Below are 576,716 nucleotides of genomic sequence, written 5' to 3' on the forward strand. Positions count from 1 at the left end.
CATGAATTAGTTTTGCTTTTTATTTGCATCCCTCAGTGTTGAGCAGACTACCTGGCACATTGTAAGCTCTTTTTTCAAAGTGTGTTAGTAAACTGATTTATTTACTGACTTTCCTTGGGTCAAGAAATTTGCAATAACCACTGGCTGCCGTGAGACAGAAGAATAAATTCTTATCACAATCTAGCATGACAACATTTGACACACAGTCAACCAGGCTGGTAAAAGTAGCCCTGATCTTCCTCTTGGATTAAGTTTTCAGGTCTTATGATTCCAGTTTTCCTCTCCCCACCCCCATTATATATGGGGCTTCAGAGATGACTCTGACCAAAAGTACACAAAACCTGATCCTGTTGCCATAGTAAGGAGGCATCACATTAATAAATGACATCAACTTCCGGAACAAAGTCTAAGCAACTTTGCTTCCCTAGATCGCTTCAATTTTCTCCTTTAGCCTTGACAAAAACTAAGTTTCCCAATAACAATAACCCATATTTCTCTAGCATCTTAAAGTTTACAAGGCACTTTGCAGCAATCCCATGAAACAGGCAGTGTAAATGCAACAGCTAAGTCCCAATTAGTGAGAATATTGAATACTCTGAAGTGGCCACACTATTCCAACTAACTTTTCATATTTCCATTGGGCTAGAACCAATGACCATGTTTTATATAATTACAACCTTTAATAGTGTGAATTTAAATGCATGTGGTTCAGGAGAAATTAATTATTTGTGCTAATAGGGGCTTCATTGTTTCCCCATTTACTGAGGCTTTAAGAGGTAAAATGAGTAACCCCCTCACTGCAATGATGGTGGCAATATGGTAAAAAAGCGGCAGAGAGCACTAAGAATGACATGTGTTTTAGACCATCTATGTATGCTAACTTAGCTATTGGTATCTACAGGTGAGAGCCTTAATGACAATGGTGAAAACACTCCTGGAAGAAATTAATTCTATCATTCTTGAAAATTTTACTATGAATGAAACAAGAAGACAAATGGAAGTTCAAGCCAAATGGAAGGATGGTTCATGCATTTTCCTTGGAGGGGCAAATGAAGATGTTGCTAAATTTAGTCTTCTTATGTGTTCAGAAGCAGAAAAAAACATTTAATGGAACATTTGGTTATCTCATATTATATTACTCATGATAAGAATGTACATAAAGACCATCATGAAAATAATTATAGATTACACCCTAACATCAATTACTAAGGATAAAGAGGCAGCAAAGTCCTATGAAAAACTTCACAAGACCCTTCAAACTCAATGATTTCAAGGTAAAGGCAGATACAGCAAAAGTACGTTGGAAAATATGATTCAAGAAATAAGGAGTGAGAGAGGCTAAACACTTGTAGACTACTGAGAAACATCGCACACCGGCAGCACGACCACTTTATTTGAGAAAAGAATTAGATGGTATTAGAGATGGTGAGCACAAAAGAACACCACAAAAATGAAACTGAATAGAGTTTTCATGGCTAGGAAACAACTCATTATCAATTTATGACTTCTTGCATACAGTTAGATCACAAATTTGTTAGAAAAAAGATGAAAATTAACACAAAGCTAGAAAAAAGAATAAAAAGATTTGGTATATGATTAATGCAACTTCATTCTGACCAATTTCAACAAATCATTGACATCAAAAACGGGAAGTAGATTCAGGAAAGGATCTTGATAGTGATTATAACATTTTTATATGGATAGATAACTGATGTAAATCAATTGCCACAAAAAGTAGTCAAAAAGAGCCTAAAATTATCTTAATCAGCAAGCAATCGATCTACTTGCCAAGCATAGAAATATGGCAGCCAAAGAACCTCACAGAAACTTATTTTTAAACTCTTACAGAGAAGAACAGTAGAAGATTAATTATGAACAGTATTTCTTCATAAAATAGCAATAGCACTTTAAAGAAAGCTTGGTAAGAGACTCAAGTAAGTAAAATCATCCCAAGAATATTAATGGATGAAATGGGAAAGAGGACAAACAAGTAGATGAAAGATGGGAAAAGACATCCAGAGATTTTTATAATAAATTCTTTTCATCATCAAGGACAGTGAAACCACCACATGTTGATTTTAACACTGTTAGCCCAGGTGTGCTTTTAGAGGAAATGAAAAAGGCACTGAAGTAAACAAAAAACACGCAAAACATTTGGACTAGACCAAATATGCAGAAGTTCATGTTAGAGTCTCTGTATTGAGAGATAGATTCTCAAAGTGTAATACTAAAAATAGCTATCATTTAAAGTACCTACTATGTGCCAGTCACTGTGCTAAGTGCTATATAAATATTATCTCATTTGATCTAAAGGATGAAAAGATACCAAAGCTGGGGGAATGGGAATAAAACCCCAGACTCTAATCATATCAAAAGATGCAACCAAGAGAATAGCTATAACTAGGACCACATCTATATGGAATGTTTTGAAAAATAATCTATTCATACATTATAGACAGTCTTGATGAAAGTCTTGAAAAGGAACAGGTAAACTATAGAAAATCACATTCCATAGTAGACCACAACTCTACCATCACATAATTGTATGAAAGACTGTTTATGCCTTTCTTTGTATCTCCAGGGATTAGCACAGTGCTTGGCCATAGTAAGAGCTCAATAAATGCTTGTTGACTGTTGATTGTTTGGTGACCATAATAAAACATTTAATTTGGTAGAACAAAACATTATCTTAAAAACTTTCCTTCAGAAAGGCGTTTCTGATGAATACACCAAAATTATACACTATTTCTTTAAAAATATATGTATAACATATATAACGTTGTTTGATGACACTCTGGTCATTAAAAAAACAAATGAGGTCTAAAGCAAGGAGATGTATTTTTCCAAAATTGTTTATCACCATCATGGAAAAGATCCCACACAGAATCCAAGTCAAAGAATGACCATGCCATATACATGGTGAGATACTCCAGATTCTCCTATTTGTGAATGACTTTGTGCTCTTCTGGAACATTGTAGAGCATCTTTAATGAGAGCTATAATCACTCAAAAAGGGTTGACCTAACTATCCATGTCAGAAAAACCAAGTGGATGAAAAATGTTTGTTATGTAGACCATGTCATATAGTAGGACAGATAACCTATTGAGCTTGTTCATAAATTTATGTAGCTCGGAAAGACACTTCAAGAAGAGGAGAGGAGCTTGGATTGTCTTTTGGAAATTTCAAAGTTCTTTTAGTGACTTTAAGCTTCGCCCTGAAACAAAGATCCATCTTTTTATTACCAATATTTTTCCATTGATCTTGTCTGATTGGGAACCATGTTACTTTAGAGTTTCTGAAGAATTTAAATCATTTCTGAGAGAGCAACAAAGGTGTATGGTGGACATGAGCAGCCTGTTTTACACTATAAACAAATAATTTTCAAAGGAAAATGGTGTAAAAATACTATCGAGGAAAGCGTAGTGGAAAAAAGGTGAGCTTATCATGTGACAAGAAGTAACTGATGGACTATCCACATGATTGATTATTATCTTCACAATGTCAAAAGAATATGAGAGATGACACCAGCACAATGGGTAGTCTGTGAATCAAACTGGGGGAAGGATACAGGCGAGTTATTCAGGATGGGCAGGCATAGATAGCTTGAATTTGAATTGTTGAAAGGAATTTCCTGTGGATAAGATCATAGATCCATTGTATTACTGAGGTATAGTCAAGAATGTATCCACAAGCAACCCTATAGAAAAGGAGTTCCAGAAATTGACTTCACTGTTCATCAGGTCACAGTTTCTCCTACTGTGTGTTATAAGATCAATATTAACAAAGCCATTTGTGTTAATTAAAGATTTTATACATGATATCACAATACAGGGGCAGCTCAGTGGCACAGTGGATAAAGCATTGGGCTTGGAATCAGGGAGATTTATCTTCATGAGTTCAAATCTGTCCTCAGACACTTTCTAGCTGTGTGAAACTGTGGAAGTCACTTAACCCTGTTTGCCTCAGCTCCTCATCTGTAAAATGATCTGGAGAAGGAAATGGCAAATGACTGTAGTATCTTTGCCAAGCAAATGTGAAATGCAGTCATGAAGAGTTGGAATTACTGAAAAATGACTGAAAATCTCAACATAAATCATAAAGCATGCTGGAACTGGAGTCAGGAGACCTAGATTCAAGTCCCAGATCCATTCTCAGCTGTCTGACCATTGGAAAGTCATTTACCCTCCAAGTGACCCAATATTTTATGTGACAGATGAGTTACCAATCTGCATTGATGGAGGGCCTTTTTACACTGGGAGCTCCGATGCAATTATAAAACCGGACATGCTCCTCCTTCTCCCCTTCCTCAACTCCTACAATAAAAATATTAGTTCTATGTATCTCATGAAGATGTGGGCAAAGAACTGCACAATCTGGATAATGTTATAAACATAAAATTATTATTTAAAAACACTTGTCAGTACTTCAAATATCCAAGATGTCAGGGGTACAGGTACTCCCTCAACCATCACAAATCTTAACCCTTCCACACATTAATAGACGTGTCCCGACCTACTGTGCTTCCCCCCAAATATCTGTTGGCTCTGGTGATGAGCCTATCTGAATTTAGCCAGACTCTTCCTCAGATAGTAGTCATGAAGTCAGAGGCAATAATACAAAGTCCTCCGCTCAGCTCTTCTTGGAAGGTCATCCAGTTTAAGACCTGACAAACAACCATTCTGGAGAGCAGTTTGGAACTACGCCCAAAGGGCTATCAAACTCTGCATAACCTTTGACCCAGCTATACCACTACTAGGTCTATAGTCCAAAGAGATGAAAGGAAAAGTGCCTACATGTACAAAGGTATTTATAGCAGCTCTTTTTGTGGTGGCAAAGAATTGGAAATTGACAGAATGCTCATCAATTGAGGAATGACTGAATAAGTTGTGGTTTGTGGATGTAATGGAATACTATTGTGCTATTAAAAATGATGAGCAGTTGGATTTCAGAAAAACCTAAAAAGACTTACATGAATTGATGCTGAGTGAAGTGAGCAGAACCAGGAGAACATTGTATGCGGTAACAGTAACACTGTGTGATGGTCAACTATGATTGACTTAGCTCTTCTCAGTAATACAATGGTCCAAGACAATTCCAAAAGACTCATAATGGAAAATGCTATCCACAACCAGAGAAAGAACTATGGAGTCTAAATGCAGATTGAAGCATATTATTTTCACTTTTTGGGGGGGGGGGGCTTGTGGTTTTTCCATTTTGTTCTGTTTCTTCTTTTACAACATGACTAATGTGGAAATGTTTCCACAATTGCACATTATAACCTATATCAGATTGCTTGTCATCTTGGGGGTGGGGGATAAGAGAAAGGTAGGGAGAAAAATTTGGAACTCAGAATCTTATAAAAATGAATGTTGAAAAGTATCTTTACATGTATTTGGAAAAATAAAATCTTATTTACAAAAAAAAAAAGACCTGACAAAACATGTGCTCTTCTGGAAGAACCTTTGAAAATCTGGAATCAAGTCCTCACCACAATGAAGCATCATGGGAAGATTTTAGTGGAGTCAAAACACAAGTCTACTTTAAAAAATTATTTATGAAGCATAACAATTATTAGGAAGAACAGTGACTGAAGTTTTCTTAGACTCTGTACAGATTCCTTCATTATCCAAAGCTCTAAGTGATAATTTGCATGAAATACTATAATTGGTTCAATAAAAAGAGAATTAAACATACACACACACACACACACACACACACACACACACACACACACATCTGTCCCTGCCTTTGGAGAGTTTACAATCAAAAGTTGTCAATAATAATAATTCACATTTACATAGTATTTTACTATAGAGACATAACTGGGATATCGAGCTTGGTGCTTTGCCTCAGGGTGGTGAATTTGGGAAGTATTGAATGAATTTGAAATAAGACTTCAAGAAACAGAAGAATAAATTAAAATAAGAAGTTACTAAATAGTCTGTTTCCTCCTACTCCACACAAGATCCTCCCTCTTTGCTCATGTCCTCTTTTCCACAAGGTGGCATCTCCACTAGCAGCCTTGACCTGACCTGGTGTCTCAGCCCTTAGAGGGTAGCATTCAGTTTAAAAAATTGATAAGAGGACATATTTTGTGACACTCACCCCAGCTACTGTTTGTGCTGCTCCAGATTATATCTCTGCTTCATATAAACTCTTACAGCCTTTTCAGGTGTAACCGGAATGGACTTTGTTTTCTTTGAATGACTCAGCTTACCTCATTGAGCTTCCCTGGACACTGGGGCTTGCTCTTCTGGGGCAGGAAGCCCAGCGACCATGCCAGAGAACTTCCTGTGTGATGAGTCATGGGGCTGGCTGAGGGGAGGTGTGTTAACCTGGTCTACGCTGGGGGAGGGGCCAAGTCAAGAACCAATCGGCTCTGGTCGTTCAGGCGGCACTTGATGATGTCAAAAACTCTATAAGAGGGGAGAGGACAGCTTGAAGATCCTCTCTTCCTTTTCTGGTTAGAGCCAGAGATGCCTACAGCCGAAGCTGAGCTGCCAGTAGCAGAGCTGACTAGAGTGCTGGGCAAGGACTGGAGGCCAGTGGGTAATCTTCTTACCGTAGAAGGGAAGCATGTATACGATTTTGCCTTATACTATCTCACTTCTCTGTGGCCTCCTGGTTACCCTTGTGAGCCGGACTTATTGGGCCTGGAAGCTTTTGATGAAAATATCAAAATGGGGATGCTGGTTTGTGGACTTGTTACTGTGGAGTGTAAATACATGCTTTAGTTCTCCTGCCTTCTGCCTAGAGAATTCCTTATATCCTGTGGTTCTGGACCTTTTAGGCATATATGAGATTCTCTTTGAAATCATAAATTCTGCCTTCCTAATATATCAGGTGAGCAGTACGAGTACACATATGAGGAAACCAAAATTCATAAAGGTCCTCAAGTTGACTTACTATTTATAATATTAATAATAATAGTATTTATAAACTAATATTTATAAAGTATGTGCCAGGCACTGTGCTAAACAGCAGGGATTCAAATAAGGAGAAAAAGACAGCCCCTGGTCTCAAAGAGCTGAGTCTAATGGGGGGACAACAAGGAAAAGATTATGTACAAAGAGGATATATAGAGGCTAAATTGGGCATAATGCCAAAGGAAAGGTACTAAGATTAAGAAGGACTGAGAAAAGCTTCTTGCAGAAGGTAGGATTTTATCTGAGATTGAGTCTAATGACTTATTCAAGTTCATGCAACTGTTAATGGAGATGACTTGAACCAAGGCTAGTGCTTTTTCCACTAAGAAAACAAATGTCTCAATGAAATCAAACCAGAAAAAGAAAGGAACTCAGTAACTAATAACTCAGGGAAAGACATGTATGAATTGGTAAAAAGCTCAAATTTTTGAGGAGATATACTTTGAAGATAAATACTGTGATCCCTCTTCTAGGAAAACAAGCTATTGATTTTGCAACCTGCTCTAATAGTTATGATCACACTGCAATGTAAGATGGGCCACCTGTGGCCTTCTTTATATCACTCATTACCTGAACAATCCACTTTTACCTTTAGTTAAGCAAAGAGAAACCTGGGTCGAGTCTTCATCTTATTATTTATTATCATAAATTGCAAGAGTTCTAAACAATCTTTTGTTGCTTTTAAATGCAACCAAAAGGCTATTGCATTAATTATGGAATGCTGAGAGAGAGAGAGAGCATCAATTAGTTTTTACCCTTTCAAAGAACTCTGTGTTTCCAACCAGCAGATATGAGGGAAGACCATCAAAGAATATTTGGGCTAGAAAAGGGTTCAAGGGAGGTGAGTAGTCTAGATGCTGCTATCTGTACAAGGGTAGGAGAAGGGAACAAATGAATTACCTTAACCTACTGAGGAAATCAGGCATGGTTTCTAGAAGGAAGAGAGTTTTTAGAGTGTAAGACCTGGAAGAGCTGCCCCACTCCCGGGCTGTAGTAAAATGGAAAGAATACTGGTTTTGGCATTAGAAGACCCAGGTTTAAATCCCATTTCATGTTTATTACCAGAGTGGTCTTGGGCAAGGCACTTAACTTCTCTGGATCTTAGTTTCCTCATCTGCAAAATGAGAGGGTTGGACTACATGGCTTCAGTTCCCTTCCAGTTCTCTTCTATGGCCCCTATGATGCCTAAATGTCAGAAAGCAACCAGGAGTGCAGAAGAATTTGGGATCTCTGTGACATGATGACAGGCTGAAGAGAAGATGTAGGACTGATTTTTATCATTGTTTTCCAAAGATCTGAGGGGCTACCATGTTGAAAAAGGAACATGGATTTTTCATAGCTTTAGGAAGGAGCCTTTACCCAGGAGCAATGGTTAAAAGTTCCAAGAGGTAAGACTCCATCTCCCCTTTTCACATTTTCACTCTGGCTATCCCTCCATATCCAGAACACACACCTTCCTCACCTCTACATCTCTGAATATCTAGTTTCCTTCAAAACTCAACTAAAGAACGACCTTCTTCATGCAGTCTTTTGCGATCCCCCAGATGCCAGTGTCTCCCCCTTGCCAAATTACCTTGTTTATTTTGCATATATCTTGCATACACACACACACACACACACACACACACACACACACACACACCCCTTTTTCCCCTCCTGGATCTCTGCCTTGTCATGGCAGAGGGGCTTGTGTAGCTCAGTGAAACTATGAGCTATGCCATGCAGGGCTACCCAAGACAGACAGGTCATAGCGGAGAGTTCTGAAAAAACAGAGATCCTCTGGAGAAGGAAATGGCAAACCACTCTAGTATCTTTGCCAAGAAAACTCCATGGACAGTATTAAAATGATTTTTAAAAAATGACACTGGAAGATTAACCCTGCAGGTGAGAAGGTATCCAACATGCCACTGGGGAACAGCTGAGGACAAGTACAAGCATCTCCAGTAATAAGGAAGTGGTTGGGCCAAAGCTGAAAGAAAGGTCAGCTGTGGATGCATCTGGTGATGAAAGGAAAGTCCAATGCTGTAAAGATCAATTTTGCATAGGAACCTGGAACGTGAGATATATGAACTAAGGTAAACTGGAAGTGGTCAAACAGGAGATGGAAAGATTGAACATTGGCATCTGGGTGTCAGCGAACTTAAAGAAACAGGAACAGGTGAATTTAATTAGGCGATCATTGCATATGTTACTGTGGGCAATAATTCCTTAGAAGAAATGGAGTGGCCCTCATAGTCAATAAAAGGGTGAGAAAAGTAGTACTGGAGTATAATTTCAAAAATGATGGAATGATATCTGTTCAGATCCAAGGGAAACCATTCAGCATCATAGCAATACAAGTCTATGCTCCAAACATTGATGCTGAAGAGGTCAAAGTTGATCAGTTCTATGAAGACCTACAACATCTAGAAATAACACCAAAAAAGATGTCACATTCACCATAGGGTATTGGAATACTAAAGTAAGAAATCAAAAGATAATTGGAATAACAGGCAAGTTTGGCCATGGAGTACAAAATGAAGTATGGCAGAGACTAGGGTTTTGTCAAAATAACTCACTGGTCATAACAAACACTCTTTTTCAACAACCCAAAAGGCAGCTCTGCACATGGACATCAGTAGATGAGCAGTGTGGAAATCAGACCAATTATAATTTGAAGCCAAAGGTGGAGAAGCTCTATACAATCAGTTTAAAACAAGACCTAGAGCTGACTATGGCTCAGATCATGAATTTTGTTAGGCTTAAATTGAAGAAAGTAAGAAAAACCATCAGATCACAAAGTATGGCCTAAGTAACATCCATTATAAATACAAAATGGAAGTGAGGAATAGTTTCAAGGGATCAGATCTGGTAGATACAGTGCCTGAAGACCTATGCACAGAGGTTCTTATCATTGTACGGGTGGCTGTTGCTATGGAGGCTGAGGTTGGTGGATCGCTTGAGTTTGGGATACAGATAGCTGCCATAGGGTTAAAGCTGATGGAGTGTTTTTCACTTAAGTCCAGAACCAATATGGTGAGCCCCTATCAGTGGAGGGCCACCAGGCTGCTTCATGACAGAGGTCAAAGCTATGTCTGTCAGTACTGGCATCAGGTTGGTGTGCAGCTGCTGTACCTCTAGCTTGGGTGAGATAGGGAGGACCAGTCTCAAAACATAATAATAAATAATAATAGTTGATGTTTATATGACAATATACGACCCATTTTTAAAAAAAGAAGCGCAAGAAAACAAAATGGCTGTCTGATGAGGCTTTACAAGTAACTGAGGAAAGAAAGAAAGGGAAAGTAGAAAGGGAAAGATATGCCCAATTGAATATATAATTTCAGAGAATACAAAGGAGAGACAAGAGGCAATGCAAGAAATAGAAGAAAGCAAGAGAATGGGAAAAACAAGAGATCTCTTCAAGAAAATTAGAGATATCAAGAGAATGTTTCATGTGAAAATGGGCATGATAGAAGACAAAAATGGAAGAGACTTAACAGAAGTAGAAAAGATTAAGAGGTGGCAAGAATATATAGAAGAACTATACAAGTAAGATCTTAACATCACAGATAACCATGATGGTATGGTTACTGAATGAAAGCCAGACATCTTGGAGAATGAAGTTAAGTGGGGCCTTAGGAAGCATAGCTCACAATAAGGCTAGTAGAGATGACAGAATTCCAGATGAGCTATTTAAAATCCTAAAAGATGGTGCTACTAAAGTGCTTCACTCAAAATGCCAGTAAATTTTGAAAACTCAGCAGTGGCCACTGGATTGGAAAAGATCAGTTTATGTCCCAATCGAAAGGAAGGGCAATGCCAAAGAGTGTTCACATGATCAAATAATTGCATTCATTTCATTCACTATCAAGGTTATACTTAAGACTCTGCAAGCCTGGCTTCAGCAACATGTGAACCAAGAATTACCAGAACACGCAAGTTTTCAAAGAGGCAGAGGAACTAGGGACCAAATTGCAACATTCGCTGGATTGTGGAGAAAGCAAGGGGATTGCAGAAAAAAAAGATGTCTACTTCTGCTTTATTGACTACACTAAAGCCTTTGTGTGGATCACAACAAAATGTGGCAAGTCCTCAAAGAGATGAGAGTACTAGCTCATCTTACTTGTCTCCTGAGGAACCTGTACATGGGCCAAGAAGCAACAGTTAGAAACAAACATGAAACAACTTATTGGCTAAAGATTGGAAAAGGAATACCACAAGACTATATATTGTCAACCTATTTATTTAACTTACATGCAGAAACATGTGAAATGCCAGGATAGATGAATCAAAAGCCAGAATTAAGGTTGCCAAAAGAAATAGCAACAATCTCAGAGATGAAGACGATATCACTCTGAGGACAGAAAGTGAAGAAGAATTGAGAAGCCTCTTGATGAGAGTGAAAGAGGAGAGTATAAAAGCTGGCTTGAAGCTTAACATCAAAAAAAAAAACTAAAATCTTGGTGTCTGTTCCCATCACTTTCTGGCAAATAGAAGGAGAAGAAATGGAAGCAGTGTCAGATTTTCTTTTCTTGGACTCAAAAATCACTGCAGATGGTGACTGCAGCCATGAAATTCAAAGACATTTGCTCTTTGGAAAGAAAGCTATGAAAAATCTGGACAGCACACTCAAAAGCAGAGACATTACCTTGCTGACAAAGGTTTGTAAAGTCAAAGCTAGGCTTTTCCAGTAGTGATACATGGCCGTGAGCGTTGGACTATAAGGGCCACAGAATTGACACTTCCAAATTGTGATGATGGAGAAGGCTCTTGAGAGTCCCTTGGACAGTGAGGAGACCAAATCAGTCAATATCTAAAGATGGAAGTTCAAATACTAAAGCTGAAGCTTAAATACTTTGGCCGTATAATGAGAAGATAAGACTCATTGGAAAAGACCCTGATGTTGGGAAATATTGAAGGCAAATGGAAAAAGGGAAGGTAGAGGATGAGATGGATAGTGTCATGGAAGCAACAAACATGGCAGATTTCAAGAGATAGCGGAGGATAGACAGGCCTGGTGTGCTATGATCTATGGGGTCATGAAGGGTTGGACACGACTGAACAGCTAAACAACAAAATACTTATCTTTAAAATAAATTTTCTTACTATCTTATTTTTACATCATTTATATTTTCTGATATATTTCTCTCTGTCCTCCTATTTGAGAACAATACTTATATTAAAAAATAAAAAAGGTGAGAGAAAGTTCAGCAAAACTAACCACCCAGTTAAAAACATCTGACCACACACATAGTGTTCCACATCTATAGTCTCCCAGGATATATATTTTCATATAAGCATGTGTTGTCTCTCCCAATAAAACATAAGCTCCTTGAGGGGAGGCATCATTTCATCTTGGCCTCTATATCTCCAGTGCCTAGCACAGTTTCTGGCTCATAGTAGGCACTAAAGAAATGCTAATTGGTTGAGCAATTAACCAACCATGGGATTTGACTTTGTGATAAATTGAACTGCTCAACGATAGAATGGAGGTCTTGTAAGGTTGTGGATGTTCCATCATTGAAAGTATTTAAGCTAGAGCTAAGATGAGCAGAAGACCTGGCTGGGATGTTGTTGAGGGAATTCCTGCCCTGGGAAGTGGCTTGGACTAGAGGACGTGTAAGACTCTGGGGGATGCTCCTGCTGGTTCCTCTGGCCCAGCTACCTGGTGTTCTTTTTTGACACACATTGACCAACACTCCATTTGTGGAGGGAGCGAAAGTTGGTGGTGGTACATACTCGTTCTGGCAAACTCTTTCCTACTCAGAGATATATACACATACACATACATATATACAATGACCACCTCTCAATATAATCTACTTTCACTAGTTTAAAAAGTATAAGCTGGAGTTAATGTCTTGTCTCTTCCCCACTTTTGAAAGCTACTCTATTCTCTCCCTTGAAATCTTTTCCCATGCCCCCAAACACGACTAGACTTGCAAACACTTAACATCAAAGATACTAGCTGCTGGGGGAAAGATGGCCACTGTCCTCATGAAACTGACATTTTTTATGGTCTCATATAATCTATCTTTATATTTTTATTTGAAGCCTATGTTTTAAGTTAATCTATTTTCCGGAATAATCACTGAGTTGGGAATGGTGGCCTGTATCTGTAATCCCTGTTGCTATGGAGGCTGAGGTTGGTGGATCGCTTGAGTTTGGGAGTCTGAGCTGCCATAGGGTTAAAGCTGATGGAGTGTTTTTCACTTAAGTCCAGAACCAATATGGTGAGCCCCTATCAGTGGAGGGCCACCAGGCTGCTTCATGACAGAGGTCAAAGCTATGTCTGTCAGTACTGGCATCAGGTTGGTGTGCAGCTGCTGTACCTCTAGCTTGGGTGAGATAGGGAGGACCAGTCTCAAAACGTAATAATAAATAATAATAGTTGATGTTTATATGACAATTTAGGGTTTGAAAAGTGTTTTCTATACATTATTTTATTTGATCTTCATAACAGAGTAGGTATTTTTTTTTTTTTTTTGCAGATGAGAAAACTGAGGCTTCCCCATGGTAACACAGCTGGTACAGATTTGAATCCAGGCCTCTCCTTCCAGGTCCAATGGACTCTCTACTACATCCCATCTTTTCTGAGGGGCAGAGGAATGTATCCAAAAGAGAACTGATCTTGCCATCAGGAGATCTAGGCTGACATCCTAGGTCTAATACTTATTAACCATGAGTCCTTGGGCAAGTCATTTAATGCCCCTATGTTACATTTTCTCCTCTGCGAAATGGGGATAATACCAATAGTATCTGAAGGGCCAACCTCCCAGGAATCTGAGGACCTGTGTAAAGCATTTGTAAATCATCCCCTGCTACATAAATGAGCTTTTACAGTTTCCTGGTAATTTCCAAAGCATGCTTTCTTTACTTTGGCTGTCCTCCTCCTCCTCTCATTCCCTTGCCATTGGAACCCAGATTCTGCCCCTGGGACAAAAAGGTGAGCTTTCACCTTGTCGTTTCTGGAATCATGCTTCCACATCACTTCTCAGCCATTCCAGTCCATCCACCATGCACATGTCACCACCCCTCCTCGCTCCTCTTTATATGTTGTCTTCCCCCGCTGGAGTGTAAGCTCCTTGAGGGCTATCCTCAGTGTATGGCAAAGTGTATGGCACACACAGAGTGCTTACTAAATGCTACATCTCTCATCCATTATCACTCTTCAGCCATTTCAGTGAAAGTCACGGGAGAAAGAACCAAATTCTAGTTTCCTGCCATGATCAATCAGCAGTCGACTGCACTCACAAAATAATCGATGTTGCTGATTAGAAGGGACCTCAGAGACTCAGTCTTTCAAATAATAAGGAATCATAGGATCAGAGACTTCAGGCTGAAAGGTAATCAAGAAATATTCTAGTACAACGATCTCATTTTACAGATGAAGGATCTAATGCCCAGGCAGGTTAATTGAAATGCCCAAAGTCACACTGGCATCGATTGGCAAATCAATGATTTAAGTCCAATTCCTCTGACTCCCAATTCAGTAGCTACCACACTACCCTCTTGGGATCTCTGCTATAGCAGCATATTCAATTCAATCATTTATTAAGCACCCATGTTACACCCAGCTTGGAACTAGGGACATGAAGAAATAAGACACAATCTCTGTCTTCAAGGGGTTCATAATAGCTCACATTTATGTGGCAAAGTTCCTTACTTATTATTTTATTGGGGAGGACAAAGAAAAATATATAAATAATAAAAATAGTAGCTAATAGATGAAAAGCACACAGAAGACACCCAGACAAAGGGCTGCGAGTGATTTGGGGGGTGAGGTAGCCTTAACAAGGTGTTTATCTTGTGTCTGTTTGAATCCCTCAGTGACAGGTGCTCACAACCCCTCCGGCAGCTCCTGTTACAAAATCTTTACTTATCTTCAGCTGAAACCTGCCTCTTTGTACACTGTCACCCACTGGTTCTTGTGTCACTTTTGAGATAATGATGATGTTGAGAATAAGAAACAGTAAAAGTAATAGCTGACATTTCTATAGCCCTTTAAGATTTGAAAAGTGCTTTATAATTATTGCTTCATTTTATACTCACCGTCAGTCTGGGGAGTAGGTGCTATCATTATGCCCATTTTACAGAAGAGGAAATGGATGCAGAGAGAGCGTAAGTGACTTATCCAGGGTTAGATAAATGTCTGATTTGAACTCACACCTTCCTTATGTTAAGCACTCTATTTACTAAACCACCTAACTGCCTATAAGATCAAAATGTACACTTCTTAAGGACGAAGATCATTCTTTGTTTTTGTCTTTGCATCCCTACCACAGTGCCTTGTTAGCGGCAGCTAGGTGGCATGGAGGAGAGAGCGCTGGACTTGGAGTCAGGAAATGAATTCAAATCCTGCCTGAGATACTGGTTATGTGACACTGGGCAAGTCACTTAACCTCTGTGATCTTCAGTTTTCTCATCTGTAAAATGGGGATAACAACAGAAGAGACTGTATAATGTAAAGTACCTTACAAATCTTAAACCACATATAAATGCTAATATCATTATTAGGATGCATAATAAACACTTGATAGAAGTTGATTGGATTGGATTGGTCTATGCCATCTTCTGCATGGAATTTAAGTATTTGAAATCAGTAATCACGCCTCTCCTCAGTCTTCTCTACAGATGCTTGTTCATAGGGTTTTAGAGCCAGAAGGGACCTTGAAGGTCATCTAGCCCAACCATTATATTTATTAGATGAGAGAAACTGGGCATCAGGTAAGTATTGTGGCTTGTTCAAGGTCTCACAGTGAACCACTGAGCCAAGACTCGAACCCAGGTCTTCTCACTTCGAATCTAGGTTTCCATTTATGACTCTTCTAGGATAAATATATTCAATGATTAGCACGTGATTGGCATTAATATTCTGTTTTCTATTAAAGACAAACACTCAACATTTTACTAAAACTCTTCTAGGTTTAACACCCAATGATACTAATTATCAGCAGATAAGAAGAAACCAAACACCCAAGACCTTGGGCTTCCAGTTAAGACCCTATAAACAGGAAGCCACAGTTATTTTCTCTGGAAAGAAGGGGATTTGGCCCTGAAGCCCAGCAGGGGCAGTGGGGCTCCTCTGAGCTCCATACGTCCAGCTGAGCTGGCTCCCCGATTTTCAAAACATGCCGAGGTGAGACATTCCTAGGGAAAAAAGGGGGAAGGAAGTTCTCGGTCACACTTACTCCCAAAATTCCATGACGGGTGAGGTGGCATTCTGGAGGGACACCTGGCTGCAGTTACTCATGTTCAGCTTCTGGAACTCCACGCAGCGATCTGCAATGGAAACCAAACAGTGACCCCATAAAGCATATTGGCTTCAGTGAGAAGAATGTGCCAGGGTAGGGAATGAGGGTCGGGGAGAAAGTGGGGCCATTTCACCAGCCTCCTCACTCTAAGCGACCTGACCACAAAGGAGGCTATGCTGTTCTATTTAGCTGAATTCAATTCGATTCAATTCTCTGTTTAAGTTCCTACTAATTCTTGGCACTATGCTAGGACTGGGGATATAAGAGGAATAGAATAGTCCTTGCCCCCAAGGAGCTTATATTACTTCATGTACACAAGTAAGTAAATATGTCCAAGGAATATATTTAATCATGTAAGTTAAAGAAGGGGATCGAATGAACAGCTTGTAGAGGAGGCAGCGCGTGAGACCAACAACATTAGCAATAGCGAGCATTTATAGGGGGCAGTAGGTGGTGCGGTGGATCAGACGCTGGGCATGGAATCAGGAAGGCTCATCTTCATAAATTCATACCTGGCCTCAGACATTTGCTAGCTGCGTGACCCTGGGCAAGTCTTTTAACCCTGTTTGCCTCTGTTTTCTCATCTGTAAAATGAACTGGAGGAGGAAAGGACAAACCACTCTACTATTGCCAAGAAAATCTCGAAGAGGGTCACAAAGAGTTATATATGACTGAAACAGCTGAGCAACAAAATATTAACCAGGACAATGCACTCCAGGAAAGCATGTGGACCCCAAGCAGTGATTGTACCAGTCAGCAATGGGGCTGCTTAGAATTAGGATTAAGGAGGGAGAAGAGGTATCTATGTCCCTGAACTTCATAGTATAGTGGGAAGAACACTGAACTTAAACCCCCTGATGTCTTTTATAAATGAGGAAACTGAAGCTCATTGAGGCTAAGTGACTTTCCCAAGGACATACAGCCAGTCAGTAGCAGAACCAGGACACAAACTCAGATCTTCTCCAAGTTCAGAGAATCAAGTATCCATCAGCCGGCATTACAGAACTGAAGACATTTCTGGAAGAATCTGAGAGATAATCTCATTATAGAATTGTGGGGTCATAGATTTAGAGCAGGAGAGATAATCTAGACCTCTCCTCCCACCTTATACAGAGGAGGAAACTGATGCCCAGACAAGTTAGTGGGTTCTTCAATGGCACACTGGAAGTGTCAGGTCAGAATTTGAATTCAGCTCCTCTGACTTCAAAGCCATTGTTCTTTTAATTAAACCATGGTACCTCCAAAGACAGCAAAGATTTTGGGTTCATTAAAAATGCTATACAATTTTCCAAGTGTCATCTAGCCCTCTCTCTTCTGTTAAATTCTGGACTTGGCTCCATTGTCCATTTGTAGTTTCTGCAGAAGACATACAAATCAATGGACTAATTCAATTGGGCAGTTACTATCTTCATCCACTTTTTTTAAAGAGGAAATCAGGTTTAAGTTACTTATCTAGGGTCATGCAGCTAGTAGGTGCCTGAGGCAGGATTTGAACTCAGGTCCTCCTGACTCCAGGGCTGGTGCTCTATCTACTGTGCTACCTAGCTGCCCTTTCATCCACTTTTCTTGTGTGGATTGTTAGCATGAACTCATTAGAGTAAGGGTTCTTAGCCTAGAAGTCTTTGAACTTGATTTTTATTTTTTAATATTTGGTAACTATTTCAATATAATTGATTTGTTTTGCAGTCCTATGAATTTAAATATATTCCTCTGAGAAGGTATCTATTGGATTCTTCACTAGACTGCCCAGGGCACCCATGACATACGAAAGGCTGAGTCTCCATTTAGAGTGTTGGGGGGGTCTTATCTAGGAGGTTCTCTAGTGGTCCGGAGCTTGATGGAATCAATACAACGTCATCTCTGATCAGGAGCCACTGTAGGACATCATCATCTGTAGGGGCATTTCTTCACTGGACGTTTTCTACTGCAGTAGCAAACACCTTTGGGGAGCTGTTCCACTTGCCCTGTCCTATTTAGTGCCACTTAACACTTCTTTACACAGCAGATAGGGGACTGAGATGTTTAGACTCCAAACACAGAGCATTTTCATCAGGACAGCCTGACTTAATTAGATTTGGCACCAAGCTGTCTGCATATTTGCTTTTGGCCTCTCCTTTGTGGTAATTGCTTTGCCTCAGGTAAACTTCCAGAGGAAATTGGGAGGGTACATGCTGATCCATTTTTCTTTGGGAGTTTCCCATTGTTTGTTTTTAATAGCTTGTTTAAATAAGGCAGATGAAACTTGTACCTGCCGCCCATCTTTCTCATCTTAATCTTTTCTTCTAATTTAGTGCCAGCTTTGCTTTGTTGTAGTACTTAGCACAGTACCTGGAACTAGATGGTACTTAATAAATGCTTGTCTCTTTCCTTTTTTTCTAGTAACCTAATAGTACAATTGCACAATTATCGATAGCTGATTTGAGAGTGACTTCGACATCTGTAACATGTCTGTAACAAGGTTTTCTCCCCTTTAGCCATCTTATCTAATATGGTTGATTTCTCTTTTTTTGGGTAATGCTCAGTGTTTCCCATGTCCAGCACTTTTCAACCAAATGACGCCTCAAAAGCTCTCAAATGGACCTATGATCTAAATGATGCGGTTATTTCTTCCAATGCAATAGGTCACACTCAATTCACTCCTGCCCATCCTGTGGGATTCATGCCTATGTTCTCCCAAAACTTCTCCAGAGGTCCTCTAGAAATATAACTGTCAAAATAGAAGATCTTAGAGCTGGAGGAAACACACCTCCAGGGGCTATTTATTCCCTGTCCCCATCCTCAGCTGTATTGCATATAAGGTATAGGGTGGAAGGGCGGGGATGTACCATGTTACAGTCCTTAAGGGAAGCATATTTTCTCCAAGAACATATTCATAATATGTAGATGTTTCATTTTTAAATAGCTTTTGTCTTTTTAGTATTTTTTAAACAAGTTTTTTGCCTGGTACCTAGATGGATGTAGTGTTGGACCTGGAGTCAGGAAGTTGATGTTATAACACATTCAGTCGTTCTCAGTCCTGACCAACTCTTTGTGACCCCATTTAAGGTTTTCTTGGCAAAGATAACTGAAGTGGTTTGCCATTTCTTTCTCCAGCTCATTTTACAGATGAGGAAACTGAGGCAAATAGGGTTAAGTGACTTTCCCAGAGTCACAGTAAGTATCTGAGGCCAGATTTGAACTCACAAAGCTGAGACTTCCTAACTCAAGGCCTGGCTTTCTATCCACTGTACCACTTAGATGTCCTGAAATAAAAAGACCTGAGTTCAAATCTGTCCTTGGACATTCTGGGGAAAGTCATTTAACTTCTGTTTGCCTCAGTTTCCTCCACTGTGAAACAGGGATGGTAATAATAGCATGTACCTCCCAGAGTTTTTGCGAGAATCAAATGAGGTAATATTTATAAAGAACTGAGCACAGTGCCTGGAACAGAGTAAGTACTTAATAAATGCTTGTTTCCTTCCTTCCTTCCTTTCTTATTTCTTATCCCTGAAACATTTTTTCCCAACATATTTTTCATCTTCCTTTGTGCTCATCATTTCATTGAAGTCAGAGAGTAATCAAAGATATATGTCAGTTTAATCTGGAGGATCTCATTGAGTTCTTCAGAAGGATTTCCAACTTCCTCATCATCAGCAGCAGATGGTGGGGAGCAAGCTGTTCTTCATAAACTTTCTGGTGGTCTTTTGGACATTTCTTTAATGAGAAATGTCTGGCTGGATAAAATGGCACCTCCTCCACTTCCCCTCCTCTCATGCCCTTCTAAACCCTCTGCATTTCTAACTTCCAGACTTAGTATTCAGCTGAAACTGTTCTGTGCAAAGTCATCAGTGATCTCTTCCTGGTTACTCTCTTCTCTCTGCCTTTTTGTGATTCTGCTCCTCCCCTCTCCTCTCCTCTCCTCTCCTCTCCTCTCCTCTCCTCTCCTCTCCTCTCCTCTCCTCTCCTCTCCTCTCCTCTCCTCTCCTCTCCTCTCCTCTCCTCTCCTCTCCTCTCCTCTCCTCTCCTCTCCTCTCCTCTCCTCTCCTCTCCTCTCCTCTCCTCTCCTCTCCTCTCTCTTGTTCTCCCACTGGCTCTCTCACTTCCTCCCTCCTCTCTTTTCTTCTCTCTCTCTCGGTCTCTCTCTTTGTCTCTCTTCCTCTTTTCTTCTCTCTCTGTCTCTCTGTCTCTCTTTCTCACTTCTCTGACTTTTCCTTTTCAGTCTATATTCCTGGATCATTATCCACTCAAGCCCACTCTCTATTCCCTTCTCTCTAGATTCGTCTCAATGGTTCCCATAGATTCAGTTGTCTTATCTATGCAAATGATATCCAGATCTATAGCCAACCATGGTCTCCCTCCTGAAAGACTGTATTTCCAACTATCTCCTGGACATTTTGTACTGGAGGTCACATGGATACCCCAAACTCAACATGTTCAAAACAGAACTCAAAACCTTCCCCTCTTCCAAGATTTCCTGTTACAATCAATGGCATCACCTTGCTTCCAGTTCCTAAGTTTGCAGTTTTGGTGCCATCCCCAGCTCTCCCCCCTCACCCATCCCACATATCCAATTAATTGTAGATATTCTGTACAACATCTCTTACAAACATCTCCTTCTCTTCATTCCCAAAGCAATCACCCCAGTTCAAGCTTTCTCCATGTCTTGCCTGGGCTATTACAATTGATGTCCAATTGTACTCCCTGCCTAAAGTCATTCCCCTCTCCAGTCCAACTTCCACACTACTGCCAAAGGGATTTTGCTAAAGCTCAGATCTGATCACATCACTTCCCTTTTCAATAAGTTTCAGTGGTTCTCTGTTACCTTAAGGATCAAACACAAAGTCCTCTATTTTGCATTTAAAGCTTTTTACAACCTGGACCCTTCAAATAATTTAACACATTACTCTCCTCAACTGATGCACCATTTCTCCTCCCTATGCTTTTTCATGGGTTGTCCCCAATTCCTGGCATGTTCTCTTTCATAAACTCTGACTCTTAGATTCCCCTGATTTCTTCAAGATTCCACCTAAGCACTACCTCCTTCAGGAAGTCTAAGAATGTATTTCCTCTTCAAGTATTAGGAAATTGCAGAGTTGGAAGAAACTTCAATCATCATCTATTCCAACCCATACCAAAAAAATAATCCCCTCTATGATACTCTAGACAAGTGTTCACCCAGTCATTGCTGAGAGATTTCAAGTGAGGGGGAACCCACAATCTCTTAAGAATTTCCATTTTCAAATCATTAATCATCAGAAAGTTTTTCCTTCTGTGAAACCTAAATTTGCCCCAATGCAACTGCCAAACATTGCTCCAATTTCTGTCCCTTGAGACAAATCATAACAAATCTAATCCCTCTTCCGTGTTACAGTCCTTTAGATACTTGAAAAAAGAAATCATGCCTTCCCTCCACGCCACCCCCCCGCCCTGAATCTTATCTTCTTCAAGCTAAATATACCTCATTTCATATGACATGAACTCAAGGACTTCCGCCATCTTGTTTATGCCCTTCTGAATTCTTTCCAGTTTATACCGCACTCCAGCATAGCTACAAATAGGGAATTATCCTGGGCTCATTAAGAGAGGATTTCTGGTTCCTACCTGTATTCCACTCATGCCCACAGGTGGCCCAGGGTAGCTCTGTGGTGAAACAATTGAACAGGTAGAAAACAGCCCATGCTAGAATGATGATGTAGTACACATTTAAGTGGGCCTCAATCACTTGAGTTGCATAGCCAATGCCTAAGGAGGGAAAACAAGAAACAGATCTCAATCATTCAATCCTTTCACCCTTCTCAAGGCTCCCAGCCACGGTTCTCAATTTCACACTTTTCATTTGATTTAATTTATTTAATTTCAATTTTATTCAGTTCAATTCAATTCAACAAAAATGTATTAAGTGCCTACTATAGTCAAGATACTACACACAATTCCCACCCTTGAAAAGCTTAAGTTCTCCCGGGGAGGGGAGGAGTAGCTTTAACATTACTCGTACATCATATAGAACAACCATATGCACACAAATATGAACATTATACACATATATACATACTCACATATAATATTAATTCATTCAAGAAATTATTAAGCACCCACTATGTGCCTGGCATCCCTACAGAGCAGGAAGGAACAGGCACACACAGTAAAAGCTATGGTTAAAGGTACTAAGAAATGGATCCATTGACAGAACAGAGCTTTGGCTATGAAGATGATCATTAGGTATGGGGGTAAGGGGTAGGGGCCAGGAAACAAAAATGTAAAAGATAACACCATCTACTATTATGATGGCATTAAGTTTAGTATTCTTTTCTCCCAGAAAATAAGATTGTTAATATCTTTAGAGTCAGGAAACATTCAATCCTGTGTCCCACTGCATCTGTTTCTCCTGCCCAATCATTAGGGTATATAATAGCAGTAAAGGGAACTAGGGACCTATATATGCTAAAGTGCTAACAGTAGCCTTATTCATTATAGCAAAAATGACTAGAAACATTCAGTTATTCTCTGACTGTATAGTAAATGGAAGGGATGAAAAATTCTTGCATCATAAGAAATGATATGTGAACCTTCAATGAAGCAAGCATACACATGCTTACAGATACATATCCAATACATAGTATACATACGTAGCCACATGTCTATATATGTGCATATGAGCATAGATAAACATATACTACATGCATATACACAGAGAGAAATGTATACATGTACCCAGGTCCAAAGTGGGCCCTCTAGCTAATATACAAGGAAGTTGCCTCTGATACATTCTAGCTGTAGGTCCATAGGGAAGTTATTTAACCTCTCAGTCCCCAGCAATTCCCTAAGATTATAATTACTGACTACACTTATAGGCCCCATGTAGGAATTAAAGACCACTAATGTGGCCTTTCCATGCTAAAAGTTCCCAACCCTAATGAAATCATAGTACCAGATTAAAAAAATACACATATAAATATAAACAATAGACATATGTATGGTCACATATACATGTACAAATTTATAATCATGCGTATATGCATGTATATGTGCATATATCTGTGTGTATATAAATACTATATATTTATAAACATATGTATATTATTGATCCTGAAACTTACCTTCAAACAAAGGGCAAATCTTCCTCCAGCATGTAATGCCACCTTCACTAGTAAACTGTCCCAGGGCTGTCTCCAGGAAAAACACAGGTATTCCACAGCATATAAAAAACACCACATATGGAATCAGGAAAGCACCTGTAACAAAATACAGCCAAAGGAAATCAGTTCACTAAAACTGCTTCAAAACTTAGCATTCTCTGAGCTTCAAAATCTACTTGCACATATTTCGAAGATTTGAGCAGTGAATTCAGCTACCAGTATGTCTTTATTCACTCTTAAAAAACTGTATTTCTTCTTTCCCTCCCCAGATATGCTCTTGCTTTTAAAAAGATCACCTTTACCCATGAAGTGAACCAACTATAAATGATCTTTTCCATAAGAAAAGGCTTTCAGAAGGCTGTGTGTTATGGCATTGATCAGACATAAAATAGTTAAATATCTTTCTAGTGGGGAGCCCATAAAGAGAAAAGTATTAAAGAGGGTGCAATAAAGCTGACTTTTAATTCATTTGGAAAAAGTGATTATGTGGAAGATGGAGGATTAGAGGCAATCCAGTCGAACTCTTTCAACGCTTTCCTCCAAACAACTTTAAAATAACACCTCGAATCAAGTTTTGAAGTGGCAGAGCCAACAAAAGGTCAGGGTGAGACATTTTTCCTGGCTAAGAAAATTTAGGAGGTCAGCAGGTGAAGTTTATGATACCAGGATGGAAACCTGTCTGGCGTTCACAAACATGGAAGCAACAAGTGACCTCAGCAACAGCAGTAGCAGCTTCAGGAGCTCTCAGCCTAGAGACAGTAAGGGAGTTGGACAACTGTTCAGAAAGAGATTACAGAGGACCCTATGTTGGCACTGGGTACAGCTGCCACTGATGAGCAACTCTATTGCCCACAGTTCCAGAGTGAAGAAGAGGAATGGGAATTTGACAAAAGGGAGCAGGGGCCCTGGTCACATTCCAAGGCAAAGAGAGTGCTAGCACTTGTGGCTGCAGAGGACCAGGATTGCTTACTGGGTAAAGTTCAGTGTCAACCAGGACAGCAATGACTATACCTCTCCCAGGCAAGCACCAAAAACTTGCAGCACCCCGCCCCCACCCCCACCAGAACTAGCTCTGAAAACAGCAGCAAAAAAGCCTGAAGCTTGGGACAATGGCTTGCCATATCCAGGTGAGAAGAACCCAACTTTAACATAAAGTTTAAAGTTAAGAAATAGGCTGAAAAGATAAGCAAACAATGACAAAAATAATTTCACCATAAAAGCTACTACAATGGCAGGGAAGACTGAGACACAAACTCAAAAGAAGACAACAATGTGAAAACAGCTACAAACAAAGCCTCAAATAAAAAAATGCTAATTGGATTCAAACCCAACATGAAATTCCTGAAAGAGTTAAAGAAGGATGAGAGTGGTAGAGCAAACAACCAGGAAAAGAAATGAGAATGACGAAAGAAAATTATGAAAATGGAATTAACACTTTGGTTTTGAAAAAAAAGAGGCATGAAAAATATTTAAAAGAACATATTAAAAACAGAATTGGCCTAATGGTAAAAGAGGCACAAAAATCACTGAAGAAAAGAACTCCTTAAAAACAGAATTGGCAAAATGGAAAAAGAAGTACAAAATCTTACTAAAAGATAATTCCTCAAAAATTAGAATAAGGGTAAGTAGAAGCTAATGACTCCCTGAGAAATCAAGAAACAATAAAAACAAAGTCAACAGAATTAAACAAAATGGAAGAAAATGTGAACTATCTCATCAGAAAAACAGATAACTTGGAGAACAGATCAAGAGGGTCAGAGAACCTGCAGCCTCAAGTCCACATGTGGCCCTCTAGGTTCTCAAGTGTGTCCCTTTGACTGAATCCAAACTTCACAGAATAAATCCCCTTAATAAAAGGATTTGTTCTGTAAAATTTGGACTCAGTCAAAAGGCCACACTTGAGGACCTAGAAGGCTGCATGTGGCCTTGAGGCCACAGGTTCACTACCCCTGGATCAAGGAGAGATAATTTAAGAATTATTGGACTACCTGAAAGCCATGATCAAAGAAAGAACATGGCATATTTTGAGAAATTATAAAGGAAAATTTCCCCTATATCTTAGATTTGGAGAGAAATGGCATTGAAAATATCCATTGATCACCTCCTAAAAGAGCTCCCAATATGAAAACTCCCAGGAATATTATAACCAAAATCCCAAAGAGAAAATACTCCAAGCATCCAGAAAGAAACAATTAAAACATTGTGGAGCCACAGTCAGGATCACACAAGATTTAGCAGCTTCCACATTAAAGGATAGAAGGGATTAGAATATGATACTCTGAAGGCAAAGAACCTAGGATTACTATCAAGAATAACCTACCCAGGAGAACTGAGTATAATCCTTTGGGGGGGCATGGATATTTAATGAAATAGAGGACTTTCAAGCATTCCTGATGAAAAGAGCAGAACTGAATAGAAAACTGAACATTCAACCACAATATTCAAGAGAAGCATATAAAAGTAAACATAAAAGAGTAATCATAAGATTTTCAATAAAGTTAAACTGTTTACTTTCCTATGTGGGAAAATGATACATGTACCTCCTAAGAATTTTATCATTATTAGAGCAGCTAAAAGAAGTTCACATAGACAGAAAGCATGGATATTAATTGATTAAGTTGGAATAATTTCCAAAAAAAGTGAGGGGTGAGAAAGAGGGATGCACTGGGTAAAGAGGGAAAAGAGAGGTAGAATGGGGAAATTTTCTCACACAAAAGAAGTGTTCATGGAAGAGCTTTTATATGGGAAAGGAAAATAGAGAGGAGTGGAAGGCAATACTAGAACCTCACTCTCATCAGAATTGATTCAAAGAGGGGAAAATACAAACACACACACACTCACACTCATATATACACTCAGTTGTGTATAGAAACGTAACTTACCTGATAGGGAACTAGGAAGGGAAGAGGATAAAAGAAAGGAGGATGATAACAGGGAGGACAGATTAAGGGAGGCAGTGGTTAGAAGCAAAACAGACTTTTGAGAAGGGACAGGATAAAAGACATACGCAGAGAGGAAGAAATGGAAGAAAATGGAATGGAGAAATACACAGTTGGTAATTGTAACTGTGAATGTGAATGGGATGAACTCACCCACAAAATGGAAGTGGATAGTAGATTATAAATCAGATTATAATCTCAATATGTTGTTTGCAAGAGACACACTTGAAACAGAAAGACACATACCGAGTTAAAACAAAGGGCTGGAGTAGAATCTATTTCAGCAGAAATTTTAAAAAGGGGATATCAATAATGATCTGACAAAGCAAAAGCAAAAATAGGTCTAATTAAAAGGGATAATCATGGGAACTACATTTTGCTAAGAGGTACCAGACAATGAAGTAATATAAAATTTTTTTTATAAGTTTCTCTGATAAAAGTATCCTTTCTCAAATATGTACCAACTATAGAACTGAGTCAAATTTATAAAAATAAAAGCCATTCCCTAATTGGTAAATGATCAAAACTTATGAACAGGCAGTTTTCAAAAGAAATCAAAGCTATCTATAGTCATATGAAAAAAATGCTCTAAATTACTGTTGATTAGAAAAAGGCAAATTAAAACAGCTCTAAGGTGCTACCATAAATCATAAATTCTGGAGGGAATGAGGGAAAAATAGGTACAGTAATGAACTATTGTTTCAGTAGTGAACTGGTCCAAACATTCTGGAGAAGAATTTGGAACTATGCCCAAAGGGTTATAAAACTGTACATACTCTTTGATCCAGTAATACCACTACTATGTCTGTATCCCAAAGAGATCAAAGAAAAAGGTGAAAGACCTATATGTATAAAAATATTTATAGCAGCTCTTTTTGTGGTGGCAGAGTTGGAAATCAAGGGAATGTTCAACAATTGGGGAATGGCTGAACAAGTTGTGGCATATGATTGTGATGGAGTACTATTGTGCTGTGAGAAATGACAAGGGGGATGGTTTCAGGAAAACATTGCAAGACATATATGATCTGATGCAAAGTGAAGTGAGAAGAGCTGGGAGATCTTTTTGTACAGTATTAGTAATGTGATGATGACCAACTGTGAAATACTTGACTACCATGATCAATACAATGATCCAAGGCAAACCCAAAAGATTCATTATGGAAAAAATGCTATCCACCTTCAGAGAGAGAACCGATGAACTCTGAGTGCAAACTAAAATATAATTTTCTCACCTTCATTTTTCTTGCTTTTTGGAAATATAGCTAATGTGGAAATGTTTTACATGATTTTACATGTACAATTGATATCACATTGCTTGCCTTTTCAGTGAGTGTAGGAGAGGATGAGGGGAAAGGGAAATAATTTGGAACTCAAAATTTTAAAAGAAAAGAATGCTTAAAATAAATAATAAAAACTAAAATATTTGTTTAAAAAGAGATTATGTGGATTTGGAATAGGGCAATGAAACTGTTTATATCCTTTGACTCACCTACTTGGGCATATAATCTGGAGAGGTCAATGAGAGAAAGAAAGGTCTCATATATACTGAAATATCCATAGAAGCATTTCACGTGCGTACGTGTGTGTGTGTGTGTGTGTGTGTGTGTGTGTGTGTGTGTGTGTGTGGCAGTGCAATATGCATCTCTTCACAAAACAAAACTATAAACAAAAGGTTGTCTATAAGTGGAGGACTAGATGCAGAAATTTGGAGCATGAATGTAATGGACTACTATACCACTATAACCACAAATTTAAAGAATTCAGGGAATTGTAGAAAAACTTGTATGAGCTAATATAGCATGAATTAATAGAGTTAGAATTAATAGAGTGAATTAAATAGAACTAGATACATAATATACCCAATGACTAAAGTAATGTGAATGAAAACAATAAAAGATGATAGAATTCAGATAAATTACAATGACCAATGTTAGTCCTCGAGAACAAATACTGAAACACATTCCGTTGAGAGGACTATGGGAGTGGAATGTTACATATTCTGCCAGATATGTTTGTTTTGTTAACAGGTTTTCCTTAATTATTTTGCCTTGTTACAAAGAAGAGTTAAGGTGGAGGGAAGTATGGTTAATTGAGAAATGAGTATGTTGCTAAAGAAAAAAGGTACCAATAAATCTTTAAAGAAAAGAAATAGTGGTTCTTGTTCTCTCTCTTTCTCTCTCTCTCTCTCTCTCTCTCTCTCTGCAGGATTCTTTGAATCATTCCACCTATATAATAAATTAAAACAATCTGTCAAATGAAGGTCATTGCACCGAAGTAAGTCACCTTAAAAAAACAGGGCTTAATCTCTGGTTATAGAAGCAGCATATTGGTGGAATAGATAAAATGCTGGGCTTAGAGACAGAAAGAACTAAGTTCAAATCTCACCTGTCACTATTAGCAATAGGACCCTGGAGAGTTCATTTAATCTCTGTATCTCATGGAACTACTGAGGAAATCATATATCTTTGTGCCTCTGCTCATTCTTTTAATCTGTTTGGTGAGTACGGATGTTACCTAATAGCTAGATAGAATGTAAGCTTCTTGGGGGTTAGGGACTACTTCCTTTTAATCTTTGTATCATCTTCATCTGGTGTAAATAGGTGCTTAATAAATGCCTGTCAATTAAATGATTGATCTAGCCATCTGCTGGCTGCCTAGGCAGACAGTAGTTCCTTCAAGACAAAAGAGTCCTCTTCATTCAGTTGATGCTACAATGAGTAAACCTAATCTCTGAATTTTTCAGTGGTCAAACCCATTTCAATATTTCACATTAGCCAAGAGTTACACTGACTTGCTAAAGTGATTCAACAAGTAAATTTGTTTAAACATAGAAAAAAATCGATAAGTGCCATCTCTCTGCTAAGCAAAAAAAAAAAAAGTTGCGTTTCATTTTGGGGGAAGTGGTTCAACATTGTACATCATTATGTAATTTTTTAAAAGCAAAATGCCACCTGATATTTAGTATGTGATCTAACCATGCATCTTGAGCTTTTAATAAGACCCAAAGCCCTTTGTCCAGTTCAATGACAAGAGAACACATATTTAAAAGGTCCTTCTGACAACCCATCCGAGATGAAAATATAGGCATACGTGCATACATAAACATATGTCTATACATGTATGTGCATGTGTGTGCACATACACCCAAGGGAATGTTTGGGGACATCAGCTTAAAAGCAAAATACCTAGAATCATGCAAATGTTACAGAGGGAGAAGAGACTTTACAGATCCTCTTATCCAACCCCTTTTATAGATGAAGAAAATAAGACAGGAGTAGTGAAATGTCTTACTGGAGTGAGCAAGTCGGTGGCTGAGCTGAAGTCTCCTGGATCTCTATGAGAGCTTTTCCCACTATAGAATGCCATTGGACTTTCTCAGTGAAACTTTTCCTTCTGTATTTTTATGCTAGAATTTGGAAACCTGCTGTGGCAGTGAGCACCAAAGTATTAAAGCAAAATTTTTCTAATTGGTTAATTACCAGCTCCCTTTTCTTTCACATAGCAAAGTATTATAGAACTTATTTTAGAATACAGGAAATGTGTATGCAGTCATTTTGGCAGAGGATGAGTTAACTGTTTTGCTATTATTTTCTCCAAAACAATGTTTTTAAAATTTATCTTTTGGTCCAGATATTCGATCTTTGTTGTTGGAAGCTTCCCCCTTATTCAAATTGACAAGGCATCTGTAACTTAGAGACCTGTGTGGGATACTGAGAGGTGAAGGCATTCTCCATGGTCTCATAGCGTGTGTGTGAGTGTGTGTGTGTGTGTGTGTGTGTGTGTGTGTGTATGTGAAAGAGAGAGAGAGAGAGAGAGAGAGAGAGAGAGAGATGAGAGAGATGGGGGGAGCAGGAGATGAACTCAGGACTTTCTATGTTCCTTCACCCATTATACCCAGTACTAGGACATAATAAGGAGAGGTTTTTGACATGACACCAAATTGGATAACTCAGAGATTAGAATCAGAGCATTGGCAATGGCTTTCTCACAGCAGAAGGCAGGACGGCAGTTTTGCTTCCCAGACCTAGCTCTCATACAAACACTGTTAAAGCCCCCTCATTACCAGTGCTGAGCAGACTCAGATCAACTTGCTCTATTTATGCAAGTCTCAAAAGAAAACAGCTCAAACCAAGAAGTGGCCCTTCTCTTCTGTTCTCACCATTCCACTGGCACAGAAAGAGCCTTGAGAAATAGGCTTTGGACAGATGGAAAACATCCTATATGCAAAATGAACTATTTGAGTGTGTTGTGTTTGGTTTTTTTTAAGGCAGTGTCACTATAACAAAATTGGGAAAAAACATCCGGTGGGTTTGTAGAAATCTTGTAGAAATCATGCAAACAAGGTTTGTGGGATTTTTTTTTGGTGGTGGTGGAGGCAACTTCCAATGAGTACTCTATCAGATGGGTGTCCTGACAAGTGGCGGTTCATTAAGATCCGAAGAGTGTTCAAATAGTTAATAAACATTGATTGTCTCAGCAAGGGGGACAGCAGGGGACAGAGGGAGGGATAGCATTTGAAACTCAAAACTTTCCAAAAATTTAAAAATTGTTTTAACACGTAATTAGGGGAAACATAACATGTATTACAATAATAGTAAAATAGTAACAATAGTAAAAATCAATATTAATAGTAACTAGGATTTGTATAGTGCTTTAAGGTTTGCAAAACACTTCTCCATTTTACAAATGAGGAAACTGAAGCAGATAGAAGGTAAATGATTCTCTCAAATTTGCAGCTAGTGTCTGAGGCAAATTTTGAACTCAGCTCTAACTGTGAATCATCTTCTTTTTCCGGGACTGAATTTATTGATCCCTGATGACTCTATTTCTTCACCATGAAATCTATTTTTTTAAAAAGCCTTACAAATAATTGCTAAATAAAAAATTGGACCCAGTAGTCCCAAGTAGTACACTGATACTAAATAATAACAAATTAAGTGCCTTCTTTTGCTTTTGCTGTGGGTGGCTGTTTTTGCAAGACTAGCTAAGACTCACTGTACCATCTCCACAGCGCTATACATCCAAGGTGGAATAGTAAAGGGCCTGGAAATGCAGTATCTAATCAAATCCCATCATTTTATGGATAAGAAATCTGATACTGGCAGAAGGAAGAGACTTGAACAATCACCTCAAAGTGGTACCCACCTAACCACCTCTTTGAGCTATCCAGTCAATGTAACTTTTGGGTACTATGAGGCTCTTTGTAAAGAGCACAGATAGTCAACTGGTCCCTCTTATCCCTATTGAAGAGAAATCTGTCTTCTGTATGGGCTTCATGTTCTGGCTATTCTTTCTGTCCTCTAGGGAAGAAATAAGTAGTAGGACCTTTTGGTAGTTTTTTTAGAAGTTGGACCTCTGTATGATAATAGTTTTTTTATTTAGTATCTGTGGATTGAGAAATTCATAAATTTACATTTATTCATCAAAACAATATCTATAAACATTTGAAAAATAGTAATACATATGTTAGTAGAAAGGCATATTATTTAGTCTACAGAAGGAATATTCACTTAGTTATGGATTCCCTGAGTCAACTGTGCAAGCCTCCTAGGGGTGAAGGGAAAACACTAGGGGTGGCAGAAGTTCCATTTTTTCCCCCTGTGATATTTCCTTCACAGCTGCTGAGACCTTGAAGCACTTTTTGGGGGGTGGGGTGGGGGTGGAATGGGACAAGGACAGATTGAGCCACTTGTTGCTACCCTCCCCTAATTAAAGTTCCTTCTCTTTCATCGCCTGTCATGAGGCGAGCAGGTCTGAGGAAATGAAGGCTCAGCAGCATGCCTAGAAAAGTCATTTTCTTCCCTCCATACATAGTCAAAACATGTTAGAAGACAGCATAGAAATAAACCAGCCAGCCAAGGCCAGAGGAGTCAAAGAAGTTGCTTAAGATGACACAGCTACCAGTGGTCATGAATGTACCTCAGGTCTCCTGATATTCAGTCTAAGACACTCCATCTCTAGGCTCCAACCATTTTCACTGGCTGTTCTCCATGGGAATGCTCTTCCTCCTCTTCTCTGGTTTCTGACTTTCTTCAAGTCCCAGCTAAAATTTCCTCTTCTATATGAAGACTTTTCCCAGTTCTTCTTAATTCTAGCACCTTCCCTTTGTTGGCTATTTCTTATTTATCTTGTATATAGCTTGTTTGTACATAATGTACATAATTGTTTACGCATTGTCTTTCCCATTACCTTGTGAGCTCCTCTAGGGTAGGGACTACCTTTTGACTTTCTTTGTGGTCCTCAATCCTTAACAAAGTGCCTGGCACACAGTAGGTACTTAATAAATGCTTATTGACTGACTGACTGGTTATACTAGGACACCAGATTGCCTTTATTACTCTTCCTACCACTACTAGCAGACACACATATGAGCCCAGGGATTGCAACGTCTTTGTACAAATGTTACCTTTTATCTTCACAACAACCTGGTCAGTTGGGTTCTATAGGGCTAGCAGCTTCAGCCCCTTCATTTTACAGATGAAAAAAACTGAGGCCCACAGAGATTAATTGACTTACCACACAGATTGTAACCATCAGAGGCAGGAATTAGAACCAGATTCTCTGACTCCAGAGTCGGGATTCTTTCTATGGACCTTTAACCTCTTATGGACCTTTCCTAACCCTCTTCCCTCTCCAGCATGCTTTCAAATACAGTGAACCACTTTATTGCTCAGGCATACATAGACAGGGATTTTATTTGAGGTGGTGATGGGAAGGGGATTGGGAATTGACCATACCTCATATGAAATTAACACGGTTGAGAGAGTGAATTAACAACTTTTTTTAAGGGGTGGGTCAGGGAAGTACACTTCTTTCTTTCTAAAGATTAAATAGTATTTTAATGGCCAAACAATATCTGGGATCTGGGTAGATGTGTACCTGAAATCTCGACAGATATTTACAGGTAGACCAAGGTGGTAATTTTGCCTAAATGTAAGTGTGTGTCTCTGTACGATCAGTTAAAAAATAAAAATCTTGGCTTCAAGTGTGTGTATTCTCGTACTCAAAAGTAAGGTTTCTGTGGTGCAAATCATAGTCCAATCCAAAAGAGCAAGCTTGTATTAAATGCCCAAGATGTACCAGGCATTGTAAAGACCCAAATTAAATAGTTCCTGCCCTCAAGGAACTTAACTTTGCGCTGGGCTAGCATTAGAAGGCTATATAAGTGATGGGGAGTGGGGTGGGGGTGGGTGTGTTAATTGTAGACAATGCCATTCAAGTCTCTCTCGCAGATATGTCTCGCAGCAACACACTCACGTAAACTACTCTCAGGTAGGAAAGTGGCCAGTCAGCAGATATTTCCCTAGAGTGAGTGTCCCGTCCCGGCAGGGCTAAGTGGAGGACACCTCCCCTCTCCCAGTTCCCCTCTTCCCCCTTCCGACGCTTTCCCTTTCCGCAGCCCCCCTTCCTCCAGCTCCTGGCTCTGCTAGAGTAGAATCCTGACCAAGGGCCTCAGACCCCTCCTTTCCTGCCCCGCGCGCCCCTCCCTCACCTCCTCCGTTCTTGTAGCACAGGTAAGGGAAGCGCCACACGTTGCCCAGCCCGATGATCTCGCCCGCCACGCTCAGCACAAACTCCACCTTGTTGTTCCAGTGGCCCCGCTCATGGACCTTCTTGTCGCGGCTGGGCACCAGGCTGGCACTGGAGGCCTCGGGGTCCCGCGCCTCTTCCGCTGCTTTGCCATTGCCTATGGGCAGCGCCTTCTCAGCGGTCATGGCTCCGGGCGCACGGACCGATGGTGGGACTGTCGGACCGACGTTGGGACGGTCGGGCGGATTGGCAGCCCTGGTGCTGGGCGAGAGCGGATCGGAAGAGCGCACTGGCGGTGGTGGCTCCCCGGGTCCCTGGCACTGCGGGGCCGCCCCGGGAGGGCTGGGTTTTCTGGAGGCACTGGGGAGGGGGGAGAGAGGAGGAAGAGGGGGAGGGGGCCTGGAGGGCGGGAGGCGTGGAAAGGGCAGATGGGCGGCGGGGGAAGACAAGTTGGCAGGATGGGAGACCGTGCCAGGGACGGGGGAAGGCACAGAATCTGGCGAGCTCAGGGAGCGCACGGCCCGAGCCCTTCGCTGGGGATCCAGGGTGGGCAGCCTTCCTCAGGCTTAGCTTGTCTCCCGTCTCCTCCCCTCTGCTCCTCTCGCCTCGTCTCTACTACGGACTTGGTTGGGTTCGGCTCGGCTTAACGGGGTAGCCCCGTAGTGGCGGTGGGGGCGGGGGCGGGTGCACTAGCTCTCCCGCCTCCCTCTTATTCTCCCTCTCTCCCTCCTCCCCTCGCGCCCTCCCCGGCTTTGGCTCGGGCAGCTCAGTTTCTCACCCACGAATGTGGCTGCTCCCAGCGCACTCTGCAGGCAATGCATCACCCGCGGAGAGTGGCGGAGCAGCCAGACCTGTCCCCTGCCCCTAGTCTCCACAGGCACGCATCTCTCCCAGCCTTCTAGGTGGCTTCACCGGGACGCTACCAGATTCGTCCCAGACCTAGCCTGGGCCCTGCTCGCGATCAGCCCCTTTCTTGCCTTGGGAGAGAGGGAGGGGACGCAACGCGGGATGCAGCGCGGACAGCTCCCCGCCCCCGAACCCCACAGTCTGCAAACCCAGGGGAGAACATGGCAGAGTCGGTGGCCTGACCAGTTTTCCCTCTCCCCATGTACAACAGCCCTTCCTTCTCCACTCCCTTCCCTGCAACCCACCTCTCGTGGGGGGCAGGGTTGAGTGGGCTGGCAATGCGTTGTAAAAGAAGCAGGGTGAGATCCTCTCCAAGATGCTTAGTGGGCCCAGGTGCAGTGGATGGAGACCAGAGTTCCGCCATCACCTCTGCGTCAATTGCCCTTAGACCCCTACCACTTGGCTTTCACCTGCAGGATCTGGGAACGATCCCTAATACATTGTCTACTGCCTTCATCTTGTCCCAGCTCTCTTGTCTCTCACAACTTAGTGTCACAGACGTAGAGACTATCATTTGGGCATACTCCCTAGAACGAGAGACACTGGACTAATAATTTTAGCCCTTAAACTACACAACCTCTTCCTCACAACTCTGGAAGGTAGGTGGCACAAGTGTTATCTCCATTTTATAAATGAGAAAACAGTTTCTGAGAAGTTAAGTAACGTTCTTATGAGAAAGGAACAAATGTTAATTAAACACCTATTGTTTGCCAGTCACTGTGCTAAGTGCTAATAAAAATATGATCTTATTTGATCCTCATCGCAGCCCTGTGAGGTATGTTTTACTATTAATCTTATTTTATAGTTGGGGAAATGGAGGCTGGAAGAAGTTAAGTGATTTGCCCAGGATCATACTGACAGTGCCTGAAGTCAGCACTCTCTGTCTATTGGGTCACCTAGCTGGTCACACAACCAGTAGGTATCTGATTTGATTTCCCAACTAAAATCTACTGATTCCCCAAAAAAAGATGTTAATGTGCTAGGATATTTTATACCATTGAAAAGGAAGTTGTTTTTTTTTTTTTCAGATAACCGAACATTTCACCTTTGAGGGTCATTTAAAAAGTCATTGGGGGTGGTTCTCAAAGCTGCATTATTAACATATCTTTTTCAGAAGAACACACAGCCAGTCTTTGACTTAAACTGATTCACATTTGAAGCTCTTTTATCACTTATTTGAAGATTATTATTTGCAATGGACTGTGTAAAAACTTCTAGTTAGCTTTCTAATGTGCTTGGAAACATCCATCAAACCCTGTTCCTCTGGCATTCTCAAGACAATTTCCCCACCCATCCAGTCCCTTATCTCTTCCTAGAGGTTTCTTCCTTTTCCCACAACTTGTGTCCCCAGCCTGGAATGTGTCTTTCCCAGAGCTTTTTAAATAAATGAAATGGATATAATTAGTTACAAGACTCTTGTTTTAATTTATTTATATATGCTCTAGAAAGCTTTATACATATTTACTGTACAGACATTTCATTTGGAGGCAAGACTGTAAAGAGCCAGAAGGACTATAAATTTTTACCTCTGACTTTTTCTGCTGGGGTGACCTTAGGCTAGGCACTTAATCTTTCTGGGTCTCACTTCAAATTTATGTTAGCTGATCTCAACTAGGCCCTCAGTGCAACAAGGCCATCATCCTGCTCCTCCCTAATCAGTTCACTATCAGAGACTCTACAGCAGCAGCTGCAAACCTTCTCATTTCTCTTCAATCCTCCCATTGCCCCCAACCGCAGCCCACATACCCCTCTTAGCTGAGGACCTCTTCATACTTCACTGAAATAATGGAGGCCATTCTTTGAGAGCAACCCCATCTTACCTCCTCTTCATCTAACCCCCTGCTAGCTACTATCCTTTCTCTCTCCTCCCCACCATGGCCAACTCCATCAAAAAGCCATCTAACACTTTCTTTTCTCATTCTTTTCTCAACCCTCTGTTTCCAATCTAATCAGTCAACTGAAAATTCAACTCTCCAAAATTACCAATGATCTCTTCATGCCAGGTCTATTGCCTTTTCTCATTCTTCGTCCTTCTAAAGCTCCCTGACTCAGTTGATTACTTCCTCCTTCTGGATTCACTCTCCTTTCACCATTTTCATTTTACTGTACTATCTTGGTTCTCAGCCTACCTGTCAGACTATTCTTTCTCTACCTACTTCTCTGACAGTCCTCTTTGCTGGTTTTGCATTCTGTAGGTGTCTCTTAAGGCTTTGTCTTAGACACTCTTTTTCTTTTTGGCCTATCCTGTCTCATTGGTGATCTTATCACCTCCCATATCTTTAATTATGATCTCTATGCACATGACTCCCAGATCTATTTATCCAACCTTAGCATATTTCCTGGAAGCTGGGTGGCATAGTGCAAGATTTGGAGTCAGGAAGACTCGTCTTCATGAGTTCAAATCTGCCCTCAGGCACTTACTGGCTGTATGACTGTGGGCAAATCACTTAACTCTGTTTGCCTTAGTTTCCTCATCGGTAGAAATGAGTTGGAGAAGGAAATGGCAAACTGCTCTAGTAGCTTTACCAAGAAAACCCCAAATGAGGTCACAAAGAGTTGGATATGACTGAAACAAATGAACAACAAAAGCGTATTTCCTGAGCTACAGTCACTTGTCTCCCACACATATCTCAAACTCAATATGTCCAAAACAGAAATTCATCATCTTTCCCCCCAACCCCTCCTCAATTCTTCAACTATTGTCAAGGGAATAACTGTATTTTGAGTCACCCAGGCTCAAAATTTCAGACTTATCTTTGATTCCTCACCCTCACTCACCCTACATATCCAACTCTTTGCTAAATCTTGTCATTTCTGCTCTCCCAATATTATAAGTGTGTTGTGTTTATATATATGTATATATAAAACACAATGCAAAAATAACACAACACACACGTATATGGACACACAACATACGTATACAAATATGTGTGTGCATATACACACGTATACATGTGCACATACACATGTAGTGTTTTATATTTGTGTGTGCATACATGCACATATACATGTATACATATTTTATATATATATATATATATATACACACACACACACACACACACACACATACACATAACCTATCCTTCATACTCTCTTGGCTAGACTATAACAATATTCTTCTAATTGTTGTCCTTGACACAAGTCTCTCTGCACTCTAAACCAGCCTCTACTGTAGCCACCAAAATCATTTTTCTAAACCTTACATATGACCTCTATTCAATAAATTCCATTCTCTCTTTTTGATCACCAGGGTCAAATATAAACTCTTCTATCTGTCATCTAAAGTTCTTCATAACTTGACTCCTTCCTGCATTTTTTCAGTCCTCTTACGCTTTACTCCCATTCACACAGTCCACAATCCAGATACATTGGCCAATTTGCAGTTTTTCAAATACATGTTAAATCATATGACATCCTTACGTATGCACACACATTTAAAAGCCCACCTATCCATAACAGAACTTCACAATTTCTTTCATAGTCTTTCTGAGTCTTCTTACCATGCTAAAATGTTTGTGTTTATTGATGATACGTGCTGCCCCCATCATTCAACTGAAACTGCTCTCTCCAAAGTTACCAATGTACTCTTAATTGACAAATCTAATGGTCTTTTCTCAATCCTCCTCTTTCTTGATCTCTCTGTAACCTTTAACACTATCAGTCATTTTCTTCTCGATAGCTCTCCTCTCTCTAGGTTTCCCCCCACTTGACTAATGGCTCCTTCTTTGTCTTCTCTATTAGTTCTTCCTCCATGTTGTGCCCCCTAACCATGAGTGTCCCCCATTGCTCTGTTCTTGACCCTCTTCTCTTCTTCCTCTATACTATATCACTTGATGATCTCCTCAGCTCCCATGGACTCAATTTTCATCTCTATGAAGATGATTCTCAGATCTCTAGGCCTCTTGACTTCATCTTATATTACCAGCTACCTACCAAACTCTCCACTCTTCCAAATTTCTGTAATACTATTGAGGTAGCCACCATTGTTGCAATCACACAGACTTGCAACTTCAGTGTCATCCTTGCTTACTCGTTCTAACTCACCCCATATCTAATCTATTGCCAAGTCTTGTTTCTGCATTTATAACATCGTTATTATGTGTCACCTTCTCTCCAACAGCACAGCTGCCACCATGATCTAGGTCTAAAGAGAGTGATATGGATGCACATGGAACTCATCAACCAATTGAGCTTTAAAAAAGGTATATACAGAACATAGAAACAAGAGATGGTAACAAAGTTTGAGTGCAAAGAATAGTCTTATTCTGTAAAAATAGTCCTGAATGCACAATCTCAGAATAGGTTGAGGCTATGAATATTACAGATAACCAAAATAATTTTAAGTTATGTTGGGATAAGATATTTGGATAGATAGAACAACACAGTATTGATGGGACAAAAGTAGGAGACCACAGAGAGACTGTAAGACTACCCAATCCTATTGTACTTCTCTTTTCTCTAAAAAGGCAAATGGTATTTCATGGAGGAAGGAGAAAGTAAAAATAGTAAACATGGTTAAAATAAGATACAGTGGATAAAACCACAGGAGAAAACAAAAAATAGATAAAATGACAATAGTTAATATTTAAAACTCGAGATAAGTGAGGACATAGTAAATGAGTGTTCATTTGGCTGCTATCAATGAGTTCAAGGCAACAGACTCAAACAAGCTACACCTCAGGGTAATGAGAGAACTCTAACACAATGCTTGAGTATCCTGGAAATAATCCTGGAAAAATCATGAAGAATTCAAGAGTTATTAAATGATTTCTACTGTTGTTCAGTTGTTTCAGTCATGTCCAACTCTTCATTTATTAATATATAAGTATTTATTATTATGTGTTACCTTCTCTCCAACAGCACAGCTGCCACCATGATGCTGGATCTAAAGAGTCTGATGTGGATGCACATGGAACTCAACAACCCATTGAATTATAGGATTAGAGGCAGGCAAATGTTGCAATTTAAGAAAGAGATTAAAGAAAGAAGGATTCATCAAATTATAAATCAGTAAGCTTACCATCAATTGCTGACAAAATTCTAAAATACGTTATTAAAAGGATGGTTTGTTAATATTTACAAAAGGAATTGATGATTGTCATAAGACTGCATGGGTTTATAAAGAAGAAATCAGGTCACATCACCATCATTTCTATTTTTTTGACAAGGTTACTACTCTGGTAGATCAAGGGAATATTATAAACATCATACACCTGGAATTCAGCAAAGCATTTGACAACTTTTCTCTTGATAAATTTCTCATGAGTACAAAATGGAAATATGTGGGTTAGAGGAGAGTATTAGGGAGAAGGATTGAAAAACAATGGAGCAAGCAATGAGTCTGAACATGGGTTCAATTCCCATTCCTGATGTTTCCTACTTGTGTTGGGCAAATCCTTGACCTCCTTGGGCCTCAGTTTCATCATTTGCAAAATGAAGAGTTTTGACTAAACTGCCACTGAGGTCTACTACTGCTCTACATCTATGAATCTGTGAGTTGTTGGTGATGCCAGATTGATAGGAGGTCTTTAGAGCAAATGCTCCATGCATCTATCCTTAGTGTTTCACTGTTTGGTATTTTTATTTTGAATGTGATGGTATGTTTCTCTGATCTGTGGATGGCATCAGGCTGGCAAGGATAGCTAACATGTTACATGACAAAATCAGAATCCAGAAACATATTGACAGGCTAGAACAATGGGCAGAATCTAATACGATGAAATTTAACAGGGATAAATGTAGAGTCCTACACTTTGGTTTGAAAAAATCAAATGAATAAGTAGAAAATGAGAAGTTATAGTTTTGAAACAGGTCATGCTTTAAAAAAAGACATGGTTTGACTGCAATGGAAACTCTGTGTGAGTTTCCAGGGTAACACGACATCCATAAAATATAATTCAACATTAGCATGATTTAATGGAAGAAAAATGTTAAGATAGAGCATGGATTCTCAACCTTTTTGCGGTCATGGATCCCTTTTGAAGTCTGGAAAAGCTCATGAACCCTTTCTCAGAGTAATGTTTTTAAATGCACCAAATATAAAGAAAGCCAATTATATGGCAGATTGCTGGTATAAAATATTTTTAATCAAATTCATAGATCCTACACTAAGAACCCCAGGGTAGAGGGAGGTGATAGTCTTATTGTACTCTGTTATGGTCAAATCACTTCTAGGGCATTGTGTTCAGTTCTGTAAGGGATTTTATGAAAGACATTGACAATTTGGCACATGTGTAGAAGAGAGTAACCTCCTGTGATGGTGAGAAGATTGGAAACCATGCCATTTGAAGATCAGTTGACCAAACAGAATGCTTAACCTGGAGAAAATAAGGGGAGCTGGGAGGGGAGGAGATCATAATGGCTATTCACAAGTATTTTGGTTTCAACCTGTAGGTAAAAGATTCAATCTGTTCTGCTTGACCCCAGGTAGCAGAATTATGAGAAATAGGTGGTGGTTACACAGAGGGAAATTTAAATAAGGTATAAGGAAAAACTTTCTAACAAATATGGTTTGATGGAATCGTGACAATGACATCTGAAAACAGAAGTATCTGGAAGATTGTTTATGAGAAAACTCTAATCCATTTCATCTCTGTGTTTTTGTCTCATAGTGTTGGATGCTTGCTTCACCAAGAGAAGCCAGTAGGTTTCCATCTGGCCAAGCTAATGAGTGATCCCTAGAAGACTCTAGGGAAAAGATCAAGCTTCCTGCCAGCCTTCATGTGGTGAACAAATAACAGCAGCAGAGAGCAAATGAAAATTGGGATTAAGCCCAGAATGTTAACACCTGGTTTGGGCTGTGTGGTTGGCTGATGCTTCTCCTTTCCTGGACCAGCAAGAGCAGGGAGGTTTGAATATTGCATCTGAACAGTGTTTCTTGGAATAGTGGAGCAGAAGCCAGTGAGAATACAACTAAAATATCTATCACTTGCTGTTTACATTTTGTTGCAATTTATCAAATTCCTTTAAACATCTGTTCAGCCTATGCATGGAGGCTTGAATAGTTGGGTAGCACATTGTAGGTATAGCTTGAAAGGAAGGAGTTTCCTCAGTAGGATGTACCCATCATTTTATTGGAGGGTATTCATCTGTACTTCTACATCAGTGAGAGAAAGTGTACCATCCCCAAGGATTCAGAGCTAAGGGAAGAGAGCCAAAGAGAGCTCAGGCTTGCCTTAAATTGCCCTCTGGTGTTGGCTGGTCTATATGACAAGTGGAGCACGTGTCTCTCAGGAAAATCCTCAAATCCAAAGAGCAATGGGAAGATTCACAGTGCATTTAAGTTACCAACAATTACATGCCTGCAAAAAGGCATCATCAAAGACACGGATGATTGATAGAGGAGACGTCCAGTCATGTACCAAGAGAGACAGCAGATTTACTTGGTGCTGAATACACAAAGGGCTTTATGCTCTAAAATCTGAATGGTTCAGATATCAATCTGACATAGTAGTTGTATGACCTTGGGAAAGTCTTTTAACCTCTCTGGGCCTCAGTTTCCTATCTGTGAAGAGAGGAGGATAGATTAGAGAGCTATTTTTGTGTGCCCATTTTACAGATGAGGAAACTAAGGTCCAGAGATAACAAGTGGCTGGCCCACAGTCACAAAGCTGGTGAATATCAGGGCCAGGACTCTTTCCACTACAACACACTTCTCGTGTCTGCCATATGCTAAGCGCTATGCTGGATCCTAAAAAAAACCTACTTGGATAAAACACTACTTGGATAAATAAAAGATAAGTCACTTGAGGGAAAAACTAAACAAAACAATCCTATATGGCTATTTAGAAAATTAAATAATGCTGTTGAAACTGATCGCCATGTCCAAAACAGCATCTTTCAAAAATGGTACAATGACGGATAGGAACAACGAGGAAGAACAGGATGTGAACTAAAAATCAGGCAAAGTAAAATTAATTGTAGTTGATACTTTGGCTTTGGAAGGGACTATAAAGCTAGTAATAAGAGATCCTTCAAACATACCCATGGATGGAAACCAAGCAGGGAGGATCAGCTTTTTAACTTGATTGCATGTAAAAGGCATGTTCATTAATGACAATGTGATAATAGAGTTTCAATAGATTCTTTGCCTCCGTCTGGACTAAAGAATAATGTTGGTGAGTTTCCCTTTCCCCCATTTAAGACTGAGAGCAGTGACAACTGCACAGAGTGCCCAGTGGTCCCCACTCAGTTGCAGCCTCAGGACTAGCTAGCATACACCTGGGAGCTTTGAAGGAACTCAAGGGTGAAATTGTAACAGTTGGCCAGCATGTGCAACCTGCCATTACAGATGGGCACTGTGCTGAGAGGTGGGCTGACTGCCAACAGGAGAAGGATTCCAGAGGTGACTCTGAACAATACTGAATGGTGAGTCGACTTTCCATGGTAGTAAGCCAATGGTAAAGGAAGGATCAAGGAAACAAATGTAGTACTTGGTTTCTTTCTTCCTTCCTTCCCTCTTTTATTCTGTTCTGTTCTTTCCTTCTGTCTTTCTTTCTTTCTTTCTTTCTCTCTTTCTTTCTTTCTTTCTTTCTTTCTTTCTTTCTTTCTTTCTTTCTTTCTTTCTTTCTTTCTTTCTTTCTTTCTTTCTTTCTTTCCTTCTGAGTGAGGATTGTTTCATTCTTTGTATCTGAATCTCCAGTACCTAGCACAGGGCTTGGTACATAGTAGGTGCCTAATAGATACATTTTGGTTGATTGGTTAGTTTCTGTAAGTGGAAATCAGACCTGACCAATCTATTAGAGTTTATTGGAAGTCAGAGAGGATATATGTGCATGGATAAAAAACAATGGATTTTATTTACTTAGATGTTTAAATAGCCTTTTATAAAAGTCCATATTAAAATTATTTTTAATTTTACTTTACTGGGGGGGATGTTTTGCCACTAATAGGGAATAAACTTAGAGATCTGAAATGGAGATTGTGTGCACCTTTTCTCCATTTCCCCCCCCCCCAAAGAATGCAAGCCCCTGGAGGGCAGGAACTGTTGGTTTTTCTTTCTTTTCTTTTCTCTTTTCCTTTTATTAGTCTTTTTATCTCTAGTACATAGCACAGCACCTGGCAAAAAGTAAGTGTTTAACAAATATTTGTTGAATTAAATTCAATTAAAAAGAACTGTGGCCATAAGAGTGTTCCAAGAATCAATATTAGGAGCCCCTCATTTTATGAAGGAGGAAATCGAGGCCCAGAGAAATAGCTACCAAGATCACATAAACTGTGATGATGAACTCAATGATTTTAGAAAAAACATGGAAAGACTTGCACAAAATAATAATGATAGAAATGAGCAGAACCAAGAGAACATTATATACAGTAAGAGCAATATTGTTTTAGGAATCACCTTGAAATAATAAGTCATTTTGACTATTATAAATTCCCAAATTAACTATAAAGGACATATAAAGAAAGACACTATCTGCATCCAGAGAAAGAACGGATAAATGGAAGTATGTCTAGAATAATTTTACATATATATCTATTTGTGTCTACTGGTAGCCATTTCTAGGACTGGGGTGGGGGGGGGAGGAGAAAAAAGGAAATTCAAATAATAATTTTGTTGCATATTTGAATGGAATAGCAAGTTGTGCATAGCAGATTTGCAGCTTCATATACAATCATTTTCCCTCGTATTATGTTATGGAAATGCTTGTTTTATTACGTAAATAAAAAATAAAATTTTTAAAAATTGTAAATTGCAGAGGATCAATAGTTGAAATCAGGCCCTCTGAATCTAAACCCTAATCTTGAGTGAGGGACCATTTGTGTACTCTAAACCTCCATTTCTTCTCTTGTGAAATGAAGAGATTGGATTAGAGAGTCTCCAAGGTCCATTCAGGCTTGAAAAACTTCTACCAGTCTACTCTGTATCAGGCATGACCCAGAAAAGGGTCCTTGACTCATTATGGATTTTTCCCTCAGGACATTGGCCTACTATGTAGCCATGGCCATACAGGGCAATGACCTGCTGGGCACAAACTGGAAGGTATTGTTTGTTACAGAGAACAGAAATCATGATCCTTATTTGTATAAAAACATAGCAAGTTACCCCTGGAAAGCTGGGTGCTATACCTCAAGGTGTGTACCACAGAGCCAGAGATGGGTTTAGGAGCCTTTGGACAAGCCTAGTAAAAAGAAGACTACAGTGGCATACACAGATTCTAGTCTGGGTTCTTCCACTGTCTCATTGGGTGACCTTGGGTAATCACAATGTGTCTTCTATAAAATGAGCAGGTTGAACTAGATGATTTTAAAATGACATTGTGAAAGCTTTGGTGCTCTTTCTATATGAAGCAGATAATAAAAACTAATCCTTATCCATCTGGAGAAATGAAGAATGAAAAGCGTTAAGTAAGACTCCTGTCAGAAGCTTTTATACTGCAGAGAATCTGGGTATACACTGGGGAATTTCTTTCTTTTTTATTTTATTTTATTTTTTATTTTTATTTTTAGTTTACAACACATGGTTCTACATAATTTTGGGTTCCAGATTTTCTCCCCTCCCTCCCCAAGACGGCATGGAATCTCATATAACTACCACGTATAACTTTGCATTGAATTAATTTATACACTAGTCAAGTTGTGGAGAAGAATTATGACCAATGGAATGAATCATGACAGAGAAGAAACAGAACCAAAAAAAACCCCAAAAATGGAAACAAAAGAGAAGAAAAAAAGGGGGAAAAAGGCAAGCATGAAGTGTACCTCAATCTACATTCAAACTTCATAGTTCTTTCTCTGGATGTAGATCGCATTCTCCATCGTGAGTCCTTTGGAGTTGTCTTTGTACCTTGTGTTGCTGAGAAGAGCGAGGTCTGTCAGGGTTGGTCCTCACGGAATCCATTTATCTGTGGTTGTATCTGTGGTATAATGTTCTCGGGGCTCTGCTCCGCTCACTCAGCATTATGTTGTGTAGATTTTTCCAGGTAGTTATGAAGTCCGTATCATCCCCATTTCTTATGGCACAATAGTATTCTATTACCTTCATATACCACAGCTTGTTCAGCCATTCCCCAATTGATGGGCATCCCTTTGATTTCCAATTCTTGGCTACCACAAAAAGAGCCGCTATAAATATCCTTGTACATATGGGTCCTTTTCCCGCTTGTGTGATTTCTTTGTGATACAACCCTAGAAGTGATATTGCTGGGTGAAAGGGTACGAACATTTTTATGGCCCTTTGGGCGTAGTTCCAAATTACTCTTCAAAATGTCTGGATCATCTCACAACTCCACCAGCAATGCAACAATGTTCCAATTTTCCCACATCCTCTCCAGCATTTATCATTTTCCTGTTTTGTTATTTTAGCCAATCTGACAGGAGAGATGTGGTACCTAAGAGTTGTTTTGATTTGCATTTCTCTAATCAATAGTGATTTAGAGCATTTTTTCATATGCCTATAGATAGCTTTAATTTCTTCCTCTGAAAACTGCCTGTTCATATCCTTTGACCATTTCTCAATTGGGGAATGGCTTGTATTCCTATATATTTGGCTCAGTTCCCTGTATATTTTAAAATGAGGCCTTTATCAGAGATACTAGTTGTAAAGATTTTCTCCCAATTTTCTGCTTCCCTCCTAATTTTTGTTGCATTGGCCTTTTTTGTACAAAAACATTTCAATTTAACATAATCAAAATTATCCATTTTGCATTTTGTAATACTCTCTATCTCTTGTTGGGTCATAAATTCTTTTCTTTTCCATAAATCTGATAAGTAAACTATTCCTTGCTCTTCCAAATTACTTATAGTATCAGCCTTTACTCCTAAATCATGAACCCATTTTGACTTTATTTTGGTATATGGTGTAAGACATCAGTCTATGCCCAGTTTCTGCCCTACCATTTTCCAATTTTCCTAACAGTTTTTGTGAAATAGTGAATTATTATCCCAGAAGCTGGCCTCTTTGGGTTTATCAAAGAGTAGATTGCTATAGTTGTTGACTTCTCCATCTTGTATTCCTATCCTATTCCACTGATCCACACCTCTGTTTCTTAGCCAGTACCAGGTAGTTTTGATAACTGCTGCTCTGTGGTGCAGTTTAATATCTGGTATGGCTAGGCCACCTTCTTTTAGCATTTGTTTTCATTAATACCCTAGATATTCTAGACCTCTCTTTTTCCAGATGAATTTTTTTATTATTTTGTCCAGCTCAGTAAAATAATTTTTGGTAGTTCAACTGGCATGGCACTGAATAGATAGATTAATTTAGGTAAAATTGTCATTTTTATTATATTATCTTGGCCTAACCATGAGCAACTGATATTTTTTCCATTTATTTAGATCTGACTTCATTTGTGTGAAAAGTGTTTCATAGTTATGTTCATATATGCCCTGGGTTTGTCTTGGCAAATAGATTCCCAAATATTTTATAGTGTCTACAGTAACTTTGAATGGAATTTCTCTTTCTATCTCTTGCTGTTGGGCTTTCTCAGTAATGTATAGGAATGCTGAGGATTTATGTGGGTTTATTTTATATCCTGCAACTTTGCTAAAGTTGTTTATTATTTCAAGTAGTTTTTTACTTGATTCTCTAGGATTCTCTAAATAAATCATCATATCATCTGCAAAAAAGTGACATTTAGTTTCTTCTTTTCCTATTCTAATTCTTTCAATTTCTTTTTCTTCTCTTATTGCTACAGCTAACGTTTCTAGTACCAAATTGAATAGTAGGGGTGATAATGGACATCCTTGTTTCACCCTTGATCTTATTGGGAATGCATCTAGCTTATCCCCATTACCAATAATGCTTGTTGATGGTTTTAGGTAGATGCTATTTATAATTTTAAGGAAGGTTCCATTTATTCCTATGCTTTCTAGTGTTTTTAATGGGAATGGGTGTTGTATTTTGTCAAAGGCTTTTTCTGCTTCTATTGAGATGATCATATGGTTTCTGCTAGTTTTGTTGCTGATATGGTCAATTATGCTAATAGTTTTCCTAATATTGAACCAGCCTTGCATTCCTGGAATAAATCCTACCTGGTCATAGTGTATTATTCTTGTGATAAGTTGCTGCAATCTTTTTGCTAATATTTTATTTAAAATTTTTGCATCAATATTCACTAGAGAAATTGGTCTATAATTTTCTTTCTCTGTTTTGACTCCACCTGGTTTGGGTATTAGTACCATATTTGTGTCATAAAAAGAATTTGGTAGGACTCCTTCTTCACCTATTTTCCCAAATAGTCTACAAAGTATTGGAATTAGTTGTTCTTTAAATGTTTGATAGAATTCACATGTAAAACCATCTGGCCCTGGATATTTTTTCCTAGGGAGTTCATTTATGGCATGCCCAATTTCTTTTTCTGAGATGGGGTTATTTAGAATTTTTACTTCCTTTTCTGTTAACCTGGGCAGTTTATGTTTTTGTAGATATTCATCCATATTTCTAAGGTTGTCAAATTTTTGGGCATACAATTGGGCAAAGTAATTCTTAATTATTGTTTTGATTTCCTCTTCATTAGAGGTGAACTCACCCTTTTCATTTTTGATACTGGCAATTTGATTTTCTTCTTTCTTTTTTTTAATCAAATTGACCAAAGGTTTATCAATTTTATTCATTTTCTCATAAAACCAGCTCTTTGTTTTATTTATTAATTCAATAGTTTTCTTGGTTTCAATTTTATTAATCTTTCCTTTGATTTTCAGTATTTCTAATTTGGTATTTAATTGGGGATTTTCAATTTGCTCTTTTTCTAGCTTTTTCAGCTGTATGCCCAGATCTTTTATCTCCTTTTTCCCTATTTTATTCATGTAAGCATGAAGACACTTCCCCTAAGAACTGCTTTTGTTGCATCCCCTAAGTTTTGATATGTTGTTTCATTATTGTCATTCTCTTGAATGAAGTTATTAATTGTTTCTCTGATTTGTTCTTTGGCCCACTCATTCTTTAGAATTAGATTATTTAGTTTCCAATTAATTTTTAACTTATTTTTCCATGGTTCTTTGTTACAAATAATTCTTATTGCATCATGATCTGAAAAGTGTGCTTTGACTACTTCTGCTTTTCTGCACTGGATTGTGAGGTTTTTATGCCCTAGTACATGGTCAATTTTTGAGTATGTGCCATGTACCGCTGAGAAGAAAGTATATTCCTTTTTATCCCCATTCAGTTTTCTCCAGAGGTCTATCATATCTGCCTTTTCTAAAATTGTTTACCTCCTTAACTTCTTTCTTATTTATTTTGAGGTTAGATTTATCAAGTTCAGAAAGGGGGAGGTTGAGGTCTCCCAATAATATAGTTTTGCTGTCTATTTCTTCCTGTAACTCCCTTAACCTCTCCTGTAAGAAGTTGTATGCCTTACCACATGGTGCATATATGTAAAACAATGATATTGCTTCATTGTTTATGGTGCCTTTTAGCAGGATATAATGTCCTTCCTTATCTCTTTTAATTAAATCTATCTTTACTTTTGCTTTGTCTGAGATCAGGATTGCTGCACCTGCTTCTTTTACTTTAGCTGAGGTGCAATATATTTTACTCCAGCCTTTTACCTTTACTCTGTGTGTATCCCCCTGTTTCAAATGTGTTTGTTGTAAACAGCATATTGTAGGATTGTGCTTTTTAATCCATTCTGCTATCCGCTTCTGTTTTATGGGAGAGTTCATCCCATTCACGTTCACAGCTATGATTTCTATCTGTGTCTTTTTCTCCATCCTATTTCCCCCTGTTTATGCTTTTATTTCTCCCTTTCCCCTTCTCCTCCTCAACAAAGTTTTGCTTTTGACCACTGCCTTCCTCAGTTTACCCTCCCTCTTTATTCCCCTCCCTTATCTTACCATTTCCCACTTGCTACTTCTCCCCTCCCTTCTGACCACCCCCCTCCCTTTTTCCCTCTTTCCCTCCTACTTCCCATAGGACAAGTTAGATTTCTAAACTTATCAGAGTATGTTATTCCCTTCTTGAACCAGATCAGATGACAGTAAAGCTCAAATACTGCTCTTCTCCTTCCCTTATTTCCCTCTACTACAATATGTTTTTGTGCCTCTTCATTTGGTGTAATTTACCCTTTTCTACTACCTCCTTACCTCTTCTCTCATAGCCCTCCCTTTACATCTCTTACTTATGTTTTTTATCCGTACACCAGTTAATTTATACAGGCATTCACAATCTATGTGTATCCTTTTCAATTGTCATAATAGCTGTACCATTCTCAAGACTGACAAATATATGTATATATATATAAAACATACATAAGATGATATAATCCCACATAAAGATGCAAACAACCTGCCCTTATTGGTTAATAAGGTTTGTGGGGGTTTTCCCCCGGTTATCTTTTTATGTCTCTCTTGAGTTTTGTATTTGGAGATCAAATTTTCCATTGAGTTCTGGCCTTTTCATCAGGAAAGTCTGGAATTCCCTTATTTCATTGAATGTCCATCTCCTTGCCTGAAAAATTATGCTTAGTTTTGCTGGGTAGTTGATCCTTGGTTGTAGTCCTAGCTCCTTTGCCCTTCAGAATATCATATTCCAATTTCTCCTGTCTTTTAATGTGGAAGCTGAGAGATCCTGTGTGATCCTGACTGTAGTTCCACGATATTTGAATTGCTTCTTTTTGGCTGCTTGCGGTATTTTCTCCTTGAGTTTGTAGTTCTGAAATTTGGCTATAGTATTTCTTGGTGTTTTCAGTTCGGGATCTCTTTCAGGGGGTGATTGGTGAATTCTTTCAATGACTATTTTGCCCTCTGGTTCTAGGACCTCTGGGCAGTTGTCTTTGATAATTTCTCCGAAGATACTGTCAAGGCTCTTTTGTTCATCGTGGATTTCTGGTAGACTAATAACTCTTAAATTGTCTCTCCTGGATCTATTTTCCAGGTCAGTTGTTTTCCCAATCAGATATTTCACATTTTTTTTCTATTTTTTCATTCTTTACATTTTATTTTACTACTTCTTGGTGCCTCATAGATTCATTAGCTTCCACTTGCTCAATTCTAATTTTTAATGAGTTAGTGTTTTCATTTTGCTTTTGAGTATCCTTTTCCAGTTGGTTGATTTTACCTCTCAGGGTGTCATTTTCTCTATTTAGATTCTGAATCTCCATGGCCATTTCGCCAATCTTATTCTTTAGGGACTTTTCCATTTTTTCCATGTTTTATTTTACCTCCCTAATTTGGTTTTTAAAATCCTCCTTTAGCTCTTCCAGCAATGCTTTTTGGGCTGGAGACCAGTTCACATTATCTTTTGAGGTATCAGATATATCTATAGTGTCATTGCTGTCCTCTTCCAAATTGGTATTTTTGATCATGCCTGTCTCCATAAAAAGAATCTATTGTCCTCAGTTTTTTTGTGTTCTTCTTCATGTTGGTTTGCCTTTTCCTGGGTTTACAACAAATTTCTGCCTTTGGGGCTCAGGGATCTCTGTCCCAGCTTTATTATTCTGGGGATTGTGACTCTAGAATTATAGCCTTCAATTTCCTGAGGTGTGGAGTTGGGGTCTGGCTCCCTGACATCTCACTCCCTATGGGTGCTCTCCAGCACTGTTGCTTTCCAGCAATGGTCTCAACTGTTTGTTGTTTGAGCTGATGTCTGGCACTTCCACTGGGGGAGCAAGTATACGTCTGGGCTCCTGGTGTTGACCCCTGCCAGCTCTGCCCCTCTGGGACTAATGAACTTCTACTATTTGACCACTGAAGCCCCACTACTTTTTGCTCAGTTCCAGCGTTCTTTTTTTTTTCCCGAGGAATTCTCTGGGTGGGGAGGGGAGGGATTAGAGCTATTTACCTGGACATTACGCCTCCCGGAAGTTCAAGAAGCCGAGGTTCTGGGCTGTAAGCGTCAGGAATTGGTGTTTCCCCACCGATGGCGTTGCGCTGCCTCTCGTCGCTTCCACAGACTGCCATCCTGTGTTGGGAGGCCTGGGGATCTCCACCGGTTTCGGGTGCCCAACTTTCTCCCAGCCCGTCTCTCACATGGATTTCCCGGCCAGCCGCTTCCACCTTGGTCTGGAGCAGCTCCGCACCAAGCACTCTCCGAGCCTACAGGTTCATGCCTCCAGCCTTTCAGACTCTCCCGGCTGGGAGATTTGCCCCATGCAGACTGCTCACGGTTTCTAACTCTCTCAAATCTGCTCAAATTAACTTTTTTATAGGAATCTGACAGACCTTGTGAGAGTGCTCCGGTAAGATGCTGTTTTCATGCTGCCATCTTGGCTCCACCCCTGGGAATGGCTCTCACACTGGGGAATTTCTCACAACATTGCCTTGTCCCCACTCTGAACATCTACATATGATACCACCTAGTGTTTTGTCACTAACTCCCCTTGAATAATATGGTTTTCAAAATTGGAAAAATAGAAGTTTATTGAGAGGGAAAGAGTGAAAGAGCAAAAGAGAGAAATAGAAAAAGAGAAATGAGATGCAAAGAGGCAGAGAGAGAGAGTTGAGACAGAGAGAGAGCAAAATGACACAGAGACAGAAATGAGACAGAGAGAGAAAGAGAGAGAGAGAGAGAGAGAGAGAGAGAGAGAGAGAGAGAGAGAGAGAGAGAAGGGAAAGAGGGAGGTGAAAAGAGATATGAGAGAGAAGAAGAATGGAATGAAGTCTCCCATGAGTTGTTACCCTTTGCCAGAGACTGGTACAGATTTTCACTTACAGTCGTGTGCTAGTTAGGATTCCAGTATCATCTCTCAGATTTCCTCAAATCCTTCCATTTTCCACTCAGCTTCACTTCTGCAGTTTTCTGTTGTCCCAATCCAGTAGCATTGTTAAGATCCTTTTCCAGAATGTCAGTAGTGGTAGCAGACAACTACAGCTCATATATGGTGGGGGAGTTAAGTAATCATTTAGAGAAAAACAGAAAAAGGGAATTTGGGAAAAGGGATAGGGTTTTTGGGTAGGGTTTAGGAGAAGGGAGGAGGTGGTGAATTAAGTTCTAGACCTGAGAAGTTTGAGACATGGGGAGGACACCCAGATGGAAATGTCTAGTAGATATTTGAAAACACAGAACTAGAAACTATTTTGGTGATGTCAAGAAAGGGCTAAATTATTTTCAGTGCATTCTCTTTAATAAGGCAGGGAAATATGTGTAGTGGCTGCTGTGAAATGCCTTCTCTTCTCATTTCCCAAGTTAATGGTGTTCCCAAAGGCAACATGTGCTGGAGTTCTGCCAGAAATATTGTCATACCTCCATAGGCTACAACATTTGGTGCTTTGCAAGGTGCCATAGTTGACGATGGGGCAGTGCAGAGAGAATTTGACCACTGGAGACACTCTAGCAGCAGAGGGCAGTAGCAGATAGGAAGAAGCAACCCCCAGAGGTACTCATGGGGAAAAGGAATAGGGGAGAAGTTATAGAAAGGACCTGTGTGTATATGGAGGACTATTTGTGACTTAGATTCATAGAGATCTTTGATAGGGTTGTTCTTTGTTGGGTTCCCATTGGTTTTCCAAGGGTCTTTGTTTGTCTTATCCTTATCATTTCAATACAATTTGTCTTTTTCAATGCCATCATCTGTTCTTCTATGGGGGAGGAAGTGACTTTGGAGGGTTCAGGTCATGATTTTCCTGGGTTTCTTGAGTGGGGACTATAAGCCTGAGATCCTCAATCATTTTGGAGCCCTTTATTTCCTAAGAGTCTCTCACATGAGAGTTACTGGCATAATGCATTTAGACAGACTTTCATAAAAAAGAAAAAAAATCATTAAAATTTCTTGTTATCTGGAATTATCCAGAACCAGATTATCCTCATCGTTTGACTGCTGAGAAAGTGAATTGCCTCTGGTCACCTTGTGTACAAAGGTGAGACGAAAACCCAAGTCTTCTGCCTCTTGGCCTTTGTAAACCTGACCAGCAGCCAATTAGGCTGGAAAATTCTGCTGAGTGAATGGATGGAAAGATAGGTTGGGGGTAGACTTTTCCCTCTTTCCTCCCATCCCAACTCTAACAAACTCATCTATCCTCATATTTCAATCTGTCCATTAAAGTTAGTTTAAAGGCCTGGCATGGTGGTCTATGGCTGAAACCCCAGCTCTTGGGAAAGCTGAGGCTGGTGAATCTCTTGAGCTTGGGTGTTCTAAGCTGCAGTAGACTAAGCGAATTCTGTGTCCATAGTAGGTTCAGTATTAATAGAGCATCCAAAAGCAATGCCATGATAAGGCTGTGAAATAGGTACTACTGGCATTGTTATCATTCCAATTTTGTGGCTGGGGAACTGAGTCTCAGAGTGGTTAAACGATTTATCCAGGGTGAAGATTGTATTATCGAGACACATTCATTTGACAAATAATTTCTGGATGTCTAATGTGTGCTAGGCACTGGGAGGTCTACAAAACTGTCTAAAACATAATCTTTACTATCCAGTGTCTAACTTCATTCACATATCCATCTGTTGGCATTTTTTATCTATCTCTAAAGGCTTATGTGTGAACTCTTCCATGAAGATCCTTCTAATTCCATTCTTTCACCCTAGCTAGACATGATTCCATCATCCCTGAATCTCTGAGTCTTCTCTTTGTTTCACTCCTTTGCACTTTTTATTCGATCAATTATCCGGTGCTTATTGGGCCCTTATTATGTGCTAATTCTAAATTATATTATTATTTTTTCTGTATATATCATAACTCCTGATTTGAATATAGCCTCCGTGAACCCCTAGCACCAAATGCAGGGTTGGAAACATAATAGACTCTTTTTTTGTAGGCAGCTGGGGTTAAGTGACTTACTGAAGGTCACATGGCTATTAAGTTTCTGAGATCGGATTTGAACTCAGGTCCTCATGACTTCAGGGCTTGTGCTCTGTTCACTTTACCACCTGGCTTCTTCCATAATAGACTCTTAGTAAATGTTTGTTGAATGAATAATCTAGTAAGAAATATAAGACACACATAAAAATAATGCAAGAAAAGGTGTTATAAAAACACATGAGTGGTATGAATTCAATGTAGAGTAGGGGTTCTTAACCGAGGGTCCACAAATTTGTTTTTTCAATATAATTTGTATTTAAACATAATTGGTTTCTTTTATAAACCAATGTATTTTTATTTTATACACTTAAAAACGACATTCTGAGAAGTAGTTCATAGATTGCCAAAGGGTTCCATGGCACAAAAAGGCCCAAATCTCCTGATGTAGAAGGAGACGATGAGGGGAGACATTGTAGCTTTTAATTTGAGCCTTTAACGATGGATAGAATTTCAGCAGAACTTTTTGGATCCAATATAGAGTGCTCCAATATTTAAAGCTCCACAGCCTGATCACTTCCTGCCTTCGCTTCCTCACTACACACTGCTCTCCTCCAGGCACTCTATGGTCTAGCCAAACTGGTCTTCTTGCTGTTCCCAATTCTAAAGCTTTTCACTGGCATTTACCTTGCCTGGAATGTGGTCCCTTGTCACTTCTGCTTCTTGGCATTGGTGGTTTTCTTCAGGACTCTGTTCAAGCAATGTCTTCTGCATGAAGCCTTTGCTGGTCCTCAGAGCTGCTGGTGTCTTCCCTGTTGCCCAGATGATTTTGTATCTGACCTCTGAAAGCTTGGTATATTCTAGCATGTGTCAATCTTGTCTCCCTCTTTGGAATGTAAGTTTTTGAAGATGGAGACTGCTTCACTATGTCTGGTACGTAGTAGGTGTGTAGCAAAATGGCTGTTGATTTATTGAGTGAATGAAAGAGATTATAATATCACAAAATGTCCACTTCCAAAAGGACCCTGGACACCTAATCCATAATCCCTTCACCAACATACTCGATAAATGGCCCTTTGGCTTTTCCTTACCTATCTCTAATGAGAGCAATCCTACTACCACAGAAAGCCCACTCCACCTTTGGATAGCTCCCACTCATTGGAAGGTTTTCCTCATCCTCAAGGGTGTGATGGAACCAGCTCCAACAGGTTTAAGAGAGCTGACTGTTAAATTTTCCATGTGGGCATTCATTTATACCTTAGCAAATGGTGCAAATCAGGGCTTGGTTTGTCATCTTGTTCATTGTCTTGACTTAAAGTATTAATAATGCAGATGAAATTTAAAAGTGTGTTGATGCATATGGTTGTTAAACATTTACCAGGACACCTCTGCTTCTATCAAACTAAAATGTGCCTCTCATCAACTTCCATTTCCCTGTTCTGCCCTCTGGGACCAAGCAGAACAAATCTAATCCCCGTTTCATATAACAACCCTATAAATACTTGAAGACAGGCCTCTGATCTTCCCTCAGTTATCTTATTTTGGGCTAAGCATCTCTACTCTCTCTAACCAATTCTCCTATGCCATGATCTCAGAGCCTTTCACCATTCTGGTTGCTTTCCTCTGGACAATGTTTGGCTTTTCAATGTCCTTCCTAAACTGTGGTACCATGAAATGAACACAGTTCTCCATATATGGCCTTATCCACTAGTCCTGAATAGTTTGCCTCTCTTAACATCATCTAAAAGTGCATTAGCTTTTTTTTGTCTTCTATATTGAATCATTTGAGCTTATGTTCTACTGAAAATAAAAGTTGTTTTTAAGCTAATCTACTGATTATAGTTCTTCCTAATCTTGTACTTATCATATTGATTTTTTGAACCCAAGTATAATATCAGAGAATCATAGATTTAGACCTGGAAGGAAATCATTTAATAAAATTCCCTCATTTACATATGAGTGAAATGAAGTCCAGAGAACATAAGTGATTTGCCCTAGGTCACAGGTAATAAGTGGTTGAGTATGGACTGGAACCTGATCTTCTCACTCCAATTCCACTACTTACTCACTATACTATGCTGTCCAAACTACACTGGCACCTATTCCCTTTCATCTAATTAGATTTAGTGTGGCATTCTAATGTTGAGATTTTTGGATCCTGCCTCTCACATCTGACATGTTAGCTAATCTTCAAGTTTTATGTCATCTGTGAATTTGATAAGCATGAGATCTATCCTTTTATCCAAGTCATTTATAAGAATATCAAATAGGTGCAGCTAGATGGTGCAATGGATAGAGCACTGGTCCTGGAGTCAGGAAGATCTGAGTTTAAATCTAACCTCAGACACTTGACACTTAGTAGCAGTGTGACTCTGGGCAAGTCACTTAACCCCAATTGCCTCATGAAAAAAAATCAAGAATATCAAATAGTATAGAGCCAATATAGATGACTGGGGAATTCCTATAGAGACTTTGTACCAAGTTGACAAGAACTTACTTTTGGTTTTGGGCATTTGACCAATTCTGCATCTACCTAAGTGCACCTACATTTCTCTAATAACATAGATTACATGAAATGTTTTGCTGAAATTCTGGTAAACTAGATCTACAGCAACCTTTCAGTCCAGCACACCGTGCTCTGAGGGGATGGGTGGTAGGTTTGTAACAAAGGTCAGTTTCTACATGGCATTTGTCCCATCTAGTACAAGTCTTGATGAAGCATGACTGCGGGATGAGTCCTTGTCTCTCCTTCTTCTTGTCCATATCCACAAGGTTACTCCAAGTGTGAGAAAGATGTTAGTGATAAATCATGCATGCTTATTTCAGTCTCCAGAAATTGTTGGCATATTTAGATCAAAGGCAGTGATCTTCCACTGTGGAGGAGAGAATGGAGGGGAGAAGGGGGTTGCAGCTCTTGGAAGTTTGACCTCTACTGAAGTTTGAAGCCTGGATCTCTTGGTTTTGAAGCCTATCTCTTTTGAGTACCACCTTTCTCCCTGTCTTTGCTTTGGATATTTCTCTTGTTATAGTTGGGTTTAATGAGATCTTTCCTGAAGTTCTTAGGAAAGTACATGCACTAATGACATGGTGTCAAGCCTCTTTTGTAATTCCACAAGTGTGTTTGAGCTCCTTCCAAACCCCTAAACATTAGTCATGCCACTAGCTACCTATCCAATTGCCAAGGCACTACTGCCTTTTAAACATCTTCCTATTTGCATGGAAACAAGATTCCATTTGCTTTTTAAAAGCAGGCTGAAAACCTAATAATAGGATTTAGAGCTGGAAGGGAACTCAGCAATCTTCTTGGCCAGTCCTCTCATTTCTCAAGGAAATTCATCCCAGACAGGGGGAAAAAAACCCCAAGACCACTCAGGTAATAAGTAGTAATGAGGAATTGGAACTAAAGTCTCCTGATGTCCAGGACAGTATTCTTTTCACTACTCAGAATTACTTCCATGGCATAAGGCTGTCATCAGCAAGAAAACCAAAAGCCATGCCAACAGGCAGGGGCCACTGGATTTCTCTTGCCTCAAGAAATTCCCAAAGATCTCTTCAGACACGTAGAAGGTGGAAGAAGAAAGAAGCAGAGAAGGGATCCTCTTCCTTCCAGATGCTGGGAGAAAAAAACTCTTCCTCCCCCCAGGGCAATCCTTATGCAGAAGAGAAAGCTCAGTAGTACAGGATGACCCTGTGCCCCAAATATATTCCTGATGGTGCTTAACATTGTATCAGGGAATAATTTGTATTAACAAGTGTACCCACGAAGCAGGAGCAGGTATCTATTGGGAGGTGTGGCTAGCAGTCACACACCTTTAGGAAACAAGCCAATGGAGTAATTCCTACACAAAACTCTAAGTGAGCTGAGTGAGGAGGAGATTCAGAGCTGTGATTGTGTTTTACAGGGATGAGGGAATGAAATAGTGAAATGACAGTGGACATCATGGACCTGGGATGAAATAGATGAGTCAAGAGTAGAGAGCCTGAGATGGAGCCATCTTGTTCCCTGGGACCTGAAGTATATGTTGGGTTGGGGGAGCAGGGTGGAGAAGGAAAGGGGATGAAGGCTCTATATTCCTGAGCAACTCCTGATCAAGGAGGAGAGGAATTCAGAAAGGAAGGTGAGAGTATACTATAGAAACAGAGGTATTAGGGGCAGCTAGGTGGCACAGTGTGTAGAGCATTGGCCCTGGAGTCATGAGGACCTGAGTTCAAATCCAGCCTCAGACACTTGACACACTTATTAGCTGTGTGACCTTGGGCAAGTCACTTAACCCCAATTGCCCTGCCTTCCCCCCCAAAAAAAAAAAGAAACAGAGGTCTTCAAACATATGAACCCAGGACTATGTATTCCTTAAACAAAGGATCAGAAAAGGGTGTTATGATATGTTTATGCATGTGTGAACATGCATACTGTCTACTTCTGAGGAACCAAAGTATAGAACAATCTCACCAGTGATAAGGCAGCATTTCCTTGGAGACACCAGAACTTATGTTTTATTGACATTCTTTTTGTGTGAGGTAAATAAAATGTGAAGACTTCACAGGGAATATATGTATAAATATATATCTATATCTATTCATATCTATACTTAGAAATGTTTAAAAATTAAGAAATAGGGAAATAGGGAAGTGGAAAATTCTGCTGAGGCTGTGAGATTCTGATGGCTCAGCCTCTGGGAAAGTTTACCCTGAAACTTTTGTTCTTTCTTCTGGTTCTGGTTTAAAGATTTGCTCAGTAAGAATAGGGTCACTGTGACCTGCTTTCCTTTACTGTAAAAGTGCTGTAGAAGAATGGAGAGGGTCTCTCCCTCCCCTTATCCTATTCTCCTTCTTCAGATTTGTAGATGTCACTTCAGTTGTAATCATTAGCTAAGGGAATGGGAATTGGAGTTTCTGTGCCTCGATTTCCCGGTTCTTCATCTAGCTTTTGTGCTCAGATTGTAAGCCTGCCTCCCAGGCAATGGTGAGAAGGGTCAGAGGTGGGCAGGAATTCTCTTGCCTTAGGTATAATTATTGGTGCTTTACTTCTTGTACTCTGCCTCGCCTTGCTAAATCAGTTCTGGCAGAGGACGCCCTATTCTCGTGAGAATTGAATAAAATTCAATTTCTGTTCCCACCTTGAGATGCCTCCTTATTAGTATTATTTGGCAAGGGTCAAATATCCCACATGGTTTGAAGGAGGTTAGAGGCATTTAGCCAGTCTAGGTTGGTTGTTTTCTTTGTTTAAATCCATCCACAGATATCTCATCCAAAGCCAATGTCAAATGGCTGGTCCAGCAAAATATAGCTGTAAAGAGTGCTGGAGATAGAATCAGAAGAGACATGAGTTCAAATCCCACCTCTGATATTTAATAGCTTGGCAACTACATGTAAGTAACTTCACTGATCTGAGCTTCAGTTTTCTCATCTGTAAAATGTTAGGATGTAAAATTGCAAAGAAAAAAGTGTTAAGATCTGTAAAGTTGCTAAGACGAAGTAATATTTGTAAAGTACCTTGCAAACCTTAAAACTCAATGAAAATGCCAGCTATTGGTGTTACATGAACATAATTTTAGAGGCAGAACCTGAGGCCATCTAGAACAACATTTACTTTTAAAAGGAGGATACTGAGGGCCAGTGTCATTAATGATTCATCTAACATCACATAGACTATAAGAGGCATAGCTAGGATTTGAATGCAGATTCCTTGATTTCAAATCCTACACTCTTTTGACTCTTTTATTTGTCTCCAGACAGAGATTTTTCTGAAGGAAAAAACAGAATATCCCTAGTTGAGAAAATCTTCAAGGAAGAAGGCAGATTTGAGTAGAGCATAAAAGGATAGATAGATTTTGGTTAGGAAACCATTCAAGAGGACCGTCATGAACAAAGGTTCAGAGGTAGGAATAAACAAGTCACTTTCCCTCTCTAAGCTTCCATAGCTTCATGTGTAAAATGAGAATGTTAATGAGATGGCATTGAAGCTCTCTTCCAGCTCAAACAGTCTATCATCTTCTGAAGTCATATAGTATATTCAGGAGCCCATAGAGATTGGCATCATTTCCTCTCCTATTTGAGCGGAGGAATTTACTGTCCCCAAACAAACAGAATTATCTGTGTCTGCAATAGCAATATGGTGATTCCTGATCTGCACTAGGATTTCTACTCTGATAAAAAGAAAACAAAAAGGAAAAGGACCAATGTGTACAAAAATATTTATAGCAGCTCCTTTAGTGGTGGCAAGGAATTGGAAATTGAGGGGATGTCCATCAATTGAGGAATGGCTGAACAAGTTGTGGTATATGATTGTGATGGAATATTATTGTGCTTTAAGAAATGATGAGCAGGATGCTCTCTGAAAAACATGGAAAGACTTACATGAACTGATGCAGCGAAATGAGCAGAACCAGGAGAACACTGTACACAATAACATTATATGATGATCTACTCTGAATAACTTAGCTATTCTCAGCAATGAAATAATCCAAGATGATTCTGTAGGACTTATGATGAAAGGTGCTGTCCATCTCCAGGGAAAGAATTGGTAGAGCCTGAATGCAGAACAAATATACTTTTTCTTTACTTTTCAAATTTTTCTTGGGATGTTTTTGTGTGCATTTTCTTTCACCTAATGACTTATATGGAAATGTGTTTTACATGACTACACATGTATAACCTATGTCAAATTGTTTGCCTTCTCAATAGGGGGAGGAGTGAAGGGAGGGAGAGAATTTGGAACTCCAAATTTGAAAAAAATGTGAAAATTGTTTTTACATGTAGTTGGGAAAAATTAAAATATCAATAAGAAAAAAGACATCTAAGTAACTGGGAGAAAAAAGAATTTCTACTCTGAGAAAGAGAAATTACTAATTGTTTTGACTCTCTAGACCTATTGTGAGAGGCAACATGACACAATAGGGAAGAAGCCCAGTCTTGGAGTCAGGAAGACTTGTGTTTTAGTCTTGTTTCTTACACATATTAACTAGGTAAACCTACGCAAGCTCTTAACTTCACATTTGTTGGAGTAACAATTTAATATTATATATTATAGAGGAGTTTCTATGCCCATGAAGGAAATTTCCACACCTGAAATCCCTTACACTAATGAAATAAAAATTCCAGAAGTTCCAGAGGCCTTCACTAACAACCCCCACAATGACAAATATAGAACTAGAATCCAAGGTGGTCCTATAAGGTAAAAACTCTTCTAGGTAAGATCTCTTATGTAGGGCCTAGAATAGAATACAGTACTCTAAATGTTGTCTGACCAAGGCACAATACAAAGGACTTCTTGTCTTCTTACTCATAGATTTTGAATGCGGCCTAAAATCACCTTAGATTTTGTGGCTCCCACACTATATTGCTGACACATGCTGAGCTTATAAGCCACTAAGACCTCTAAGTCTTTTTCATATGAATGATGCAGAGTCAGACCTCCCTCCATCTTGTAAGCTCATAAAGTTGAGGTTTGCACCTTACCTATAATAGGGTGAGGCAGGCCTTATTTCAGATTCGCCTTGGTGAGGGACTATTTTGTCAGAAGGATGCTTTCCTTAGGATGCTGGAATCCCCTTGTAAAAAGGCCCCAGATTTCTGCCAGAAACATTTCCTTCATCCTCCATTCAACCCTGACTAGCATTTTCCAAATGACCTTTCCTTACTGCTAGGTCTTCATGTTTTGGGACTATCCAGTTTATAAGTCAAAAGTATAGCTCAGAATCAGCTTCCAAAAAAAAGGTTCTCCTTATTTTGTTAAACCAAATGCCAGCTGTCCAAATCCTCTAATTGGCTCCATGTTTGGTAGTGTTCTATTATTACTCAAATGGAACAGGCCATCTAGTCTACTGGGGAATGGCATGAACTCAAGGCCTTTCACCAACCTATGGATAATCTACAACTTATCAGTACCCTTTTAAAATGTGGTGCGTAGAACAGAAACATAGTGCTTTAAATATTATCTCACCAAGGCAGAGTATAGAGAACTTAGCACCTCCTTATTTATAGACTTTGAATGCAGCCTACAATCACCTTAGATTTTGTGTCTCCCAGAGTGCACTATTGACACACACCAAGCTTGTAACCCACTAACACCTCTAGGTCTTTTTCAAATAAACTATACAGCACCAGACCTCCTTCTATCTTATGCTTGTAAAGTTGATGTTTAGAACCCAACTGTAAAACTTTACATACATTGGTGATAACTCGAGGGCAGAGCCAAGATGGCAGCTGGAAAGCAGGAACTTCCATGAGCTCCCTGCCCAGGTCCCTCCAAATACCTATAAAAATGGCTCTGAACAAATTCAAGAACTGCAGAACCCAGAAAATAGCAGAGGGAAGCAGGGCTCCAGCCCAGGACAGCCTGGATGGTCATCGGGTAAGTTCTATTGCACATGGAGATATGAGCGGAGTGGAGCAGACCCCAGAGTGGGCGGTGGCAGGACCAACCAGACCGGGATCGAGGTGGAATAGGCCCTAGTGCCCTGAATCAGTGAGCTCTGGCAGTTGCCAGACTTCTCAACCCACAAACACCAAAGACAACAGAGAAGGTTAGTGGGAAAAGCTTCTGGGATAGAATGAAAGGAGTTCTCGGTGGTGCAGCTACAGAACTACTGCTGCAGTTGCTTCCACCCCAGGGCCACATGGTGGGAGGAATTAAGTGGTGGATCAGAGCAGGAGTGCACAGCCTGCTTAAGATCTGAGTCCAGTCTGGGTTGGCGGTTCTTGGGGGAGGAGGATCACTGGTGTGGCAGAGCTGGCTGTATAGAAATAGCTCTGAAAGCAACAGTACATCCCCTTAAGCTTGGAACAAAGTACTATCTACTGTACAAGCAGTCATACCCCGCTGAAAAACTCAAGGGTCAAGTAGTTGGCTGGGAACATGGCCGGGCAGCGAAAACGAACTCTGATTCAGGCTCAGACTTTGGAATCTTTTTTGGGTGACAAAGAAGACCAAAACATACAGCCAGAAGAAGTCAACAAAGTCAAAGAGCCTACATCAAAAGTCTCCAAGAAAAACATGAACTGGTCTCAGGCCATGGAAGAGCTCAAAGAGGATTTGGAAAAGCAAATTAGAGAAGTAGAGGAAAAATTGGGAAGAGAAATGAGAATGATGCAAGAAAACCATGAAAAACAAGTCAATGACTTGCTAAAGGAGACCCAAAAAATACTGAAGAAAACAACACCTTAAAAATAGACTAACTCAAATGGCAAAAGAGCTCCAAAAAGTCAATGAGGAGAAGAATGCCTTGAAAGGCAGAATTAGCCAAATGGAAAAGGAGGTCCAAAAGACCACTGAAGAAAATACTACCTTAAAAATTATATTGGAGCAAATGGAAGCTAGTGACTTTATGAGAAATCAAGATATTATAAAACAGAATCAAAGGAATGAAAAAGTGGAAGACAATGTGAAATATCTCATTAGAAAAACCACTGACCTGGAGAATAGATGCAGGAGAGATAATTTAAAAATTATTAGACTACCTGAAAGCCATGATCAAAAGAAGAGCCTAGATATCATCTTTCAAGAAATTATCAAGGAGAACTGCCCTGATACTCTAGAGCCAGAGGATAAAATAGACATTGAAAGAATCTACTGATTGCCTCTTGAAAAAGATCCCAAAAAGAAAACTCCTGGGAATACTGTCACCAAATTCCACAGCTCCCAGATCAAGGAGAAAATACTGCAAGCAGCCAGAAAGAAACAATTTGAGTATTGTGGAAACCCAATCAGGATAACACAAGATCTAGCAGCTTCTACGTTAAGGGATTGAAGGGCTTGGAATATGATATTCTGAAGGTCAATGGAGCTAGGATTAAAACCAAAAATCACCTACCCAGCAAAACTGAGTATCATGCTCCAAGGCAAAATATGGATTTTCAATGAAATAGAGAACTTTCAAGCTTTCTCAGTGAAAAGACCAGAGGTGAATAGAAAATTTGACTTTCAAACACAAGAATCAAGGGAAGCATGAAAAGGTAAACAAGAAAGAGAAATCATAAGGGACTTACTAAAGTTAAACTCTTTGGTTTACATTCCTACATGGAAAGATGATGTGTATGATTAATGAGACTTCAATATTAGGGTAGCTGAAGGGAATATATATATATATGTATATATGTATATATGTGTATATATATGTGTATATATGTATATATATATATATATATATATATATATATATATATATATACACACACATAGACAGAGGGCACAGGATGCGTTGAATATGAAGGGATGATATCTAAAAAAAATCAAATTAAGGGATGAGAGAGGAAAATATTGAGAGAGGGAGAAAGGGAGAGATAGAATGGGGTAAATTATCTCCCATAAAAGTGGCAAGAAAAAGCAGTTCTGTAGGAAGGGAAGAGGGGGCAGGTGAGGGGGAATGAGTGAATCTTGCTCTCTTCGGATTTGACCTGAGGAGGGGATAATATACACAATGAATTGGGTATCTTACCCCACAGGAAAGAAGGAGGAAGAAGACAAAAAAGGGGGGACAATAGAAGGGAGGGCAGATGGGGGAGGAGGTAATCAAAAATAAACACTTTCAAAAAGGGACAGGGTCAAGGGAGAAAACTGAATAAAGGGGGATAGGTTAGGAAGGAACATAATATAGTCTTTCGCAACATGAGTATTATGGAAGGGTTTTACATAATGATACGCATGTGGCCTATGTTGAATTGCTTGCCTTCCTAGGGAAGGTGGGTGGGGAGGGAAGAGGGGAAAGAATTTGGAACTCGAAGTTTTAAAAACAGATGTTCAAAAAAAGTTTTTGCATGCAACTAGGAAATAAGATACACAGGCAATCAGGCATAGAAATTTATCTTGCCCTACAAGAAAGTAAGGGAGAAGGGGATGGTAGGCAAGTGGGGTGACAGAAGAGAGGGCTGACTAGGGAACAGGGCAACCAGAATATGTGCCATCTTGGAGTGAGCGGGAGGGTAGAAATGGGGAGAAAATTTGTAATTCAAACTCTTGTGAAAATCAATGCTGAAAATTAAACATATTAAATAAATAAAAAAGAAAAAAAAGACTTTACATACATTTCTATTAAATTTCATCTAAATAGATTTGGCCTAACAAACAGATGTTTTAGGCTACTGGCTCTGACATCTAATTTGGTAGCTATCCTGCCTAGTTTTGTGACATATGCACAATTTGTCTCATATCAGCCTGCTTTTATCCAAGTATCTAGTAAAAAGCCCAGGGTAGAAGAAACAGTTCTATAATGCTCCAATAGAGCCTTCTTTCTAAGATGGCATCAAATCAATCATTATTACTCTTTAGATTCAGCTATTCAATCCATTTGAGATACCATGACAGGTGAAAGATGAAATGGCTGAGAAAACAAAGATTCTAGCTTCCAAGCATATTGATTTATTAAGCAATGCATGCCAGTTGCCTAACAAATCAGGACCAGATCCCTTCCTCAGCTTAGGAATGGACTTTGAATACAGAGGAAGACAGACTTTTATACATTAAATTAATAAATCAAATAAGACCACTTGATTAAAAGAAAACAACCAATATATAACATTAGGTAATCTGATTTCTATTTGGAGGAAAGATTAGGGACTTTCCAAAGGAGGGGGACAGCGAACAGGTACAATTCCTAGAAGTCAGAAAAAGCGGTGTCCCACTCCTCCCCCAAGTGTCTGCATACAGTCAAAGGAACATTGAAAGAATAGCTGATTGGTCAGCACAAGGCCAGTTTTCAGATAAGACGTATGGGTTGCTTGAGATGCATAATTGTGAGAAAACTCGTTGCATCAATCTTTGTATTTGATAGTGTTTCTGGTCAGCATAACCTAGGTCCTTAGTTAAGGGTCTCTTAGCAACAGGGAGAGGTAGTCCAGCTTCCCACACACACAGGCCTAGGTTCAAACAATGCAATAAAGTTTTCTACCAATTCCCACAATTGAAAAAACTTTTCTTACAAGGCAGAAATTGGACTAGACCTAAAATTGAATAGAAGGGTAACTGAGATAGCTCCAGAATTGTGTCACAAGATGGAGTCAGTTGGGTTCACTCAATTCCCACCATCACTTGCTGCTCCAGTCCCCTCAATTCCCTCAATGTATACAATTGTATTGTTGTTTGTCCCCATCTCTTTGTCTTGTTCACAAGGGGAGTATGAGACTTTGTCAAACACATTGCTGACATCTAAGTAAATTAGATCTCCAAGTCATGCTATCCTATAAGTTTAATGGAAAAGAATTGAAGGAAGGAAGGAACAAAGAAAGAGAGAGAGAAAGAAAGAAAGGAAGGAAGGTAGGCAGGAAGGAAGGAAGGAGGAAAAGAATTAAATAAAAGAAAGAAAGAAAGAAAGAAGGAAGGAAGGAAAGAAGGGAGGGAGAGAGGGAAGGAAGGAGGGAGAAAGGAAGAAAGGAAGCAAGGAAGGAATGAAAGGAAAATAAGGAAGGAAGAGAAAGAAATAAAGGAAGGAAGAGAGAAAGAAAGAAAGAAAGAAAGAAAAAGAAAGAAAGAAAGAAAGAAAAAAGGAAGGCAGGCAGGAAGGAAAGAAGAAAGAAAAGAAAGAAAAAGAAAGAAAGAAAGGAAGGCAGAAAGGCAGGCAGGCAGGAAGGAAGAAAGAAAGAAAGAAAGAAATATTGAAAGAGAAAGAAAGAAGAATGGAAGAAAGGAAGGAAGGAAGGAAAGAAAGAAAGATAGAAAGGAAACAAATGAGATCCATCTGACATTGGCTTGTCTTATTGAAGTCATGTGGTCTCATTGTGATCACCATTTCCTTTACTAACCGTGCCGTTAGTATTTATTTAGGACTTTAAGGTTTGTAAAATACTTTGCAAATATTACTAGATTTGATCCTCAAACAACCCTATATGCTATTCCCATTTTACATTTGAGGAAACTGAGGCAGGTAGTGTTTCAATGACTTGCTTAAAATCACTGTGCTAGTTAGTGCCGATTTCTTCCTGATTCCAGGTCCAGAACTCCAACAATTGTGCCACTTACTTTTCTCTAATAATACATTTTTAAAACTTCAATTCAAGTTGACAAAGCCTGAAGGCTAACTCCAACCATTTAGCTAATTACAGACCTGCTGTTGTTTAGTTGTTGTTCAGTCATGTCTGACTCTTTGTGACCCCCTTTTGGGGGGGGGCACTTCTTGGCAAAGATACTGGAGAGGTTTGCCATTTCCTTCTCCAACTAATTTTACAGGTGAATAAACTGAGGCAAATAGGGCCAAGTGACCTGGCCAGCATCACATAGCTGGTAAGTGTCTGAAGATGGATTTGAACTCATGACTATGTCTTCCTGACTCTAGGCCAGGCCTTCTATGCACAATGGCACCACCTAGCTGCCCATATACAAATCTACCCAGTGTCATTGCTGTCTTGAGCTCCTGGATAAAAGACAGAGCCCCTCAGTTAGCCTCAGTTTGCACAGTTCCTAAGAAATCACCCTTGAGAGTCACTTTTGGTGATGATCTATCTGGTCTTCTCAAACATCTTGTGAGGAAGTAGGGTAAGATATTAGTACCCTCTGCTTTATGGATAAAGAAACCGAGGCACAGGGACATGAAATAACAATATCATACATTAAGTTCCTAGCAGATGTTGTATAGAGTGATAACAATATTGTTTTGAGAACAATTTTGAGTGAATAAGTCATTTTGACTATTATAAATACCCAAATTAACTAAAGGACATGTGAAGGAAGATGCTATCTGCATCCAGAAAACTAATAAATAGAAGTATATATAGAATGATTTTACATGTATAAACATGTACACATACATATATACGTGTACATATTTGTGTTTAATGGTAGCCATCTCTAGGGCAGGGGGAGGGAAGGGAAAAAAAGAAATTTACATGATAACTTTATTATATATTTCAAAGGAATAGTAAGTTATACGTAACAGATTTGCAGCAATCACCTTTTTAAAAATTATACTAGGTTATGGAAATGTTTGTTTCATTCCATAAATTAAAAAGTAAATTTTTTAAAAGTTCATATTAGAACTACATCTAGAAGCTCCTGAGACCCAGTTCAGTGAGCTTATAGCCACAAAAGAAAGCAGCTTCTTAGATAAGGAAAAGAAAAGGACAAAAATCCAGCAAGCAGGAGACAAAAAATAATCTTTCAATACAATGAACAAATACTACAGATGAAAAGATCCCAAAGAGAAGGTACTAGAAGGAAAAAGAAATAGCAGCCCCTCAGAGCAGTTGAATCTAGCATGACAGTTCAAATTAGATATTAAAAATTTATTTTTTTCCTTTTTTTAATATGTTTAGTTTTCAGCATTGATTTTCACAAGAGTTTGAATTACAAATTTTCTCCTCATTTCTACCCTCCCCTCCACTCCAAGATGGCGTATATTCTGGTTGCCCTGTTCCCCAGTCAGCCCTCCCTTCTGTCACCCCACTCCCCTCCCATCCCTTTTCCCTTCCTTTCTTGTAGGGCAAGATAAATTTCTATGCCTGTGTATCTTATTTTCTAGTTGCATGAAAAACGTTTTTTTTGTTCCTGAACATCTGTTTTTAAAACTTTGAGGTCCAAATTCTCTCCCCTCTTCCTTTCCCACCTACCCTCCCTAAGAAGTCAAGCAATTCAACATAGGTCACATGTGTATCATTATGTATAACCCTTCCACAATACTCATGTTGTGAAAGACTAACTATATTTTGCTCCTTCCTAACCTATCCCCCTTTATTGAATTTTCTCCCTTGACCCTGTCCCCTTTCAAAAGTGCTTGTTTTTGATTACCTCCACCAGCATCTGCCCTCCCTTCTATCATACCCCCTTTTTTATCTTCTTCCTCCTTTTTTCCTGTGGGGTAAGATACCCAATTGAGTATGTAAGGTATTCCCTCCTCAGGTCAAATCTGATGAGAGCAAGATTCACTCATTCCCCCTCACCTGCCTTCTCTTCTCTTCCTACAGAACTGCTTTTTCTTGCCACTTTTATGCCAGATAATTTACCCCATTCTCCCTCTCTCAATATATTCCTCTCTCATCCCTTAATTTGATTTTATTTCTTTTAGATATCTTCCCTTCATCTTCAACTCACCCTGTGCCCGCTCTCCCTCTCTCTCTCTCTCTTTCTCTCACTCTCTCTCTCTCTCTCTCTCTCTCTCTCTCTCTCTATATATATATATATATATATATATATATATGTATATACATACATACACACTCACATATACATATATATATAAATAAACCTATATACATATATATATATATATATATATATATGCATATTCCCTTCACCTACCCTAATACTGAGGTCTCATCAATCATACACATCATATTTCCATGTAGGAATGTAAACAAAACAGTTCAACTTTAGTAAGTCCCTTGCAATTTCTTTTTGTTGTTCTTTTTCTTGATTACCTTTTCATGCTTCTCTTGATTCTTGTGTTTGAAAGGCAAATTTTCTATTCACCTCTGGTCTTTTCACTGAGAAAGCTTGAAAGTCCTCTATTTTATTGAAAGTCCATATTTTGCCTTGGAGCAAGATACTAAGTTTTGCTGGGTAGGTGACTCTTGGTTTTAATCCTAGTCCCATTGACCTCTGGAATATCATATTCCAAGCCCTTCGATCTCTTAATGTAGAAGCTGCCAGATCTTGGATTATTCTGATTGTGTTTCCACAATACTCAAATTGTTTCTTTCTGGCTTCTTGCAATATTTTCTCCTTGGTCTGGGAGCTCTGGAATTTGGTGACAATATTCCTAGGAGATTTCTTTTTGGGATCTATTTGAGGAGGCTATCTGTGGATTCTTTCAATTTCTATTTTGCCCTGTGGCTTTAGAATATCAGGGCAGTTCTCCTTGATAATTTCTTGAAAGATGATATCTAGGCTCTTCTTTTGATCATGGCTTTCAGGTAGTCTAATAATTTTTAAATTATCTCTCCTGGATCTATTTTCCAGGTCAGTGGTTTTTCCAAGGAGATATTTCACATTGTCTTCCATTTTTTCATTCCTTTGGTTCTGTTTTATATCTTGATGTCTCATCGAGTCACTAGCTTCCACTTGCTCCAATCTAATTTTTAAGGTAGTATTTTCTTCAGTGGTCTTTTGGATCTCCTTTTCCATTTGGCTAATTCTGCCTTTCAAGGCATTCTTCTCCTCATTGGCTTTTTGGAGCTCTTTTGCCATTTGAGTTAGTCTATTTTTTAAGGTGTTGTTTTTTTCAGTATATTTTTCAGTATTTTTTTGGGTCTCCTTTAGCAAGTCATTGACTTGTTTTTCATGGTTTTCTCACATCCTTCTCATTTCTCTTCCCAATTTTTCCCCTACTTCTCTAACTTCCTTTTCCAAATCCTTTTTGAGCTCTTCCATGGCCTGAGACCAGTTCATGTTTTTCTTGGAGGCTTTTGTTGTAGGCTCTTTGACTTTGTTGACTTCTTCTGGCTGCATGTTTTGGTCTTCTTTGTCACCAAAGAAAGAATCCAAAGTCTGAGACTGAATCTGGGTGCGTTTTCACTGCCTGGCCATATTCCCAGCCAACTAACTTAATCCTTGAGTTTTTCAGCAGGGTATGACTGCTTGTAGAGTTAAGAGAACTATGTTCCAAGCCTGAGGGGATGCGCCAGTTCTGCCAGCAGCACTCCTCCTTCCCCAAGAACCCCCAACCTGGACTGGACTTAGATCTTCAGCAGACTCTTCGCTCCTGCTCTGATCAGCCACTTAATTCCTCCCACCAGCTGGGCCTGGAGCCGGAAGCAACTGCAGCTGTAGTTCTGTAGTTGCCCCACCTCCGCTGCCCCTGGGGCAGTGGCCGAACTGTGAGCTCCTTGTACTCCTGCAGCTTTTCCCACTAACCTTCTCTGTTGTCTTTGGTGCTTGTGGGTTGAGAAGTCTGGTAACTGCTGCAGCTCACTGATTCAGTGCGCTAGGGCACTCTCTGCCCAGCTCCTGGTCTGGTTGGTCTGCTCTACTCTGCTCCCAGCTCCATGGGGGATAGACCTTACCCAGACACCATCCTGTCTGTCCTGGGCTGGAACCCTGCTTCCCTCTGCTATTTTGTGGCTTCTGCAGTTCTAGAATTGGCTCAGAGCCATTTTTTATAAGCTTTTGGAGGGATTCAGTGGGGAGTTCACACTAGTCCCTGCTTTCCAGCTGCCATCTTCGATATTAAACATTTAAAAGAATATAAAAGGGAAAGTGCTGTTCATAAAGAATGGCCTGATGTGTAATGCGAGCTCTTGTCATTAGGAAAAAATAGAACACAACAAAAGACAACAAAAAACAATGACAAGGAGAAACAGGAGGAAATTTTCAAGAAAAACATGGCCTTGGTAAATAAGTAATAAAATCGTTATGCTGGAAGATAGACTGGCAGCAATGGCAGGACAATCAGCAAAATAAGATCCAAGAGTAAGCCAGTCAGAAAGGGCTTTTAAAGTTTTCTAAGCCCAGATGGTGGAACTAGAGAACAGAGGTCACAGTCCAAGAATATCCAAAGTGAGCAAACTCAATGACCATTTTCCAGAAATTGTATAAGAAAAACTTCCCTGCAGTATATTACAAAGAGAAGGACCCCCTGGAATACTGGATAGAATGATGACTGTGGAGTCGGGACAACCTGGGTTCCGATCTTATCTCTGATACTTACTTGCCACAAGATCACGTACAAGAAGACCCTGTTCATCTCAGCCTCTAAGATTTTAAGTTATAGATGGGTTGCAAGTTACACTGGTGGAGGGAATTCCGGAACTGGGAGTTCTTATGCCCAACAAAATCAGAAGTCCTTCGGGTATTGACATTTTAAAATAAAACTTCATATGTTTGAGATCTTTGCTTTCTAAACTGGACATCAGGAGCTCTAGTTCCTGGTTTTTCTCTTGTTGTTTGGTCATGTCTGACTCTTCATGACCCCATTTGGGGTTTTCTTGGCAGAAATAGTGGAGTGGTTTGTCATTTCCTTCTCCAGCTCATTTTACAGATGAGGAAACTGAGGCAAACAGGGTGAAGTGACTTGTCCAGGGTCAAACAGCTAGTAAGTGTCTGAGGTCACATTTGAACTCAGGTCTTCCTAACTCAAGCCTGGTGCTCTAACCATTATGACACCTAGCTACCCACTTCTGATAGGAACGCAGTATGTAACATTGCTCTTTCAGCTCTCTGTGCCTCAGTTTCTTTATCTGTCAAACAGAAGGCACTAATATATAGTTCAATAGAATCCATCTGGTGGCCACAGGGAGAACTGTCAGTTTTAATTCATTTAGACATTGTCATCCTATGCTAGAGCTTCATGAGTAAAGACAGGATTTTGGAAGCCTCTAGGAAGAAAAGCGTTCTTTATTAAGGAACTGACATTCATATTGCCTTGGATTACTCACCCAAAATAAGAAAAGAGAGTTGCAGCTCCTAGGATATCTCTCTCTTACATTTAGCTACCCTAGGTTCAATGGACTTTGTGGGTCCATATTCACCCAAAACTACATGATTGGCCACATCACTGATGTATAAATATGTTTTTTTCTAGTCAGCTCCTCTCTAAATGCGGTACCTTGGGTCATTGGTCTCTGCTGGGCTTGTCTTGGAGTAAATGCAAAATAAAATTGTCTCTTCTGGGCATTCATTGTTCCTGAGCTTCAGGTTTTCAGGCAGGTTTGTGGGCCATCTTAATTCTACATGCTTTCATTAATTAGTCTTAATTAATCAATTATAATTAATTCACATGAATTCTAACATGTCAGGGTATTTTGTTGTTTATTTTTCAGTCTGAACCTGGGATGTCATGGGTTTAGGGAGCTCCCTGGGAGAAAATTCCCTCTACCAATGCTGATCAGCACCTATTCTGCAACTTTGAATCTTAAAGGAAGTTGCCCAGGGCATTGAGTGGTTAAGTGCCCTGCTTAGGGTCATAACAGTAATCGGTGTCATGGTCAGGATTTATCCTTAGGTCTTCCCAATTCGATGGCTAGCTCTTTATACATATCATCTATTAGATCATAGTGACTATAAAACCTCTCCCTGATAAAGGAAGGCTGCCAGCTCTTTAGTTAAAGCCACCAGCTCAGATTTTTAAAAAAGGGTAAGCAAAGTGTTTCCAGACTAAGATTCATTTTTTTTTCTTCCTGACTCTTCTATCTGAAGATCACAGTTTCTCAGAGAAAACTGATTTGGGGCCAGAAATTCCCAAGACCCTTATCTAGCTTATCCCAAAAATTAATTTGAACCTGAAGGAAAGAGAGGCTAAAGAGGTGGGTTTATCCAATTATCCAGCTTTATTTTGTGTACCTGTCAGCAGCAAAAATCCATTGCTTGGGGGCTAAAAAAAATGAAGATGATTTATTAAAAGTCAAATTAAAACTTGGCTGTATTCCAGAATACCCTAAGAGCTAAATTAGAGATTGTATTTGAGGTAAGATAACATATTTTTTAACTTTCCACATTTCCAAGCATTTTGATAGAAAAAGGAGAAAGTGGTTGTGGTTTTTGATATATAAAATCGGGAACAAAAATCTAGATAATTGCTAGAAAGGTCAGAACCTTTGATGTGAAAATCAAAGGTTCAGCAAGCTGTAAAACTTTGAAGGTTTAGGAAAACCATAGTGAAGATTTTATGACTTAAAACTGTCTTAAGGGATTAGGCAGCAAGGTTGCGCAGTGGATAGAGTGCCAAGCACAGAGTCAGGAAGATTCGTCTTCTTGAGTTCAAATCTGGCCTCAGACACTTACTAGGTATGACCCTGGGCAAATCACTTAACCCTGTTTGCCTCAATTTCTTCAACTGTCAGATGAGCTGGAGAAGGAAATGGCAAACCACTCCAGTATCTCTGCCAAGAAAACCCCCATGGGGTCACGAAGAGTCAGACGTGACTGAACAGGGATCGGGGAGAGAACCAGGAGAGGGATTCGGTATTTAATTCAACTGAGCTGACATTTTTTTAAAATTTATTTATTTAACATATTTGGTTTTCAGCATTGATTTTCACAACAGTTTGAATTACAAATTTTCTCCCCATTTCTACCCTCCCCCCCACTCCAAGATGGCTTATATTCTGGTTGCCCTGTTCCCCAGTCAGCCCTCCCCTCTATCACCCCCCTCCCCTCTCCTCCCCTTTTCCCTTCCTTTCTTGTAGGGCAAGATAAATTTCTACGCCCCATTGCCTGTGTATCTTATTTTTTAGTTGCATGCAAAAACTTTTTTTTTGAACATCTGATTTTAAAACTCTGAGTTCCAAATTCTCTCCCCTCTTCCCTTCCCACCCACCCTCCCTAAGAAGTCGAGCAATTCAACCTAGGCCACACATGTATCATTATGTATAACCCTTCCACAATACTCATGTTGTGAAAGGCTAACTACATTTTGCTCCTTTCCAACCCATCCCGCTTTATTGAATTTTCTCCCTTGACCCTGTCCCCTTTCCAAAGTGTTTGTTTTGATTACCTCCACCCTCATCTGCCCTCCCCTCCATCATCCCACCCCTTTAATTTTTTTTATCTTCCTCCCTCTTCTTTCCTGTGGGGTAAGATACCCAACTGAGTATGTATGGTATTCCCCCTCAGGCCAAATCTGATGAGAGCAACATTCACTCATTCCCCCCTCACCTGCCCTCTCCCCTCCTCCCACAGAACTACTTCCTCTTGCCACCTTTATGGGAGATAATCCACCCCATTCTATCTCTCCCTATCTCCCTCTCTCAGTATGTTGCTATCTCATCCCTTAATTTCATTTTATTTCTTTTAGATATCTTCCCTTCATCTTCAACTCACCCTGTGCCTGCTCTCTCTCTTTTACATATATTTTTTACATATATATATATATATATATATAAACACACACATATATATATACACATACATACACATACATACATATACACATAGATGTATACATACATACACATTCACTTATATATATACATAAACATATATATATATATATGCATATTCCCTTCAACTACCCTAATACTGAGATCTCATGAATCATACACATCATCTTTCCATGTAGGAATGTAAACAAAACAGTTCAACTTTAGTAAGTCCCTTGCAATTTCCGTTTCTTGATTACCTTTTCATGCTTCTCTTGATTCTTGTGTTTGAAAGTGAAATTTTCTATTCAGTACTGGTCTTTTCACTGAGAAAGCTTGAAAGTCCTCTATTTTATTGAAAGTCCATATTTTGCCTTGGAACATGATACTCAGTTTTGCTGGGTGGGTGATTCTAGGTTTTAATTCTAGCTCCATTGACCTCCGGAATATCGCATTCCAAGCCCTTTGATCTCTTAATGTAGAAGCTGCCAGATCTTGGGTTATTCTGATTGGGTTTCCACAATACTCAAATTGTTTCTTTCTGGCTTCTTGCAGTATTTTCTCCTTGATCTGGGAGCTCTGGAATTTGGCAACAATATTCCTGGGAGATTTCTTTTTGGGATCTATTTGAGGAGGCGATCGATGGATTCTTTCAATTTCTATTTTGCCCTGTGGCTCTAGAATATCAGGGCAGTTCTCCTTGATAATTTCTTGAAAGATGGTATCTAGGCTCTTTTTTTGATCATGGCTTTCAGGTAGTCCAATAATTTTTAAATTATCTCTCCTGGATCTATTTTCCAGGTCAGTGGTTTTTCCAAGGAGATATTTCACATTGTCTTCCATTTTTTCATTCCTTTGGTTCTGTTTTCTAATATCCTGATTTCTCATAAAGTCACTAGCTTCCACTTGCTCCAATCTAATTTTTAAGGTAGTATTTTCTTCAGTGGTCTTTTGGACCTCCTTTTCCATTTGGCTAATTCTGCCTTTCAAGGCATTCTTCTCCTCATTGGCTTTTTGGAGCTCTTTTGCCATTTGAGTTAGTCTATTTTTTAAGGTGTTGTTTTCTTCAGTGTATTTTTCAGTATTTTTGGGGGTCTCCTTTAGCAAGTCATTGACTTGTTTTTCATGATTTTCTCGCATCCTTCTCATTTCTCTTCCCAAGTTTTCCTCTACTTCTCTAACTTGCTTTTCCAACTCCTTTTTGAGTTCTTCTATGGCCTGGGGCCAGTTCATGTTTTTCTTGGAGGCTTTTGTTGTAGGCTCTATGACTTTGTTGTCTTCTTTAGGCTGTATGTTTTGGTCCTCTTTGTCACCAAAGAAAGAATCCAAAGTCTGAGACTGAATCTGGGCGCGTTTTCGCTGCCTGGCCATATTCCCAACCAACTAACTTGACCCTTGAGTTTTTCAGTGGGGTATGACTGCTTGTAGACTAACGAGTTCTATGTTCCACGTTTGGGGGGGGGGGTGCCAGCTCTGTCAGACCCGCACTACTCCTTCCCCAAGAACCCCCAGTCCAGACTGGGCTTAGATCTTCAGCAGGCTGTTGCACTCCTGCTCTGATCCGCCACTTAATTCCTCCCACCAGGTTGTCCTGGAGCCGGAAGCAGCAGCAGCCGTAGTTGCCCCACCTCCGCTGCCCCTGGGGCTGGAAGCCAAACCGCGAACTCCTTCCACTCCCGCAGCTTTTCCCACTAACCTTCTCCGCAGTCTTTGGTGTTTGTGGGTCGAGGGGTCTGGTAACTGCCGCAGCTCACATATTCAGGGCGCTAGGGGCCCCATCCGCCCAACTCCAAGTTTGGTTGTTCCACGCCGCTCAGGCTGGGCTCTGCTCCACTCCGTTCTCAGCTCCCGGCTCCCAGCTCCCAGCTCCCAGCTCCGTGTGGAATAGACCTCACCCAGAGACCGTCCAGGCTGTCCTGGGCTGGAGCCCTGCTTCCCTCTGCTGTTCTGTGAGTTCTGCCGTTCTAAAATTGGTTCAGAGCCATTTTTTATAGGTTTTTGGAGGGACTCGGCACAGAGTTCCCTCTAGTCCCTGCTTACCAGCTGCCATCTTGGCTCTGCCCCCCTGAGCTGACATTTTTAAAGAACCTTTTACATCCAACGCCCTGTGATAAATCTGGGAGTGCTATGAGAAAACTTTTGATGGCTCCTGCCCTAAATGAGTTTATATTTTGTTAGAGCAATCTACAGATAAATATTACATAAAGACATTAAGAGGAGAGAGAGAACAGTTGGGGACTCAAGGAAGGCTGTATTTTCAAAGGAGGTTATACCAGAGTTGAGCCTGGAAGGAAGCTCAAGATTATGAGTGGTGGAGATAAGAATGGAAGGCATTCAAGGTAAAAGATCTGGCTTTTCTAAATCCATAGAAGCAGTGGATGGAATATTGAACTCCAGGTACTCTATGGAATGGTCCAGTTTGGTTGGAATATGGAGTTCATGAAAGGCAATAGCATACTGAAACAAGGCTGGAAAGACAAATGGGGCAAGATGATAGGGTACCTTAAATATCAGTCTGAGGAATTTCCATTTTACCCTAGCAAGTCAGTCAACAAGCATTTATTAAACACCTACTATGTGTCAAGCACTGCTGAGGATACAAAGAAATGAGAAATAATAGTCCTTCTCTCCAGGTGCTCACATTCTAATAGAGGAGACAACCTATAAACAATTAAGTACATACAAGATTTATACAAGGTAAATTGGAAGTAATCTCCAAGGGAAGGCACCAGCATTGAGGGTGATCTGGAAAGCTTTCTTACAGAAGGTGAGACTTTCATTGAGACATGAAGGAAGCCAGGGAAGCCAGAAGGTGGAGATAAGGAAGGAGATACCAGGCATTGGGGGCAGCCAGTCAAAATGCTCAAAGTTGGGAGATAGTATCAAGAGTGAGGAGGCCAGTGTAATTGGATCCTGGAGTATTAAAGAGGGGAGTAAAAGTAAGAAGACTGGAAAGATAGGAATCAGACACATTTCAAAGGGCTTTCTCTTTTTTGTGGGGGAGTTGCAAGACAATTGGGGTTAAATGACTTGCCCAGGGTCACACAGCTAGTAAGGGTTAAGTGTATGAGGTCAGATTTGAACTCAGGTCCTCCTGACTCCAGCGCTGGCTCTCTATTCACTGCACCACCTAGGTGCCCCCAAAGGGCTTTCAAAGCCAAACAAGGGATTTAACATTTGATCCTGGAGGTCACAGGGAACCAGTAGAGTTTGTTGTGTGAGGGGGAGGGGACAATAAGGCTATAAATGAAGATCTTGGAGTCTGTACAGTCAGATCAAATGCTGATAACAATGTGGAGATGTATCGGGGGTGGGTGAGGCTGAAGGGAGGAAACATAATTAAGAAGCTACGAGAGCCAGGAAAGAGGTAATGGGGCCTGATCTAGGGTAGTGGCCTTATGAGTAGAAATAAGGGACAGATAAATGAGGCAACATGTAGGAGAATTAGCATGACTTGGTGACTGATGTGATGTGGGAGTGGAGAAGTTGAAGGAGAAGGAAGGGTCAAAGATGGATTCAAGATTATGAACTTGGTCAAATGGGAAGTGGTGGAGGGGCAGCTAGATGGCACAGTGAGTAGAGTACTGACCCTGGAGTCAGGAGGACCTCAGTTCAAATCCGGCCTCAGATGCTTGACACACTTACTAGCTGTGTGACCTTGGGCAAGTCACTTAACCCAAATTGCCCTGCCTTCTCCCTTCGAAAAATAAAAAAAAATGGGAAGTGGTAGAGCTGTAAGGAAGCATAGTAAAGTTCAGGATAGGGGAGGGTTTTCAGAGAAAGATAATGAGTTACAATTAAGGCCGGCTGATTTTGAAATGACTTTGAGTCATCTGGGGGGCCATGCCCAGAAGACGATTCATGACGTGGAACTGGGCTTAAGGTGAGAATTTAAGACTAAACTATAAAAATTGTAAGCCATCTTCATAGAGATGATCCTTAAACCAATTAGAGCAGATAAAAGGGAGAAGAGAGGAGGACCCAGGATGATGATACAATAAAGCTATTAATAAGAAATAGTCACACAGATAGGAGAACCAAGGAAGAAAAGAGGACGAAAGGGAGGAGAGAGTATCCAGGAGATGGACAAGTGTCAAAGGGGCAGAGAGGACAAGGAGAATGAGCATTGAAAAAAGCCTTTAGTTTGAGGGCCAGTTGGGAAATCATTGGTAAACTTAGAGAGGGCAGTTTCATTTGTGAGATAATATTGAGAGCCAGACCATAATGGACCGAGATGGGAGTGGGGAGGGGGTAAAGAAGTAGAGGCAGTAGGTATGGTATAGATACATTTTTTCCCAGGAGACTGGCAATGAAAAGGATGATGATGATGATGATGCCAATAGGGAGGTTAAGTGACTTGCCCAATGTCACACAAGTAGTAAGCAGCAAAAGAAGAATTTGAAATCGGTTCCTCTGACCTCAGAGCAATCCTCTTCTAATTTGATTGCTTGAAGAGATGTTGTGGTCAAATGAGTCTAAGTGTTACAGAGGTAGAGTGAATAACAAGGCTTTTCTTTAAAGTTCAACTGGAGGAAGCTCCCAAACCCAGCACCAAGGTGGCAAGGGCCCAGGCAAGTCTAATACAGAGTGACCATGGACCCCTGTGAAAAGAGGAAGGACATAGGTACATCCCAGCTCAGGACTGGTTACTGAACCCAGGAGCAGAGAAGGGACCCACACAGAGCCCAACACAGAAGGCAGCCCCAGTTCTCTGTGATGAGAGAGTTGGGGTATAAGCAGAGTTATGGAGCAGCCCTGGAGTCCTTTGAAGGGGGGCAGGGCACATCTTGGTACAGTAGTATAGTATTTGGTAAACCAGGAAAATCAGATGACTAGAATAAGAACTCACTATTTGACAAAAAACTGCTGAGAAAACTAGACTGCATTATGGAAGAAATAAGATATAAACCAGCATCTCACACTGTATACAAAGATAACCTCAAAATGGATGTGTGACTTACTTATAAAATAAGCAAATTAGAGGAGTGAAGTCGAATTATCTTTTAGATCTATGAATAGGAGAAGAGTTAATTACTAAATAAGTGGTAGAGATGTTGCACAAGATAAAATACATAATTTTGATTATATAAAATTTTAAAAGTTTTACACAAATAAATATAATGCAGTTAAAATGAGAAGAGAAACAGGTAATTGGGGAAAAAATCTGCTGCAAGTTTCATGTTTTAAAAGTTTTATTGACAGGTTTTGTTTTTACATTACAAACTTTTAAAGATTAACCATGCTCCTTTAGAAGCTACTCATCACAAAGTAAACAATTAAGTAAAACTAATAGCCCAATGACCTTATCTGAAAGAGCTTGCAACATTCTGCCTCTGGAGCTTCCTCCCTCTCTCACTTCTTTATTCTTTAAATTGTTTTTAAAAAATTAACAGAAATGTATTTTCTTCCCTTTCTACCTGTGGTGGATGAAATGACTGAGGAAACAAAGGTTTGAGCTTCCAAGTTTATCAACGTAATAAGCAATGCATGTCAAATACCTAAAAAAAACCAGGACTAGACCCTTTCCTCAGCTTAGGGCTAGACCCCAAATACAAGGCAGGGGGAGACTTTTATGCATTAAAACAATTGATCAAATAAGACCATTTAATTAAAAGAAAACATTAATCTGGATACATATTAGGTAATCTTATTTCTAATTGGGGGAAAGATTGGGGACTTTCCAAATTTTGAGGGAGAGAGTGATTAGGTGCCATTCCCTGAAATCAAAAAAAGGGGTCCCACTCCTCCCAAATGTCTTTATACAATCAAAGGAACATAGAAATAATAACTGGTTGACCTATATAGGGCCAGTTTTCAGATAGAATGTACAGGGTGCTTGAGATGTGCAACCGTGAGAAACTTGCATCAATCTTTGGCTCTGACTTGGGTTTCTGGTCAGCATAACCTAGGTCCTTAGTTTGCCACAATGAAAAGTGCAGCTATAAATATTTCTGTACATATAGGATCTTTTCCTCTTTCTTTGATCGCTTTCTGAATATAGATTTAGCAATAGCTTAGCTGGGTCAAAAGGCATGCACTGTTTGATACCCATTCACAGGTCCACCTACAGCACATCCATGTTCCCACCCCTCTTACATTTGTTCTTTTCTTTTTTGTCATCTCTGCAAATCTCTTGGGTATGAGGTAGAACCTCACAATTGCTTTAATTTGAATTTCTCTAATATTAGCTATTGGAAGCATTTTGAAAATATGGCTATAGATAGAGCTTGGGCTTTTTCTTTTGAGGACTATCTATTTATATCTAGACCACTTATCATGAATAATGGCTCTTATTCTTAAAAATTTTAAGCAGTTCTATATATAAGTATATATTTTCTTGTTGTTCAGTCATTTCAGACTCTTCATGACCCCATTTGGGATTTTCTTGGCAAACATACTGGAGTGGTTTGCCATTTTCTTCTTCAGCTCACTTGACAGATGAGGAAACTGAGGCAAACATGGTGAAGTGACTCGCCCGGAGTCACATAGCTAGTAAGTGTCTGAGACCAGTGTCTTCCTGACTTCAGTCCCCATGCTCTATCCACTGTGCCACCTAGCTGTCCCTAAAATAAAACCTTTATCAGAGAAACTTCTGGTGAATTTTTCCCCCTGGTTAATGGTTTCCTTTTTAATCTTGCTGTATTTGGATATGTTTGTCCAAATTTTTGTAATGATGTTTATGTTATCAAAGTTATCCATAGTATCTTCTGGTTTCCTCTCTATCCTTTGTTTGACCATGAACTTTTTTCCTATGCAGAAATCTAATAGTAATTTCCCCCCCATATTTGTCTCGTGTATCCATTTAGAGCTTATTCTAGTGAAAGGTGGGAGATGTGGATGTAAGTCTAATTTCTTTCATACAGCTATCCTTTTTTCCCAGCAGTTTTTGTCAAATAGGGAGTCCTTATCTTTGTGGCTGAGGTCTTTTATGTCTGTCAAAAACTAGGGTACTAGATATATTTGCATCTGTATATTGAAGAGCTAATCTATTATATTGATCAATCTATTTTTTTTAACCAGTCTCAGTTGTTCTGAAAATGACTGCTTTATAGAATGAGATCTGGCACCCTTCATTCTTATCTATTTTCATCATTTCCTTGGGATTCTTTACGATTTGGCCTTTTTATTAATTTTTTCTAGTTCTGTAAAAATAAATCTTTTGGTAGTTTGAGCTATATGACCTTACATGCTCCAATAAGTTTAGCTATTATTGTCATTTTAATTATATTTACTCATCCTACCCATAAGCACTTACTATTAGTCCAATTATTTCTGTAAACAGTTGTTTTAGTCTTAATCATATAGTTCTTTTATGTATCTTGGTAGGCAGACTCCAAAGTATTTTAAACATCCTGTAATAAATGAAATTTCTTATTTCTTTGTTCTGGGCTTTATTGATATTATATAGAAATGCTGATGATTTGTGTACATTTATTTAATATCTGACAAGTTGATTGGTTATAAGTTATTTCACTTAATTTTCATTGACTCTTTAGTGTCCTTTAATTACAGTCATATCTGCAAAAAGTGATAATTTTGTTTTGTTTTGTTTTTTCTTTATCTTTTCTTTATCTGTACGAATTCCCTAGGCAGCTAGGTGTTCCAGTGGTAGAACACTGGGCCTGTCAAACACTTATTAGCTCTTTGACACCAAGGAATTCACTTAATTCTGTCTGCATCAGATTCCCCAAATGTAAAAAGTGGATAAGAATAGCACCTACCTCTCTGGGTTGTTTAAAGGATCAAACGAGATTATATCCGTAAAACACTTAGCACACTGCCTGGTTCATAGTGGACAAATAATAAATACTTGTTTCCTTCCTTCCCTCACTTTGTTTTTCTTGTTTTATTGCTACAGCCAGCATTTCTAGTACTGCACCAGATTGAAAGAGTGACAATGGATGCATTTGTTTCACTCTTGATTTTATTGGAGAAGATTCTAGTTTATCTCCATTACATATAATGGTAACTCTTGGTTTCAACAATGTACTATTTATCATTTTAAGGAAAGCTCCATCTATCTCTGTTTTCTAGGTTTTGTTTTTTAACAGAGATGGTGTTACATTTTGTCAAAAGCTTTTTTTTTTCCTGCTCCTGTGGTTATAATCAAATGATTCCTCTTGATTTTGTTGTTAATATGATTAATGAAGTTTTTTATATTTTTACATTATATATTATATATATGTTATGTGTAAATAAAAATATAAATGTATTAAATATAAAATATGTATCTTATATTAAACTGCATTTCTGGTATAAATCCAACCTAGTCATCTGCATAACCTTTGCAGCTAGGTGCCTGGAGTTAGGAAAATCTTAATTCAAATCTGGCCTTAGGCACTTATTAGGTGTGTGACTCTGGGCAAGTCACTTAACCTCTGTTTGCCTTAATCCATTGGAGAAGGAAATGGCAAACCACTCCAGTCGCTTTGCCAAGAAAACCCCATGGACAGCATTGGCATACGATATTCCACAGCATCATGAAGAGTCAGACACAGCTGAACTACTCAACAATGTTTTATTTAATATTTTTGCATCTATGTTCATTAGGGATATTGGTCAATTTTTTTTTCTGTTTCTACTTTCCATGGTTTATGTTTCATGACCATATATGTGTCATAGAAGGAATTTGGTAGGATCCCTTCTTTTTTTCTTTCTATTTTTGCGAACAGTTTATGTGATATTAAAATTAATTGTTTTTAAAATGTGTGAGAGAGCTAACCTGTGACTCCATCTGGTCTTGGAGTTTTTTCCTTTGGAAGTTCATTTATGGTATATTCAATTTTTTTCCACTGAAATTGGGTTGTTTAAATTCCCTGTAACTTGTTCTGTTAATGTAGATTATTTTAAATTTTTGTATATATTATTTCATTTAAGTTGTTAGTTTTATTGGCATATAGTTTGACAAAATAACTTATAATAATATCCTTTATTTCTTCTTCATTTGTTTTGAATTCTCCTTTTTCACTTTTGCTGCTGGTAATTTGGTTTTTCTCTTTCTTCTTTTTAATCATATTAGCTAATGGCTTATTTGTTTAAAAGAAACAGAAAAACAGCTCCTAGTTTTATTTATTAATTCAATTTTTTATTTTCAATTTTTTCAGCCTCTCTTTTGATTGTTACAATTTCTATTTTGATGTATAATTGGGGTTTTTTAACTTGCTGTTTTTCTAGTATTTTAGTTGCATTTCTAATTCATTAATGTGTTCTTTCTTTTTCAAGTTAATAAACTATTTAGAGATATATAATTTCCCTTAAGGGCTGTTTTTGTTGTACCTCTAACACTTTGGTATTTTGAGTTGTCATTATCTTCAGTAAAATTATTTATTGTTTCTATGATTTCTTCTTTGATCTGCCAGCTATTTAGGATTAAGTTATTTAGCCTCCCATTCATTTTAATTCATTTTAAATGAATGTATTGTATTATGTATTATGATCAACTATGAGTGCATATAGTATTTCTGCTTTTCTGCCCTTGTTTGTGAGGTTTTTATGTCATAGGAAATGATCAATTTTTATAAAGGTACAATGCACAGCTGAAAAACATGAATACTCATTATTCTTTCTATTCAGTGAGCACTAGAAGTCTGTCATCTAATTTTTCTAAAATTTTATTCAGGTTCTTAACTTCTTTCTTGTTTATTTTTTGGTTAGATTTATCTAGGGTTGATAAGAGTAAATTGAGGTCTCCCATCATTATAATCATACTGTCTATTTCTTTACGTAATTAATTTAGTTCATCCTTCATCCCCACCTGAATTTTCTGCTCCTTTTTGTGTATTGTTTTCCTCCATCAAAATGTAAGTTTCTTATCTTTCTTGTTTCCTGTATTGGTACCCCCAGTTAAGTGCTAAGTGCACAGTGTCAAATACATATTAAGTACTTAATAAATGCTTCTTTCTTTCTTTTCTTCCTTCCTTCCTTCCTTCCTTCCTTCCTTCCTTCCTTCCTTCCTTCCTTCCTTCCCTGTACACTGAAAAGCAATGTGATTTCCCTAAGGTGTGTCAAAGGTAGAACTTTTATCCAGGTTTTCTGGACTCCAAGGTCAACTCTCTACCTAGTAAACCATGCTGCTTTCCCCTGGCAACTATATCATGGTTGTAGGAATTATTAACAATGAAATTATATTAATATTAAGTACATAAGCACCCAATGGCATAGCACCTAAATGTTAAAGAATATTTAATAGAATTGCAAAAGGATCTAGAAAGAAGTCAATAGTGTCAGGTGACTTGAACACCTCACTTTCAGAATCAAAGTCAAACAAAAAGATCAACAAGAAAGTAGTTGAAGAATTGGACAAGATGGGGAAAAAATTTAGATTTGATTACTGTGTAGAAAAATTGAAGGCAGCTAGGTGGCACAATGGATAGAGTGCTGGGCTTAGAATCAGAAATAATCATCTTCTTGAGTTCAAATCCAGGCTCAGACACTTACTAGCTGTGTGACCTCAGGCAAGTCACTTAACCCTGTTTGCCTCAGTTCCTCGTCTGTAAAATGAGCTGGAGAAGTAAATGAAAAATCACACCAATATCTTTGCTAAGAACCCCACCTACCCATCCAAAATGAGGTCACAAAGGGTTGGACATGAATGGAACAACTCAACAACAACCAAAAGACTGAATAGCTTCACTGGGGGATTTATTGGTTATTCAAATATGCCTGAGACCTTTGTAATTACTATCAAACTCTAAGGCATTAAAGTTTTAAAATTAAGGCCAAAAACCCTCATAAATTTTAAACTACTTTTCTGGACTATAAAACATTAAAATAGTGTTTAATAAGGGAAATTTGACAAAGATGCAGATCTAAATGAAGACCAACATTATTTGCATAAGAATGATTGGTTCCAAGACCAAATTACACAATTTTTATTGACCAGAGATCAATAAAATTATGCTAAACATAATGAAAATTATAATACAATATGTCAAATTTGTAGGTTGCAACAAAAGGCAACATTATTTCCCTGAATGCTTATTTTCACATCAAAAATAAAAAGATTAATAAGTTGTTTACAGTTCTAAATACTGAAAATCAAACAATTTAATGTACCTCAAATAAGCACAAATAAAGTGCTAAAGAAAAAGAAGCAATTACCAGGGGTTAAAAGCATAAAAACCTAATTAAATTAATAAAACAAAGAAGTGTTTGCAAAAGACCAATGAAACTAATAAGCTGTTAGCTAATGTAAACAAAAAAGAAGAGAAATCCCAATGACCCAAATTAGAAATGAGAAGGGTGAAATCACAATGAATAGTGAAGAAACAGAAGAGGTTATTAGGGAATATTACATACTGTTAAACACCAACAAAAGTAAGGATATTAAAGAGATAGATTAATTCCTTTTAAAGCTATAAAATGTTCAACTTTGCAAAAGAAGACATAGATAACCTAAATGAACCAATTATTAGGAAAAAGAAAAGGCCTTTATTGAACTGCTGCATTTAAAACATTCTAGGAATAGAAGATTCATGAGTGAAACGCCTCATTTAGGGCACTTATTATCTCTATGCTATGTAACTAAGGCACTGTTGGGGGAAGTAGGAATTGCCCCAGCCAAACTGGAAACCAATATCGATTTATGCCCACTAAGTCACTAAATCCTATAACTCAGCAACACTATTACAAGGACATGTGTGGACAAAAGCATTTCTAGCACTTCTTTTTGTTATAGCAAAGAGCTAGAAGTGAAAGAGTTGCTTATCAAACAATTGGGGAAGGCTGAGCAAATGAATGTGATAAAATATTATTGTGCTGGAAGAAATAATGAAAGGGACTATTTCAGAATAACTTGAGAAGTCTTGAATGAACTGAGTTGGAAGGAAGTGAGCAGAATCCAGAGAACAGTGTATACAATAATAACATCATTAAAAAAAAAAGAACTTCGAAAGACTTAAGGATTCTAATCAATGTAATTACCAACCACATTTTCAAAGGATCGATGAGGAAGCAGAGGTGGTAGATTCATGGTGAAGAGTTTTTTGACATGCTCAATGTGTGAATTATGCATACTAGTTACAAGGTTTTTATTTTCATTTTTAAACGCAGGGTGGGGAGGCTATCAATAAGGTTTTGTCCTCCTCGCCCACCCCCCCCCCCAAAAAAAAAAAACAAATAGAATACAGGATCTTTGAAGCATTTTTCAATAAGAATAGAAAGAATGCCAGAGGAAGACACAGACAAGCGGGATAGCTTTGAAATTTTGAAATTACATGTTGAATTTATTATATAGCTAGGCAACGTGGCAGGCAGGCGGGTGATGTAATCCACTAACATGGGGAACTTGGAATATGAGTCCTGCTCAATGATTTGGAGTATGCATAGACACTATGTAGCTGGTTCTAATTTGCTAATTTTCTGATGAGGCTATAGATTGTTAATTAGTTGCATAACTAGAACTGAGGTATATTCAAAATGCACTAGTCAATCAAAATATAGCCTTTGGTTGGTCATTTTTCCTGCCTGGCAGTATTCTGCTGAGAAACAGTGTTTTAAGGACCAAGGCCTCAGGCCTTTTCCATGGGAAGTTGACATGTGGCCTATGAATATGGGTCTCTGTTCTATGCCTCTTTGCATTTAGGTAAAACTATCAGAAATAGTTGTGGCTGTCTGAGCTTCAAAAGGTCGGGAGAACAAACCACCAGAGTCTGGGAGTCGAAGCCTATGCATGGATTTGCCAGGAAATTATAAGGAATGAAATCCTGAGCAGCTTAACCACCCTGTCCAGCAATAGTAGAGATACAGACTTATCTAGCCATACAACAGGTCACATTTGGAAATGAATTTGTTGAGGGTGAACACTATGTAAAAAGTGCCTCATGCTTGAGCCCATTCCCCCAATGGAACAAAGTGGTACGTAAGAGAGTGAACCCCTGTTATACGTTTGGTAAATAGCTCTTTGGAAAAGCTCATTGAAGTTAATTGGTTAAGTGGAACTGAGATACCATTACTGGTGGTTAACAATGAGAGGAGCACACTGGAATAAGGGTTTGATTGGATAGAGGTACAGCTGGAATTCTGAAGGTTCTCTCATAGTTTTTCTTACTCTAAAAGATTGAGAGCAGTCTTCACTACACTTAAAAGGAAAAGAAAGCTGTATATAAGAAATATGTAGTTTTACTTACAATCCTTTTTTCTGTTCTAGTTTGTATATAGAAATTCTCATTTTATTTGTTGTTTGTTAAGTTCAAGGTATAAAGGAATTTAAACTATTCCATTCTATCTTAAAAATATAGTAATAATATCTATAGTCTTTGTGGGAGTGATTATTAATGAAGGGGTTACACACATAAAATTTATTTTACTATTTCTTCTCTTGTTCCTTTTTCTTATTTTCTGTTTGTTTTTGTTCATATACTTGTATATCTATAGCCATCAGTAAAAGTGATACTGTTGTTGTGTCTGACTCTTTGTGACCCAACTTAAGGTTTCCTTTACAAAGACACTGGAGTGGTTTTCCATTTCCTTCTCCAGCTCATTTTACATATGAGGAAAATGAGGCAAACAGGGTGAAGTGGCTTGCCTAGGGTCACACAGCTACCAAGTGTTGGAGGCCAGATTTGAACTCAGCAAGGTGGCTCTTCCCAACTCTAGACCCAGCACTCTATGCACTATGGCGTCACCTAGCTGCCCAAAATTGTGGAAGAAAAAAAGAAATTCTCCAGGTTGGCTTTGACTGACTACTTTGGCCATAGAAATCAATTGAAGAGCACTTCTAATAAAACACCTAGAGAAAAATGGGGAGAGGAAAAAATTGATTGTCACCTGGAGCTTAGTAATTTGAACTTGAAAATATTATAAATTGTCCACTTTCTTGCCCCCAGCTGATTTCATGTCAATTTCATTCCTGGTTATTTTTCTTTTGAAATAACTTCAGATGCCGTCCATCACAATTTTCCATAGCCATCTAAGCCCAAAGGTAACATTTTACTCTCTAACCCATTACAGCTGCATATCTGATCAATAGGTGTTTAGAGATGGGATTAGGAGACTCTATGGCATGGTGGCTAATGCCTAAGGAGAATGAAATATTTTTATCTGGTTCTCCCATGTTGAAAAGGTAAGATATTTGCTTTCCTTTGAACAAAACTAAAGCTGCCCTTTGAAGCTCACCAGCTTTGGAAGGGGGAAGAGGGAAAGCTTGAATTTTAAAGAAGAGAAAATGATCTTACATAATTGGCAGAAAAGGTAAGAATTTTCTTCCCATCAGCTCTGAGGGCTAAATATATATTAGGAGTGGGAATATGGATTCCAAAGAATCACAGAATCTCAGAGTTGGAAAAGCTTTCAGAAATCATTTTTTTCCAAATCAATACTTGAAGAAGAATTCTGTCTACAGCACTCCCAATAAATAGTAACTCAACTTCTACTTGAATGTTATCAGTGACAGGGAACTCACTACTTCTTAAGGTAGTCCATGACACTTTGAGATAGCATTAATTGTTATGAAGGTTTTCCATATGAATATCGTCACATAGGCAAGTGGTAGGCAGTAAATTCTATTACAACTGGACTATCATGTAAATAAGTTTAATGTGAAGATAAATGTAGAATCTACATTGGATTACATGTCATCTGGGAGGGGAAGGGGGAGGAGAGGAAAGGAGAGAAAATTTGGAAACCCAAAACCTGTGGAACTGAATGTCGTAAACTAAAAATAAAAAAAATTTAAAAAACAATATATCTGATCAAATGACCAAATCAAAGTACAAATTTAAGTCTTTATTAAAGGATGTTGTCCCTGAACACCTAAAAAGCATAATCTAAGGGAGGCCAGAGTGATTTCTGTAAAGGGAAATCATGATTGACTAATGTGAACATAACATGTTGTCCAGAATGCCAGCTCTGGGTTTACATGGACTAAATCTAACCTTAGGGGCATGTCACACATCATTCCACTTGACTTCTGCCCAGAGTTTCCCTGAAAACATCAGAAATTAGTTCATTTTGCCTCCACCATCAAGGGTTGACCCCAGGAACATCAAAGCAAAGATCACATCTAGGTCTCTACAGAAAATGTAAAAGCAGCTCCAATGACTAACAATAAACTGAATATAGGATTGGCTTTCTTTCAAGCAACAGAAAATATAACCCACAAAACATTCAAATTAACAGTCAAAGGCACTCTCCTATATCTTGTGAGCCCCACTTCTCACATGCACCAATAGAGCCCTCTAGAATTATAACACTACCTTGTGAGTCAGATGCCCTTCCATAAGGTGAAAGCACATGTAGTTAAAAGAGACTTTATCCTACCCTCTCTGTTGTTCTTCAGTTACTGGCTCTTAATGACCCCATTTGGGGTTTTCTTGGTAAAGATACTGGAGTGGTTTTGCCATTTCCTTCTCCAGCTCATTTTAGAGACGAGGAAACTAAGGCAAACAGGGTTAAGTGACTTACCCAGGGTCACACAGATAGTAAATGTTGAGGCCAGATTTGAACTCAAGAAGGTGAGTCTTCCTGACTCCAGGCCTGGTGCTCTATCCATTATGCTACCTTACTTCCCCCTACTCCCTCTCTCATGAGTACTAAATCCTCTATAGATGTATGTAGCAATACCCTGAATTCAAAGCCCTCAGACTGGGGAAAGCCCTTGGGGTAAGAGCTGGCAAATCCCTCCCCCATTGTCACCCTGAATTAGTCTGCACAACTCAAAGTACCGATGGAAGACAGTTTGAGTTCCCTCTTCCATATCATGGCTCTGTCTGTTGCTGCTTTCCAGCTAAAACTGTTCAGTTTCGGAACTGGACACAAAGTAGGGTGTGCTCCTCATCTCTTCAGAAGACTTGACCCCAGAATTCCTGTGCTTGTACACAAATTCTGCCTTCATTCCACTGAAGCACTACCATCTCTGTAGCCACATGACTCCTCTTAGGGACACATGCTTTTCTAAGGGAACCCCACAATTTACAAACATTCACCTCCAGGCAACTGAAAAAGTCTCTTTGGCCCCTTCTCTGATTTTTAAAAAATCCGTTTTAAGAAACCTGGGTTTTTTTAAAGGGAAAGGTAGATAGGTAAATAGCAATTTAGCAGGAGGTGGACGGTAAAATTGGCCTCAGCAGCCAGAAGGTAAATTACATGGTTTGGAACCATGAGTTTCTCAGTCCTTCCAATTCCCTTAATTTATGAATAAATCATTCTCATAAAAATTTTACAGAAACGAGAAAGTAAGTATATAGGTTAGTCATTTCTAATGCCTTCTTATTTGCCCTCCTCTTTTAATAATAGTACTGTCCATTGTGTTTTTTCCTACTCTTGGAATCTTACATTGAGATATTTTGAAAATTTGTAAATGAGTGTCTTTAAAAGTGTGTAAACTCCCGCAGAGATTTTGCTTTCTATCTGTATCACTTAAGATCCGACCATTCCTCCCAACTTGATTTTGTCTCATTTCCATTTACAAGAAACACATTGGGTACTGAGGGAAATAGCTCCTATTTTCTGGCTCCATCATCATTACTGAGGAGCATAGATCTATATAGAAATGCTGGCACATCTGTTCTATTTCAAATCTATTTGTTATTCTTATTTTAGATTCATCTACAAATTCTTTGGGGGTAACTTAGTTTAGCTGGGTCTCAAGCCAAGTTCTCTCTAGGCTCATTTCCTCCCTCCCCCAACTGTTTTACATTGTTTTATGAGGCAATATTGTTCATAATCTCCCATCTGCTTCCTCCAAAAATTACCCTTGGCAGCCATATCTCTTTGCTTGTCCAGGAGGTCAAACATTGGTTGGCTGGCTGAGACAGGTCCTAGGCTCTTTTAGCTTCTTCACCATCATGACAATTATTTTGTGTCAGTTCTGACTTTTATAAGAAATCATGATAGTCATGGTCAATATTTCTAAAGTTTTCACTTAAGTCCTCCTCTGATGTCCACAAAGGTGGCCTTGAGTTCTTGATGTTTGTACTGGTGGAGGGTAAAATCTGGGAGATCTTGCTATGCTGGGCATATGTCTCCTCTAGACTCAGAAATGGATTAGAAACCAAATGAGTTGGAAGAGACCTCAATTTACATCTAGTCTAACTTACACCAGAAATAATCCCTGCTACAGCATTTCCAACAACTGATCATCCAGCCATTGCTTGAAGATTTCCAATGAGAGTTCTAATTATTTGGAAGGTTTTCCTGACATCCCACTTAAATTTGCACCTTCGCCACTTTCATACGTTGCTCTAAGTCCTGATGTCTCTGTCCAAAGAGAAGTCTAATCATCATTCCACTTGACAGCCTTTCAAGTACTTGAAAATGGTTAGCAGCGAGTCTTCTCCAGTCAACCAAAGGGTTTCTTTATTGCTTATTATATTCTCGGTACTGTGCTAGGTGCTTGAACATCTCCACTTCCAACTGATACTAATACAGCCTGAATTAAGGTCATCTACTTCTACTATGCTCCCACTTACTGAGGTAGAAGGTATAGGGGGACAGGTACTAGGAGGACTATGAATTCTCTTTAGTCTCCAAATTGAATTTCATCATACATCATTCCCTGAGCCAGGCATGAGTAGGAGGGAGAAGAAACAATATTATGAGTTAGTTATAGGATCCAGGGAGAGGTGATGAGGCTTAGTCTAATGTAACAATGAACCGGCAGAAACCTAAGTGTAAATATCAGGGTTGGATCAGTCTTGCATAACACTGCATAGACCCTAGGTCAAGCTGATTGGAGGTGAGACAGAGGATAGAGTAACGGTCCTTCCACTCTGTACTATAACCTTTACCAGGGGTCAGGTGACTGCTCTAATGCCATTCCCAACCTGATATAACTCTCAGGAGAGGCAGGTATCAAGTCATGCAGGCATTGATTCAGAGTTGGGTTATGCCTTTAAGATCGCTTAGTTCAGCAGTTCTCAAAGTGTGGTCCAGGGACCCCTGGGAGTCCCTGAGGCCCCTTCAGGGGCTTAGTAAGGCCAAAACTATTTTTATAATACTAATATCTTTAATATCCAATAAGATAAACACCAAAAGATATGACCCACATAAACAAAAACTCTTTGGAGATACTCAATAATTTTTAAGAGTATAAAAGTTCTTGAGACTAAAAAGTTTGAGAACCACTGATCTGGTCCAACCTGATCATTTTATAGCTGAATAAATGAAGGGAAAAAGAGATTAAGTTGAACTGATGGATGGTTAAAAATGGCAGCTTCAGGATTTGAACTCATGTCTATTGATTCCAAATCGAACACTCATACTACTGAATGGTGTCCCTCTAGGTCCTCAAGTACTGTCCTTTGACTGAATCTGGATGTGGCCTCGAGACCACAAGTTCTCCACCCCTGCTCTAGGGTCTACATCTAAATTTCTTAAGCCAGTTTAAGGAAAACTTTAAACTGAAATCCATTCCAAAATAAAATTTTTTAAAATACCAAGAAAAGAAATAGGAAAAAAAAAAACTTGAGTGAGACTGAAAAGCCACTGATGATATTTCCCCGGGCAGAAGATTCAGGACAATCAAGCAGACATTATGGATAGGCAAGAGATGGGTGGAGAGAAGCAACCATCAATCAGACCAAGCCCCTGCCTTTCTGGAGCTTATACTTGTGGGGGTGGAGAATACCATGGATATGGTGCAAACATACTTACATAACACACAAAATAGAATAAGGTGAGTGCCGAAAGAAAGGTCAGAGCGGCCATTTCTAACTGAATCATGGGGCAAATGGCATTCACACTGATCAGTAGAGGATGGGTGGGAATTCAACAGAGCAAGATGGAGGCATGGGAGAAGGAAATGGAAAGTATACAGAAGGCATGAACAAAGACATCTGATACAGCCATTTCCACTAGATTGTTTATTTCCAAGTCTTCTCTGCCCCCTACCATCTCTCCCTCCATTTCTCTCTGCCTATGTCTATATACTACTCAACTCTCAGTCAGTTTAGTGGCTAATATTAGAAGAAGAAATCAAAACAGAGGTTTTAGAAAATTTACTTGTCAACAGGATTAGAAACAATGAGCAGCAGCTTCAGTCTGTGCCTGTGTCTCTTTAAATGGCTCATTTCATGTCACCCCTCATCAATCAGGCCATATATATAAAGCAATTGAAAGCCTGCCTCTATGAGGTCTCTCTTCTCTCCGTTAAAAAAAAAAACAAAACCAAAACAACCCCTGTGGAATGAATGCCCAATTATATATAGTTAAAGGTAATCAAGTATAATTTCCATGATGAAAAGCTAAAGAATGGGGTTGTAGGAAAAGGTAGTAAGAAACAGTGTTTCCCAATCAACTCTTCAAATTCTTGCATCCCTGAATTTAGGACAGAAAGGGCTGGGGGAGGACTTACTCCATCTGTTTCCCACAGGCTCATAATGGATCTTGTAGAACTTTCTTGAGGCCCAAAGCAAGCCTCACTTTGGGCCAACTTCCTCACTGAGGAGATTTCAGCCATCTGGTCAGAATTGATAGTGAATTCCTCATGACTAGGTGACTCTAATCCGGGTAGCTACTTGTTGGAGATGTTATAAAGGTGATTTTTGTTCAGGTGTGTTTACCTCTGAGGTCCCTTATGACCCTAAGATTCAGTGACTCTCTAAATCACAGTTATCTAATTTAAGAGTTGGAATGGACTTAAGACATTATCTAGATCAACTTCCTCACTTCACAGATAAGGAGAGATAACTTGCTGCAGGTAAGTCAGTGGCAGAAAGAGCATGGGAGCCAAGATCCGCTGCTAGACTTTCCCCTTGCCTTCCCTTCAAGCCTTTTACTACTTATAACTGAGTCATCCCACTTGGCCATTTACATAACTTGGGATGAGACGTAAGAAATCAGTTCTATTCTGGTGGGATCAATGACCAGCAGGTCTTGCCATCTGCCCTGCTGCTGCTTCCTAAGCTCTTTCAGGCCTGACCATCTGCCCTGTTTTTAAGCATTCCAGATGAGCACCAAGTCATCTGACCTATTCATGCAAACTAAGGACTCCTGGGTCTTTCTAACTGCCCTGAAACTGAACTTTTATGTTGTCTCCCACAATCAGAATGTGAGCTCCTTGAGACTGAGAATTGTCTGGGATTTTCTCCTATTCTCCTTGGCACTTTGCACAGTCTTTAAAACATTAATAAATGCTTAATAAATGCTTTTTAATTCATTCATTCATCCATTTGAAGATATCTAGTTATAACTCTTCATTTTGTGGAAGAGGAAACAGAGGCCCAGAGAGGTCGGGTGACCTCCCAGCCCCCACCCCCCAATCACACAAGACATCAGCAGAGCCAAAATGTGCTTTTGGGTCCAAACCAGGCCCAGAACCCAGGTCTCATGATTCCCTGTCCAGTGTTTTATCTGCCATATGATGCTGGAGAAATATTGTCATCATGTTATGATAAGCCATAAAGTTTGGTGAATTTCTCTTGTCCATCCCTTCTTCTTTAACTTTATTATCTTAACTCTGGTCCTTAGTGCCACATGCTTGGATCACTGCAATGGCTGTCTAACTGGTATCCCTGCTTCCAGGGCTAACCTTGATAAAATATAAAATTCATATCATTATTCTGCTTTAAAAAACAGCTATCCACTTATAGAAAATCGTTCTAAAAGCCCAAGCTTGACATTTAAGATCTTCTGCAATCTTGCCTCTGACCACCTAGAGGCAGATAGGTGGCTCATTAGGGAGAGCCTTGGGTCTGAGGTCAAGAAAACGTCAATTCAAAGCCAGACTCAGACATTTACCAGCTATGTGATGCTAGGCAAATCATTTAAACACTGTCGGCCTCAGTTTTCTCAACTGTTAAGTGGGAATCATAATAGTCCCAGACTCACGGGTTGTGAGGATCAAATGAAATATTATTTGTAAAGTACTTGGCACACATTAAGTAGGCACTTGATAAATATTTCTTTACCCCCTTCCAACATTATCTTCCATCACTTGTCAACTTGTACAATTTTTAGATGATCTGAGCACCAAAATGCTGCTTTTGTTACAGAGACTATCTTAGTCTGCCTCCTTCTCTCTCCATCCTCCATGCTGGGGTTCTTTCCTGCCAGACATCAATCTTAGCTAGATATGATCTATTTTTCAGGGCTGAGCCTAAGTTCCACCTACTCTCTGAAGTCTCATATTACTGGCCCAGTCCTTCCACATCCCTCCATTTTCTGAAGCTCTTGAAAGTGGACTATTATTTAGCAAGCAGCATTCCCTGCCTGGCCTATTATTACTATTTTAGTGCTTCTGGGTGGACTCTCCCTCCTCTAGATAGACAAGCTCTCCAAATGAGGCATCATGTCTTGGGCTTCTCCATGTCTTCCACAGCATCTAGCCTTGGCATATGATCTATGAGGAATGAATAGTTTGCTTGCTTGTTGGAGTATGGAGAGCAACTGACCTTAATATTTTATCTACTGTGAGTGGTGGTAACTGGATCAGCCCAAGACAGGCAGCCTGCCCTCAGTATGAAATCTATTCCAGATGGTAGAAGGATGCTACTTAATGAAGTTTCTGTAAGCACCATATTAAATACGAGCATTTCCCTATCAATTAATAAAGGCTTAAGGTGTTCTTTTCTGTGGTATTTGCATTTTATAGGGGACTTGAAAACCAAAAAGGGTTCAAACTGTGTCCTCTGACATTTTTTTTTGGAAGGAGGGAAGGTAGCTCAAGTGGGTTTAAGTGACTTGCTAAGGTCATGCCCTCTGATTTCTTTTTTTTTTTTGGAAGGAAGCAAGGAAGTTTTTATTTAGTGCTTATTGTTTTTTTCCTTTTTTATTTTATTATTTTGTTATTTAATATTTTAGTTTTCAACATTGATTTCCACAAGATTTTGAGTTACAAATTTTCTCCCCATTTCTACCCTCCCCCCACCCACTCCAAGATGGCATATATTCTGATTGCCCTGTTCCCCAGGCAGCCCTCCCTGCTGTCATCCCACTCCCCCTTCCCATTTCCCCTTACTTTCTTGTAGGGCAAGATAGATTTCTATGCCCCATTCCCTATATATCTTATTTCCCAGTTGCATGCAAAAACAACTTTTTTGGAGCATCTGCTTTTAAAACTTGGAGTTCCAAATTCTCTCTTACCCTTCCCTTCCCACCTGCCCTCCCTAAGAAGGCAAGCAATTCAACATAGGCCACACATGCATCATTATGCAAAACACTTCCACAATAATCATGTTGTGAAAGACTAACTATATTTCCCTCCATCCTATTCTGTCCCCCTTTATTGAATTTTCTCCCTTGACCCTGTCCCTTTTCAAAAGTCTTTGCTTTTGATTACCTCCTCCCCCTACTTGCCCTCCCTTCTATCACCTCCCCCCCCTTTTTTATCCTCTTTCCCCTACTTTCCTGTGGGGTATGATACCCAACTGAGTGTGTATGTTATTCCCTCCTCAAGTCAAATCTGATGAGAGCAAGATTCACTCATTCCCCCTCACCTGCCCCCTCTTCCCTTCCAACAGAATTGCTTTTTCTTGTCACTTTTATGTGAGATAATGTTCCACATTCTATGTCTCCTTTTCGAATCCTTCCAGTACATTTTGCCACCCCTTAATTTTATTTTTTTAGATATCATCCCTTCATATTCAACTCACCCTGTGCCTTCTGTCTATATATATGTATATTTCCTTCAACTACCCTAATACTGAGAAAGGTCTCATGAATTACGCACATCATCTTTCTATGTAGGAATGTAAACAAAACAGTTCAACTTTAGTAAGTCCCTTATGATTTCTCTTTCTTGTTTACCTTTTCTTGCTTCTCTTGATTCTTGTAAATTTTCTGTTCAGCTCTGGTCTTTTCACTGAGGAAGCTTGAAAGTCCTCTATTTTATTGAAAATCCATATTTTGCCTTGGAGCATTATACTCAGTTTTGCTGGGTAGTTGATTCTTGGTTTTAATCCTACATCCTTTGACCTCCAAAATATCATATTCCAAGCCTTTCAACCCCTTAATGTAGAAGCTGCTAGATCTTGTATTATCCTGATTATGTTTCCACAATACTCAAATTGTTTCTTTCTGACTGCTTCCAGTATTTTCTCCTTGACCTGGGAACTCTGGAGTTTGGCGAGAATATTCCTAGGCATTTTCTTTTGGTATCTTTTTCAAGAGGTGTTTGGTGGATTCTTTCAATTTATATTTTACCCTCTGGTTCTAAAATATCAGGACAGTTTTCCTTGATAATTTCTTGAAAGATGATGTCTAGGCTCTTTTTTTGATCATAGCTTTCAGGTAGTCCAATAATTTTTAAATTATCTCTCTTGGATCTATTCTCCAGGTCAGTGATTTTTCCGATGAGATATTTCATGTTGTCTTCCATTTTTTCCTTTACTTATTTTATTTTATTACTTAAGATTTTTTATTTTTACTTTACAACACTCAGTTTCACATGATTTTGAGTACCAGATTTTCTTCCGCTCCCTCCCCACCTCCCTCCCCAGGATGCCATGGAATCCAATATATCTTCAACATATAACTTTGCACTGAAATTATTTACACAGTAGTTAAGTTGTAAAGAAGAATTATGACCAATGGAATGAATCATGAGAAAGAAGAAACAAAACAAAAAAACCCAAAAACAAAAGGAAAAAAGGAGATCAAACAGTTTGCCTCAATCTGCATTCAGTCTCCATAGTTCTTTCTCTGCATGTAGATAGCTTTCTCCATCATGAATCCTTTGGAGTTGTCTTTGAACCTTGTATTGCTGAGAAGAGCAAGGTCTGTCAAGGTTAGTCATCACAGAATCCATATATCTGTGCTTGTGTATAATATTCTCCTGGTTCTTCTCTGCTTACTCAGCATTATGTCGTGTAGGTTTTTCCAGGTTATTATGAAGTCCATATCTCCCCCATTTCTTATAGCACGATAGTATTCCATTACATTCACATACCACGACTTGTTCAGCCATTCCCCAATTGTTGGGCATCCCCTTGATTTCCATTTCTTTGCTACTACAAAAAGAGCCACTACGAAAATTTTTGTACATATGGGTCCTTTACCATCTTGTATGATCTCTTTGGGATACAGCCCTAGAAGTGGTATTGCTGGGTCAAAGAGCATGGACATTTTTATAGCCCTTTGGGCATAGTTCCAAATTGCTCTCCAGAATGGCTGGATCAGTTCACAACTCCACCAGCAATGTAACAGTATTCCGGTTTTCCCACATCATCTCCAGCATTTATCATTTTCCTGTTTTGTCATGTTAGCCAATCTTACAGGAGAGATGTGGTACCTAAGAGTTGTTTTGGTTTGCATTTCTCTAATCAGCAGTGATTTAGAGCATTTTTTCATATGCCTGTAGATACCTTTAATTTCTTCCTCTGAAAACTGCCTGTTCATATCCTTTGACCATTTCTCAATTGGGGAATGACTTGTATTCCTATAAATTTGGCTCAGTTCCCTGTATATTTTAGAGATGAGGGCTTTATCAGAGACACTGGTTATAAAGATTTTCTCCCAATTTTCTGTTTCCCTTCTAATCTTTGTTGCATTGGCTTTTTTATATAAAAACTTTTCAATTTAACATAATCAAAATTATCCATTTTGCATTTTGTAATGCTCTCTATCTCTTGTTGTGTCATGAATTCCTTTCTTTCCCATAAATCTGATAGTAAACTATTCCTTGTTCTCCCAAACTGCTTATAGTATCAGCCTTTGTTCCTAAATCATGAACCCATTTTGACTTTATTTTGGTATATGGTATAAGATGTTGGTCTTTGCCCAGTTTCTGCCCTACTGTTTTCCAATTTTCCCAGTGGTTTTTGTGAAATAGTGAATTCTTAGCCCAGAAACTGGATTCTTTGGGTTTATCAAAGAGTAGATTGCTATAATCATTGACTACTGCATCTTGTGTACCTAACCTATTCCACTGATCCACAACTCTATTTCGTAGCCAGTACCAGGTAGTTTTAATGACTACTGCTTTATAGTACAGTTTAATATCTTGTATGGCTAGGCCACCTTCCCTAGCATTTCTTTTCATTAATTCCCTAGATATTCTAGATCTCTTGGTCTTTCAGTTGAATTTTGTTATTATTTTTTCCAGCTCTGTAAACTAATTTTTTGATAGTTTTATTGGTATGGTGCTGAATAAATAAATTAATTTAGGTAAAATTGTCATTTTTATTATATTAGCTCAATCTAACCATAAGCAACTGATATTTTTCCATTTATTTGCATCTGACTTTATTTGTGTGAAAAGTGTTTTGTAATTATGTTCATGTAGGCCCTGGGATTATCTTGGCAGATAGACTCCCAAATATTTTATAGTGTCTACAGTAACTTTAAATGGAATTTCTCTTTCTATCTCTTGCTCTTGGGCTTTGTTAGTAATGTATAAGAATGCCAAGGATTTGTGTGGGTTTATTTTATATCCTGCAAGTTTGCTAAAGTTGTTTATTATTTCAAGTAGTTTTTTATTTGATTCTCTAGGATTCTCTAAGTAAATCATCATATCATCTGCAAAAAAGTGATAATTTATTTTCCTTTTTGCCTATTCTAATACCTTCAATTTCTTTTTCTTCTGTTATTGCTACAGCTAACATTTCTAGTACCAGATTGAATAATAGGGGTGATAATGGACATCCTTGTTTTCCCCATTACAAATAATGCTAGTTGATGGTTTTAGGTAGATGCTATTTATAATTTTAAGGAAGGCTTCATTTATTCCTATGCTTTCTAGTGTTTTTGATAGGAATGGGTGTTGTATTTTGTCAAAGGCCTTTTTCTGCATCTGTTGGGATGATCATATGGTTTCTGCTAGTTGTGTTGTTGATATGATCAATTATGCTGAGAGTTTTCCTAATATTGAACCAGTCTTGCATTACTGGAATAAATCCTACCTTGTTGAAGTGTACTATTATCGTGATAAGTTGCTGCGATCTTTTTGATATTATTTTATTTAAAATTTTTGCATCAATATTCATTAGGGAAATTGGTCTATAATTTTCTTTCTGTGTTTTGACTTTTCCTGGTTTGGGTATTAGTACCTTATTTGTGTCATAAAAAGAATTTGGTAGGGCTCCTTCACATATTTCCCCAAATAGTCTATAAAGTATAGGAATTGATTGTTCTTTAAATGTTTGATAAAATTCACATGTAAAACAATCGGGCCCTGGAGACATTTTCCTAGGGAGTTCATTGATGGCTTGCTCAATTTCTTTTTCTGAGATGGGCTTATTTAGGAATTTTATTTCCTCTTCTGTTAACCTGGGAAGTTTATATTTTTGTAGATATTCATCCATATCCCTAAGGCTGTCAAATTTATGGGCATACAACTGGGCAAAATACCCCCTGGCACCATACACACAAATATGGATAAATACATAGAGAAAGATAGAGACATGTAGAAGAAACACAGAGAAAGAGACAGAGAAGCAGACTCAAAGTGAGACAGACAATAAGAGACCACACTCAGAAGGCCATGGAACCTACTCCAGAGACCTTTGCATCCTTGGGCCTTCTCAAAATCTTCCCCAGAGCCACTTAGCATCCACTAAATCAAATTCATGTCAGGAGATAAAGAAAGTTGAAGGATCTAGACTTAGAGATGACTCTTTGCAAAATTTAGAACCAGAATGGATTTACTCAAACCAACCCTTCATTTAAAAAATAGAGAAACTGAGGCCCAGAGAGGTTGAATGAAGACACACAAGTAGTTAGGAGCAAAATCAGAATTTGAACCCCAGTGATCCAGTACTTTTTCTCCCTCAATGCACTGATTTTCCTTGGTGTCACTTTTCTGGTCTTCCTGTTGGTATGCCCTTAATCTCAAAAATGTACCCATGTCTTGGTCAGCACTACTTTGGCTACCAGAGTAATCAATTTTTGTCCCAGGAGTCTAAAGTCTGTCTCCTCTTTGTGCACTTCCTTGTGAATGGTATTCCCATAAGTGTAGAGCCAAATGCTTTCTGAAAAAGTCATATTTTGGTATCTCTGAAATGGCCAGGAGCTGGGACTTGGAAGGCTCTGAAGTTGAACTGGCAGGTTGCCCTATTTATATTTGCTGAGAGGCAGTCTTTTCTCTACTTTTATTTCACACAATTCAGTTGTGGGCTTTCAATGGACATAATAAATGCCTCTAAAACATATACATATACATACATATACATATACATATACATATACACATACACATACATATATACATATACATATGTACATAAATACATATATACACACACATATAAGCAGGAGGAAACCTGCCATGCATTTCTCTGGCCTAAAATTTATTTCATAAAGCTATTTCTGATGGGCTATATGACCCATCTTGGCTTTCTTGTTCCCCTCTCTTTTCCTTGGTTGAGCTCATCCTTTGGACTCTGCCAATCCCATGTAATACAAAGATGTGGAAGCTGTACTCTGTGCTGGACAGCTCCAGGCATCTCCAGCATTTTTCTGCTCTGACCCAACCACCACTGCTATGACCAGAGAAAGTTTGTTAGAAAGCATCCAATTCTCTGTCTTTCACAGATGAAGAAATTGGGGGACAGTTGGAGACCATGATCAGAGAGGATGGCAGAAGATCTGGTCTTATATATCAGAGGAGTTGACTGCCTACACTAATTCGACTGTCTGCTGCCATAGGTCTCTCCCCACTCCAGCCCATCCTCCACTCAGTTATTAAAGTGATCTTCCTAAAGTGCAGGTCTCACTATGGGATGCTCCTGTTGACACAATGGACTCTGGAAGACCAATACATCTTCAAAACCCCTCAAAAGGACTTTCTAATGGTGAGTTTTCAGGGACTGTGGTGTGGAAGGGGAGTATTACTGACATGGGTTTGTGCCTAGAATTCTTGAAATTAAATCAAATAGGGAGTCATGTATTCTGCCTAGGCTTCTCTCACCATGGGTAAATCACTTTTCCAGTCTAGGTCTCAGTTACTCTGCCCAGTTATTCCTTTCCCCATATTCGGCTCATCTTCCCAGTTATTACCTCTTTTAGCCTCAACAGGTTGTAGTGGAGACCATTAGAGATGACCCTTTGCTTCAGTGCATTTGTCAGGGAATTAGTGAATCGCATCCTTGGCTTGATTAACAAGCAACCTTTCCATGACTGACTTCACATCCCCTAACTTGAGTATAATTACACATAGAGGAGGAAACAGAAAAGTCTTACTTGGCTTGATGGAAGCTATGGACTTGCCACATCAACTAAGTCATTTCCTCCTTTAGTTGAGTGACCCAGGGACTGTGTTAAAATAGAAATGGTTTTCAATATTTTTTCCAAGTACTATAGCCTACTTTTTCAGGGATTTTTTGTTTTTTTGTTTCAGATTAGAGTTTTCCTTCAGATTGGACATTTAATGGTCTTATTCATATGAAGATTGTGTTTGATGAGATGATCTGTGAATGACAGGTAGGTCCCAATCAGATTTGAAGCTTAGAAATGAATTTTCTTTGCTTTCTGACAAAGCAATAATTTACCCCCAGAGAGGTCAAGGGATTTGTCCAAGGTGACAGAGCTGCTAAGTACCAGAGCCAAAATTGGAACACGGGTCTTTGGACCCTAACTATATTGCATTTTCTACTCCACCATGATCTTGACCCAGGATTAGTTTGAAGGTACTTGGTCTCTGGGCATGTAAGTAGATCATTGGGAAAAGATACCAAAAAGAAGATAAGGAACAGGGGAATGTAAACTTTGATTACTTCCTATTATTGCTGTTTGGAGGTTTAAATGATCTGGAGAAGAAAGGGAGAGGAAGAGGGAGATGGGAGGGGAGAGGAAATAGAGAATAGAGGGATGGAAGGAGGGAGGAGAGACAGAGATATAAAGAAAGACATAGAGGAGAGAGAGAGAGAGAGAGAATGAGAGAGAGAGAGAGAGAGAGAGAGATCAGGAGGAAGAGAGAGATCATTGCAAGAGTGAGAGCACAAAAATAGATTCAATATGGAGTGTCTGGTAAAGTGTTTGCCACAGGCTAGCTTGGAAATGGTAGAAGGTAACTTTTTTTAATACTGGTGAGGGAATCTGAGTAAATTAATCCTAATTCAAAAAATCTAATAAAAGATTGGGCCTAGGTCCAAGTGTCACAACAGGAATGTCTAAGCCTAGGGCCCAATACAGTCTCTAAATACAAAGACATTTGTCTGTAGCAAGATGAATAATTTGGAAAGGAGAGAAAGAGGGACGCAGAGAAAGAGAAACTACTGTCAGAGTAAGAGCACAAAAGAGATTAAGTATCTTCCTTGATTATAGATCTCAAAAATTCCCAAGGGACCCATCTTCCCCTGCCCTTAGAGAAGGTACCTTAAAGTAGAATTCATTTATTGAGTCATCAAATATTTATTCAACTCCTACTATGTGTGGGAGAATTGTACTAGGCAACAGGGAAGGAAGGAGAAAAGCTTTGCAAAACTTCATAACCCATTTATTAAGCAAGTGCCTACTATGTGCCAGGCACTGTTTGTTACAAAATATAAAATGCTTTATAACAAACCTGGGAAGTAAGGGGGTGTTAGTAGCCTCATTTTACAATTGAGGGAATTGAGGAAAATTGAGATTAAGTCACTCACTTAGCATCACACAACTAGTAAATGTCTGAGAAAAATTTGAACTCTGGTTTCCTGATTCCAAGGTCAGCTCTCTATTCACAGTACCACCTCTAGCCACCACTGTGTACCTCTGGGAGACATAAAATTTAGCCAAGATATGGTGCATGCTTTCATGGACCTTACAATCTAGTAGTATAATAAAACATCCACGCAAATGATTTTCCTATGGAACATCACATGTTCAAAAGCGTTAGGGGAGTACAGAACAATGTGGTATGTGAATCTGGAGAGAGAAGGTTAAGGGCTGGGGAGTGAGTGGTGCCTCAGAAATGACTGGATGACATTCTCCCATTGGCCATGTTGAATATTTGAATGTTATGAGCCTGGCAGCAGTTGAGTACAGATGGTAATTGGTGCATGCAAATTCCATCCAACTTAACAAGGGTAAAGGATAATAGGTGAAAAGCCTGAGTGTCACCCTGCTATCCACAGAATAATAAATGGGCCAGAGAAAAGCCTTCATCATGTTGGGTATGGAAGATTTAAGGAAAATGTGGACAAGAATGAGAAGGCATGGGCAGGGTATCATATGCACCATTGAAAAGAGTTCCCTTATTGATCAGTTAGATCAAAGACTCATTCGAATGTCACATACTGCCTTGCACAGTAGTTATGTGTGCAATTATCTTACCTCTCCCTTCCCTTCCCTCCCAACTTGATTATAGGCTCTCTGGGGGCAAAGATCCTCATTCTTAATCAGGTCTACATTTTTCACACCCCCTAGAGGGGTTTGAATACAGCATGTGTTCAATAAATTCAATTCAACAAATACATATTAAGCACCTACTGTGTACATGGATAGAATATAAAGACACCAATGAAACAATTTCTTCCCTAAGAAAGTTTACATTCTACTAGGGGGATAAAATGTATAAAAATAAATATTGTACAAGTGTGATAGTGGCAGAGGGCAGGAAGTATTTGGTTTAGCAGGAAAACTAGCTATCTTTTCTTGAGTGTTGCCCACCCTTATGTGAACAGAACCATTCTTTCTAAGCTCCTTCCTTCAGGTACCCTTAGGTGTGATCTTTTCTCAGTTAAAGACTCTGCTCAAGGGTGTTCTTCAACCAATTCTCTGAAATAATATGTACACGTGACACACTTTAAGTTTGATCTGGATTATTAATGTTTTCTCCATCACTTTCTTAAGTCTAGACAATCAACAGAACAATCAAGCCCTGATTGCTAGTGCTTGGGTTTGCTGATTTCTAAGGTGGAAATACTCACACTGAAAATTTAACAATTGGCTGTCATGAGCCTGTACTAGCTGGCCTTACTCTGCTCCACAGGCAGAAGACTCAGAAACAGAACCTTCTTGTTTTTCCTCTTCTTTGGAAGGAACTAGCCTAGGTCAACTGCCTAAGGGGGTTTAGAGAGAAATCTCCCTGCCAGACCTCCTTCCTCCTGTGCTGCCACTGCCTAATACATTCTTGGACCAGGAGAATTCAATTTGTTTGGAACTCACAGGACAATATTATCCCTGCTTTGGGGGAGTTTGAAAATATATTTTCCCTAAAAATCTCTTTATTTCATTTTGAGCTTCTAGCTAGGAAACACTGCCTCCCTCTAACTTTAAATCTTTCCAATTTTAAATCTCTCTCTCTCTCTCTCTCTCTCTCTCTCTCTCTCTCTCTCTCTTTCTCTCTCTCTCTTTCTCCATTCTGTCTCTTTCTGTCTCTCTGTGTGTCTCTGTCTGTCTGTCCCCCATTCATGCACATTGCTCTAGTACACAAAGGAGTGGTACCTGAACTGAGCCTTGAAAGAAATTGAGACTTCTCAGAAGTGGAAATGGTGAAGTTGGGGAGACAATTGAGAGAATATGTGGAAGCAAAAGATGAAATGGTGAGTTTGGGGAACAACTAATATCTCTAATTTAGCTGGCACATGGAATCCATGAAGGGTATTTATATGACAAAAATTTGGAAAGGTAGGTTGGATCCAAATTGTGGGGGGCCTTAAATACTGGGCTGAAAAATTTGAATTTTACGCTAGAGATGCTATTAAAATGCCTCTTTTCAACTGGGAGCCATTGAAGGTCTTTGAGCCTGGCAGTGACCTGCGAATGCTGTAAATTTCATGTGTTTATATTGAATCAAAGTGAAAACCTTTAAATTCATTGTTTCCGATTTTGAATATTTTCCTTATGGAGTTCAACTGATAAGACTTCACAGGTCCAGTCACCTCATGTTTCCTAGTACCTGATTCTCTGCTGCCTCTTCTTAGCAGCTACTATTGGCTTGTTGAAAGTGAGACCAGCAGAAGTTAAAGGCAGTGCAACATAGTGGAAGAACACTGGACTAGGAGCCAGCTGACTTGAGTTCGAGTCCCTGTTCTAACACTTATTAGCTGTGTAACCCTGGACAAGTTCTTTACCTCCCTGAGCCTCAGTTTCCAGATCCACAAAATGGGAATATCAATGTTTCTTTACCTATCTCAGAATTCTGCTTGTCATAAAAAGGGGAGCTGGAAGGGGTTTGGAAATCTTAAACCCTGTTTCATCAAGTTTAAGCCAAAGGATGTGGGGGTGAGTCTAGGAAATGAGAGTAAATCTTCATTCTCCATGCCATTGGGAGGTACCTGGTAAGTTTAATGATTTAACAGCTTACTGGGACTGCAGAGAAAAATCTAAAATACATGCCAGAAGGTCTCAGTTATGCAATGGTGCTTCTTTGTACTGGGGATAAGGATTTCCATCATCTTAAAAAACAAACTAAATCCCTAAAGAGAAGCTGAAAATAATTTCAGAACCCTTCCATTTAGGGAGTCTGTTAAATCCCCAGCCTAGAAACACTGGCTAAAAGACTTGTATTTGCTGTCAAGAAACTCTGAGCTCAACTAACAGTCTTATTTAAAAGAAGCTGCTATTGAGATGAAAGAGTGAGGTATGGCTTTGGCGTCAGAGAACCTGGGGGTTGAGTCCAGATCTGCAGCTGATGAGTTATGTATGGGACCTTAGGAAAGCCAACGTCCCTCTCTGGGTCTTTGTCTCCTCATAAGGAAGTGAGGAGTAGTGGGTAGAGGTTGCAAAGAAACATTTTGTTTCGATGTCAGAAAAGAAAAAAAAACCACACTTCCAGAAATCAGAGCTATCTGCAAGTAGAATGGACTGCCTTGGCAAGTGGTGAGCTCCCCTTTATCAAAGGTCTTCCAACAGAAGATGGTTGACCGCAACACAAGTTGGGTATATTGTAGAAATTCTTTGTATGTGTGTGTGTGGTGGGGTGGGGGAGGTCTTTGCACTAGATGGATCCCAAGGTCCCTTGCGACTCTAAAACTATGCAATTCTGTGATCATATCTGGTGGTGGACATAGTGCCTGCCCTCAAAGTCCTTACAGTTGATGATGATGGCAACTCACATTTCTGTAGTTCTTGAAGATTTTAAAGTGCTTTCCTCAAAATCCTGTGAGATAGGCAGTGTCAACAGTACTACCTCTGTTTTACAAATAGGGAAACTGAGGTCAAATAATTCACCCAAGATCACACAGGTAATAAGGATCAGAGTTAGGATTTGAACTCAGGTTTTCTGATTTCAATATGCCAAATAGAAGTAGGAAGAATATATTAAGTGTCAGGAATGAGGTACAAAGGACTCTGGGGGCTCTAAGGCTAACAAGTTCACATCTGGTTGTAGGGATCAGGAAGGCTTCATGGAAGAGGTGGCATTTGAATTTGGCCTTAAAAGATGAGTAAGATTTTGACTTCTAGGGATATGGAGGTGGGGGTGGTTTGTAATATAAGTATAATATATTTATATATGTAAATATATATTTTAATATAAATATAATATAAGTAAAGGTATAGGGGCTGTTGAGGTAAAATGAGGTAGTCCAATTTGGCTGGGAAGTATAGAATTTGCATGAGAAAACAGACTAGAGCTAGATTGTGTGAAGCTCTGGCTGTCTGGATGAAGAATTTGGACTTTGTCCTCTAGGCAACATGGGAGACGTTGAAGATTTTTGAATAGGAGAGTAATCTGGTTAGAATTATACTTTAAGTTGTTTTAAGGATTAGAATTCAGTTTTACAGGGTCTTTTAAAAAATTTAGTCTTACTCAATTTTTTAAAGTAACATTACCCTTTATTTGATTATGCTCAAGGACTGTCTTGGGTATTAGTGAAGAAGTGACTTCAGTGGTATGTGATGGCCAAAAGACATCCTTCCTTAAAATATGTCTCTTCCTCTCTTACAGAACTAGTGGCCACTAGAATCACTCCTTATGGGAATCTCTTTTGAAATACAAATGCATTGGGATAGATAACATATAACTCCATTATCTGCTGATAATACTATAGCAGAATAATACAGTTTCAGAGCTGGAAGGTACCACCGTGGCCATTTAGACCAACCCATAACTGGAAAAAAATCCACACCACAACATACCCATTCTGTGGTTCTCCAGCCTTTATTTCATGACTCCTAGTGAGGATAAGCCTGCTGCCTTCTCAGGCAGCCCATTCTTGGGCTCAGTGATGTTTAATGTCTTAGAGTTCTAGATCCTGAAATCTTTCAAAAGAAAAGGAAACAGTACACAATTGGGAAGGTGCCATTATATGCCTATCAATGACCTCTGCCTTGGCTTGGCAATGAATATTTAGCCTGATTCTAGGCCAATCCAATAGAGTCCTCATTCTTCCGGGGTCATCAGCTCAAGGTTCATGGCCTAGAATACAGCTAGCACCTCAACTCCAGTGGACTGTGGGAGCCAAGGTTGGGCTTATTGCTTAGGCTGGGCACGTGGCCACCCACTAATGCCAGCCAGCTGGACAATAGCCCACACAGCCCCTCAGGCCCTCTCTGAATGACTTGCATTCCAAATAGCTCCAGGCTGGTGGCCATGGGACTACTCCATAATAGATGCTAACAGGGCTCAGACCCTTGCCAGACAGCAGTAAGGCAGGAGCTGAGGAAGGAAAGAGGGAAGTAGACATAAGCAGTTTTTCATGAAAACATCCCTGTCTTGAGTCACCTGGGTGAGAGAGGGCAAGAAGACATAGAACAAGGCATCCCTCTTGACAAGGAGGAAAGCTGGTCTTTGTGACCAGTGGGTCCTGTGATTTGTAGGAGACCTTCCTTCCAAACAGAAGTGATTCCCTGTATAGGGGGCTGGAGGAAAGTCCTTTTCCTGAGAGGCTGGACTTTCCCACAGAAACAAAGTCCGGATTGTTTGCCCGGCATTAATCTCAGTGTTAGCAGTCACAGTACCCAGCACACAGCTCTGCCAGGCGGCTGGGCCCAAATCTCGATAGCATGCAAATAGAACAGTCTCCACAGCTGTGCCTGACAACAGGAAGTCTGAAGAGAGCTCACCAAACAAAGGGAGAAAAATGGGCCACGTTTATTCATTCACTGGGCATGCTCCCCAGCCTGGGCATCCCATGATTCTTTGTCACTATGGCAACAGCTGTGATGCTAAGTACAACCCCCCTCCTCTCTCACTGACCAGCACCTCATTGGTTTGTCACTGATGAATCCCCACACACACAACCTCACAAACAGAAATTGTCTTTAGGATATTGTGCAATGAGAGAGCATTGTGGACCTAATGCCCACCCAGACAGTTAGCCAAGCTATCCCAAAGAGGTCATCAAGTCGAGTTATCATGAATGTGGTTGGCAAGATACGGATAATGATAATGAGCTTTAACTTGCAAAAAGCTCTATAGTTATAAATCAAGGCAGCATGAGGTAATGGATTTGGAGTCAGATTAGAATCCTGATTCTTTGGCTTCTGGCCTGGGCAACCTTAGTAGTTCTTTAACTAGTTGGAACTTCAGTTTCTCTTTCTGTAAGGGGATTGGGCCAAATGACATCTAAGTCTTCTTCCAGCTCGAGATCTACAGTCCTATTGTCCACTTCTTTTTATAGCATATTGCTCAATCAATCGAAAAGCATTTTTTTTGAGCAACCACTATGCTCCTAGTATCTGGTGCTAAGCACTGAGGATAGAGAGAAAAATGAAAACAGATGCTAACAGATGAAAACAGATCTCCACAGATGTGGAGATGAGGACTTAAAAAAGTGAAGGCCTAGCCCAAGGTCACACCTCGAGGACCCAATAGGACCAGGATTCCAACCAGAGTTCAGGTCTCTTACCAGAACATAATGGCAAGCAAATTTCTGCCTGTGTGGTATATCCTCAGTGCTAACAGGAAGACTCATCTCAGTCATCTCCTCCACATCCCTAAGTACCTTCCCAACATGCTCCCTGAGGCTGGAGATCACTTTAACAGCAGCCCATGTCCTTCATTCCAAAATGAGAGGGAAAGCATAAAGCACCAGGGCCCCTGAAAGGGGTAATTCAGGGGCTTTGGTGTGTGCTCAGGTATCAGTGACTGATAGATAGATGGTCCTTTCCCGAGAGCAGGCTCTGACAGGCAGGATTGGGGAAAGAGCACCTGAAAGTAGGAAAGCTGAAGAGATGACCAAGGAGGAAGGTGGAAGAAAATGGGAATGGGAAGAGGAAATTGGAGATAGCCAAAAATCATCTTATTCTCCCTCCTCCCCACCCTGCCAGTATTTTCTGCAGATGCCTCTGGGTGAGGCTGATGGAATTAGAGGTTTCTGGAGATGAATATATATAAACCACAGAGTGACTTGGAGACAGGCCATCCAGATAATGGGAAAAAAACTATCTCCTGCCCCCCCATATTTTAAAATCTCCTCCCTAAAGTCAGAGGTGGGTTATTTATTTTTTGTTGTTTGTTTATTCTATTTTGGTTTGGTCAATTTAGCCAGGTATATGTCTTTTACTTCATAGATTAGGAAAACAAGTCCCAGAGAAGAAAAGAAATTTTGAAAGGGTCACACTATAGATATGGGAGCCATTATTACACTCTCTGTCCTCAGAACTCCTCCATGCCATTTATTTGTTACTTAGGACCATAAGTTCATGATTTAGAATGGAAGGATGCCTTAGAGATCCTCTAGTCCAGGGGTTCCTAACCTTTGGATGTGCCACAGACCCCTTCTCAGAATTGTGAGTTTACATGCATAAAAGAAAATACAGAACACTAAAAAGGAAACCAATTATGTGGAAATGCAGTTTTCAATGTTTATATTTTTTAAAAACACATTCATGAAGCCCTGGTTAAGACCCCCTGATTCTAGTCCAAGCCCTTCATTTTACTGATTGGGAAAATGAGGCTTTAAATAAAGTAAACAAAGTCTTCCTAAAACTTAGAGGTGTATCCCTCCCCAAAAAAGGTAATGGACTACTTTGGAAGGCAGGAGGTTCCCTCTGGAAGCCTTTAAGCAGAAACTAGATAGCCATGACCAAGTATGCTGCAGAAGGTAATCTTGTTCAGGTGTGAGTTGGACTAGATGACCTTTAAGGTTCTTGACAACTCTGAGATTCTCTGTCTTTTGCACCTTTGCAGGTACAGATTGGAACCAGGAAGAAAGTCCAGATCTCGTGATTTCTAAGTTGAGAGCTCTCCTCATTCTTTTACATGGCCTTTCAAATGATGTAGTATGATACTACAGCCTGTCTTGTTCATGAGTGGAAGTGTATGGCTTAGTGCTACCTTTTAAGCTAGATAGTAAGAATCCCCAAAGGTCAAAACCCATATCACATCTGTTATGGTGCTGGGTTTTAATGGAAGGGCACCAAATGTAGAAACAGGAGATGTGTTTGAATTCTAGCTCTGTGGGAGGTCACATATTCCAAAGGACCCCCACTAGAACATACTTGACAAGTGTTCATCTGTCTTTTGTTCAAAGACCTCCAAGGAAGGGGAACCTCTTGAGGCTCCACCTGGGAATACTTCTTACTTGTTAGTTAAGTTTTTCCTGGAATCTAACCTAAATTGCCCTCTTTACAATTTCTGCTCATTGTTTCTGGTTGTACCCTCTGCGTATATATAGAACCAATCCAATTTCTCTTCTGTGTGATAGCTTTTCAGTTACCCAAAGATAGGTATTATGCCTCTCCTCTTTTCTAGGCCAAACATTCCCATTTTCTTCAACTGATTTTCTTATAACAAACTTATTAATTCACTGTGGGATTTTAATTACATTAGTTTAATTTCCTCATCTGTAGAACAGGGATAAGTCACTAAATACTCATTTTAAGGTATTAATGTAAGTTTCCACTTCACAGGATTGTTCTGAAGGCAGTACATTGTAAATTTTAAGGCCCTACATAAATGTGTTTTTTCTTTGCCATTCCCCCATCCTTCTGCACACATAGTACCTATCAGTGTGCAAGGCACATAGTAGGCCTTGTTATTTTTTAAGATGAAAACTTTTCAGATTGAAAGGTAGGGTAGGGTGGCTCATAATTCCTATCAATAAAAACACAAAAGGGCTGGGGACAGTGAGAATAGCCTTTAGGACAACACCCTGGAGAGCTAGAAGGAGAGGAAGCTCCTTTTAAATTTAAGAGGGAAGAGTTTAGGACAAAGCAGAAACAACCTGCAAACTTGTCATCCCTCATGGAACTATGATCACAATAATGAGAATTTTCTCTCTTAAAAGTATAGATTCCAACCCAGGCATGCCTGCCCATCCTGGAAGTCTCTTTCCATGTCTTCCTACATGCCCATCATAGTGGTGGGGCAGTATGACTCAAAGCACTGAGGGGCCTTCCTCAAAATCTCCTGGTATCTTGAGGATACTGATAGAGCAAGAAGGTTGTCCATTGGCTATCCCTAACTCTTATCATGTGCCTTTTTTCAATTGTACATTTCTTGTATGGCATCCTTTACACCATTTTTCTGGAATTCACCACAGCCTATTTATGCCCACCATGCACCTGTCCACTGCCCTTGGGGTGATCCTTACCTTTAACTCTCCAGAGACTACAATGATCCATGAATTACAACCATGCAATTAATGTTTAGCCTGTATGACTATGTCTCTGCCATCTAAGGAGCCATTGTATAGAACACTATCTCCTTGAGTACAGGGACCACTTTCTCCTCCTTTCTTTCTCCAGCACACAGCACATTGCCTGGCACATACTACACAATTAATCAATATTTTTGATTGATTGATTGACAAACTCAGCTAAATTCAGAAAGGCTAATCACCAAAAGGTTGTCCACCAAGTGGCAAACTTTTTGTTCACAGCAGCTCACAAAGACATTTTACTAAAATGAGGCTGGAGAGGAGTTGCCATCTGTCTCATTCGAGAGAAGAGCCAGGCTGTATTATTGAAATTTCATATCATTAAAGTACCAAAGTCTACCTCCACATAATAATAATAACACATTTATACCATGCCTACAAATTTATGGAAAACCTTCCTTCAATAAGCCCATGACATTTGTGGGGCAACTATTATTACCGACATTTTGAAGACAAGAAAACTTGACATTGAGAAATAAAGTGATTGCTCATGATGTAATTCTCATGACCTAAGTATTCTGAAGCCAGGTTCAGACCCAAGTCTTCTGACTCCAAATCCAACACTATTTCCACTACCTTGAACTCCCATGAAGAATTATATATTTATATCATCATCATCATCACCACCATCATCATCATAATCAGTCTGTCTCTGTCTGATTCTGTCTCTCTTCTTCCATTCTTTCCTCCTTCTCTCCTCAAAGGAAAGAACTCCATTTTTGCTTTTGTGTAATTAACTAGCGCAGTTCCTGGCACATACCAGACACTTAATAAGTACTTGCTGATCTATTGGTGGATTTCTATTTCTTGGTTTTTAGCTTCATCTCAAGCTGATCTGTAGCTATATATTTATAAAAAAATCTATAAAATATGGTCTTTAATTGATGTCTTCTGGGAGTCAAAGGATTTCCATTGCAAGAATTATTGGTTTCCTCATCTCTATCTTAGACTTCATTCAAGTCTTGCCTGATAATGGTGGCTATCCCCTAAAACTCTGTCCTGGGCCATCTTGTCTTCTCCCTCTAAACTATCTAACTTGGTGATCCCATCAGCACCCATAGATTCAATGACCATCTCTGCACAGATGATTCTCAGGTCTATTTGCCCAATCCTAACCTCTCTCCTGACTTCTAGTCTTGCCTCTGTCTAATAGACATCTCAAACTAGATGTCTCATTGTTACCTTGAGCTACACCTCACAGCATATGCAAAACTGAACTGATTATCTCTTCTCCCAAACCCTTCCCTCTTTGACATTTCCCTGTTGCTATCCAGGGTACCATCATTTTCTCAGTGACCCAGGCTCATAACCTAGGTGTCATCCATTACTTTTCACTTACTTATTTCCCATATCCAATTAGTTGCTTAGTCCTATAACATCTCTTAGATATTTTCCCTTCTTTCCTCTACTACTGCCACCATCCTGGTGCAGGCTCTTATTACCTCCCACAGTTGCCACCTGGTTGGCCTCCCTGACTCAAGTCTCTCCCTACTTCAGTTCATTCTCTCCTCAGCTATCAAAGTGATTGTCCTAAAGCCCAAGTCTAGCCATTCAATAAACTCTGGTAGCTCCCTATCATCTCCAGGATCAAATATGAATTGCTTTGTTTGGTGTTCAAAGCCACTCACAATCTGGTCCTTTCTTACCTTTCCAACCTTTATATTTGGTTTGTTTTTTTTTTAGCTAGATATAGTCCTTTCACTTCATAGATAGCAATCCAGTGATACTGGATGACTTGCTGTTCCTTGAACAAGACATGTCCTCTCTGGACTCTGAGCATGATCACTGGCAATCCCCTATGCCTAGAATTATCTCATTCTTGTCCCTTGGCTTTCCTGGCTTCTTCCAAGTCTCAGATAATGCCTCACCTTTGGAAAGAGGCTTTTCCTAGCCCTCCTTTTTCTTTGTGCCTTTCCTCTGAGGTTATGTCCAAATTATCCTCAACATATCTGTGCGTGTGTGTATGTGTAATTTGCCTGTTCTCTCCCTCATTAAACTTTGGGCAACTTGAGAATAGGGACTTTTTTGTCCTTCTCTATATACCTAACCTGGCATATAGCAAATATTTAATAAATGCTTGTTGACTCATCTTATCTGTAATTAGTTAACATCTTACACAGGAAATTAGCTTCTATATACTTCATATATATTTTTACATGTACTTATTGTTTCTTCTCAATGGAATGTGAGCTTCTTGAGGGCATGAACTATTTTGTTTTTGTTTCCTCAGTGTCTAGCACGGTGCCTATCACATAGTAGGTGTTTCCCAAATGCTTGTTGAACTGACTGGAACAGTTGACCACCAGTTAGGGTCTAAAGGAAGAGGACACAGGGGGCCCTGGAGTCTGATAGGGTTATTTTATAATTCATATGAGTGAGTTCCCTTTTTCCTCATCTACTACTCTCTCTCCACTTTCAGAAGTAAAGAAATAGATAGGATGGTGCAGTGGGAAAAGTCAATTGTTATGGAGTTACAGATGATGGGTTCAAATCCTTGGCTCTGGCACATTTTCTATGTGTGGACATTCCAGATAAAGCATCACCAAAGAATATTGGTGCTTCAAAAATTTGGTTATTTATATCACCTCTGTGGGCCTTGGTTTCTTCATCTGTAAGATATAGAAGTTAAATTACGTGGTCTCTAAGGTCTCCTCAAGTTTTAGAGCCTGAAACCAGAGCCCACTGGGCTACTCTGCCCGGCAGTGTCTGATGTTCCTACCTTTGTAAAGGTTCCAATTTGTGTTGGTGTGGGCTGCCACCTTGTGCTCATTAGGAGTATGGCACTGTTTCCTTCCTGCCTTTTCTCAGCTCTGATGGGTTGCCCTGTCCATTATCTGTAAGAGGGAAGGAAATTAAAGTCATTTGAGGTCATGAGAGAAGAGAGTACAGGAACCTCCAACATGTGTGTATGTTGTATGAAGATGAAGAGGAACCTGGGGCTCAGTGAGTTAGTGCATTTCATTGTTCACTAAGAGGCTCATTAGTAGGGTCAGTTTGCTCAGTGATAGGGTTGTTTTCTTCCCATTCAATACGTAGTAAAAAGTGTCCCAACAGCCTCAGTACAGTTTTAAGTTCTTCTAAGCTTAAAATTGCACAAAGACTTTTGGGACACCATTAAGTCATGAGGAAAGGAAAAATTGCCTACGCATCTGAGTTTTGGTGGTCTCCTCTCCTTCTCCCTTCTCCCACAGAGGATCAAGAGGTTCAGGGGGACAAAAGGAGTAGAGAAGGAAGGAAAATCCACTTTTAGCTGATGTCTTAAAAGGACCTGTTCTTAGGATCCTTCCAGGAGCTATGAGGAAACTGAGGCCTTGTGATTTTTCGATCATATGATCGTTGAGAGTTTAAGTCATTTGGCCCAAGGTCACACAGGTAACACATATTAGAGACAGGATTCCAATACAGACCTTCTAGCACTTTTTAAAAAATCCAAGTTTATTCCTACTATATTAATCAAAACTAGCATTTATAGAACATGTTAAGGTAAACATTATCTTATTTGATCCTCACAAAAATCCTGTGAGGTACGTGCTAATATCATCCCCAATTTAGAGATGAGATAACAGGCCGAGAGAACTTAAGTGACTTTCCTGGGGTCCCTTTACTAGTAATGTATGAGATCAGATTCGAGCTTACTATATTCCCTCTAAGACCATCTAAGTCTTGAAGATGCCATGGCTGAATTGGGATCAGTCTTGGTGTACTCTGCACTTTAACCTATTTAAAGTGGTTATCATGGATATCATTTTTGATATGATCAAAAATCATATCATATGATCCTCAGTCTCTTGGTGATGAATCTTTCCAAGCTTAAGGTGATCCTCAGGCAGCAGATCCATTACTGGCATGAGATCTTTACTCAAAGCCTTCCTAATAAGGAAAAGCCGCCTGAGTTTACACTCTGATAGCATTGACTTCAAGAACCCAGCCCCCATGGAGGAGGACCTCGGTAGCAAATGGTGGAGATTATAAAGGAACAAACATATTCAAGGAACTGACAATTTCACTAATTGTGAAAACAAGACGCAAACCCATGAAATGTTAAATAGTCACATAATGCTGCAGCATTCACATAAATTGCACCAAAATAATAGGATCATATATTTAGAGCTAAAAGGGATTTTCAAGCTTACCTAGTCTAGTCCCCCCATTTTATAAATGGGGAAACTGTGGTCTGTGGAGGGTAAGAGATTTGCCCAAGGACACACAGGCCATAGATGGAATTTGAATTAAGCTTCTTTGGCTCCAAATCCAGCACTCTTTTCACTCCACTAGAATCTTTTTTTGTTCTTCTTTGAGCTCTAGAGGTGACACTCAGTTCTTGAAGGCTATGCCAGTAAAGAGAACCAGTGCTAGGATGCCAGTGAAGAAGACTAGTGCTAGGATGAGTGTTGATCATCTGAGGGGCAGTCTCTCGTTAAATTGGAGAGACTAACGGATTCGGGATCATGGTACCTCTCTCAGAGATGATCTGCTAAGGAGTGGAATAGAGGTTCTTAACCTGAGATGGACTTCCCAAGAGCTCCATAGACAGATTTCAGGGGCCCTATTGATTTAGATGGGGGAAAATTTATTTCCACCAACTTATAATGGAAATTTATGAAGTTTTGGAAAAACAACAATATTGTTCTGACATACAAAAATATGGTCTATTTCTTGGAATAGAACATTTATGATATGCACCCCTGACACAAGTTCCAATCCAATCATGGATTTTTAAAGTACTGAAATATGAAACAGCAGAAGGTGCCAGTGCCTATAAGAGTCTTCTTGGAGGAGGTATGTCTTGAATAAGACCCTGAAGGAAGAAAAGAATTGAGGTTGGGGGGAGGGGACATTCCAGATAGAGCATCACCAGAAGAATATTGGTGCTTTAAAAAGTAAGAGTTGTCCCAGGTGTCATCTGAGGTCCCTTCCATTTCTGGATTTATGATGCTATGAAATATCTTTTTTCCCTTTTTTTAGAGGGAGGAAAGCAGGGTAATTGGGATTAAGTGACTTGCCCAAGGTTACACAGCTAGTAAGGGTGTCAAGTGTGTGAGGCCTGATTTGAACTCAGGTCCTCCTGACTCCAGGGCCAGTGCTCCGCTCACTGTGCCACCTAGCTGCCCCTATGAAATATCTTTGTGAGGTCTTTTATTTCTACTTCTGCTCCCTCAGGAAGGTTCCATTGAGCACAGGACTAGATTCAAAACCCATTATCACTGATAAATAATTTGCTCTAGAAATCTCGACAGATCTCCATTTTTATCTTCTTCTTGTCTTCTTCCCAGTTCTTAAATACTTTTAGGATGATGTGCCTTAATTGAGTCTTAGAATAATATGCCTGTAAGCTCATTTTTCCTTTGCTGCTTCTATTCCATGAATCAATACTCTTTGTGATCTTAATAATAATAGCTAGCATTTATGTAGGGCTTTAAGGTTTGCATAGCGCATTACAAATATCTCATTTGATCCTTACATAAACCTGAGAGGTTGGTGCTATTATTATCCCTTTTTCACAGATGAGGAAACTGAGTCAGAGGAAGGTTAAGTCACTTAGGGTCACAGTTAGATTTGAACTCAAGTCATCCTTACTCCTGGTCCAACACTCTGTCCACCACGCTACCTGATTTTTTCTCATCATCTTATGTAAAATTTTGCAAATGGATTTTTATTCTAAACTGTTGCTCTTTTGGTTGCCACATCTCTCCATTTGGCAGAGAACATTTTTGCTAACTGAGATAGTTTCTAGGTACTTTTGGCCTTCCTTGTTATCTGTTAAACTTCTAGAGGGAAGGGTGGTAGTCAATGTAAGGACATGTTTGTTCTTTGATCCACTTCCCATTTTTAAGGTCAATAGTTCATTTAAATAGGTCAGGGTGATGCTGTTTTAATTGTATGCAATCTTGACTCATTTCTATTATTTCTTCTAATTCAGTGTTGGTGTTAATTTTTGTTCTAAATAGTCAATGATCTGACTGTTTATAGACAAGTGATTTGGAAGTGATTGCTACATTGGAAACCAGTAATTTTCTGTGGTTTGGATACCACCAATTTTATTTTCTGTTTTGTTACATAGGTTGTGCCATATCTAGCATCTCCTAACTCTCAACTTGAAGGAAGTATTGGGCTTTCGATGTAGTCTATAAGCTTCTTAATGAATGGTGTGGTAGAAAGAGCACTTGAATTCTTTAATGAAATGGTACACTGAGTACATTTCATTACCAGTGGTACAGTTGGTACATTTCATTAAAGCATGGATTTTATCATTTCATTAAACCACTCAATGATGTGATAGAAACAGAACTTGACTTGGGAATTAGGAGACCTCATTTAATTTTCCCTTGTGTGACTTTAGGTAATTGACTCACCCTTTCTGAATTTCAGTTTCCCCATCTATAAATAAGGATGATGATGATGATGATGATGATAGCTATTCTGTTATATCCCATCTTTTGTTGCCCTTTCCCTCTATCTTCACACCCTCCTCCCACTGCCAGTGCCTTCCTTCTGAGATTACTTTCCATTTACCCTATATATTATTTTGAATGCACATAATTGTTTGCATGTTGTCTCCCTTTGTGGTTGTGACTCTCTTTGCCTTTCTTTGTGTCCCTACTGTCTGAGGCATCATAATCCCTTAAAAATGCTTGTTGATTTGACTTGATCTCCTTCCTGCTGGAAGGGTCAAAGACTCTTGGCTATAGAGTCATAGAATTTGATTCAAATCCTAGTTCTTCTATCTACAACTTGTGTAAAATTGGGCAAGGCATTGAAACACTCTGGGCTTCACTTTCCTCATAAAAGGAATTGGACTGGATGACCTCTGTTGCTTTCAATTCTAAATCCAGGGTAGTGCAAAGTCAATAGTCCTATGCTTTGGAGGCTTTAAAGTGATCATGACTACAGTTTCATTTAGGGAGCTCAGGAGAAGGCATCTACCACCAGTTAGTGTGTTTAAAAAAAAGTCATAGAGATCAACGGAATGTAAGCTTCTTGAAGTCAGTGGCCCAATGTTGCCTTTCTTCATTTCCAAGACTCATCAGGGTGCTTTGCACATTGTGGGCACTTGATTGTACCAAAACCGCCATCACATTCTCACTATCATCAAGGCAAGTTAGGTGGAATTAGGAATTGCCTACCTGACAATAATACCTCCTGTCCTCACCCCTCCACCCCCTACCTTTTAAGAAGGACAGCAGGTTCAACTTTTTTCTCTTTCAAGATCTTCTTGGATGATTGCTTCACCTAAATAAATGTGCTGTATGTATAGTACAACTATTCCCTAGTTCCCAGCATGCTCTCTAAATGACAATCCTAGACCCTATCTCATGAGGAACAGTTCTGCTTGGCAGAGCCAAGCAAATAGAGCTAAGAGGGTAATTGGAGGTTTCTGATGACTCGATGGACTGGGCCTCATGCCATAGTTGAGTAATTTTTCTCAGATCTCCTTGGCTAGTCAAGAAAGCACTCCATAGGGCGTGTCCCCAAGCCAGCCCTTTTGTTGTTATGGAGCCCCCGCACAAAATGGTGTTCTATCTGTCTCAAGTCTACACAGTCTGACCTACAAGCAGATCTCTACTCTGGATAAGTGGTCTTGGCCATCTCTTTTGGTGATTTTCCCTCCCATTTCTACCTTCTCCTCCCACATTTCCCCTCTGTTGCTGGTCAAAGGAAGAAAAAAAAGGGGACACCCACCAGCCTGGGCCATTGTCCACCTGGGATTGCCAAAGGGTTCCTCTTCCTTGGCTGAGATGGGGGAGAGAAGAGGTTGGGGAGTGGGATAGACCTAACATGTGCACTCTAACATCCTGTACCTTGCTGTCAAATAGGCAAGCTTGGGAATCTAATTAAAATAACTGGACAACTTCAGTTATAGTCTGTATAACTGGTGAAATCTATTTCTGATATTTGCCCATCTCCCCTCATCATCCTTCTTCCTATCTCTTGTCTTCTTCCTTTGCCAGGCTCAGATCCTAGACTCCATTCCCACAAGTCCTAGTTGTGTGGGCACATCTAGCTAATTCCCACAGAGACATTGAAACAGTGTCTAAGACTTGACCTTTCCAGGGGTAGTTTATTTTTCCAGGGAATTCTTTAAAGACTAAAAAATCCTCTATAATTTGAAGGGAAGAGGAATGGAGTGAAATCAAGCACTATTATAAGGATAGGGGGCTCTTTGGGGACATGAGAGAGATCTTCTTGTTAGCTTCCTCTCACAGTCTATAGGTGACTCCCCCCCATTAGGGACCCTGACACTGCCACTGAAGGGGCGGGCCGCCAAAGTGGAATGTGCTCAAGACAGGACCAAGGGGAAAGGAAGAGACATTCCCATAGTCTGGAGTGGGGTGGGGACAGAGGGGCACAAACACAGGGCCCCATCTTCTGTGCTACCAAAGGGGGTCTGAAGAGGAGGATTAGGCCACATGTGTCTCTGTCTGCATTTCCACTTGTGCATTTATTATTATTGCTTCGGATAGTGTTGAAAAGGCGGACGAACACACTATTACAAAGAGCAAGGCAGGAGGATACAGAAAAATAAAAGATATTACAGTGTAAGCACATTTTTTTCCAAAACCAAATGTTTTCCAAAGTTTCCCACGAAGCATCAACAGCTCTTTGAAACTGGTCTGTGATCATTGGAATTTGTATAGAGAACTTTACACTATTGATTATAAAAAATATACATACAATATTTATGAAAGTGTGGCGACCAGCAAAAGGTCAAAGAGAGAGAGCCACTTAATTACAAAACTACAGAAACTGTAGCGAAGACGATATTTCCATGGCATTGGGGTAGACAACAGACATTAAATTCTAAGGCGCTCACATCTGCCTGGCCCCAGCTTAGGGATTGGTCACCGTCCCTTGAGGAGCCAGGAAGGGGCCCATAGTGCCCCCTACGCTGAGAGGCCTGGACCCAGGAAGAGTTGGAAGCTGGGCTTAGTGACTGTGACTCTTGGCTTGGTGAGTTCGTGTTTGAAAATAAAAAGGGGAGCAGCTTGGTTTCTGGACAGTGGTAGGGGCCCATGGCCTATTGCTGTCCTCTTGTCCTTAACGAAGCCAAGTCAGTTCCTTAGACAGGGCCTTGGCAGGGATATGATGGGAGAAGGAAGAATATGGTAGGCCTGAACACATGCCAGACTGCAGACCCTGTGGCCTTTGGGGAGGCTGGTGGGGCTTGGCCAGGAAGTTAGCAGTCTTTCAGCCTCTTAAAATAATCTGGGAATATCTGAAAAGGCTGTGCAAACATGCACAAAGGGTAAGCACACACACACAGAGAAGTCCTAAATCCTTATTATGTTTATTGTTACTGAGGCGGGGGTTGATAGGAGTTGCCAGGATGAAACATTTCATCAAGCAGAAATGTCCTGCCTGAATTAAGGTTGCTTCCCATTAACTTCAGGAAGAAGTAGATGGCAAGGTCCTTGGCTATAGGATTCAATGGATTTTTCCACTCTCACTCCACCATCTCTGGGTCTCATTTCTCAATCACCTATTACAGGAAAGTAGACCCAGGGGCACAGGGTATTAGCCATACCATAGACATTCCTAGGGAAGAGTTCCCAGCCCTCACTGGGATGTGCACTTTTGAAATGCAGGTGACTGTAGAGTGAGGATGGGGAGTCATCCATCCTATGGCACTGGTGTCTCCCAGGTGAGAGGGGAAGGAAGTAGCTTCTCTGATGTCTCTCCTGGGTGGGAGGGGGGAGGAGGTGAAAAAAGGGATTGGAAGGGGTTGCTCCAAGGGGACATCAGAGCTTCCATTCAAGAGACAGGAGAGCCCTTCCTCATCCTCAGTGGAGCAGTCTCCCATCTACCAACTGTATTATCCTAACTTTCCTAGACCATAGGGTAAGGTTGAGGCCAGTGAGAATTCTGTTGGGAGTGTAGCAAGGGTGCTGCTACCCATAGCCAAACAAAATCACCCCTCTCTATTTCTGAGCCTTCATGCACTTTTCAGCTTCCTGACACCCCATCACTCTGGATCCATGGTCATTCCCCAGCAGAGCTCAGTGCTGTGCTGGAGAAGGCTATATGCATATACATGGGGAGGCCATGTCACTAGGGTCTCTGTCATTTCCAGGGAGTGACTACTTGCTGCATGGTATGGCTGAAATATGGCCTCCTCAGGTTAGCTATTTTGGGGATGAGGCTTGGAGCCATGATGCCCTAACTCCATGGGCTTCCCCCAGTGGCACCAGTCATATCCCTTAGGTATTCATTTGACCCTGGTACAGAAAATAGCTTGGTGTCTGTGATCTACGTTCTCAGACCCATGATGGGGAGTAAAGTATAATGTAGATGGGGATGGGGGGAGGGTGGGGAATGGTGCAGTACAGAAAAGAAGATGCCAAGCTTAGACCATGGCTGTTCATGCTATCGTGGGAGCTGATTTATCATCAGTTTATCAACTGCTATTTTTACCTGGGGCACCTGTGTAGAAAATTCAGTGGTGGGGGGAGGGGAAGGGAAAGGAAGGAAGCCAGGGTCCAGTTGGATCATTCTGTTCCAAACCAGTAAAGAATTTACATCACAGTTTACTTTTTCGTTCTTGTTTTTGCTTTTTGAAACCACAAACACTCCAGGACCACATCATAGGAGCTTGATGAACCAGAGTAAGAGAAAGCATAGCCATTGCATAGTAGTAAATGAACAGAGACGGTGAGTTCTTTATTTACAATTGTTGTCTAGATAAAAAAAATCCATAAAAACAGATGAATGGACATAAATTATTAGCCCCTAATGGGATGGATGGCCAAATGTACCAGGGGATTGTTTATTGTTGAGCACAAACTCCATGCGGCCAGGGACAGAGGGCAGGATGCAGGCGGTGTATGGGTTGTAGTGAGCTTCAACCAACTAATCATGATCTCCATGCACCATTTGTTTGGAGCTATTGTTCCCAACAAGAGAAGGCCAGGTGGGAAAGGAGACCCGGATGCAAGATGGAACTTTAGGTATTTGCGAAATTAGATATTACTTGGACAAACTTTCTCGTGGACTCCTGCCCTTCTCCTTCCCAGAGCCCGCCACACTACCAGTCCCCCACCCCCACCCAGATTTCTGGTTCCTCATGGAGAGAAGCCCAGTGTGGTATGGGCCTCTCAATTTACAGGAGGCCACTGGGTGGAGGAAACAGTGCCACATGCGAGAGGCTAATCCAAGTCCGCAAAATGGTTCCCTAATGGTTCGGTGCTCTTCCCGCATGAATATGAACATTACTGAAGGAAAGAGGAAGTTGGGAGAGCTTTGGAAAAGGAAAATAACTCATTGCAGTTAAGACAGAGAAACTAAATCATGTTCCAGAACAGACCCATTTCACAGATGTGCAAGTCCAAACAACATCCTTTCCCTTCCTCATAAATAGAGCAGAGATCAGGATCCACCCACTCCCCCCAATCCAATATGTGAAAGCTAAGGTTAGATTCCACATTTGCAATGTGGAAATGAAACCCTGACTAAGCTGCCATTCTGAAACATCAGCGATGTTTTCATTGCCAGTCTGTTTACAGTTGACATGGGGGAGGGCGGCCCTGTTCTGGATTCAAAAGAAAGAGGTTTGTAAGCCCTGCCGTCCTAGGCACCAGCCCCGTTTACAGGAAGGCTTAGACCAGACAGGGAAGCTGACTGTGGACCGGATACATTGCTGTTCCGCCAGCAGCGTTTGAAGACTGGCCACCCCCGCTGGGAAAGGCTCTACCTAATCTTGGCCATCTGCACAAGAGAATGCTCCTTCTTGGCCAGGATGCAGAGAAGATTTCATCTGGTTTGCCAAGTTCTAGGCTCAGAGGAGGGGCCTGACAGATGGCAGGGTGGGTGGGGTCAGCAGGACAAATTAATTTCGAAGGTGAGTCGGAAAGTGCTTTGCTTTTCCTCGACACATCTGACATCACCGACCATGTTATGTATTCAAAATGTCTTTTGCACTGTACAAGTTTATGGAAAAAAGACTGTGTGCTGAAAAGTCTCAAAGCAAACTTTGTATTAAATACAAAAGTTCTTTATGAAAAAAGCCGTGGCCCACAAAGTGCTTAGCATCGAGTGGCTGACGTAGCATTTCAAGAAGCTCATAGTAAGTTGAGTATTAATGCTGACACCATCCTGGGAGGGAAAAAGAAAAGAACTACAAAAACCTTTTCTCACCTGCGATACTGTAGGCCTTCATAACGGCTTCCCTTGCAGGGAGGGAGGACACATTGTTATGTGGCTACAGTATATATTGTGGTTACAGGAAGACAAGCTTTGTTTAAAAATCACACAGAGCACGTTTTCAATATACATATCGTAAAGTTCATTCAGATTTGGATAGTGCAGGGGGTGGAGTAGGGTGGGGGGGCATGGATAGTTTTCTTCCAAAATTAAAAAAGAAAGAAAAAGAAAAAAGAAAAGCAGCAAGCTGTAGTGATTCTCAATCAAAATGCCAACAGCTGGTAAGCTGCGAGTGATAAGAAAATCAATTTCTAAGTGACTAACTGAAAAAAAAAATCAACACAATAGAGTTCACAATATTTCAACACTACCTTGATCTCCATGTAAAGCCAAATATAACTTATTTTTAAATGCTCTCAATAAACTCAAAGGAGTTTCATAAAGAGGAGAGTCTTCCAAAAAAAATCCATGGAAGCCATCCTAATATAATGGCTACCAAGGTGGCCTCTGGCTGGTGAGGGGCATACTGAAACTGGGCTGAGCAATTTAGTTATTTATTTATTATTTATTTTTTTACAAAAAATAAACCTGATTGTTGCACATGGTGTGTTTTTTTTTTCCGACAGAGTCAAGCTTCCAGTCCCATGACCCCATGTCTGTGGAGCACATTCCTACATCCAATATGTTATATTTTGGCTTCTTTTGTCATTCACCAGCAGGAGCTACATTACTGAACAAAAAAAAGGAGCAGGCAAAAAATCAGAGCCAAGCTGTCGTAAAACATCGAGGATGCAATCTGAGAGGAGTATCTGATGAGCTGAGCAGTCCTTTAGCTCTCCCAGCAGGAAGTGTTCTTAACCCTACAAATAGTGAAGGACGTTTATCTACAGGTTTGTAAACAAATTACATTCTTCTTTTAAGACATAAATAAGTTAAAATAGAGCAATTTAAGCAAAAACAAGGCAACATGCCAGCAAAAAAACTTTATATATCCATGTATATAGATATACATATATATCTACCTATCTATATGGACGTATACATTCTCGATGAGGTATACGTTGATATAGATACAAAGAAATGGATATAATCTCATTAGTGTCTATGAAGTTCTTCTGTCCCATTGGTATAATCCTACTGTGCAAGGTAAGCTTCCGCAACTTCAAAAAGTTATTTAAATTAATCTCTACAACTGAGACCATGCCACACAAGCAGTTCAAAAAACTCACAGACCAGTGAATTGGATAAATAAGCCTCAGAAAGGAGTCTTTTTTCTTTTTTTTCTTTTTTCTTTTTTTTTTGTTTTTGCAGTTCCTGCCTAAGGAAAAAAAAATAATAAACAAGAGAAGGACCGGAAGAGTACAGTACGTCCATGCAGGAAGGTAGTGGGTGGGTTTGGTCTGTGTTTGGGCGGGCAGGAGCAAGAAAGGGCACATCAGGCAATTGCTCACTCCCAAGAACCCACATCAGGGATCCCGTCACTTGCCTCAAAGGGACAAAGAGCTCAAACAGCTTCTCAGCCAGAGAGAGGTTCTATTGGGTGGAGATATATTTCTCTCCCATTTTGTCTATTTTTATTTTCTTGGTTCTGTTTCATGGTTGAGTTTTCTGGGTTGATTCGTTCTGAGTTGGTGGTGGCGATGGGTTTTTTTGTTTGTGTTTTGTGTTTTGTGGTTTTTTTGTTTTGTTTTGTATATATTTTTTTGAGATGCGAATGTTTCTCGCTAAAGCGATGTCTCCAGGCTGTGTATAGGACTCCCTGGGCTCGAAGAGGTAGCTGATTTGCTCGTGTCAGTGGTCAGATTGATCCCGCTATCGATTGCACTGTTGTTCTTGTTCAATGATGACGGCGGGCTCGAATTTTGCTTGAGAGCGGCATCTTCTTCCAGGTCAGTGTCATCAATGAGGGGGATGTGGGGCTGCGAGTCTTCTATCCTAAATTCAGGATGAGTCATGAAGTTATGGATGGAGGTTCTAGATTCAGGTTTTTCTAAACCTTCATAGAGAGAGCTACGGAATGCCTTCACGACGCGGATCTGGAAGGGAAACATTGGGAAATGGGTCAGAAGCACCAAACTCCAAAGAGGAGTTAGGGAAGGGGGATGGTTTAACAGGCTGAGGGGGGCCTTTGGAGGAGCACAGCAGAAGGGGTTAGGGCACAGCAGATGGCTGGAATCCAGTCGCTGGATGTTAGGAGCATCGATGGGATGGGGTGAAAGGGATGGGCTCAACTTTTGTGCATTCACTTGGGGGGTGTGTGTGTGCACATGTGTGCAAACATATGTAACTGCAACATCAGAATAGTTGGAGTCGCAAACCATCAAAGAGCTGATGGGAAGCAGGAGTTAAAGAAAGCATAAGTCCACTCAGGTGGGTGCCCATACCTAGTAGTAAAAGACCAAGCTGTGTTAATTTCAATGCACAGGTCGAAACCATGCATGGGGCTGGGAGGGGGCAGGTTCAGATGTGAGTAAAATAGGGTCGGCTTAAAAAAATAAACCAAACCTTCTTTTTTTTTTTAAAAAAAAATAAACCAAACATTGTTTTAAAAGAAACTATACGACATATAACATATCACACTCCACACACAGAAAAGAACAAAATATTGAGACAGTCAGATGGGCCAAGATGAGAGACAACACACAAGAGCCAAACTGAGAACAAAACCCACCCCCCAAACCCAAACCAGACGTAAAGAGTTTTCAGAGAAGAAAACCAGAGGCAGCCAGAAGCATGGGGGAGCCAAGCAGACAACATTCAGGGGAAGAATCATGCCACAGCAGAAGGTAGTTTGGTTATCACACAGACACACAGAACTGCCACACCAATGCTACGCTTGGAAGCCTAGACAATGTGAACAGAGATTGGTCTGTTTCCAACTTGGTCTTTGCCTTCATGCATTTGGGAGGTAAACACTCGAGTATAGACTCAACGTTCTGGCCTTTCATTTCAGCTTGCTTTGTCATCATTTATTCACTTCCTTTTGTTTTGTTTTGTTTTGTTTTATTTTGTTTTTGGCCAAATCCTTTACCCAGCCCCAAGAAGTCATTCTGGGGATTGCATAGGACTGAGTCACGTTCTTTCAATTTTTGTGTCTCAGCTCTGATCTCTGCTCATCAAGTTAATTTTTTTTTTAAATTTAAAACAATTTAATCTATTGTTTACACCACCACTGTATTTTTTAATCTCCTTAAGATAAGTTGTCAGCAATAGCTTTTGCTCTCAAGTTATCTGTGCGTCAGACTCTTCCAAAGGGTCAGCTTCTCTCTGGTTAATAAAAATCAGGCCTTTGGGGAAGTGGCCGTGGAATGGACAGTTCAGGGCCAAGTTAAGTCACAGGTATGAGTGGATGGGGTGGGAAGTGTCTAGAATGAACTCTCCTTCACTTTTAACATGGCTAGAAGGGCCAATCTTGATTTCTTGATTCAGGACTTGAGTGAACTGAATGCAAGGTAGAATAACAGACAACAGAAATCATTTTGCCCAAGCCCTTTCTCTAGTGGAGATAGAAACGGAAGCCCAGAGTTGCCAGGGAAATGAGTTGTCTGAAGTCACAGTGAATGGCAGAGCTGGGATTGAAACCCAAGTACGTGCCTGAGTCTATCTTTCCGCCATATTATCATTGCATTTAGGGAGAATAACCCAGTGAATGGAATCTTAAAGAATGAATATTGTTACTATGTATCTTGTATCAAGGAGAACAGCAGGCACTGAGCCACATCTAAGGTATCATCCAATATTACATACACACGTCATGGCAACTAATGTTTACTGATTTGTTCTCCAGGGCTCTTTTTAGGAAGACCCCAAAGACAGATCCACTGGTAGCAAATCTAGTCTCTAAGTATGGAAATCAGCCTCAAATACCTACCAGTTGTATGACCCTGGGCAAGTCACTTAACCTCTATTTACCTCAGTGTCCTCAACTGTAAAATGGGGATAATAACAGTAACCACTTCCCAGGGTTGTAGTACAGATCAAAATGAGATAATATTAGTGAATCACTTAGCACAGTGCCTGGAACATCACTGGTGCTATATAAATACTAGCTTTTATTATTATTATTGAGCTATCAATCCCAAATGACTCCCATGTTGGCTTACATTTATATAAGCACATTATAGTTTAGGAAGCACTTTCCTTACAATAATTCTGTGAGATGGTGCAAATGTTATCTGCATTTAATGACAATAATAATAAATCATATAAATAGCATTTATATAGTTCTTTAAGATTTGCGAAGTGTTTTACATACATTGTCTCATTTGATCCTCATAACTCTTATAAGCTCTTATCTTATAAGCTCTGAGAGATGGTTATTTCCTCATTTTACCAATGGGGAAACTGAGGCTGAGAAGTTAAGGGACATACCCAGGGTCCCACAGCTAACAAAGTGTCTGAGGTAGGATTCTAACTCAGTTTCCCTAAGTCCATCGCTCTACTTGCTTTGTTACCTAGTCAGAAGAAGGAAACTCAGTCTCAGAAAAGTAAAGAGATCTCCTCATGATCAAGAGGTTTATCAGCAGTGGAAGTGGGACTTGAACCCAGAATTTCTGACTCTAACATTAGTGTACTTTCTACAACACTGTGAAAATCAACTCAATAAGTCAGTCAACAAGTACTCATTAGGCATTTATTATTGGTCAAGTACTTTGATAAAACTCTGGGCAAGTCCTGTTCTCTTTGGGTCTCAGTTTCTTCACCTGTACAACTAGAAGGCTAGACTGGGTGCTTCCTGATAACGAATATCCTAGGAGTGATTGTTTTCTAATCTAGTCTATCTTGTTAGAGTGGGGAAGAAAGCTAGGACTCCCTTTGGGGGAAGTGCTATCACCTTCCCAGTTCACCAAGACTTCTTTGTGTCTTACGACGACTGAGGCTTTAAAAAGGGGAGAATTCCAAGCCTTCTTCACCACCACCAAGTTAATTCAAGACCAGCCCAGCCAATATCACAGAGTGATTGAAGAGTTCATACAGGAGGATGGGAGGGATGGAATAAGACTGGTTCCAAGACTTTTGGATCGCTGACTCATAATGGGCCATATAGACTTGATGGCAGTGTAGAGATATGAAGACCCACCCCCCATAAAAGGGGCGGGGCAATAGTATTGGACTGTTTCAATGGGAGGCCTGTGTGGAGGCGGGGGAAGGGATGAGATGATACTTTCAGCCCTAGACTAAGAGGTTCTAATTAAAATATAACAAAGACTTATTTATTGGGCATCATTGGAACCTGAGCTCTCCAATATGAATAAATTTTCTAGCTAACTAGAATGTAAAATTTTTAACTGCTATAACTTTGTTTCAACTACTTTTGATAAACTTTTTTTCTTTGGTATACTACATGCTTATTTATTCTTTCCTGGATGCCTCGGGGTTATTATTAGGCATATAGTTTATCCTACCCCATAACAATATATAGCCTACTTCTGCATCTGATTTTTAAATCTGTAACCTCTTTTACAATTAGCTGTCAGGTTTCACTGTTGACCCCCCTTTATTTTTGCTAATCTAATGTAGGAAGGGAAACCATATAATGAAATGTGTTAGAATTAAGTAATTTTTCAGTCATGTCCAACTCTCCATGACCCCATTTGGTGTCTTCTTGGCTAGAATTAAGTGCCGAGTAAGAACAAACAGTTTCTGAGAGGAGGACTTAGTTTTAGTGTCAGGACTTTGTTAGGGCTGAGATGAGTACCAGGAGCCCTTTTGGCTTTAGGATTGGTAGCTATGTTTCAGAGCTTGTAGGTTACCCCAAAATCGGACTTCAGGATAACTAGAATTCTATACAACTAATTTAAAGAAAAAAATTCATTGTTAGCTGCCTGGTCTACTCGAGGACTGAGTAGACACGGAATTTTCTGACTCTCTGACCCTGTGTTAGGTAATTGTGAAGTTAAGGACCAGAGCTCCCATCCCTGTGGGCTCCCTGTGAACTACGTGGAGTTTGGCCTGGTCTGCAACTGACAAAGCTGGCTGGCAGGTGGGAAGGGGATGGGGAACACACACAATGAGATGCAGGCCCCTCCTTCCACAGGGATGGAGACAACATAAAGAATGAACTGCTCTGGACAAGACTATGGGGACAAGACTTTTAGGAGCATCCTGCCACGCTGGCTCAAGTCTCCACTTCGATCTTCTCCAAGGCTGAAATGAAAAAAAATATGGGAGGAAAAAAAGGGGAAAAAAAGCCTTTCCATCTCCCTCCCACATGCTGAAAGTCAGATTTAAATTTAAAATATATATATATATATATATCGCATGGGTCAGGGAGATAGGAGCCAGGTGAAGACGGAAGAGAAATTTCAGGGCTTTCTAATTTTCCTTTGCTCATCTGGAGAAATTAAAGTGAGACTCAACCCTTTCATCTGCAGTGAAATACATCAGGCCTCTTCCAGGCTCAACAGGGAGCATTTGAGATTATACTCGAATGTTTACCCGGCTTCAAGGAAGCCAAGTGTCTTGGGATTGGTTCACATTCATGTCAGGCTCAAGTTAAAGACTCACAACCTCTTTTAATTTCACTCTCTCTTGCTGAACTCTCAGTCCAGGGTTCTCTAGCCCTCTAGGGAAACAAACACATTGAATATTCAGACAGTAGAGAGGAGGAGGGCACTGCAAAAGCAAGTCATTTTTCACGCTAGCGAAAGATCCATAAGTGATTAGTACCAAAACGCAAACAAGAGGTCCAATTTTTATTGTATTTTCTTTTTTTCCCAAGAGATGCCAACTCTTTGACCTAACTATGCTCTGAATCAGGAATCTTAGCGGGGAAAAGGGGGCAGGAGGGATTCTTGTCCATTTGGGAGGTTGGGGCTTTGACGAAGGCAATTGAGTGCCCTGTAGCAAAGAATTTCCTTGTGCTGGTTTCTAACTTAGGGTATTTCAAGGTAATCAGAATCTGACTAGGCACCTATAAAATGGAAGGATTTTTTTAAAAGCATGCTACAAACGTAGTTGCTCATATAGAAGAGGCTTATCTTAAGATATAGGAAAGGCTAATCTTAGCATTGGAAACTCAAATAAACAAAAATAAAGGGTTTTGTTGTTTATTTGTTTTTCAAAAGAGGGGGAATTAATCATCTTGAATAAAAGGAGGGAGTGTAAAATATTATTCTTGCTTTCCATCAGGAATCTGGCCATAATCATCTGAATCAAAGAAGAAAGTATAAAATTATGTTTCAGCTTCCCATCAGGAACCTGGCCATGATTACCTTGAAGGAAAGAAGGGAGTGTAAAATTATATTCTCACTTTCCATTAGGAACATTTTTCCAACAAGGAGATTGGTGGGGGGGGGGGGAGGTCTGGAAAAGAATGAACCATCCTAATGTATATTCAGCATCTTCTACCTGGGAGAGCAGGGCCATCCTGCAATAAGTGTGGACTTCCAGAAATGGCCCTCTATCCCAAATGGGGAGTGGGGTTGGGAGGAAAAAGCAACGAAGCATACACTCTGGCCCAGGTGTAGCTCATCACACTGCCTTGGGGCATCAGAATCTACAAGGAAGGTGACTGAGATAGGGATGACTCACCCTTCAAGGTTTACAATAAAGGCTCCTGCATGGCCTAATGGTCCTGCAGATGACAATTATGGATCTTGCTTCATCACTGAGGTCATCGATGGAGAGGATAGGAGATTTTGAGCTAGACGGGACCAGCTTAGAACCCAACTTCCTCATTTTACAGATGAGGACATGGAGGCCCAAAGGGTTTCAGTGACTTGTCCTAGGTCACACAGCTGGTAATGTCTGAATCTGGGGCTTCCTGACTCGAAGTTTGGGTCCCTATCCACGACATTGCTCTACCAGGTACCCCCTCCCTCACTGATAGCTTCTGGGGAAGACAGTAAACTGTGACATTGGGAAGCTAGAGCACCAAGACCTTCCAAGACTTTTGGGGACAAATATCAAATGAACATGAACACAAAGAACAAGCTTTGATGGATATAGTCAACTTTCAATTATCCAAGATAACAGGAGACAACAAGGGTAGAGATAAGTCTCAACTATTTGGCTCTGTAATGCAAATATATTTGAATATAAACCTTGTTTAATGTGAAAGTTTAGAGTAATGAGGCCACGTTTGGAAAAACTCAGTTCAGATGTCAGAAGGTGCTCTAGCTTTTCAAAGCCACCCTCCCTCCTGCTCTTTTTCCTGGCCCCTACTCTTGGATCTGGGTCATCTTTCAGGAATGGATAGTGTCACCTCTCAGAAAAGCTCCAGCCAAAACACAGCTGCCCTTTTGCTTCCTAAGCTTTCTGTGCATTTGCCTCATCCCTTCCCTAGGAATGAGAGGACATACTCAAAGGTTCTGGTTTAAAAGGCCTATCTGCCCTTGAGGAGCTCACAGGTTGTGATCAGAGTAAAGAAAGCAAAAATGCTCACCTAAGTGAAGTAGGAGATATTACTGAATTCAAGAGGAAAAGTAGAGAAATATTGGCCTAAGGGTGTGACTTGTTGGAATGAATAGTGTAAAGAAGACTGGATTTTTAGTCAGAACTGCATTGAAACCAGGCTTTAGCACTTACTACTTGGATGACCTTAGGCAACTTACTTCTTCTGGGTCTCAGTGTCCTCAGCTACAAAATGAAATGGTTGGACTAGATGATCTCTAAGGTTCAATCTAAGATACTATGGTCCTATGAAATAGTACCTGGGCTGAGCGACTTTCAGATTGTCAATCCAATCCACATTCACAAGAAGGGTTTAAGAAAGATCCCTGGAGAACTATAGACCAGTAAGCCTCGTTTCCATACCAGTCAGGATGGTGGGATTCTCTAGTGAAGGGTAAGACCCCTGAACATTCAAGCAAACAAAACCCATTTGGGAGAAAAACAAAAGGTGGTATCTTCTAAAAGGCAATCATATCTTCCTAATTGATTAGAGTTGTTTGATGGGGATAATGCAGATGTGGTGAAAGAGAAATCACTGGGTATATCTTTGGGAAGTTTTTGCAATCCTTTTTTTTTTTGCTTTTTGGCAGGGAATTTGGGGTTAAGTGATTTGTCCAAGGTCACACAGCTAGTACGTGTCAAGTATCTGAGGCTGGATTTGAACTCAGGTCCTCCTGACTCCAGGGCCGGTGCTCTACACACTGAGCCACCTAGCAGCCCCCAATTTTTACAATCCTTGAATGAAGTTGCACACCAAAACCATGAGTCACTCTGGATGCATAGAGATTAGTCTGTCAAGGAAAGTAAGGCTGGGGCATTTCTTGAACTGGGGAATCATAAAGAGTAGAGTTTTCAAGGGGCTGGTCATATTTAACGCATATAAAGGGTTTGAAGAAAAAAAAACTTGCACAATGAAGTACTCAGGTTAACGTCAGACAATGGTATCTCCATTAGGTGGAAGATGGCAGGATGATGGGAACAAACTGAAGGAAGATCTTCCTAGATTATTAAGAGCCATAGGATCATAGAATTAGAGCTGGAAGGGACCTTCAAGTCCTATGTTCTATGCGTAGCTCGCTTCAGGGTGTCAGAGACTACCAGGAAAGAGATTAGGATAGTGCATCCTCTAACCCTACAGGGCGTACAAGAAAAACTCCAAACTTGCTGGAATATCCTGCAGGTGATGAGGATGGGTCTTGCCTCGCCATTGGTATAGATGGACATTTGGAGCCAGAAGGGACCTTAGTGGCCATCAAACTCAGCCTCCTTATTTTACAGATGTGGAACCTGAGGCCTGGGGAAGTTAAGAGATTTACCCAGGATCATGACCACTAAGTACCTGAGGCAGATTTGAACTCTGGTCTTCTCATTCTACACTCAGTCCTCTATTCACTATGTCACCTAGAGGACTGTTTAAGGTTTACAGTTAGCAAGGAATGGCAGGCAGATTGAAAACAGGGGAAAAATATTTCAAGCTTCAATTACAAGACAATGCATCAAGGGCTAGTGGTCACAGCCTAGCTAAGAGCTGGAAATTATTGTAGAGCATTTTCAGAATATATCAGGCCATTTACACTCTTATGGCCCAAAAGCCCAGCAAAGGAAAGGGATTGGGAAGAATGAGGAGGATGGCATCCATTTCCTTGCTGTATATCGCAGTACAGACCACCTGGAGTTGTAGGTGTGTCTGTAGCTACCATATCTCTAGAGAGCTTGAACAGATCTGGACACCATTCAAGAGAAGACAACAAAATTGACTGAGATGATCAAGAAGTTGCCATAGAAGGGCATGCTAAAAAAAAGACAAACTGATGGAGATGGGGATGAGATCAAAGTCAATATCAGCACTGGATATGCAAATAAAGACCTGTTTCACTTAATGCAGAAGATGTCTAGATCTAGTAGAAGGAAAAGGACTGAAGACAGAATATATACAAAGTTTAAAGAAGTATTGAATAAATTTGTGGATAACTGATCCCTAACGGGTTATAATGGGAAGCTGGAATGTGTGTGGATATCTCTGGCCATGAAAGGCTCACAAACTCTGATAGAGATGGTGAAAGTGCTCACTCAAGGGGAGTATTATTATCAGCAATATCAATAATAATTATGATATTAGTTTTATGGGAGACATTATTGAAATCAAGAAGTCGTGTCCCTGGGTACTCCTGTCAGAAATCAAATCCTGGGCTGGAAGAGGCCAAAGGACAGACTTAGGTATAGGGAAGATTAGGATTTTTTATGTTCTTAAGACTATCTCACTTGTTTTATACTTCTAATGTGCGTTGGGAATGGACGTATTTCTGATCCTTGATAAATATTTTTAAATACCCTGACATCTCTAGCAGATCTTTCTCTGGGGCCTCCTCTAATGGTAAAGTTGGCCAGAATGATGTATCTTTCTGGATTCCTTCCAACTTTGATGAGTTTCTCTCTTAAGCAGTGCTATCTTCATTGAACAAAAGGGCCTCAAAGCATGAGACCAGTGCTGTCTGGGAGGATAGTGTAGCCAGGTTCTTATTCTGACAATGAGGGTGGAGGATTGGCATTAGTTTACAGAGCGCTCTATTGACCTTCTAATTTTTTATGGGCAGTGGAGATGAGGACCAAAGGACCAAAGGTACCAGAGTAAACCAAGTCAATCCCCCTACCAAAGCTAGACCACTAGTCACTAAGTCTGACTCTCTGACATTGTGTGAATCTCAAACAACACGGGAATCTATTTCCCTGTCCTCGTCTATATGACAACAAGAACATTGTACCCACAGAAGGAAAAGAAGCACAACGGAGGTATTTCTTTTCATTCTCTTTGTCCTCTTTCTCTTCCTTGTTAGTGAGGCTTAATGGGGATTTTGAGAATCACCACTGACTAACCAGATCTTTGGCCTCATCTTCAAATTGGAGATGAGGAATTCAGTTGGGCCATAGGAACCTTCTAGTTAGAGACCAACAAGCTTTTGGGACCTGGTCCAAACCATAGTTCAAAGATCTGAGGGAAACCAATCTCTGCCCAAAGCTAATTCAAGGAAGGGATTGGGAATTGGAATTTTGGAAATATGTCCCATTTCTCTTACTGGCAGAGTGGATTCCACTTCATCCCCAGGGACAGGACAGCAAGAAATGGTGCTTGAGTCCAGGACTGGAAGGCCCCTATGACCAACTATACCCCTTGTAGCTGGTTATGATCCCCTGGCTATATATTATGTCCATCCACTGCAGCTCATTGACTGACTGTGATCCTTCTCACAAGCTATGACCACCTGACTGACTGAGCTTCCCAACCATCTAGGAACCCCCGCCCACACACCCACCCACCCGCTTGCCCGCTTGAGAGAGTTGGCATCTCTGGCAATTGGAGGCATTAAGAATTCACACTCACGCCCAGCTGCAGCAGGAGGTGTGCTGGTAGGAGAGGAAAGAACATTGGATAACGATACGTGGCTAGGGCTAGAAAGATTGGTTACATCCTGGCTCTGGCTTGTGACGGAGGACTGTCTCCTGAGAGCCCCCTGAAAGGAAGCGCCACTCTTGAAAGTATTGACTACTTCAATCTGTAACGGAGGAGAGAACGAGACAAGTTGCGAAAAGGATGGACACAACAGCTACACAACTGACAGGCATGACAACCAAAATAAGAGCAATAATTAATAATAATAATAATTAATAATAATAGCAACATTAACACCAGCAACAGCAACAATAATATCACTTAAATTTAAAAAAAAGAAAAAACAAATAAACACAAACTAAAATGTCTTAAAGAACTTCTGCCTAGCCCCACCCCCTTCTGGGGGCCCTCGACCTGGGTGTCCCCCAGCCTCCAAGGCTGCTTTGGTTGGTTTCTCCTGTGAACTGCAGTTCTCTCTCCTAATGAGGCAAAGGTGGGAAATGTCTTTCCCATCCCTAGCTCCCAAGGAGGACCAAGATAAAGCCTTTTCCAAGCTGTGGGGCAAAGGAGGAGGTCCCAGATGAGACGATCTTGGAGAAGGCTGGGCACTCCAAGAACACTTATACCTTGGCTCATACCATTGGTGTGAGTCATAGATTTGTGGCTTGGGTGAACGGAACTTTAGCTGTTGGAGTGGACTCGGGTTTAATCTTCTATAGTAGGCTTATCTACTGGAATCACCCTCAAATGCTCGTGATGGAAGTGGAGGAGATACAGGAGAAGGCCTATCAGACACATTGCCCCCTTTCCTCCATACAAGGCGGGCCATTCACAGCTCAGCTGAATGGATGCTACTAGGGTTCTGAGGAATTGCAGTAATAACTGACTTAGATAGCACTTGCAAATAGGCAAAATACTTTACCTACACCATCTCAGTCAAACCTCATAACAACCCTGGGCAATAGAGATAGTTGGTTGTGCTACCCTCATTTTACATATGACAAACACAAGATTCAGAGAGGTCAACCAACTTGCCCAGGTTCATGTGGGTAGAAAGAGACAGAGTTGGGCTTCAAACCGAAGTCCTTTAACTCTCAATACCAGGGTACTTTCCACTATTCATTCCACCCACTGTCCCTGCAGCCTTAAAAATGACTGAGGGAGGTCTCTGAGAATGCTAGAAGCCTAGGCCTCCCGGAAGAAGCCAGGATATCAGGCAAAGAATCAAACTCAGAACCACAAGTTCTCTTCACCAATCTCCATTTTTCCAGTTCCTGGGCAGTGGCAATCAGACTGCTCACTCTCCGCAGAGAGAACAGGCCAGATTCGTTAAAGAGTGTTCTGCCCTAAGACATATATGCAGAATCAAGCCTGGGGCATAGAACTGGGGAGGCAGAGTTCCATAGGCTAGGCCTCGGCCCCTACCTCACTGCTTTTGCCATGTCCCTCTCTTTTGTAGTCTGTGGGGTTGGGAACCCTCACTGTTCCCCAGGCTCTTCAGACCCCCACACCTGATTCTTTCACTCCCGTGTAGGGAGTGAGAGTGGAATTGGTTGGAAACAACCCTGACTCCTGGGGCAGACAAAAGATTATCAAGTCTGAAGGTGAGGACCAGAAAGCTTGGCCATGCCTTGCTTCTAACTTGAGATCAATTATCAAAAAAGAAACACATGTAATGATGCCGTGCACCCAGGACTATACACATCCTCTATGTATGGCAGATGGTAGCATTTCTCCACATGTACACAGACTACCAGAACGATCATTCACATTTTTAGAGCTTTTTAAAGCTTACAAAGCATTTTCCTTATGCCCCCCCACCCAAGGTAGGCAGCGTATATATTATCATGTCTATTTTATAGATGAGGATACTGAAGCCCAGTGACGCCACTTAGTTCTGGTCACTGAGCTAGTAAGTGTCAGAGCAAGGATTGCCACCTGGGTCTTTCTGCCTCCAAATGCAGGGCTGTTTCCAGTATACCACATTGCCTATGTGCATTGGTATGTTGTGCATTATTCCCATTTGAGGTCCCCAAAGTTGTTGCATGGATAAACAACCAGAATCTCAACTATAACCAAATTAAATTATTCATAGGAGTGTTTTTCTACATTTTTGGGTACTACACATAGATTTCTGCATACGCATGTAACTTACATGAGTTTTTAGTGATATATACACAGATGCATTTCTATATATGAGTTTGTGGGTATGTTTTGGTGGAAGTATGCATGGCTCTGTATATAAGCGTGTTTGGGAATGGGTGCATTTTATATTATAGGCATGGGTATATTTCTACATGTAAGATTATAGGTGTATTTCTGCATGTGCATATATATCCCAAACATGTTTTTTCACACACATATATACTATATGTAAGTTTCTGCAAGGGCAACTTGGTGGCACAGTGGATGGGGAGAAGGGCCTAGAGGTGGGAAGACTTATCTTCTCGAGTTCAAATCTGGCCTCAGATACTTACTAGCTGTATGACCCAGGGCAAGTCACTTAACACTGTTTGCCTCAGTTTCCTCATCTGTAAAATGAGCTGGAGAAGGAAATGGCAAACCACTCCTGAATCTTTGCAAGAAAATCCCAAGTGGGGTCATGAAGAGTTGGACCCAACTGAAGGGATCCAACAAAAACAAGAGAAGTTTGTGCACATACAGGCATCTGTGTGTTCCAGCAGTGTGTGCACAGGTACATCTTTACATGTGAGTTTATTTATGGATGGCTTATCAGCATATGGATACATACTTATTGATGTTTTCATGTATGCATAGATGGTACACTGTGTCACATTACTACAAGTGAATGCACACATGCATTTCTCCAAGTCCATGTTGCTGTGTTTCTGCATGTGATTTAGAAGTACATTTTTACACGGAAGGTAGAAGATCTGGACTTTAGCTTTAGATCTGGATGGAACCTCGCAGCCTCATCTATTTTACAGATGAAGACAGTGAGATTCAGAGATGGAGTAGGTTGGCTAGGGTCACAGAGGTTATTCGGTCCTTTCCAGTCATGTCTGACTCTTTGTGACCCCATTTGAGGTTTTTTTTTTTGACAAAGATACTAGGGTAGTTTGTCATTTCCTTCTCTAGGTCATTTTACAAATGAGGAAACTGAGGCAAACAGGCTCAAGTGACTTGCCCAGGGTCATATAGTTAGTAAGTGTCTGGGGCCAGATTTAAACTAGGTCTTCTTGATAGTTAATAAGTGAGAAAGGATTTGAATTCAGATTTTCCAATCTCTAAGAACATCACTCTATCCCCTGAGCCACCTCCTTGCCTACTGCATGTGTGTTTGTGCATGTGTGTGAGAAGGGAGTTTGCATTTGGGTGCTTCCTGGATGTGTGTGCACGTCCATTACTGTGGGAAGTTATGTCGTGTGTAGGCCTTGAACCACTGTTGTGAAGGTCAAATGAAAAGGAAACACTTTGGGAAAGATGAAGCAGCCTACAAAGGGCTAGGTTAGAGGACTGGGTTAATTGTCCTTTGCTCTTCCTCATCAAGGTAAAAGCCTCTGTGGGGACGAGGGGAGAGGGGGATGTGCCCAACTACCCACACCAAGCAAGCACCACCAAGTCCACCCACTAGAGACCCCAGCCTGGCCTTGCAGTCTGGGATCTGACACTCACCTCTGAGAACCAGTGGTCAGCTGAAGTAATCATGGGTGGAAGCAGTTATCCCCACTCCTCCCCACCCCACCCGAAGCCTAGCCTCAATCCTGCCCAGACTCACTGAGGAACTCCAGCCCCTTCCCATGAGCTCATTATCTGCTTTGGGTTTTTGCTACTCTCCCCCCCAGTTGCTTATAAAGTGCAGATAATTAATTAACCAAGGTGACAAAATGTCTTTAGAGGAGGCCACTCAATGGAATATATATATATATATATATATATGTATATATATATATACATATATATATGTATATATATATATGTATATATATATATATATATATATTCCATTTTGTTTGGGAGTATATCGTGATCTCAAAGCTGGTGGCAGATTCACAGAGATGGGGACATCTCACTGTATATAGGATCTTGGGGCTAAGTGACTTGTGAAAATGAGTCACAATTGGTGTTGGGGAGGAAGGAAGGGCAGGAATATGGCTGCTTCTCTAATAGACCCAGCAGGATGGCATGGCCCTGGGGCTGCCATCGGTGGTAGGAAGATTTTGACTACACTATTGAAGGGTCTGCTGATTAGGACTCCAGACAACATGGCCATTCCTCTTGCTCACCTCTCCCATCCCCACTCTACCCAGACCCTTGCATTTGCCAGAGGCCTTCACGTGCAGTGCACTGGTGGGAGGATGGAGTGCCCATCACTGCCCAGGATGACTCTTGGTTGGCCACATTGTACGTACCTGAGTTTGGATTCTATTCAGGCCACGGAACCACAGGATCTGTCCACGTCGAAGTTCTCTCTCAGCATGATCAATCTCCTCCACGTCCTCATTGAGCTCTTCCTCAGGGATCTCCTCTTTCTGAGTGAGCCGCCCTGCCTCCTTCAGGAACTTGAGCCTGCTGGTTGGGATTGTGGCAATGACCTGAAAAGAGACAAGTGGAAATCAACAAAGGCAAATTTATTCATTTGTGAATTAACTCATTCACTAATCAATTCATTCGTTTACTTATTCAGTCAAAAAACATTCATTGAGCACCTATGTGCCAAGCACTGTGTTAATTCACTTATTCAATCTGTGACTATTGCCTAAATACCTATTATATGCCCACATTTACTTTAGGATCACAAGCCCAGGAAGATCTGAATGAGCAGAGGAGAAGGATGGCATCTTAGGCAGGGATAGCAGAACAGGCAAAGGCATGAAGGTGGAAATGTGAATCAGAGGGTGATGGTCCCTTATATGTATATATGTGTGCATACACACACAGATATACACATATCTCCAGGGTATCTATGTGAGTTTTGCTCAGTTCTTTGCTCCCATTTAGAGATGGAATTTGGGGAACACCATACCAGCAAGAAAGTCCTATGAGCCAAAAAATCTTTAGAATTAATTTCCCTGTGGCAAGGAGCAAGTCTAGTGTTCCCCAAGCAAAATGTCTTCTTCAGAAGAACAAGAGAGATGAAGCTCAGGTGATGCAAGTTTTCCATTTGACTTGTCTAGGGTTCAGAAGGACCAGGTTGATGTCCTCCAATAGCCCATCCCCACAGCCCAGCTGGGGCAGGAGCCCCTAAGCTAACAGTGGCCTCCCTTTAGAGACAGAACTACCACAGTGCTACCAGAAAAAGCTACCAATGTCTACATCTTGTGGAGTACCCAGTAAACGTGAATCATAAGCTAAACACTGGGGTATTCACTCAAAGGATATGCTGTGTTGGATAAGTAGTGGTATGGAGCTGCTAACAAGAAGGCCTGACCTATTGTCAGACATAGCATGTCTCTGATTGCCCTTTGTACAGAGGGCTACGTTTTACAGTGAAGGGTGAGCAGCCTTCATTGAAACCCTTCAATAATACAACTCTCATTTTGGGATACTGAGGGGTCACAGTTGTCTGTGTTAATTGGGCTGGGACCCCCTCAGGTACCTTTTTTATATAACAGGGGAAAATGAGAACTTTGAGGATGATCCCTGTAAGCAACCAGCTCCAGCATAGATAGGATAGATACATAGGCTTCAGAGTCTCACCTCTGACAATTGCTGCTGCATGTGATCCTGGGCAAATCACTTAACCTCTGGGGCCCCCTAGCCACCTCTCTAAAACTATAAGTTGCAAAACAGGTACTGATCTGCTTTAGCAGCTGGAGTTTCTTCACCAGGAATTCTCCATAACAGTGAATCAAACATCCTATTTGTTCCTCTCTGACTTAACCCCCCCCCCAAAAAAACCCCAATAACAAGAAAAACATCTTTTAGGACCCAAATTCAGGTGTCTAGAATTTCTCACCTGTGCCAGGTTTCTTGTATCAGGAAGAATCCTTAGTTTAAAAAAAAGGTTTGCAAACCAAGCTAAGACATGGCAGGTCCCTGGACTTAGGGACAAGAGAAGCCAAGGAATTGACAGAAAAGTCTTGGTCTGAGAAGGTTGTAGTAACTGAGAATTAGAGGATGTCAGAATTGGAAGAGACCTGGTGATTATCCATCTTATCTCATTTAAAGGAAGAAGCTGAGGACCCAAGTGGTGAAGGGATGTATCTAAGGGTGTAATAAGGTGCTAGATGCTGGATCTGGCATCAGACAATTTGGGTTTTAATCCTGCTTCTGCCCTTAGGACATGTTTTGATTCAGTCATGAATGTGCAATGTGCAATGAGGTGGTGGGACTAGACTGTTTCCAACGTTCCTTCAAGTTCTAGATCTATGAACCCATGAGTAACTTTGGCAGAGTCGAGACTACAATTTGGTTTTCCTAACTCTATTTGATTTCACCCAAGGAGCATTCTTAAGTGTCCACTGTATGCTAGGCACCATACTAGGTTTTGGTGGTATGAAATCAAACACCAAACAGTCTTCATTCTCAACAATTCAAAAAACCTCCATTCTCACAAACATTCATAACATATTCACATATTCACAAATAAGTAAGTGCAAAATAAATACTAAATTATTTTGGATGCTACATTATCATCTGGGAAGGGGGATCAGGAAGGGACTCTTCTAGGATGTGGTGCTTGAGGGGAGCCTTCTTGGAGCTAAGGGCTAGTTACAGGAGCAGAAACTGTTTGCTTGTGTTCCATGCTGAGAACAAGAACCTGCCAAGAGGAGCTTACCTGACCCCAGACAAGCTCTCCCAGTCCAATGAATATACACCACATCCACTGGTCAAGCTGAAGAGGAGAACAGCTGAATGGCTTTCCCCCGAACTGCACAATGACTATCTGGAGACAAAATTGGAGACACAAACCCATCACCAGGAGAAGCACAAGTTTCATGTCTCAGAGCAGGGACTGGGACTTCCTGCTGGCAGGGGGTCAGGTGACGTTCTTCCAATGAGGACACCCCAGGGTCCTGGTTACCTGAATGGCGAAGGTGCCCAGTACAATTGTGCAGAAGATGGGGTTCCTGAAGATGCCGTCAAACACATTCCGCTCCCCATGGATTTTCCGAGCATTGATTTCATTGAACAGCTGCATCATGACGAAGGTATTGAAGATGATGGTATAGTGCTCAGAGGGAGGAGAGTGGAGGGGGGCATTGCGTCCACTGTCAATCATGAACATTTTCTCTCCTGTAGAATGGAAAGTGTAAATAAAATCAAAAGGGTCCCAGGGACACGAGCCATGTGACCTTGGTCCAGTTCCTTGTTTTCTCTTTGCTTTAGTTTCCCCATCTATAAAAGACTGGCTGAACTCTAAGGTCCCTTATAACACTAATATTCTCTAGTTCTACCTGCCTATTCTACTACAGCCACACAGGTGTTGAAGTAATGACAGGAAGTGGAAGCGGGGAGAGGAGAATGGTATAAGAAAATAAGTTCTTTAACAAAAGTGGTCCATAAACTTTTTTCCACCTCATAGCACTTTATTCTTTGCCATCAGTAGAGAACTGTAAAAAATGCTCACATGCTTGCAAGTGAAACTTCTATCCATTTCATAAAGACAGACTTCCTGCAATATTGACTCAGTTGATTCAATTGATCTCATCAGTGTGGATGTTCCTACTGAAATTGTGGGTCAAAGTATTTCTGCCTATCTTGGGTAACTCTTATCTATAACCTTCCATAGGTTCCCTGAAGGACGTCTACCCTGTGTACTAAGGGACTTCCTTGACATCTCAACATTTCGAGGACACGGAATATGAAGGCTATTCATGGTCTATTCCTCATTCTAGTCATGTGATTAGCCCATCTTTTTTGATAATACATTTCCCTGTTGAAGTCCTTTATTCTTATTCTTCTTCAAGATTAATCATTTGTTATATGCTATAGCCTACTCATGCCTCCCAGGTGCCCATCCATTGCTTCATTTTTATTTCTACAGAAAGTATGTTCTTCCAAGACTCGCAAGCATACAACCTTGGTAGAATATTGACATTAAAAATTTAGTCCTTTGTTTCAGGGAGAATTCTATTTGGGATCACTAAAGGAGCTTTGCAATTTCCCAAAGGGAATCTTGCATGCTCTCTTCTTGTTCAATTGAGTCCAACTAGTTGTTCATAGTACTCCCTGTCAATGTTATACACATACACATTTATGTATTATACATAATACATATGTGCACACATGTATATATACAAATACATATATGTATATACACACACACACATATATATATATAGGTATATATATATATATATATATATATAGGGAAAGAGAGAGGGAAAGGGAGAATTGATGAATGGGTTCTATCTAGGTTGTCCACTTAACTGTATGTCATAATTTAGTTGATAGAAATTCTGTGTCTTCCTGGTTTTCTCTATTTGGATGGTAAAGTTAAACTCTTTTAAGTGGTTGTGGTGCCATCTATCTATAAACAGGAATATCTGAAGAACCTAGGGAATCCTTCTTTAGCTTGGACTCTGCACTGGTTCAACTCCATCATAGCAGCAAACACCTTTGATAAACACATGTCCCCCTATTTTGTGCCTCACTTGCCATTTAGGATCAAGATGATCTCTTTTGCTTTATCTATTAAGTAGTCTAGAAACATTTTGATGTACTGGTGGTAGACACCTTGTTGGAAGAGAACTCAAAGTGGTGATTTGTTCTAGTGAAGAAATTTTTTTAGTCAATGAACAATTAAGTACAATGGGATCTTATCTTCTTTACAACTTTCAGCAATTGCATGGTGGGAAAGATACAGCATACTCTGAAGCATTCCTTGCTAAAGCTTGACTGTTCCCTACCAGTAGATTTAATGTGCAGATTTTGATAAATCTGTGAATGTTTTATATAACTTTTTTAAAGTTGTGAGAACAGTCATGGAAGTCAACAGCTTTTGGATTTTCTCAATAACCTTTTAAAAATATTAATAAGGGCTGAAATTTCCTCCATACCTTTGATATCTTCTTTTCCTACAGATACCTTGAGAAAGGACGTCTTTTTATTCTCAAAACTGTGTTGCCTCCAGCACAGACCTCCTCTATGTCACTTGGCCTAATTCAGCTGCTTTTATTATATTATTCTCCTTAGCGTCATTTTTAATTCCTATGTAAACATATCCAGGACTGTGATGTCAAAGTATGAAGGTTCTACTGTTTTGATGGTGGAAAAGTTTGTTATAAAAATGCAGATCTTTTCCATTTTTCTTTCATTTGTTTTCTTCCTTCCATTGCTATCCTTAAATACCCTTATGATGACTTTTCTTAGTTGGTTTTCTTACCAAACTTTCTAAATTGGTTTTACTCCCACTGCTTCTTTCTATTTTACGAGACAATACTGCTCAAAGTACTCCATCCTCCTCCTTGAGGTTTTAAAAATGAGTCTATAATCTAAGTTAGTGTTGCACTTGCCTGCCATAGCTCTCCTCTTGGCAAGTAAATCCGTTTGATGATTAGAGTATTTTTAAGCTCCCTGGTCTTCTTGTTGCAGCAGTTAATTTATATCATGTAAACTTTTATATGAAATTACTTCAGTCTGTGTCTATGTGTCCTCTTATATACCCTTTTTTGTTATTAATAACTTGTTTTAATTGAATGTCAAATCTTATTTCCATGTTTACTTACTTCTACCTTTGCACTAATTTTTATATTTGCTCTAACAAATTGGTTGCCTGACTATACACACACAGTTAACAAAGCAAAATGGTTTTCAACAATGTTGTTCAATTCCCTGTCCAGTACCTTCTAATTCTCTTCTTGACAACTGTGTGTTTGCTATATAGTTAGGAAGTTTCCCTGTAGTCTTCAAGCCTTTGGCCTCTCATATTCCCTCTTCCTGATCTAATGTATTCTCATCCTCCTGACCTACTTTTCCTTTTCCTCTAAAGTCACGAAGTACTAGACTCTGTGTTCATTTAATTTATAGGGTCTTAATAAGTCCTTTATAGAAATTTTCCTCTTCATATTTTTATAAGCTTTAATTTCATGATAGTCTTTTTACACATCAGAAGTACTTCACTAAGATGATCAACTGCCTTCTCAAGTGACATTTCTTGTTGCTTTTGTACACATAAAATTAAACCAACTCTACCAACTTTTTTATTTGCCTCTAAAAGATGAACCTGTCAGACAGATTTCCTTCAGCTGTAACTTCCTTTTTTCTTTTGGTTTCATTTATATCAAGACTGTCAAAATTGACATGACTCATTTCCTCCAGTAGGATGTGCACTCAGTAATTGGATAAGGATATCCCACTGAACCTACCAAGAGTTAAGTGAAAAGTAATAGATGGCTTGAAAATTATGTGATTCTTAGCATCCTCTGCCCTTTATTTGCCATGATTCTTCCACCTTCATTGCAGAATCAGAGGGGGAGCTCACAGGACCAAGGACTATATTAGATTTTCCTTTGTTTCATGGAATGACTTGGCCAAAGTGTTCACCACCAAGTGGCTAGCCTACTGGTGAGGAGCCTCCTTGCAACTAGCTAGGTTAGTTCTTAAATAGAAGATCCAATCTTTTTCTGAGCCTCTACTCAAAGGTCTCTCTATCATGTTAGAAACTTCCAGTGCTTTTGCTCTGCTGATATCACTGTTGAGAAACCAATCACTGCCACTTTATGAGAAAGTGTCTGAATTAGATTTTTTGTGTTCTGAAGTGACATCAAACCATTAATTATTACTTTTTTGGTATTTTCTCAGTGAACATGCTTCAACACTAATGGACCTATAGGAAAACAATGGTAAAATGGGGAGACTTTGGAATTTTTCACTAAGTTCATAAAAGGGTTTCTTTCCTTCCTTCTCTTCTTTTCTTTCTTTTCTGTCATTCTTAAACCCAAGACATGGGAGGCATTCTGGATGGAAGGTGGTGTGTAGGAATGGCTACTGAATCAGGAGGTCTTTACACTGCTGTGATGTTTGAGTGGGTCACTGAACTTCTCTAGATTTCTGTTTTTCTTTTCTGAGTAAAATGGGGGGATTGGGCTAAATGATCTCTAAGACCCTTTTCTACTCGGGGAATTCTGTTCTAGGTTCTAATGTTCTGAGTCAATGACTTGAGGATTTTATGGCTGATGCAGACAAGAACTTAAGCATCTCAGACAGCCACCCAGTGACTTACCAACAAAGAGAAGGGTGAAGATGAGTGTGAGCTGGTAGACTGCATGGCCTAGGATATTCTTCATCATGGTGCGGGAGATGAGCGGCTTATTGCGGCCGTATGGCTTACGCAGCAGAAGAGACTCTGTTGGTGGCTCTGTGGCCAGGGCCAGGGAGGCAAAGGTATCCATGATGAGATTTACCCACAACATCTGTACGGCTTTTAGGGGAGAGTCCTGGGGACAGAAGGAAGAATGAACAGTCACAGCATGGAGGGAATCAAGCAGGGACAGCTCTGGGTAGGAGAATATCCCATTACCAGCCATTCTTAGGATGAGGTAGAGCAGTTTCCATCACCGGCTCTGTGTGTGTGTGTGTGTGTGTGTGTGTGTGTGTGTATGTGTGTGTGTGTGTGAGAGAGAGAGAGAGAGAGAGAGAGACAGAGAGAGAGAGAGAGAGAGGGAGGGGGGCGGGAGGTGGGATGTTGACCATTTTCTGCAAATTCCAGGATCTTAAGTTGGAAGGGAACTCAGAGGACATCAAGTCCTCATCCCTGAATTATTTTTAACAGAGGAGGAAATAGAGGTCAGGATAGAAAGCTGATTCAAGGTAATGAGGGATTAAATAGCAACTTGGTGCAGAATCCAAGTCGTCTGACTGAAATTTGGTAACTTTGGCACCATACCATAGACTTAATAGGAGTAGATTTGTTCCATTTTCAAAGGAAACTTGGGAAATCCAAAAGGCCTACAAGGCTCAAAGAAGTGGATCTAGTGGTGGAACTCTCATTCCCGTGACAACTAATCTGGGAGATAATTTTGGGAAGGAGGCTCCTTTCACTCCATACCACACAGGGGCTTCTTAATATATCTAGACAGATGCCAATCTTGTTCCCTTTTCTGGTTTCAGAGAGGATTTTCTAATCACCTTAGTGTAAATATTAGAGTTTAGAGGGAATTTGCCTAACTGGTTTCCATCCAAGCATCCCTTTTTCTTTCCTCAGTATCAATCAATCAACAAGTATTTGTTAAGTAGCTACTATGTGCCAAGCAGGGGCAGCTAGGTGGTGCAGTGGATAGAGCACTAGACTTGGAATCAGGAAGATTCATCTTCATGAGTTTAAATCTGGCCTCAACTGCTTACTAGCTGTATGACCCTGGGCAAGTCACTTAACCTTGGTTGCCTCAGTTTTCTCATCTGTAAAATGAGCTCCACTCCAGTATCTTTGCCAAGAAAACCCTAAATGGGGTCACACAAGGTTGGACTCAACTGAAATGAATGAACGACAACCCTAACAACAACGTGCCAAGCATTGTGTTAGGTGCTAAGGAGACAAGTACAAGAATGAAACAACCTCTACTCTCAAAGAACTGATACTCTAGTAGTAGAGATGACAAGTACATGATATGATATATATATATACATATACATATATACACACATATATACAGTATAAATATAAATTTAAAACTATAGATATATACAAATTAATTAAATACAAGATAATTTAGAAGGGAAGGCACTTAGGAAAGGGTTCAGGGAAAAGATGATGCTCAAAGTGATTCTTAAATGAAGAGACAGGAACTCTGTGAGGCAGAGGTAATGAGGTAGTATATTCCAGAGATGGAGGACAGCCAACGATAAATGGTAAGGAGATGGAAGATAGTGCTGTGTGTCAGGAACAGAGGGAAGACAAGTTTGGCTTGATCTATATGCAGGAGAGAGAGAATAATGTCCAATGAGTGTGGAAAGGTTGGTCAGGACCAGATTATTAGGGCTTTAAAAACTAAACTGAAGTTAATATTTTATCTTGGAGATCATAGGAAGCCACAGGGTTGGTGAGCAGGAGGTTTACATGGTCAGATCTGCACTCAAGGAAATAAAGGAGGGCTAAGTGAAGCCCAGGGGTGTTTAGAATGAAGCTCCCCAGCTAAGTGGTTTACTGCCTATAGATTTGTCATCTTGTGTGGTATAGTGGCAAGGTGTGGTGAGATGGGTATAGTGGGAAAACTTTGGGTTTGGCACCAAGAGACCCATTTAAATTCTGGCTCTCATACCAGCTGTGTCATTGTGGGTAAGTCATTTCATCTTTCTAAGGCTCAGCTCTGTTTGCCATAAAATGGAAGGAAGGGAGGAGTCTAGTTCTTCTATTAGATACCATCCATCTCTAAATCCTGCAATCCCATTGAATCTTATGTCTTTCGATGTTGGTCAACAAAGCATTACACCCGTGCAAACTTTAAATTAGCTGGAATGAAGGAATATCCCTGCTCAGCCACAGCTCTGCATGCTGTAGGCCAGCCCTTAGTCTCCTCCTTGGCCCAGCCAATGAATTGGGGAAGGCTGTTAGATTTCCAAGGATAGCATGGAATTGTGGAAAGAGCATGATATATACACACATATATATGTATATATATGTATATATATATATATATGTATTTATAGTTTATAAAACTTTATAGTTTCCCAAATAGCTTCCTCACAACAACCCTCCAAGACAGTCAATAAAAGTAGCACCACGCACATTTTACAGCTCAAGAAACTAAGAACCATAGAAGGTAAGTGACTTGCCCTAGACAACATAGGTAGCAAGTGGAATAGATGAACTTGGAGACCATACCCTCTTACTCCCGATCCCATGTCAATCTCATCTCCTACAACTACAAGCCCAGACCTCTGCCCACCCTACCATGCCTGACATTCTAAGTGATTGTTGTTCGCAATGACTATAAATGGCCACAAACAGGAAAAGCCTTGAGTCTAATTGAGCCACACAGAAGGGAGATAAAGGCTTGTCCATGACTATGGCTAGATGCAAATCCTTGGGAGAAGGAAAAAAAAACAACAACAACAACAACAAAAAACTTGGCTTCTTAACACATAAATATTGGGGAAGCAGACACTAGAGGGAGCTGCTTGTCCACTGACCTAGGAGACAGGGCGTTACTAATGATAGAAAAAACCTGACCTTTAACAGCTCAGGCAGGGCTGCTGTGTCCCTAAAGAGGGGCCCCAGGTGGTGACACTTCTGAGGCTCAGAAAGGAGTCAACTAGATGCTAACTTTGCTTGGATGAGAGTCTGGTCCTAGGACGAGCTATGGCCCTGGGCTGTAGATTGCTGTAGGGACAGCCCAGGGCACTGAGTCAGGCAAAGGCATCAGAGCCCTCCAAGAGCCTCAAAGAGACCATAACGTGCCTTTTCAAAGTGGGCTGGAGACCTCCTGTGCTCATTCCCTAGGATTGTGCTGGCCTGACCCCAACTATCTGTTTACCAGAAACATAGTTGACATTGTTTGGGCTAGAAAGGTCCTTAGAACATAGCAGTTAGATTGGACCATACAACACAGAACACTGGAGCTGAAAGGGAATGTAGAATATGGTGGGAGGGGTTGAATGGACCTTAGCACGTCGAATTCTGGAGCAAAAAGAGACCTTAAAACATAAAATGTTAGAGCTGGAAGGAATCTTAAAACAGAATGTGGAAGCTGGAAGGAATCTTAGAACATAGATTGTTAGGGTGGGAAATGACTTTCAGATAAATGTTGGAGCTGGAAAAGACTTTAAAGACACGCAAGTTCAATGCTAAACCCATGAAGAGAAGAGCTGAGAATTCTGGTCATCATCCTGGAACAATTATTGAAAGAGTTTGGGGTGAAATATGCAAGGCAGGATTAGCTCTTTGGAGTGGCTTGGGTGATCAGTCAGTCCTGCTCTGTGTTTGACATGTTGCATGAAGCAAACCAGGGGAGCAAATTTCTTCTAGCCTCCAGTCCAGCAGATCTTTGATTCCCTTGGTGTTTTCAGGGGATATGTGAGGTCAGAGCTACTTTCATTATAATAATAATATTTTTAAACTTATAATATGGTACATAATTTCTTATTAGCTGTGTAACCCTCGGCAAGGCACTTAATCCTGTTTGCCTCAGTCTCCTTACCTGTAAAATGAACTGGACAAGGAAACAGCAAACTACTCTACTATCTTTGCCAAGAAAATACCAAATGGGATCACAAAGAGATGGACATGACTGAAACAACTGAACAACAACACATAATTTCTCATATGGTACATAATATGGTAGATATAACCCTCATAAGCTCTTTAGGGGTCTCTAGAAAAAATTTTAAGAGTATAAAGTAAAAAGTATATATTTAATGTTCTTGGTCAGTGGTCACCAAGGTATGATGCATACAACCAATTATGTACAAAATATTGATTCATTGGGATACAAGAAGAAAATATTAAATCTAGTTTTATTTTGTATCTTTAAAACGTTAAGCTTTACTAACATTTACTATGTAAATTGACCTTGATGGGCTAATTTAATTTGTATGCCAGTCATGTGGTACATGTGGTATCCTGAGGAAAGAGTGGGAGTTCCCCAACACAGTGGGGTTGATAGTGGCACCCCGCCCTTGTTCATTTACTTTCAGCATGCTATAAGACGATACAGCATAAGTGTGCACTGAAGTGGGTTTGGGGATGCTATTATCTAGTTTGTAATAAACTAGCCCTTATAAAATGAGCAAGTGGCTTGAAATAATTCCTGGGGAAAAAAGCATGGATTGATGATAATACTAAGTATTGCTTGTTAGCACAAGCAAACAACAAGGAATTGCTGAGCTGACATGCCTACTCCTAGGATGAGCTCTCTGGAAGCCTCATTTTGAGATAAAACAATGATGAGCCAATCAGATCTGACAAGAAGTCAGCTCAAAAGATTCAAAATTGCCAAAAAGATTATTTAAAACATGGATTTACATTCACTGTAGTTACTGAGGAAATTTGTCCTAAGAATAGACTATGCCTTGAGATATTAGGTATGCCAGTACGAAGCCTGTCCTTGGGTATACTTTCCCTTCTAGGCTGTGATTTGTTCTCTCTGGATTTTGACACCATTCCTCCCCCCACATGGGAATTTTCTTTTTCTCCTTCTCTTCTTCCTACTCTTTTCAGCTTCCTTTTACGTGCCCATCTTCCTCTGTTAGAAGGTAACCTCCTTGAGGGCAGAGACTGTCTTTCTTTTGGCTTTTAATTGCATCCGCAATGCTTAGCTACTGCCTGGCACACATCAAGTGCTTAATTAATGCTTGTTGCTTTACCTTATCACAGAATTTTCTGATCTGCTTAGAAATCTTCGAAATAAAGAACTGAAGTGGATTTGAAACCATTTGATTAAAGGGGAAAACATAACATTTTGAGATGAGCTTGTAAGAATAACTAATGAACACCAGGGAAGGTGGAAATTTACTGGGCAAATTTCAACAACAAACTGCATGGTGGATGGGATTGAAGAATGACAGCCATGGTTTAGCAAATACAGTCATTGACGTCCTACTTCTCTTTGGAGCTTTTCAAATTATCTTATTCAGGGATGACCACCATTAAAGTCAAGGATATGAACTTACTGTAGATCTAGAAAGATTTTGAAATGACCCTATATTATAATATGTTAAATCAGGATAGTAAATAACGATGAATTATATTCAATTACATTGCTTCACTCAAAATATTAATAATAATGATTTTAGTGAGAAAAAATATTTATGCCACTAATATCTAAAAGTATTCTAACAATACTATTTATTTCATCTTCATCTTCATCTCCATCTCATCCTTTAAACATTTCTATTGTTGTATATTTTTATGTTTGTTTTATATTAGCATAGAATTACATATACTGTAGATCCTTGCCTAATTTTCCTTTTTTTACTGACGGGGGGTGAAAATGAAAAGTTTGGAAATCACTTGTGTAGAAGATGGTGGGGTGTGGATATGGCTGCCCTACATTGGCTGCTCATGAGTCCGTACTATTTAAAAGCCCACATTCCAATTAACGGCCATTTACTTACTCCAGGCTTGTCCTTAAATTCCCAAAATGGATAGTAGCTACATATTTAATCACTTCACAAATCAAGATTTCTGTTTCAGCTCGACCGAAGGATATTTCACATTTATCTATGAATCAATTTGGCTTCAGGCAGTCATTTCCAATAACTTTTGAAAATGATTTTTTCCCTCAAATTTCAGACAATGACTGAAAGGAATGGAGACACAGCTTACATTAGATCTATAGGTCACTGCACCATCTTGAAATAAAATGGCAGCCAGTAAGCTTTTGCACACAAGGTTAGTTGTATTTTTTTATGGATTTCAGTGACAAATTTATTTAACATAATATTTTTTCAATGTATTTTCACGACTCTTCCTTATATTCTTGAGGGAGATGTTATCATTCCCATTTATGGGATGATGAAACTTCCCTGCTGATATCATCACTCTTGCCATGGTGCCTCAACTTCCCCAAATCCTATCCTCTTGCATTTAGGTCAACCCTAGTAAAATAAAAAGAACTCAGAAGGGATAGTAGTCAAGAAATACTATAATACACATTGTATGTACTATTTCCATCTCCCTTCCCAGCTCTCTCATAAACATGAGGATGTGCCTGGTAATATGACCAGAGCTTACCTGTGTGATGCAAGCACCCGTGAAAGCCACAATGACAGCTACCACATTGACCGTTAACTGGAATTGCAAGAACTTGGAGATGCTGTCATAAACATTGCGGCCCCACATCACTGCCTTGACAATGCTGCTGAAGTTGTCATCTGTCAGAATGATGTCCGAAGCTTCCTTGGCAACATCAGTACCAGCGATTCCCTGAGAGAGAGAACAAGGGAAGGGTGGTCAAGGACATTCAAGGAAGCAGGAAAGGACCTCTGTGCTATGGGAAACTGGGAGCTGCTGCTGGATCCAGACTTCCCCCCCCACACACACATGCAAGGACACACATCCACAGAGGCATGAGCGTCCCCTTCATGCTTGTGCCCACAGAATCTCAGTTATATAAGGACCCAACTCATGCCTGAACAAGAATCGTCTCCACAGCATACTCAACAAGTGACCGTGAAGCCTTTTCTCTACCTCTAATAAGAGGGAAGCCACAGTCTCCTAAGGCAGCTCATTTTCCTTCTAGATAGCACTCATTGTTCAGATTTTGTTTCCCTGACCATCAATGCTAAATTTGATACTTTACAACTTCTATCCATTTCTCCTTTTACAGTCTTTTGGGGCCAAGAAGAAAAGTATATTTCTTCATTCTCCTTCAAATAATTGAAAACAGGCATCATGGCTCCCATAAGTCTTCTCTTTTCCAGCCTATATGTCCCCAGTTGCTCCAAACAATCCTAATGCTTCATGAACTTGACGCCCTTCACCATCCAGCTCACTTTCCTCTGGACTCTTTCCAGCTTATCAACATCCATCCAAAATGTGACACCCAGGACTGAACATGATCCCCGAGAAATGGTTGGACCAGAACAGAGTAGAACAGGACTATGGCCTGCCTAGTCCTGGATGGTGTGCCTCTCTCAATGTGGGCCTAAGGGTTCAGCAGCTCTCTTGGCTATAAGATCACAATGCTGCAGTCCAGGAAATGATGGTTTGTAAAAGGTGAATACATCTACTGCTTACGGGCACACTCAGCACCCTATGCATGCATGTGTGCATGTACATACACACCTGACTGCATCACCCAACTCCTACATACATACATAAATGAACCCCATGCGCACACACACACACACACACACAGATATGTCCAGCTACCTACACACAACCCCATCATCCTGCCATACATATATCCTCTCACCTATAGAATATGTATAGAATATCTCTATTAGAGAAGATACACACAAACACTAACAAGATGGACTCATTTATTCCTCATTGCACACATATGTACAGTCCCCTATAAAAATACTCTCAGTCATTTCTTACGTACATACACACACATACATACACACACACCCACAGCTACACCTACATTCACAATTTTTGCCTCCACACAAAAGCACACAACTGTCTCTATGACATATACCCCTACCCACAGAGAAGCACTCAACTCAACATATCCATACCATTTTTTCAACCACATGTACTTATCTCTCCAATACACATGGAAAGTCCCTACCTATGCACTGACTCTCAAAGCACACACCTATATCATATGTTTTCCTATAAGGAAACTAGAGAAACCCACCAAAATACAATATCTTGGGTCTAACAGGGCAAACTGGCCTTCTAGGTCCTTAAGGGCCGCCTTAAGGCCCACAGATTCCCCACCCTTGGTTGGTCTCAAGCTCAACTATCCAAAGCATTTCATAATTTAGAGCTTCTCTTCTCTCCTTCTTGGATGACCTTTGGCATAAAACTGATTCAATGTCCAGCTAACAAATATAGGAGTTGATCAAGTGAACAGTGGAGAGCCTCCTGAAGAAGGTATGTCTCTATATTGGGAAATTGTGGGGACCATGGGCAGCCTTCAGCCCTAGGCACAGAAAATTTGAGCCCTGAGAGAGTCTAGAAGCCCATTTCTGTTGTGGGAAGGAGGCTCTACTCAGCTACTATGGAGCCTGGGCATATCTGAGTGCAAACAGGAGACAGACATACCTAAACTCCACTTCCTCTGAAAAGGCTTCCACAATTCAATGGAGCAAATATTATAACTAGCCTATGCTCTCCCTTTGACAATCTACTCCTCCAAAGGTGCCATGCCCAGAGGCTAAGAATAATCTAAATATCGAAATATATTTGTCAGTTGTATTGATTCTCCACATCTCCCTGCCTTTATCCTATCTGTATGTTGTCTTCCAAAGGGGGAAGGCCCCCTCTGCCTAGTTCATTGAGTAGCATACTACATTTAACAACTGAGTACATGGATACATCACCGGTGCAGTCTCATGATGAAGAGTAACTTGATTCCATTTAAGTCTCTTTCACCATTATGAGAAAACACTGAGCAAGTGCCTAATTGCATATGGCCCTAGACTGGCTGTGGGAGGAGTAGACACTCCTCATTTTGGACTCCAAACTCTCCAAATAGAGGGACTATGCCTTATCTAAATTCATTCTCTCTCTCTCTCTCTCTCTCTCTCTCTCTCTCTCTCTCTCTCTTTCTCTTTCACACCCTGCCCACCCCAGTGCCTAGCACTTGGTAGACTCTCAATAAATGTTTGTTGATTCAATTAATTATAGGAAAATAATATTGAAAACAATAACTAGACAGCAGGTTCCTCCACAACCAGGCTCCACCCAACCTATGGAAACCTTTCTCTCATTTTTCCCTCACATTCAATCTTTATTTCATTCAGGCTAACTCCAACACTCCTCGCCCTATGTCAGCATACAAATCAAACTCATTGTCATCTCCTCACCCAGAATGCCTTTCCTTCTCCTTTCTACCTATCCAAGTGCTAACCTATCCTTCAAGACACCCATTCTGTGAAATTTTTTTAAGGACTCCAAGCTCCCTGACTGATTGCTGGTCTAAAGTCCTTTTCTTTCTTTCTTTTTCTTTCCTTCTTTCCTTCCTTCCTTCCTTCTTTCTTTCTTTCTTTCTTTCTTTCTTTCTTTCTTTCTTTCTTTCTTTCTTTCTTTCTTTCTTTCTTTCTTTCTTTCTTTCTCTTTCTTTCTTCCTTTTTTCTTCCTTCCTTCCTTTTTTTCTTTCTTTTCTTCTTTCTTTATCTTTCTGTCTCTATCATCTATCTATTGGCATCTAGCTAGCTAGCTATCTCTAGATCTATATTTTTTGACTGGAAAATATCACTAGGTAGCTGACTGTATTTTTTCTTGCAGAGTTTTCTCATTGCTCTAAATGCATTAGTCTTGTCTCCCCAGCTAGAGTGTAAGCTCTTTGAAGTCAAGGATAATATTTGACAATTCTATATCCACTTATGCCCAGCTTTGGTCTGAAGACACAAGAAGTGATTCATAAAGTTCTATTGGTTGAAGAAAACTCTGGGCCCCAAAGGCTGACTAAATTGTAATCTGGAGCTCTCAGCAAATAAAAGGGGTGGGTGCACTGTGGAGGACAACTCATGCCCATACCATGGCAAAGCCAACGTCTGCCTTCTTCAGGGCTGGCCCATCATTAGTCCCATCCCCAGTCACAGCCACGACCTGTCTCTGCTCCGTGTGGGTACTGTCGATGATGCCTGTGGGGAGGGAAAAGGCCTGGAGTGAGCAAGGAACATGAGGCACCCCTGTCTGCCACACCCCTCAAGGCTCTTATGTAAAATAGTCAAGAAAAGTGGCCCCATTTTGCCCAAGGTCACACTGAGAGATAGCAGCAAAGATAAGGGTAGGAGCTAGGTCTCTCATTCCTTGGCCTAATGATCTTTGTAACAGCGTATCATCCTTGTTTGGAAGGGTGGTCTAATAGACAATGGACTAGGAATCTGGACACCCACCTTCTACACCAGACTCAGCCATCAATTATCTAGGTGTCCTTGGGCAAGTCATTCCCCTCAACCCTCCACACTCAATTCCTTCATCACTAAAATTTCAGAAGATATACAAAAATGAGAGTACTGGATTAGATGAACTCAAAAGTCCCTTCCAGCTCCGACATCCTATTGGTCTCTTTAAAGAATGATGAGTTCAGATTGAATGAGTCTGAAAATGATTTTGAAAAGAGATCTATATATAGTTTGGTTCTTTGGAAATGGGAACAAAACAGTGTCTAAATTTGCTAATGCTCTTGTGCTTTATTTAATTACACCTCTTTTTATGTGGGTATTTTAAGGAACGCCAACCATGGTGTACAGTCACAATATGACAAAGAGAGGGGGATAGCAAAGGCCCAGGGATCTTAACCATAGGAAAAACAAGAAAGGCACCATTGCCTAATGGAAAGAGCATCAGATTTGGAATCCCAGAAAACCTGGGTTCAAATCCTGAGTCCTGACTCTGACACTACCACTGGACTTGGAGTTTTATGAAGACCTAAACTTAAAATCCTTCCTCGGGTATTTATTAGCTATGTAACCCTCAGCAAGTCACTTATCCTCAGTTTCCTCATCTGCAAAATGAGGTGGTGTATCATTAAGGCAGAGTTCATGACTTTAAAGATAACCATGAATATACCTGAATGGTCCAGAATTGCACGATATAAGGAATTCTCTAAGTAGAAGGCAGAGGAGTTAAAGCATTTATTGAAACTCGAAAGTAGCAGACCCATGGACCAGTGTCCCCAATTCAACACCCTAGCAAGAACCTTCCAAAACCAGTATGCCCATCTCACAATAGTGACCAGGAGGCCACAGAAAAAACTTATGGCAGCAAGCCAAGCCATACTGGTGCTTCCCCCCACCAATGCCGGGGCCCTCCAGCAAGAAGACCACCCACTGGCCTCAAGCCCCTGCTCAGCACTCTCCAGTCTCCACGAGGGTCAGTCTTGCTTTTTTGTAGCACCTTCTGCCTTTGCCACTGCTTCCGCCACTTCCACTGCAATCTCCAAGCTGTGCTCCAGCTAGCTGACTGCTTCCTCTCTCCTTCAGCTCTCAACTGCTCTCACCAAATGCTTCTCCAACTGCCTCTTAGCATTGCTCCAACCGTTCAGCAACCTCCTCCCACCACAGGCTTCCATTGGCTCCAGTCCTAGCCACTCCCCCCAGGACCCTGAGAGCCCTGCCCCCAAAGCCCACTCAAATGGGTGGGAAAGATCTTCCCATTCACTGGTTGCCTTTACAGGTGGTTGGACCAAGTGATCTTTAAGGTCCCTTTTGGCTCTTATGCTATGATCCTGTGACATGCATCGGAACCTCTCTATGCTTCAGCAAACAGTCCAACCCTACAAACCTATGGTCTGAGGATCCTTTTCAGCTCTGGACACATGATCGCTGGCTATACATGCATATGTTTTCACCCTGATGGAATGCAACCTTCTCGAGGGCAAGGACTGTTTCATTTTTATCTTTGTTTCTCTAGTACACAGACAAATGCTTGGTGCATAGTAGATGCTTAATAAATGTTTGTTGATGGACTAACTAATCAAATTGAATGTACTGCTGATGGAGTTTGGGGGAAGATATGGGATCCTGCTCTATAGGGCTCTTTACTGACCATGGTTCTAACACAACTGAAGTCAATGACAGGAAAGAGAGGTCTTGTCTATTAACACTTGTTTCAGAGATCAAGGTTTGACTCAGAGATTGACCCATAAATGATCATGTACCTATAGCAGACCCCTGCCCTGTGACTCATTAAGCAAGTTAGTTCTCATTTCAATTTGGACTCTCAAGCCAACCACTTAATACCCATTTAAAAATATTAAACTCTTTTTAAAGGGGCATTGCTAAGTTTCCCAGTTATAATCCATTTTTTTCAGGCCTGATTACTTCTGGAAGAGAGAGCCATTATGGTTTCAGAGCTATGGAGCTTGAAGGTCAGACCCTGTGGTACAGATGGATCAAAGCCATTGCAAGGCCTCTTCTAAGCACTACAATCAGGCAGACCCTTCTTAAGATGAATACCAACTTTTATTTGTAAAGTGCCTTCTTTTACCAGTAACCTCTGACCTCTCAAAGGCTACACTAATGGAAGGAACCCAAAGTCTGCACCAAGCTGGAATTGTTTGTTGTCCAAAGACTATCTTGGCTAAGTTTAAAGAGGTTAATCACCAGGACAGTGGCCACTAGGGGTCGTTTTCTGATTTTTGTTTTCCTATAAAAACTCATACTGATCATTGACCATCTGCAACAGGAAATATGGGCTCTTATACCTGGAAGAAGTCACAGATTGTTAAAGTTCTAGGGTAGGTACAGAATGATCTACATTTTACAAAGTACTTTTATGCATATTATTATCTGCCTGCCATTGTGCCTTCCAGATTCCAGGCCTTGCCAGAACAATTGAACTTTACCACATGCCTGCATCTGACCTTCTTATAATCATTGTCTTTCCCTATTAGAATGTGAGCTCCTTGAGAGCAGGGAAAGTATCACTTTTCTACCTGTATCCCAACTGCTTAGCCCAGCGATTGACACATAGTACATTTTTTTATTCATAATGACATAACTGGGGTAGGCTGAGTTCATAATTGTAAGTTACAGATGAAGAAACTGAAGCTTAGATTTGGAAGGGGCTTCAGAGTTCATTCAGACTTGGTCGAGGTCACATAAATAGCTAACAGCAAGGCCTGGAATTGAACCCAGGTACTCTAATTCCAAATTCAGTCCTCTTTCTACTATATTTCTATGCCTTTCAAAAAATAATAGTTCACACCACATGCAATAAAATATGCAGGGGCTCCCATCAGCTTGATGAGAATAGAAATTCAGGTTCCCAACAAGATAACATAGAGTAGATGAGTCAGAAGGTGTGTCTCCCATTTCCTTATCCAAGGGAAGCCCTTTCTACTTTGTCCTAAGATCAAAGTCTACTAGTCAGATCTTGAATTTCACCCTTTGGAGCATAAACAATATAGCTTTCATGCAGCAGCACCACTGGGGTTTGTAGACCCTTTCTGCTGATAAGTTATGCTTCAGATGCATGCATGACTAATGGACTGGAAAAAGATCAAAAGTAAACCTGCTGAGTGATCAAATGTGAAGATCTAGTGATATTTACACCGAGGCATCTCAGGAGTCTCCTGACCACATTCCAAGCATGGAACCCAATCCTTTCAAACACGGCCTCTGTTCACAGAATCGCAAAACTGGGACATCTATTCCATCTTCTACTCTTTTACATGGGAAGATATTGAGGCTCAGAAAGGTGACTTACCTAGTAGCAGAAATGAGACTAGAGGCAGCCTGATGCAAAGGAGAGAATGGCACACTAAAAGTCAAGTCTGCCTCCAACAATTGTGTGACCAAGGGATATAGGTCTGGAGCTGGAAGGGCTCTCCAGGGTCATCTAAACAAGAGGTGTCAAACAGGCCTAAGGCCTGGACCAGACTAAAATGTAATTGGGAAATATTTAACAAAATAAGTAAAACTACAACACAATATTGTGGTTGTATAGTCATTTTTCTGTCATGTCTGACTCTTTGTGACTCCATCTGGAGTTTTCTTGGCAGAGATACTGGAGTGGTTCACCATTTCCTTCTCCAGCTCATTTTACAGATGAGGAAACTGAGGCAAACAGGGTGAAGTGACTTGCTCAGGGTGACACAGCTAGGAAGTGTCTGAGACCAGATTTGAACTCAGGAAGATGAGTCTTCCTGACTCCAGGCCCAGTGCTCTATCTACCACACCACCTAGCTACCCCAAGATCCCCTAAATCCAATGCTCTTAATATAACTTGATATTGCTTACAGAAGCTTATATGGCTTCTCAGCCCTTCTATAGATAAATGCAATGAAAAAAAGTTTTTAATTCCCTTCATTCTTTTTAGTGGATTTGAAACACACACAGGATTGAGGTGATTAAGCATAAAATTCCCTTTTATTGCGGGACAGTCATAGAATTATAGATTCAGAATTGGAAGGGACGATAGTCAAATCCCTTTATTTTACAGGTGGGAACCCGGAGGCCGAGGAAGGCACTGAATGGAAAAACAGAAATTTGAACCCAGGTTCTTTGACAGCAGCATTGTACACCCAATGCCTTCTGTTATGGTGTTACTCTACTCTTTGTACTTTTCAAACAACTTTCACAACCAATATCTCATTCAATCTTCATAATACCCAAGCAAGGAAGATAATATTTCCACCCATTTTATGGATGAGGGGACTGAGACCCTGAGTGGTGAAATGACTCACCTAAGGTCACATAGAGAGTAAAAAGCTAAGCTAGGATTCCTAAGGAATTCCAAGATTAAATTAGGCTGACTCCGACAGTATCCCACTTCAGCCACAATATACAATGGGAGCATTCCAGAAGACCCTCATTCCTTCAGCCACACAGCTGTGGAGAAAGTGTTCATGGAGAGGGAAAAGAGAGGAAAATAATGGCCCTAACCTCTGTCCCTGGCTATATCTAAAGTTCCTAGAAGGGCAGAGCTGGAAGGAACTGTAGAAACCACCCAGTCCCAACTTCCTCATTTCGTAGTTGAGGAAAATGTTGCCAAAGGAGGGAAGGACTGTAGCTCAGTCATAGTCATCCCGGTCATTAACATGACAGCTTGAACCAGACTCCAGGAATCGTGGCTCCCCTGTCTAGAGAATGGTGGCCACTACACCATGGACATCTCGCCATCTCTGCCTCATTTGCATTATTGTTTACTCTTCTGTCTCAACCCATACCCAATAGAAAGTTTTGGGTGAGTCAAAAATAAAATTCCTTCATTTTACTGTAATTTTTCCCAGTAGATACAAGCTCCCTGAAGTCAAGGACTTCTTCAGTTTTGTCTTGGTATTATTCACTGTGCGTAGCACGGTGTCTGACAAATAATAACGAAACAATGTTTGTTGAATGACTGATTGATTATCCTTAGAGGGCTTCTTAGGACTATGAAAGTTTATGATCTGATTATCACTCCAATATACGGTGAATCTGTCATAAAATCTCCTCATTCCCCTGCCCCCCATTCCTTGAAACTTGCAGGCCCATAATGTCCCACTGCTTTAGTCCCTAAGTAGAAATAGAACCCCTACTTTTTTTGTCTGATCCAAGATGGGGCCATGAACCTCAGACCCTCCCTGGGGCTGAGTATCCACATCCAATGCCTTACCTTTGACCAAAGTGTGCTTGTCCGTGGGGGAAGAGCGAGCGAGGACCCGTAGTTTGGGCCAGATCTTGTCTATTCGTTCCTGCTCAATCTGGAAAAGGGAAGACAGGCTGGTCAGGAGAGTGAAGACCCTTAAGCCAAAGTCCTATAAAAAGTGGTAGAAGGAACTGAGTATGTTTAGTGTGGAGAAAAGAAGACTCAGGAGGAACGGGATTTCTATGTTCACGCATTGGAAGGACTGTTGAGGGGAGATGGGATGAGATTTGTTCTTTTTGATCCCAATTGGTAGAACTAAGAGTGATGGGTAGAAATTTTGAAGAGGTTGATTTAGGCTTCATGTCAGGAAACAACTGCTAACCATTGATGCTCTCCAGAAGTGGAATGGGGCTTCCTGGAGAGGTGGTGCATTCCCTCCTCCTGGGGGTCTTTAAGCAGAGACTAGACAACCACTTGGCAGGTATATTATAGTGGGGATCCACTTAAGTTATAGGTTATGCTAGCTGGCTGAGGAGATCCCTTACAACTCTCAGGTTCTGTGATTCAGACTTGGGGTCCTTGGGGCCCATGGATGTGGGTAATAGCTAATCTCAGTCCTGGTACTAGGGGATGTGGTATGGGAGAATGAAATAGGCAAAGGTGGAGGCTGACAGACAGATGAAAGAGAAGGAATTGGGAATACTCTCAACCCTTTGTGGCTCCCATGTGGTTAGCAATGCCCACAGCCAATAAGTATTGGTTATGCCCAGCCTGCCGAGGCAGAGATGCACAATAATTCTGGGCATGTGGTTATGGCTTGATAAACTTCTGCATCACAGAACTTTAGACCTAGAAGGAGCCCTAGAGCTCAGAGGACCCAGAGACCTCAGAACTATCTAATCCAACCCTATCACTGTACAGATGGAAAAGCTAAGATTCAGGGAGGACGGATAACTTGCTCACAGTCACACAGGTATTAAGCATCAAAGGTGAGATCTGAACCCAGGTCCTTTGGCTCCAGAGATAGTGATCTTTCCATTATGTCCTAATCATCCATTTCAAAGATATGGAAACTAAGGCAGAGAAAAGGCTGTCCAGAGTTGGGTTACAACCCACTCCAAGGTCAGTTGAATACAATTTGGCTAATAGCAATGTCCATCTTCTCAGAGGCCTATGCTGAGAGTTACCTCTCCCTTCTCATTCCTGATTCGTCGGTTGAACTCCTTCCCCTCGATGCAGAGGAAGTCTTCCCCAGGGTGGATGATGCCACACTTGATGGCAATAGCCCGGGCAGTGTTGATATTGTCCCCAGTGACCATGCGGACTGTGATTCCTGCTCGTTGGCACTTCCTTATGGCTTCTGGGACCTGCAGAATGTTGAAGCCAAGACAGGAATGTCATGAGATATACACGACCCTTGAACCATAAATGGTTGTTGAACTGAACACCAAGGAGGGAGCTCTAGACAGGCTATGCCTTCATGTTCTGGGTGATCCATAGGATTGGGGTGGAGGTAAGAGAGTGGTAGGGATGGCAATTCCTTTCTCGAGTGCAGAGTAACCTTGGAACCCCACAATAACCTTTTTCTGATCTAAAGTAGAGGTCATATCTCTGATAAAGGCCTCATCTCTAAAATACACAGGGAACTGAACCAAATTTATAGGAATACAAGTCATTCCCCAATTGAGAAATGGTCAAAGGATATGAACAGGCAGTTTTCAGAGGAAGAAATTAAAGATATCTATAGGCATATGAAAAAATGCTCTAAATCACTACTGATTAGAGAAATGCAAATCAAAACAACTCTTAGGTACCATATCTTTCCTGTCAGATTGGCTAAAATGACAAAACAGGAAAATGATAAATGCCAGAGAGGATGTGGGAAAATTGGAACACTGTTACACTGCTGGTGGAGTTGTGAACTGATCCAGCCATTCTGGAGAGCAATTTGGAACTATGCCCAAAGGGCTACAAAAATGTTGATACCCTTTCACCCAGCAATACCACTATTAGGGCTATATCTCAAAGAGATCACACAAGTGGGAAAGGGACCCATATGTACAAAAATATTTATACAGGCTCTTTTTATGGTAGCAAAGAATTGGAAATCAAGGGGATGCCCATCAATTGGGGAATGGCTGAACAGGTTGTGATATATGAATGTGATGGAATACTATTGTGCTATAAGAAATGGGGAAGATAGAGACTTCATAATAACCTGGAAAAAATCTACATGATATAATGCTGAGTGAGCAGAGCAGAACTAGGAAAACATTATACACAACCACAGATATATGGATTATGTGAGGACCAATCGTGATAGACTTTGCTCTTCTCAGCAATACAAGGTTCAAAGACAACTCCAAAGGACTCATGATGGAGAGAGCTATCTACATCCAGAGAAAGAACTATGGAGTGTGAATGCAGATTGAGGCACACTGTATGCTCTCCTTTCTTCCCCCTTTGTTTTTTTCTCTTTTGTTTTTGTTTTGTTTTGTTTCGTTTCTTCTTTCTCATGATTCATTCCACTGGTCATAATTCTTCTTTACAACTTGACTATTTTGTAAATAAGCTCAATGCAAAGTTACATGTAGAAGATATATCAGATTCCATGCTGTCTTGTGGAGGGAGGAGGAGGGGAGGGAAGAAAAGTGTTGTAAACTAAAAATAAAAAATCTGAATTAAAAAAAATAAAATAGTGGTCAAGGAATCCCTAAAGTATTAAAGTCTGTGACCCATTTTTCAAAGATGAGAGAATCATAAATTTTAGACCTGGAAAGGAGTCCATTGAGTCCAATGCTTCTCATTTTACAGATGAGGAAAATGAGGTACAGAGAAATTAGGTAATTTGCCAATGGTCACAGAACCATAGTGTCTGAGGTACAATTTAAATCCATGTCCTCCTGACTCTATTGCACCTACATATTAGAGTTTGAGTTTAGAACTGAAAGAGACTTTGAGATCATCTTATCTGGGCTCCTCATTTTAAAAAAGAAGAAACTGAGGCCCATAGAAGGGGACCGCTACATCTGGTCAGTGATGGGGCTAGGACTCTGATTTTCAGTAGTCTATGGGCCGGTGGCTGCCACCACTCTCCTCCATCCATCTCCTGACTACTAATGGGATTTGTTCATCATCAACAGACCATGAAGCTAATATCCTGCTGCTTTGTCCTTGTGAAAGTTGGTGGCTAATGGACACTCACACAAAACACACACACTTGCATCTGACAACCTGTGTGGTCTTTCTCCTGTTGTCACCATGCCATAGGATGAGTTGTCTAGAACCCTGGTGCACCACAATGAAAAGGTGGCCAACCTCAGGGTCAAGTAGCAGGATACCCTTTAAGATACAAGAGCTATGGGGAGACAACACATCCTATGAAGGTTTTCTTTTCCTAAAAAAACCAGATATGTTACATGGAGATGGAGGGGAAGAAATGTAACAAAATCTCCAAAATAGGATCTAGAATGCAATGAAAAAAACTGGCCAGCAACACAGGAATTTTGAAAACAAGATGATTTTCTGCTCACATGCAGCAATTTCCTCTCCACTGGAGTCATCTTCAATTCACTCTCCACAACCAATCAGATATTTAGTCCAGTTGTTTCTCCCTACACATCCATGCCCCATCCTCTCAACTCCCACTGCCACCACTTTTTTGTCATCTAAACTACTATAATAGCCTTCTTACTCACCTTCCTAATACTAGTATCTCCTCTCTCTAATCCACACCACTGCTGATTATATCACCCCTCTGCTCAAAGGCTTATGGTGACTGTTCCTTGTATTTAATTCTTTACACATTCTAAATGCTTAAATGGCTCATTCATTCATTATTTTTGTGTGGTCTACCAAATAAAGGATATACTTTGATCCTGGCATTCAAGGCTTGGAACTATCTACCTCTGTTCTATATTTTCAGCCTTATCTCACATACATCCCTTTCACGTTTATGACAGTCCAACCAAACTGAACTACCCTCCATCTTCCAATCTTATTCTACTTTCTACTATCTCCATGCCTTTGCTTATCTATAACTTCTTTCCTCCCCAACCTGGAACATAGACATGCCCATCTCCATATGTTGAAGTCTCTAAGCCCCTCCAAGCTCAATCAAGGCCCATTCTTAATGAAATCAATGTTGGGGATGGAGCCAAGATGTTGGCTGGAGAGCACGGACATGCCTAAAGCTCTCCCCCAGGACCCTCCAAACACCTATAAAAATGGCTCTGAACAAATTCTAGAACTGCAGAACCCACAAAATAGAAGAGGGAAGCAGGGCTCCAGCCCAGGACAGCCTGGATGGTTGCCAGAGAAGGTCTATCACACGGAGCTGGAAGTGGAGAGGAGCAGAGCCCAGCATGGGCAGCAGCAGGAGCAACCAGACCGGGAGCCAGGTGGAATAGGCATAGCGCCCTGAATCAGTAAGCTGTGGCAGTTACCAGACTTCTCAACCCACAAACACCAAAGACAATAAAGAAGTTTAGTGGGAAAAGCTTCTGGGACAGAGTGAAAGGAGTTTGTGTTTGGCCACCACCCCGGGGGTACTTGAGGTGGTGCAAATACAGAACTACTGCTGCAGTTGCTTCTGGCCCCAGGCCCACCTGGTGGGAGGAATTAAGTGGTGAATCTGAGCTGGAGTGCAGAGCCTGCTTAAGATCTGAGTCAGGTACGGGTTGGCAGTTCTTTGGGGAGGAGGAATGCTGCTGTGGCAGAGTTTGCTGTATAGAAATAGCTCTGAAAACAATAGTGCATCCCCTCAAGCTTGGAACAAAGTACTCTCTATTCTAAAGGCAGTCATACTCCGATGAAAAACTCAAAGGTCAAATAGTTGGCTGGGAACATGGCCAGGCAGCGAAAATGGATTCAGATTCAGACTCAGACTTTGGAATCTTTCTTGGGTGACAAAGAAGACCAAAACATACAGCCAGAAGTCAACAAAGTCAAAGAGCTTACATCAAAAGCCTCCAAGAAAAATATGAACTGGTCTCAGGCCATGGAAGAGCTCAAAAAGGATTTGGAAAAGCAAGTAAGAGAAGTAGAGGAAAAATTGGGAAGAGAAATGAGAATGATGAGAGAAAACCATGAAAAATGAGTCAAAGACTGGCTAAAGAAGACCCAAAAAATACTGAAGAAAACAACACCTTAAAAAATAGACTAACTCAAATGGAAAAAGAGCTCCAAAAAGCCAATGAGGAGAAGAATGCCTTGAAAGGCAGAATTAGCCAAATGGAAAAGGAAGTCCAAAAGACCACTGAGGAAAATACTACCTTAAAAATTAGATTGTAGCAAGTGGAAGCTAGTGACTTGACGAGAAATCAAGATATTACAAAACAGAACCAAAGGAATGAAAAAATGGAAGGCAATGTGAAATATCTCATTGGAAAAACCACTGACCTGGAAAATAGATCCAGGAGAGATAATTTAAAAATTATTGGACTACCTGAAAGCCATGATCAAAAAAAGAGCCTAGATATCATCTTTCAAGAAATTATCAAGGAGAACTGCCCTGATATTCTAGAGCCACAGGGCAAAATAGAAATTGAAAGAATCCACCGATCACCTCCTGAAAAAGATCCCCAAAAAAAAACTCCTAAGAATATTGTCACCAAATTCCAAAGCTCCCAGATCAAGGTGAAAATACTGCAAGCAGCCAGAAAGAAACAATTTGAGTATTGTGGAAACAATCAGAATAACACAAGATCTAGCAGCTTCTACGTTAAGGGAGTGAAGGGCTTGGAGTATGATATTGCGGAGGTCAACGGAGCTAGGATTAAAACCAAGAATCACCAACCCAGAAAAACTGAGCATCATCCTCCAAGGCAAAATATGGATTTTCAATAAAATAGAGGACTTTCAAGCTTTCTCAGTGAAAAGACCAGAGCTGAATAGAAAATTTGACTTTCAAACACAAAAATCAAGAGAAGCATGAAAAGGTAAACAAGAAAGAGAAATCATAAGGGATTTACTAAAGTTGAACTGTTTTGTTTACATTCCTACATGGAAAGATGATGTGTACAATTCATGAGATCTCAGTATTAGGGTAGCTGAAGGGAATATACATATAGAGAGAGCCAGAGGGCACAGGATGTGTTGAATATGAAGGGATGATATCTAAAAAAAATCAAATTAAGGGATGAGAGAGGAAAATATTGAGAGAGGGAGAAAGGGAGAGATAGAATGGGGTAAATTATCTCACATAAAAGTGGCAAGAAAAAGCAGTTCTGTAGGAAGGGGAGAGAGTGCAGGTGAAGGGGAATGAGTGAATCTTGCTCTCATCGGATTTGACCTGAGGAGGGAATAACATACACACTCAGTTGGGTATCTTACCCTACAGGAAAGAAGGAGGAAGGAGATAGAAAAGGGGGGATGATAGAAGGGAGGACAGATGGGGGAGGAGGTAATCAAAAACAAACACTTTCAAAAAGGGACAGGGTCAAGGGAGAACATTGAATAAAGTGGGATAGGATAGGAAGGAGGAAAATATAGTTAGTCTTTCACAACATGAGTATTGTGGAAGGGTTTTACATAATGATATGCATGTGGCCTATGTCGAATTGCTTGCCTTCTTAAGGAGGGTGGGTAGGGAGGGAAGAGGGAAGAGAATTTGGAACTCAAAGTTTTAAAAACAAATGTTCAAAAAAAAGTTTTTGCATGCAACTAGGAAATAAGATATACAGGCAATGGGGCATAGAAATCTATCTTACCCTACAAGAAAGTAAGGGAAAAGGGGATGTGAGGGGAGTGGGGTGACAGAAGGGAGGGCTGACTGGAGAACAGGGCAACCAGAATATATGCCATCTTGGAGTGGGGGGGTAGGGTAGAAATGGGGAGAAAATTTGTAATTCAAAGTCTTGTGAAAATCAATGCTGAAAACTAAAAATAGTAAATGGTAAATACATAAAAACATAAGTACTGTGGAGCCAATCAAATCAATGCACTAGCCATGTGTGAGGATGTATGTATGGCTCATTCCATACCTATGGCTGGTATGCTGAGAGGCAGGAGTCATGTGTCTTCATCAGTCAGTCCTCTGAGGTTAGGATTGCCTGTTGTATTGATCAATTATTACATCTGGCATTGTTGTTTTCCTTGTGGTTATTGTGTAAATTACTATCAAGTTCTGATTATTTTACTCAGTCTTTAATTTGTTTTCTTCTCTTTCAAATTAATTTGCTTCTTTGGGCCTCTGGTAGTTAGGACTGTCATGATGTTGGGGGAATAGGAATATGAGATTAGTCCCCTTATGTTCAATAAAATGCAACACGTGCTATCATTTTCCATCATAAAAAGGTTTAATGCATCTCCCTTAACTGCCCTTTAATGGTAGAGTTTATTAATAAGAGGTAAGTTGTTGTAGAAGAAAGAATACAGAGTGAGGAGGGAATGAAAGTCAAAAGACCCGATTTCCAGCCTCCATTACAAGCTATCAGGGCCGGCCTCTTCACATCTCCACACTTGGCAGATGCGACCCCCAGTCAGGAAGAGAGAGGTTCAAATCTTACCTCTGACAATTACTAGTCAGGGCATGTTGGGAAAGTCATTAAATTTCTCCTGGTTGCCTTGGGTGGAAAATTGGGAAAATGATAACTGCAGCATCTACCTCAAAGAAGTATTTGGAGAATAAGGTAAGATGATCATGAAAAGTGTTTGGGAAATCTTAAAGCACCTATATCAATGCCAGCTACTATCATTAAAGAGAAGGAAACTGAGGCTTATCAGGGAGAAATGAGTTGCCTGAGTTCACACAGCTGGTAAATGGTATAGTCAGAGTATGAACCCACATGTTCAATTCTGAGTCTTGTGTTCTTTCTGATGCGTTCTCTCTGCTGGTGGTGATGAGTGAATGTCAGGGCCATTCTAGGGGAATCATAGACTTGAATCTGGAAAGGATTTTAGAGGTCACACAGCTTACCCCTAGAGTGCTGGGTTAGCATCAGGAAGACCTGAGTTCAAATCTGGCCTCAGATTCTTACTAGCTATGTGACTCTGGGCAAGTGACTTAATCTCCATATGACTCAGTTTTCTCAAATATCAGATTGGGATAATAATAGTGCCTACCTCCTAGGGTTATCATGAAGACCAAATGAGATGCTGATTGTAAAGCACTTATCGCCATCCCTGGCGCATAGTAGGCACTTTACAAATACTTCTTCCCATCTCCTTTTCTCTTGATTTTACAAATGAGTAAACTAAGGCCCAAGGACATTGAGTAACTTGCACTCAGGGGGTGCTGGTGAAAAGCAAATCATACTGTTCATATGCTTTGTTCCTCCCCCAACAATTCTTATTCATAAAATCATAAGAAGAGGCTAAAAAAACCTTGGAAAAGAACTCTGAAAATCATCTCCAGTATGAGGTAGTCCTGCCCCTTGGCCATAGCATGAGGCAGGGAAGCACAGGAGTAAAAGAAAAGAATTTGCAGTCAGAAAACCTGGGTCCTGACTTTGGCACTTAATACTTGAATGACCTTTGAAAGCAAGTCAGTCTTTTTTTTTGGCAGGGCATTTGGGGATTAAGTTACTTGCCCAAGGTCACACAGCTAGTACATGTGTCAAGTGTCTGAAGCTGGATTTGAACTCAGTTCCTCCTGACTCCAGGGTTCTACTCACTGAGCCACCCAGCTGCCCCCAAGTCACTTAGTCTTTACAGGACTCAGTTGTCTTATCTGTAAATAAGAGGGTTAGACCAACTTGCCTCGGGCCTTTTCTAGGTCTAGTTGTAAGATCCTACAATGGGGTGAATGTCTGTGGGAAGATGATGAGTTGTTGGCTTGTATATAGGCCTCAGATCTCAAAGCATCAGGAATGGATAGGGACTTTGGAGATCACTGAATCCAGAGATGGTTACCCAATGGGGTGGGCTACCAACTTGATTTTTCAAAACATTTTGATAACTGTATTTCAGGATTACTAGTTTCCTTTGTAAGATTATGGATTTGATTTTCTACATTTAAAAATATTATTCCGAGAAGAGATCCATAGGCTTCACCAGATGACAAAGGAAGTCCATGATGCAAAAAAAACAGGTTAAGATCCCCTGAATCCAACTCCAACTTCCTCATTTGAGAGGGTAAGAAGGAGAAATGGAGGCTATGGGAAACTATTTGAATACCATCTAGATGGCGATTGTGCCTTGAAACAAGGAAGACCACCTTGGACACATTATGGCTGCATGACCATTCACCCACTGCTGGGAGCTTTAGGAAACACCCTAAGACAAGCTGCAGAGACCTGCATTGGTGAAGAGAATGTCCTCACCTGGGGGTTCCTAATGAAGCCAAAGGTTCAGGTCCTATCCCTAGCTCTAATTATTAGCTTATTTTATTACAAAGGAGGAAACTGAAACCTAGTAATGGAAAGGGCCTCGCCCAAGGTAATAAGAGGCAAAGCTGGGATTCAAACTCAGATCTTCTGAATCCTGATCTCTACCAAGCTGCCTAATCAGTCATGGTCGTAGGGGGCCCCTCTTTTTCTCCCTGTGTCTCTGCCAAGCACCAGCAACAGCACATCTCCTTCTACCCCTCTACCTAAGCAGCTAGAAAAGAGTGCTGGGCCTAGAGTCTGCTAGACCTGAGTTCAAATCTGACCTCAGATACTTATCAGTCGTGTGACCCTGGACAAGTCATTTAACTTCTACCTCAGTTTCCTCAACTGTAAAATGGGGATAATAATAGCATCTTCCTCCCAAGGTGGTTGTATGAATCAATGAGATCGTTTTTGTAAACTGCTTAGCACACAGTAGGCATTTCATAAATGCTTGTTCCCTTCCCTTCCCCCATCCCCAGCAGCAGGAAGCTAGGAGAAGTACTCTCCATTTGATTTTCCTGAAGAAGGCCCTGAGGACAGCATCGGTAGCAAATAAGACCATTTTTCAATTTACCTTTGAGAATTCATTCACTCAACACAAATTTACTGGTAACAATTTTTAATCCAAGAGACCATAAATGGTTTTGAATGTGGAAATGAATAAAAAACAAAGGCAGCAAGCAATTATTGCTGCCAAAATGAGGCAGGAGCCACTGGGAGCCACCGTTATGCTTCCCCCTAAAAAAACCCTACAACCTAATTTTGCAGAGTAAATATGTAAATGGTGTTGTCTTTGCAGAAATCCTCCCTCTGGTTTTCAGGAGATCCCCTGAAGGCTTGAACTAAGCAGCTGAAGAGTAGGAAAGATCTTATTATGTTGAAAGTAAAGGAAGGAGGGCTTAACCACTGATCACTCTTGTCAATTAGTCTTGGCAGGGATTGGAGAGGTGGAGGAGGATGAAATTCTATCTGAGTCTGCCTGGAGCTGCAGAAGTCAGGTTTTCAAGTCAACTGGTCCAACAGTAGAGGAAGCTAATTCCTCTAGACTCCTCATAGCTCTCATTCTAGAACCAAGGCATTGTTGAGAGAGGAACATGGGAAGGAGTGATAAGGGAAGGTGGTTCTGTGAAGTCTCAAATGTCTTCCAAAATCCCACTTTTTAGAAAATATATGCAAAAGCTAAATTCACAGCCCAAAGGCATTTGAATGCCTGGCTAAGTCTTCCAACTTTATAGGTTCAAGGACAGGAAGGATTCCCCACAAATGAAAAAAAAAATGTGCCAGATGCTTCTGTTTTCAGGTAATCTACTGTTGATTTCATTGATGTTGGGCACATTTTAGGGCTTTCTCAGCTACATTTGTGCTTATGTAAAAGAAAAAAGCCTAACAATCCACAAAGGAAAAACAAAGTGGATAAAAAAAGCTTATCAACTACATAATGACATGAAAGTGGTTGATTTAGTTCATCTCGGGCAAGCACAGCAAATAGATGATGAGCAGGAGTGATCCATAAATAGGAAAAAAAGTTGTGTTTTCAATATAACGCTGAAACAAAAGCCCGTCTATTTAAAACTATTACTTTCCCACAGCTAGGGCTCACAAAACAACATGATCTCAGGAGAATCTAAATTCCAGGCAAACCAAAATCAGTGGAAAATAGCATGATGGATATAAGTGGATTGCAGCATATTGCCAACAATGCTGTGCTCATGACAATCATCATCACATATGCCTAAAACAGGAGAAAGAAAGGGGGGAAAGGAACAAGCACTGTGTTAAGCACCTACTACATGCCTGGTACCATGCTAAGTGCTGTTATGGAGAGTGATAGATAACAGCCCAAATGCTACATCCATGAAATATTAAGAGATACCCGCATCTTTCCATAAACAAATTCCCTATGGAAGGTTTCTAGAATGACATAAGCAAGATTCACACGGGTAAGAGAGTGTTGATGGATTTCAATCTATTAGCAGGGGAGGAAGTACCCACATCAATGAAATCATGGATTCATGAAAGCATTAAAGCACAGTGATCAGGATGGCTCTTGCTTCCTCTGGTACATTCCAAACTCCAACAAACCGAAGGTGCTAATCATCTAGTTTCTTCTGTAAATCCTCTTGAAAGGATCTAAGATCCCCACAATGTGTCAGAGGTCTTCCTTTAGGTCTTAGCTTGAGGGTACAAATAGAGCACTAGGGTTGATCATCTATTGCCTCTTGTTCTCCCTACTTGGCTCCCTTTTCTAATCATGAATTTCTCTGATGATGTTTGATACCAATGCACATGCATAAGTTATCAATGGTAATCTACCTCTGTCAGCTTAAACTCACCAACTTTTTTTCTATTGCTTTTAGAGGCTTTGGCAGTTTTGCTTCTTTTAAGATCATGGCATTTCTTGATTTGCTAAATGAATCTAAGCCAAATTCCTTCTACTTAATTCTAGTTCTCTCTGAAGAACTTTAGAATTGATTGTGTGGCATGGGAGACGCTGGCAAAGAACACCTCTGTATGGCGTACCCACAGCAAAGAAGGTGCTGTATACTATGAGCAAAGCGTAACTGAAGTAGCTCAAAAGAAATGTGAGATAGATGCACAAATTTAAAGAGTCCATGCTAAATGTTCACTTGGACTATTCGTGGTAGGGCATTCCAAGCTCATATGGGTCTGATCACCCACAGTTGGACACATTGTAACTTGACTCTATATGATGTCATTTTGGTCCTCTTCAAGAATGAAAGACAACAACCAACCAATCAGCCAGCTTAACTCTGGCCCTAGGTTATGTCCAGTTGTAGCATTTGAAATGTATGTGCTGATGGACTAAATTAAGGAGTTATACAATCAGTAACATGGTATAATCTGGACAAGAGACATTTTCATCTCCTTTGTTTTTCCATTGTGGATGACTAGCCTGATCTCTTTTGAATAATTATATATTTTCCTGGGGATGCATTGTAAAATTTTATGGCTGAGTACAACATCCTCAGCGTAACAGGACCATTCTGAGATCCTCACCAATGATATGAATAGAGAGCCTGTGCTTCAATGGCATAGGGCACTGCCAGTGAGGAACTCCCTCCACTTATGTAGGTTGGCACCTTCTCTGCAACATACAATCTTGCCTAGAATAGACATATCAAACACATGGTCCATTCCACCCACAAATTGTGACCCGAACCAGAATAAAACGCAATTGGGAATATCTAGCAGAATAAATTAAAATGCAATGAAACATTGATGGTGTAAGTATGTGGTTTTCTAAGTCAATATGCTGTCCACAGGAATTCTCAAGTACAGTTTAGAGGCCCCTGATTCCATATGAGTCTGATGCCTCTGGCTTAGAGTTTAAATGATTTACCCAAGAACACACAGTCAGTATGTGTCAGAGGCAAGACTCAAAACCAGGCCTTTCTGGCTCCAAGGTGCCATCTCTGCCCATCATACTACACTGCCATAACACCAAAAGAGATTTTTTTGTTTCCTTTCTATAGAGAAGATCCTCCATGACCCTGGTGAAAACTTTGGTAAACATATATCTTACTTTATATCTCACTTGATGTGAATGGAGAGCAGGTTAATGAAAAAGTTATCTCTGTGGTCCTGCCTGGTACTAATTTTATAAATTTTTAGCTTATGGAAAATAGAAACTTTGTGTCAAAGGAGAGCCCTTGTTTCTGTTCTACCAGACCAAATATTTCTTTAAAATCAATAAAGAACAGGAAATTACTAAAATTGTGCATTTTCACTGAGTATTCCCACTAAAGGTATCTAATCAGTGTGGGGAAGAAAGCTACTGGAGGGATGATTGGAAATGGCAATGGAAAATGAATTAGGTTTGATGCCATAAGACTTGGGTTCAAATCTTGACTCTATTACTTACTATCTTGCTACTGTGCAAGTCACCTGTCTGGGGCCTTCGTTTCCACCTCTAGAAAGTGAGGGGTTGTACTAGATGGTCTCCCTTTCATCACTAAATTGATGGTCTTATGGAAATGGCACAGATGAAGGGTTATTCAAACTACGCATCCTCAAAAGAATCTTTATACACCAAAGATAATGCTTTTCCTTTCCTGCCATAAACTATTATCCAGCATGATTTTAATTTTACTATACAACCTGATACAGAATGACCGCTAACGTGGTGTTAATGTGCTGGCACCTAGATGGTGCAACCATGGATAGACTGCTGGACCTGGAGTCAGGAAGACCTGCATTCAAATCTGGCTGCACTGGCTGTATGACCCTGGGCAAGGCACTTCACCATTGCCACCCTCAGTTTCCTTATCTGTAAAATGGTGATAATAATAGCAACTATCTCCTCGGCTTGATGGGAGGATAAAATGAAATTATTTTTGTAATGCACTTTGCAAACTTAAAAACACCATAAATGTGTGGTAGTAGTGGTAGTAGTATTAGTAGTAGCAGCAGCAGCAACCGCAGCAGTGGGGGTGGTGGTGGTAGTAGTACTACTACTATATGGTATTTATATAAATTATATTTATATAATCATGTATTTAAAAGAAACCTACATTATTCGTAGTAGTAATAGTAGTATTACCACCACCACCACCACTACTACTGCTTCTACTACTACTACTTGTGCTGCTGCTGCTGCTGTCAATTTTCTTTTAAATACATGATCATTGGGGCAGCTAGGTGACACAGTGAATAGATCACCAGCCCTAGAGTCAGGAGGACCTGAGTTCAAATCCAGCCTCAGACACCTGACATACTTACTAGCTGTGTGACCTTTGGCAAGTCACTTAACCCCAATTGCCCTGCCTCCCCCCACCCACCCCAGCCAAAAATAAATAAATAAATAAATAAATAAATACATGACCGTTTACAGGTGGGCTCTACTTCATAAACCTGGATATAGCATGAGCTTCATTATACAAATTTATGAGAGTAAAGAGTCATTTCCCTATTTGAATCTATGAAGATGTGACTGAAAAAGGCTGCTACAGCATAGAATTTATTTTTCTTCCTTGCTCTTGCTCTTTACTTTTGAAATTGTTCCCTTTTTTTAAGGAGTGGGAGAGGGAGGTCAACAGGTACACATATCTGAAATTATAATGAAAGTCAATGGGAAATATGATTTAATTTGCAAAAATCAAACTTGCACACACCTTCCAGATCACCCATATTGTACCAATTGACTTTCTAGAGTTACCTATCTCAGTACACTAATGTCTTAAATTCTGAATACCTGAAAAGAAATAAGGCATCTAGAGTCCTTATTTCTATGCTTCAAGATTCTAGTTAGCTGAGAAAACACTATCTCATGGGTAACAAAAACAGCAATAGAAAAGAATGGTTATCTATAAAGGTGTCAGACACAAATTATTGTATTAAAAGCAATGTCACTAGTCCTACATAAGTAGAGAATGAGCACACAGACAAAAGAACAGAAAATCTTCACAGGTGACTGAAAATGAAATTCATGATTTTCCAAGAAGTCTCACATATCTTCACCTCCCCACCTTCTTACCTCCCTCTCTCTGAATAAGGCTTACTGGATAATTGTGATCTCCCCAAGTTTAAACCAAGTAAAAATTGAACATCTTAGATGCACAGGACTTTGATCAGTTCTATTTGAGAAACAATCAGGTAAAAGCACACTAGCCTGGGAGTCATGAGACCTGGGTTCTAGTCCAGGAACTGCCACCAACTTGCTGTGTGACCTCACCTGTAAAATGAAGGGGCTGGACAAGATTGATCTCAAAGGTCCCTTTCAACTCTAGCATCCTATTTTTTTAATGATCCTGTGAATCAAACATTCAGTGATTCTAACTTTTTTGGCCAACAAACACTTCCTGTAATTTTTTTAATCAGGCAGTTAGGTAGCTACCAGATCATTGTTTTCTAAATAAGAAAATTGAGTTCTCTGAGATAATAGTTTGATTCACTCTTTAGATTGATAGATCCAATGCTGCTTGGCCAAAGGACTGAGACCATGGATTAGAAGGAAACTGATTCCCAGAGAGGACTTACAGTGACTTAGAATCAAGGTAGTGAATGTAGTGGAAAGGGCACCAAATTTGAAGTCTGAAAATGTGCACGTTAGCATTTCTGTGAGCAGAGGCAAATCACTTCACCTATTTGGGACTCAGTTTCCTTATCTGTAAAATAAGACTTAGGCTAGATTACCCCTAAGTCCCTTTCCTGAACTACAACTCTGACACCTACAAAATATTAGTGAAGGAAAGGACCTCAGAGGTCATATAAGTGAACCCATCCTTGTGTAGAAAATATTTCCACAACAAAAGTAGACACTCAGCTGTTGCTTGAACACCTCCAGTGGCAGAAACTCACCTCTCAAGGCAGCCCATTCTGTTTATAGGAAGCTCTAAATATTAGGAGATTCCTCCCTATAGTTAGCCTAAATCTGCCTCTTTGAAACTTACCCTCATTGATCTTAGCTCTTCTCTCAGAGGACAAAGTAAACCTAATCTTTCCACATGACAACCACTGGAGAATTTAAAGATAGAGATCATGATTCCCACCCCCAAGTCTTCTTCTCTCCATGCTAAACAACTCCAGTTCCCTAAACCAATACTAATAGGACATGGTCCCCACCAAAATCCCTCCCAAAATGTGATCAGAACTCAAAAACAACCACAAAGGTGGAGTCTGATCAAGATAGAGCAGCTAGACAACCATCTACCTTGCCTAGAATGGAGAGAAACTCCTGGGGGGCAGAGCCAAGATGGTGGCTGGAAAGCAAGAACTTGCATAAGCTCCCCATCAGGTCCCTCCAAAAATCTATAAAAATGGCTCTGAACAAATTCTAGAACTTCAGGACCCACAAAATAGAAGAGAGAAGCAGGGATCCAGCCCAGGACAGCCTGGATGGTTGCTGGATAAGGTCTATCACACACGGAGCTGGGAGAGGAGAGGAGCAGAGCCGAGTGTGGGCAGTGGCAGGACCAACCAGGCTGGGAGCCAGGCAGAACAGGCCCTAGCACCCTGAATCAGTGAGCTGTGGCAGTTACCAGACTTCTCAACTCACAAACACCAAAGACAACAGAGAAGGTTAGTGGGAAAAGCTTCTGGGACAGAGTGAAAGGAGTTTGCGGTTCAGCCACTGCCCTGGGGGCAGCAGAGGTGGTGCAGCTACAGAACTACTGCTGCAGTTGCTTCTGACCCCAGGCCTACCTGGTGGGAGGAATTAAGTGGCAGATCTGAGTGGGAGTGAAGAGCCTGCTTAAGATCTAAGTCTGGTCCAGGTTGGTGGTTCTTGGGGGAGGAGTAGCGCTGGCGTGGCAGAGCTGGCTGTATAGAAATAGCTCTGAAAACAACAACACATCCCCTCAAGCTTGAAACAAAGTACTCTCTACTCTACAAGCAGTTGTACCCCGACGAAAAACTCAAGGGTCAAGTATGTTGGCTGGGAACATGGCCAGGCAGTGAAAACAGACTCAGATTCAGACTCAGACTTTGGAATCTTTCTTGGGTGACTAAGAAGACCAAAACATACAGTCAGAAGAAGTCAGCAAAGTCAAAGAGCCTACATCAAAAGTCTCCAAGAAAAACATGAATTGGTCTCAGGCCATGGAAGAGCTCAAAAAGGATTTGGAAAAGCCAGTAAGAGAAGTAGAGGAAAAATTGGGAAGAGAAATGAGAGTGATGCAAGAAAACCATGAAAAACAAGTCAATGACTTGCTAAAGGAGACTCAAAAAAATACTGAAGAAAACAACACCTTAAAAAATAGACTAACTCAAATGACAAAAGAGCTCCAAAAAGCCAATGAGGAGAAGCATGCCTTGAAAGGCAGAATTAGCCAAATGGAAAAGGAGGTCCAAAAGACCACTGAAGAAAATACAACCTTAAAAATTAGATTGGAACAAGTGGAAGCTAGTGATTTTATGAGAAATCAAAATATTATAAAACAGAACCAAAGGAATGAAAAAAAAATGGAAGACAATGTGAAATATCTCATTGGAAACCACTGGCCTGGAAAATAGATCCAGGAGAGGTTATTTAAAAATTATTGGATTACCTGAAAGCCATATCAAAAAAAGAGCCTAGATACCATCTTTCAAGAAATTATCAAGGAGAACTGCCGTGATATTCTAGAGCCAGAGGGTAAAATAGAAATTGAAAGAATCCACCCATCGTCTCCTGAAAAAGATCCCAAAAAGAAAACTCCTAGGAATATTGTCACCAAATTCCACAGCTCCCAGATCAAGGAGAAAATAATGCAAGCAGCCAGAAAGAAACAATTTGAGTATTGTGGAAACACAATCAGAATAACACAAGATCTAACAGCTTCTATATTAAGGGATCGAAGGGCTTGGAATATGATATTCCGGAGGTCAATGGAGCTAGAATTAAAACCAATAATAACCTACCCATTAAAACTGAGTATCATGCTCCAAGGCAAAATATGGACTTTCAATAAAATAGAGGACTCTCAAGCTTTCTCAGTGAAAAGACCAGAGCTGAATAGAAAATTTGACTTTCAAACACAAGAATCAAGAGAAGCATGAGAAGGTAAAGAAGAAAGAGAAATCACAAGGGACTTACTAAATTTGAACTGTTTTGTTTACATTCCTACATGGAAAGATGATGTGTATGATTCATGAGACCTCAGTATTGGGGGAGCCAAAGGGAATATACATACACACATACATATGTGTGTGTATGTGTATATATATATATATATGTGTGTGTGTGTGTGTGTGTGTGTGTGTGTGTATACATATATATGTATATATGTTACATATATACATATATATGTAGACAGATGACACAGGATGAGTTGAATATGAAGGGATGATATCTAAAAAAATAAAATCAAATTAAGGGATGAGAGAGGAAAATATTGAGAGAGGGAGAAAGGGAGAGATAGAATGGGGTAAATTATCTCACATAAAAGTGGCAAGAAAAAGCAGTTCTGTAGGAAGGGAAGAGGGGCAGGTGAGGGGGAATGAGTGAATCTTGCTCTCATTGGATTTGATGTGAGGAGGGAATAACATACATACTCAATTGGGTATCTTACCCCACAGGAAAGAAGGAGGAAGAAGATAAAAAGGGGGGATAATAAAAGGGAGGGCAGATGGGGGAGGAGGTAATCAAAAACAAACACTTTCAAAAAGGGACAGGGTCAAGGGAGAAAATTGAATAAAGGCGGATAGGTTCGGAAGGAGGAAAATACAGTCTTTCACAACATGAGTATTATGGAAGGGTTTTATATAATGATATGCATGTGGCCTATGTTGAATTGCTTGCTTTCTTAGGGAGGGTGGGTGGGGAGGGAAGAGGGGAGAAAATTTGGAACTCAAAGTTTTAAAAACAGACGTTCAAAAAAAAAAGTTTTTGCATGCAACTAGGAAATATGATACACAGGAAATGGGACATAGAAATTTATCTTGCCCTACAAGAAAGTAAGGGAAAAAGGGATAGGAGGGGAGTGGGGTGACAGAAGGGAGGGCTGACTGGGGAATGTGGCAAACAGAATATATGCCATCTTGGAGTGGGTGGGAGGGTAGAAATGGGGAGAAAATTTTTAATTCAAACTCTTGTGAAAATCAATGCTGAAAACTAAATATATTAAATAAATTAAATTTTAAAAAAAAAATTTTAAATTTAAAAAAAGAGAAACTCCTAAGTTTCTATCACCTTTGTTTATCACGACTTCCTATTTCCATATATGGAATGTGTCCAAGTTCAACAACTATTACAGGTTGTTTCTCTACTGATTGCCTCCTGTTAGATCTCTTGTGTCTTCCATTTTGCATTTTTTCCATTAGATTCGCCCCATCATTCTAGCTTGCCAAGATGTTTGTTTTTTTTAATCATAGCTTTGTCATCTACTTTTAGGCTTGCCCTGACAGTTCTGTGCCATCTATGGATTTGATAAGTAGTCTGTGCCTTAATCAAAGTCATTGATAAAAATGGTGAACAACAGAACAAGGACAAGAATGGCGCACTGGGGAACTCCACTGGAGAATTCTTTTCAGGTTTATATCAAGCTGTTAGTCAATACTCTGAGTTGCAACCAACTGTGTTATCATAAAATCCATAATTCTCTATATTTTCTATGAGATATGAGACTAACTCAAATGATCTGTGGAAATGTACAAGTTTACCAGTCTCCTAAATTACACATCCACATGTTACAAATGTTCATAAAACCATTTTATTGACTCTAATTTTGGTTTTTGACGAATATGTTCTTCATAAGAAAAACAACAAAATTCCTTCACTCATGAGTGACTCTTTCTTTATAGACTTTTACAATTTCCTGATTCAGTTCATGGATGAATACATTAAGTATAAATGCATTATGGGTCATTCTACAATATCCTCTAACTCAGTGAATGTTGTGTTCTGTGTACAGAGCATTCAAGTAATACATGAATAATCCTTGAACAAAGAGTACCACTACCATACCTATGCTTCAGAGGTCAGATGCTTTGGAGTTGTCATAATTACAATATTTTTTATTTCTTTGGTAAAATGGAATGTTTTTATTAAAATATATTTTATTATAAAGCATTTTATTAGATTTATGACACCTTTTCAATTAATGAGAATTAATGGCCTATTACCATTTCATATTAGTTGGAAGAAATTACATAAAAAGTAATTGTATTTTAGAATTCTGCTCACAGATTTTATCTGTTTCTGTTATACTGAATGCTTTAACAAATTGAAGAATATATAGTATTTCTCTAATCTGTCACCCTAATAATCCTGCTAAAATGGATATGAGGTTAATCTGAGATGATTTGATTGTCATAAACCAACATTGGATGATAGTGATCATCTCTCTCTTCCCTTTCTAAGCACTTACAATCTGTTTAATAAACAAGGAAACAGGTCATCAGTGTCAAGGTTGTGAGCGTACACTTGGCAGAATCTATATTGTGACCTTCTCTTTCAAAAGTGGGACCATATTTGCCCATCTTCTGGCAGCAGTACCACTTCCTTTTTCCCACTCCTTTCATTATCACCAATAATAATTCAATGATCCCACAGGCAGGGCCAGTACTAGAATTATTAAGTTGTAACCATGTGATCCATGCACTTCCCTGCATCATTAATTACCAAAGAATAACATAAAACACAATTCAGGAAAGAGAAATTGTAATTACTCTATTTTAGAATCAGGAGCTCATCAGGAAAAAGAACTTTGTTTGCAAATTTTTAAAAAACCTCTTTATTAAAAACACACACACAACTATGCATATTATGTAAGTAGATCTTCTTGAAAGTATCCTTATTAGCAGGAACTCTGTTTTTAATTGTTATAGTCAGAATTTAGTATTATCATAATTGTCTAAAAGTTCTTTTGCTTTTTGTGGCTATCATGGCTTTTTTGAATGAAGTTTATGCTACCATCCTCTTCAAAGTACCGTAATCATTTTTAAGGGAAGTGATATTAGGAATTTTGAGAGTAGGATTAGAACTACTAACACAAGAGGTCAGTTGTCTAAGGTTCTGCAGAACCCACCTGGGCAAAGGAATCAACACATCAGGGTCCTCCAGTGAAGTAACCCTAAAGCCTATAGCTGCCATCCAGAGAATTGGAAGAAGCAGCTATTATGGTGTTAGGCCTATATCTAATAGGGCCCAAGTACTTGGGTTTTACAGTCTAGTTTCAAAATTCCACTAGAAGAAAAGAAGCTCTATGCTCAAAGCCCTGGCATTCAGCCTCAGAGGAAGCTCTGGAAAAGTCCCATGTGAGACAAGATATCCATGAGAGACACAGAACCAATGGAGAAATCCAATTCAATGCAATGCAAACCAGTGCAACTGAACAAGTATTCAAGTGACTTCTACTTGTGCAAAGTATTGGGGATACAATGATAAAACAAAATCAGATCCTGTCCTCAAAGAGCTTACATTCTGCTAAGGGATAGAAGAGATCAACAAATACAAGAGTATTTGAGGAACAAGAAAGCACTATTGGGGGATAGTAAGGCACACATCTGGGATAAGAGACTGCCGTCTCCAAACTAGACACAGGCGGGAAATAACGCCTTCTAGCTCCCTAGTTACCTGCAGCCCTGGGAGCAAATGCAAATTTGGGAGAAGCAAGTCTGGCAGCAGAGAGAAAGACAGCTCCCTTGAGAGGCCAGCAGTCCCCTTGATGCACATTCTAGCTTTTTGGCCTAAATACAAGCAACACTTCTAACTATTGACCTTTAACCAGTCCCTTGCTTCAGCCAGGAGCTAGATGAAGTACTTTTCACTAGAAACAGTTGGACACTGTTCAGCTTAACTGTTGGCGTTGTACAACCTCTCAAACTCACTTTTCTCTGAGTGGTCTCAGAGATCACATTATGGCCCATCTGTGGAAACCAGCCCATTTGTATATAGGCACAAGGTTCTTGCTCAGGAATGGAGAACCATGAGTAACTTTAACTGCTTTGAGCAAAGCAGGATGAACAGACTTTTTTCCAAGTGGAAATGAGTTGTTGACAGCTTCCTATCTTTGAAAGTTACCCTTGTAAAGTTCTTAGCATCTGAATATCTCCGAAGTATCTTCTAATTCTACTTAGTTCGAGTCAAGGGTCACTTGACAACATTCGTATTACAATGTTCTTTCAGAGGACGCCAACACAAACTCTTTTGTGAATAGCACTAAATAATTCTAAATACCTGGGCAGGTCACACCTAGACATTTTACAGACAGGTATATCTATCTGCAAATGGGCAGGGCTACATATGAAATGTGATAAAAAGTAATGAAATTTTAAACAGAGAAGACCAGACAAACCTGCATCCACATGGGTTTTGCCTTTCAATGCAGTCATTACAGAAGACTCTATATTCATTCCAGTAAGATTGCCAGACTCAAAGCCTTATAGGAAATCTTCAGTAAAACTGAATTTTCCAATCATAAATGTAAATCAGTTTCATTATGTGACAATCACACCTTAGTATGAGCCATTGACACGATTTCCCAACACGATGATTCTGCACCTGAATGACTTTTAGACATTTCCCAAAATCAAATCCACCTTTGAAGGGTGAAAATTTGTCATTTTATTGTGTTCTCAAAAGGCAATTCCCATGGGGAAATTCTAAATATATTCTGAGGACTGGAAACATCACTGAAGAAAGTGTAAAGTTACTCAAAGTTGAAGGGGACAGCCCTCAAAATGGATGGCAACATTATCTGTTTCCAGGCTTCTTACAGTATAGTCACACTTCTTATGTTGCTCAGCCCAATTACAGAGAGGTCTGCCTGTCTGCCAGTGGTTGGATGAGACCTTTCCAACGGTACAAAATGAAGTACTTAATGCCATCCAAAAATGACTGAAGGGTCAAGGTGCTATAAAAGAAGGTTGATAGGGAAGTAAATGACAAGTTACCGGTGACATTTCAATGAATCACTCTGTGGGTGGCATTTATGAGGCAGGAATAGAGAAATTATAAAACAGCTTAATCCACTGGCTCAGAAGAGAAGAAGAGGGGTTAATGCCCCTTCCTGAAGTACAGGGTCTCAGATTAGATGGCCAAAGCCCTTGGCAGACCTACTCAATCCGCAATCCCTCTCTCTGCCATCCCTCAGGACTACAGCCCAGCAAAACCAAAAAAGATGTGGGTTGAACACAGGACCTACCTCTGGCCTCACAGGGTCTTCAATGCCCACCACACAGATGCAGGTCAAATCATTGAGGATATCATTCTCGTTTTCCCAGTCAGGCTCTGGGCTACTTGGGAAGTCCCGATAAGCTACGCAGATGGTTCGGAGGCCATCGCAGGCCATGGGCTCAATCACCTTCTTTACCATCTCATCTCGGTCTCGGGGTCGGAAGACTCGGGCCTCACCAGCTGGGCTGAGGATTTTGCAGCATCTGAAAGAAGGCAAGCAATAACTCAGCCAGCTGATCAATTTAGAAGTGCCAAGATAATGGGATTAATGAGAGTTTGAATGTAAGTTACTGGAAGCCAAACATTGCCTTGCTCTTTCCAACCCTAATGCTTAGCACAGTACCCAGTACTTAATGAATGCTCACTCATTCTTTTGAGGAATTTTAGAGACCTCTGTTTTCCTCTGCACTAGGGCCAAGCCCAGCCACATGCCTTAGTTTTTCCCATCCTTAGAGGGATGCAATAATATCAGGTCTTTGCCACCACAATTATGAACATAGTTCAGGCTCAAGCATTTTCTTTCCTCTTGGAGATGTGCTACTCCATGAACCTGGCTGGTGTAAGGGTTAAGGGAAGGGAAGGAATGTGGTACGATGGATAGCAAGTGGGCCTTAGAATGAGGATGGCCTGAGTTCAAGTCTCTCTTCTGACACCAAATGGCTGAGTGATTCTAAACAAGTCACTGAATTGTGCTCAAGTCAACTTGTAAACTCTAAGATGCAAAAAAGATGCCAATTTGCTTTGGTAGAAGGAGATTCTTTTCTCTGCCAATGAAATCATGAGTCTAGTCCTTATGGGTTATCAGTGCCCCCTTACATCATGCTTCCTTATAACAACCTGTGTGACTTTGGATAAGTTACTGAGCATCCCCAGGCCTCAGTTCATCTCCCTGTAAATGCAGATGTATTAGGTGACTTCTGATAGCCCTTCTAGGTCTAAATCTACAGTCTTGTGCCAGCCACTCATTTTTAAAAAGGAAGCTTCGACCTAGGGAAACTGCAATTGGCTAAAGCTGAACAAGTAGAAAGCAGCTAAGGCACCCAGTTCCCTAACTCCCAATCAAGTGCTCTATCCACTACTCCATACTGCCTTCAGGGGGTGTGCTCCCCAAATTCAACATGCAGAAGATGCAGTGGATGGCCACTCTCTGGGATATAACACCTACCAAAAATAGGCTACCTGCAGGACCGCTGGACACAGGTCTTTGGGATCTTAAATTATTCCCTGGAAATGAGCCAGGCACTTTGAGAGGGAGAAAGAGGCCTAGGACAACCGTCAAGAGACCTGCAGTCTAGTCCTAGCTTGGCAACTCACTTGTTTGATGGTCTTGGGCATTTGAGAGATGAGGACACAGAGAGCTAAAGAAGCTGAGCAGCTTGCCTCCGCCCAAGCATCAAGTGAGGTACAAAGTTAGGATTTGAACCTACCTCTTCTGACCCCCAGTGCCATATTCTTTCCACCATTTTATTCTTATCCATAATCATAAGTAAGGTACCACTAACAAATACGAACAACAAACCTAACCACATCCTCCCAAAACGCCAATGCCAAAACAAACAGAGAACTATGACTCTAAAATACAAAAATCTAAAGATTTTCAAGATGATCTGACCTGCAAGTTGAAGACTTGGGTTTTGATATAGACTCAATCAGCAATTTACTGTAGAACTCTGTACAAGTCACTTCCTGGCCTCAGTTTCGCCAAGGGGGGTAGGTCTAGATTACTTCTAAGGTCCCTTTCTGTGACTACATATCTCCAAATCCATCAAAAGACAATTACCTTGCATGGTTTAGACTTTTTTTGCCTACCTAAAGGCAATGAGGTTAGGCTGGATCACCTCTTGGAGGCTTCTTCCAGTTCTAGGACTGGCTATGAACAGAAGTTGGCCATAGGTCTTGGGTACTTACTTTTTCAGGACAATCTCTGATGCCCCTTTGCTATACATGCGAAAGCTTTCATCAGGCATCTTAATCACCGTGCTCATGGACTTCCTGACGGAATTAAAGGTATACACTTTGTACAGCTTCTCCTCAGGCATTTGGCTCCTCACAGGCTCATAATCTTGCTTCAGGTCCAGGACAAACCCCAACAAGCCACACTCAGTCTTGTTGCCCACCTGGCGGGGCAGGGCACCTTCCTTCTCTGGTGGCTAAGAGAGAAGATGGCACAGTTTAGTTTCCAGCTCATCTTGTGATGGGTCTAATACTCTCCCATTAGGCCAGGGTTAGCAGAAAAATCCAGCCCACTGAGAAAGATACTGCCCAATTTTTTTCAGGAGAAAGAGAGAGGGGTCCACATAGTCAACAGGGATAGAGTGCAGAAAGTAGGGGCATAAGGCCTGAGACATAGTATTGAATCTGCCACTGATACTCTTTAGTGACCTTGATAAAACCAAGATCTCTGTTTCCCCACCTATAATAACAGAAGATTGGGCTCCATGATCCTGAAGCTTCTTTCCCAAACTCTGGCATCCTAAAAAGCATGGGTGGGTTTTGCTGTTAGGCCAAGGGGAGTCACTGAGTAGGTTTGATCAGAGGAGTGACATGGTCAGATTTATATTAGAGAAATATTAGTCTGGTAGTGATGTGAAGAATGGATTGACAGAAATGTGGCGGACTGTTGGCGTGGAATGAGATATACATTGTCAGGTATGGCCAATGGGTTGATTTGTTTTTAACTGGACTTCTTTGTTTCAAGGGAGGGTTTCCCCAGGCCTGGAGTGCCCTCCTTCTTCACCTCCACCTCTTAGAACTCTAAACTCCTTTAAGGCTCAACTCAAGTGACATCTTCTTCAAGATCCTCCAGTTCTTAGAACCTCCTGAACCCAAAATACTTTGTACCTGATATACCTTGTATTGACTTATTTTTGAACATATTGCATCCTCTCAACAGAATGCAGGCACTTTATTTCTATATTTGGATGCCCAGTGCTTGGCGGAATGCCTGGCACATAGTAGGGACTTAATAAATACTTGGCAATTGATTGATTCTATTGTGTGTGATGAGAAGGGGAATTGGGAAATTGGGAAATGTCAATGATACAGCTTTGTTTCCCCTTTCCTCTGAAAAAAGAATTAGTCTGAGAGAGGAAGGGCCTGGAAGGGGGAAGACAAACTAGGGGCTGTTACAATAGCCTAGGTAGTAGGGAAATTGAGAAATACGAGAGACTCTGTAGTACTATAATGAGGGGATTGGCTAGAATCAAGAGAACTTGAGAACCAATTAGATATGACAATCAGGGGAGAGGTCAGAGCGAGAGATAATCCCAGGAGGTTCCTCTGTCAGAAAGAGAAAGGGAGGGGAAGGAAGAAAGTATGTGTGGGGAGGATGGGGGATTAACAAATTCCATCTGGAACAAAGTGAGGAAGGGAAAAAGGAAGGGAAAGAGAGAAAAGGAAGAAAAAAAACCCTTCAGTTTCCAGACACCATACGTCTGAGAGCACTTTAAGAGAGTGGAATTTACAGTTCCATGCCAAATTCAGAGCTATGCCACCTTACTGCTGTCTTGAGTAGTGGTTGTGTGTTTTAAATGCCCTGAATTAGGCAACTGAGAAAACTATTCTGCCATTATAAACAGGTTCCTCCCTTCGTTACACTTCCCTCCTTCCCAAATCAATGGCTAAACAGAAAGTAGAACTAGCAGCAGGCCAGGCCAGGTGAGATAAAGCCAGACTCCAGATGTTTCTTTGTTTTTTTATTGATGTAACTCCCAGGGCACTTGCGTTTCCTTCCATTTAGCTAGCCTTTAGCCCCCAGAGAGCTCCAGAGTGAACTGGTATACTAGAACCCACCAGGGGTTTTGGTGTGTGACTCATTTTAGGAGTCATTCAAAAGGGAGGAAGGAAGAGAATGAAACTGTCCAGACAGAACCTAGTCTGACCATACACAGAGGTGACCATATACTCACAAGGCAGAAAAGTGACCCTAGACTGAGGACTTCCTTGCCCCTTCTCCCCAAATCCTGGCTGGTGCCTAAAATCACTTTCCCACAGGTAGAAGGGCTTCAGTCCTCAGTAAGAGGCTAGAAAGTCAGAGAGCACTACAAAGAGTGAGCTGGGGTTCAGTGGCTTAAGTGCTGGGGTCTAGAGTCAGAAGACTTGGGTTCAAATCCTGACTCATTTCATCTCACAGGCTTCCATGTCTCCAATTAGCCATATTAGGTGATACTTAAGACCTCTTTTAGCTCAAAATGCTATGAACTGGGACTAACTTACACTCAATTGTAAATGACTGATAGCAAAGCCTTCTCTCAGAGTAGGATCACAAATTTAGAGGTGGAAGGGACTATAGACGGCATCTAACCATCTCATTTCACAGACAAGAGATTAAGTTACTTGCCTGAGGTCATTCAGTTAGTTAGCCATGCTGTCTAGGTTCTAACTTGGGTCCTCCAGCTTGAGATCCTGTTCTCTTTTTACTAAACCATGCTGCCTTACTGAAGCAGGTGTGCTTCTTAGTTTCACATCTGGCATTCTGTGCCTTGTGCCTCAAAAGACCAACATTCCCTGCAAGAAAAACCAGTCTAGAAACAGATATCATTTCTAATATTCTGAAATTCACAAGAAAAGAATCTTTCTTGGACATGTATGTTTGCATGTAAATGTATGCTCTTGTATGTGTATTTATGCATATAATTGAAATACGTATGTGTGTATAGAGAGAGAGCAGTGAACCTTCTATTCTTTTCCTCCATAGTTTATACACAAATGACTTCTTTCCTTCAAATTTTCCTAATAAAAGAGAAAGACAAAAAGCTCACATACTGGAAAATACTCAATTGCTTATTTGCCCATCAAAAAACCACCCTCTTTATTCTATCATCCTTCATAAAGTACTTTCCTTTTCTTTTGAAAAGGATTAAGACAAGGAAAAACAAATAGATTCTCCAACTTAAGATCTTCAGAGAGTCTGCTCTGTCCTTCACACTCACATCTGGGAAATGGTCACTTCCCTTCACTGAAGACAATGAACATTTCTAGATCTTCCAATTTAAGTGCCCACATCAGGCATGTTTTCATTCCCTCTCCAGGCTCTGCACCTGACTTTCCCCCAACTCTGTAGACTTTCTCCATCATGCTCACCAGTACCTTGTCCCTACCTCTTCCCCCGAAAGCTTCCTATTATGTGTTGTCTTCCTCCATTAGAATATAAGCTTTTTGAGGGCGGGGGCTGTCTTTCTTTATGCTTCATCTGTGAAATGAGGGGGTCGGGCTAGGTGACCTCTAAGGTTCTTTCCACCTCTAAATTTGTGACCCTACTCTGAGAGAAGGCTTTCTGCTTGAATTTGTATTCCCTGGACATCGCACCACGCCTGGCACACAGTGAGCACTTAATAAATGCTTGTTGACTTTACTAGGCAGCATTTCAGAATTTCCTAGACAGTAAAATGCCCAACATCGAAGAGAGAGGAGACTAGTCATATACTTTAGAATATTTGTCAAATTGCAATCAAATATCATTAACAAACATGGTGGAAATAGCAATGGACTTGGAAGTCCAAAGACTTGAGTTTTAATCCTTGACTCTGCCATCGACTTACTGTGTGATCTAACTTGCCTGGTCTACAGTGGACACACTTCAGCTAATCAGTATGGACAGCAAAGGAGTGTACTTGGAAACAGAATTTTCCAGCTAACTGAAGACTGAGCCATTATGCTCCCCAATCACCCATAATGACCATGTAATGATGTGATGTTCATTAATTTAATCTTCAACTTTCATATCACAAGGTTTTGCTGAATTTGCTGTTAGTCCCATTGAGAGCTAGGACTACAGATTCCCCATCCATGCTTTGTGACCCTTGACTTATGCATTGAACTGCACTGAGCACATTGTCTGGCACATAATAGTCACTTAACAAAAGTTTAATGATTGATTGTATAATAGAGGTAAATTATTTAACTATCTAAGGTTTTGTTAAAAAATTAATGTGGATTTTCTGGGGGCTCCCAGTGCCAGAGCCATAACTAGCAACTTTAATAAACTGAGGTAAATAGGATAACAGTCTAACATGTGTCCTGGGAGCCCAAGAGGCCACTGGTGTGTGTGTGTGTGTAGGGAGGCAGAATCAAGAAGCTTGAGCCAGCCTAGGGAAGACCCATCTAGGGTATGTGGGAGGTCCTTATTCGCTAAGGTCAGTTATTTCTATGTTTCTACAACGCTGCAGGTGATCATCCCCACCCCTTACATGGCAAAACTCCAGGACAAAGTGCTGATTGCCCCACTCCAGACATGCCTCTTCCCATTGTCAAACAGGCCATTCCTAAAATCAGACATCATGACACCAAGTCTGGACAAGACACAAATGTGGATTTTCAATTTAAATGGAAAATCATAAATTTGATGTAAATGGAAATTTAAATTCTGATTTAATTTCCAATTTAAATGGAAATAAAAAAAAGCCATTGTTGAATGGGTAGCGTAAATGAAACTGTAAGGGACAAGTGAACATCTTTGAGAAGATTTTCAAACCATCCTAAAAACAACTAACATCTACATGGTACTTTAAAGTTCACAAAAACCGCACATGTATTATTTCACTCATTCTTCACAAGAGCCCTGTGAAGCTGATGCTTTTATCATCCTCATTTTGAAAAATAAGAACCTTGGGCTGAGAATTCAGTGACTTTCCCAGGGTCACTCATTTAGTATATATCAGACTCAGGTCTCTCCTGACTCCCAGTCCAGTGATTTTCCCACTAGGCCACACTGCCTCTCAAGAAACAGCCTGAGCATGTCTCACAGCATCCATCCCACTTCCTGCAACCAAAGTAGATGGAAATTCACAAGTGCTGAGTGTTTGGTATCATGTAATGAGCTCAGGGAAGATAATCAGGAGACCTTAACTTTTACTCCCAAGCCAGCTCTTCCCAAACCTCTTCCCTTCTCTGGCCTCTATTTCTTCGTCTGTATAATGGGAGTTTGAACTAGAGGCTCTATGACATCTCTTCCAGCTTTAACATTCTGGGACTTCAGGAAGACCTCTCATTCATAGAGCTAACATCATCTAGCTTGATTTTATTCTTTCATGGAGAAAAGAAAACAGAAAAAAAGGTGACATCTCTCTCCATCACTTCGCTAATCAGAAAGCCATCTAATCATTGCAGGCTGAATGGCTGGGTGTAATTATGTAACAGAGCAGCATGACAATTCCCATCAAGCCGGGGAAGTTAAGACAGCAGCAATGATGTGGCTGAGTGAACACAGACTCATGCTGCTTGCAGCTCACATGGTAAGAAACAAGAAAGCAAACTCTATGGAAATCAGAAGCTTCCTCTATGTCCCAGCAGACTTATTACGCCAACAGCCCCAGTCATGCACGAAGAATCATCTCCAACGTGAGTTCTGGGAGCCCCTGCTCCCACACTCTTTCCTTTTCTTTGACAATAACTACATCTGATTTTGGGCTGCATCGAAACCTCAGCTGCCTACACTCAGCTCCATCACTGCTTCTTCCTTCCACAGCTTGTGTCTTTTATCAAGTCAGTGATAGGGAGGAATTTCTCCCTGGACCTTTCTGACCTCTACTATTACAAATACTTTTGGGGACTTTTGCTCCCACTGCTAAAGGGAGAGCCAAATGAGGAATCTCTCTCTACCATGGTATCTGTAGTAGTGGCAGTGGTAGTGGTAGAGGTAGAGGTAGAAGAAGTAGTGGTGGAGGTAGTAGTAGTAGTAGTAGCAGTAGTAGTGGTGGTGGTGGTGGTTGTGGTGGTGGTGATGGTAGTGGTGGTGGTGGTAGTGGTAATGGTAGTGGTAGTGGTAGAGGTACAGGTAGAAGTAGTAGTGGTGGTGGTAGTAGTAGTAGTAGTGGTAGTGGTGGTGGTGGTGGTGGTAGAGGTAGAAGTAGTAGTAGTAGTAGTGGTGGTGGTGGTGATGGTGTTGGTAGTAGTAGTAGTAGTGGTGGTGGTGGTGGTAGTGGTAATGGTAGTGGCAGTGGTAGAGGTACAGGTAGTAGTAGTAGTGGTGGTGGTGGTGGTGGTGGTGGTGGTGGTAGTGGTAGAGGTAGAGGTAGAAGTGGTAGTGGTGTTGGTAGTAGTAGTAGTGGTGGTGGTGGTAGTAGTTTTTATTGTCATAACAGATTCATTTATATTCTAAGGTTTCCGTATATTTTATATTCTAAGGCTCCCAATGGGCTTTACATTTAGGGTCACCTCCGACCCTCATAACCACCCTGGGAGGTAGCCACTATAGGTGTTATTTTACAGACTAGAAACAATGGAAGCTCATCAAGGTTCAGAGGCTTTCTTCCCATCGCACAGCAAGGATTTAAAGCAGTCTCCCCTGATGCCTCAGCCAGTGCTCGATTCTAATCTCCTTGTTGTCTTCTGCTGCTAGCTACCTCAGCACACAAAACCTTTCAGGAGCACTAGCTGTGATGTTGGATATGACCGACTGGTAATTGTCAGTTCCATACTTGGAAAGCTTATGGAGTCATCAATAATAAGGTTTGGATCGTTGCATCCACAAGGAATCACAACTTATTCAGAGAAAGCTGACATGGTTTTAGTAAAGGGACATTGTGACTCGGTCATTTCTTTGTATACTCTGGCAGGCTGGGAGGGAGGTAAGGACATATCTGACACAGGTAAAACAGTAGACATAATTTATTTAAGGCTTCAGAACAGCTTTTAGCTGTCCCGGCTTCCAGCTGTGCAGCAGCTGCTGAGCAAGGCGGGTGACTGGTGGGGTGGGGTTGGCGGGGACAGTGTGTGTCTAGCTTCCAGGGGACGACAGGCTTGGCTAGATTATGCAGGTGAGACAAAATGTCAAACTCAGACACTTTGTAATTCGCCTCCCTCTCCCTCTGCTATGACATTTTCCCTGACATTCTCCATACAGACCTAGTTCTCTTGTTCTGCTTGGGAACTCAGTAAGCCATGACTTCTGTGTAACGCTCTAACATTCTGTTGTGACCTCTATTTCACAGAGAAATTCTGGGAAAGGAGCTCACATTAGATTGTAAACTCCCTGAAGGCAGAAACTATCTTTTGGTATCCCCAGAGCTTAGCGCAGTGCCTGGCACATAGTAGGGACTTAATAAATGTTTACTGACTATTTCCCTGCTGGGATCTCAGTCGCTCCTTCCCCTTCTCCAGTCCTAGTCACACTCTCTTCCTTTGGGCCAGTCAGTTTTTGGACATTTGTGGCTTGTGTTGAAGCTCACTCACTCCTTCGATCCCCATGTATGATGGGAGGGGCCAGGGATTTACAAAGCTCCACATTGGAAGCTTTGAAAATGAAGGCTCCCAACTGGTCTCTGGGTTTTCAGAGTTTTCATGCTGCTAAAATAATCTTCCCACTGAATCAATCTATGTCACTCCCTCATTTAAAAACTGCACTAGCTCTCCAGTTACTTTAGGAGAGAATATGAATTTCTCAAGCCTGGCATCTAAAAGGCCTCTAAATTAGTCTCAACCTCACTGCTCACCCAGCCTAATTCCGTGGTATCTTCATAAATTGTACGGTCCAGCCAAAATGTGCTAAAAGTACTCCCCAAATCCCGCATTTCAACACATGCCTCTGCATTGGTTTCACCTTTCCTGGGGACCTGGAATCTTTTATCCTGAAAGTGGAGTATATGATCCCTTTGAACAGGGAAAGGGGGGGTGGACACCTGGGACCCCAGAAAAGACCTGTCTAAACACCTCCCCTATCTAGTTGCTGATATGGAGAATTTTGCTGTCATTCTTTTATTAGGTTGAGACTGCTGGGGGAAGTTTACATACCGAGAGTTCCCATAGGGATAAAAATCAAGCTCCTTCACATACTGATACAGCAATCAAACAGCACACATCATACCTGCTGGCTGGCCTGCCTGTGCATGGAAAACCAAAGATTGTAAGCTCAGGGTGACCCCACCCATTCTGACCACACTGCTTTCAAGAGCCCAAATTCCTGTTAGAAGAAGTTATTTCTCTCCACCAGGCACACCCAGCAGGGAATTTCAAATGGCCCTTTTGCATTGAAATCCCCTGGTTCTACCTCACCAGAGTCAGGGGAACAGAGAGGAGGGGGGAATGGAGGTACTCATAGAAAAGCAGGGGTGTGCTGGTAAATATTTAACGACCAGCTCTCCTAAAAAGTTGTAGGAAGGAAGAACATGCTTTTATTAACATTTTCTCCACCGTTTTCTAGACAATCAACAGAACAAAAAAATCAAGCCTTGATTTGCAGCACTTGGGTGATTTCTGAGGTGTCATTGTTCACACTGAAAGTTTGACAACACTCTCTAAAGCCAGTTCAAGCTGGCTCCAGCATGCCCCTGCTTAAACATCTCTTAAAAATGGCCTCCTGGGCACTAGATATCTTGTGGTTTCTGCAAACCATGCTCAAAAGCACTGCTTCCCATGCTCTCCATCACACACAGCCAGAAACCAGCCTCCCCATCCCTCTCTCTATTTATTTCCAATATCAATAACACTTGGACACTTTCTTTTGGTAGTTTGGCGGATAATGAATAATTACAGCTAATGATGTGACCTTTTACCTTCCATACATAGCTGTTTGCCTTTCAAGTCGGCATCCCGAAAGACTCCAATAATAGGGACAGACTCTCAAAAGCCCAGAGCTGACTTACAGGGCAATTGTGAAGCAGGCGAAGATTTTCTTTGGGTTTGGTAGCAGAGTCGTGGGAAGGGTTGTAAAATCGCCCCTCTGAGTCAGGTTAGGGGGCGAGTCTTCAACCCCTCCCAAGATCCCACACCAGTAGCTGGAACCTGGAGTCAAGGTAACGTGGTAGGAGGGGTTGACCAACGTCCTCTTCACCATGAGGATGGCAGTGCAGGGGATCTTGGATACCAGAGTGAGGAGAAGCTCCCGGCAGATAAAACTTTTAAGTTGAAGCCTCCACCTGGGTTTGAGAGGCCTCAAGAAGAGAAGAAGGTGCAGGAGTCAGCAGTATACCCCTCCCGGCAGAACCCTAAAGATACAAAGGAATGTATTGGAGTGGCTGTTAATACAGATGAGCCCTTTGGTATAGGGACAAGAAGGACAGCTGGTCATAAAGAAAATCAGAGAGGCCTAGACAGGGGTGCAGCAAGGGGTGCAGATCATTAAGTCCTTTACATATGCAGGGACGTTGGCTCAGGAGAAGTCAGTGGACCAGCACTGACTCAGTAGGAAAAGGTATACATGGTGAGGCAGGATCACCCTCCTCCTCTGGTCTCTGGAAAGAGTGGAATGATGAGCCTTAAAGGCAGACATAATCACATGCCCCAATCAGGAAGGAAGGACAGATAATATGTGGAGCAGAGAGACAGTAGCTACTGTCAATAACCTAAAGGAGGGCACCAAACTCTTGACTGTCTAAGGCTGCCTACACAAAAGTAGAGAGAATCTAGACCTTTGGGCTATTGTTTGGGCTGCCCCAATTGTACTGTGGGAGTTGAGCTGTGGTTTTATTTGAGAGAGAGAGAGAGAGAGAGAACTTCTTTGTGGCAGCTCTGGGAAGTTCTAGGGAGTCTAGATACTTGGATGGCTTTGCATGTGTGTCTGTATGTGTGTGACCCTGACCTAGTACCTTGTGCACCACGATGAACTATAAATTGCTGACCTTTTGGGCACAGAGCATACAAAAGGTCAAGGCACTAAGGAGCAGAGAATTGATCACAAGGTTGCCAATTCCTTCCTAATATTTTCTGAATCTTTCCCTATTTTCTTAAGCATGTCCATATCATAGGTCAAGGAACCTTGGCAGACAATGGTTTAAGGGGTCTGATAAAAACCCCCTTTAAACCTTAGCACCTCCAGGGAACGTTTCCTGAACATCCCTCTGAACTCTCACTGTTCATCATCTGTCCTTCACAAGATCACAGAACCATAGGACTCTGAGCTGGCAGGATCTTAGAGCTCATCTACTTCAACCCTCCTGTTCTACATATTAGAAAACAGAGGTCCAGGGAGGTTAAGTGATTTGCCCAAGGTCCCAAAAGTATGATGCCCTAGTTCCTTCTGGGATCTGGGCATCAAATCCACATTCTCCCTCTCCATCCATTGATTCACCAAAGTTTATCATTGGAATGGACTACAGAGATCATCTAATTCAAACCTTCCATTTTATTGATTGATGTGGAAGCTGAGGCCTAGAGTAAGCCACAGTTTATTGCCGTCTGAGCTGAGACTTGAGGGTAGGTGTTCTGTCTGCCTCATTATTGTTTTATAGGCTTTGCAAAGCCAGAAGCTGAGAGGGGGGCACTATCAGACTGAAGCGGCGTCACCTTTGTTGACTGGCCTGCCATGTTCATCACTCACTTGTCTTTCACTGGACCTTCTCCAACAGGGCTGGGTCTCCTAAGGGGGATGGGAGGAGGTGGATCTGCCTTTGGCATCCTAGGAGAAACTACCCTAAGTTTAAGAGATCAAGGTTTCTGCTTGGCTTCCAAGGCCCTTGCCGCCTAACATTTTGTCCATGGGTAGAATACATGTTATCTTATTGTTTCAGCAATTCCATTGCTCCTTGATGACTTGTGTCTTGAACGTCTTCCATATCCCCACATGTAAATAGCACAAGGCTCCATTAAATTCAAATTAATTAGTTTCAAGCATTTATTAATTGTCCAGCCTGTGCCAAGCACTATGCCAGGCAGTGGGAATTCGGAGACAAAAAACACAATAGGGCCTGCCCTCAATGAGCTTACATTCTGTTAGCGATGATAACAACAGCACAACATTTCTGTGACACTTTCAGAGTTTACAAATGACTCTCCCCACCCCAGTAAACATCCTGAGAGATACAGGCAGTAGAAGCCCCATTTCATAGATGAGAAAACTGAGCTATAAAAAAAGATTACAGGATTTTAGAGTCGGAAGGGACCTTAGAGCTCATCTAATCCAACTCCCTGTTTTTGTAGACAATGCTTGGGAGAAGGACATGCCTTGACTGAGATCATGCACATTTTATGGAGCAGGGACAGAAATCAGACTCAGGTTTGAAATCCTATGCCTCTTCGAAAGTCACCTGGTGAGTAAGTGGCAGAGTTAAGACTTGAACTCTGATCTTTTGATTACATGTCTAGGAGATGCTCCATCATCATCACCCACACCATCATCATCTTCATTAATATATTCTTGTTAATACTCTATTTACTTATTACTGGATCTGTGATCTCATCGATGTAGGGAGCTCCTGGTGAAGAACTTCATCCACCACTGCAGATGGATAACTAACTACTCAGCCATTTATAGTCCTAAAGAGTTGCCCGGGGAACCAGGAGGTTAAGTGACTTGCCTAGGGTCACACCATCAGTACATATCAGAGGTAGTATTTGAACCAAGAGCATCTTGGTTCCAAGGCTGGCTCTCTACCCACTATGACTCATTGCCTTGAAATCTTAGGCCATTATCCTCAATAACAAAAGCAAAGAATTATAATAATTAGCATCTATATAATACTTCCACGTTTGAAGAGCGCTTTACATACATTATCTCTGTAAGGTAGGTATTACAGGTATTATTCCTACTTTACAGATGAAGAACTGAGCAAGTTTGAGTGACTTGTCCATCCACAGATGCACAAACAGTATCACAAACAGATTTAAACTCAATTTTTCCTGCCTCCAAATCCAGCGTTTAATTTCCAACATCGGGCCAGCTCTTACTACTAAACGTTTACCATGCTAAGATTTCATAATTCCAAAGTCGGTCTTTCAACCTGCTTGTCCTTCTCTGGTTATGCTGTGACATGACCCGGGCCATAAGAGACTCTTGTCAGCAACTGCTGAATGCAATCTTCAGCCAGACAATACTTCCTCAGGGAGCTGCCTCTGCTTGCTAACAGCACTAGAGGTCATGTCCCATGCCTTCTCAGAGATGCATGATAGGGACTTTAGCTTAACTGTGCCTTTTGGGTCCTGGATCCTTTAGTTAATTGGATGATTCAGGTCCCAAGAAAGAGTTCCCCCTGTCATGGATAGAAACAATTTCTCTTTTCATTAATTTTTAGTTTCTCAGCTCTCTTCCTGTCCTTACACCAGGTATCAGCCAGTTTTGCACCTAATTTTCTCTGGCTGTTTTAGGAGTGAGTCATAACTCGTTACTTAGACTATAAATTCCTCGTGGGCAGGGACAATGCTTTATATTCTCCTATATCCTCTTTAGTAGCTAGCACAAGACTGAGCCCATGGAATAAGATGCAGTGTGGTACAGTGGTGAGAACACTTGATCTGAAATTAGATCTGTCACCTCTGATGCTTTACTAACTGAGAGATCTTAGTCTAGTCACAACCTCCTGGTCTAAGATTCTTCCATCTTCAAAATGATAAGGCTGGACTAGATGGCACCTGAATTCCTATTTATCCCTAGATCTATGAGCCTTGGTCAAGAATAACGTTTGGGCATTTGATAAGACTACAAACTCAACATAATTCAACATGTGAGATATCACAACCAAGATAATTACTCCCATCTCACGGATACAGTAAGAGATATGGTTTTTAGCACTAAAGAGGTGGTAGCCCCATTGTTTTCTGCCTTGGTCAGATCTGGAATATTGTTTCAATTCTAGATAGCATACTTTAACAAGGACATTGATTCATTGAAATACATCCAGAGGAGGGGACTAGGGTGGCCTCAGATGACTTTGAGCTCATGTCATATGACGATCTAGTGAAAGAACCAGGAATGTTTAGCTCGGAGAAGTGAAGATTTAGAAAGAACATCAAATGGCTATTACATGGGAAAGCAGTTAAGACTCGGGGTTTGAGGATCCTAGAAGAATGAGGGGTAATTGGTGAAAATTTCAGAGACACAGATTTAGTTTCAGTGTAAGGCAAAATCAGAGCAAGCTAAAATTGGAATGAGCTGCTTTGAAAGGCAGTGGTCTCCCATTCACTGAAGGGTCTACAAGTAAAGGCTAAATGACCACTTGCCAAGATGCTTAGTCATTAAAGGATTGAAACAAGTGGCCTCTGAAGTCCCTTCCAACTCAGACACCAGATGATTCTGAGTCATTCAACAAACATTCATTAAGTATCTACTACACAGAGAGCATTTAACAGGGGGAGATACAAAGATATATGACATGTACCCTGCCATCAAGAAGTTCACAATCTAATAGGGAGGTAAACAAGTAAACACATAACTAGAGTAAATTAGAATATGTTTAATGCTCCCCCTAAAATTTAGCATAGGCAAAGATGACAAAAGATAGGAATAGTCACTGTTGGAGGGGTTGTGGAAAGTTAGGCACATTAATACACCATTGGGAGAGTTGAGACTTAGTCCAACCATGCAGGAAAACATTTTGGAATCACATAAAGTGATTAAAATGCTCATACCCTATGACTCAAAGATCTCACTGACATATACCACAAGGAGGTCAAAAAAGAGAAAGACATATACATACAGCAAAATCCTCACAGCTGTACTTTTTGTAATAGCAAAGAACTAGAAATGAAGTGAATGCTCATTGATTGGAGACTAGCTAAGCAAGGTGGGGTGTGAATGAACATAACAGAAGAGTAGAGTGCTATAAGAAAGTATGAATATGAAGAATACAGAGAAGCATAGGAAGAGAGATGAACTGATGCAAAGTGAAGTAAGCAAAACAAGGCAAAGGGTAGACACTATTACTACAGCACTAGCAATGGACAGAACAACAACCGAAAAAAGAAACAGAAAGCTGTGTAATCATAATGGTCAAGCTCAGACTCAAATAAGAGATACAAGCACGTGCCTCCCTCCCTTCTTTGCAGAGGTGGGAGACTGTGGGCATGGGACACTGCATACATATACTGTCAGACTCCATTGATGTGCTGCTTGGTTTTGTTGTTAGCTTTGTGGTTACAAGGGATGGCTGCCTGGAGAAGGGCTAGAGGAATATATTTCAAAATGAAGGTGATATAAATCAATTACACTCAAAAAAAAAGAATGTGAAAAGTGTGCAAGACTAAGTGTTATGACACCAGATGAGGAAGAAATCACTTTTCAGCTGATGGAAGAAGGGAGTGTGAGAGTCAAAGATGATTTCAAAAACTCCATTTTGCCTTCGGCTACACCAAGTGTTACATAAAGAAGCCAGCCTCCAATTACCACATCCAAAGGAAGAACTGATGATAACAATAAAATAACCCACATTAACAGGGTGCTGCCATTTATTTATGACATGCTTTCCCCACAACAACCCTGTGAGGTAGGCGGTAAGAGCATTATTCCTATTTTACAAATATGACAGACAGCTCACATTTGTAAGACAATTTTGAAAATTCATTGTTTCCGTCACAACAGCCTTTAGAAGTAAAGGACAGCTACTATCTACATTTTACTGCTGAGGAAATTAAGGAGCATCAAGGCAAAGTGACTTGCTTGAGGCAGTGCCACAACATAGACCCAAATCTTTTGGTTCCAGCTCATGATTTTCCCACCATATTATGCCCTCCCCTCAGTTTTGCAGCAATTATTACAACATTCATACTGTGCTTTAAGGAGAGACACTCATTACGTTCCATACTTTATTTTTAGAATCATCCAGTTTCAGGGACTTGTCAACAGACATGTGATTGAAGCAAACAGGCAGTAGCCCCTACTATGTGTCAGGCACTATGCTAGGTGTTGTCACCCCTGCGTCCATCTGCTCCCCTCCCTCCCCTTGCCCAGCCCTAACTTGTGACTCTATAATGTCACCAACCCAGACAATGAAATGGGGGAAGGGAGATGGAAGAATCCAACCTTTCAGGAAATTATTATTATCTTAGGTTTATCCTGGAAAAGGAGTCTGGTGTGGATGGAAGGTAGTGATCTAGTGTTTCTGGAAGTGGCCACCTGCAGATCTGGCTTTTTACCAGTTCCCTCTATGTCCAATCCAAGCACTTTTGGTAACCACTGGACTTTGAGTCAAATGACCTGGATATGGGTCCTATCTTTAAACCCTTGGAGACAACACTTAGAAATGGAATAGACCTCAGAGGCAATGTAGTCCAACTCTCTTATTTTACAGTTTGGGAAACTGAGACCCAGAGAGATGAAGAGACTTGTGCAACATCACAAAGGTAGTAAGTAAAAGAAGCAGGATTCTACTGACTGTGACTCTGCACAGGTCTCTTCCCTTCCTCGAGCCTCAGTGCCCTCATCTATCAAACAGGAATAATAACGCTCTTCCTACCCATCTCACACGGTTACCATAAAGCACTATATAAATATGCTCTACTGTAATATTATCACCTTTAGAATAAAACATGAGTCTCTGCAGTCACTCTGGTTCTGACAGACCTTAAAAGGGGAGGAACCTGGCAGTCTTCCCATCGACTAATAAGTCACTCATTGTAATTCTCCATTAGCCCAGGAATGAATGGTTGTTACAATGGGGATGCTCCAGGTTGGGGGGGTCACAAGAGAGATGCAGTCAAACTGCCTTGAAACATTCTATTTGACTCCAAGAAACATGGCTATCACTTGCCACCCTGACTGTGCCCATCTCTGCCTGTATGAGTCCTTCCAACGCATGCCCAGGTGTCACGTCCCCTGATGCCTTTCTTGGCTACCCACAAGAATCTCTCTCACTGCAGAATTCCTGGGGCAGTGACCATCTGGAGCCCCCATATTACAGTCTGCGGTACCTGGCTGGCATCTCTTGGATTCTGGCGCAGTGGACAGAGCACTGAGCCTGGGGTCAGGAAGACCCCAGTTCAAATCTGGCCTCAGACGCTTACTGTCTGTGAGACCCTGGGCAAATCACTTCACCTCAGTCTCAGTTTGCACAGCCTTAAAATGAGGGTAATAAGAGCACCCATCTCCCAGGGTTGTTGTGAGGCTCAAATGAGACAATAATTGCAAAGCACTTAGCAGACTGTAAACACTATATAAATGTTAGCTGTTGCTGCTACTACTACTACAATGCTTAACACAGTTCCTGGCACATACTAAGCACAACATAAATGTTAGCTCCTCCTCCTTCCCCTCCCTCTCCTCTTCCTTCTCCTTCTCCTATTAGAATGCTCAGCACAGTTCCTCAAACATGGTAGGCACTATATAAATGCTCATTTCTTTCTCTTCCCTATTCCCTTATTTTTATTTTTACTTCTTCCTACTGACCTGAGGTCAGGGACCAGAGCTGACATTCTGTCTATATCCACTCTGCCAGAGAATAGATAGATAGATAGATAGATAGATAGATATGCATATATATGTATAATATAATATTAGATACTCAATCCAGAGCTAGAGGAGACCTTTGAGGACCAACCCTCTTATTTTCCAGGTGAAGAAAATCAGAACCAGAGAGGATTCATGATTTGTCCGAGGTCACACAGGTGGCAAAGCTGGGCTTCGAACACTGGCCCTGAGACACCAAGTTCACCACTCTTTGCACTGTATATCCCAGAGCCTCTAACCAACCCCTAATCTAACACCTTCATTTTGCAGAAGAGTAAACTGAGTCACAGAGAGGAGAATGATTACCTATGGTAGCTACCTGTGGTAGACCAGGGCTCCCAATTCTCAGTCCACCAATGCCAGGCTTCTCTTCCTATTTTAGTAGCAAAGAATACCCTCATATAATAGTTTAAAGAATACAAAGTACTTCACTCACAGGCCCTAGGCTGCAGAGGTTCTTAATCTTGGGTCCATGGTGCCCTTTTCTAGATAGACTTCTGGGGAGCCATGAACTTAGATGAAAAAAAAAACACTTTAAAAATACCATTCTAACTGAAATTTAGCATTATCTTCAATTATTTAAAAATATTATTCTGAGGAGTCTATAGGCTTCACTAGACTGCCACAGGGGTCCATCACACACACACACACACACACACACACACACACACACATACACAAAGGGTTAAGAGAGACATTGCTCTGGTCAGACTGTGGCACCATCACACCCATTTTAACAAATGCATAAACTGAGGCCAAGAGAGGTAGGGTGATTTGCCCACAGTTGCACTGCTAACTTTAGAGCCAAGGCCTTCTGTTTCCCAAGGCTATGGTTCTTTCCATTACTCTACACAAACTTTCAAAAGGTTCCAAAACTTTTGAGACTGCAATTTTTTAAAAAATCTGTTGACAAAAGCACCACTGAGTCTGAAGGATGTCTAATCTTGTACCAAAACACAGTAGATTTCTGGTCCAGCACATTAAGCATTTAGTTGTGATTACTGCCAGTAATGGTAACTCCCATTTTTATAGTACCTTATGGTGGAGCAAGCACTTTCCTCACAAACAGCTTCATGAAGTAGGTGGTAGAATTACTATTGTCCCCATTTTACAGATAAAGAAATATTTAGAGACATGAAGTGACAGGCACATCTACTGGTAAATGCTGGAACCAAGATTTGAGCCCAGATCTCCTGGCACCAAGTCCAGTGCTCTCTCCATTTTACCACATTTCTTAGCACATTTCCCCATGTGTGGTGTCTGATTAACAAATATTCATTGATTGATAGGCTAACAGATTGACATATATGCACCTCCTTTGGTGAGTGTGCACTTATCAAGGAAATACCTGGATCAAATTTGGTTCCCTCTACAAAACTAAAACAAAAACAAAAAAGCCACTTGTCTGCTGCTGGTTTTTTGTTGTGGTAAAAGATTTCGATCTTCAATGGAATGTTATATTTAATAGAAAAGTCAACTAAATTTAGGATGTTTCTTCTATATACTTCTATAAAATGAAGCTACAATGATATTTCTACCTCTATCACTACACTAAGGACTGTTTCCCAAAACATCACATGACATGATACAGTCCCATATGGGTTCTGCTTTTGCTATTCTGAATATCACCTCATTGTCTGCTGGCAGAGATTGGAAATGCCAGACACAGGATATGGATAGGAAGTGTCACAGGTCTCTGAGCCATAGGCATATAGCTCTTCTCCTCTTTTAGATACTACCAGAAAATGTGAGAATAAAGCCCCTTGTTGTGGGCTTGGCGAGGCTCAAGTCAGTCCTCATTGAATAGGTTCCATATTGGAATAAAATAAATCACTTACAGGTCATTCAACTGTCAATGAAAGGAAATTTAAAAAATCAGATGGTAGCAACACATATAGTCACATCACTGCAATAAGAATTAGAATTCCAGAATTTTCAGAGGGAGGCCATTAAGTCCAACTGCTCCCTTGAAAAGGAATTTCCTAAGCCAAAGAGCCAAGAAATAGTCATTCAGCCTTAACCTGAAGACTTTCAACAATCAATCAATGATAATAATAATAATAATAATAATAATAGCTAGTATTGATATATAGCATATTAGGGTTTGCAGAGTGCTTTACAAGTGTTACCAATTCTATCCAATGAAAAGGAGGCTATAGTGTTTATACAAAATCTCAATTTCATGTAACAAAATTACCCATTTTATCTTTTGTATTCTCCTTTATCCTTTGTTTTGTTAAGAATTTACTGCTTAGGCATTGCTCTGAAAGGCACTTGATTTGGTTCCTCTCTATTTTTTTTTATGGCATGGCCTTTAATGTTCCGGTCCTAAAACCATTTTAAGATCAGGATGGGAAAGTCAACTGGGGAAATTTTCTTTATATCTCTGGTAAGAGTTTAATAGCCAAGATGTGTACTAAGCTAACAGAAATATGTAAGACCAAAATCCACTTCCTAATAGATAGAGTCAAAGGACACAAAAAACAGTTCTCAAAAGAAGAATTATAAACTATTAATAACCATATGAATGTTCCAAATCATTAACAAAAGATGAATGAAAATCAAAACAACTCTGAGGTTTTACTTCACTCCTGACAAATGGGGAAAGATGACAAATGATGGAAATGGTCAATGCTGGAGGAGTTGTGGAAAGATAGGCACACTGATGCACTATTGGTGGAGTTCTGAATTGGTACTAGAAAACAATCAGTAACTTTCCAAAGAAAGCAACTAAAATGTTCATGCCTTTTACCCAGAGATTTAACAACTGGGCATATACTCTAAGAAGGTTAATGATAAAAAGAAAGGCACCATATACGCTGAAATATTGATAGCATCACTTTTGGTAATAGTAAAGAACTAGAAACAAAGTTTATGCCCATTGACTGGGGAATGACCAAACAAGTTGCATAAATGCAATAGAACATTAATATATTTTAAGAAACAGTGAATGATAAATCCAGAGAAGTATGTAATGAATTTTGTGAGCTGATGCATATCAATGTGAACAGAACCAGGAAAAGAATATACACAATGATTATAGCCAAGTAAACGAAATAACAATGACAACAAAAAGATTGTAATTGGATATTGTAGAAATTACAATGACGAAGTTTGGCACCAAAGAAGATATGTGAAAAGGTATTTCCTTCCTGTCTTTGCAGAAGCAGGAGTTTATATATTTGGAACACTACAGAAAATGTCAGACTTTTTAAAAGTGTTGGTTAACTTTGTTGAATTTTTTAAAAATTCGTTGTTGAAAGTGTGAGCATCAGAAAGAGTGAGGGAGGACACATTAGGGGATTTAGTTGGTGAAAAAGCAAACTATATCCATGGATTTATTTTTGTAAAAGAGAAGGAAACTATCAGCTCCATTAAGGTAGTCTATTCTACTTTTTAGATAGCAATAACTGTTAGGAAATTAGTCAAAATTGTCAGAACACTTGGGTTTGATTCCAGGCTCTACCAGTTTCTAATTGTGAGACTTTGGGTAAATCATTTAACCTCTTTGGGCCTCAGTTTCTTCATATGTAAAATAGGAAAGTAAGACTAAATGACACCCCTGAGGTTTTCCAGTTCTAGATCTATGATCCTATGATCCTATAACTCTTTCAGAACCTTAGTTGTCTAATAATAAGGTTATTGTCTAAATTGTCTATTGTCTAGTTGTCTAAGAAATAAGGTTAATAATTAATGGCTTATTACTTTGCGGTTATTGTTATTGTTCAGTCACATCCAACTATTTGGGTTTTTTAAAGCAAAGATACTGCAGTGGTTTGCCATTTCCTTCTCCAGCTCATTTTATAGATAAGGAAATTGAGGTAAACAGAGTTCAGTGACTTGTCCAGGGTCACACAACTAATAAGAGTCTGAGGCCAGATTTGAACTCATGAAGAGGAGTCTTCCCGACTCAAGACCTCGCACTTTATCTGTTGTACCACCTAGCTGCCCCTGTACTACTTACCTCACAGGTTTCTTATGAGAAACTTTAAAAAACGTAGTGTTTTAGAATGAATTATTGTTATAATCATCATTATCCTCATGGTTATTATTGTTGTTGCTGTGGATGATGGTGGTGAGAATCCCAACAATGTGGGACTGAGTTTCCAAGGATTCCAAAAAGACTGGAGCCCATTTAGAAAACAGAAAAAAGTCAGGCTTCTAAGGGTAGAGGAGATCAGGGTAAAGGTTGATTTATTTTAGATGAAATATACAACTGTTTTGTTTTTATTTATGTTTTCTATTCAGGTAAAGACATGATCTTAATTAAAATCTAGACCATCTGCAAGAATTAACAGCTTGAAAACTATGAGGGACTGGTTAGTGACCACCAGAGTGCTTTCTCTCTCCCTGGTGCTTCACTGATGTTTCCTATGGTACCAGAGACATTCATCTTTTCTGCCTCCACTCAACCAGACTAAAGACATGGGAGTATGGGTGGGGAACAAAAAAGATCCTCCTAAATCTGTAGAGCATTTAATTAGCCCTTCCTCTCATTCACTCACCTAGAATTTCACTTCATTTATCCTGTTACCACCAGTAAAAAATCAGTCAGCTTACTACCTTGACAAGCAAAGGCAAGTCATGTAACAACCTTTGGCCTCAGTTTCCCTATCCATAAAATGAGGTTGGACTCATTGGTCTCTAAGCTCTCTTCCATTTCTAAATCTTTGATCCCAAGGTCTTGTGACTAGATAATCTCAACAGTCCCTTCCAGTTATCAGTCTTCTGATTTTAGCCTTGGCTCTGTCATTTACTATATGACTATAAGAAAGGTGCTTAATTTCTCTGGGTCTTCAGTTTCTTCACCTGTGAAACAGGAATAACAATTAACTGTTCTGTAGAGGCCACTTGGCTGTAGTGAGTCTCAATGGTGATGACTGTTGGGGGATAAATAGGAAAGCAGATGAAGTCTCACGAGAGGCAGAGTGGCAACGAGGATCTGAAGGCCACAGACATAAAGGAAGAATGGACTCTGGATGTTATCTAGTCCAATACCTTTTTTTCTCAGGTGCAGAAACTGAGACACATAAAGATTAAATGATGTTCCCCAGCTTAGATAGGCAGCAAACATCAAGGATGGCATCTGATCCCATGTCCTCCAGAAATAGTGCTCTTTGCACCATACAACAGCATCAGGAAAACCTGGTTTCCAGCTGTGTCTGGTATGTACTTAAGCTGTGGGACCATGGTCAAGTCACTTATTCTCTCAGTGTTCCATGGAAATTCTTCCAAGACTCTAAGTTACAGAGGGGTTGCCGATCAGTATCAGTGGAAAGAATTTTAATACCAGGAATTCATTACATTGAAGAAATCACAATTCTATATGTCCTGAATGGAATTGTTATATCAATGACTATGATAACATCCACTTGTGGTCATCACTCTCCACCTTCTTTCACACATCTCACCAATAAAGCCTGGGACTAAAACTCTGGGGCAGCTCTGAAAGATCATAAAGTTCAACTGATACCCTCCACCCATCCTGCACTTTGTATTTTTCAGAGGTTTTTCACAGTGTCTCCTACCTGATTCTCACTACACCTCTGTGAGGTAGGCAGAGTAGAGGTTATTAACCCCATTTTGGAGATGAGAAAACTGAGGTACAGAGAGGCAGAAGGAGAACATCATTCTAGCAGCAAGAATGGATATGAAATCACACAAAAACCATAAATCCTCATAAAAAAATCCATGGCTTAAAAGAAGTTAGGTCTGTTATCATCCTTATGGGGAAATCTCACTGAGGAAATTCCTTCCATACCTCAGATCAGCAAGCAATCTACCACTTACAGTCTCAGAGGATTGCCTCAGGCATTGAGGGGTTAAGTGACTTACCCAGGGTCTCAAAGCTAGAATGTATAAGCAACTGGACTTGAATGCAGGTCTTTCTGGCTCCAAGGCCAGTTCTTTATTCATTCCACTATGTGTGCCTGAGATTTTGTTATTGCTACATTATTGTCAGTTTAACATCACTATGTTTTTTCATATTACCTTTTTTTTCCTATTTGTTGTCAATATGATTATTGCTCCAGGCCTGCCTGTGTTCTTTCTCTCCCTTTTCTTCTCCTTCTCTCTCCCTCCTCCCCCCCTACATCTACAAGGCAAATTAGGAGCTGTGCTTGCATGTCTATATCTTAAGAAATATTGTTAAGTCATTCAACAGCCAATTAGTCAACAAGTGTTCATTAAGGGCTCTGTTGCAGGCACTGTGCCAAACACAAAGGATATAAAGAAAGGCAAAAACATGGCCCTGTGGGGGTGGGGTGGGTGGAAGAGAACAAGATGGGCTGGACTAGAAAAGGCCTCTTGCAGAAAGTAAGATTTGAGCTGAGTCTTGAAGGAAACCAAGAAATCCAGGAGGCAGAGATGAGGAGGGAGAGAATTCAAGGCATGAGGAAAGCCAGAGTTAAGGCACAGAACTGAGAGATGGAGTATTACAGGAGAAGAACAACAGAAAACCATTGTTGGTGGATCTTAGAGCATGTGGAAGGGAATTCTGAGTAATAAGTCTGGAAAAGTAGGAAGGGGCCAAATCATGAAGGGCTTCAAAAGACAAGGAGGATTTTATATTTGAGCCTGGGGGATTAGGGAGCTACAGGAGTTTACATGGGGTTGTGGTCATGACACGGCAGGACCTGCATTTTAGAAAGACCACTTTGGCAGCTGAGTGGAGGATAGATCTGAGCAGAGAGACCAATCAGAAGGCTATTTTTGTAGTTTAAACATGTGATGATATGGGCCTCCACTATGGTGGTAGCTGTGTGAGTGGAGAGAAAAGGACATAATCAAGACATGTTATGAAGGTAGAAATGACAAGACTTGACAACAGATTGGATATTTAGATTGTGTATGAGTGAGAGGTTTAGGATGACACCAAGACTGAGAACCTGGGTGATTGAGTGATGCCCTCAATAATAATAATACTGAATTTCAAGTATCTCCAGTTCAAGATGACCAAGATTCAACTGGTGACATAAGACTAGAATTCAGAAGATTGGAAATGGCTATTTAGATCTACGAATTATCTGCATAAAGATGGTCATTGAACTTATCCATAAAAGCTGATGAATTCACCAAGTGATATAGCATAGAGGGAGATGGAAGAAGGACCAAGAACAGATTCTTTGAGAATACTCACAGTTAATGAGCACGATCTTCTAGATAGATTGGGAAGGATCAGTCAGATGGGAGGAGAACCAGGAGAAAGAGATGTCATGAAAATCTAGAGAGGACAGACTATCCAGAAGAAGAGTTTGATTGACAGTGTCAAATACTGAAGAGTGGTCAAGAAGGATGAGGAATAAGAAAAGGCAATTATATCTGGCAATTAAGAGATCCTTGGTAATTTTGGTAGAGCAGCTTTAGTTGAATGGTAAGATCCAAAGCCATATTACTCAAGGTTTAGAATTAAATGAGAGGAAAGGAAGAAATTAGGGTAGATGGCTTTCTCAAGGAGTTTAGCCATGAAGGAGAGGAGAAATACAGGATGATAGCTACCAGATAGAGATGGATGGGGAAGATATGGGAATATCTGTAGGCAGCAAGGAAGCAGTCAAGAGTCTGAAGATTAGTGGAAGAGTAGGGAATGAAAGAAGGGGGAAATCTGGTAGAAAAGATTGTATGGAAGGCGATAACCTGTGCATGTCAAGGTGCTCACCTCAGCAAGGAGAAGGAACATCTCTTCATATGAGACATGGGAGAAAGTGATAGTTGATGAAGTCATCTGAATGGTATGAAATGAGCAGGTGAGAAGGGGAATCTCTCAGCAAGTGGCCATTTTTAATAAGTATGAAGAAGGTCCTCAGTTGAGGTGGGGTAGAGGTGCCATAGAGGGCTTGAGGAGAGATGAAAGGGGTTATAATGGCCTCTTCGGTGACTTAAACAGTAAATTGATTAGTAAATTGTAAAAATGTTGCCTTGAGGAAATAAGGACCCAGTTGCCCTGACGTAAGCAAAGTTTGGTCAGACGGTCAGCCTAGCTTCCTGGTTTTCTCCACCTCAATTGGGCAGCATGTGAATTGGAATAAAATAAGCAGATGGAGAAAGTAATCCATGGTCAAGGTTTGGCAAGGCATGACCAGCAATAGTATAAGGGGGCAAGGGACTCTAGTGTAGGGAAGAATATGAAATTGAACTGATTGAACAAGGGATCAAGATACTGAAGGAAGGAAAGTATCGCCAGTGCAGGGGTCATAGTCTGGGAAAAACTGAGGGATAGAGGGATTAGAAGTGGCAATGAAGATGAAGAACAAAGTTAGGGTTCATAAGGCAAGGGGGAAGTGGTTAAGAATTACAGCCTCAATGTATAGAACTTGTTTTATATACTTGCAGGCTAGTGTTGAAGTAAAAATGTCCTGATGGTTCAGGTGTTGTGTTGCTGTTCAGATATTTCAGTTGTGTCTGACTCTTCATGACCATATTTGGGGTTTTCTTGGCAAACATCCTGGAGTGGTTTGCCATTTCCTTCTCCAACTCATTTTATGGATGAGGATACTGAGGTAAACAGGGTTAAGTGACTTGCCCAGGGTCACACAACTAGCAAGTATCTGAGGCTAGATTTGAACTCAGGTTTGGTACTCTATCCACTACACCACCTATCTGCCCCTCAGATGTTGTAGCTTTCATTAAATACCACTAGCTCTCTCTTTTGAGTAAGTCATTTATTCAATGGTGGGCTTCATCCTGAATGGTGGAAGAAGCAAAGAATTCACAACTATAAGACTCATTACCATTCCCAGATGTGACTCTTTAGCTCTTTGCCTCAGTTACCTCCTCTGCAAAACAGATGATCCCTAAGGTCTTTTGCAAGTCTAAAATCCAGTAAACCACTTTTAAAGGACCCCAAGACTTGTCCTCTGGGAAGGAGGGTCTATCACATCCCTTAACCCCTTTGCCAAATAGGGCTTATGACAAAGTTGTCCACAGTCCCAGTGTGCCAAGTACTTGGATGAACACTGGTACCAATGGTACCAATGGGCACAATCTCTGATGTCTGAGGACCATAGAAACATTCATCTCTAGTGGGGCTGCCCAGAGGATGATGAATGTTCTTTCTTTCTTTTTCTCCTACTCTTCTTCTTTCCTTTCTTCCTTTCTTCTTTCCTTCCTCATCCTCTCATTCTTGCTCTCACCCTCCATCTGTCTCTCTTACAGCAATTTTAACCACTAAGAAATCAGAGACTCTTAGAGATAGAAGGGACATAGATGTTCTATAAGGTCCTGTCCTGCTCCACCGTTCTCTGAGTTCTAAGTAACCTTAGTAACCACGGAATTCATCCCTCTCATTTTACAGATGAGAGAACAGAGCCAGTTCCCTTGTTGTGGTGACTGAACCCAAAATATGGAGCTAATGAATGTTTTCCAATTCCTAATACATATGCTGGCTAACCACAGCAATGACTGACAACCTGCCAAAACAAGGCTTTCACCAAAACATGGAGTAATTAGGTCTGTTGAAGGTATGAGTTCTATATTTTCATGATGGAAATGGCAGTCATCGGCTCCCTGCTATTTGGCAGCTAAAACCTCTGTTGACACCTGGGTTGAGAGATTGTGTAATGAAGCAGGATCATAGATGAACAACTGAAAGGAACCACAAAACTCATCTAGTTTAAATCCATTATCTCATGGTTGTGGAAACTGAGACTCGGAGAGGATGTGACTTACCCCAGGTAGTGAGGATCAGATAGGATTTGAACATAAGGTAACAGCTCTAGAGTTGGAAGGGAGTTGAGGCTATCTAAGGTCCACGCTCTCATTTTTACAGATAAGGAAACTGAGGCTCACATAGGTTAGGTGACTTGTCAGGATTTGAACCCAAGCTCTCTGACTCTGGAGCCAAAGGATTTCCTAAAGGGCATCAGAACAACTCCCACTTGGAAGAGACACTGACTGTCCTCTGGTAATGATCAAAGTAGGCCATGCCCATCCTTGGGAAAGAGTGCTTAGAACTGTTTAGAATGGCATAGTAATTCAATAAGATACTTGGTGTCTCTAAAGTCTCATATATACTCACTCCTTTTTTCCTTTTAAAAAGACTGGGATTTCCTATCATGTTCAACCTGGAAGGAGCTACACACAGACATGGTCTCACTGACGAGCAAGGGAGCTTTGACATGTTCCATTTTGAACATGGGCTGGTTTGCCCTGCCTTAGGCAACTTGGTGGCCCCCATGCCCAGAGGCTGACTCTAGTGGTTCTGGGCACAGTGCAGATACTTGGTCAGCTTAGCCCATTATAGCTCAAAACTCCTGAGCTCAAGAAATCCACCAGCCTCCACCTCTCCAGCAGCAGGGATTAGTGATGTACACCTTCATATCTGGTTCAAATACCAGCTTAAAAAACAGTCCTGATAATTCTATGTCCAAATCATAGATCACATAGGTAATAAGTATCAGATCTAGGATTTGAAACCCAATTCTTCTGCCTTTTTCACCATACCATACTTACTCAAGATTCTGTCATAGAGTCTAATGCATTTGTGTGCTTATTTCATGCCCTGTTCCATGGTTAGGGCTCTTTGAAGGGATTTCATAAACTATCTTTCTGAATAATGATAACAATAATTATTATTAACTGCAAGAGCAATTAATGTATTGTCCTTTAAGGTTTCCAACATGATCTACATACTTTATCTCATTAAATTCTCATAACAGCCAGGAGAGGTAGGTGCCATTAATAGCTTCATTCTAAAAATGAAGAAACTGAGGGGCCAAAAAAGATTAAAACCAACTTGCCCAGAGTCATGTAGCCAGTAAGTGTCTGAAGCAGGATTTAAACTCAGGTCTTTTTGACTCCAGGGCAGTCCCATCCTGGATCCTCTTCTCTTCTCTCTCAGCTCCCATCAGTTCAACTATAGCTTTATGTAGATGGCTCAAATCTACCTATCCAGCTCTCATCTGTCTTTTGAAATCCACTTCAGTACTCCTACAAATCTTCTGGACATCTCCATCTAAATGCCCTGTTAGTATCTCCAAATGTATATCCAAAATTAAACTCATTATCTTTCCTTTTCTTCCAGGTATATGTGACCAAGGAGTTAAGGAAAAAGGGAAATGTCCCACACATACCAAAATATTTATAGCATCACTGCTCAGGGTAGCACGAAATTGGAAACAACATGGGAGCCCTCTTATTGGGGAATGGCTGAAGACACTGCAGTATATGAATAGAATGTAATAAAGTATCATATAAGGAATTCAGGGAAACTTGAAAAAACTTAGATTAACTGATACAGGGTGAAAAAAACAAACTAAGAGAACAAGATTCAAAATGATCATAACAAAATACAGAAGGCAATAATAGACATCAGAACTCAGTTCAGGGGAAAACCAGTCTTGATTCCAGGGCACTGATAAAGAAACCTATTTACTTTTTCTAGGCAGAGAGGCAGCGGAACGACTATACACAAATTCAGAATGCCAAGTATGGTGTTAGGCATGGCTAAGAGGTTCATCTATTCTGCTTAACCATTTTCTTTGTTCAAAGGGACAGTTCTATTGATGACCAAGTAGATTATTAGGATATGATAGCAATGTAAAAAAATTAAAGCATCAAAAATCATTGAAGGAGACAGCATAGTATAGTGGAAAAATTACTGACTCTGGAGTCAGAAAACATGAGTTAGAATTCATTTGTTGACACATTGCCTATGTTACCTTGGGTAATTCACTTACCCTTTTATTAGGTCCTATTCTCCTCATCCATAAAATGAGGGATTTGGCCTAGATTGTCTCTAAAGTTCCCTTCTAGCCCCATATTTATAATCCTATTATTTTAAAAAGAAAAACAAACAAATGAGGGCATTATACTCTAGTCCTGATCCTGAATCCTGATCCTTTTGGGAGTAATCATCTAGGCATTTTTTTTGCCCACTTCAACATTACTGTCAAGAAAATTCAGTTTGGATCAACCATTTTAGTAACCAAATGCGAACAAAACACTGGCCAGATGGTTCTAACCTTTCCTTTAAACAGCCTTGTTCCTCTTAGCAACAAGCTATGTTGCTGGCTGCACTGACAACCTCAGAAGAAGAGAAGTGAGGCAAATGCCTGCATTATGTAGTACAGAGGGAAAAAAATCTCTCTATCCCTGAAATGGTCAGATAACCAAATCATACCACAATAATGACAAAAGTTCCAGCACCACATCAGTGCAGGGACTCCCTCCCTCCAGTGACATAGATCTTATGGTCTGTAGGTTAGCCTCATTATTCCACAGTGAGGAGGGACCTCGCATTCTCAAAGTCCATCAAAGTATCTTGCATAGTCTACCAAGCTGAAAAGGAACTGGGTATGGGCCTGCCAACGGGCACTATCTTTGATGTCTGAGAACCATAGAAACATTCATCTCCAGTTGGGCTGCCCAGAGGATGATGAATGTTCTTTCTTTCTTTTTCTCCTACTCTTCTTTCTTTCCTTTCTTCCTTTCTTCTTTCCTTCCTCATCCTCTCATTCTTGCTCTCACCCTCCATCTGTCTCTCTTACAGCAATTTTAACCACTAAGAAATCAGAGACTCTTAGAGATAGAAGGGACATAGATGTTCTATAAGGTCCTGACCTGCTCCGCCATTCTTTGAGTTCTAAGTAACCTTAGTAACCACGGAATTCATCCCTCTCATTTTACAGATGAGAGAACAGAGATCTCAAGAAGAAAATGCACTTTCCCAAGATCACACAATCTATTAGTCACTGGCAAAAGTAAGACCCAAATTCAGATCTCTTGATTTCTAGATCAGTATTCTTTTAATTACATTGAAAAACTAGGTAGCATGATGCATAGAAAGCTAGATTTGAATTCCAGTTCTAGCTCAGAAACTTCTTAGTTGTGTGACCCTGGGCCTCAGTTTCCTCATGTGTAAAATAGGAATAATACTAGCACCTATCTCACAGGGTTGATGGGCAGATCAAAATGTGATAACATGTAAAGTGTTTTTCAAACCTCCAAGAATGATATAAATGCTATTGCTGGTATTACTATTATTACTATTTTCAGGCATTAAGAGCCTTTAAAAAATCATTCTAATTCTCCACACCAATTTGTGTAATGAATGCAATATTTATCATTCAAGATCTTGCAAAGAGATTCTGGGTTTGCTATTAATGTTTCCAAAATAGCCACAGTTTTAAAGTTGGAAGAGGCCCTACAGATCGTCTAGGTCACAGGTGTCAAATTTGCAGGCCCATAGGTGACAAGCCAGCCAGCAAAACTCCCTAGGAGAGTCCAGGACCAAATTAAAATGTATTCGGGAAATTCTAAACAAAATAAATTAAAATACAACGTAGATAATGTTAATCTGTGGTTTTCTAAATCAATATGCCATCTGGCATCCATTTCTCTTTGAGTGTGGCACCAGTGATGTAGGGAAATCTGAGAAGTTCAATGATATGCCTAAAGCTAGTAAGTGGTAAAGTTAGGATTTTAAACCCAGTCATACAGCACTACATCCAGTGTCAGTGGCTCCACCCTGCAGAGACTGATTTGGACTTAGCTACACAAAGATATGTAGGCACCTACTGTGATTGTTTTTAATAACCTTGACCTGGACATTAGAGCTAGGAGACACATGGCAGACTATCTGGTTCAACACATTTATTGAACAGATAAAGAAACTGAGGACCTGACAGATAAAATTAAGTCACACTGCATCACTCAGCAAGTTAGCTACAGATCTGGGGCTTGACCTCAGGTCCTCTGACTCCTAGACCATTCTATTCTATCAAAGTCAATCACTCTCCCTAATTCTGACTCATCCCAAATGACCCCAAAGCCTCCTCAGGAAGTTCCTAGCCCACTGTATCTTTAGGACAAAATCACAGAAGGTAATGACCTGCTTCAGCAGTTAGTAGAAATCTTTTTTTTCACTTATGAAAATTACTTTTTTCCCAATTCTGATTTTACAAAGGGAACCATCTTGTGGTCCCCTGCATTGCACCTTGGGTCCTTCCCTCATTAGCATTCTGTGCATACCATGCTGACCTACTTTCTGATTTTCTTCTGATCCCTTAGCCCCAGGGGTGTGGGGAGGCTCTCCTCACAGTGCAGTTGCCACTCCTTCCCACATCAGTGTCTAAAGAACAGACGGGGCCATCTCATTTTCGATGGCCCATTCCAATCTCATTGCCTCTTTGTGCTGGCTTGATTTATGTTGTAATTTTCTGAGAAGTGACAATACCCAGAGTGGTGATGGAATATTGAGGGGAAGGGAGATGGGATATTTGCCCCAGATTAGAAATCCTTCTTTGTGGCATAGTATAAGAAAAACAGCTGGAAGAAATGTGAAACAGTCTACTCTTCACCATATATTTTGTCTGTTTAATGACAGACATCTGGATGTAAACATTTGAATGGCTGGCCCTTCCCCCCCACATACACACACACCTTTTGAGCCTAAGTGTCAGCCATCACAGGCAAAGCTAATGTTTCCCATTCTTGTACGAAAGTATAATAAAAAGATGAATTTATTATGAAAAGAATGGTTTAATTAGATACTGAAAAATCTTTTTAGTATCTCTTGGCCAGTGGTAAGATGTTTTAAGATGAATCATGTTTCAAAATGTTCCCAGTGATTCTCATACACTGGGCATCATTGACTGCTACGATGAGCAGTCATCAGCCACTTACCAGAATCTTTGTGGTATAAGCGCTGTTGATGGCAATGGCATTCACCAGCAGCTCCATGGTTTGGGAGTTGATGGCACTGGGTTCTGGAATCTCCTTGTAGTGGACATCCCCAATGTATGCCTGCACAACAGTCATCCGGTTCGTGGTCAGTGTCCCTGTCTTGTCAGAGCAGATAGCTGTGGCATTGCCCATTGTCTCGCAGGCGTCCAAGTGGCGTACAAGGTTGTTGTCCTTCATCATTTTCTGAGAGAGAAAAAGAGAAGGAAAAACATAGCCTGCTCACAACTGGCTTTGGCCAAGTGGCAGGAGCCTCAGTGTAGAAATAAATTCCATCATAGCAATATGAAGGGAAAGGGCCCAGATTCTAAGGAGTTTAACTAATCAATCAAGTGGTCTTAAGATGAGTTGGTCTGTTTTCTTTCAATGCGTAAAATCTTGTGGAAAGGGACAACATTGTTATCAGCCTCAAACATAATTGGTTGGTTTGTTTACCAGTTCTGCCACTTTTTAAATTCCTCATTTCTTTCTAATCACTGTTCCTCCATTTCCATCTTCCCATAAACTTTGGGGCCTTCAAGCTAGCAACACACAGGAAGTATATAAAAATTAAAATCTCCATTATTTATTGTGAGACTGCTAGAATTGTGTAAAGGATCTGGACAAGTGGGCACATAATAGCTTATAAATCTATCATGAGTAAGGTAGCAGTCTGTACCTTGGAGCTGATAGCACTTTTAATCTTGTTCTAAATGGCATCTTTTCTTAATAATTATTAAACAAGGATAGAAATTAGATACATTAGTATTAGTTATATTATATTATACATTTTTTGTAAGTGTAGGAAAACAATATTTGCAGGATCATGTCCTTTTTTACGTCCCCTTGATGACAGCCAGTCTTTTGGATTCAGGTAGTTACTTACCAACAGCCCTACCAACTTGGTGGCAGATACTAGGGTTCCAGAGATTGTGCATATGAGGAAATAATTAGCCTCTAGAGGGCTGCATATTCAAACCTATTAAGTGAAAGCAAATACTATACTGTCTGACAGTGAAGAATCTACCTTGGTCAGTATTGGCTACCTCCCAGGGGACTGGGCCAAGAGGGACCAATGCATGAGAACTCTCCATGGTATGAGTTGTAGTAGCAGCAGGCATAGTCTGCGTGGGAAGTAAACTCACAGTTTGTAAGACTAATCATGGATAAAATGAGTTTATTTTTCAAAAGAGGGCAGTCCTAACAGTAGCTTACATGAGATACCAAGCCAACAGGGGTCAGAGGTAGGAGGCATTTCTGGGGCCAAGAAGAACACATTGGCAATATTAAAGAGATAGGATCTGAAGGGGACTGGTAGGAAAATGTGATCCAAGGACAGGCAAACATTTGAGAAACAGGTTGTCCAGACACATCAGCTTAAATTCAAAGAGTCCATAACCAACATCAATCAATCAACACATTGAGTTTAAGTACAAGCATGTTCTTGAGCTCTGGTACAGCATGCCAATCCTGCTGTCCTATTTCTCTGAAGGGGCTGGGACAGCTCCCAAGATCCCATTAGTGTTTCCCAAAATTAAAAGGGTTATGACTAAATGGTAGCAAACAGGTAGGAGTTTTGAACTGTGTAAGGTACCCACCAGTTATAGGCCTGGAAACATTTTAACTTGAGGACTGGATTACTGAAAATCAACCCCAGGAGGCAAGCCAACTTTTTCATGTTTGAAAAGTAAGTTGAGAAATGAAGTTGTAACTCACTGCTTTGGAGGGCAGCTAAGAATTCAAAAAGAATTCTTCCCAGAATTCTGATGACTAGAGCACTATGTACTAGGCTCTACTATTGGAGTTTGGGATTTTATGGGGTGGAGCTTCTCTTTATTTGGTGTACCCTAAAAATGGTAGTGATAAGGTATGTATAACTTACAGTGAGGCAGCCCTTTTTGGCAACTTTCAAGATATCTGTTTTCTATATGAAATTACAGCTGGGCACCCAAACCCAAGTCCTAGCTTGGAAACTGACTCTTGCCATGTACTTGGAAGGCTCTTGAACATTCCTCTCTATAAAATGGGGACACGACTCCTTGCCTTTCCGAGAATATTTCTACACCCACACAGGTGAAATCAGGGACAATAAGAAGGTAAAAGTGTGGAATACAGGAGTAGAGAAGAGATAATATCCTGGAGTTAAAATTGAGCCAGAGAACTGAAATTGAAACTCATATGTCAACGGCCAAGAAAATTTCCCCGCCAAATCAGACAAATGCTGGTCCACTGAGTCTATTATTTGTCTACCTAGAGTCACTAGATAGATGTGAAATGGGAGGATATTATTGTATTCTTTGGTAGGAGATGAAAAAGCAAAAGCTGTACCCCAGACATCTTCCTTTTCTTTAGAAACACACTTATGCATCTCTCACTCTTGAATCTGAATTTGGGGGGGAGGCTCCTTCAATATTGAGACCATTGCCACCTCTTGCGGCACTTGGTCCTCTAACTTGAATCCTTGCTACATGAAGAACAATTTAATTTTGTCTTCAACTTACCTCTTCCAAGCTTCAAGGGGACCCTTGGGTTCCAGTATTATACTAGGATGAGCTGAATAATTCTGTGGAGCAAGAGTTGAGGCAGGGGCTATAGATATGATGCTCAGAGCTCCTTTCTAAGGCAGGTGGAGAGGCTCTATGGAAAGGGGTTGGAAGCTTCACATGCCCTCTCCCTGAATGACAGCAGTCACCAGCACACTCTTCTCAGCTGCTGCTGTGACCCCAGGCTCTTGCCAAGCCCCAAGACAATTGTCCCCATTGCCCACCATCTGAGAATGAGAAACACAGTGTGCTACAGGGGGCTGCATCACCTGATTGGCTGATCTTTGGGTCCTTTTCCCTGCCTCTTACCTTCACAGAGTAAGCCAAAGAGATGGTGACAGCAAGGGGGAGCCCTTCGGGCACAGCAACCACCAGCACAGTCACCCCGATAATGAAGAACTTGACAAAGTATTGCACATAGACTGGAGTACACTCAGGCAGCCAAGGCTTCTTGTTCACCACGAAAGTGTCCACGGTGAAGTAGAGCACCAGGATAATCACCGTAATGGCAGACATTACAAGGCCTGGAACACAGGAGAAGACCAACTCAAGGAGATACCAGAGTCCAACCCAGGGATGAATCACAGACTCTCAGCATTCAAAATGAAGTCAGATGCTATGGAGTCTAGTTCATACCTAAGTGGAATCTCCTCTATAATAGCCCTGTCAAGTGGTCACAGAACCTCCAAATGGAGACCTTGAGAGATGAGGAACCCATGACATCCAGAGACAGTTCGTTTGCCTTTTAGCTAGTTCCAGATGTTAAGAAGCTAATCTATACTTCAAGCAGAAATGTACCTCTCTGCAACTTCTGTCTACTACTCCAAGGTCTACCCCTGGGAACGAGCACAAACAATCAAATCTCTCTTCTACGTTAAGGCCCTTCGACCACTTGAAGACAGCTAAAATGCTTCCCCTAATATCTTTTCCAGGCTAAATAGCTCTAATTCTTTAAGCTGAAAAGACGTTGGGAGACTGGAAACCAGAGCTTGGCTTGAGGATCCTTTGCAGGCGAGCTAGGCCCTGAGTATGCAGAGCTTCTAGATCAGGTATGAGGCAATGAGAATTACCTGGTGGGAGGTTAAGGCTTTATTCCCTGTACCTTTCTCTACCTAGAGTAGAGAAAAGAATTATTTGATTCTAATCTAGAGGATCTAAGTTTAAATTCTTAACTTGTATGACCTTAGCCAACTCACCTCTTAACCTCGGTTTCCTCACTTAGAAAATTAAAAGGTTGGACTAGAAGGCCTCTGAGGTCCTTTCAAGTCCAGATTTAAATCTGATTGAGATTCTATGTGTTGGTCCCTGAACTGTGAAGCTGGCATTCCCTGCCTCGATGTACTCCCAAAGGACCTGGAGATGTGTACTAGGCAGTGAATAGTTATCCTACTGCCCCGCCTTAACTGGAGTGTTCTTCCTTCCCAAACCCCACCAAACCAGCAAGGCCCAACTCCAGGGCCACTCATTCTCATTTTTTTTCATTTTGAAACTCCTGTGGTATTTATGATCTGGGCCATGTAATCTCTTTTGCAGTTCTTCACAGCCTCATGTCCCTTGCTATCCCTTCATGTGTGTATATCAGATTTACATTGTATCTCTAACTAGAGTATAAGATCCTTGAAGCCAGGAGCCATGACCCCTTCTCTCTTTTCCCCTGTGTCCAGCATTGAGTTTTGTGCTTGTTTTTCAATGAATTGTTTGAAATAAGCAAGTCTTTTCCCTGGAAGATGCCCACCTGGGTAGTCTTATATAAACATAGTGGGCTCATGCCACTCACTTTGATGACATGGTTGTGTCACTGCCCACCTGGAATGAAGGCCATTCTCTCAGTGTTTTACCTAAGCCTTCTCCCTTGAAATTCATAGAATTATAGCCTTTTAAGGTCAACAGAGTCCTTCCAGATTGTCTAGTCTACCCTTCTATAGAGACCCATAAACTGAAAACAATTGATCCAAGGTCACACAACTAGCTGGTGGCTAAACTGGGATTAGAGTTCAGTCTTCCATTTCACTCCCAGCTCTGTCACCAACTGATTCCTATTCAGCATGGTATCTCTGTTCTCCTAGCTCCTTTGGAGGCCAAAACAAGGTCAGTTTTCCTGTGTGATTTATGAACTGGCTGCACGGTAGCTCTCGGAGAGGAGTTCCAGAAAGTTTTTATGAGACTGATGTTACTGGGATGGAAGTCAATACCCACCTTATCAGATATGTCACTCACTCCTAAGATGACATTCATTTGCAGCCAGCCTCTCTGATGTGGTTTTTAAATCATCAGCCTCATTACTTCCTATTCATTCATAATTTCTGCTCAATGTGTCCCTCAGTGACTTCCAAGTTGTCTCTCCTGTCTCCCTCTTTGAATTAGTCAGCTTCTTCTGCAACCTGCTCACAGGTTTTCAGATAAGGTTACGTCCACACTTGGTTTCCTAAACAAGGTGCTTTGTCCTCATTGCATGCCAATTCAATGGACATTTTTGAGTACTAACTTTGTGCTGAGTTCAATTCCATAGAGAGATGATAATACTCAAAAGCATGGGCCAAATCTCTCAAATAAATGGGATAAAGTTTGTTCTGTGTTGCTGCCTAAGAAATAATGAGGATCAATGAGTGGAGGTTACATGTGCCCATAAGAGAGAATTTTCTGACATTCAGAGATATCCAGCCATGGGATACACAGCATCATGAAGGAATGTATTCATTAATTAATAATGAAGCTTTTAGTAAGCTTTCACTATGATCACGGAAGTGTAGTATAGTCAATAGACATTTGGCCTCAGAGTCAGAAAGACCTGGGTTCAAGTCCTGCCTCTTAAAAAATGAACTGAGTGACCTTGACCAAGTCCCACAACCTCTTACTGCCCCCAGGCAACTCTCTAAAATGACAAATCACTGAATACATGCTGATTTGCATTGGTAGAGAAAGGCTTCCTCACTGGGAGTTTTCTATTCCAATGAAATTACATTACTACTAAAAAACGAGCAAGGCACCATATGTGCTTCTCACTGGTATTGTTTCAGAAGAGTCTGAGTAACATCACCTCATCGAATATCAGAGGTCAGAGGGATCTTAATACACAAAATGTCAAAGATGGGAGTGGCCAACACTCTCATTTTCCTGAAGAGGAGAAAATGGAGGGAGAAGGGAAACAGTTTGTTCCAGGTTACATACGGAATGAACATTAGAGCTAGGAATCAGAGCCAAGTTTTCTGACTTCAAGTTCAGTGTTCTCTGACTTCTGGATTTCTGAATAGGCAGGTAGATTGGATGAGATATCTTGTGAGCTTTCTTCTCACCCTAAGTTTATGTCTCTCTAGTCTGTGATACTTGGCAAGAGTAAGAATAGTAACAATACACACTTATCTATGGCTTCAGAGTTTGCAAAGATAGATAGATAGATAGACAGGCAGGCAGGCAAACAGACAGACAGATAGATAGATAGATAGATAGATAGATAGATAGATAGATAGATAGATAGATGGCAAGGGATTTCAGGAGAGCTGCAAGTCACTCCTCCCAGGGATGGGAAGATGACATATGAAATGATGAACTGACAATGTTACCAGTGGTCAGTCCTTTAGATGGTTAGAGGAAGAAGAGGTCTCCATAGGCTCTTGTGATCAGGGAATTATTCTTGGAGGAGGGGAAGCGTGAAGCATAAGTTAGATTTAGATAAAGAGAGAAGAAAGCATCCTAAGTGGGGAGAAAGGCAGAAATTCCCAAGGGCACATATGGAAAAAAATTAGGCAGGTCTGGCTAGTACTGAGGACCAACAGAGAAGGAAAGAGTATTGGCCTTAAACTTAAGAGAAATAGGTTGAAATGCTAGCTGGAACACTTCCTAGTTATGTGACTCTGGGAAGGTCATGTAATCTCTCATGTGTGAAATGGGAATACATAATTCTAGCAAGCCCTTCCTGGAAGGGTTGGGAGGTAAATGCTCAGTAAAGTTCAAAAGGCTAAGGAAATTGGGCTGGAATGGTAGGCTGGAGTAAGGCTATGGGAGGGCCTTGAAGGCCAAGTGCTTGTCAGCACCATGTTCGGCATCACAGAGGTGAAGCCTCTGCTTCCTTTGCACTCCTTTGTGACTGGCAAGCAGTCAGCACTTGACAAGTGAGTCCTGGTCCACCAAGCAATAGCAAGGCATCCCAGGTGCCAGGAAGGCCCTATGCCCGGGTTCTTCATGCAGCTGCAGGGCCCCCTGCTGCTCTGTCTTAAAGGCCACGTGTTCCAGACCCTTTCTTACATGTTCAGAGCCTGGAAACTGAGCTCAGGATTGTTACAATGCTCCTCATTTAAATATAGTCAGCAAAGCCTGTAATTTGCTACTGTTCTCCAAACCATGGCTGCTATAATTAGAGCTGGGGGAACAGCACCTGCCTAAGAGGGGAGAAGCAAGGAGTTTGTGCTTAGCTTTCACTACAACTAATGGAGCCAGGCAGAGTAGGGAAAGCCCTGGAAGCTAACGTGATAAACTGACCTGAGTTGATACAGCATTCTGTTCCTGGGAGACAAAGCTGTGTTTTCACAAAAGACCTTCAGGGGACATGGCCCCCTTACCCTGCCATTCTTATTTCCTTATCCATTAGAAGATCTCTAATTTTCCTCATCCTCATTCCTGTTATCTGTGGATAATACTACTTTGGGGAGGCATTATGGTACAATGGAAAATATGCTGAAGACTTGGAATCAAATCCCAGTTCTGCCTCTTACTACTTATGTGACCTTGGGGTAAACTACTTCACCTCTCTGGAACACAATTCTTCATCTTTAAGGTAAGAAAGTAGAACTACATGATTTCTAAGGGCCTTTCCAAGTCTAGAGCTATAATTAACGACCTCCCTCAAAGAGTTCTTGTGAGGATAGCACTTAGCTAAGATTAGTACCCTTATTTGCCACTTAAAATATTTGGCTTGCTATTGCTGACTAAGTGGACATCATTGGCTATGTGCTCAGAGCCTCACACAGTTTTCTATACAAAAATGGGTCAATAAATGTTTGTTGAATGAATGTTGAATAAAACCTAATTGGGTGATGTCTGGCATCTAAATGGACAGCCAGGAAGATGAAGAATGAGACAGAACTTTAAAACATAATATACCCACAATACAGTCTAGACTTCAGTACATCCTCATAGTTAGAGCTCTCCAGGGTGCTGATACTAATGTCTAGTTCTGCCAGTTCACTCCAAATAGGCAAACTCTTTTCATCTCCCTTGTATTCCACTTCCTTGAGAGTTCCAGTCCTTACAACCAACACATTCATTATTATACAGGGTGCTCCAAAACCTTTAATAGCTTAAAACCATATACCTATATACCCTATATATATAAGAGCTATCACTCCTTTCTTCATAATGGTAAAATCATATCCAATGTCCAATAAACTGGTCTATATTACAAAGTAAGCTCCATAATCTGATAGATGGTGCAAAGTAACATTGTTCTGATGATCTAGCAGTGGAGTAGGGTGGAAATAACCCTAGATTATGACTCAAAAAAATCTGAGTTTTAATTCCATCTCTGTTGCTTTCTACTGCAGTGTGACTACAAGAAGTCTTTTTTCTTCTTTTGAATAGAAATGCACTGTCCTGAATTGAAAAGTAAAGGGGTTGGACTATATGATCCAAGGTCTTTTTTCACTCAAATTGCCATGGTTATACACATTCACTTCATTTGTGAATGCCAAAAAATGGATATGTTTTCCAATCCTTGAGCATATCACATGCCATCTCTAGAAGGAAGCTAACTGAGGATCATTTACATGGCACATAGAAATAGGATCATTAAAGTTTTTTGGTTCTCATAAAAAAAACTGTGAAACTTGCCAAAACAACAGGAAAAGTATCTAAGTCTTGAAAAAGAACAAAAGTGGAAGTCAGCAGATATGTCTTTTAGTCATTCATTTACATAAAACAAATACTCCCTTAGAGGCCACTATGGAAGAGACACTGTATTAAGGGATACAAAGGGGGCTAAGCCAAGTGTCCACCCTCAAGATGCTTACTGCCTAGTAGGGGAGATTGCGATAAATGCACATATGCACAAATAATTATATTTTCTTCCTGCTGAGCTGAGAACACCTTTATTTGTTGTGTCTTATAATCCACCATGGAAAGTTGAGCTACCAGATCAATTTGATATTTAGTTCCTGGAAACCAGAAATGTGATCTCTGGCAAGGTAATATTTGCATAATTATACAAAAATTATACTATAATAAAGTAATTAGGATGAGAATAAATTAAATAATTATTTATTAAGCTCCTATTGTGGGCAAGGCACTGGGTATACAAATATAAAGATGGGATTCTTTGTCCTCAAGGTGTATCCATTCTCCTGGATATGCAATAAGAGTTACTTACAGTAAAATATGATCAAGAGAGGACATTTTGGTACCCATTTGTTCATGTTTTCTGCCCTCTATAGGTTTCTCTCCAGGTTTGATTGTTTTTGCCTTCCTTTGTATCCCCAGAGCCTAGCTCAATGCCTTATATATAGAAGGTGTTTAATAAATGATTCCTGACTGATTATTCATTCCACTCTCCTTTGTATCATAGTTATGTATATATGTGTTCCTCCTTCCCCATTACATTTCAAAATTCATAAGAATGAGCCTGTGTTATAGCTTCCACTATACTTCATCCTGCCCAGTGCTGTGCAGTTAGGAAGCATTTAATCTGAACTGAATTGAACTAAAGCCAACATTTGTTTGGTCAGATTGAAGCATGCTGCTCTCTTCTCATCTTGTCTTTTCCCTCTCCCTCAGCTGGAACACTCACCTGCCTTGCCTATCTGCACAGCCAGCTTGGTGAGCTTCCCCTGCAGGACTGATTTCTCCTTCTTGTGCATGTTGGCCTTCTTCTTATCATCTCCGTCTCCCCCTTCGGCACTCTTCAGAGGCTGCATCTCCATGGCTGCTGCCCCATCCTGCTGTTTGGCTACCAAAGCAGAACACACACCATCACTTTGAAGTCCAGAACCCCAGTCTGCTACATAGCTGTGATGTCAAGGAACTGTCCCCTCCGTAATAGGAATGAGCCTGAAGCTACCCAGAGGGACCAGTGTGCCAGTAGGCAGAATAGGTAGTCCCCCTAGGGGAAGCACTATAGATCTAATAATTGGGCTAGAAGACTGTGGTCTTCAGGCAAAGGAGGGTGAGGCCTTCTCAAGGAATCTGTGGTTGGTGCCCCAGACAGTGCAAGGGATGCCACCATGCTTGGCCAGTAATGTTCTAAAGTACCTTGAAGTACAAATTTGGTTTTCTAGTGGTGAGAGTTCATGTTCCTTGTCCCTCCCCATCCCTATCCTGCTCAGAAACTCCATCACATAGGTTATGGTCATTGGGCCCATCCTACATGATTGGAACTTTATCTGAGCCATGTAACTCATGAGATCATTGTGCATAAAACATTCAAGGCCATGATCTCCTAAAGCTCCAGGGACTGTAGCATAGATCCTTAAGGAGATGTTTGGTATTCAGAGGGCCCAAAGGAGATATCAGTTCTAGAGCCTAGGTCTACTAGGAACTTGGGATGCAGCAAAGGCATAAGTATCCACCCCACTTAATTCCTAAAAATCATCTTCCCCACTGAAATGGATGCATCATTGGCCTAGGGACATAACACATTGGCTTCTATTCAAAATGCCTTGTTTCATGAATCAGATATCAAAAATCATTTCTCTACATCCCAACCTGAGCAAATTCCCATGCTTGTCTCATTCAGAAATGAGAATAGAGACTCGAGCTATGCCCCAAAGCAGTGCTATAGCCTAGGTTGAGCTTTCATGTGTACTCTTAGGACATCAGATGATGGCCACCAGGGATGAGAGAAATCAAGGAAGGTTATTCCCTATCTTTTAATCCCATTCTCAGGCTTCCTGCCATCCTGTTTTTTCAGCCCCCAAAGTCAATCTCAATCACATTCTCAACCAGGAAGACCTGATTGATGCTCAGACATTATGTCTGTCCCTGGACCACACTGGACCATGAACAGTTTCCATCCATATAAGTTTGCAGAACACCAACCAGAGCCCCTAGTCAAAGTAAATAAAGAATAGAGGCACGGGGAAACTTGATGCCTGGATTTCTATGTGGCTCAGATTTGGATTGTCAGTATTTGTTCAAGTCAAGTCTGAGTAACAACTACACCCACTCAAATGTTACACATCCTTGGATAGGTATGTATGTGTCTGGCAGACTGGCCTTCACTATGAAGCCACTCTCCACTCTGTTTTTAAGTTCACATTCTCAGGAAGGGGGCTCAGGCCATACATCACATACCACAACCTGGTTAAAATGGAAGGGTTACCTTTGCTCTGGCTGGTGTCCATATTGCCATCCTGCATTTTACCTACATAATAAAGAATTTTAACAAACAACAAAGAACAGACAATATACGGTCATCACACAGACAGAACACTGTGATGGACATTTAAATCAAAGACTGGATAATGAACTGGTTTCAAGGGCATCTCTTGGTTTGTGACTTATGAGAATACATGTCTAGCTAAGTCCCACACAGGAAAAAAGGAGACCGTTGTATATCCCCTTGGAACTGTGCAACATGTGCTCATTCAGATGGGGTCTATGTATGTCTTTCTTTGGGAGGTGATGACTATAGTCCAGGGAATAAGATCCTCAAATGAAGTACTTCCTGATCGCTAATATGACATATAGATACCTTCATATATTCCCATGGCAACTAGAAAGTTTTACCAAGTTTATTTACTTAAGTTCAGTATGCCATCTACTTCCAAAAGGACTTGAGGTAGCTTGAAGATGAAAACAGAGCAAGATAAGACAAAGAGAAAAGAGATCATGGTTCATATGAAGAAAGAAGAAGGAGTATATACTTTCAGCCATCTGGATTAAGTATAATATAACACTTGGACAATAAAAATACCTCTAATTTTCCTGAAAAATGAGGAAAAAACTGAAATAGATTATGGAGTTTTCATCTTGTTGATAAAATAAAAGCAGGCACATTTCATTTTCAAAGTTTTTGTCATTGTGGTTACTGATTTATTTTGAGGTTTTGCTCCTAAATGGGGACAAGTTATGGTTTGGAGAAACATAATTCCTAGCAGGTTCAGAGTATGGTGCTTTGTGCAGCTTCTTATTGAACAGCTATTATGATTGGTTTGAGATTTTCCCCTTCCTTCCTGGTCCCTTCAGTCCCAATTGTACAGAAACTCATGAGCAGTGAAACAACCAGAGAATGAGAAACTGAATGGAGAATTAAAATATAGACATAGACATATATACATACAGATGGATATAAATGTGTGTATAGACATACATACATGCATATGTATATATGCAAGGTACCAGGATACTCCATACACTGGCCAATGAGCCAAAGGATAATTGAGAGTTGCCTGTACACACAGCCTTCTCTGTCTGCCACTGCATCAAGGCATGACTTTGCTGATAAATAGCTATGATGATGATGTTTTGTGGGTTTACTTGTCACCAAGTAGACAGCTGTCCAGAAAATGTCAGCACTAAAGGGACCATGAGCAATTGCTGCCTGGATTGCTTCTACTCTTTAATCCATCAAGTTTGGTGGGCCAGAGCAGGGGGAGGCCTATTGCCATGGCTGGCTCATTTGTCACAACAGCTTCCCACTATTGTCTGTGACTCGAAACTGTAAAGTGCTTGTCACATTCTGAATCTTGCAAGGGAGATGATAGCACTATCTGATGTATCCCCAAGCAGGCATGAACTTTGCAGTTCTTACTGGATGCAGCCTGACCACAAAAGAGGATGCCACATTAGGTAATCAAGATGGGATCAATTTGCCAGGAGGACCAGGGCAAGAGGGAAGCATTGGGCAAAGGAATATGGGTAATAGGACTGAAATATGCAGGTTACTCACTTAACTAGACAGTGATACATTGGGTGGGGAAGCCTGGACTCATACAGACAACACATTCAAAGTCAAGGTATATACAGACAAATAAATCAAGGCCCTATATCAACCTAGCTAAAAGGAACATATCCTCCCCAGTTGGCTGATCCACCAATATCATGAGGCAGACTCTCCTAGTTGTCAGTGACATGAGAAGCATGATGGTGGGCAGAAGAGGATGCAAGACTGGGTAATCAGGCTGGGATAGTCATTCCATTAGGACATAGTTACAGAAGTGAAAACTGGCATAGCCCAGAAAGGACCGTTTATGGCTCTAGAGAGGAGGATCAACCTCAGTTAACTAGGTAATGAGCTACAAGACAAATAGATTTCTTTTTAACTTCAACTAAGTCACTTATACTTCTAGTCAATTATGTTAAGTCTCTAACACCTTGCATTTGTATATATCTTTTAAAGAAATTCCCTGAGCATTATTTTCTAGAGCAAGAAGAGACTTTAGAGCCAATCTTGTCCAAATCTCTCATTTGACAGAGGATTCTGGGACCCAGAAAGGGGAAGATACTTGCCCAGAGTGACACAGCTAATAAACCTCAGGTCCAGGACTTGAACTTAGTCCACTAACTCCAAATCTATCCTTTCCCCAACACAGCTTCCTCTAGTCAAAAAATGATATAAATTTAAAAGTTGAAATGATAAAACTAAAGGGATTGTTTTGCCACTTAATGTTTTAACTTTAATTTATTTCAATGTCTGTGCTTTTGCATCTGTGACAGTTTACAAAAATCTGCCACAAGGGAAATTTCTTAATTATCCAGGCATTAGGAGGCTGTCTCTATTGGCATTCTTCAAAGACAAAAACAGGAAAAGAGACTTTCTCTTCAGTGTCTGGTGTCCAGTCCTATCCAAATGGTACCAGGACATGTGTCCAGGAAGGGTAGCTGACATCACCTTGCTCATCATCCCCTTGACATCTCCATCCAGTCCCTGTGGCTTTCCTCAAGTCATTTCTTCTCTCAAATCCTCAGTTACCACCTTTCTAAATTGAGGATATTGGATTAGATGACCTCTAACATCCTTTCCAGTTCTAAATCTGTGATACAACAGTCCTATACCTCCTCCACTAAATAATCAGAATACAGGGAGTGCATGTTTGCTAAGTGGTTTCTCGAGTGCTCAGGGGTCCTTTGGAAGGAAGAACCTTCCCAAAAGACTCACTGAAAAGGGGCATGAAAAGGAACAAGAAAGGAAGTAGTTTCACTATCCCAGAAGACCTGGACCACCAGATCACTTCAGGAATGGCACAGAGTTGATGTTTGAATGCCGAGAAATAAGCCATCCTGGGCTTTGCTTAAGCCTTAATAGTTTGGAGATATTCCTGAGATGAGACAAGGGAGAAAGAACTGGGGACAAGTTATTGAGAACTGTTTTCCACTCTGTCTTTAAGGGAAGCAGTCCTATAGAGATAGGCTAAATAAAATGTAAGAAATTCATGATGCACTTGATACACCACCAGAACAGGATTCAGAAGACATGAATTCTGGGACTTGACACTAATTGTGTGGTGAGACCTTGGCTAAGACAAGTAAACTCTGGGCCTCAGTTTTACCATCTATAAAACCCAAAATGATATTACCTGCCTAACTTCCAGGGAGAAAGGTAGCATGATATGGGGGGAGAGAGCATGTTTAGGAGTTACTGTGAAAAGGCTTTAAGTCTTGCCTACGATGTTATAATAACATTGTGACTCTGGGCAGGTAATTTAACCAGGCAACTCTCTAGAACAGTAAGTCACAGAGAAAATGCCAATCTGCATAACTAAAGGAAGTTTCCTTACCAGAAATCACCTACATCATTAAAAACACAGTTCTGGTCCCAAAGCAAAACAAAATACTTCCAAGATGATAAATAAACTTTATCAAATATTTTACAATTCTAAGAGGTTATTGCTTATTCTCCAGGTGACATTTGGGAATTCCTTTTTTTTTAATGGTCAAATATACAGAATTGGTAAAGAACCACAACTTGACTCCAGGAAGTCATATGCAAGGAACCCTCCCCAGCTGGTATATGGATTCAAACCACTAAGGATGATGCAATAAAAAGAAAACCCTTGATGGATTTCATCCTTCAGTGAGACATTGGAATCCTCTTGTATGTTCTCATCTGTCATAGAGTACTCTCCTCCCCTTTCCTCTTCCCTCCAGAAAGCCCCAGCCTCCTGTCAAAGAGTTAAGAGTATAAGAATGTACATAAAAAGAAATTGCTTTGCTTCCTTTGAAAACTCCTTCCTCTAGATTCTGCCATCCTTTTAGTATAAACAGTTCCAGAGGTGAATTAAGATAATCATGCTTGAAAAAAAAAACTCAGCCTGCCGAGGAAGAATGGACTTCAATGCATGATTTTAGGACATACAAAGGGCTTTTGTTGGCACTGCATAGTTTCTGATTAAATAACTCAGTGTGCTCATTAAGACCAATTCATTAATTTCATCGTTTATTTCCAGTACTACCCACACGGTCATGAAAATACCGGTAAACATGTATTCTTTTAGGAAGATAAGAGATAAGAGGCTGGGAGAAGTATGTGTGGCCAGACAAATCCTGCTAAACATTTGCTGTTTTAGGAGTAGAAACAGGAGATTGGAGGAACTTTCTTTAAAATTATGCCATTTTCAAAAAAACCTAGAGCTTATTATTCACAGTTCTCTTCAGTTCCCATTTAGCCAAAATAGATACAGCCAGGCTCTATGAGAAGAAGGACCCTGATCTGGTCTGGGACGGAAGAAGAGCTATGTTTCTGATCCATTACGACTGTCAGTGAAGCTATGCACAGGGAGCTGGGCCTGGTGAGAGACAAATGTCACCATGCAAGGGGACAGAAAGCTGGGAGCCTCCATTTGTCCCCGGGATAGGTTTTGTCACAGGCCTAGTCCATGGGCAGCACAAACAAGCTCAAGAAGAAAACATTTTAAGTTAGAAAACCAAGGTTAGGATAGCCTAGAAAGTTGCATAAGGGTTGAAAAGCTGAGCTTTGAAGCAAAGAAAACTGGATGTTCTGTTGCTGGAAGCTGGACAGCTCCAGGCAAGAGATTCTTAGGAGAGGTGAGTCACCTTTCTCCATTGTCTAAATTCATTCCCATCATTCTTAGCTTGGTACTAAAATGGACTTTGCAGGCTACTCAGGTCAGATAGCCTAATCCCACAGTGAGCATCAAGGTCATATTATTGTCTCCAGCACTAACAGGAAATTCAACATCTGTGTGTCTGGGGGAAGGGAGGTTTCCAACAGAATCTTCAGCTGATTTACATTAGAATCTGCACTTCTAACACTCATGCTTTGCATAACTGAAGTAAGACCCAGAAGTCTCAGCACTTTAATCCTGAATAGTTTCTGCTACAAATGGACTGCCCTCCTTCCTCAAATCCACTGTGCTACTCAAAGCCATAGGTAAGAAGTCCAGGGCCTTACTCTCAGTTCCTTAAATATAAATGTGTGGTCTTGGGCCTTTAAAGAGAGAACAATAGAACTGATCCATAACAGCCTAGAGATAGAATGAGGCTGGGGAGAGGTGGGGCAGAGGGTGGGGGGAGATCCTGGCACTGCTGATAATATCTCTGCAGGCCAGATCCTCAGATCCCAATAGCCATCCACTGAGCATTACACCACTGATTCTTCTTCTATCCAAGACTACCCATCCAAAACTGCCTATCCTAGACAGGTTCTGAAGCTACAGCTCATGCCCTAAGCATCTGGGTCTCCACCCATGGATGCACTGCCCTGCATACACATTCCCTTAAGAAGGAATTTCATGCTATTTTGCTGAGTCATAATGTGGTAAGAGGCACTGCACTCCCTGGGAGAAGAACCAAGGAGAGAGCTTCCTTTTCTATGAGCTTTGATCTTGGGCAGACATTGAGATGGAACTTGTAAATTGCCCCCATGAGAATGAGTTTCCTGTAAGGCTTTTACTCCTCTATCCTCTGTGTTTCTCAAGCTTTTTATCAACTTCAAGAGCTTCAGCCCATGCTTTTACCACACTCACCACCCCCATAGCTCCCAAATTCAAGGTGAGTTTACTCTAACCGAAGCCTTACTGAACACTGCCCACTCCCAACCAGGGAACCAGACTTCACAGCATACTGCAGTCACAAAGGGGATGAGCTCAGATCAACCCCCAAAATAGCATTCTAAATATAACCCACAAGGCCTTCATTTCCCTCTTGTCTCAAGGGGCCATGTATCTTTAAGGAGCTACTGAGCTGTCCTTCAGCACCAGAGGGACTCTCACTTTCTCTTCCTGGAAGTGGGCACATCCAAGGGTAATTCTACCACTAAACACAGCTGCTACTGGCAGAGATTACGTCACAGACCCCACTCCTCCTCCCTCCCCCATGTCATTTAAGGAAGGAAGTGTTAAAGGCAAAGGAAAGCCTAGATTGTTTGCCTCCTCTTGCCTTTCTCTGGCTGCTACCCTTTCAGGGAACCATCCCCTCCCCAGAGGGATTGGAGGGGGGAACAAAGCACTTCTCAACCTACATCTTCATTCCTTTACAGAGCCACAAGTAGAGGATGGTGGGGGTTGGTTACAGCTCTTTTCTGACATAGATTATCACCCCTCTCTTCATGGAAATTCAGTTAAACTTTCTGAAGTAAATGGTATCTTCCCTGAAGCAGATTGAGCTGCCCTTAAACTTCTGGAGAGCATAACCTTCCCCCAGAGCCTTCCACTACATCCTTCCTGCTGAAATCCACAGCAGAACTGCCTGAATCACTCAAAGCAACCCATGCCCGTTTTCTTCTACATGATGTAAGCTAAGGGAGGAAGCTAATTAACAGATGACTCCTCTCAAGGAATTTGCATTGAGTGAATACTGGGCAGCTGGCCAAAATTCCTGTGCAGTGGACCCAGGGGTTCATGCAGGGATCCCTCCCACCTGGCCTTGCAATGGCCTGTACAGGTTCACCAGACACTTTCAAAGGTGTCATGGGCATATACATATTTCACAGCCAGATGTGGCTGGAAAGTTGCAGGTGATTTCCCTAGGGCAAACATGATCTGACTGGGCTCAAAACAATGAATACATAATAAGAGAGTTGAAGGAACCCTCTTCCCAGCACTTCTTTCTTCCCCACAAATCCTATATCTTGAATTGCCTGAATGGATCTTGTTTAAGAAAATGGACATGGATTGGGAGATACCTGGAAGACTCTCTGCTTTATCCTGCTCAACACCAGGGTAACTTTGCTTTGCTTAACAGTCTAATAGGTGCACAGCTTCCATAAATCATCTCCCTCAGCCCCATTTCCAGTACCATCATTTGGCCTGTCCACAAAAAGGATCATGACTGACTGTGATCACCTCCGACTGGCAACAAAGCTCCCCTTCTTCATTCCTGGTGTGCACCGAAGCTCCTGAGGCCTAGCCATCGTGGTCAAGGTCAAGACCGCCCATACCCAGCAAGATTTCCACCCAGTCAGCCTCCCCCCTCCCCTGCTCAAAAAGTGCTCCAAAAGAATGCAGAGTTTCAGAAAACATATACCGCACAGCACAGCCAACAGCAGATAATGCTAGTCCAGAATCATTGAGGAAAAAAAAAACAAAATAAAGGGCTACTTCAGGGTCTAAGTTAAGTGTCTACCCATTCATGATTGGGAAGTCTATGAAGAAAGGTACTGGCTAAAGTATCAGCATGCCACAGGATGGGGTCACGAAACTGTAGGTGAGACAATATCAAAATTCATTGAGGTTATATTTTGGAGTGAAGGACCAGAGCCCTTGATGTTTAACCCTGAGGCCAAGCCAGAAGCATGGGCCAATGGAGGAACAAAGGCATCTCTCCCTCACGATTGATGCTCACAGGTGCCAACACTCAAAAGTGAGAGCGGCCCAAGGTGTGGTCATGTTGCTTCAGAACCAGATTCCTGACCCCGGGTCATTTATTTCCCAAAAGCTATGGTGAGACTAAGTAGGTTTATGAGAGGGTCATGCTGGGAGAAAGGAGCATGTATTGGGGGGAGCAGTTTGCAAGGGCTTGGTGAGAAGATTTTTTTTTCACCAAATACTCAAGCCAATTTCACCACCCTCTCCCCCCCCTTGCTCCATTCCAATGCCACAGCCTCCCCAAAGTAGCACTGAGGACCAGTTTGAGGAGATGTGCATCCTTTCCAAGGCAGGTGGCTCTCCGGCAGGTTGAGCTCTTGCTGTGTGTGACCTCACCCCGAAGGCTGATAGTAGCATGGCCCTCTTATAAGCTACTGTCAGAGTGTGGGAAAGAGGCACTATCCCAAGATAACACATGCACATACACCATGTGTGCTGTTGAGAAGAGGAGGCGAGCCAAGAGAAAGAAAGAGAAAGAAGAGAGAGAGAGAGAATTGGAAGAGAAGTCCACCAAAGAAAAACCAAAAGCTCAGTATTCTTGACGTACCATTGACTAAGCTGGAATTTGCATTATCGGTGGTATTTGCACCTGCTGCACCATCTGTAGCTGCAGGAGGGTGGGAGGGGTGGGAAGAATCTACTGAGTAATAATGGATAAAAAGAATAGTACGTAGTAGTAATAATAATAATAATAAACATGAACAAATTCACATGACAAAATAGCAACATTTATGGAATTAACATGGCTTTGTTCACTTACAGGGAAAAAAAAAACTTGACTGAAAATTAAGTAACGTAATGTTAGAAAAATGAGATGCCATCACAGAAATGTCAGCAAAGCCAGGAGGACAACTCATATATGGAATATCTTGAAAATAAATATGGGAAGGTATTCAGTGAAGCCTGGACAGGACAAACACTGTACAGCACTGGGTTCCACTCTGCTAGGGATGCACGAGATTGCTTCGTTTGCAGTGGAGCTCTAATTGGTCATGCAGAGATGGGATGCCCTTTTCCCAACTACACAGCTTGGCTGAGTTGTTGGCATGCCAACCTTCTTGATATGGAGCAACATGAGAAACAACCCCATCCACCTTCAGGAGATATGCTCCAGGTTCTATTGATGGGGTACACACTCCCAGAGTGACTAGACAACTGAGAGTAACTTAACTGTGACCCAGAGCTTCTCAATTCAGTCCCAGCTAACACCTTGTCAGGACAGACAACTGTCACAAGGAAGCCAGCCCACTTCTGGAATTTCTGACTAGGGCCCAATAAAGGGAGCTTCAGACACCGAAGAGGCTAATGATCCTAAGGTTAATGATTAAGCTACAAGGTGTTATGTTGCATTTTACCAAATGAAATAAAATAAAATATAGGAGATATGCCTTCAATATATTTATTGGCTCTGGTCACTTCATTTTAATTCTCAAAAACCATCAAGAATTCCAAATTTACACCTTATTTCCATTCCTCAAGCTGGCAAAATTAATCACAAGGGGAATGTTCATGTTCCATAAGTTAGGGGGATGTGGTGGGTAGATTGAAGGTGTGTGGTTTTGTGTAGTGGTGTGTTCTACTATACGGTAGAATGTCATACTATACAGTGAAATACAGGCTGTGTCACACAGTATGGTGGTGGTGTGATATATAGTAGAGAGTGGTGTATCACACTTTATGGTAGTGCATTACACTGTATGGTGTTGCATGGTTTATCACACTGTATGTTGGCATGTATACACTCATGCATTGTTATGACATGCAACATGGTCATGTGAGCTAAGCCTATCACATGGCATGGTCATGTATTTAGGCTACTGTGTCAGAATGTTATCCTTTATGGTAGAATATGTAGCACAATCTGCTATGTAGCACTGTGTGGTGTTGTCAAGTGTTGGGTAGTAGTTTGTAGCATGGTGTGGTTATATGTGGATCCTGTATGCATGACCCCAAGTCCCTTGGGGGACAGTGTTACTATTAAAAATGTCAACTACCCTGAGGCATTTCTTACTGTACCTGGAAGCTGAAGGCCATCCACTTTGGTCACACCTGTGTGATGATTTTTAAAACATATTAATGATGGAGAAATATGTCAGAGTTCTCTCTCTCTCTCTCTCTCTCTCTCTCTCTCTCTCTCTCTCTCTCTCTCCCTCTCTCTCCCCTCTTTCTTTTCCTACCCACACACTGTCTCTAACACATACACTTTCTCTTTTTAACATACACAAACACACACACACATGTACACACACTTACACACACCTGAGTCAAACTGAAATGTAAACTGGTAAGTGGGCATTGTTTATGACAGGCTTCTGAAGAAAGGGGTGGGCTGAAGCTGACTAGTGATGGCAATGTGGGAAGGAGGGAGCTCTATCTCCCTACAATGGCTGCCCCGGGGAAATCTTTCGTAGCTTCTTGACAAAACGCACCTCTCTGAGTCCCAGCCCTGCCCCTACCATGTCTTCTCTCTCATGACTCAGGACCAAGGTGAATAAGCTCAAGAATGGACAAAGGGAACCATCCCTATCAGGTACTAGAACCTCACCAAAATGCCCCCCTTGATGGGGTGGGTGATGTGGAGTCCATGCCTTAGAACCATAGGAAAAGTCACAATATATTTTGGATATTTTCAGTAATGAACTTCCTCGGACAGGGTAGGAACATAGCATCCTAGATTTGGAGATAGAAGGTACACAGATGTACCCAAGAGTTCATCTAGTCCAACCCCCTCATTTTAGAAGTCCAGAGAGAAGTGATTCATCCAAGCTTCAAGGTCAATGTTCTTCATTCAAAAGCCCTTGTTAAAATGAGGTTCTGTAATGCTCCCTTTAGGGACACCAAGGAAGAACAGGAAAAAAGTACTGACTTGGTGATGATTGTGTCTTAGCTTCCTCTGCCTATGGATCGTGTACGTAGCCACTCCATGCCCTCTTCTTCAAGCAAACTGCCATTCATGTCCTTGTCTCTGAAATCTCTATCCCTGCTGGTTAGATACAGCTGGGCTGCTTCTTGGATTTCAGTCATAGCCATTGGTCACAGAGAACTACCCAGTCCCTTGGTAGACTACAAGAAGGGATGATGGGTGGGAGATGGTAAGCTGTCTGTGATCAAGCCCTCCCTCTGAGGGGAGCGGTAAAACAGGATCTTACGAAGATCATCTCTGTCAGCTCTCAGACTGTAATCTTACAAAGCCCAAGTATGAGAGTTTTACTAAGGTTTGTGAGTAAAAAAAGCAATTGGGAATAATGCTCAAAAACTGTTTTTCCCTCACAAAGGTCAGGAAGTATGAGAGCATATTAAAAGGGAAAACATCTGGGAGATAGCTTATTAATTCTAAATAGTCTGGAATTCTGACTTTGAGCAGCCTAAGAGATTGAGTGTCTGATGATGCTTAGAGAGGCCTTAGAGAACAACAAAAGGGCCCCTCGCATGCTGGTCAGGAAGGCCAGCACTTTTTCTTGTCACAGAAGGAACTTAGCAGCTCAGCCACCATTTTATATTTTCTTTTGAAGATAGGAGAGACTCAAGCTTAAATCTCCCTCATAACTTGGAGGCCTGTGGTCCTAAGAAGAGCTTGACTCATTGACCCAGGCCTTGACTCATTGTTTCTTTCCCATGTCCTGGAGTACCCACAGCCAATCAAGATCACCATTACGAGAAGCAGATCCAGGCTGCATCTGTACTAGTACCACCAAGAGGGAGGATGAGCAACTTTTTGAGGACTTTCTAAGACCGATGACCTGGTGACCTTGCGGCATCATTTTTAGCTTTTGACATCACCTACTCACACTCCTAATTCCTTCTCTGTCTCAATTCTCTTGCATGATGGTTGAATTCTCCCCTTCATAGTAACTGGCACTGACTCAGCCTAGGAAGATGACAACTGGCATCCAGAGTCATCATCATCCGAGAAATCACAAGATTAGATTGCGTCCTCTGACTGGTTATGGGAAAGTTTAGCCATTCCTGTTTAATCTGGGTGAAGAGGGAGTGGTTAAGGATTACTATATGCACAGCATATAGGTCAAATGGAAACCAGGAAGAATTTAGGTAACCCTGTAGTTCTCCTCAATACAAAAGGCATAGATAGAGACAGCAGTCTCCTTTCTTGCTACCCTTAGACAGAATGAGGGGTCAGTCCAGAGCATGGTATCAACAGCCCCACCTGGCACAGAAAAAAAAAACAGAAAAAAAATACTTGGGTGGGCTGAATGATATGACATGACATGACAAGACAAAAAAAAAACTATTATCAAAAAAAAGAGTCCATTACCTAAGGGCAGAACATGACACAGCTGGTCTACATGCTTAAGGCATTTGCCTGCACCTGAGAGTGAATGATACTGTGGAAAGTATTTCCTTGGCTGCCCCCAGCCAAGTTCCTAAAAGAATGGCACACGCTGGACTTCAGAATGACTAGTGACATGGTGGTGGAGTTACCTTTCTTGTCTTTCTTTTCTTCCTCTTCACCACCAGCCCCCAGCAAGGTAAAGATGATGCCAGTCTGAGAGTTCACTCCCACAGCGGTGACCAGCATTCTGCCAGAGCCCTCCATCACATGGGTCCCTGATGGGAAAGGAAAGGAGAGCCAAGTTAGCATTGTACTTACCCTGCCCAGCCCAGCCTCTGACCTCACCCCAAGTGAACATGACTCTAGCTACTGCAGACTCTCAATTCTCCTCTCAAACATCCTGCTGTTCACTGCCAGCTGTGAGTGTCCCATAGGAATCAAAACTGCCATTGGTGCTAATGTCACTAATGATTACAAAGCACTTTACAGGCACTAACTCATTTGTTCTTTCTCCCAGTTGAATAACATTCAATTCAATTCAATATAATAAGCCTTTATTAAGCACCTACTATGTGTCATGGTGCAAGGCATTGGAGATAACAAGGACAAAAATGAAAAATCCTTGCTCTCCAGGAACTTATATTCTACCGGGAGGCAGGTATGATATGTATTATAGTTCATTAGCCTGATTTTACAGAGAGGGAAATGGGTTCAGGGAAGTCAATTGACTTGTCCAGACTCACACAGCAAGTACAAACCCTTTTTTCTCCTGCAAATGGTGTCCAGTGCTCTTCCCACCAGACCACTTCACCTTTCAACATGATTTTTTCTTTTCTCATAATCAAATTTTTCTTATGTGAGAATATGATGATGAGATTCACACCTTATTATTAATAATAATAATACCCAGCATGTCTATAATGTTTTACAGTTTGAAAAGCCCTGTCATCTTTGGAAAGCACTATTCTTTGTGTGTAATTTTGTTTGATGCTCATAGCAACTCTAAGGTGGGTACTGTTATCATCCCCATTTTGCATCTAAAGAAACTGAGGCAGAGACAGGTTAAATGACTAGTCCAGGGTCACATAGGTAGTAAGCATTTGGGGTGAGATTTGAATTTAGCTCTTCTGGAATCTAGCTTTATCTACTTCTCCACCCAACCATCTTTTTTTTTTTGAGAAGACAGGATGTTTATTGGGGGACAGGGGGCAGGTGGAGCATTCACAGATTCTTCAGCCATTGAAGAGAAGGCCCCTGGGGATCCTGGGGGTGGCTAGGGATGTCGGGCATGTTGCCATCATCTCAGACGGGAATGGGGTAGTTGTAGGGGGTCGCACGGTTGATCATGCCTGCGTACTTGGTATAGGGGCTCAGGGGGGGCACGAGCAGAGCCAGGGTACCGATGGCGAAGGACGCGGTCAGCACTGGCTCCTTGGCCCAGGCCTCCTTCAGGAACTCACCCAGTCTGCCCGCCATGTTGGCCACCTTCCTCCAACCAACCATCTTACGGTGTTTTTGTCTCATGCTCCAAGTTCTAGAAGAAATAGTCTGGGGTCCTATTCTCCTTAAAGACAATCCTGGTCCTCATACTCTCAACACTTCTTAACTTGGACTCCAATTTTTAAAAATATTTTGATAAATGAATTTCAATATAATTGTTTTCCTTTGTAATTCTTGGAATTTTATTTTATCCATTTAAAACATTATTCTAAGAAGGCATCCCTAGGATTCTCCAGACTGGATCAAAGACAGGAATAAGTATTTATTGTGTACCGTGTGCCAGATGCTTTACAAATATCTTATTTGACCCTTATAACCCTTATAACCCTGAGGTAGGTGCTATTATTATCCCTATTTCATAGATGACAAAAGATGATAAAATTAAGTTACTTGCCCAGGGTCACAAGCTAGCAAGTGTCTGAGTCCAGATTCGAACTCAAGTCTTCCTGACTCCAGGTCCAGTGCTCCATCAACTGTACCACCTACCCCAGTTAGGGGAGCCCTAGGACTCATACCTCTTAAGGATAATATTAAGCCTTAAACTATGGAGGAATGCCCCATACATCAAGCACAAAGTAATTATATTTATTCCAGTTTTGGGGAGTAGAAACTTAAAATGTAGCAACATATACAGAAAGTCACCTATCTTGCCTTTGATCCCATTGTGCTTGTTTTGTGTTCTTGTTCTCTCTGTGTACTAGATAGGCAAAGTTACTAGGTAAGTGTGTTTCAGGTAAGGGGGGTTGTAATAGCAATTTAGATTTGAAGATCTTTCCCACCCATTAATAGACCATGTGACCTCTTGCCTCACAGAAATCCTAAGACACATGTGATAGGAAGAGCTTCCTGACAGGAAAAGGAAGTTATGTCACAGGAAATGCTGAGAGAGAGATGTTATGGACGCTAATGGCTGCTAATGGCCGCCCTCATGATTGTTAGAACTGAATAGGCTGACTTAGCTGTACTGTGAGTTTGTTTTGGGGAAGACCCCAGCAGGGGGTTGAGAGGTTTTGAGATGGCAAGGCTCCAGGCTGTGATATGGTGTTTTAAGTTCCTTGCTGTTATGATAAACTAGGCTGACGGGCTGTGGGAGCTGAACATTTGGTTATGGGATAGGGTTTTCTGGTGTCTGAATAAATGTTATACTTCTTTTACCCTCTTTATGGAGAGTCTCTCATACCCTGAGATACAGAACTACATAGGCATATTCACAATTATACTGATGTTGTGTTTTATTGACTTACTGTTACATAATTATAACAGTATATACCTTATTTAGTCCATGTTTATCACGATCTCTTTGAGTTGGTCTTTTTAGCTAAATTTACAAGAAAGTACCAGTTAAGTATCAGCTTTGTCCATTCACTGATGGGTTCCTTTATAATTCTTTGTATTGTATTTTAATCATTTAAAAACACCATTCTAAGAGGGGGTCCATAGACTTATCCAGACTGTGGGGTCCACACAAAGAGGCCCACAAAACTACAGGCCACAGAATGAAATGGAACTAAGTCATAATCTCAGATACAGTTCTCACTCAGAATAATAGCTATACTATAACCAGGGGTCCTTCAACCTGTCCCTCTACTCCCTGCTTAAATGAACAGAGAAATTCTACCTATGCCACAGAAAAACAAAATTGAGGCACCAAAGGAATAATCCATGATAACCTTCGATTCTCTCAAAATTAAAAAGAAAATACAGCATTTGCCAAAGTTTTCGGCCCATTCTTGTTTAACCTGCCCCAAACTAAAGTGGGAGAAGTTACAAACCCTCTGTTAATGTTTTTTTTCCATCAGATCTCGAAGAGGGGATGGAAAAATCAAAAATTGGCACCCAGGGCCAATTTCCACCAAAGATTATCAGACCTCCAAATCACATTTTATCTACTCACACATATCTCAGCAGGGATCTCACCAATGTCTCAGCCTAGGCAGAGTAAAACTTTATTAGAGCCAGCTCATGGAGGCCTCATTTGATATAGGGGACTAAAAAGAGCAGCCCAAAAAAGCTACTTATAGCTTCTTGGGACATAGGATTTATACCTCAAGTCAGATCAACAGCTGATTCAGGAGACTAAGATCTTTCCACCTGACTGGAAGCACAAGAACAATGAAGACATGGGAGTGCAATGGGAAGATAAGCATGGAGAGGTGATCTCTCCCCAACCAAAGGTCTGATTAACCCATTTCCACATCTCTGTCTTTTCACAGACTGTGTCTCACATGCCTAGAATGCAGTTCTGTCTTTCCTCCACCGATCACTGTTTTGCTTCAAGACACAGCTTGAGCACTCCTTATATAAGAAACTCTTCCTGACCCTTCTCCTTCCCCCCAATTATAAGTGCTCCCCCTCCCTGACTACCATCTATTCTACTCCTTTGTATTTATTTTGTATTTTTTCCTCTTTGCCTATATATATATGTGTGTGTGTGTGTGTGTGTGTGTGTGTGTGTGTGTGTGTATATACATATATATATATATATATACATATATATATATATATATATATGTATATGTATATATGCAATGTACTGCATCCCCAATAGGGTGCAAGCTCCTTGAGAGTAGGGAAGGTTTCATAGGTTTTTTCAGAACCTAGGACAGCACATGGCACATAGCTTATGGGCAACAAATGCTTGTTAACTGATTCACCAAAAGGTGTGATGGACATAAATTGTTACCCCTCCCTGGGGAATGTGCATTTAAAAATAGAACAAAGAGAAAATTAGTGTGTGTGAATGTGTATAAGAAGTTGTGTAGTATAACCACAAATGCACTAGATTCTAAGTCAGAGGCAAAGTAGCACAGTGGGATGGAGAGTTGAAACTGCAGTCAGGAGGATAGGTTCAAATCCAGCTTCTATTAGCTGTGTAACTAGACAAATTATTTAACCTCTTTGGTTAAATTGTAAATTTCTTCATCTATAAAATGAGGGGGTTGGACTCAATGTGACCTCTAAGTTTGCTTCTAATTCTAAATATCTGATCCAATGATCCTAAGCCTGGATTCTACTCCTGGTTCTGCCACTTAGTACCTGTGTGACCTTGGGCGGGTCACTTCATTTCCACAAACTTCAGTTCCCTCATCTGTATAATTAGGGGATTCGACTAGATAAATTCTTGGCATAGACTTCTGCTTTCATTGAGATAAGGCATCCCTGATGAGGAGAAATCTCTACTGATGCACATTAGCTCTTCAACCGAGAGTCTTGGAGATGATACTAAAAACAACTTGTCCTTTCATAGCATGTCTTTTCAATTTTCAAAGCATTTTCCTCCCAAGAGCCCTGGAAGGCAGATGGTACAAATAAGTTGTAATATCTTCATTTTCTAGATGGACACACTGAGGGTCAGAGCAGTGAAACAACTGACCCAGCATCATATAGGTGGGATGTGTTTGACATCATCTCCTGCACCAAGTTCAGCACTTTTCCCCTACAAATTACACAGTTTAGCAGAGGTGCCTAGCCTTGTTTGTGTCATGAGCCCGTGTGGCAGTCTGGGGAAGCCAATGGACCCCTTTCAGATTAACGACATTACATGCATAAAATAAAACAGATTACAAAGGAAACCAATTATACTGAAATAGTTATCTACATTTAAAAAAAAAACCGTGAGTTCACAACCTCCCAGGTTAAGAACTGGTGGTAGCACTCTTTGAGTCTGAAGATTCAGGATTTCTGTGAGGGCCTTTCAAACTTGCCTGCGTGTGGCTCAAAAGAGATCCAAACGAATGGGGGAAAACCTATGAAAGTCATCAAGTGTTGGAACTGATGAGTAATGCAAACATCCACATTCAGAGATCTGTGAATTCATCAGCATATGCCCTTCCTCTACCAACGACCCTCCAGGCTCTAGAAGATGGTCTCAATGAGCTACTATGTCCAAAGACAGTCATCACCTTGTGGCCAGGCTTTTGGAGCTGAGCCTTAGTAAATACAGTTCTTTGCAGAGAATGGACCTTCGGTGATGAACACCCAATTGATCAGCAGACCTATCCTTGAAGGGTTCCTAGTTTTGCAGATCCTACCAGAGATTGTTTTCTCCTAAGAGATCCACCAAGAACTCAACTCTGTGCTGTGATTAGGGATCTAAGAAGGACTTCATTAAAGAGTATAATGACCAGGACAATTATAACAATCTATATCCCTGTCCTTGTGAAGCCCATAAACCTATAGGGACAGATGTTCTGCATATACACATAAATGCTGAGGGGAACTATATAAACAGGTGAATTTAAGTATGTTATTAAAATACATCAAGAGGCAGCTAGGTGGTACAATGGATAGAGCAGTAGATCTAGCCTCAGACTCTTACTAGCTGTATGACCCTGAACAAGTCGTTTAACGTGTCTGCCTCAGTTTCCTCAATTGTAAAATGGGGATAATAGCACCTGTTTCCTAGGGTTGTTGTGAGGATTAAATGAGATACTATTTGTAAAGCACTTAGCACAGAGTAGGTGCTTGATAAATGTTTGTTTCCTTCTGTCTTTCCAAACTAATTCATTTCAAAAAGAGGTGGTTCAATGTAGACCAGCTTGGCTTGGAGTCAGTATTACTTGGGTTCAAATCCCATCTCTGACACTCACTAGATATATAATGCTGGGCAAGTCACTTATGCTTTTTGTGCCTCAGTTAATCCCCTAGGACTTACCTATCACATCTTAGGTGGTGGGAAATGAAGTCATTTGCACATGCATTTTGAAAACTTTATTTAAAATATTGCCAAACTTTTTAAAATCTGGTAGCACTCGGTCTTCCATATCCTGCTGTAGTTATAAGGATGTGTAGAAATGCATACATTCTGAGTAAATAATGTCAACAGAAGGAAAATTATTTTCAGTTAATGACTCCTCCTATCATAGAAGTTCATATACCCTAAGTGTGATGGATGATACTGATAAAACTATTTTGTTTTCTGAGGAAGGAAGATGGGAGGAATCGGGGAAGACTCAATGATGAAGGTAGCATTGTCTCTGAATATGAATATCTCATTTACATAGAACTTTGAGGCTTTCAGACTACTTTCTTCATAATAGCCCTGTGATCTTGTCTGGCAAGTAGTGTGAGTATTACCATTTACAGATGAGAAAACTGAGGCTGTGCATGATTAAACAACTTGGCCATATAGCCAGTAAATGTCAAGCAGGATCCAATCCCAAATCTGGACTCCAAGTCCAGCCCTCTTCTCACTATGTCATTGTGCCTGGCCTCTATTCGGTCAATAAACATTTATTAAGTGTCTACTGTATACCAGGCTTTATACTTGGTGTTAGAGGTCCAAAGATTAAGCAATGACAACCTATGCCCTCAAGGAGTTTATAGTCTACTGGGGAGGGTGGACTATGCAAACAGATAAGTTTACTACAGAGTAGGGCATGATGAGAGAAAAGGTGAGGGACAAAGTGCTCTAGGAATATCTGAGGATGGAGAGGCCACAAGTAACTGGGGGTGGGAAAGGAGTCATAGTAGAGACAGCACCTGAGATGACTCTTGAAGGAGAAAGATGTTATCAAGTGACGGTGAGGAAGGAATATATCCTAGGTATGAGAATCAGGCTGAGTAAATACATGGAAGTGAAAGACAAGATGCTCCATTTAGCGACCAGTGAGTGGTCCAGCTCAGCTACAATAAAGAATGTGTAAAGGAAAGCGATAGATCAAAAAAGCAAGTTGGAGAAAGACTGTGGAGGGCCCTAAATACTAGACTGAAGAGTACGTATTTTATCCTTGAGCCAAGAGGGAGCTATTGAAGGTTTTTGAGAGGAGTAATGTGGTCTGACCTGTGCTTTGGGGCCATAAAAGATCGGTGTGGTTTGTAATTTATTGTAATGAGACAGGGAATTAGGAAAAAGTGAATTCAGGTGGAGAGAAGAGGATGCCTCAAAAAGGGAAAAACCTGCTTAATGAATGGGGAGCAGAAGAGTCTGGTTAGGGCAGTTAGCTCAAAGTAGGTTTGATAGAGGGTCTGAGTTCAAACCTTATTCATTAGGAAATGGAGAGCCACAGAAAGCTTTTAATGGGAGTGTAATGTGTGCAAAGAGGTGTTCTAAACAGATCATTTTGGTAGCTTGTGCAGAATAAGGTGTGGGGTGGCAGGAGTGGGGACAGGTGTAGAATAGAAGAAAGAGATCAGTTAGAAGGTTGTAAGAATACTCAAGGCACGAGTTGGAATCATAAAACCAAAGTATGTCAGAGCTGGGAGGACACCTGAAGATCCTCTATGTCTAGAGATCATACAGATACAGCTGTGAGATACCCCAGTCTCCAATCTGCCCACATAGGTCAGCTGACTCACTCAGATTTCTGCCTTATACATTTAGGACCTGTGATTTGGTCCAGGGAGAAACTCCTAGTGTGGGAACTCCATCCATGAATGCAAACTATAAACCTTCTGTAACATTGTCTTAGAGAGTGGCCTGTGGTTAAGTGATTTGTCCTGGGTCACATAGCTACTAAGTATTAGTGGCAAGGTTTGAACTTATCTCTGAGTCTAGTCCTTTCATCTACTCTGTCGCATTGCCTTCCACTTGAGGTCACAAAATAGGGAATAACAGAACGAAGACCAAGTCTTCTGATTCCAAAGTCAGGGCTCCCTCCACCACAGCTAGTTGGTCTATGAGGATTGTTGAAAAACTTGCTGTATGCCTGGTACTGTGCTAAGGATTTAAAGAAAGACATGAAACTGCCTCTGCCAAACCCAACCCCTTGCTTTTAAAGAAGATGTGAGATGATCTGGCCAGTATTGTGAGCCTGAACTTCCTTCCCTCACCAGGTAGAAACCACTGTGTTTCATAAAATCCCCAAAGGATGTGAAACAATCCTTTCCACCAACCTAATTCACTCAGTACTTCAGTCAGGCCCTCTGAGCTCTGAAAACTGGGGCCTTGTGTCTCTCTAGGTCTTGCCATGTGGGATCCAGCCCTAGCTAGGTGCTCAGTGGTAAGGAAGAGAATACGATTTTGAGTGTTTTTTCTTCAGGCACCAGATGACCTGATTCCTCAATCTGACCTCATTTGGTTGCTTTATTTCAATTGTCCATCCCCATGCTTGTTGTCTCTGAGCTCAGGCCTCTGGGGTTCTTGCCTTTTCTCTGACTTGAGGAGAACACATTCAGGTGTCTCTAATTCAGGAGCAGGAACACAGTGGCTGCCCTAACCCAGAGTTTCTTTTCTTGGACAACTTGGAGAGGGGAAGCTTCTTAGAACACCAGAGACATAAAGGCAGAGAACCAACTTAAGTAATAATGGTGACAACAGCTAGCAATTACATAGCATTTTAAAGGTTTGCAAAATCCTTTATAAACATTACCTCATTTGATCTTCACAACAACCCTGGGAGGTAGATATTATCATTATCCCCATTTATAGAGAAGAGAAAACCGAGGCAGACAGATGTTAAGTGACTTATTTAAGCAGTCATCTAAGGTCCTTCACAATCTGGCTCAATTTACTTTTCCAGCTTTATCACATACCAGTCCCCTTCACCTACTCCAGATTTCCCCCCCCTCCCCAACCTAGACTACTTACCCTTCACTGGATCTCATTCTGATCTCTCCCAGCCCCCTGGTACCTTTGTTCACTTTGATGCCCAAATCTGTCCCCATGATTGGAATGGCCTCTTCTTATGCCCACACCAGCTAAGGGAAGGCAGCTCGATACATACCAGAAACGTCAATGGATTTGGAGTCAATCTTTTGATTTGCTTTAACATTTCTTAATGTCTCATGGAGTTGCTGCTCTATCTCTTACCCAAATGTCATTCCTGGAAAAACACCGTACCCTACCTACTACACCCACCCTGCATTTCTTTTCCACTTCCCCTTGGGTCACTCACAGCTTTGGTTCTTCCGAGATGATTGTGGCCATTTTTTTCTTTGGCCCATTCTAATTTTCCAAAACTTCAATTATCAGGTGAGGTTTACCACAGTTGATCCTTAGGTACTAATTCTCCTTACCATGCCCCCCTCCCTGTCCATTCCATTCTGTATCACTTGTTTCATTTCTTCCAGGTGTCCATCTAGTCCTTGTAGTCAGGACATCCTTTTCTCTGAGGTTCCACTTGGACTAGTCACATAACTTCCCTCTTTTTGGTTCACCCCTTGGCTTTCTCACAGTTCAAGGTATTTCTTTGTTATGCTAAGCATATTTTTTTTAATTTATACTTTTCTCCAGCCTCAGTTTCTGGATTGGGAGCTAGTGTTTGGGTCAAAGTTGGTTCCCATACTCCTGATTGGTACATATGAGTCCTACTTGATCATGAATTCAGTGGTTAAGACTAATCCCTATTTTGTGAGAATTGTCTAGCCTTCTTCCAAGGTTCAAGCCCAGGCCGCCTTGATGATGGAATAAACCATGGCTGCCTGGCTGCTGGTCTGGCCCCTTCTCCTACTACAATTGCAAATTAGGCCCTTGGGCTCCATTTCATTGTGCTGGACATTGGTCTGGCGCTATCTCCTACTATGGGATTAAATTCCTTCACAGTGTACCTTCCATCTCTCCTGGCATACCCCCACTCAGCACTTCTGCAGGATTCTGGAATTCTTTTCGGGTGTCCCTGGCCTGGATAGAAGAGCTCATCACAGATTCTCTATGGTTTTCTTTACCACTATTCCTTCTGGGGCATTTTTAGAACTTTACTAGAGTGTCGGTGGGGGAACCAGGTTCCACAGCATCCTGGAACACTGCCGTCTTCCTCAGTAAACATTTCAACAAATATTTATCAAGTATCCACCCCATGCAATGCAGAGAGGCAAATTTAGGACCAATATAAGGGGGAAAAAACACTTTCATGCAATGAGAGCTGCTCCAAAGTGCAATGGGCTACTTCAGAAGGTAGTGAGCTCCCCATCATTAGAGTTTTTCAGGAGAGACTCAGTGGCATTTGTTAGGGATGTGGTATATATCCAGACATAGATTAGACTAGATCAGGAGTGGAGAACCTGAAGACTCAATGCCCCTTAATAAAAAGATCTGTCCTGTAAAACTTGGACTCAGTCAAAACCTTAACCTTATTCCTTAAATGGGGAAATGGGGATAATAACCATAGTAACAACAGGACCTTCACAGGGTTGAGGAACCAGTGAGATAATCTGTGCCAAGCGCTTTACAAATTGTAAAGGGCTATCTAGATGCCAGCTGTTATTATAATCAACAAATATTTGCTGAACATTTAAGAAACAACAAGTCTCTGTAGTGGGCTATCTATAGCCTTGGCTTCAGAGGCTCTGAGATCTAGACCTGGAAAGGACCTTAGAGGGAATTAGTTCAACTTTTCATTTTATATATGAGGAAACTGAGGCCCAGAGAGGCTAAGTATCAGAACCAGGATTCGAACTTGTGCTTTGTGACTCTAAACATAGTCATCTTTTTTCTATACCATGGTGGCTTTCCATGGAACAGTAAGATGAGGGGATCAGAAATGATCTGACCATCACTACAAACCTCTAATTTCTGGCTCCAGGTTTGTTTCTGAGGCTCCTATGTAATACTCATAGCTTTGGGGCATGAAAGAAAAAAGGGGGGAGGAACATCTGGGAAAGGCATTTGAGATGAATTAGGCCTCTTAATTGGCTTTTCAAGTGGATTCTAAATTCCCCTGAATGCAGAAAGAAATATGCCATCTATTACAGGCCCCTGGGATGCCCCAAGATGACCCTCAGCTTGGGGTGGGGGAAGAACATCATGACAAAGGAATCACAGCTTGTGACATTCCATTAGGCTAAAGCAGGCTGCCGCAACCCAGCTTAAGTGCTGTAGCCTTGATAATAAGAGCTCAATAAAAGCTCTGGGCTAGGAGTTGGGAAACTGGCTTCTAGTCCTGATATTTCTCTGAACTAAGCTTGGATATAAGTCACTTAAGCACACTGACCTGATTTATTTGTGTTATTTTAAAAGACACTTGGGCTCTTCCTCTATTATCTTTTGCTCTCATCACATGACTGGCCTACTTCCTCCATTAATCATGCCATTTTTTCAGTAGTATTGTGTATGCCACATCTTGCACATGTGCTATTTCAACTTGGTAGTTGAATTACACCCAGCATGCATCTCTCCATTTCCCCTGGCATCACCCACAACTTTGGTTCTTCAGAGATGATTGCAGTGGTACAAGGTTCAAAACCAGACGGCATCCCCAGCAGAACACGGCTGTTAAAATAACAGGCTTTTGTTCCTCAGTGAAGCTTGAAATACTAAAAAGCAATTTCCCAAATGCAACTGAGCTTACACTCTTAGTCCTAATTCAGTTCTGGTCCCAACTCACTGTCCATGTGCAGTGGGCATTCCATAAATGCATGTGATACCCATGAAATATAAAAATATCCTCAGAAGGGGCTCTTAATCATTTTCAGGCCTTGGAACCCTTTGGCCATCTTGTGAAGCCTAAAAATCCCTTCTCAGAATAATGATTTTTTTTAAATTATCAGTCATAATTGTTATATTATTTCATATTAGTCATAATTGGAGGAAATGCTGAATTGCAGTTCCAAGTTAGATAAATCAACTATTCTCCCCATCCAAGTTCACAGACCCCCTGAAATCTCAAACTCCTTAAAATCAATCCTTGGACCCACAAGGAGTTTATGGATGCCAGATGAAGACCTGCTGACCTTGAAGAAGGCATTTAGTCTTGGGTAGACTTTCTTTTATACTAGTTTTGGAATAAGTAAAATCCAGCTGAAAGCCCTCCTCTTCTACTTACTACTTGAGTGACTTGGACAAGTCACTTAACTTCTTTAGGTCTCAGTTTCCTCATCTATAAAATGGGGAGAGGTTGTATTACATGGCTTCTGAAGTCTCTTCCAGTTCTAGATCTAGATCTAAGAAGGCCATGGATAAGCAGTGCACGGGATGAAATACTGATGGGAGGTGAGCTGCTTTGTTTGAGAGAATCTCTCCATTGATCGCTGAACTCTTTCAAAGGTCAATAATCACCCAGTCTCGGTTCCTCGGAGTGATAGGAGTACAACATAGAGAAAAGTTGTAAGAGCATCATGATTTTTGGAGGGGGAAAAAGGGAGCTAGTGAAATCCAAGATGGAAGCCTCCCTATCTATGTCACCATTCCTGTGCTCATCATCATCACCATCACTTATTTCCTTCTCCTTCTCCTCCTCATCTACTTCCTCCTCTTCCTCCTCTTTCTTTCTTCCACTACTACAACTACTGCTAATTAATATTATTGTATACTGTTAGAGCTATTATTACTGTTACTACTGCAATTATTAACTACTATTATTGCTATTACCAGTACTTCTAAATTGGTGACACGATGACGATGACAAAGATGATGACTACTACTATCCTTACCACTCATGACAATAATAATTCACATTTTAAAGCATTTTGGTTTTACAGATGAGCAAACAGGTTCAGAGAGCCAAAGATACTTGCCCACTGAAAATACCTCAGCTACCAACGGCTTGAGGGTCAAGAAAAGAAATCACAGAATGTCAGAGTGATGAGGCAGCCCTCGAGATCACCCATTCTAAGCCTGCCTTTTTTTCAGATGAGAAGACCCAAGCCCAGAAACAGGAAATGTTTTGCCCCAGGGCACACAGATAGTCATGGGCAAGATTCAAGTTTTTTGATTCTTGGTCAAGTGTACTATCTACTCCCACACACTGCTGTATTTCTGCCTTCACTAGAAGCATTGAGAAAAGCGAATAGAGGGCTGGCCTCACAGCCAAGAAGACATGAGTTCTAATCATACCCTTGAAACATCCTGACTATGTGACCCTGGGTAAGATGCCTAACCTCTTGGTGCTCTTGGTGCCTAGGTTGTTGAGGGGCCAACCTGCCATCACAGATCTAGTCTCTATTCCAATTAATGCATTTTCTTTCCCCAAATGGTCTTATTTTTACCATGAACTGTAAGTTCCTTTAAGGGACAGGGACTGTTTCATTTTAGTCATTCTAAGACCAATGCTTGGCACAATGCCTGACACATGGTAGGCGCTTAATGAATAGCTGGTGATTTAAGCTGAAAGACAGCGATGATGTGAAGAATGGCCAGGAAGATTTTCATTTGTTTAATGCTTCCTCTTCAGGTTGGATGAAAAGGGTCAAAGAGATATTATCAGATCTTCCTGAGGTGAAGATTAGCCCATTATAAAAAAGTGCATCTCTATACAAGTCGAGTCTAACGCTATACTTGCCTGTTTGTTGTCACTCACAGCTGATCCCTCTGTCCTCCCTCTCCCTCCCAGTTTTCACTGAATCAGAAACAGGAAACAGAAAGTTCTCCACCAGTGGCTTCAGCCACTTTAAGGTTTTTCTGTTTTAAATCTCAGGAAGGGCCAAGTAGCACAAAGGATTTCTTTTTTCCACCTCGCACTTGAACTGGAGTATCCCTGATCAGAAGAACTCTGCCTACTGATGTTGAAAGAAAGGGAATTGGCTACACTCTGTGCTGTCCCTGGCACAGGGCCACCCGGCTACCCAAGCAGGCAGAGCCCTAGAGCCAAGGATCCCAGACAGCTTAGAACACGTCAGAGCTCCTTACTGTTGCTATTCAAAGAAAGGGCCCAGGACAATCTTCCAAGAGCCATATCAATTCCTCACAGTCTTTGGTTTCACAATGGAGCTCAGGAATCCAGGACTCTGAACAAGCAAAACATGGCACTGCCCAGTGAGAACATTCTCCCTCTCTCCCTAGAGCTATATGTGGTGTGGTATACAGGAAAGAGTACTGGCCCTAGAATCAGGGAGCCTGGATTCCAGCCCTGGCACGGACACTAACTAGCCATGCACCCTTTGGCAAGTTATTTACCAATCTGGGCCTCATTTTCTCCATCTGTAAAATGAGGAGTTTGGATGAAATGAATTCTAAGCATTTTCCCTGACCTAACATACAACTGACTCTGAATACATCTCTCTACAATCTTCTACCAACCCTAGCCAGCTCCTAAAATGTAGACAATGTCAGCACCTTAAGTCCTGCTTTTAATATGTCTAGGCTATAGTCCAAGGAGATAACATGGATTGTGCTTTGCAAACTGTAAAGTATTATATAAAGGCTATTATTGTTCATGGTGGTGGTATTATTATTATATCTTGCTGGCATGAACCTATGTCCTAAAGTCCCGGGATGGGGGGGAGAGGAAAGAGTGGGGTGGGCCAGGGATAGGGAGGCCGCATTATATTATGGAGAGCATGCTGGATTTGAGAGAGAGGAAGATCAGGGTTCAAATACTGTGCTTAGTAGCTGTGTGACCATGGCCGGGTCAATTAAACTCTCTGAGCCAGTTTTCTCATCTGTAAAATGGAACTATCACAATTCTTTGCACATTTATCTCAGAGCTATTCTAAGGTTGAAATGAGATAATACTATCTACAAAGCAAGTGTTTCTGCAGAAGGGCTTTCCCTCTGAGATCACCTCCCATCCACTCTGTGCGGACCTAAATATGGTCATGTTGTCTTTCCCTTTAGATTGGGAGCTTCTTGAGGACAAGGAGAATGTTTTTGCCCTTCTTTGCATCCCTCGTGCTTAGCACAAGGCCTAAAATATTTTAAGTACCTAACAAATGTGTCAATAGGAGTCACTGTTTCTTCATGATTTCCTTTGCACCCTCCCCCACGGACAGTGAGGCATCCTAAAAATGCAAAGTACCTGGCACACAGTAAGTGCTTAATGAAATGTTTATTGACTTACTGAAATGCAATAAAGGTAGAATGGCCTGACTATAGACAGCTTTATTTGAGCTCAGACAAGACACATTTGATGGAACGTTCATTGAAGGAACACCTGCTATGTGACCTAGTCTGGGCTGGGAAGTAGAGATAAAAGGAACAGGAGATGAGAGGCCCCTGCCCTCAAGAAATTCAGAAATGAATTTATTCATCAATTACTTGTGTCTTACTTTATGTAAGAGAGACAGGGCTGCATAGCAGATAGAGTGTTGTGTTGGGCATCAGAAGCTATCTGGGTTCAAACCTTACCTCTGACTACTGATCAATATTGACTAGAAGATGTAGTAGTAAAGATGGGCTTTAGATGGTGGCCTGAATTTGGATAGGATGAAGAGAACATTTCATGGGTGAGGGCAGCGGAATGGGTAGAAGCTTGGAGGAAGGGTTGAGCCAGCCATGAGTGGGTGAACCCCACCTATCATCAGAACTCAAAAATATGCTGAACAGCTTGACTGTTAGCTATATTGAGTCTGGTGAGAAGCCCAAACCAAGGAGGACATTCTGACTTTTCTTTCTGAGCATGGATGCCAAGGGAATCTGGTGCCCTACTTTTCTCTATTCCTCCCTGGGAGTGACATCTTCAAATGCCTACAGTGCTCTCAGAATTCATGGAGGGGCCCCAGGACAGAGGCAGAGAATAAATGCCATCCCTTGTGTAGGTGGATAAGCTCTGCTCCTGGGATGGGAAGGAGGAGAGGAGCAGAATGGATAAACAGTGCTAAACCAAAGGAGGTCAATGTGCTAGGATACAATAGAACATACTGTTAAGGACAGGGAGCTTCAGAGACAGTCAGCTCAGCCGGCCCTCTGACCTCTGGGTGCTAAGCTGACCTCTGCCTGCTCAGCTCTGGAGCCTCGAACGATGATGTGACTCCTATCACTGACTCTTATTAGTCAATGGGACAATAACAGCCCTTCCATGACTATTATCATTGGGAAGATAGCTCCTGGATCATAGTGTTTAGAGCCAAAAAGGACCCTCAAATGACATCCTCCTGACTAGTCCAAACCACTTTATTTTACGGATATTATATTACATTAATGAGAGACAACATGGTGTAGTAGCCAGAAGACCAGCCTCAGAACCAGGAATACCTGAGTCTTCCTCCTGCCTCTGATGCATGCTGCCTGTGTGACCCTGGGTAGGTCCCTTAATCTCAAAATGCCCCAGGCAACTTTCCAAGATTATAAAATTACTGAGAAGTTGATCTGTAGCTATAGAAGTCCACACCAGGTTTCCTTACATTGAGGAAATCATTGGTTCAAAGGACTCCTCTCGCCCAATGCCAAAACAAAAGGTACATTAACCCACATTTTCTATAGCACTGTAAGATATACCAAGTTCTCCACCAAAACTAAGCAAGATGGGTGGCATAATTACAATCATTCCCATCGTTCAGGTGATGAAATTGAAGGATGGAGAAGTGTAGTCACCTGCCCAAGCTCACATGGTTATTAAGTGGTGAGCAGGCATAGAATTGGAACCCAGATCTCCAACTTCAATCCTCTTTTCCCATCGCAAAACATTACTTTCCTTCCAGCAAAGTTGCCGATGTTCATCAACCCTTGAGCATCCCAGGCTGAAAGAAGGGAGTACCCAAAGGGCCTAACTTCCCCTTCCCATCGTCTCTACCAATGGGCTACTGAGCATCTGCACTGGCTGATGGGAAATGAGGCACAATCCCTGACCTGGTAGGGCTTACAACTAGCTGGGGAGGCAGCTTGGAGTCATACTAGGTAAGGTCACAGTAGGAGCTGCTAAAGTTCCCCATTAATTAAGTGATTAGGAAAGACTCTTTGGGATTTCTGAGTAGGAAGTGATCACCTAGGGCTGGGGAGGTGGCTGAAAATTCTGGAGAAGAAGTGGGACTTTATCTAGGCTTGAGGGTTAAAATAGAAGAACTCGGGGAAGTGGAGAGGAAGGAGGAAGGCATTCCAGGCAGGAGTTTCACGGACTTGGCAGGAAAGACCATGATGTAATTGAGCAACAATGAGTAGCCTAGTTTAGTTAGATTAGAAAATGCTTAGAGTAGTGGAAGATGAAGAAAGCTAGGTTGGGACCAGACAGATAAGGCCTTGAATGCTAGACTAAATAATTTTACTTTTATCATTTTGTTACACAATAGCTCAGGGGGTGGGGTAGGGGGTAGGGTGAGGAAGACAGGATTTCTGAGCCAGAGGAATTGTATAATGAGGTTGTTTTCCAGGAAGATTAATCTGGTAGTTGTGTACAGGATGGGCTAGAGAAGGGAAAGGCTGGAAGTTGTTATGAGAGTCCAAGCAAAAGTAACTAGTAACTGGACTTGGAATAGAAAGGAAAGAAAAGATAGGAGATTCTCTAGCTATGACTTCAGCTGGAAATTCACCGTACTCATGACTCCTCCTTCCAGCCTTCCACACTCTTTCCTTTCTAAAAGGCACTACAACTCTGAAGTTTCCCACAATCCCTAGAACCAGAAACTATTGATCCAAGGCAATAACCACCTTGACCCTAGGAAAACTTTTCCTTCCAGAGTCCTGGCCAGGGTATATCCTGACTTTGGCTTCAACTGCACCTGAAAAACCACAGCATCCAACTTCCAGAGAGAAGGTAAGGCAGTATATTTCAGTGAAAAAAAAAACACTGGACTAAGGCAGGAACTCTAGGTTCTAGCCCCAACTCTATCACAAATTCTCTATGTGACTTTAGCAAAGTCACTTTATTTCTATGAATCTCAATTTGTTTGTTCGTAAAATAAGGAAATTACACAAATTGATTTCTAGGGTCTTTTTTCAACTATAACATTCTATTTTCTAAGGTACCATCCAGTTCTAACAACACTATATATCCTACCATTCCATGTTCTAAGGTCCCTTCCAAATGCAACAGTAAACATACTAACATTCTGTGGTCAAAAGTTACTCCTAGCTCTGACATTCCATGTTGTGATACTCTATGTTAAAACAGCCTATATTATAAGCTCCCCTCTAGCTCTGACATTCCTTGTTGTGATAGTCTAATGTCTTAAGGTCCCTTCCAAATCTAATAGGCTATGCCCTAACATACTATGTTCTAAGTTTCCTTCCAGTTTTAACATTCCATATTCCAATATTCTATGTTCTAAGGTCCCTTTCAGATCTAACAGTTTTAACATTTTACGTTCTAAGGTCCCTTCTGGCTCTCACATTTTAAACATCTAAGCTTAATTCACAGCCAGGTCAGACCAAGGTAACCTAGTGGCCAGATCCCATGACATTCCAAAGGAAATACCTGCTTCCTGTTTATTTGGGAGAAGGAAGCATAATTCTCATTCCGTCCTGGCTTCAACATCAATATCATTTGGGAGGAACAAGAACAAAGTTCAGCTTTTCATACTGAAACAGGGATTGCTGTTTAGTGAATCACAGCAAGTTTCAGTAGAATTAATTTCTCAATCTGTGTTAAACCAGTGAGAGAGAACTCAAAACTAATGGCCTGCCTTATAAAGAATTTACACCATTTCTCCAGGTGCAAGGTGGGAGTGGAGAATTGTCTCTGAGACAAACAGAGGCAACAGCATCTTCTGGGCTCAAAAGGATTTCATCAGTCAATTGCAGGAAGAGAGAATGATGTGGGAATTTCTACAATGGAAACTGGGTGTGACCTCATCTCACCTGAAAGCAGCATGGGGTCTTTGTCCACTGATTTGCGGACCTGGTCAGACTCTCCAGTTAAAGAGCTTTCATCAATCTTAAGGTCATTGCCTTGGATGAAGATCCCATCAGCAGGAAGTAGGTCACCTGTTAAAAAGAACAAAAGCAGAACAGAGATGAGGAAGAAAGTGAAAATCCTTCCTTGAAAAGGCTGCCCCCCCATACCAAAAAATGCCTTATCCTTAAGAGCCTACAGGGGCCATTTGACCCTGGAAATGAGATCTTTCCAAATAGAGCAGGGTTCTTGACCTTTTTTTGAGTAATGGATCTCTTGGGCAATCTGATGAAGACTATGGATCCCACTCAGAATCCAGTTTTTAAATCCATAAGATAAAATACAGAGGATTATAAAGGAAACCAGTGATACTAAAATAGTTTTCAAAATATATTTTTAAATAAGTTCAGGGACTCCAGGTTAAGAAACCCTGTGAGAGGGTCCCTACATACAACCCACTCCAGTTCAACATCTAAGTTCTCTGTATTAGACCAATACAGAAATTCCAGCTGTTCCCTAGCTCTCCAGCATCATCAGAGATAAATTTCTGCCTGAGTTCTCTACTTGAGACATGGAATTTCCAACTTTTCCTTCCTCCTCTTAACCATTGCCATCTAAAAGGGATTCATCTCTGATCTACAGATCACCACAAGTTCTAAATAATTAGTTGTATATTCTCCAGACCTTTGGATTGGCTGTCCCATGCCTGAAATGCTCTTCTTCCTTACCTGAATCTCACAGAATACCCAATTTCCTTCAAGACTCAGCTAATGCACATCTGCCTTTCCAGTCCCCCTCGCTGTTATTTACTCCCCCTCTGAAGTGACTTCTTTCTATTCTGAATGCATTTAGGTACCTTGTTATTTTACATGTCTCCCCCCACTAGAATAATGATAACAACCTAGCATTTATACATGTTAATATCTTCCTCTTTTCATAATACCTTCAACTATCCTGTATATTTCTTGTGTGTATCTAGACTTTTATATATTAGCTCCTCCTTCAGAGGCAGACACTGTTCTTGCTTTTTACTTTTTAATCTTCACTGATTTGTGCACAGTCTGGCACCTAGTAAGCACTTAATAAATGCTCATTGATTGATTGGCATTTCAATTCTGAGGAGGCAAATCCTAGAATTATATATCTTTACCAGTCTGCCTGGATCAAGGGAACAGAAAATGAGGAAAATATACATAATTAGGATTCCTTTGTAATATGGTTAGACTAGAACTAATTGGTTAATAAAATCTCTTCTAAGTCTAAAATTCTGTGATTCTGGCCAGATTTTTTTTCCTGACTCTAGATCTCTCTCCACTCCCATCTTGCCAAATATTGTCCTCAGCTCAAGTGCTATATCATTAGCTAAGGTAATATATATATATATATATATATATTATATATATATATATATCAGATACATATATATGAAGAGAGAGAGAGAGAGGAGAGAGAGAGAGAGAAAGAGAGAGAGAGAGAAAGAGAGAGAGAGCACATACATATATGTGTCAAAAGCTTTAAAAAACTTTAAAGAGCTAAGTGAATTCACTATTATTATTGATATACCTAAGGAGTATCTGACATAGAAAAGGAAGGAGATTGTTTTAATTTGCATTTCTCTAATTAGTAATGATTTGGGGCACTTTTTTTAAAACATGGCTATAGATAACCTAGGTTTCTTCCCTTGAGAGCTGTCTCAGATTGGAAAAGATGATAAAAAAGGAAAAAAGATAAGTGCTGGAGGGACTGTGGGAAAACAGGCACCATAGATGTACTACTGGTGTATCTATAAATGGGGACAAAAATTTTGGAAAGCAATTTGGAATTATACCCAAAAAGTTACTAAATAGCCTATGTCCTTTGACCAAACTATATCACTACTAGGCCTATACCCAAAAGTGATCAAAGAAATAGGAAAAGAGCCTATATGTACAAAAAAATTGTCAACTCTCTTGGTGATGGCAGCAAACTGGAAAGTAAAGAGATGCTCATCAATTAAGGAATGGCTGAATAAGTTGGGGTATATAATTGTGATGGACTATTATTATCCTATAAGAAATGAAGAAGAAATAGATTATTATTTTTAAGGCATGTAACACATATTTCCATATTAACCACATTGCAAAAGAAAACACAAACAAAATAAAACAATAAAAATAAAATTTTTAAAAGTATGTTTCAAACTGCATTCCGAGTTCATCAGTTCTCTCTCTGGAGATGAATATCAAGAAATGGATTATTTTAAAGAGACGTGGACAGATGTATATGAACTGATGATGAATGAGGGAACCAGAGCTAGAAGAATAATATATACGGTGATGTCAATATTTTAAAAAACAACTCTGAAAACTTTGATAAAGTTGAACTGATGAAGAGTGAAATGAGCAGAAACAGGAGAACAAAGTGTAGAAGAAGGCAAAGTGCTAAAGTTGTTATAGACAAAGGGAATCAGGGAAGATTTTAGGGAAAAACTGAAATATGAGTCAGACTTTAAAGGATGGTGCCAGAGAGTGTTAGATTTAGAGTATGAGGATCTGGATTCTAATCTCAATTACTTAATCTATAATTAGTACATTATTACTTACTAATAATTACTTACTACTCTGTGTGGTACAGTGAATAGAGCTTCAGCCATGAAGTCAGGAGGACCTGAGTTCAAATCCGACCTGAGTCATTTACTAGCAAGTCACTTAAAAACCTGCATGCTTCAGTTTCCTCATCAGTAAAATGAACTGGAGAAGGAAACAGCAAACCACAACAATATCTTTGCCAAGAAAACCCCAAATGGGGTCACAAAGAGTTGGACACGACTGAAACATCTGAACAGCAGCAACGATCTATTACTGGAACTTGGGCCTCAGTTTCTTCATCTGTAAAACAAGGGCTATAGACTAGGTGATCTCTAAGGTCCCTTCTTGGGGCTCAACCAATGACTGTCTAGCTCTTTTACCACACTTCCACTGACTGTCCTTCCAACCACTGCTTGGTCTGGAGCCTTGTTTGAACCTTGGTTCTTCCTTTTCTCTGTCCTTGCCCCATAGATGGATCATCAAGGTTAAGACCTCCCTTTGGGCTCACGGACCTGCATGTCCATACTGGAATAACCAAACGTTGATCTTGTTCTCTCCAGCCAACCAAGGCTTGACCTAGATGCCCAAGCCGGCCCATCCCACATCACCTAAACTCCAAATCAAGCACAGAAACTATGGAAGAGTGAAAGATGGTAGAGATTCTAAGGTTGCGGTGGTTGTGGGCGGGGCGGGGAGGGGGAGATGTGGGGAGGGAAACTTACCGTATTTTACCTGGGCAATGTCACCAACTACGATCTCTGCTACTGGAATCTGGATCACCTGGGCTCCCCGGACCACGGTAAATTTCTGCTCCTGTTCAATTCGGCTCTGTAGACCCCGGAACTGCTTCTCCTTACTCCAGTCATTAAAGGCAGTGACAAGAACAACACAGATAACTGAGAGAAGTATGGCGGCCCCTTCAATCCAGCCAGCTTCTGCCTCCCCTTCATCTTCGGCCCCAGCCTGGGCTGTTGCACACCCTGTATGGGAGAAGGGAGGAGGAACCATAAGCAAAGACAAACAAAAGTAGGGAAAGAGCAGGCCAGCAAATGTAATTTAGTTCACCAAGACAAGTATAGCTTAGAAAATAAGTGACCCAAACTGACCAACCCACCAAAAAGAAGCCTGCCCTCCCCAAAGGATAAACACCAATAGTAAAAGCTCATCGTACTACTTATTGATCATACCTAATATACAGGACCTCACATTGTTTGAAGAATTTCACATCTTTTTTTTTACATCTTCCCCTTATAATAACCTAGGATTAGAATATTCCTTCCTATTTTACAGATAAGAAAACTGAGCCCCAGAAATACTAAATTATTATTTATAATAGGGAGACTTTGGGTAAGTTACTCACCTGATTTGTTCTTCTGTTTCTTAGAATGATAGGGAGCAAAGGATCAGAGATGGATGGTGCCTTAAACATCCTCTAGTTCAAATCCCTCATTCTGAGTATAAGATTCATAGAAGTTGTTAAGTGATTTGCCCAAGGTTACATGGGTAATATGTAGCAAGTGCAGAATTGAAACCTGGGTTCTCTGACTTAGAAACAAGACCTCTTTTCATTAGACCACTCTGCTGTTCTCTTTAGTGCTAAAAAGGGACCTTGAAAGTCAGTAATTCAAAATCTCTCATTTTACAGATGAGGAAACTAAGGCCCAGAAAGATTAAATGAGGTGGTCCAGCTAGTAAATGGCCAAGGTAGAAGTCCAGAGTGCTTTCCAGGACTTTTTCATTTATCAAGTGAGAACATAATTGTTGTGTTGTTGTGTTGTGTTTGTCCTTTATTCTCGAAGAGGACCATGATATCAGGGAAATGATGACATGACTTGCAGTCGACTTTGATTTGAGTGAGGGAGGGCTGTGCAAGGACCTTGCTGGTGGTGAAAACATAACAGATAATCTTTAAAGTCACTCCCAGCTCTAAAATCCTATAGACACCTCAAAAGTCACACAACTAGGAACAAGTTGGGACTAAAACTCCAGCTCTTTTCACTTCCAGTCCAGGCTCTTCCCATCATGCTTAGATCTTAATGGCTGCTCACCTTCGGCACTTCAAGGAGATGCTATTTATTTGCCAAGTAAGTGTTTCTTCCAATTATTCAGGGGAACAGTTTGGAAAACTCTCTTCACTACAGATGCCTGACTCAGAAGGGCAATTAAGCTTTTAAGTACAGGAGGAGTAGAAGTACAAAAGTACAAATTATCCCCTCAAAAACATCCCCAAAAGGAGTTGGGGCTGAGGGACCAGGAGCCCAATTTTGCCCCAAGGAAGAAAGAAGGGTGATTTATGGTGAGCAGGCAGGCTATAATGAGAAGTAATAGCATACAAAGTAGGAGAAATCAAAGCTGAGAACTAGAGAAAAATTTCTGGCAAAGAACAGTATAAGCCTTTCCAATTGTCTGCCAGATAAATGTTGAACTCTCTCTGACTGACAAAATCTAAAATTAGACTGACCAAAGCACTGGAAAACACACCTACAGGGCAGGCAGCAATCACTTCTCCCCTTGCAGAATGAAGGGGCTGGATCGGGCAATCCCTAAGGCTCCTTCCAGCTCTAGTATCCCATGAGTCAATGATGATAATAGGAAAAGCACAACCAAGTAAAATGTTTAGCTAAAATGGAAATAACGTACATATCTCATTCTGAAATTATTTCCTCATATACCTTCCCTCTAAGACTGCCTTCCATCTACACATATATTGTTATATATACAGCTATTTGCATCTTGGCTCCCCTGTTAGAATGTGAGCTCCCTGAGGGCAGGGACTGTGTTTTTACCTTTCTCTGTATCTCCAGCACTTAGAACAGAGCCTGACGTATAGGTTGTGTTTAATAAATGCTTGTTGACTGACTCACTGAGTGACACCTGGCCAAACAGCTGTACTTTGTGCAAGGCTTCTATATTAGTTTTCAGTAGCTTTTGATTTCCTGACTAGTTTAACAGCTTTTCTGGATCAGTCCTTTTGTGATCTGAGCCAGCTGTTAAGACATCACAAATTATGAGGTGAATAGCTTGTCCACATATGTTCTATTGTTGCATATGTGATACGGATGCTGGCAACATTGTCGTATGTTACATTCTCTACCCAAAATTACCCAGTGTTGACCCGATGATACAATATGTACATTTAATCAAAAAATTATGATTAGCATAGTCAAGTTTTCAAAAAGAGTAATAAAGTGAACTCTTTAAAATAAAGCCTGGTGAACTGAACTTTAAATCCTAGGAAAATTCAAGAATGTACAATTAGAGGGAAGGTTTGTGAACATTTAGAAAAGGAAGCAGCAGTCATTAAGAGACTAAGTGGGTTCATCATAAACAAACCATAGCAAATATACGTAATTTCCTTTTCCAACGGGGCTATGAGGCTGACCAATGAGGGTAATGTCGAAGACCTAGGATATCTGAATCTCTGCAGTATATGACAAAGTCTTTCCTGATATCTCTGTGAAATGGATGATAACATTCTAAGAGGGTTTGGGGACTATATGATAATCCTGCCCCAAAGAATGGTGATCAACATCAACCTAGAGACAAATCTCTAGCAGAAGACCACTAAATCTTGGTCCTATTCAGTTTAACATTTATCAATAACTTGTATGAGGGTATAGATGGTATGCATTGCCAGATCTGAGGCTAAATGAAGCAAAGAGGGAGAGTATATTAGATAAGAAAATCAAGATCCAAAAGGCTAACATTAGAAAGACCATGGGCATCAATTGATGTAAAAATGTGCTTGGTCTTTCAAGGTATCCTAAAATTCTGGTCCTTCCAGTGCTAGAAAAATGAGCCAAATCTAATAAGATAAAACAGAAGTAGTGAAAAATGTTTATTGTTACACTTGAATTCAAGAAATTGATTGGATGAGTCCACAAGTACAGAATAGGGGAGATGTGGCTAGACAACAATTTATGTGGAAAAGTCCTGGAAGTTTTACAATTTGCAAAATCAATGAGTACATAGTGAGGCATGGCACCAAAAAACCCCACAACATAAAACAAATATATTGTTCAGCTAACAAGAGAAACACAGTATTTATAATGAAGGAGGCAATAACCCCTATGTACTCTACCTAGTCCGAACACATCTCTAGTATTCTGTTCAGTTTTGGACACCAAATTTTTAGGAAGGACTTAGGAAGAACAAGGAGCGGTGGGTACAAAGTGAGAAAGGATGGTTTCAGTTTGATGTGAGGAAAAGTTCAGTAGAATTGTCCAAGAGGGGGATGGAGTGGGTTCTTCTTTTTCATCACTAGAGGTCCAAGCAGAGACTTGCCTCCTTCTTAGGCTGTTGTAAAGGAGATCCTTGTCCATATATGGGCTAGGGTAGATTAGGTCCCTTCCAACTCTGAGAATCTGTGATTCATGGCCAGTGGAATCCTTGTACCATGCACAGGGTTATTACAACTCAACCTGGTAGTTCATAGGATCCTAGATTCAGAGCAAGAAGAGACCTTGCAAGTCATGTATTATGTCCTAGAGGATTTTAGTGACTTGCCTATACAGGTTTTATCTCTCCTCCATTGACGGGAAGGATGGTTTTTATTCACCCTTGTATCCCTAGGAGTACCTAGCACAGTCCCTCACACGCTCTGGGCCTATGGCTTGACATACCCTGGGCTTTCTCAACTTCCATATCTTTCTTCACATGCTGCTTCCTCTACCTAGCACGTCCTTCCCTCTCAGCTGTTTATTTCTTTCCTAGTTTGGCAGAATGTAGTGTTGGACCTAGAATTAAGAAGACCTGGGCTCATGCATAGTGTCTGACACTGGTGTGTGATGACTAGGTGCCACTCACTTAACTTCTCTAAACCTCCATTTTCTCATCTGCAAAATGGGTACATAATATTAACAACTCTCATGCAGTGGTTATGAGACTCCAAAGAGATAACATATGCAAACTTTAAAGTGCTATATAAAGGGCAGCTATTATCATTGTCGATCACAGAGCACAACTCAAATACCTTCCCTAATGTCCATCGCCAACATGTCTTCTTCACCTAAACTTCTCCAACATGATGTCTGTCTAATGGAACTTCCTTATATTGCTTCAGATGAACTATTTCTCTCCCCATTAGACTAACAACCCCTCAAGAGCAATCAGCTTATCTTAATCTCCTCCATATGTCCCAGTGCCTAGCACAGGGTCTTGTCCACAGGAGGCAACTGACAAATGTTGAATTGTGTTTGTTGAAGAGAAGATGATAAATACACTGAATAAACATCTGCTGGAGAACTGAGTTGCTTTCCTGGCTTCCCTTCCAAAGATCACAGCTATGAATTCAACATTACAGAACTACAAATATTGCTTTACCATGTTTCTCATTTCCTGTTGGTGCCAAAAGAAACCAATATTGCTTACAAAAAGGCTATGAGACAGAAAGCTAAACATATGCATGGTTTACCAGCTTTTAAAGAATAAGTTATGATTTACTTAAGACTGAGCATAACTTCGGGAAGGTGGATAGAGAACTGGGTCTAGATTCAGGAAGACTTATTTTCCTGACTTCAAGTATGACTTCAGACACTTACTAGCTGCGTGACCCTGGGAAAGTCACTTAACCCTGGTTGCCTCAGTTTCCTCATCTGTAAAATGAGCTGCAGAAGGAAATGGCAAACCACTCCACCAAGAAAACCCCAAATGAGATCACGAAGAGTTGGACACAACTGAAAAAGGACTTAACAACAACTGAATATAACTTTAACTTTCTCTGTTGACTCAGAACATACTTTGGGACCATTACAATGTCTCTAAGCACATCGAATAGAGTGCTGGAATTGAAGTCAGGAAGACATGAATTTAATCCTGCGTCGGACACTTACTAGATAGCTGTATGACCACGGGCAAGTACCTAAATCTCCCTCAGCCTCAGTTTCTCCAACTGTTAAGTGGAGATAATAATAGCACCTACTTCACAAGGTTTGGGGCATCAAATAAGATAACATTTAGAATGCTTTGCAAATTTCAAAGCAGCATAAGTGCTAGCTATTATCATTGTACGGGAAGGTCGAGACCTTTCTCAAAGAGCCCCAAGGAATTCTTGAGTGTGTGGCAAGATACGAGCAGCTCCGAAAAGGTCTCTTCCTGCCACAAAGTAACGCTCATGGACAGCTGAAATTCCAGCATTAGATGGTCATGACCTTGACCTAAGTATCGAGACGATACATGAAATACGCTTCACATACCTTGGAGTCATATACATGTATGTAGTGTGCATGTTATAGGTTAGCTGTTATCATTCCCTACTCTCTATGTATCTTTATAGAAAATGGAAACTCAATACTGCAAGAGATTATATCAAGTCCCTAACAGATACTTTGCCTTATGGAAGACCTAAGTGAAAAAGATGTCAAGGGGAAGGTGGGACAGAGATTAGAAAAGGGTAAATCCCCCAGTGTTGGATAGAAGTTATTCAAGAGTTCATTTCATGGAAAGTTTGGTGCGTGGACTCAGAAGAAAACTTCTCTCTCTTCACCTTAAGGTAACCTAAGCAAATTTGAAAATAGTGCCTGGAATAGAAGACAGAGTCACTCACACACACACACAGCATTACTGGTGTGTGTGTGTGTGTGCGCGTGTGCGCATATGTGTGTATTCTACAAAAAAGTTGCTGGGATAGCCAACTTGCATACATACATATATAGATATTGTGTATATGTGTTTATTATATATATATATATGTATATATGTGTGTTTTGTGTGTGTATATATATATATATATATATACATATCTATAAAAGAATTGCTGGGGTAGCCAACTTGTATACATATACATATGCACACACATACACACAAATATGCAAAAGAGTTCCTGGTGTGGCCAACTTATACACACACATACACATACATATACATACACACATATACACAAAAAAGTTACTGGGGCAGCCAACTTGTACATACGTACAAACATACACACACATATACACAAAAGAGTTACTGGGTAGCCAACTTGTACTCATACATACATCCCTATATATCTACAAAATCAATGCCACTTTAGGTGAGTCAGGACAGGAAAGGAGATGGGATGTGAACTCAGCTTTGAAAGAAAACTAGGGATTCTAAAAGGTAGAAGTAAAGAGGAAGTAAGTAGTAGGCCTGGAAGCAATCCCAAGCAGAACCACAGAGATAGGAGACGGAATGTCCTGTGTGCAGAACAGCAGGGTCAATTTAAATGAACTGCAAAGTGAAAGGGAATAATGTCTGATGACTCTGGAAGGGTAAGCTGTAGCCAGCTGGTAAAGGGTTTTAAATGCCAAACAGCTGAGTTAGTATTTGATCCCAAAGGTAACAGGGAGCCACTGATGTTTATTGAATACTGGAGGTTACTGAGCAGGGCAGTGCCATGGTCATAGTTGTACTTAAGAAATAACATCATTTTGGCAGCTGTGTGGAGGATGGGTTGGAGAGGCAGGGAGACTACCTAAGAGATTATTGCCTTCACAATGATAAGATCACACATCCATTGAAATAATTACATAAGGAAGTGACTTTATTCTTGACTATTTCAAACACCTTAGAAAAAGAGTCTTCAATATTATTCAGTAGTAAAAACCTTCTTGGAATAAAGTTTATAAATACACACAATAAAATCTATAGGATTCCAAAGAAAACCAATTATATTGAAATAAAGATGCTATCTTTCCCCATCTAAGCTCAACAACACCCTGAATGGGTTTGTGGACCTCAAGTTAGTAACTCCTGCTCTAGCTCTTACCATTAGCCAGAGGAAGAAAGGGAGACCCAAGGAAGAGAAGCAGGCTGCCCAAACTCACACACTGAATTCGTAGCAGAGTTAGGTTAGGGCTGGAATCCTGGGTGACCTGACTCTGAAACTGGTACTTTTCCCACAACATCAGGCTGCCTCTCATTTCCTCTGGAGACCAATTACAAAGGGAACATTTTAATAAGCAAAATAAGGTAACTATGCATTAGTGAAAGCTCCACCTTGTCGGTAGTGGGAAATCTTGTATTATAGTCCCAAGGGTGTGACGAAGGGCAAAACTGAAAGAGAAGAAGAGGGGGAAAAATAGGGCTAGCACCATGGACAGCAGAGTGGAAGTTGTTGGGGGTGGGGGTGGAGGAATGGGGAATGAGGAATACTACTTTTTCATGAAGAAAAAAGTGTCTCCTAGCTCTCTGACAGTTGCGGGTAAAAAGGAATAAAGGGGTAGAGGGGAATTAAAAGTGCTGGCTCTATCATACCAGTGATAGGCAGGTGGCCTTGGGTAAAGTTGTTTTCCCAATTTAAGCCTCAGTTTCTTCCTCAATTAAAGAGAAAGTTAGAGTAGGTGATAGTGAACATCCCTTCCAGGTCTGACAGTCTATGCTGCTCTAATGGAATCTCCTCTATTGGATTTGCCGCATTGTATGAAAATCCAACCATCCAGGGCTAAGTCATTCTCTCAAGTCAAAATATTACAGGAACATAGCCCTCAGTTAAAACTACAAATTGCCTTGGGAAAGGCAAGCAATTACTCCATGTCCACTATTGACAGTTTTAAAAAAATAGGAAGGTCCTAAGGGAATCCCACCTGTAAAAGAGGAAAGAAATTGTCCTGGAGCATTGTTTGGGGACAAGGCATGCCTGGATAATAATAGCTTGGATAATAACAGGCCTGGATGATAACAATAAAGGTGATGGTGGTGGTGGTGATTATGATGATGATGACAATGAAAGTCCTTTCCATGCAGCATCTCATTTGAGTCCCACTATAACTCAATGAAGTAAGTGCTATTTTCACCTCCATTTTACAGATGAGAAAATGGAAATTCAGGGAAGTTAAGTGACTTACCCAAAGACATACACCTAATAAGTCTGAAGAAGATAATGAAAAAAGCCTAGAACATTACTTAGAGAAATGAGGATCTTGGAGACAGAGGGTGGAGGGCTCCTGAATGGGGGTAACTGGTTTATAGAAGCACCATGGGAGCCCAGGATGCCTGGCCACCAAGGATAACAGACAGGAGGAAAGGTTAGGGGACTTAGAAAGGGCAGGAGGAATACCCAAAACAATCAGCCTACTTCATTTGCCCTTCTGAGGAGAGTGAATATGCATAAACGGGGCTCTGATTTTTCCATGACTTCTTATGACTTCTCTTGAATGATCCCTACATTAATAAAATGCAGGTGGAACTTCAAGGAAGCACTGAGTTCATCCAAGGCTGGCTCTAATAAAAATTATGAAGCCAGAGGAGCTCACCCTGGATCCTACTTTTGATGCATTCTATCAGCTACATTTTGCATTTTGTTTTGACAACAAAACAATCACTTTCCAACTACACCTCAGTACTTTTCCTTAGAAACAAGTAAGCAGAACCACCAGACAGGGGAATGATGATGGACAAAACAGAAAACAGTCAACTCTTTTTTTAAGAAGAAAAAAATAGATTACTACTGCTTAACAGAGAGGGATGAAGTATGCCTTAATATCTGAAACCAGCAGTCTCTGCGCTTGATGTGATTTGGGTTATCTTTTCATGTTTTCTTCATGCCTTTGTAGCAAGCACCCTGGCATACCCAGGATGGCCTGCTAGCACAAGTTCTTTAATCTGCTTTTAAAGGAAAGCAATTTTAAAGGGGTCAACAATCCTCTTTAATTACATTCACTAGTTCAGAGGAAGAGTCAGCACCCTGAACATCGGAGAAAATACAAGCAGAAAAATTAGCATAAAGACCAACAGACAGGGCTCTTAATTGCCTGAACCAAAGCAATATTGCTATACACTTTATACATACCACTGGCTTGAGAGAGCCTTTACATCTGAGCAGTCAGGAAGTTCTGAACATATGGCTACTCAGAGTCTTAACCAGGGAATCAAGAAATCCTTCTCATAAGCAAACCCCCAAAGCAAACTGCCAACTCAGAGTATATATACACTTCTCAGAGCCTGAAGGCATCACAACCCTTGTGACTCATTGCCTAATCAACTTAGTACCAAAAGGTGTGAAAGCCTTCCTACAAACAAGCCTCCCCTAAGCAAGCTTCCTTTAATGGGCTCCACATGAGGCCTATTAATGGGCAGGGAAGATGTTCTACCCCATTAACATTACAGTCTTGCATCAAGCACCACCCTTGGAGTCAGGAAGAACTGGATTCAAATCCTCTGTCAGCTTCTTACTGTGTGACTTTGAGCAGGTTACTTAAGCTTTCTCTTGACCTCAGTTTCCTCATTTGCAAAAGGAGAGATTTGGATGAAATGACCTCTCATTTCCCTTTCCATTTTAAATCACTGGTCCTAAAATCAAGAAGTCTTCAGTAGGCAAAGGAACGAACCTCTAATAGCATGATTCCAGGCACCAGGAACTGGGGAAATATAATTAGGAAGGTCTCTTTGGATCAGACTATGCCTGCCTATGTTGAGATCACATGGCAGGATGGGTACTCTGGAGTGACAGAACACTCTACACTACTGGGTTTCCTCTGGCACCCTGGCTCCCATGTCCTCTAACAGAAAACAGTAGGAAGAATTGAGGAATACTCAAGAGATGAAGAGTTAGTAACCTCAAAGAACTGAGAAGGGGAAAAAATCTGCATAGTAATATATGCCAAGGCAATGAATGACAACCCAGCCTTTATACAGAACATTGGCAGGGAGGCTATAAAGGGTCTTTAAAGGGCTGTGCTCTGATTAGACCAATAATTTTGAGAGGAATTCATTCAGTCCTGAGCTAAATGCAGTAATTACCAATCAGACAGTATTATCAGGAAAGGTCTAAAATAGGAAGCCTCTGAACATCTGTATTTGTCCTGACTTCTCTCGATGGAGCATACTGCTAACCTAGCCTCTTCTACGCCTTGCCCCACCTACAGGCTTCTATTTTTAAATGTGGAACACCTTGTGCCATTGGACGCCCCCTCCAAAGTTCCTAGGGAAAATCTCATCCCGCCTACTGCAGCATTTTTATTTTTTAAATGAATCTCGCTCTACCTGTCATTTATAGGGAAGCTCTCAAATGAATTCCAAACCTGAAGACACCCACCAGTAGGCTTGTTCCATTGCAAATGGTCTCAACTGGGGCCCAAGCTCCCAGGCAGGCTGGAGATGCTGCCATTTGGATATGCAAAGTCATGGTTTCAAAAGGAGGTTGGGGGCAGGGGAAGGGATAGGAGATGGGAAGAGGCTTGTATTTGTTTGTGTTAATGATTTACTGGTCTACATAATGCAAATTAGTTACAAGAGGGGACAAGATGGCAATATACAGTGTAAGACAAATGATAGCTTCTCTCAAAAATACAAAAACTCATTTTTACCATTCCTCCCTCCATCAAGTCAAATCAACCAATAAGCATTTATTAAGTGCTTACCATGTGCCAGGCCCTGTGCTAAGCACTGGGAGGGGTGAGGAGGCAAAGGCAAAAGTAAAACTTTATTGACTGCTCTTGGGAGACTTACATTCTGTATAGTAGGAAACAAAATGTACATATACAAAAATATACAATATATTTATGATGCAATTTTTTGTGCAGAGGAAGACATTAATACAGTGCCTGGCATACAGTAGGTGCTTAATAAACATTTGTTGCTTGATTAGTAATTGAAGGGATAAGGAGCAATTTCATGAAGAAGGCAGTTTTTAAGCTGAGTCTTCAAGGAATGTAGAGATTCTAAGAAGTGAGGAGGGAGCATAGCTAGGCATGAAGAATTGCTTAGAGGTGGGAAATGGAGGGTCATGCATAAAGAGTAACAAAAAGATGAGTTTGGCTGAACCATCCCCATCCCCCTGAGACTCAAAAAAATTGCTCTTCCTTTATCCCTTACCAAAAGCAGAGCTGCTGAGTCTCCTTCCTTCCTTTCCAAAGTCTCCAGACTCAGCATGGGATAGTGGAAAGAACACAGTAGTAGAGTCTGTTGATGTGGTTTTGAATCCTGACTCAGTTTCTAGCTCTGTGCAGTCTTAAGTGAGTTATTTAATCTCTTTGGACGTCATGTCCCTCACCTGTAACTGGGTATGATGATTATTATACCATCGACTTCACGGAGTCACGGTGAGGAATGGGCTTTATGCAAACCTCGTGAAAAATGTTTTAGAAAAGTCAGTCGAAGGTGAACTTGAGGGCCACCCAAAGAGCAACAGAAAGGCACAGGGCAGCCATGTGAGCAGGCTACAAGATTATAAACGAGTAATTATGGAGGTAAGGAGGGAGGTATAGAGGATGTCATTTAAGAAATGAATGAATAAAAGGAAGATGGATTCACCAAGTGGTGAGCTGATGAAAGGCCCCTGTGCCCTGCTGGTTGCCTCCTGATGTTAAAAGAAATGGAGGAAAAATTATCCTGGGAGGTGAATGCTATGCTTATTCCCATTTTACAGATAAAGGAACTGAGGCACAGAAAGGTTAAGCAACTTGCCCAAGATCACATAGCTAGTAAGTGGTTGAGGTGAGATTTGAACCCAGGTTTTCGTGACTCCCAAGTCTAGTGCTCTATCCACTGTACCACCTAAATGGCTAGTGCAGCTGGCAATAATAATAATAACAGTAAGAACGGTAGCATTTACATAACGCTTTAAAGTTTGCTAAGTATTGCGTAAATATTACCTCATTTGATCCTTATAACAACATCAGGATACAGATGCTATTATGGGCCCATCTTACAGTTGAGGCAGACAAAGTTGAGGTGACTTGGCCAAGGTCACACCACTAAAAAATGTCTGAGATTAAATTTGAGCTCGGGTCTCCCTGACTCTAGATCCAGTGTGCTATGCATGGCCTCACCGCCTTAATCACAAAGCACAGGCAGACCCAGATGGGCTGAAATTCACATTGTTGGAGGAAATAGATGAGATCGCAGACCCGTTGGAAGGCGAGCCAAGCTTGCACTGTACTATGTAACAAATAAGGCGCAATCCCTGAACGCAAGAGAATTATAATGGAGGAGATAAAGCTACCATACATGAAATATGAATCGAGATCGTATGATGATGGTTAGAGAAGGAAGACATTAGGAGATAGAAACAGAGTTGGGCATTGAAAGACAGATACAATTTGAAAAAGCAGAAGAGAGATCAGTGGAAAAAATATGTAATAGATAAATCCCTAGACCGGTGTTGTCCCAGGTAAAATACTAGTCACTTATCTAAAACATGGCAGGTGGGTGCTTAATAAATGTTTGTTAATTGATCAATAACCTTGGCCAACTCATTTTACTCCATCTGTATCTCAGTTTCTTCAACAATAAAAGAAGATGCTCAACGAACTAGCTGTCAACAAAGGTCTTTCCGTATCTGAAATGCAACAATTCTATGTATAAGACAAAGTCCTCGCCTTCAGGAAACTTGCAGTCTGATTGGGATATCCATCAATGGCGTGCAAGATCCAGATCCAGATGAGGACGATGCTACAGGAACAACTCTTTTGAACATTATTATTCATGACTCGGATAAAGGCAGAGATGGCACGCTTATCAAATCTGTAGATGACCCCAGACAAGGAGGCAGGTAAGGCTAAAATGAGATAATAGTTAGGAAGGGCTCTCAATTTTAAAGCCCTATATAAATACTAGCTACAGTAGTGGTGGTGGTAGTAGTAGTAGCAGTAGTAGTAGTAGTAGTAGTAGTAGTAGTTGTAGTAGAAGTCCAGAGGGATGAGAATCTGAATTTCAAAAGATCTTGATAGCCTATGGATCAAATGAGATAACATCTATAAAGCTCTTAGCACAGTGCTTGGCACATAATAAGCACCTAAGGAATGCTTAGGGAAGCTAGGTGGTGCGCTGGATAGAATGCTAGGCCTGGAGTCAGGAGGACTTGAGTTCGAATGCAGCCTCAGACACTTACTAGCTGTGTGACCCTGGGCAAGTCATTTTAACCCTGTTTGCCTCAGTTTCCTCATCTGTAAAATGAGCTGGAGAAGGAAATGCAAACCATTCCAATATCTTTGCCAAGAAAACCCCAAATGGGGTCATGAAGAGTCAGATAAGACTGAAAAAGATGACTGAAAAATGAACTCTTGTTCCCTCCCCTCCCTTCCTTTTCCCCAGGGCATTGGCCTGAATGTGAAAAGGAATAAATGTAAAGTTTTAGACTTAGGGTTTAAAAAATCAACTTCCCAAGCACAAGATAAGGAAAGTGTGTTCAGACAGCAGTTATTCTGAAAATGAAATGGGTACATAAATGGATTACAAACTCAAAAGGAGTCTACAGTATGATATGGCTATCAAGGAAGCCAAGGAAGATCAGATTTTATTAGCCCAAGGCCCATGGTGTTCCAAACTAGAGATGTGACAGTACATCGTTCAGTTCTGCCTTCATCAAAACACATCTGGGAGTGTCATGTTCTGTTCAATGAAATCAATAATTCAACAAGCATTTATTCAGTATGTACAATGTGCTAGACATTGTGCCAGGTGCTGGAAACACAAAGACCAGAAAATCAAATGGTCCTTGCTCTGAAGGAGCTTGCTTTCTGTCAGAGAGATGCCATGTGCCTAGAAGAATATAAAGAATGGTTCTGTACAGAGTAAAAGCTGAACAAACACTAGGTGGTCGGGGGAGGACACTTGCAGTTAGGTGGCTCAAGAAAAACTTCAGGTAGAAGGGGATGGGCGCTAGATTTTAGGAAAAGCATCAATAAACTCAGGGAGGTTCGCCACGATGGTAAAGATCCATCACCACCATCACTGTGATAAGAAGCAGCTATGTGGTGCTTTAAGGTTCAGGATGTCAGCTCACTTTATTCTCAGAACAAACCTTGGGAGGGAGGTTCTATTATTACTTCCGTTTTATATATGAGTAGACTAAGTCAGACAGAGGTAAGGTGACTTATCAAAGATCGCACAGCCAGTAAGCATCTGAGGCCAGATTTGAACTCAGGTCTTCCTGATTCCAGGTCCAGCGCTCTATTCACTGTACCACCAAGCTACCTTATTAAAATTGCTTGAAGGAATTAGGGATGTTCAGTCTTTGGAAGAGCAGACTTGGGGGAACACGCTGGCTTGCTTCAAGTATTTAAAGGGCCATCATCTGGATGAAGGACTAGACTTCTTCTAAGTGGTCCCTGAGGGCAGAGCTAGGGACAATTCAAAGAGGTAGTTTAGGCCTGACATAAGGAAAAACTTGCTAATCATTATAACTATGCAAGAGGGTAACAAGCTGCCTCAGGAGCTGGCAGGTCCCCGTCAGCGAAGGGAGGCCTCAAGCAAAACCTCGATGACTACTTGCCAGGTATGTCACGGATGGGATTTTTGTTCGCACACGAGTTGGCTTGGGTGGCTTCTGTGTTCCCATCTAAGTCTGAGCCTCTGATAACTGGCTGTCAGAACCACTCATTTAGCATTCAACAGATACTGACTGGTGGTGTTATCTTGTCATGTGTGCAACGCTTGCCTTCTCAGTTAGGCAGGAATCCCCTTAAGGGCACAAGCTATGTCTGAGACTTCTCTGCATTCCAGTCAGCAGCCTCTGAGCAGAAGTCAGTCGGGACATATCTGATGGAGCAGCCGATTCCACGGTAGGCTGCTACAGCCTTTATCGTCTGTACTGCTGGGGTAATTCATCACATGCTGCCTTGTGACATCTAGCTGGAGAAATGGAAGGAATGGCCATTCCTTAGAATGATACCAAATTTCTCCTAAAATACATCTTAGGGCCTCTCTTGAAATCCTTCTCCAATATCTGATCCTGGCAGGGAGGTAACGCTCACTTAGGCTATACCAGAGAAGCAACTGTGTGGTAGAGGAGAAAGATTAATGAACTTGGAGTCAGATGACCTGAGTTTGAATTCTGCCTCAGCCACTTAGCATTTGTATGGCTTTGGGTCAGTCACTTCAATCTCTTGGACTCATTCTTCATTTTAAATGAGGAGATTAGACCAGAAAACCTTGAAACTTCTTTCCAGCTCTAAATCTATTACCCTATAATCCTATAATCTCTGGCTGGTCCCTGTGAAAAGGTACAGAACCCAGACCCTATGACCACCTATGTGTCCCTTGTCTAAGGACCAGCCTAAACTTGAAGAGACTTATCACCAGATTGGCCACAAGGGGGTGCATTTTTCAACTACAAGTCCCAGAGATCTGGTAAGTCACAAAGGAGTGCTATATGCATTGGTGAAGAGAATGCCCATACCAACAAAATCATAGAGCCTTCAAGTGCTGAATTGTCTAGTAAATCCTTCTCTGATCCTGCCACCCTGGTTTCTCAAAGGCTATACCAACATAGATGAAGCTTTGATAGCTTTTGCCAAGTTTAGAAAGGCTTTGGATATAGGCCAGGAAGCATCTGACTGTCTATTGTTTGGGAATTAGCCTAGCAATGGATGGGGAGGCTCATCAACAAATTGGCCTGAGTATGATGAATTCCCTTCCCCTCCTCCCCAGCTATGGCAACTTATAAAATCCATGTATTAAATTGTGACCTATGTCAGCGCTTAAACTATTAAAGAAAGTCCTTTAAATATGCTCTGAAATATGTCCAATACCCAAACAGAACTGTGATAACCCTTATTTAATTATTTAAGTTTTCTATGTGTATGATAGGCAGTTCAGGCGGCACGATGGCTAGAGTGCCAAGCCTGAAATCAGGAAGACTCAACGTCCCGTGTTCAAATCTGGCCTCCCACACTTAGAACTTGCTTACCAACAATAACAAAACGTGTGATGGCACATCTCTGAATGTACTGTAAGATCCTTAAAGGCAGGGACTGCATTACCTTGACTCCCCAGCAGTCCCCAGCTCCCCCATCTGTCCTTAGCACAGGTCACCGGCACATGCCCAGATGGCAATCACCACAAATTTGCGGGACTGAATTATTTCCATGGCCTAAGCACTTACATACGCACTTTTGCCTTTTATCATTTTCCCCATGTGGAAGTACTGCTTCAAAGATCACAGGGGGATAGATTTAAAGCTGTATCTAGTCCAATCCGCTCATTTTACAGGTGAAGAAACTGAGACCCAGACAGGTCAGATGCTTGAGGTCACAAAGGTATAAGTGTCAGAACCAGGACGTGAGTCTAGGTCATTCTATTCTACAGTCATTGCCTCCTTCTACTGTTCAATGCTGCTTCTCTCAAGGTCTGTTCTCCAGGCGTTCCATGTGGATACATCTTATCTCTCCCCAACTAAACTGCAAACTCCCTGAGCGATGAGAGCAAGGACTCAGTGTTGTTGTTATTTCAATCATGTCCAGCTCTTCACAACTGCATTTCAAGTTTTCTTGGCAAAGGTACTGGAGTGGTTTGCCATTTTCTTCTCCAGCTCAATGTAGGCACTCAACAAAAAGGTTCTCGAATGGATAAATGAAATTCTCACTTGTTAAAGCTCAAAGACCATGGTATAATTGCTCTGTTTTGGAAGAAACCAGTGGCTTATATCATTAAGACTGTTTACAGTTGATGCAGATGAAGGCCAGTGAGGTCAAATAACTTACCCAAGATCACAGAGCTAATTAATGGCAGAGCTGGAAATAGAACTCTCCCCCAACTCCCCACCTTCCAAATTCCCTGGAAAAGCAGAGGGGATAGGATGTGAGACTTAGGAATCTGAAAGACCTGGATTCAAATCCTGCTATAGATACTTACTAGCTGGCAACCTTGACAATTCATTTAGCCCCTCTGGGACTCAGTTTCCTCATCTGTAAATTGGGAGGGGGATTGAGTTTGATAGCCTGTAGGGTCCATTCTAGTCTCGAATCTATGTTTTTATGAACACCGAGCTCAGTGTTCCTTCCTGCACTCCACAATGCGACACTAGACCAAAACTTAATAAGTTTTCCCTTTTTTAATTTTTTTTTTGCAGGGGGAAAGGCAGGGGCAATTGAGGTTAAGTGACTTGCCCAAGGCCACACTGCTAATCAGTGTGTCAAGTGTCTGAGGGCCGGATCTGAACTCAGGTCCTCCTGACTCCAGGGCCAGCGCTGTACTCACTGCGCCACCCTCGCTGCCCCAAGTTTCCCTTTTCTTGGAAAACATTACCTATTTCAATGCCCATGTGAAATTCTACCCCATTACTCATTCTTATCCTGCTGCGTAAAATCCCCCCAAAATGGGGTACCCAGTCTGTATAATCTACATCTATTTTCTCACCATCTACATTCTTTTTTGATCTCTCCAAAATCTGGCTTCTGGAACTCTCACCAAAACCAATTGTCATCCCCTAGCCAGTCAATGGGTTTGTCCCCACTCCATCTCATTTTCAACTATTCAGTTCTATCTGACATAGGCATCTTGAGAGCAGGAACCCTGGAAGCAGAAATCAGCTTTGATCCACATCACCATCTCACATAGGGCCTTGCACATAGTTGGCCTTGAATGAATATTTGTACAATCAACTCCTTGAAACTTCTTCCAGGCCTTGGTTTCCCTGACACTATGTTCTTCCTATGACACTTCTCTTACCATAATGCCTTCTCTATCTCCTTCCGTCCCACCTCTCCAGTAGCCCCTCTCACCCTCTGAAGCTCAGGCTTGGAGGGCTGCTCCTTTATGCAATAATCAATCTCTAGAGAGCTTCCCTCTCAAAAAGTTTCAATGAAGCCCCCCCACCCCCGCACATGCCTGACATCTAAATTCAGAGGTCCAGCCCAGACCATGTGTCTGCTTTTTAACCTAATATCTGCAGTGTATTAGACAGCGTTTAACTCTTTACGTCCCACATAGTAGCATTGCAGGAGATACTCAAGAGCCAGAGTATGGTGCATCTGAAGATCACATTCTAGGATTCCATAGACAGTAGTAAGGCAAAAATTAACCGTATAGACTTGTTCTGAATTAGAATTAAAGCAATCACATACGATTTTTTTGAGGCAATCAGGTTAAAGTGAATTGCCCCAAGTCACACAGCTAGTAAGTGTCTGAGGCCAGATTTGAACTCAGGTCCTCCTAACTCCAGGGCCAGTGCTCCATCCATTGCACCACCTGGCTGCCCCTACACACATAATTTTTTTTAATTGAAATATAAAAGAATGCAATATCTCTTTTCATTCCTACTTCAGATACTTTTTAACTGTGTGATTCATAGAGTTACTGCTAGAATCAAATATGATAACACATATAAAATGTTTTGCAAACCTTAAAGCACTATAGAAAGAATAGCTATATTATTATTATTATTATTAATTATTATTATTAATGCCAGCTATTAGGATTGTTTTAACTTTCAACTTGACATTAGCTGAGGTACTGCATAGAGCACTGACCTTGAAGTCAGGAAAATCTGAGTTCCAGTCCCATAATTAGACACTTACCACCTATGTGACCCTGGGCAACTCACGTCACCGTTTTGGCCTCAGTTTCCTCATCTCTAAAAAGGGTATAACAGGACCTTCTTCCCAGGGTTGTTGTGAGGATCCAATGCAATAACACTTGTAAAGCGTTTTGCAAACCTTAAAATACTATAAAAAACTATTCTTATTACAATTTCTGCCACACTCACATGATCTCTCTCTCTCTCTCTCTCTCTCCTCTCTCTCTCTCTCTCTCTCTCTCACACACACACACACACACACACACACACACAGAGAGAAAGCTAATTCCTTTCTCTTTTTACAAAGTTTCGTACTTGTGTAATTTTTCCCATTCTACTATGTACATGGAAATGCCCATTTTATTTGGTATTTGTTAAATAAAAATAAAAATAAATTTAAGAAAAAGAAAGTCTCATGATTAAATATCATAGTAATATTAGATTAATTTTAGATTATTAGATTACAAGCTTCTTGAGGGCAGGGACTGTCTTTTGCCTCTTTTTGTACTCCCAGCACTTAGCACAGTGCCTGGCACATGGAAGGTACTTAAAAATGCTTGTTGAATTACTGAATTTATTGAATTAAATAATACAGTTTTACTACTGAATAGTTGTAAAGATCCAAAATCCCAAAAATAGCAGTACCTGGTGTACTGGTGGTTTTGTTTTTTAGAGCAGCAATGGCCAATTTCTAGATTAACCTTCTTTGGGGACAGTCTGAACTGGTTTGGGAAGAGGGTGGTTCTCTAGAGCAGAACCTTAGCAGTGCCCTCCCTTCTGAGTCTCTCTACAATCCCCGCCACCCCCTCCTCTAAATTGAGCCTCTCTTGCTCAGCTTCTGAATAGAGAAGGAGTAAGAGAACTAGATAGGAGATAGAGGGTTCCATCCCTTCTCAGCACTCCCCATGTGACCTTGGTCCAGTTCCTGAAGTGTCCCAAGCCTTAGATTCACCCTATATAAGAGATGGGGAAGGGAAGGAGGTCAGCCAAGGTGATCTCTGAGGTCTCTTTGAGCTGCAAAGCACAATGATGTCAGTCTCCCTCAACCAAGTCCAGAAGATCAAGCTGTTTTATGGGTAAATGAACAATTTGGCTTTTTAAATGGATCAGGATTCTTTAACTTCAGTTAATAGATACTCAAATAGGTAACCCTTTATCAAATTTCTTCTGCCCTCCCCACTATAATGGCCACAGTACTGAGGATACAGCAGGTACTCTCTCTGTCTCTCTGTCTCTTTCTCTCTCTCTCCATACCAACATACATACATATACGCATACATATGTATCTATGTGTACGTATTACATACACACACATATGGATATACATACAGACATGTGTGCACATATGTGTGCATACGTGTATTTGTGTAATTTATGTTAACGTATCTACAGCTATGTGTATATTTTATGTGTATATACACTGTATGTACACATGTGTGTACGTATATGTGTATATATGTGTGTGTACATGTACATATGTATGTATAATCATTAAGCTGAAACTGTATGCATGTATAAAGTTGGTTAAATCCCTGAAACCCAGATTGGGCTGATTTCTAACATCTCTCTGACACCTTCATGGAGAGCGAATAGATCCCATTCATTAAGCACGTCCTATGTGCCAGGCACAGTGCTGAACGGACTCTGTCTGTGCTAAAGGACCATGGCCATGCCAGTATGCATAGTAACTGAAGAAAATGAGACAAAGAAAATTCAAAAAAGCTTTCTCCCAGGAAGAAGAGGTGGTATATTCAGGAATAAAGTATAAAAAAGGGTCTGAAGTAATCAGGGTCAGGTTGAGAGCACAAGGCGGGAGGAGGGAGTCAGGAAGGGCCTCGTCCAGGAAGGGGCACTGGAGCCAAGCCTTGAAGGAAGCAGCAAAGGCAAGGGTGAAGGACATCCTGGGTGGAGTGAGCCATTCTGGGCAAAAGCCCAGAAGTGGGAAATGGATGATGTAGACAGGGAGCATCTTCCAACTTTTGCTACGTAACTAGTTGATGGTAAAAGCCAGTCTCTTATGACCTTCCTTCCTGGATTCTCTCTCTGAATTTTTTTCTGCTGCCTGCCTGCTTGCTTGCTTCTCATGCTCCAGAAGAATGAGGTTCTAGTTCCGGCTCCACCATCAGCAGACTGTGTGACTTTGGGCAAATCCCTTCACCTCTCTGAACCACCAGTCACCTCATCAGCAAAACAGGGAATGAGGCTCACTATCCTGCCTACTCGGACTGCACATGGTCACAGAAAGAACATTGGATTTCTTGTTGGCAGATCTCAGTTCAATTTATGGTGCTGGCACTGTTTAGTGGGGTAACTTTGGACAAGTCACCCCAAGTCCCTGAATGCCTCGAATGTCCTAAGAATGATAATAAGCGCTTATACGGTGCTTTGAAGTTTACAAAGCATTTTCCATGGATCATTCCATTTGACCCTCACCACAACCCTGGAAAGTAGGCGTTATGGCTTCTGTTGTTGCTCAGTCATTTCAGTTGTGTCTGAAGCTTTGTGACCCCACTTGGGACGTTCTTGACAGAGATACTGGAGTGGTTTGCCATTTCTTTCCCCAGCTAATTTTATATATGAGGAAACTGAGGCCAACAGGATTAAGTGACTTGCCCAGGGTCACACAGCCAGTACATTTCTGAGGCTGGCTTTGAACTCAGGTCTTCCTGACTCCAGGCCCAGCACTCTGTCCACTACACCACCTAGCCGTGCTATTGCCATTCCCATTTTCCAGAGGAGGAAACTGAGTTGTGAGAGAATTGATTTGTCCAAGGTCTCACAGGAAGTGTCTGAGGAAGGATTCAAACTCAGGTCTTCTCAACATCGAGTCCAATGCCCTTATCCATTTCCATACCTAGTTGCCTCACAAGTGTAATAAATACACCGGCCATCTCACAGGGTTTTGTGGTAACCAAGGAAGTACACAGTAGAGTGCTTTGGAAATGCAAGTTCTGAGCATTGTTCCAGACACAAAATGGGATGATGGCTCTTATTATCATTATCCCCACCATCATTAATGGTAGCCATGAATGTGGTGGAGCAATGATTACACCCAACTCCTGGGATTCAGTCGAAGCAAAGGCATCCCACAATTCCTTCAGAACAGACCCCATAGACCAAGAGCTGTGTGGGATTATAAATAGCCCCTTTCTGCTTTCACCAATTGAGCTCGTGTTATTTCTTGTGCAGAATTTCCTGGAATTCATTTTGCATTCAGCGTCTAGCTGACAGATTTGAAATGCTGATTTCTTTGAGGTGGCAGAATTATATTGGCCGCCACTGAGTGTCTATTTCCAGGCTAGCCTCCAAGGCACTGTGTGTGTGTGTTCTGTGTGTGTCTGTGTGTGTGTGTGGTGTGTGTTGTGTGTAATGGGGGAGTTGACAGATAGCATCTGAATAACTGCCATCTGCTAAAACCTTCAGGTGAACTAGAATTGGTTCACTGATAGCCCCCAGCACTGAAGAGAGAAGTCCTCGGCCTTTAGTCCTTAGCAATGTGCTCCTAAAGGAAAACATTGGCTGAGGAGTTTTTATGGAGTCAGAGGAAATTTTGATGGCTCTCCAGTGAGCCAAGAGGTGGCTTTTTGGGTGTTTACCTCTCTTTGATCAAAATAACCAACACCCCCCCCCCATACCCCCAACAAAGCCTCACAATTTGTGCATTTCACCACTGCTGATGTTCACCTGCCTGTGGTTCAAAGCTATATACCTTTCTTCTATTAGAAAAAAAAAACAATTATTTTGAGAATCAGTACAGTTTAGTGAAGGGGGCAGCTAGGTGGCTGTATCAGTATCAGGTCTAGAATCAGGAAGACCTGAGCAAAAATGGCCTCAGACACTTAACTAGCTGGGTGACCCTGGGCAAGTCACTTACCCCTTTCCTCAGTTTCCTCATATGTAAAATGAACTGAAGAAGGAAATGGTAACAGTCCATTATTTCTACCAAGAAAATCCAAATGGAGTCACAAAGGGTCAAACATGACTGAAAACAACTGAAAATACAACATCAAATGAAAAACGTACGGGACTTGGAGTCAGGAAGACTTTTGTTCAAGTCTTGTCTTGGACGCTCATTAGCTCTGTAACCCTAGGCAAGTCACTTGACCTCTCTGTGCCTCAGTTTCTCCATTTATAAAATGAGGGAGATTAATTCTAAGGTCTTCATCTAGCTCTCAATCTATTATAAATGATAACACCATCCTAGTCACCCAAAAGGCCTGACATTTCAGCAACACTCTCATGCAGTCAAGTCCCCTCAACTCAACAAAGCACCGCACTGTGCTGCGAATACAAGACAAAACGGAAACAGTCAAAAAGTTTGCATTCCACAGTGAGGAAACAATAGGTATAGAGAAAACCAAATACAAACAGTGTGTCCCAAAAGTCTTAGTGTAGCTTTTAAGCTTCATTAGTTTACTATTACAGCCCTCCCTCCGGAAAATAAAAAACCTTTAAACTGCACTAGGACTTTTGGGACACTAGTAATATAAACCTATGTACAAGTAAATGCAAACTAATTGGGGGGGGGGGGGTTTGAGGTGAAGTGCCTTCAAGCACTAACGTCTGGGGTGGGGAGAGCCACAACAGGAAGACTTCATGCAGGAGCTGAGCCTTGAAAGAAGCTAGGCATTCCAAGTGGGAAAAGCAAAAGCAGAAGGAATTCTGGGTGGATGTGTGTGGTGAAAGGTCATCTTGGGTGATGGACAAAGGGGAGAAAGAGGACTGTCACACCAGAATCAGGCTGGAAAGATCAACTGACACCACATTGTGAAAGGCTTCCAAATACCTGCTAATAGGGTGACCAGAGAAATCAGGAAGGAAATAGAGCTTTGCAAAAGTGCCCGTTTTGCAGATATAGTACATACATATATACACACAAATAGTTTGGGGTATGTGTGTATACACACATATGTGCCCTTTATATATACATACATATATACACACATGTAACTATCTGTATTGCACATGTATATATGTGCATTTATATACATATATACCCTTTATATGTGCATATATACACATATTCAGATAGGTAAATGTCTATGTGTGCATGTGTGTGTGTATATATGGTATGTATACACATATATGCAGGTAAATATCTATATGCGCATATGTATGTGTGCATATATCTACACATACTCCCATATATGTACACACACATATACACAAAGATAAGTAAAATATATGCATTACATATGTATGTATGGCATATATACATATAGACTATATATACATACACATATACACACAGATACGTAAACATCTGTGTGTGCACATGTGTGTATGTATTGTGTATATACATATATACTCTTTATATATAATACATACATACACACATAAATATAAGTGTATATGTATCTGTGTCTGTATGTGTGTATATATACATATACACTATATATACACATAGATAATAGCTATATTATATACATATGTGTGTATGTATATATGCATATACACTCTTATATATAACCTACATAGATTATATATACACACAGAGGTAAATATCTGTCTGGCTGTTTGTCTGTCCTGTCTGTATGTATGGTGTATGTACATATGTACATATATACTCTTTATATATACCTACATATATTTATATATACACACAGAGGTAAATATCTGTCTGGCTGTTTGTCTGTCTGTCTGTATGTATGGTGTATGTACATATTACATATACACTCTTTATAAATACCTACATATACACACAAGATAGGTAAATATCTATATTGCATGTGTGTATATATACGTATGTATTGCATATATACACATATACCCTGTATATATACATACATATGCACACACGTAAATATAAGTTCATATGTATGTGTGTATGTATGTGTGGGATGCATTAGCCTTCTTATTACCTGGCAACAATCCACTTATCTGACGATCAGACTTTCAAACAACCAGAAAAAACACCAAGCCCCAGATTAAACCATGACTGTTATCCAAAAAAGGAAGAAGGGGCCACTGAGTGAGACCACCCACTTTAATCAGAAACCAACCAGCTGAGCAGCCCACGGTCCAACCTGGTGAATGTAGTGGTAGTAATAGTAGTGGTGGTAACTACTGCCATAGGTGTAATGTTTTATTGGAGAGGCTCTTCACCATTTTTATGTCATGACCCCTCTTGGGTGGTCTGGTGGAGCCTCTGGACCCCTTCCCAGAATGATGTTTTTAAATAAATAAAATAGAAAGGATTATGAAGGAAACCAATTATATTGAAATATACTTCTCAAAGTATTCTTAAGAAAACACGTATTCTGAATAAAACTTCACATACCACAAGTAAAGAAATTCCCTTTTAAAGTTTGCCAAGTACTTTGTACACATTAACTTATTTAAATAAATAATAAGCGTGTGAGGGATGTACTGTAGGAATTAGGATGCCCATTTTATAGGTGAGAAGGATGAGGCTCAATGACATCACCTAGCACAGCATGTAAGGAAGATTAGATTACATTAGAATCCAGTTTTTCCTGACTCCAAATCCAGCATCCTATCTCCTAAGATTGCTTTAGTCATGCTTATCTGGAGTTCTTCCAGCAGCCCTCAGTTTTTCCCTATATAATGGATGGAATATTAGAAGCTATAAATTATGTGGAAAAGAAACTTCAAGAAGAGGTGAGATTTGACAGTAGGGAAGAAGAGATACAAATTAGAGGGGAAAAATCTGGGGCCATTGAGGCTGGAGGGGAGTTTACCCCATATACATCAACAACCACTGAGGGGCATGTTTGCTACAGCTCTGTGTAATAAGTGATATTCATGATGATGACTGAGCTATCAGGAAAAAAAGGTTGAATTCTGTTTAAGCTACTCTAACAAGGCAGAGAGATATAGGATAAATTTGGGAAGATTTACAACTAATTACTTTTAAAAATTTAAATGGAATTTTAATAGGAATTAAAGAGCTTAATTTCAGCTAACTAGAATATTCACTAACCTAGAACACTTCCTGCCCTTAAGGCAAGGCATTGTAGGAATACTTGAAAACTTTGGAAGGAATTGAAATGGCTGCACTGCATCTGCAAAAGAAATATACAGTCTCAAAATTGGGAGGGACTTTAGATGTCATTTCATCTTATCCCATCATTTTAAAATGAGAAGACTGGAACAGAGAGATCAAGTCACTTCCTCAAAATGGCACACCATTAATGAAAAAGTTATAAACAGGATCCAAGTGCCCTGATGCTCAGTTCTATGTCTCCAACCCCTAACTATTATTTATTTCTAGGTGTCCACAGATGAAGATAGAAAGACTACCCAGACTACAAGACTACAAGCACCTAAGGAAACATTTACATTCACAGCATAGGAAAGCCTTTATTTAACCCCCATAGAAAAAGCAAGATATTCAAAGAATTCTTGGGAGTCCATAAGTAGATGCAGAAAATATAGGAACTATATATATGGTTTGATTGGAGAGGCTCTGGAGAAAGTTACCATCCACACTTCCTGAAAATATCCCCTGAAAGGGACCTATTAATAGGCAAAGTAGAGTAAAGACATTGAGCCATTAGTAGCCATTAACACCTTCACTGGAATTAATTTTTCAGATCAGCAGGGCCTGTAGAAATGAGACATAGGGCAAGTAGGTCTGGATGTAGAAAGGAAAGCTTTGGGCTGCCTGAGGGAACAATAGTTGTGTAATAGGAAGGAGGGACTACAGCAGAAGATAAGGGGACAAAGACAGGGACATGGAGAGGCACTAAGGATAAACTGCTATTTTCTGAGTGCCAGTCCTGGTGAGAAATACTGAAGTACTCAGGAAGCAACCATACTAGGCTCCACCTGCTTGGCTCTTAGTCACCATGGCAGTGCTGTTAATTGAATATATATGGGGCAATAAAGGGGCAGAGAAGGGTCCTCAGACCTTTGTCCTCCAAAATCCTTCTTCTATGACTAAAAACTTTCAGGGATGAAATTAAACTTTGATCAGGCCATAACTATAGCTGGAGTTCAGTTCTTCTTTGTAGGTTATCTGCAACTTGAATGCCCCTCTACCCTACAATCCATGGACAGTTGGACAAGATAGTACCAGGGATCCTTTGCAACTCTAACATCCTAGGCTCTAAGGTCCCTTCCAACTTGAACATTCTATATTCTAAGGTCCCTTCTGTCTCTGACATTCTAAGTTCTAAGGTTCCTTCTAGCTAAAATATTCTATGACTCTAAAACTCGCTCTACCATTCAGATTTACACAGACTTATGTTATTATGCTACCTAACAAGACTCACCCTAGCCTTGTCATTCTCCTTACTGTTCCAGAGCAGTATATCTACATGCATCCCAAAGGCCTCCAGCTTTTGCTTACACAATAATCCCACTCACTCCCAAACCTCAAAACTCTTCCCATTGGGGGCCAATCTTTCTCTTCCTTAGCTCAAGACCCACTTCCTCCAAGAAGCCTTCCCAGATCATCCCAGTTGCTGGTGGTCTCATCATGCTTTGAACAGCAGCACTTACTTTCTAGACCACTGATCTAACACTTGGCATGAGTTGCTTGGTATTAACAGTTAATTTTATGTGTTTAGAGTCTCACAAAAGAGGAGCAAAGCAGGGACCCTGCTTATACCTTTCTGGAACCCACACAGTACCTGACCTGCTACAGGGGTTCAATATATACCTATTAATTGATGGAAACAACCAATCTGTACTACAAGAACATCTCTTGCCTCTGCTCAAACTGTTTTGATGATTGAAATGCCCTGCCTTCATCTCCTCATCTGGCCCATCCTTAAAGATATATAATATGATATGACATGATATATGACATGATAGATTATATAAGATAATATTTATAAAAACTGCTCAACACAGTGCCTGCACTATATAAATGAGTAGTGTCTAAAGTTCAATGGTAATGCCAACTCTTGCAGGAAGTGACAACTCTTATTTTCCAATCCATATAACACAACACAATACAACAGGTGGGTACCGTAAGTGCAAAGTCACCAGCCTCACTTCGCCCCCTCACGTGAATCCAATTGAATGGAAAGTCATGGCGTCATCTTCCTGATATCATGGTCCTCTTCAGAAATGAAGGACCACTACACCACACAACGGTAGTAAGATGCAGTTCTTGGAATTGGGAAGACCTGAGTTGAATCTGGCCTCAAACTAGTTTGGTGACCGCTGGATAAGGAGTGAACAGCTCTCAGCTTCCCTTTTCCCCATCTGTAAAAGAGGGATAATAAGAGGGCCTTCCTCACAGACTTGTGAGGATTATATGAGATGACATATGTAAAGATTTTGTAAAGCTTAGAGCACTATAGAAATGCTAGTTATACATGCAATATAATACAACATGATATGCATTTATTAAGTTCCATTAATTTGCAAGGCACAGGCATTGGTGCTGGAGCTATGAAAGCAAAATCAAAACCAGTCCCTGCTCTCCAGGATTCTAAGGAAAGGAGGGAGCCCCTTTGAGACATGAGGTCAGCCTGTGCAAAAGGTATGGAGGTATATAAAGGACTGCCAAGTGTAGGAAACAGCAAGTTGGCCAGTTTGGCTAGATAGTAGAATCCGTGGAGAGGAGGGATGTGCAGGAAGTCTAGAAAGGGTGCTTTATGCCACATGATGAAGGGCTTTAGACAAAAAGCTGAGGAATCAGTATTATGATAGAGGCAGTGGAGAGTCACCAAAGCCTCTTGGGCATCAGTATGAGATTGTCAGACTTGGGCTTTAGGAAGACTTAGATGACAGCTCTCTGGAAGATAGATTGGAAAGAAGTCTAATTAGGAGGCAACTGCAGAAATCCAGGGGAGAGGTGATGATACCTGAACTAGGGTCTGACTATGCAAAGGATGACAAGAGGACAGATGTGAGAAGTACTGTGGAGGCAAAATAAAAAAGACTTGTCAACTGATTGGATCTGACAGGGAATGAGGGAGAGGAAGCGCTGAGGATGACTCTAAGATGGTGCATATAGGTGACTAGAAAAATGATGGATCCTCGATCAGAAAAGAGGTATGATCTGAGGGGAAGATGGAAAATCCAATTTTGGACAGGTTGAGTTTGAGGTGACCACAGGATAAGGGCATCTCTCTATTCACTTTTTTCAGTTAGTATTGTATATTGTAGCTATATGTGTTGGCGTTTTATCCTACTAGGACCAGGATCCATGGGAGAAGGGATTGTCTGTCTTACAGAAATTTTTATCTCTCCAGCATAAAACATAACTCTGCATACAGTAAGTGCCTAATAAGTTTTTTACCTATACTTCTAGTTGTGTATAACCATAGTTGCAACATAATTTAAAACCTTGAAAGTCACACTTCAGGCATTACAGCCAGATGCCCATATCACACCCCCCCAACCCCATCCCAAACTGACAAATTGTCTAGCCAAAGAGACCATTGATTCCAAGATTTACATGGTCTCATTAAAAATCTTGGTCCCCAAATAATGCATGATGATTGTCTTTAGCTGATACTACTTTGTCTCCTTTGTCCACAAAGATAAAGGGTTAAAATGGATTAGGGACATTTGGTTGTTCCCCTACCCCCACCACCAAGTCTGCGCAGTCAAATGCAGACAGTCAATCCAGCCTACAGGGAAAAGGAAGGGAAAACTCCCAATGAGCTTAACCATAATGAATTAAACCCATTTCTAATTCTGAAAGCATTCATGGCTCTATGTAGTGATGGGAACCATTCCTATGGTTCTCAGCTTCCACGGAAGAATGCTCATCTAGCTTTGAGAACACTGCAGGGTAACAAAATGAAAGGTTAAGCTGCTGCTTCCCTGGGAAGGCCAGTATCATGGATTCTACATATGGGGTGTGATCTCCTGGGGAGACAGAAAAAAAATCAAAGGCTGGGTAGGAAAACTTTCTCTCTATTGAGTGCCATGTGATCCATGAGGAAAATCACTGAGGGCCACCCAAAAGTAAAATGCCACTTCATTTAGTTGGCTTTTGATTGTCATTTAAATTTAAACACATTCTACCATGACTTAAAATAAATTCAGGAAACATGAAATTCTAATCAATAAATTTAATTCACAATGCAACCCTTGCATCAAAAGGCTACCTCCTGATATGAGACCTGGGTATATATGTTAGGAACCTCTCAAGTAGTCACCAGCCCCGCCTTAAAAGCATGCAGGGTTATAAGACTTGAAACAAAAACAGTTTTATTTGCAAACTAATGGAAACAGAACCAATCATCAATCAATGTGCAGGCACTGTACTAAGTTCTGGGAATATAAATATAAAGAATGAAACACACCTATGGAATGTACCCATCCCATGATTGAGCAAGCCACCCTACAAAAGACTTAGCAGTGTCAATGATTTACAGTACTGCCTTGGCAAGACTGCTAAGAGAGGGGAGCCAGAGTTTGTTTCCCAACATGGGGGGGCCTCCAGGTCTCTCTGGGCATCACTGAGTGTTTCTTGCTTGACTTGCCTCCCCGTGTTCTCTCTAGGCATCACTGGTTACTGCTCCCTGTTACTGTCTTCCTTGGCTCCCAGAAAATGGTGGCCATTTTGTCACTGGCCTTGCTTCTTGTCTTCCACGATTCTGCTTCCTGAAGTCCTCCTTTCTAATGTTTTCCTCATTCCCTATCCTAGAGGACCAGGTCTTGAAAAACTAATCCATATGGGAGCGATGCTCAAGGTGTGTTTTTTTTATCTCCATTATTCTAAAGCCTTTTTTTTGTTTGGGTCCCCTCAGCCCAAGATGTCATACACTAGAGATCTCTGGGGACTACCTCTGTCTTTAATGCCATGTGGATTCATGGTATCTCAGTATCTTTCCAGGGAAACTCTCCTCCATTTTCTAATTCTACCATTACTGTTGAGGGGGACCACCATCCTACTGGTCATCCAGGCTTTCATCTAGGTGCCATCGTCAGCCCCTCACCCTCTTACTCGCATATCCAATTAGCTGTCAAGTCCTACCATTTCTACTTTCAGAACATCTCCCGTAGATGGCCCTTTCTCTCCTCTAACACTGCCATCCCCCTGCTGGAGGCTCTGATCACCTCCCAAGTAGACTATGGCACGCTACAGTCTTCCTTGCTTGCTTCCAGTCTCTCCCCTCTCCAATCAGCTGGCAAACTCATCTTCCTCTAATGCAAAGCTTTGCCATGTCACCTCCTTTTCAAGAAACTCCAATGGCTCCCTATCACCTCCAGTATCAAATACAAAATCCTCTGTTTGGCCTTGAAAGGCCTTCACAACCTAGACCCTTCCTGGCTTTCCAGTCTTCTCACACTTTACTCCCCCTCCTGTTGTTCTTGGAGTTAGGAAGATCTAAGTTCAAAATCCAGCCTCAGAGACTTGATAATTGTGTGACCTTGGATAAGTCACTTACCACTGCCAAAGAGTATCGGTACATATTATAGTTACTTAGTTCTTTAACTGCTGTCTGTCTCAGCTTCCTCAATTGTAAAAAAAAATAGTACCTACATCACAGGGGTGTTGTGAGAGATCAAATGAGAATATTTGTAAAGCACTTAGCATAGTGCTGGAACATAGTGGGTACTTAATAAGGAGGGGGAGGAAAGAGAGTAAGGTTTTATTAAGCCTATGTGCTAGGAACTATGACAAGTGCTTTACAAATATTATCTCATTTAGATAATCCCTATTATCTCTTCCTGTTGTAAGAGTCTATAATTCTATGAAGAAATATTTTAAAAATGTATTTCAGTAATACATGATATCCAAGTAAAAGAAACACATAGAGAAGGGAGACAAGGGGAAAAGGAGAGAGAAGAGGGAGCAAGCCAGAGCCAGACAACAGAAAGACTCTGAGTAAGATGAGGCACCAAGGGGAAATGAGTGAGCCATAGAATGTCACATCTGAAAAAGAAAAAGTGTGTCAAAGGTGAGGATCATAAATCCCCCACATGGGGACACAACAGCTAATGGCTAGTCACCCCTGTGAGTATTACAGAGTTGACTCCCTCAAATATGGTTAAGGCAACTAGGAATTTACTGGATTAATTCTCGGGAACTTGGAATTTTTGCACCTGGAGGTGTTAGACTGGGGCATGAAGGAGCTCTCCTAGGCAGTAGCCACAGAGCTGGAGAGAGTACACCTGAGGACAGTGCTCTGAGTGTGCTCAAACGTGGCACCTGAGGCAAAACTCCATTTGCCATAGTCTGGTCAAAGCTTCTGAAGGCAAGGAGGGTTGGAGTTGACAAGTATAAGAAGACCAATCCAGGCTCTGGAAACAATGCACTGGGAGCAATAATTGCATCAGAGGCATCTAGGTGGCCCAGTGGATAAAACTCAGGAAAATCTGAGTTCTAATCTGGCCTCAGACACTTACTAGCTATGTGACCCTGGGTGAGTCATTTAACCTCTACATGCTTCAGTTTCCTCTACTGCAATATCATAATAGCACCTACCTCCAAGGAAGATCATGAAAATCAAATGAGATAATATTTATGAAATGCTTAGCACAGGTGCCTAGCATACAGTAGGTGCTTGATAAATGCTTATGTCCTTCCTTATTACTTGGAAGACTGGATAGAGCACTATCTAGGCTCTGGACTGCCACTGACTTATTTTATGAATTTGGGGAAATCATCTGTCTCTGAGACTTAGTTCCTTCCTCAGTAAAATGATGGATTCGGACCTCATGACCCCTTAAGATCCCTTTTCAGCTCTGAGATTCTGTGATCTGATGATTTTCAGCAGATCTCGGTGGGAGAAAACCTAGTGCTAACAACAGCAACAGCAATCCCCCCTTACCTTCATTCCCCTCTCCAGGAGGATGATAAAATGAAAGTCCCAGAGAGATGATGGCTGCAATTTCCAGGATAATAAGAGTCACGTCCTGTAGTGCTTCCCAGACTAGCTGTAAGAACGTTTTTGGCTTCTTTGGAGGTATAAAGTTTTGCCCAAAAATCTGCTTTCTTTTTTCTAGGTCTGGAGCAGTGCCCGGCAATCCTGTGAACAAATAAAAAAAAAAAACAAAAGTGAATCTGATTGAAGTAATATGGGAAGATGGAAATTCCCTAAGACATTTATTAGCGCCTGTGATTCCCAATGCCAGGTAGAGGCAACGGATGACCAGGTTCCAATGACATGTGATATCTACAGTGAAGATACCACTGGACTGAGAGACAGGAGACCTGGGTTCTCCTCAAAGACTGTACATCTAGAACTGAAAGGGTACTCAGAGGTCATGGAGTCCAACCCTCACATTTTACAAATGAAGAAACTGAGGCCAGGGAAGTGTATCTACTTGCCCAAAGTCATATCAGAAGTGAGATTCGAAGCCAGGTCCATGGGCTCCAGAGCCAATACACTTTCCTGTGTGGGTTGCACCTTAGGGCTGGGTGCCATTAACTCACTAGGCAACTTTAGGCAAGAGGTAAACTTCTGAGCCTCATGAAAAAGAAAATGTCTGCCAGTAAACAAAAGAAGTGGATTTCACCATAGGCTATAAGGCTTTATATTTCTCCCAATTAAATTTAATATCATTCAATTTGGCTGAGTTTTCTGGTCTCTTAAGACTTGCATATTCCCAGTCTTCTGTCCTCTACAGATATGATATGCTAACTGTAGCCTTGTCCGAGTCATTGTTTATGAAAACGGTTTCCCAAGAAGGCTTAGGACAGTATGAAGTTTTAATAGACTTATTTTAATAGCCTGGGAAAGAACACCAAGAGTTTGGCCACCCTTCTTTGGAAAGGACATTTAACCCTGTCTAGGGGGTCAACAACAGCCTTATCGATAGGTGAAGTAGATGAGGGGAGGCGTCACGAAGATACTTTTGCCCCCTCCTCAAAAGATTCCCCTACCTATTGGCCTCCGCCTGAAAACTTACCATCAGGGCTGTATTTCTTTAACTGGAATATTTAACAGTCTCAACTATTATCTACCAGTTATGCCTTGAGATCAATAAATTTCTAATTCTTTCCCGCGGCCAGGCATTTACGTGTGCGTGTATGTATTTTGTGTACATATGTGTATGTGTGTGTATGTATATATATGTATGTATGTATTTTGTTCGGAACACCCTGGACAAGTCACTTAACCTTCCATTTTCTCATCTATAAAACGGAGAATAATAATACCACTTACCTCGCAGGGTTGCTGTGAGATAATCTATATAAAAATGTCTACATGAAGTGTGCCCCCAAACAGGAGCTCCTATCATTAAGATCATGTGACTTCATCTTCTAATGCCCCTGGAAGGCTGGCAGATTTTGTTGATGTTCATAGATGTGGAGCCTTCAGCCCTGAAACTGGCCCAGAGCCACACAGGCGAGCCAGGGGGCCCAGCCAGGGTCAGAGCCCACATCTCCTGGTTTCAAGTCCATCATTTTTCCCAACTCCCGAGGTCTTGAGCTAGCCCTCTTTCTGCAAAGAGTATTCCCGCCTACCACTGTTTTCTCAGAAATAACAGCTGAACGGAACAAAAATATTTGTGTGTTCTGCTGGTCCCACCCCCAGGAAAGTAACCTGCCAAATGGTTTCCACAACAACAAAACGATCAGAGGCTGATTAGATCTGAGCATTCAGACCCCAAACAAGAAACTCAAAGAGGGCAGGAGGAGGACTTGAGAACCAGCGGAGTCTGATTCAGATGAAGAAGTCAGAGCCTGGACCTCCTTGACCACTAGCCAAAAGGCCTTTCAAAGCAGCAATGGCTAAGGACAGAGGGAGGTGTCCTTCCTATCTCATCAGCACATAAAAGAGGGGAAGGGCTGCTCATCCACAGGGATGCTTCTGACCTGGGAGTTGGGTCAGCGAACATTTCCCAAGATCCTCCAGTGCGTCAGGCACCTTGCCAAGTGGTAAGGATGCAAAGAAAGGCAAATATAGCCCTGCCCTCAAGGAGCTCACAGTGAAACGGAGGGAGGCAACCTGCAAACAACTTTGTGCAATCAAGAGAGAGACGGAATAAATTGGAAATAATTTCAGAGGGAAGGTGCTGGAACGGGGGACAGCTTCTCACAAAGAAGGGTTTTAGCTGAGATCTGAAGGAAGTCAAGCTAGGGGGCAGAAACAAGGAGGGGGAGAATTCTAAGCATGGGGGACTGCCAGTTAGGGAAATAAAGTGTGGTGTGGGAGGAATAAGAAGGAGGCAGGAATCACTAGATTATAGAGAGTACGAGGCATAAGGACATTGAAAAGGTAGGAAGGGGCCGGACTAAGTTGGCTTAAATTCATGTTAACCAAACTTCACTGTGAAAGCATGCTAGGAAAACAGTTGTTATTGTTCAGTCCTTTCACTCCTGCCTGACTCTTCATAATCCCTTTTGGGAGTATCTTTTCTGCCAAAAATACTGGAGTGGTTTATCATTCCCTTCTCCAGTTCATTTAACAGATGAGGAAACTGAGGCAAACAGGGTTAATGGACTTGCCCAGGGTCACACAGCTAGTAAATGTCTGAGGGAAGATTTGAACTCAAGTCTTCCTATCTACTGCTCTCTCCACTGAGCCACCTAGCCTCCCTAGGAAACAGGAGGAACCCCTGAAGAGCAGCAACAGCAGCATCAGAGCTCAGCAGTGAAAAAGAAAGTAGATCTAACAGTTATTAGCGATGTGATCACAAGCGAGTTATCCAAACTTCCTAAATCTCTGTCTCCTCATCTTTAAAACCAGGATAAAGCCAATGGGTAGTACAGTAGATTTAGTGCTAAACATGGAGTCAGGAGGAGCTGAGTTCAAATTCTGACTCACATACCTACTCCAATTTAATTCTGGACAAGTCACTTAACTTCTCTTGGTCTCAGTTTTCTTATCTGCAAAGTGTGGGTAGTAACTATTTTACAGGGCATCAGCATCAAATAAGATAATAAATGTAAAACCCTTTTAAGACCTTCAAAAGCTATATAAATATTCTAACCACACAGGTGATGGGAAGCAAAATGATAAAATTTAAAATGCTATGTAAATGTGATTATAAAGTTTAGATTTTAAAGGACCATGGAGATCAGATGGTCCAGTCCTCTCATTTTCTATTTGGGAAAAGAGAGATCCCCAGAAAGGGAAGAAACTTGACTAAGGTCACATGAGCCAGATCATAGGATGGACCCTATATTTAGAGCTAGAAGGGACGTAAGAGGCCATGCAAATCCCCTGATCCTCATAGTACAACACACTATTAGCAATCGCCCGATGAATGGTGGTGTGGAGTAGTGGGTGGGGCCCAGTGTCAGAGTTAGGAAGTTCCGAGTTGAAGTCCTTCCTCTGATCCATACTGGCTGTGTAACCCTGGGCAAGTCACTCAACAGTGTTCCAAGTAATTCCCTAAGACCGTAAGTTGTGGAATAACAGGCAACAGGCATTCTGAAAGTTCTCTAGATCAATGTAATCACAGGTCTGGTACAACAACAATAAAAAAGTGATACAAGGAGTCATCAGTGATGGTTCAGAGAAAGGAATGTCAGCTCTGGAGACGAGGCCAGAAATGTCCTCTAAAGGCTGGATAGGACTTATGGAAGACCAGATGACCTGAGGAATGGCATGGCATACTAGGAGGAGAGAACAGCATGGGCAAAGACACAGAGGTAGAAATTTGCAAAGCTCGTTTGGCAAACTGTAAGGAAACCAGTCTGGTTGGATAGGAGACCTCAGGAAGTAGTTGGCGTTAGCATAGCACTTTGAGTTTTGCAAAGCATATCTTTAGATAGATATAGATGATACAAACATGTTTAGATGTAGGTATAGATATTGACATAGATATAGACATAGATGTAGGTAAGGGTAGAGGTAGATACAACATGCGTAAGAGAATACAGCAGTGGGGCAGATGGAAAGGCCTGGCTATGCTGAGAATACAGAAGTGGGATGGAAGGTAAGGCCGGGGGGTCCTTATGGGTTGACCAAAACAGAACGCAATGTACCAGATGTGGTCTGACTAGGACAGAGTTCGGAGGGGATGAATATTTCTCAAGGCCTGGATACTAGATCTCTATAAATTCAACCTCAGGTGGAATTTGCTTTAAAAAAATAAAATCATGCTTCTATTGCTTAAAGAGAGATGAGAGAGGTCAGAGGACACAGCTCACACTATGATGTGGTCTCATCCCTACTTAGCCAACCACATTTCCACTTCTGTGGCATAATAAATACAGCACTGGATGTAGAGTCTCAAACACCTGGCCTTGAATCCTACTTCCTCAGGGGACCCAAGATAAGTCACTCAATCCCTCTGAGACCCTCTTTTTAACTTTGTATTCCCAGCACTTAGCACAGTGCTTTACATATGGACAGCACTTAATAAATGCTTCTTTTCTCTAGTAAAGATATTAATTAATTAATAACACGATATGATGGGGGAAAAGCTTGAATATGGACCTAGAAGACCCAAATTTGAGACCCTGGCTCTGATACTGTCCTCTCTCTTCAGTGTCGGACAACAACACAACACTTCTCTGGATTTCACCTTCCCCATCTATAAAATGGGGAGGATACTATCTGTAGCCCCCACCTCGCAGGGTTGTTATGAGACTAGCACTTTAAAAGACTTAAACGAATTGTAGAACTATGAGCCTCTGGCAAGTATTTACTATGGGAGAGGACCAGAAAGAGAATCTGAATGAAGGGTCTCCTTAAGGTTTTCCTCTAATATTCCCACTCTCCTGCTCCCAAAGAAGTTTCAAATAGACATCAGAGTCTGCTGTTCTGAGAACCAACCCTGGTCTCCCAAGTACAAATCCAGAAATCTAAAAAGCAAAATGGCTTAGCCAAGAGGGTTGGACTTGGAGCCCTGAAGCTCTGGGTTCACATGCTTCTTCTGACACTTATTAGCCAGACAACTCTACTGTATCTGGGGCCATCTCCAGTTGTCCTGATCTATATCTGGCCACTGGACCCAGATGGCTCTGGAGGAAAAAGTGAGGCTGGTGACTGCACAGCCCTCCCTTACTTAAATTCAATTCACTTGCAAGTCATGGCATCACCTTCCTGATGTCATCAGTCCCCTTCAAGAATAAAGGACAAACAACAACAAACAAGAACAAATTATTTAACTTTATTCAACTCTACTTTCCTCATCTGCAAAATGGCGATAAAAAAGGACCAACTCATGGAGATGATTTTAAAGACCAATGAGATAATAGATGTAGAGTGTTCTGCAAACAGTGAAGCACCATAGAAATGATCACTATCATCATCATCTCTAGGGTTCCTAGATCCCACCAACAGTACCCCAGAAGATGGATGGTCTAAAAAGTAATTTGCATATCTGGTCCCCACCTGAGGGCCAAACAGTGCTAGCTAGCCCTTTCCAAGGAGACCCTATCCTGATGGTTGGGCTGCGCCGCCATGGCTATGAACCTACTACTTAGCTGTGAAATTAACAAGCCTATTTTGGGGAGCATAAACAACAGAGAGCAGCAGGAAAAACTAATGGCATTTTGAGATTCAATTTAGATTACCATGCATCTCACCGTTTAGCAGATTAAAAATTAATATGCTGTGTCAAATACCTCCTGCTAAACTTAGGGGAGCTAACTTGGAAAATGGCAAAAAAAATGAAGGTTTTGGATCTGATTATGGAGTGTGACTGTTTGGGAGGGAGGAGTGTTCTTTGGGGGGTTTTGTTTGTATTTTTTCATTTCTTACAATTTTCTAAGTAAAGGAAGGATAGCATTGCAGAAAAGAACATTAAATTTGGAATCGAGAAGGCTTTTGGCACTGACTACCTGGGTGACTTTTGGCCAAGTCAAAGAATCTTTGATCTGGATGGAGGCCCAGAGTCCCCTCTGACTTTGGGAAAATCTATTCACTGATTTGAGAACTCTGAATTTGAGACCTCTGAATAGTGAACCATAGCTCCAGAGGATGAGTGAGGAATATGAGTTGCCTACCTGTTCTAACAGAAGGGTGATGGATTCAAAAGGCAGGAGGAAACAGACATTTTTAGACACAGTCAACACAGGAATTTCTTTTGCTATTTGTTCATGCCGGGGCGGGGCGGGGGATGAAGGTTTTGGATTTGATTAGGGAATGTGATTGTTTTGGGGAGGTCATGGGCAATAGGACTTTGTTTTTCTTTCCTTTTCAGTTGGGGGCATGAAAATGGGAGGAAGAGAAAATAAATGCTTGTTAAATCAAATAATTTAACTTCATTTCGTTTCATTTAAGAAGAAAGAAAATCCTTCCACCTCTCTGACCTTCCATTTTCTTAGAGTCCTTGTACTATACCAGAGTGAACAAAAGCCCTATATTCAGAGTCAAAGGCCTTCGGTTTGAATTTTCATTGTACTGCTACTACCCTTGGTGATGCTGAGGAAGTCACATCTCTTTCTTAGTTTTTTAGCTAAGAAATGAGGTGACGGTGGAAGGGAGATGGCCCGAATGATCTCTAAGGTCCTTTCCAGGTCAAAAAGCCCATGACTGAAATAAGTAGTCATCCAATCTCTGTTTGAGCATCTACCTCCCAGGATATTTGTGAGGATCAAATAAGATAATGTTTATAAAATGGTTTACAAACTTTAAAGTGCCAAACAATCACCAGTTATTGTTGTTGTATAAAAAAGTGAAATGGTCCCCTGGAGTTAGATGGAGCTGTATGGCCCATTAGGAACAATTGAATCTGGAAATCCAGAAGGAGGTAGCTGGGGTTCCAGTTCTTTGAGTTAGCTTAACAAGGAATCTTCTTGTCCTGCTTCTTCTTGCCCATATTGAGCAAGCAAACCAGGCTACAAAGCAACAAACCATGGTGCCAGGTTAGCATGGGGGTGCTGCCAACAGACCCTCGATTTGGATTAGAGCTGGAAACAACCTGAGAGGTCATCCAGTCTGATCCCTTTATTGTATAGATAAGGAAACTGAGGCCCAGACAGGGAAAGTAACTTGCCCAACATTTCAAAGATAGTTAAGGAGAAGTGAGATTCCAACCAAGGTCCTCCAACTGTGGATACTTTCATTCAACCACATCATAGGACAGAGGGGCTGGGTTCAATCCTCAGCTCTGCCGATAATGCCTGTATCACCTTTGGCAAATGACTTCCCTGGGTCTCAGTTTCCTTATGTGTAAAATAAGCAGGTTAGACTAAATTCCCTTCCTCCTTTAAGTCAGCAATGCCACAACTTTTTGTCTGGAACCATCAAGAGAAGAGCCTTTGCAGGGGCTGGAGATCCATTAAAGAAGGAGGAAAAGGCATTAAGGCAATCTGCACCCCACCCCCCAATAGCTCTTGATGGGAATTGGGTACATATAGTATTGGCTGTATGTTTAAAATGTCCCCTACTGTGAAATAATAACTAAGGGACTTGGGGAATTCCAAAGGTCTAGGAATACCTGTGCTGATGACTCATCAAAGTGAGTGCCCTGGGGAGCTGGGTAGAGATGGTAACCTGAGTCAGGGGAGGCTGGATCTGCCATTGTGCTCAGGATGTTAGTCATTGTAGCTCTGGGATGGAGCTAAGCCTGGAAACAGGGACCTAAGGGACCTAAAAGGCAGCCAAAGGAGGCATGACTTTGAAACAGAAAAAGAAGCCTGCCCACTCCCGGCACTCAAGGAGAGCTGATAGAACCAGAGAAGGCTCCTAATTTTTAAAAAATGGCAGCTGGATGCCAGATGACAGGAGATTAGGAATGAGCTCATCTGGTACAATTCACATAGGTAGCTCGAGGCATTTACTCTTCCACTTCTGGTTGTGTTTTTAATCAATCAATAAGCATTTATTAAGTACCAGTAGGTACTTAATAAATGTGCCAGGCACTATTCTAGGCATTAAAAATAAAAAGACAAAAATTATATGGTCCCTGTTCCTTAATGAGTCTGCATTCTAAATTATGTATGGGCAATGCAGTGGAACAAGTGATGAGCTTACCCACCACAATGGCCACAAGGTAGGAAAGTCTTAAGACCAAACGTTATGGGAATTGTAGCTACAATGACCTTCCCAGACTCAACCAGCCTCTTCCATGCATTCTTCTAAGCATGCTTTTTCTCAATACCAAATGCAGTCCAGTTCATTCCAAGATGCTGTAGACCCTTTCCCACTATCTGTGGATTCCTTAAATTTCTTGCTATATAACCAGCTGCCGCTTGTTTCAGCTTTTCAGAACAGCTCCTGTTTGGCAGGAGTGTCCCAGGGGAATGAACTACCTTGATATTACAACAGCTGATCTTGAAATTTTCAAAATACTTTACATGCATGGTCTCATCTGGCTTTTCCCACAAGCCTATGAAGTAGGTACCCTATGTATTTTTATGGTTCTTTGACAAACTAAAATGGCTTAAAAAAAAAAAACCTTGAGTGGCTTGCCAAGAGTCACACAGCTGGTAAGTATCACACAAGATTTGAACCCAAGTCTTCTTGATTTCAGATCTGGCATGTACACTCTACCTTCCCCTTCCCTAGAGGGTCTTCAAAAGGAGATGGCCACCATCCACATCCAGAAAAAGAAGTCTGAATGGAGTCTGAATGCAGATCAAAACAGACTATTTTTTTGTTTTGTTTTATGTTTTTCTTTCTCATGGTTCCTCCCATTTGTCCTAATTCTCCTATACAGCATGACTAATGTGAAAATATGTTTAATAGGAATGTATATGTAGAGCCTATATTGGATTGCATGCCTCTTGGGGAGAGGGAGTGGAGGGAGGGGGAGAAAATTTAAAACTTATGGAAGTGAATGTTGAAAACTAAAAATAACTAAATTGACTTATTAAAAAAGAGATAGAGATGGCCACTTCTATGGGGTTATTGTAAAGGGAATTTCTATTCTGATATAAATGAGACTATGAGACTTTTAAGGTCGTCTCCCACTCTGAGGATCTGTGATTCTGTGTGCTTCTGAATTTCCCACAGACCGTGACAGGTGCCATCTCTGAGTATAGGTATATTTAATATATATCAGTCCTACAGATTCCAGGAGCCCATTCTCTTCATAAAATCAGTAAGACTGAAAATTCCTGAGGCCATACATCACTTTGTGTTCCCCAAAGCATTTTACCAAGGGATAGTCACAGAGTAGTAAAAACTTATAATCCTAAACTTTTAGACTTGGGAGAGACATTAGAGACCATATGCTCCAATCCCTTCTTTTCACAGAAAAAGAAACTGAGGCCTAGAAAGAAGTGACCAGTCTAAGATCTCTTCATTAAGAGTCAACAGGACTGAAATGTGACCTTCAAATCATAATCCTCAATTTTAGTCCGGCTGCATCTTAGTATAATTCCCAGCACATAGTGAAATCTTAGCTATTATTATTACTGTTCATAATTATTGCAGTATCTCACTAAATCACATTAGTTTTAGTGTCTCACTTGTCCATTTATAAAATGGGCTTTCCCCTACATTCAATTCACTTTGATTCAATGAGCATTTGCTAATCATGCACCTACTGTGTATGTAGCATGGACCGTATATGTGCCAGGACCAGAAGGACAAAAATAATGGAGAATCAAACGTAAGACCATTTGACAGTGAGATGCTTCCATCCTGCCATACCATCAGCATGTTTTACTGATGCGGTACAGGACCATGAGCGTTTTAGTGGATGTGATAAAGACCTGTGGACTTGAAATTGACATAACAGAAGAACAGGATCCTAAGGAGAGGACAAACAACCCTGCTGTACCCTCTACTGATCAGAGCATACCAAGGGTACCATCTTTCTCTTCCATATTTTCAGAGGGACATTAACAAACTCCAGAGCATCTGGACCAAGACAATAGTAGATAACTTTAACCACATCATATAAGGCATGACTGGAGAAAAGAATGTTGAATTTGAAATCAAGAGACACAGGGCTCAAGGCTCAGCATTGTCTCATACTATTTGTCTCATACTTGTACCTAAACTAAAATAAGTCCCTTAATCTCTCTGGGCCTCAGTTTCTTCATGTGTAAAAATGGAAGAGTTAAACTAAATGACTTCTAAGGTTTCCATCCACCTCTAAAAACTCTGTTGCTGAAAACTAAACTTATTTTTTCATTTGTTTGTTTTGAAGTTTGAGACTCAGAGGGAACATGGTAGCTTTCTTCAAGCATTTGAAAGTTTATCAGCTGAAAGAAGCAGCAGGCTCATTTTGCCTGCCCCTAAAGGACAGAATTAGAAGGAACAAGTAGAAGCTGGAGGAGAGGATGTAGTCAGTCCAATATTAAAAAAATTGAAAGACTTTTCAGATCATCAGAGCTATCCCAGACAGGGAATGGACTATCTTAGCCACTTGTGAACTTTTTTTTTCCCAAGCAAATACTAGATGACCACATAATGCATGTTTGGGAGGTCTCCTTCAATGCTGATCATGTGTGATGTGAAAACCCACTGGTGTTTTTCATATGAAGTGTTACCAAGCCAGTCCACTCCCCACTACCCTCTACTCATGATGATGAGTTTTTAGCCTAACCCAGTAGGTGACATTTATCCCTGCTGTTGCTAATAGTAAGACTCCACTAATCACTCACTTATGTAGCATTTCCAAGAACAATGATTTTCTTACAAAAACTCTGGGTAGTAGGAATTGCCAAGTATTTATATCCCCATTTCACAGGGGAAGAAACTAAGGCTCAGAGTGTGATCAAGGTGACTTGCCTAGAATCTCAAAGCTAGTAAAGTTAGAGCAGGGACTTACAGAAAACGATACAGCTGGAAGATGCCTCACAGATCACCTACCCCAGCCAAACTCTCACTTTAAAGATGCAGAAAATGATCAGAGACTCATGGATTTTAGATCTGGAAGAGATCTTAGAGGCCATGGAGCCCACCCAAGGGTGCAGTGAAGTCAACTCTAACAAAATTTATTTGGTAAATTTTCAATGAGAATATTTACACCTCAGAAATATGCAAATGCTACAAATCAGGGCCTGATTTATTGTTCTGTTGGTTGTCAGACTTAAGAAAATGATGGGGGAAATGTTAATAATATAGACTAAATTGAAAAGTGTGCTGTGTGCATTTGTTTTTGGTCTCAGAGAGCCGGCTGTTAAACATTTTTCAGCAAACCCCTCATCTGATCCCCCAATTTTACAATTGATATCCCATAGACTTGACCAACATCGCAGATCTGGTTAATTGTCAGGGCCAAGACTTGAGACCTGGGCAACTTGGTAGTGCAGTGGATAGAATGCTGGGCCTAGAGTCAGAAGACCTGAATTCAAATCTTGCCTCAGATACCTATCAGCTGTGTGACCCTGGATAAGTCACTGCACTTGTTTGCCTTAAGTTCCTTATCTATAAAATGTAAAAATTCACTTAACCCATTTGCCTTAAGTTCCTCATCTATAAAATGGGGTAATAGTAGCCTCTACCTCCCCAAGTTGTTGTTGGAAGGATAAAATGAGATAATATTTGTAAAACACTTAGCACAGTGTCTGGCACATAAGAAGAACTATATGGCCTTATTATCAATCTAAGCTCTACTCTCTCCACACTTTCCACTCTCCTTCCACCACCCCCAATGCTCATTCAATTTCTCCTTATTAATTTTAGCCCAGAAAAGTGGTCCTTAAAGACATGCTCTATGCCCACTGAATTGCGAAAGAAATTTGGTCTGCCTGGCTCACCCCAATTAGTATCTGCCAAAGTGCTTTCAGAAGCTTGAGGAAGAGTCCCCTTGGGGAGATCACGGGACTAAACAAACCCTGACCTTTTCAGCCAGGGTCTGTCTCAGCCGTGATAGATCTGGCCCAGGAAGGCTGGGTCCCCAGCCGATTACCTCATCCTCACATCCCTTCACTGATGCTGTTCTCTGCAAGCAGAAGCAGCCCAGGGGAGGTAAAAGGCAAGGTGGTATCATTGCAAACAGAACAGATAGGAAACAGAAGGAGGGGGAGCTCCTATGAACAATCCCTCTTTCTCCCCCAAATGACTTTGGCCAGGAATAGCACTGCTCTGGGAAGTGACAGCCCAGTCTCTGAGCCAAATCTGAAGAGAGAGGTGGAAGAGATAAAGGCATGCTTTTCAGCTGCCCTGACTGCTGAAAGTAGTAAGCCATTTGTATTCAACACAAACAAACAGAAGGCTAGTGGTCTTATGCCTAAAAAGGGGCTGGAATATAGACACCTACAGGATGTGATTTGGGGTGGGGCTACTTGGCAATTGAAAATCATAGAATGTTAGAGGTTGGGATCACCAGGTAGAAGCCCTGGCCCAAGTCTGTAGCCACTTACTATCTGTGTTATCTTGAGGGGAAGTTTTGTGAAAGAGCATCAGTTTTGGAGTCAGGGAACCTAAGTACAAATCCTAGCTCTGCCAATTGGTGCCTATGTGATCTTTTGCTCAAGTCAGTTTCCCTATGTGAGCCTCCATTTTCTCATCTGTAGAAAGAAGAAACTGGGATGTATGACCTCTAAATCGTATTCTAGATCAAATGATCCCATATGAACAATCACATCTCAAAGAAGAAATCTAAGCTATCAACAACTGTATGAAAAAGGCTCAAAATTATTAATGGTTCAAGATAGACGCATTGAAGCAAGTCCAAGGTTTCTACCTCACACCCATCAGATTGATGGCTAAAGATGACCAAAAGGGAAAATAACAAATTGTTAGAGTGGCTAGGCTAGAGGAAGACAATCCTAGAAATACAGTATTGGTAAAACCATGAATTGGTCCAGCAATTCTCAAAATCAATATAGAATTAGGCCCCAAAAGTCACTAAACTGAGTAATTAATCCTTTATCCAGTGCTACTATTAGCAGGTCTAACCTATAGCCACAAAGAGACAAAAGAAAGAAGAAAAATACCCCTATGTTCAAAAATATCTATAGCACTTTTCTTTGTCATAGCAAAGAACTGAAGGGATTCCCATCAATTGCAAAATGACTGAATAAGTTATGGTAGATGACTGCGATAGAATATTATTGCATTGGGAAAAATGATGAGAGGGAGGGTTTCAGATAAATCTTGGAAAATTTGTATGAACTGATGCAGACTGAAGTGAGCAGAACCAGGGGACAATTTATACAATAACAGCACTATAAAGGAAAATAACTTCTAAAGACTTAAGAATTCTGACCATTGTAGTGACTAATGATGATTCCAAAGGATTAGTGAAGAATGCTAGTATTTCCTGACAGAGAGGTGAGAGATTCAAGAGGCAGAATGAGACATAATATTTCACAGAATGAGCCATGGTTGCTATGGGAATTTGTTTGGCTTAGCTATAGATATTTGTTACAAGGGCTTTAGTATTGATCTTTTTTTTTAGTTGGAGGGTAGAGAGATGGAAGAGAAGGGCAAGCTAATGAGATAGTTGCTTAAGAAAGAATGAGAAAAAAAAGAGGGTCATTGAAGCATTTCGTATGTATGCACAGAACAAGATGGGAGGTCATAAGGAAATATACACAAGGAAGACAGTTTTGAAAATTACATGTTGAATATATTATATACTTAAAAAGGAAAATCTGTATAATAAAGATCTACATTTCAGTATAATCTTTTTATGTAGTATCTTGTACATGGAAATGCTCATTTACTTGGTGTTTAAGTTTGAAATATATGTGTGTTCATACATATATATGGATGGATGGATGGATGGGTGGATGGGTGGGTGAATGGAGAAAGAGAGAGAGAGAGAGAGAGAGAGCAAGCACAAAGGGCTCACAGTCCAGATGTGAGAATTGGGTATGGGTCCATGATCCCATTGAAAAAAGGTACGACTTTCTTCTATAGCTATCTTGCAGAAACCTGGACAGTAGGGGCTGTATATTACAGTGTATCATGTTTTCTGAAGTACCTAACACAGTGATAGGAATTTAATAGTTTTGATATTTTTTGGATTAACAAAGTAGATAAATAAATTCTCTGATCATATCACCTCACCTTTCATTTTCTTCATCTGCAAAATGGATCTAGCACCCACACTAACTCTCACCTAGGTATTGCGAAGAGATAATGGAACAACCATTGTAAAGCATTCTACAGAGTCCTAAAAGTCTCAGTGCAGTTTCAAGCTACTATTGTATTAGTTGTTATTGTTATCATTGCCATTATTATGACTTTACAGAGTCAGCAGAAGCCCGGACAAGTAGAGGGATTCACTGAAGTTCACACAGCAAATCTGTGGCACAGCCAAGGCATCTTGTCAAGTGGTCATTCCTGAAGGTGGCTGAAGTGGAGCTAGATCTCTGTTCTAGTCCAAGCTAGAACATAAGCTACCACTTCATATCTGCGTGATGTTAGATAAGTCAGCTGGCCTCACTGGATTTCCACTTCTTTTCTGAAAACTGGAGTTAGACTGGATAACTACTAAGGTCCCTTCATATTCTCACATCCTATGATTTCTATGTCATGAAATTCATACCAACTGTATGTTGGGGCCATTGTGTACAGTAGAAAGAATCCTGGACTGTATTTGGGGCCTAATAAAGTGAAATGACTTGCTTACAACACACTTTTCCATTCCACAGTTCAGTTCATTTTCTAGTCTCTGTTTCCTCATTTATGAAATGAAGGAATTGGTTGGATTAGATGATCTAGCTCCAAGATTATAGGATTATCTGTCTTGAGATGTAAGCACTCCCCTCCATCTTTCCTTCTCCTCCTCCTCCTCCTCCTTCCTTCCTTCCTTCCTTCCTCCCTCTCTCTCTCTCTTTCTCTCTCTCCCCCCATTCCCTCTCTTTCACCCTTTCCTCCTCTCCCTCTTTCCTCCTCGTTCTCTCTTCCTCCATATTATAAGTATCTATATGCATATATATATATGCATACAGGCATGTGTATGTATATGAATGTGTATATGTATATATACATTATGCTATTTGTAGATGCAATATTTACATATATATATATATATATATATATATATGTAATTCTCAGAAAATTATCCTGTTAGAGCTAGAAGAAGAACAGAAGTCACAAGGCACTGGCCATATCATTTTTAGGGTATTGGACTTATTCCTGTGCTTCATAGGGGGACAACCAGGATAATGAAGAATCTGGAAACTATGCACATCCACCAGAACTGGGAATATTTCAGCTAGAAAAAAGTAAAGATCTAGAGATCTCTGTATCCAAACACCTAAAATTCTATGTCCTCACCTCTACCTCCGTGTGTCCCTGGTCTCAGCTAAAATCCCACCTTCTGCAAGAAGCCTTGTTCATTCCCTATTAATACCAATGCCTTCCCTTTGGTGATTAGCTCCAATTTATCCTGGGTATATCTTATTTGTATGTAGTTGTTTGTCTCCCCATTAGATTGTGAACTCCTTGAGGCAAAGGCTGGGTTTTTTTGGCCTTTCTTTATATCTCTGGTAATTGGTGAAGTGCCTGGTGAATAGTAGGCACTTAATAAATGCAAATTGATTTCTTTTGCTAGATTGCACACTGGACCTGGCATCTGAAAGACTTGAGTTCAAATCCAGCCTCAGACACTTACTAGCTGTGTGACCCCAGGCAAATCACTTAACCACTATCTGCCTCAGTTTCCTAATTTGTAAAATGGATATAAAAATAGCCCCACCTTCCCAGGTTTATTATGAGGACAAAAAGAGATATCTGTAAAACCCTTTGCAAACCCTAAAGTGTGACATAAATATAATATGTTATTATTAGATAATGTTATTAGTTGTTGAGATGTGGAAAACACAAGAACAGTTATTTTAATGCTGCAGGGTTATCATGCAGAAAAGGGAATAGATTTAGTCTTTGTTTTCCACAGAGGAGAACTAGGGGCTTGGGTGTGTGGTGGGAAATTTATAGGAGAGCATATGGTTCTATATAAAGAAGAGCATCTAAACACTGGAGCTGTCTATACAATGGAATAGACTAGTTCATGAAGTCATACACTGAAGGAAAGGTGGCCCAGTGGATAGATTGCTAGACTTGAAGTCAAAAGACTCGAATTTGAATCCCACCTGAGGTACTTTCTGGCTGTGTCACCTTGGGCCAGTCACTTAATTTTTCTCAGACTGTTTCCTCATCTGTAAAATAGATGTGGGACAGCTAGATGGTGCAGTGGATAGAGCACCAAGCTTGGAGTCAGGAAGACCCAAGTTCAAATCCAGCCTCAGACACTTACTAGTTGTGTGACCCTGGGCAAGTCACTTAACCCCATTTGCCTCAGTTTCCTCATCTATAAAATGAGCTGGAGAAGGAAATGGTGAACCATTCCAGGATCTTTGTAAAGAAAACCCAAAAAGGGATCACAAATAGTCAGTCACAACTGAAAAAAGTTTTAAAAACAGACCTAATAATAGCACCTACTCAATAGCATTGCTGTGAGAATCAATTGAAATAACCTACGTAAAGCACTTTAGAAAACTGAAAGCATTATATACAAGCTAGCTATTATTATGTAGAGGCAGAAGGACTTTAGAAGGCATCTAGTCCTAACCATTCATTTTACAGCAGAGGAAATTGAGACCTAGTAAAGTAAAATGACTTGCTTACAACACACAGCTAGTAAGGAGCAAAGCCAAGAACATGGTGAACTCCTTGTCACTGGAAATGTACTAGGAAATCCCAGATGACTAGCTACCAGGGACTCTATGGATGGGGATCCTACATGGGGGGTTGGAGGGAGAGCTGAACAAGATGATTTCTAAAATCCCCTCAAATTCAGCTTAGATAACTCCAAGGCTCTTCTAACTGTGTTCTAGGGCATCTTGGTAACAAACATGACATGGAGGAGAAAGCCTCTGAGCCAGCAGATCCTGACTTATATTTAGTGCCCATTGTCTGGCTAATTGGGATGTTCCTTTGCTTGAGTAAACTATTTCAAGTAAAAAATAATCATAATAATCAGTTCCCCCAGACTCTCCATCTGCTGCTTTGCTTTAGCACAAAAACAAACCATTCACTCCCAGTGTGCAGGGAAGGTTCCACCTCTTGAGCCCACTTACTCCCAAAGCACCTTTTGTTGCTGGGGACCGAAAAGAGCCAGCCACAGAGAGTGACCCATACGAACCCTGGGAAGCCAGGCTGGGTGGGAGGTACACCAGAAGGAGCATTTCAGAGCTCATTCCCAGTCCTTGGCCAACCCTCCCCTGGCTTCCAGTTCTAAAGGGATATACCCACAAGTTAATGAGGCCACTAGACAGCAGAGGGGATAGAGTTCTGGGTTCTGAGTCAGGAAGGCCTGGGTTTGAATTCTGCCTCAGACACTTATTAGCTGTATGACTCTGGGAAAAGTCACTTCCCCTTTTCCTGACTCAGTTTCTTAATATGTAATCTGAGAGTACTAATAGTACCTTCCTAGTAGGATTGTCATGAGGAAAAAATGGGATGACAACCTATGTCGATTGCTTCGCAAACCTCAAAGTACTATAAAAATGTTAGTTACTATTATTAAGAATTACTGTTATTACTAATATCTTCATTGACAAGCAATTTTCCCTTAGATAACATAGGGTATGCTTCAAATGGTCAGAATGAACAGTTCCTAGGGAGAACGAGCAACTCAGTGGTTATTTGTAAAGTAGCACGAGCAATTCATATGCCATCTCATAACTTAAATACTCTCCCTATTCCCTGCCCAGTGACTATAGCATGCTGTCTTTTGAAATTACTCCATTCACTCGGTATATGCTTTGTATTTATTTGCTTCCATGTATGTTATATCCCCTAGTAGAATAAAAGCACCTGTATGTATGTATTTGTTGACGTGAGCTGAATTTCCCCTTCCAAATACAAACTCTGGTCCAAATGCGTTATCCTTCACTGCTAAGTAGGACTAATACGGTCTTCTAATATGTCAACATTGCCTGGATATAATATGGTCTTCTAATATGTCAGCACTGTCTGGACGTAACTCAAGGAGTCTCAGTGTCAGTGAGACAACACCTCTATCATGTCCTACCAAGCTCGAGAATGGTATATTGCACATGCACTGTCCACGATCAGCCTCCCAATGCTCAAAGCGGTTCCTCTGTCATCACCCGGCAGCTAGGTTGTACGGTAAATAGAGACCTGGGTCTGGAGTAAGGAAGACCCGCATTCAAATCCAGCCTCAGACGCTTAATGTGTCTGTGTGACCCTGAGCGTGTCCCTTAACATCTGTCTGTCCCAGTTTCCTCAGCTGTAAAATGAGGATAATAACAGCCCCTCCCCCACAGGGTTATGGAGAAGATTAAATGAGAGAATATTTGCGAAGCATTCAGCCTAGTGCCTGTTATGTGTTGCTGTTGTCTTCCCGTCTTTCAATAGTGTCCAACTCTTTGTGATCCCATGAACCAACTGTCCATGGAGTTTTCTTGGCAAGGATATTGGAGCGGTTTGCCATTTCCTTCTCCATTTTTTATGCAGGTGGGGGTTAAGTGACTTGCCCAGGGTCACACAGCTAGTAAGTGTCTGATGTCACATTTGAACTCTGGTCTTCCTGACTCCGGGCCCAGTGTTCTTACCCATCGCACCACCTAGCCGCGTGGTACATAACAGGTACTTCATAAATGCCTGTTTCCCAACCACCAACAGGTTGTTAGCCATTGCATGATGAATATCTTTGGCTACAGCTACTCGTGAAGAATGGTCACTACAAGGAGTTGCTATCTGTATCTGTGAAGGATGTACCTGTAACAAAAAAATCAAGGCTACCTGTGTAGCCAGAATGGCCTTTGTTTTCTTTGAATGACTCAGCTTACCTCATTGGTAAGTAAACACTGAAATTAGACAGCAAGGTTTATGCATATAATGATCATTTCCCAATGTCAGCCTGGGAGGAGAACCCATATCTTTCTCCGTGGATTTGATTCAGTAAAAATGTCTTGAGTACCTACTAGGTGCAAAGAGCTATGGTTGATGCTAGACATACAAAGAAAAATAAATAAATAAAATAACCCCTGCCTTGAAGGAGTTTACATTCTCTTTGAGGGCTACAACATGCACACGGATAATTAATAATAACTAATAATAGCTTACATTTACATAGCACTCACTATGTGTTGAGCACCGTGCTAAGCCCTTTACAACCATCACTTCATTTGTTCTTCCCAACAACCCTGGGAGGTGGGTGCTATTATTATTATTATCCCATTTTACAGATAAGGACACTGAGGCAGAGGCGAAGATGAGGAAATGAAAAACAAGGATAAAAAGTGAAGATGAAGTAAAATTACACACACAGCAATGTGGAGAGGCAGAAAGCACTAAGAACAGCAGGCCCATCAGGAAAGGTTCTGCAGAGGAAGCAGCATCCAGGCTCCACTTCCAGAACCTCGTGCGGTCAGAGGCTACGTAGATCCCATTGAAAGATGGCTAGCATGGCCCTCATCAGCAGATCCTCAGGCTTGGTTTGGAGCTTGCATGTAGCAGGATCATCTATTCTGGCCTCTCTACAAAACCCATTAGGCAGGCATGGTCTCTGACCTCTTAGGGTCTACAGTGTCACACTGGGCCAAGAAGGTGAAATGAAGCAGGAGCTGGTAGGAGAGAGTATGCAAACAAAGGTATCAAATGTCAGAGCAGGCTGCAGGACAGGAATCTAGGGAGTGAAACTAAGAGCCAAGGAGCGCAGAAAAATCATAGTGAAGAAAGTCATAGATAGAATGAAACAGGCTTAGGAGGGAAGGGAAGGAAAGTGGGAGCTCTGGATCTAGGCATAAAGGTAAGCTGGTGTTGATGCCGGCAATCCATCAAAGCACTGATCCAGGGGCCAAGTTTCCTTCAGCCAGGAGGTGCCTGTATACCTCTTCTCAGGTCAGGGATGAACTGGTCCCAGGCTGTGGGCCATCCCGAACCAGCCAGCTTAAGTAGGAAACTGGTCATACTTGGTGGGATGGGCGCCTAGGGGATGGTGGCCTGAGGTGGATCCTAACACAATCCAATAATAAAACAGGCAGAAATTATGGAAATACATCAAATAAACAGAGAAAATTAGTTAAATATTTATAGTATATTCAGGCAAAGTGATGGGAACAGTTGGTGGGGAGTCATGCTAGATGAATTTTAAAGCTCACACCACCTCCCTTGCAATCAGATCATTTTTCCTGCTGCAGTTGTGATAACAGTACTAATGATGAGGGCCTTTGGAATTTGCATGGAGTTTATGCTTTTCAAAGCATTGTCATGTTTTCTCATTTTATCCACACAACTGTCTGAGGTGGGTAGGGCAGAAGTCACTACCCTCACTTTACAGATGATGAAAAGTGAGACCTCTCAAGGTCTTTAAAGGCAGCCTCCCATTTTGAAGTGACAGGAACCTGTTTATAAATATCCTTGTTGGTCCTTTGGTGGGAGGTCAGTATCTTAGAATCCCTACTTTTCTTTAAGACTCACTTCAAGCACCACTTTCTACAAGAGGCCCTAAGTGCCCCAGTTTCTAGAGCTTTCCTCCCTCTGCAACCCTCCCCAGGTCACTCTGTGTGTATATGTATGTATGTATGTATATATATCTGTGTAAGTAAATGTTGCCTTTTCTGGGTAGAATGGAAGCTCCTTGAGGGCCGGGTCTTTTTCATTTTTTTCTTTGTATCTACAGTGCCTAGATCTAGCAAGAACTTAATAATTGCTTACTGATTGATTGACTGAGGTGAAATATATCTACTTAGCAAAGGATAATAGGCCCATAGGATTATAGATTTAGAGCTGAAAGTGACCTAAGAGGTCATTGAGTCTAGCAGAATAGATAACTGAGGCACATGGAGATTAAGTGACTTTCCCAGGGTCATACAATTAGGAAGTGTTACAGGCTAGATTTAAACCCTGGAGTCTTTCAGATCCCAGGTCCGGCACTTTATCCGCTAGAAGGCTGCCTCAAAGGGACTACAAAGTGATATGGGTGGAGAATTGCAAGCTTACAATGAGGTCAGGAAGCCATCTAACTGGTTGAAGGTGAATCTGAAATTGGAAGAATGTACCAGTAAACTGAGCCTTAAAAATGCAAATACAAAGATTCCAAATTCGCCTTGGCTATGTTTTATACAACAAGAGGGCACAATTCTCATCTGGGATTACAGGGAAAGGGAATGGGAATGAACATGGTGGTACCACTCCTCATCCAGGCGAGATCAGGACATCGGCCTAGGCCTATAGGGGGACTTCAGGATAAGAACATTTAGAAGTCCAGTCTAATCTGTACAAAAATAAGAAGATTTTTATATTCATTTATCACCTTGCCCTGCTGTATTATTTCTGAATTTGTGTGCATTCCTTTTACTTGTGGACAAATCCTAGAATGCACATTCTTATGGCCTGGAATTTGTGAAGACAGGGAAGAAGGAGAAGGAAGAGGAGGAGAAGGAGGATGAGGACGAGGAGGAGGAGGAGGAGGGGGAGGGGGAGAGGGAGGAGGAGGGGGAGGGGGAGAGGGAGGAGGAGGAGGGGGAGGGGGAGGGGGAGGAGGAGGGGGAGGAGGAGAATGAGAAGAATAGGAGAAGAAGAAGAAGAATAGGAGGAGGAAGAGGAGAAGGAAGAGGAGGATTTGTGGAAACAAAATACAAATATGGTGGGAGAAGCAGAATAACCTGGCCAAATTATGAGGAATCATGTCTATGGATCCCTCCTCTCAGAAAGCAAATTTAGCCTGAGAGCCAAGAAGCTCAGGAGGTGTGAGGCCTGTTGGAATTTCAGTGATGAAGGAAATCTGTTAAGCAGTACACGGTAAATGAAATTCCTGGGACTAAAGACAAGAAGACCTCTAAGGTTCATTCCAACTCCAAATGGAGGATCCTGTGATCCTGATATGGCACCAGTTTCCAAGGTAATTCTATGACATATCTGTTAAAGGAGAGAGCTGTGTTAGGGAAAAGGTTTCTAGCTGGAGAAATAGCCTTCTTTGGGAACACTTTGATAGTCACCTCCACCCCAGAGCCTCTTGGTTCTGCAGTTTTAGAATTTAACCCTCTAAAAACTACTCCAGATTAAAGTTGGGGTTCTTAATCTAGGGACTGTGAAATTTTTTTACATATTTTGATAACTATTTCAATATAACTGGGTTTTTTGTCATCCTGTGTATTTTATTTGTTGCACTTTAAAAAAACTATTTTAAGAACGGATCTATTGACTTCTCCAAACTTCCAGAGAGGCTTGTGATACAAAAAAGGTTTAGAACTCTTATGTTAGAGAACCCCTCACCACTAGCCACTAATCATCCCATTGATAAGAGAAATCAAAAGGAGGCACAGGAGAAGTCTCCAGGCATAGATTCTCAGATACTCAAGAACCAGCAGTCTAGAGCTTGTCAGTGATCAAGAATCTGGTCAAATGCTTACGGTCTGACTCCACAACTTACTAGGTTACATGGTGCCCTACGGGTCACAATCTAATCAGAGGCAACATGTCAATAAACTTTAAAGCTTCCTGCTCAGCCAGAATATTGACCTAGTCCTTATTAAGTCACTACAAGTTATTGATTCAAGCCAGCCAACCTTCTTGTCTATTCCTTATTCACATCTCAAAGGCCCTTATGAAATTTCAGATGAAAGTAATTAAGTGTGCATCCTCAAGAAACCAAACAACTTCCCCCAAAGGCTTCTGCTTATGGGCTTCCTGAAGGGCCAACAATGTTTTAATTAAAAAATGAAAAGTGTTGTTGGATTTTTTTTCTTTAATTGTGTGACACCAAGAGGCATCTAAAATTAGTCTCTCTGTGTTAGCTCTTAATTATTTGCCCTAATGGAGGAAAAGAGTAGGGTAGATTATCCAGAAATCCTAAATAAATAGTTTAGCTCTAGAAATCTATGCTCTATGGTCTAGGAATTCACAATGGTTCAGCCCAAATGAAGAAGTTGCACTGAGAAGAACCAATTCAGGGTCTTTGTACCTGAAAGAGGAAGTGTGGCACAAAGGATGGAGAGATGACCTTGGAGACAGGAAGACCTTGATCTAAGTCTCAACTCTGACACATATTGTCTACGTGACTCTGGACGAGTCATTTGACCTCTCAGTGATCTAGACAAATTCTCTAAGATTACAAATTGCAGAGAAAATGCCAACCAACATTGAGAGAGGGAGTTAGCTGTCAGTTCTCTATGTTAATGAAAGTCCAGTCTCTATCCCTATCCCTACCTCCCTGTTTCCACGAAAAAATGAGAACGCACTAAAAAAAGTCACCTTGAAAGCCAAAGAGTGTAGAAGATCTAAACACTACTGTTTATACAGAAATTGCAAAGAATGGAGGAGGTTGATAAGGGCAGGTGACCACATTTTTCAGAGAAACTTCACAGTGGCATTTTAATAAGGAACACTAGACACAACTGAGCTCTCTAATGATGGTAAGCACCGGGCCAAGAAGCACAGCTCACTTTCTTACTAAACTTGTTCAAGTCTGACTACCAATCTGCTCTAAGCTTGAACTTATAACAAAGTACTTTTCACTTAAAGATCTAAGTTCTGGTGATTGGTGAGAGAATCTCAAATCTGTTTGCCTTCTAGCTCCTGCTGGGCAGAGGAAGAGTGAACAAAAGTAGTGACAACATCAAGAAGGTGATTCAAGAAAAGTGAATTGGTTACAATGTCACCAAGGAGTTGGAAGGTACATTTTCCCTGCATCACAGTTCACACAATGATAAAACATCCAATTAATGGCAGTATTTAGATATGTTTAAGTAACATCTTCGTTTCAGAATAAATACTACAGAAAAGTTGGGAGTAGAGTTAGATGAGATGACTTAAGACTTAAGTGAGGAACCAGATATTGACACAACTGACCCAATAATAATCATCACTTTAAAGCCAGGTCATATGCCATGGCTACCTAGTACATTGGTTCAGCATCACAAAATGGCAGTATCTTGGGTAATTCTCCAGCCCGACGTGCAAGGCTAGCCACATTCGGCTCTCACCTTTCTTTATAGCATCGTCTCAAACTATCAGTCTTCGCAAATTCTTTGCTCTAGCCAAACTGGAATATTAACTGTTCTCTGAATCTGACATTCCAAGCAATTCCTGGAGAAAATATGGAGATATGTGAAAGTATAGAGAGAAGTTCTTGGAACTGGGTGAATGGCCTGACCCAAAAGTAGTCATTAATGGATTGATATCAACTTTGAGAGAGGTTTCTAATGGAGTGTCCCAAGGTTATTGCCAGATAGTGTGTTTTTAATTATTTTTGTCAATAATCTGGATAAGGGAATAGATAAATTAATATGTATTTATTAAACACATTATATGGCAGGCAATAGGGAGATATTTGTAGGTATAAGCACATACACAAACATGTGCATGTGTGCATGCTATGGGTGGAGAATTACAAGCCTGTATATATAAATACGTATGTATCCTATATGAATGTAAAGTGAATAAATATACATATATACAAAATATTTTTAAAAGTCATTGGGAGGAAAGGAAGGGACTCCTCCACAGTGGAAGGGGATCATGAAAGCTTCAAGGAAAATATGGTGCTTAAACTACATCTTAAAGGAAGAGAGAGACTCTGTGAGATGGAGGTAAGAGGGAATTTCATTCCAGGCATGGGAGAGAGCCAGTGCAAAGACAGGCGGATAGAACATGGAGTACCATGTATAAGGAAGAAAGAACAACTGGGCATTGGACTGTGGCATTCAGGAAGGGAAGTAAAGTCTGATGGGGCTGGAAAGATCAGCTGGGGATGGTTTGTGAAAGGCTTCACAGGTTAAACAGAGTAGTTTCTATTTTATTCCAGAGGCAAGAAAGAGGTACTTCCATTTATTCAATATCCAGTGGGCAGATGCTACAAAGCTGTCACGGATGCCTACGTTGAATGATGGACTGGATTCAGAAGGATTTGGACAAGCTAGAACACTGGGATGAAACTAAAAATGAATAGAGATAAATGCAAAGTATTATAATGAGATTTTTAAAAATCATTCAACTTTATAAATCCACATAGGGAATTTGGCTGCAGTGGTTCCCATAGGGTGTGCTCTTACCTAGTGAGTTACCACTAGGTATTCTGGGAAGCCCTTGGTTGCAGTTTTCTACCTAGCTTGCTCTGTCCCCTTCGTAGCAAAGTGAAGAAACAAAAAAAGCTAAGGGATGAGACAAGGGAAGGAGAAGTTGAGGAATTGCAAGACCTTGGTAATAAGTCTGGAGGTCCAACTGCCCAAGAGCTCTTCTTTGGTACCAACTTAAATGTTGTATGTCAAAAGAAGATGACTCTGTCACGAGCATGACAACCACTGATCTGGGGGCTTTAAGGGACTACCACTGAGCTGGTGTTCAATATAAGCCAATAGATGATATGGCAGCCCATAAAGTCAATGTGATCTAAGCATTAAGAAGGGCATAGTTACTAAGTCCACAAAAGTGATCATCCCAGTGTCCTCTGCACTAGTTAGGCCATACCTTGAATATGATGTTCAGTTCTGGATGCTACATTTTAGGAAGGATGCTAATAAACTGGAAAAGCTTTCCCTCCAGAGAAGGACAAGCAGGAGGTCTAAAAACCCCAAGACAACACAATGTGAAGATTGGCTGAAGAAAATGGGAATGTTTAGCTTGAAAATGGGAACTTTTACAGGAGATAAGCTGGCTGTGTGCAAGGACTTTCTAGGACTGTTATAAAGAAAAGGCATTTGATATGTTTTGCTTGGCCCCCATAAGACAAAATTAGGAGCAATGGGTAGAAATTTCAAAGAATCAAATTCAGGCCTGACCTAAGGAAAAGTTTCCTAATAATTAAAGGTGTCCAGCAGGACTGGACCAACTCAGGAAGCGATGGGTTCTCTCTCTCTCTCTCTCTCTCTCTCTCTCTCTCTCTCTCTCTCTCTCTCTCTCTCTCTCTCTCTCTCTCTCTCTCTCCTCTCTCCCCTCCCCCCTCTTATCATAAGATCTTTGATCATGGGATTATTGATTTAGAGCTGGAAGAGCCCTAGCATCCAGTCCAACTCATCCATTTGATAGATGAAGAAACTTGAGACTAAGAATTGAAAAATGATGTGCCCAAGTTCATATAGTTGGTAAGTGACTGAGACAGGATTTGAATCGATGTCTTCCTGACTCCAAATCCACACTCTAGTCACTATATCAAGAAGGGCTGAAATGAACCTCAGACGCTATTTAATTTAACCTCCTCATTTTACAGTTGAAGAAGCTGTGTCTCATTAAGGTTAAGTGACTTGGTTAAGGTCATGAAAGCCCGGGTAGTGTGATTCTGAGATTGGATTTGAACTCAGGTTCTCTGACTTCAGAGGTAAGGCTCTTTCTACTGCACTGAGTACAGCACTTGAAGTACTCTGGGAAGACAAGATGCAGGTAATATGCTGTAAGGGCAGAAAATCAGGCAAGGAGGTGAGAGAACCCAAGAGATAAACGTAACTAGCCTCAAGACAGTCTCAAGGACTGATTCCAATGACTTTATCATACATCAAGTGGAGGGAAAATGGTTGAGAATTTTTCCTGACATGAGGGCTTTGACTTTTCACATGGATGCAGAAGGGAGGTACATTCCCCATTACCAGGTATAATTGAGATGGGACTGTATTCTTGGCTCAAATTCAGTACTTCTTCCTAAGGAGTATAGGGACCCAGAGGCCTCCTGTTCATCCAGAAAGATTCCATAAAAGTGACTGAGTCACTCCCCAGCTCCTTCCTCACTCACCCGTCACTGACACTCTCTAAATAAATGCACAGTAATCACACTCAACACTCAGCTCCCAGGGACCCAGCTCGTCACTATCAATTCAAGCAACACTGTGACATTGAGCAGGTTAACAGCAAGTCCCACTAACAGGCTGGGAACAAGAGGACCAGAAATGAGTTGTGATTATAAAATAGCACTCTGCTGGTTACTGGGAGTGTTCACACTAGTGCTTTCCCTCTGAGACTATCTTCCATCTGTTCTGTATATCTCTCCTCTATGCACCTACCTAGTTTCCTAGTCATCTCTCATTAGAACATAAGTTCCTCAAGGGTAAAGACTGTGTTTTTGTCTTTCTTTCCATCCACAGAACTTAGCACAGTCCCTGGTTCATAGTAAGCACTAAATAAATGTTTGTTGCCTGAATCTAAGAAACATTAAGAAGAAAACAGTGTAAAGGGTAAAGGGACCACCAAAATGATAATGGGATGGCACAAACTCACTAAAAAAATGTCATTTTTCTCCCTAAGTTCATTTTGCATGAAATGATGTCAACATGGCCTCTCTGAAGGTTTCAATTCACTCCATTTATTCATGCTATGGCAGTCTCTGTGTTACATCATAATCATAGGATCATAGAACCATAGACTCAGAAGGGATCCCAGAGACCATCTGGCCCACCCTCCTCATGATGATCTCACAGACTCATAGGATCAAAGGACTTAAAACTAAAAGGGAACTTAGAGATTATATAGTCCAGAATATTACATCTGGAAGGGAACTTAAAGACAAAACATCCAACTCCTTTATTTTATTGATGAATAAACAGAAGCCAAAGAAAGTTGAGTATCCAACACATCACACAGATGACTAGTGGCAAAGGTGTCACTAAAATCCATGTAACCTAGTTACCAAACCCAGTCTTTTTCTGCTACAGCACAGTGCATCATGTATGACACTTACTGGAAAAAAAAAACAAAATCTTTCTAGCCAGCTAATTCTCAATATATTTAGCTATGTATACTTCCCTGTCTCTCTTACAGATTAATGCATGTATCTATGTAGTATGCATGTATATATCTAGCTATTTCTTTAGCTAGTTAGCTATTTAGCCATGTTTATAGTATATATCTAGGCCTCTGAATAGATAGATGATAGATATATAGATATGTATATGTAAATATACAAATATATATTTCTCTTATCTTAAACTTGTCATGTAACAAAATAAAATTTACTGTCTTTTCCCCTCTCCCCCAAATGTACTCCTTTTTCAAACTTCCCTATTTTTATTGACACAACCACCATCTTTCTTTTCACCCAGGCTCACCACCTTTGTGACATCCTTGGCTTCTCACTCTTACTAAAATCATCCAGTGAGTTATCAGGTTTTGTTCATTCTAACTCCACAGCACTTCTCACATCCCTTCTTACATGGACACCACCCTAATGCAATCCCTTATCACCTCTCAGTTAGGCTGTGATAGGCCCTAGTTGGCTTCCCTGTCTCAAGTCTCTCCCCACTCCAATACGGCATCCACATAGCTGCCCAAGTCCTGTTTCCTCAAGAATATAGTCTCTCCATATGATTCCCCTACTCAATAAAGTCCAGTGCTAATCAAATCAAATCTAAACACATTTGTTTGGCATCAAAGGCCATCCAAATGTGGCCTCAATCTATCTTCCAAGTCTTGTTTACACATCACTCTCCTCTATGTATACTCTGGTCCCACCAAACTGCCCTTATTGTTTCTCATATGTGCTACTTCCTCTCTTGATGCCCATACCCGAAATGGACCACTTCCTTACCTCTAGCTTTCAAAATCCTTAGTTTTCTTCCTTCAAGACTCAGCTCAAGTGTTATTATTTATATGAAGCCTTCCCTGATCATCCCAGCAGTTAGCACCTCCCCCCCCAAATCATCTTATATCTGTTTTGTATATGTATCTGCACATGCACATGTTGTTTCCACCACCTAGACAGTAAGGTCCTCAAGGGCAAGACTTATTTCATATATGTGTGTGTGTTATATAGCATTATATAAATATATGTATACGAATATGTGTATATACATACCTATAATACATACACAAATGTACATATATAATGTCTGCCATTATACACAGTATGTTATACAACATATATTGTATAATTTATAATATATATTATATATGACACATACATTATAAAATGTATTTTATATATACATTGCATATATACCATTGCATGATATTATATATACACAAATATACACATGCATTTTTGAGGGGAGGAGAGGAAGAGAGAGAATATACTTCCCACTATCTTATGAAATAAGTAAGCCCTTCATAACCTTAGAATGCTATATAAAGTAAGAAAATTATAGTATCATTATCAACATATCAGCGTAGCTGAATGTCTGGGTTTATAAATAGTAGGAATGTTGTTTAGGGAAGTATTTCACATAATTTCTCTCTCAGCTCTCTTAGGTCACGTGGCCTCAAGTTCTATATTCAGTATGTGTAATATTCTGTTACAATAATTTGATCATTTCATGCCAAAGAGTAAGATTATGACCTCTAAGGTCCATGTGGGTCCCTCCTCTTCAGCTTTAGGGATTTTATTTCTGATAAAATGTTATTAGCATAATCAAAGTCACTCTGAGTCACCCTAATTAGGAAATTTCTTAACATTCTGCCAGAGTTGGTTCTCAGCCTAACTTGACATTTATAACTTCTCTAATATACCCCTGACCTCTTTGTGTTTGAGACAAATATTGTAAGAAATGTTTGGGTAATAAAGCAGCAGATTTCCCATTACAGTGTTTGTGGATAGGCTTATGGTGGGAGAAACTGGAGAAGGAGCATACCGTCTACTTGGAACTTTCCTCAGACCTTGAATAGATGGGTACAACTGGTGAGATCACACTGAGTCTTCTCCTCTGAAAAGACTCAATCTGGTCAAATGACCTTCCTCTGTATCTTCCTCCTTTGCCACAGCTCAACTGTGCCTTCTCTTTTTCCTTTGCTGTTTGCTTCTGGGCTCCTGGTTCTTTCCAGGTCTTCCTTTCCACTTCTAGATCCTCAGAAACTCTCTGGTTGTGGAATAGCTCTTCCTTTTTACACAAGTCCCTGGAGCCTGACCAAGTATATCATTCAATGACTTTGATTAATTAAAGTGGGTGTACAGGCCCTGTTCACATTCAGTTCTGGTTGACTGATTCAATCAAGAAATCTTATCACCTCAGTACAGTAAATACTAGCAAGTGCACAGAGATAACCAGTGAAGCTCCAACTTTACATATGCAGCAAAAAATTAGAGAATTGTTAGTATTTAAGGAAACTGAGAGAATATACATGTCTTTTGGAAGAGCAACACAGTATATTCTAGTGAAAAAAGTGAGACTGTAGCTAAGAAGAGCATGGATATTAATGCTGAATATACCATGTACCTAAAGTATGATCTTGAGTAAATAAATTAGCCTTTCAGTTTTCTCATTTATAAAGTGAAGAGTCTAGAGTACATATCATTAACGTCTTTTCCAGTCCAAAGTCTATGATCCTATGACTTAGTCCAAACCTATCCCTTTGTATGTGAGTAACTGAGAACCAAAGAGGTGATGTATCTTACACAAGGCAATGCAGTCAGTGAGTAGGAGAGCCAAGGCTGGGTCCCAGGGTCTTCTAATACTTAGTTCAGTGACCTTCCTACAACGTCACACTACTTTCTGTGACATATTCAAAAGGACCTAATTCTTTTCAATCCCCATTCCAAAGTTTGGTGCTCAATAAATCAGAAAGAACTTGTCAGAATAAATTAAGTTACCTCTATGCTTAGTTAACAAAGAGCTTTGCAAACTGGAAATTTTGACATCAATGCTAGCTATTATTATTGCTGTTGCTGTTATTATTGGTAGTAGTAGTAGTAGTAGTGTTTATTATTACTCTGGTATCTCAGTGGCTAAGAGATGGAATAGACCTTAGAACTAATCTTATTTAACCTCCTCATTTTACAGATGAGGAAACTGAGGGGGAGAAAAGTTAAGTGACTTGATTCACATCCCATCCAACCGTTCTCTCTTACCATCTGTCCTGCCACTTCTTTCTTCCAAAGTCCTGGTCTTTCTGAGATATAATTCACTCAGCTTTGGAACTATCACCCTGAGGACATACTGTCCTGAATGATGAGTCAGCCACCTCAAACACATATGGCTTACTATGTATAGCTGGCATCAGACCCCACCCCATGCTTCACAACCCTTCCAACCATCTATCCAAGCCATCTCCTTGCCCTGCTGTGACATGTACACCACCACCAACTCATTCCTGTCATGCCTTACTCTGAGAACAGTTAGTCAATTAACACTGTTGCTCTTGGAAAGGGTATGTCAATTGAGTTCACTGGCACCACTCACCATCCCTGGGCTGATCAAAACCAAAACACCCTTCCCTGACTAGCATCCACTTATATAGAGTATTCCAAAAATCTTAGTTTGGAGCTTTAATGGTTTAAAACTGCATTGAGACTTTTGGGATATCCTGTATCAGTCATCTTCTCCCATTGGAATATACACTCCTTAATATCAGGTACTCTTTTGGCTTTGATATTCATATCCCCAGTATTTGGAACAGTACTGGGTACAAAGTGAGTACTTAATACTTTTTTCCCTTTATTGAGTCATTCATTCATTCATTGCCCAAGATCATAAAGGTTTTAAATTTAAATCAAGTTTAAAGAGCCTGAATTCAAATCCATGTCTGTGGACTCCACACCTAGTATTTCTTTTTCTTTCTACTTTACCATATTACCTACTTCATCATATCCCTCCTAGAAATGGCGGGCGCATGAACAAACAAACTTGGAATGAACATCACTGGTATTTAAGAACCACATGTAATTAAGTGACCCAAACGTACCATTATGATCATTCTAAATAATGCCTTATAGACAAGGAGGAAGTATAGCAAAGAATACTGGTTGTAGAGTCTGAAGATCTGAGTTCAAATGCTGGCTCTTGTGCCTATGACCTGAGTGACCTTAGGAAAATCATTTAATCTCCCTGAAGCCCATTTTCTTCATTTGTTAAATGATGATAGTGGTCCCGATTGTTTCTGAGGTCCTTTCTAGCTCCCTATCTATGATCTTTTGGAAGTAAATGTCTTTTTCAGCCATCTCAGAAGCTCAAAACTCTTACAATAACTTCAAAATTGGGGATTCTGTATCTGTAGGTTATGAAGGTCCCATTAGGAGTTATTCTAGGGTACAAACCCCAATAGATCACATGGATCTGAACATCTATCTAGAGAAGGTAAGGTCCCAAGCAGAGATGTTCCAACATTTGCACAACTTGGAAATGAGAGTGAACAATCACCTCCATGAACACATTAGTAACAAATCAGCCAAGTAGTGTTATGGGGAAGACAGATTATAACAGTATGGCATTTCCACAGCCTCTGGTTGCTCCTCCTCTTTCTAAATCCTTCTCTTCAAAGTCAAAGGCTATCCCTGCTACCTCCAAATCAAGCCATAAGCAAGTCTCTGTCTGGCCACAGGAGTGCTAGGGCATGTGAGCCAAACTCCAGGCATTGTACTCTAGGCACTGTGTATTCCAAGCAAGAGCAGTGGGGGTCTTGAGCAGTAAGTGCATGAAGGAGGCAAAAGAAGTAGTGTGAGTCCTTTTTGACTCTAAGACGAGACATATTAACAGCACAGCAGACACCAGCATTTCTAGCGTTGCAGCTGTAGCCAGAAATCAGACGGCTGGATGGCTGGCTCTGGCATGTTTCTCACAGACACGACCACATCTGTTCGGGATAATTCTGGATCCAAATACAAATTAAAAGGCGAGAGAGAGACATCTACTCGGGAGGGAGGCTCTTAATTGTCAGCAACTCCAAACAAATACAAGGCCCCTCACTTAAAAATAACTGTGGTGGCTATGAAAAGAAGATGGCAGTACCTAAGGCTGGCTCAGACAAGAGCTGCTTAGCAAACATGGATTAAATAAGTTTTGCTAACAGAGAACAAGAGACAAGGAGAAGCAGAGTTGTGGATGATGAGAGATCTCCTCTTGCTCATACAAGGTCTGGGTAAGCTTGTAATGGTCAGAGTTAATATTCACCGATTGACTGGAGGGGTTGGCCAATGTCCAATGTGAATGCATGTATTCAGAGGAGGATGCGGTGCGTCCCTTCGTACATTTAGAATTCAGCGTCTCCACTGACCTCAGATAGGTTGACAAATCTCAAGCTGTGTGACCGAATGTGAACCTGGAAAGCTAGAAGGGATCCCCTTTTCCAGTCGTATTACTTAGATGAGGAATCTGAGACGCAAGAAGGTATGGTAACTCATTTTCTTTTTTCCCCACAATGAGTTAATATTAGATCCTTGACTAGAATCTTCGTATCTTAACTCCTGGTTCAATGTTCTTGCTCATGCACCATGCTGACTCATAGGCCATTAGAGTCAACTCTGTATTCAACATAAGCGTTCATTAGAAATGGAACCCATTTTGAGAATAGACAGCACCCATATACCATTGGCCCAGGAAGTTTTTAAAAAAAGGATTCAAACATCCTTGAATCACTTTAGAAATGGTTCTCTCTAAGCACCATGACAAACCATGCTGTTGTCAGTATTATCCAAAATATAAGGCCATGGGGAGGATGTGATGATGATTTTACCATGGTGCCCATAAGATAGGAAGTTTAGATTTACCTGTGTTCCAAGGACAGAGAAAAGCACCTAAGACTAAGCTTGTACAATCATAGCACAGCCTCCTCCAAATCTTGCCCAAATACTTCTTTCCCACAATATTTAATTGTATATAATCATAGCCAATTATTTGCATATAATATGTAAGAAGAATCCAACTGTAACCAATAGCTCTCTTGTCTTTGGTATGAATACTCCCAGACCCCATTTGGGGACTATCGGTAACAGGCATTGTTTCAGAGGGGCAGGCCCTGAGATTTCATTGACATGAGGAATTCTGGAAGAGGAAACTCCCTCTATCAATGAAGATCGGTGCCTGCCCTGTTATTTATAGTATTATGGAGCTGTCTGGGACAACTGGGAAGTTAAATGACTTGTCCAGAGGTTCACAGCCAGTATGTGCCATCGACGGGTTTTGAACCCACATCTTAAAAAATCAACTCTCTAGCCACTATGCCATGCTCTCTCTTACGCACGTCAAATGTAAATGAGATAACAGGAAGTAAAGTGGAAAGAGAGGCTAGAGCACTGGACATGGTCAGAAAGACCTAGGCATGAAGCCTACCTCAGGAAATTAGTGAATTTATGATCCCAGGTGAGTCACTTAATCTTTCTCACCTTCAGTCTCCCCATCTGTAAAATGGGGAGAATAATACCCTTGGAAATTCCCTCACAGAATTGTTGTGAAGATCAAGAGAGGTGATGTCTATAAAGCATTTGCAAACCTCAGATGGAAGTGGAAATGGCAATTTTTATTGTAAGCAGAAGAATGAATGGGCAGAACCCAGGCATCAAAGGGCAGAGAGAGGGCTGAGCAACAAGAGGAAATGGGGGGAGGTTGTAAGGAGTCAGTTTAGAGCAGAAAAGGGGAAGACAACTGGGCTCCTAGGATCATAAATCCAGAGCTGGGAGGGCCCTCAAAGGCCATTTAGTCCACCTGCTTCATTCTACAGATGAGGAAGCTTCAGCTGAGGGAGCAGAAGTGAATTACTCAAGCCTACAAAAGTCAAAATAATCAAAAGCAGGATTGGAACCCAGGACATCTAACTCAAGAGTCAGAGCTCTTACGGAAAGCCTAAGAAGAGTGGTTTCAGGGAGCTTTCTATGGCAGGAGGGGATGGATTATTAGAATCAGAGTTCTTAACCTTGGATCCACCAACTTCCAAGGGATCTATGGATAGATTTCAGATATATCTATATGCTTTTAAAAGTATATAAGAAGAGTCCATTGGTTTCACCAACTAATGTCGAACGTGAATGCACAGAGGTGGACAGAGTGCCTCCCTTAGAACATTTAACATCTAGTATATCTACTAACCTCAAGATAGATTGATGAATCTCAAGCCATGCAACTATGCCTGAACTTGACAGACTGACAGAACATAAAACCTAGAGGGGATCTCTATTTCCAGTTTCATTATTTGGATGAGGAAACGGAATCCCAGGATGATGAGAAAACTTTCTTATGATCACAAAAGCGGTCAATATTATAACCTTGACTAGAATCCCAGTATCTTAACTCCTCCTTCTGTGTTCTTGCCCATACATTATGATGACCCATATTCCATTGAGTCCAGAACACATAAAAGGATCCAAAACACATAAAAAATTAAGAATTCCTGAATTAGAGAAACTTGGATGACAAAGACCTATCAGAAAAGCAGGTCAACCTGAACTAAAAGGTAAGATCTGGGAAAACGAGGCAGAAAAGATGCAGCCACCTCAGTGTTCATAGAGGCTGAGAGATCTCTCAGGCTAGTCTGAGGTTGGGAGCACAGGAGAACTAGGCAAAGGAAGCAGAACTCTTGGTGAGTCATATAGAGAAAGAATTGGGTCAGGGGCCTAGTAAGAGAAAGTCCCTAAATAATGCATCTTCCTACTAGTCAAAACTCAGTTTGACAATTTCCTATTCATAACTGCCTACTACCATTCAGTTTGGACAAGGGAATCCTCACATCCTACAGTTCTACTTCTAGCACACTAAAGAGTTCATGAAGGGGGGATGACATCATTAACAAGTTGGAGCAACTAACAGAAAGACAAGAAGTGTGTCCTGTGGGTAAAGGGCAAACAGGAGAGATTCCTCAAAAGCGGGAAAAGAGATTGATATTGGGAGCAAGAAGCTTCTTTGTTGAAAGGGTGTTGGAAGGCTGAAAGAGCAAGGGATTTGAAGTTAGAGGACCCTGGGAAATTCCAGATCTGAAGGATATTACCTGTGTGGTCTTGAGGAAGATACCTAACTTATCCAGAGTAGGATTCTTTAGTGGCGAAATGAAGCAGTTGGATTGCACGGCCACTAACATCTCTTCCAATTCTAAATATCTAGAATCCTATGAACTATCCCTTATGATAAGTCACTTCTATTTACATATTGTCTCTATTAAACCTTCCCACAGTAATGGTAAATGCCAACAAATGAGTTGAAATTCTCCTGCCTTTCTCAGAATAATCAAAAAGGCCCATCCTCATCCTTTCTGTCAACTTTCTCCCTAGTCCTTAACCCAACTCCACGGACTTAGAACTCACGGAAGACAGAGCCAGCAATGCTAATGAACTGTGGCAAGTGACGTCCATTACATTCCAGTGATTACATGCCAATCTAATGCTCAAAGGCCAGCCAAGCTTTAAAGTAGTCAGGGAAGGGACCAAAAGCAGAAGGTCCAGATGGCAGAGGGCAGAGGGCAGCCTCACAGGACAAGGTTAGTCTCCTTCAGTCAAGGTATCCTCATGTTGGGCTATTTGTTTTCACAAACACCAGAAATTCTTGTGAAGCATGGTAATTCAACCAAGTAGCAACAGTGCATGGATGGGGTGGAACGACATCAACTTTCACATCTTTGTCTTTCCCAGAAATCACCCTGGATCTGAGTTGTGGGCCGACAGGCCAAGATAGCAGTAGACAGGAGGAGTCATCCTTTCCAGAATATGGTCACAGGATATATTCAGAGCAGTGAGAAGGGGAATGGCAAGAACCATGGGTGACAGGTACTGAGAAGGAAATGACAAGATATGAATCCATCAAATAGGTTGTTAGGTGGTACATTGGACAGAATGTTAAGAGTCAGAAAGACTTGAATTCAAAAACTGCCTTAGACAACTATGTAAGCTTCAAGTCATTCAACCTCTTTCAGTCACAGTCTCCTTATTTATAAAATGGGATAATATAAGCACCTACCTCTCAGGTTTGTTGTAAGATATGTTTGTTTTCTTTCTGATTTTTATTTTTATTCTCTGCAAGCTTTAGAGCACTACTTATACATACTATCAATTACTATTTTTTTTCCAAACATACTTAGATCCTTAGAGGGACCTAACATGTTAGAATAAGTGTGATTTGATGGACAAAATGATGCTTTGAGGAAGAATTCAAATTCAGGTCTTCCTGCTCTACCCCTTGCACCACCAGCTCCCCCAATGAGTTTGCCCAAGTAAAGAAAGTAGTTCAGGTAATGAACAACATGGAAAAGATGGGATCTGTTTCTTTTTAGTTATTGCATCCTCTAGAATAATGCTTGACACATAGCAGGTACTTAATAAATGTTTGTAGGCTGATAGATTGAATTTGAGCCAGAGTCTTACATCACTTCTTGGAAATTCCCTCCTTCAAATGACAAGACAGTAAAAGACAAAAAAGTACTAATATGTACTCAGGAAGAGCACCAGCCTCCTTGTCAGGCGGCAGGAGGGTCTGGACTCAAAGATGAGCATCCAGTTGGGTCTGATTTCTTTGTGTCTGTGAAAATGGGTTCACTCTTATGTCATCTTTTTTTCAACTCTGGAAATTCTTTTACCCATATCAATGAATATGGAGGTGAAGGGGTACCTTATGATAAAACCAAGTACTTTGATAAAAACCAAAGGAAAAAAATGAGTCACAAGTCTTGATGTTTACCAATAGCTGAATGTGGTGGGGAAAAAAAATTCTTTGACTTGGAATTAGGAGAGTTGGGTTTGATATTTAGTACGTACCTAATTATTTTCATGTTGGTATCCCCATTAGAATGTAAGCCCCTTCAGGGCAGGGATCCTTTCTGTTTTTCTTTATATCCCAAGCTCTTAACATTGAGCCTCACATATAGGAAGATGTTAATTAATGTTTGCCAACTGGTTGACTGGCTGATTACTGGCTCTGTCATTTACTTATCATGTGACCTTTGGCAGGTTACTCTAACTTTGTGTGACTCATTTTGTGCATTTATAAACTGAAGAAAATAATATTCGGTCCAACTACATCACAGAGCTATTGTGAGGAAAGTACTCTGTCCACGCTGAAGCACTAGAGAGATGTAAAAAATTTTATTAGCTATTTGAATTAGTTCAAGTTAAAATTATGCTGCCCAGATTAATAAATCATCTGGGGAGAAAGCTCATCCTGAGCCTAGAGGTGTTTGGAGGAAGTCTCATTTTACTTAGTGTTCTGTGAAACTGAAAGGGCTGGGATAAGTGTGAGTTCATGGAAGTGTTGAGTCCCTATTGGTGACTGAGATGAGTTTAAGTCCCACCAGTAGAATGTCAATTTCATGAAGGCAGGAACTATTCCATCAATGCCTGGCCCACAGTAAACATTGAATAAACGCTTGTTGACTTGGCTTGTTTTGTTACCATATCCCCCAACATGCAGCACAGTATATAGTGTGACCTTTGAGCAAGCCACCCTCTTTCATCTTAGTTTCATCATGTAAGTCAATGGAGGGGATGGATACTTTTAATATTAATATTAATAAATATACTTTTAATAGTTCTGCTTTTAACTAAAAATTTTTATGTACTAATATATGGTCAATTTTTGCAAAGGTTCCATGAACTGCTGAGAAAAAGGTATATTCCTTTCTATTTCCATTCAATTCTCTCCAAATATCTATCATATCTAGCTTATGTAAAATTTTATTCACTTCTTTGACTTCTGTCTTATTTATTTTTGGTTAGATTTATCTAGTTCTCAGAGAGGTAGATTAAAGTCACCTACTGTCTCCACTTGTAATTCATTTAACTTTTCTTTTAAAAACTTAGACATTATAGTATTTAGTGCATATAGACCTAGTATTGATATTGCTTCATTGTCTATGGTGCCTTTTATCAAAATATATCTACCCTGTTTATTTCTTTTAATTAAATCTATTTTAGCCATAACTTTGCCTGAGACCACAGGGGATGAGCAGAGGAAACAAGCCTTCATTAAGCACCTTCTATGTGCCAGGTACTGTGCTAAGTGCTTTGCAAATGTTATCTTATTTGATCCTCACAACAACCCTGGGAGGTAGGTACTATTATTTCTATTTTATAGGTAATAACATTGAGGTAGACAGAAGTAAAGTGACTTGCCCAGAGAGACATAGGTAGTAATATCTGAGGCTGGATTTGAACTCAGGTCTTCCTAACTCCAGGCCCAGTGCTCTATCCAATGTACCATCTATCTGTCTTAATAAACATTCAGTGTTTACCACTTACCAGGCACTATGCCAAGCAATGGGGATAAAAATAAAGGTGAAAATATTGTCCTTGGCCTCAAGAAGTTCACATTCTAATGGAGGAGAAAATCTGTACATACATGACATATGGGGCAAATGGAAGCTAACATCAGAGGGAAGACACTGGGGAAAGAGGGAAAGACAAAGATCAGATTTGATCTGAGTTTTGAAGGAAGCTAAAAGGCAGAGGTGAAGAGGGAGAACATTCCAGGCACAGAAAAGGCAAAGAGGCCAGAGTATCTTATCTGGGGGACAGCAAGGAGACCAGTATTCCTGTAGAGGGAAGAACAGCATAAGAGTGGAGAGGTAGGAAGGGACCAGGTTGTAAAGGGTTTTAAAAGCCAAATAGAGGATTTCTATTTGATCCTAAAGGTAAAAGGGAACATCTGGAATGTGTTGATTCGAAGGAAGAAGGATGACATGGTTAGAGCTGAGCTTTTAGGAGTTTACTTTGACATCTGAGTGGAAGGTGGAATGTAACCAACTAGAAAGACACTGCAATAATCCAGACATGAAGTCATAAGGGCTTCCATCGGGGTGGTAGCTGTGAATAGAGAAAAGGCGATGGACATACAGATATACGCATACGTATATGTGTTAATGTGAGTGTAGGTGGTGTTGTCCAAGTAGAAATGACAGGCCTCGTCAATAACTTGGATACGCAAGATAAGAATAAAGGGTTGAGGGTAATGCAGACATTTCAAGACTGGATGACTGGGAGGATGGTGGTACCCTGGACAATAGCAGGGATAGGAAAAGAGGAGGGTTTGGAAGGAAAGATAATGGACACGTGAGTTTACAAATGTCTCTGACTCATCTATTTTGAGTTGTCCAAGAGGCCACTCACAGACCAGCCACTTCCAGGTGGCTGGAAGTGAAGAGGTCATGTGTAAAATGAAGATGATAGTAACACCATTGTGTTATTTTTTTGTGAGGGTCATTGTCGGGATCAAACGAGATAATGTATATGTAAAACATATAATTTGCTAATGAATTATAGGATCATAGGTCCCTGGAAGGGACCTTAGAAGTCATCAAATCCAACTTTCTCATTTTACAGATGAGGAAACTGAGGCTCAGAGAGTGAAATGAATCATTACCTAATCTTCTTATTTTTTGTTTTGTTTTTAGAGGCAGTCAGGGTTAAGTGACTTGCCCTGGGTCACACAGCTAGTGTCTGAGGTCAGATTTGAACTCCTGACTCCAGGGTCAGTGCTCTATCCACCGTACCCTCTAACTGTCCCTCATTATTATTGTTAACCTACATGTATATACTACTTTGACATAGCAAAGCATTTGACAAACATCTCATTTAAACTTCACAACTACCCAAGGTATGATGGGTATTAACCCCATTTTGTAGATGAGGAACCTTGGCCTCATTGACTTTTGCACCCATGATCACGTGGCTAGCAAGGGTCTCAGGAAGGACCTGAACCTCAGTTGCCTTACTCCCAGTCTGCAAAATATCACATTGTTTTACAGCAAAAGGGTAATGTCGTCTGAAAGAACAGCTATCAGACAAAGACAAGGACCACTGTGGGAATTCCCTTCTGCAGTTATCCTTCAATCTCCATCTCATTATACAATACCCCTACTTCACTGGAGATGGGAGTCTCTGTTTTCATTTAAGTGGCTGGTTTCTAACAAGGAAAACAAATCTTAGGTGAGATCCAATATTTGAAATGACATACTAACACAGGCACTCGGGATTTCAGCAGCATCATTCCCTCCCATTTATAAGTCTGTGAATAGTGCCTCAAAATTTGCTCTATGTACAATCATGGTGGGAAGAGCACTACATTGTAGTTAGAGATCTGAGTTCTAATCCCAACTATGCCAGTAATTAACAAGGACTTTGGGCAAGCCATTACCCTAGTCCAGACCTCATCGTGCAAGTTTGTAAGATAAGGTTGTTGAACTAAATGTCTTTTAATGGCAGCTAAATGTTGCAGTAGATTGAGGGCTGGGACTGAAATCAGGAACCCCAGAGTTCAAATCCAGCCTCAGACACTTATTCACTGGGTGACACTGGGCAAATCAGTTACCTTCAGTCTTCTTAACTGTAAAATGGGGAGGTCATAATAGTATCTTCCTCTCAAAGTTGTTGTGACAATCAAAAGAGATAGTATGGTGGGGGCGGGGAGGTGAAGGCAAGGTGGTGGAGTAAAAGCAGACACTTGCTTGAGCTCTCTCCTAAACCCCTCCAAATACCTGTAAAAGTGATTCAAATAAATTCTAGAGCAGCAGAACCCACAAAAAGACAGTGAAACAAATTTCCAGCCCAAGACAACCTGGATGGTCGACAAGATAGATCTGCTGCACTAGGCTAGGAGAGGAGCCCTGTCCAGCTTGGGCCATGCTGGCAGAGACCCAGCCCCAGCAAACCCAGAGCAGGTTTCAGGGGACTGAATCACTGGCAGCTGAGACAGCTTCCAGACTTCTCAATCCACAAATGCCAAAGACAACTTAGAAAGTCAGTGGAAAAGGTCTGTCAGGCCTGGGTGAAAGAGGAGCCCGGCCCCAGTGCAGCCCTGTGGTGGTGGTGGCAGTGGCGGCAGCAGCGACAGCAGCAGGAGCTGCTGCTTCCAGAGCTCTCAGCCCACAGATAGTAAGGGGATCGAACGACTTGGTCAGGAGATTACAGGGCTCTCTTTGCTGGCACTGAGGCAGGATTCTGCTGCTTTGCCCATACTTGGATCCTGGGTGGCAATCCTGGGGTGAAGAGGAGCACTGGCATAGCAGAGCTTGTGGCAGCAGTGGAGAGGGAACCCTCCTCACAGTTACCGGGCAGAAAAAAAGTGCTGGTGGTTACTCACAGACCAGAGCACAGGCCCAGAAAGGAGTAAACACCTCTCCTTAGATCATAGCACCTTGGAAGAACTTTTCCAGGTCCCTAGAAGTATCTCTGAAAACAGCTGCATAAAACCCCAGAAGCTTGGGACAGTATGCTCTCCACCCTGGAAGCAGAGCCCTATTTTAACAAGCAAACAGAAGAAAAAAAACTCAGAGTAGAATCTTACTTTGGTGACAAGGAAGATCAAAATATACACCAAGAAGAACACAATAAAGTTCAAGGTCCTACATCCAAAGCCTCCAAGAAAAATATGAATTGGTCTCAGGCCATGGAAGAGCTCAAAAAGGATTTTGAAAATCAAGTAAGAGAAGTAGAGGAAAAACTGGGAAGTAAAATGAGAGTGATGCAAGAAAACCACAAAAAAGAGTCAACCGCTTGCTAAAGGAGAATCAAAAAATACTGAAGAAAATAATACCTTAAAAAATAGACCAGACCGAATGGCAAAAGAGGTTCAAAAAGCCAATGAGGAGAAGAATGCCTTAAAAAAAAGAATCAGCCAAATGGAAAAGGAGGTCCAAAAGCTCACTAAAGTAAATAATTTCTTAAATATTATCATGGAGCAAATGGAAGCTAATGACTCTAAAAGAAATCATGAAATTATAAAACAAAATCAAAAGAATGAAAAAATAGAAGACAATGTGAAACACCTCATCGGAAAAACAACTCACCTGGAAAATAGATCCAGGAGAAATCATTTAAAAATTATTGGACTATCTGAAAGCCATGATCAAAAAAAGAGCTTAGACATCATCTTTCAAGAAATTATCAAAGAAAACTGCCCTGATATTCTGGAACCAGAGGGTAAAATAGAAATTGAAAGAATCCACTGATGACCTCCTAAATGAGATCCCAAAAGGAAAACTCCCAGGAATATTACAGCCAAATTCCAGAGTTCCCAGGTCAAGAACAAAATATTTCAAGCAGCCAAAAAGAAACAATTCAAGTTTTGTGGAAACACAATCAGGATAACATGATATTTAGCAGCTTCTACATTAAGGGATCAAGGGCTTGGAATATGATATTACAGAGGCCAAAGGAGCTAGGATTAAAACCAAGAGTCACCTACCCAACAAAACTGAGTATAACCCATGAGGGGGGGAAGTTGACAGTCAGTAGTGTAGAGGAATTTAATTCATTCTTGGGAAATCAGAGCTAAGTAGAAAAATTGACTTTCAAACACAAAACTCAAGAGAAGTACGAAAAGATAAACAGGAAAGAGAATCATAAGGGACTTATTAAAGTTGAACTGTTTACATTCCTACTAAGAAAGATGGTATTTGTAACTCATGAGACCTTCCTCATTATATATACATACATACATATATATATATATATATATATATATATATATATAGAGAGAGAGAGAGAGAGAGAGAGAGAGAGAGACAGACAGACAGACAGAGAGAGAGAGACAGAGAGAGACAGAGACAGAGGGCACAGGGTGAGTTGAATATGAAGGGATATCTAAAAAATAAAATAAAGGAGGGAGAGAGGAATGTACTTGGAGAAGGAGAAAGGGAGAAGTAGAATGGGGTAAATTATCTCACATAAAAGAGGTAAGAAAAAGCTTTTACAGTGGAGGAGAAGAGGGGGGAGGTGAGACTGGATGAGTGAACCTTACTCTCATTGGATTTGGTTTAAGGAGGTATTAACATATATACTCAATTGGGTATGGAAATCTATCTTACCCTACAGGAAAATAGTGGGGAAGGAGATAAGGGAGGGGTGGGGGTAATAGAAGGGAGGGCAGATTTCAGGAGGTGGTAATCAGAAGCACACACTTTTGAGGAGGGACAGGTCAAAGGAGAGAATAGAATAAATGGAGCAGAACAGGATAGAGGGTAATATAATTAGTTTTTCACAACATGACTGTTATGGAAGTGTTTTGCATGACTACACATGTACAACATATGTCAAATTACTTGCCCTCTCAATGAAGGTGGGCAGGGAGGGAAGAAGAGAATTTAGAACTCAAAGTTTTAAAAAACAATGTTTAAAATTATTTTTACATGCAACTGGGAAATAAGATACACAGGCAATAGGATACAGAAATCTAGCTTACCCTACAGAATAAGAGAAAGGGAAGGTGATAAGAGAAGGGGGGAGAGGGTGATAGAAATGAGGACAGTTTGGGAGAAGAGGTAATCGGAAGGCACACTGTCATGGGGTGGGGGAGGGGAGAGATGGGGAAAAAAATTTGGAACTCAAAATCTTGCAAAACTGAATGTTGAAAACAAAAATAAATAAATAAATTGAAATGTGAAAGAAAAAAAAACACCCAAATGAGACAACATTTGTAAAGCACTTAGCACAGTGCCTGGTCCATAGTAGGTGCTTAGTAAATGTTTGTTTCCTTTCTTCTAAGGTCCCTTCAACTCTAAATCTGATAAGCAGAATAATAATGAACCTAATTAGGTGCTGTGACCTAATCAGGAAGTTTCATGAAACTATAGAATGCAGGTTTATATCCACTTGCACTCTGCTATTCCCAGAATTCCTAGCTTCCTTGACATGGGAGCACCTTAATATGGCAAATCGCCACCACTTCCCTCTTCATCTCAGCTGATGGTCTTTATGACTTGCTGTGACCCAAAATGGGGATGTTAGGGTGTTCCACCTCTTTGTGATAAGCTTCTTTAAAAGCTGGCTCAAGGGTGACAGTCTCATATCTGCACGAACTTGGTAGGAACTAATGAAGCTTGCTCTCTTTATCTAGCCTTTGAGAACCCAGAGTCACCCCTATACACCACATTCATTATCCAAGGAGAATGAAAAGTCACTTGAAATTCATACACGGAAAGGTAGCTGAGTGCATACTCATTGCATGATGATTCATTGCAATGATCAGTCTTGATCTGAAAGAAAAAAATGATGAAGCATAATTATCTTCTCTCACTAAATAAGTGGGAAACTATGGGTGCAAAATGTGTTGTATGCAGTCATTTTGTTGGTTGGCTTTGCTTAATTGTTTTTCATAATTATAAGGGAGGATTCAAGTGGAGGGAGTAGTTATCCTGGGAAATAAAAGAAAGCCATCAATAACTCTAAAACTTATATAAATTAAATCATATTTTACCACAGAATTACACAGAAAATACTATTAGAGTGTAAGCTTCTCAAAGGCAGGGACTATTTTTTTTTCTTTTTTACCCTCAGGCTGGCACATAGTAAACACTTAACAGATGTTTTTTTTTCATCCATCTGTCCAACCACTCATTCATTTGTAAGAGAAGGTATGAGTCCAAAAAGAACCAAAGTCCACCCAAAGATCATAATGGTGTCTAGCCACAGAGATGGCTCACCATATCTTCCGATCATAGCAGCAACAAAAATAGAGTGAAGAAAATACATCATAAAGAAGTTAGCTTCCGGTTTCCAAGATTTAAAATAAAGTGCAGTGACTGGCTTCTTTTTCAGATAGAATGCAAAAATTCACTGGAACCAAGCTCTACCCCAGTATCACATTTGTGACAGGAAAGACTGCCTCACACAGTGCAGAGGAAAAACCACTGGCCTGGAAAGCCAGAGAATGTGTTGTCCATCAGCTAGCTTGCTGGTAGTCTTAGATAAGCCACTCAGGGTTGTAGGAACCCCCTCATTTTAGAGAAGAGGAAACTGAAAAGAAAAACAAAGAACTTGGTCAAGGTCACACTAGTAGTAAGCCTCAGAGCCAGGCCACAAAGCCACAGCCTCCAACTGCAAATCCAGCTCTTTACCGCTCTCTGGGCCTCAGTTTCCTTTTCTCTCAAATGAGGGGGGATCGTCTCCAAGGTTATTTCCAGCTCCGTTATTCTGGGTAGGGCTAACTTTAGCCTGACTCTGCCAGCATGCCTTAGATGGGTGATGGGGCCAAGATGATTCAGAGGGACAGAAAATTAGTGACTTGGCATCTTTAGACAATCCACGCTGAATTCATTTTTTGGCTGAATAAACTCAGAGCTCTGCTGGATTGTGCCTTTCTTCCACCCCAAACTGGTAGCACTTTCCTTATATCTACTTGAAAGGGTATAAACTCCTGAAGTATAGAAGGAGTGCTGGCTTAGGAGTCAGAGGGCCAGGGTTCAAATCCCCACCTTTGACATATATGACCTACAGGATAGTATAAGCCAAAGTGTATATATTACTCATGGGTACCATATATATATATATATGTGTGTGTGTGTGTGTGTGTGTGTGTGTGTATGTGTGTGTGTGTACATATACATATACATATATATCTCAAAAGGGGAAGATGGGCAAGTCACAGCCCTCTTATGACTCAGTTTCTTCCACTGTAAAATGAGAGAGTTGAACCTCTGAGGTCCCTTCCCACTCTACATCTGTGATCCCCTCATCCCAGCATTCAAAGCCTTCCAATTTCCTGTGATCTACCTGTAACTCCATGTGTCATCTCACTCCTCACAAACCCTATGGTTTAGCCAACATGAACCACTCTCTGTCCCTGATTCTTGCCTTTTCCTCTGCCATCTCTATGCCTTCTGTCCTCACTGCGAGAAATGGATTCACGTCCCATCTCAATCCAACTATTCTCTAAATGCCAAAGTTTAATTTGATAGATTTCTAAGGATCATTGTTAGGTTTTGTGCAGAGTGAATGGTTTGGACTAGATGGCTTTGAAGGTCCCTAGCAGGCCTGTGTGTCTAAGAGGAAGGGTGGCATTGGAGCCGCTGGATAACTCAGTGCCTAGAGCACTGGGGCTGGAATCTGGAAGACTTAAGTTCAACTTTGGCCTCAGACACTTACTAGCTATGTGGCCCTGAGCAAGTCACTTAACCTCTGTTTGCTTCAGTTTCCTTATTTGTAAAAAATCCTAATAGCACCTACCTCCCAAGCCTGTGGTGAGGATCAGATGAGATAATAATTATAAGGCACTTAGCACAGTGTCTGGCACACAGTAGGCACTATATAAATGTTCGCTATTAGTTACAGGTGGGAAGAATGGGCTGTACTGTAACGAATCCTGGGGCCCATCTAAACTGGTAGAAAGACAAAAGACATCTCTGATGGGGAGCCACACCAAAGGGAGATGCTGTCCTTCAAGCCAAGTGCCTCCCATGCCGAGACACCTCCACAGGCTTTGGACAGGATGAACAAGTGGCCAAGCCTACTCCTTCCCAGCACACTCAGCACCAAGGAGGGAAGCAGCCCCAGAGGCTGTCTCTGACTGTCTCAAAGTGGATGTGGTTGTTGCCTGGGGCAGAATCTCCTGGAGAGTCTTAATTAAGTAAAAGGCACTATCTGTTTTCAGTATCATTAAGAAGTCAGTCTCTCGGTATGGGTGCTCATTTGCATAGCTAGCTCCAGGATTGGGCAGTTTTAAACAGAAGGATGTGCTTCCCCAGACCTGGTTCCTCTAAGCCCCTTCCAGATGCACTGATCATCTCTCAGGAGAGTGGGAAGAAGCAGCTGGCACTTATGCAGCAGTGTGCATCTCACTTCTGGATTGAGAGAGAGATGCAACTAGCAGTGCTTCAGCATGGGGTCTTTACTTACTCAATCTTCATTTATTCAACAAATACTTATTAAAAAAAAGTTACTATGGGAAACCCAATGTGCCCTGGTAAAGTTGATATAAGGGAAGGAAATAAGCATGTATAGAGCACCTACTGTGTGACAGGCACTGTGTTAAGCACGTTACAATTATTATCTTATTTGATTGCCACAAGAACCCTGGGAGTCAGATGCTGTTATTATCCTCATTTTATGGTTGAGGAAACTGAGGCAGACAGGGGGGTTAAGTGACCTACCCAGGGTCACACAGCTAGTAAAGTATCTGAATCAAGATTTGAACTCAAGTCATCCCGACTCCAGGCTCAGCTCTCTATCTACTGTACTGCCACTCTGCCTAATAGAAATAAGATACAGTCCCACCCTCAATGACCTATCTGCCTAATAGAGTGGATAAGAAATGCACATAGACACAATATAAATTAGGAGACCACTGATTTGGTAGTCAGAGAATCAGGTTCAAATCCTATCTATTACCGTGTGACCTGGAGCAAGTAACTTAAATTCTCTAGACCCGTTTCCTCATCTATAAAATCAGAGGATTGGACTAGCTAGCCTCTGAGGTTCTTTCAGCTCTTTGTCTATGGGCCTAAAATAAAATCACGCATCCGAATGGCCTTTTTTGTTGTGCTGTTCAGTGGTTTTTCAGTTGTGTCCAACTCTCCATGATCCCGTTTGGGATTTTCTTGGAAAAGATACTGGAGTGGTTTTGCCATTTCCTTCTCCAGCTCATTTTACAGAAGAGGCAATTGAGGGAAACAGGTTTAAGTTACTTATCCAGGGTCACACAGCCAGGGAGTGTCTGAGGTCACATTTGAACTCGGGGAAATGAGTCTTCCTGATGCCAAGCCCAGCATTCTATCCACTGTGCCACTTAGCTGACTCCTAAAATGCTAACCCTCTCATTTTACAGCTAAGGAAACTGTTACCCTCCAGGGAGGTTAGATGAATTGTCCAAGGTCATGTGGGTAGCGTGTGACAAAGCTAAACTTCAAACTCAGGGACTCTGACTCCAAATGCACTGTTACTGTCACTCTAGCGTGTTAGAATAAAAGCATACAAAAATGTATGCAAATGGCAGTGAGATAGGGACAGGCTTCATAAAGAAGGCAGTACTTGAGCTTAGCCCAGAAGGATGAGTGGGCTATTATTAAATAGGTGGATACTTGTCATCACCCTCACCGTTACTCACACACATTTCTTTAGCATTTTACAGTTTACAAAGAATTTTGCCTCGAAATATTCAAGTGTTGTGAATACAGAGTGAAAGCAATGTTGTCCTCATCTCACAGATCAGGAAACTGAGACACAGATTTTCTCCTGGTCACACAGAACTCAGTCATAGGTCTCCAGATGCTGAGTACCAAGCTCTTTCCATCACATCATGCTTTCTCTTGGAATCATCAGACTGGGATGACTCTTTAAAGTCATTCAATCTATCCCTTTCATAAGGCTATCCCTCTTTTCAAGATCTGTTCACCTCTTTCATGGCCTATTACAGTTTGTTGTTGTTCAGTCATTTCACAGTCTTCATGACCCCATTTGGGGTTTTCTTGGCAGAGATACTTCCCTGCTCCCACTCACCATCCCTATAACTTGCTAGATAAAAGTATTCTTCCCTGGTCACCCCCCTCCCCATATGTGTTGTTTCCTTCCAAAAGCTTCTTCAGGTAAGTACTTTGCTTTTGTATTTTTATCCCAAGCATTTAGCACTGTGCTTGGAAAATAGTAGGCTTCTAATCAATGTTTTTTCATACATTCATGGAGAGAAATCACAGGACTTTTGAATTTGGAAAAACCTAGAAGCCACCTAATCCAACCTCTTCATTTTCTTTCTTTTTTTTTTTTGGGAGGGGAGATAATAAGGGTTAAGTGACTTGTCCAAGGTCACATAGCTAGTAAGTATCTGAAGTCACATTTGAACTCAGGTCCACCTGACACCAGGGCCAGTGCTCTATCCATTGCACCATCTAGCTGCTCCCCACCCCCAACCTCTTCATTTTAAAGAAGAAGAAATGGAGACCAAGAGAGATTAAGTAACTTGCCAGGAGTCAGAGACCTAGTAAGTAGCAGAGACAGGAATATTATCATCATTAGGACTATAGAGGAGGGTGAACATTCTCAGTGGTACAGATTCCCATCATTAGGGTTGGCCAGTGGTTCAGGGCTCGAGGCCAGGAAAATGTTGTATTAGGTCATCGTCACTGGACTTGGTTTTTATAGGCAGGTTGTTCAACAGCACGGTAAATGTCTCAGTATTTTACTAATCTTGCAGGGTTCGACTCATAAAACCCAAAGGAAGACTCATCATTGTTGCATCATCATACATCTTATCTGTTTTCCTCTGAGACAATGTTCAAGCTCTACAGTGCTGGCCTATAATGCCCTTTGCCCTCCTTTTCACTTATCGAAATCTTGTTCATCCTTCAAGGTTCAGTTCAAATTCCACATTATCCAGGAAATCATCCCTGCAAAAATCTACAATGATCTCTCCTTCTCCACTCCAGTGGTACAGACCTCAGCACCCTCCTGGTCTATCACTTCCATGGCATTTAACATTTGCTGCCTGGTACTATTACCTATGTGTTTCATGTGTCCTAACCAATATGACTGTAAGCCACGTGTCTTATTCCCCTCACCCAACAAAGTCTAGCACTGTGCTGGGTTCAAGGTAAATGCTCAGTAAATATTTATGGAATGAATTGAATGAAGTTCACTCGGCGATAACAATCACAGAAACAGTGATGGAAACATAAGGGTGAAGTCAATGAATCCATTTGGAAAAGGACTTACAATGACTAAATTGATATCAATCTGCCACTTTCAATCTCTGATAAAAAATACGTGAAATTTTCTGTTTAAAGCGTAGCACAATGAGGCGATCTTGGCACTGCCTCAGGGAAAAAACTGTTTCTGATAAAAATCTGTACTTGATCTTATATAAAACTGGTTACTAAGGGAACGATTGTATGCAAATTACAAGTAAATAAAATCATTCATAGGTAGATTCCTACAGAAGAGACATTTTCCTCTGTCATTTGAGAAGGGAAAATTTCCCTGCTGACTACAATCCTTCTCCTATTGTTGTGCTGTAGGGTTGCTGGGAATCCCGAAATTCAAGGGCAAAAGACAGGTCCTGCCTCAAAAGAATTCGACTCAGGCCTTTTTTCAGTCAGAGATAAACACTGATTAGGGTGGGTGAGATTCCTAGTGAATCTGCACTATTGGCCGAATTTTAAGAATCTGAGCAATTTGGTAGACAAGACTGACCTTTTTTAGAGTGTGGCTAATAGCTTGGGATGACTGGGAGGTAACAGAGAAGGGGTCTAGAAGGAATTAAGGAGTGGCCATCTAGGGTGGGGCCAGGTGCAGACAATGAAAGGGCAATTGAAAGGATTATTAACTGGGTTGGGCAGGTACCCCAGGTGAATGCCAGGGACCTGGGCTCCATCATTGTGGGACTATGCTCTCTCCCCCTCTCTCATCTTCCCCTCCCTTTTTCCTGTCTTCCCTTCCTCCCTCCCCCTCCTTTCCCCCCTGTATTTGCTTCTGTCAGAGGAAGCAGGTGTTCAAAGGAAAAGTAAAATACAGTTATCCCTTCTACATTACAACTTTCCCCATCAAGATTTCTATATATCATGGGTCAACATAAGAAATTAAATGGGAATTTGAGGAGAGTTTTACAGAAGTCACAGGCGACATATGAAGGCCAGCAGACAAGAGAGAAAAAGTTTAGAAACTCAGAAATGTATAAAATGTATGTATAGTACTGTATAATATCAACATATTTTATCTTTTAATGCCATAATAATTCAGACTTCTCCTCTGGTATGAAGGTGTTATACCAGAAGTGAGTGAGACACGCCACAGAGTATAAGTTTTAAGTGGACAATTTATTAGCCGGCGGCCACTGGGGTAACAACCGCAAACCAATGGCCACGTGTTGGGGTGACAGCTTGGCTTATATAGGATATGTGGGGGTACAGGTGAGGGAACAGGAACAAAGGTCCTGGCTGATCAAAAGATTCAGTCAGGTTATTGTACTAGTGGGATAATCTCATTTACATTCCTTGGTGGAGTCACAGAGCCCCAGGGATATCTGCTAGAAAGGGTCTGCCAGGTTATCCTTCAGTGGGATGGTCCTACCTATTGACATTCCTTGGTGGAGTCATGGAGTCCCAGGGGGTTTGCTAAATGCCAAAGATATCTGAGTCCATTCTTTCTGTGGGTGCTTGTCAGTAGCTAGGGGTTTCTCAGGAGTTCCTAATTTTCCTTATATTACAAAGGGAGGGCCAAAAAAATTTACCCAGATTTTCCAGATTTCAGGGATGGGGTGGGGGTGGATCACTTCATGATGTGGAAAGGATAATTGTAAACATTTTTGAGCAACATAGAAAAGAAGTTCTTCAAGAAAAGTACAGAACCACAGAAGAGTCACTGCTAAATCTATAGAAGCCCTAAGGCCAGAGACAGACCATTGGATTCTAGTCTAAGATAATCATGGCAATAGAATAGAGTGTATTAATTGACTGTAAATAAAATAAGAGTCATTATAAATACCCAAATTAACTATAAAGGACATAGGAAGAAAGATACTATCTGCATTCAGAGAAAGAACTGAAAAACGGAAGTATGTATAGAATAATTTTACATATATATCTATTTGTGTCATATGGTAACCATCTCTAGGATGGGAGGGGGGAAGAAAAAAGAAGTTTACATGATAGTTTTGTTGTATATTTGAAAGGAATAGCAAGTTATGCACAGGAGATTTGCGGTTTCACGGGCAATCATCTCCTTTATTGTACTATGTTATGGAAATTTATTCCATAAATTAAAAAGAAAAGTCAAAAAAGGAAAAAATAAAAAGAAAATGAGAGACAGCATGCAGTAATAGAGAGAAAGCCTTGAAGCCAGGAAAATCTGGGTTCAAGTCTTGCCACTGACACAGCACCTGTCTCTCTCACTCTCTCTCTCTCTCTCTCTCTCTCTCTCTCACACACACACACACACACACACACACACACACACACACACGAGTGTGATCCTGGGATCTAAGGTCTCTAAGAGTCTTTTCTATGCTCTAGGCAACAACTTTCTAAGAGGGCAAAGCCTGCCCTGAGGGAAGGATGCTCCTCATCTGGGAGTTTTCCATCCCATTGAAATCACAGACCCAGTCTCTAGAATTAGAATAAAAACTTAGTTCTTAGGTACCGAGGTGTTTGTACCTAGGTGATTGTTTCTTTAATTCTTATATTTTACATGTCCTCTCATAAATACAGCAATTAACAATAGTCATTGGTTAATAATAGTTAAAAAGATGTCAATAGACTTAACTAGTTTACTAGAGTCCTATTTGTCATGATATTAGGGGTTCATGATTTGATCCTGAAACTCATAAAAAAGCCTATAACCTGCATTTCAAATGTGGATTTCTAAGCCAAGTGCCACAACAGAATAAGGAAGAATGTGCCAAAGGAAATGTTGAGTTACTTGATTACTGTGTTCATAATCCTAACCTTGAAGTTACCAGACCTGGGTTTACACCCTACCAAAGACACCTTCTCTCCATGTCTCTCTACAGGCAAGCCCTTTGAACTCTCCTAGCCTGACTTTGCTCATCGGAAAAACGGAAATAATAATCCTTGCACTAAATTATAGTTATTCTCTGGTGCTTTTGGTGGTACAGTGGAGAGCTCTGGGCCAGAAGTCAGGAAGACTCATCTTCCTGAATTCAAATCTGGCTCAGATATTTTCTAACTCTGTGACCTTGGGCAAGTCACTTAACCCTGTATACTTCATTTTCATCATCTGTAAAATGAGCTGAAGAAGGAAACGACAAACTACTCCAGCATCTCAAATGAGTTCACAAAGAGTCGGACGTGACTGAAATGACTCAACAATCACAATGTTTTAGGGAAATTTTTAAATTCTTCAGAAACAGACGATCAAGTTGTTACTATAAAACAGTCTTTCCCACCACAAATTCATAGAAACTTCTCCAAAATGGCCTCTACCACAGAGGGTTCTGCCAAGGTGAATATAACTTGCAAGCCCAGTGAGGATCTGAGAAGTTAAGTGATTAGCCCAAAATCACAAGGCAGGCCCAGGTCCTCTGACCCCAAAGCAGCCCATGTCCCCACAGTACAATGCAAAGGAAGCTAGAGACGCCTTGGGTGGGTAACATTGTTTTGACAAAAGCCAATCCATGAGCAACCTACATGTTGCCGTCACTTCTCTTCACCGTTGGCCCAAGCTTTGACTCTTCGATGGCTCTCACTATAGATAAACATGCCACCTTAAAAAGGAGACTGATGGAGCAATGTCCTCCTGTCCCTCCACACTCAGTTCTTCAAAGAGCAGGCCACTCTTCCAGTTTCAGCAGCCACCCACCCACCCACCCCCCCAACACCATATGTACATGTTCAGCCCTGCTCTTATCTCTAAACTCTGCTTCTATATTTTTACCTCTCCAGAGGATGCCTCATCTCCTCCTTTCACCCCTACTCCTGCCACTGGGACCTCCTCTTGTTTCTCCATTTCTGTCGAGAACATCTTACCTTAACCACTTATCTATGAATAAATTGTATGACACAAGTAGATTATAATCCCGTTGAAGGCAGGGATTAGATTCACTTTTGCACTTGTTGCACCAATGCCTAGCAGCGAGCTGGTCACATGGTAGGCAATTAATAAATGCATGTTGATTAGCTGCATGACCTTGGGCAAGTCATTTAACCATTTGGGGACTCGTTTTCCTCATTTGTAACATGAGAAGGATAAATTAGATGGCCTTTGAGGGCCCTTCCAACTCTAAAGCCATAAGGCTATTATCAATTGACATACACTCAAAATAGTAGGAAGGTACATATATGAGAGGTGAAGAAACTTGGTGAACCTTTAAAACACAGAATAAACAGGTCAATGGGTAAAGGTATAAGAGAGGGGACCAGAAGGTCAACTTTCATTCAAATAACCAACAATTACTAGTATATTATTTTAGAGATATCGAAATGAAATGATTCTCAAAGTAAACAGAACAAATATGCATGCACATATATAAGTATATGTGTACACAAACACACATACACACACACATAGATCATACGTGTGTGATTTATCACACAGAGTCTTACAGCTCATTTTACACATAAGGAAACTAAGGCAAACTGGGTTAAGTGACTTGCCCAGGGTCACACAGGTAGGAAGTGTCTGAGGACAGATTTGAACTCCAGGCCTGACACTCTATCCATTACTGCACCTAGCTACCCTTTCTTTACATTAATAAATGCTTATTAATCTAACTTGAGTTTATTGCGGTCACCATTTTTAAGGGCTCCCCATCCCCCTGCTGCCAATGACCCCTAGAACTGTTGGCTTTGGTATGTTACTTCTCCTTGCCCTGAACCCTTTGAAATGCTGCTCTTCCAAAATCCTAGGGACATAGCAGGTTGTGCCCAGCTTCTTTTTGCTTTTCTATCACAAATGAATGGTTCTTTAATTTCTACTTTAGTAACCCATCCCATCTTGCTTGTCCAATTTGGGTCTAGAATAGCAGTTCCTCTTGTCACTTTTGGAGGAATGAAATTTTCCTTTAAACGGGTGAAAAATTTAGCAGCAACTCAGGTTTTGGAAAGGAAAGAATTCAAGCAGCTGGCTTGGTGGAAGTTCAGCACTAGTATGACCATGCCTCCATGACAGGTTTGTGATCTGATGCAAGTATCTAGACTCTGGTTTTCAAGATGTTCTAGGATCTGGCCCCAAATTTCTACTCCAGCCTTTTCTCCTATGCCACTCTCAAACACCCTGCAGCTCACCAAATTGCACACCTTATCTTTTCTTGAACATCGTGCACTTTCTCACCTCCACACCTTTGCTCATGCCATTCCCTCATCTTGTAATATAATGCCCCTCCCTACATCCACTGTTGGAAGTACCCATTCTACAAGGCTCAGTTTAAATGTCCTCTCCTCCATGAAGTTTTAGCTGACTGCCAAAAGTCAGAACTGACCTCTTCCTCCTTGAAGGTCCCAAAGCACTTTATTTGTTGACCTCTAACCTCATCATACCTGGTACAATTTTTTTATGTAGATACCTCATTTCTTTCTGCAGCAGACTAGGAAGTATGTCTTATTCATTTTTTTTTTAATTATCCATGGTAACTAGCATGGGTCCTTACACATAGAAGGTGATGAATGAACATTTATTTAATGAATAATTAAAAGGGGTTTGACTGGCTATTGACCAAGCTCATAAACCAAAATGACCAATATAAAAAAGATAAGGACACTAGGTAGATTGATGTATAAAAATGACAATCACTTACATCTCCATAGCTTTTCATACAGCAACCTTGGGAGGTAAGGAATATAAAAGTACCATCTTCACTTTATGAAAACTGAAAACATTCGCTGATAAAACAACAGAAATAAGTAGACGATCCTCCAATTATTAGTAACAACTAAGGCATGAAACAGAGAGTCAGGTGTTTGCCAAAGTGCTTGTCGTTCATTGTCAAGCTTTTGACATTATTTTCCATCATTCCCTCTGGAATCCATGCAAAATGACATACTTGTTGCTCCCTAAGCACAAGATTCTATTTCTCAGTGCTTTGACTTTGCACAGGGTGTCCCCCATGAACAGAATCCTCTCTCTTTTCCTACCTCTTAAAATCAAGACTCAGCTCAAGTGCCACAGGAGGCTTTTTCTCATCTCTCCAAACATCAGGACCTCCCTCTCTTGAAATTAACTACATATAAATATGTATTTTACAGATACTTACAGTCTTCCTCCATCTCACCCAATTCGCCTCCATCCCCCCCCCAAATAGATCTCTTTAATAGGGGGGCTTTTTTGTCATTGTATCAGTAGTATATAGGACAGTGTCTGGCACAGAGCAGAGCTAGATAAATACTTGGTAAACTGAATTAAATACAGCCTTGCCAGTCTGTAGGGTAAAGAGATAAAGATATGAAAACCAAGTCCAAGAGTGACACAAAGGCAGAAGATTTCATTCTGAAACATTCACAGCCAAAGGCATAATATCCCCACAGTCTCTGGTTTGTTTTCCTTACACGCAAGGAAAAATGCTCATGGTCGGCGTTCAGGCTGCTTCCCTGACCGGCATTGCCAGGACAGCTTAAAAGCAGGACAGCAAGGCTGAGGTGACTGGTTGACAATAGTCAGAAAGAAACACAGAGAAGGATTTTCTCTGAAGTCATAAATGTAAAATAAGATATCGACAGAAGGGATTTCTCTAGTCATAGATGTAGAATAAGATACCAAAGTGCAAAGGGACTTTGATGTTCTATTAATAGATGCAATGATTCCCTGAGGGCACATTTACATGAATGCAGCATCCTCCCTCAAGCTCACAAGCTGGTTGGGATAATGCCTTCTTCCTAGATCACACATGTTTCAGACTTGACAGGGTAGATTCTAATCCAGCTGTTGGAAACGGTGCATGTATAAAACAGGTGGTGAACCAATAGCAATGTGCATTGCAACTGCAGGGCAGCTAGGTGGCACAGTGGAGAGAGCACTGGGCTTGGAATTAGGAAGACTCATCTTGGTGAGTTCAAACCTGGCCTCAGACACTTACTAGCTGTGTGACCCTGGGTAAGTCACTTAACCCTGTTTGCCTCAGTTTCCTCATCTGTAAAATGAGCTGGAAAAGGAAATAGTGAACCACTCCAGTATCTCTGCCAATAAAACCCCAAATGGGATCATGAAGAGTTAGACACAACGAATCAACTAAACATTATAACTGCACTGATCTAAGAGCCTTTCCAGCTGACATCTTGTGTTCTGAGGGTCCAACTAACTCACACATTCTATATCCTACTTCCCCTTCTAGCTCTGAAATTCTGAGTTCTAAGACCCCTTCCAGCTCTGACATTCTATATTCCAAGGACCCTTCAAAATCTGGTATTGTATGTTCTAAGAATCTTTCAAGATCTGGCATCCATGTTTTAAGGACCCTGGCAACCATATTTTGAGATTCCTTCTAAATTGGACATTGTACCTTCTAGGCTCCTTACATCTCTAACATTCTCTAAGATTCCTTCCAGCTCTAAGAGTATATGTCCTAAGGTCTCTTTCAGATTACTCTTTCACTAAAAGAGGTGTCACTGAGATCTGTCCATTAACAAAGACATAGACATGAGTTATAATATTAGGCAAAATGTAACTAAACTTCAGATTGCAATCAAATTAATAAATACCCCTTAGAGGCAACAAGGTGGTTCAGTGGACAGAGCACTGGACCTGGAGTCAGGAGGACCTGAGTTCAAATACAGCTTCAGACACTCGATTCTTACTGGCTGCATGATCCTGGGTAAGTCACTTAACCCCAACTGTCTCACCAAAAAAAAGAAAAATTAGTTCTTAAGTACCTACTATGTGATGCACACTGTTCAAGGCATTAGGAATGCAAATACAAAGTAAAAACAATCCCTACTTGCAAAGAGCTTACATTCTATTGGGAGAGATAACAAGTATATATAAAATATATGTAGCATAAATAAAAGTTAATAAATATGAAAATATATATGAGGTATTTGAATACAAAGTAGTTTGGGAGGGAGGTCACTAACATTTGGAGAGATCAGGAAAGGCTTCATACAGAAGATGGTACACGAGCTATGTTATCAAAGGAAAAGATAGCCAATGTGAAGTAGAGGTAAGGAACGAGGGCATTCTGGGTGTGCAGGACAGCCAGGTTAAAGGTACCAAGATGGGAAATGAAGTCTAGAGGGTGAGTAACAGAGAGAAAGTAGATGGGGCTGTATCTCAGAATTTAGGTGGGAGAATAATGTCCAGTGAGGCCAGAAAACAGTTTGAAGCCATGTTATACATGTTATCAAAAGTATATGTACACAAAATGCATATATAAAATGACTATTCTATGTGTGTGTGCATGTGGGTATGGATGGGGGACAGTTTGACACAGTGAGGCAAGGGCTTTTCTTTTTTTTAATAATTCACCTTTATTTTTTTTTGGAAGGGGGAAGGCAGGGCAATTGGGGTTAAGTGACTTGCCCAAGGTCACACAGCAAGTAAGTACGTCAAGTGTCTGAGGCCACATTTGAACTCAGGTCCTCCTGATTCCAGGGCTGGTTCTCTACTCACTGCCCCACCTAGCTGCCCCAGGGCTATTCTTTTAATGGAGAATTAAAAGGGGTTCAAGTCTTGCCTCAGATACACACAGCTGTATCACCACAGACAAGGCATTTAGTCTCTCAAGGCCCCCAGGCAACTCTCTTAAGACTAAGCTACAAACAAGTTGACAGTGTGCCTCATCATGGAGAGTTTCCTTACAGAGAGGCGCCTACACTAGAATCTGGCCTGGCCCTGTTGGGATTTTACATTTTTAAACACAATAAAACTTTATTTTGCAAAGTAAAAGCCATTCTTAGCTTCCCTAAAATGAGTGGAGGGTGAGAGATGACCCCCTAGGCGGTTCGCTGACCCCTGGATGAAACCAATGAAATCACAAGTCTGGAGAACATATTCATACATACAACAGATACATACTGAGACAAAATTCATGTGCCATGTTCAGTGTCATTGAAAACACCCACTTTGGGTATGAGGATAGTATTTTATGACTGTTTTTTCCTAATTGAGACAGGGTGGGTTCAAGCACAGTCTCTGACACACGCGTCAGTGTGACCAGGGACAAACCCCACAATGCCCTAGGTCACCATCCATTAAATTGTAGAACAAGTTTTAACCTGCATTGGTAGAGAACGTTTCCTCCTTGGAAATTCTGTTCCTGAAGAAATCATAGATCAGTATATTTTTTAAATGTCCTGATTGTCTTAGAAATTTAATCTGTTTACTCACCAAAGGGACAATGGAAGGGTGGAGTGACTGTGTTTCTGAGTTTTCTTTAATTGGGTATTTCTCATGTTGATTATTTGCTAACCCCATGTGGACTATTCTAACATGTTTTCCAGTAGAGTAATAGAAAAAAAAATTTTTGGAGGGGGGAAGGCAGGGCAATTGGGGTTAAGTGACTTGCCCAAGGTCATACAATTAATTCATCAAGTGTCTGAGGACAGACAGTGTGTCAGAGGCAGTGTCTCAGGTCCTTCTGATTCCAGGGCTGCTACTCTACTCACCGCATCACCTAACTGTCCCCTGAGTAATAGGAATTTTTAGAAAGATAATAATAAATGAATGAATAAAAGTACCAGAAGTAAGTTTTGAAATTTTAACAATAACTATATTAAATGACCTTATGAGCCAAGGAAGATAGAAAATTATGCTATGTCATGGATTAACGATTAACCATGTAACTCTAAACAAAACACAAAATCTAAATAAACTTCAAATGGGCAATGTATAGTGCATTGGCCCAGCACTGCTCTTGGTCCCACCCAATCCCCTCTCTTCTAGAAGTTTGCTCTCTAGATCATCTCTCCCTTTTTTTCTTCTTCAATCTCTCTGTCCACTAGCTCCTTTCCCACTTCCTACAAACATGCCCAGACATCCCCATTCCTAAAAAAAAAATCTTTGTTTGAGATTGTCATCCCCTCAGGGTGCCACACTAGATCCTGTACCTCTCCTTTTCATATCCAACTCTTGGAAAGGGTTGCCTAGATTCCTTGTCTCCACTTCCTCACCTCCCTCTCCTAAACCTATTACAATTGGACTTATGACTTCACTCAACTAAAAATGCTTTTCTTAAGGTTACTATCAACTTCTTAAATGTTAACTCCAACACCCTTTTCTCAATATTCATTCTCCCTGATTTCTCTATAGTGTTTGACCCTGTCAACCACACTCCTTAACCTAGATACTCTCTACTCACTTAACCCATGTGACATTAACTTCTCTTGGTTATCTTCCTGCCATTTCACTGTTCCTCCTCAATCTCCATGCTGGATTGCCCATCATCCTCTTGCTCATTAAATATGGGCATCTTTCAAGGCTCTATTCAGGACCCTCCTCTCCTCTCCTCTCTTCTCCTCTCCTCTCCTCTGTCTCTGTCTCTCTGTCTCTCTCTGTCCATCTCTGTGTCTCCATCTCTGTCCCTCCTCCCCTTCCCTCTCATCTCCATGTCTTTCCACCTCATCATTATATGATAACTCTATTCACTTCCTTTAAAATACATCTCTTGTACCACCTTCTACACAAAACCTTTTCTGATTCCTCTAACAGCTAGTGCCCTCCCTCCCTAGTTTATATCTAATTTGCACTTGTTATATATATGTATATATATACACATACATACATACCTATATGTATGTATATGTATGTATGTATTTATATATACACATGTTGTCTCCTTAGATAAAATGAAAACTACTTGCAAGTATGAATTGTTCCACCTTTTGGCCTTAATGTCCCCAGGGCCTCGCCCAATACTTGGCACATAATTGGTCCTTAATAAATGCTTACCAATTGACTGCTTGATTTAAAACCCTTTCTAGCACAATAGTATGTTTCCTAGTTTGTTTTGGCAACCTTGGGTTTTCTCATCACGTGGTTCTCATGCCAACAGGGCTGAGAAGGACCCACTAGCTGGACCTAGTTGATGATAAAATGTCCCTTCGTGTCCTCTTCGAAGTAAGTTGCCTGCTTGTCCCAAATTGGGTCTTACAGTGCTTTGACCTCCCATCTTTGTCTTTGTCCTGAGTTAGAGAAGAGAGCCACGGTGGGAGTGTCCCAAATCCTGACACAACTAAGCATCGACGTGACCTTGGATAAGTTCTCTCGGTCTCAGTTTTCCCCTGCTTCAAATAAGAGACATATGGCAGCTAGATGGCACAGTAGATATAGCACCAGCCCTCCAGTCAGGAAGACTCATCTTCCTGAGTTCAAATCTGGCCTCAGACACTTACTAGCTGTGTGACCTTGGACAAGTCACTTAATCCTGTTTGCCTCAGTTTCCTAACCTATTAAATGAGCTAGAGGAGAAAATGGCACAGTACTCAAGTATCTTTGCCAAGAAAACAAAGAGTTGGTCATGACTGAAAAGACTGAACAACAGGCTGAACGATCTCTAAGATTCCCTTCTAATTTTAATAGTCTGTGTTCTTAGGTTCCTTTAAGTTCTGGGTATGTTTTAAGGACCCTCCCAGCCTTGACATTTCATTCTAAGCTGCTTGGGGGCATGAATAATTCCCTTAAGCAAAAGTTTCTGTTCATTTTCAAAATTCTAATTTTGATCCTTCCTTACAGAAATTTGCTCTCTCTCTCTTCCTCTATTTTGGAGAACTGTAGTTCTTTTTAAACTATATTTTTTCTCAATACGCCTTTGCTTTCTGAATCTATTTCATATCTCTCTGGCATCCTTACATCCTCATTTATTATTTTTAACTTTGCTTCCCCCTCCTGCCTGAACCACACCCTTCATCTTCACTGACCTTCCCCAAACTTGGCTCAGCCAGAAGGTAATAAGCTTTTGAAATCTTCCCTGCCCTTTGTTTGAATTGATTGGCCATTCTTCCAGTAGGTGAGTCATTCCATCTGAAGCACAACGGGCTGCCCAGAAACCTGGAATCTGGACCTCCTGTGGTCTTGCCAGACTCCTGGAATTTATTTGGTTTTTGTGGAGGAGGGAACTCGGTGTACCGAAATAATCTCATAATTATATTTTATAAACCCCTATTAATAATAATAATTATGGCAAGCATGAATATAGAAGGTTTGCAAAGAGCTTTACGTGGTATCCCAGCTGATTGGCACAACAAACCTGTGACGTAGCTGTCCCCATTCTACAGATGAAGAAATTGAGGCTGAAAGAAGCAAAATCACTTGTGCAGGGTCACACAGCTAGTATGCGAGACAGGATTTGAACTCAGGTCTTCCCGACTCCAAGTCCGATGCTCTCTCCACTGTGCCATGGAAGGTATTCAAGGTTAGACATTTCTTTTTTTTTTTTTTAATAGAGTTGTTAAAATTTGACCTTCATGGGAAAAGCACATGACAGGGGCTAAGGTACTAGCCCTATGGGTTCTAGCCCTGGGCCTCGCCAAGTGCCTTTGAGCAAATCCTTCCCACCTCTCATTCTCAGTTTCATTGTCTTTAAAATGAAGAAGGCTGGACTTACTAATACGAGCCCCACTCCACCAATAAAAATGGAAGTGCCCACTATTCAAACCCTATTTCACTTAATGTGATTCATTTAAAGGTCTTTATACCAAAAAAATGCACTTAGAATTTTTCAAAAATCTATCTGGAGCTTGTAAGGTTCAGAGAAGCAGCCGCAGGATCAGGTTCCGGGTGATCATCATCATGACCCTTTGCAGGTGCTGTGAAATGCCAACTTGTAAATATGAACGGGCAAAAAAATCACAACTTGGAGGATCTGAGGACCTCTCCCCATTATCCAGCAAATAGGCCCAGAACAAGGGGAAGGACGCCAACCCCTCGGTCACAATGGTGGCTTCGAACACTCCGTTAGATCCTGCTGGGTGCCTACTGTTGCCTCATTGGTGCTTCAAACCTGCTGGTAGGAAATGATGATTGGCTGGCTTTCCATGTAACTATACTCAATAGGATGTTTTAGGAAAGCTTTTGGGGGTGAGCAAGAGAGAGAAAATCAAATTGCTAACAGTTACAGAAACCAGAAAATGAAACAGTCATCAGAACATGAGAGGCGCTGTATACAGTGTGCCGTGTAACCATAGGAGTAAAAAAAAAAAAATCCAACTGATTATTCAAAGCTGGGTGATAATTTGCTGAGCCATTTCACCTTGTCTGGGTAATTAGATCTCACAGGGCATTAAGAGGAATGCTGACTGCTTCATGCCAGTCTCCAAATCCCCATTCTCAGAGATCCTAATTGTTATGGTAGAGTCCAGATATCAATTAATTCCAATGGGTTGATTCCATGCCACCACCTGGGCCCGCTGAGTCTCTGACTGATTAGTCGGTGATCAAAGGTACATACCCTTCCACGATTAAAGCTTAAACCCGAGTCTGATCATTTGAAGGTGCAAGAAGGAAATGGATATGGAATAGATGTCTTCAGCCTCCATCTCTCAATGTCTGCAGGCCCCCAGACTGAGTCCGGATTTGAGGTAACAGGGAAAGGGCATGAGAAAAGGGAAATCCCGCTTCAGGGATTCCCCTGAGGTTTGAAGAGCCCTATGCAGTAAATGGGAGGTAGGACTTTAAAGAAAAGGTGGAGGGGGACTAAGGTTAGCTCCAGAAACACATTCTAATACCTAGGGCACAATAAGCCTGGGACTTCTCCCAGGACCACCCGGGACAGGGAGCCCATACAATGTACATTACGTACATTGAATTATCTTTTCAAAAACTTTTTCTACTTCTCTTTTCGCTTTAATTCCTCACTTGGCGGTATACTGGATAGAGAGCAGGGCCTGGAGTCAGGAAGTCCTGGGTTCAAATACAGCCTCAGATACTCACCCGCTGTGTCACCCTGGGCAAGTCACTTAGCTTCAATTTGCCTCAGTTTCCTCATCTGTAAAATGGGAATGGTAATAGCACCTACCTCTCAGGGTTCCAAGAAAATCAAATGAGATAATAATGTAGAGCCCTTAGCACAGTGCCTGGCACACGGTAATCACTATAGAAAGTTATCATTATTATTATTATAGGTGAAAAGGAAGAATATTCTAAGAAGATACGGCAGAGATTTTCAATACCTGAATTGTATCATATCATGCGTATCTTCTCTTTCCTACTGTGCTCTATGAGTCTTTCCTGCCGTGCTATAAGACTTTTCATCTCTTAGTCTTCAGTGTCTGGCATTGTGCTCTGCAAATACGAGGCATTAAATAATTATTGAGCTGTTGAACTGAATTGAACTCTATAATCAAATAGTTCTGCAAGGCCTGCAAAACCTCAAAAGTACGCATCCCGATATTAGACCCATTTTTAGCTCCCCTCTCTCTGTCAAAAAAAAAATCCCAACGTGTTTTGGGTAGCCCTTGACTTTCACAACAGCAGGCCCTAGAAGTGTTGGGAAGGAGCAAAGCAGCCTGGCATCTAGATTTTTAAGTGAAGAGTCCATCCCCAACCAGTCACTCCATGTGCACTTAGTGAACACCTACTGTGTCCCTTGCCCTACACCACATTCCAGGGCGCAGAAGCAGCACAAATCAGTTCCTGCCCCACAGGGGGGCTCACAGCAGAGCTGGGAAGCCAGGACTAAGATAAAGGAAACATGCTGGAATCAAAGAAGGCACTATGCTCTATGATCGAAGAGGAATTGCAGCAGCTCAAAAGAAACGTGAGAGGCACGAATTTAGAGCCATCTCCACTCCAAATGTCCATATGTGCCTGACCTGTGGCAAAGCCTTCCAAGCTCCTACTGGTCTGATCAGCTACAGTTGGACACATTGTACCTTGACTCCAACTTAGTGATGTCATTTTGGTCCTCTTCAAGAACTAAGGACAACAACCAACCAACTCACCAACCAACAGGAAATATTAAGCAAACAACACTTGACTCCTTTTCTTACTCCACTTATCTGGATCCAACTTATACTTGTTTAGGTCCAAGTCATGCCCTACCTCCTCCGTGGAGCCTCTAGTCTCCAATTATTCTATGATCACCAAAACTCAGGGTTGGAAGGGACCTCAGAAGACATCCTATGCAGCAGCTGGCTACCCAAAGCACAAATCTATACCCCCCCCCACCCCTGCTCAATATCTCTCTTCCCAATGACAATCCTTTAAATATTTGAAGACAAATTCTTTGTCCTCGGAAACTTCTCTCCTTCAGGCTAAACATCTCTAGATCCTTCAACCAATCTCTCATTGGCCTGGATTTTTCCCATCTCCTAAGCTCTGTCACACCTAACTGGCACTTAAGCATTAGCCAATTGGTTGGTATGTATGTAACCTCTTCCTTCATAATTAGACTCAAAGTTCCTTAAGAACAGGGGCTGGCGAGCATAGCAAGGCTCTCAACAAGTATTTGCTGAATGATCTATTTGGTTTAAATGAGAATATTATAGGGAAAGATCCATATGGGTTAGGGTAATCAGTATTTGACACAGGCCTTGAAGCTGGCTCTGTTCTCTCTCCCTAGTTCCCTTCCTATATCACCAACATTCTCCCAAGTTCCTGTCCCAGTATCACCAACTTTCTATTGGACATTTAGAACTGGATGTCCCAGAGACATGTGAAACTGTTGAAAACTAAACTTATCTTACCCACATCATCACATCCCTCTCATGACTTTGATTTCGGGCCATTCTTCCAGTCCAACCCCAGTGACCTTCTCAACTCCTCACTCTCATTCACCCCAGAGAGACAATTAGTTGTCAAATCTTGGTCATTGCTACTTCCACAGCATCTCTGGAATAGATCTCTGCTCATAGAGCCAACAACCCTAGCTCAGGCCCTCATTAAGTCCTCAATAGCCTATTGGAATAGCCTCCTAAGTGACCCCCCCTTTGAATTTCTCCCCACTTCAAGCCATCATCATATTTCTAACAAAGCCATTTTCTTAAAGAACAAGTGTGATCATGGCACTCAATAGACATCAATAGTGGTTCCCTATTATCTGTAGGATCAAATATTAACTCTTTTTGTCACTTCAAGCCTCCACTTCATGGCCTCATTCTAACTTTCCAGCCTTATCATGCAGTACTCCCCTCCATATAGTTTCTGGGCCAACTCTTTAACCTATGAGCTTTTTCAAAGATGCTATCCCATTTCCATCACTACTGTCCACCATATTTGGTTTCTTTTAAAACTCAGCTTAAGCATCATCTTTTGCATTAAGCCTTTCATGATACCCACACCCTTCATCTATTGGATGTCTCCTCCTACTTCCTACCTCCTCCAGGGGTACCTTGTATCTATCTTCTATGGATTTGTTTAGGATATAGTTATATAACTGCCTGGGCAGCTAGCTGGTGCAGTGGATAGAGCACTGGGCTTGGAATCAGGAAGACTCACCATCATGAGTCAAATCTGGCCTCAGATACTTATCTGTGTGACCCTGGGCAAGTCACTTCATGCTGTTTGCCTCAGTTTCCTCATCTGTAAAATGAGCTGGAGAAGGAAATTGTGAACCACTCCAGTATTTCTGCCAAGAAAACCCCAAAATGGGGTCATGAAGAGTCAGATATGACTGAACAACAACATATGCTGCTTATTCTATTAGAATGTAAGTTCCTAGAGGGCAAGGACTATGTGCGGTTGTCTTTGTATCCCCAGATTCTAGCAGAATATCTGACACATAGAAGGCACTTAGCAAGTGCTTGTCTATTGAGTGTTTGATGGCTTGGAACCTGGATAACTCATAAGAAAATGACTGAAAGGTCAGAGGTGAGAATGAGTGTGGGGAAAAAGGAATACTGTGTGGGAGGGAGGGAAGGGAAGTGAGGGAGAAGGCAGGTAGGATGAGCTATGCAGGCCAAGGCTGATCTCCTCAGCCCATTTGCAGATCCATTTATTATTCAGGACTTCCTTTCCTTCAGGCAGACCTTTCACAGATTCCCACAGCACAGATCTGATACCGGCCCTGTCTAGTCCCTCAGTCTCCCTCATCTATCATTCATTGCTCAGAATTTCAGCTGCACATTCCAAAAGCCAAAGGATTGACCAACTTTCCTTTTGACAACAGGTGATGGAGAACACCGTCCAAGTTACACAGGGCAACTTACCCTGCTATTCCTTCTCAGAGGCCCTGACGCAAAGTTAAGGCTAAAAACCCCTCTTGAAGGCAGCAGAATATTGTGGAGAGAGCACTACTGGGAAATGGGTTTAACTGCAGCTCTAAGAGTACTTGGCTGTGTGACCTTTGGCTAGTCATTTCTCCTTCTGAGGCCCTAGTTACTCAACCTGACAAATGAGGGGAAAGGCTTGATAGTGAAAGCTTGTCCACAGGTGGAACAGATTGTCCCCAGGCAGTAACAGATTTCCTTAGAGCCCCCTCCACACAAATGATGGTTCCGAGGGGTGGGGAAGCCGCGGCCCTCTATGTCCTCAAGTATAGCCCTTTGACTAAATCCAAACTCTACAGAACAAATCTGGGGATTGGGGCCAGGGGCTCCCCACCCCTGGTCCAGCCAGATCGACTTTAGAGCTATTCTCCGTTCATGGTACAGGATCTACATCACCTGACTTCATACGCTTTCACATTAGTTGCCTCCATGCCTGGAGTGTACTCCCCCTTTACCTCCACCACTCAGAATTCCTAGTTTCCTTTAAGCATACAGCTTAAAGTGATGCGTTCCACATGAGGTATTCCTTGATCCCCACCAATTGCCTGTTACTTCCCCCCACCCAAAACGATCTTGTACCTATCTTGCATATATTTCATATATACCTATACATGTACATTGGCTCCCCCAACTATACTGGAGGGCAGGAATGGTTTCATTTTTTGTCATTGTATCCCCAGATACAAAGAGACGGAAATGTCAGGGAGTTGACATGGAGGGAAAGAGGCATTGAATTTGGAGTTGGAAAATATGGGTTCAAATAACAGCTCTGTTCTTGACTATCCATGGGATCTTGAGCAAGTTAACCCATCTGGGGCTCAGTTTCCTTACTTATAAAATAAGGAAATAGAACCAGATGGCATCTAAGGCCTCTTTCTGATTTTAAATCTGTCATTCTATGATCTTACTCTATGATCCTATTATCCTGGGAACAGGCCACCTAGAGAAGTGTAAAACATAGGAGGAAAGCAATGCATAGGAGGAAAGCAATGCCTTGAGCAAAACTATCAGGAAAGACAGCGGCTGGACAGCTCCCCAAGGTCCCTTCATGCCACAGAGCTGCCTGTTCATGTGTTCATTTGATGTTTCTATTCTGCCATCCATACACTTCAAACATGGTCCCTCTCAGCATGAAGTGACTTGAGTTAATGGATTGGATCTACGTAGCTTTCAAAGTGTGGTGAATAGGAAACTGCAGGAGAATGTAATCTCCTTGAAGGCAAGAGCTGTCTCACGTTTGTCTTTGGACCTTCTAGCATCTAGCAGAGGACCTGGTACCTAGTAGTTGTTCAACAAATATTTGTTGATGGATTCATATGATTCTTTACAAACCTTAAGGCACTATATTGATGTGCTTTGTACTAATGGAGATAGCTCAGGCAACTGAGCGGTATTTACAGTGAGCATTCCTGGATGGAACTCAGAGTATAAGACCTTTTGAAAGCTAGGCTATGCAGTGGAGCGAGCACAGGGCCTAGAGTCAGGAAGACTCGACCCTGGACAGGTCACTTAACCTCTGCCTTAGCTTCCTCAACTCAAATGAGGGGATGGGCTTAATGTGAAAGCTGTCCAGAAGTGGAACAGGTTGCCCCCAGGAAGTAACAGATTTCTTTAGAGCCTCCTCCACAAGCATGATGGTCCAGCCAGGCAGGCTTTAGAGCTGTTCTCTATCCACGGCACAGTTTCAACATCACCTTACTTTTTTGCATATATAAAATGGGGATCATAATAGCACATACCTCCCAGGATTGTTATGAGGATCAAACAAGATATTTGTAAAGCTTTAATAACTTAATTAATTAATAATAATAGTTACTAACTTAATTAACTTTTAATAACTTAAAACTGAACTGAGACATTTCTGACACCATGAAGAATGACTGAGATGTCATACCTCACTCTTGACATCACTCCTTACTCCTCTCCCTCCACCCCACATTTCAAATGGAGTTCAAATGCCAGATGATGGTAAAGGGGGAGAAGGGCTCACAATTTCTAGCCATCAGACCCAGAGACCAAAATAAGTCTGGGCCCTCCCCCAACTCCAGAGCCTCCCTGAAACCCTCCCTTCCTCCCTATGTTGAGACAAGGCTCCACAACTCAGGTGAGGGATAGAGAGGACCACTCCTGAGGAATCATTGCTATGGAAATTCCTAGGTGCAGAGATTTCCTCTACCAATCAGAGCCAGCACCTTCTCTGAAACTTTAAGTCTTAGAGAGTTTCCTAGAGCACTAGTAAGTGCTTTTAAGTTAAGTGACTTGCTCAGGCTCACAAAGCAAAATATCAATGAATGAATGAATAAATAAAACATTTATTAAGCACTTGTTGTGTGCAAAGCACTGTACTACATGCTGGGGATGCAATAAAAAAGTAAGACAGTCCCCTGTTCTTTTTTTAGATATATATTGTTTTTTATATTTTATTTTTAGTTTCCAACACTCAGTTCCACAAGTTTTTGAGTTCCAAATTTTCTCCCCTCCTTTCTTCCCCCCTCCCCCCTCCCTAGTCCCCTGTTCTTAAGGGGCTACAAGTCAAGGAGCGAGGAGACGAAGATGACAATGTTGACAGGGGGCTCCCTCCACTCCTAGGGTCCCCTTTCCCAACTCTTCCTAGATCCAAGGAGGTGGATATAGGCATACCACTCTGAAAAAGGACCCATACCAGGTTCTGAATAGGGGGCCTGGATAGGAGAAAAATGGAGTGGAGGTAGGGGCAAGGGAGAAAGGGAAATCTTCAGGGAAGGGACCAAATAAGACCAAGAGTACCAGGGGGGAAATGTGATTTGTGCCTCTGCCCTGGTGACCTTGGGTCTCCACTGACTTGATTATGGCTTTTCCCTTTGGACCTGTTTATTCAGGTGAATGACCTCCATCCTGATCCAGGATTATCGTCTGTGGACTTTGGGAATTAACTCATAAAGGCCTGTGAGAATGATTTCCAATTTCCAATTTAAACCAAATAATCAGCATTGCCTTATTCTGCTTTAAGGCTGAAATTTCTTAGTGGGCTAGGGACAAGGAGATCTCTCTCCTTTGAGGGGTTATAAATGCAGCCACATAAGAAAATCAGTTCCAGTTCCATTGGAAAAACCAACATGAGACCTTCCACTTCCTCAGTCATCCAAGAGGCCATCTTGTAAAATATACCAAGAGGGTCCCACAAGCTTATGCTCTCACATGGGCAGAGAAGTCGGAAGTCATCTCACCACTCGTAACAGAGTGGAGTGGAAAAGGGAGCTGAGCATGGAGGCATGGGACCAGGGTTTATTTTCTGGCTCTGCTACCTGCCACCTGTATGATCTTGAGCAAATCAATCTCTATAAGCCTGAAATCTGTAAATGAGAAGGTCGGGCTATACGACCTCTGAGATTCTATTTGGCTCTAGATCTATGATCTGATGTGGAAAGGGAAAACCCAACCTTTCAGGAAGAATGCATAAAAAAGGATGTGCATAAGGTGGAGAGCTTCAGGGAAAGAAGGCAAGCTACCTGGTGACAGTGAAATTTCAACATAAAGGGAACCATGTATTCCTAAGGCCAACTCAGCTCAGAAGGAAGGAAGAATAGAAATTCTTCAGCTGTCATCATCTGTTGGCCAGAAGCTGTCATTTGCCTCTGTCCTTAGCTGACCCAGGTACTCCTAATCTCCTGCTCAGCCTGGACTAGACCATTGCCATCTACATCCACAGAGACCAGAGAGAAACTGTTGTTCCTTCTAAAATCACAGAATGGGAAAAATGGAGGTGAAATGGGAAAAAAAAACAACACAGAATGGAACACCCACCAGAACAGACCTCTGCGGGCCTCTCCACCAGTCCTCTCGACCAGAGGAACACTCTATCTAGCCTTCCTACCAGGCAGCTTTTGCTGAAATGCTGTAATAAATTGAAGCTCACTGCCTCTCAAGGCCAAGTCTGCTTTACTATTTCCATTGTTAGAAAGTCTTCCCATCAACCCACCCATTTCTCATGGACTTACCATGTGAGAGATTCTGTGCCTGCGCTAGGGATACAAAGAGAGCAGAAAAAAAACCAGTCCTGACCTTCAAAAGTTTAGATCCTGCTCAAGGGGAATTCTTTACATGGAGCTGAAATCTAACTCCCTCTAACCTTCACCCCCTGATCCTAGGTCTGCTCTCTGGAACCACACACGAGTCTCTTCTATCTTCCACATGATGGCAGTTTAGATATTTGAAAACGATAATCCTGACCCCTGCTAAGTCTCCTTTTGCAATTAGCAATGTTTTTCCCAATTAGAATAGCCTCCCATCTGCTTGATTCTTTCCATCTTTTTCCTTCATTTCCTCTAGTCCTTCTAGCCTTTATGCCTGGCCCTTGACCATCTAGATCCTAGACCCTTGCCTGGTCAAGGACAAGGCAAGACCTCCCTCCTTTTGGAAATTGTAAAGGCAGCCAAGTCATAAAGCCAAATCCCATCCAACAACTTCCCGTCTAGGAAGAGATAGGAAAAGGAGGGAAATGAGTATGTATTAAACACCTACTATGTGCCAGGCACTGTGCTAAAGTTAGATGCTACTGTGATCTCTATTTTATAGTTGAGGAAACTTAGGCAGAGGTTAAGTGACTTGTCTGTGATCATGCAGCTAGTGTGAGTCTGAGGCCAGATTTGAACTCAGGTCTTCCTGAATCCAAGCTCAGCCTTCTAACAACTAAGTCACCTAGCTGCCCTGTCATGATCTGTGTATAATCTAATTACAGTGGTTCTACATGATTCTGATACCTAACCTTGACTAGACCTTTAGTAACTCCTTCCCAGGACTCCTAAAAAGTCTGACATGACTACTACCTTCCATGTCTATTTCCACTTCTAAGAAACCCCTAAGTCCATCCCCTTACTCATTTCTTCCAGCCTTAACCCAACCTGGGATCAAGACAACATGCGTTTGAATTTTGATAAATGGTGTAAGATATTCGTCTATGCCCAGTTTCTGCCAGACTGCTTTCCAGCTTTCCCAACAACTTTTACCAAATAATGAATTCTTATCCCCAAACTTAGATCTTTACACTTGTCAAACACAAAGTTATCATAGTAATTTGCTGCTGTTAATTTTATTTCTACAATCCTATCCCAGGCACTTCATGTCTGAGACTCTGGGCAAGAACACTTCAACTTTGCTGGGTCTCAGTTTCCTCATCTGAAAAATGGTGATGATGCACCCACCTTAGAGTATTGTTTAGAGGATCAAATTAGGAGGAGGAGGAGGAGGAGCAGTATTTACATTGCACTTCAAGGTTTATCAAGAACTTTACATGTGTTATCTGTGTTGATCCTCACAATACTCAGAGATAACTGAAATGATTTGATGTCTGAGACAAGACTTGAACTCATATCTTTCTGGCTCCATATCCAGTCTGCTACCCACTGCCACGTAGTTTCTGCATGTAAATTGCTTTGCAAACCTTAAAATAGTATATCAGTGTCACTATTAATAATAAAGAGAAAAATAATAATAAGGCAGGTATTTAGGGAGATATAGCTCTAAAATGACACTCCACTGGTAACTGCTCTACAGAAAAAGGTTCCCTCCTCCCCAGTTTGACTGTGGAAACTGAAAATCAAACAATAAAAACACAAGGCACTAGTACCCATCCTGAGGCCTACATGGGTACCACTCACTGATGTACCTATGGGACTCCTGGGACAAAGACCATCCTGAAGGAACCTTCCCGGATGCTGGTTCCATAAAAGGAAAGTAGGCTTATCCTCAAAACAGAAGGCAACATTCCCAGCCAGGAATGGCTCTTGGGATCATTTCCCTGGCACTCAGAAGTTTCTGAAGATTCCTCCCTCAGGGCTCTCGGTCTGACGTTGGAGGAAGTATGTGTGACATCAGCCCAGTCTTCCCCACTGAGGTGCAAATTTCCACCCACCTATAAATAACTACTTTTGAAACGACTTCAGGGGTCTGGGTAGAGCCAGGTGCAGGCAAAATAATCATGGAGAGAGGAGGAAAGGAGGGAAGAGAGGGTGGAGCCACTCAGCAGGAATGTATAAGTAAAAATGTATAAATAAATTACCATCCTCATGCTGAGTCTCTCATTTGACAGACAGAAAGGAGGATGCCTACCCTGCCTACCAGTCATCCATACAAGGACCCTAGGAAGTGGGCCTTGAGCAGGATTACGGGTTGAAAGGGGTGACCCAGGACACACATATAAGAAATAACTCCGGCAGCTCATGGGCTCATTCTGTCTAAGGGCATAGAACTATAGTTACCCCTTAAAGGGCAGCTAGGTGGTACAATGGATACAGCACCAAACCCAGAGTCAAGAAGATCTGAGTTCAAATCCAGCTTCACACACTTACTAGCTGTGCGGCCCTGGGCAAGTCACTTAACCCTGTTTGCCTCAGTTTCCTCATCTGTAAAATGAGCTGGAGAAGGAAATGGTGAACTACTCCAGTATCTTTGCCAAGAAAACCCCAAAAGGGTTCATTTAGTCAGACATGACTGAAAATGACTAAACATCAACATCAGCGTACTGCTTCCTACTTTCCAAAACTCTTTTGAGTCTCACAATTCACACACCTCCCTCCCCCATGTGGAATATGCAGAGAAGAAATTATTATCCCCACCTCACAAATGAGGAAATTGAAGCCCCGGGGGTTGTGACTTACAGTGGAAAAAGCTGTATGGAATAAGAAGACCTGGCTTCAAATGCTGCTCTGTGGCCTCTTTCATCTCATCCCCCACCTCATCTCAGCCTCCTGGCTTCCCTGGCTTACGTGAAATCTCAGCCAAAGGCCAGCTTTCTCTTAAAAAAAAAAAACCAACCCTTTCCCAAGCCCTCTCAAAACTAACACCTTCCCACCGTTGATTATCTCCGATTTATTTGTAGTGTCCCCCCCAAACTGTAACCTCCTTGAGGGCAGGTACTATCCAGAGCCTTTCTCTGTACCCCAATGCTCACCACACTGCCTGACATAGTAAACGTGTAATAAATACACTGACCCCTTGTTCTTCAGACTGAGTGCTCCCTACAGTCTGAGAGACCTTGAAAAGGGCTTCATTTTCTCTGGGTCTCTTTTCCCTTCTGTAAAATGAAATCCCTTCCAGCTCTCAATTCAAAGATTCCGGGAGTCCTTCACAGTCATCAAGAAGAGGCAGTTTTCGGGCTTAGAACTATAGAACCACTGAATAGCAGAGTTGGAAGGAATATTTGGGGCTGAAATTGAATCCTTCTATTTTACTGATAAAAACACAAAGTGAGCCTAGTAAGGGAAATCAACGTGTCCAAGGCAACAAGAAGTTAGTGGCAAGAGGAGCAAGCAGCTTGACGTAGCAGTCAAAGCGATGCCCTCTGACTCAAGGCAGACTTGGGTTCGAGTCCTGACAAAGATACTTATCGATCAATCATCATTTATTAATCATATATTAATTATTAATCATATATTAATTACTAAGTGCCAGGCACTCTAAAGACTCAAAGACAAAAACTGACTAGTCCCTGGCCTCTAGAAACACATGTTTTATTGGGGAACCAATACATGTATATGCCAATATATCCAGAACACATGCAAAATAAATGCAAGGTAGCTTGAGAGGGAAGGTTCTAGCTATAAGGGGAATCAAGAAAGGTTTCCTCTACTGCTATTGCTTGAACTGAGTCTTGGATGAAATAGTTTGGCTTCTGAATGGAAAACCTTTGTGAGGCTCAGTTTGTTTATCAAAATGGGCATGATAATACCTGTATCACTTACCTCGCAGGGCTACTACATATATCCAGGAAGGCAATCCACACAAAGGACTTAGCAAACCTTAAAGCTCTCTCTAAATGAATGAAAGTCATTACTAATCAGCATAACAGAAGCATGAGGAGACCCTAGACCCTCCTTCTCCCAGGCCACCCCCTAGTGAATCCTAGATAGGGTTCTCTCACCCACACCTCAAAGAGGTGATCATGACTTGTCCACTCTGAGCATCCTATCCGGGACTTGGGAAGAATGTTTTCCCAAAACCCCAAATAAACATCTCACTGTCTCCAAGTGGAGACGGGAGTCCTCTTTCTCCAATTTCTTGGTGGACTAGGGACAAGGAGAGACCTCTCTCGTTTAGGGTACTATAAATAGAACCACGTTATAAACTCATATCCCTCCCACCTTTTTAAGACCTTCATTGGAAGAACAACCTAGGACTATTCCTAAGCTAGAAGAGCTGAGGCCTGGTTCTGGGACATTCAGGGCCTTCAGCTAATCCTCTTTGCTGGTTTATTACTTCTGTTATAAAACATAAACCAGATAGGACCAGAGCTTTTGAAAAGAATCTGTTTTGTCCATTTAAACCTCAAAGAGACTTAAAGAGCATCTAATCCCACCTCCATTTTACAAATAAGGAAACTAAGACCAGGAGGTTAAGTGAATTGCCTCAGGCCACAGAGCTAATAAGTGGGGGAGCCAAAATGCACACACAGGCCTCTGACTAACAGTTTGGTATTTTTGGAAACCGTATTGGATTGCTCTGCTTTCTATCCCATCTGTTGCCTTGTTAAGCTGCATTGCCCTGGGCAAGTCACTTAACCTCTGTCTGTTTCCCTTTCCTCATCTGTAAAAGGAGGATAATAATAGCACCTCCTTCCCAGGTTTTCTGTGCAGATCAAATGTGATAATATTTATAAAGCACTTATCACAGTGCCCGGCACACAGTAAGTGTTTAATAAATGCTTGTTCTCTTCCATTCTGTCCACTTGGCAAGAAAGTCAAATGTTTGTTGATTTGGGGGAGGGAGGGGTTAGTCTCCTTGTTAGAGTAATTGATTTATATTAATTACAATCAATTTATTTATATCAATTAAACTTATATATGAAATTAGGCAGAGCTAGATTGACAACCACAAAGACCTGACAGGTTCAAGTCCTGACTCTAACACATATTTGTTTTGTGGCCCTGGGTAAGTAAACTCTAAGACTATACATCGGAGACAAGTGATGCACCTTCATTGGTGGAGAGAGTTTGCTCACCTGAGAGTTCCCCTATCATCATGACATCAAAGGTCTAGAGTCTCTATTCCTATGTTCATGTCCTTTTCTCAATGTAGATCCCATTTTTCATCAGTATTAACTTGTTTAAAGAGGTCTGAATAGATTGAGTTATTTTAATCACACAGCATTTTTTTTTCTTATTTTTATTTTCTTCTGTCTGAGGCTGGACTTGAACTTGGGTCTTCCTCGCCCCAGGCACATTACTTTATTTACTACGTCACTTAACTGCCCTCTAGGTGCCTCTTGAGAATATTAAAATTAATATAACAAAACCACACATTAATAGCTCCAGCAAACAAGCTGTGAGTCTTAGCACTTTCGGGCCCTTTCCTACCACTGTGAGTGCAGAAATGGAAGACTGAACAACATTTTGTCCTGTTCTTGTTTTGGTGGGTCATCATGGCCAAAGAATTTGTAAACTATTGGCAGGTCTATTGGGGAGCAACCCTCTACTAGAGAGGAATTCTCAGGACTTGGCTGAGTTGATCTTCAGAAGACAAACTCAGTCTGTTGCTGGAATCCCACTGCAAGGCTTTCCAGCACAGGGAAACTTGCCACAGCTTCCACTACCCTGTTACAGGCTTCAAATACTCCAGGTCACCTCCATGCCACCATGAGGCACTGGAGGAGAAGCAAGAACAGGAATTCCTCTTTCTGTAGCAAGTTAAGGTTTGCCAGTCTCTTTCCTAACATCTCTAAGCGATAACGTTATTGTTTTTATCTCCTTTTTACATGTGAGGAGACTGAGGAATAGAAAACCTAAGGTCACCTAGCTATTGAGTGTCTGAGGCAGAATTCACACTTGGACAAGATCTTATGGACTAGGTTTTATTAAAAGCAATAGAAAGCCAACCACTTTTCCAATACCAGGGAGGACTAGGGCTGTGGGTTCCTGCATGGGTCAGAGGTGGGGCTTGATCCCAGGCATTCCTAGCTCAAAGACCAGCTCTCTATTCACTATACTACAATGCTTGATATACATTTCAATATTTCTTTACATGCAAAGGTGTATTTTTCCATATGCATGTATGTATATATATTTGTATAGAGCAAAATTTCTATATTTAAAAAGACAGAAATGTCTCTATCTCATCTCTCCCACTACACACACACACACACACACATACGCATGCACATACACACACATGCGCACAGTAGGCATGCTCCTTTACTTCAGCTTGATTCCTACAAAATTAATGGGAGATTGTCTTTCACAACACTCAAGAGTATCGATGTCTTCCCCTTCTCTGAGCCTCTTTTTCTGCAAGTGCCTATCATGAAATATGCAGTAATATGGACACCCAAACAGCAGTCTGTAAAACACTACCATTTTCAAAGCGTGCATCAAACAGTGAGCTTCTTAGGAGACCCATGGAGAAGCACCGTGTGTGCCAAGCCCTAGCTCTGGCTCAAGTCCTCTTGGTGTCTCCAAAGCCAGGTCAGGTATTTTTGTGGATAGATGGAAGCCACCATGTTCCAGATTCCCTCAGAGTATGGGTTACACTGAGAGACTTCTGGCCTTTTCTAGCCTATCCATCCTTCAAAGCCTGCTGCAAATCCCAAGTCCTCTCATGAGGCTTTTCCTGATAACAACAGCCTATTTCCTGACTGCCATTGCACTGATACATATTCATAATATTTTAACAAGTCATTAGAATCAATTTAATGCTTGGTCTACCACCTTGTATTATTTTATAAATGCTGTTGCATAAGTGTAAGTCTTGAGATCATAAGATCATAGATTTAGAGATGGAAAGGACCCAAGAGATCATTCATTCTCCTCAAGCTCAAGGTTACCTAGGTAGTGTCTGAAGCAGGACTGGAATTCAGGTCTCTCTGTCTCCAAGCCCAGAGCTCGCCATGGCACCATGGTCTTACTGTAAATAGAATGGCCTTAGTTTCAAAAGTCCAAGCATCACTATTTAATAACTATATGACCCTAGATAAGTTCCTTGACCTCTCTGATATTTACTGTTCTACCAAACGTGGACTCTTTTACCCAAATGGAGAAAGAAAAAGACAACTAATATAATTGATGAATATCTATAAGGGCAGCCCTTCCTTGTCTCCAAAGGAATGCTACCAATTTCCAAGTTTAAGCTTTTGTGACCTACTCCTGTTTGAAGTATTCAAAGGAACTTGGAATCAGTTTATCCTATAAAAACCCCCAGCCCCTAACATCTTTGAGCCATCTAGAATCAGTAAATTAGATGAATTTAACTAATTTCCTAGGATTCAGCTATTCTATACCAGGCAAAAACTGAGACCCAGGAATGATCTGGGTCTCAGTGAAATGAAGACTGGCCATATCTCTTCTCCCTTCTTTGTATGAGTTTGTTCTATTAATGGCTGCTGTGCTAACATCCTATAAAGCTCGTAGTAAGCTTCAGGTGAGTATGACTACATCTCTTTTTCTTCAATTTGCCAAAGCTAACTACTTATCCTATAAAAAAGGAAGGGAAATAATATGTGCATATCACCTACCTTGCAGGGTTATAATGGGGAAAAAACTTTATAAAATTTAAGGCACTACAGAAATACGAGCTCTGTAAATGTGTGAGGGAGGGGGATATACCTGAATGAGTATAGGTGAGACACTTAACCTTGTTGGCCTTAGTTTCCTGTGTCCTCAAATAAGAGTGTTGATCTCTAGTGACTCTTGAAGGCAGAAACCATGTCTTATATTTCTCCAGATGCCCCCACAGGATAAAGTTTATAGTAAGACTAGACAGGTCAGGGCGCATCATCCAATTCAGGACTTCCACAGGGACAAAACACCTAAAATGATGCAATAAAGGTTTGTACTCCTGGAAGTAAAATCAGATGTCACCCTAGAAGTGAGAGAACTGAGGTCCAATTCTCTACCACAGGAAGCTAGAAATGTCTGTCACTGGGAGGTAATTTCTCATTTCTTTCTAATTTATCTATCATTTGTTGAGATCTTCTGCTTAAAATTAGCTGGCATGTGAACAGGATAGCTAATTTATGCATAGTTATGATGCATTCATACAGCGTGAGCCCTCACCCAACAAACCAGCCTGTTCCTTCCTCACATCAGCAGATAAGAGGTATGGAATGTCAGAAACATGCCAATAGGTATGTTGAGTCAAAAGACCATTAGCATCACAGTGTAATTTAGCTATCAAACTAACCAGGGCTCAAAATATTTTTTTTCTGAGCTAGTTCAGTAATTCCACTGAAGTCAACCTCTGTGAGTTTTGAAGAAAATTTATGGAGAAGTTAAAAAACAACCTCCTTCCCAGTGCTACCCTAAATTATGCTACCCATCACACAACTGAGGCTTTTGTAGGAGAATGCTAAGGACTATAAGCCATAAGGCATTTTCTGAATCTAATCCAGCCCTACCCAAACAGCTCCCATGCTAATCCTGATCCCTGATGGAGAACTATTCTCCAATTCCTTTTATCTTTAGAGATAAGAATTATAAGTGCTTAGCACAGTTCCTGGCACATAGCAAGCACTATATAAATTTTAGGAGTTATTAAGTGAATTGTCCACAATCACAAGGCAAGTAATGGCAGAACCAAGACTAAAATGCAGGTCTCCTGACTGCCAGTCTTGAACTTTTTTTAATTTATTTTTTATTTTTAGCTTATAACACTCAGTTCCACAAGTTTTTGAGTTCCAAATTTTCTCTCCCTCCCTCTCCTCCCCCCTCCCCGCCCCCCAGTCTTGAACTTTTTTCCATCAGATAACTTAAGTATTTGTGGTTGTTGTTCAGTTGTTTCAGCCGTGTCCAACTCTTTCATGACCCCATTTAGGGTTTTCTTTACAAAGATACTGGAGTGGTTTGCCATTTCCTTCTCCAAACTTAAGTATATCACTTCCTAACCATGTGTAACCTTGGGCAAACCATTTCATTTCCCTGGGATTAAGTTTCCTCATCTGAAAAGTGAAAGGATTGAAGTAGACAGCTTCTACTGTCCTCTTGAGACCTAGATCTGCGATCTTATGATCTCAGGATTCTTGGAGAGCAGGCTCACTGGACAGCTCCCTCCAATCCATTCCCTTCTACCAAGTTGTTTCTCTTCCACCTCTCAGAGAATTTGTGAGCTCTTGCCTCCTCTAGAAAGCTGTTCCCGTGAGAGGAAGCATTGACTAGTTAAGACCACATTGGACTCGGAGCCAGGAAGAGCCAGGTTCATATCTGACCTTGGAAAGTTACTGTAGCATGAGAAGCAAATCATTTAATGTCTTTGAGCCTCACTTTCTACAACTGTAAGAAAGGGATAATTATATCTATAGTACTTATGAAGCTCAAGAGAGACAATGCATATAAAGTTCATTGAAGTTTGTTATTTGACCATATCTGAAATGATGGCCCTTCCCCCACTTACTAACCCACAAATATTCATGTTTTTACATGGGAAGGGAGGAAGCAGTGTGGTTTAGAGGAAAGAAAATTGGCCCTGAAGTCATGAGTTGTATAATTCTGACTGTGCCCCAAAGTCACTGTGAGACCTTGGGCAAGTCATTACCTGTCTGGGCCTCAATTTTTTCATGTGTAAAACTGAGAATAATAAAAATCCCCTACCCACCTCCCAAGACTTCTCTCTCTCTTTAGTCATGGATTTGCAGTTAGATAGAACCTCATAAAACATCTGGTCCCACTCCCTCTTTTTTAAATCTTTATTGCTATCGTTTGTTTTTATATTGTCTACATTTCTTAACGTATTTCTTCCATTGTCCACATTTCTTAATATATTCTTCCATATCCCTCTTAGTGAGCCACCCCACATTACAAAGACTTTAAAAGAAGAAAAAAATTGTTCAGCAAAACTTACTAACATATAAAATTAGTCTGACCTTATAATCAATATTTCATACCCACAATCACACTCTCCTGCAAAGAAGGGAAATAATTTCATTGGCATATCTCTTTAATGATTATAATAATAGTAATGATGATGATGGTGATGATGATGCCTGTGACATTAGATTGGGAAACTGAACAGATATGTCTGAACTATAATAATGACTCTAACATCAGATATGGAAAACTGATAAAACATCTTAATTATAACAAATATAATCGTAACAGCATTTATCTAGTACTTTGAGGTATTTTATAAATATTTTTTTATTTGATCTTGCCAGCATCTCTAGGAGATAGGTGCTATTATAACCCTCATTTTACAGATGAGGAAGCTGAGGAAAACCAAGGTTCAGTGACTTGCCCAGGGTCACACAACTAGTAAATGTATGAGTCTGGATTTCAATTCCGATCCTCCTGACTCCAAGTCCAGCACTACCACTGTGCTACCTAGGTGCCTAAGTTTGTGGCCCAGCTTGGTCTGTATAATTTAGAAATATTCCATTTCAATTTCTTTTTCATTGCCATTCTTTCCATTTACATGGAAATGGTTGTTTGCTGTCACTGTGTATCTTGTTTTCTTGATTCTGCTTCCTTCATTTGCAACTGTTCATTGAAGTCTTCCCATGCTTTTCTGCATCCATCATTCACTGTTTCTTATAGGGCAGTAATATTCTACTACACTCATGTCCTACAATTCGTTTATAACAGTACTTTTTGTAGTAGAAAAGAATGGAAAACAAAGTCAATTTTAATATAGGTAATAGATGGTTTAATGTAGATGCTTACCCAGTGGGCAAAGCATCTGTCTGCTTTCTTTCCAGTTCCTTCATTGCTACACTCAGTAATAGTAAAAATATTACCAATATGCTGGTGTACATGGGACCTCCTTTGGATGTGTACCTAGCAGTGCAACCTCTGGCTGGGGGTGGAATCTGAACCTAGGTCTCTGATTCCAAAATTTTTGCTCTTTCCAGTGTAAAAAACTGTGAAACTCATTTAGCTATATTCTGCCCCCTTTGAAGCTTGGAACTTGGGTGAAGGATCTCTCTATATCCTATGCTTTTTTAATAAATCAGAAGACACCATGGTATAGTGAATAGCATGCTTGACTTGGCCTCAGAAAGACCTGGATTCAAATCCCACTTCTAAGGTTTGCCAGTTGTGTGACCCTGGGTAAGTCATTTAATACCTCAGAGCCTTGGGCATGTTCCTAGGATTTATTTACAGAATAATAACAGAGGGTTGCAGTCTGTACTGGTGGAAGGAGCTTCCTATGCTGCTCTCACCACTGAACTCAAGGACCCTCCTGAAGGGTCCTTGAGTCCTATAAATAAGGGTCCTATAAATAGAGAGGCAAAGCAGATAGAGCCCTGGGCTTGGAATCAGAAAGACCTGAGTTCAAATCCTGCCTCAGACACTTACTAGCTATGTCACCTCGGGCAAGTCACAACCTCTTTTGCCTCAGTATTCCCTACTGTGAAATGGGTATATTAAAACCACCTACTTTGTAGGGTTGTTGTGAAGATCAGATAATAGTGGCTTAAAAAAAGGCACTTAGCACAGTATATGGCACATAGCAAGCCCTATGTAAATGATTATTTTTTTTCCCTTCCGTAAGTCTCTATGAAGTAATCATTATATGTTTAGTTGGGGGTGGGGCAGAAATGAATGCCTAATTTGGGGGGCATGTCAGGTGGGGTATATATAGTCATGAAATGAGTCTTGGTGGAGAAGGGTTATAGAGACAGGATTAGCCATCCTGCAGGGGCAGAAGTTGGCTGGTTTTAGTGATTCCATAATTGAATAGAACAGTCTTGACCCTTTCTACTGGAGCTTTATTTCCAGAAACTCAAGGAAGGCTTTTTTTTCCTCCAATAGGTTACAGAGGGACACTCTAGAGCATCCAGCTGTGTGTGGTAAAGAAAGTGCTTATGGCAGGTTATATCTGGGAACTTTATTAAATGTTTACATTCTCTAGCTTCGATCATAAATATGCCATTGGCCATACCACTTCTTAGATCCATTAAGTGATCCCAAGATAGATGCTGGCTCTGGCCCCGGCCTTGGATGGCTCTGCGGGGCTGACCCTTGGCAAGACTGGGGAGTGGGCTGTTTGTCATCAGAGCCCGCCCTACTGTTAGTCAGCGCCTCCATCCCCACCTCACCCCTGTGCAATGGAAATAGTACTGGATTTAGAGACAGCCATCCTTGTTTTGAATCCCAGCCCAGCTGCTTTCTACCTGCGTGACCATGGGCAAATCATTTAAACTTGCTGAGCCTCAGTTTCCCTCTCTGTAAAGTGAGGGGCTTAGACTAGTTGACCTCTAAAGACTCCTTGCAACTCTAAATCTATGAGTCCATTATCCTTTTTGGGTACTTGGTGTTTTAGTATAGCTTTTCCAGTACAAAGCTTTTAATAAGCCCATAACCAATTGCCACTGGCCTCAGTTTACTTATCTAGAAAAACAAGATGGCTACATTAGATGATCTTGTAAGCTGATGGTCATCGCAGTCCCAACCCTTTCAGAAATTCAGCAACTCAGCCCATTCTAGCTTCTTATCTATAACTCTACAAGATACTGAGGAATTTATGTATTTTTATCCAAGACAGATTTACATTTAAATGAGGCCTGAAAAGAGAAGGCAAAGCTTAACTCCAAGAAATGACCCCATGAAGCTGCAACTTCAGAGATAAGTTTGGAAGATTTTTTTTTTAGTGGTAGTATTGGTGGTGGAAGGGAGGATATTGCTTCCTAATCTAACCCGGTATGGAAACATTTTACCCAATCTCACTACCCTGAGGGCTAGATTAAAAAATGATGATGACAATGATCTAGGCTTACCGGAAATCATAAATTGGAAAAGCTGATAAATATTTCACAGAATATGCGACAGTGAAACTCACGGATATGTCCCAGAAGTCAAAAGAGGAGGAAAGCTGGCCTGAGTTCACAAAGAGCTGGCCTAGACCCTGATGCTGATCGATGGGTGGCTTCAAAGGCCATCTCAACCCAACCCTCCATGTCTTCCCTCAGACACCTCCTCCATCTCACCCTTCTGAAGAGCAGTCCCTTCACAGCCCTAGAGTTCAGGCTACTCATCCTCTTATAAGACTTTACGGCTCCTCCCTCTCCTAGAGGATCTAGCACCCCCAGGCCCTGGCTGCCTTGTTCCTCCAACTTTCTCCCCCCAAATTTCTCTTTCTCTCCAGTCAGTCCCAGTGCCTGGCATTCACAATTGGGTTCCAAACCACTTTTCCAGCCTTATTTTCCATTATTCTCCTTTCGCACAGGGTTACCACTGGAATTGGAAACAGAAAGCCTCCATTTGCTTTGGGGCTCTGCCTATAAGATCTAGGAAAGGCAAGGATCTTCCCCTTCTAGTCTCTGTTTGCCCATCTGTAAAAGAATTACAGACTGCTGACTGAGCAGCAGAGATCTAGATTTAGAAGGAACTTTAGAGAGCATTTAATTCAACCCCCGCATTTTATGGATGATGAAACTGAGGCCCAGAGAAGTTAACAGGCCCAAGCTCCCAACGACAGTAATTGGCAGTCAAGATGTGAACTTGGGGCTGTGACACTAAGCTCAGACTTGGAGATACTAAGTCACTTAAACATAGGCCTAGGATTTCTAAGGTTGTAGGTCCCATGGAAGTGTCCAAAGTGAGATTTGAACTCAGTCTTCCTGAGTCCAAGTTGAGTATTCTTGCCACTATGTTTATTCTAAGCTCTTGCTCCTTCCACCCCCAAATGAGCATTAATTGACTCCCTCCACACTGCACACCTCCAATAGAATGTAAGCTATCTGAGGGCAAAGACTATTATGTTATTGCCACTGTATAATGCCTGGCACATAAAGGTGCATAATAAGTGCTTTTTGGATTGAGTTGGAATTGGGTGTTAGTGACCATTCTGTTTTCCAGAGACTGAAGAAAATGCAAATATCCCTGAGACAGGGAACACCTTAGGCTATTATTAGCTGATTTTGGAGATGAGCTGACAGTCAGTCAAAATCATGGCCACTGAAAAAAAATGCAGGACAGGCAACTGGGGAAGTGGGAGGCACCAGGGAGAAGGAGATGGGACTAGAGGAGGAGGGAGATGAAGAGCAAGGAAAAACGTCAACTCAACTCTGAAGCTCGGTCAGGGGAGGAAGAGTACCCAGGCCTGGTAAATAACCAGGGCAACAAAGGCCAAAGGCAGGTGGAATGTAAAGAGATATCAACTGTCCTGGCCCTGTCAGCCTCCTTCCCTTCCCTTCAACCCTCATTCAAGAGCCCTGGCCTCTGAATATCTATGTCACCTTGCCCTGAAAGATTCTCTTACCTAGAAGAAGGCAGTCACCAGTCTGAGTCACAAAGAAAATAAGACTTTTGGCTGAGAGGTGACAAGTTCTTTACAGAAAACTAAGACAGGGAAAGAGAAGTCCACTCAATGAAGCAGCTACCAGAAGGAGACATTGAGGCTTAGAACATAGCATGGGGTAGCAGTACTGGTCCTTCAGAGTTCAAGAGACCTGAGTTTGAATTTTGCTTCTGACCCTTATTAGCTACATCAGGTTACTTGACCTCTCAGACTCAACTTCTTCATCTGTAAAATTGGAATGATATTGCTTGGACTACCTACTTCCCAGGGTTGTATGAGGAAATCATTTTGTGAACCACATAGAGCCACAGAAATGGATTATTGCTATTATTAATACAAGGTGGCAGATAGTATCTCTTTCCCTACTTGGTCTATCTCCAGCTCAAAACCCTGGGGCTGCTTGGCCAACCTCTGGGACCTATCACTTGAGTTCTATCAGGAATTCCAGCATCGGTCTTCCTACTGAGTACATGCAACAAATGCCTCAATATGTATTTATTGGGTAAATTACTATACACCTAGCCCTGTGCTGGGAGCACCTTGATGGGGGAGGGGGCGGTAAGGAGAAAAGGAGCTAAACACAAAGAATTATAAGACATGGTCCCCATTGTCATGGAGTTCATAATTTAGATAGATAGATACATACATACATACATACATATAGATATATAGACAGACAGAAAGACAGAGACAGGAAAAAATAGGACCGGGTCCCAGCTCCAATGCTTGCTAGTCATGTTAATGTTCACAAGTCATTTAAGGCAGTAGGGTGCAATGAAATGGACACTGGATTTGGAGCCAGAGGCCCTAGGTTTGAATCCTGGCTCTAACACTCACTAGCTGTGTGACCTGTGGCAAGTAATTTAACCTGAACCTCAGCTTTCTCATCTATGGGAATACTAGCCCTTGTCTAGGGTTCTTATTAGGGAAGCACAGTAAGTTCCATAGGGATGAGTTATTTTTGTTAGCACTGCCTGTGTGACCTTAGGCAAGTCACTTTCCCTCTCAATGCCTCAGTTTCTCTAGTTATAAAATGAGAGTATTGACCTAAATGGTCACTAAGGTCCCCTCTTTCTCTAAACCCTATGATTGTGATGACTGATGCATATGAGATAATCAGAGCATATTTAAATGCTAAGGAATTTATGAAACTAAATATAATCTGAATTCAAAACACAGAAATATCAATGTGGGGTGGAATCATTAAGGTTTCCTTATCCAGGTGACCCTGGAAATTCTACCAATTAGTCCTAGTTCTGACCTTCAGAAATATAGATAATGTCCCTCTCCAGATCATGTGACAATTCAGATACTTAAAGATAGAAATCAGGTCTCTCCACCCACCCACCAGTCTTCTCTTCTACAGATCAGACATTCATTTTCCCTTTCACCTTCAGGTGAGAAAGGTCAAAGTCGTAAGAACATCCAGCCCCATCCAGCCCTAAATCTATGATGCTGTGATCATAGACCAGGGCTGTCCAACCTTAGGTTTTTATTGAAACAATGGACAATATAATTTGATTTGTCATTCTAATGAGAGTTCTGCAGTAGCTCAGCTTCCTTTACTAAAGCATTTATGTAAACTTCTATGCTTGAAGGTGGGCCACATAAATCGCACTGCAGGATAGCCCTGATCATAGACTTTAGAAGCAGAAGAAATAGTAAAAGTCATGTAGTCTAACCCTTCATTTTATTGGGGGTGGGGAGGGGAGTGAAGTTTCTCTAGACAGGAAAAGTAATTTGTCCAAGGAGTAAGCAGCAGAAGCTGGATTGGAACCTTGTGCCTCAAACTCTAAAGCCAGTGGTGTCTCCCAACCACTGCCTTTGCCCATCACACTGATCTCTCTCCTCTGGCTTCTATGTGTACATGCCTCATTTATCCCAGCAAGGCCAGAATGAGACATGAGTGCAGTGCAATAGAAGGAATGCCAGAACTGGAGTAAGAGGCTGGCAATCCCAGCTCTGCTCCTTCCTACTTCTGTGATCATGAGCAAATGCCTTCAGCTCCCTGCTCCTCAATTGTCCCTGACCTCTTAAATGAGGGTATTGGACTGGATGACCTCCAAGGTCCCTCCCAGACATAGGTCTGTGAGCCTATGACATTGAAGATATAACTTGAATGATGTTCCCCTTAAATAACTAGGGTGACTTCTGAGTGAGACACGGAGGAAACTGCCCATGCAGACAGACAGACCTATTCACACCAAGCAAAAAGTTGCCTGAAGGGAAAGGCGCACAAAGGGCAGAAGCTCAATCAGTCACCATGACAGTGTTTCCCCTTCATACTTCCTACATTTGGACCACTGAGGCTACCATGTTATCCCTCCCTTTGCTAACCAGTCTGCACTCTTCAGCCTTCTTTATCCATTCCATCCTGGTACCTGGTTCTGACTCAATATCCCTTTTACCTATGCCCTCTTATCAAGCCTTCCCTCTATTCTCTCCCACATGACTCTATTCTCACCACTACATGCCATCAACCTTCCAGGCTCTCTGATTTTTTTGGTTTGGGTCCTCTCTTCCCAAATGCAGATCCCCAATTCTCTGGGCCCTAGGAGACGGTTTTTGTGAGTTTCTACAGCTAGAACCTCATGGCTGACCTAGGGAAGGGCCTCTGAAGTCAGAGTCCAGTCCTGGGACAACAGCCATATGTCCTGCTTCTGAACAGATTTCTCAGTCTTTCCAGTTCAACAGGATCTGCCAGAACCTGTGACCCCTGGCAAAGCCCTCAAGGGTCCAGGTTCAGTCCCACACCACAATGACTCCTTCTTACTCTACTGACCAAAAGTGCAAAGGGCACTGGATAAACCAACCCTTAGGCCTGCAATGGCATCTCTTTCTTCAAGGATCCCCTTATCTGTTTCATCCCAACTCCTAGAATCTCAGGATTCCTAGAGACCATTAGCTCAATTCTTTTCCCTTTCCAGGAAATTGTAGCTTCACAGAATCCCCCAATCTCAGAATTGGAAGGGCACTCAGATGTCATCTAGTATACCCTGTGCCCCAACAAGAACTCCCTTTAAAACATCCAACAAATGCTCATCTGTCCTTTGTGGGAATGTGGTCACTGATGGGGAAACCACTACCCTGGAAGCCCACTGCACTTTCCAAGATCTCTAACTGCTAAGGAGCTTTTCCTTACATGCATTTTAAATTTCCTTCTCTGTGTTTTTCTGTATTTTCCTTCCCTGTAAATTTCCAGCCATTTCTCCCAGTTCTGCCCTCTGGGACTAAGTAGAATATGCCAATTCTCTCTTCAACAGGACTGTCCTTCAAACAGCTGCAGGGAAATCTTGCCCTGCCTAATGAAAATCTCCAGTTCTTTCAACTTATCTTTATGTGGCATGCTCTCTACTCCTCCTCTCACTTTCTCCTTCTACGTCCTTCCTAAAGTGTGCTGCCCAGAACTGAATACCATATACCAAAGGAAGCCTGATTAGGACAGCATAGAGCATAGAGTATCTTGAGGATATAGCTCCACGACGGGTGGCATGCATGGTAACAAACAAAACTTAGACCTCCTAGCCTCCCGTTTCCTTTTCCCTGGATTCTGAATAAGGGATAGCCAAGAAGAGTTCCCAATGTAATGTCTTTAACAAAGTTGGAAAAAGGTATTTCTACCTATTCCAGACTTGGCACCAATCCACGCCTTGGCCAGTGGCCACAATTCTTTCCTCGTGAATCTAAAAGAACCCCACATCGACAGGAAAGCAATATAGGCATTACTTTGCCACACGGACCCAAGAGACTTTAAGTGGAGTGGGTGATCAGGCTTTATCTTTCTATGAAAGCCCTTGCCACCTGCCTCAGCCCGTAACTGCCCTCATCTCATCCCTAGATAGCAGCTCTAAAACTCAAGAATTCCCAGGAATTCCCAGCAAAGTCTGAGGCATAGAGGGACCCTGGAGATGGGTGAGGAGGCTTCAGAAAAGTCAGGATTTAGCTCCCATTTTTAAAACAGAGCCAAGACTTTTTTTAAAGCAGGCACAAACATGATAGGCCATTGTGGCCCCTCTTCACCCTGCAGAAAAGTTCCTATCGAATACATTTCACTAAATGGAAAGATGAAACTAAGATCCTTTGGTGTGCTCCAGCCCACTGCAAGGTAACAACATCAGGGTGGGGGCTCAGGGTGGTGCTGATTAGGGGTGGGGGGGAGAGAGACAGGAGCAATGCAGCAGTTGTTTCTAAGGATCTGGGGGTGGGGGTGGAGCCATGCTTGCACATGAGACAAACAGAACAGGGGACATGAAAACAGAGGACCCTGAAGCACAACAAGGTTTCCAGTGAACAGCTGGCCACTGAAATAATGACACCAAAGGGTTGGTTTCATGTCAAAGGAACTGCTCAGACGAGGAAAACAAGGTTTCAGTTTCTCTCCTTGTCTAGCCTGACAGCCTGCAAACCCTACTGCTCCCCCACCAAAGGGATGCTGCTCCTCTGCTTCTCTTGTCTGATATTCTGGATGCTATTGCTATCTCATTCGGCCGAGCTATCTTGGCTGATCTTGGCAGTTCAATTTTAACACCTTTTTTTTTTTCGCTCTCTCCCAATCTCCCTCTTGACTGCTGCCTCTGTAGCTCCCCAATTCTCAGATTTTCTCATTCCAGCCCTACTTTCAAAATAAAAAGGAGGCTTCCCTATAGGGCCATCAGAGGGCTCAGGGTTTGGAATTCCAAGGGGATGGCACCTACCTTCCACAGGTGAGGTCTTCAAACGCCGACAGATCCCTTCAGTGTCCCCATAGGTCTCCTTGATTTTGACCACAGCCTCTGTCCCCCGAAGTTCCATGAGGGAGCGGAGCTCTTCCATTGTACACCCAAACTCGCCTGCATGGTTGGCCTCATTTCTTTGGTTCTTGGAGTAAAAATCGCTGTTGGTCATGTCTCCCATTTTTGCTGAGGTTCCTGCTCCACTTTGGGCAGATCCAAGGGTTATTATTTTTTATTTATCTATTTATTTTAGGGGAGGGGAAGAGAAGCAGGTTCCCAATTAGAGCTATAGGTCTATACGGCTTTCGGGAAGGAAGCAACTTTAGCAACTCTGAGCAGTCGGCTCCAATTCCAAGGGAGAAAATGGAGATGGGCCAGTGTGGCGGCGGCTGTGGCAAGCTCGGAAAGGAACACCTCGACACACAGGGATCCCAGTTCGAAGGTCAGTGGTGGTGGGTCTCAAGACTGCAGACCCAGGCGTCCCCATTCAGCGCTGCCCATGCTGCTACTCCCCAGGGCTGGCGTCTACATGGTCATGGCCCCTTTCTGGCACCTATCAGAACAAACACAGGGCAGAAGTTAAGAGAGAGGCTTCCTTTGACTAGGAAGCCATTTTCTCTACCTTTTTCTCATCTACACCCTCACACACAAGACTGTTCACTGTGTACCTCCATCTCCCTATGCACACCCTCACACAAGCATGCCTGCCATTCACCACATACTTTCTCTCCCTCTCTCTCTCTCTCTCTCTCTCTCTCTCTCTCTCTCTCTCCTCTTCTCTTCTCTCTCTCTCCCTTCCTCCCTCCCTCCCTTCCTCCCTCCCTCCCTCTTTCTCTCCATCCCTATACACAGCCATCCACCCAACCCCCACATATACGCTCCCATAAATGTAGCAACTCCCCACATACCCACACATTCTACCCACATAACCTTTAGGAGCACAACCTCACAAACAAATACTCTCCTGTGATTTTTATCTTTAGATCTCCTTCACATCCACACTCACTAGCATATAACCACCCCCACACTCACATAGGCAGGAAGGAAGGAAGGAAGGAAGGAAGGAAGGAAGGAAGGAAGGAAGGAAGGAAGGAAGGAAGGAAGAAAAAGGGCAGCTTGCTCAGAGAAATCTAAATCTACCCCCACCAGACTGACATGGTCCCTGCTCTCCCCAGGATAGAAGGCACAGCCAACTGAGTTGCACACCGGCCTCTCCCACAGCAGCAGTCCTCCTTACTTTAATCAAGTCCCAAGAGCACCCGCTAAATGAGACAGCTCATGCATATTAATAAGGAAGTCATTAGTCCAACAGCTTCGTGGCCTCCAGCATGAGATCTAGTTCTCGCTGCTCTATCAATCTCTCATCTGACAAGCACCAAAAAGTCCCACAAGACCTATCAAGGCCAAGAAAGTAATTGGGCCCCCATTCTTTGGGGTTGGGTCCATTATGGGAACCATTTGTCAGTCCAAGGAGAGAGAAATGAAAGAAGGGAAGAGAGAGAATAAAATTCAGAAGCGGTTCCCTTGCCAGCCTGGAAGGCAGTCAGATAAATGTATCTGTAGCTCTTGCCAGCCCAAGAACCAAATCCCCCAAGGGGACACCGAATACCTGCCTACCGCCAGCCACAGCAAGCATTGGGTGACAAAGAGCCTGGAAGTAGCAATGGCTTTCTCTCCTTCCCCGGGTTTCAGCCACACCTGAGAGCTAGGGACGGGGCACCATGCCATATGTTCTAGGGATAGGCATGAGGCAGCCAACACAGGTGCCCCAGAGAGGGGGCATGGATGGAAAATGGCCAAAACTTTTCATGTTTTTTTTCCTCTCCTCCATTTTTCTTTCTTTCTCCCCATATATTTTCTCTTATTCTTCTTTTCCCCTTTCATTTCCCTTTCTCTCTTTTTCTTATTCTCTTCCTTTTTTTCTTTGTCTTCCTCTTTCTTTCTCTCTCACCAAGGGGTTTCAGGTGCATTCCATTACATCAACCAACAAGCCTGGTACAGAACAAAAAAAGCACTAGCTCTGGAATCAAAGAACCTGGGTTCAAACCCCACCTCTGACATTCACTACTAGTGTGACCTTGGGCAATTAATTTACCCTCCCTGGGCTTCAGGTTCTACATCTGTAAAATTAAGGGGCTGGACTAGGTGACCTTTAAAATCCCTTCCAGTTCAAGAGCTATAATCCTATAGATCCTAAATGCTTGCTCAGGATAGGCCAAGCACTATTCTAAACACCAGAGATACAAAGGAAAAGCAAAACCACTCCCTGCCCACAAGGAGCTTACATTGAACGGACATAAATAGATACTGCAAAACACATAGAGTAGATGGAAGGTAACCTTAGCAGGGGAAATACAAGGAATCGAGGGGACCAAGAAAGGCCTCCTCACAAAGATGAAGTTTGAGATGAGTTTTGAAGGAAGTCAGATTTCTAAGATTCCATTTCCAAGAAAGAAAATACCCAGATCAAATGTGAACTCCCATCCTTTTGCCCCCAAAAGCCTTGTAGGGAGAGACCTGAAGGGTATTATCCAGATCTGGGAAAAGAAAGCTCTAAGGAACTGGGTTGATTTGTTTCTAGCCCACCCTCTCAGAGTTCTAAGTAGATTTAGGAAGGTACCCACCAGAATCTCCACTGTAGAACCCTCCCCTGGAGGATCTTAACATCTCTTTCTCCCACCTCCCTTCTTTCCTACCCAAAATCCAGAAAGAAGGAGAAGAAGAGGGGTACTATAAAATTTCCAAGTCTGGATGGCTCTCCTATTGAACCGGCCCTAGATCCAGTACAACAGAGAAGGCAGGGGTATAACCTTGATTAATAGTCCCCTCTCCAAGGTCTTCTCAATGCCAATTATGTTATTGTCCATTCATTTGTAATGGGCAAGAGAGTGACTGGGAAAGAATAGCAGGAAAAGATTGTGAGAGATAGAAGAGGAAGGATGAGCCTTAAATGTGTGAAGTAGATGAAGACTGAGTTTATTAAGACTAGAAGGAAGCCAGAAGTCTGGTAAGGGTGGACAGGATGATAGGACAATAGAGCTAAAGCTAAAAGTGAACTTAGAGTCCACTTAGTCCAACCACATCCTTTTGCAGATGAGGATAATGAGGCTAATGGGGCAGAGAGAAGTAAGTGAAATGCCCATGGTCACAGAGGTAATGTGTTTGAAGCCAGGCCTTCTGACTCCAGAGACAATGATCTTCCCACTGACAGTGATCTCTCCACTGTACCATACCATCTCCAAAGAGTAGGACTGGTGGCCATGTTGAGCAAAACTCAAGTTTATGACCTAGGAAACTAGATATACCAGAAATCTTAGCCTCTAGCCATCCAAAGTATGCCCATCTTTCAAAGCCAATCCAGATTATTTTCCACCTCTTCCATATACAATGTTCTCCACTGAAGGACTATAGCTACAGCATTTCCAGAGAGAGACCAAGATGGTGAGGGGACTCAGAACCATACCATGCAAAGACTGGTTGAAGAAACCACAAAGGCCTAGCCTGGAGATGAAAAGACATCATCTCTCTGCAAATGTCTGAAAGATTTTCATGTGGAAGAGATATTAGATTCATTCTGCTTGGCCTCAGAGAAACAAATGAAGACCAATGAGTGGGAGTTGTAGGGAGGCAGATTTTGACTCAATAGAGGGAAAAAATAGAATTGCCCCAATTGGATTGGGCTGCACTTCTGGAGATAATGTGTCTCCTAACAGTGGAAGCCTTTCCTGTGACAAAATTGGATAGGCCAATAACATAACAATTCTACTAATGGCAGGTTCCCCAGATATCCTGCCTTCCTTAGGAACCATAGCAAACCAGAGATGTCAAATCCTTCGGGCACATCTGGTCTAAATCCAACCCAAAAAGTAATGAGGACTAATATTAATGGTGTTAATTCCACTGGTTGATTGAAAGGATCCAGAAGAAAGACAGTTCCAACTGAACACCATAAGCCTTTTTCCCCTCTCAAAGTCATTGTCTTTAAATTGACATTGACATAGATAATGTCTACCTTTCATAAAATGCATTTTGTCTTGGCCTAAGTCTAAATTACCCAAGCTTTCCCCTTCTTAAAACCTTCATCAATACCTTCAGGTACTCTTCTTTAAGTCTTTAGACACAAGCAAAAATATGTTGGAGACACATCAGTCATACCCTAGGTGTGACAACTATAACCAGAGAGGGACAATTGGAGATTTGTCCAAAGATGCTGACATAGAAGGGGGTACACTTCCTCCATGGGAGAGGGAGATGGTGCTTACTTCCAGTAGAGACTGTCATTTCCACGCTTCAAACACTTCTGCCAGCCTCTGTGGTTTACACAGTGACAGAAATGACAGGGAAGGAAACCTGGGTTAGCTACTCTTTTGCTTGGACAGATTAACAGCCCCAGGATCCCATCAGGTTGATGCCTCTATCCCAAGAACTTCCCTACTTCACCCTTCGACCCCCTACCCCTGAAGGGGTAAAAGCTGGACTCTAAACTCAATTACACTTGCAGTTGAACCTTCTTTTGTTCCATTGTTATCCTGCCACCTTAATTGTTTTATCCTAGGTTTAAAAAAATCCTAGTCATAGTTCCACTGGGCATGCACATACAGAAGTCAGATTTTCTGGGATGTCACATGCCACCACTCAATTTCTGGATCTCATCACCACTTGCTTTAACTATTGCATCCTTTTAATTGCTTTCTCTAATTCCCATCTTTCCCCTTTCCAATTCATGTTCCACACAGCTGCCATAAAATAATCCTCTTCAAACACAGAAAGGATACTATTACTTCCCCTACTCAAGAAGTTTCAGTAGCTCCCCATTAATTCCAATTTAAAAAACAAAATCCTTAGTTTAGAATTCAAAGCCCTTCAAAGTCTGGCTAGAAACCTTGCCAACATCTCATATCTCTCCACATTATGACCAAATGGGACTATCTGCTTCTCTCTAAATTTGTCACATCTTCTACTACCATGCTTTTGTATACTGGCTATTCCACATCTCAGGAAGTCATGTCTTTACCTATGTTTTTGTGCCATCCTTTGCTTCTTACTAGAAATCTAGAAACCTTTGCTGATCACCCTGCCTCCAGTTATTAGTATTCTCTGCCTCCTCAGATTATCTTATATTACTTCTCCAGGCCCTCCATCCTCAGTAAAATGTAAACTCAATGAGAGCAGGAACTATTGCAATTTGTATGTTTGTGTTTCTATCTCTAGCACTAAGCAGAGGGCCTAACATAATAGACACTTCATATACATTTGCTGTTGTTGTTCATAGACAGTCTGGAACTGCGGATTTCTTAGGTGACCTGACCTCAGCATTCCTGAGGATGAAGAGATAACTTTAAAGAAACTGTGTACTTGGTGTCCAGTGATACACATGGATGGAGGGAAAAGGGAGGAAGACAAGCATATCAAAAACTGATCACGGAGCATAAAGTTTGAGGACAGGAAGGAACCTCGAAGACAGACCAGCACAATACTTTCATTTTAGAAATAATGAAGCCGAGGTGTTGATGAAGGGAAGACACACATACACAAGAACTCGAATTGCCTGATTCCCAGTCTGTCTTCCCATTCTCCTGGAAAGGCAGCATGGTATATCCAGCAGAATGCCGAAGATGGATTCAAGAAGGTGCTGGGTTCAAATACTGCCTATAACGCTTACTAGCTTCATTACTCAGGCACGCCACTTAACCTAGCCTCTACAAAAAGAGGATCACAATAGCAGCCAGGCAACTTCCTAAACTTACAAAATTGCAAAGTAGATGATCTGAATTGGTAAACAATCAACTCAATCAACTGAAAAACATTCCTTAAATGACTTCCCGGTGCCAGGGACTGGTAGAAGGTTTTTCTCTCTGAGTTTCCTAAACCAATGAAATCACAAATCCTATTTCTAAAAATAGCAGCAACTTCACATAGCTGCTATGAAAATAAAGTAAAACAATATATGTAATGCATTTTGCAAACATTAAAATGCTAGATAAACGGGAGCTTCCTATTGTTGTTAGCATCTCTACATTGCCTTTTCCCTCCTCTGAGCCATGGGGACAAGGTCTTCAGAGCCCAAATGCCAGAACCAATCAAGTCCACAGCATTGCCCTGAGTCCCAGCCGCTAGGAAAAGCACCCCATTTATATGCAAATGAGTTTGTCTGCTTAATCATTTTGGTCACAAACCAATCCTTGCATAAATACCACCTGGACAAGTAGCAGCTAAAAGCAAAGAGTGATTAGTTTCTGTCCATTTCACTCCTAAGACATGGAATCATTGATTTAAACTCCTAATCCCACCCTCTCATTTTACAAATAAGGAAACTGAGGCTAAAACGAGGTTGAATGACTTGCCCAAGGTAATAAAAAGTAATACACGGAGAGTAAGTGGAAGAGCCAAGATTAAAATCCAGGTCTTCTGACTCCTCATCTAGCACTCTTTTCTCTGCACTATGTCATATTTCTCCCTTTAAAATATCTCTTAAACTCATCCCTTCCTCAAGTTGGAAGGGACCTAATTTTGCCACCTAAACCAACCCATACCAAAAAGAAATCCCCACTAAAACACATCCAACAAATGGTTGTGGTTACTATGTGCCAAGCACTATCCAAAGTGCTGGAGATACAAAGAAAACACACACACACACACACACACACACACACACACACACACACACACACCCTGCACTCAAGAAGCTCACATTCTAATAGAGAAAACAACGTGTTAACAAGTCTGGATATACATGATATAGACAAGATAAATTTGAGTAAGTCTCAAAGGGAAACTAATCCATTCTGCTGACCCCCCTCTGACAAATCTTCCTCAAAGACCTATGAGGCAGCCCATGACAGGTGGCCCAGTGGATAGGGTTTTATGTCTAGAATGAAGAAGACTTGAGTTCAAATTTGGTCTCAAATACCTACAAGCTGTGTAACTGCTGGACAAGTCACTTAACCTTCATAAGGCACTTAGCACAATGTCTGGGTATAGTAAATGCCCTATAAATGCTACTTTTTACTGTAATTACATTTTACAGTGTTTCCCCTATGTTTAAGTACCTTCTACTGCTCTGTACTTAAATATTTATCAAGAAAGTTTTCCTTATAAAACTTCACACTAAATTCAGTAAAAGAAAAAAGATATTGACCCTGCCCTCAAGGGAGAAAGGCACTGCTACATACAAAGTTAAATAATAATCCTCAAATGCAGTAATGCAAGCACTGTCATTATGGACATCACACTCATCACTAACATTTATCTAATGCTTTAAGGTTGTATGTGCTAATCCACTTGATCCTCACAACAACCCTGTGCTATATTGTCTTCATTTTGCAGATGGGGAAACTGAGTCTAAGAGAAGTTAAAGTTAGCTAGAGTCATACAGATAGTCTCTAACGGAGGAATTGAACTCAGATCTTCTTAACTCCAACTCTAGTGTTCTTATAACACCTAACTGCAGAGTGGTTTTGGCACTTTAGGACTTGGACAGCCATGGTACCTGAGGTGAGGGAGCTTATTACGGGCTATTATTACCCTGTTAGTTGCTTGAGGGAAAGGGTTCCATCATTGTAATTCCCTCAAGGACTAGAACTGTGATTTGTGCTTTGATGTAGAAGAAAACGCAGGAAAGATTTAGGCACAGAGATTTAGACAGGCAGTAAAGTTGTAAGATACCATCCGGTTCTGAATTCTATGACCCTATGTTTCTTCCCTCTGGTCCCCACTTCTTCCTTCTGTCCCTTTTCTCCTTCCCCTGCCAATTGGTTTTTGACAGTTGACAATTCCCTTGCCATTCTTCACTCTTTGCCACTAATTCTATGTCACCTTATTCTATATTTAATATTCTATATCACCTTAAACAGGTAATTTCACATTTTTAATTCTCCATCAGCTTTGGTTTCCCCAATCTGATTTTTTTTAAAAAAAGAATGCACTTTCAGTCATAATGTCAGAGTTGGAGGGATCTTCAGAAGCCATTAAGTCCAACTCATACCAGAAACGGGGCTCTCCTCTACAACATGCTGAACAGGTCATCCATCACTGGCCTGGGCCTGGAGATCTCCAGTGATGGGAAATCCACCACCACTTCCTCTAAGGGCCCATTCCAATTCTGGACAGCTCTAATTGGGACCAAGTTTTTCTTTAAATCAAATCTACAGGTGTCATTTTCCACATTCCACTCATTACTCCTTGTTCCATCCCCTGGGAATGAAGATAACAAACTAATTAAGTGCTCTTCCATATAAGGAACACGGAATGGTGGAGCAAGAGTTATCCTCAAAGCCAATAAGACTCGGAGTCAAGACGACCTCTGACATACACTATATGACCTTGGGCAAGGACATGTAACTTCTCAATGCTCTAGACAACTTACAAAGACTACAAGTTGCTGAGAAGGCACTTATTGTTAGAGATTTCCCTTCACCAGAAAAATTTACAGGTTCAGTTCCCATCCCTTTCCACAAGACAGCCTTTGAATTAGTTGCTCAGAAATCACAAGATCAAGTGCTAGAAGAGAACTTAGAAATGATTAAGTCAGGCCCCTTCATTTTACATCTAAAGAAACTGAGGCACAGGGAGATGAAATCATTTGTACAAGATCACACAGTATCTGAACTAGGATTTGAACCTATGTCTTCTTAACTCTGAGTCCAGGAACCTAGCGTTATACTATGCTTTCTTAAGCTCTGATACCCAAAGCTAAATACTTCACCCCAGATGGGAACCGGCCAGGGCAGAACATAGCAGCACTATCACCTCTGGCTTACTATGCTCTGCCCTAGGCACCAGTTTCAGGACATGGATAAATTGGCCCAGACTTTAGAGCCAGTGTGCTATCTATTATGGCACCACTAGAGCTCTGGCCCAGACTTTAGAGCCAGTGTGCTATCTATTACTGCACCACTGGAGGTCTGTCCCAGATTCTAGAACCAGCATGCTGTCTACTATTGTACCATTAGAGCTCTGGCCCAGACTCTAGAACTAGTATGCATTCTATATTGCACCACTGGAGCTCTGACCCAGATTCTAGAACCAATGTACTTTCTATTATTGCTCCACTGGAGCTCTGGCCCAGATTCTAGAACTGGTAGGCATTCTGTTATTGGACGATTATAGCTCTGGCCCAGACTCTAGAACCAGTGTGCTATCAACTATTGTGCCATTAGAACTCTGCTCCAGACTCTAGAACTGGTACGCGTTCTATTATTGCACCACCGGAGCTCTGGCCCAGATTCTAGAACTGGTAGGCATTCTATTATTGCTCCACTGGAACTCTGACCCAGATTCTAGAACTGGTAGGCATTCTGTTATTGGACGATTATAGCTCTGGCCCAGACTCTAGAACCAGTGTGCTATCAACTATTGTGCCATTAGAACTCTGGTCCAGACTCTAGAACTGGTATGCATTCTATTATTGCACCACTGGAGCTCTGGCCCAGATTCTAGAACCAGTGTGCTATTCTTGCATCATTAGAGTTCTGTCCCAGACTCTAGAACTAGTATGCATTCTATTATTGCACCATTACAGCTCTGACTCAGATTCTAGAACCAATGTGCTACCTACTGCTCCAGTGGAGCTCAGGCCCAGACTCTAGAACCAGTGTGTTTTCTATTATTGCACCATTAGAACTCTGGCCCAAACCAGTTATTGGACCTCAGGCAAGTCACGACCCATCTGTGGGGCTTAGTTTGGGTGAGGGCACGCATAAATCTAGATGATCCTGTTGAGAGAGCACAGGGCCTAAAGCTAGGAAGACCTAAGTTCAAATCTGGCCTCAGACACTTACTAGCTGCATGATCCTGGGTAAGTCACTTAACCTGTTGTCTACCTCAGTTTCCTTGACTCTAAAGTGGGGAGAACAATAGCACCTCCCTCCCAGGGTTGTTGTGAGGATCAAATGACATAATATTTGTAAAAGTGCTTAGTACAGTGCCTGGAACATAGTAAGTGCTTCATAAATGCTTATTCTTTCCTTTTTCTCCCTCTCTTCCAGGCCAAATGTTCTAAGCATCTCAGAATCACCAAGAATATTCTGACCATACTAGATTTATGCATTTCCATTTCCTCTTATTAGCATTTAAATGACTATGCATTATTATATCTCAGTGCCTCAAGAATAAGTTGAAAAGCCTTAATAAAAATACCAGATTAGAAGGGGGTAAGTAATATTTCCTTAGTTAACTTAACAAAGAAAAAAATGTATCTTTCGAAGGAAGGATTTAAAAAGAGGGAAAAAAAAACTTTTCAAAAATGAAGTGAGGGATGTTAGCTGTGACATTTGCAAATGAATTCTGTTCTAAAAATAACTTCCTGATGCCCAGCATTTCTGTTTTAAGATGTTCTGTATTTAAATACCTACTTATTTTTATCACCTTTTCACGTGAATCCAATCTGGGAGCAAGTCAAAATTTGCTGAATGTGGCTGAGGCTTGGAGACTCCAGACATATGAAGCCTAATGTCTTCAGCCTGTTCTCACACAGAAATATGACTTGTATTGCCCACTTTTCCTTTGGTAGCAGAGCCTTCGATGTCATCAATTTTTAAATTTTAAAAAAAAAGGGAATTTACTAGGACAGGCAGTTAGTCCAGGCTCCTTGCGGGGGAGGCCAATTTTCTAAGCAGTGGAAGCTCTGAGGGCTCTGAGAGGCAGCCAAGGTCTCTGGGAAACAGCAGGGGAGGTACAAAAGTTCTCTTAGCCGCAAGAGGTGAGCAGTAACCTCAAGCCAATGCCCCAAGGTCATGGAGGAGTATGCAAAAACAGTGCAAACAAAAGCCTGTCTCCTCTATGAGCTCATGGGAAGAGGAGAAACATGGGAAAAGTCAGGAGAATGAGCCAACCCAAACCCTCATCCTCATGGAACCCCACATGGTCCTGGGGGCAGCCAAAGGTAACTATGAGGCGCAGTGCAGATGTCAGGATCCAGAGATACAACCAGCTGAGGCCTCTACACCAAGCAGCTGCTACTGGTGAAACCTGCTGAGTTCTGAGGGGAAAAAAAAGCATCTCAACTCTTCAAGGAATTCTTGTCCAGCACTGACCCAAGGGTTCCCAAAATCCCCTTATCTTTTGGTTCTGGAGAGAGAAAATGAGGGGTCAGGATTTTTTGGAGAAAGAATGCTGCAAAACTCTGCATTTGTGTGTCTGTGTTTGAGCATATCTGTGTCATCTACATGTAGAAAATCATGTGCATGTCTGTGTGAGTGTGCATTTCTATGTGAGAGTAAAGGTATATCTATCTGTGAGAAGGCCTGTGTTAAAGTTCACGTAAGGAAGTATGTGTGTTAATGTCTGCCTGACTGTGAGAATATCTGTGTACATGTATGGTTAGATGTGATAACATGTAGCATTTTTGTCAAATCTTAAAGCTCTATTAAAATATTACTTATTTTAATGATTAATGTTATTTTTATGTGAGTTAAAGTCCATGGGTACAGCTTCATAGGCTAGTGTCTGTGTAGATGTGAGAAAGAATATGAATGAGTGTGCATCTGTCTGTCAGTGAATCAGCACCTAGAGGTGTATGGGACCATGTCTATGAACATGTGTCTACCTGAGAGCACAAATATTTGTATATGAGTGTGTAAATGTTCAAATGACAAACCTGAGTGGATCTATGGGACTCATCTATATGGCAGGAGGTGTTCCATGATCCCCCAAAAAGGAAGCATGTGAACAGGAGGATGTGCATGTGTATGACTGCCTGGAAGTGAGCTCCTAGATATGTGTATGTGAGAAAGCTTGGGTATAAGCATATGTGGGAGTGTGTATGCAGAGAAATGCAACCAAGCATATAACATTAACCACAGCTATGAGGATTCTCAAAAACTGAGAGAAAGGAAAGGAAAAAGTATATCATAGAAGCAAATTCAAATCTGCTATTTTCTTCGCAAAAGTGAAGGTTCTTGACCTAATATCATGGCATAGATTATAGGGAGCCTGAAAACTTAAGCAGAAAAAAATACTTTATTTTCAGTAACCTTTTATTGAAATTTATCATTTCCTTCAATTACTTAAAAGTATTATCCTGAGGAGGTGTTGATAGAGTCCACAAGATTGTATCACACTCACACACAATAAAAGATGAAGAACCCCTGTCCTAATGGCCCAGGCTGACTATTCTCTAAACCAAGGGTCCTTAATCTGGGATCCATGCACTTTTTAAAGTAATATTTGGATAACTTTATTTGAATCTAATTGATTTCCTTCATAATCCTCTGTATTTTACTTTAAAAACATTTCAGTGTTTTATATACTGTAAATCCTTAATAGATACTTTTTTTCATTCATTTAATCATGATTCTGAGAAGGGGTCCACAGGCTTCCCCAGACTGCCCAAAGAGTTTATGATAAAAAAAAAAGGATTAAGTACCTCCACAGACTAAAGCCTGAAAAGAGGAAGGGCTTAGAAACTTCCCTTCCCCCTCTGAAACTAACAGTTCAGACTCTGGTGGAGTCTTGCTCCCAAGAAGGTGGGGGGTGGGGTGGGGCAGGGATTCTGTGTGATAGCCACCAGGACTTGGACAGCTCCTTAGCCTTCCTTCCGATTGTCCTCAGCTCTAAAGGCTCAGGAACCAGCCAATGCTGTATCCTGTAATTTCTCCTATGACATATTAGCCTGTCTCAGGCTCTGAAAAATAAGCTAATAAAACAGCAGCAGACAGCAGGGGGCAATGGGCAAAAATGAGCAGTTACAACTCCCCTGAGACCTGTCATCACCACCTCTACAATCAGACATCAAGGCCAGGACCTCCATAGGAGGCTCACTGGGAACACCTATCTCTAGGCCAAGCCTGGCCTGGCCAACCATACTCCAGAATCCATAGCCTCCCTACTTCACAAAAATATGGGGAGAGATGAATGCCTGCAAGCAGAGTCACCCAGAAGTCATTTAGACAGAAAAGACACTTAATTTAGGAAGGAGCCATCAAAATCATTTAATCCAAGCCCCTCATTTTTGAGATGGAACAACTCTAATACGGCAAAGAAAAGTGAGTAGCCCAAGGTCACACAACTAATGAGTAACCTTTGAAGCCACCTCCCAATTCCCAGCATGTAGAGCAAACTATAGATGAGGACCACAAGGCTTAGAGAAGGAAAGTCACTTGTTAAGAGATATTGAGTGGCAAAGGCAAGCTGCACACCCAGGTCCTCTGATTTTCAATCCAGCATTCATTCCATGGAATCAGGAGAGATGAAACAGGCTTTAGATGTCAGCCAGTCAAATATTGAGGAACATGTACAATGATAGCTCACATTCCTATAGTGCTTTAAGGGTTACAAGTATTTTTCTCACCACAATTGTGTGAGGTAAGTGGTGTAACTATTACTGTGCCTTTTTGACAGATAAAGAAACCAAGATTCAGAGGCCATTTATCTCTGATTAAACAGTTAGCAAGTTTAACCCAGGATTCCTGATCACCGATCTAGCATCTTTCCTCCCACATGCTGCCTTCCCATTAGGGGTCTGCCCAGGGAACCTGTGATTACTTATCCATACATGATTTGAAGGGTGTCAGGAAGCACCCTCCCCCTCCCCCACAAAAAAAGGAAATCTGCACTGACATTCTATCCTGGCATCTGAAATTCACAGTATTTCATTCTTTGTGTCCCTAGGACTCCTCCGTAAAATTACAAAATGCCTTGGGGAGAATTGCACATTAAGGCATTATCAGCCCTTAACATCTTGCTGGGAATTGGCTAATGAAATTGTTTTCCCTGGCAACAAGCTAAACTCAAAGTCCTGGTGAATAAAAGGCAGGACCCATGGGTTTTCAGTGCGAAGGAAGAAAGAGAGGAGATTGGGTCACTGTTCCTGGGAGGCAGTTCTAGACAGAGTTGGATCTGTGGCCTTGGGAAGCATGGGAAGAATAAATGCCTTTGGGAGTTATCAACAGAAGAAAAAGGGGATATAGGGATAACATCTCCAGGAAAGTGCAAAGCAAAGGGCCACCAGCCATCCACAAAATCATCGTGAATTAGAGCTACAAAGTACCCTAGAGTATAGTGAATGGAAAACTAAATTTGGAGTCAGAGGACCTGGGTTGAATTCCCAGATCTGTGACTCATCATCTGTGTGAACTTAGGCAAATTATTTAACCTACAGTTTGCATCTATCAAATGAGGGAGTTGGATGAGGTGACCTCTGAGGTCCCTTCCCACCCTCCATTTACAGTCCTGCCATCATCTCTAGTCCAGACCTCTCATTTTCCAGATGACTAGATTTTATAACTTGAAATCTAGAAGGCACTAGAAGGTACCTTCTAGAAATCTAGAAGGAGTCTTCTAGAAATCTAGGAGGCACTAGAAGGTACCTTCTAGTCCTGCCCTTTCATTCTAGGGGTGTGGAAACTGATGCCAAGAAAGAGGAAGTGACTTTCTTAAGGTCACACAACCAAGTTATGGCAGGGTCTGAACTAGAACACACATCTCCTGGTTTTTGATACAGTTGGTTGGTTGTTGGCCTTCATTCTCAAAAAGGACCAAAATGATATCGCTATGCTATAGTCAAGTTACAGTGTGTCCGACTATGGCTAATCAGACCGACATGAGCTCTGAATGTTATACCACAGATCAGGCACAAATGCTAGGAACTGAAGAACTATTCATGAGAATACAGGTCTCCTCTGCCATGACATCTGGTATGTATTCTAAGCTATAAGTGATGGCTGTTATTGAGGGCTTCCATCCTGCATAGAGTTGTGTGAAATCTCCACATTTCAATAAAGGTACCAAGCATGAGCTCACAGCCATGTAGCTGAATAGCCTCTAGAAATACAGAACAAGAACTATATCACTTTTCTATTTCTGTTACTAGTGCTTGGCATACAGTAAGCACTAAATAAATGCTTTTCCATTCCATGCAAGGTATTCCTTTGAATGAAGAAAGTCTGCAGTCTGAAAGTGTTCTTAATCCTGGATCACAGATACACATGAAACATCAAAAGACCATTGATTTAGAGAAAGAAGGAATCATAGAGGTCGTTGAGTCCAACTCTCTTATTTTACAGACAAGGAGCCTGAAGCCCAGAGCAGTAAGGGGCCTTGCTGAAGGCCACATAAGTAGAAACTGACAGTGATGGGAATGATTCAAATATTTTCAGTCCTTAACCCACTAGCCCAGCTTAGTTCTTCAGAGAGCTTATTATTATCTAATGGGGCCCCGCAGAAATGAGACAGAGGTCAGGTAAGTTTTAATGAGGAAGAAGGGAAGGATTTGTGCAGGTCAGTGGGTGCTTCCTAAATAGGATATTACAGTGAATCAGACAGAGGCTGGCTGAGTAGAGAACTGAGAGGTGGGAAGTATCTTATATCATCTAGTTTGACCCTCTCAGATATGGAACCTGAGACCCAGAGGGCAGGTTAAGTGACTTGCTGGAGATTGAAAAGGTAGTGAATATAAACCCACATAAATCATCAGCATTGCTATATATTACCAACAAAGCCCAGCAGCAAGAGATAGAAATAGAAATTCCATTTAAAATAACTGTAGACAATGTAAAATACTTGGAAGTCTACCTGCCAAGACAAACTCAGCTACCATATGAACACAATTACAAAACACTTTTCACACAAATAAACTCAGATTTAATCAATTGGAAAAATATTAATTGTTCATGAGTAGGCTGAGTCAATATAATAAAATGACAAGTCTGCCTAAATTAATCTATTTATTCAGTGCCATACCAATCAAACTACCAAAAAAATTTATAGAGATAGGAAAAAATAATAACAAAATTCATCTGGATGAATGAAAGGTCAAGGATATCAAGGGAGTCAATGAAAAAAAGACAGTCTATCCATGCCAGATTTTGAACTGTATTGTAAAGCAGTAATTATCAACAATCTGGTACTGGCTAAGAAATAGTGGTGGATCAATGGAACCGACTAGCTACACAATATATTATAGTAAATTACCATAGTAATCTAGTATATGATAAACCCAAAGATCCAAACTTTGGAAACAAAAACTCATTATTTGACAAAAACTACTGGCAAAACTGCAAAATAGTATGAAAGAAATTCAGTATAGAATAACATCTCATACCATATACCAAGATAAGGTCAAAATGAGTATATGATTCACACATATAGGGTGATACCATAAGCAAATTAAGAGAGCATAGACTAGTTTACCTGTCCAATCTATGGATATGGGAAGAATTTAGAACCAACAAGATGAAGAGAGCATTATAGAATATAAAACAGATAATTTTGATTATATAAAATTGAAGTTTTTGCACAAACAAAACCAATGCCACCAAAATTAGAAGGGAAACAAAAAAAATGGGCAAGATTTTTTCAATAAGTTTCTCTGACAAAGTCTTCATTTCTCAAATGTATAGAGAATTGAGTCAAATTTATAAGAATACAAGTTGTTCCTCAATTGATAAGTGGTAAAAGAATATGAACAAGCAGTGTTTAGATAAAGAAATCAAAGCTATCTATAGTCATATTTTAAAAATGCTCTAAATCACTATTGATTAGAAAAATACAAATTAAAACAACTCTGAGGTACCACCTCACACCTGTCAGATTGGCTAATATGACAGAAAAATTATAAATGTTGGAGGGAATTTGGTAAAACTGGCACATGAATACACTGTTGGTGGAGTTGTGAACTGATTCAACCTTTCTGGAGCGTAATGTGGAAATATGCCCAAAGGCTTATAAAACTGTGCATAGCCTTTGATCCAGCAACACCACTGCTAGGTCTATATCCCAAAGAGGAGAGAGACAGACAGACAGACAGAGACAGAGAGAGAAAGAGAAACAGAGAGAGACAGAGCCAGAGAGAGACAAAGAAAGAGAAACTGAGAGATACAGAGAGAGAAAGAACAACCTATTTATACAAAAAATTTACATCTTTTTGTGATGGCTAAGAATCAGACTTTGAGGGGCAGGGACTAGTGAGTTTTGGGCTTTGTACACCCAGCACCAAGAACAATGCCTGCCATAGAGTAGGTATTTAATAAATGTCTGATGATACCTCTGAGTGATGAGATGGGCTAAGGAAGAATGAAGACATAAAAATGCTATAGGATCATCGCTGCAGATTCAGGGAGATACTAATAGTGTCAATAAACATTTATTAAGCACTTACTATATGTCAGGAACTATGCTAAGTGCTGGGGATATGATGAAAGGCAAACAGTCCTTGCTTTCAATGAATGAATGAATGAATGAATGAATGAATGAATGAACTTATTCAGCCCTTACTATGTGCAAAACACCATGCCAAGCACTGAGGATACAAATAGAAAAGTAAGATGACTTCTGCTCTCCAGAAGCTCACAGTTTAATGGAGGTGATAATAAGCTAGCATTTCTAGGTAGTATTTATAAACACTGTATATGTAGCTTGCATTTATACAGCCTTAAGGTGTGCAAAGTGCTTTATTCCTGTTGTCTCATTTTATCCTCATAACCACACTGGGAAGTAGGTTCTATTATTGCTGTCATTTGACAGATGAGGAAACTGAGGCTGATAAGGATCCAGTGACTTGCCCAAGACCAAACAGGAAAGATAAGGCATGTGTATGAGACATCTTCAGGAACATTTGAAATCAGAAAGGGGGCAGTCATGCAGTGAGAATGACAGCCCAAAGTTTGTCCTTTCATCCAAGAAATATTAGAAGACCCAGGAGAAAGCTCTCAGCAGACTGGATCCTCCATAGATGATTTATGAAAGGAAATTTTAAAAAACGATGCATACCCTATGACCTAGCAATACCACCATTGGATGTATACCCAAAAAAGATAAAAAGAAGAGGTCCAAATGTACAAAAATATTCATAGCAGCTCCTTTGTGGTGGTAAAGAATTGGAAGCTGAGGGGATGCCAATCACCTGGGGAATAGCTGAAGATGTTAGGGTATATTAATATGTATGTAATATAGTATATTCCATGTGATGCAATGCTCTAAGAAACAATGGGGGTGGTTTTAGAAAAACTTGGGAAGATATTTATCAAATGATGCAAAGTGAAATGAGCAGAACCAGAAGAACAATTTATATAATAACAACAATACTGTAAAAAGAAACAACTTTGAAAGACTTGAGAACTCTGATCAACACCATGACCAACCACAATTCCTGAGGACTTATGATATTATCTACCTCCAGACAGAGAGGTGGTGAATTTAAGAAGATAGTTGAGGCATAGATTTTTGACATGAGCAATGTGAGAATTTGTTTTGCTTGACTATATATGTGTGTAATGTTTTATTTTTCTTGCTATCTCAATGAGTGGGGAAGGAGGGAAGAAGGAAAAAAAAAAGAATTTACAATTTAAAAAGAAAGAACATAAACAAGAATTGCATTGAATGATAAAGCATAAATGAGCTGCAATTCACTTTGGTAGAGGAAGCATCCCTGTCCCCCTGCCAAGAACTCATTAAAGCATTGAAAGATCAGTGACCCTAGATTGGCTTATAGGGCAAGCTCTGCCTTAAACTAACTTTGTAATGTTGAGGAATTCATTTGACCTCTCTGGGGCTCAGCTTCCTGCCCTGGAAACTAAGGGGATGGTTCTAGATGATGGCAATCCCTTTTGTATGGATCAAAAGGTCACTAAGCACTTCTCCATGCATTACCTCTAAGGGCTCTTCTAGCTCTGAAATTCTATCCTCCTATAATTACTCCTAACCTGTCTCTTATCCCTTCAAGAATTCCTTGGATTGTTCTGGAAATTGCTTCTTCCCTAGACAGGCCCTAATCTTAATAGCTAGTGCAGCCACTCCTGGAAAGAGTCCCAAGGATGGAGAAACACCTTGATGCTGAAGAGTCCTGAATGCTTGTCAAAGTCAATCCACAATCCCATGCCCTTCATTGGTCCCACACAGCTCCTTCAGATTCATGTCCTTTGCACATTAAGGAAGTTCCATTCATCTTTCCAGAGCTTTGTTTCTTTTTTTAAAGTGATATCAAAAAGCATTCATTATGGAGAGAAAAGAACCCTGGGCTCTTGAGAGCTACATAGGCAGAGACCTTGGTGCAGGAATCACCAAATGAGAAGATTTCAAGCATGGCCCCAGGGACTGAGTATAATCATGATTGTCATCTGCATACCAGGCACAGCTAAGTGGGATGAGAGAGCTTCAGTTGCTCCCAATTACTTCTAGGATAGAATATAAACACATCTTTTTGACATTTAAAACACTTGATAATCTGGGGTCAGCTGACTTTAACAAGCATCGCTCCCCTTCACACACTCCGTAGACAAGCCAAACTGTCCTTGTTGTTATTCTTCGCACACAACCATCCATCTCCACTTCCCATGGCTTTACACTGAATGTTTGAAATGCAATCCCTCCTCACCTCCACCTCTTACAAGCATTAGCCCTCTGCAAAGCCCAGCCAAAGGTCACCTTCTACATGAGGCCCAACCCACCTAGCTATGATTGCTCCAATTAAAATTACCTAGTATAGGGTTTGAAATTACTTCTATGTATGTATACATGTGATTTCACCAATAGAATGTAAGCTCCTTGAGGGCAGGGATTATTTCAGTTGTGTCTGCATACTTAGTGCTCTAGCAGAATGCCGAACACAGTACACTAATAAATGGTTACTGATAGACCGGTTAATTGGAGATGCTAGTAGTTATCATTGGCCACAAGGCAATAAGTTGCTTGTCCTATATGGTGATATAAAGGGATATAATCTACACAATAAAATGCTACATGGGTAGGATAGATCCAGGATCTCAAATTCAATCTACTCTGGCCTGCCTGTAGCCTAAGTCATCTTCTATAGCTCACCTCTTTATAATCATATTAATAAGTGTTTGTGGAGAGAGAGTTTCCAAACTAACCTGAGAACTTAGCATGCAATTCCCCATCAACAAGTCATGATAAAACAGGGAGGCCCCAAATATGCACTCTCCTTCCCTCTTCTCACCCACCCAAATTCCTTTGAAATATCAGAGAAAAGAAAAGCTCATCCCAGGAGCAAGGGAAGATCAAAACCTTCTGCCCTTTCTCATCAATGTCCTGTCAAAGAAATCAGTTGTTCATGGGAAGACAGGCAGGGATGGAGCTGGATATGATAAAAGTAACAGTCCAGCTAAATGGCAGAAAAACATCCAGTCACATGCCCTGAGAAGTCATGGGAAAAGCAGCATACTTAGGAGTCAGGAGGGTCTTAGGATCAATTGCTTGTGGGGAAGATTTCCAGATATATGATCACAGACAAGTTACAACTGCCCTGAGCTTCAGTCACCTCATCTGCAAAATGGGGTAATAATATTAATAATATTGACAATATTGATAATACCTCACAGGGTTGTTAAGATCAAATATGTCAATACTGGGTCCAGAGTCTGAGAGTTCAGAGCCAGGGTGACAGAGAGAAAAGCTTTGGAGAAGTCAGAAATCATGGGTTTCAGTTCTAGCTTTATCACTAACTCCCTATGACCCAAAGCAAGTCATGTCCCCTCTGTGAGTCTCAGTTTCCTCATCCCTCCAATGTGGACAGTGGACGAGAGGATTTCTAGGGTCTCTTTCAACTCTGACTTTCAATGATTCTTTGACTGTAAGAGTGATGTTAGAGAAGAGAGCCAGTTAGCTCTAATCCTAGCAGAGGGTCCCTTTATTCTGTGCCTCTTTATCCTGCCTGGTGGGAATGGATGGCCCTGGGCCCATAGGAGTTGACTCTAGAGCAAAAAGGAACAGAGGCCTGCGGATGGAGCTAACTGCTGAGAGAGAGAATCAGAATACCTAAGATTAATGCACATCCAGCAAGCTGAGAGGTCAGGTCTCCTGGTAAACATCGCAACTTAACTTGTCTTTTATTTTCATATCCATATTGCTCAGTCTCACTTCTCCTCTTAAAGATGAGAAACAAGAGATCCATTGGGAAACTATCAGTAATGGGGTTATTTAAAATAAACAAACAGGTCACCCTCTCAAACACGGCTTTCCTTTCTTATGTTCTGATCCCTTTTCTTCCCTCCATAAAACCATAGAATCTCAGAGCTGAAATGGACCAACAACACCATTTATTCAACCCATATGTGAGTAGAACTCCCCTTTATGATTTAATGGTAAGTGGTCACCAAGCCTTTGCTTGAAGACTTCCAGGAAAGAGTGAATCACTGCCTGTGACCCACTCCACTTCTGGACACCTCTAATTGTTTAGAGGTTTTTCTTCACACTGAACTGAAATTTTCCTTTCAGCTTCTACCCATGGCTCCCATAGGTTCTGCCCTATGGGACCAAACAAACTAAACTTAGTGGCTCTCGAATGTGATGTGATGGTCTCTCAAATACTTGAACATAGCTATCATGACCCCACTGCACCGTCTTCTCAATTCCAGGCTCAATATTTCCAGTTGCCCTAAATAATGCTCATATGCCATGACTTCCTGTTACCCTCCTAGTCACTTTCCACTAGGCACACTTCCTTCTTTCTGGAAGGATGCCTAATATCAGGACTACCACCTTCCTAGTCCTGGTAACTATATACTTTTATAATACAGTCTGTGGTCACTGTAGCTTTCTCAGCTGCCATATCTCAATGTTAAATGAGCTTGAGGGAATAGTCTACTACCACCCCCAGGACAGAGCCCTGTGGAACTCCACAGAAGAACTTTCTCTAAGTTGATGTAGATTCACTAATCATCACTCTTATCAGTTTGGCTGCTTAAACAATTCCAATTTCTCTGACTGTTCATTGGTCTCAATCCCTCTACTTTCTCCAGAAGAATACAGTGAGAAATTCTGCTACCTTCTTTACCTAAATCCAAGTAATTATGCCTGAGAAATTCTCTCTGTTTGCTCCCTTCCCATTACCAATATATTCAGGTCTTCCTCACCCTAAAAATAAATAAATAAAGGCAATTCTTGCCACTGCCATCTCTTCGTGTTATCATGTAACCCTCCTCACCTTGGGTGCTAAACATCTAGAAAGACTTCACTTCTCTCTGCACTTCCTTATCATACTTCTCCCTTGCAGTCTGACATTCAACACTCTCTACTCAAGCTGCTGTCCCCGAAGTCACCTCAACTACCAAATGCAACAAACTTTTCTCAAGTTCTTATTTGTCTTGCCCTTTCAGTTTTATTTGATGCTGGTTATATTCCTCAATTTGGATTCACTCTCCTCTTCAGCATCTATGATACCTCCTGATTCTCCTGCAACCAGTCTGCCTGGGACTTCATGGATTAATTATCGTTGCCATCCTGTCCTCTAACTGTAGGTGTCCACCGAAGCTTGGTCTTCAAGTTGCTTCTCTTCTGTCATTGTCAGCTCTCCATTGATGAACTCGCCCATTCTCATGAATGAACGAACACATCTCTATAGATGACTCACAAGCCTACATATGCAGCTTGAACCTTTCCCTTCAGTTCTAGTCCAATAACTTACATTGTCCACAGGACATCTCCAAATGGATACCCCAGAAACTCAAATACAACACATTCAAAACTGAATTCACTGCCTTCTTTCCTAAACTTTTTCTTCTTCCCAATTTTCCTATTTCTCTTAATATAATATGTATATTATATTATATAATAATTATATAATCATATATGATTATGTAATCATATAATAAATTAGTCTTATTATTAACTACTTGTTAGTAGTTCTCAGTAGAATGTAATCTCCTTGAGGGTAGAACTGTTTAATTCTTCATTTGAATCCTCAGTATTTAGCACATTCCTTGCCCATTGTGGGCCTTAATAATTCTACTGGGATAACAGACTTCTACCTAGTTTCCCTACTTAAATTATCCCTCCACCCTCTTCAATCTCTGCAATCACATGATTCCCAAAATGATCCTCCTTAGGTACTCTATCCACATTTATTCAAAAACCTTCAAGACCCCTTATTGCCTCTAGGACAAACTTAAAACTATTTCGTTTGGCATTTAAGGCCTTCTACAATCTGGTTCCAATCTGTTTCCAAAAGCTTATTTCATGACACTACATTCCAATGGATCAAACTACAAACTATTATCCCAACCTGTCCTATATTCTCCCACCACAGGGGCTTTCCCATGGGCCTAGGAATATATTCTCTCAGATCTCCGACAGTTAATATCACAAAATCAATTGCACAGCCTCAGAGGTAGAGGTGCTTTCTTTCTTCCTTTCTTTCTTTCTTTCTTTCTTTCTTTCTTTCTTTCTTTCTTTCTTTCTTTCTTTCTTTCTTTTTTTCTTTCTTTCTTTCTTTCTTTCTTCCTTCCTTCCTTCCTTCCTTCCTTCCTCACATTCAACTCATTCTATAAGAACAGTCTCCTTTGAAATATCCACAACTGATCATTCACCCTTTCCTTGAAGACATTCATTAAGGAAAAAAAAACTACTCTCTACCAAGGCAACACACACCACTTTTAAATTGTTTTCATTTTAGTATGTTTTTTTTTTATCTCAAGCCTTAGAATGCAGTTTTTAAACTTCCATCCATTGCTATTCACTCAGCCTATTTGTCATTGTGTTTTCTAAAATGTAGCATGCAGAACACAATGCTGCTGCTGTGGTCAGATCAGGACAGTATAGAAAGGTACTATCAGCACTTTGGTTCTATACTATGTTTTTTTCTTAATGTTATCTAAGATTGCACACAATTCCTTAACCTCATATTGACTGATGACTCATATTGAGTTTACTGTCTACTAAAATCCTAGATCTTTTCATGATGAACTATCATCTAATTATACCTTCCTTCTCCATCTTATTTGAGGAATTTATTTTTTTAATCCTAGTCTAAGATTTTACATATGTCCTAATTAAATTTCATCTTATTAGATTTGGTTCAAAGTTTTACTCCAAGATTTTTTTTTATTCCTGACTCTGACATCCAACACAATAACTACTCCTAGCATTATGTCAACTGTATACCAGATAAATATGCAATTTATGCCTTTATCTAACTCATCAATTAAAATGTTATAAAGCATAGGGGCAAGCACAAGATCTAAGATCTTCTAAGACGCTACCAAATCAGGTCTCCCCAGACAACTACAAGTGTTAAGATATAAATTTAATTCCTGGGTTCCCTCCATATCACTGGGCTTCCATCCCTAAAAGCTTCAATTTTCTTACCATTGTCATGGGCATGCTACCTCTGGAAGACAATGACTAAAGTACACTAGATTCCTAAAATGAGCTTAGATTGATAACCTGTTGGCAAATACCCCCAGTTCCCACTGCAAGCTTTGAGTTCTCAATTTCTCTCCCTGTTTCAAATTTCTAAATTTGTTTTCTGTGTTGTTGCCTTCTTGTTTTAATTTCCCTTTGTTGGGCAGTTTTGGAAAACTTCTGAAGCCTCCCTAGCCTATGAATGTTGTCTGGACTGGGGTAGAAAGCCAGAATGGAACCTATGTCCATATTCAGCCTTCTATTCCAGTCAAACTGTCTCTTAAATGACTCCTGGCCATACCACATTTCTTTCTCCTTTTAAACCTCTATTCATCTGGTTCTCACCTACTCCAGATGTTTCATATAATCAAATCCCAATGTCCAACTCAGTTCCTCCTCCAGAAAGCTACCCAGGTCACATTCACCTGTCCCCTTGCTTGACTTCTCAATCCCAGGGAATGAACATGGGAAAGGGGAAGTTCTTTATTTTGAGGCCATAAGTTCCTTTAAAACCATACAGTCAGGTTAAACTCCTCTGGGGCTCAAAACAGAAAGATAAGGTTCTTTTAGGAATTAACCTGATTGAGAGATTGAGTTCAAGTCAATAAATCCAAACTTTCTGAGATACATTCTTATCAGCAAAGGAGAGAATTCATTTGCCACCTACTCAAAGCAGGTGAGGCCCTTGTTTCTGCATAATCTTAAAAGCCCATGGTGCACTAATTCAGGTCAGCCTGATAAATACAGATGCTAAACATATACACTAGAAAAAACAAAACAAAACAAAAACCCATTCTTAGTCATATCCCCTCCTCACAGGAGAAATACAATGGCATCAGTTTTCTGAATTATTCTAACTGCTAATAATAACCAAAATAACAAAATATCTTCAAAAAGAACAGTTTTAGAAACATAAAAGGTAAGAATCTATTGAAAAACAGCAATTTGCTGCATGCAAGAAAGACACATTCAAAATATAAATACATACAGAATAAAAATGAAAGCCTGCCATAAAATTTACTATTCATCAGGCAACTTTTTAAAAGCAGGAGTTTCTATCATTATTTCAGATAAGGCAACAATAAAAATTCACAATGTTAAGAGACACAGGAAAGCCATGATATTCTTTAAGGCACCATAAACAATAAAACAATATCATTATTAAATATATATGCATGAGCTGTCATCACATCTAAATTTGTAAAGGAAAAGCTAAGTAAATTAGAAAAAGACACATGTAATAAAACAGTATTTGCAGAAGCTTTTATTATTCCTATTTCAGAGTAAAAAAAGAATAAAAATAAAGCAGAATAGACTGTTGTAAAAATTATATTTGAAAGGATCATGGCATCTTCTGAATGGGAAACTATGAAGAAAACACATATCCTAAAAATTATAATACCTTAACAAAAATGGATTTGTGCTAGAGCATAAAAAAATCATAAATAAGTGTAAAAAGGGAAGAATCATTATTACTAGGGATAGCATTTCATTACTTCAAAGACTCATGATCCCATGGATATGGGTGCTCCCTCCTCTGAGGCAAATTGCCACACCTCTGTGCTTCAGTGAACCATCTTCATATGTTTTTTTGAAAAATAAATCATCACCAAAGGGCAATTTTCTGGTGATGAGCCCTTCTAAACTGAGTTTGGATGGTAACATTCAGTTCATAGCCAGGCGCAGAGTTCTCAAAACCTCTCCAGCTTGATGGAACCTACAACATATTGCACTCTGCTGACACAGCCTTTAAGAACCCAAGATCATCTCCAAGCTGAAGTAATCAGAGAGGGATTGTGGTGGTGGATGGATGTCAAAAAATCATTATAATTCCACAGCACTTTTTACTTTAAAATTCATCCTCTCATTTGACCTTCTCAACCACCTTAGAAAGTAGAAGGATTAGGTAATATCATTCCCCTATTATAGATAAGGAAAATTAGATGGAGGCAGATAAAGTGAATTGCCCAAGTCTACCACTAAGCAAGTAGAAAAGAAAGGGAACCCATGTCCCCTCCCCCCTGAGCCTAAGTCCGTGCTTTCTCTCTCTAAGTAGGAATCAGGGACTAGTTTGGGATGATTTAGGTCACAGAGGAGTTTTCAAAAAGTGACCGGACAATTAGTCCTTAAGGATATTGTAGGGGGCATTCTTAGATTAGGCAGAGAATTGGACTAGATGATTTCTAAGATTCTTGTGCAACTCTTATGTTCTATTGTTCTAGATTGACAAATATTTTATAAATTAATTAGGCCATCCTGTTTCTTAGAAAAAATGTTCTTTCAAGTTCTAAACAACTGGACTTGACAAGTTGAAAACTCCCTATTTTTTCATTCCTGCTCCCCTTCAAAGAAAAAATCCTGCTATAGTATTATTTCCCTTTGAATGGGAGTGGGGTAAAATACAAAGGGTCAAAATTACTAATGGTCTCAGTGTTACACATCTGTAATGCCTAATACTAGAAAAAGCTAGAACTCACAGTTAGCTTGAGTTGGGGAGATCTGAACAAGTAACCAAAGGAGAGGCAGACAAGTCCAGATTGGAAAAACAGAGTAGTGTAATGCTAATGTAAATTTGAAGATCTTTCCCACCCATTAATAGGCCCATATGACCTGCTTACATCACAGGAAGCCTAAGTCACATGTGGTGGGAGGAGCCTGCTGAATGAGAGGAACAGGAAAGGGTACAGCAAGAAATGCTCAGAGCAGTTAGAGCTGAGGGAGAGAGAGGAGATGTGCTAGCTGTGCTGTGAGTGTGTTTGTGGGAAGGTTATTGGATGGCAAGCTCCACTCTGTGATATTGTGTTTTAAGTTCTTTGCTGTTAAAATAAAGTAGGCTTACTAATTTGGGGAGTTGGTATGATGGAGCAGACTTATTGGTTATGGGATTTGGTCCTCTGGTGTCTGAATAAATGTTTTACTTCTTCTACTTTCTGTATGGAGAGTCTCTCATATTTTGCAATACAAACTACATAGGCATATTTACAATTATCATCTATGTTGTGTTTATTGTGTTGCTGATACAAGTAGGTCAAAGCAGCCAAAGCAATAGCATTGGGTTTCAGTTCACGAGTGGCTGCTGCACTTTAAACCTAGGGGGCAGAGGGAGATCTAATCTGAAAAAGAAAAGAAAAGAGGTAACACCCTAAAGAGAGGTACCGGCTATCCCAGAACTTCAAAGTCAGCATACCTGTGCCTCGCTGGCCAAAAGGTACATGTTCCACCAAAACTGTATCCCTTGGAAAGAGTGAAGATGCCAAAATTTTCTAAACAGGATTCACTACGTGTCTGACGATGCATGGAACTTTCTATTGAAAGGGGTTTTTTTAGGATTCACTCTACAGAACTGCACAAATTATTTCACCTCCTGAAACTCTGCTCATGAAATAACTATGGCAGTTCCCAAGATGGAAGAGGGGATACTGTGGGTCACTGAAGCCATATGGCCAAGGCAGAAAGCCAGGATCAATGCCACTTGCTAGAGAATAGAGAAGCCCCAAGAACGTAATCATTCAGCCCTTAGCACAGTAATTACCTTCCTTCTCAAACCTCACGTAGCACAGAAGCAAGGGATACTTGGTCAGGTATGTTTTGGAAAAAGTGGTTTCTGAGTTATCTTCTAGCCAGAAGACTCCATGAGTCTCTGATCTCATTACATTTTGTATATCTCTAATGTATTTAATATATTACAGTTTTCTTTGTTGGTGTCCCAGAAGCCGAGAATCTTAGAGTAGGAGTGGGTTTTCGTTCAACAAATACTTGAAAGGAATCAATACTCCAACATGGTTGAGAAGTCATCATCCAGTCTCTGAAGACCTCCAAAGAGGGGCAATGTAATATCTCCCAATGCAGCTTATTCCCACTTTGGACAGCTCATATTGTTGGCCTTTTTTGTTGTGTTGTTCAGTCATTTTTCAGTCATGTCTGACTCTTTATGACCTCATTTGGGGTTTTCTTGGCAAAGATACTGGAGTGGTTTGCCATTTCCTTCTCCAGCTTATTTTCAGATGTGAAACTGAGAAAACAGGGTTACATGACTGCACAGGGTTAACCAGACAGTAAGTATCTGAGGCCAGATTTGAACATTCAGGAATATGAATCTTCCTGAGCAGAGTAAAAAGGGACTGATGCCTCCTTATTTCCTGAAGCTATTTCTCTCTTAATACAGGCAAAATCACATTACCTTTTTGTGTCTTCTTGTATTGTGTTTGAAGGCCAATAATCCCCACCCTGATCTTATTCAGGCAAATTGCTAAGTTCCCCTTCTCATGTAGTTGTGGAGCTGAGTTTTTTAACCCAAATGTAAGACTTTAATCTATTCTCCCACCAAATTTCATATTAGTTTCGACCTAGTGTTCAGGTCTGACTCTATTATCCAGTATGTGAGCTCCCTCTCCCTCCTGCATCTCATCTACAAATTTGGTAAGCATTCTATCTATGCTTTTATCCAAGTCAATGATCTAAAAATAAATTAAACAGCACAGAGCCAAGCACAGATCCCTGGGGCACTCCACTAGAAACCCCCTGCCAAGTTAAAATTGAAAGATTAACAATCACTTGGTAAGTCTGGCCATTCAACCAGTTCTAAATGGATCTAACTGTTTTATATTCTATCACACGGCTTGCCATCTTTTCCACAAGAATAGTATGACATACTTAAAACAATAATAACTAGGATTTATACAGCAATGTAAGGTTTACAAAGTACTTTACATATGTTACCTTATTTCATCCTTTATCAAGTGACTTGCTAAACCCTAGGTATAACAGCATCCCTTTGATCTACTAAGTTTAGTTTTTAAAAAAGGAAATGTCTTTCTGTACTGAGCTCCATGAGGGCAAGGATACTGCCTGAACTAAACTTTGTACCTCCTCCAGGAGTGTGCCCAATGCTCTGCCTATACCAGGTGCTTACTAAATGTTTAACTGTGCTAAACATGGTACTTGAATATTCCCTCAGCCTATAATTGGTTCAATGAAGTGGATGAATTGGATTGGGAGTACAGAGACCCGGGGCCTAGTCCTGGAGATCTGTGACTATTCATTACAAATACTCTCCTAAATATTCTGGCTTTGAAATTGCTTTCAACCATTTCTTAAACCTTATAGAACAGGTTCAATAAGAACAATACGCCTAGAAAAGGAAATGGCGATCACAAAAAGCCAGCATGGCTTCGTCAAGAACATCTCATATTTGATTAGCCACACTTCCTTTAGGGGCAGGGATAGACTGCTCAGTCAAAATATTATTATGTTATAATTGACCTAAATTTTAATGAAGTATTCAAAAAAGTAGCTCAAGCTATTTTATGAGGGGAAAAAAGTTCATAAAATCATAGATTTTGAGATGCAAGAGACTTTAGTGGTCATTTAGTTCAATGTCTTCATTTTACAGATGAGGAAACTAAGGCATGAAGAGTCTAAGTGACTTGCCCAGGGTGGCACAGGTAGTTAGCAAGCATCTGAGGTGGGGGAGATGAACCCAGGTCTCCCTAATTCCATACATAGTTACCCACTATTTCACAATAGATAATGGCAGAGTCAGGTGAGTTCAGAATGGTTGAATAGTTATACTTAAAGCATAGTCATGAATGGTTCAACATCAGCTTAGAAGGACTTTTCTAGCAGATTTGTCCTTGGCCCTGAGCTATTTAATATTTTTATCAATGACTTACATAAAGGCATAGATAGATGGCATAGTTATCGAATTTGCAGATGGCACCGAGTTGGGAAGGATAACTAACACATTGGATGACAGAGTTGGGATCCAAAAATTTCTTGACAGGCTAGAACAGTCAGCCAAATCTAATAATATGAAACGTAATGGGATATATGTAAAGTCTTATGCTTAGATTCAAAAAAGCAACTTCACAAGTACAAGCTGAGAGAGGCATAGATAGACATCAGATTTTTTTAAAAGAGCTAGATTATTTTAGTGGACTGCAAACTCAATATGAATCAACAGTACGCTGAAATAGCTCCCTTTCCTTCCCTCCCCAAAAAAAGTGAATGTGATCTTAAGCTGCATTATAAGCATCAGAGTGTCCAAAATGAGGGAGGTAATAATCCCACTGTACCACATCTAGAGACCTACAGTCAATTCCAGAGGCTTCATTTTAGTAAGGATATTTATAAACTGGAGAATATCTAGAGGATGAGGACCAAGATGGTAAAGGGTCTTAAGACTGTGTTATATCAGAATCAGTTGAAGGAAGTAGGAATATATTAGCCTGGAGAAGAAAAGACTGTGGGGAGATATGATGGTGGTTTTCAAGTATTTGAAGGCATATCATATGGAAAGAGGAATGAGTTTGTCTGGCCCGAGTAGGTACAATTAGTAGGAGAAATGGATGGAAGTTTCAAAGAAGCAAATTTAAGCCCAATGAACAAAATCCCTAATAATCAGGCTGCCTCCAGAGATAATGGATTTCCACTTCTTGGAGTTATTCAAATGTATCATAGATGACCACTCATTAGGCACATTGTAGAGAGACAGAGGAGATTCCTGATCTGAAAGGCAAATTGCTATACTAGAAAGGCCCATGGATTTTGGAGTCAGAGAATCTGAGTTGGAACCTTGCTCTTCCACCTAAGAGATGTAGGGGAAGTCACTCAACCCTTGTGAGGGGTTTCCTCATTTGTAAGGTGAGGGGAATGAATTTGATTGCCTCTCAGATGTTTTCAAGCTCTAAATCTCTGATTCTATGACCAAATGGATTCTCAAGTGCTATATGTTAGATTCTGTACATTCTATGAGATGGAAGAAAATGGGAGAAACAGGGCAGAAAGATCAGATCACTAAACTAGACAATTGTTCTAATCCCTTTGACCTAGAACTGGTTGTATGACCATGGGCAAGTCCTTCACATCCTTCCATTCATTTCTTTAGATACAAAAAGACCTAGTAATCCCTGCCTGGCCCATTTATCTGGGGTGTTTGTGAAGCTCAAAAGGGCTAGGGAATTCAAAGCACTTTGAAAACTTTAAAGCACTATATAAATTGAAATGAGGTAGTATTAACATGATACAAAATTCAAATCTTGCATTTGTCCCTCAATTAACAATATCTGCAATGAAGAAGACTTGCCAATTCATTTTGGCCATAATGCACGGGTATGTCATTTGGGAATAAGTAAAAACCAAGCTCTGAGAGCTCGTGAGCTCTCATTCCCCAACTAATGGGCCTTGGGGATCAAGGTCATGAAACAGAGTCTGCGGTGGGCTTATAGGTAGGAGACCTGAGTTCCCTTCCTAGCTCCAAACCTTGTTAGCTATGTACACTTGGACAAATCACTTAAACTCTCTGAGTTTCAGTTCCCTCATTTACAAAATGGGGAAATAATACTTGTGCTCACAGGGTGTTAGTAATGAAGAAACTGCTTGGGAAGGTGCTAGAGGGTTATTATTGTTGGTGACGGTAATGGTGGCGTTGGGAGCGGTGTTGCTGCTATTGCTGCTGCTGTTGTTATAATCAATTAATTCTGTAGCAACACAGTGATTTACAGAGGTGCATTTGGGGAGATGGGCAAGGGAGGAGATAGTCCAGTAAAAAGCATTCTGCATGGCAAAAATCATTCTGCAAATAATTACCAAAGACGGAAATGCGAAGCTTGCTTAAGAAGAGTAAGAAAAGAGTGAAAGTTGTTCTGTGCCTCACGCCAGCAAAGCTCAGCTCAGCTCTGAGCAGGTACAGATCAAACACAAGCTCTGCTGCAGTTGTCTGCCTGCTGACTCATTACAGGAAAACAAGCAGAGCCTCTTGGGTTCTCCTGATGCCTCCCCTCTGACTCAACACCTGGGCCTCAGAGCTGATAAGGAGCTGTCCTTGTGTACTTGGTGCTGATAGCCAGGGCCCCAGGCCACAGGGATAAATCCCACTGTAGAGGCCTGGGGGTGTTGGAGGTCAGCTAAAAGGTTGCTCTGGGATGGCCTTACACAGGCAGATCATCTGTATTCAGTGATGACCCAGAAGATCCCCCTGCCTCCAAAGACATCCCTCGATATCCATCTCCATTCCTGAATTTCCAGGATTAGTCATTCATTTCTGCACATTGTCACTATCTTCTCCCTAGGGTTATATTTTAAAAATTCAGATACCCCTTGGAGAGGGAGCATATAAAGCCGCTGACTCTTTAGTGTGAATTTATGTTATCAACTTACAGACAAGAGAAGTCAGGTAGGTTTCCAAAGAATACACAGCTAGTTAGTGCAGAGTTGTGACTCAGAAAGAGGGAATTTGAAGGGGTCCAAAAACAAACTCTATCTTCTACATAGTTTTGCCAATGACTAGCCCTCAGCCTGAAAGAGACCCTCTCAATAACTGAATCCATAACTTTGATACAGGTCAGAAATGCAGAGACATGAAGGTAGAGAAAACATCATGCCCTCAGAAGCAGAAATCAGATCAGCAGGGACAATGTCAGAAGCTGAGGATGAACAGGGAGACTAGAGAAGGGGTTAATGCTTGGATGCCCTGAGATTCTTCCTCATTGCTGTCAACACTTTTGGAAGGAACATGAGCTTGTGAGCAAGCCAGACAGACTCCCTCTCTTCCCTTCTGCAAGGTTAGTCCTAGGAGACATCCCTGTGCCACAGGAAGAATCCCAGGTGGATATATCTCTGACACCACCATTTTCTACTGTTCATTCACTGTTTTTCAGAGTGGAAACTCAGGGCCCTCACTGCCCTTGATCTTCTTCAGTGCCTACTGACTGTGGCTAATACACAGACTTCCCTGAGGTGCTACATAGTCACAATTGGTCACAGTTTCCACAGGATCAAATAAACCATACCCTTAACCTTGAACCCAAGAAAAGAGGTGGGGTAACAAGGAGAGGTCAAGGGAAATAAGAAAAAGAAAAATGAAAAAAAGCTAAGTCAGGGTACCTCTAATTTGGAAGGCAATGTTTTTTTTTTCTCCTTTCTTGGTAACAGCATGAAATTGGACTGGAGTATCCTGGGAAAAGCTACAGAGACAGCAATGTTGGTCTTTCATGCCCTCCCCCACGGGGCCCTATGCATAAATTTCCTCTTATCTTTCCCTACCTGTCTCGTAAAATTTCTATTCTCCAAGTACCCTAACCTCAACTACCAGATAGGTAAAAAGCAATACGATAAAACTAATTCATTTTCTAAGGTATGAATGTCTGAAGAACTCCTTCCTGTATTCTCTACAGAGTAGTTGGAAGCTGGTTAAGTCACAAGAATCACTATTTATCCATTCACTCGACAAATATTTATTGAGGGATTGCTATGTACTAGGCACCACACTGGGCACTGGGAATGCAATGACAAGAGACACAACAGCCTCTGACCTCAAGGAGCTTCCATTTCATTGGTGGGAGAGAGAAGAACAGGTACACAAATAAAAAAATACAAAAGTAAAGACAGCTGAATAAATACAAACTACAGCCAAAATAAATGCAAAGTAATTTTGGGAGGAGGGCGCTAGAGGAGGATTGAGATAGCTCTGGCAAGAAGTAGGAGGGGGAACTGACCAGAGCCTTGAAGGAAGTAGGGATTTAAAAGGTGGAAGAAAAGTACCTTCTAAGAATGGCTGACATCCAATACAATGGCATACAGAATAGAAAGTAGACATGCTTAATGGGAATGTTGAATGTTTAAAGAAGAGTAATGTATAATAAGGCTGGATACCTAGGTTGGAGCCGGGCTATGGAGTGTCCAATGGTGGACTTTGTTCTTGATCCTAAAGACAATTAGTAGACTGTCAGGCAATTCAATGCAACCAAGACCTTTTGACTTAACAGGGCAACATTGGTTGAGGGGGGAGCAAAAAAGAATCTCATATGGGTGACTTTGCATGAAGGTGGCCCCTATAGCTTCTATAAAAAGTTCATTAGCACCACCTTATAAGCCCTGTTCCTCAAAACTTCTCTGGCTGCCTGCCTCCTATCCCTAGCCGCTTAGGGTCCAGCTAAAATGTCTCTCTCAGCCAGAAACATTGAGTGTGGGTGAATAGGACAAGGGGTGAAGGACGGTCCTTTATTTTGTTTACCATTCATATTTAACCACACATTGTGATTCCTTTAAGATCTTCTACCTGTGGTTTGTTTCCCATCAGCACAATCAGTTATGCTCAGCTGAGCATCCCCAAGGCATCAAATGCCTAGATGTTGGAGCATGACAGCTCCAACTGCTCCATCCAGGAGAACCTCTTTGGCTTCATTTCTGAGAGCACTGAGAATAGTTGCTCTTTGAAAGAAAGCTGTCTTCCAACGAAGGCTTCTTTCTAGCCAGAATGTGTCGCGAAAATAAGCACTGGTTGACACAAATCCCATCCATTTAGGCCCTGTTCATTTTTCACGCAACAATTTCTCTGCCACCACCTCCAAACCTCCCTGCCATGGTGTGGCCATTTCCCTGACTCAGCACTATTCTCCACCGGCCATTTGCAAAGATGAATAAAATCCAAATAGCACCTTGAACAGATGGTGCAATTTCTAAAAATAACACAGAACAACACTCCCGATTTCAGCTGAACCCGTATACAAATCCTGGTGACAGAAGGGAGGGGGAACACTAGCTGAGTTCACCAGCCATCTGCGGAGGGACAGATGCTAATTCAGCATTCCCCAGGGGAAGAGACAAACAGGGGGCCAGCCAGACCCGTTCAGGGACTGTTTAGAGCTGTTAAACCTAATGCAAAGAATTCTTTACTAAGGCCAGAGGAGAGAAAGAGAGAATAAAGGAGAGCCCCAATCATGTTTCCAACTATTCCTTCACTCGAGCAAATCAGGTCTGACTGGCCCCAAAAGACATCTTGGGCTGTCTCTACCTTGGCCTACAGATTTCTTCTGCCTACAATATCTTACTTCAATCTAAACTTTTTTTAATATTTATTTTTAGTTTTAGTTTACAACAGACGGTTCTACATAATTTTGAGTTCCAGATTTTCTCCTCTCCCTCCCCAAGACAGCATGGAATCTCATATAACTACCACGAATAACTTTGCATTGAATTAATTTGTACACTAGTCAAGTTGTGCAGAAGAATTATGACCAATGGAATGAATCATGAGAAAGAAGAGACAGAACCAAAACAAAAAAAAAACAACCCAAAAACAAAAACAAAAGGGAAGAGAAAAAGGCGAGCATGAAGTGTGCCTCAATCTGCATTCAAACTTCATAGTTCTTTCTCTGGATGTAGATAGCATTCTCCATCGTGAGTCCTTTGGAGTTGTGCCTGCACCCTGTGTTGCTGAGAAGAGCGAGGTCTGTCAGGGTTGGTCCTCACGGAATCCATATATCTGTGGTTGTGTACAATGTTCTCCTCGTTCTGCTCTGCTCACTCAGCATTATGTCGTGTAGGTTTTTCCAGGTTGTTATGAAGTCCGTATCATCCCCATTTCTTATGGCACAATAGTATTCCATTACCTTCATATACCACAGCTTGTTCACCCATTCCCCAATTGATGGGCATCCCTTTGATTTCCAATTCTTGGCTACCACAAAAAGAGCCGCTATAAATATCCTTGTACGTATGGGTCCTTTTCCCACTTGTGTGATTTCTTTGGGATACAACCCTAGAAGTGGTATTGCTGGGTCAAAGGGTATGAACATTCCTGTGGCTCTTTGGGCATAGTTCCAAATTACTCTCCAAAATGGGTGGATCATCTCACAACTGCACCAGCAATGCAACAATGTTCCAATTTTCCCACATCTTCTCCAGCATTTATCATTTTCCTGTTTTGTTGTTTTAGCCAATCTGACAGGAGAGATGTGGTATCTAAGAGTTGTTTTGATTTGCATTTCTCTAATCAGTAGTGATTTAGAGCATTTTTTCATATGCCTATAGATAGCTTTAATTTCTTCCTCTGAAAACTGCGTGTTCATATCCTTTGACCATTTCTCAATTGGGGAATGGCTTGTATTCCTATATATTTGGCTCAGTTCCCTGTATATTTTAGAAATGAGGCCTTTATCAGAGATACTAGTTGTAAAGATTTTCTCCCAATTTTCTGCTTCCCTCCTAATTTTTGTTGCATTGGCTTTTTTTGTACAAAGACATTTCAATTTAACATAATCAAAATTATCCATTTTGCATTTTGTAATGCTCTCTATCTCTTGTTGGGTCATGAATTCTTTTCTTTTCCATAAATCTAAACTTTAGCCATCCTTCAAGGCTCAGCTCAAGTGCTATCTCTTCTATAAAGCCTTGTTTGACTAGCCCCAGATAACAGGGAACTAGCTCCTCTGAATTATGTGTAGGACTTATTTCCACATTACGAATATTGTTCTTATAGAAAAATTAACTATGTGTGGGCCCATGGTGTCTTGTTCAGAATATGTAAGGGGAGAAGAGAAGAAGGGACAAATTGGGGTGGGGGAGAAATGGACAAAGGTAAATAAGTAAGGATTAGTATGGTGAATTTCAGGATATACAGATACTTGCCCAGCTAAGGTGAGATCTGTCAACAGCCGCCAAACCCCTGGCCATGGTGCTAAGAAAGGCGGCAGACCACAGTGCAGGATGCTGACCATGGTGCTAATGGCTGGCTCCTCACCACCACCAGTGCCACAGTAGGCATTTAGTAAGTGCCTACTAAGGACCAGGAATCGCACCAGATGCTGAGAATACAAAGACAAAGAAGAAACAGCCCGTGCCCTAATCAAGCTTACACCGTATCAGTTACATTCTACTCCATCAATTACCAGGTGCTTTAATGGGTGCAGTGACACAGATAAATGAACTAACCATCCCCAAAACTACAACACTGCTGTTGCTAGAGAAGGTCACTAAGCCAAAACAGTTGCAGGCAGTCTTTCTGTCTGGAACTGGTAGAGGCAAGCAGAAGAACCAGTGCTGGAAGCCAGTGCATTACTGGGGATCTGTGATAGTGTACTCTAAGCTTGCTGAGGGGGAAGAGGAGTACAATGGAAAGAACATTGGGTCTGGAGTCCAAAGCCCTGGGTTTAAGGGTTGACTTTGCCATTTACTAGCCAGATGACCTTGGATAAATCCCTTAATCTACCTAAGCCTCATTTGCAAGATGAGGGTAATAACCTTTGCCTTACATATTTCCCAGGGCTGCTGTGAGGAGTCAATGAGGTGAGGAAAGAAGGCACTTGATAAACTGAAAAGCGTTACATCAATATCATCGTCACCACCACCATCATCATCATTTTAAAAGCAAGAGTTCTTAAACATTTTGTGTGCCATGGACTCCTTGGGCAGTCTGGTAAAGCTTATGGGCACCTTCTCAGAAACAAAAATGTTTTTAAATGCATTTAAAATACATAGAACTACAAAGGAAACAAATTATATTGCAATAGTTATCAAATGATTTTTAAAAACAAGTTCACAGGCCCCAGGCTAAAATTCCCTAGTGTAGATTATTCCTGGAGTGCTGCCTCGCATTTGCTCTCCTCTTAGATTCCTATGCTTTGTTCAAGGCTCAGCATAATTGCTTCTAATAAAGAGCCTTCCTCATTCCCCCTAATAGCATGTATTCTGCCTCCTCAAATTACATTTAGACATTTTCATTGAATTCCACATTAGAACACAAGCTCTGTGAGGACAAGGACCATTTTTCATCCTTATATTTGTGTTCTCAGTGCCTTGGACAGTGCTTTATACCTAATAGGTACATACAAATACTTGTGGATGTGAAGGAGGCATGTATTTCAGGATTCAGTGCCCTGATGAACTTGACCCCCATAGCATCCAGTGACTTAGTCATTCACCAAGAGCCCTGTGTGCCCCCATGCTATTACTGGGACAGTTATCTCTGACCTAGCTGTTGTGTCTCCTGGGTCCTCGGAAGAGGGAGGGAAGCCTTTTGTGGGGTCCTGATTACTCTGCATGTGCTGTTATAGACTCAAGGTAACCAGAGTCTGATTCTCAATCTGTTAAGTTACTGGCGGGACACTGGCCTGGGATGAAAGTTGGCTTATGGTCAAGTCACTCCCAGAACTTCTGTCTGAGAGACAACATTCCCAGGCCCTGCCTTCATCCACCAGGAGGGTGAGTAGTGGGGGTTGGGGGGAGAAGGAAGCAACAGCTGTCACAATGAGAAGCCCTGTCTGTCTGGAACACAGTCTTGCCTTGTATAAGAGAGGGCAGCACTCACTCACTCAGAAAGCAGCATAACATTTTGGGAAGAGTCCTGAATTTGGAGTCAGAGGGCCAGGATTTGAGTCTCAGCTCTGCTACTGACCAGCTCTGTGGTATGTAGTGCGGTGAGGTAGAAAACATGTCAGATTCCAAATGAGAGGATCTGGAAGCAGATTCCAGCAGTGCCCAAATAAGCTTGGCCAATTGGTTTAACCTCTTTGGGCTTCAATTTTCTCCCCTATAAATTTAGGTAATTATAACAGATAACTTCTTAAAGTTCCTTCCATCTCTACTAGATCCTAGGATTTCCTTCTATGAAATTCTGTTTTCTCCCCAGTAAAATGGGGAAAATAATTTTAATACTGGAGGAGAAGCAAAGAAGAGCAGATGAAGTGACAAGACCCAGGTTCAAGCACTGACTCTCTCCCTATTGTGTAAGCCAAGACCAGTCACTCAGCTTCTCAGTGACCACAAGGCTCATTGGTCTCATTGGTAGATAGGTTGTCCTCATGTCAAGTTCCCTACAGTCATAAAATATAGACCAATATACAAACCCCAAACACCTTATACTACCTATGTCATAGGACTAGCATGGTTAGGACTTTGTAAACCATAAAATGCTATATAAATGTACATTATTTTAATAAACAGGAAAAATAATAGAGCTAAATCAAAGCCCATGAGGCCTTGAACAGGTAGTATCTTGTCTAAACTTTGAATGGCAGGTAGGTAGTACCCTGGATAGGGCACCGGGCCTGAAGTCAGGCCTCTGGCCTCGGACATTTACTGTACATTAAAAGAGGCAGAATCAAGAAGACTAGCCAAATCCTGCCTTTGACACTTACTATCTATGCAACCCTAAGCAAGTCACTCAATCTCTCTGAATCTCAGTTTCATCTTTAAAATGAAGGAGTTGATTAGATTAGGGGCTGCTAAGTGGCACAGTGGATAGAGTCAGAAAGACCTGAGTTCAAATGTGACCACAGACGCTTACTAGCTATGTGACCCTGGACAAGCCACTTAGCCCTGTTTGCCTCAGTGTCCTCATCTGTAAAATGAGCTGGAGAAAGAAATGGCAAACCACTTCAGTATCATTTCCAAGAAAACCCCAAATGGGTTCACAAAGAGTCAGATACAACTGAATGACAACAACAAAATTTTGTATCTCCCAGGTGCCTAGCTCAGTACTTCTTAATAAATATATGTTGGATTGATTGTCCGGGAACTACCCAGGAGCACACCTAACCCATCCCAGAAATCTGGAGGTGACTCATGTTCTAAAAGACATGTAGAGAAAGAAATTGGATCCAATTATAGGGACTTTCCTGAGGGTTCAAGATAAAGTATCTCTATCTCTACCATGTTTATTATGGGAAATTAAGTGAAAATGGGCAGCAACTGGAGTCTTCCAGGAGGAAAGATATTACAAAAGGGCAGCTGATGCCCTCATGGGTGTGTTTGGGGGTAGGGAGGGTGAGTTAGTCAGCCAACAAGCATTTATTAAGCATATACTAAGTGCTGGGGATATAAAGAAGGGCAAAAAGAGTCCCTGTCCAAAAGAAGCTCACATTTTAATTAAAAAGACAACATGAAAATAACCACCACGAACATATAAGACATGCATGTATGTGTGTATACACATACATAAATACATACAAATATACATGTAAGTACATGCTTGCATATAGGGCATTCGAGGTACTCTCAGAGGGAAGGTACTGGGGGTGGGGTTAGAGCACTAAGAAAAGCTGATTCTGAAGGAAGCCAGAGAAACCTTGCAGCCAATATGAGGAGAGAGAGCAATCCAGGGAGGCCTTTGGTGAAGAGTCTCTGGCAGTCTTGCAGCTTTACCTCTGTGCAAGTAAGTATGAGGCTTCCAGGATAACTGTATGTATATGGGCTTTGGGTCTTTTTTGTCCCCACCATTTACATCTGGATGCATTCTTTGACCATCACCAGCATCCCCCTCCCCCAGATGTCTCTATGAGTTACTGCCCAATTATTAGCAATTCAGGTTTCATGGCAACTGCCTTAATTTGCCATTAACTAGGGACAATTCTACTTACAGATTTAGAGTCTAACAGGGCCTCAAGAGATCATCTATTACGACTGCCTTGTTTAATACATAAAGACATGAAGACCAGGAAATAAATTGCAGTGTTGTATTTTAAGTCAGAGGGCCTGGGTTCAAATCTCAGCTCTATCAGATAATATTACTGTCAATTCTGTCCATTTCCCTAATCCCTCTGGGCCTCAGTTTCTTCATTGTAAAATTAAGTAGTTGGACTATATAACTTCGAAGATCCAAATCTTAGAATCAAAGAATCTGCGGTTCTAAACTGAATGGAACAAGGTCACAACATAAGTAACCTAGCCAGCATAGAAACAAAGCCCCCCAGCTCCAAATCCTACTAAGTCTTATACAGCTGGGCCCTGGGCTCAGTGCATCTCCCAACCCACACCTTCCCGGAGCCAGATTTTTCAGACTATCCTAGACCATCTTTGCAAGGAAGAAAGCTAGCATAATCACTTTTAGTGGGGTCATGGGGACTTACCTCTTCCAGGGGTAATCACAGTTTCAACCAGGATTGTAGGAAAAGGACAATGCTTACCTCAGATTTAAAAAAAAAAGCTGAAAATCATAGAATTTCAGGCAGCAGTGATTGGGTGGGGAGATATTTTAAGCTCAGTGAGAAGAGCCTTCCTGATGCCTCCAAAATCACACCCCCTAAACCACCACGTCTACTCTATCTGTGTTTAAAGCCAGGTTTGCTGCCTCACACCAGGGCCACACGTCCTGTTGGTAATGCCCGGTAGGAATGACTGCCTCTGTTCCCACCTCCAGAAAATGGGTTGAAGAAGAAACTAAATCATATAATGATTTAGAGTTCAAGTCCTCTGAGCAATAGGGGAAAGACTTATGTTTCTATATAATTTCAGGCTTCAAAGCAGAAGTAAAGATGTAAACAAGTCCAGGCCCTGCTGGGTTTCCCAACTGCTGTGACCTAGAAAAGTTTGCTATTCCTGGCCCCGGCCTCCCCTAGGCAGAGAGTGCCAAAGGTGCAAGGTGATAGCAGGATAAGGCTTTTGCAAAGCTCAACATAAAAGCAAAGCCCAGAAGAGGACTCAGTCCTTTAGTTTTTTTATTTCTTGGCCTCTCGTGATGGATGCCCCTCTTCCAGGCCTAAAATCCATGTGGAAATGGAACAGAGATCCCTAGATCCTTCTGCTTTCTCATATTTTCCCCTCAAGGGCGAGCTAATCCCCATGTGAATGAACTGGGGCTGACCTACCCACCCATGGACTCTGGAAAAAAAATCAATATCAACAGAAAAGGTAACTCTAGAACTCCCATAAAAAACCTTGTTCCTTTTTTCCTGCTGTTGTATAATAAAAATGCCAGAAATTACATAGACTAAGGAGCAAACAAAAACTGTGGAAGAATACATTTTTGGAAGTGAACAATGTGGAAATTTGTTTTGTTCGACTATTCATATTTGTTACTAGGATTTTGTTATTTGCTTTTTTTTTTTCATTTTAAATGGAGGAGGGGTGAGTAGAGAAGGAGAATAAATATGTAATTGAAAAATAAAATTAAAAAGGTGGTAAGGAAAAATATATTTTAGGCTTGAAAGTAGAGTCAGAGAGGCAAAGAACTTTCCAAGAACCATGTTTAACTACGAATCAGAAAACCTAATATGAAACTTCCACTAGAATGTTGTGTGACTTTGAGTAAGTCACTTCTATTCTGAGATTTAGAGACCCTTATTTGAAAAGAAGGGAAGTAGGCTAGATTATCTCAAAGCTTCCTTCCAGCAATAAAAGTCTATGATACCATAGACTCAAGAATGGGGATGGTGGAAAGGAATTCTGTGTGGTGTGCACACCTGAATGTTTGAGGAATGATTCAAGAGAGGGGATGGAGCATGAATTAAGGAGTATACTAGCAAAAGAAAGAGGGATATTTCTGTGCAGGAAGGAGGAAAGAAGTGCATGATGAAGGGCTGGAGAGAAGATCTCAATGAACAGAAGGGAAGAAGGAAGGGGAAACATCAATAGAAGTAGAGGCCTAAATCTATAAGGATATGGATTGGTATTTGGAGTGTGTACTGAGTCCACATCCCCCAGGTGAGGGAGTCCCAGGTGCAAGGGAAGCCTAATGAGGAGAAAGGTAGGGAGCTAGGCTAAACCTGGAAAGGCCCAGAGCATCCCCAATAGGTGACAAAAAGTCCATCTGAAGGAAGGCCCTAAACAACAGCCAAACGGACAGCCCCACTAAACCTTCCCATTCAGACCGTAATAGAATTTAAACAGCCTCAGACTAATGAGCTGCCTATTAAGCACAAAGCTAGTTAATCAAGGGAGTATTCTAACCACCAGCCATAAATCTAGAGAATAGAGGTGGCTCATTGGATGGGAGTCAAGAGAACTAGCTTCCCAACCCTTGCTTCCAAATGGGGAAGCTATAACTACTCTAAAACCCTAAGAAGCGCTCCCCCTCTTAGCTTCTTCCTCTACAAAATGAAGGTATAAGACCAGATGATGTCTCAGGTCTCTTTTAGTTCTATGAACATTCTTGATCTAAAATTCTTAAGGTTCTAGGTAAAGAAAAAATGATATTTTAATAGCCCATTAAAGTTTGAAAAATATGAATCTCCCAACAACTATAACACTCATTTAACAAATGTAGACACCGAGGCTTGGGGAAGTTAAGTGACTTGTCCAGGGTCACACAGCTTATAGATAATGGAACCTATACATGAACCTATTTTTTCCCAGTCCCAAACACTATTCACCACACTAGACTACAGAGGGTTTACTGCATATGGCAGAGGTTGGATAAGGTGGGAGGATCTAATCTGTTACCTCATATATTGGTCCTGAGACAACTTTCCCAAGGACACAACATGAAGAACATCATGGAAGAAGTTGAAAATGTCATTAGACAATGAAAAGACAGTGGAATTTCTGTTGCCAGGAATCTTCTACTTCAAGCACAAAGAGGTACGCAGGAAGCTCTACTATGGGCCACTTGGCCAGAATAATAAACTAAGGTTGGGGGAAGGGGGAAAATCAAGGAAGTTAGAAAATTAGGCTAGGTGATAGTAAAAGGAAACTCTAATTATCCCCATCCCACTTTTCCTGCTCCCAACTCAGTCACCTAGATCTATAGAATGAATGCCTCTTTAAAGGGAGATGGGGAGAGAAGACTGGGTATGCAGCGGAGAGCAAAAGGTCAAACTCTTAACCAAAACTGAGGGTGGTGGTTTATAGCCGTATAACACTGGGCAGAATACAAAGTGTTTTCCTTACATCAGCCTGTGAATTAGGCAATGCAAGGATTAATATATCCATTTTACAGATGAATAATAATAATGATTACTGAATTTTACAAAGAACTTTAAGTTTTGCAAAACACTATATGCCTGTCTCTTTTGATCCTTCCAGCCTTGTGAGACAGATACTACAAAAAAATTTTAATAGGACTTATTATTTAATTAATGTGGAAAACTCGAAATGATGAAACTCTCTCTACCAATTTAGAAAACCAACTGTTGCAGATTTAGTGGCCCAGAGTACCTGGAGCACTGAGAGACTACGTGACTTGCCAAAAGATTGTCTCTACCTGTCATACAGATGAGGAAACTAACAGCCATAGATTTGAAGTGGCTTGCCCTAGTCCCACAGCTAGTAAAGCATCAGAACTGGGATTCAAACTCATGTCTCCTGACTCCAAGGCTTGATCATTCTACACCTCTCCAATCAACAAGGATCTGTTGAGCAAATACTAAACTTTCAGAGTCTCTATTTTCACATCTACAAAATGGGAATGATAATGTTGAGTACTTCTACTTGTAAACCTTCCCACCCTAGAGAACTGTGAGGTACTAGTTTATGTCTCGAAACTATTGCATAGAACACAGAGCTTTGGAACCCAGTGAGAAAGAGAACATCCATAGTTCCAAGCGGTGAATAAAAGTCAGCACAGGAAAAACCTAATATGTCATTATGAGAGTAGAATGTAAGCCCCTTGAGGGCAGGACCTGTTTTATTTTCTTTCTTTAGAATACTAGCTTTGTAACCTTCTACTTTCTTTCTCTGTGACCCTTTATTTTTTTCCTTTGTAATCCTTTGTAACCCTAGCACAGTGTGATAGGCACTTAGTAAATGTTTATTAAGTTGAATTGAATCACAACACATTTAAGTTCAATCTTCTTTTGTATGAGAGAAGGTCACAAATAATCTACTGAAGGATGACTTGTTCTAAGCAAAGAAAAAAAATCAAAGGCAGAAGATAACGTTGTTGTTGTTGTAGTCTAAACCGCAGGCTCATGTACTATCTCAGGCACCTAAGGGGGGCTCCAATATGTGTTGTGTGCATGATAAGGATGCATAAGCTACATGAGGGAAATAACAAGAGGGCTGAGGGACATAACCAACACCTCGCTTCTCTTCTTTCTGGAGGAAGACATTAAGGAGATCCCCATTCCCAAGTGGCCCTTTGAAGCAGCAGAAGAAGAACAGAAGGCCACGGAGTCACAGGACGTGACTAAGTCTCACTGACAAGCTAGGGATAGGTAAAGCCCTGGGACCAGATGGCATCCACCTAAGAGATCGGAAGGAACTCGAGGGTGAAATATCTTTGAACTGTAGGCCAAACTGTGTAACCTGTCTTTAGAAATGGCTGCAGTGCCAAAGGACTGGAAAGTCGCCAAAGAGACTCTCATCTAAGAGTACCTGCTGAGGGAGAAGGGGGTCTCTTGCTAGTAAATACTGCCTAGTGAGATTCGTTTCTGTGCCCTAAAAGCTAGGTAAAACACACTCTATTCTACATCACTGTCAAATGAAAAAACAAGGAAGGATCATAGATCTTGCAAAGCAAGTTTAACTAATTGCGGAAGGCTTTCCTAAGAGGAAATCTTGCCTTAAAATACCATAGAATGGAAGCTCTGCAAAGCCAGGGACTGTGTGGGGTTTTGGGTTCTGTATCCCCAGCCCAGAAACATGCACATAGTAAATATTTGTTGATCAGAATTGAACTCGATGGATCAAAGGTTTTTTGTACTTGAGGAGGCCTTAGTGATACCCTCTAGACCAAGTGTCTGGTTGGACAAAGGCCCAGAGAGGGGAAAGGCTTTGGCCAAAATCACAATGTTAATGGGCAGCAGAAGCAAATAGTCACATGAACAAGGAAAACTCAGTGAGTGTCATTTCCAAAACACACTTAGCTTTCAAAAAGCTATTCTGGTCCAATTTCCTCATTTTAGCTAAGGAAACTGAGGCCTCAGAAGCTAGCAGAATACCAGAAAGTTTCTTCCACAGTAGTGTACTGCCTCTTCTATACAAGAAGTTTAGCTCAATAAATTTATTAACCAAAAAAGTTGCACCCCCATACTAAAGAGATATAAAGACATTTGAAAGAAAGGTTTAAGCTAAATGGTGAACTAGACAGAGCACTGAATGTTAGAGTCACAGGTTTCAAGTACAAATGCTGTCTTTGTCACTTATGATATAAATGCATGACCTTGGGTAAGTCACTTTACTTCCATTAATCTTATTATCCTTGTCTGCAAAATTGAGGGGGTTAGACTAAATGGGGTATGAGGTTCTCTCAGCTCTAGATGGATGTCTGTGAAACTGAGGAATTATGAATGAGAGATCCCTAAGGGTTACAGAGCAAAGCTATGATATTGCAGGGCCTGTCTCCAACTCTCAGGCTGATACTATGTCTAGAAACAATCCATCCCTTGAGGCTTCCATCAGAGACAAAACCCTAGGTTAGAGAGCCTATGGGCTTGGGGGCAGGGGGCTCATTTTACTGCTCTTATGTAAACTCCAAGAGATGCAGGAGGCCACCTAGAAAAGACTTACTGTGACAACCACCAGATCAGTTAGCAGCATGTGGCTCCAATTTCCCCCTCCCTGAGGCCGACCACATGCTACCAGCCTGTAAAAATATCCCAGGCTAATCTCCCCCTTAAATCTTCACACCAGGTTTGGGGAGAGGGGAAATCATTCTACATAGAGTCCTGGCTTAGCTAAGCCCAGCTGAGACAGGCTCACCCCCTCGTTCCTCCACCAGCACAACTGAGGCCAGACAGAAGGCAGCTTCCCCAAGCCCCTCCCCTTCTCTCTGAAGACAGGATAGATTGCAAGGCCACTGCCACCCCAGGGAAAGCAGACACGAATCCTAAGAGCCGCAGAGGGCTCCATAACACCCAAGGCTGCCTGGGCTATCGCCTTTTTGTTGCTAGGGAATGGATTAGGACATCCCTCACAGGCAGGGTTACAATTTCACCAGAGTTACTGGCTCCAGGAACAAATGGGAAAGCTCTGGGTTCTTGTCACAGAAAATGCCCAGCAGGCTTCCCAGATTGATCTTCTCAACCCAATCCCCACTCCTTCTACACAGTGCAAATCTGAGGGCCATAGAGGTCAAGTGACTTTGTCAACATCACACAGTGAGTCAGTGGCAGTGCCAGGGTAAGAAGCCAGACCTCCTGATGATCACAGCTCAGAGGGTGAATTAGGAGCAGAGACAGTAGGGGCAAGAAGACACATGTGTCCCATAGCCCAAGCAATCCTTTGCTCCTTTCCGAAGCCTGGGACTACCTGGATCGCAGCAATTCTAGAATTCCCTGCATGCCCGTGCAGGAGGGAAGGACCTCCAGGAAAAATGAAGAATGACCATAGAAGCCAGTCATCCCTGCTCCCCTCTATGGTCTGCTTAGCTGGAACCAGTTCTCCATGAACTGAAGGCTACCCAGACAGAGTGGTGACCTTTCCCTGGGACCTTTGATTTCACATCGCCTGGGATGGGTTTTTTTCCTCCTCCTCATTCCCCCCTGCAACCTGAGCATTATCGCTGCCAACAGATACACAACCCCCCAGGTTACCATGGAGGCACCACATCCGATACTGACCTGAGGACGTGCTGAGGGGCCAAGTTTGAACAGAGGGCCGAAGGACTGTGCAACCAGGCAAAAGGCAAAATTATCCCGCCGAGCCCAATGCCCCGGCTTCTATTTATATTTCTGCTGAATTGAATCACTGACCAAATCTGCAGATGGGTCCTGCTGAGAAACCCAACCTGGGCTTGAATACAGGCAACTGGGAACCAGTGGGATAGAGCCCGAAGGTGACTTCCCAACAAAGAAGTAACCAAAAATCAAAAGCAAAAATACTCACCCCTGCAGCAAAACTCAGCCTTAGGACCCAATCAGTAATATTTCATGAAGGTGCTGGGTTACAGCTCCCTGCTACTAGGAAGCGATAGCCAGATGGCAATGATAGGCCTGCTCCCCTCCACCCCTGAGTCACTGCACCTGCCCCACTTCTCCCCTTCACTATTGGGAACTGAGGACAGAGACTAAGTCCAAACCAGGCTCATGGAGGAGATGCATAAGCAGGATCCCAGGAGGATGGGAAATTGTCCTTTGATTCCAAAAGGAAGATGCAGATTCTCCCCCTTCATTCCTCTGATGTGTGGTATCCAGAGCGAGAGGAAAAGAGGATGGATGCCCAGAAGAGAGACAGAGTCAGAAAGAGACACAGATGGATAAACAAAGACACAGAGAAATACGAAGACAAAGACTCAATTAAAGAGAGGAAGAAAGAAAAAGAGAGCCAAAAAGATAGAGAAAGAGAAGCAATGAAGGAAGGAGCATGAAAGATGCCAGAAAGGAGAAGTATAGGCAAAGGAATGCAGGTGAGAGATGGAAGAGGAGAAATACAAAACTTAAGGGATTTAGATCTACAATGGACTATAGATTCATCTAGTCCAATTCCCCCACTTAACAGATAAGGAAACTGAGGCCACTATGTAGAATGATCTCCCCTCTCCAAACCATGTGTGATGATGTAAGGGGGATTGGTCTGGAGTATTCTGATAGTATCCTCAGCAGAATAGAAGGGACCCTCCAGCAGGGAAGTACCAGATCATTTTTGTATTTGTATCCCTTGGATTTAGCATACTGCCAGATATATAGTAGGAGTTTAGTAAGTGCTTGTTAATTGATTCTAGATCCCCTTTCTAGCATGACTATCCTTAACTGTAACCCAGAGCAGTTTGGTATTTTAGCCCAAGGTTTTAATTAGCAGAACCAAGATTGAAACCCAGGCTTTTCAATTGTATACCCAGAGCTCTTATGTTCTACCAAGAAGAAAAAGACAGACGCAGGGGAAGGTGTGGGTTTGTACATACATACATATATACGCACACACACATACGTGTGTGTGCGTATATATGTACACGAAAAAGGGGAGTAAGAGATGGTAGGAGAAGAAAAGAGACAGAAGATGGGGTAGGGAGGGGGAGAGAGCTATAGAAGAAGGAGAGAGAAAGGGGCAGTGGAGGAAAAAGAGGGTTGGAGCCAGAGGCAGGGAAAGGTCGCACAGCTAGTATGTGTCAGAGGCAGATTTTGAAGCCAGCACTTCCTGACTGAGGTTTGCTTTCTTCTCTACGTCACACTGCCCCTTGAAATCAAAGACGGACAGAGATCGAGATATGTGATATATAACATTATATATTATAGTATCTATTTTAAACTAATCTGGATTGATTCCTGTGATATATGTTATAAAGGAAAAAACTGCTGAGTGTTAGAGGAAGAGAGAGACAGAGAGAGACTGGGAGAGAGAGAGGAGAGAGACAGAGACAGAGAGAGAAAGAGAGAGAGACAGAGAGACAGAGACAGAGACAGAGAATGAACCGAAGGCAAGGCATGGATCAGACAGGTTCACAAGATCCTAGCAATTTCCAGCCGGGCAGTCCTCGGTTGGACAGACAGCAGTCTGGGGGATAATTTCAGAGCACCTCTTAAAACAGTCCCTGAGTCACCATGACATTCTGTCCAAAGTGGGAAATGAAAGGGGGTGCTAGGACTGGGCCAAGGTCACTCTGTGAGTCCAGGGCAAAGCCAGCACTGGAAAACAATGGGGGTTCTTCTCAAGATGTCGTTTGCTCTTCCACCCTCTGAGTCATTTTCTTTTTGGAGCTCTCCAGACTCAGTTGGCTCCCCAGCTTTGGCAGAGAGCATTTCTTCATGGTCCGGTAGCTACTGACTCAGAATATTCTCTCAAGGAAACTTGGCTTCATGTAAATTCAGCCAAATCTATGCACACGGAGAAAGTCTCTTTCCCTTCTGGGTTATTGGGTTCTTAAAAGACAGAGTGGAAGCCAGGCAGACACAGGCCTGGCCCTTGAACACTACATTGAAATTCAGCACAGTCCAATAAGAGTCCCTAAAAGTCAAAGCAACAAGATTCAGATCGTTTTAGAGCGAGGACAGAGTTTAAGGGGCATCCACAGTCTTCATTGTATAGACAAAGAAATTAAAGCCCAAAGGGCAGAAATGCTTGAGTCTATTGCATCAATAACAAAGGGAACACGGATTATTAAAAACACTGAGATATGGATGGGCAGTAGACCACTCCTATTTCTTATCTAGGGCATGGGCATTTGAACATTTTCTGTCCCTCTATTGGAGTACCCTTCTTCTGTCTCTGCCTACATTAAGTGCCATCCTTCAAAGTCCATATTAAGTCCCCATTAAGATTTCTCTCTCTCTCTCTCTCTCTCTCTCTCTCTCTCTCTCTCTCTCTCTCTCTCTCTCCTTACTATTTGCACTCACTGGCCCTCAACATACATGCCTTCACTGACTATCTATCCTCTCTCTCCCCAATTAAACTGTAAGCTCATGGAAGACATTTTTGTGTGCTCCACCATGCCTAATGCTGAACCTAGCAAGCCTCGGTTTTCTCCTCCATCAAATGAGAGGGCTTGACTAGATAAGATCCAAGGTCCCTTGAAGCTCTAATATTCCAAACTCTCAGGCCTCATTCACTTTTAAGGTTCTAATGTTCTAAAGTCCCTTTTAGCTCTAAGTATTCTATGTTTTATGTACATTTCTCCTTCTCCCACTTTGAACTAAGGTTGAAGAATATTGCATATGCTGTCAGACAAAAGTGTTCTGGTAAATGTTTAACAACTGACTCAAAAAAAAGTACTCATAACATACTTTGAAATTTAATCTGCATTATTAAAATTTTCTCCATTACTTTTTTTGATTCTAGACAATCAATTGAAGATAAAATCCAGCCCTGAATTGTACCATTTGCTGATTTCTGAGACGCACATGCCCACCCTGAAAATTTAACAATCAGCTCTTGAAAGCTAGTACAAGCTGGCTCCAGGACACCCCTGCAGTGTTGGACATGATTGATACATTGATTGGGGGCAAGGGTTCTCTTTGTTATGGTGCATGATTTGCTGTAAAGGAGATGAAGGGATGTATTTAGAAATGAGAGTAACATTAAAAACAAAAGATAACAATAAAAATAAAACTGGTTCATTTTTAAAATTTTGATGTTCTAAGAATTCTATGTTCTAAGGCCTCCTTCAGGCCAGAGTTCTATGTTCTGTGATCTCTTCTGGCTTGATCATCATATTTTGACTAGTAAGTGGCTATTAAATGCCTACTATTTAATTGGTTCCCAAACCTTCACTAATCCTTGCCAGGACAACCCAGCTGTTAGAAAACCTTCTGGAGTGAGACATCTCCTTCTCTTTCCTCCTTCTTGTGCTATACTAGATAACCAGCCTGACCACAGAGGACCAAGAGTATATGCCCCAAACTGCAAAGCCTTAGGGAAAGAGATGATAGATCGCTAGAGCTGAAGCAGGCAGTCTGTCTTCCAAGGCCCTCCACAAACTGGCCTGCTGGGAGCTATCTATAGCAACCCCTCATGGCTCCCCAACCCTCACCCTCTACTTCAGGCAGGCCAGTTTCTTCCCAAAGCTTTGCCATGTTCATTCTCACCTCGTACCCTTGCACGCGCCTTTGCCCCTTACTTGGAATGTTTCCTCTCCTTTCCCAATCCTGCCCACCATTAAGGCTCAGCTCAAGCCTTATCTCCTCTGAGAAGCTCTCCTTGGTGATTCCAGACTTCATTCACTGATATCTCTCTCTTCTGACTTCTGCTGATACATTGAAAATATCACATCTTAACAAACTATATTCTCCAATTGTTACATTTTAAAAGGGGGGATTATTTTATCTGCTTTATCCACATAGTACCCAGTAGAGGGCTGGTCACACAGGCGACATTTCAATCAATAAGTTCTGACTGATTGAAATGTTCTGCCTCTCAGGCCAGCAATGAGGGCTTTAGGCTGCTGATCCAAGTGGCCCAGAGAGGGAGGTAGGGGTCACACAGCTCCCTTCCAGACAATCTGTTACCCTGGCAGACCCATCAAGCCCTTGGCATTCAGTATGTGGTGCCCGGCTATCTGGGGTCTTGGGAAAAGGAGCCAGGCTTAGGCCCCAGTGTGCGGTGAGAAGAACAAGCAGTGCCAAGACAGTGGTGCCAGGAAGGACAAATAAGATAGTTACAATATACCTAGGGATACCATGGTAGAGTGGGCAAAGCACAGGACTGACTACCTGGCACCACCATGGATTACCTGTGTGATTTTGGGCAAATCATGGCAGCCCTCCAAGCCTCAGTCTCCTGCATCTGTTAAAGGAAGGGATTGGTTTAAACAAATCCTCCCAGTTCTTACATTCTGTCTATATTGCTATGAAGACTTGGACCTGACTGGCCCAGATATGACAGTAACAAAAGTCTGGCTCCTTGAAGATACAGAAGGCCTGAGGGGGACCTAACTCTCCAGACCTAGGGAGAGGGGCTTGACTCAGCTCCAAGAGACAGCTGGGTCATAACTCTAAAGCCCATCCAAAGGAGACAGCTGGGAACCAGGCTTCTGAAATGAAGCCTCCTAGGCACCAGATGCTCTCTATAAAGAGAGGCAGGGGTAGGTGGAAGCAGACAGAGGCAAGAGGGAAACGTGCCTTGGCCAAAGCCCTGGCCCAGTCTTTGGCATGGTGGACAGATAGCAACATAGTCCCTGACTTCCAGCCCAAATCTGAGTCTTAAAACATCAGGGCCTTGCCCTCAAGTGACAATGCATGTAGTAGACAATGAGTTACAGATGCTTGAAGCTACATGGGATCTGCAGATTCTTTAGGCCAACCCATTCATTTGACAGCAGAAGAAACAGAGGCTCAGAATGGAAATGGGACAAAAAGGTCCTTGAGAGCAGGGACCACCTTTTGTCTTTCTTTGTATCCCCAGCACTTAGCATAGTGTGTGCCACATGGTAAATGCTTACTGATGGACAGCAAAATGGAGACTAGAATCCAAGTACCCAATGTCCAACTCCATGATCTGTCCACCACAACACAATGCTTCACTGCTCTGCAACACTGAAGCACAAGAATGAGCTGGGTGAAAGTCAGTGGGTTATTGGGGGTCAGGGTGGGTAGGGGGAGTCAAGCCAGGCCCTTCTCATATTGTAATTTCCAGTCAAACAGACACTCCTTGTGGGCAAGGCCCATCTCACTTTTGTATTTATTTCCCTAGCATAGTGCAAAGAAGGAACATAATAAATGCTTGTTGATTGATTGATTATAAATTCCCCCCTCCTAGAACTCAGTTTCCAAAACTGGAATATGAGAGGGGTTGGATTAGAAGATCTTTAAGGGTCCTTTGCAGTTCTAAAAAACAATCATTCTAAGTTCTAAGATTGATTCAGGAACTGGGATCCAGGTCTAAAGCAGGAACAAGACATCAGCAGCACCAGACAGACGGTATTAACCAATTTGCCTTCTCTGTTTCCTGATCAAGGTTACTCTGGCTGATTAACAGATCTCAGGGGAGAGGCTCAGACAAGAAAGTCCTGGGAACTACAACAAATCCAAGGCAGGAAATGCATGTCTACTGGTTCAGGCATGAACATACAGAGGAAAAGAGAATTAGCATTAAGTACCGATCACATACCAGGCAGGGTTCTATTATGTCTTTTCCTGCTTACAATGACCCGGGGAGTTTGAGGAAACTGAGAAAGATGGAAGTTAAGTGACTGGCCCAGGGTCAATGAGCTTGTACGTTTCTGAAGCTGGATTTGAACTCAGGCCTTCTTGACTCCAGGCCCAGTACCACCTAACTAAATTGCAGATGTAAAGCTGACAGCAACCTTGTTTAGTCCAACTCACCCATTTAACAAATGAGAAAACTGAGGCTAAGGGAAATGTAATGACACACTCAGAATTATAGAGACGTTAAATCACAAGCTGGGAATTTCCAGCTGCTCTGAATCACTATCTCCTAGCCCTCCCTGCCCATTCTTTCAGAAGGGTACAGCAAGTACAAAGAAATCAAGAGCCAACTAACAACAAAGAAGAAAAGGGGGGAAAGGTGGTTCTTGATGCTTAAAAAAAGCAAGTGAAAGAAAAGGGATTTGAACCCAGGTCCACTCTTTTCCTCAACCCTGAGATGAGAACCTCTGCTCCCTATATCATGCTCAACTAAACCATGCTGCCTCAGTTTCTCCCAGGGCTCTTTTCTCTTTTTCATTTCAAGGAGGTGGAAGCATCTAGTTTATTCAAGTGAAAGGACCCAACATTTCTCAGCATTTATTGAGATGCCTGGAAAGGGAATCTTTGTATACAGTGTTTCTTTTCACCCTGTTCACTCTGATGCCAGAGATGTGTTCTAGTGGGAACAAATATTGCCCCAAGATATACTAAAAAGTGCACTTCAAAATGTATCAAACCTTTTTGATTTGGGTTCTTTTTCCCCAAATCAAAAATGCAAAGGAAAGGTGATTGTTTTCTAATTGCATGAGGATGGGACTCAGCCATTAGTCACAAAGTAGTAATGCCAAGTGGCATGGGTTATTTTTAGGATGTGTACAATAGCTTTAAGGTCCAAAGGAAAGACAACAGTGCCAAATCAACAGAGCAGAACAGGCAGCCAGCTTCAATCCAGGGCCCTCCCCTATAGTCTACCAAAGAACATGACCTTGGAAACTCAGACTTTGTGTTTAAGAAACTATAGGCTTTCAGAAATCATAGTAACAACTAACATTTATATCATGCTTTGTGGTCCGCAAAGTGTTCTACATACATTATCTCATCTGATCCTCATAACAACTCTTGTGAGGTTGCTGCTACTGTTGTTTCCACCTTATAGAGGAGGATACTGAGGCTGAAAAAAGTTGAGTGGCTGGCCTAAAGTCACACAGCTAGCATCTGAGGCAGAATTTGAAATGAGGTCTTCTCGCAGTTGGGTGGCACAGTGGAAAGAGTGCTGGGCCTGGAGTCAGGAAGACCTGAATCCAAATGCTGCCTCAGATACTTACTAGCTGTGTGACCCCAGGCAGGTCACTTCACCTTGTATGCCTCAGTTTCCTCATCTGTAAAATGAGCTAGAAAAAGGAAATGGCAAAACTAGTCCAGTGTCTTTGCCAAGATCACAAAGAGTTGACCACAACTAAAACAACTGAAAAACAAGAGCAACTACCTGATTCCAATCCCATAGCTCTACCCACTACCCTACACTACCTCTCAATCTGAGGGGAGGGAATGCAAAGCCCATAGAAGAGGCAACCAGAGAGGTAAGGGAGGGAAGGGGAGGGGAGGGGAGGGGAGCACATTTCTAGGAAATGTGGCTGAATTTACTTAAATACTTAAATGAATTGAACAAGCATTTCTGAGGACCTCCTATGTACAAGTCTACTTTCTACTAGAGATACAAAGACATTGAAAAACAGCCCACACCTTCAAGGAGTTTATATTCTGGAAATTCGTTGATTGATTCTGTCAGAGAGATATAAGATTTAAACAGAGTCATAAATACAACCCATGTATATTTGAGGGGATAAAGAGCATTGATGATGAGGAAAATCAAGAAAGGGGGAGGAAGGAAGGAAGGAAGGAAGGAAGGAAGGAAGGAAGGAAGGAAGGAAGGAAGGAAGGGAGGGAGGGAGGGAAGAAGGGAGGGAGGGAGGGAAGAAGGAAGGGAGGAAAAGGAGGAAAAGGAAGAAGGGAAGAAGGAAACATGGAAATGGCACATGAGATAAGCCTTAAAGAAAGTGAAAGATTCTAAGAGGAGGATCTGAGAAGAAAATGTACTTCCTAATGACAAAGGAATTCTACCAACTTCAATTTTTAGCCTTATCTAACTAATTCCTAATTGGTATACTCAAAAGAAGCTAGAGGTTACTAACTCTACATTGGTGATTCCAGCTTCCTCAGTATAAAACCGCACTGCTAGGCCTGTCTCTGCCTCAAGATAAAACTACTCCAACAGTTCAGGGTCATCTAGCGGTTTAGTTATTCCCTGTATGAAGCCACCTTTGTAGGAGCAGTTACCTGCGCTGCATCATTTCCTCTAGGCTAAACAAAAGGTGAATCTAACAGGCAGCAATGAGGTAGGCCAGAACATACAAGTCTCTTTGGATCCTTCTTATATGAGATGGTATTTCCACTAAATGGGTTTGCATATATACCCTCAATAATCTCTGGCATTAGATCTCTGTTCTTAGAAATACTGAAATTGACTAGCACACAGACTATCCAGAGAGCTCTGCTAGGAAGAAGGGGGTTCCCCCTCTCTACAGGTCTGCAAGTAAAGGAAGGATGACCATTTATCAGAAATGTTATAATAGGGGTTCTTTTTCAGATACATATTGGACTGGATGACCTCTGAGCTCCCTTATAACTTCACTCTGTGATACTATGACCTACAAAATTGAGAGAACACTAGCTCTGCCAACATCACAGAGCTGTTGCAGAGATCCAATGAGCAAATGTGTGTAAAGTGGTAGAATGCTATGTAGATTACTATATTGGCCAAATAGATATTCCCTCTGTCCCTAGGCATCCAGTAAAGGTAAGATTCTATCTAAGTTATTATTTTGGTAATATAGGAATGCCCTTTGTCTCTAGATATTTATGTCAAATCTAAGCCTGGCCCTTATAGGTTATCAAATTTAACCCCCTCTTTTTACATGATGAAACTATATAAATATCATTTATAATAATCAATGAAATTCAAATAGCACCCCAAAGCTTACTAACTACTTTCACACACAACCTCATTGGAGCCTCACAGCCAGGCACTACAAGTGTTACTATCTCCATTTTGCAAATAGGAAAACAGGCTCAGAAAGACTAAAGGACCTGTCCATGGGTGCCTTCTTAGAAAGCATCAGAGGTAGAAACTGATCCCAGATTTCTTTTGACTCTGTGTTCTAGTGCTTTCTGTGTTGCCTTACACTCTGGAGCTCTTTGCTGTTTTGGAGTGAAAGCTTCTTCTTGGGAGGAAGTCAATGTACTTCTTTACAGAGAACAGAAAGGGTTTGTATCTAGCTCACAGTTTCTAAAAGAAAATAAAAAATAAAAAGGAGAATCATGACTGCTAGGAAATGGTATAACCGTATCCATATGAATAGCTTTTTGGTGACAGAGCCACCTGCCTATAAGATAAAATGCAAATGTTGTTGCAGAGTTGGGAGAGACTGGGATATGAGGATGTCCCTCTAAGAAACTTGTAGAAATTCTATAATGCTCAAAATCCCCCATTCAAAAATTGCAAAGCCTCCCCTATGCTTACAGGATAAAATTGAACCTCCTCATCCTGGCATTCCACATCTTCTACAGTTTAGCCCTACCTTCCTATCTGAATTCATCCTTCCCCTCCTCCCCCCTCCATTGCTCACTAACATCTGCCCTCCAGTCCAGCTAGCCTAGTCTCCTTACTCTCTTCTAAATATGCCATAGGATCATATAATCATAGATTTAGAGGTTGGAAGCAGCCAGAAATGTCTAAGCTGGAGCAGAAGGAACCAGAAATAGTGAAAACACATTTAATACTCATAGAAAGAAAGTGAAAGAAACATTTTGTAAAATGAGTAATCTGATAACAAAGCAGAGAAGTATCTTGGTTTCTCAATTCTATAAAAGAGTGATTGATTTTATCAAAATCCTGAGTTTCTGTACAATCATAGCATCACCCATTTGGTTTTTCCTTTCTAATGGATGGCATGTTGACAGGACAGAGAAGATACTGACCTGGCTAGAGTTCTGGATGTGTGATGGGGAAACTGTTGGCCAGGTAGATCAGGTCTAGTATATGGAGAATTCTGAAAGCCAGGCAGAAGAACATAAACTTAATGCCGTAGGAAATGGTCATCCAAGGTATTTGAGTATGAAAGGCACACAATAAAATGGTATTCAGAAGATCAGCAAAGACAAATGGAAAGCTTTTCAAGGGAAATATGGTGGAAGGTGGACCAGAGCTCAGGTGCTCTTAGTACAGGGTTAGTTTTGGCAACTAACTACTTAGACTGTACTTAGTACAGTCTCAGACCATAAAACAGAGTTCTTTCAAATTCATAGAGGGACCGAGCTCCCAGCTTAGGCATAGGCAAGGACACATGACATAAGGCAAAGAAGAAGCAATGCCTGCAGTATGGCAGACCTTTAGAAAAGATGAGAATCCAGGAAGTCAACAGGGCATAACTAAAAGTCATGGTCATGCAAGCAAGCCAGTAGCATTCATGACAATCCACAGAAGCTGGGGAAGAGTTGTCAGAAGAGAGATCACAGAAGGAGGAACAAGGTTCAAAAGGTAGTCAGGATATAAAGACAGGAATGCTGAGAATTTTTAAAAGGAACAAGAAGTCAAAGGCAGAAGAAATGTCAACACCATGGACAGCTGCTAGTGTTCACACAAATCTTTTGCCCTTTGGGGCTTTATTATCTCGGAAGTGACAGTCTCAGGGCTAACCCCACCCCAAGTAAATACACTAAAACTTAAAGGACCTTTGCCTTGTTATTACAGTCTGTGGTTTATCATGGAAAAAGGAGACTGACTACCTTCACCTGACCATGATCTATTGATGTCTGTATAGGGACATATTTTTCTCTCGATTGAGAAGTTAAGGATCCTCCATCACTTTGGGCCCCTCACCTACTACAACGAATGGAGAGGAAAGAGAAGGAGATCACAACGTTTGTCATAAATGGCATCACTTTCCATGGGTGTTTGGGAGCGGGGGGCGAGGGGAACTCTTGTCCCTCAGGCTCTTTATCTCTGTCAGGATAGGGCATGGTTTCTGAAGGGAGACAAGATTTTGAATCCATAAATTGGAATAGGCCAGAGGCTGCCTGGGATACAATCATTTATGTAAGCAACAGAAGTGACATAACACAGAAGAGCATTGACCAGTCTGAAGTCAGATGATCTAGTTTCAAATCCCACCTTTGATGCTTACTACCTGTGACCCTGGGCAAGTCAGAGGCACCTTCTTCTGCCTCGTCTTCCTCATAGGGAAAGTGAATGGGTTAGATTAGGTGACCTCTGATGTGCTTTTGGGCACTAGATTCATAAGCAAAGTGGCTGGGTTTTTGTGTCTCCAAAGGATAAGACTTCTGGGAAATTTTTAAGGAGGAAAAAATATGCATGCATAACTGACAGTATTTAATGCTCGAAGGGGCCTTAGAATAGACCATCTAATCTAACCCCCCATTTCCAAGAGGAAGATATTGAAGCTTTGACAGGGGAAGTGAACTGCCCTCTATAGCTCGGCCTTTTCTTAACCTACTTCCTTTTACTAGCTGGACCAAGATCAAGGGAGACATAATTTATCATTTCCGATTTGAGCAAGTGCTCCTGTTCTTCAACAGACTGTACAGCAAAAGGTCAAGAGAAATAGAGTTAGCAACCATCACTCATCCCACTCATCCTTGCACTTTTACTGGGCCTCCCATCTGCCATATGAGCAAGAAGGAAGGGGGTGGGGATGAAAAGCCCAAAAGAAGAAGAAAAGAGAGAAAAGAGCAATGTGCTTTCTCAGTCCAATATTTCATGGACATTGAGGAAGGAGGGAGGCTATTAGGATACATTTCTCATGTCAGGGGAACTGCAGACTGATTGGAGGGAATGTGGAGGGAATCAGCAAACAAACCACACCCTGGGATGAGGGGACTAGAGAGGGACTTGCAGGAGGTGACTTTTCTGTAGCCGAGGCACCATTTCATTGCAAGCACTTCTGACCTGTTAACCACTTAGTTCCTGCAGAAAACCACTTTATTTTTTAATAATATTTTCTTTTTCCTCAATTACATGTAAAAATAAGTTTTAACATTTTTTAAAGTTTTGAGTTTCAAATTCTATCCCTCCCACCCTCCTTTATCTCCTCCCTGAGATGGTAAGCAATCTGATATAGGTTATATATGTGCAATCATATAAAACATTTCCACATTAATCATTTTGTTCAAAAAAAATTTAAAAAGAAAGAAAATGAAAAAATTGTATGCTTTGGTCTGTACTCAGATGACATCAGTTCTTTCTCTGGAGGTGGATGGCATTTTTCATCATGAGTCCTTTGGATTGTCTTGGATCATTGTATTGCTGAGAGTAATTGAGTCATTCACAATTCTTCATCATACAACATTGCTGTTACTGTGTACAACGTTACCCTGGTTCTGTTCACTTCACTTTGTAGCAGTTCATGTGAGTCTCAAAAAAACCACTTTAACCAGAACACACAGAGGGATAAACCTCTTCGCCCCTATTTTCCATAAGTTCTTTCCTTGTAAACTTGGTAGTTTTGCCTAAATACAATTGTCCTCATTGCTACATTCACCATTTACTTAAACTTCCTTATTTCTTGCTCCTCTCTAATATTTTGTGCTAAAATAAGAGAGGAAGAAAATTATGAGGTGATGTTGCTTAGATGAGGTGGTCTACAACTACAAGATGATAATTTCTTCCCTTTGTGGTTGTAACAATGGAGAGACACAAGGTGGTTGTAAGCAAGCAGCCAGGAATTATCAATGATGACTTGCATGCAAGAAGTGGGATAAAACACAAAATTAAGAATGAATATGACCAGAAAATGAGAGGAACTAGCCACAGATGGAAAATGAGGTCAAATACATCAAAAGAAATGCCAGATTTTTTTCTATAGAATTTATAGAAAGCTAAGGATAAGAATCAAACAGAATGATAAAACATTTTGTCGTGGGTTGTAGTCTATACTGTTAGGGAGTGCCCATACTGATAAAATAATGGATTTAAATTGAATTCAACAAATATCCCTTCTGAGCCTCGGTTTCTTCAACTGTAATGTGAAAAGAATAATATTGTTCTACTTACCTTGTAGAGATGTTATGGGAAAAGTGCTTTGGAAATTGCAAAGTGCTCTACAGATGTGAGCATCTCTTATTGTCATCATCCTTCAGCTGTGATCAGGCCTGCACAGTGTGCCAGTCACAGGCACACAATGATTTTCAGCAATGAAAGGATTGAAAGAACTGGAAATATAGGGGGTGCCCATCAATTTGGGAATAGCTGAACAAATTATAGCATATGAATGTCATGGAATATTACTGTGCCTTAGAAATGATAACAGGGATGGTTCCAGAGAAACCTAGGAAGACTTGCAAGTATCAATGCAGAGCAACATGAACAGAGCCAGAACAATTTAATACAATGACAACATCATAAAGACAAAGAACATTGAAAGATTTGAGAACTCTGATCCATCCATGACCAACCATAATAACAAACTCTATGGGGAAGCATGCCTCCCCTCTTTCTGAAGGAGATGTGGACTCAAGATGCAGGTACAGGTACAGACAAACACACAATCATAGGCATAAGGATAGATAGAGATAGGGATAAAGAGAGGATGTTCATCATTATTTGCATGTTTTCTTGCTTATTAGAATGTGAGTTTCAAGAAGGTGGAGACACTCTTTTGGGTCTTTCTTTGCATTCCCAGAACTTAGCACAAAGCCTGGCATGTAGTAAGCCCTTGATAAATGCTTGTTGATTATCTTTCCCAATTCAGTCTTTATAGGATGAGATTAATATAGGCATACACAGAGTAATCCAATCAACCATACATATATATACATACATACATATATATATACATACATACATACATACATACACATACATACATATAAATCTACAATGAAAAACCACCCAAAAGAGCTTCCAGCACAACCAAGACCCCTGCCAATGTAGTTAGTGACAAGAAGGATGAGCCATGAAGCAAAGAGTTTGGGAGCAGCCTGAGTCTAGCCAAGACCCTCCTCTCGGGACTTGGAGATACACAGACAAGTAGATACTGTTGGTAAATGTAATATCTTGGGGTTAAATCCTTTAATTTATCAAAGCTTTTAGCGCTCCCAGAAGTCACAGCTGTAGTCCAATTTTGCTAATCTGATGCTTGGCAACAAGAAATAACATTTCTCAGTTGTTTTTTCCAAGTATAACGTAAAACTAATTATTTCAGACACCGAATACCCTAACCATAAATGATTAGCCTGTACTTAAGAGGAAATTAAATTTTATCCTATTTACCCATTAACCAGAGGCTCTATCTCAAGCAGGGTAGCAAAGATGGCAAAGTTGGACACCATGCATCATAAAGTGCATCAAGTAGCCAGATCGGGTAAGATAGATAGCTGATTTTTCTTTTTTGAGCAAACACTCCAAACAAATTTGTTTAATTGTTTAATTGTCTATTAATTCTAACAAGGAGACCACTATTCAACACATTATAAGGCTGCCTCTCTGGAAACAGCTTTTGGAACCTTGAGCCTGTTGGTTTAAATAGCTTCAGTATCTCTAGAGTAGAAACAGTTAAAAGTTGTCAAGGTGCCTTCCAACTTTGCATTCTCTGAGTCTGGGACCCAAACTATGCTATACTGCCTCCCACCACTTTGATCAAAGGCCATCTTACTGGAATACGGTTATGACCTCTCAAGGTGACTACCATGACGGAAACCATGTTCTTTTGGTCATGTAGGTTCTGATGTTTTTGCTTAAAAAAAAAGTCATTATTTTATCTTCAAAGCTTTCAGATGTAAATGAGTTTCCCATTACCAGCTGTACATGTGTACAAATATCTGCTTACAGGCCAACTACCAGGCCAGTTAGTGGCACTAGTACAGCACAAAACAGAAGCTCATGTAGATAATGGTGGCCATGTATGGCACTGAAGCAAATGAAATGAAATCCTTGAATCACACAAAAAGTTCTAGCTTTTCTCTCCAAACAAATGGACTCCCCTTCCCATGAGCGGCTCTGATTTATAAGGCCTTTTCAATCACTTGCTTTCTGTTTCTTCCTTTCTAGCCACATACAATATGATTTTACAAAGCTAATGGGAGGGGGAAGTAAAGAATGTCTGTACGCCTCATGGTGGCTTTAATAACTTAGAACCATTGAATTATAGGCTTGTGGAATCATGGACTGTTTTAAAGCTAGAAGCCTAGTGCCTGAAGGGACCTCTGAGATCAAGTCTAAACCCTACCTATCCAAACTGACCTTTCCTTCCAGTTCTGGATCAAGTCACATACACCCTCCATGAGACCTTCACAGTCTCTCCCGAGGAAGCTAGATAGTATAGACTAGAAGTGAGAAAGACCTGAGTTCAAAAGTGGCCTCAGACACACATAGTAGTCACGTGAACCTGAGCAAGTAACCTAACCCCCTTTAAGCCTCAGCTTTCTTGTCTGCAACAGGGGAATAATAAAAGCACCTACCTCAGAGTGTGAGATTTCATAGATATAGATACGCCCTCTTTACGAAAAAATGAAGGGACAGACATTGATGGGTTCTAGTCTTGACTTTACCACTATTTTCCTTTGCAACCTTGGACAACTAAGTCATTTACCTTCTCTTGTCCTCAGTTTCTACATGTGAAAAAAGGAAGGGGTTCAATGATCTCTAGGATCCCTATCAGCTCTGACATTCTAGTGTTCAAGGTTGGACAAAGCTGTAGCCAAATGCTGATTGGCTTGGTCTTTCACCAGAGCCCATGGGAGGGCCCAAGGAGAGAGAGAATGAGGAGAGAATATTAAGGGAAACAGAAATTGGGTCAGTAGGAATCCTGGGGGGGTCTTATAGAAAGGTCAAGGATAAAGAAGATTGAAGAGAGAAATATGATCATCAAGCAAGAATCTCTAGGTACAGCCAACACCTGCTTGTCTTTGTTGGTTTGTGGACTGTCTGTGACTCTTAGTTTTCTTTCTCATTCTGCGTACAGTGGAAAGAACCCAAGATTAAGAATCAGAGAGCCTGGGTTCAAATCTCCCCTCTGCTACTTACTACCTGCATGATCTTGGGAAAGTCACTTACCCTTTAGGGGCTTTGGATTTTTCTTCTGTATAAATGAGGGGATTGGTCAAGCTGGCCTCTAAGGACCCTTCCAACCTTATCTCCCTGATTCTCTGCTGCTACCCTCTGGCCCAATGTGCCCTGACCATGAGCATCACCCACATCAGCATAGGCTGAAGCTACAGAGGGTCTTGGAAGCAGACTCTAATCAGTCCCCAGTGGCCCTCTAGAGTAAAAGAGGTGAGAAATGAGAATATGAATCATCTGGAGGAAGAAAAGGGAGGCAATGGTGGTGCTGGGAAAGTGGATACCACTTACTAGTCAAGTGACCTTGTATAAGTCACTTCAACTTGTTAACCTCAGTCTCAACTTCTGTCAAATGGGAATGATGATACTGGGACCTAGGCCAATCCCCTCATTTTACCAGGTGAGGCAACTGAAGACCAAAGAGGAGGAATTGCTTGCCAAGGTCACATAGCAAGATAGTGTCAAAGCTAGACCTAGAACCCTGAGCTTGTTCCTTCCTACCCAGGGCCCTTTCCACTTTGTTAGAGCAAATAATCACATTTGGCATTTGGGTTAATTTACCCTAGCCGAAAATGCCACTCCATTTTCTCCCCTGACCTCCAAACACATGTCTATGTGTCTCACAGTTATTTTTGGAGCTACAGCTTGGCCCACAGCATGCATACATTTCTTTGCTCAGGCTCTAGGTTAAGTATGGCTTCTTGAGGAAAGCAGAATTTGAGTCCGAAGGAAAGAGATAGGTCTGGGTCCGGGCAAAATGTTGCTTGGAAAAGCGGGCATATGGTTGCAGGGTCCTGCCCACCTTGGGAATTCTGGGATTCTGTGGAGAGAAGTAGCTTCCCCTAGAGTATACAGGAGACAATACTGGTTTTAGAATGAGGCCTGTTTGGAATTCTGGCTCTGCCCCTTACTGAATGATCTCTAGCAAGAGACAACACAGAAAGAGTGACATCTTTGAAGTCGAACAACCTTGGTTGAAATCCCAGGTCTACATTAAATTCCAATGTGATCTTGAAGAAGTCACTTAATTTCTACTAGTCTCAGTTTCTTCCTCTTTAAAATGAGGACCTTGGACCCAGGGGTAGGGAACCTGTGGCCTTCTAGGTCCTTGAGTGTGGCCTTTTGACTGAGTCCAAGTTTTATAGAACAAATCCTTTTATGAAGGGCATTTGTTCTGTGAAATTTGGATTCCGAGCCTGAGGCTCTGAAATCCTCTTCAGCCCCATATCATCTATGATACGAGCAACGCTCTGGGCCACTCTGGGAGGGGAGGGATGGGGCCAAGGGTGCTTTAGAGTTTTACAGCCATCCTATGGTCTTATAAAAACAGGAGAGATAACAAGAGCTCTGTAGCAAAACTCAAGTAAAATCTCTGGTCTTCATAACAACAATAAATAAGCCTTTCAAGGTTTACAAAGAGCTTTACAAATATTAACTTATTATATCCTCACAACAATGCTGAGAAGTAGGGATTATTATGCCCATTTTATAGTTGAGATAACATAAGTTAAGTGACTTGCCCAAGGTCACACGGCTATTATCTGAGGCTGCATTTGAACTCAGGTGTTCCTGACTCCAGCTTCAGCACTCTATCCAGTGTACCATTTAGCTGCCTTGCTATGTGCTGGGGAGAGTAGGGTTGGGGCAGGGTTGGTTCTCAGGGAAGGAGTAAATTTGAGGCAGTGGGGAAAAGTGAGAAACTACTTGACACCAGTAACCTCCTCCTAGGCAGAAGCCAGGGGCTGCCCCTGGCAACATCCCAGATGTATGGACTCCTCTCCCAGAGAGATAATCTCTCCCCATCCACACACTCATCCACACCCAGAAAGTCTTAGAAGCCAGAGTATTCTACAGAACTGTCAAGTTGCCCTTCTATTTTTCTCTCCTATTCTTCTTATCTGAAGCTTTCTAAAGTTGGCCCCTATGAATCATAGGAGGGAAGCTAAATTACCCTGCTCATCCCTAAACCCAAAGCTCCTTGTGTGAAGGAGGAGAGAAAAAACAAACCCAACATGACACCCACATCTCCAGGAGACATCAGTCTTGTGGAGGGGGAAGGAGGGCATGGCAGGAGGCCCAAGATCAGGTTCTGCCTTTACATCTTCCTCATGTGTGACCAGAGCAAACCACCTTCCTTTTCTAGAATTCAGTTTCCTTCCCTATCAAATGGAGGGGTTGTACCAATTGAGTTCTATGACCCCTTCCAGTTCTCAAAATGGATATTGGATCATCCTCTGTTGAAAAGGCATGGGAAAAGAGAAATTAACTGCAACCCTCCAGGCTATCCCAGATGAAGAAGCTGAACTCAGCCAGAGCTCTGGCCTCCCCACTGCCAGCAAATCCACTGTTTAAGTTTGTGAATGCAAAGTTCCGGAAGGGCAGGACTGAGGTCATTTACAGAGAGCCTGGTAGGGCACTTCTGGGCGATAAAGTACTGGACGGAAGCTCTAGACGGACTGCTTACAGTGGACTCCTGAAAGCAGATTATTCTCAGGGCAGGTGCTATGCCCACACAAGACAATCTGGCACACAACCATCATCTGCCAAACCCAGGGAGAGGGTCACAAACAGGACAGGGCAACAAGCAGGGGCCCTTAGCCATTGGGAAGTAGGGTGGGGTGGGGGACAACAGGAACAATTAAATTTAAAGCTAAAAGGGATTTTGGAGGCCATTAGGTCCAAATGAGTTATTTTATAAATAAGGCAACTGAGGCTCAGAGACATGACAGGCTAACCCAATATCACACAGACAGAATAACAAAGCTGGTACCCAAACCAGGTCATCAGATGCCAAATCTAGTAAAAAGGTATGAGAGAAAAGATAGAATGAGGACAGGGTGGGGAATGGCCCAAGGGCATTTCAGGACTGATTATACACATTCCTCTCTACTTCAGACATCCCACATATATAAGGAATTGCCAAATCTAGTCATTTCTTTCTCTCCAACATCTCTCCCATAATCTTCCTCTTCTCCACTCATGCAACCAATACTCTAATATACTAGATTATTGTGAGAGCCTCTAACTGGCCTCCTTGCCTCAAGTCTCTCCCACCTCCAAAATCCACTACACACCAAAAAGAGTATAGATCTGACAATGTCACCCATGCAGTAAACTCCAAAGGCTCCCTATTATCTCTAGGATCAAATTTAAACTGTTTGGCTCTTAAAGACCTTCCCAACCTCATCCCTTACTAGCTTTCCAGTCTTCTTAAATCCAACTCTTCTCACCGCTTCCTCTCATAGAGCCATATTGGACCACTTGTTCTCACTCACACTTGAGGTTCCAGGTTGTCCCTCATGCATGGAATGCGCTCCTCCCTCCCCTCTGTCTCTTAGCATCAGTGGCTTCTTTCAATATTCAGTTCAAATGCCACATTGTGCAGGAGAGCATATTCAGCACCCCTTACTGCTAGTGCCTTCCCCTCTGAGGTTACCATCCATCTACTCAGTACGAATCTGCCATGAGACCGATTTACATACATTGACTCTCCCATTAAAATGGAAGCTCCATGGGGGCAGGGACCGCTTCTTCTTTGAGTATCCCCAGCACTCAGCACAGTATCTGGCACATAACAGGTGCTTTAAAAATGCTTCTTGATTGATGTATTCGAGTTAATTTGTTGCCATTAGCAAAGTATCCTCATATATACCCCAAGCTTGGAGTATCAGATGTGGGAAACTAATCAGATATGTCTGATTGATAACAAAAATAATAGCTTGCATTTTATACAATGCTTTATGGTCTGCAAAGTGCTTACAAATATTATCTCATTTTAGCACCACAACAACCCTGGGAGGAAGGTGCTATTAGGAGCACCTATTAGGAGGAAGGTCCCATTTTGTGGACGAAGAAACATTGGCAAATGGAACTTAAATAACTTGCCCGGGCTGGAACTGAATTCCAGTCTTCCTGACTCTGGATCCACCCATCCACCATGTCACCTAGCTTTTCACAGATCTCGGTAGATTTCCTGAGGAAGGCAGCCTGCTGTTCTAGTCATGATAATGAGCATGCCAATAGTCTGCATTTATATTGCATTTTAAGATTTGATTCAATAAAATTCAAAACAAATTTCTTGAGTAGCTACTGTGCACAGAACACTGTGCCAACCAGCTGTTAAGGGAGATGCCGAGTGTGGATGAGATGTGGTCCTGGTCTCCTGGTGAAATTTACAAAGATGGCTTCCTCACAACAACCCAGAGAAATTGATAGAGTAAGTGTAATTGCTCCCATTTTACAGACGCAGAGTATGGAGCTCTAATAGATTAAAAGCTTCTTGAGGACAGAGACTATTTTCTTTTGTTTTTTGCATCTCCAGTGTCTAGCACAATGTTTTTCACATACTTGCATTTGCTGAGATGACTTGAGTTGAGGGAGTAAATGATTTAACCAAAGTCACACAGCTAGTCAATGTATCTGGGATTCAAACCCACATCTTTTGAGAGTGGTATCATGGGAAGAGTACTGGACTTGGATCCAGAGGAGAAAGATCTGAATCCTGGCCTTGTTAGTTACTACCTGTATGACCTTGTACAAGTCATGGTCATTTTCTCCCCTGGTCCCTCGATTTCCTTATCTGTAAAATGAAGGAGTTGGACTAGATAACATCTAAGATTCTTTTCAGCCTTTAACCTATGACCCTATGACTCCAAAAGCCTGGGTGCTCTCTCTTTCCATTACACCAAGCTTTTCAAAATGCCTGAGGGTGGAATTTGGTCTCTAGATCTCCGCAGTTCAACCCAGTTCTCCTGGACCATGATACATTCAGTGTGGGTGATCTGGATACCAAGGAGGGAGCCACATGCCCACATATTCACCAGCCTTGGACTTATTTCACACTCACTCCCACAACTACACCACCTCCTTCTCCTGTTCTGTGAGTGTTCACAGGGCCCACTCACTGGAACATACTCTCAGGAAGAAGGAGGCCCTTCAGTGCCCAGGCCCTGAGCTGGTTTCATAAGCAGACCTGACTTAAAAAGTTGTCTCTACAGGAAGTTAAGGTAGCAGAAAATGGAGAAGATAAATCTGTCGCTCCTTCATTCGGACCTACTCTCTGCACAAAACCCATAGGGCCACTGGGTGCCAGCTGTAACCCGCACACGGCCTCTGGCTTTCTTAGGTTAAACGATAGAGACAAATGATCTGATGCTGCTTTCATGAGGGACAGGAGATTTAGTAGGCCCTTCTGCAAATTCCCATGCTGGGCATGAGTGGAGAAGTAAGGCACCATGGCCCATCAGAAGACCCTGGTGATTCCTTGGTTGATGAAATAGAATCAGTCCACCATTGCCTTGTGAAACCTCTTATCAAATCAAAAACACATTCATGAAGTGCTTTGTCTGTGCCAGGCACTCTGGGTATAAAGAGAAAAGTAAAAACAGTCCTTCCCTCAGGTAGCTCACATTCTAACAGGTGGAGAGAGGCTAGGAGAATTTTCTGTAACATCCAAACCCTACCAAGCCCCTCTTATTAAAAACTCTCAGCATCCAAGACACTGTAATCTACTGAAGGGATAGCCAGATGGTGCAGTGGATAGAGTGCCAGGCCTCAAGTCATCTTCCTGAGTTCCAATCTGGCCTCAGACACTTATTAGCTGTGTGACCCTGGGCAAGTCACTTCACCCTGTTTGCCTCAGTTTTCTCATCTGTAAAAATGAGCTGGACAAGGAAATGGCAATCCACTTCAGTATCTTTGCCAAGAAAATCCCAAATGGGGTCTCAAAGAGTTGGACACGACTGAACACCATACACAATTTACTGGGTCTCTGCCTACCTCCCTGAAATGGTCCTTCCTCCAGGTCCATCAACAGCTTCCTCTCCTGACCCCTTACAGTAGGTGTTCCCCAAGGTTCTGTCTTTGGCCTTTTCTTTGCTCTCTATACCTCCCTTGGAAATTTAATCTATTAGTACTGATTGGATGTGCCACCTGTATGCAGAAGATTCCCGAATCTCTATTTCCAGTCTTTTTGTCCAATTATCAGCATGTCCCACCAGCACCTTTGACTCACTATGTCTGAAACCTCATACATGTCTTGTTTATTTTCCCACCTCTGTGCGTTTGATCAGGATACCTTCCCTCCTACCTACCTACCTACCTACTGAATTCCTTTAAATTTCAACTGAAATACTATTTCTTTTATGAAGCTTTCTTTGATTCTCTCTCTTTATTCCACCTCCACCCCTATCCCCTCCATCCTTGGGCCTTAAATAGGAAAGAAGGAAACAAGCATTTATTATGGACCTACTGTCTGTGAGGCACTGTTAAGTGCTTGACAAATATTATCTCATTTAATCTTCATAAGTCTTGGAAGATAGGCATTGTTATTATCCTCACTTTACAGTTGAGGAAACTGAGGCAATGAGCAGTTAAGTGATTTGAATGTCCAGAGTCACACAGCTAGTAAATGTTTGAGGCTGGATTTGAACTCAGATCTTCCTGACTCCAGGCCCAGGGCTCTATCTACTGCACAACCTGACTGCCTCATCTAGCCTTTTGTTTATGTCTCTCTTGCCCATGAGTTACTTTATCATCACGTTTCATACCTTTACTAGAGTATAAACTCCATGAGGGTACAGACTGTGGTGTCCTTCCTCAGAGCCCAGCATAGGGCTCTGCTCACAGTAAGCACTTAATAAATGCTTACTGATGCAGTTAAATCACATAAAGATTTGCAGTCTGACTTAACTGATTCATGTCTACACCTCTCACCTCCTCTAACCAGATTAGCTGCTCCCAGAAGACAGTGGCCATATCCAACGTCTCTTTTGTGCCTCCTAGAGAACCAAGCATGGAACTTTGCCCAGAACAAGCCCTCCCTAAATGTTTATAAATAAAGCAGTCCCCTAGATGGGACAGTGAAGTAGCTAGTATCCAGCCTCAGACACATAAAAGCTGTATGACCCTGGGCAAGTCATTTAACTTCTGTTTGCCTCAGTTTGCTCATCTGCAAAACGGGGATGATAATAATAGTACCTACCTGCCAGGGTTGTTATGAAGATCAAATAAGATCATAATTGTAGCTGTTAGCACAGTGCCTGGCATGTAGTTGCTACCGTATAAATGCCAGGTATTACTATTAGCTATTAGTATAAGCGGTAGGATTTTACAGATGAGGGAGTCAAGATCCAAAAGGTTTAAACAACTTGTAGAGGTCTCACAACTAGTCATATCAAATGGGCAGCTTTGTGAAGGATGGACTAGAGAAAAGGACTAGCTACATCAGAAAACCAACTCTGAGCCCTTCTCCAGCACTGATTTAGTCACATTACCCCGGACGGGTCATTCAACTTCTCTGAGACTCAATTTCCTGATCTGAAAATTGGGAGCAAACACCTCTAGTACCTTTGTCACCAGGACACTGTGAGGCTGAAGTGAGAATGTGTTTGTAAAGTGTTGTCTGGACTTTAAAGAGGTATAGAAATGTCAATCATTATTATCATTTTTCTTGTAGTTCTGAGATCTCCTACCTCTCAGCAGTAACCTCACCTCTACCTTCTAGAGTCCCTGACTCCCTTCAAGACTGCTCAAATCCCCAGGCACCCAGCCACTAAAACCTTCCTCTGGTTAATTTCATTTCCATCTCCTCGGTATATACTGTATCTTGTACATATCTAGTAATTTACATGATGTTTCCCCCCTTAGAACAGGAGTGTGCTGAGGGTTGGGATTGTATTTTTTGCCTCTCTTTGCAACATAGTGCCTGGTACAGTGAGCCTGAATAAATGCTTTCTGGTTATAATTCTTCTATGTGAAAATGTTTAATAGGAGTGTATATGTAGAGCCTATATCAGATTGCACACCATCTTGGGGAGGAAAGGGGAAGGGAGGGGGAGAAAGTTTGAAACTTATGGAAGTGAATATTGAAAACTCAACATAAATAAACAAATAAAAAATAAGTGAATGCTTTCTGACTGGTGAGATTCAGATAGAAACTGTGAGGAAACAAGTAACTACCTGCTAAGCTCCTTGAGGAGAGGGACTTTTTAATTTCCGTCTTTGCATCTCCAGGCTCTGGCCCATTATAGGGGTTAATCAATGCTTGCTGCCTGATTAGCCTTCTTTTGTATTTAATGCTCTGCAGACATTGGCAAAAGTGGAGAAAATAACAGCTTTTTAAATTAAATCAGTATTGAGATATGGAGTCTTGAGTTCTATCTTGTCTGTAGACTTGGGTTTGAATCCTGTCTCAGTAACTTACTAACAGTGCAACCCAAGGGAAAACATTTAATCCCTCTCAGATAAGATAACATACCCTATGTAAAATGCTTTGCAAACCTTAAAGCTCTATAAATGTTAGCTGCTCTGATTATATTATATTATCATTGATAAATATGTATTATTTATTAATAAATATTGATTGACTGATTTTATTATTTATTGGTGTGATCTTAGGCAAGTCACTTGACCCCTCTAGGCCTTGGTTTCCTTACCTCTAAAATGCAAAGTTTGGACCAGATGATCTCTAAGGTCCATTATATCTTTAAATCTGTGATCCTTTGATTCCTAGAACTGAGAGTTCTTTCAGGTCTCTCCAGTATCCAAGCCCCTGAGTCTCTAATGAAAACATAATATTGCAGGGGACTCACTTCCCCAAAGTGGAAGCAAGAGGGGAGTCCAGAGAAGGCCAGGCACACAGGAAGATATGTGAGGAGGAAATCAAAAGTATCCTTTGCCAGCTTGAGAGTTCTGCTCTGGGTCCATCCCAAGTAATGACATGTATGCATAGCTGGGAAAAGAGAAATGCTCCCCTCATGCTGCTCCATGTTATCTGAGTGGTAGCACTGGTTTGGAATCTGGAAGACCTGGATTTGAATCCTGCATCACCCACTTATGAAATGGATGATCCTGCACAGGCCATTTAACACTTAACCTCTATTGACCTCAGTTTCCTCATCTGTAAAATGAATGCAATGAGCGTAGACGACATCAAAGCATCCTTCCAGTTCTACATCTATTATCTCTGGTGCTGTGATCTCTATCCCTTGACTCCGAATTCCCAGAGACTCATCGTCCCCACAGATATTCACAAGCACTGTCTTCCTGGCAAAAGAGCAAAGCAGGAACAAACATCAGAGGCCATACTTCATTGGGCCATCTGCACAAGCCACAAATGAGCCCAGGGGGAATAGAGACTCAAATGCCCTGGGGAGGGGGAGGAAGTTGCCTGCTAAGCAGCACTCCCCTGAGAACTGCCCCAGAAGGATGGTATCCTCAGATAGCCACACTAGCAGCTCCGCCAGGCTGTGCCCAGGAGAATATTTACCTCAGACATAACCTTCACCCCAGTGGTCTGGGGACATGGACCTCAAACATTCAGCATGCACGACCTCCTTCATCAGACAACCCAAGGATATGGCTAGATCCTGCTTCCTACCCTGGAGGGGAGCCATGGAATCTCCCTTCATCTCAGTTTCTTCATTCAGGAAATGGTAACAATAATACTTGCACTACTAGCCTCCCAAGGTTGTTGTGGGCATCGGGAAACCTGTGTTCCACCTAGTTCTACTACTAAGTAGCTTGGGACTTCAGGCAAATGAGAGAGACAGAGACAGAGAGATACAGAGAGAAACAGAAAGAGAGAGAGATTGGAGCGAGAGAGAGAGAGAGAGAGAGAGAGAGAGAGAGAGAAGGAGGGAGGGAGGGAAAGGGAGAGAGAGAGAGAGAGAGGAAAGGGGAGAGAGAGAGGGAGGGAAGGAGAGAGGGAGGATGGATGGATGGATGGATGGATGGATGGATGGAGCAAATAAGCATTTATAAGAGGGCATTTACAATGTGCCAGCCATTTTGATAAGCATTGAGTGTACAAATATAAGCAAGCATAAGTCTCTGCTTTCAAAGATCTTGCATTCTGATGGGAGAAGACAACAGATTTGCGATGCTGAAAATCAGGGGAGGACAGTGTGAGGAATATTCCCAGGTTGGAGAAATGCAGTAAAACAGGAAAAAGAAGAGGACCCTGTAGAAAGTCCAGTGTAAAATACAACATGGGCTAATCTCCTTCCCAAGATGTTGTCTCAGGGAGGGAGCCACCAATGAGGACAGGAAGGTCCCTGGTGTGGAGGGTTCTTGGGAGTGGACTAGGGCAAGCAAGGAGAAGGATTGTGCTTGGTGCTCTCCAAGTCCCCTTCCCAGCTCTGATATTAGAGGATTGCTTAAACAAATCAACTTTCCAAACAAATTCAGAAACAAAAGGCCAAGCTAGCTTCAAATTCTTGCCAGGGAGGGGCACAGAGGTCTAGACTGGCTGCCAAGTGTGGTGACCCAGGCTCTCCTTGGTGTGGCTCCACACCCTGGAGTACACCACTTGGCCTGAACAGCTTCTATCAGAACAGAAGGGGATGCTCAATGAGCATGTCCCTGGTTCTCCCTCCCTAGGGCAACAGCCCTGGTTGGTCTTTGCCGCCTCAACAGCATTGGGACAGGCCTGCTGGCTGAACCTGGTTATTGACTAAAAATCTCTTCATGTCTTCTGCTCTCTTCTCTCTAACTACGCTGCCTTTTCATCTCACATTTGGCATTGGAGATATTGGACATCTGTTCCCCCTCCTGTCCCCTCTGCTGGGCCTGGCAACAAGGTGGGGAAAGAGCCACCGAATGTCTTTGCAGAGACAAGAGATTGGCTGTCCATTCCTGTCTGCCTTCTTCCCTTCCTTCTGCAAGCGCCAATCAAAGCAGACTATGCATAAGCAGGGTTCTGGGTGCTGATGCTGGCTGAGATACAAAGAAGAATGCAGCAATGCCACTGTCTTCATGAAATTTACAGTCTATGGGAAGGTGGAGTATGGACACTCGCAATAGAGCAGTGAATTTAAAGGCACAGGACCCGAATTTGAGTTCCTGCTCAATGTTGTGGAAAGGATACCAATTCTGAAGTCAGAGACCTTGCCTCTGAAGCTCATTACCTGGGGGTCCTTAGATAGAACCTTATAGGATCATGGATTAAGAGACGCAAAGGACCTTAGAGGCCACCAAGTACAATATATTTAGATGAGGAAACTGAGGCACAGAAAGGTTAGAACTTTCCTAGCATCACACAGCAAATAAGTGTCTGAGGCAGGATTTAAACCCAGGCCTTAGAGTTAACTTATCTAACTCCCTTGTTTTGCTTCAGAGAAAGAAACTTAAATGCCAGAAGGAAAAAATAAGCAACCTGCTGATGGACAAAGAGAGTAAAGAGCAAGGGAAGATTTGAACCCAGGATCTCTAAGTCTGAAATCAATAGCTCCCTCCATTATACCATGTTGCCTCCAACCCAGGAAGGTCCTTCTGGTCTTGCCCATAGTCACATAATAAATGACCCCAAAACTGTCCTGATGCCAGGTTCAGCACTCTTTTGACCACTAAGGCCACTCTGGATATCCCTGGGTTAGTCCAGGCTCAAAAGTCACACCAGCATCACAATACTCCTCCTGTGGATCTCATTGCTCATCTCTCCTACAGTGATTAGTATCAGCCTGGGTCCCTAAGCATGGTCAATACAGACTTGAAGCTGGACAAAGTCATTGACTCCTAGAATCTTGGGGAAGGTAATGCCCTCCTTAGGGTGCCAGAGGCCTAAAAGAGGGCAAGACCAGGATTTGGGAGGAAGGAGAGGGGGGTACTTCAGACATAATAAATCAGAATAAACACACTGAGCCCTGTGTTTGGGGGAATCCAAAGGAGAGGGGCAGTTGAATGGCTGTCATTGAGAATACCCTGAGATGCCCCTTATGTATTTTCAGCAGAAAAGGCTGGGAGGGCTGGAGCTGAGACAAGAATTAGGACCTGGAGGGGACTTAGCCAATCCCTTCTCCTCCAAGACAGTGCCTCCCTTTCCCAGCTGTCCTTGATCACAAAATCATAAAAACTGTGACCCCAGAGGGTCCTCGGGAGTAGGAAGGAGCATGGGAGGGGAGCTATCAACTAACTATTAATAGTGAGAGGTCCTGGGTTCAAATATTAGTTCTGCTACTTCCTCCTTGTGTGTCTTGGGGCAGATAATTTCATTTTGGGGGCCTCAGGTCGCCTCCTCTGGAAAAAGAGAGAATTGGACTAGCTGACCTCTAAGGTCCAATTCTAAATACTTCCACAGTCAATGTACACCGTGTAAGCCACAGCAGTTTACTAGCAGCTACCATGGCAACAGTTATCTGTGAGAACAAACAAAAAAATGACAAAAAGTTCTCATCGCTCAACTCAAATCCACAACCATTTATTAAACATAAACTGTCTACCAGATGCTGTGATGAGGACTGAGATAAGGGGATGAAAACAAGAAACAGCCCCTGACTTGAGGTTTACATTCCTAACCATGATAGATAGATAGGGAAACTGAGGAACTATGAAATGAAGTTCAAGGCCTAGGACAGTGAGCTAGTGACTGAGCCCAAGATAAAATACAGATTTCTTGACCTCCAAGGCAGTGTACATTTCTCTCACTGTCCTGCATGGACTCTCATAACCAGATTGCATGTCTAGAAACACCTTTCAGGAATTGGGGAGGGGAAGCAATTACCAATGGGCCATTTGCTTCCTTAAAGTACAATGTGAGGGACATCATCCAGGAGAGTGTAAACTCTTTGAGGGCAAACGTGAGTTATTTCTGTCTTTGCATCCCCAGTCCCAAGACAGTACCTGGAACACAGTAGGAGCATAATAAATGTGGGACTGAATTAAAAAGAATAGCTCAGACTTAATAAATACTTATTGAGTCAGAATTTTGATTCATTAAAAATGTTCCATGCTTTCAGCATAATTTTATATTCTGTGGGTTAACATGGCTGTTCATCTTTATTGACATTACAGATTCTCAGAAACCAGGCTCTGCATCTGTGAGAGAGAATAAGAGATAGAGACAGAGAGAGAAAGAGAGAGAAAGAGAAAGAGGGAGGGAGGGAGGGAGGGAGGAAGTGTGTGTGCACAAGTTCAGGCATGCAAGGGGCAGAGATGGAAATGAGCCTTCTGGGTCCAAATGAAGGCAAAGTGCCATCTCTGGAACTCCAACAATGTACTAGGAGGCCAGACCAGGCCAGGGAAGGAGGGTGGGAAGCCTTGGGAATTTCAATCGGTTGCATCCCTAATCAGCAGATATTTGCTGCTATTAAGGCCTGCCTGCAAACCTATAATTAAGGGTTCTTTAAGTCTATAAAGATAAAGTCGACAATAAATCCAAACAAAATGAGACAAAGCCCCAGTTTACAAATGGGCAGGGGCTGCTCTCTCTTCTCTCCATGCTCTGGTGCCAACAGAAACTGCCCAGAGCCCATGACTGTGGTGGGGCAGATTCCCACTGGCTGTCCTGTGGGGTTCCTACCTGTTTCTCTGGTTTCTTGGACCACCACACCCCCTCCTACTCCAATGAGGCAAAGAGCTGCCATTCATTAGCTGGACAACCTTGGGTAAGTCATTGACTCTCTATGCACTGTCTTGAGTGGGCAATGGGCCTTTGAGAATCTACGCGCCCCTCAGAATAATGCTATTAAATAATTGAAGAAAATGCTAAATATCAGTTAGAGGTGAGTGAAAATGTAAATGTAATTTTCCCATTCAAGTTCACAGACCCCCTGAAACCTGTCCATGGACATGATGGGGGTCTGTATACTACACATTCAAAACTCCTTGTCTAAAAGGATGAGGAGAATATAGACATAGACAGAAGTGGAGAGAGTTCCAGTTGGGAGAAAAACATAAACAGAGAAATACAAGACCATAGTAGGTTTGGTACAATAACAAGCCTAGCCTGAGTGGAGTGTGTGATAGCTGCTGGGCAATCATGGAATTTAAGGCTGGAGAGCACAGGTCACATGATGGAGCACCCCAGACCAAAAAGATGAATCTAAACTTGGTGCAATAACAAATAAGGAGATATTGCATATCCTTGGGCAAGTGGGTAATGCTATCAAGGCAATGGGTTGTGCAGGGTAGATTGACAGAGGCTTCAAGAAGACCATCACAGCCATCACGTGCTGGAACCCATTGGAAGGAATTGGGGGATGGGCAGGAAGACTACTTAGAAAGGCTTTACAGCAAAGGGTGCAGGAGGACAGAAGAGCCTGCAGTAGGGCAGCAGCAAGAGGAATGGAGAGGAAAGGTAAATGGGAGAGCCCTTTTGAAGGAGGGGAAGACAGAACTTGTTAAGATGCCTGGCTACTGAGGATGAAGGTTGGCAAAGATCCTCAGGAGTCCAGAAGAACCGTGGTGCCTTTGACCAGAATGACATCATTAGGGAAAAGATCTGGTTGGGTGGGAAAGACAATGAGTTCATTTGGGAAGTGATGAGTTTGAGGTCACGAGAGGACATACAAGTAGGCATACTTCATGGGCTATTAGAGGTGTGGGGCTGCAGTGCTTCTCAGAGATTTCTGCACCATCCCCTTGGGGTGGGAGTGGGGAAAGGGTAAGGGGACAAGTCCTACATGCTCATTGTACAGATTTTTTTAAACTGTGACAATATAAGCTGAGTCATATAACCAAGGGCCAAACTCAGGGGAAACGATGGAGTTAGGCCACTTAAAATGAAGCCTCCTGGACTCCTTGTCCGTCTACATCTTGAAATACCACAGTGAAGTGGAAGGAGCACTGGACTGGGAGTCAGGAGACCTGGAGCCACCTGCAAGACTTTGGCCAAGCAAGCCTCTGCCACTCTCAGCCTGAGTTTTCTCCTATGTAGAAAGGAAATAAACATTTATAGAATGCCTACTATGTGCCAGGAACTGCGCTAAATGTTTTACAATTATCTCATTTGATCCTCAAAACAACACTAGGAGGTAGGTGCTATTATTATTTTTGTTATTTTACAGTTGAGGAAACTGAGGCAGACAGAGGTTAAGTGACTTGCCCAGGGTCACACAGCTCATAAGTGCCTGAGGCCAAATTTGAACTCAGGTCCCCCTAATGTCAGACCCACCACTCTATGCACTGCCTCACCAAGCTTACTCTAGATTAAAGACCAGCTTAAAGGATCTCTCCACTGTCTTCCAGCTCTTTTCTGTCTCTGGCTGCCCTTCTTTCTTCCTGTTAGCGACCCTCCTCTTCTGGCTGGGCCTTATCACAATGCCAGTGCCTCCATTCCTTAGCTTTTTCTCTTCAAGCCTGGGTGAATGGAGCTCAGCATTCCACCGTCTGGACAATTTCAGCAAGAGCTCTCCTGAATTTCCCGACTCTAAAGACCACCTGAGGGGTTAGTGAAAGGGTCGGATCATTCATGAAAGAGGCATGGAGGAGCACACACCTGGGGACATGGGTACAATCACAGTGGAAAACTCAGGTACACACACACACACACACACACACACACACAGAGGTTGGTTTTTCCTTCTAAATGCCTCTCATAAAATCCCCTTCTCTCATAGGATCATAAAGTAGGAGGTGACCTCAGACACCATCTAGTCCAGGGGTACTTAACTTTTGGGGTGTCATGGTCTCCTTTGGCAATTTAATGGAGCTTATGAACTCCTCAGACTCATGTTTTTAAATGCATAAATCCACAGGATTACAAAGGAAAACAATAATATTGAAATTTTAAAAAACTTAATTTATTTTTCCCATCCAAGTTCACAGATCACCTGAAGTCTGTCCATGGACCCCAGGTTAAGTAAGAGTCCCTAATTTTAGTCCAACCCTTCATTTTACAGATGAGAACACTGAGGCCCAAGGGGATTATGTGACTGTCCTAAGGTAGAACAGGTAGAAAACACCTGGATTTGAACCCAGATTCTTTTACTTTAGAGCAAGCACCCTTCAAACTGGTCCAGGGTTAGTTAGCACAGGCTCACCTGCTTCATTTCACTCCTGGACTACTCAAAATGTTGGTCTCTCTTTCTCCAGGTTCCCACTCTTCCTTCATGTTGTGGTCAGATTGAGATTCCTAATCTTTTAATTTTATTTCAACAAACATATATTAAGTATCTCGACACAGACCAGGCCCTTTCCCTTGGGGTGGTGGTAAAGTGGACACAAAGAAAGAGAAACAAGACTAATAGAAGGGTCCATAAATGTATTCCCCCAACTCCAAAGGAATTTTTCCAATCCCTGTGTTCCTATACATACAACTGTAATGACTGATGTAATTCAAGGTGACTTCAGTCTTGCTTATCCTACTTTGGTACATTTGTACAGGCATCCAGTTCCCTTTGTCCTCCCGAGTATAAGAGGTGTTAGTCCCAACCATACCCAGACGTTAAGAAGCAGCATGAAGTATGGGGGAGGGCTGGTTGTCTCGGCCTGTTATATTCAAGCTTCATCCTTTAAGGACCAAAACCAACATTGGCTCTTAGGTAACAGTGAAACCTATCAGTACATGTCTCCTTATATCCTTTTTGTAAGCATTTGTACCAACAGAGGTATCAATTTTATCAATGGTGCTAATATTCTTAATCATATTGATGAACCTTGTAGCTAGAGCAAAAAAAATTGCAGGCTACATTGTTCGGCAGGCAGTTTTTCTGTGAAAAGTGATGTGAATCCCAGAACTGTGCAAAGGATGAATTGTAGAGGGAATGAACTAAAGAAAGAGGGGACAGACTATCCAAACAGTCTAAGAATGAGGCTGCACCTATGTTCCTTAGAATTCTAAATTAGACTGGCAGACACTCATCATACATAAGGGACTGTAATTGGCACGAAGACACAAGGATAGATATGGAACAAATTCTGCTTTTAAGAAGTTTTCAGTCTACTGGGTAGGGGTGGGGAGGGATGGAGAAAGAGCTATATAAAAATGTTACAAGGGAAAATTTGATAAGAGCAAATTAGACTAGGCAACATGCTATAAAAATGGGGGAGGGTGGGATGGAGGGGGAGGGAGAGAGAGAGAGAGAGAGAGAGAGAGGAGAGAGAGGAGAGAAGAGAGAGGAGGGAGGGGAGGGCAGAAGGGGAGAGGGAGGGAGAGAGAGAAACAGAGACAGAGAGAGACAGAGAAACAGAGAGACAGAAAGAGAGAGATCACTTTCAGCTGGGAATGTTTTAGAAAACTATAGAATAGAAAAGGCAGCACCTGAGTTATGGCTTCAACTTAATTCAACAACTATTTATTAATCACTGACTACATGCCAGGCACTTTGCTCAGACTCCAGATTCAAAGACATAAAGGAAACAGTCCCTGTCCTCAAGGAGCTTACACATCAGTGAGGATAAACAACATGTGCACAAAAAAATAAATAGCAAATTTTAGAAGAACTCCAGTTTCTGGGGAGAGCAATAACAAGTTGGCAGAAGCCACGAGAGGCTTCTTGTAGGAGGTGATGCTTTGGAGTTGAGGTTTGATGGGCAATGTAGGTTCCAAGAGCCAGAGATGAGAAGATATGGCGGATGGCCTAAGCAAAGGTTGAGAGGTGAGAGGTGAAATGTTTTTTACAAGAAACATCCAGTAAACCAGTTTTGTTGGGATATAGAATGCATGAAGGAGGGCAATCTGGAAAGATCAGTGGGATCATTTTTATTAATGTGTTTGAATGCCAAACAGAAGAGTTCAGATTTCATTCTAAAGGGGAAAAGGAGCCACTGAAGCATCTTTAGCAAGGGAAGAAAAAAATATGGTCAAACCTATATTTTATTAATAGCAATTTGGCCAGCTCTGGGGAGGGTGGACTGGGGAGAGCATGAATACAGGGATCCCAATGAAGAGACTTACAATAATCCAAGTGAGAGGTGATGACAAGCTGAACTAAGATAGGCAAGGTGTGAATGGAAAGAAGTAGATGGATGTGATAAAAAATGCTATGGATATAGAATCCGTAAAACTTGGTAACCTTGCTAGATATGGGGGAAGGGGTGAAGGAAAATGGAAAAGGAATGATGATGATTCTGAGGTTGCAAGCCTGGATGGCTGCTAAGATAATAGCGAACTTAGCTCCCTTGCAGAGAGAGGGAAGTTGGGAGGACAGAGAGGATTAGGGGGAAAGATAATGAGTTCTGTTCTCAATAGGTTGAGTTTGAGATGCCTATGGGATATCCAGGTGATATCCAATAGGCTGTTGGTGATGCAGGACTGGAAGTCAGGAGAGAAAGGAGGGCTAGCTGGGTAAATTTAGAAGTCATTTGCATAACAACGATAGTTGAACCCATGAAAGGAAGGAAGGAGGGAATTCATTGGAACACAGAGGGAAGGATAGGAGTAAAGAAAGTCCTTTCAGCAAAGGCATAAACACAAGAGAGGAAAGACAGGAAGTAGAGCCTGTTTCAAGTTAGCCAAAATTGAAAGAACATGAACAAAGAATAGTAGGTGATAAGGCTGGAAAGGGGGGACAAGCTGTGGACAGCCTTGAATGCCAGGATCTCTAGACTCTGCATTATTTGGTAGGCAATAGGGAGCCAATGGAGGTTTTTTAAAGAAGACAAGTGACATCATCAGAGAAGTACAACATGAAAATAACCCTGGCAACTGTGTAAAGGATGACCTACATGTCGCGAGTGGAAAAAATTTAAGAAGCCCTGGACTAGAGAAGGGATAAACTGAAGTAAGGGAGATATGACTATTAGAATGGTCCAGTCAAGAAAACATTCTCCACACAGCCTAGATTAGAGGCCCCTAATAGGACAGATGGTTGCAGTGGAAATGCAAATTAGGGGGTGGACACAAGAGTTATTGCCAATGGAAGAACTGACAGAAAATAAATTAGATATGGGAGTATGATAGAGAAAAGAGTCAAAGGTGACTCTGAGGTTAGTCTGATTGGTCAGGACAATAGTAGTACTATTAGCAGAAATAGGGAATAGGATGAATTCAGCATTAAGGTGCTGGTGGCACTTGCAAATGGAAATACCCAGTGAGAAGTTGGAAAAGGAGAAATAGGAGCTCTGGATGGAAGCCAGTGGTGTAGACATAGATTTGGGAGTCATTTGCATAGAGGTGACAATTAAAGCTAAAGGAGAAGATGATGTCACCAAGAAGAAAGTATAGAGAAGAGAGACAAGGACAAAATGACAGAGTATTTTAAGGCATAGGAATAGGATGGGAAGGAGATGGCAAAGGAGGCAGATAAGAAGTAACTTGAAGTCCTGGAAGAAAACCATAATTGTATTGTCATAGAAATTGGCAGAAATGGCACCAAGAAGGAAGGAACGGTCAACAGCTTCAGAAGCTTTAGATATGTCAAGGAAGATGAGGACAGAAGGAAAAAAAGGTCACTGAACTTGGTGACAAGGAAGCAGTGGGTTGTCCTTTGTTCTTGAAGAAGACCAAAGTGACATCACTATGTTGGGGTCAAGGGTGGCTGATTAGACCAATGTAAGCTTGGAAGGTTCTACCAAAGGTTGGGGACATAGTTCATCTGAACATTTGGGGTAGATTCTCTAAATTTGCACATCTCCTGTTTCTAAGGAAAGCAGCATAATGAGAGTAATGGGAAAGGAACCAGACTGAGAGTCAGAAGACTTAGGTTGGAATCTTATACCCACGCCATACTCGCTGAGTTAAAGGGTCTAGACCAATGGGTTAGTCTTGGCAAAGGGGAAGACCATTTCATCCTCTAAGACTAAAGGCAAGGGGGATGATACTTGGAGACAGTGAAAGGTTTAACGGAATGAAACAAGAGTATTGAATGAATTCACTTTATAGAGCCTTAGTCAATATAGCAAAGTAAAGGTTTTAGACTTGTTCTGCTTAATACCCAAAGGGGTAGAAAAATAAGCAACAGATGGAAGATACAGAGAGTCTGCTACAGGTTGGAATGATCTAAGTTATCCCACAGCTGAATGTGTTTTCCCGACAGTGAAGGTCTTCAAGGAAAGAGGTAGATTTTAGGTTTAACGTAAGGAAGATTGCACTTTATAGCATTTTAGAACTATGCAAAACTGAAATGGGCTGCCTAGAGAGGCAATATGTTGCATCCTCCAATGACAATCTCCATACAAAAGTTGGATGAACGCTCATTATGTGTGTCAAAAAGAGGATTCTCATAACTTTTGAGAGTGCCATGTTACTTCAATAATTGTCATCATCATTCACCACATGCCAATATATTTTATCTCACTCATTAGAATGGAAGCTCCTTGAGAGCAGGGACTGTCTTCCCTTTTGTATTTGAATCCCTAGTGGTTAGCATAAATCTTGGCACTTAGAAAGCACTTAATAAATGCTATTTTCCATTCATGGGTTCGACTAGATACCCTCTGATGTCTTTTGCAATTCTGACACTCTGTGATTCTGGGAACTGATTCTTGTATGACAGTCTGTCTCTGAAGCTAGACTGTAAGCCCAATGAGGGTAAGGCATGTGGCTTATTCCTCTATATTCCCCACATTAGATAGCACTGAGTGGGAGCGTAGTAGTTGTTCAATACCAATGTGCTGATTGGTATTCCATCCTGTTAGCCATTTCCAAAGGACCAATCTCTTTGATACTGCAGGGACATTTTTAGGAATAATTTCCATAGAAAACACAATTCTGTCCTTAAAGCTGCAAATAACAGAAAAGAAAAATAACTGGGAGATTCAATCATGACAGCAGTCTGAAAACCCATTAAAGGACAATATATAGAATAAGTAAAGCTCAGTTTGCTTTGAAAGGGAAAAAATGGGACCAGATCCATATCCTTTTCTCTGCCAAAAAATCACTGCCTTCCCTAACTGGCCAGTTAGTTATCTAACCAAGTAACAAAATACTTACAGAACTTTCTCCTCAGTAAAATAAATCATCTATTCATTGACTAGATTGTCAAGGACTAGATGACCTCTGAGGTTTCTTTCCATTGTAACAGTCAGGTTTTATGGTTCCAATATATCAGTCCTCCCTGCAGGGAGCTTGGGCAGATGAAGAAATGCCTGTCTCCTGGCTTCCAGTCCAAAGATATCCTCACTTAACCACACTCCCTCTCTTCATGTTGTGCCTGTATATATGCCTGAAGAACTTTGATGGAATGTCCTATCCCAACACGGAGAAGAACTAGGCACTGGATGCCAAATGCAACAACTAGGGCACATGTTCCCTGCCACAGACGTCTAACCTAAAGAAGAGAAAGGGAGTCTGGGGGAGGGCACCTATGACAAGCTACTTTGCATTATCACACATAAGATTTGCATTTATTTATTAGTATGCATGTTGCATCCCTCCAGTTGAATGTAAACTCCTTGAGAGCAAAGACATGTTGTGTTTTTGTCTTTAAGCCCTCCATATGTAACACAGTGCCTCGTATACAGTAGGTACTGATTAAATGCTTTCAGTTGTTGTCTTTCAATCATTTTTCAGTCATGTCTGACTCTTCATGACCCCATTTGGGGTTTTCTAGGCAAAGACACACTGGAGAGGTTTGTCATTTCCTTCTCCAGCTTGTTTTACAGATGAGGAAACTGAGGCAAACAGGGTTAAATGACTTGCCCAGAGTCACACAGCCAATAAGTATCTGAGACCAGATTTGAACTCAGGAAGATGAGTTTTCCTGTCTCCAGGCCCAGCGCTCTATCCACTGCACCACCTAGTTGCCCTAGTTAAATACTTACTGAATCAAATTTAATTCTATCCAACATAGAGTTAGATTCATAAAATGTTGGAGCTAGAGAAGACCCTTGGAGAACATTGAAGTCCAACGCCTTCATTTTAGAGTAGAACTTGAGTGCCAGAGAAATGAAGTAGTTTGTCTGAAGTCACAGAGCTGACCAGCAAAGCTGAAAACTGAACTCGGGCCTGCCCACACCAATCTAGTTAAATGATCATAAAGGAAATTCTCCTGGCCACTATTCAATATCGTATCATCAACAACCATGGGAACATTCAAGATGGAACAAAAGTTCTCCTACTTTTTCATCAGCTTACACACACATACAGATACATACATACACATGCACACATACACACACGTGGTTTATCTTTCAGTTGTAATACCAACATGCAATTATCAAGAATTCTTCCATTCTGTTTTTCCTCTTGATAGTAAAGTGAAGAAAGGAGAATGTGGGTGAGGAAACACAATGAGAAGGTCTGAGGAAAACTAGAAGCTTGACTGTCCCTAAAGTCCATTTTACACACGCACATAGAATTGGAAGAGTACTGGCCTGAAGAACAGGAGACTGGCTCTAGCCTTGGTCTATGTGACCTTGAATAAATCATTTCCATTATCTGGATTTCAATTTTTTTTTCTATAAGAAACCTCACCCAGTTGTTACAAGGATCAAATGAAAATATATATGCAAAAGTCACGGCATTAGGCAAATCATCATTATTACTGTCATCATCATTATTATTCACCACTCTCCTATCTATTTTATCTCCTCCATTAGAATGTAAGCTCCTTGAGGGAATCCTCAGGGACTGTCTTCCCTTTTGGATTTATATCTTCAATGCTTAGCATAGAACTCGGCACATAGGAAGCACTTAATCAATGCTTTTACACCCACTCATTCATTCATATATTCATTCATCCTAATACACCAATTTGTTGTTCATTTATTCAGCCATATCCAACTCTTTGTGACCCCATGGATCATAGCACACCAGGCCCTTCAATCCTCCATTATCTCCCCATAGGTCTTTGCTAAAATGAACAAAAACATTGCTTTCCTATAACAAGGAAACTCCATCCAAAACGGCCTCAGAACATTTCTCTCTTGTTTCAAGTCAATTTGGATCAACTCTGGCTACAGAGTTCTTCCCCAGAGTCCTTGAGAGCAACTAATACAGTGTCAAGTCCCAGACCCTTAGGCTCCCGCTTCCACCCCCCGCCCCCGCCCCTGCTAGCCTTCTAGGTTCCTGGTTAGGTTGGCAGGTCAGAGCCCCACACAGAGTTGGAGGGAGCAGATCCAAACAGGGATCACCTAGAGGGCAGTTAACACCACATGTGTAGGAAGAGCACTAGATGCGAAGGCAAGGGACCTGGGTTTGAATCCTAGCTCTGTTATCCATATGACCTTTCCAGATCTTAGCTTCTTCATCCATAAATATGAGAAAGCTGGAGCAGATGCCTCCAAGGGTGCTTTCCAATTCTAAATCTAACATGCTAGCATCTATGTTAATAAAAGAGAATGGAATCACTAGATGACCACTAACGTCCATCCCATCTATAAATCCATCAGCCTATGCCATTTGTTAATTTCTCCCATGCATGTGTCCTATATCTTTTATCCTATCCAGCTACAGCCTATATAAGAGATCTTTTCTAATTCTACCAGTTGTTATTGCCCTTCAAATGACTTCCTAAGTAGTTAGTATTAACGTATATCTATCAATGTTGTCTCTTCCAAATACGAGGTAAGCTTCTAGAAAACAAAGGCCGATTTTAGCTTTGTATGCCCAACGCCTAGCACACAAAAGAGCTGCTTAATGCTTATTGAGCAGACTTGAACCTGCATCTGGTTTCTAGTGAGGAGAAGGGGAAGGACAATGTCTTTGACTGGAATCCATGGGCTCAGAGACAGACAGCTAGAAGGGACCTAGAGGCCACCTGTTCCAACACTCTCATTTTACTGAATGGGAAACAGGTTACATGACTTGCCCAAAGTTACACCTGTAGTAAGCATCATTTGAACCCAGTCCTCTCAATCCACAGCCAGTAGCTCTTTGTGCCACCCAAAGAGCCTAGCACAATGTCTTACAAAGAGTAAATCCTCAATATTTGATGAATGTTTTCTTCCCTCCCACAACACCAACACGCACCAAGTTTTAAAATGAAAAATTGAGGGGGAAACGTTTTCATTTCAATCTAAAACATATTATGTAATTCAATACATGCTGCGGTTCCCTAAGGACTCATGTCCTTAATCTACTTACTTGCTTCCAGGAGATACTTTTTCACTGTGACCCCCCACCTCTACCTCTTCTCATTGCCCCCATACACACCTTCACCTCCACCTCTGACTCCCTGACTACCCTACCATTCTAGACTTTCTTCTTTGGGGAGAAGGATCTTCCTTTATGTTTCAGGGATTCCCAAGCAATTTTATAATCTTAGTATCTGAGTCCTGGAAGGTACCTGCAATCGCCCCAGTCCACATCGCCTTGTTTTTCATGAGGGAGAACCTAAGAACCCTCCCCAAGAGGAGGAAGCAGATTGCCCAAAGTCAAGCAGCAAGTCAGTAACATATATGAGACTAGAACCCCAGTCTCCTGCCTCCCAGCTTCCCACTTGTTTGGTGGCCAAGGATGCACCCAGGTGGCTGAGCCAAGAGGGCCAGCTGTGGCTTCTGCTCTCTCCTCAGGAGAGTTTTGCTGTGTCAATACCGCAGCCACTGCAGAGAGCCAAGGGAGGCTGGCAGCTTTGCTCTGCTGACCTTGGCCACTGCCTGGGAGCCAGAGAACAGCCCAGACACTTTTTTTCCCCCCACTGCACTCAAGTCACATGATTATGCAGAAACTAAAAAGGAAGAACAAACAACCTGTAATGGGTGCCCTAATTCTTTCTTCCAGCCTTAAACTAGCAGCAGATTACACTATCTGTCCGCCTTCCAGCAAACTGGTTCTCTGGGCTGAGTCCCTTCCCTCCCTGGTCCAGGCATCTTCATGGCACTGGAGAGGAATTTGCTTTGGCTAACACAGAAAAAAAATGGAGCTTCAGACCAATGTGGAATAATGATTTTAAAAAAACCACAGCAGACTGGAATCAAGAGACCCGGGTTCAAATCCCCATTCTGCCACAAAATAGCTAAGTGAAAGAATAAGGATATCTAGGTCTTAATCCAGTTTCTGCTACTATCTGTCATTACCTTGGTACGAGGTACTTCTACTGTTAAATATCTTAGAGCTGGAAGGGACGTCAAATGCCATTTTCTTGTCCAATCCACTCATTTTACAGGGAAACAGGTTCAGGGAGATTAGGTCACACAGGTAGCAAAACATCAGAGATGGGGTTTGAGGCCAGATCCATTGGCTCCAAATCAAACACTGAACTACTCCATCACCTGTCTGGGACTCAGGTTCGCTCTCTGTGAAAATAGAGGGCACAACTGTGTTTAGGGTTCTTTCCAAATCTAAAATTTTAGGAAAATACTTAGGTGGAAGAGTTGAAATACAAACCTTGTTCTTAGTCTCTAGTCCTTTTACTGAAGTAATACTCAGTCAGTCAATAAACATTTATTAAGCACCTACTATACATCTAGGCACTGTGGTAAGTGCTAGGGATACAAAAAGAGGCAAAGGACAGTCTCTGCCCACATTTAGGTTTACAATCTAATGGGGAATCTTAAAATAAAAAGCAAGTCTACAATCTAGCAGACACCTAAGAATCATTTGCTAGCTTGAATTCTCAAAGTAGGGACAAGATTGGGGTCATCTGACCATGTGACTCAGAAGATTAGCATAAAAAAGGCTACAGTATAAGGGACAGTTGGGAATGTGGGAGTGCATCCAGAGAAGATTGGAGACAAGCACAGAGGTGGCACAATTTGTTGGAAAGAACACTGGATTTGGAATTCAAAGACCTAGGCTCCTATCCCCACTCTACAACTATCTCTATGACTTTGGTCAATCCACTTCCCTTCAACGGGTCCTCAGTCTGAAAAAGTTCCTCCATTTCCTCATATATAGAGTAATCTTGACAATGGCGCTGGTTTTTACAGCTCTAAAATTTAAAGTTTCCATTTTAACTCCCCAAAGCAAGAGCAAAGTCACCCATCAACAGGGCAACACAGTCACTTTTCCATCCTAACTGAAGTCATTTGCATCAGACTCTGCAGCAAGAGGACTGGCAGATGGCTGGGACTTGGAGATCATTAATAGTAAAAGAAACCCAATTTATGGTTGTTCCTGGACCAAGGAGGGAACCAGCTAACTGGTGGCATGAAGTCCTAGCAGCAGCTTGAAGCTTCAAAAGACACTGGGGTCTTCAAACCATCATCTCAGATTCATGATTTCATCTCACCTCAGGCCCCTGTGGACCCTCCAGCCCTGCCCCCTATTCACAGGACTCCCCCAGCAAAGGGCACCAAGCTGGCCCAATTAAATGAGCAAAAGACTCAGTGAATGTGGATTCCATTCCCAGCTCCACTATCTCCTACCTAGGTGACCCTGGGCAAGTCACTTACATCCCTCTGTACTTCAGGTTCCTCCCTCTTTATAAAGAAGTGATGGCCCCAAAAACAATATATACAATAACTACAACAACATAAATATAAAAATGAAGAAGGGATGCTGTGAAAGTATAATGAGCAAGAAGACAGGAGATTGGCAACGGTTTGGAACTATGGGAAGGCAACACTGCATAAAATGTCAATTTCTCCATTGTGTGTTTTTCCTGGACTGCCTTTTTTTCTTTTCTCCTTTTTTTTATTCTTTCCTATATGGATGGTTCTTTGAGATAAGGAAACTGCTGATGTAAAAACAAGAGATACCAATAAAATATTTTTTTAAATGAGGTTGTGGAGATACATGACCCCTGGGGGCCCTTCTAGCTCTCTATGACTACATGACCCATCACAAAATTTGGAAAAGTCAATTCCAATGGATCTGATTTTCCTTTCTGAGTAGTGGATGTGATTGCAAGGTAATGAGACTACTTATGGAACAGACCAGAACTCAGCCATCCAAATAAGCTCTATCCTCTTCCTAGCAGCCACCTGAGGATGCCTCACCCTTCTTCCACAGAGGCTGCCTCTGCTCAAGACATCTTTGGGAATCGCCTTCAGAGCTGACTGAGGAGAAAATCAGTCTGATTACCTGGTAGTCACAATTCATTTGGACTCAGAAGAGAATTCTCCCAGCCTGATTCCACCATCTCATTACTCAGGTTTAGCTCTGAATTGCTCTTAGACACTTATAAAAAGCAAATCTCTCCTTCAAGGGCAAAGATTTTTGCCAGTGATGTTATTCAAGAGAAAAAGAACATTCGTCCAGTTCTGAAGGTCGTTCCCAAAGAGGAGTCTTTACAATGACTTAAGCAGTCTCTAAGATGTCTGCTTCGAAGGGCATGATGCTCATCATCTCCTTACTCAGGGAATTTTCACTGGCTAACCCCCAGACCTGGTAGCCTCTCCTACATCTCCTGTCTCCAGCCTACCTGACTTCCTTCAAGTCCAAGCTAAAACCCCACCATCTACCAGAAGCTGTTACTGATCCCCCTTAATATCATTTTATAATTCTAAAATCTGAGATCCACAACACCCTTGAGGTCACTCCAGTCTTTCTTCTCTTTTGAGGATCACTGATTCATCTTGCATGTATCTTGTTTTCATGTGTTGTTTATGCATTGTATTTCCCCCATTCGATTCTGAGCTGCTTAAGAGCAAAGTATGTCTTTAGCTTTTCTTTGTATCCCCAGCCCTTAACAAAATGCCTGGCACATAGTAGGCCCTGAATAAATATTTGTGGACCTCCTGACTGACTGACTGACCGTTGGCTGACATATCAATACCCTTGCTAATTGGTTTCAATCATTGCTGATATATCTAATACAAGGACTGGAAGGGGCCTTCTCACAGGATAATCGTTTTGGAGCCAAAGAGTCTTGAGAGGTCACTTGGGCCCACCTGCCCATTGTACAGATGGGGAAGCTGAGTGAGGCACAGAAAGGGTAAAGGACCTGCACAAAGTCACACAGCTAGTAAGTGATGAAATAGAGATTTGAACTCAGGTCCCCAGATTTCAGAACCAACATCCCTTCACTGTAATATAAAGTCCTACACTTTGCAGAGAAGGAAGGTGAAGCCCAGGGAGGTCTAGGGGCTTTCAGAAGATCACTCATTGATCAGCACCTGAGAGTCATCACTGGGATGTGAAAGTGGCTAAGCCATGTAAGGCAACATGGCCCAGTGGGTAGGGCACTGACCTTGGAGTCTGGAAGAGCCGGGTTCAGATTTCACCTCAGACACTTACTAGCTGGATAGCCCCGGGCAAGTGACTTAACCTCTGTTCACCAGGTATAAATTGAGGGGGTTCAAGTCAATGGCCTCTCAAATCTCTTCTAGCACTAAATCTATGAGGCTATGATTCATCCTGTAGTCTGGCCCTGCCCCAGAAGAGCTAGACTCCAGCAGAGTAGGAGCAGCTTGGGTAGCTCAGGACCCCTTCTTATTCAGCAAACAGCAGCTTCATTGGGAATCCAAGCCAGGGCACAGAGCCCAGAACTTACCTCTGGGGTAGCAGCTGCCCCAAGGTCACCTAGTAGAACACACAAGGTTCTCCGCCCTGCTTACCTGGCTATGCCAAGATGCGCCACCCACCTGCACTCTCCTCCCCTGCTCTCCCTCTCAAAAGTTGTCACTAAACATTATTGGTGTTGCAGGTTTTTTCTTTTTTTCCATTTGTAGCTCTGAGGATAAGGCTATATTAATCAATCTGGGCTTCGATAGCTATGGTAACCAATGCTAAATGGGATATGAAGAGAGCAGTGGGGAAGAGATCAAGAACGATATCAGAGCGAGAGCGCGGAGGCTCTCTCTAAACACCCACATCACTGTCTATTTCCAGTCAAATTCCCCGAGAAGGGAGCTGGGAGCCGTAGACACGTGAAAGGCAGAAAGCCACGGAGGAGGGGCCCTAGTTATTCCCACTCTCCAAGGGATCCGCCTGCTGGATTCACATTGGACCGCCTGCAGACCGAGCCGAGCAGAGACTGTCACGCGGCCCGAGGGCTGCCCTCTTGACATCCCTGGCCGCCCCCTTTCCTGCAGGCTGACCCACATGTCTCTGCGGCCCCCAAGCCTAGGGCCACCTAGCAAAGGCTATGTCTGGTGCATCCTCCATCCTGGCCATGACTCCCATTTACATAGCACTTTGAGATTTGCAAAGTGCTAGACCAATATGACTTCACTTAATCTTCACAAAACCTCTGGAAGCTGGATTGTTATTATCATCCTCATTTTACAGATTAGGAAACTGAGGCAGAGAGAGGTTAAGTGACTTTCCCAGGATAACATAGTTAGTGTCTGAGGCAGGAATCAACCTCAGGTCTTCCTGTGCCACCTAGCTGCCCATCAAATTCAGCAGTAATCCCAAGAAGATCAAACCTAGGTAGAGGTACTGCCCCGTAGAGCTCCCAACTCTTGTCTAAGGACAAAGGATTCCCCCACACTTCCTCTGTGTCAGTGAACAGACAGAACCCACAGGAAGGGATTAGTTTCATCACTTTTACTCTGTGAAAAACAGGGTTTGCTGACTAGGAAATTGTGCTGGTAGCCTGAGAATCAGGAAGCATGGGTATTATTCCAGACTCTGACACTAATGAGCTATGTGGTATTTGGCAAGTCATTTCTGTCTGGCCTCAGTTTCCCCATTTGCAAGATGAGGGGAGGGGAAGGGAATTGAATTGAACTGATTTCTTAGATCACTTCTAACTCTGAAAAGTATTCAAAACAGAGAAAGAGAGGAAGGGGGGAGGAAGAAGGGGAGGAAGGAAGGAAGGAAGGAAGGAAGGAAGGAAGGAAGGAAGGAAGGAAGGAAGGAAGGAAGACTTCTCGGGTGCCCCATCTTCATGGTTTCAGAGATATAAAACTAGAAGAACTTTTAAAAAACATTTCATCTAATCCCCTCACCTCCTTTTACAGACTAGGAGCTGAGGCCAAAATGGCTAATGACTTGGCCACGGTCTCAAGTGGTGGTAGATAGCAGCAGAGTCAAGACTTGAACCCATTTGCTCTCAGTCCAAATCAATCTCTCTTTTCCGCGCTCATAAGTGGCTTCTCCTATTCCAGAGGCCCAGAGACTTCTCTCTCTCCCCTTTCCCTTCCTCTAAATCTTCTCTCCTGAGCCTGCTTCACATGTGGGGACCAACCCCACCCCCATCCCCCCACTCTCACCAACCTTTTGAAGTTATTCACATTTTCCACAGGATCAAAGCTTGTGAAAATGGGAATAAAATAATCTCGATTCTTTTGCACAGTGTTTTAAGGTGTACAAAGTGCTTTCTCTACTTTATTTGCTCCTCCCCACTGCTCCATTTTCCAGGTGAGGAGCAGAGGTTAAGTGACTTGCATGAAAAGACACAGCCAGTAACTGACTGAGGAAAGATTTGAACCTTCCTCACTCCACCTCCAGCCCTCTATCCATTAGACCACGATCACGTCTCTCAATAGAAGACATAAAGAGAATTTCAGACCTGGAGAATGATCTTTTTGACCATGGGGCTTTTTAGTTATATTATCTCAGTGGTCACTTACTTTGCTTCCATGTGAGGATGGTTGATTCCCCTTTGATGGTCTGGAAACTGAACAGAGAACCTATCCGACCCCACCATAAGTTGAGAAATACAAATAATCTACTTAGAGTCACGGAGGAGCATTGCATTTGAAGTTGAGGGACTTGTTTGAATCCTGTCTCCAATGTTGTATGACCTTGAGTAAGTCATGTGACCTTCCTGGCCCTCAGTTTCCTCCTCTGTAAAATGCATCGTTGGACAAGATGAGGTACTAGATGATACTATGATTCTAGGAATGTGTTTTCTTTGTTTCTTGTTCCTTCCCACGCAGCCCATTATAGGAGAAAAAATACTCAGAAGCAGAGGACCTAGGTTCTGGTTGTAGCTGTCCACTACTAATTGCCTGCAGGATCTCAGTAAAGTCATTTCTCTGGGCCTCAGTTTCCCCATGGGGTTGGGTTGGACCAATTCTCTCTCAGGTCTCTTCTTGCTCTGATATTTTGTTGAGTTAGCAGTGTCAGAAGGCCTGTACCCTTCCTGAAAATATCTGCTAAAAAGCAACCTGGCCAGGAGTCAGAACTCTGCCTTCCCCCACCCCCTGGGTCCCCTGGAGACAGTCTGATAGATCTCTCCACTGGAGGCCAAAGGGATATATCGAGCTTTCCCACTCCGAAGGGAGCTAGAGAAGGTTGGGGCCCCAGCTGAAGAAGAGAAGAACAGAAAGAAAGCCTGAAATTACAAAGTCATGTTTCTTTCAAATATACTTCCAATTAAAATTGGAAAGCACCATCCTCAAAAGGGTTGGGATTCCCTAGTCTGTGGCCAAGCTGGACTGTATAGGCTTTCCCCCTCTCAATGGCACCAATTCACCCCTACTTACACCTAGAACATCTGGGGATCTAGCCTATGGCAAATTCTACATCTGCCACTTTCTGCAGGTCCCTGAGAGGGAAAAGAAAAGAGGAATGGATGAAAGGAAGGGAAGAGTGGAGTTGGAGGGGAAAGGAAAGGAAAGGAAAAAAGATTACGGTGAGGTAAAGAGGGAGAAGTAATGGAGAAAGATCTCTGAATTCTGAGAAATATCCGCATCATTACAAGTAATTGATAGGAAAGGCAAGTAGAATTCTGGGCAAGCTAATGGCAACCTTAGCCTAGGGACAATCCTGAGCAATCAGGTGTCTCTAGGGAGCCAGCTCCCAGGTGCTCCACAGAAGTAGAACATTTTCCGTGAACCTCTGGAACCAGCAAGTTTGGGGACAGCCTGGGGGGGACCTGGTATGAGCCTTGCCAGGTGCCACACTAACCAGGCTCTGGAGACTGTCCATGCCCTCAGGCAAGGCAAATAAGGGGAAAAAATGCACCAGGCATGGACACTGCCTTGCTGTCCACATAGAGAGAGAAAAGAACCTAAGACTCTTTCCCATAGAATCCCAGTAGATAGAAAGTCTTTGGGGCCAAGTCAAAACTTGACCCTCCCCAAGAATGCAGGTGCACCACACCCTCCCCATCGTCTATGTGCTACAGCTAGTCCACTAGACATAACCTCTCCAGTGCCCTCACGCTCAAGGCAAGGCTGCGAGGATGGGTTTCAACCAGCTTGAACCATAAGACCTCTTCTTGTTCCCTGAGAGCCTGAAATGTTCACTGACATAATGCAGGGAACTGAGGAGAGGCAAGGTGAAAGGGACATTTGTGCATCTGTGTTCATGTGTGGGAGGGGGCCCCAAGCCCTCATGAGAGGGCATGTATAGGCTCATGTGTGCCTGTGTGTGTAATTACAAGGGAAGCATGCACACATCTACAGTAATGTGAGTCTAGTAGGCTTCATGCATTTATGTACAGGTGTGTAGACACAGATGCACTAATGTATGTCTGTATGTGTGGGCATGCAGAGGGGCTGCAGAAGCCAGCTGGGCTCCGGACACTAGCACTTCTTCTACCTCACCAGCACATCCCTCCTCTATCTGCAGAGGCAGGCCCTTTGCAACATTAACTCTTCTCATCACTGAGTTCAAATGCTAAGGCCACCCTAGGCCAGAGCTCCAGAGCCCCTCCAACTTCCCAAGCCAAAGGAAAATTTCTCTTTTGTAAAGCACCTACACATCACCCCTTAAAAAGCCTGAACATCAGCTCTTCCCCTTCTTCATGAATTTACTCAATAAATAGCCCAGCATGCACGGAGTTAAGAGGAGCTATATAGATGAGCCTCCGGTGCCCGTTGCCCCAAAGCAAGACCCCTTCCTTTAGCTCAGCAAGCCCGTGACTTACCTTCCAAATGGCAGACTAGGCATTCACTCCTGACTCTTCCAAGCTCCTGAGATGGCCCAAAGTTCCCATTTCATTAAGTCAGAGGAAGTAACAGGCAATGGCAGAGAAAATCCCGCAGCTTTCCGGATGGGGGAGGGGGGCTGGGGTGGGGAAGTGACAGCAGGTAAATGAGATCCCAGGAGACAGACCCAGACCCAGACTCAGAGCTGATGCACCATCCACATCAAACCGAAAAGTCTCCGACTCTCAAATGGATGGAGAGACTGCTGGGTCTTTTACGTAACAAGCAGGGGGAAGCCAGCAGGCTCCTCCTTGGTGCCTGGTGACAGCCCTGCTTGGAGTTTGAAAATTGATGACCCGGGGTGATAGGGAAGCAGATGCAGAAGACTCTGCTTGGATTTCTGAAGCTGCCCCTACATGTTCATTTGTGAGAGACTGGAGAAGTCAGGGGAGGGGGAGACATGGCCAGCAATTCACAAGGGGCTGGAGAGAACTCAGCAGAGTGGCCCATGAGTCCCTTCCATCTGTGCGGGCATCAAGCTTCTCCAAAGACACAACTATGAGCCAGCATCCTCATAAAAGCATCCAATTTTAATGCAGACCCAGGCTCACTCTCTAACTACACCCTGCAACATAAATGGTGCAAAGTGATCCCTTTCCAAGCACATTAACCCCACTGGTGCCACTGCCACCAACCCCCCACAGGTGCCGATGCCTTATCCAGTGACACCCAGCACTGTCCACAGCACCTCTGGGAAAGTTGCCCTGTAAGAACCCCACACCATCTGTCTTGAGGTCTTCTTGGACACCCTGTGCACGACATACCACCAACCCCCACCCCCCGCAAAAAAAAAAAAAAAAGCTAGTCACACTCCCAGTATCCCCCGATTCCGAGCAAAGCTCACCTGTGCTGAGTTCCCTCCTTAAGAAATAACTGGTTTCCGGGGGGAGAAAGGCTAAACCTTCACCACCGTGACTTTTACCAAAAACCCCATAGCCCTGCAACCCCCGGGTGATTTTCAACCTCACCCCAAGTGCTATTTATTTTGGAGAGAACCTTGCCCTTCTGCTATACCCTTGCGTAACACCATGTAAATGTGCCTTGCCTTCCCAGAGATTCCCAGGTCCCAGACCTAATGCCTCCCTCAGATTAAGCCACTGCCACCCTTTACACACATACACACACACACACACACACACACACACACAATTCTCCACATCGTCTCCTGATTCCAAAAGAAACAGGCTGCCAAATAAACAAGCCCCCAAAAGCCATCCCCCTTCCCCTCCCCCCTCAAAAAAAATAGAGAAGGTGGTGGGGGAAGGGAAGAGGGGAAAGCTTTTATTTTTATTTCTCATGCTGTGGATGTCGCTACTTACTTGGCTAAGAAATCATCACCCATCCAAAAGGATTTCCAGTTGCCCAGCCGAATAATCACTGTACCGCATCTGGAAGGCGGTGAGAGGCTGGGCTAGCCGCCTGGAGTCCCTCTGCAGACTGTACCATCCTGATGAAGCAGGTAGGGGAGGGAGCTGGTATATTTATGAGAGCATCTCACCAGCAAAATGCAATCTCGGGGGATGTTTCTGCCCTCAGCTTAAGGCACTTGGAAGGGGGAAAGAAACACGGCTGATGTAGTAAAGGCAAAAAAAGCTTTCTCCACCAGGAGGTAGGGGGATTGGGGGGGAGGGTGGAATCAACCACCATGTTGTTGTTTGTTCCTCTAATACGTCCCTTGGGATAACAACAAACACAGAAGATGGCAAACTCCCAGGAATATGCCACCTACCCAGAAGTGGGAGAAACCGTCAAGGACGAGGACTGTCAGGTTCGATCCCGATCCTATGGGGAAGGAAGGGAGGCAGTGAGGTTGGGGGGGGGGCGGTCTGAAGGCTTGCCTGGTTAATGAGTCTGGACGAGGGAGAGGGGTGTCCAGATGGTTTTCCCAGGGAAGTAATTTTCTCGAAACGTCACCTTCTTCCCACCCAACTTGGTCAGTTATTACTGACCCTGCAGAGCTGGGCATAGACAAGCAATCTCCAGTCCCGTTCTCTTCCCAGGCATCTGTAGGCAGGGCCATTGCTAGGACCCTGGGGCCATACATGGATACACTGGTGGGAGCTTGGACAGGCTTGCAGTAGTCAGGACCTAGAGACACCAGGCACATGGCCCCTGAGGCCCACAATTTAACTGCCCTCTTCCCCTAGGGCAAAAAGACCAGTCCCACTGACCACACCAGCTGGGAGCCAGGAGTATCAACACCAGGGAAAGGAACCCTAGTGGACAGGGCCCTGAATTCCCCCTTGCCAGCTTTCATATTCTAAGGATCTAGGATTCCCTGGGACTTTAGACTGAAAGGGAGCCTCTCTGAGGGACCAGCTTTCAGCTGCTTCAGAGGCATTGATCCCTATGGTTTCCTGGGGCTGCAAGAAAGCATGTGCTTTTGTGTTGCCTGAATACCTGTTGCAAGGATCAAGAGAATGGGGGTATGAAACACACTAGTGTAAGGAGGAGTTAGGCTGAACACTGACTTACTTCCCAGCCTTCCCTGGGACCCTTGGGGGTCTATCACCTACAATAAGCTTTTAACGCCCCCAAAACAGTCTAGTTTTTTTGTCTATTTCACCATAGGCCTTTAAAATTGGAAGACTTGGGAGAGGGAGGCTTAAGAAGAAGGAGGAGGAAAGAAAGTTGAGGAGTCAGGAATTCCAAGGTCAGTGGACCCTCTGTGATTTTGGTTTTACTGATCCTTTCTGCTCTTAAACAGGTGGCCTGCCTCAGGCTGCCTTATCCTAAAATGGCCCTGTGTTCCCCCTCTCTACACACACACACACACACACACACACACACACACACACACCAGGCTGGCTATGGACCTCTGCCTGTTCCCAGGGAATGTGGCAGAAAGGGTAAAGAGAGGGAAAGCCAAAATGCCTCTCTGTTCCTTTAAAGTTGGGAGGCATTTGGGGCCAGCCAGACTCCGTGACGGACAGAGCGGGCAGCTGCAGGCCAAGCTAGCTCCCCCATATGCTTGGAGAAGCTCTGTCATCCCTGCTCACAGGCTTGCTCAGAATATCAATTCGGCTAGTTAAAACCAAAAGTCTGCACTGCACCAAAATGGAAGCAATATAGAAGAGGGGGTGGGAGGGAGGGAGACAAGCAAGGCAGCCGGGAACAGCCAAGATCCCTAATCAGTCAAACCTGCTCACCTGGCCAATGAGAGAGCCAGAGGACACTAGAGCTCCACGGCCAGCTAGCTTCCTTCTCTACCCCACACTGCATTCCCTCCCACCATCCTCTGTGGGGCGATGGAAAAAGGCTCCAGATCTGAAGCTGGAAGAGACCTCAGAGGCCATATAGACCAACCTCATTATTCTGCAGATGAAGACTCAGGCCCAAGCAAGGTCACACAGGGAGAAAGCACCAAGGTGTCATAGAATGTTAGAGTCAGAAGGCCACTGAGTCCATCCCCTTCATTCTACCATGAGGGAAACCAAAGACCGGGAGGTGGAGAAACTTCCCAAGGTCACACAGGTAGTAAGTGACAAAGGTGCGATTCAATCACAAGCGTCCTGACTCTAAATCCAGGCCTCTCCCCCTTCCCCCTGCCCCATCATTTGAAGTCACAGAGTGATCCTTGAATGACCACACACCATCCAGGCCAAGGATGGGGCAGAGACAGAGCAATCCCAGGAAGGGGAGAGGGGAAGCAGGGGCTGTGGCTCCAGACCCCAGGCTTTAGGGGACTCACTCACATAGTGACTGAGAAGTGACTAACAGTGCTCCGAGCTCTTGAGAGAGGGCCTAGTGGCCTTGGGCTAATGGCTTAAAAAAAAACACTTCAGAGAGTCATATCAGAAAATACCCAACCCTGCTCCTCCCAGACCTCAGTCCTAACATAAAGCCAACCACCATATGATCAAAAATTTAAGAGCTAAAAGCCTCTCTGGAGGTCATCAAGTCTAATGGCCCCATTTTAGGGAAGAGGAAGCTGAGGTCTGTCTAGCTTCACACGACTACTAAGTGTCTGGGGCAGGATTTGAATCCAGGTCTTCAGATTCCAAACCCAAAGGACTTTCCAGTGTACTACAATGACTCCCACAAATTGCCCTCAGGCCACATTTTGCCTTTTAGTAATAACATTTGTCCCCTTCATCTTTTTTCTTCATGTTTTAGTGTAACCTGATTTCACCTGAATTAGCTTGCTATGGGAAAAGAAACTTACAAGCCTTCTCTGCATCCTAGGGATAGCCTCACTCTGTAGGCTCCAGGGAACAGCCCCAGGGGTAGAGTGCTCCCCCTTGGGGAAAAGAGTCTGGCTTGGCTCCAACTCCTCACTGTCACCCAGCAAGCCTTTGGTTCAGCCCTGACCCCAGAAGGCAGCAGTGCCCTCCCAGAGCAGAGGGTGCTAATTTTCTTTCATCTCGAGGCAAGTAACAACCCACTGCTCCTTAGGAGAGATTCTAGGCCAAGCCCAAGAGGAAGGCTTACAAATGGCTAAGGTGGGAAGGAAGTGGGGAAAAGGTCAGTGGAGAGACTAATGCTGCCTGATGGAGGTAGGGGCATTGCCCTGGGAAAGAGGCTAAAGTCTTTCTGTAGCTGGTTTTTTTATGAAACTACCCCAAGACCAGTCGCACATGGAGGCAAAGTAGGCACTTGCCTACTCAGTGTAGGATGCCAAGCAGCTCCTTTATGCACTTACACACACACACACACACACACACACACACACACACACCCCAATGGCACAGGCACCCTGGGACAGGTCAGTGGGGCAGGAGGGCAGTTCCACCAGTGGTAACCTATTCCTGCAAGGTCAGTCCTTTTCCTCTGCTCAAAGCCCAAATATTCCTGGAAGGATACAAGCCGATATCACTTTGGTGCAGGGGAGTTTATCAGATCCCTTCTCATAGCTGGCAGACAGCTGGGCCTTGGAGCCCAGTGCTATGCAGTAGGAGAGGAAAAAAAAATCCCAGGCTAGGAATCAGGTGACCTAGGTTGGATTCCCAGGACAGCCACTAAATAGCTGTGTGTCCTTGGGCACATCAGCCTCCTTCTCTGGTCCCCAGATTTCTCATCCCTATTAGGAAGGGGTTTCACTGAATTTTAACTAGCTGATCTCTAAAGTCACTTGCAGCTTTAACAATTTATGATGGAGCAGGGGAGGGGAAGGCCAGATTAGAAGTTCAGACACTGCCCAGGGAAGGCAGACCCATGTCTCCAATAAGACGAACCCACAGATGACCAGCAAGATCTCTGAGAGTAAGGATGGTCCCATCAGGCTAGGGAGGAGATCACCAATTTCTGGGTAAGAAGATAAATCTTTTGTGGGTGTTTTCCCACTTTAGAAGATTCCTGATCTCAATCAAGGCCAAGTCCACCAAAGTGGATTAACCATAGCTCAAAGAAGCCCAGAGTCTTGGAACTGGAAGTGACCTTAAGAGAGCGTCCAGCCTAAGACCCCACTGCATCACAGTCTCCTTCACAAGAGGTCACTCAGTATCTGTGTCCAAGAACTCACATAAGGTATAAATAAGCACAATACCAGGATGTCAGAGTTGGGAAGTCCTGCAGGCAGTCCCAGCAAGAAGAAGAATCCTCCCCCTAAAAACACACAACTGACCTCTCCCTCTTTGTTGCCATTCGGGGTTGTCATTTTTCAGTAACAGTCGACTCTTTGTGACTCCATTTTGGGGTTTTCTTGGTAGAGACCCTGGAGTGGTTTGTCTTTTCCTTCTCCAGCTCATTTTACAGATGAGGAAACTGAGGCAAACAGGGTTAAGTTTGGGGGGGGGTGACTGTCAATTTTATTTCACATTTTCAATCCACAACACCATTTTTATTATCTTTTAATTTTTCCCAGGAGTGAAATTTTTAGGAAACCACTCTGTAGGAAACGTTGCTAATTTTTAAAATGATTTCTAGAGGGCGATGCAATTATTTTTGTTGCTCAATCGTTCAGTCATGTCCCACTCTTTGTGATTGCCATGGACTGTAGCCCACCAACCCCTTCTGGCCTCCGCTATCTCCCAAAGTCTGTCCAAGTTTGTGTTCATTGCTTCCATAACACCATGTATCCATCTCACCCTCTGCCTTCCCCTAATCCTTTCGCCTTCAATCTTTCCCAATATCAGAGTCTTTCCCAGTGAGTCCTGTCTTCTCATTATGTGGGTCACACAGCTAGTAAGTGTCTGAGGCCGGATCTGAACTCAAAAAGACGAGCTTTTCTGATTCCAAGCCACCGCACAGCCCAGCTGCCCTGTCTCTATAAAGACCTTCAATGGAGGGAAATATGCAGTGAGGGGGCATATTAGAGAGAACACCAGGCCTGGACTGAGGAAGACCTGTGTTCAAATCCAGCCTCAGACATTTACTAGCAGTGTGTCCCTAGGCAAGTCACTCAACTTCTGTTTGCCTTAGTTTCCCCATCTGTAAAATAAAAATCATAAAAGCACCTCCCTCCCATGACTGTTGTGAGGATAAAATGAGATGATCATTGTAAAGCACTTCGCACCTGGAACATAATAAGCACTGTAAAAATGTTAGCTATTATTATATTAGGAAGGACACCAAGATTCAAGTTTCCCCCTTTGCAACCTTGCTCCTTATCCTGCCTTCTGGGGCCAAGTAGAACTCCTCTAATCCCTCTTCTTCTTGACAACCTTTCAGATACTTGAAGACCATCACCATCATCCTTGAATGCTCTCTTCTCCAGGCTAAACATCACTTGTGCCTTCATTTTATATATACATATATATGTATGTATGTGTGTGTGTATATATGTGTGCATATGTATGTGTGTGTGTATATACGTGTGCATATGTATGTGTGTGTATATACACATATATACAGAGGGGTGTGTGTGTATATACATATCTATATACATGGGGGTGTATATGTGTGTGTGTATATATATATCTATATACATGGGGGTGTATATGTGTGTGTGTATATATATATATATATGTCTATATACATGGGGGTGTATATGTGTATGTGTGTATATACATATCTATATACATGGGGGTGTATATGTGTGTGTATATACATATCTATACATGGGGGGTATATATGTGTGTATATACATACCTACATACATGGGGGGTGTACGTGTGTGTATATATACACATATATATGGGGGGGGTGGGTATGTGTGGGTGTGTAACAGGTTCAAGGCGCTTCTCCATTCTGGTGGCCCATTCCATTGTCCTGGTGGTTAGAAAGCTCCTGCTTATAAGTGAGCCCAAATCTGTCTCCCGTTGGGGCTCCTTTCCATTAAAAAAGATAAATAAATCTACGCCATCTGGTCTTTTCAAGACACACAGTTGGGATGGGGGCTAGAGGGACAAGGTGTGTCTGTGGGGGCGATTCCAGGACATTAAAAGATAAGGTGTCCAAATTCCAGGAAAGTTGGGAAGGGTAGGATGGGGTCACTCCCCAGGGAAGCTGGGAAAAGACTGAAGATCAAAATGAAGAAATGCTGAAAGGAGATGGGCTCAGGCTTGAGCAAGGGGTGGTCCAAAAGAAAACTACAGATCTGGGGTGGGGGGGGGTTGGAAGGGGAGTTGAGGGGCGCTGGGATTAGTGCCTGGAGAATGGAGGATAGGGAGACTGCGGAGGACCGGGAAGGATTTCATGCTTATTCAATTCAAAGAACATTTCTGGAGCCTGTGTGATATCTAGCCTTCCTCTAGGCTCTGTGGGGAATACAAAGTAGAAAGCTTATTCTCTGTCCTCCATCCTCCATCAGTGGCTCCCCATGGCCCTGAGAGAAAGTGCCAACTCTCCTTTGGCATATATTGTCCTTAACAATCCAACTTTTCTTTCTCATTTTAATTTAATTTTATCTTGATTCCGAACTTAACAAATACCAAATCAAACGAGCATTACCACATCCGGTTTAGGAGAGAATTGTACATGAAATGGTGACTCTCCATTACAGAAATCTTGCTTTTCTTCTTAGGTATAATCAATTCCACACAAAACTTTACAAGCTGACCAGTTTCTCTTTGACTCCTTCCAGCAGTCAGTCTTTCCAGATTTATTTCACACAGTCAACATTCCAGCCACCTGAGCCTACTAGTTGCTTCCACAAATTCAGCCTTCAATCGCCAGGCAAAGCTTTGCCCAGGCTTCCCTCATGCCTGGAATACACTCCCTCTTAGACTCCGCCTCTCAGACTCAATCTCTAGCTTCTTTCAAGGCTCAGCTCGTTCACCAGTTCCTATGAGAAGCTCTCCTGGTAGCTAGGTGGCACAGTGGATAGAGCATTGGGCTTGGAGTCAGAAAGACCAAAGTTCAAATATGACCTCAGATACTTAGGAGCTGTGTGACTCTGAGAGAGTCACCTTACCCTCCCTGCATCCACAAACTGGAAGGAAAGAAGGAAATGGCAAACCATTGTGGTATCTTGGCCACAAAAATCCCAGGGACAGTTGGTCCACCAGGGCAAGAAGAGTCAGACTCTTCTTGGTCGTTCAGACTGCTGTCCTCAGCTGTTGGTGCTCTATCCCTCCTACTCAAATGATCGTGTTTGCATGTCATAGATCCCCTCCCCCAAAAGAATGTAAACTCCCTGAGGACAATTTTTTTTTTCATTTTGTCTTTATATTCCCAGTATCTTGCACAATGTAAGGACCTGACAAATACTCGTCGAATCAGATTGTCCTGGAAGTCAAGAGCTCTGTGAGCCTGCCCATAATGCCTTAGTTTTATCTTCTAAGGGCATCAGGCTAGATCAAGGGTTCTTAACCATTTGGGGAGTCATGGATCCCTTTGGCAGTTGGGTAAATTATGCAGACTACTTCCCAGAATAACATTTTTAAATGCATAAAATTAAATACAGAGGATTGAAAAGAAATCGGATTGCATTTAAGTACAGTTTTCAAAATGTTTTTTTTTTCTTAAAATAAGTTCATGAACCTCAGGCTAAAAACCCCTGGATTAGACTGTCTACATATGATTCTATGATTCTGAGTTGAAAGAGCCAGAACAAATATATACATGAAGCAATTCAAGGACAAACAATACGAGACTGTCCATATACTCAACAGATTACGTTATTAAAATAACAATAATAATTCACATTTATAGGTCATTTTACATTTTGTAAAGCACTGTTTTTGGAAGGAGGACACAGAAGTATTATTATCAACCCTGTGCTACTGATGAGGAAACTGAGGATCAGAGCTAATGAAATGCCTGACCAATTCAAGGTCACACTAAATCTCAGAGAGTTTAAGCAATATGCCCGTAGCCCCCTGGGTAGTGTCAGAACTTGGACTTGAAACCTGCTCTTTGGACTTCAAGTCAGAGTATCACAGATTTAGAGCTGGAACGGACCTTAGAGGCCACTGAGTCATTTTACAGACGAGGAAACTGAGGGACAGAGACGTTAAGGTGATTTGTCCGGGGAGGCACACACTAGTAACTGTCTGAAACAAGGTTAAAACTCACGTCTTCCTATTTCCTGTTCCCTAGAGGAAAGAACAGAGGATGGTGGTCAGGAGACCTGGACCTTAACTCCCGCATGGAATCATTTTCCTCGTCTGCAAAATAGGAATGTCAAACCTCGCACTAGCCACCTCACAGTTGGAAGAAAAGTGCTTTGTAAACTCAGAAGCACTCTGTAAGAGCAGTGAGGGAGCAGGAAGATTCGCAGCATCCTAACTTCTGTCATTCCCAGTGTAACTCTGGGTGGGTTCCTCCAATTCTCAGAGACTCAGCCTGCTTATCTATAAAATGGCGGTGACAGTGCTGGTGCTGTCTCACCTGGCTGCTGTAAACCTTACAAGAGCGGGTCTCTCCAATCAAATGCATGGAAGAAGGAAAAAAGGCCAGGAGCTGTTTGGAAGAAGAGGCTTCAATGTGGATTGGAAAGAGATTAGAAGCTGATTTAATTGGTCTCTTTGGACTACCACCCCACCTCCACCCCCAGGGCCTGGTTACGGATGGATTTGGCTAAGGGGGTTCATGCTATCTATCATCCACTCTTCTGAGGGGGTTGCCTTGGCAGGAGGTCCACTATTCCAACCTTCACCTAAAGGTCACAAGTCACCTCCAGAGCTATCCAGGTAGTGCAGTGGATGGAGTACAGGGCCTGGAGTCAGGAAGATCTGAGTTCAAATCCAGGATCAGACATTTACTAATTGTGTGACCCTGGACAAGTCACTTAGAATCTCAGTTTCCTCAACTGTTAAATGGAGATAATACAGCACCTACCTTACAGGGTTGTAGTAAGGATATTTTTAATGCTTAGAACAGTGCCTGTCCATAGAAGGCACTTCATAAATGTTTGCTAACTACTCTACGCCAGGTACTGTGCTAGTGATGAGAATTCAAGATGCTTACAAGATTCATTCTCACCATGTACTAGGACATAAGGTCCTTGAAGGCAGGGATTGTCATCTCTGTCTTTGAATCCTCAGCTCCAGAGTTAGTGTTTTGCACACAGCAGGTGCTTAATAAATGTCTATTACTTTTGTAAACTGTATAGCACTCTATAAATGCAAGCTGTTATCCATTCTGTTGTTGACGTTTCTGTTATCAGCAGCATAATCACCAGTAGCTCCAGCACCATCATCCCTGTCAGGGACTCCTAGTTAAGGCTTTGGAAGATACAATTGCCACATCAAAAGGGGGATAGATAGATGATCTCTGTGACTATAGACACAAAGCTGAAAATTATAGAAGGCGGATCTGGGCTCAAGATAAGAAACAATATCTACCCAAGGATCACTGCCCTACACAGGTGATAGTGAGTTCCCTGTGACTTGGATGGACACTTGGGAGAGGCTGTAGAAAAGACTCATGCTTCTGGTTCATTTGGCCTAAATGAGCTCTGGAGTTCCTTCCAGGTCTAACATTCTACAAATCTGCTTAGGCAGAAGGAATAGAGCTAGGAGAAACAAATTTAGGCTGGATGTAAGAAAAACAAAAACAAAACTGCCAAAGTAGAATGAGCTGGCCCAGGAGGTAGAGAGTCTTCAAGCAAAGGCCATGGGACCACTGCTCAGTGACAGGGAAATCTTTTGAGTTTCGGCTGTAGTTGACATCCCTTCCAACTGAGATCCTGTGAGGCTCAGATTCTATACTAGAAACAGGCTTCCTCCATTGGAGGAAGCTCCTCAAGGGCAGTAACTGCCTCATTTTTATATTTTTATCCCCGGAGCCAGCATAGTACCTGGCACACAGTTGGTTAATTCATTTGTTAATTCATTTAACCTTCACATTGGACGTTTAGCTGATATGACCTTCAAGGTCCCTTTCTACCCTATAATTCTATGATACTGTCAGATCAATAGAAGCAGTTGAGGGATGTCAATCATTTCTTCCAGGATTAGCTCCTCAGAGAAGTGGAAAAATATGAATACGTATTAAGCACAAGAAGGAGCCACTCACCTGCTCTGCGTTCCACTTAACATATTTTACTCCATCTAGTAGACAATGAAAACTGCTCAGGACACTAGGTGTAAGGTGGCAATAAAAGGAACAGTGATTAAGGCCAATTAGGTAGGTCCTCATTTCCCCCGGCACACTAAGAAGAGGACACTTCACTAATCCAATGTTTTACTTTTCAGAGGGTCCCTGGAAAGTGCTCTTTCCAGAATCTGAAGGTGTTTTCATCAGTGACTCCCCTCCAGTTTTCACATAAATGCTTTGCAGGCCAGATGCCTTTTCCACATGCACAGACAGGCCCAGACAAACCAACCTTGCTTAAACACCCTTCCGCAGCAACCCACTGCCAAGTGAATAAAGAATCTACTTCTGATCCTACCATTCCAGGCTCCATACAATCTGAAGCCAAACTACCTTTCTCCAGCCTTATCTCACATTAGCTCCCCCTCACAAATCCTATATTCTAGTCAAATTAGAACACTGTCTGCCCCACCACCACCACCATCACTTCCCATTCTTATTCTGCTCTTGCCAATCTCTAAGCCAGTTTATGCTGCCCCCATGTTTGGAATGGAGTCCCAAGGCCCCAATCCCCATCTTAGCCTGAGAAAGGACCTTCAAGATTATAGGATCATAAATTGAGTTCTGGTAGACACCTTAGAGGTCATCGAGACCAACCCCCTCATTTTACAGATCAGGGACCCTGAAGCCCAAAGACCCAGGACCCTTAGTCCATTCATTTTTTTCACCAGCTATTTACTGAGTTTGCAATACATGCCCATTCGTGCACCAAGAGCTATGTGGGAGACCCATTTTACAGAAAAGGGAATAAGGCACTCATACATTACAAATTCTACTGTCATGAATTGCCCAAATCATAGCGTGACAAGACCAGACTTCAGAAGCCACCTACTCTAAAACCCTAACATGTTATAAATGAGGAATTTCAGTCTTAGATAGGTTAAAGTGATTTGCTCAAGACTACGCAGGGCAGTAAGTACAAGAAGCTGGGTTTGAACTAAGGTTCTCTAACTCCAAAGCCTGCTTTCTTCCTTGTGTATCTATTAAAATCTGTCCCTACCATTAAGGCTGAACCTCAGGTATCACTTCATCCATGAAACCTTTCTTGACACCCCTCTCACCCGCCACGAGAGAGACCTCATCCTCTTCACACTTCTCAGAGCACTTTGTTTTCCTGTCCTTTGCATTGACTATACTGCTTGATAGCAGTTATTTGTAAACATGTCATCTCCCTCCTATACACTTACCCCTCTCCCATTAGACTGTACGCGCCTTACTGGCAGCAAGGTATCATGTCCTTTTTATTTCTTTCCTGAGCACCTAGCATAATACCTCGAGCTTCACCTGAACTTAATAAACATGTTTAATATATAATTTATAATTAAATAAATATTTAATATAAATATTAAATCAAAATAATCCAAGGAGCTTGGGAGTTACAGATTCAGCCACTGCCAAATAGTGGGAAGTACTGGAACTAGAGTCACAGGCCCTGAGTTTGAATCTTGACTCAGCCATTAAATTGTGTGATTTCAGACAATCCAGGGAACCTCTGTCAGGCCTCAGTTTCCTCATCTGCAAAATGAGAGGTATTCAACCAGACAACCTCAGAGGTCCCTTCCAGCTCCAAAGTTATTTGCATTTTTATAGTTACAGAAATTTGGGCCCCTCAGTCATAAATACCTTCCCATCAAAGGTTGCTTTGTGTCTACTTTCTATGTATCCTGTCATATATATGCATACATATATGTGTTCTTGTATGTATGTATGTATGTGTATATATTTAACGTAGAAAGGGGAGAGGGAGACTTTCTTGGTAGAATAGAAGTTCTGCAAGATCAGGGACTATTTTTTTTTCATTGTATCCCCAGTGTGGTACAGTGCAAAGAGCGCTGACCTTGGTGTGAGAGGGCCTGTATTCAAATCCTCCCTCTGGTGATTACTATCAATATGACTTTATGCATCACTTAACTTTGCCAGGTCTATTTTCTCACCTCCAAAGTGAGTTTGGACAACATGGCCTCAGAGATCACTTCTGGATTTATAGCTAGGACACTATGATTAGGACACTAGGTGCTTAATGAATGCTTACTGCCTGATTGGCTTGGGTTTTCCTCTAGACCAATCTTCCCTAAATTATCATCTTGGAACCTGCCCTGCCTCCTCCTTCTTTATATGCATAGTATAGTGGAGAGAACACTGGGCTTGGAGTGAAGACCCATATTTGGATCCCGACTCTCTTACCTAGGGCCTCAGTCTCCTCTTCTGCCTCAAGCTGCTACCTTCCTCTTTTAAAATAAGGGAGTTGGATTAGATAACCTATAGGTTATCTAATAGCTCATTGAAAGTAAAACTACCCAAATATTGAGAGTGAATATGTTCCTATAGCCCCTTTTACTTTCAAAGAGATATTGAGGAGAAGAGGAAGAAAAGGAGAGGAGAGGAGAGGAGAGGAGAGGAGAGGAGAGGAGAGGAGAGGAGAGGAGAGGAGAGGAGAGGAGAGGAGAGGAGACAAGAGGAGAGGAAAGGAGAGGAGAGGAGAGGAGAGGAGAAGAAAGGAGAGAAGAGGAGACAAGGAGAGGGGAGGGGAAGAGAGGAGAGGAGAGAAGGAGAGGGTAGGGGAAGAGAGGAGAGAGAAAGGAATGGAAGTCTAGAAGAGTCCTACATTCCTTGGTCCATTCATTTTTTTCACCAGCTATTTACTGAGTTTGTGATACATGCCCATTCCTGCACCAAGAGTTATGTGGGAGACCCATTTTACAGAAAAGGGAATAAGGCACTCATACATTACAAATTCTAAGTCCTATGTTAGTCTGTGGCATAGGTGAGACTAAAGCTAAAGAGTGAGATGGATTTGGTTTTAGTTCTAGTTCCTTTATTAACTAGACATGTGACCCTGAGAAAGTCACTTTCCCTCTGGGGTATCAGTTTCCTCTTCTGAAAAATGAAGGGATTGACTTAGATGAACTGATACAAAGTGAAGTAAGGAGAACAAGGAAAGCAACAAACATAATGACTTTAATAATGGAAATACAAAGAACAGCAAATATGAACAACGTAATTATAATGACCAAACTTGGTCTCCCTCTTATCTTTACAGTGGTGTTGGGGGGAGTGGACTGTGGATATGGGCTTTGCTTATACCATTAGACTCAGCTGACATATTGGTAAGTTTTGCTGAACTGCTTTTTTTCTCTCTTTTTGATTCATTGCAGTAGCGGATGACCTACTGGGGTAAGAGAGGGGAGAGAGAGATATACTTCGAAATGAAGGTATTGTTTTTAAAAAAAATATTTATCAATGAAATAAAATTAAGGGATAGAACTAAATTATATCAAATGTCCTTTCAGTTTTGTCATTTCATATTCTAAACTCTCTTACAACTTTAAGGTCTCCCTATAACCAAAATATTTATTGTCCCTTGAAGACTCCAGGAGGCCCGTGGAGCTCTAATAATACACTTTTGGACATGTAACCTCTTCTCCTTTTCCTGATCTTCTCAGTTATCAGTGCTCTATCCCCATCCAAAAATTGCTTTGCATTTACTGTGTATTTTTCTATGTGCCTATTCTGGTGCCTGTTGTTTCCCCCCAACACACAGAATGTTAGCTTCTTGAGGATAAGAACTGTCTTGCTTTAGCCCTTGTGACCTCACCACCTAGCACAGTGCCTGGCACATAGGAAGCACTCAAGAAATGCTTGTTAAATGCTGGAATGATTGCTTATGGCCAACACACAGGACTGTAGGCTCTGCACTTTGAGGTTTTCCTTTCTCTTCTCCCACCTCCCTCTAATGCTGGGACATGGCAGCTCAGGAACACTCTCAGGTAGAAAGTACTTGGCAATAGGTCAGAAGTTCCTTCCTTGACTCTCTTTTCCAAGGGAGTGGCAGTAGATGCAATAGAGAAGAGAGAACAGTGAACATGCTCTCCCATGTGGCATGTGGACAAAGTTCATTCAAGTCCACCACATTTATTAAGCACCTACTGTGTCAGACATGGTTCTAGACTCTAGAGATACAGACAAAAACAAAACAATCCTGGTTCTCTGAGGAGGGAAGGGAAGACCCTCTACACTGAGAAATAAATACAAAGTAGTTTGGGGTGAGAAGAGCATGTATTTGGGGTGAGAAAGATCAAGGAAGGTGACAAGCTGAGCCCTGAAGGACAATTAGGTTTCAAAGAGATAGAGGTTAGGAAGAAAGAGCATTCCAGACATTGGGAACAGCCTGGACAAAAGCACCAGAGGCAGCAGATAGAATGGTACACACAGAAACAGCATGGAGGCCAGTATGGCTAGAGGACAGAATGCGTAAAAGGGAATAACATGTAATTTATCTGACAAGATAGTTTGGAGATTAATTATGGAGAATTGTTTTAAATGTCCAACTGCTGCTGCTGTTTGTCCTTCATTCTTGAAGAGATCCACAACATCAGGGAGGTGATGCCATGACAAGTAAATGAATTGGATTTAAGTGAGGGAGGGCTGTGCAAAGTCACCAGCCTCACTTTCTCCTCCAGAGCCATTGGGGTCCAGTGGTCAGATACAGATCAGGACAACTGGAGATGGCCCAGGATGCAGTGGGGGATGTCAGCCTTTTGAATCTAAGGTCTTTAACAGGTCTCAGTTTGACTGAAGCAATGCCAGTAAAAGTAAGACAGAACTTTCTGAGCACTATTGCAGAAGTACTAGTAAATGGAGATATATATACAAATACACACACACACACACACACACATACATACATACATACACGCACACACAAGAAAAAGGTTGGTTCTGACTATGGGTGCAGGAAAGACTTCTTGGAGGAAGAGGCATTTGAATTGGACCTTAAAGGATGAGTGAGACTCTGACTGATGAGGAGAATTAGAAGGGACAGAGATGAAGAGTAGGGTATTCAGGAATCATAGATGGGATCATCAGTTCAGAGCTAGAACAGATCTTGGGGGCCAACCTCCAACCCTCTCATTTTACAGACGAGAAAACTAAAGCAAAGAAAGATTAAAAGACTTCCCCAGGGTCACACAGATTAGTGGGTACCTGAGGCAGGATTCAAATTCAGGTCTTTCTGACTCCAAATCCAGTGTTCTATTCATTGTGCCACCCAGCTTGGGGGTGGAGGATGGGAAGGAGGGATGGAAGGGTGTAAATAGGAGGAGGAACAGGGAGGGGAAATCAGCATTAACAGAGACAACAAGGCAAACCGGAGTATGACTGAGATTCTGAGGGGAAAGCAGAGCAGTGGGAGATAGGATGGAGAAGGTAAGCTGAGGTCAGATTATGACCGGCTTTGAATGCCCAGACTGAGGAGTCTAGCCTTTAACCAGCAGTCAATGAGAAACTCTTAAGGAATGATGAGCTATCAGGACAATCACAGTTGCAAAGTAGAAAGAATCTCTGGATTCCAGCCTTGGAATCAGAGGACTGGGTTCAAATTCTGACTCTCACATGGCCACAGGCAAGTCAGTTCCCCATGACTGGACCTCATTTCTCCCCTCCATAAAACAAGGAGAAGCTTGACCTAGAGAATTTCTAAAGTGTCTTCATCTCTTAAACTCTAAGTTCCTACAATTTATTATGCGTTCTCCGATTGGGCACCGTGCAGCCTCCATATCACCACCCCCCATTACTCCATGTGCCTGTAGATCAATGAAGCTGATTGCAAGATGCAGATCGTTATCACAATGAGAGCTGACCCATCTTTTGACTGTGTTCTCTGGTTTACCAGAACCCCTTCCCAATAATGTTGTGAGGAAAGTAGTGCAAGTAGTGTTTTCTTCATTTTGCACATGAGGAACTTGAGACTTGGAGAGGTTTCATAGCTTGACTTTGCCCATAATCATTCAACTACTTGATGTCAAAGGCAGGATTCAAATCCAGGCCTTCTGCAATGAAGTCTGGTGTTGTCTCTACACCATACTGCCTTAACTCTGGGCATCATCCTCATCTCTGTCTGCCCCCACCCTCCCAACCTTGGACTCTACCCCTGAAACTACCCTGGTCTCTGATAACAAGTTTTCACCTTATCTTGCCCAAAACCAGGCTTCTAGCTCACTTCCTAGCCACCAGTTCCCAAGCATACAGCCATAAGCATCCTATTCTTGACTTCTTCCTATTAGAACGTAAGCTCATTAGAAGGTAGAGCCTGTCTCACTTACTTCTATCTCCAGGGTTTAGCACAGGGCATGGCACATAGTAAGGGGTTAATAAATGCTTTGCCTAGCTAACCATCTCTGCTCCCCCCAAGAAAGGAGATAGCAGTGGGAAGAGGGGGCTACACAGTAATTCTAAAGTTGCTGCCTTTGCTCAAAACATTTTGGGGACCATTGCCAGAATTTGTTTACAAGCCATGCAAGAAGGGTGACCTTGTTCCTTTCTCATCACTCTTAATTTTTTGACCCTAAGCTGGATCCAGTACCTCATTAACCAAACATGGCTCTGGGAGGTTTTCAGCTGTTTCTCTCAATCTAACCCCATCTCACCTCCAAGGACAAGAATGTGCCACCACCGATGAGATTCCAAGGCATTCTTTTGGCCAGCACTAAAGAATGGTGTATGTTCAGCACGTCCACCTCCTTGTAGCGGGGAGTATGTAGCCTTCCTGCAAGCCTACTTTGAACAAGACAACATTTGTTTGGATGGAAAAGTCCTACTCTGTCTGTGGTTGGTTTTCTTTTCTGGTCTGTAGTTTGTTGTTGTTTTTTTAAAGACATCTTATTTGGAGCCCCAGCTGGGCTCTGGCTCCCCTGATCTGAAGCACAGCTGTGAAAGAAGGGCAGCCAGCCAGACTCGGTTGATTCCAGGTACCTGTTCTGCAGTGGTAGGCCTCATCCCTGTTCACAGAATTGCCTTTCCTTTCTGGCATCACAACATGTCTTTCTGGTGTGCTGCGGAGAGAGGGATGCCAAACGTCTCCTGACAAATGTGTGTGCTTGTTTCATATCCTGAGAGCCCCAGATAAGGCTCCAAAACACCCATCTCTGTCCTGCTGGGGTGATTGCGAGAACAGGATGTTCTCGCCACGTGGCAGTTGGGGCTTCTTCCTTCACCAGTAAACATGACAAAATAATTGCATAGGTAGAGAGTGTCTTAAGGGTTACAAACTGACTTCCCCCTCAGTTACCTTGGGACATAGGTCGTATAGGCATCACCATCTTTCAGATGAGAAAACTGAGGCTCAGAGAAGTAACCTAGACCATAGATTTGGAATTGGAAGAAAGCTCAAAGGAAACCCAGTTTAACCCTCTCATTTCATAGATGAGTTAAAATGAGATTCAGAGAGATTAAAATGACTTAAGTCACAATCAAAGCCAGCTCTTCTGGCTCCAAGTGAGCAAGCAGCTCAACAGTGACCACCCAGCTAGTAAGGGTCAGAGCCCTACGAGCCCATCACAGACCTCTTGGAGGGATCAAAGCCGCCCCAGAGGAGATTCATGAACTCAATCTTCCATTTCTCCACACTAATATGGGCGGGGTGGGGGGGGGGACTCTCTCTTCTCCCTCAAAAGACTTGCAAAGAAAAGAGATTCCATATCATCCCCGCCCCCCAAATACCGGCTTCCACAAACTAGTTCCAGAAATCACCTCTTTGGTGTGATTTGAAGGGTGCCAGAATTTCCTAGCTTTTCCTCCCACCTCCTCTCCACCTCACAATATTTTCTAATTTGAGCCTAACAACAGTCCTTCAAGGTAGGTAGCACAGGTATTGTTATCCTCAGATGAGGAAGGTAAGGCTCACAAAAGTTAAAAGATTGGCCCACCCCAGGTCTGGCCCATGCATATACAACAAAGCATCAGAGACAGTATCAAAGCCTGGTCCTTCGGAATCCAAGCCACCATGCTGTCTCTCAACTAAAACAAACCCTTCCTAGGGCAGATTCAGCTCCCTCCCTCTTGCTCTGCTGCTGCCAACCAGCTGGTCATCACCTTCCAATGTCAATGCCACCACACCTTAGGGAGAAGAATCAATGGAATCCTACAATCTGGGTCTGAATTCTAGCTCTGCCCTCAGTCTCTCTTTAACCTTGAGTAGGTCTCTTTGTTCACATGTAAAAGTCTAGATAATAAATGATACTAGCAGTGTCTGCCTCCCAGGTTAATTTTCAGCAGCCAATGAGATAATGGATGAGAAGATGCTTTGTCATGGAAAAGGGCTATAAACATAGCAGTTGTTCTGATTGCCATCTATCTTCCCCTACATAATCTTTCCCAAGCAGGGGGACAAACAGGATGCTGTCTCAAGGTCCCTGATAAGAGTAGATGAGTCTATGGCACTATGGAAAGAAAGGAGCACAGGGATCTGAAACTCCTGAGCTGTTAGTACAGGTCAGAATGGCATATAGAGGCTTCCTGAGGGAGAGGATTTAGTACAATAGATCTAGGGTCAGAGGGCCTGGGTTCAAATCCTACCTCTGACAATACTGGGTGACTATAAGCATATCACTTAACTTGCCACATTTGTAAAACAAGGGGCATTTGCATGTCCCTTCCTGCTTTAAATCTATGATCCAATGTTGAAATTCTAGACAAGGAAAGGATTTACTTCTTAAGGTGCTGCTGTATCCCAGAATTCAAGGGTTGGAAGTGACCTCTGCAGTCACCCAGTCCAACCCATATCCAAAAAAGAACCCAACAAATCCTCTTTCAGACTACGCTTGAAGACTTCCAGACACAGGAAACCTCTCTCTCCCAAGGACGCCCATTTCATGCTGGGACAGCCCTAATTGTGAGGCAGTCTGTCCTAACATCAAACCTAAATAAGACAGTATGTAACTTGTACCCAAGCAAAAAATGCCAAATCTCTCTTCTTCATGATAATTCTTCATACACATATATGATATATTTTTCATATATAGATAGCTATCCTATAACTCCTAATTTTTCTCTTGTCCAAGCTAACCCCTGCCCCGGCCCGTTCTTTTGACCAATCTTCATAGCAATTAGACCTGAAACACTGTCATTCTGGTCTTCCTCCTCTCGAGGATTCCAATGTCTTTCCTAAGCTTTTGCACTGTGTCTGAAGATTCTACTCCAGATGCAGCCTTTGTTGGTACAAAAAAAATCACAGAATTTCCAGTGGAAGAACCCCTTCCTTCATTCTATACCATCCCAAAATGTAAGAGGAAGAGTTGAAATGACATTCAGAGTCATATAACTAGCTGAATTTGATAAATCCATATTAAGTACCTACCTACTACGTGCAAGGAACTAGTTACAGGAAGAATCAGGAGTGGAAAGCAAGTCTCCCTGCATTCCTGTCTTGAGTTACCTCCAGCTTTAGATGCCATCTAGTCTAATCCCCTTATGATCCAAATAAGGAAAATGCACCCAAGGTTACAGGGAACCTTCTCCATAGGACCTCTGAACAACCAAGAAGCCTTTAGGACAAAAAAGAGCAGAAGTGCCTTGGGGGCAAGGACAGTGAAATTTACATCATTTTTTCATCTCTGGACCTGGGGAGAGACGATACAGGGGCCGTCCAAGGACCAGTCTAGCTAAGGTCCAAGACTCATCAGAAGGATGGCCGTACAGTGACGGATTGTTCAGTCACAGCAGTTCTCAAAAAAATGACTTAGTTGTAGAAATATCCCTCCACTGAGGATACCCATACTGACTAAATCACCAAAGCTGGAAACAGTCATCTCTGCAGGCCCAGCACTCAGCACATTTTCTTTTGGACTAGACCTAAGATTTCATCAGTACAGGGAACTCCCAGCTAAGCAACTTAATCTTACAGAGTTGCCTGGAACATTAAGACTCTCGTCCAGTCACACAAGTAGTATATGTCAGAGGCAGGACCTGAACCCAGGTCCTCCTGACTCCAGGGTCAGCCTTCTACTAGCTACATTGTTCTAACTGTCCCCTTACACAAGGGAGGGTAAATGAGAGCTTCAGAGATTTGTTGAACTAGAATGGAGTCATAGATCCATTGAATTTCAAGACTGAAAAGGACTCCAGAGGGATTTAAGTGATGCCTCAATCAATCAATTGATCAACAGACATTTATTAAGCACCTACTATGTACCAGGCCTTGGGCTGGGTACAAAGGATACAAGTACAAAGAATGAAACAATCCCCCTTGAGAAGATGTTTATATCCTAATGGAGAATTGTAACGGCAATCACACTGGCATACCCAGGATGGCTGCTAATGCAGGTGCTTTTATCTGCTTTATTAGGAAACACAGCTGTTTCATACATACATAAAATACAAGCAGAAAAAATACAGAGCAGAGAAATAAAGACCAACAGACGGGGCTCTACTGCCTGAATCAAAGCAATATTACTATATGCTTTACATTCACCACTGAATCAAGAGAGCCTTTGCCTCTGAGCAGTCAGAGAGCTCTGAACACATGGCCACTCAGACTCTTGACTAAGGAATCACAAGATCCTTCTCATAAGAGAGCCCCCAAAGGAAAAACTCACCTCTCAGAATATATACTCTTTTGGCTAATAGGCTCAGAACCAGAAGGCATCACAACTTCATGACTCAGTGCCTAATTAGCTTAATATCAAAAGGTGTGGAAGCCTTCCTACAAGCAAGCTTCCCTTAAGCAAGTCTCCCTTAATGGGCTCCATGTGAAGCCTATTAGTGGGCAGGGAAGATCTTATTTTCCATTAACCTTACAGGATGTAACACTGCATAAAAACAAATGTAACAAATACATGTAAAATAAATATATAGAAAGTTAATAAATGAAAATATATCCAAAGAAATTGAATGCAAGGTAGTCAAGAAGGTAAACACTAGCAGGATTATTTTCTAGAACAACCCTGAGGATGATTAGGTCTCCCTTCCATGGTGAGAATCTCATTGGAGATGGCATAGAATGAGGTCAGGAGGTCTGAGCTTGTGGTCAGAAAACTGGAGCTTGAGTCTGACATTTACAAACTGGGCAACCATGGCAGTCAGGATAGTGCAGGATAAAATGAGATGATGTTTGTAAAGCACTTAGCTAAGTGCCTGGCACACAGTAGGTGCTATATAATGCTTATTCCCTTCCTTTTTCCATCCCTTTTGTCCCTAACAGGGACAAGTCACTCAACCTGTGTTAGCCTCATTTCACTTTCATATAAATAAGGCCTGAAAAACTAATTGTACCGACAAGCTCACAGGTTCTAAATGTAAGTGATTATTACCTTCCCAGGTTGGCTATTTTCCCTTTGGGTAGTTCTAATTCTTTATAAAGAGGCAGCTAAGTGGTACAGTGAATAGAGCTTCAGGCCAGGAGTCAGGAAGACCTGAGCTCAAATCTAGACTCAAACACTAGCTGTATGACCCTGGGCAAGTCATTATAACCCCATTTGTTCAGTTTCCTCATCTGTAAAAGGAGCTGGAGAAGGAAATGTCAAACCACTCTAGTCTCTTGGCCAAGAAAACCCCAAATGGAGTGACAATGAGTCAAATATGACTAAAATGACGGAACAACAATCCTTTGTAAATCTTCCTTCTCTGGAACTAAAATCTGCCTCTCTGCTGACTACTCAGAGCTCTTACTTCTGTCCTCTCCAGCCAAGTTTGATTTTACAAAGGTGTAGTTCTTGGCATAATGACAGGGAGTAAGTATGGCACAAGTAAGCTACAACACGTCACCAACGATGACTGGAACATGAGAACGGGTATGAAGGGCATCAAGGACATGTGGGACCAGAAAAGGAGGGGGCCATGATGGAAAAAAGAGCAAAAAGCAACAGATGGATGGCCTGAGTGTCATGTTGGTATCCACAGACATGTTTAAAAAAAAAAAACAAACCTAGAGGCAGGCCTTCACCATATGGGGTAGATCCAATAGGGCAGGGAATTTTAACTCAAGATCTATGAGCTTTTTAAACTGTATTTCAAAATAATTGGTTTCCTTCATGATCCTCTACATGTTATTTAACGCATTTAAAGTCTTATCTTGAGAAAGGGTCCATAGGTTTCACCAGATTGCCAAAGGGAAAGAAAGATGAGATGCAGAAAAAAAAGATTGGAAACCCCCGCTCAGTAGAGAGTTTATGGGAGGTTAAGGGCAAGAGCCAAATGGAACAAGGAGGCAAAAGTAGGTCATGAGCTTCACCAGTAGAGAGACTATGCACACTGATGGAATCAGGGAAAGAAGGAAGGAAACAAGGTGGTACAGTGGACAGAGCACTGGGCCTAGAATCAGGACAACCTGAGTTCATATCCAGCCTCAGATATCTACTCACCGTGTGATCCTAAGCAAGTCACTTAATCCTGCTTGCCTCAGTTTCCTTATCTGTAAAATGAGCTGAAGAAGGAAATGGCAAAATTGCTTCAATACCTTTGCCAATAAAACCCCAAATGGGGTCATGGAGAGTCAGACACGACTGCAAACAATCGAACAACAAAAACAATGTGCCAGGCTTAGAGCTTTTCAGATATCTAGTTTGATCCTCACAATAACCCTGGGAGGTCAGTGTTATAATTATCCCCACTTTACATATGAGGAAACTAATGCAAACAGAGGCTCAGTGATTTATTCAGGGTGGCACAGGAGTGTCTCAGGTCAGATTTAACCTTTAGTCCTTACTCCAGGCCCAACCTTATCCACTTCAACACCTAGCTGCCTCATCGATCTATCCATCATCAAGCATTTATGTGGTGCCTAATATGGGTCAAGCCCTGTGCTAGGTCCTGGGGAAATTACTACCACTACTACTACTACTACTACTACTACTACCACCACTACCACCACCACCACCACCACTACTACTAACACTACTAACACTACTACTACCACTACTACTACTACCACTACCACTAATAATAATAATAATAATAGCTAACATTTGTCATTGTGTTTAAATGCTTTACAATTATTATCTCATTGATCCTTACAACCCTGGGAGTTGGGTGCTATCATTATTTCCATTTTACAGATGAGGAAACTGAGGCAAATAGAGGTTGTTACTCACCCAGGGTAACAGTAAATGTCTGAGGCTAGATTTGAACTCATGTCTTCCTGACTCCAGGCCCAGCTTTATCCATTTCGACACCAAGCTGTTTCATTAGTTGATCAATCACCGAGCATTACGCAGTGCCTAATAGATGTCAAGCCCTGCTCTAGGCCCTGGGATCCATCAACACATCAGATGGTAAGGGGAGGGGAGGCAGCAGGGTCAAATCAAATCAACAAGCATTTCTGAAGCATCTACTTGCGTGCCAGGTATCGTGCCAAATGTGGGGGGTACAAATTCATACAAAAAGACAGTTGTTTCCCTCAGGGAGTTTACATTCCAAGGAAAGAAAGACAGCAGAAAAAAAACGGAGCTGGAAAGGAGGAGGCAGAACCTGGAGAGGAAAGAAGGGGTGAACGTGGCTGGTCTCAGCATTGTCCTTAAAATGGAGGTTCCAGGAGACACTGACCCATTGCAGGTCCCCAGTGTAGTGTGGTGTAGTGATCTATCAGAATGAGAAGTCTGCTAGAGAACGGGGAAGGAAGAAGGATCTACTTGATACCCTAAAAGCAAGCTGTATGGATGGTCGTGTCTGCTTTCACACAAGACTGCCCACGGGCCATGCTAACCTACTTCACAAAGGAGAGATCTCCTTGTAGACCAGGCCTCAGGCCTCCCAGGACCACCACACTGCATCCCTCCTTGCAAGTAGAAACCTCTATGCTTAAATAGTGGTGTCCTCCCAGTGGGAATCTCCCTCCAAAGCCGCAGAACTGGAATCCAGTATCAAATTCACCATTTGTAAATGGTGCCATCTGGCAGGTGAAGTGCACTTATGGCTATTAGTCTAGTAAAATATTTTAAGGTGCCCTTAGCATCTTGCACTTGTAGTAGTTATTATCTATCACACTCCAGAGGATCGGGGTCAACCAAATCTTGAATCGATAGGGCAAGTATTAGGTATATGAAAAGAAAAAAGGAAAGGAAAAAATGCTTTGACCAACGTGTTCTCCTGGTGATCAGACTGTTAATTAGGAATGACTCATTCCATCTTACATCAGCCCCTTGGATCCTTTGGTGGAGGGAGGAAACCAATCCCTCTCCTTTCTCCATAAAAAAAGGAGATGTTTCTGAGGTCAATCCTCATTACCGATTGGCCCCAAAGTAGAGGCCACAGATGTCCCTCCTGCAAGGCAGCTAAGGCCCCAGGGCCAGCAGCTATTTTCCACTAAAATCCTTCTGCTAAAATGTAAATGGGGACAGATGTTCTCCAAACTCTCATCCAGCTCAGAAATTCTCTGATCGATAGAGTGACAGAGCTGAAGTAGAGGACAGTAGAGTGCCACAAAGGCTTCAAGTGACAGAGCTGAAGTAGAGGAAAGTAGAGTGCCACAAAGGCTTCGAGTGACAGAGCTGAAGTAGAGGACAGTAGAACGCCACAAAGGCTTCGAGGAAAAAGCTTCCCCCTTCCCCTGATAGGAAGGGGGAAGAATCTGACCATATTTCAGGGGCAATTTGCCATATGTCATTGAACAATAGAAAGTCATCCCCTCGAGGTTTACACATACACACACACACCCACACACACCCCTGGCCTAACCAAGCCATCAGAGCGATTACTGCCCGGGCAGTAACCTTTGCCTTTTTTGTAATCCCCATCACTTAGCACAGTGCCTGGCCAATAGTAGGAACTTAAATGTTTACTGACCACTTGCTAAATGTCTAAGAAGCCCAAGCATGGCTCCTAAAAAGAGATGAGAAAATGTGCCTCCCTCCGTTCTTTGCAGTGTGGAACATCGGATATACCATTAGACTCGGTTGATAATAATAGCTCATTTTGCTGGCCTAATTTTTGTTTCCTCTTTAAAAAAAATATTTGTTACAAGGAGTGACCAGGTAGGGGAATGGGAAGAGATATATCAGGAAATGAAGGTGATATAAAAACAAAAGATATCGATGTTTTAAGGGTGATCTTCTGTTTCCTCATCTGTCAAATGGGGCAGGGGTGTTGTGGGTTGTGTCTAGGTCAGGGTGTCAGACTCAAATAGAAATAGGGAGCACTAAATAAGGACCAGGCTGCATTTCGACTTAATTTTAAAATGTAACATTATCTATGTTTTATTATAGTTTAAAAGTATTTCCTTATTCGATTTTAATCTGGGTTGGGCTGCAGTCAGAAGTGTTGCAGGGCCCCAGCTGTATGTTTGACACCTCTGGCCTAGGTGATCTCTAAGCTCCCTTCCAGCTTGAAGATTTTATTTTTGAGTATTTCTGAGCATACAGTTTCATACAAAAACTATGAATATATAAAGCTATGTATATATACATACATAAATACATTTTCTTGGAGGCATTGTGGTGTAGAACAAAAACTTTAACTTGGGGTTTGAATCCAACTTCCATCACTTACTAGCTGCTGAACCCTAGGAAAGTTAATCTCTCTGAGCCGCATTGATAGGATGGCAATAACGATGCCCGCTGTTACTTGACAGGTAGGTGGCATGATGAAGAGTGCCAGGCCTGGAGACAAGAAGACTCATCTTCCTGAATTGAAATGTGGCCTCAGACACTTACTAGCCATGTGATCTTGGCCAACTCAACTTAACCCCATTTGCCTCAGTTTGCTCATCTGTGAAATGAGCCGAAGAAGGAAATGGCAAACCTCTCCAGTGTCTCTGCCAAGAAAACCCCAAATGGGGTCATGGAGAGTCACACAGGACTGAACAAGGAAAACCACGATACCCAAAGTACCTGCCTCACACAGTGAGAATTCAAATGAGATAATGAGCAACACAGAACTTATAGGCTTTCGAGTGCTATGTAAGCACCAGATGCCATTCTTTAAGATGTCAAGGAACTCACCATCTAAATGGGTGATTTGGCTTTTTATGTCTATATGCAATTATTAGTGAACAGGACATAAGAGGTAGAAGACCTATAATTTTGTCCCTTCTTGCTTTAAATGTACGATCCTATAAGTTTATCAACCTAGAGAGGTCCCAATGTGGAAATTCTCTTCACTGATACAGTTGGAACAGCTAAGTGGTGCAGAGGATTGAACACTGGGCTTGGACTCAGGAAGATCTAAGTTCAAATCCATCATCAGACGTTTCCAAGCAGTGTGACCCTGGGCGATTCACTTCACCTCTGTGTGCCTCAGTTTCCTTAACCGTAAAAGGAGGATAATAATAGCACCTGCCTATCAGAGTTGTCAGGAGAATCAAATGAGATAATCACAAAGCTCTTAGCACAGTGCCCGGCACATGTCATGTTCAGTCATGTCCAACTCTTCGTAACCAAAAGATGGTAGAGTGGTTTGCCATTTCCTTCTCCAGCTCACTTTATAGGTCTTCCTGACTCCAGGCTCTGAGCTCTTTCCCCTGCCTCATCCAGCTGCCAGGCACATAGTAAGTGCCATATAAATGGCAGTTATTATTCTTGTTATTATCACTATTATTATTATCTTAATCCTATTAATGCTTTGGGAGATAAGTACTAAGAAGCTGCCAGAGGCACACCACCAGGCTTTATTCATCCAAGGAACTGCCATCTGCAAATGCAGCCTAGGAAGGCTTGGCCTTTGCCATTTACTCTGCAACTCTAGCATTAGGAACAAAGGGCCAAACCTCCACCCTAGGCTGAAAACCCCAGTCTATATTGTCTCCTCCCATTGAACCAGAGCTCCATTTTGCATGGCTTCATTGTATTTCTTGCTTTCTCAATGGCTGGAGGAAGGGTTGGGGTGAAAGGAGAGAATCCAAAACCAAAAAAAAAAAATTAAAAAATGTGAGTTACACGAGACAAGAGATTGTCTTAATTTTTTTTCATTTCTCTCCCCAGCTCTCAGTATAGCACTTGCCATGTAGTAAGCTCTTAATAAATGGGTCTGTTTTTTCATTCATTCACCTAGATGTTAAGTGATTTACCCACAGCCACACAGCTGCCAAAGGAGGAATGTGAACCCAAGTCATCCTGACTTCCAGCCTTCCACTCTATCCACTCACTTCCTCTTCTGAACAGTAGCAGACATAATATAGTCAAGTGTTCAACCGAACCACATTGGGAATTACTGCTGAAGTTGAGAGAAGGGAATGGGGATGGCAAACTGGAGCCATCCTCAAGACTTTGTAGAGAAGGAAAGGCTTAATATCCATGAATGATGAGAGAAGAGAAGACATCTTAGAGTAGGGGGAACCAACTGCAGCCAAAGCAGAGACAAAAACGAGCATAGAAAGTATAGGCATTGGGGGTTGGGCTGAAATCCTCCTCAGATCTAGCCCCAAAGGTTCAGGGCCTGCGGCAATTAGGGGCAGGGAGCAGGATTTATCCCCAAGAATGGCAAGTCTTCATCTGCTGGGAAAATATTTGGGTTTGGAAGACATCCAAAAGCCATGTGGGGTCAAGTTTGGTGAGAATGGTGTAGCCAAAAAATGACAGAAGATGATTCAAAGACCAATGAAGTTGCAAGACAACAAGACACCAGGGAAGAGGCAGTAGACTCATCAGCTCAAACATATAACTCCAACAGGTACTTACCCCATATGGGATCCCCCTAACCTCCTTCTACTCAAAATGGAATTTTGAATGGCATGGAATAGAACTTCCATGGTACCCTTATATTCTCTGACCATGACTCTAATTAATTTATCATAACAGAAACATTTTCTTTTATCCAAGACAGAGTATGATGGAGAGACAAGGAAACAAGGAGCTGAGCTTTCTCATGTGGTTTGTAAAAGGGCTTTGAAAGTTCAGATGATCAGAGATCAAGAGCTAGAAAGGACCTCAGAGACCATTCGGACTTGACCTATTTTAGAAAAGCTGAGGGCCAGAGAAGTTGTGTGACTTGCCCAAGGTCATACATGTAGTAGGTGTAAGAGGTGGCATTCAAAGCCAAGTCCTCTGACCTTTACATTGTATGTCATTGGTCCTCTTTGAAAACAAAGGTCGAAAAACAATGACAATAACCACTGCTCTACCTCCTGCAGATTATACCACTGGCTGGTTTTGTAACCTTCAACAGCTATTGTCATACAGCGTTTTTAGGTAGTTCTCACTACCTAAATGGCTTTTGGCTATCTTCAAAATCCAAATCCTTCCTAAGAGAATAGATATTTGTCATCAGTGATGAGGACTCCAGAATGGACTCAGCAATAATTGTTGGAAACTTACTAGAACTCGCGCACGCACACGCAGCCAAATGAACGTCATCTCTTCAATGCAGTAGCCTTGGAAAGTAATAGATACATTCCTATAAGCCTGCTACTGCTCAAGATCTTGTGAGAAAATCAACTTTTCTGGAAAAAGCCATTAGAGCTTGGGGTATTTTTTTGGTTGGGGGTTGAGGGGGGAGGGTGTGCTGGAGTGCAGAATATCATCACTGATTAGCAAAATGCCATCCTCTGAGGATTTAATTTTCAAAGACAGATAAAAGCCAATTACAGCTCAGTCCAATTAATAGAAGGTAGGTTTTAATAGAGCTGGTCATCCTGCTTTGTGTCCAAATCAAGGTTAACCAGAAAGTAAACATTCGGTTGCTCAGTGTGTTAAGTAAATGGTTTCTGAAGGCAGCCCCCAAAAAAGAAGCAACATGGAACAGGAGAAAGAACCCTGACCCTGAAGTCAGAACCTGGATTCAAACCTGGTTCTGACCCTTATTACACATGTACCTCAATGGGCATATCAATGGTTTTACTCCCTGGGCCTCAGTTTCCCCATGTATAAACAGAAGGAGTTAGAATAGATATGACCCCTAAGGTCCCTTATAGCTTTAGATCTAAGCAGCCAGGTGGCCCAGTAGATAGAGTATTGGAATCATGAAAATCCGAATTCAGATTCTGATTCAGACACCGGCTTAGCTGTGTGACACTGGCGCAAGTCACTTAACCACTACATGCCTCAGTTTACTCATCTGTAAAATGGGAATATTAGCCTTCACTATTATTAGGTTCACCCACCTAACAAAGTCGTCCTGAGGACTGAATGAATTAACATGTGTGTTTCCCTCTGCAAGCCCTGAAGTGCCATGTAAATGCCACCTCTTGTTACTATGAATATTAGATTGATGATCCTATGTTGTTCAGAGCAGCAGGAGGCATGATGGGAAAGTGTCCCATTGAAAGAGCACTCATGCTCATCGAGCGCACAAATCCTGGCACGTTTCTTCAAAGTACACAGTCCCACATTCTTTTATGTCCTGCCCATACTGTTCCCACCCACCTGCGAGCCAGGAATAATCAACAATAAAGGTCAGCTCCACCGCTAGCACCCGGAGGAGTCCTCTAAAGCATCGCATGCAAGTAAATGAGAAATAACACAACCATTTCATCAGATCCATTTCACCATGATTGTTTAAACTAAGAATAATCCCAGGCTGGGTCACGTTGGTCCACAGCAAACTGAGTAAAGCGCTATGTAAGAATTAAGAAAATTTAAAGGCCAATGTTTAAAGTGTCTTGGTTTACAGATGAAGCCTGCACACACTGTTGTGATCTCTGGAGACACCAACCTACCATTTGCAAATGGGAACATTTGAGCACCAGTGTGGTTGTGTGTTAAAAATCCGAGTTCTAATCTCAGCTTGGGCAGCCACTTGCTGTGAAGCCTTGGCCGAGCCTCTTTAAGTCTCAGTTTTGTTATCTGTAAAATAGAAGGGCTGAAGTGGATATACTAACAACCCTTCAGAGCTTTAGAATTTGAGAAACTGTCTCATCTCCTTATGTCCCATCTCCTGTGAGGGGCCTTTATCTGTCCGCCCACAATCCCCCACTGCTCCTGTCTTCCCCCTAAGACCACATACAATTTACACTGTCTATATCTTTTATGTTCAGACTTCTTTACATGTTGTCTCCCCCATTAGAATGTGAGGGCAGGGGGCCTTGTTTGGACATTTTTTCTGCATATCCAGTACTCGGCATAATGTCTAGCACATGATAACTGCTCAATAAATGCTTGATGACCTACTAAGTGACACTACCTCAATGCCTTTATAGGGTACACACACAAAGATGAAAATTCACCCTATTGAAAGGAACCATTCTAACTATCCAGTATTCCAAGAACCTGAATAAAGTGAAACCACTCAGAGAAAGGCTTGGAAGCAAATGAGCTGTGGAGCAGAATTGAGGCCCACCTCTGTCACTGACCATCCGGGTCATCTTACACAAGTCACTTCCCCTCTGTAAAAACAGTTTCTTTCTCATAAAACAAAGGACTTGGATGAGAATATATCTAAGGACTCTTCCAACTCTGACCTACTATGTTCTCAGATTTTCTTCTGTTCTAAGGCCCCTTCCAGCATTTATATTCCAGGTCTTGTCACATTATTCCTTGCTCTAAAATCCTGTGCTCTCAAGTCCCTATGCTCTCAGGGTCCTAACTGCTCAAAAATCTTATGGTTTTCCTCCCTAAAGACTCCTTTGCCAGCTCCCTCTCACCTTGACCAGCAATTCCATGTCCTCCCTCAGCCGCTGCCTGCTTTGCTCACCTATATTTTTTGAAACAGTTCTCAACTTCTATCTGGTATAATTTTTTTCAGCAAAAGGCTATTACTTCTTGTTCTGACCTCAATGACTAACATACATAGCTGCCCTATTTATGATACCCCTCTGCATATAGTATTTATAGACGGCTCCCTCTCCCCACTCACATCCCTCTTCTGACATCCCCTTCACCAGGTGCTCTCTGTTTTGCCTTCAGCTTTTTTCTCACTAGCCAATCAGCTCAGACTGTTCTCACTGGCCCCTTCTCCTCCACCCTCGCTTCGTACTTTCCTATCTTTCTATCCACTCCCAGACTCAATTCCTCTCTGAACTGAGGAAGGCCCGTAAAGGCAGAAAATGAGCTCCCAGACATGGAGCTCTAACAACATCCCAGGAGACTCTTCAAAATGGTGTTGGAAAATGGCTACTGGGAGCAAAGGAACCACAGTCTGGAGCTTTAGTCCCATCTCTCTGACTAAGCAACTGGCTCCACACCCAAGCTCTAACACTTATTTGCATGACCCGGGGCAAAGCACTAACCTCCCCTGAACCTCAGCTGTCTGCCCTCCATCTATAAAATGGGAACAATATTACATGTATTATCTATATCATACAATTGCTATAAGGAAAGTACTTTAGGCATTACATATAAAAGGTAAGGCCATGCACAAGTTGTTTAATATCTCTGAGCCTCAGGTTTCTTCATATATAGAATGGGGGTGATAATGCCCGTAACACCCATCTCACAGAGTTACTGTGAGGCTCAGATGAATTAATGCATGCAAAAAGCACTTTGTAAACTCTGGAGTGTTGACATTGCCGTGGTTAAAGTTATCTTCAGAATTAGTTATTGCTATTATTAATAAATCTTAAAGTGCCCTAGAAATTGTGAGTTATTTTATTGCATTATTTATCATGAAGGCATTGCTAAGAATGGTGAATTCAATTCAGTTCAATCCAATAAATTTTAATTGCCACCTCAGCAATACTATGTGCCAGACAACGAGCTAAGGGTTAGGGATACAGAGTCAGAAGTAGTGCCTGCCCTTGGGGAGCTAACACTCTATTGAGGACAAACAACATGTACCCTGACAATAAAATACACAATAATTTCAGGATGGGAGGGGGTGGGGAGAATAAATAACAAGAGAACTGGAATTCCAGAGGGCACAATGGAAGGATGAGTAGAGTGAACCAGGACCTCTGGTGAGAAAGGGCTGCTATGGCTGGGTATGCAAGACAGTCTGGGCACAGAAGAAAACTAGCATTTCAGGTGGCAGGAACATAAAGCAGAGGGGGAGCCTGGGAAGGGAGCTTCAGCCAAGATAACCAATGACTCAGAATGAAGACAGTAGGAAGACTCCTGCAGCAGCGGGAAGGGAAAAGGTCACCAAATCACAGCTCTTAGGAAGTGAAAAGGACCTCAGAGAGCATGTAATCCAGCCTTCGATAAGATTCTCTCCTCTACTCCTGACAGGTATCAATGCAGGCTCTGTGGTTTGGGGGAGCTGGCTACTTCCTCCTGCATCTGAGGAACACAAAACTGAGGGGCAGAGGGAAGAGTCCCAGTCAGGGCCAATAAAAGAGTCTTTCTATCCTAAAGAGGATGATAAATTGAGGAAACAATAGACAATGAGGGCTTGGAGGGAGGAAGATTTCCTGTAATTCCTCCCATGGAGGGATATCACATTGGCTCCGGGCCCTTACCAAAGAAATCACAATAACGAGCTGGGTTCTTCACCCAAGTGTCCTCAACTGAGAAGCCCCTAGGCTCCAGGGCCCAATGAGGGCAGGATTAAACAAATCCCAGTTGTGCCCATCCAACATTCACCAAGACCCCTACTGGTAACCAGGAGAACCCCAAAGTTCTCTGCCTCATCAAGAAACAGCCCAAAAGGAGCCAGTGTGGGGGTCAGAAGACATGGGCTAAGATCCTTATTTTAACAATCACTGCGTGACCTTCAGCAGGTCACTTCCCTCTCTGGGCCTTCCTCATCTACAAAATGAATGGGTTAGACTAAATTGTCCCTACAGTGTTTGAAGCTCCCAAGCCTATGATCCTAGGCACCAATCAAGCAATAATTTGTTAAGTACTTACTATGTACTAGGCACTGTACTAGGCACGGCAGATATAAGCAAAAACAATGAAATGATCCCCGTTCAAAATCACAAGTGTAGTCTATAGTAAAATTGTCAAATCCTAATAATTTGGGGAACAGCATCCTCCCTGCTCTCCCATAGGATGGTGTCCTTCTGCTTCTTTCCATCATATCTGCCCCCTCAACCACCAGCCTATTATCTCTCCTCAGAGACTTGCTGTTGGCTATAAACTAATTTTACAAAAGATATTAGCAGATGCTGAATAAGGTGATACAAGGATATTTGTGATCCAAAGTATATCTGTAATGGGGGAATCATGGACAACAGAAAAGTTATAAAGAGAACACAAATTCTCATGTCCCCTTTCAATCATGCCCACTCTAAAAGATAGCACTGTATTTTGGGACAGATTTGTAGGAGTCTGCTACCTCCCAAGTGGTGCCTAACTCTGTCCAGGAGGGCCAACCCACATCAGGTCACCCACACCATGTTTTTGTCCACACTGTTTCTGCTGCCTGAAATGCTACTCTCCCCCACCCCCAGCCTCGCCTTCAAGGCCTAACTCAAGGACCATCTCCCCAGGAAGCCCTCCCTGACCACCTTAGCCCACATTTGAGGTTCCCTCCTCCAAGGAAATACTGTGTACCATACAAGAAAAAGCACAGGATTAGGAGGCTGATGTCCACAGGTCAAATCACACCTTAGTTCCTTATTGTGTATCCTTGGGCAAATTACTTTTGCCTTGCTGAGCTTCCATTTTCCCCTCTATAAAATAAGAGAGTTAGAGGAAATGATTTCTAAGGCCCCTTCCAGCTTTAAATCCTATGATCCCAGCTTGACCTACCCTGCGAAGCCCTCCCTTTCTCTGCTACTAAAAACAGCAACAAGATAAAAAAAAAAATTTTAAAGAACCTGAGAAACCTAATGGAAGTAGATTCCTGGGCCCTGGTATATGAGGAGATATCAGTGGACGATAAGGTAACCTGGGTGATGTTTTCCAAGAAAATGGATGGCAACCCTAACTTAATTAGCAATAATTTACAATGATTTACTGAGGCCCCGAATTAGCTCAGTTGTTTGAATCCTTCAGGCCCTTGGAGGAAAAATGGCCTGTGTCAGAAGCTAACAAAGGCATGTTTGGCACACCCAATGAAGCAAATAACCAGAAGCTGAGCACTGAAAGGGACTTTTAGGTCATCGAGCCCAACTGCCTCATTTTGCGAAGGAGGAAACCAAGGTAAGAACGGGTGACAGACCTGAGAGGGATCAGGGAGTCTGTAGCATTTAGAACTGGATAGGACTGCCTTAGAAATCTAGTTACAACACCCTCTGTTGCAATTAAGGAAATCTCTCTAGGCCTCAGTAAGGTGACTCATCTAAGTCACTAAGTTGCAGACACAGGATCCAAAGCAGGCTTTGAATCCAAATCCAATCCGCTTTCCAAAGTGACACATTATGTCCCAAAGTTAGTATCGAGGCCAGGACTAGAACCTAGCTCTCTAACCTCCCAGCCCTGCATTGTTTCTACTGAACTCCTCAGAATCAGACCCAAGGGCTTATCATCGCCGGCAAATTGGCAATAGTCTCAAATACAAACTAACTATACCTTTTTTTAGGAAAAGAAAATGTTTCCAGATAGAACCTATTTTTGTTGCTAATGGAGAATTGCACACTTATCTAAACCTGAGTTTCTTTTCACAAGCCCTTATTGTTAAACTTCATTTGATTATACCTGAAAGAAGGGATTCAGGGTGGAGTAATATGACTTGGTGGGCTTCAAAGCAGCCTGAGTAGTGAGTTTGAGATGGCACAGTTAAAATATCCCCACCGTAAAATCTGAGTTGATATCCAATCAAACTCTCCCTCCTGTCTACATTATTGATATCGTATAATCTGATTTTACATGATATTAAATCCATATAATAAATTCCCACAGATGACTCCAGGACATTTGCAAGGCCTGTTTAAGGGCAATAAAGTAACCGGCTGATATCAGAAGGTGGTGAGCAAATGATTTGATTTGTGGGCAATTTCTTTAGCTATTTTATAGAATCAAATGATTGAGTTGGAAGGGAACTCAGGGTCATTTAGCCCAACTCTCTCTTTTTTACAGAAGGGTAAACTGAGGTTTAGACAAAAGAAGTGGCTTATCCAAGGTCACACAGTTAGTAAGTGAAATATATGAATAAATGAATGAATAGAAAGTTATTACATGCTTATTATGCACAAGGCATTGTAAAAACGGACTGAGGCTACAAATACACAAAGCATTATGATCTCTGATCTTAAGGAACTCACCTTCTAATAGGACCAGACAACCAAGATAGGAGAGTGGTGGCTGAGGCGGTGCAGTGTTTTGGACAGGGAAGTCAGAATGGTGAGTAAAGCCATTGGGTAACTGATCAACATGTCCTTTCCAGGAATGGCTGTATTGATTTCATTTCTGTTCCCAGACCTTGAAGTAGAAAGTGGGGGAGGGAGGCAGGAAGTAGGAAAGGAACCTCCTAGACATCGGGGATGTAGGCTGCCAGAAAGCAGCCTAATGGGGGTCTTTGTGTGGATGGATTTTTTTAAACGGTCCCCAGAGAGGGGCCCATTGCTCAAGCTCAAAAGGAGAAGCAGGACATGAAAAGATGAGGGCACAAAAATGACCAGAGAGTATCAAAATCTTAGAAGGGCCCATATTCAAAGGCAGGTCCTCTTTGTTCTTTCCATTATGGTCTTGCTATCTTGAGTAGCATTACTACGATTCTCTATGTTCCTTTGTGGCTTTGACCTCAGCAACACAGCCCTTCCCTTACCTCTTGCCCCTCTCCTTGAGGAAAACCCTCCCCAAAGCAATCTCTTTCAGGATACAATCAAAAAGAAATACGGAGACGTTCTCAAGGCCTGCTGGGGTAGAGAAAGCTGATTGCCCCATACCGAATGTCCCACTTCCGATGTGCTTTTTAAGTTCTGGGATCTGGTTTTTTTTATATATAATTTTACTATCATTGTTAGATGTTATATCTCAGTGCCATAAGTATGCAACATCCCTCATTCTCTTTTTCTGTAATATCACTTCTCATTTGTTATTTCTAATCTCTGGTAGGCTAGGAAAACAGATAAGCAGATTTAATGCAATTGTTTTTAAAGTGTGAGTAATTAAGTCCAAAAAGGAGGGCTTATAGGGCTCTCCAATGAGTAAAGCTAATGAACTTTACAAAATGGGGATTTGGAAAAAGGGACTTTATAACAACCACCAATCAACCAGCATTGATGGACTGCTTACTATGTACCAGGCCCTGTGCTAAGCACTAGAAATGCAAAGAAAAATTAAAAATTGACCCCTAGCCTCAAGGAGCTTATAGTCTAACAGGGGATATGACATGTAAACAAGTAGGCAATTATAAGATAGAGAAAGTATATGGAGAAAATGGGAGCAACTTTAGAGGGCAAGGGGCTAGATGCCCAGAGGAACTTCTTAATGCAGATTTCCTAGTTCTTTGCCATATTCTAGATAGAGGAGGTTGCTCTGAATTGCAGTATATGAATCTAATGTAATATTACTGTGCATAACATCAAACATGAGGAATTCCAAGAAACATGGGAGGACTTTTATAAGCTGGTACAAAGAGAAACAAGCAGAACCAGGAGAATAGTATAGCAAATAACTACAATAATGGTTTTTTAAAAAAGGAAGCCAAAACTTTCAGTCATTGTAATGACCAATTGGTCCTAAAGAATAGGTGATAAAACATACCGTCCTGTTTTCAGTAGCAAGGTAGGGGACTATAAGTATGGAGGGCTATATACAGTCTGACAGTGACTATGTGCCTTCTGGTCTGACTTAGCCTTTTCTTTTTGGCAATGGAAGGCTCAAGGCAGATGGGAGTAACATCTCAAATAACTGAAGTGACAAACAAAAGGCATCAATTTATTTTTTTTAATTAGATAAGGTTGTCATATAGCAGAGTTCCATAAAGGTAAAGTAATATTCATATTAAATGCTTTAATCATATACACGCACAGACACATATACAGGTAGCACATATTGTAGTCTCAGTAGTTATCAGTACATTGACAAAAAAAGAGAGTTTATCCAAAGAATTTCCTGAATTTCCTCCAGCTTGGTACGTCTACCTGAGCCCCAACTAGGCTAATATAACTGAGCCATTTGCCTTGGGCACATAAAGCTATAGGGCACAGGAAAACATCTCAGATATACAAGCACACCGTGCCCTTAGGATTGGGTGGGGGGGGGAAGGAAGGTTCAATTTTATAGTTTTGCCTCAGGTACAAAGTTAACTAGTTATGACTTGTAATCCATTAGAGTGGCCAGTATTATAGCCATCTTCTGTACTGGAATCTCCTCCTAGGTTGCATCTTCCCTCCCCAATCCAGAGAATCCAAACTAATGTTGGAGCATCCTAAGCATTAGCTAAGGAAAGCTGAGATTCTTCTCTTCTTTAGGAGTGGCTAAGTTCCTCAAAAGCAGCCATCCAATCCAACAAGCACTGTGCTGTGAGCAGACTACACAGAGACAGAACAAAAACCAGTCCCTCCCTTCAAGGATCGACTGGATACCGGCTGTTAAAATAAGATAAATATGTACTAGGAGATCATTTGAAGGGGGAGAGAGTGCTCAGAGCCTGAAGTATTAGGAAACATTTCCCATAGGAAACAACTCTTGGGCTGAGCCATGAGTGAAGCTTAAAACCCCAAGAGATAAGGTGACATTCATTAATCTGGGGAAAAGATCATTCAAAGGCTCAGAGGTGGGAAATTTCAGGAAATTAGATTTAACTTCATTTTGCTGCAATATATACGGTATGAAATACATTTGGAAAGAACTAGATTCTAGTCAAGGGCATTGAAGGCCAATGTGAAGAACCTGTATTTTAACCTAGAGGCAACAGGAAGACTGAAGGGATTTTTTTTTAGCAGAAGAGTCAGTGACACAATCAGAGGTGACTTTAGGAAGATGATCTTGGTGGCTGTGTGGAGGATAGAATGGACAGTAGAGACTGGACATCAAATTAGCAAGCAGCTGCAATATTCTAAAGGAAAGGTGTGGTAGCCATGTTGGGAGAAAAAGGAATGGATGTAAAATGATGTAGACAGAATCTATGAGACAAAGTAACTGACTAGAGAGTTATAGCACAACAAATATAATGAATATGCATTTTAAAAGCACATACTATGTATCAGGTTCTAGGGCAAAAAATGCAAAAATGGAACAGTCCTGCCCTTGAGGAGTTCACGGTCCATTGGAAAATACAACAGGTACATAAATCAATGCACACAAAGTCTATAAAAGGTAAATTTGGGAAAGGGAGGGAAAGCATCCTAGAAGCTGGGGCAACCAGGAAAGGCTTTACGTAGAAGGGACTTGCTCAGCAGGCTGTCCCTGCCTCTGCTGTCCAAAATAACAGGTCTCCTTTCTTTTTGGACTCTGCCTCCTCCCCAGGCTCCAGGAGAGCCCATGGTACTCATTCCACTGGCAGAGAGTATTACCGATACCTCAACACACTAGGATCTTTCTGACATCTGGAGAATGGGATCAGGTTCCCCTTTTTCAAGGGGCTGAGTTGTCAACCCCAATCCAAGGGAAGTTTTGCTTTTATAACAGTCAAACACACGTCTCGGAAGCCCATCTTCACTTCTCTGAAATCAGAGAAAGAAGCCAGCATCCTAGAAGAGATTGACCTAGGGCTGAAAGGGATCTCAGACACCACTTAGTCTAAGTTGGTCTCATTTCACACATAAAGAAACTGAGGCCTAGAGAGTTTATATGATTTGTCCAAGATCACAGGGGAAGTAAACCAGATCAGAACTCAATCTAAGCAGAGTCACACCCACAGGAGTATATTTCCTTCAGTTCAATTCATAGCACCTACAACATATGTTGTAGGTGTACAATGTAGCCAGTGTATATACCTACACTGTGCTAGAAGCTGGGAATAAAGAAACAATGAAGCTTAGACCATGACTTCAAGAAGCTTCCCACTGAATCAGGGAACACAACAAGTATCTAAACTTCAATACAGTAGGCTTGCTGAATGGAACTGAATTACTATAAGGCGGAATGTGACAAAGATGGAAATGAGAGATTGAAAGTGCAATGATAAATGTAAGGGCAGGAAGAGGGTAAAATTTGACATCAGAAGACCAGGGTTTGAATCTTGACTCTGCTACTTACAACCAGTGTGACCTTGGTGAAGTCATCCAACCTCTGTAGAAAATGAGGAGTTTGGCCTTAAAATTCAAAGTTTCTTCCAGCTCCAGCATTCTAGTTTAGTCTACTTTGTTCTCCAGAATTGGGAGTTTTCATTTGGAAACCATCCAGCAAAAAACGCACCAAAAATAATCTTTCCATAGCGCAAACCCCAGCATTTGGCTGTAGGATCACACATTCAGAGCAGGAGGGGACCTTGGGCTTCTCTCTGCCCAAATGCCAGGTCCCCAGTCTCTGAGGTCCTCCCCAAAAGCTTTATACATTCTCTATTTTTACATAACTGTCTACTGTCAAGATAGACACATATGTACACACACGCCTTATACACGCATATCCAATACACACAAAATATGTATGCATGCATACATATACACTCACATACACTCTCACACATATACACATGCCACATCTCAAAACCAATTACAAAACTAGCCTTTAATGGTGATCATTATAAACATAGGAAAGGTGGTGTGGAGTGATGTGAAAAGGAAAGCATTGGCCTTGGCATCAGAAAGCCCGGATCCGGGTCCTGGTTCTGATATAAGCTGTGTGGGAACATAACTGAATCTTTCTTGGGGTCAGTTTCCTCATCTGGAAAATTAGAATTAACCAGCACCAGCCTCACAGGATTGTTGGAATGAAATAATACATGTTAAGCAAATTTTAAGATGCTTTGGAAATGAGTAAATAGTATTATAATTTTTAATCTCATTCTTGTCATCTTGTTTGATGGAATTCACATGGAACCAGTCCTGGGGCAAGTCACTATTCTACAATTATTCATTTATGTTTAATGTTCTGTAGATTATTGACCAGCAGATTCAATATTATTAGTAATATTACTACTAGTTGTGTGACCATGGGGAAAATCACTTGACTTCCCTGACCATCAGTTTCCTCATCTGTAAAATAAAGATAATATTTACACTGTATACATCACAGGGTTGTTTTGAGAAAATGAAATATGACTTATTATTCCAGTCATTGGAGAGTACCTGCTTTGAATATTTAACATGAATATTAAATCTCAGCTCCTAGAGGGCAGGAACCAATCAGTATCTGACTACTACTAACAGAGATTCTAATTTTTTAAAAAAAGCAGTATGCAATAGTGTATAGCACTCTGGCCTTGAAGTTAAGAAGTTCTGGGTTCGGGTCCTGCCTCTGACACATAAATGTTGAGTGTTTCTGGGCAAGTCATTCAACTGGTCAGGTCTCTCAGGCAACTTTCTAAAATATTAGGTTACGGAAGAGTTGCTGGCCTCCATTGCTGGAGGGAATTCCCATACTGGGAGTTCCCTGGATCTATACATACAAATAAATAAATAATACCCCCATAAGTTTCATACTATCATAGATTTAGAGGTAGAAGGGACTTTAGAGGCCCTGGAATACAGCCCCTACATTTACAGATAAGGCAGCTGAAGTTTAGAGAGGATAATTGATCTGCCTTCATCACACAACTAAGTTTCAGAAACAGGATCTGAACCCCCATCTTCCTAACTCCAAGTCCAGCATGCTCCCCCAATGACAAAATCCCTTTCACATCCATCTGACGCTCACAATTCATTTCAGGTAGATCTGAAAGATATTATTATCTTCTTCTGACAGATGGGGAAACTGAGGCCCAGAGAGGCATACAAGGTAACTTGGCTAAGTGGGACTCAAATCCCACATCTCCTAACTCTGAGTCACCAACTTACAGAATCAAAGAATTCTAGGCTGGGAAAGATGGTTGTGATCATTTTACAGATGAGAAACTGAGGCCCAATGTAATTCTGACTTTACCAAGTTTTCAAGTTCAAATCAGTAAGAAATGGTTCAGTTCCACTGAGCAGTACTACCTCAACCCAGCAACTGGCTTCCCATTGCAGGAGAACCCTCCTCTGGAAACACAAGAAAATGTTTTTTAAAATAACAACATAGTCTCTGTCCCCTGAGAGTTTGGAATTTAAAATAGCATCCAATGCCATAGATCCAAGCATGGATTTGGAATCTTTGGCCATTAGAGTCTCTCTGAAGCAGAATGAGAGGCAGGGCACCAGACTTGGAGTCAAGAAAAGAAAACCCGGATTCAAATTTAGCCTCAGACATCTCCTAACTATGATCTTGGGCAAATCACTGAACCCCTCTAGGTCTCAGTTTCTTCATGTGTATGGCTTAAATGAGAAAAGTGCCAAGATCTCTTCCAGTTCTAAGCCCATTGGTCCAGATGGCTGGAGCATTCTCCCTTGTCATCTCTGTCTCAGAGCTCCCTAGGATTTTTTCACCTAAAGTCCCACCCTCAGCAGAAAGCCCTTCTCAGTCCCCTTGATTTCAATGCCTTCTCTCTGACAGTGCCCCAGTTTAGCCCATTGGTACACCGTCATTTTCATGTTCTCTCAACCATTCAACTGTGAGCTCTTTTAGACCAGAGATTATTTTCTGCCTTTCTTTATATCCTAGGGATTGACCCAGTGCCTGGCACATAATGGGTGACTAATAGATACCATGATTATGATCCTATAAACACCTAACACAATACCTCCTGCCTCAGAGATATACCTCACCCCTCACCTCACCCAACCAACTGGATAAAGGAGCTAGTGAGATGCCCTGTGATTGGGGGGTGAGAGGCTTAGGAGGAGGCAGCAGTGAAGGTCTACAGCTCTTATTTCATCAATGTGGGGAACTCCCAGTATGAGAACCTCCTCCACAGATGAGTAAATACTTAGTAAATCTTAAAGAGATGCCTGGGGCCACTGAAAGGTTAAATGATGTCTTTTGTTGTTCAGTCATGTTTCATTCTTCATGACTCCGCATTTGTGGCTAAGATACTGGAATGGTTTACCATTTCCTTCTCCAGCTCATTTTACAGATGAGGAAACTGAGACAAAGGGGTTAAGTGACTTGCCCAGGGTCACACAGCTAGTAAATGTCTGAGGCCATGTTTGAACTCAGAAAGATGAGTCTTCCTGAAGCCAGGGCTGGCGTTCTATCCACTGTGCCACCTAGCTGCCCCTCAACTGATATCTATAGTCCTGCACCTAGTATGTCACAGACAGATCTAGAAACCAGGTCTTCTTAACTCCAAGGCTGACTCTCTATCCACTCTACCATGAAGCCCTGTAATGTTACTTATTATTATAATTACTATAATGACCATGGATCTAAAGGGAAATTCAGCTGTCTCTTCAAGGGAACTAATATAGTAAACGTAAATGACAAATTCTAGGGACAGAGATAACCTAGTCTCATGCCATCATCAAAATCTACTTCCTAAAACCAGCTCCCAAGACATGGGTATATAGTCCTATACTATTGTCTGGGTAGCAGGGATTGAAAGGTGTCTTCTACACACATAGTCTTACATTTTTTTGGCCGTGTGTGTGTGTGTATGTGTGTGTGTGTGTGTGTGTGTGTGTGTGTGTATGTGTGTATTCACCCCATAGAGCTTAAAGATGGGGAGGCAGGGGGCAGAGAAAGAAGCAACTTGGGTAAAAGCAAAGCTATGAAAAGGGAGGAATTACCTTACAGTAACTGAAAAGACTTGACAGTTGAAAGAAATTAGCTTAATTTCTACTATGCACACATAGGTTGATCAAAGAGTGGTTCTTTAAGAAAAAAGTCCAAGTTCAAAGGCTGGCCAAGCCTATAACTTGGAATAGAATAGCCTCCAAATTACTGGAAGGTCAAAAGCTACCCATTAATCCACTTCCCTTCTCAGAAATTCCTACCAGCCCCAGGAATCTAGGCCCTTTGTCATATGCTGTCTTATATCACCTAGACCTGGAAGAGAACTTAGGGACCATTAAGCCCAATTTTAAAGGTAAGGATTTGAGGCCCGGAGGGTTTAAGTGACTTGTCTGAAGTCACACAGATAGGTAATGAACATTCTAGAACTGGAACCCAGGTCTCTGAGATGCTCTCGCCATGACCTCACTGCCTCACAAGACCACCTCCCCAACCACCTCTCTGCCTGACTTGCCAGTTAATCACTGAGCTTTGCCTGAGTACTCTCCTCTGTTCCCCATTCTGGAAGACACACAAATGGGCAGAGGCAGGAAGGCACATTTGCCAGTGGAAAGAAAAGATAAGGCAAGAGAAGGGCTTGGTAGGGAAGGGAGGGGTGGAGACCAGTTCTTGGCTGGTGAGCACCAAGTACAGTGGGAAAACTGGTTTCTAATTAACACCCCAGTGGGTAACAGGGAAGTATTTGAATAAGGTGCCCAATGAGCAAAAACAACCGGATCTTGACAGGGGAAGGTGCCAGGGATTCTCTAGAAGACAGAAACCAGAGAAGTGATGGATGTCTGCTGCAAGGAGTGGACTTGACCACAAAGACACATACTGAGGCTCACATTCACAAGTGGAGATCTGGGGCTAGTGCACCGAGTCACACGGAGGACAGGGAGAAAGCTCAGTAAAGAGAAGAGTGCCTGAAGCGGCACAGCAGGAGATTCAGACTCTGCTCTTGACTCTACCAATAACTCACTGTGTGTGCCCTTAGGTAAATCACTCCCCCTTGTGCCTCAGAGTCTTCTTCTGCAAAAGCAGAGATCAAGCTAAATGTCAGACTAGGGTCCCTTCCATTTCTAATGTCTATGAACTCTTTCCAATTTATAGGAGCTAAGACCAAATTCATGGGAATACAGGCAAGGTCATGAAACAGACTTTGCTAAAACCACTAGCCCTCCTTCAAGTACCACTCAGCTTTCACTTTCTGCATTAGCTATGGTCCTAAAGGAAAGAGGCCTCCAAGGGGCAGGGGTGGCATGGAATTCAATCTGGTTCAGAACAGGAAGAATGAACCCACTGTGCCCAGTACTTCTCCTCCGGAAGAGACTGTGACTGCTATAGGGTCAGAGCAGAATATGAAGAAAGTAACACTTTCTCCATTGACAAGAGACAGGATTCGCAGTAGAAGGAGCAATGCCACCAAATGTAGCCTCTAAAGGAAGAGCATGGCCTACTGGATGGAGTGCTGCCAGGCTTGGAGTCGGCAAGATATGGGTTCAAATCCCATTTCTGACAGTAGCTAGGTGATCCTCAGGAGTCACTTTACAAATCTGTTTCCTCAACTGGAAAATTAGAATGATAATATTTTAGCTATCTGCCTCAGGGAGGTATTAAGAGGCCCAAATGAATAGTTTACATAAAATATTTCACCAACTTTAAAGCACTATATTGGGTGTGCCTAATTTCTGAGGATAGTTTTAGGCTTTAATAGATCAAAACTGCCCTAAGCCTTTTGGGACACCCTGAATAAATGGCAGTGGCTTATTTTTCTCCCCAGATCTAGGATTTGGTCTGTATAGGTTGCTCCTAGTGAAGAATTCCCCCTAACAAGATGACAGCTTTCTCTGCAACTCTGAGGCTTGGAGAGTTTCTAGGGACACTGACAGGTCTAGTTACAGGCAATGGGGATCAAAGGAAAGACTTGAATCCTGGTCCTCTTAACTCCTGGGCCAACTTTCCATTCAGAATATCTCAATGCTTCTTAAATGTCAGCTATTGGCAGCAAATTCCAGAGAAAAACATGGGGAGGAATGGAATTATACAAATGCAAGGGGTAATCCCTCCCCTGGGAGGAATTGTGGCTGCAAGTCTATTTATACTTAATCTCTGACAACAGGTAAATGAAACAAAAGGCAAGGGTGGTTCCAGGATGGTAGGAAAAGAAAGCAGTGTATTGAATTCTAGACATGACTCTCAAGGGATCCAAGTCCCCTTCCTCCTGCAAGACACAATTCCTGACCTAAGCCTCCCCCAGTTAGTTCCCAGGCCAGTCGAACAGAACTATTTCTGAGAGGCGCTAATTCCAGTGGGTAAACCTGTATCAGCTCCATGTGGCCTTTAATTATAAGGATCGTCAAATTAGAGATGAAAAAACATTTAGGGACCATTGACTCTATTGGTCAAGGTCACAATCCAGGTTATACTAGAATTTGGAGGAACATATATTTCAAGCTGAAAGAGACCTTAGAGGTCATTACTCCAACATCCTTATTTACAGATGAAGAAACTGAGAAGCAAGAAGGTTAATCGAATTGCCCAGAGTTCCACAGGTAGTAAGGGGGCAGAGCCAGGATTGGAACCCATGTCCTCTGACTCCAAATGCAGCACCTTGTGATGGAACTGCTCTCACTGGGCACACTCAGAAGATGGGGTCTCCTAATCACAAAGGAACCAAGATGAGCCCATTTCTTTACTCTGAGTTCAGGAACAGAGCTAGATGGAAGTGACCTTTGTCTGCTTCTTCTCCCTCAGACAGCTCACTCAGTGATTTGAAAACAGAGGTTCAGCATAATGAGCAAAGCACCACAAATTTATAAGCTCCTCTAGCCCTGCCGATGTGTGGCCGGCCAGTGGCAATGACCTCAAGACTGAGGTTCTGCTTCCTCATCAGCAAGATGGGGTTAGGATGTTCTACTTTCCTCCTCAAGCTCTTATGACATTTGGTGAAACATCGTCATCTAGTCACCCCTAGCATTTGCATAATAATTGAGCAAACATTTATTAAGCACCTAATACATGCCAGGAGTTCAGTGAAAGGCTGACAATCCAAACACTTTAAAAATGAAACCTTCTGGCCATCGAAAAGCTTAGAATAGCTGGCATTTATATAGCATTTTAAAGTTGGCAAAGTGTTTATAGGAACCTAGATTGAAAGTTGGCAAGGACCTCAGAGACCAGTTAGTGCAGCCCCTTTATTCTACAGATGAGGAAACTGAGTCTCAGAGAGATTGGAGAACTTGCCCATCCTCCTCACGTAGGAGATATCAGAGGCAAGGATCTGAAGCTTTCCTGATTCCAGCTCTCTAGTTATCATTCCCGATGGCCTCCTTTAGATACCAAAGCTCACTGGAACCTCACAACACCCCTAGGAGGTGGGTGCTATGATACTCCCTATTACAGACATGTAAACTGAGGCTCGGCGCGGTACAGCAGTTAGAGTGTCCAACTTAAACAGACCTGAAATCAAACCCTGTTTCAGATGCTTAGTAATTGTGACCTTGGAGAAGTCACCTAACTGCTCTCACCCTGTTTCCTTATCTGTAAGATGAGAGTAATAAAAGCACCTTTCTGAGACAGTTATTATGAAGATTAAATAAGATGATATATGGGAGAGGGAAGAAAGAGGAAGAAAATTTTAAACTTACAGAAGTGAATGTTAAAAACTAAAAATAAATAAACTTATTAAAAAAATAAGATAATATATGGAAAGTTTTTCAAACATTAAAGTGCTATTTTTTTCTATATAGAAGACTATATAAGACCATAGATTCAAAGATGAAAGGGACCCTAGAAGCCATTTAGTCCAACCCCTTTATTTGACAGATAAGGAAAATGAAAATCAGATTGATTAAGGCACTTGTCCAACTTGATGCAGATAGTAGATGTCAGAGGCAGGGATTTGAACCCAGGACTTCCTAACTCCAAGTGTCTGGCCACTTATTCCAATAGCTCATTTGACCTTCACAACACCCCTGTGAAGTAAATACTGCAATCATCCCTATTTCACAGATGCGTAAACTGAGGCTCTGAGAGGTTAAGTCATTGCCCATGGGCACGCAGCTACTAAGTGTAGGTGCTAGGATTCAAAATCAGATCTCTGACGTGCCCAATACTCTTTGCACTACTCCATGTTGCCTCCAAGGACCTATATTTTCTTAGGGGACCTGCATCCCCAAAGCCTTGAAACATGCTCAAACTTCCTCCCCAAGCAAATGACAAAGATCTCAAGAATCAAGCATGTTCCCTCACCCACAGGCCCTCAGGAGAATTGAAAGATCCCAAAATCAGGCAGCAGAAAAATGTCACCCTCCCTCACCTGGCCAAAAAGAAGAGAATCTAGACATTGAATCATCAGGCAAGCCACCCTTGCCTAGATAGCAATTTCTGCCAATTAAAAACAACTGTCAAAAACAACTGCATCCATAAATCTCACAAGCAGAGCTTGAAGAGGAAGCCAGCTAGCCAATAGGAGAGCAAGAGGGTCAAGGGTGCCTCAGGCCACAACGATCAGAGTCACAGTGATCAGAGAGCACCATGGAACTTCCCAACCTGCCCTAGATACACTAACAATCGCAACAGACACTGACCCACAACCATCCCATTGGCAAAGCCTTTCCCATACATTACCTTCTTGAGCCTCTTTGGAGGCAAGGCTGTAATAACAGCACAGCTCTGATTAGCTCCCGCTGTACATGTGAGGAAACTGAGGCACAGAGAAGTTATTAATAAGAATAGTTAGCCTTTACATAGTGCTTTGAGATTTGCAAAGCATTTTACAAATGTTGTTTCCTTTTACCCACACAATAACCCTAAGAGGTAGGTGCCATTATTATCCCCACCTTGTGGATGAAGAAACTGAAGTAGATATAGGTAAAGTGACTTGCTCAGGGTCACACAGCTAGTAAGTGTTTGAGACTGGATTTGAACTCCAATCTTCCCAGCTCCACATCCATCACTCAATCCACTGTGTGGCTTGGCTAGCTAAAATTAAAAGACTTGTTCAAGGTCATATAAGTAAGTATCGGAGGTTCTCTGACAAATCTCCAGATCCCAGGTCCGGCCTTTTATCCAATACATCGGATAACTGAATAAAATGAAATAACGATGGAATAAAAGTTCAAGCAGCAAATATGGAGTTTTATTTATCACATTCCTTCACTTCTACCAGCCACCATCAGGAGCAAACTCGCTGAGAAATGTTGCTTCAAGGCCAATGTGGCAGTGGATGCCTCTAGCTTAAACAGCATTCAGCTCGATATCAGCCAATCAATCAATTAAGGTACATTTATTAAGACTCTAGTATGTGTCAAGTACTATGCTGGTACTAGTCAAGAGGCCTGGACCTGGAAGAGAATAGATTAAGAGGTGAAAAAGAGCTTAGAAATTATCGACCTCTTCATTTTTCACGTGAGGAAACACATAGTGAGTAAAAAGGCTGATATTTGAAATCAGGTCCTCATACTTCAAATCCGGGCCAATAAGTCGCTGTGGGACACTGGGTAAGTCTCCTCTCCTCTATGACTCTCAGCTTCCTTATCTATAACATGTGGGATTTGGACAAGGTCATCACTAAAGCCCCTTCTCAACTGATCATTCTGAGATTCAGAATCCGAAACATATTCTATGGTCTAAGACTAAGCCCCAATAGAGTTCTGCTCCCCCCCATCTCCCACCCTGCGGCTGTGGCTTCTTCTCTAGTCTTTTAAGGATATGTCTGAACAAGGCCACTCTCTCCAAGAAATCTCATTCAGCACTCCTTCCAAAGTGAAACTGGCCATGGACCTATCCACAAGTAAAAAGAAACAGAAATTTCCCCCCTGATCCCTCATGCACAACAAGGAACACAATGGCCAGATCACAACAATCCATTTGGCATGCTAACCCAGGCAAGCCAATGTGGAGGACACTTCCCTGCAAGTCCAGTTCCTCTGGAGGTCAGGCCACCATACCACCCACACATTCATACCTCAGAAGGAAGTCTAGGAAAGAGCTCCCCAGCCCTCTCTTTCATTCAATAAGGTACAGCCCCAAACTCACACCCAGAATCATCTGACATCTGCCACGAGTCTCCAGGCCTCCCGCTGGACAGGGACAGATCTGAGTTCTTGGCCACTCTGGACCAGGTGGTCAATCCACTCTTCTTCTCCAGCACTGTCTCCACGTCTTCCCTTTTGGTTCTGAAGCAATGGGAACGGAGAGCCCGTGGAGGATGGGAGCCAGCTGAGTGTGACTACCATAAGTCAGAGGCTTACAACCTGGCAAAATACTTGCCCCTGCCAAAGACAACAGGGCTCGATGGGGTAATTCTCAGCTCCCCCGATTTCCTTCTCATTTAACTCGGCTACTGTTCAAATAATGTCTCTGATCCTATCAGCAAAATGACTTTACCCTCCATTACCTGGAACTTCTTTTGTTCTAAGAACTTACTGTAATTCAGGACTGTACACTACGAACAATGAGAGCAGGGGGAAAAAGGGATTCAGATTTATTTTATAAACGCAGCCAGGCCCAGGGAACGGAAAAGGCAAATGGGAGCAGGTCACATGAGCCAGTCTCTGGAGAGACTCCAGGAAGGTACCTAGCTGGGCCCATGGGGGAGGAAAGGTCCTCATTCAAGCAACAATGAAGCTGATCTAGGAAGCCTTCCAGGACTAATGGGAAGAAAGAGGGGGAAGCACATAGCTCCTACCCTGTCCTGTCGTAGAGTCAGGAAGGCCTGGGTTCAAATCCCACTTCGGACACTTTGTGAGCAAGTCATTCTGTGTCTTCATCTGTGAAATGATGGGGTTGGTCTCAATGGCCTCTAAGGTACCTTCCAGCTCTCTGTGGTCCTATGGTCCTTTCTCACCATCCCATAATATGTCCTTCCACCCTTCCTCAACCCTTACAGAATGAAAACACACTACTTTTACACCAAATAATCCCCCACTTATCTGTATCATGAGGGAATGAACTGTTCCACACATGTGAACTTGCCAAATAATTGAAGCATACCTTTTTAAAGGCCAAATCACGCTAGTGCTTGACCCATGAATGGAAATAAAATTTTAAAAGTACATTTCCTACCTTCTTGTAAAAAAAAGTATTCTGAATATAATTTGATCTTTTCTTGTTGACTTGGGGAAGGTCACCAATATAAACATCAATTATTAGGCTGCACTAGAATATAGCAATACCTTCAAGGCTCTCTTGCTGTTACATTAAAAGGCCCGAGCACACAATACTTTTTTAGTTCTTGTGTCTGCTTTTTATGAATTTCCTGATTTTTCATTCTTCTTATATTATTTTTTATTCTTTTGTTGTCAGCTGCCATTACTTCTTCCTACTGTCTGTTACTCTTTAATAGGCCTCAAGCTGGTCTCACCCTTCTAATGTTCTGCTATTAAACTGTTGTGGGCTAGGAAATACGATAACTGTGACTGTTAGAATTCTGTGTAAAGTAAGAATCAATGAATTCTGAATGAGAATCTAAGGCATTCCCCAATGAGTAAATAATATGAGTTCTTCAGCACAGACATTTGTGGCATAAAAAGAAAACGATTGGCTCTCTGAGAGGGGAGAAGATAAGACACTGGGAGAGATATGGGCAATGTAAAAGCAATCTATTAATAAAATATTTTTAAGGCTTCTGAGAAGCTAAAGTAGCAGAGAGCTGAGTAGCTCTTTTCTGGATTTTCAGCTTTATTTCAAATTGGAAAGGTTACCAAATCAATGACTTCTGGATAAGTGAATTGTGATCATTTTTTTCTCCCACAGAGGAATTTTCTCATGCCTCAAATCACTCATTGTAGCCAACCACACACTGTAGCTATGTACAGTATATGGTCAAACCTGTCCAGCCCATCCCAAAGACAAGCAGGGAAGAATTTCAAGTCAATGTCTTCCTTTGCATGGCCTCATTGGCTTCTGTGGCCCGCAGTGGGCTGGTCCAAGGTTGGTAACTAGAAGCCAATCAGGTCCTTTTCTGCACTGCCAGGGCTATAGGGGACGGCTGAAACACCCAAGAATAAGGTAGGAAGTTGAGGTTATGCCAACCTCATCAATCAAACACAACAGTAGCCTCTGTTTATAAAAGAATAGGCTTACAGTCTCCATGGATTTCTGGGCATTTAGACAGGCATTTAGGAGTGGCCACACAGGGTCAGCGATCACCAAACTCTGAGGGACGCATGTTGCAGGGGGGTAGAAGGGCAGCCAAAAGGGAGCCCAGAACATAGACCTTTAGGGCATTGAATGTTAGGGCTAGTAACAGGATAGAATGTGATTGTGAGGGTTAATAATGATTGCAATAACTAACATTAATGTTGCAATTACTATGTGCCAGGCACTGTGCCAAGCACTTCACAATCATTATCTCATTTGATTTGTACAACAACCCTGGGAGTTAGGTATTGCTTTTTACATATGGAAAAACTAAGATAAACATAGATGAAATTACTAAACCAGGGTCATACAGCTAGTAGGTGTCTGAGGCCAGATTTGAACTCTGATCTCTCTGACTCCAGGCCTGACTACCTAGCCATTCACCACCTTGCTGCATCCTTCTGGTTATCAACCTCATGACCCCAAACACTGGATTTTCCCCCACCCTACCAATCTAATCTGAAGCTCCCCTCCTCTCCAACATTCCAGTTCCCTCATTTATAGTGCCCCTTCACACCCCTGGTCACAGAGTTCACCTAGGGAATCCTACCAATTCTCCAAAAGAGGCTCATTTCCTCTAGGAAGTCTTCACTTACTACTACAGTCCTTGCGACTCTTCCCTTCTCTGAAGCATGTGTTGTAAGGAAGAGACCACTGGCTCTAGAGTCAGAGGGCCTGGGTTCAGATGCCCTGGGGCTCTGCCACCCTGGACAAACCACTTTTGCCCTATGGGCATGGTTTTCTCACTTGAAAAATGAGAAGAGAATGGCCCAGAGAAGGCTTTTTCAAAGTTTCATTAGGCGCTGATATCCTATGCCCTATTGTCCCTTCCAATGCTGATATTCTTTGTTCTAAGGTGATTTCCAAATCTAGCATTCAATTTTCTAAAAGTCTGTGTTCTGAGTTTCATTCTAGCTTTGATAGTCTATAATCAATCAATCTCTGATGGTGGTATTACTGTTCAAGGTGCTAAAAATACCAAAGATATATAGATAGATTGGATAGATAGATGATAGATAGATAGATAAATAATAGATAGATAAATAACAGATAGATAGATAGATGATAGATAAATAACAGATAGATAGATAGATAGATAGATGATAGGTAGATGATAGATTGATTAGTTGATTGAAAGGTAGATGGATAGGTAGATAGATTACATAAATAGATGGATAGATAAGTAGATAGAAAGACAGATAATCAGAAAAATAGACATGTAGATAGACAGAAAGAGATGGAAAGGTAGATAGATGGATGGATGGGTGGATGGATGGATGGATAGATGATAGATAAATGGAGAGAAAGATAAACAATCAGAAAAATAGAAAAATAGATTAATTAAAAGGTAGTTATATGGATGGATAGATTAGATGGATAGATGATAGATAGCTAGATAGATAAGAGGATAGATAAAAAACCAGAAAAATAGATTAGATCTATTAGATTAGAAAGACAGATAGACAGAGATGGACAGAGATAGATGGATAGATAGATACATAGATAGACAGATAGATAGATAGATAGATAGAAACATAGATAGATAGATAGATAGATAGATAGATAGATAGATAGATAGATACATAGATAGATAGATAGATAGATAGATAGATAGATAGACAGACAGACATAGATAGATAGATAGATAGATAGATAGATAGATAGATAGATAGATAGGGTCCCATGGCCTGGATCATCTCTGGATGAGTTAGTCTGTTGGCTTCCCTGGCTAGTTCAACAAGGGGCTTGCAGTCATCCTACTGATACCCAAGCTATTCTTCCAGTCACCCACATTCAGAACCTTATCCCCATATCCAATCGGTTACCAATCTTATTGATTCTACCTCCTCAATATCTCCTTCACTGACCCTTTCTATCTACTCACACCACAACTAACCCCATCTGAACTAGTGCAATAACCTCCTAATCGGTTTTATTACCTGCAGCTTCCCCCCTTTCCAGCTGATAGTCTACAAAATGCTAAATTAATACTCCCAAAGTACAGCTCTAACCACATCACTACTCTGCTCAAGAAGTTTTGGTGGCTCCCAAATGCCCTCAGGATAAAACAAATACTCCTGTATTTGACATTTAAAATATTTCACAATCTGACAATAGGCTATCTTTCCTGATTGAATCCACTTTACTCCTTCCCCATTCACACACACACAAACACACACACATACACACACACACACACACACACACTATGCTTTAGCCAAATCATATTACATGCTGTTCCATATACACAACATTGTCTCCATATTTTGCCTGGAATGTTCTCCTTCCTCACCTTTACTTCTTGGAACACACAGGTCTCTACAGATTCAGCTAAAGTACAGCTCAAGTTCAAGAGGCCTTTCCCTAAATCACCATGTATTTATTTTCCATGTAACTCATATATATTTATCTATGATCTTAGTGTATCACATGAGTAAAACGTAAGTTTCTTGAGGGCAAGAACTGTCTCCTTTTAGTATTTGCACCATCAGTGCCTAGCATAGTCCCTGGCAGCCAGGAGATACTTAATCAATGTCTATTGGAGTGATTGAAATCCCAGGCACAATGATTTTCTTCATTTCCCTCCTAGATGTACTCCCCTGGACAGCTCCATCATGTCCCAGGATCCCCTTCATTCTGCAAGATCAGTTCAGCCCTGGAACTCAGCTCTAGTGCCCTCTGCCCCTGAGGGCCCTCTTCTCTGATCAGAAAGCAAAAAGTTCCTCTCAGAACCTCCATTCAAGGAGGCCACCCAAGTCAGTCATGTCTTCATTTCCCATTTGGCTACACTCCTCATGCCATCTATCAGGACAGGTAGTACCTCCCTCCCTCCTCCCTATTCAGTTTCCATCTGTGTGCTATCTGCCCCCATTAGATTATAAGCAACTTGAGGGCAAGGACTATCCCTTGCCCTTTTTTATATCCCCAGCTAAGCTTAGCAAAACGACTTAGTATATAGTAAGTGCTTAATAAATGTTTATTAACTAAGAAACTTACATTTAGCAGGTGCTTAATAAATGCTTTCTGAAAAGTTCTATTCCAGCTTTCTTTTTGTCTTTCATTTTCAACGAGCACCATTGACTTTCCTGTGATTTGGATTTAAGCTAGGCAGAGTTGCCCAGTCAGTCTCATCCTCCCTTCCTGAGTCATCAAAATCCAGTGGCAGGACAAAAATCAAGATGACTGGTGACTGCCCAGGATGTACTGGGTAACCCTGGAATCTTTAATGCCTGACCAAGCTCTAAGCATGTCAGGGAGCCTGCTTCAGCACCTTCATAGCCTTTGGAACAAATTGTCTCATCTGCCCATTTCACCAGGGAAAGCTTGGGGTAGACATTCCCCCTAACTCACCTATGGGTTTTAGGCCTATCAGTTACCATAAACCTGGTTTAGCCCATCTGCTGAGATGGTTTACCAGGATGTGGCTGCTATGCACACTACAGCTTCTTGGAGCCACAAGTGAGAGTGGGGTGCATCGAGTGGACACCAAAAAGGGATAAGCAGCCTTCACACCAGAGGTACTAGTCCTCCTGAACATCCAAAGGATATGGAGATGCCTTACAAGGCTTGCTAGGGAGAGGGAAAACATATAATGGTTGCAGGGAGGCTGGGAAAACCTTCCAGTTAGCCTTAAAGGCCAAGAGAGAGAAGAGAAAAGAAAAGAGTAACAATCTTTGATGGAAGGGAAAGCATGGGTGTATCCTGGTAGGTGATGTATGTTCAGAACAGGTCCAAGATAACTATGCCAGGCTGTCAATTCAAGGGCCAGAATGGGACTTTCCATTTCAACTGGCTTCCAGAAGTTTTAAGGCCATTTGAGGATCCTTCCAGGTGGATCGAAAGGGAAAAGCAAAGCCTGCCTTTGAAGAATATTGCCTCCTTACCTTCTCCTTCCTCCAGAGCTCCTTTAGCTGATCTCTGCTCAGTGCTAACAAAAGGAATCTCATCTCATTTACTCAAGCACAACTGCCCAGAGCCTACATTGCTATAATCAGAGAGGTATGTGAAATGTCACTTCTGCAGTTAAACCTCCTAAGTTTGGACTATGGGGGGCAGTAAGAATTAGTGACAAATCACTTTGTTTGTTTGTTTTAATATTGATTCAGTCATTATTTTCAGGTACTAAAAGGAACTCTAGCTGAAAGAGTTGACCCATAGAGGTCCGGCTTTAATGAATAGAGAGTGACCCTCTGTGATGAGCACATCAATTGTTTGTGAGTAAATGGGTACTTGGAAATTCTTGAGGGTGCCTTGAAAGCAGTCTGTTCTCAGAAGTAGTTGATATAGTCCTTCTAGAACACTGCTTCTGCCACTAATTTGATCACCAAGCAAAGAACATCAGGATTTTTTTTATCTTCCTAATACTCTGCAGGCCAGGAAGCTCTCCATTTGGTAGCCCTGTGATGCTGGGCAAGTCACTTCTGCTCTGAGTTAGGCTCATCCATATAATGAGAGTATTGTGAAAGATAATCTCTAGGGCCCCTTGGGTGCTTGACCTGTTTATGTTGGCCATTGTACTCAGGAAGGCTGCTCTAGGAAATCCACTTTGTAGATTTCCTTCTAGGGCTGACAAGCTGACCTTCAATAGTTATGATAAATTTTCATTACTGAGGAAAGGCTTCCTGAGAAAATTAATGGCATAAACAAAATTATAGAGAAAGTGAGTTCTGGCCAGCTTAAAGGGCTAGGTGGTTTTTAGTGGCTAGATTAAAAATTGAAGTGACCTTTAATAAGAAAATCCTGGTTGTGTCCATGTTAATAGTTCAGGTACAGAGCATTTTATGATTACGAAGAACTTGACATGCCTGTCTCATTACAGGCTCACAACAGCCCTGAGAAGCTAATAGTGCAATCATTACTATTCTCATCTCACAGTTGGAGAGAGGGAATAAGCATTTATTAAGTGCCTACTATGTGCAGTTTTCTCAGCAGATACTGGAGTGTTTTGCCATTTCCTTCTCCGGCTCATTTTACACATGAGAAAACTGAGACCAACAGGGTGGAGTGACTAGCCCAGGGTCCCACAGTTAGTAAGTGTCTGAGGCCAAATTTGAACTCAGGAAGATGAGCCTTCTTGGCTCCAGGCCCAGCACTTTATCCACTGCACCACCAAGCTGACCTGGGGCATGATGATGACACCTACCTTCCAGGGTCGATATGAGGATCAAATGAGATCATTGTAAAGCACTTAGCAAAGTGCTTGGCACATAGTAGGCACTATATACATGTTACTATTATTATTATTATTAATTATTATAATACAGGAATGGCCTTGGTGTCCAGAAGACCTGGATTTAAATCCTGCTTGACATATAATAGCTGGATGACCATGGGCAAATCATAGGCTCTGCATATCTCAAGCAGCTCTCTAAGCCTCTAAGTCATAGCCCAATAGCTGAAGTCCAAGAAGGAAGGGAGTTTCCATACTAGCTATCACCAATACCATGAAACCACAAGCCTGGACTATAAAAAGTAGAGGAGGAGCACAGTTTTAAGGCAGGAGTCAAGCCCATGATGGGTGGAACATCACCTAGCAACAAGAGCTCATCCCCACCCACCAGCTTCCTTCCCACTCTGGTATTCTAGGCCCCCTATCCTGTACCTCCTTTCAGGAACCATTTGGTCTTGGCAATCTTACCAGCCCAGGAACCACAAGAACATCTTCCCAGGCACAAGCATAAGGTGGTATGATGGGGAAATTGCTAAATTTGGAGTCAGGAGACCTGGGTCTCTGTTGCATGATCCTTGGCCAAGTCATTTAATTTCTCTAGACTTCATTTCTTCCTCTGCAAAATGAAAGGGTTGGCCTAGAGAAGACCTAAAATCCCTTCCAATTCTAGCTCCTGAGAGACCTACGAGACTCCCACCTGGACACTTACCAGCTGTGTGACCCTAGCTAAGTCACTTACCCTCTGGTTGCCACAGGGCAGCTCCCCAGGGCTTATCTACCAGGCACACATGGGCTGCAATGTACTCTGCTACACAGGGAGTTCCTTCCTCCTATGTGAAGCTCATTGGGCTTGGTGCCAGGGATGTGAAGATGAAACTTTTCCTTAGTAGGGAAACTTTAGAACAGCTAACATTTATATATCATTTTAAGGATCCCAAAGCTTTAAAGGTTAATTTATTTGATACTATTATTGTCATCCCATTTTATAGATGAGGGAACTAAAACCGAGAGAGGTTGAGTGACTTCTTCATGAGTCACATACCTGTCTGAGGCAGAATTTGAACTCAGGTCTTCCTGACTCCAAGTCCCATGCTCTACTCGCTATGCTACTTGGCTGCCTCACAGCAGCTTAAAGATAATCCTCAAGGAGCGTCATCTTTCCTTGAGTCATTCCTCAGTGCATGCAGTGGACAAAGTATTTACCTTCAATGAGCTTACAGTCTGACAGGAGAGATTTACCCTCAATGAGCTTACAGTCTAACAGGGGAGATTTATCCTCAATGAGCTTAGTCTAATAGGGAAGATCAAACGTGCACGGATAAGCATAACACAATGAGAATATGAGTTGTACAAGGAAATATCCAGAGAAAGTGCTGTGAGAAATCTTGGGTCTGGGATGTTGATCAAGATGGCTTCATACACAATGTGGCAGCTCAGTTGGGACATGAAGAAAGGGAAGTATTTCAGGAGGAGTTGGAGTGGGAGTATCTAGCAGAACACCTTTCCAGGCACAGAGAGACAAAGTTCAACCAGGACTAAGAGTTGAGATGACGATAGCAAGAATCACTAGTCTTATTTGACTGGAACTGGAAAGTGTCTGAAGGAGAGCAAGTGTGAGTAAGATAAGGCACATGGGCTAATTCTGGTACCTCCTTAACCACCACACTCCAGTTAGGTCAGCAGCCCTGGCATACTCACACACTGCCTACCAACCTGACCTCATTAGATGAATATTAAGTGCCCTTTGAGGTAGCTAGATGGCTCATTGAGTCCTGGGCTTGAAGACGGGAAAACCTAAACTCAAATCCCTCCTCAGACACTCACCACATGACCTTGAGCAGGTCAATTAAACTATCTTAGTCTCAGTTTCCTCATCTGTAAAGTTGGGAAGTTGGTATTCGGTGGCCACAAAGTTCTCTTCAGATTCTAAGTCTATGAACCTATGATTCATAGGCATGGCAATGGGTTTAAGGCATTACAGTAGAAGCTGCCAGAACATCCAGTGATAAATAATACAAAATCCCTGCCCTCAAGGTGCTGATAATCTATGTTCAAGGCACTGTTCATGATGCTGAAGAAGAAAAGGATAAATAACCAAGGTCCTTACCCTCAAGGTGCTGATCTTCTCAAAGAAGGGAATGAAAAAATGTCATACAAAATATATAACTGAAAAAGAGTAAGAGACAATGCTATGAGACCCAACAATGGGGTGCTCATGAAGCAAGATGGAAAGGATCAGGGAAGACTTCTGAGAGGAGGTGACAGTTGAACGGGGCCTTAAGGAGTAGGCAGATTTGGGAAGGAGGCATTCCAGGAATAAGGAACAATGTGAACAAAGACAGGGAGGCAGGAAAGAGTGGGATGTGTGCCAGGGGACAGCAAAAGAGCCCAGTTAGCTAGAACATGGCGCATTTGAGACGGAGGCGTGTGACTAAGGCTGCAAAGGTGGGTGGGAGCCAGATTGCAGAGAGCTTTGAATGCCTTGCTGCGATGTGTGGTCTTGATTCCCTTAGATAGTTAGTGGGAGCCAAAGAGGGTTTTAAAGCATGGAAGTGATGCGATCAGAGTTGGGACTTGAGGTAAGCAAGACAGGCAGTGTCCTCTGAGCATGGTAGGCAACAAGATAGAAGGAACAGGTGTTAATTATTCTTTATGACTGCCAGTTTTCATGTCAGAAAACTCGTTTTCTATACTACATAGGTATTTATTTGCAGTTAAGTCAGGTCACTCAAGGCCTCTAGAGAAAAAGCATGTTGGGCTAATAGAGTGCTGGGCTTGGAGTCAATAAGACCCAAATTCAAATCCTACTTCTCATATTTACTAGCTGTGTGATTCATGAGGAATATCACTTAACTCTCTGGGTCTCAGTTCGCTCATCTATAAAATGGGATAGTAAGAACCATAGCACCTCCTTCAAAGGGAGGTTGTGAAATGGAAATGAGATGATACATAAAAAGCACTTTGTAATGCTTAAAGTACTTTATAAATGTCAGCGATTATTATCGGCAGGTAGATATCAATACACAGCAGTCCAATTTCCAAACACTTCCCAGCACACACAAATGCCTTCTCCTCTCACCAAACAAAGTCAGATCTTGGACACACCACTTTTCAAAAGTTGTCGTTCTAGGGTTTAAATACTTTTTTAAGAATAAATTTCATTTCTATTTGACACCCATGGCATGGGATTCCCACGTTGAAACCCAATGTGCACAGCTCAGAAATAGGAGGAATAACACGTTCGTGCAGACATAATGTGGTGTAATATGAAAGAGCCCTAGATTTGTCATCAGGCTTTGGGTTCAAATCCTGGCTCTCATTCTTGTTACCAGTGTGACTTAGGCCAAATTCTTGCCCTTTTACTGGATTTCAGTTTTGCTCTTCTCTAAAATGAGAGCTTATATTAGATCAGAGACTTAACCTTTTACTGTGCCCTGGATTTTCTCTTGGAAGTGTGGGTGGAAACCTGTGGACCCCTTGGTCAGAATGGTGTTTTAAATGCATAAATTAAATATATACAAGTATAAACAAAATCAATTGCATTGAACTACAGCTCCCAAAATATTTTTTAAAGTATATGGACCCCAGATTAAGAACCTCTATATGAGATGATCTCTAAGGCCTCTTCAATTTCTAAATCCAATGACTTTCAAAACATTTTAAAGAAAAAAGTCATCCATTGGAGGCAAGTTAGAGTGAGCTAATGCCTGGAAGTGGAGTTATTAAGACATGGTCACAAATCAGCCATCATACAACTAGATGCTTAGTAGCTGTGTGACCCTAAGCCTCTATTTCCTCATCTGTAAAATGGGAGGAATAATAGCCCCTGCTTCACAAGGCTGTCCTAAGGATCAAATGAAATAATATACATGAAGTACTATTTTCATTATTGTTAGTATTATTAGAACTTCTGGTTTCTCTCTTTCCAATCCAGTCCAATCCGAGCAGAATTTATTAAGTGCCTACTCTTTGCCAGTTAATATGCTAGGTGCTAGGAAAACAAAAACCAAAAAAACACAAACACAAAAAACCCCAACAGTGTCTGCGCTCAGGGTTCTTAGATACTGTTGGAGAGAGTAACGTGTAACAGGCAGATACGGGATCGTTGGTGGAGAAGGAAGGGAATGTGAAGAAGGTGCCCTGAATGGAATACTGGGGAGTCCTTTTATGTGAGGGGGTCCTGGGTGACTGCTGAGGATCCAAGCACCTCTTCAGCTCTGGGATTCAGTGAATCAAGGCAGAGATGTCAAACTGTGGGTGTCCCAGATCAAAAGGTTATTGGGAAGCGTTTAACAAAAGAAATACAAATACAATACAACAGAGATAATGTTAATTTATTGTTTTCCTTTTCTCTGAGTTAGACACCACTGAACTCAGGGGATCAAGAAAAGCTTCCCCCAGGAGATGGCGAGATGAGCCTTAGAGGAAGCTCAGGATTCTCAGAGGCACTGGGGGAGGGAGGAAGGGAGGGAGGGAGGGAGGCAGGAAGGAAGGGAGGAAGGGTTTTCTAGATATAGTGAACAGTTTATGCAAAGGCATAAAGATTGGATATGGAACACTCTCGGTGAACAAACAAGTAGACCAGGTTAGCTGATTTCAGAAATGCTTTTTCTTTAACCTAATTTCCAACCCACTCCAAAACCAACATCCATGTTTATGTTGCCTATTATTATATTTTAGTATTTGGCGAAAGAACAAAAAAGAAATGGAGGAGATCATGTAAAAGGTTTAGAAACGACCTGGTGAAGCCCAGTCACAGGTAACAATTGAAAGGGAAGCAAAAGGAAAAGCACCACAGATGTCCAGGGGGCTGGCTGGCTATATGACTATCTCCATCTCCTCAATCTCTATGTCTTTCTCTCTGTCTCTTTTTTCTCCTTCCCTCCCTCTGTCTCTTTCTTATGTCTCACTACATCCATGTCTGTGTCTCTTCTTTCTCTTACTGTCTTTCTTTGTCTCAACACTTGATGGAATTCGCTCTCTCCTCTCTCTCTTCTCTCTCTCTCTCTCCTCTGTCTCTCCCTCTGTCTCTTCCTTTTTCTGTCTCTGTGTGTCTCCTTCTTTGTCTCTCTCTCTGTGTCTCTGTTTCTTTATCTCTGTGTTTCTCTCCCTTTTCTCTCTCCTACCTCTCTCTATTTCTCTTTTGGTCTCTTGTATCTTTCTCTCCTCCTTCTCCTCTCTTTCCTCTCTCTCTTGTCTCTGTCTCTCTCTCTTTGATTCTGTCTCTGTCTCTCTGTCTGTCTCTGTCTCTCACTATCTCTCCATCTCTCTCTATCTCCCTGTCCCTCTTGCTCTCTCTCTCCTCTCTCTCTCTCTCTCTCTCTCTCTCTCTCTCTCTCTCTATCTCTCTATCCATCTATCTATCTCTCCTCTCCAGAGGACAGGGGAGGTTGAGCTCATCAAGATTTACTTACTCCTTTTGCCATGTATTTTACTTACTCCATTCTGCCAAATGGCGTTTGTATGATTCATGGCAAGCTGACTGATCCTTGGCCTGCCACCTCCCCTTCCTCTCAGTTACACCCATGGCACCTCCCCATCACTGGGGGACTGAGCCCTTCTTGCCCTTTTTTCATGCCCACCATTTACATGGTCAATAAATGCTGATGAGTCCTAAAAAATCAGCAAGTTGATCCTTCCATAATGCATGTGTCCCTGCAGCAGCTCTGATGGATGGCACCAAACTAAGCCTTTCCATTGGGCTAGCAAGCTTCATTCAAGATTATATCCAAATTGATTCAAACCCAATACTTGATACCCATGGGTTCCTTTCAGCCCACTCAAAGACTCACCCTTCAATGTTTCCAGGTTAGAAGGAGGGATTCAGGGACAGGAAGACAAGATTCATAGCCAGGCCCTTCTCTGGATATTGGCATTATCTTGGCTTCAGATCTAAAAGAAAAACAGAACAGAGGTTGACCATGTTTCCAGAAAAGGTCCCAAGGGGGGCAAATTCATTCATTAAGTCAACAAAGCTCCTATTATATTCCAGGTATGATACTAGCAGCTTTGGGGAACACAGTGATAAATGAGAAACTGGTTCCTGTTCTAAATGAACTTTCAGTAAGAAAGGGAAGTGATACCATCATCATAATCATCATTACTAGCATTTATCTAGCCCCTTGAGGTTGCAAAACACTTTACATATCTTATCTCATTTGAGGTACTAGTATTATTTACTTTATAAAATACCCACTTTACAATGAGTAAACTGAAACAGAGAGAAATTAAACAATTTGCCCAGGGTCACACAATTAATAAGTATCTAAAGCAGGATTTCAAACTCAAGTCTTCCTGACTCCAAGTCTAGTGCTCTGTGCATTACCACATCATTTAGATGCCTTAAAGTACCCTGTGCATTTGTGTCACTCATACAAATGACTCTAATATGTCAAGGGCAACACCAGGAATACAAACATACTATTGTGGAGCAAGGTAGAGAAAAAACACATTTACCAGAGTATTCACGTAAGGCTCTAATGAGGGAGAGGACATTGGAGCATGTCAAATGTTAGCACTAGGTCAGGCACTCAATTATTCACTTCTGCGTCTCAAAGAACAATACTGAGTTACTATACATGCAAAGTATTATGCAAATCTCTATGGGTGACGCAAAACATGGAAGCGTATGAGTCTTGATCCTTTCCTTCCCTCAATGTATTTGCAATCTGCCTAGAAGAAAACAATCTGTGTACAGCATTATTAATCCTCAAATAAGTGGCACATAAAAAAGTGCCATGGCCAAAGCACTAAAATCTACTTACTACCTTGTAACCTTGGCCAAATCACTTTAACCTCTCCAGGCCCTCAGTTTTCTCATTTATCAAATGAGAGGGTAGATCTAGATAACCTCTGAGGCACCTTTCAGCTCGAATCCTATATATCCTGTTAATACACAGTCATTTGCATGCTGTTTCCTTCATCCTCATTAGACTATGAGCTGCTTAACAGCAGGGACTGTGTTTTATTTGTATGCCCAGTGGTTGGAAGTGTCAGTACATAGTAAATGCTTAACAAATATTGATGGCTGACTGGATCAATGATCCTATGACCTCTAATCTCAAACGTTATGATCTATATGATACAATGAAATACAGCAAATCATCTATGATCCTGGGTGATACAAAATTAGGCTAATTCAATCCATTACCTTTAACGTCACAGTCAATCCTGAAGCTTGGCATAGTTCCACGAAAAAGATATGAAGGTTTTGGTTGACCACAAACTAAATAAGAGGCAATAAAGTGTTGGAGATATTATAGAAAGTAACTGCAATGTTAACTGAAGATTAGTGCCTACATTACAGCAAGAAATAATCCCCAGTATTCTACATTACTCAGAGCACATCTGAACACTGTATTCTGTACTAGAGGTCATATTTGAAGGGGGACACCAACAAACTATTGTTTCTAGAGTAAGGCATGAAGATAGTACAGGTCGAAAAAAAACTAATAAATAGAGAAATTAGAGGTGCCTGGCCTAAGAAAAAGACAGGGTAAAGAATACTCTTTTCATGTACTTAATGGTTGTCATATATAAAGATAAGAATTAACCTAATAATATGACTGCTTAACAGTAGAAAACTGCTTTTGTTTGGTCTTGGATTCCTCCTTGCAAATTCTAGGCATTATAAATACCTGTTAAATTGAATTGAATTATTCTGTGTATCTCAGGAGAACAGATCGAGAACAGTGATTATATGGAAGATTTCTGCTCTATATAAAGAGGTATAATGAAGGCATTTTGCAGTGGACCAAGCACCAGATGGGGGGGGGGGGGGTGGAGGAGGGAGCAGAAGTCATGAATATACAGTTTGTCACCTAGGATGAGTCATTATCTCTCTCAGCCTCAATGTGTAATTGAAAAAAGGGGGAGGGGTAGAGAGATAATGATACTAATGTTACCTTTCATTCATTTAACAACCATTCATAAACAACCTACTTTCTTCAAACTTCAACTCTAATGAGATTCCCAATTGTCTACTGGACGTCTCAAGTATCTTCCTAATCAAGTTTTTTTAAAAAAAAAATGAAACCATTCTTCATGGACTTCAGAAGCTTTCACCTCTCAGTCAGTTCCTTGATGGGGAGAAAGGATGTTGGTTTACTGCAGCACTCCTTATACTGTGGGGTCACAAATCACATGGGGTGGGGTAACTGAATGTGGTGGTCCCCAAAAAAATGGCAACAGTAAAAGGTTTGTGAACATGCAAAAACCAAACATTAATTCAAAAGCAAATATGTTAATTGAAACCAAGGTGTTTCTGGCAGCACTTGCCCATGTTGCATCATGTGACTTCACTGCAGCCTTGGTTCTGAACACATAACATGCACATTTTGTACTGCACATGCTGTCAAACCAAGCAACACCAACAAATGCTGCCAGAAACACCTTGGCTCAGATTCGAGACTATTGTATGTTAGGAATTACAGTGTTTTTACTGTACGTATGAAGTTTTCTGCTTTTACAGAAACATAATAGTTTGATTACGGAAAATAAAGACTTGTAATATTTTCCTACCATCTTTCCTCAGCATGTAAGTATCAGATCAGTGTATCTTTGTATTGTATTGTGTTAGAATGTTTGATTTTAAAAATTGCTGTTATCTCCTTTTACAGAAACATCAGTGTTTAATTGTAGCAAGTAAAGACAAAACCTCTTTCATAATATTTCTTTATCATCACTGCTACATGTGTATATAAGTTTGAACATCAATTTTTTAAATTAAGCACAAAGATAATTTCATAATTTCATAAGCTAATATATATTTGAGAAATTATTAGCAATATTTATTTATATTTTAGGACAAAAATATTTTTGGTTATGCATAAGTTGCCAAATTTAGACAGAGAGGCAAAAACTGATGACAATGTAGCAGAGACTTCACTACCAGGTTGTAGTACACCTAAATTGACAAAAGGAAGTATGGCAAAGCATGTAGCTCTCAAGAGAGCAGAGTTTAAAAGATTATTGAAATTGAAAGATGAAGTTGTTATATTTTGATGGAGCAGAAATCTGATTTTGTTCATTTTTTAATAATGACTACTTTAAAAGCTGTATTATTTGTCAGATATTTTCTAAAATCTCAATGATTCAACATGTCTCTTTAAGGAAAACAATTGTAACATATTTATGTTAAAAGATAAAATTGAAGGTTTTACTAAAATAGTTAACATATGGAAGAATAGGGTGGGAAATGTTTCCTCACAAACGTTTATAGCTGCAGATGATTTTATAATTGAAAATAACCTTCCCAAAGATTTAATTGTGAGTTATAATTGATTATCTGAAGTGCCTGAAGACATGGTTTCAGAAATACTTCTCTTCGAGTTTGGATTCTAAAAAACTAAGTTGGGTTCATAATTATCCTCCATTGAAATAAAAAATGTTAGTCATCTGCCATTAAAAGTTCAAGAAGAATTTGTCGAATTATCAAGAAACACAGGTTTAAAACTTGAGTTTCCTAAAAAATCTTCAAGTGAATTTTGGCTTGAGATTAGGACAGAATTTCCAACAATTTCTGAAATGTCCCTAAACATACTTCTGCCTTTTTGTATTACATATTTATGCAAGCAGCACTCTCAGCATTGAAAGATCAACTCTGAAAATCATTGAAAATGCCCCTGCAGTATCATATTTCCATCGAGATTTAATTCTTTAAAAATAAACACCTCTCACATGAAAGGTTTAATTCAATGAAACTCCACAGTAATCATGACTAGCTGGGACATCCATCTCATTAGTATGCAAATTTGTTTTCATCTTTAATAAATGGTAAAATTATATGTATACCGAAGAATTGTTTTCAAATAAATTTCTTTATGATTTATTATCAGTAAATGTTTTATTTGTATATCTATCTTATCTGCCTATATACCTGGGATCATGTAAAAACTTCTCAGGAGAAAAGAGGTCATGGGTGGAAAAAGTTTAAGAAGCATTGGTCTAACTAAAGGGATCTATGTGTGATGGGGGACTCATTGATCATCTTAGATTTTGGAATACCAGGTACAAAGATGAAAACAAATCAGATATTGGAAGGTGAACACAAAAGTGTGGTATGGTCCTGCTGGAGTAGTTTGAGAAGTGCTAAAGGCCAAAATGAGCTAAGGCTGGCAAGGAATAGTAAGGAGAACAAATGAGATTTTTTTTAAAGCTCTTCTGGAGAAGTTGAATCAAAGAAGAGATAAGACCTTTGCTCAAGATGGATGGAACATTGATAATGGGTCACAGTGATAAGAAGGAACAATTCAATTCTAACTTTGTTTCTGTTTCCTGGGTCAAGCAGAAAGATCCTTGCACTGGAAAACACAGAACAAAATGGGTAATAAGGAGCTGAAATCTATGATAAGAAAGGATAGTAATAAATCATAGCATGGTTTTAATGAGAATGATCATGTCTGACTTAACCTCATTTCCTTTTGGGATAGGGTTACTGAATTGGAAGATCTGGAAACACTGTGACCATAATTTGCCTAGATTTCAGCAAGTATTTGACAAAATGCTAATCTTATAAATAGGACAGAGGGATGTGGGCAGGACAATAAAAGATCTAAGTGTGTTCAGAACTGGTTGAATAGAGACCAAGAGTAGTCATTGAAGATCCAATGTCAATTTAGAGAAAGGTCTCCAATGAAGTGCTCCAAAGATCTTTCCTCTTGCTTATGCCATTTAATATTTTTATCAATGACTTAGGCAAAGGCAAATATAAGAAGGTTTATCCAATTTGAAGAAAACACAAAACTAGGAAGGATAGCTAACATGTAGTATGATCTCAATGGAATAGAATGATGGGATAACTCTAACATTTAATGAAATTTAATGAAATGAGTATATCATCTCACACTAGAGTTCAAAAAATCCACTTCACAACTACCGAATGGGGGAAGCATAGCTAGACAACAATTTGCCTGAAGAAGATCTGAAGGTCTGGGGGATTACAGGCTGAGTGAGTCAAGAGCGAGATAAGACAGCCCAACAAGCTAATACTGTCTCATCCTTCATTGTGAGAGGTAGAGTACCCAGAGCAAGGGTGCCAACAGTCTATGTGTACTCTCTCCTGGTCAGAGCCCATGGAGAGTACCGTGTTCATTTCTGGGAGTCACACTTGACAAAGTGCTTTGACAATCCAGAGAATAAGCAGAGGAAAGCAATCAGGAGAGTGAAAGAATGAACAGCCTTGAGATCTTACCATTAGAAGAATCAGCTAAAGAAACCAGGAATATTTAATCTCGATAAGAATGGGGGTAGGGGAAAGAGACATACACTAGCTCCATTAATTGAAGGACTGTCACATGGAAGGGGAATTAGCCATGTTCTGCCTGGCCCCAGAGGGCAGACTTAGGAGCAATGGATGCAAATTATAGCAAGGTTGATTCAGGACAAATGAAAGTATAAACTTCCAAATGGCAGAGCACTCTAAAAGGATCATGAGCTGCTTCAAGGGGCAGTAGGCTCCCCCTCACTGGTGGTTTTCAAGGAAAAGTTTTCTGACCGTTTGGGAGGATGATCAAATGAGAAAGCATATATAAAGTACTTTGCAATTCTTCAAGAACTATAAAAATGCTAGTTATTATAACTATTGTGTTATAAAGAGGACTCTTCTGCAGGTACAGGTCAGGCTAGATCAGAGGTTCAAATCTTTCTTGTATCATAGAGCCTTCTGATCATCTGGAGAAGCCTCTAGAACTCTTCTCAGAACATTTTAAAATTATTGAAGGAAATGATCAATTTCAATTAGAGGTTACTAAAATAAAGGTGTCACTTTTTCCCATCCAAATTTACAGACCCCCTGAAACCTATCCACAGATCTACAGAGCCAAGGTTAAGAAGTCCTGGGTGAGAGGGTTTCTGGGGGCCTGTGACTGTGGTATTTGTGTGAGGAAGGGACTGAGTGAAAGCAGGAAGGTCTATTAAGAGGCTATTGCAATCATTCAGCCAGGTGGCAGTGAGGGCCTAGGCTAGACTGGAGGCAGTGGGAATAAAGAGGAGCCAGATATGAAAGATGCCACATGGATGAATCAACAGGACTGAGTAGCTGATTGTATGGGAGAGGTGGGAGGGGGAGAAGAAGGCGGGAGTCAAATCTAACACTGAGGCTTCTAACATGGGAGCCAAACAGAAGGAGCGGGTTTGGGAGGAAAAATAATAATGATGGGGCAATAATCAATTATTATTAAAATGATAGAAAGGGAGAGAGCAGAGAAAGACAGAAAGATGAAGACAGAGACGGATGCACAGAGTGCCCACAAGAACTCGAGTCTTGCCCATGAAGCAAAGGCCTGAACTGAAAAGCTGCACTGCTTCCTCCACCTATGCCCAAGCAGTCATGACCTGGGAGATTGGGGGGAGAAAAGGAGAAGGGGCAAAAAGAAGTCAGCAGTGGAAGGCAAAGCAGATCCAGTCGTCCTTTCAGAAAAAGTCACTCACCCTATACTCAAGTTAATTACATGACACATGCCCTACAGATCAGACACAGTGGCCTATTTGTTGTTCCTCTTGCACAACCTAACCATCTCCATCTCCCATCTCTGTGCCACTGGAATGGCTATTCTCCTATGCCCAAAATGCTCTCTCTTTTCACCTAGGGTCTTAGAATTCTTGGCTTGCTTCAAGACTAAGATCAACCATCACCTTCAAATCTAAGGATAACAAAAACTTAGAGGAGATAGCCAAAATGCAGGATGAAAGAAACACAATCCAGAGCCCAATAGACTAGAATGATGGGCTGTATCTAGTTCAGGAGGCTTTTCCCCATCTCTTCCAACTACTAACGCTTTTCCTTATAAGGTTATGTATCTCCTCTGCTATATGTCGTACATACCTATCTTTGTACATGTTATCTCCCCATTAGAACCTAAGATCATGGAGGTCGAGGACTGTTTTCCATTTTTCTTTGCATCCCTGGGACTAAGCACAGTTAAGCACTTAATAAGTGTTTGTTGACTGACTGACTGCTGAAGGAAGCTTGGCTCTAAGTGGTCAGACAGGGATTAGAGCTCAGGCCTTCTGACTCCAGATCCAGCAATCTTTCCACTACACCTCTGTCAAGGGATCTTCTTCAGTGCCGGAATGCCCCAAGATTTCCATTTACTTTTCTCCAGGGAGAGAAACACACAAAGAATAAACCAGCCTTCACTGTAGGTGATGGGAGATGGGGTTGAAGCTCTTTGAGGAGAAAGTTGGGGACTTAAGAAGAATACAAGGGGAGAATACTGCCAGGGTCCCATTTGTACACTCTGTTGTGTACCCATTTGAATCCAGATCATTCATTCAGTAAACATTCATTGCAGAAATACAAGATATAGATAAGCTAGGGGCTTTGTTCAGATAGAAATTCCCAGACTGGTTATGGAAAATGAATTAGTGAGAAGAAAAGACTTGTGAGCCCACCTAAGGAAGACTAGAAGGATAAATTAGTACCATTCTTTCTTCCTCCTCCTCCTCCCCTCTTTGCTGCTTGAATTTTTTGATTTTTGTATTTGGTCATTGAAATGATTTCCTCACCTCAGTGGAGTGGCTAGGCTGGAGGGCAATGCAGGGTTATTCCTACTTGATTATAGAACACAGAAGTGCAAACAGATGAGCTACAGCTGCCTAGCTCTGTTCTCCATTTCCCTTACCTCCTATGATGAGAGAGCACAATATCTGGGAATTTCCTTATAGACTATTAAACTGGACAAGCACCAGAAAAACTTTCTTTTAATAGGTATTACAGTAATCAGAACAGAGCTCTCCTACTTTGGGCCATCTCCTGACCCTGGAAATAGTTTCTTTATACAGAGCCCTTATAAGGGAAATTTCATCTGAGTCTATGTGAAGTAGGGCAGGGGCGGGGGACACTGCTAATCAAATTGATATTATTAACCAAGGAAATGTTTTTTTAAAGCGGGGGGAAGGTAGGGCAATTGGGGTTAAGTGACTTGCCCAAGGTCACACAGCTAGTAATGTGTCAAGTGTCTGAGGCCAGATTTGAACTCAGGTCCTCCTGATTCCAGGGCCGGTGCTCTACTCACTGCACCACTTAGCTGCCCCCAAACCAGAGAAATGTTAAGCTACTTAAGAGGAGAAAATTTTATGGCATTATTTACAAATATAAATTTGCCAATTATGAATTAATTCTTCTGTATTTGTTATAGCACTTAGAAAGAGTCTCTAACTTGAACCATAAGTGCATTTACTCAATAACATTGTATCACTCAGATTTTTCCTTAATTCAGATTGCCCTCCTTTTCTTTTCCTCCTTCCCCTCCTGACTGTCCCCAATCTAAGGGTAACTTTTGAATCTTCACCATATCTAAGAATATACAGGAATTACTGTATCTAAGAATCTTGAAGCCAATAATAGAAAAAGGAAGGAAGGGATCAACAACAGGGACCCAAGACTAGAGAGGAAGAGAGAAGACAGGCAAAATAAAAGAAGAGGAAGAAAAGAGGAAGCTAGCGGAGAAAAATGGAACAGAGGGAAATGGAGTAGGAAAAGGTGGAGGAATAAGGATGGTAGGGAAAATGGGATACAAGCAGGTAGAACCAAAATCAGCCAGTGGGGGCCCAAAGTTAACAGCATCAAAACTAAAGCTCCCTTAAGTCAACTTGAGAAAAAAAATAAATAAAGGCAGAGCATTGGCCAATACAGTCTTATATTCCAGATCCTGTACATAAGACCCCAAGAGGAAAAAGACCCAAGGACACAGTTCCACAAGAAGATAAATCCTGAGGTACCTCACAGTGCTGGTAATTTACCAGGCTAAGAAGCAGAGGAACAGAGCAGGGCCAGGGTCACACAGCAAGGAGCTCACCTGAGGTACAGTCCTCTTATCATAATGGAATATTCTTACTAACCAGGTACAAAGGCCAGTTTATTCCTACACTGCTAAAGGAATATTAATTAATCTATCAATGAACCTTTTTTAAAATGCCTAGGAATAGTGCCAGGTGTTGGAAACAGGAAGACAGAAGGGAGCACTGCCTGCCCTCAAGAACCTTACATTCTATCAGCACTCTTTAACTTTACATAACCTAGGACAAAGGCTCAGTCACCTCACCCTAGCTACAACTCTGCAGGAAGGAAGGAAAGAAAGTACCAGATAGGTAAGCAATTTTAGATAATTGTCTGGAGCCAGAGATCTCAAACAAGCACCAGAAAAAACAAAACCCAATCAAAAGAGTTCATCTTAGCATGGGGCCATTCTGTCGAATCTTTTTGATTCTTGACTAGGTTTGGTGGATCAGTCATGTACTAAAGCTTATCAGCAAGCCCACATCAGGGAGAGGATTTCTAACCACTACACCTAGCAGATGGGAACAGAGAACAACAGATTGTATGCGTTTAATGACTGAAGCCCAGGAGATGATAACAGGGAGCAACTTGGCAACAAAGTGATCATCAGGGAGCAGAGACGTGACACCCGGCAGAGAATAACAAAGAATAATTCAATTACATATACAGTGTAAATCAGCAATTGTGCAGCATTGGAGGCATGAGCTGCCCTGACCCCCACATGCACTTTAGATACAATGTCTCTCCATGTGTACATTGCACTGGTGTGCCCTGGACACATTCATTCCTGACATGCACACTCTTAAAACATGTTTTCCACTTCACACATATTTTGCGGGGTGGGAGGGGGTGGTTCCATGGATATTCCCTAGTCATATGCATTCTCTGCATGCGTATCCTCCTACCACTGACGGTGTGGTAGCGTGTGGGAAAGTGCACCCCATGTGTGCAGAGAATGAAGAGGATCTTTTCTTGTTTCCTGTATTTGTCACACTGATTCAGTTTCTCTTGTTTTGAATTCATGCATTCTTAGATGAGCCAGTGTAAGTAATAGAACAGAAGCTATAGATTTGATTGGGTGCTGACGCAGAGGGCCTCCAACCTGAAGTAGCTATTTTTGCTACCAATGAATGACAGGGTTCCCAAAATGCTACATTTAAACCACTATAGAAATATGTTGCTGTCACTATTATTCCACTGCCTTGTATGACTCCTATAATGTTTATTATTCTGCTTTATATTAGAGGAATTTTAAGACTTGTCCTATCTCCCCTACTAGAGTCTAAGCTTCTTGAGGGCAGGGATCAACTTATTAATTTTTTGTATCCCTTTCAACACTACTTACAATTGTTGTTCAGTCATGCCTGACTCTTTTTGACCCACTTGGGGTTTTCTTGGCAGAGATACTAGAGTAGTTTATCATTTCCTTCTCCAGCTCATTTTACAAATGAGAAAACTGAGGCAAACAGGGTTAAGTGATTTGCCCAGGGACACACAGTTAGTAAGTGTTGGAGGCCAAATTTGAACTCAACAAGATGAGTCTTCCTGACTCCAGGCCCAAGCCACATGGCTACCCAATTAAAGGACACAATATACCCAGTAAATACAGTCATCCCTCCCACATTGCAACTTTCCGCGTTGTGGTTTTGATATATCACAGGTCAGCATAAGAAATTAAATGAAGAATTTGGAGGAGTTTTGTGGAAGCTGCAGACAACACACAGAAGCTAGCAGACCACACAGAAAGTTTAGAAACTCAGAAATGCATAAATATATATCAACCCAAGTTTTGCAATAAGGTACTATAACACCCCATAAAAGAAAAAGAAAAAATTCAAACTTCTCTCATATGAAGGGAGGTCCAAAAACTTTTACTCAGATTTTGCGGATTTCAGGGTGCTGTGCCCCTAACCCTCAAAATGTGGAATGGATAACTGTATTTGGTGAATCCAATTAAGAAGCTATGAACTTGCCACTCTCTTCTCAGGTCTCCTGTCACTGGTATCTCTTTAGTGGCTATTCTCCCTTTCCACTTTCACACACTGTACCCAGCATCCCATTTCCAAGATATTCACACCTCCTAAAGAACAGCTTCTCAAAATCTTAAGTTCACCTCTACAGGGCTATGAGCCCCAATAATGTTTCCCAGACTTCTTAATGGAGCAGGAGATCACCAAAGGACAGAACTATTAAATAAAGGTGAAGTCAGAAATCTCCCACCCATACCCCCACCCCATGGGACAGCTCTACACAAGGTCAGAAATGTATCGCTCTCCATGCGGCAAGTCAAGGGCTAAGACTGACACTAGAATCCAAATCTACTATTTCCCAATACAAAACTTTGTGCCACATTGCAGTGTACCATCATCTCCCTGAATGGCCAGGATGTTGAGTATCAATCTTTTCCCATCATTTTCATCTCATCCTTCATGGAATCATAAATTAGAGCTGGAAGGGACACTCGAAGTCATCAAATTCAACCCTGTAATTTTACAGATGAAAGGCCTGAGATCAGAGAAATTAGGAGACTTTCCCAAGGTTGCACAGGGAGTAAATGGCAGAGGCACGATTTTTAACCCTGGGGCTTTGTCTCTGAATTCAGTGATTTTCCCACACTGCTATCATTCTTTGGGCACCCAAGGCTTTGTGTCTTATAGAGATCCTTGTGAAAATGCAAAGCTCACCCCTCCCCCAAGAGTAGGAACCAACTAACCATTATTGGGCAAAACCATAGAAGTGATGAAAGCATACCTCCCCAAAAAAAGAAAGACAAAAATGATTCATATGTTCAATTCGATTCAATATTTATTAAGTGCCTACTATGTGCCAAGTAGTGTGCTAAGCACTAGGGATACAAAAAAAAAATAAACAGTCCCTGCCCTCAAGGAACTTACAATCTAATGGGGGAAGAAAACACACAAAAGGAAGCCGAAAGGGGGGTAGGAGAAGAGGGTGCCAACCTTTGGACATGATATTTCCTGGAACCAAAACTAAGCAAAGGTGCTGATAGAAAGTGGAAAGATTCCTATTCCAGCCCTCTATAAAGGAAGGTTTTGGGAGGAGTTGAATGCTCCATCCTGTAGTCCTCCAATCAGACGGGCTGAGGAAATTGAGGTGTTGAGTATCAAAAACTGAGTCAATCAGCATGATAATGAGATTTCAGATGATCAGCATATCCTGGGTGGGGCTTGAGGTTCTGGAAGCCATCCAAGCAGCTCTATTGATGCAAAGTGATCAGTTGCCTCCACTTGTTCCTTCCATCTGTACAAAAGTATTTATAGAAGCTAGTTCTGTGGTGGCAAAGAACTGGAAACTGGGGGTGCCCATCAAATGGGGAATGACTGAACAAATTATGGTATATCAACATAATAGAATACTATTGAACTATAAGAAATGAACAAAGAAAAACCTGGGAAGACTCATAAGAACTAAGGCAGAGTGAAATGAGAATAATTTATGCAATAATACCATTTTAAAGACAAACTTGAAAGACTTAAGAACTCTGATCAACGCAGTGACCAATCACTATTCTAGAGTTTGATGATGAAATGTGTTACCCACTTCCTAACAGAGAGGTGTGCAGAATGAGACATTTTTTTTTGGATGCAGCCAAATCTAGGGTTTATTTTGCTTAATGATGCATATTTGTTACAAGGACTTTATTTCTTTTTCTAATGACAGGTGGAGCAAAAAGAAGAAAAAATAGATTTTTGTTAATTTTTTTGATTATTGAATTTTTTTTTAAAAGGGATGAAAGCAAGGCCAGGTGGAAATGAGATAAGAGGCAGGCCTCCAAAAGAAGCCAAGGACAGGAAGAGGGGCAGAGGGGCTTGTAAGACCAACTTCTCCACATTATATTTTTGCTCCTGCCTGTTAATGACACAATTTCCGAAGGAGTTCCAAGATTAAAGTCACACTCTTGACGCATTCCATCAGCCATCACTATTGGCTTCCTCTGTTTCTTTTAATCAAAAGCGAAGTCTCATTGTCATGGTACCATCTGCCACACATCAACTAAAAGGCAGAAATATTTACTTTCGGAAGGTCTGGAATATTCAAACTACCATGTACTGAACAGTCACTGGGTCACCCTACCCCCATGAGCCTGTCCCTTTCCAGGGCTATGGGTGTGGGTGGGGAAAGAAATGAAAGGCAAGAGGCAGCCTCTCTTTTCCTTTTCCTTAGTGTCATCAAAGAGATATGTGATCAGAAAAGGAGGCGGGCAAATCACATAGCAAGATCAAGGGATGACTAATGGACAATCTATGTGTTCCATTCATATCCAAGCAATACCAAGACATCTAGAAGAGCCTCCAAGCATGTTGGCTGGGCCTCCTGGGAAGAAACTCTGCAAGGATGTAGATGACTCACTTAGGATGAGAAGGTGTAGATCTAGGGTTTGATCTATACCACTGAATGGCGTACCTACATTAATGAGGCCACAGAACCATCCAAAAGTCAATCAGTTCTGATCCTACATACAGACCAGACAGGAAAGGGCTGTATAGACGGGACCATAGAGAATGACAGGGTTTTAAACTGGAAAGAACCTTAGAGATCCCCTACTTCAGGGGTGGAGAGCCTGTGGCCTTGAGGCCACATATGGCCTTCTAGATCCTTGAGCGTGGCCTTTTGACTGCATCCAAATTTTACAGAACAAATCCATTTATTATGGATTCAGTCAAAAGGCCACACTCAAGGATCTAGAAGGCCACGTGTGGCCTCAAGGCTGCAGGTTCCCCACCCCTGCCCTAGTTCAACCCTCTCTTACAGTTGTACAAATAAGGAATTTGAAGTTAGGGGAGATTAAATGATTTGGTATTACCAATCACATAGACTCTTAAGAAGCAGAGCTGGTAGTCATAGCCAATAACTCTCTGACTCCAAATACAATGTTCAGGTTAGGGAAATAAGAGGTTATAATGGACTGGATTCATCAAGGAAATGGTGAACCCTTTAGAAATGACAACTGTAATCACAGGACATCTCTTAGGTAGAAATGGAGGCTGATCAGGGGACCTGGAGACCCAAAACAAACTGACAACAGCAACTCAATGAAGAAGGGACGTCTTTTCAACCCTCTCCCCCCACACACACCCAATAAAAAGCCTAGAGTCCACGGGAAGAGCAATAGGAATGATTAAAGCTATAGAGAAAAGGACCTGTGAGAAAACCAACCACGTATGTGCTGTCCACATGGGTGGCCAACCCTGTGCTTGGCACTAGGGGGAGAAGTATAACGTACAGTTCCTACCTCAGTGGATCTTCAAGTTTACTTAAAGACATAGAACTAATACATATGAATCAGTAAATAATACAGGATTCTATACAAAAAAGTCAGTGCCGAATTGTTTAGCAAGTACTATAAGGCAAGACTCTCTAACATACCCTTGAATGAGGATTTAGAATTTGAAAGGACCATTAGGAGGTCAGCTAGTATAACTATCCAAGGGGTATTTTCCACTTTCCTGAAGCCTTGAGATCACCAGTGATAGGTGGTGCTAAAAATAAAATCCCTGTTGGCTGCAGTTCCCATTCTCTGTCATCTCTAAGATTCCCAGGGAAGAGAAAAGTCGAGCAGAAGCAACTATATGAAGTGAGAAGACTTTAAGATCTACCTGTGGACCCTGATAAATTGGTTTAGGCTCCTTTTATAGAGAGTGTTTCCTGTCCTTCTTTGTGTCATGGGTACCTTTGGCCATCTAATGACGCCTGTGAACTTCCTGTCAGAATTGTGTTTTAAATACATAAATATATTATATTATGTTATGATAAAATCATTCAAAAAATTTAAGTTCATGGACTCAGGCTCAAAACTCCTGGTGCAGAGCATTTAGAAATCAGGGAGGTTTGGCATAATCAAAGGAGACCACACAGGAGGTAAATTCAAATGAAAGCAATTAGAACGAGCGTAGAAGTCACCTAGTCCAAATCCCTCATTTTTTTCTGATGAGGAAACCAAGAATGAAGGAAGTGAAATAACCTACCCAGGCATGTACATAGTAACAGCACCAAGATTGGAACCCAGATTCTCTGACACCAAATGCAGAGCTCTTTTCACTGTATAACTCTGGGTAGGATGTAAGTAGCTTGGAGGAAAGGGGCATATTCCATGCATTGTTGGTGGACCTGTCAATTTTGATCAGGAAAACAATTTGGAATTATGTAAATTAAACAGTTAAAATATCTATACCCTTTGACCCGTTGATTTCTGCCACTAGGAATATATGCCAACAAGGTCACTGACAAAAAGAAAGACCCTACATATGCCAAAATATTTATAGCAACAATTCTGTGGTAGCAAAGAGCTGGAAACAGAGTAGATGACCATTGACTGGGTAATGAAAAAGATTGTGGCATGTGAATGTAATGGAATATTACTGTGCTATAAGAAATGATAAATATTGGATACAGAAAAGCACAGACATATATGAAATGATGCACAACGAAGGAAGCGGATCCAAGAGAGCAGTACACATAATTGCAACAATGTAACTAGAAAGAACAATCACAAACCAATAAAAAAAATGAATGCTACAAAATTATAAAGAAGCAGCAGGCCTCAAAGAGACAGGAGATCATATCTCCCCCTCTTTGCAGAGGCTGGGAGTCCATGGGTGTAGAACACTGCATATATTTTTATTTTTTTCCTATGAATTGATTGGTTTTGCAGATTTTTTACTCTTCTCCTCTTTGTACCTGAAAAAAAATTCTTTATTATGTATGATGGCCTTCTGGGAGAAGAGGAATAGGGATGTGAGGGAAACTTTAGGCAATATAAAAGCAAAGATATTGACAAAAAATGAACTTTTAAAAAAGGAACAAAGATCAAGGGACCATAAAGAAGAGATATGAGAAGATACCTCCTGCCACTCCTCTGCAGAGATGTGCAAGGGGTAGGAGGAGAGGGAAGTTCTATAGCTGTGGAGAATTGCGTAGAATGTTAAATTTTTCCAATGTACTGATTGGTTTTATTGCATTTTTTTCTCTTATTTCTTTTTTTTCATTTTTTAAAATCCTTTATTATGTAGGATGGCTCTCTGGAAAGGAGAGGAGGATTGGGAGGAGGGGGTAGCACTAGGTAATGTAAAAACAAAAGATGTCCATAAAATATTCAATAAACGCATTCTAAGGAAGGACAACAAATGACGAGACTTCTGGCATGCCTTGGTGTAGCTAGCCTAACGTGGATGGGATAGAACTGTGCCCCTACTGTGGAGTCCCTGGGCCAGGAGCACAGTACTTGCCTACGGTAGGTTTTCCAAGGCTGAAAATGGGGTCAGGATTCCAGTCTTACATTTAACATAGAAGGAAGATGTGAAAGGTGACACTGGGCTCACCGTACTTCTTTCATACACATCACCTAATCTTTTAAGGCTGGGCCAACCAATAGAGGAGCAAAAGCCAAAAAGTGTAGCAGAGTCAACCCTGGACAGGGAGTCAGGAAACTAATAGGGGTTCTAGTCCCAGTTCTGCCACGTGTCCTTGGGTAAGTCACATTTTTATTTCTGAAAATGAGAGGATTCAATGAGCTGATCCCTAAGGCCCCTTTCACTCTGAAATGCTATGATTCTGAGGGAACAGCACTCAGGAGCAGATGCCACAGAGATGTGACTCAGGTCTCCAGAAAAATGTTCCAGGAACCCTACTATGCACCAAGCAGAGAGAACTAGGAAAAGGGCCCATCCTTCTGTTCTCCGCAAACCTTTATAAAGCTACCCTACTGTGTTTATGTCCTGATGGAGGGCAAGGCACAGACTATTTAAGGCAAAGGGGGTACACACCCCAGTAACTTAGGTAGGGGAAGAGCTGTTGACTTGGCACAGGCTCCAAATCTCCAAAGCTACTGCAGCATCCTCACAGGCTGCAGAATCCCAAGTCCCCATAGCACTAGAGAGAAATAACAAAAAGGAACTCTTCTTTCCTCTTTCTTTTTTTTCTTTCTTTCTGCTTTCTTTCTTCATTCCTTCCTTCCTCTTTTCTTCCTTTACTCTTCTCTCCTTTTCATTCTCTTCTTCCTTCTTTTTCCTTCCTTCTTTCTGTTTTCTTCCTTCATTTTCCTTCCTTTTCTCCACTTCCTTCTTGTTTTTCTTCTTCCTCCCTTTCATTCCTTCTTTTATTTCTCTTCCTTCTTTGCTCTTTATGTCTTTCTATTGATACCTAATCAATTTAAGTGGCTAAAAACAGCATTTCATGTTTGATGGTTTCGTTTTATTTTGTTCAATGAAGGAGAAGCAAATGTAAACAGTGTAGAGAAATATGGACTGATTAGTGCTGTCTTGCCAAGGTGCTTCCTTAAGTTAGTGCCCTCATAATTCATGCCACAGAATTCTTCTAGATGTGAAAGTCATGACAGCTGCTTCCTTACCTTAGCTGACACCACCCAAGGGCTAGCATCTTTAATCATTGCATCATCATTCATCATAGATTTTTAAAAAAAAAATACTTTCCTTGACTCTGCTTTCCTTTAAATTAACACCATTTCTCTATCTCTCTCTCCTTCTGACTCTCTCTGCATTTCTGTCTCATTATCTCTGTCTTGCTCTATGTCTGTCTCTCTATTTGTCTCTGTCTCTCTCTCTTCTGTTTCTCTTTCTCTCTCTTTTTCTCCCCTCTCACTTTCCTCTCCCCCCTCCCTCTCTCTCTGTCTCTGCCTCTGTCTCTCTCTCTCTGTCTTTCTCTCTCTCTGTCTCTCTCTGTCTCTCTCTCTCTCTCTCTGTCTCTCTCTCTGTCTCTCTCTCTCTCCCCCTTGTGTCCTTTTCTTACTCATTATTCTCCTACCTAAAACTTCATATCTCTCAAGGTTCTGCATTTGATTATCTTGTCTTCTGGAACAACTATTTCTCTCTTATCAATCCCTTACATGTCCCCATCACTTCAGTCCTTAAAAATAACTCCCATATCTAGACAGCCGGCTCTGATCTCTCCTGCAAGCCCAATTCTCACACTACCAATCACCTGCTAAGCATCTTCTCCTGTATGTCTGTCCCATACTTAACTAATCTTCCTGCCCCCAAATTAGCTGATCTTCCTGCCCCAAAATTTAGCCTGCCTCTCAGCTTCCTTTTTTTCTGTTAATGACATAACCATCCTCCCAGGACCCAGGTCTAAAGTCTTGGATTTTTCACTCTTCCTTTTCTCTTATTCCCCACATCTAATTGGTCACCAAGTCCTCGTTGCTTAAATACACACAAAATAGCTTCTGTGCCTGCCCTTTTTTTCCACTCCCAGGACAACTACACTAAGCAAGGACTTCATTACCTTTCCCCTGAACTACTGAAAAAGAGATTCCTACATGGGTCTTCCTGCCTCCAGTCTTTCTCCCTCCAATTCATTTTTCATACCACTGCCCAGATGTTTTTGTTAATGCAGTATTTTATGACAGCTAGGTGTCACAGTGGATAGCGAGCTGGACCTGGGAGTTAAGAAGACCTCGGTGCAAATCTGGTTTCAGGCACTTAATATTTGTGTGACCCAGGGCATCACTTCACCCCTGCCCACCCAAACTATAAAATGGAGATGATAATAATTGCATCCACCTCTCAAGGTTGTTGTGAGGATCAGATGATATAACCATTGTCAAGTGTTTAACAGTGTCTGGCACATAGTAGGAGCTTAAGAAAAAGCATCGATGTGAGGATAAAATAGGATGATATTTGTAAAGGGCTTTGAAAACCTTAAATACATAAATGCTAGCGATTAGCACATCATTCTTTTACTCAGAGAATTCCAGGGCCTCCTCAATGCCTGCTAAAGAAAAGGATGAGTGCTCTAGGACATGGCCTCCAATTCTAGCCTCATCTCACAATACACTACTGTATACGCTCTCTGATACCCCAGGGCCATTCTACCCTCTCCTATCTTTGTGTCCTTGTTCCCATGGTTTCCTCCATCTGAAATTAAATCCTTATCCTTCCCCTCCCATCCCCCTCCCCACTGGAAGCCATCCCTTCAAGGCCCATCTTGGGTGTTTCCCCCTCCTGGTGAGGCCTTTCCTGATCTGAATGGGATCTCATTATCTGCAAATTTCTCATAGCCCATTGTAAGAAGCCCTCTGTTGTGTTCATCACATTCTGCCTTTTTAATAATTATTTGTGCTGTGTCAGACACATAGTAGGCCTAATAAATGTTTACAGACTGACTGACTACACATTTCATCATCTTCTCAACTACAAGTTCTTTAAGGGCAGGGACAATGACATTTCATTTTTGTATCTCCAGCACCAGGACGGAGCCATGAATGCAGTAAGTGACAAAATGTTTATTTAGCTAAATTAAACTGAAAATTTTGGAGCTGGAAGGGACTTCATCAGTGAAATACGGTATTATGGAAGATGTGTTACAATTTGGAGCCAGAGAACCTGGGTTCAAACCATGGCTCCACCACTTACTACCTGGGGGACAGGAAAGGGGAGGGGAATCTTGCTGTGCCATCTAATCTAGTTTCTTCATTATTACAGATAAGGAAATTGAGGCACAGAGAGGGTGACTTATCCATGGTCACACACAGACCAAAACTGAGGTCCCTGACTCATTCATTTAGAACTATGAGGGATCTTAGTCATCATCTATTTCAATTCCTTCATTTTATAGGCGAAGAAATGGGCCCAGAGAGTTTAAGGACCCAAAGAAAAACAGGCAATGAGGCGCAGGGCAGGGATTCAAGGACAGGCCTTCTTCCCACTGCACCAGGTTGCCTTTCTGTTGGCCTTGAACTTGCCCTGGCTGTGTTCCCATCTCCTAAACACCCCTCATGCCTCAACTCTATTCTGGGCTGGCCTCCTCAGCCATCTGGCTGACCCTGTTGGATCCAATTTCAAGAATGCAATTCAACAGCTACTTATGAAGTGTCTAGTCAGAAAGGGCAGCAGCTCTGGAATCATAGGGCCTGGGTTCAAATCATCTCAACTTTTGTGCAAAGTGTGCAAAATTTGGAGTCAAAGGATCTGGGTTTGAATCCTGACTATTTCACTTAACTATCTGGATGACTTTGAACAAGTCTCTTCACCTCCCCAAGTCTGCCTCAGTTTCCTCATTTGTAAAATGAGAGGGTTGGGCTCAGTGGCCTCTGAGGTCCCTCCTAGCTCTCCACCTATGATCCTATGATCCCAAGGGCAAGGCCATGCATCACTATCAGGAGAACAAGAGCAAGTCAGTTCTCTGTTACAAAGGGCCTGAGGAGGACACAGAACAGAGCATGAGATATGGCACCAGCCTTCCTGAGGTGTTCTCCTTGTTGTTGTTCAGTCATTTCAGTTGTGTCTGACTCTTTGTGACCCCATTTAGGGTTTTCTTCACAAAGATACTGGAGTGGTTTTGCCATTTCCTTCTCCAGTTCATTTTACAGATGAGGAAACTGAGGCAGAGTGAAGTGACTTGTTCAAGGTAACATAGCTAGGAAGTATCTGAGGCCAGATTTGAACTCAGGAAGATGAGTCTTCTCCTAACTCTAAATAATTCCCCTAACCCAGGCCCGTTGCTCTTTCCACTGGGACAACTAGCTGCTCCTGAGGTCTAGCAGGAAATAAAACCAGGACACATGAAAGAATTCAGGATTATTTCTGAGCAAATCTGTATGAGACAGACTGTATGGTTAGTAAGGTTCATCTAAAGGAGGAACCACTGTCCACAGCAGTAGGGGAAGGCTTTGTAGCTAAAACCTCTGAAACCTAGCTACCCTCCCTCCTCTTCCACCATGTTATGGCCTGTCTTTGACTTACTGTAGGTCATCCCCATGTGGACACACAGTCAAGCTGGGCTTCAAAAGAGCAGCAGACATTACGTGACAGCAGAAAGGGAAGATCACAAAGGGGGCATAGTGGACAGAGTGCTAGACCTGAAGTCTTGGAGACCTTAGTTCAAATCCTGCCTCAGCTGTATGACGTGGCCCTGGCAAAGTCATCTGATGTCTCATTTTTAAAATGGGGGCTATAAGAATGCCTACTTCACAGGGTTATTTTGTGGATCAAATTAGAGAATGCATGCTTTGCAAAACTTAAAGCATTGAAACATAACTATTGATATATTAATTATATTAGACGTAATATACCAAATATAATTAAATCATTATCAATATATGATGATGATGTGTTATTTTATCTTAACCTTATTAAAAGGAAGATTTTCTAGGTAGACAGAGTATGGCTTTTCTCCCTTTTGCTAGAAGAGGTTTCTTTCTGAAATGCTTCACTCTGATAATTGCATCCAGCTTCAGGTACAACCTGTTTGCAGTTCAAGGTCCTTACATTCTTTCAATTTCATTTCAAGCTGTGTTCTCTCTCACCTGGCCATCTGAGAAGTCTGTCCTTTTGGCAATACCAAATTGATGCTGATCTAGGCATAACCACATAGTGGAAATAGCTCGGCAGCATCCTTCGCTATCTCTTCCTTTCCTCCAATCTCTGGTGGTGAGGGGGCCCTTTTCCTTGCCGTGGTCAACCCCTTGTCATGCCCCTTTTCTCCATTCACACATCTGTTACCTTAGTTCTGGTCTTCCTCACCTCTTGCCTGAACTATTAGACTCCTAACTCATCTACATGCCCCAAATTTCTACCCTCTTCAATCCATCCTCCACACAGAGTTGCCAAAGTAATTTCCCTTACATGCGGATCTGACCTCATCATTCCCTTACTCAATAAACTTCAGTGATTTTCTATTGCCTATAGAATTAAGTAAAAATTCTGGTTTTATTTTGAAAGCCCTTTACAACCTTGCCCAGCCTATCTTTCCAGTTTCTACACACATTATTTCCTTTTCCTCACTGGATCCAGACAAACCCAGCTTTATCTCTGTTCCTCACACATGACAATCCATCATCCATATCTGTACCTTTGAACTGGCCACCATCACCCATGCATGATTAAAATGGACACCTTCATCCCTCTGCTTCACAGAATCCCTCTCTTTCTTCAAGACACTCCCACGCATCACCTTGTAAATGAAGCTTTTCTCCTGATCCCCTCACCCACTAGTTCCCTATGTCCCTTCTGCCTCAAACTAGCTCCTTTGTATTTATTCATATTTATTTTCTTTATATTTATCCTCTAAATACTTTCATGTGTCCTTGTTGTTTCACCAAGAAGCTAATTGGGAATAGGGACTGTTTCATCCGGAGAACTTGGAGCACAGTGCCTGGCACACAGTAGGCACTTAATAAATGCTTGTTGGTTGGTTTAATTGGAATTCAAGAGTTCTAGGTTTGAGTCCTGATTACCTTAAACAAGTCACTTCACTATTATGAGATCCATTTCCAATTACGGAATAAGACTCAATGGCCTCAGAGCATTCTCCCAGCTCGAATCATCTGTGTTCTCTGTATTCTCATTTCTAGAATCAGAGGTGCCTTAAAGCTCTGAGATTCTATGTTCTAACATTCAATGTTAGAACTTTTCAATTCAGGCTTTTTCAACTTTGTTAATCACCCTTCAGAGGTCCCTTTCAGCTTAAAATTACCATTCCATTCTTTGATAATTTACCAAATCTTTTCACACTCTGTAGTCTAGAGAGAACAACTCCCATGGGCTGGCCACATTGTTCAAATGCCAAGTATATGTTTGCCTAAAAGACTATTTACTGTGAATTCACGTAAGGCAAGCCCTCATATGGAGGTCAGAAGGACACTCTCAAGGTCTCTCTGCAAAACTTTGGAATTGATTGTGAGACATGGGAGACACTGGCACAGGACTGCCCAGCACAGCATGCCCACATCAAAGAAGGCACTGTGCTCTGTGAGCAAAGCAAAAAGAAACATGAGATATGCAAATTTAGAGACATCTTCACTCCAGATGGTCTGGTGGACTGTTTGTGCCCGACCTGTGGCCTTCTGAGTTCACACTGGTCTGGTCAGCCACAGTGGACACACTGTACCTTGACCCCAGCATAGTGGTATCATTTTGGTCCTTTTTGAGCAGGAAGGACAACCAACCAGCCTAGAGAGACTTATTTGCCCTAAGGGAATCAACTGCTGAAGCCATGTAAGTTAACATATGTTAACAATAATGTTCAGAAAACAGTTTATCTACAAATGGCCTTTCCCATCTACAAAGTACTACCAGGAGCTGCCTAAGCACCAAGAAAGGAGCTTAGAACAGCCATCTAAAAAAAATATGTGGCAGAGCAAAAAAAAAAAAAAAAAAACCACTTTCACTTGAGGTGAAAAATAAAGAGTTCAAAACTAAGTCAAAAAAAGAGTGAATTTGTTTGAGTAACTTCCAGGAAAGGTCTGCTAAATTGATTTCATTGTTTATAATTCACCATCTGTTAATTTACCAAAAGGTGGGGCTTTTTTAATGTTTCTAATTATTTTTAACTAAGTTTTATTATATCCTGAGCCCCAAATTAATCTTTTGTCTGCAGCTGGGCTGGCCTAGGCTAGCAATTAGCAATGGGAGTTATGAATCAAATTCATTTGTAAGTTGGCCTATTTCTTCTGTTGTAGGGTCTTTGCAAATACACAAAAAAAATTCTATATCACTTTGCCCCAAATTTCTAAATTCAGTACCTGGAAAGCAACTAGCAAGAGATCTTGGGAGGGAGTGGCAGCCTTTGAAAATGGAATGACCTTCAATCTACTTTTAAAAGTACAATTTAGGAGCTCTTCTCAATCAATCAATCAATTAATAAACTTTTACTAAGCAAATTTATGTACCAGGTGCTGTGGTAAGTGCCAGGGATACAAAAAGAGACAGCCCCTGTCCTCAAGGAGCTTACAATCTAGTCTTCTCTGGTCTGACACTCAATGCCGAATATGTCTTGCGGATGAGCCCTTAAGAGCATTGATAGTTCTGTTGTTAGCCAAGTGGTCATATTTCCCACTAGGTGCTCCTCACCCTCATCTCCACCTAGCTTCCTGGGGAAATTAAGTGGTTTCCACCACTGGCCAGAGCCAAGCTTGTCATTCTCACCGCCACCACCGTTAGACATTTACAGGACACAGGTTGCTGTCCTAGATATTAGAAACATAGAGAGATAAGACACAGTCCCTGCCCACAAAGGTTTACAGTCTAGTTGGAAAGACAAGAGTCAGTAAGTTTTCAATTCAGGTGCTCTAATACAACAGAAAGAAAAAGGCAACAAATGAAATCCAGGGAGCGTAAGAATATTGGATTTCGATCTGGAAGGATCCTTGGAGATCTGTAAAATGAGGAGGGAGGAATAGATGGTCTTCTAAGACACCTTTCCAGTTCAAAATCAATCATCCCTGTTCTCTATTAAGTGGCATTGCCTATTGCTTTCATTTTCTAGAAGCAGAATCTGAGGCCCCAAGAAGTTAAAATATTTGCCCTAGGACATGCAGCTACTAAGTGGAAGAGCCAAGATTCAAACCCAATTTCCTAAACTGAAATCCAGTCTTCTTTGTACTCAATGCTTTTTCATCCTCTCAGGCCCATAGTTCTTCATGGAGGGAGGGGCTCCCACCCTCTAGACTTTCGTTCCTCATAAGTCTTTCCCTATATCAGCTGAGAAGCTATCCTTGAACCTGACTCTCAATAGACAGACATCATCTGCCAGATCCCTCAGACCAATTAAACTCCTAGCCCTGGAATCTCATTTTTTCTGCCCTGACAAGCTGCCCTCATGACCAAGGTGTAGGTTTCATTTTTGTTACAATTAGATCCTGTTACCAAGTGTCAGGGCTGGGTCCCAATACAAATGAGAGTGACCACACCAGTGACCTGTCATGGTTATGGCCAATGATTCCAGAAGGCACTCCAGCTTGCTCTTGCAGCCAGGTGTGCTTGAGGCAGGGTTGGCAGTTATGTGCCAGAAGCCAGGGCTTTCCTCAAAACTACTGGAGATACAATAATTATGCTAAGAAGGAAAACTGACCTGCCCCTCCTTGGACCCCACCAATGTCTATTCCAAAATCTGTCTCTTACAAGACTTGGGGAAATCTAAAATAAATGAGGGTTCCAGCCAATGGAGGGTGAGTCAGATCTGGCAGCAGTCTCCTAAGCTGATTGTATTAAGAGAAGACTTTGCAGTGCTCTGATCATTAGCTTTTAAGTATTTGAAGGGTTCTCCAAATATGTGGATTGTTCCATATGGCCACACAGAGAAGAGCTTAGGAGCAAAAGGTTTAAATGGTGAAGATTTCAGATTAATACAAGGAATAACAATTAAAAACCTTCTCTTGTCTGTTACATCACCTCAAACTCATCCTGTATCTCTGCTCCCCTCCATTGCCAAACTTCTATACTGATACCACTTGGCCAGCACCCACCCACTCCTCAACCCCTTGTAATTTGGCTTCCAACATCAGCACCCTATCCAAGGTTACCAATGGGCTGCCCACTGCTAGACCCAAAATCTTTGCTCAGTCCTCATCCTCCTTTACCTTTCTGCAATATCCAACACTATTGACCACTGTTCTCTTTCTATATGTTCCCTTGATACCAGGACACTGCTCTCTCCTGGTCTTCCTCCTGCCTGTCTTCCTGCTTCACACTGGATCAACTTCACTAATCGGTCAATCTGTCCTTTTACTCCTTTATGATTCTTTGGTTGGTTGGTTGGTTGTTGTTCGGTTAAATGTTGTCCTTTGTGCTTGAAGAAGACCCAATGACATCACTATGTGAGAATCAAGATACAGTGGGTCTGACTGTGCCTGATCAGACCAATATGAGCTCAGAAGGCTCTACCACATATCAGATACAGTCAGTCCATATGAACATTGGAGTGGAGATCGCTCTAAATTTATGTATCTCACATTTCTTTTGAGCTACTGCAACTCTACTTTGCTCATAAAGCACAGCATCTTTCACCAAATGTGGATATCTCCCAAGGTTCTATTGTGGACCTTCTGTCTCCGTAGTCTGACCGTAAGTGAAGCCATCTTCTGCCACGACTAATTATCACTTCTATGTAGATGTCTCCCAGAGCTATACATTTCTCTCCAAACTCTTCTCTGAGCTCTGGTCTCTCAAATCTCCAAATCCCTGCTGAACATCCCTAGCTGGAAGCCACACTAGCACCTCTGGCTCATCCCACTTGAAACAGAACTTTTCATCCTTTTTTATATTCACCCCTCTTCCCAAAGTCCCTATTTCTGCTGATGTCCCACACCACCATCCTATCAGTCATTTTGTTGTTCAGTTGTTTCAGTCGTGTCCAACTGTTCATAATTCCAGCTGGGGTTTTCTTACCAAAGATACTGGAGTGGTTTGCCATTTCCTTCTCATTTTATAGATGAAGAAATTGAGGCAGAGTTAAATGACTTGCCCAGGGCCACACAGCTAGTAAGTGTCTGAGGCTGGATTTAAACTCAGGAAGATGAGTCTTCCTAATTCCAAACCCAGGACTCTATCCATCAGTCACCCCAGCTCAAAACTCCAGAGTCATCTTTGACTTTTCCTTCTTCTCCACCTACCATATTCAGTCACTTGTCAAACTGTGCACTGTCTCTCCAATGAAATTTCTCCTTTCCATCTGTGGTCAGGCCCTCATCACTTCTCACCTGGACTCGTAGTGGTCACCAAATCAGTCTCCCTACATCCTATACATCCTTCTCTCCATCCATCTTTCACATAGCTCCTAAAATGATCTTTCCAAGGCAGAAATGTTGCTGAAAAGACCCTAGTGGTTTTCTGTCACCTTTCAGATAAAATTATATTTCTCAGCCTAGCATTGAAGACCTCCATAGTGTGCCTCTAACACGTCTCCACCCTATCCACTGTCATTTCCATACACTCTGGGTTCCAAACAAACTGCTGATTGTTCTCAGATCTCTTCCTGAATTCTGCTGCCTCCTTGTATCCACACAGGTTGTCTCTGATGCTCTAAATGTGCTCCCTTCCCCCACTCTGCCTACTGAAATCTCTCCTTTCATAGTCAAGTTCTAGTGGCAGGTCCCTCACGAGGCCTTCCCTTCTCCCAGAAGGATCTCTATTTTCCCTCAATCACCTCTCAACTTTGTTGCATACCTATTTTTGCATGTATTCCATGCCTCCTAGCAGATTATGCATTTCTTAAATTTATATATTTTTTAGATATTTTCTTGAAATTTATCATAGGATCATGGATGCAGAGCTGGAAGGAACCACAGAAGCCATCTAATCCATCTCTGTCATTGAACAGATTAGGGAACTGAGATACCAGGAAATTAAATGACTTACCTAAGGTCACCCATGTTGTAAGCATCAGAAGCATGATTTGAACCCAGATTCTCCAAATTCAGAGCTGATGTACTTTCCACTCTGTCTCAGAGACCAGATGATTTTTTTTTCATCTTTCTATTTCCAGTTATTAGCACAGTGTCTTATACATAACAGGTATTTCATAAATGTTTGTTGATTTGCATTCACTTGAAAATGAGATCTGTCCAATGACTCTCAAGAGGAAAGGAGCTTCCCAATAACAGAAGTTTTCAAGGAGACTAAATTAACAGGGGTGTCAAACAGGTGGCCTGCAAGGTCCCCCAACAATTCTGAGTGGGGCCCAAACAAAATTAAAGTCTAATTGGGATATATTTAATACTTTTAAACTGTCGATGTATAGCCCAAAGGGATCCTTACATATAGTTTAATGCCCCCCTTCTCTTTTGAGTTTGATACCACTCATCAAGAACAGGAGTCCTACATGGACCTTGAGAGTCAGTGGTTAGATTTCTAAGGAGTCTGTGAACTTTGATGGCAGAGGAGAGGGGAGGGGGAGAATTACATCTTTATTTTCATTAACCTTTAACTGAAATTTAAGCATTTCCTTCAATTATTTTAAAGACATTACTCTGGAAAAGGGTCCATAGGTATCACCAGGCTGCCAAAAGAGTCCATGATATAAAAAAAAATTTAAGCATCACTGGTCTGAAAAATCTCTACATTGGGTTGGGGAGGAGAGGTATCTAAATGGCCTCTGATGTTCCTTGCTACCCTAAAATTCTCCAATTTTAATTTTCCTATGCAAAACATTAATCTGGTAATAGGATTTAATAACTTTGCTTTAATAATAATTTAATAATAATAACATTATAAAATAATAATTTAATAACCAAAAGACTTATTTTAATGGAATTATTTTGGCTCAATCATGGAATCCCAGAACTTAAATATGGAAGGCACGCCCTCCTACTGCCATCAAGTCCTGGCCATATGTGGAAGGAATCCCCACTATAACATACCCAACCTCAACTCAGAGGCTTTCAAGGAGGAGAAACACCACCTCCCCAGGAAGCCCATTCCACAGCTCTAATTGGTAGGAAGTTTTTCCTGACCTCAAAACCAAATTGACCTTTTGTAATTTTCACCCATGACTCCTAATTTTGCCCTCTGGGTCCAAACAAAACAAATCTAATTCTTTGTCCACTTGATAATCCTTGAAATGCCCAAATCTTCTGTTATCCAGACTACTAGTTACTTTAACCAATCCTCACATAACATAAACTCAAGACCCAGTACCATGTTGGTTGCCCTCCAAACAAGCTCTATTTTTTGAGTGAGTGGGGCCTATAGTTTAATAGTCATGTTTGGAACCAGTTATTACTTTAGGTCACAAGCCACACTTCCAGAAAGGAATGATGCCCCACCCCAGATTCTAGAGGTCAGAAGAATGGCTCTAATTAGAGGTGCCCCTCTCTCTACATAAAGACAAGGAGAGAGTGGCAATAGCCAAAAGACTTGAGTTTGAATCTTAGCCCCCTAAAAAGTCACTTTTCTTGGTATCAATGTCCTCATTAAAATGAGGTGAGGATAGATGATTTCTAAGGTCCTTTCCAGTTATAATCCTAGGAGCTTCAGGTCAAAATGGACCATAAGTCTGTATGTGTATGTGTTTGCATGTGTGAATAAGAAGGGGAGAAAAGAGGCTGAAGATAAATTTTCCGTACAAAGAAGAAGGCTGCCATAGTGGAAAGGGCATTTGAATTAGCAGGCAAAGGACTTGGGTTTGGATTCCATCTCTGACACTTACTAGCTGTGAGATCCTAGGTAAGTCTGTGTGCCTCTCTGGGCCTCAGTTTCCTCATCTGTAAAATACGGTGTTAGACCAGACTTAGATCACTTCTAGCTCTAAATATGTGACCTTCAAGTTTATGATCCAATGAAGAAATTTACAAACTAAAGACTCATGGACAATAGCTAGGCACATTGAAAAATGCCCCAGAGACAAGGATGGATTTGTGGACAACCTTCCACTGCCATGCTTTTTTCTATCAGAATCTGTCAAGGTAGCAAAGTCATTCTACTGAGTAGAGAATGCATGAAAATCCGCCCAAATGATAATGCAAATATTTTCATTTTCACCCTGGGGTAACCTCATCTGGGTCTGTTCCTGATTCTTAATTAGTCAAGAGGACAATTAGTCAAACTGAAGAGCAGGGAGTGTGTACATGATATGGACCAAAACAATGGTTCATTCAGTGAATTCATTGAGGAAAAACCCCACAGGCAGTTCTATTTTATAACAGGAAAATCATCAGCAGATTGACTACAAATCCTTCCTTTTAGGTGAATTATGCCATCAGTGGGAAAGGCCAAAGCGTTCTGACAGCAGTAACATATGCATATCTGCCTTTCAATTCAGAGAAGCATATAAACTCTGCTTTCAAAAGCACCTCCTAAGTGCTCTAGAAAAGGGATTCTTAACCAGGGGCCCATATGGTACCCAAGGGTCCACCAATAGTTATTTGGGGAGAGGGGGCAAAATCTGTGAACTTGGATGGGGAAAAAATTACATCTTTATTTTCGCTAACTTCTAACAGAAATTCAACATTTCCTTCAATTATTTAATAAACATTATTCTGAAAAAGGGTCCACAGGGCTTCACCAGACTGCCAGAGAAGTCCTCCAAGAAACAAAAACGTTATAAATCTCTGGTCTAGCATCTACCAACTTCCCACCCACTGGAAAAATCCCTACTCCTCCAGTCCTCCTGAGTGATCCTTCACAGGACAATACATTTAAAGCAGAAAAAAAGAACTCAGTGGTTATCAAGTTCAACACCCATTTTGCAAATGAGGAAACTGAGGCCTGTAAAAGTTAAGTAACTTGGCCAAAGCCACACAGGTAGCAAGCCTCAAAGATTCAATTCCACAAATCTGTTTCCATGTTCAAGACACTGTACTAAGTGCTGGGGATATGGAAACAAAAACTGAAACAACCTTTATCCTGTGGGAGATTACTTTCTAGTGGGGTGCGGGGAGTAGAGGCCATACCCAGAAAAGAATAGAAGATAAAGAGATCTCACTCAGAGAATCAATTTGTAGAGAAGTGGACCCTGGGCTGAACCTGGAAGAAAGATAGAGATCTTAAGAGGCAGAGATAAGGAGAGAGCCTATGCCTTGGAAAGAGGATGGTTTATGCAGATGCCAAGAAGGGTTGATGTCCAGTTTGGCTGAATTATAGACTGGGTAAAAGGGAAATACTGCAAGAACATAGGAAAAGGAGATTAAAGTCAGATTGTAAGGGGCCTGAGATGTCAGGCTCACCAGTCTGTATTTTATCCTAGAGGCAATAGGGAGCTATTGACTGTTTTTGAGCAGAGGAATGAAATCTGTGCCTCAGAAGAGTCAGCCTCCTTCCCCCAAGGACCTTTGGTAATGGGTTCCCCAGGTAGCCCAATCCAATTTTGAGTAGCACTAATTGCTAGAACACTCTTCTTCAGTATGTGCTTTCCTTTAACTTCCATGCTCAGAATAAGGTTAATATTTCGTTTGTGTGCCAACCCCTCGGATACTGGAGGGCAAAGGTTATATACCCTCTCCGTTTTCTTTTCTCCAGGCAAAAAGTCATCAGTTGGGTTTAGAGCTGGAAGGGATCTCCAAGGGGATCTCATCTAATTACTTCATTTTACAGGTGAGGAAATTGAGGCCCAGTGAGGTTAAGTTACATGCCCACTGTCACATCATTAGTAAATGGCAGAGCTGGGATTTGAATCCAGGTCCTCAGATTCCCAAACTAGTGTTCTTTGCTCTACATCCCGTTGTCCTGTTAGTCCCAGTTCCTTCATTTTGACTGCCAAGATTTCCCCAAAGTTAGAAGCACCTTTACACCCTCAGGAAATGGAAGGTGAGGCCCTTGAAAGGGAGGGGTTAACCCAGGGTTAGAATTGACAAATTACACAAAGGCACTTCCCTCTGCCTGGGTCTAACGACTAGGGACCAGCTATAAAGGAAATGTTTTGCTATAAAACTCTTCTCTATTTTTAGGATGCCTTATATTTAGAAATTGATTTTTTTTTAAAAACTGACTTCAAACTTCCAGCCCAGCAATTGAACATAATTACTCCCAATCACAATTATTTCATTCCCTGAGGAATGAAAAGTCTCATATTTACTAGCCTTTCTCTGTAACCAAATGCAAAATATCCATTTAAAAGGTTGACTCTGGGCACTTTACTACAAGTACATGGGGGCAACGCTTCCCCGGAAGAAGCAATGCAGAGGCCTCGTCACAGCTCCCAGAGATGGCTCTGCAGAAATTCAAGCACATCCTGGTTTCTGCTGCATAATAGGAATGAACGTCTTTGTGCTCCCAGGCCATGACTCACTGCATTTACAGTGGATGGAGGGGGGCTGTGTAGGAGTGAAAGCATTTAGGTATTATCAAGGACTCTGACAGATGAGGCCCATGGAGTTTCTACTTATAGAAAGGGAGAGCAACGTCTCATTCTTTTCAGTTTGTGCTAAGTGGAGTGTGGAGTGAATGTCTTTAATTAGACTAACCCCCTCTCCGCCAAGTGATTATAATCTAACCTTTGAAAACTGTACAAGATGCTCCTCTTTGAGTCCAAAGAAATGATGTGGGAGGCCTCGAGATCCTGAGATGCGCTCAGGTTGTGAGATGTAGTGTGGTTCCACAGCCACTATGGCGGCTGGGCCAACATCACATACACCTTCAGGACAACCAAGACTTTCCACTGGAATAGTATAACTAATATTTAAATGGCACATAAAGGTTTATAAGGTGACATCTATTCTCGTTTTTGTTCATTTCTTCAGTTTTCTTGGCAGAGATCCTGGAGTGGTTTGCTACATACATGTATGCATGTATGTACATTTAGATACACATCTGTATGTTATCTCATTTGATCATTACAGTAACCCTGTGGGGTAAGTGTTATTATTAGTCTGATTTTACAGGTGAGAATATTGAAGGTGAGAGTGGTTAAGTGACTTGCCCAAGGTGACACAGATTAAGAGTACCCAAGTCAGGATTCAAACTCAGGTTTTTCTGCCTCCAAATCCAGGCCTTTATTCACTATACTACTTAGATGCCTCCCAGTAGAAGGTACAGGGCACCAGGGCAAAACAATCAGTCACTGTCCAATCATTCAATTAGCCAACAAGCAATTGAGAAGTGCTGGCTATGTGGGAGACCCCGGCTTATGACTATAAAAAGTCCCTGCCTTCAGGTTCCAATCTTCTAGGATTTGACCTTTGACCAAAGTGATACAACTTCCCAAAGAGTGGCCACCAGGGAAGGGAGCTTTGGTTGGTTGAGGAATTTTGTTTGAGTCAATCACAGTCCATTAGCGTTTATTAAGCACCTATCATGTGCCAGACACTGGGCTAGTGGATTCATAGGCGCTCCTGTCTCTTCACCATATT

At 41.5% G+C, this 576,716-nt stretch overlaps 2 protein-coding genes and 1 pseudogene across 13 annotated transcripts in view; all 3 read right to left on the reverse strand.

The window, feature by feature from the left end:
- The window catches only part of SLC6A11 (solute carrier family 6 member 11), a 174,503-nt gene extending 140,137 nt beyond the window's left edge, over positions 1–34,366 (reverse strand). The window contains exons 1-4 of the mRNA XM_036737659.1: positions 33,710–34,366; positions 23,240–23,374; positions 21,744–21,884; positions 16,101–16,191 (exon numbers count right to left, since the gene is read on the reverse strand). Of these exons, the coding sequence (XP_036593554.1) occupies positions 16,101–16,191; positions 21,744–21,884; positions 23,240–23,374; positions 33,710–33,932 (590 nt within the window). The 5' untranslated portion in view covers positions 33,933–34,366. The remainder of the gene's footprint in view (positions 1–16,100; positions 16,192–21,743; positions 21,885–23,239; positions 23,375–33,709) is intronic.
- An 89,591-nt stretch (positions 34,367–123,957) lies between these two features.
- Positions 123,958–482,982, reverse strand: ATP2B2 (ATPase plasma membrane Ca2+ transporting 2). 12 transcript variants are annotated; one of them, XM_036738491.1, is made up of 24 exons: positions 482,372–482,422; positions 481,467–481,606; positions 386,047–386,617; positions 296,369–296,566; positions 264,184–264,441; positions 260,861–260,986; positions 242,187–242,312; positions 239,763–239,795; positions 238,294–238,353; positions 230,303–230,344; positions 228,773–228,931; positions 222,307–222,521; positions 219,419–219,661; positions 188,617–188,858; positions 186,677–186,911; positions 164,970–165,149; positions 163,810–163,897; positions 158,242–158,348; positions 154,822–155,013; positions 148,375–148,588; positions 144,232–144,443; positions 143,986–144,093; positions 141,617–141,799; positions 123,958–127,497 (listed from the first exon to the last, which is right to left on the reverse strand). In XM_036738491.1, the coding sequence occupies exons 3-24, from the start codon at positions 386,243–386,245 to the stop codon at positions 127,186–127,188; spliced, it is 3,732 nt and encodes a 1,243-aa protein (XP_036594386.1). In that variant the 5' UTR covers positions 386,246–386,617; positions 481,467–481,606; positions 482,372–482,422; the 3' UTR covers positions 123,958–127,185. The 12 variants fall into 12 exon arrangements, with proteins under 12 accessions (XP_036594386.1, XP_036594396.1, XP_036594387.1 ...); XM_036738501.1 differs by lacking the exon at positions 482,372–482,422 and adding an exon at positions 137,320–137,406 and having other exon boundaries at positions 481,467–481,692; XM_036738496.1 differs by lacking the exon at positions 482,372–482,422 and adding an exon at positions 137,235–137,406 and having other exon boundaries at positions 127,167–127,497; positions 238,294–238,383; positions 481,467–481,698.
- LOC118831263 lies at positions 243,219–243,513 on the reverse strand (annotated as a pseudogene).
- Positions 482,983–576,716: the final 93,734 nt, after the last annotated feature.

Source organism: Trichosurus vulpecula, chromosome 9, assembly GCF_011100635.1.
Source record: "Trichosurus vulpecula isolate mTriVul1 chromosome 9, mTriVul1.pri, whole genome shotgun sequence".
NCBI classification, from domain to species: domain Eukaryota; kingdom Metazoa; phylum Chordata; class Mammalia; order Diprotodontia; family Phalangeridae; genus Trichosurus; species Trichosurus vulpecula.

What these genes read in the sequence shown, in the direction of transcription:
- ATP2B2 (XM_036738501.1), bottom strand. Translation starts at nt 386,245, where the DNA reads ATGGGAGACATGACCAACAGCGATTTTTACTCCAAGAACCAAAGAAAT. An exon ending in AGAAAAGAAAGACAAGAAAG is followed by an intron (nt 239,796 to 242,186) that starts GTAACTCCACCA and finishes ATCATCACACAG; the next exon opens with GTGTGACCAAAGTGGATGGC. An exon ending in TGGGCACCTTCGCCATTCAG is followed by an intron (nt 144,094 to 144,231) that starts GTAACCAGGACC and finishes TTTTGTCTCCAG; the next exon opens with ATAGTCATTGTGCAGTTCGG.